We start from the raw sequence: 430433 nt of genomic DNA on the forward strand, positions 1-430433 counted from the left end.
TTCTAGCATCACTTGTTGAAAAGATCTTTTGTCACTGAAGTGCCTTTGTATCTTTGTCGAAAAATCAACTGACCATATGTCTGGTTGTATTTCTGGGCTCTATTTGGGTCTGTTGACTGTCTATCATACTATAATATACTGTTTTGGTTATTGCAGTTTCATAGTAAGTTTTACATAAGTCCTTCAACTTTGTTAATCTTTTTCAGAGTTGTTTTGGCTAATCTAGGTCTCTTAGATTTCCATATGAATTTTAGAATCAGCTTGTCAATTTCTAGAAAACAGTCCACCTTGATTTAGATTTGGATTGTGTTAAATCTGTGGATTAATTTTGGGCAGAGTTGACATCTTAACAGTATTGAGTCTTCCAATCTATGACCGTGGTATATTTTCCCATCTATTTTGGTGTTTCTTAAATTTTTCCAAAAAAAAAGGGAATTCCCTCGTGGTCCAGTGGTTAGGACTCTGCGCTCTCACTGCTGAGGGCCTGGTTCAGTCCCTGGTAGGGGAACTAAGATCCCACAAGCTGTGTGCTGTGGCCAAAAAAATAATAATAATAATTTTTCAACAGTGTTTTACAATTTTCAGCGTACATGTTTTGCACATCTTTTCTCAGATTTATCTGTTTTTAGTATTTTTATGATAATATAAACAGTATTGTTTTAAATTTCAATGTCCTGTTCATTGCTATCATATAGAAACAATAAATTTTTGCATGTTTACCTTGTGTCTTGCAACCTTGTTGAACTTACTTAATAAGTTTTGTATATTTCATATTTTCTACATAGATGATCATGTTATCTGTAAATAAAGACAGTTTTACTTCTTCCTTTCCCATCAAGATGTCTTCTGTTTCTTTTTCTTGCCTTATTGTGCTGGTTAGGACCTTCAGTACAATGTTGAATAGAAGTTGTGAGAATGAATATCCTTCCCTTGTTTCTCATCTTAGGGGAGAAAGCATTCAATCTTTCAGCATTATGATGTTAGTCATAGTTTGTGATAGATACCCTTTATCAGGTTGAGAACATTTCCTTGTATTTCTAGTTTGCTGAAAGTTTTTATCAGGGATGTATATTGTCAAATGCTTTTCCTCCATCTATTGAGATGATCATGTGCCTCCCCACTTTTTAATTTGATGAATTACCTGGGCTGTTTTTTGGGGGTTTTGGCCACACCATGCAGCATGTGGGATCCTAGTTCCCCAACCAGGGATCAAACCCATGCCCCCTGCAGTGGAAGTGTGGAGTCTTAACCACTGGACCACTGGGGAATTCCCCATTGGCTGATTTTTTTTTTTTTTTAATGTTAAGTCAACTATTGATATCATTTCCCTTCTGCCTCAAGGATGTCTTTTAACATGTCTTGTAGTTCTGGTTTCCTGGTAATGAATTGTTTCAACTTTTCTATGTTCGAAAATAATTTATTTTGCTTTGCTTTTGAAAGATATTTTCACTGGGTATAGAATTCTGGGCTCAGTTATTTTTCTTTCAGTACTTTAAAGATATCGCTGTCTTCCTGCTTGCCTTGTTTCCACAGAGAAATCTTCTGTCATCCTTACCTGTGTTTCTTTGTATGTAACATGTCTTTTTCCTCCAGCTGGACTTTTAAGACTTTATTACCAGTTTTGAACAATTTGATTGATATGCCTTCATGGAGTTTTATTGTTTCTTGTGTTTGGAGTTCACTGAATTTCTTGGATCTCTGGGTTTATAATTTCATCACATTTGGATAATTTTTTGCAATTATTTCTTCAAATATATTTTCTGTCTCCTCTCTCCATTCCTATTTTTTTTTGAATTTTTGAATTTTATTTTATTTTTATATACAGCAGGTCCTTATTAGTCATCAATTTTATACACATCAGTGTATACATGTCAATCCCAATCGTCCAATCCCACCACCACCACCACCCCCTGCCACTTCCCCCCCGTTGGTGTCCATACGTTTGTTCTCTACATCTGTGTCTCAATTTCTGCCCTGCATACCAGTTCATCTGTACCATTTTTCTAGGTTCCACATGTACGCATTAATATATGATATTTGTTTTTCTCTTTTTGACTTACTTCACTCTGTATGACAGCCTCTAGATTCATCCACATCACTACAAGTGACCCAATTTCGTTCCTTTTTATGGCTGAGTATTATTCCATTGTATATATGTACCACATCTTCTTTATCCATTCCTCTTTTGATGGGCATTTAGGTTGCTTCCATGACCTGGCTATTGCAAATAGTGCTGTAATGAACATTGGGGTGTATGTGTCTTTTTGAATTATGGTTTTCTCTGGGTATATGCCCAGTAGTGGGATTGCTGGGTCATATGGTAGTTCTAGTTTTAGTTTTTTAAGGAACCTCCATACTGTTCTCCATAGTGGCCGTATCAATTTACATTTGCACCAACAGTGCAAGGGGGTTCCCTTTCTCCACACCCTCTCCAGCATTTTATTTTTTAAATTTTATTTATTTATTTATTTATTTATTTATTTATGGCTGTGTTGGGTCTTCGTTTCTGTGCGAGGGCTTTCTCTAGTTGCGGCAAGTGGGGGCCACTCTTCATCGCGGTGCATGGGCCTCTCACTATCGCGGCCTCTCTTGTTGCGGAGCACAGGCTCCAGATGCGCAGGCTCAGCAATTGTGGCTCACGGGCCTAGTCGCTCCGCAGCATGTGGGATCTTCCCAGACCAGGGCTCAAACCTGTGTCCCCTGCATTGGCAGGCAGATTCTCAACCACTGCGCCACCAGGGAAGCCCACCTCTCCAGCATTTGTTGTTTGTAGATTTTCTGATGATGCTCATTCTAACTGGTGTGAGGTGATACCTCACTGTAGTTTTGATTTGCATTTCTCTAATAATTAGTGATGTTGAGCAGTTTTGCATGTGCTTCTTGGCCATCTGTATGTCTTCTTTGAAGAAATGTCTATTGAGGTCTTCCGTCCATTTTTTGATTGGGTTGTTTGTTTTTTTAATATTGAGCTCCATGAGCTGTTTATGTATTTTGGAGCTAAATCCTTTGTCTGTTGATTCGTTTGCAAATATTTTCTCCCATTATGAGGGTTGTCTTTTCGTCTTGTTTGTAGTTTCCTTTGCTGTGCGAAAGCTTTTAAGTTTCATTAGGTCCCATTTGTTTATTTTTATTTTTATTTCCATTACTCTAGTAGGTGGATCAACAAAGATCTTGCTGTGATTTATGTCAAAGAGTGTTCTTCCTATGTTTTCCTCTAAGAGTTTTATAGTGTCCAGTCTTACATTTAGGTCTCTAATCCATTTTGAGTTTATTATTAGGTATGGTGTTAGGGAGTGTTCTAATTTCATTCTTTTACATGTAGCTGTCTAGTTTTCCCAGCACCACTTATTGAAGAGACTGTCTTTTCTCCATTGTATATCCTTGCTCCCTTTGTCAAAGATTAGTTGACCATAGGTGCATGGGTTTATCTCTGGGCTTTCTATCCTGTTCCGTTGATCTATATTTCTGTTTTTGTGCCAGTACCATACTGTCTTGATTACTGTAGCTTTGTAGTATAGTCTGAAGTCTGGGAGCCTGATTCCTCCAGCTCTGTTTTTCTTTCTCAAGATTGCTTTGGCTATTCGGGGTCTTTTGTGTTTCCATACAAATTGTGAAATTTTTTGTTCTAGTTCTGTGAAAAATGCCAGTGGTAGTTTGATAGGGATTGCATTGAATCTGTAGATTGCTTTGGGTAGTATAATCATTTTCACAATGTTGATTCTTCCAATCCAAGAACATGGTATATCTCTCCATCTATTTGTATCATCTTTAATTTCTTTCATCAGTATCTTATAATTTTCTGCATACAGGCCTTTTGTCTCCTTGGGTAGGTTTATTCCTAGATATTTTATTCTTTTTTGCTGCAATGGTAAATGGGAGTGTTTTCTTAATTTCACTTTCAGATTTTTCATCATTGGTGTATAGGAACACAAGAGATTTCTGTGCATTAATTTGGTATCCTGCTACTTTACCAAATTCACTGATTAGCTCTAGTAGTTTTCTGGTAGCATCTTTAGGATTCTCTATGTATAGTATCATGTCATCTGCAGTGACAGCTTACTTCTTCTTTTCTGATTTGGATTCCTTTTATTTCTTTTTCTTCTCTGATTGCTGTGGCTAACACTTCCAAAACTATGTTGAATAATACTGGTGAGAGTGGGCAACCTTGTCTTGTTCCTGATCTTAGTGGAAATGGTTTCAGTTTTTCACCGTTGAGGATGATGTTGGCTGTGGGTTTGTCATATATGGCCTTTATTATGTTGAGGTAAGTTCCCTCAATGCCTACTTTCTGGAGGGTTTTTATCATAAATGGGTGTTGAATTTTGTCAAAAGCTTTCTCTGCATCTGTTGAGATGATCATATGCTTTTTCTCCTTCAATTTGTTAATATGATGTATCGCATTGATTGATTTGCGTATATTGAAGAATCCTTGCATTCCTGGGATAAACCCCACTTGATCATGGTGTATGATCCTTTTAATGTGTTGTTGGATTCTTTTGGCCAGTATTTTGTTGAGGATTTTTGCATCTATTTTCATCAGTGATATTGGCCTGTAGTTTTCTTTCTTTGTGACATATTTGTCTGGTTTTGCTATCAGGGTGATGGTGGCCTCATAGAATGAGTTTGGGAGTGTTCCTTCCTCTGCAATTTTTTGGAAGAGTTTGAGAAGGATGGGTGTTAGCTCTTCTCTAAATGTTTGATAGAATTCACCTGTGAAGACATCTGGTCCTGGACTTTTGTTTGTTGGAAGATTTTTAATCACAGTTTCAATTTCATTACTTGTGATTGGTCTGTTCATATTTTCTATTTCTTCCTGGTTCAGTCTTGGAAGATTATACCTTTCTAAGAATTTGTCCATTTCTTCCAGGTTGTCCATTTTATTGGCATAGAGTTGCTTGTAGTAGTCTCTTAGGATGCTTTCTATTTCTGCGGTGTCTGTTGTAACTTCTCCTTTTTCATTTCTAATTTTATTGATTTGAGTCCTCTCCCTCTTTTTCTTGATGAGTCTGGCTAATGGTTTATCAATTTTGTTTATTTTCTCAAAGAACCAGCTTTTAGTTTTATTGATCTTTGCTATTGTTTTCTTTGTTTCCATTTCATTTACTTCTGCTCTGATCTTTATGATTTCTTTCCTTCTGCTAACTTTGGGTTTTGTTTGTTCTTCTTTCTCTAGTTCCTTTAGGTGTAAGGTTAGATTGTTTATTTGAGATTCTTCTTGTTTCTTGAGGTAGGCTTGTAGAGCTATAAACTTCCCTCTTAGAACTACTTTTGCTGCATCCCATAGGTTTTGGATCATCGTGTTTTGTCATTTGTCTCTAGGTATTTTTTGATTTCCTCTTTGATTTCTTCAGTGATCGCTTGGTTATTTAGCAACGTATTGTATGGCCTCCATATGTTTGTGTTTTTTACGTTTTTTTCCCTGTAATTCATTTCTAATCTCATAGCATTGTGGTCAGAAAAGATGCTTGATATGATTTCAACTTTCTTAAATTTACTGAGGCTTGATTTGTGACCCAAGATGTGATCTATCCTGGAGAATATTCCATGTGCACTTGAGAAGAAAGTGTAATCTGCTGTTTTTGGATGGAATGTCCTATAAATATCAATTAAATCTATCTGGTCTATTGTGTCATTTAAAGCTTGTGTTTCCATATTAAATTTCTGTTTGGATGATCTGTCCATTGGTGTATGTGAGGTGTTGAAGTCCCCCACTATTATTGTGTTACTGTCGATTTCCTCTTTTAGAGCTGTTAGCAGTTGCCTTATATATTGAGGTGCTCTTATGTTGGGTGCATATATATTTATAATTGTTATATCTTCTTCTTGGATTGATCCCTTGATCATTATGTAGTGTCCTTCCTTGTCTCTTGTAACATTCTTTTTTTTAAAGTCTATTTTATCTGAGATGAGTATTGCTACTCCAGCTTTCTTTTGATTTCCATTTGCATGTCATATCTTTTTCCATCTCCTCAGTTTCAGTCTGTATGTGTCCCTAGGTCTGAAGTGGGTCTCTCATAGACAGCATATATATGGGTCTTGTTTTTGTATCCATTCAGCAAGCCTGTGTCTTCTGGTTGGAGCATTTAATCCATTCACATTTAAGGTAATTATCTATATGTATGTTCCTATGACCATTTTCTTAATTGTTTTGGGTTTGTTTTTGTAGGTTATTTTCTTCTCTTGTGTTTCCCACTTAGAGAAGTTCCTTTAGCATTTGTTGTAGAGCTGGTTTGGTGGTGCTGAATTCTCTTAGCTTTTGCTTGTCTGTAAAGCTTTTGATTTCTCCATGAAATCTGAATGAGATCCTTGCCAGGTAGAGTAATCTTGGTTGTAGGTTCTTCCCTTTCATCACTTTAAGTATATCATGCCACTCTCTTCTGGCTTGTAGAGTTTCTGCTGAGAAATCAGCTGCTAACCTTATGGGAGTTCCCTTGTATGTTATTTGTCATTTTTCCCTTGCTGTTTTCAATAATTTTTGTCTTTTATTTTTGCCAATTTGATTACTATGTGTCTCAGTGTGTTTCTCCTTGGGTTTATACTGTATGGGACTCTCTGCACTTCCTGGACTTGGGTGGCTATTTCCTTTCCCATGTTAGGGAAGTTTTCGACTATAATCTCTTCAAATATTTTCTTGGGTTCCTTCCTCTCTCTCTTCTCCTTCTGGGACCCCTATAATGTGAATGTTGTTGAGTTTAATGTTGTCCCAGAGGTCTCTTAGGCTGTCTTCATTTCTTTTCATTCTTTTTTCTTTATTCTGTTCCGCAGCAGTGAATTCCACCATTCTGTCTTCCAGGTCACTTATGCATTCTTCTGCCTCAGTTATGCTGCTATTGATTCCTTCTAGTGTAGTTTTCATTTCAGTTATTGTACTGCTCATCTCTGTTTGTTTGTTCTTTAATTCTTCTAGATCTTTGTTAATCATTTCTTGCATCTTCTTGATCTTTGCCTCCATTCTTTTTCTGAGGTCCTGGATCATCTTCACTGTCATTATTCTGAATTCTTTTCCTGGAAGGTTGCCTATCTCCACTTCATTTAGTTGTTTTTCTGGGGTTTTATCTTGTTCCTTCATGTGGTACATAGCCCTCTGCCTTTTCATCTTGTCTATCTTTCTGTGAATGTGGTTTTTGTTCCACAGGCTGCAGGATTGTAGTTCTTCTTGCTTCTGCTGTCTGCCTTCTGGTGGATGAGGCTATCTAAGAGGCTTGTGCAAGTTTCCTGATGGGAGGGCCTGGTGGTGGGTAGTGCTGGCTGTTGCTTTGGTGGGCGTAGCTCAGTAAAACTTTAATCCACTTGTCTGCTGATGGGTGGGGCTGGGTTCCCTCCCTGTTGGTTGTTTGGCCTGAGGCATCCCAACACTGGAGCCTACCTGGTCTCTTTGGTGGGGCTAATGGCGGACTCTGGGAGGGCTCACGACACGGAGTACTTCCCAGAACTTCTGCTGTCAGTGTCCTTGTCCTCACAGTGAGACACAGCCACCCCCCGCCTGTTCAGGAGACCCTCCAATACTAGCAGGTAGGTCTGGTTCAGTATCCCATGGGGTCACTGCTCCTTCCCCTGGGTCCTGATGCGCACACTACTTTGTGTGTGCCCTCCAAGAGTGGAGTCTGTGTTTCCCCCAGTCCTGTCGAAGTCCTGCAATCAAATCCCACTAGCCTTCAAAGTCTGATTCTCTAGGAATTCATCCTCCCATTGCCAGACCCCTAGGTTGGGAAGCCTGACCTGGGGCTCAGTGAAGAACTTTCACTCCAGTGGGTGGACTTCTGTGGTATAAGTGTTCTCCAGTTTGTGAGTCACCCACCCAGCAGTTATGGGATTTGATTTTGTTGTGATTGTGCCCCTCCTACAGCCTCATTGTGGCTTCTACTTTGTCTTTCGATGTGGGGTATCTTTTTTGGTGAGTTCCAGTGTCTTCCTGTCGATGATTGTTCAGCAGTTAGTTGTGATTCTAGTGTTCTCACAAGAGGGAGTGAGAGCATGTCCTTCTACTCCGCCATCTTGAACCAATCTCCTCTCCATTCCTTTAGAGACTCCAATTACTTGCATATCATGGCACTTAATGTTGTCCAATGGGTCACCTATGCTCTTCTCACTTTTCAAAATTCTCTTTTCTCTGTGTTTTATTTTGAATAGTTTATATTGCTAGGTCTTGTTCACTAATCTTTTCTTCTGAACTGTCTAATCTGATGTTAATCCCACACAGAGTATCTTTCATCTCACTCATGGTAGTTTTCATTTTTAGATTTGGGCCCTTTTTTCTGTATCTTTCATTTCTCCACTTAACATTATAATATACAGTTATAATAACTTTTCTTTTCTTTTCTTTTGGCTGCACCAGGCGCCTTGAGGGATCACAGTTCCCCAACCAGGGATTGAACCTGTGCTCTTGGCAGTGAAAGCAGAGAGTCTTAACCACTAGACTGACAGGGAATTCCCAACAGTTATAATATCTTTTAATGCCCTTGTCTGCTAATTCTAACATTTGTGTCTGTTCTGGGTTGGTTTCAATTGTTCTTGTATTTTTCTCCTCTTCATGAATTTTATTGTCCTGCTTCTTTGCATGCATTGTAGTCTTTGACTGGATGTTAGGCACTGTGAATTTTACCCTGTTAGGTGCTGGATATTTTTGTATTCCTATAAATATGCTTGTGCTTTGTTCTGGGATGCAGTTAAGTTACTTGGAAATAGTTTGATCCTTTTTGGTCTTTAAGACTTGTTAGGTGGGGGCTTCCCTGGTGGCACAGTGGTTAAGAATCCGTCTGCCAATGCAGGGGACACGGGTTTGAGCCCTGGTCCAGGAAGATGCCACATGCCGTGGAGCAACTAAGCCCGTGAGCCACAACTACTGAGCCTGCGTGCCACAACTACTGAAGCCCATGAGCCTAGAGCCCATGCTCCGCAACAAGAGAAGCCACTGCAATGAGAAGCCCGCGCACCGCAATGAAGAGGAGCCCCCACTCGCCGCAACTAGAGAAAGCCCACGCACAGCAACGAAGACCCAATGCAGCCAAAAATAAATAAACAAAATAAATGAAAAAAAAAAAAGATTTGTTAGGTGGAACCAAAGTAGTGTTTATGCTCAGGCTAATTATTCCCCACAACTTTTTAGGCCCTTCTGAGTACTTTATCCAAATGTGATATTCTACTAGTGTGGTTTGTGGGAACAGGAACTATTCCAGCACTGTGTGAGCTCCTTCTAATCCTTTTGGATAGTTCTCCCCACCCTCGGGTAGTTTCTCACGTGTGCACTGATCAGTATTCAGCTGAGTACCTTGGACAGGTGGCGGGGGGGCGGGATCCTCTCTGCAGGTCTGCAAGGTTTGCTCTCCATGCAGTGCTCTCCTCTGTCCTCTAAACTGTAGCTGCCTTGTTCTTCCTCAACTCTCAGCCACATCTCTTCCACTCAGGGACTTCACTGGACTAGGCTGCATTTCCCCTCCCTGCCCTGCTGCCTGACAACCCTCTCAAGGCTGTAAGCAGGAGCAAACACAGGGCTCAGTCATTTATTCTCTTCTCTCAGGGTCACTGTCCTTCATTGCCTGATGTCCAGTGTGTTCAAAACCATAGTTTCACATATGTTGTCTTTCCTTTTATTTTTTGGTTGTTTCAGGTGGAAGGGTAAATCCAGTCCTTCTTACTCCATCATGACTAGTTTTTTTTTGTTGTTTGTTTGTTTCTTTTTTGATTTTTAGGGCAATGATTTTCTGTCGTAAATTTATTTATTTTATTTATTTAATTTTTGGCTGCATTGGGTATTTGTTGCTGTGCACGGGCTTTCTTTAGTTGTGGAGGGCAGGGTCTACTCTTTGTTGTGGTGTGTGGGCTTCTCATTGTGGTGGCTTCTCTTGTTGCAGAGCATGGACTCTAGGAGCCCAGGTTTCAGTAGTTGCAGCACGCAGACTCAGTAGTTGCGGCACGTGGGCCCTAGAGTGCGAAGGCTTCAGTAGTTGCGGTGTGTGCACTCAGTAGTTGTGGTGTGTGGGCTCAGTAGTTGTGGCACGTGGGCTCTAGGGTGCATGGGCTTCAGTAGTTGTGGCGCATGGGCTCAGAAGTTGTGGCTCGTGGGCTCTAGAGTGCAGGCTCAGTAGTTGTGGTGTGCGGGCTTAGCTGCTCCACGGCGTGCGGGATCTTCCCAGACCAGGGATCGAACCTGTGTCCCCTGCATTGGCAGGCAGATTCTTAACCACTGCGCCACCAGGGAAGTCCCCATGTTGCATTAGGTGCCCTCCTGTTGTGTGGATCCACACATCCATCTGGTGTTGCATTCTTTCTATCAAAAGAAGTCCTTTAACAGTTTTTGCAGTATAGATCTGTTGGTAATGAACTTGTTGATTTCTGTTTCAGGCTCTTTTATGCCTGGAAAAGTCTTTATTTTGCCTTTCTTTTGAAAGATATTTTCATGTCTCTTCTCAGAAAATTATCTCTCACAACAAGAAACAGAAACAGGAAATCCATCTTTCATAATTCCAAAAGATCTTTGTGTCCTTGAACCACAACATAGGAAAATAGAAAGCAGGTGGTAGAATGATCCCTGTGACAATGATGCTGAGAGCACATGTGTATAATGTTTATCACGTCAGGTACCGGTATCTATCAGAGGCCCAGCAGGCTCAGCAGCATATTCAAATCAGGTTAATTCAAAGAAGCTTTAAAAAGGGACTTTATACAAAGTTGTGGGCAGGGTGTAGAGGCAAGGCAATATCCTGGGGCTAGTGACAGTGGGGCTGTTACCATCCTAGGATGGAAGGGTTACTGGAACTCAGAGAGAACTCCTTGAGAGGAACTGTGACTTCATGTCAAGAGAGGTAGCCAGCCCAAGGCAATTCTTCGAGGAGAGAGCCAGGAGAATAAATACTCCAACCTCACTCTTTTCCCTCTCTCTGATATCATGCAAGGACTCCCCGTTGGTCAAATAAAACCAGAAGCTACAAGCAAGAGTTCATTGATGAAGTACATACATACCACAGGCACATAAAACGATGGATCAGGACAGAGAGGCAATTTGGAGAGGTAAGCGAAAATATACAATCCCATAAGTTACTATTATCCCCAGATAAATGAACAATGCAAGAAGAAAAATGCAACAAAACTATGATACCCTGAGTTTAGCAAAGATAATGCCTTCACTAAATAAGAACAGGAAATGGATAACTAATGAGAACCTGCTGTATAAAAAAATAAATAAAATAAAATTCAAAAAAAAAAAAAAAGAACAGGGATGCTCTAAGAAAAGGAAAACTGATAGAAAAAGTTTAGCAATAAAAACCTTTTCCCCCAATTAATAGAAGGGTTAGAAGATAAAGGTGAAGAAATTTCCATGAAAGAGAACAAACTATTAGGAAATAAAAAGTAGGAATAAATAGATAAGAATAAATGAAAACCAATCCAGGAGGGAAGAGACAAAATCCAGGAGGTTCAACATCACTCTCTCTGAAGTTCCTGAAAGAGAAAACAGAAAATTGTGGAAGGGAATATACCAATGAAAAAATACAAGAAAATATTCCAGATTCTCTGGATTGAGAAGCCCTCTCCACCCTACCCCCCAAATATGCAGAAAATGAGTGAAAAAGATCCCAGCCAAGGCCATACTTTCAAGAAATTTCATAACACCATGTGCAAATTTAAAAGTGATTATTAAATAGCAAAAATGAAAACTGCTAGCTCTTAATAGTTTTCAAAGTGATTTCACATACAACATCATACCTTTTAAATGGCCTGAGGGTTTACAGTATCCCCATTTCATAGACATGGGATGAACAGAACATCAAGGATGACATGTTTCAAAATTCTACAGATGAGATAACACAGTTCATTAATATTTAGGTGTGTTTGTGTGTGAACATGTATGTGTAAGTGGACAAGTTATTTAGAACGCATGTCCAGTTTCCTGAACTAGATGATCAGCTCTCAAAGATACAGAGTGCCATTTCTAATTCCTTGCTAATCCTCCAGGTCAACTGATGAACTGCTTCCTCTGGGTAGATCTATGTAGCTGACTGAAGTGCAAACCAACCTGGAGGAAGGAAGTAAGATGCAGTGAGCAGTGACTGTTTTGCCAACTTGTTTGCATAAATATCCTCTAGGTACATTGAATACAGTCGACTTTTCTCACTGTGTGTTCACGTGGGCAAGGCTTTAAATCTTAATGATCTTCAGACTCTGGTGAGTTTGGGGTTGAGTTATCCTATTCAAATTCCCAATACTGTAATTCCAGAATTCTGTCAATAAATGAGATAGCATGAAATAAATGAATCAACCACAGCAATGAGAGATGATGATCAGTGGCTTTTTCCACATGCCGATGGGAGCCAGGTGAGAGAAAATGTCCAAGTGAAATTGTGTGGTCAGATGCTCTCTTTGTTAAATCTCCAAGGAATCCTCAGGCTTCTAGAGAATTAGTTAAAGGTGGACATGGACAGAATGTAAATGGAAAGTTGAACAGCTTGTTCACCAACACGGTGGGTTGCAGTTTCCTGGAACCACAGGGACTTCGTTAAAACAGGACTGTAGCATTCACAGCTGCTGTAGACCGTGCTAGGAATGGAAAGGAAAGCAGTTGATGGTGGTGACCACTACCCAGAAGCCGAAACCACACTCTAATTTTGCACAAAATTGCTAGGTCTGGCTCTTTTGCTTATGACTTTCATTTAGACTGCGAGGATTACCTTTAGTTATGTGTCAAATAACATCTTGAAAATAGACTCAAGAAAACCATTTAGCCCTCAGTCATTTGTACTAACCCACAAAATGTCAGTACAAATATCTTCTAATAGACTAGTAGAGACACTCTCTAGTAACAAAGTCAATACAATCAAGGGAATAAAAAGTGGACAGAATATCCAAATTAGAACTGGAGAAGGACAAGGAGGATAAAAAGGAGGGAGGAGTAAGAAAATGAGGAGTGAGTTTTCATTTGGGAAAAATTTTGGACTTACTTTTATTTATGTGAATATCTTGACTAATCTGAAAATTAACAGCATGTTAAACAAAATGGTGACAACTTATTATAAAGATAAGATTAACTACCAGCCTTACTGGGCCAACATGTTACTGAGAATTGTCTACCAACTACTTAAAACTGTAGAGCCTTTTCATCTAAAACTATTCTTTGGGGGAATAAAACTAGCCATTTTAATTAAAAAAAAAAAAGTGGACTGAAATTCCAGGAAGAATTTCAAAGTGAAATTTGCCTTCTATTATTTGGCTCCAAGGTCATCAACAGTCACCTATACTAACAGTGAGATTCAACATTTCTTTTCTATAACAATTATGACATCCCTTGACACACAGTACAGATTCAAGATATAGTTATTAAAAATGAATAAATGAATAAGTGAGTAGAGTCAAAGCAATCTTGAGAAAGAAAAACGGAGCTGGAGGAATCAGCCTCCCTGACTTCAGACTATACTACAAAGCTACAGTCATCAAAACAGTATGGTACTGGCACAAAATCAGAAATATAGATCAATGGAACAGGATAGAAAGCCCAGAAATAAACTCACACACCTATGGTCAATAGATCTTCGACAAAGGAGGCAAGACTAGACAATGGAGAAAAGACAGTCTCTTCAATAAGTGGTGCTGGGAAAACTGGACAGCTACATGTAAGAAAAATTAAATTAGAACACTCTTTAACACCATACACAAAAATAAACTCAAAATGGATTAAAGACCTAAATGTAAGACTGGACACTATAAAACTCTTAGAGGAAAACATAGGCAGAACACTCTTTGATATAAATCGCAGCAATATCTTTTTCAATCTGTCTCCTAGAGTAATGGAAATAAAAACAAAAATAAACAAATGGGACCTAATTAAACTCAAAAGCTTTTGCACAGTAAAGGAAAACATAAACACAACAAAAAGACAACCTACAGAATGGGAGAAAATATTTGCAAATGATGCGACTGACAAGAGATTAATCTCCAAAATTTACAAACAGCTTATGCAGCTCAATATCAAAAAAACAAACAAGTCAATCAAAATACGGGCAGAAGACCTAAATAGACATTTCTCCAAAGAAGACATACAGATGGCCAACAGGCACATGAAAAGATGCTCCACATCACTAATTATTAGAGAAATCCAAATCAAAACTACAATGAGATATCACCTTACACCACTCAGAATGGCTATCATCAAAAAATCTATAAACAGTAAGTGCTGGAGAGGGTGTGGAGAAAAGTGAACCCTCCTACACTGTTGGTGGGAATGTAAATTGGTACAGCCTCTATGGAGAACAGTATTAGTTCCTAAAGAAACTAAAAATAGAACTACCATATGATCCAGCAATCCCACTCCTGGGCATATATCTGGAGAAAAACATGGCTCGCAAGGATACATGCATCCCAACGTTCATTACAGTGCTGTTTACAATAGCCAAGACATGGAAGCAACCTAAATGTCCATTGACAGACAAATGGATAAAGAAGATGTGGTACATATATATACAATGGAATATTACTCAGCCATTAAAAAGAATGAAATAATGCCATTTGCAGCAACATGGATGGACCTAGAGATTATCATACTAAGTGAAGTAAGTCAGACAAAGACAAATATCATATGATATGCAGAATCTTAAAAAAAATGATACAAACGAATTTGTTTACAAAACAGAAGCAAACTCACAGACTTAGAGAACAAACTTATGGTTACCAGGGGGGAAGAGGTGGGGGGAGGGACAGATTGGGAGTTTGGGATTGACATATACACACTGCTATATTTAAAATAGATAACCAACAAGCACCTACTGTATAGCACAGGGAACTCCATTCAATATTCTGTAATAACCTAAGTGGGAAAAGACTTTGAAAAAGAATAGGTACATGTATATGTATAACCAAGTCACTTTGCTGTACACTGGAAACTAATACAACATTGTTAATCAACTATAGTCCAAAATAAAATTAGAAATTAAAAAAAAAAAGAAAAAAGAAAAAAAAGTGAAGAGAGAATCCTTGAAAAAACAGATCTTAGAAATATGAGTTCTGCAAGAGCTTTGATAGATCAAATCGTAGCATTTATATCAACCCATACCCTATCTTAATGTGTGTATTTGGGTACAAGCAAAAATTTCGGAAAGAACCTCCCAGTAAGATCACTGAAATTTGTTGTTTGTAGGGCAAATACTATATACAAAGAAGACGACATTTTAACGTAATTTATTTGAAATGCTTCCAGAGAAGTTTAAGGCCATTATACAAAAACATTCATTTCATGAAAACATTCATTGACTTTCTTCCCATAGGCCAGCCCTTGACAGACCTCTTTTCTCAACACGCTGGCCAAAGTGGCCGATGGCTCCTGCAAAGAATGATTCATTCTTTTCCCCACCATCAAACAACTTTTCTCGGCTTTTCTCTGCTTCTGTCTGCAGCAGATTCATTCAGTCGCTAAATCAATAACAACTTGAGTTGTTTTAAATAAACTTGTAATAGAAAAAAAGATTCACTGTGTTTAAAATCTATAAATACAGAAATATGTTTTACAGGGTAAAATGGACAACATTTTTTTTGGAAAAATAAGTACTATAGCTTGTTTTTATATTGATAAATCTTGTCACACAGCTTCTTTGAATGCACATGATAGGCGTACATAATAAAATGACAACATAGTATTTACTGCTTTCCTTTGTGTAAACTTGAAAGACACAGATTTAAAAAAAAAAAGAAAAGAAAACTTTTTTTGGCAATAATTTAGAATCATTACTACTAGTGCTGGTGTGGGTACAATTTTGCACAAGTCATCTTTAATATTTACACTCGCAGGGAGATTTTCTGTGTATTAACTTTTTTTAAAGGTCTGCGACTCACCCTGCATTGTAAATCAAGGCTGGCAAAGAGGTTTATTAGTTTGGATAACTGATCCTAATTAATGATAGAGTTAATTAAGTCGGCCTCTGGAGAATGTAATTATGATTCTGATCCAGCACAGAACCAGAGATGGCAAATGATGACCCAAAAGTGGGGCAGGGAAACCCAAGGCTCTGGTCTTTCCCAGAGGACACTGGACCTTACTTTTCTCTTTTAATGCTTCCCACATAAGGTCACAATGGAGCACTTCTTCCAAATTCTTCTTCTCACATGTTTCTGTAAACAGAGTCACTGACTGAGCCGCAGTCCCTTTTCCTCCTCTCTTCATTCATGCTCTAAAACACGAGTAGGCCTAAGATGATGAAACAAAGCGAAGATGGGTCTTCTTGCTATCCTGCCAGGTTTTCCCAGGCCCTTTGAGTTCTATTCTGCTATTTTAGGCTGGAAATGGCTCTTTAAGGCCAGCCAGCATCTATGGCAGAGACCTCCTGATGCAATGCACATTTCAGTTCAAGATTCAGAGCTGACAGCGGTTTTTGCGCTGATCCTTTTAAGGTCAGACTCTTATTTCATGTCCTAATAGATTATTGCATCAAATTTGTACTGGATGAAATTGCAAGGTCAAGACAGTGCTTCTTCCTTTGCAAAATTAAACCCTCAGAATCCCCAGGGATGTTTTCATGCTTTTTGGTTGGATGACATTGAACCAATTTAACTCGAAACATTGATCTTTCCCGTTTCTCCTTCAAATGTCATCACGATACACAAGTAACTTCCTCATGCCCTGTTTTCAAGGCCCTTTAAATTTCATGCCTTCAGCTACCCTGTCAAAGAGCTAGAAAAGCACTAGAGAAACATGGAAGGACCCTTTAATCTACATGAAACAGTAGTTTAGAGATTGTTTTCTTTCTGTTTTTTAAAATCCAGCAGGACAAGTGAGAGTAACTTGTTCAAGTACTTCTCCATCCATCCAGACACTTGTGAAATACAATACAGGGTAGCAGTTGCCACAGATTCCAGCTGACACAGATTGGCAGTTACAGTACTAGGGACAAAAAAGTACAGACAGGACTGGGTCAACACAGTCACAAAAGTACTAAAAAGTGCTTCTCCAAACCGTTCCATGTGTGGAATGCAAATACTGTACAGGTAAGACACAGGGCTACTTCCAAGAAGTACACGCTTCTGTCAGACGTTGCTTTCAACATGCCTGCTATTCCCACAGGAAGAGTCTGTCTGTTCCATGCGCTCACAGTCAAGGCTGACCTCACTTGTGTCCATGCTACAATCCGATTCACTGTCTGATTGGTCCATCTGCTCAAGTTTTGTTTCTCCCTGTGGCTCCCTGCTCCCGGTGGTGGGCTCTAGGAACGGTCCCTCGGAGTCAAGGACCCCAGCCTGCCCTGCAGCACACGGAACTGTTTCTTTGGCTTGACGAATACAGTTGAGCCACTGCTGTTTGTTGAAGGTGTCATTGGCTTGTAATGAGTGGGTCTGACTTTGGGATCCATTTTTGAAACTTACTCTGAAGAAGTTTTTAACTAGAAATGAAAAACACATGAAAAAAAGGTCAATGGACAGGTATTTCCTCAGGCCAAAGATAACACATGTGATGACACTAACCACCAGTTCCCATGGCAGAGATCACTAACTGATTACTAAACGTGCCCTGCTGATCCGGGACATGGCTCAGCTCCACCCTGAAGCCTCCGTCAATCAACAGGTTTTGACACAGGTCTGGCACTCAGTTGCTCTCAGAAGCTAGCAAATCAGTACGGAACAACTATGTCTTGTGTTTCAGGGGATCCCAGAGTACTGGGTACCAAACCTGGCTGCATATCAAAATCTCCCAAGAGCATGTTAAAAATACAGATCTCGGGGTCCTACCCTTAGAGATTCAGATTCAGTGGGTCTGAGGTGGGCCTGGGAATCTGTAATTTCAACAACTGCCCCAAGCTAGAGCTTTTTCAAGTTTAAGAAGCTCTTTGTAACATCAAACAGGCCCAAGACCCTCCACATGACAGTACTTGTATATTTAGTATCTGATGATTGAGAAGATATGTAAAGACTCTTATAAGTTTGGTTTCATTTTAAAATGAAATGACATTTTAATAATAATTGCAACGGGAGCTCTGTGCATTTATTTTTTTAAAATTTTTATTTATTTATATTCCTTTGGCTGTGCCACGTGGCTTATGGGATCTTAATTCTCCGACCAGATATTGAACCCAGGCCCTCGGCAGTGAAAGTGTGGAGTCCTAACCACTGGACCGCCGGGGAATTCCTGGAGCTATGTGCATTTAAAAAATGGTAGTGCACAATATGGAAGACATTTGATTTAGTTTAATAACAACATTAACTGTCATTTAATGGGCCCCGTGTGCCACATGCATGTGGTTCACAGAAGTGTCTGCGCTCAGTCAGTCCCCGTGCACGATCCCTGTAGCCAACATATTGGCTTCAGATAAATTCAGGCTCCAGTCTTTGCTATGGCGCAAATGCCTTAACTCCCCTACATCTTAGTTTCTTTATTTGTAAAATGGGGAAAACAAAGAGAATCTACCTTAGATGGTTATTATGAGGAATAAATATAATAATACATGTAAGTGCTTATAGAATGCCTGGCACATAGTCAATACTTGAGAAATATAAGTACTACTACTGCTACTAGTACTACCACTAGGGCAGAGGGACTGGTGAGTAGGTAAGAGGCAGTATATATGAATTACTTTGACAATATGATGCCAATGTTAACCTAAGAGGCTCAAATGTTACTTGCTCAAAGAAGACCTCCCTGACCATTTCATCTTAAACATACCTCCTATTGCTATCCCTTTCTAGTCCCTCACTGGGTTTTAGTTTTCTTAAGGTACCTGGATTATTTATTTGTTTCTCAAATAACCTCTACCTCCTCCATCACAATGTAAGTTCCACAGGGCTTCCAAGGAATTGAATTGTTTGGTTCCCCAGTGTGTATCAGTGCCTGGCACAGTGCTTGACACATAGAAGGCACTAGATAGACGCTGCTATCTAAGCTTCTTTCGGTTAATTCCCTTGTTTATTAAGTCTCAAGCTAGAGAAGCCCATTAGAGTAATTACAGATAAACCCTCAGCCCAGTTGATCATAGTTATGTCTCTTTAGAGACAAGTCTGCCAGCTTAACTACAAAAACCCACCGTTATACAACTGTAATCACATAGGGACCGTCTGGTCTTAAGAATGCTTTTATCCAGTGGATGGAGTCAGAGTAAGGGAGCTTAAGCGGCACCAGTTATATGCAGACAAGTCAACTTGTAGTGTCTTACTTAATCCTTGTAACAATCCTATGAAGTAGGTATGCATGCATCCCCACTTTGCAGATGGGAAACTAAGGCTCACAGAGGTTGAGTAAGGTTACACAACCAGTAAGTGATGAAAGAAAACTGGAATGCAGTTTGACTTCAAGGCCATAGCTCTTCTCTTTTCACCAGGCAGCCATTCCCTCCAAACCACTACGACCAAAGACGTTCAACAGGTCAAAACGGACAGCCACCCATACTTCTCTCATTGTTGCTGAATGCCCCACGCAGGGAGCCGCCCAGCCTCACTTCTCCGTCCTGCAGGTCTTCCAGCAGGAGGTCCTTCACGGGGATGGGCTGCCGGTACAACTGGTAGCAGAGCTGCTCGTTGTGGGTGACAGCCCGAGTGATCACAAGTACTTCTTGGAACAGGAAAACGTGTAGTTTCTGGAAGAAAAGAATCCACAGGATTCCCCCTAAGCAATAATCTAATGAGTAGTTGATAAGTGGACCTCTGTGGATAAGAGGTCCCTAGGTACCAGGTTCACACTGGCCTATGAACTTCTAGGCTCAAATCTACCTCTGGGAGAACAGCAGTTGGGGGTTGCACACATTTCCAGATGCATCCATTGCCTTTCCTATGGGAGCGCCTCCCTAGGGCCCCACTGAAGAAGGCCTTTCTGCCTACAGACACCTGCAGCCAGGTCTGCCAGCTGCAGTGGCGTTCTTCACACTGCAATCCACAACCTGTGCAGACACACACAGCCTTATAGGAACATTTTAAAAAAAAGAGAGAGAGAGAAACCCCATAGAATGAAGAGGGTAAAGAAGGAAAAAAAGTTAGTGCTCTCAGGGCTTTGGTTTATTGTATCCAATACAATTCTAAGAGATCACAATGAATAACAGTCCATAAAGGATGAGACTGGTGTATCAGAGACTAATATTAACGTTTGCTTCTCAAACCCATAAAACACTTGTTCCTTCAACCACTGAGCTGATTATCAGCTTCATCCAGGCATCCCAGCTCGGAACACTGCCCATTCCCGAGGAAACCAGAGCATGCTGCTGTAGCCACAAAGACAGACAATCAAACAAGTTGTCCTTCTCAGTTATGTTCATAAGAACCTCAGTTCTCTGAAGAGGTTGTACTTAAAAGGCTGATGATTGATGTGTGTGTTGTTGGCAAAAAAAGAATCTCAAAAATAAAGGCTTGTCTCAAACCACATTATAAAAGCAATTTTGCTGAGTGGAGCTGGGGTAAATTGGCTCCATTCAACTCTAAGTGCCAGACTCTTCCTGCAGCTTGGAAATGCTTAGGAGGTGAAGTGAGACGATTCATGACTTTGCAGCTAGATTCTGGTTTTCCAGTGGCAATATTTGGGAACGTCAGCCTTAGAGTCTCAAAGAGGAGACCAGAAGAGTAGGGCTGAAAACTCACATTAGAATCTTGATTTGGGGTCGGGGAAGCATATTCAGCATTATCAGATAGTTTTAGATTTGGAAGAAAAGATACTTGTGGATCATCTACCCACACCCTGCCACAGACAGATGGATGGATGGACAGACAGACACACACATACACACACACCAAAAACTGCAGAAACTGAAGCTCAACTAAATGTTGGCTTGGGGACACACAAATGATGACGGTTCTGTATTGGTGTATGTTTGTGGTGGGGGCAGGTTTGAAGACCGAAAAACAGAGTAAAGCACAAAATAACCAAGTTAAGGGCTTTTTTTTGATGTGGGTGGTGGGGATGGCAGAAGAGAATATTAAGACTTTTCTTTTGGGGTGAGGGGAGGCGAGGGGTTAGTCACTGTTTTATATACTAAAAATAATCAGAGATTTTTACACTGTTTCTACTTCTACCACTCTTTTTGTTTTTCTTTGGGAAGTCAGGATTTATTAAGAACATCAAGCTCCAGGGCATTTTTTTTTTTTTTTTTTACCATATACCTTTAAAAATGTTTTTTATCCCCACAAAGATCCTTATCATTTAAAACCAGATATTCAAATTATATGGCTAACATTTTTAGCTAATCAACTCTTCAGTGCTGATCCTAGAAAACAACCTTCAATGGATCTTTTTATAACGGAGATTCAGCCCCTGATACGAGTAGTGTAGGTAGTCACACCTTTAACGTTTAAGCCACAAGTTGTGACGTTTGAAAGGAGTGAGGTCTACTGTCCTGCATTATCCGAATTTGTCATATTTTCAGTGCTACTGGGTTGCACGTTATCTGCGAGGTTGTGGGCATGCTCAAGAAATAAATCAGTACACTTAATTCCTTAGTCAGCAATTTAATTTTTGCTTCCAACAGTTCATTCTCTTCCTTGAGTTGATTCACTCTCTGCCGCGTATCCTGCACTTTCTGCTTGCTTTTCAACCGGCTCTTTTTCACTGCCATGTTGTTCCTCTTTCTGCGCTGACGATAGTCGTCACTGTTGCGATACATGGGCAAACTCTTTTTGCTCTGCTTGCTTGGAGGCACAGCTTTGCCTCCGCCCCCAGGGCCGGTGGGCACCAGCTGAGGAACCTGCTGTAAGCCGCTGGCATGAGCCTGAGTATGGATGGCACTTATTCCATTCACGCCCGGGGTACTATTCTGCTGTGATACCTTGCTCATTTGGGCACGCTCCCTTGTCAACACAGAACAAGTAGAAATGAGGACAAGGTGATCAATGGTTTGATCTGCCAAGAAATCTTCACATGTACCTGCGCCTCCAGCCCGCCCCTCCCCAAGTGGCCTCCGCTCCCAGCGGCCCTGCACGGCGCGGCCTGACCCGACCCAGGCCTCGCGGTCCGCCAGTCCTACTTCTACCACTCTCCTAGCCAAGGTAGGCACTTTGAACTCAGATTGTCTGGGCAACTTTAAAAAATATCCCTTATTTGTGAATGTTCACTGAGAATTCCTCTTCTTAGTCGCAGCTCCTTCCTGCCCTCAAACTGTTGAGACTTTTTTCCTGACTCAGGACTTTATTCATAATGACTTTTACAATTCTACTGGGAACAAACAAACAAACAAACAAACAAAAACAAATCCCCTCACCCCAACTAAAATCTTTGTTCTCAAAAATCTATCTGCCTGAAACATGAACTAGATAGAGTTCATCCTTAATGCCCTGGGCACGTCCAGCAAGAGGGTCTCAGTCCCTGAGCGACGGACAGAAAGAGAACAGGCCCTCGTTCTGTGGGGTGATGCATCTTCCTATTTCCCACAGGGCTTCTGAGAAAGAATGTTCAAGGAGCCAGAGCATCAGCCATTAGAAGTCCACCAGTGCTTTCCAGATATCAGCAGAAAGCAGAACGCAGCTGTCTGGCAATCAGTAACTCCCTAGTCAAACAGAAACACTTCTTCAAGCAGCGGCCTGTGACAGGTCTCATAACCTTTGTTGCAACATCAGCTGGTTAGATCTACAGCAGCACTGATAATGGGTGCTGTGACATGTCCTCAGTGACTTCAAATAACATTTCCAAGCCTGCTCATAAATGCCACTTTACAGTCCGGGTCAGAGGGCGTCCCCTGAATCATCAAAGCTTTATTAAGAGTTTTCAATCTAGTTTTGGCTTTCATTCTACGGGTTGGCTAGATACTGAAGATGAAACACAAAAGAAGTGGAGACTGTCTTTCTCAATGCTGAAATTTAAATATATATTATATATAATAAAATTTATATATTACATAAGATACATGTTATATATAATATATAAAAATTATATATATATTAGCATTAATTTCTACTGCTATATATAAAAATAGCCTGGTGAGTTAAATTTTTTAAAAATAAATTTATTTATTATTTTTTATTTTAGGCTGCATTTGGTCTTCGTAGCTGTGCGCAGACTTTCTCTAGTTGCGGCGAGTGGGGGCTACTCTTTGTTGCAGTGCACGGGCTTCTCATTGCGGTGGCTTCTCTTGTTGCAGAGCACGGGCTCTAGGCACGTGGGCTTTAGTAGTTGTGGCATGTGGGCTCAGTAGTTGTGGCTTGTGGGCTCTAGAGCGCAGGCTCAGTAGTTGTGGTGCATGGGCTTAGTTGCTCCATGGCATGTGGGATCTTCCTGGACCAGGGCTCCAACCCATGTCCCCTGCATTGGCAGGCGGATTCTTAACCACTGCACCACCAGGGAAGACCCTGAGTTGAATGAATTTTGAACTCTCATGTAATTCAAATCCATTTTTCCTTCATGTAAGCATTTATTCACTCACTCATTCACTCATGCATTCACCTAACATTATTGAGTGCCTTAGTATGTGCCAGGTCCCAAGATAGGTGCTAGGGATTGACAAGGCACAGTCTCCACCCTAAAAGAGTGTGGTAAAATGGAAGATACTGACAGATAGATGGAGAATTACAACCCACTGTAGTAAGCCCTCCAGGGAAGATGTGTACAAGTTGCTATGATAGGAGAAGAGAAACAATTTCAGTACCTGCTGAGGAATGAAAGCCAGGAAATGGAATATCTACAGGTCAGAGCTAGATATACAGCTGATGGGAGGGTAGATTATTATTAAAAAAACCCAAAAAACTGGTCTCAAAATGTCAGTCTGTGGATAGGTACAAATTCATGAGAAGGAAGAATTTCTCATAAAGCTAAATGAATTCAATTAAAGAGCTATCTGTTTTTCTGAGATCATATATATATATATTTTTTAAATTATTATTTATTTATTTTTGGCTGTGTTGGGTCTTCGTTTCTGTGTGAGGGCTTTCTCCAGTTGCAGCAAGCGGGGGCCACTCTTCATCGCAGTGCACGGGCCTCTCACTATCGTGGCCTCTCTTGTTGCGGAGCACAGGCTCCAGACGCGCAGGCTCAGTAGTTGTGGCTCACGGGCCTAGTTGCTCCACGGCATGTGGGATCTTCCCAGACTAGGGCTCGAACCCGTGTCCCCTGCATTGGCAGGCAGATTCTCAACCACTGCGCCACCAGGGAAGCCCGAGATCATATATTTTTAACATCTTGTTAAAATCACCCATTACTTTCTGATATCAAAGTGGGAGGAGATGGTAACTGTTTTGTATTTTTGTTTTTCTTAAATTTATTTATTTTATTTATTTATTTTTGGCTGTGTTGGGTCTTCATTGCTGTGTGTGGGCTTTTCTCTAGTTGCGGTGAGCAGGGGCTGCTCTTTGTTGTGGTGTGCAGGCTTCTCATTGCGGTGGCTTCTCTTGTGGAGCACAGGCTCCAGGCGCACGGGCTTCAGTAGTTGTGGCACGCGGGCTCTAGAGCGCAGGCTCAGTAGTTGTGGCGCACGGGCTTAGTTGCTCCACAGCATGTGGGATCTTCCTGGACCAGGGCTCGAACCCGTGTCCCCCTGCATTGGCAGGTGAATTCTTAACCACTGCACCACCAGGGAAGCTGTGTATTTGTTTCCAAAGGTCATGACCAAACAAAAGAAAAAGCTGGCAACTCTATGTTGGTTTCCAAAAGTTTTCTGAATATGTACTGGTCATGAAATTTAAGATATATATATATATATATATATATATATATATATATATATATATATATATATATATATATATATAAAATAAATAAAATATAAAAATATATTTAAAAACTATATGATCCCATGATATAAAAGACACTGGGAAAGCAACTTTTGTCTAAAAAATGCGACCCTGGTTAGGGAAGGCATAGTAACAGGAGGCTCAGTATCAAGTGGATTAAGCATTTGGGGAGGCCCAGGATGAGATTACTGAAGGAGAGTAACTACTCACCACGCCCCGGTTGTTCTTCAGTTCGCCATGACAACACAGCACCCTTGAGCTGTCAATCAGGGAGTCTTTCTGGCCTTCTTCCAAGTAAAGAAGTCGCTCTTTATAATAACGGCATTCAGATTCTCCAGTCTTGGTGTTGATTTCTGCCACGATTCCCTGAATGATGTTTATCTGTGAAAACAAAAAAAAGGATGGGGAAAGTCAGCAAACCATTCACACCAACAAGGCCCAGGTACTCAGGCCTAGAAAGTCACTAAGATACACTTGGATCTAATTCTGAGATCATGTTATCTAAGTTGCTGCTTTGGGAAAAGGGAAAAATAAATAAATGTTTTTAATATACTGTATCTATCCATCTGTACACCATCTATACATGTACACATATAACTACATACAACATATTCATTTGTACACACACACATATTTGTATTATATATAAAACTAATGTTGATGCATAATTTTATATGAGTGAAAGAGATATGAGGTATTGATTTCAATGTGCAGGACTTATAATCACTAAGCTCTATATTGCACATTTCTTAAAACATGCTCACAATGTTGAAAATGTAGGCATTCAAAAAATGTGGCCAAGGAGAGGAAAAGTAGAATGTAATAGTCTAGAAAAGGGATTGGATTGTCCTTGGGGATTTGAAACCCAGTTTCAAGGTCTCTCTACATGCACTTAATCTAACCTACAAACAATATTTACAAATTGGGTGTGAATAGATGGTTTGGATATCTTTTTAGTGACAAAACATAAATGATTTATGAAAGACAGGGAACTAGGAATGGAAACAAAGGACACTAGGAGTAAGAACGGGGACAATTTGTCTATATACACTCAGGCCCATACCTACAGCACACGTGAGTAAATCAGGGGTAGAGGGATTTCAAAGTAATGGTGGATGCATTATTGTTTTTGTTTTTTTGCTTCTTTTGGCCAGGCCGCTCGGCTTGTGGGATCTTAGTTCCCTGACCAGGGACTGAACCCAGGTCCTCTGAAAGTGCGGAGTCCTAACCACTGGACCACTAGGGAATTCCCTGCATTATTGTTAAATTCAAAATGAAGCAAAACACAACAAGAGCACAACACTGAGACATGTTCAGTAAGCATTTATTCCAATGTAGTGTTGTTCTATAACATGAACAATACATCTAAAGTTAGAAAATTCTAGAAAACAAAAGAGCAAGAAATTAGTTGAGTAAAAACTCAGTGACACCAATCCAAGGCAAAGTAATGACTTCTTCACCAGAGTCCTCTGTCCCCTAATAGTGAAAAGACCAACAGTCCCATCTTTCTTGTGCTGGTATTAACGGAAAAGAACGTAACAGATGAGAAGTGTCAGTAAGGCCGCTTCTTGGTCACATTTACTTAATGGAAAAACAAACCAGTCTCTGAAAAGCAAGGTTTTAAAAGAGGCTTTTACTCAGTGAAAAGCTACCAGACCTTGTGTTCAAGTGGTAGTGATTTCTAAGATTGTTAAATGATTATTTTTCACTTGCCTTCTGCCCAAAGCAACTGGATAAAAACTTCTACCCAGTTATAACCTTGGCATTTCCATGCAAGTTTGACAGAAGATCTTACAGCTTTGAGCTGAAGCCTGGTGACTGCATGCTATGGACAGAGGCATAATCTCTGCACCTTTGTAGCTACTAAGAGTTTCAAAGATCATTTATTTACTCTTTTCTCTATTTCCTGAATTTGGATGGTAGCACTACTTTGATAATTTTAAAAAAACATTATTTTTAAAAATACAGGCTCTTTATGTCATAAAAGAATTTTTTTGGTCTTTGATGTCAACCTAATGTTTAATGTAAGTCCTGTGAAATTAATCTGAGTTTCCCTAACACAAAACAAGTAATAAATGGAACACTTTGGTGTACAAACTTTCTCCCGGTTTCTTTTTTCCCCCTTTTGGTTTTCAAAGATGACTAATTATTTATTGTTACTTTCAAAAACAAACAAACAAGAAATTTCACAAAATATTCTAAAGCTATGACTCATCCTTCAAATTAATTCAATTAATGCTTGTTGAGCATCTGTTCAGTGTCAGACTAGGTGGTGTCATTCAAAGAAATGAGACAGGGTCGCTGCCCTCAAGAAGCTTAAAATATATGGGAGGTATTTGAGCAATTGTTTTATATCTACCTTATCTTTCTACTTTATTACATTTTTAATATGTAGTGAAATCCATACTTTTTCCTTGTTTTTAATAATTAAAAAAATTTTTTTCTTTTTTTTTTTTTTGGCTGCATTGGGTTTCGTTGCTGCGTGTGGACTTTCTCTAGTTGCCTCGAGCAGGGGCTACTCTTTGTTGCGGTGCACGGGCTTCTCATTGCAGTGGCTTCTCTTGTTGCAGACCACAGGCTCTAGAGCACGCGGGCTTCAGTAGATGTGGTGCGTGGGCTCAGTAGTTGCGGCACACAGGCTCTAGAGCGCAGGCTCAGCAGTTGTGGTGCACAGGCTTACTTGCTCCAAGGCATGTGGGATCTTCCTGGACCAGGGATCAAATGTGTGTCCCCTGCATTGGCAGGTAGATTCTTAACCACTGAGCCACCAGGGAAGTCTCTCCTTGCTTTTAAAGACCTTTGTGGGGCTTCCCATGTACCCAGAGCCCATGCTCCGCAACAAGACAAGCCACCACAAGAAGCCCGCACACCGCAACGAACAGTAGCCCCTGCTCGTCGCAACTAGAGAAAGCACACGTACAGCAACGAAGACCCAACGCAGCCAAAAAAAACAAAAAAAACCCAAAAAACACCTTTGCATTAATTGCTGTGGTTCATCTTATCTGCTATTACTAGGTGTACCTGGGCAGCTGGAATTAATCAGTACTTGAGTTAATTTTCTGAATTTCCTGCAAGTATCCAGGAAACCAGAAGGAAGATGTACTATAGGCATAAAGATATGTTCATTTCTTAATTTAACTCAGGAACTGAACAGCGGGCATTTCACGTGAAGATTAATAAACTCAAAAGCCACAGTGGTTCCTTAGGCAGCTATGACTACTCTCAAATGCTGCTTTTCTCTCAGGTGTTTGAAAAAACAAAAAGAGACAAAAGAATGGAAACAATTGGTGTTATTCCATATTCTATGTCTATATTTATCATAGAAACTCTGGGTTTGCTTTCATTTATTGAAAATATTATTTTGTATTTATATTGACCTGTAGACCATGAACTAATCCACCTGCATACCATGTCTAATCTCTCTGCACTGGTTCTTGAGAGGAATTTATTTTGCAGAATTGCAGCGAGGAATAAAGTTACATATAGCAGACTGCCAATAGCAAACAGTCATGGTAGTTGTGCATTTAAATTAAATTTATTGTTGCATCTCTCATTTGGGTTCAAACTGAAGGGCAGGGGCTGGTAAAGGAAGATGATAAAAGATACCTATAACAGAACAGGGATTAAACCCACACATGCTGGAATCGTCATCCTCAAAGTAGAATCTGAAGGTCCTGTCTGTCTAGTCCCTTGTGCGGTAATATCATCTACTCGTCGGCTCCCGACATGGACCAAGAATAGCAGCCTTCACTGCTGTTGCATCAAAAGCAGGACTGTTCTTCCCATTGATTCCAGTGATACTTTTTAAGGAATTGGAACAGTGGCAAGCAGAGGGAAGAGATGGTCTGCAGGATCATTTTCTGGCTGAAACAATCCTTAGAATTTAAAACATTAAACAACCAGATCTGGAATATATGAATATCCAAAGTTCTATTTTAAGATGTTCTCTTTGGGGGGAAATTTCTATCAACCCTCCGAAATACTACTAAGAAATTTAATACAGATGTAGTTTACCCACTGCATTAAAAGCAAGACCTTTCTTTAGATCTAATCATAAGACTGAATGCTTGGTGTAGAAGCAATTTACTTAGAGTTCCCTGATTTTTCCCTTTTCATAGGTGGAAAATTTATTCAGGGCACATATAAGTCAAGCTACATTGGTACTGTGGACTTTATGGTTATCAAACATTCACAATGCACTCAGGAGTACAGGGCTAAATATTTCTGTTCATCTACGGTAATGCCACAGGGATTTTGAAAAGAAGGGGGAAAAACTGCTGTGCCTATATAGTGTAAATGGGCATTTAGAAGACTTGCTTTGCAGACACTTTCAAATGCAGGTATACCATGCTTCACACATAAATCTGCCTGAATAACTAGATGCAGATTCAACTTTCTAAAATGGCATCACATTTTATGCACGAGGGAAACTGGTGCATCCTTTCATATTGCAAACAATCATATTCTTATCTGTTTTTAAATTCAAACTTTAGCTCACTGGGTGTTTTTTTAAAATAAAGCATTATTCTTTCATGCTGCATATTAAAAAGAAGAAATCTTTACTGTAAAATTCAGAGCAGGCTTGTTTGCTTCAAAAAAGTAATTATTTAGACTAGTTTGAGCTCCCTGTTGTTCTCATTCCTACAGACCACACACTTGCTGGGATGAAATATGGAGAGGAGGCAACGCTATTGCTCTTCCCAGTAATGAAAACAGACACGATGAAGTGAGATGGGCTTCATCCCTGGTGTCTGCATCCCTCATCATGCTGGATTGGTAGGCTAGTCTGTATGTTGGGCCTGCCAGACACATCAAACACCTCTTGAATCAGGAGAGAGTCTTTCCTTGTTCTTCTCTATCCCCACACGGACAACTGGCCCAGCTCTGTACCAGTGAGGCCCCTCCACAAAGCCTGGTGGCCAGACAGCTCTCTGCAATTCCAAAGGCAACAGGGGCTTAAAGAAGTAGCCAGGCTTTCAGCTCCATAGGATCATAAAGAAGTGGAAAAGTCATAATATTTGCAGTCTACACTGACAAGGTTCAGATATCTACTCCATTACTTGCTGGCCCTGGACTTGGGTGAGTTATTTAACGCCCCCAAGCCTGATCTGGAAAAGGAAAACGGCCCTAACATGAACGGGTACCTCACAGGTTATTATGAGGATTAAATGAGATACATAACCCATAAGGCAATTACATAAAGTTGATTTACTAGATGTTCACTACATGTCAGCAGGTGTTACTATTATTATTGCTGTTGTTGTTACTACTTACTATTAAGTAAGTTAAGTCCTTCTCTGGGAAGAGATAGGCAGTTTGCGCCATAGGCTCAAGGCTTCTGATTTTCCAATCACCTTTGCATATCACCTTCTGTTACTGTCCCAGACCCAGTCAGGCAATGAGCTCTTTGAACAGAGGCTGTCTTAGCCTCCACACCCACTGCTGACTCCCTAAGCAGGTTTCCAAGACTGCACATCTGGACCACCGCAGCATCCTCCCAGCTTGCTTCCCTGTCCCTAGTCTCCTCTGTCCCCTGTCCTACAGATGAAGAGTGACACGTCCGAGATTACACAGCTTGTCAGTGATGGAGCTGGGATTTGAACGTTAAATCTAAGCTACTTAAAAAACAGAAGCACAACAAAGGAAAAATGTCTCAAATTGATATTTAAAACTCCCTATAACCAATGTGAACCACCAACCTCTGCCCCTTCTCCTGCTGCTTTCTGAGTATCGCTAACCCCAGGCAGACTGATCCATGGCATTCCCTGGCATGGCCTGTCCTGTCATTTCTTCACACCTGTGCCCAGGCCATTTGCTCCTCTGCCCTGCCCCACAGAGCCCCACAATCAGAACTGAGCTCTCTGGGCAGAACGCTCATAGTTCACCAGAGTCTTACAATATGGACCCCATTTCTCCTGGTCTTCTATTGCTGCTACGGAAGAATCCGTATTCCCCAAACCATCCAGCCCCGTACTCAATACAGTTGCTGGGGAGTAGGTTTGACTAGGCTCCATGTTTCAATCTGGGGCCAAGGAGAGCTGGGTCTTAAATGGGTGTTGACTTCACAAATGGGCTTTGGTAAAAGGTAAAAGGCAACTCTCATTTGCTAACTAAACAAAGCTATTCAATTTAAAATCTCCACAGAGATCTTAACCCTCACAGTCAGCAACTGTAACAAACAGATTATAGAGTCACCTATACAGAATCAAGAAATTTTAGAATTAAAGGGACTTCAGAGTGCATTTCATGTAAATACTGCATTTTATAGATTATGAATAGTGCTGATTTGCAGAATCAAAACATGGTTAATGTCAGAGCCAAGCCTGGAACCCAAGATTCCTGAGTCCTGGTACCCAGGGACCCTTCACCTTCTAGCCATTGGGGAAAACAACAAGGCAAGACAGAAAGAAACAAACTCACAGCTTCTTCCAGGTGCTGCTGATCTGGATTATCATTTGGTGTGTGCCTCAAGATTTCTCGAAGAAGCAGAGGGTATTTCACCAGACGGCTCCTTGGAATATCAAGGAAATTCCAGAGATCTAGTTTGCGGCTAAAGGGGGATTCTAAACATCGCTGCAGGAAATCTTGGACTCGGTGATCTTGTTTTTTGTGGTCCAGCAGAGCTTTGGCAGCTACTTGATTGCTGCAGTAGCTGTCGTAGGAGCTGAGACAAGGCAGCTAAGAAAGGAACATTAAAGGAGGGTTGGAGCATTAAAATAATTGTGCTCTGAAGCTACATGCTAACATCACTCATTGGGACTGGAGAAAACCTAACTGGTCTCCAGGCCTGGCCAACATTCCTTTACCTAGATGGCTGGAGGAGACAGAAATGGAATCTTCAAAATGGCTCGCAACGGATAGTTCTTTAAGCTCCTGCTTGCTTGCACAAAGTTATTTTCTTAGTGGCATGTTTACTTTCTTGATTGTTAAGACCTCAATAATTTGTTTGCATTTCTGCCAATCTAAGCTAGACACAAAAGAACTGGAATTACTGTATACGCACACAATTCAGAATTTTCCTAAACTGGAATATTGCATATGCATACAGAATTGTCCTAAACTTTCAAAAGTATCTGGTGAGAGGAAAGTCTCCTATATTTTTTTAAATAAAGGTTCTTTTAAAATTATTAATAAGAAACTAATCTAGAAGACTTAGTGGCACAAAAAGAAAGGAGTCAGACTCCACAGCCCAGCCCTTTGCATGGCCCAGTGCAAGCACCTCTACATTAGTTTTAAGGTACCTGATTCCAAGGCGGACCAAATATAAAGCACTCCAAGAAGTTAAAGCAAAAGTATAATTACTAACAAATTAGATGCAGAAAGCATTTAGAAACATCTTTTAAATTAGTTCTGACAGGCCAGAATGATTCTTGGCTATACCTAATGGTTAACATCACAATTCCATGCAAAGAACAATTTAAGCTTAAAAGACTTTGGAACACTTCAAGTCCACTATTTTCCTTCCAGTGAAATACTAATTTCCCTGACATGTCCCATCAGTCACATGGTGCAAACAAGGAGTCAGAGACTCAGTGAAAGCGCTGCTCATCTCCCTTTTCCACTCCTCCCTATGACAGCATCCTAATGCACGGGCTGTCAGCTTCCAGAAAGTCACTGGAGGCAATAAAATGCAGCCATTGGCCCTGCTATGTTTGCTTCTCTCCCTGGACTGGGAAGCCGCTTTTACCATAACTCCTGCTCTGTGGAGGGATTCATTGCAAGACAGTGGCAAGAGGGTCTTTCATTTCTGCATCCTTAGTACTGTGCAATGGGCCTACTGTACAATAAACATTCAAAGTCTGTATTCCGAATGAATAAAAGAATGAATGTTTAATGGATTACCAGATTAGGTAATATTTGATGGTTTGTGAACACAGCTTAAAAATAAGTTGTGGCAACATCTGAACAATGGGTCAAAGTTTAACTATTCTGCTACTTCTTTTATACCTTTCTTTGAAATTATTTTCTCAGTGACTGAAACCAAACAAGATACCATGAAAGTAATGTTTAAAAACTTCACTGTTGAGTTTAACATTCCTTGGAAATGCCTACCTTCTTTACATGTTATTAAAAACCTCTATTGGTGTTAAAAAGAATTATAGAAATTCTTTTCTCAATGTTATATTTGAAAGTAATGATAATTGGTGCTTACACACACAGACACACACACACACACATGCACAAACACCCTGGATGTGTAATGTTTAAAAGTTCACTGTCGAATTTAACATTCCTTGGAAATGTCTACATTCCTTACATGTTACTTAAAAAACCCCCTCTATTTGTGTTAAAAAGAGCTACAGAAATTCTTTCCTCAATGTTGTATTTGAAAGTAATGATGATTGGTACTTACACACACACACACACACACACACAGAAAAACACACACACACACACACACAGATGTGGCACTGTGGCTTGTAATTTAGATCTTCAGAATTAATTAAAAAGAGACTCAGGTCCTCTTATTTGCATTTCCACTTCCTGGCTTTTTAAAAAGACCTGGAAATGCCCAATGTTTTCATTATGGAGAAACAAATCAGTAGTAACCATCAGATGTAAACTAGTAAGGAACCCCAACCACAAGGCCACTTGCTGTCCAATGGGCCATTACCTTCTCTGATCCTGCCGCCTCTGCTGCCATGGCAACCAAATCTGGCTCTGGTCCTGTGTTCACAGCTCACAAGGTGCTCATTTCCTGAGCATAACCTGAAAAGCTATCTGGTTCAGCCCACTGGCTAGAAAAAGCCACAAGTGACCTTTAACTAGATAGGGAATGAAGAATATACACATCTTGGTTCCAAAATACGCTGTGATAACTCAGTAGTTAAGAGGACAGACTCTGGAACCAGGGAGTATCATGTTCAAAGCCTAACTCAGACAGTTAATAGTCAGGTGACCCTTCAGAAGCCTCAGTTTCCCCACTTACAAAAGGCACATACTAATGTCCTCTTTTAGTGAGATACTGAGATATGGCAGATAAAAAGTGTAACAAGAGCTTGGCTCCTGGTTAAGAATTGGTAAGTAATAGCTATTATTAATATTATTATTATTTAACCCTAGAATATTTTCATTGAAGAAACTGTGGTTGAGAGAAGCAAAACTACTTGCTCAGCTGCAGACAAAACCAGTCTGAAATGTGTTTGGCCTCCCCACCACCCTCGAAAGCTCTGAACTATTCACCATCTCTTTAAGTAGACTATCAAGAATTTCTCAGGGAAACTCTCAGCCTTTTGTTTTTTTTTTTTAAATTCTTTCTATCTTCCTAACATGAAAAGTGATAGAGCAAATGTATTTTTTTGCTTCCGTGTACCCTGCCTCTCTCTTTGGAATGCAAATTTAATGAGAACCCAAATTAACATGAGAACTTGCTGCCTTGGAGACTTGATAAATTACTTCATTACTGAAAAAACGTTAGCATGAAGATGTCACTTGGGAAGTTGTTTCTTTATGAGAAGGGGAGGCTTATGAGAACAGGCCAACCTATGGTTACTGATCTTCAGTAACGAGGGTGGTTCCCTGAAAAAAAACCCACCACTCTGTTTAAGGTCTTCAAAGTAATTGATTCATTCTAAGGTCAAAAGGACTGGCCAGGGCTATCTCACTTGGGAAACTCACTTGTTTAAAAGGGTTTTTTATTTTTTTCACTTTTTTCCTTTGGGGGGAAAAAAATCAATTTTTCATGGGTTGAATGGGCTCTGACTTTTCTCATTCAAAGTCCACTAAGATGTTTATTTTGTTCTGTTAAAAAGACCAGAACTCAAACAGATGTACCCCTTGGTTTACAATTCCCACTCACATGGACACATCTGCAGTTAAAAGAGGGAAAACATTTAACTGCTCATCGGTCCTGATGAATAAGGACTGTTTCTCATGAGGTCTGGTAACAGTGGGCCAGTTGTTTAATTTTAGGCTGCTCTTCAAGCTGCAGGTTCCCATTTGATGTGGGAAGTGTCCAGATAGCAATGGACCGGCATGGTCAAACTTCTTTGGGGTATGTACAGAAAATGACTGCAAAATCTACCCCCATATCAAACCAATTTCCTAATGAAGTGCATTTATTTCAGAAAAAAAATTAGTAACAAGGCAAATGTGTTCATTTTTGCTTCTGGCATGAACTGACAATTTGTATATGACGTCTGAGGAAAACTTGTAGTTCTACATTGCCATCTTGTCAAAAACAGAGGGGTCATCATGCTATTCTGGAGTTGTGCCCTCACTTCCACCGAAGCAATCCACAGACTGAGGAAGTTTAAGAAAGATTGAGGCAGACTCTCTCTTCTCATTACACCTCCTCTGTCTCCAGCTGGCTAACTCTCTTTAGAGAAATTTCTCTGTGGGCTAATGAAGTTAAGCCATCTAACATGGCTCATAATAAAATCAAAGTCTAAAATGTAAGATGAATGATCTCTCCTGAAATATTAAGGCAGGTTTTCTAAATTATTCATCTTAGAACATTACTTGCCTTTCAGATACCCTTGGGATATTTCAGCCTCAGTGCTAAAATTGACTCCTGAACTAACCTGGGGCAGGGGTGGAACACTCGAGGACTCACAGAAGGAAACAGAAATGCATAATAGGGAGTGGTGGGGACTGTGGCAAAATAGAGAGTGCGTGCCTTGTCTAAAATAAATTACAACTGAACAACCACGTTATGCACTCAATACAACACCAGTTCAGCCCCAGAACCATAAATTAGAACCCGTAACCTAAAGTCACAGGTGATTTCTTCAATTAGGAAAGGGTATGGGTTATATTGGGATAAAGATCAGCATAATAACCAGCTCTCTTAAGAAGTTACTTAGGATCAGATATATGCTAAACACTAACAACATTTATGAAATGACATTTGACCGTAAGAGTTTTTTTTTGTAGCATGAATAAAAGCTTTCTTAGTGATGGACAGGAAGCTGTACATAAATTTTTACTAGAATAAAAAATGTAATAATTATATTCGTAATTGGCCTGATGTGAATATTAACTAGTTTTACTTTCTTTAATGTGAAACTAGTAACAATTTCACATGTGCCTTTACTTCTTTTATTGCACAAAGGCCATGTTATCTTTAAATGCAGTACATTTATAATAATAAAAAAATTGTTTCCATGCTTTGAGGAGATAAAGGCTAAATGTAATGATAAATTTTACTAGAAATTTGCTATTTTAATTTTTTCTGATGTGAAACCAGTGTTTGCCAATAAAACGAGTCTCGCTAAAATGAAACTCCATCTACATTATTGAAATTTATCTTCAATCAAGACCAGAGAACTTTTCTTACCCAGCCCACGAGGATGGGGCCGACGTGCTCAGTTGAGCCATCGGGCTTCCGTACATCTCGAAGCTGACTAAGGAGGTCTGGTAAAAAAACAAACAGAATGCTTACTTTGTTAGGCATTCAAATATGAACAGGGCTGGGAGATTTTGGGTTACTCACATTATTACATAACCATGACTTGTTATAAGACAACTCAATTAACGCTACAAGTCAAGACTCATTCTGGGAACAAAATTATACCTTCGTGTAGAGGAATCAGGGAGTCCAGTGTTCCAAAAATTTGATTCAACTCTTGTTCTGTCATTATGGAGAGTTTCAGCATGGGGTCATGATAGGCCTGCACAAGAAGGGCAAGAGATGGAGGCAAACATTTAAAATCAGAGGAAGTAAGTTGTTAATGTAAATGCCTTCTGAGAGGCCCTACGCAATAACAAAATATTTGGCTCTCCCCACGACTTCTCCCATAATGCTGCACAAACAGCAGATGGGTGTGGTTGGAGCAGATGAGAATCCAGCATTGCTTTGAGCCTCTTGTGGTTGTTGATAAAGCAAAGCAGATTTTTTTAAAGCTTCTTTTTTTTTTAATTCTAGTATATCTTACATCTCGGAAAGGGCACAAATCCTAAGTATAGCGCAGATTTGATTTGTATAATGTTTTAAAAATTAACTTTATTGAAGGTCCAGCAGCTTGAAAAACTCCCACTTTATACAAAATTAGTTACTAGCAGGTTATTTTTCAATTAGTCCATATTTAAACTAAGTAAAGGAAGGGGGAAAAAAAGGTGCTTGGTATCCTTTACTGTGGATTTGAAGCAAAGAGGGCAAAATCTCTGCCAATCTTATTACCTCTTATTAATGACAATTAAACCACATGAACACATAAATATACCCAGGGCACTGCAACAGAATACAAACACTCAGACCGCACAGTCCCTGCCTTGAAGGAGTTTTATAAAGCTAATTGGGAAGATTAAAAAAAAAAAAAAGCATGGAAAATTAAATATATGTTTAAAAAATAGTTCAAGATTAAAAATAGGACAGTTGTCACACTGCAGCAAAAATTCATCAAATCATAACTGCTCTAGAGGATCGGAGAATTAGAGGTAGAATGGCTAAGGGAGAATTTAAAGATGAGCTGCTTGGCATAGAGAAGGAGGCAGTAAATACTGTTGAAGAATGAACTGAGACTTGAGTTTGATTCTGGAGGATAGGTGGATATGGATGGTTGAAAGGAAAGGGAAGGGTTTCCAGGAAGGTAGGACCAGCAAAGCAAAGGATAGAAGTGAAAAAGGGAAATCTTGATGCAGGAAGGAGGAGTTGGACTTATGACCAGCAAGATGTCTCCCAGAGTTAAATGCATTCTTTTTTTTTTTTTAATTAATTTTATTTATTTATTTTTGGCTTCGTTGGGTCTTCATTGCTGCGCACGGGCTTTCTTTAGTTGCGGTGAGCACAGGCTATTCTTCGTTGAGGTGCACAGGCTTCTCATTGCGGTGGCTTCTCTTGTTGCAGAGCACGGGCTCTAGGCACGCAGGCTCAGTAGTTGTGGCGCATGGGCTTAGTTGCTCCGTGGCACATGGGATCTTCCCCGACCAGGGCTCAAACCCGTGTCCCCCTGCATTGGCAGGCGGATTCTTAACCACTGCGCCGCCAGGGAAGTCCCTAAATGCCTTCTTTGTCCTCCCCATCTTCCTCCTCCTCAGCCCTGCCCAAAACTCAGTTTCTTGGCTGCCTCCAAGAAAAGCTTGGATAGCCATTCCTCAGGAATGCTACAGATGGGATAAAGTTGGACTAAGGACATTAGCATAAAGTTGGACTAAGGACACTTAAAAGAAGGGAAGTATCTTTCCAACCCTCTGATTTTTCAAGGAGGCTGTGAGTGTCAGATGAAGGATTCTGGATTTTAGCCTCCATGGGGGTCAGTGGAATGGAAAGGTTTTCGAGGAAGGCTGTTGTCAAGACTATACAGACTACAAGGCATGAATTTCCTCTCCCTTCCCACACACAAAGTGATTAAAAACAAGTTTCCATATAAAAGACCCTAACTTACATGGTAGTGTGCAGTTGCCTCAGTGAACCACTTTACCCACTTATGGGCTTCAAATGACTTTCTAAGACATGGTTCCAGTTTCAGATGTCTACACACTCTCTCCCAGGGATGAAGGGGACCTGCGTGTGAGACTTCTAGGACAATGAAATGCATGTGAAGCCAGGCCCGATGAATACCTTCTGATTAAACTGAAGTATTCTTTGCGGTGCATTAGAGACTTGCAGAGGAGAACCCCTAATGGTGCCAGGTCTAGAGCCTTCCTGCTTTGAGACATTTTCCCCACTACTTGGTTTGTAGGTTCTTCTCAATTTTTGATGACCTGTCTTAGTCATAGAATGAGTACTCATAAAACACAATCTTAGAACTGTGAAATTACTCAGAGGAAAAAAGCAGGAGGTGACTCAAAGGACCACTGGATTCGAATGTACCTTTTTTGCCAATTTCAAGTCCTCTATTAAATCTTCTTCTCCTTGAGAAAGCTCAAAGATCGCCTGCAGGGAAAGATAAAACACATTTACTGAACTTTCCTTTCATTTTCGAGACCAAATTCAACTGATGCTCAAAGCCCCAAATCTACTTATTTCTTAAGGATTTTTAAAGGATTCTTAAGAAGTTAAATTGACCCGAACCAATTGCATCTAGTGGCTAAAACCTACAAAGAAAAGATTTTGCAAAACTTCTGTGTAATGTGCCTATTTGTTTGTGGGAGAAAGAGTTTCCACATATGTTTCTAATCCAACAAGTCATATTTCATTTACAGAATTGTGATGCAGCTGAACAAGATGGAACTATTTTAGGTAAAATAATTAGAGTTTGAGCCATGGATTCCATGTCTCTTTTGTCAGTGGCAATCATAATAAATGATTCGGGGTCTGTTCTCAGTGATGGACATGGAATTATTATTAATTGGGCCATCACAATTTGTCTTCCTTCTATTCAACAGAAGGTAAATCTCAACAGAAAGCTTTATTCCCATCAGCCACTTGTCTTTAGGCTGCATTGCAAGAAGAATCCAATATTTTATCACTCTAGGTGTCTGGTGAAGTTAATTCATTCTAACTTACTTCTTGGCCCCGCACTGCATAATAAATAAAGTTACAGGAGCTGGCTGTGTGCAAGAGTGTGTAAGTGGACACACTGATTTGCTTCTATTAAGCCATCATAATTTAAGAGCTATGATGTGCAGAACAGTCTTTCACTCTCATCTGAGAGTCTCAACTGTTGGCAAACTTTACATTATTAAAGAACTACATGCCTGTGGTGACTACTACGTTTCTTTCAGACCAGAGGGAAGAGGTGAGCAGGCTTGGAGAACACCTCCATCCCTGGGGTTGGTGGAGAGCAGGACAATGAATGTGCTCCCTGGCCCAGCAGGCAGAGGCAGAACACTGCGCTGGAGGCCAGTGCATGGTGACCCCTCTCAAGGCCCAGTAAAGCGTCCATGTCATGCCCTCCGGGTACTCTACTTTGTTTAACCTTTTATTTTGAAATAATTAGACTCACATGAGAAGTTACAAAAATAATACAGAGATGTCCTGTATAGCCGTTACTCAGCTTCCTCCAATGGTGGCATCTTACATAACTACAGAGCATTATCAAAACCAGGACATGGGTGGTTGCAATACAATTAAATATTTTTACTTGGACCTTCCTCAGATTTCCTTGTATGCCTGTTTTACCAGAGCTCAATGTGGCCCCCAAGAGAGGAAAACCATAGAACCCCATACTGGGATACACCACAGTCAGGTGTCTGTGGAGGGCGGTGGGCAGCACAGTGTCACTGTGAAGACCATGGGATTTGGTTCCCAGCTCAAGCTCTGTAACTTTCTAGGTGGGTGACCTCGTGTTCACTGTACCTTAGTAATCTCCTCATCTGCAGAATCAATCCTCCCCTCCTTCCTTCCTTCCCACCGTACAAGTTATATATGCACACTATTACACAGAAAAGTATAAAGAGGAAAATTTTAAATTATTCACAATACCATTTGTTAACCACTGTTAAGACTCTGCCATATTTCTGCAAATGATTTTTTCAGTGTACATATTATTTTTGAATTATTTATTCATTTTTTAATAGACAAACATTGACATGGTTCAAAATTTATAGTGTAGGAATGGGCACACGGTGAAAACTTCCCTCTCACCTCCTCCTTCCCACCACCCAGTTACCCTCTCAGGAAGCAACAATGTTACCAGCTCCTTATATGTCCTTTCAGAAATATTTTATGCGTCTATAAGCAAATATGTGAGCACGCACACACACACACTCATTTTTACTTTTTTTACATAAATGGTAGCATACTATACCACCCTACTTTGTGCCTTGCTTTATTCACTTAGCCATACGTACATATCATCACTTCTCGTGTTTCTATATTTACAGAATATATGGACATTCACTATGGAACCAGGACCTGGTAATAGATGTTCAGGTTCTTTCTGGGACTATTGTAAACATTACTGTGATGAATAACCTTACACGTGCATCTTTTCATCTGTGTACAAGTGTGCCTGGCAGATAAAGTCCTAGAAGAGAATTGTGGAGTCAAAAACCTAGAAAGTTTTCAAGTACTCCTTTTGCCAGTGTCAGGTTCTCCACTAAAATAGATATTCCAAGGACTTCATTAGATGATGCACCTTTGAAGTGTTTAGCACAGCCTGGCACATGACAAGTTCTCTATAAAGTAGTATTATCATAGCCATCTAGGCTACTGATACAGAAAATTTACAGGGAATGAAATTAACTGCATTCCATATTAAAGTTTTCCACAAAACTGGATCAAAGTTTCATAAACTGAATATTTTAAAATATTCTAGAAGCTGCTATTAAAATATAACTAAAATGATTATTTCTGTGAACTCTATGGTCCTAAACAGACACTTCCTGATTCATCTTCTTTGTAAATTCAGATTTTCACATCAGTTTCTTTTTTTTTTTTTCCCCACATCAGTTTCTTTCAAAAGTCAGGGCCACACCCACCCAGCTGGATGCTGGTTTCTCAGCTCCTTACAAGGTCTGACATCCCCATTTGTCGTCCTTCTATCAATGCAGTGAAGAACTGACTTGGAGACCGCGGTGTAGTCCCCAGCTTGGCTCTCGCCTGCAGTGTGCCTTGTTCTAGACACACGGGCAACTCCGGGGGTCCCAGCCTACCTCCTGACGTTTGATTTCCTTGGACGTGAGCATCTGATTGACGCACACGTCGAAGGTCTCACTCCACAGCTTGCTGTCTCTCCGCTTCGTGCTCGAGGGGGCGGCATTTCTGGACCAGGGTCTGGGGGCGAGGAGGTCAGGGCGGCTCTCGCTGCGGAAGCTGATGGAGCGCTGAACAATGAGAAAAACAAACCGTCACGGGGGCAGCAGCAGGGCTGGGTGGATCGTTTGAGTGGCTTCCTGTTACTGACAGAACATAAATCAGACATTTGCAAGAAAGAGAGGACAATGCCACAAGGCCTGTGGGAAGTAGGGCATTGTCTTGCGCCTACGTGCTAAGGAAAATCGGGCAAGGGGCCGCTTTCAGAGACATGAAGGGAGTATCCGTTCTACAAGACCGGGATAACCAAGTGTACCACAGCACAAGAACATTTCAGGTCAAATTCATGCGCAAAGGCAGCTCTCAGACAAGCGATGAGCTCTACTTTTTTCCCGTGGACACCTCTGCTCTTGAGAACAACAAAGGTTAACAGTAGTGGATGTCCTTAAAAAGAAAAAAAGCAAAAAGAACATCTGGCCAGTACTCCTACTCTCCTCCTCCTTCTGGGAACACTGCCCACTCTCCTTGGGTATCCCCTCTCACGTAGTTTGGGCGGGCTCCCCCAGACCTGACCAATCAGAGTACTCCACCACCCTGGTTCAGAGAGGGACACGCGATTCCCTGAAATTTGCTGTGTGCTTCATGGGAGAAAGAGCAGAAGCTTTTTCCTTTGGGACTGTAAGCTCACGAAATAACATAAGCAGGAGTTTCTTGAAGCAACTCTCTCTGTTCACACAGAAGAGTGTGTCTGCTATAGGAGAGAATAAAGGGACATACAGAATGAGGGATGGAGAAAGAGTCCGAGGGAGGGAAGGAGGGAAGCAGCAAGCTCTACCCACACTCAGCCCCTGGATCTCAGTGTGCTTGAAGCCAGGAAGAGCCACTAAGACTAAGGGCTAATATTGATACATTCCTCTTTCTGCTTACATTCGCCTCAGTTGTGGTTCTCTCTGTCAGTTACCATCTTGGCATCAAATGATGCCTGTCCCAAGTTATGTTCTTATTTTACAAAGAGGTCCTGGTAGACTTTGGGGTGGTCTAATCATCCAAAGTCCTCCCCTGTGGCTGAAACATGCTACCACAGTGCTTTCTCTTGACAAATACAAATGATCAAGAAGAAAGCTGAATGCATCATTTTCAGCCTTCGTCCTAGATGATTTCAACACACTTATTGGAAACTGCCAAAGCAATGAGGTGTTGCTGTGTTGAAAAGCCACATTCTTATTTAGCAAGTGTTCCCTGCCATGGCTGTGGCCACATGTCAATGGCCTTCAATGTGAAGTTCCAACTCCTTATTTTGGCACAGAAGTCCTCTTGTAATCTGTCCACAGTCTATCTATCTAGAATCACCTCCTGCCACTCACCCATGAGCCCCCTATTCTCCAGCCCTACTAGGCTATCTGCCATTCTCTAAATGTACCATGCTTTGCCATTTGCTGTGCTTCCTTCAAGCAGTCTTCTTTTCCTGGAATGCTTTTCTTTCGTTGCCTTGCTGGCTAACTCCTAACTGTCCTTGGGATATAACTCAAATACCTCCTCTAGGAAGCCTTTACCAGTGTTCTCCCATCCTTTCCCAGAACAATTTGGACATCTCTCTGATATAATGATGATCAGATTTTATTATACTTATTGGTCACCTGCTCTGAATTATAAACTTCCTGAGGGCAGGAACTGACTTTGCATGTGACATATGAGCCATCATCTCTGAGACATTATAAGGTAGCTTCCAAATATTTTGAGATTCAACCATAAAACTTAAGAAAGTAAAGAAAATTTTAAAAGAACTATTCAACATAAGGGCGTTGTTAAACAAGTTATAATTCATCTGCTTGATAGAATGTTATCTAGCCATTAAGACAATTCTGAGATACTTTTAACAGGTAAAAATCCCTCCTTTGTAAGTTAAAATAAAATTAGGATTAAAATCTGTATATGAACACTTTATAATTATGAAAAAATGCACATGAGCAAAGATACACAGGGAATGCCACAAAATCTATTGTTTTTGCCTGATGACATTATAGGTAATTTTCACCCTAGTTTACAAATTTGTATAATTCAAGAAAAATGAATAAATGAAAAACGTAAAAAGAAACTGCCCCTCGGTCTAAGGGGCTTCAGGGTATCACCACAACCTTCTGGAAGCAGGAAGCAAGCTCTGTTTGCAAGCAGTAACACAGTTCCTCAGGCTGGCCTAGGCACCTGTGAGCTCCTGGGCTCATTAATGAGCTCATGATCACTGGACCAGCCCTGTGAGGGTCAAGAAAGTACTTGCTCCAAATGCAGTTTACTGATGGTATCTCACAAATCCCTGTGATCTCTTGAAAACAGGCCTTTATAAACAGTGACCAGACTAATGCTTGCAGATTCCGCCCCCCCCCCCCCCCCCCCCCCGGCACTCAAAATCAATTAGCCACAGGCACGGAAAGGTCAAAACAAGCAAAGTGAGTCACCAAGTAACTCACTCATCTCAGTTTGCGGTTCTGATGCCAGCTGGGGCAGGAATTAAACAGCAGAAAGAGAGGAAAAAACAAAAAAGAAGATTCAAAATCAAAGACATTTTCCACTTTCACTTGAGAGAATCAACCGCCTTCTTTGTTCCAGTGTCAGCCCCTGACCAACTTCAAGTGTCCCCTCTTCTCCACCACCAGTTTGAAAGTAATTTAGGCTAACTTTAAATTTTCATACAAAAAAATATAAAATTAAGTACAAATCCCCTCATTTTTCCCAAGTACACTTCTAGAAGTAACTGCTATAAGTTTGTTCAAGGTCTTTCCACACCTTTTCTATGCATTTGCTAACATTCACAGAAAACAGAATGTCTTCTCTTTTCACTCAACAACATGTCTCTCCATGTTAGAATATAAGACCCACTCTTAAAAAAAATAATAATTTATGGAGGTGAAATTCACACAACGTGAAATTAACCACTTTGAAAATGAACAATTCAGCAGCCTTTAGTACATTCACAGTGTTGTGCAACCACTACCTCTAGCTTGAAAACATTTCCATTGTCCTAAGTCACTCATTCTTTTTTTTTTAACTGAGGTACAGTTGGTTTACGACATTATATTAGTTTCAGGTGTACAACATAGTGATTCAAACATTTTATAGATTATACTCCATTTATAGTTATTATAAAATATTGGCTATAATCCCTGTGCTATACAATATATCCTTGTAGCTTATTTATTTTATATATAGTAGTTTATACCTCTTAAGTCACCCATTCTTTTTTTTTTATATCTTTATTGGAGGATAATTGCTTTACAATGTTGTGTTAGTTTCTGCTGTACAACAAAGTGAATCAGCTATATGTATACGTATATCCCCATATCCCCTCCCTCTTGAGCCTCCACCCATTCTTTTTAATGGCTACAGAGTTAGTGTCCCATAGTCTGGATGGACCACATGGATTTAATCAACCTCCAACTGATGGACATTAAAATCGTTTCCAGTGTCTGGCTATTATAAAAAGTGCCTTAGTGAACATCCTTTATGTATTTATGCTGGTATTTCTGTAAGGCAGATTCCTTGAGTAGAATTCCTTGGTCTAAGAAGTATCAACTTCTTAACATTTGATAAGTACTGGCAAATTGACCTTCAAATAGTCTGTTCAACTTCATAGTCTCCAGAAAGGTATATGACAGTACCTTTTTCTACACACTCATCAATAGGATATTATTATCAATCTGATAGGAAGAACAAATACATCTTAATTTCAGTTTCATGTTTCGAACATAAGATTGAACATATTTTTATGTTTTTATTGAAAAATTTCCCAGAGTTGGAGACTTTTTTTCTGTTGCAGTTTGGGGGAAAAAAAGAGAGAGGTGAGCTATACTAGGGGAGCTCTATCTCTAAGAATTCCTGGTTTTGTCTTTCCTTAGTGATTGCTGGGCTCGGATACTAAGGGGGAAGGGACAGGGATGAAGTTCACCACGTATATCACAGAGGGGCCGTACATACTTGCCCATGCTTAGTACTTCTGATGAGTTCTCGCCGATCCTCACAACCACCCTGAAAGGTGAGAGTTTATTCCCATCTGGCTGATGATTAAACTGAGGCTAGGGAGGCTAAGGTGTCTCCCCAGCTAGGATTCAAAACCAGATCTGTTTGACTCCAAAACCTGAGCTCTTTCTACTATGGGGACTGTACCTGCTGTTTACATGCAAATCATGCATCGCAGGGAGGTTTCAGTCAGATGGGACTCAGCCTTCTTGGAGTTTAAGTCCAGTTAAGAAGAGGGAATGTTGGGCTTTCCTGGTGGCGCAGTGGTTGAGAATCTGCCTGCCAATGCAGGGGACACGGGTTCGAGCCCTGGTCTGGGAAGATCCCACATGCCGCGGAGCAACTAGGCCCGTGAGCCACAACTACTGAGCCTGCGCACCTGGAGCCTGTGCTCCGCAACAAGAGAGGCCGCGACAGCGAGAGGCCCGCGCACCGCGATGAAGAGTGGCCCCCGCTTGCTGCAACTAGAGAAAGCCCTCGCACAGAAACGAAGACCCAACACAGCCAAAAATAAATAAATAAATGAATAAAGCCAGAAAACATCTTTAAAAAAAAAAAAAGAAGGAATGCATTTGCTCAGTTTTAGGAATAATGACTGAGTGGCTCTTGGACCAATCAAACTTTAGATTTACACCTTTAATTTGGATGGATTAAAACAAACATTTTGTCTTTTTAAAACTCCACTTAGAAAGGGGAAGGATGCTGAAAGGAAGAATCCCAAAGAAATAACGAATGCTGGACAGAGGTGTGGTTAGCAGCTGGCTGGCCCTGGAGACAGCTCACAGCCAACCAGGCCCAAGCCATGGGGGGTGTTCATGACAGTGCTGGCCACACACCACACCTGCACCCCTCCCAGTCATCAGCACAGCTGGCCACAGGTAGATGAGGGGATGGGAGCTAGCGGAGAAAAAGCGACTACTGCTAGGAGGAAAAACCCAAAGAAGAGGAATGCCTTGAGAGAGAGGAGAACAGCCGCATCCCTTCCAGTGCCCCTGCCACTGCCCATCCCCCTGCTCTGGCTCTCTTTCACCATGTGCTGTGTGATATCATTGACCGGTTTGTTTCTGACATGTCTGTTTCCTCCCAATAGAAGGTAAGCTCCTTGAAGACAAGGGTGTCTATTTGTTCTGTTCACTGATGGATTCACCAACACTGGCACATGGTAGGACCTCAACAATTTTGCTTAATGAATGAATGTCGTTGCTTGTATGTGCTGGGCTCTGTGAGTGGGGCTTTAGAGCCCTGCTATGCCCAAGAGGTGAGGATTCCTACTCTTTTTTTATAGATGAGGAAACTTGAGGCTCAGAGAGGGTGATTCTTTGCTGAAGGTCATGCAGCTAATGAATGGTGCCCCAGAATTTAAACCCAGGTCAATGGCGAACTCAGGATGACAATCCACGTCTGGTCTATTTGAGTCCAACTCTCCCCACCCCTTGCAATTTTTTTTTTATATGCTTTTTTTTTTTTAATTTATTTATTTTATTTTTGGATGTGTTGGGTCTTCGTTGCTGCGCGCGGGCTTTCTCTAGTTGCGGCGAGCGGGGGCTACTCTTCATTGCGGTGCGCGGGCTTCTCATTGCAGTGGCTTCTCTTGTTGCTGAGCACGGGCTCTAGGCGCACGGGCTTCAGTAGTTGTGGCACGAGGGCTCAGTAGTTGTGGCTCGTGGGCTCTAGAGCGCAGGCTCAGTAGTTGTGGCGCACGGGCTTAGTTGCTCCGAGGCATGTGGGATCTTCCCTGACCAGGGCTCGAACCCATGTCCCCTGCATTGGCAGGCGGATTCTTAACCACTATGCCACCAGGGAAGCCTCCCCTTGCAATTTTTAACCAATATCCTACCCTGCTTCCTCTAGGGTAAAATTTAAAGTGTGTTGGAATGCATGTGCCCAAATAGATGAGTCTCAGGTTACTTCTCAGTCTATGATAGGGAATCTCAGCCTTGCCACCACTAACGTTTTGGACCAGCATATTCTTTGTTGTGAAGGGCTGTCCTGTGCATTGAAGGATGTTTAATATTATCCTCACCTCTAACCACTAGATGACAGTAGTGCCCCCCCACCCCAAGCTGTGACAACCAACACATCCGCAGATGCTGCTGAATGTCCCCTGGGGTGAGAAACACTGGTTCACGGTGACCAGGAGAGGCTCACTTCAAAGTAAGGGACCCAGCTTGGAAGGGACTGGATTCAAAACAGAATCATGTACATAGGTCCCCCTAGTTATGGGGATTCTGGGCTTGGACTGAAAAATGTTCCAGGACAAGCAAGAGTTTCCATGAGGGAATCTGGGCCAGAAAATGAGTCAAAAGCCCAAAGCTCATAATTACTGGCAGCTAAAATAACAATGGCCATAGCGGGCACAGATACTGCAGATTTAGGAAATGGGTGCTCATGTTTATGCCTGAACTGGATACATGGAAAAGATGCTGTAGGTGGGAAAAGGGGGCCCCTTTACACGTGTCAGAGGAAATGTAAACCCAGCACGTTAGGCATGATGGAAGATTTGCTTTGTTAATGCTGCCTGTTCCGTGGGGTACTCCCTTGTCCTTTTCCCAAAACAGAAGGTCTCTATGGCCAAAGATAACATGCTCCAATAAAGAGTTCAAGCCAGGGAAATTCTCTACATTTACGCTTGCTATTTTGTAGCAGATAGCTTACTATTGAATGGATTGACTTACTTCACTCTGTATGACAGACTCTAGGTCCGTCCACCTCACTACAAGTAACTCAATTTCATTTCTTTTTATGGCTGAGTAATATTCCATTGTATATATGTGCCACATCTTCTTTATCCATTCATCTGTCGATGGACATTTAGGTTGCTTCCATGTCCTGGCTATTGTGCAGCAAAGCACACAATAGGTTTTTTCCCTATAAAATGGTGATGAATTCTACCCTGCAGAGTTGTGAATGAGGCCACGAACATAAAGGACCTTGCACAGAGCTTGGCTTGCTGTAAATACTGAACTAATGAAAGATGTTAGTACTAAATTTAAAATGACAAGCTTTAAATTGCAATAGTCAACTATTACAACAGTCTAATTATTATTGCAGGAATAGTAAAGATGCTGTAAATACTGAACTAATGAAAGATGTTAGTACTAAATTTAAAATGACAAGCTTTAAATTGCAATAGTCAACTATTACAACAGTTTAATTATTATTGCAGGACTAGTAAAGAACAGCAGAAAATCAGGAGTTCCTTTTAACACGGAATACAGGTTACTCCTCAACTACATCCTTACCTTCCAGACAGGCAATAAGTACAGTTTCTGGTTGCTTCCCCCAACACACACACACACACACACACACACACACACACACACACACACACACACACACCCCTCTACTCCTTGAGCTCATTCTCCACATCTGCCAAATAACTTAGGACCAAAGATTTTATCAGCTGTAGAAAGTATATGACCTTGGATCAAGGGGTGATATTTGAGGTCCTTGGAGAAGAAAATCATGGTTGCCAGCCCATGGAGATTAAGCACATATGCTGGTACTCTTCCTACTTACTTCTCAGATCTAGATGGCATCAGTCTTTCCACACTCCTTCCTCAAACCTGAAATGTCCTCTCTCCCCTTCATCCTCATCATCTCTGAGCCATTCCAGGCCCAACACAAACCCTTGCACCCTTGCCCAAAGAGAGGGAGAAATGTGACTATGAGTCTAGAATTAGGATGTAAGAACACAAAGAAGCAATTCTGTCCAAGACAGATACATATCAAAAGTAGAGGCCTGATGCTCAACATCACTAATTATCAGAGAAACGCAAACCGAAACTACAATGAAGTATCACCTCATACCAGTCAGAACGGCCATCATGAAAAAGTCTACAAACAATAAACGCTGGAAAGGGGTGGAGTAAAGGGAACCCTCCTACACTGCTGGTGGGAACTAAAAATAGAACAACTGTATGAGCCAGCAATCCCACTCCTGGGCATACACCCAGAGAAAACCATAATTTGAAAAGATACATTCACCACAACGTTCACTGCAGCACAATTTACAATAGCCAAGACATGGAAGCAACCTAAAGGTCCATCGACAGAGGAATGGATAAAGAAGTTGTGGTACATATATACAATGGAATATTACTCAGCTGTAAAAAGAACGAAATAATGCCATTTGCAGCAACATGGATGGATCTAGAGATTATCATACTAAGTGAAGTCAGACAGAAAAAGACAAATATCATATGATATCACTTATAGGTAGAATCTAAAAAAATGATACAAATGAACTTATTTACAAAACAGAAGCAGACTCACAGACTTCAAAAACAAACTTATGGTTACCAAAGGGGAAACGTGTGGGGGTGCGGGATAAATTAGGAGTTTGGGATAAACATATATGTACACATTACTATATATAAGATAGATAATCAACAAGTACCTACTGTACAGCACAGGGAACTCTACTCAATATTTTGTAATAACCTATTTGGGAAAAGAATCTAAAAAAGAATGGATATATGTATACGTATAGCTGAATCACTTTGCTGTACACCTCAAACTAACACAACATTGTAAATCAACTATACTCCAATTAAAAAAAAAAAAAAAGTAGAGGCCTAACACTAGTGCTATCAGATGGCTTGGTGTTTACACTCTTTGACCAGAATTCCACTTCTGGCAATATAATGTAAGGAAAGAAGAAATAAAGACATATACAAGATTTGTGATCAGGATGTTTAAAGCAGTACTATCTATAATGGTGGAAAAATGCAAACAATTTAAGTATTCAACAATAGAAGGGTGATTAAATAAACATACATCCTTTTGACAAAATACTATATGAACCCATTAAGAATTGAGATCATGAAAAATATTTAATGACATGAAAATGTCTTTATACTGTAAGGTTCTTTTATACTGTTAAGACAAAAGCAAGTTAAAAAATAGTATGATTACAATTTTGTTTTTAAAAAATACTCACACAAGTATATAGTAAAAGAAAAGATTGCCTGAGTAGATACCAAAATGTTAATAGAAGTTTTTTGGTGATGGGAAGATGGGATTACAAGAACTTTTATTCCCTTTCCTGTGCTTCTCTATATTTTTCATTTTTAAAAATGATGTTATATAATCAGAAAAGAAAGCCCAATAGGAGGTACTTTAAAAAAATAGGACAGGTTGGGCGGGAGGGACAAGCGCTGAGGAGGCGAGCCGGGCAATGGCAGGGATGGCGCTCAAGAGGCTGATGGCCGAGTACAATTAACACTGAATCCTCCGGAAGGAATTGTGGCAGGGGCCCAGAAGACACCTGTTTTGAGTTTGGGGTTTCTCCTGCCATCCTGAGTTTCCCGCTTGATTACCCGTTAAGTCCTCCAAAGATGAGATTTACCTGCGAGATGTTTCATCCCAACAGTTAAGTGCTTTTGAAGTAGTTTCAACAGTTCCAGGAGAGGCCTAGAGATTGTGTGCATATGAGCATTCATGGTATACTGCTATTCTGCTGTGTGTTTGGAATTTTCCATAATACAAAGTTTAAAAATTCATTATGGTCAGAAGAGTTGATTGAGGAAGTCAACAAGTTCAAGGTGATTAACTGTAAAATGCAACTATGAAGAGGATTGTGGGTAATTAAAAAATAACTAATAAGGGCTTCCCTGGTGGTGCAGCGGTTAAGAATCCACCTTCCAATGCAGTGGACACAAGTTCGAGCCCTGGTCTGGAGGATCCCACATGCTGTGGAGCAACTAAGCCCGTGCGCCACAACTACTGAGCCTGCGCTCTAGAGCCTGCGTGCCACAACTACTGAGCCTGCGTGCCACAACTACTGAAGCCCTCGCGCCTAGAGCCTGTGTTCTGCAACAAGAGAAGCCACTGCAATGAGAAGCCCGCGCACTGCAACGAAGAGTAGCCCCCGCTCGCCACAACTAGAGAAAGCCCATGTGCAGCAATGAAGACCCAACGCAGCCAAATTAAATAAATAAAATAAATTAAAAAAAAAATAGATTATATTGAAGATAAATACATTCTTTAGAACGATACCTGTGATGTAGTTTAAAGACAAATACAGCCAATAAACTGACTGAATTATGTGAGTGTGTACTAAGAATAGCCTGGCCTTTTGATGTTCAGATAATCAATACAAATAGTTTTAAAATCTGGCCTTACTGTAAAAAAAAAAAACAATAGGACAAATGTCATAAAAAAAATTCAACACAGAGTTACTTAATACTATTAAAATATTTACAACCATTAATAGGAGACTGGTTATATAAAATAAATCACATCATGTTGGAATAATATATACTCAGTCCATTAAGATATTTTCCAAGAATAACTGTGATATAACACTTCCCTTAAGCCATAATAAAACTTTCATCCAGCTAAATGACAAAGGGAGGATGAAAATAAAAGAGATAAACAAGATACACCAGGTAAAATGCAAAAAAAAGAAAAGACAAAATAAAATCCAAGACAGAAAGCATTAAAAGAAATAAATAGAAATATTTAATTTTAATAAAAGGTACAATTCCCCCAAGAGAGTGTAACAATGATGAAGAGGAACCTTTATACACCTAACTGCGTAACTTGGAAATATGTGAGGCCAAGACCAATAGAGATGCAAGAAAAACTGATCATCCACAGTCCGTGGGGGCCATGGGGGGGAGGTTTAAATCCAAAGGTAAACAGAAAACACAAAGATAAGGCTGGAAAGACTGTAACACCAAATTAGGCCCAGAGTGTGTAAGTTTCATAGATAGACCTAGAATAACACTGAAAGGAAGTTATAAAATATTAACAGGGGTTGTTTGGGAGTGGAATCTTTCTCTTTCCTCTTCTCTGTATTTTTCCGTAATGAACATACACTTTATAATGGAAAAGAAATACAGTTCATGTTCAAAGAGAACGCAGGGCTCAGTTACAGTGCAAGGAACCCGGCATCCCGTAGCACGCCCTGGACTCGGCCTAAACGAGTCCCCCAGCCGCACGGCCGTGACGGGCAGGTGGACTCAGCGAGCGACCGGCCGAGGCAGCTCGCCCTCGTCACTCCACATGAGGAGTGAGCACACGCCAGCCCCTTCCAGAGCTGGGCAGGCCAGTGAGGGGATTTATAGGCCCAGAGGGATCTAGACATCTGTGCTCCCGTCTACCAGCAGCGCTAACCTCCCTGGTAAGAAGGAGATGGAGCGCCGTGCAGTCGGCTCTCCCTCTCTGACCTCCACAAATGCTGCCTTTGTGCTGAGGCCCGAGCCCCCAGTCCACAGGGGGCATGGGGGGCAGGGAGGCCACAGAGAACAAGTCCCGCAGTGTCTTGCTGAACTGCCGCTGCAAGGACCACTCACATTTGTGACTGGGCTCTTAAGCTTTTTGGAAGAGGCTGCCAGTCCCGTGCTCTCTCGATATCCTCCTGGGCTAACCTGTGGCCTCCAAGGAAGCCAGAGGAAGGACTGCTAAGTGTTCTATTATTGATGAAAGCATCATGTTTGGGCCTAACTCATCTCTCCTCCTATGATAAAAGGAACCCAACCTGAGAGACCTAACTGGATATCGCAGGGATGTGTATGCCTCTAAGGTGTCAGGAGCCAGGGACAAGGGATACTGCCACAGAGAAGCAAGCTGCTCACTTACAGCAATGAGTTGTTTTGGGAAGTAGAAAAAAAATAATACACACATACGGGTAAGGAATGAATGACTACCGAGAGGCTTGGGGCAGCCCTGTACTCCTTGTTTTCTGTTTCTCCCCTCTTAGAATGGGCATCAAGACCACCACAGGCAAAATGGGAAAGGATGTGAAGTTGGCCTACTGAGTACTCCTTTGGGGCCTCTCCCTCCCTCCCCCCGCCAATCCTCCCTGCTCCTCAGGCTATATTAACACCTATCCCGCTCCACCTGGGGAAGGAAGCAATAAAGTCAGGAGGCAATTATTGGGATGCTAGGACTGGAAATAATTCTGCAGAACTTGCACCGCATGTGCCAAGGTGACTTACAGGGAGATACATGGGGGCAAGACGGCATTCTCCGTGCTTCGCAGATCATCCTGCAAACATGGCTGTCTAACTCTGCATACAACCTCAGGGACATATTTCCATTTGCTGACCACTCCCCCCGCCAAGGACACACTCACAGCATAAAGACATTGTTCAAGTTCTCTCTATGTTCATGTGCATAAACATTATGAATAATTATTCTGTTTCTACCGGGTTGTTTCTGTCCAATAAATGGAACCTGGAGTTAGCTATTTATCGTATTTTAAACGAGTAAATAAAAAACTATTTTGCCAAAAATTTTTTTTGAGGTTTTAGAAACCAATTTCCACCTGTCAGATTTCCCCCCCTCACGTCTGGCTTTCTCATCTTTGCCTGGCCTCAGTCTGCTGGATTTCAGACATGGCTTGATTTCCTTCTGTCCCAGTTCTCTAGGTCAATGCAAATTTGCAAGGTGATCAAATATTTCCTGCAGTGTTCCCTGTGTGGGATCTGTGTAGGGCAGAAACAGGAGAAAAGAAATAAAGGTTGCCTGAGAAGCCAAAGGAAAGATTTTGAAGGTATGACAATGGAAGACCTTAAAGCATTGTGCTTTGAGTCGGGGCTGGGCTGTGGTGAGGAGGCATAGACAGTGCTCTCCCTGGACCCATGAGCATAAGCACGGAGTCTACAGGCCAGGCAAGCTGATGGCAGTGAGCGAAGAGGCCAGGTGTTGGGAGGACAACTGGGAGAAGTGGGGACATTTGTAGATGACAGTTGGCTGGCTACTTAGGTACAGCTCATAAGTGCCATGTGGGAACACAGGCCCAGCACTGCTAGGCCTTCCAATTCCTCAAAAGAAGCCAGAAGTCCAGATTCTTACATGGACTGTTTTGATTTCTAAACGTTAGCTCAAAACAATGTGCAGCCAAACAAAACACAATCGAGGGCCAGATGTGGCCACAAAGTTGCCAGAAGGCAGCTCTATCCAGGATGTAAGCAACGTGAGGGCAGGAGTTAGAGCCTGGTGCATGATGAGGGCCCACTTAACTCTTGTGGAATGAGTGAGGGCCTTCTTGGGGCAGACGGCGGACTCTCCTCAGAGAGACAATGGGAAGAGATGGCTGGCAACACGGAGGTTGAAATAACTACGGTGAACTTGAGCCACAGCCACGGGGACGGGAAGGAAAGCATGAAATGGTAAGAGACAGGCTAAAGAATTTTCAAAAAGCAGAACTCAGCAAAAGACCAGATGTGCAGGGCTAGGGCAGTGATGATCTTCCAGTGGAAGCCTGTGATGAACTTGGCCAGAGGGCTTAGGGACTGGTCACTGGGGAGAGAAGGTAAACACACTTTTCTTCACTAGCTTCAAAGACCTTCATCTGGCTCCCCAAGACGACCTTATTGTTTTTCTCCTCCATTCTCCCACAAAGGGGATCAGGGGATAACCAGGGGCCCAGAGATTCCAGCACAGAGCCAAACCCATAGCTAATGAGACGATGAGGTGTTCATTCGGGAGAAATATTAGCAGAGTTAACAGAGGAATGGGCAGGGAGGGATCTGCACTGGTGAGGGACGGCACCTATAGGAGAGTGGGGAGAAGAGCTGGGGCTGTGCACAGTCACAGCACGTTGGCTGAATGGTGTGGCAACAAGGACCGGAGTGGGTGGGGGAGACTTCAAACAGTTCTCAAATCATAGATTTCACAGCATGGGACATAAACCTTGGGTGCTGGTCCACAATTTTTTTTTTTAGAAACTCTTTTTTTTGGCCACACCACACGGCTTGTGGGATCTTAGTTCCCCAACCAGGGACTGAACCCATGCCCTTGGTAATGAAAGTGCAGAGTCCTAACCACTGCACTGCCAGGGAATTCCCTGGTCCACAATTTTCTTAATGACTCAGAAAGTCAAGATAAAAATACCGCTAAGCAAAAGTATTCAGGACATGTAAGAAACTGGCAGACTCAAGACTACTCCTCAGCTGAACAAGGTGAGCCTTTTCATGGCATGACTTTCGTGGGTCTCAGTCTACAAGAGGATTTTTATGATTATCATATTGGGCCCAAGGCCTTAAGACAAATCTCAATTTTCACTTTAAAAGATAAACTTTATCAGGAGTTTACGAACAAGAACTACAAACCACCTGTTAACCAAAGAATTATTAGAGTAGTTAATATTTACACCTTAGCTGGTTAGGAAGTTAGTGATTACTAACTACAGGCCAAGGCACTATGCTAAGTCCTTTAAATGCACTCTCCTGTAAATCTTTACCATGATTCTATAAAGGAGCTGGTAGCATCATCCCCCAATGTATCCATGAGGAATAAAAGCAAGACCTAGAGAGATATGAAGTTATCTGCCCAAGGTGACAAAGTTTTGAGTGACAGAGCCAAGGACAGAAGTGAGATTCTTCTACTCCGGGGCCCTTGTTCTCAGTCAGGGGTCAACAAACATTTTCTGTAAAGGGCCAAATAGTAAATACTTTTGGTGTTGTGGGCGATAGGATCCCTTTCACAACTACTCAACTCTGCCTTTGTAGTGCAATGGCAGCTACAGAAAACACATCAACATTTAGGCATGCCCGTGTTCCAGCAAAACTTTAGTTATAGACACCGAAATTTCAATTTCATATAATTTTCATGGGTCATGAAATATCATTCCTCTTTTATTTTTTTCCCAGGCATTTTTAAAAGTAAAAACCATTCTTAGCTCCAGGGCCATAAGAAATCAGGGGGTGGGCTGAGTTTTCTCCCACATGCTATAGTTTGCAGACACTGGTCTAAATCACTAGGCTCTCCTGCCCTCCAGCTTACATCATGTGCTGGTTCCCTTGGGAGGCCCATAGATATTTTAGGACAAAACCTATGATAGCGCATCTGGATGGAGTATAGGACTGTGAAATATAATTGTGAGGAGCCCAACAGAGATGACTCCTCCAGTTACACCTTGAGGGACTCTGCCTGACACCAGTTTACAGCTTGAAAACATCTCTTTCTTCCTTTCAGTCCCCTCACTTGCTCTCTTCCGTTGAAATAAGCATTGATTCATGTCAATCTGAAACCGGGGGAGGTTCTAGGTAGGACAGGGATGTCTCCTCCCACACAACGTGGTTTTCTGCAAACATGAGCCCACCGTGTCCTTCTTACCTGCAGGGTTTGGCTGAAGCGCTTTAACGGTGTGGCTTTCACGGGTGGGATGAGGTTTGCTAGGGATGTGACTCTGGAAAGAGGTTTGACTCGTTTATTACTAGGCTCCTGTAGGGTTAAAAAAAAAGGAAAGGAAAATGTCAAGGTCAATTACGAAGACAACATAACTCCACTATACAGTCATGTCCCACTCCACAAGCTGCTGGCTGCACACCGATCTGTGGAATGTAAACAGTGCTCTGTCTCACTCCAGCTGTGTGGAGGTGACCTGGCTGAGGAGCCAGGGAAGGAGAAATGGCAGAGGGATGTCAACAGAAGCAGCCTCTGAGTGGACAGCAAATGGGCAGGGATCTCTCCTTTCCCTTCACCCCAAATATATCTGCCAGCTTTTAAATCAGAGGCTTCCACTAAGCAGCATCATTCTCTTCAACCCCTCCTGCAGAGAAAAGCTGCCGCAGATTTCCCATCCAATGACCTTGTCAGGCAGTTGTCTTTTGATGCTTCTGGTTTCATCTTTTTAAAAAACCTTTTCTCCAACTTACCTGAAGCCGCTCTCCAAATTTCTAATATGCAATGGCTTTTCTAAAGCACAAAAAATCCTTTTTTTTTTTAAGTACACCAAATTAAAACAATATTGTTTAAAGAAGTTATTCTATTGCTAGGCTCTTAACAAAGCATCTTTGTATCTACAGTATATTTGAAATGCACATATTAATAGTTATAAATAACAACCAGACAGCAAAAGAAAATGTATAGAGAGAAAACCCTACCATGAGCATCAGTTTTTATACTATACATAGCCACAAGTTTTGAAAATCACTTCCACATAAAACGTGCAAATCTGCAAGTTACCCCAAACCAAGCTGATGGATGCGGGGAGCCTACCCATACCAATGACTCTGCAGATGAGAATTACATAAATAAAAACAACAGGCTGTGGAAAAGAGAGAGATGACAGACAAAACACTTTCCAAAGACAAAGAGAACAGTTACCCTTGTCTTCCTAAGCTCCATCTGACCTGCAGGAGACGCTTGACAGCACATGAAGACACCAAATTTTAATGGAAAAAACCAAACTTGCCAATGGTTGTGGCAAAACTCAATCATTTCCAAAGGGAGCCTCAAGATGCTCATCTTTCTTTTTCAGCCATTGCCTTCAAAGTTTTGAGAGTTAAGCCAGAACTTCAGATTCTCCAGAATACCCCTGCAGGGTGTTTTGAACATAGTAGGTGCTTGGAAAAATCTTGCCTGAATTTGGAGTTCTGCCGAGAAACTCTCATGTCAGTTTATGCCCTTGCCAGCCTCAGAAATCAGAAGCATTCTCTGAAACAGACCCAACCTTTCTGGCATTCAAGTAGAAAAATTAAAAGGCCTTTTAAAAAGCACAAAACAATTCCACAACATGGCCAGGAGTGACTTCATGATTTCTCAAAGCAAATACTTCCAAGACGGAGAATCAATCTGGGCTGCCGGGTACCTCTCCAGCCTCTTGGTATGCTGAGCTGAACAGACAGCAGGAAACTCTCCGAACACTGGGAAGGCTTAGTTCCAAAATGCAAAGGATGAATCTCTCAACATGAGAGACATCGCATTACAATTATTTAAATGCTGAAGAGAAAGATCCAATAGCCCTTCTGCTTCCAGGTGACAGCGCCCTTCAAGGATGCTCCCTGTCCAGTGCCTGGCTCCTGAGTATCTGTGCCCAGAGGAGGATTTTTAAAATATTTTTTTACGTCAGAGCTCCACTATCAGCGGGCATACTGAATACACACACACACACACACACACACACATACACAGCCTCTTGAGCATCTCTTGAATGGCTCCTGCTTTGGCTGGAAATGCCAGAGTTGTGATATACCACCTTCGGTGGCACAAACTGCATTGCACCAAGTGAGAAGATGGGGGATTTCCTAGGGGATCAGGACTTGGTCTCAGATAATCCTGCACGTACCTCAGAGCCCATTGACTCCTAGGTCTCTGTTTTATTAACGGCTAAATCTGCTAGGTCACAGATTCTATATCAAACTAGGGAAGTTGAAGGGCAAACGCCAATTGGCTTCTCTTGCTTTAAAAAGGGGCAGGGAGCCCTGCATGCTTGGCAGGATGAGGGAAGATTCGGCTCTGTTCCACTTGCTGTGTCATCTTTTCTAAGGTTCTGCTGACTTTGCTGCCCATTTTACATGAGCCAGTCAGATGGGTGTTTTTCTGCACTGCTATAAGATGTATGCACAGTGCAAATGTTGGCCCCTCTGCAAGTTGTGTGCAGTGTTGCTACATGAGATTGTAATTAAAACTCCTTTCCTAAGGCTTTGCCCATTTGGAAGTAAACACTGGGCTGCTCTCTGGCAATCTGACATTTCCAAGTAATGAACAATCAAAACAGAAACCACTGCTGCATGATTTAGTGCTTGATCCAGCAAAGCGGGCAGGTGCAATTTCACAACCAGAACATTTACAGGTTATTGAATCTATAGAGGAGGCTTTATGCCTGACCCACATGAGTCAAATATAAATTATGGTGTTCTCCTTGAGGGCTTCAGTGAGAAGAGGAGATTAAAAAAATTCTTGGCCTAATTTGATTTTTCTTTTCCATTTTACTCAGTATGTCTCGAGCTACATTTTACTGCTGTCTAAAAGGAGCCTCAGGGAAAATGTTTCCAGATTCTAGTTAAATAGCTCTACTGAGAACTAGCAAATGCAATAAGAGGGATGCTTTCAGGCTTTACAGAGAGATGACAGAACACAACCTGCAGAAGCTTCCTAATCCAACAACTCAGCTGCCAGACCAAGCTGGGCAAGGTCACTGCTAACCCCAGGAATGAAGTGTCCTGTTTCAAGTGCAGACACCACCCTCACTATGCAATTTTAAGACAGGGCAGGAGGACATCTCACTAAAGAGGTTAGAAAAATAAAACAAAAAAGAAAAAGGCATTGAGTATTCTGTGTGGGCAGTATTTTCTGAATAACAATCTTTTTGCATGTTTTCCAGACCTTACAGCTTTTTTGTTTTTCTTGTCTTATTGCACTGGCTAGGACTACCCATATATTGTTGATTACAAGCTGAAATAGCAGGTACCATAGTCTAATTCCGAATTATAAAGTAATTATTATGAAGGTTTCATCATTAAGTACTGTATTTGCTGAAAGCATGGAAGAGACACCCTTTATCGAGTAGAAAAAGTTCCTTCTGTGCTAACTTTGCTGTGAATTTTTATCATGAATGAGTACTGACTTTTATCAAATATTTTCTCTTCATCTTTCCAGAGGACAAGGAATGGGAAAAAAGAAGGAAGAGGTGGGAAGAAGGGAAGGAGAGGATGAAGAAAGGTATAGAGGTCATATTTTTCATAAAGGAATTGATTCACCAATTTTAAATATCTCTTGTGCTTGAATTACAAACAAAGGAGAATAAAGCACTCCATGTAATTTTATTTTTAATGTGAGATTTAATTAAATAGATTTTAATATTCCTTCCCTAGGGGATACAGTTCTTATCCTCTCCTTATTCTTCCCTCCAAAAGATAAAAACCAAAGCACATTATATGCAATGTAAGAAAATGCCTATCATATCAATATAATTTGGCACTATTTCTTATTCCTTAAAAAATAGTTCCATTCTAATAGATGTGGCATACAGGAAACCCTCACTCATTCTCCCTGCACTTCATTTTTGCAGCCAGAGTGGGGTTGGAGAGCAGTAGGAGAGTCTTTCACATCACGTCTGTAGCTTCCCTGAGACTCTGCTTTTACTGAGTCACAAACGCGGCCCAGGAGGGGCCAGAAATGCAGCCATTAGTGCAGGACTGACTGCTCTATTGCAGGGCAGCACTGCTCTTGGATGCTCTACACCTGGCCAGGAGCAAGAGAGAGGTGAGAAACAACTGTGCTAGCAGATGCTTTTGCCCATGAGTTGATGGAATCATAAAAAAAAGTCTTTCAAATGTTTAGAAACACCAGGAAGCCTTATGCAGGGCTACATTTGTGTGACGGGAGATGTGCTGGGAACTGCACACCCAGGGGTCATGTGTCATCCAACAGTAACCCTCTAGGAGGCTTTCATCATCCTCATGTTAAACAGGAAGTTACGATCTCAGAGTGATGGAGAAGCTCTAGAATTATTACATAATAATAATGAGCTCATATTCATTGCAGGGACTCTTCTCTATGCTTTACAGATATTTACTAATTTATTCTCCTAACAGCCCTACAAGGTAGCCACTATTGTGATCCTCATCTTAAAGATGGGGAAAGCTAAAAAAGGTGGCTAGGATTTAAACCTAGGCTAGGGAGGCTGGATCCAGAGCCCATGCCCTACTCCAGGGCTTGGCTAACTTTTTTGTAAGGGGCCAGATGGTTAAATATTTTAGGCTTTGAGGGCTGTCCAGCCTTTGTCACAACTACTCATCTCTACCATCAGCCATAAACAGTATGTAAATAAGTGAATGTGACTATGTTCCATTAAACCTTCATCTATAGACATTAAAATTCGAATTTCATATAATTTTCACACGTCACAAAATATTATTCTTCTTTTGCTTTTTTTCGACCTTTAGCAAATACAGAAACCATTCTTGAGGGCTTGAGGCCTTTTTTTTTTCCCCTGCTCATTAGAAAAAGGAACATGAGTTTTGCTGGAGATTCCCCAATTTTCAATTAAGTATTTTGCTCAGTAGAGGACACTGTAGAAGATTCTAGAAAATTAATTTCCAAAATACTGTTTTCTGACAGCACCTTTACTATACTAGGCAACATTCAAAATGCTTAGATCCTGAGTTCCACTTCCAAGTACTACTGAGTCAAAAATAAGGGGTAGAAATCTGATTTTAAGATGGTATGGGGTCAAAATGCTCCATAATACAAAGATTTATTTCAATGGACAGAAAACAGTTTTGCGAATGTACTAGTGAATGCTGAACTGCAGCACACAGGTGCCATCTGAGATTTTTACTTCAGTTGTTAGTGAGGACCTAGTGAGAAAGGATACTGAAGAGGCAGACATGACCTAGAATCAACAGTAATTAGAAGAAACCTGGTCCCACTACTGAATTTCAATAATTCTCAACTGATATAGGCCAGAATAGGGAAAGGTCCATGTGGCTGGGAAATTGAGAGCTGAGAGGGCTACCTTGAACCATTTATTAAAGACCCAGCAATCCCACTACTGGGCATATACCCTGAGAAAACCATAATTCAAAAAGAGTCATGTACCACAATGTTCATTGTAGCTCTATTTACAATAGCCAGGACATGGAAGGAACCTAAGTGTCCATCAACAGATGAATGGATAAAGAAGATGTGGCACATATATACAATGGAATATTACTCAGCCATAAAAAGAAATGAAACTGAGTTATTTGTAGTGAGGTGGATGGACCTAGAGTCTGTCATACAGAGTAAAGTAAGTCAGAAAGAGAAAAACAAACACCGTATGCTAACACATATATATGGAATCTAAAAACAAACAAAAAAATGGTTATGAAGAACCTAGGGGCAAGACGGGAATAAAGACGCAGACCTACTAGAGAATGGACTTGAGGATACAGGGAGGGGGAAGGGTAAGCTGGGACAAAGTGAGAGAGTGGCATGGACATATATATACTACCAAACGTAAAATAGATAGGTAGTGGGAAGCAGCCGCATAGCACAGGGAGATCAGCTCGGTGCTTTGTGACCACCTAGAGGGGTGGGATAGGGAGGGTGGGAGGGAGGGAGATGCAAGAGGGAAGAGATATGGGGATATATGTATATGTATAACCGATTCACTTTGTTATAAAGCAGAAACTGACACACCATTGTAAAGCAATTATACTCTAATAAAGATGTTGAAAAAAAAAAGAAAAACAAACTTCTAGGTCACCACAAATATTCTCATGTTCTCACTTCCCTTGACACCTCCTACTGCCAAGGCCTTCCCACCCTTTCATTGTATTTTGTTGTCATATCACTACAGTTTCCTCCAATCGGTGACAGTTCCTCAGGCTTCTGTGACAATGATACTTTTGAAGAGCGCTGGTCAGTTATTTTGTAGTATATCTCTCAATTTAGACATGTCTGATGCTTTCTCATGATTGGATTCAGATTATGCATTTTTGGCAAGAATACAACAGAAGTGATGTGCCCTTCTTGGTACATCATATCTGGGGGACATGATGTCACTATATCTTATAACTGGTGACACTAACCTGGACGAGTTGGTCAAGGTGGTACAATGGGTTGAATTGTGTCCCCCACAAAAAGATATGTTGAAGTTCTACCCCCGAACCTGTGAAAGTGACCTTATTTGGAGATAGGATTTTGGCAGATGTAATCAGGTTAGGATGAGGTCATATTAGATTGCAGTGGGCCCTAAATGCAATCGTTGGTGTCCTTATAAAAAGGGAAATTTAGACAGAGACATACAGGGAGACAGCATGTGATGATGGGGGCAGTGATTAGAGTGATGCGTCTACAAGCCAGAGAACACCAAAGATGGATGGCAAACACCAGAAGCTAGGAAGAGGCAACGAAGAATTCTCCTGCAGGTTTCAGAGGGAGCATGGCCCTACTGACACCTTGATTTTCGACTCTAGTTTGCAGAAGAGTAAGAAATAAATTTCTGTTGTTCTAAGCCTCCCCTCTTGCGGTACTTTGTTACAACAGCCCTACAGGAGGTATCTGCTGGATTTCTCCATTGTAAAGTTACTACTACTCCCTTTGTAATTAATACACATAAGTGGAAGAGATCCTTTGTGACTACGGGCATTCTCTGGAATTCAGCTCTGCAAGTGTTCACCCAGCATCTGCAAAGTGGGCTTCATTGAAGGGTACACGTGTCACCCTTGGGGGAATGTCTCCTGGCTTCACAGAGAGAACCAGAAGGTTGATCCAGGCAGAGCACCCAAGAGAGTAAGCCTTGGCTGGAGTGCGGCAGGTGAGGCGGTCAGCAGGCAGAGCACAGTGGAACACAGGGGCATGCAGGACACAGAGGCAGCAACGAGGAGTCCTTAGCAGAGCTGTCTGAGCAAGAGGGGAGCAAAGAAGGGGAGCTTCTTTGGAGCCTGCAAGTGACTCTTCATCTTATTTTTTTGGAAATAGAAAAAGACAATAATGAAATAATTGTTCCTAACTCCAAAATTTCCATTAAAAATTTTTTTGTTTGTTTTCTTTTCCCTGGCACAGAGCTAACTGACCTGGTGTCATTTGTTACTAGAAGTTAAAAGGCAAATAATGAGGCCCAAATTCCAACGGAAACCTGGCTTCATTGATTAGGCCAAACGCATTTCAGAATTATTGGTTTCTAACCTACAAGGTGAGCAAAAGGTCTTCAAAAGTAGAACTATAATATCCCCCTAAAAATGCTTACAGGTGATTTCAGCAAAGGTCCCACAGGCTTTGTGGACTCTGCCAAACCACCAGGAACAGCTCTGGGAAGAATTCCTGATACCTTCCTCCTGGCTAATCTCAAAGGTGGAGGCCACACCCTTGTGTTTATTTTCTCCAGCTGCAGGTTTGGTTGCCTTGCACTGTGCATCCAAGGGAGATTAGATTTCCTTTTTGATGAAATGGCCCAACTCTCTCTGCATCAGATGCTAGAAGGAAAACATCCTAATTTCCTTCTTTAAAAGAAAAAAATGCTTTTGGGGGCTTTGTTTTGTTTTGTTTGTATTTTTGCTACTGGGGACTAAGGAGAGCCTGGATAAATAAAATCCACAGGACACTCTGACTTAGTTCAGTCTCATGGCCAAGCTGTAGACAGGGTGTTGGATTGTTGTGTTGAGGAGCTGACCATTTCTCCAGCCTCCCCTCATGGCAATGCTAAAAAGCATTGATGGAGACATCACAAAATGGTCTGGACAGATCCACAGATTAAACCATCAACTCTTGGGGCCGTAAAACTGAACACATTAAGGTTGGGGAGATGATCTTTATTCCATGTATATCAAGTCTGTTTTGGCTTGAGCCAGTCTGCACCTACGGCCTCTGGCCAAGGTCAGCCTGTGAGGTGGTTGCTTTTAGGGGGGTGTTGCTTAGGGCAGGAGCATCAGAGGGGGATGCTGGACTAAGCTCAGACGCTGCTGGCATAAGCCTCTGAAAGTATGCTGAGTTCCAGCCCCAAACAGAGCTCCCATCAAATGCAAGTAAAAAAATGAGAAGAGAAAGAAATCACACTTTATGACAATTCATGTGGTCATCCTGGCTTCATTTCCTCCAGGCCTCCCCTGCTTCCTTCAAGTTCAAAGCACATGCTGGCAAAATACTATCGCTCTCTAATATTTGTATAAACTGAATGGCAAAATGAAGGAAACGTGAGTGTGGGGCGAGTTAGACGGATTTCATCCAGTTTACCCTGCTGGAGCAATTAATTTTACTACAAACTCTGAGAGGGCAAATGTTACTGGCATACCATTTTGTTTCTGAGGGAGCACCTCAAGCAAGTTATTATCTTTATTCCTCTCATTATCATTGACTGTTTGCTCCCATATTGGAAAAGTAGCCTGTTCTTCTCTGCCATGGGGATATTCATTTTTGCTGAATGGTGGTTTATGGGCCAAAAAACAAAAAACAAAACAAAACCTTGGAAAATAATTCAGTAAAATATGGGACTTTCCGAGAGCCGAGGTGGGCAGCAGCCTAGGTTACGAACAAAATCTCTTAGCAGTGCCAGTAAAATAAAACAGAACCACTGTTTCAGACACTGTATTTTTGGCTAAGGTTTCACTCCTCAATTACTTTCAAAGTTATTCGTTTCAGTCAACATCATAAGGGTAAGTCAACATTTGTCCTGGCAGCAAGCCCAAATTTATTTTATTAGTCTGCTACTGGTTAAATTGGCCCATGATTAAAAATATCTAATAAATAGCCCTAAAATATTGGAGTTTAGTAGAAAACCACATTCACGTTCTCTTACACAGGATGTTACTATTACTTAACCTTGGGCAGAAGGAGAAATGCACACCCTCACCCCGATAAGTTCCTTTTAGCAAACGCTAGCCCATCGCCTGAAACTCATTCTGGTCATGCCCAGACATGGCACTACAGACCTTCAGAGAAAGAGGAAGCTAAATATTTAGCTCTCTCTGCGGTCTCTGGCTCCACATATGCCTTCTGATCATCAAGCAAAGCTCTTACTCTGTCAAGGAGAAAGGGCCAGATGCTCAGAGCTGAAGCGCTTTAACAGTTCGACCTCCTGGAAAAGTGTGAGAGCTGCCAGCAGACTCAAGCCTCTGTGGCCCTTACAGGGAAGCCAACCTTAGGCCCAGAAGATGTTTTCTCATGAGTAGAGTCAGGTTATGTCTTTTTGCCAAGAATGCCACAGAAGAAATGTGCCCACAGCACGCCACACCCATCTCCAGGTCTGGAAAATGGGGTCAGAGCGGCACATTCCTGGGTGGGGGACGCCAAGAAGTCAGCCGGAGGTGGCAGTGGTGGCCTAATCACAGCCACAGGCCAAGAGGAAGGGCTCTGTAGTTCTGGGGTTTCGGTCAGTCATTTCCTATTGACTTCTTGGAAACCCTTGGGTGGGATATAAATTCTGTATTTGTTTATCTCTGTAAAAGGGATTCCCTGGCTTCCCCTTGGGCTGGGTTGGAGGGGTAGGGGGAGAAGAATGCACTGGGGATTCCACCTCTGCTTCAGGGTTTGGGAACCGGTGTGTACAGACCTCAAGGGCACTTTAAGGACATTTGCTGAGGCTTCCCTGGTGTTTAAGGATGAGCAGAAAGCCTCTGCTGAAAGTGACAAAGTTCTTATCACTCTGGCTCCCCAAATGTGTTGATTCTTTGCAAAGGATCTAAGGATAAAATATGAGCCAACCTTTCCGGCCAGAGGACAGTGCCCTATGAACTGAATACCCTATGACCTTGGGCCAACGATGTAACCTCCACGGGCTTGGTCTTATGCCCTGGGAAGTGAGGGTGGCTCTCTGACCCTCTCACAGGGTTGTTGGGAAGGTGACATGAGATCATGTGTGTAATGTGCTCGGTACAAGCCTGTCCCATAAGTTGTTGCCTGTAAATATCAAATTATTGCCTTGAAACTGTGATGTCCAAGGAGAGGTGTGATCTCCCCCCACCCTCGCCCCCACCCCCAGCCTGTTCTCCTGCTCTCATTCATTCCCTGCAGCACTGGATTTTGCTCTGAGCCTCCCAGGGACAAAGCTGGTGCTCCGTGTTACCTGCCACTATCTCACCAATGACATGCTCTGGCCACCGAGGACTTGGGCTGCTATGAGACCACATTTTGATTCTACATTCCTGCCTTCCCTTTCTTCCGGCAGTTTTATCATCTGTTTAGTCAAGCTCCAGCTGGATAGAGCAAAACTGGGAGTGGTTTGGCAAGATGCAAGGCTACGTCCAAGTTGAGAAAAACATCAACCGTGAAATCCTAAGATAAGAACCTGAGTGGTGGAAGTACACCCAAGTGGGTAGGTCTTGAGGTCTACATCGAAGTCCTCCCACCCACCCCTCCCCACCCCACCTTGCTGAATTATGGGCTAAAAGAGCTGGTCTCCAATCTTGCCTGATCCCACTACTATCTGGGATTAGGCAATGATAGGAATTCTGGGTGTTCAAGCCATGTCAGAGGTGGAAGGTAGAATTTCTCCCAAAAATAACGTTACTTTTGGCTTCCAGAAAGGACCATACACAGATCCACTGACATGTCCTCTCTCTTATCTACCTATCATCCTTTGAAGCTCAGCATTATCTTAGCTTCCCAGAAGAGGAAAAAGAAGTACAGAGATGGAAAAGGATGCACAGATCTCAATCTCAAAGGAAGGACAGCGTGTTCCAGCTGAATCTGAGATGATCAAACACGTTGCAGGCAAGCAAGGCTAACAGCTGGGTCTGCCATCTGACTGAAGACGAGGCTGAGACGAGGAATCCCACATTCAGCTGCTGGGTAGAACCTACAGGGACATCCGACCAAGGGCACCAGGTCTTCAGGAAAAGAACACGGACCCCCTCCTCTTTCTGTTCTCGATGAGAACAATGATTTTCAGCAGTCAAGCCTTGCAGAGATGTGACTTCCAGAGAGAAACAGAAAATACATTTGCTGAGCTCCCTGGTAACCCCAGCTGTCCCTCCTAGCACGATTTATCCTTTCAAATCATTTGGTCCACGTGCATCCTCAGCAGCACATGCCTCCACTGAGAATCAGGGAACACTGCACTCGGGTGTTTTAGAACAGTCTGCTCTCGACTGGGAACAGACTACACTGAAACCTGATTATTCAAAATGGAAAAAGCTACCAGTCACACAGCCACAAGGGATTGACTGAATTGGGAATAAAATAAAATATTTTAAAACCTTCCTGCTTTGGCTTTCAGCTGACATCTTACCACCCACTAAGCGATGGTTTGCAGAAAAATAAGGTACAAAGCATGCTGTTCAGGAAACTGTGAGGTAGGTAATCTACAATGGATTCATATGGCCTTGCTGTTGCTCCACACACCCCAGCTGAGCAGATGAAGAGCTTCAAAATGTTACTCCTTGGGAAATGTGTGTGTGTGTTTGTGTGTGTGTTCGTGCACACACGCAGAACACAAGACTGAACTTTAAGACAGTTTTTATTCTGTAGCACATTTTTAATGACAGGAATTTAAAAATGCCCACTAACAATGGATTTTTCCAAAGGCTCATAACAAACCCTGGCTCTCACTGCTGTACACTTGCAACCTTGAAACATAGTGATTATGTGTTATTTCTAACTCTCAGCAATTAATATGCAACCAAATGTATCATTATCTACAGTCTATTAAAATTCAGAAGGCTGTGCATTTGAAAAAGAATGTATTGCGCTGACAAAGGAGGCAGAAGCCTCAGAGACCCAGCTCTCTCCCACATCACACGCAGTTCATTTCAATTACAAAGACACAAGAGGGAAAATGAATAAACAATGGCAGTTGACTTAAAAGAAGTAAATACAAACCTGTGATTTGGTTGTTTGGTTTTGCCACTGGAGACTCAGTGGTAAGGGCTGCCAATAAAAGTTTCCAGGAAAGACAAAGGCAGTTTTGTGGTAAAAGAAAAATGTTCTTTATTCCTGAAGTAAAGTGTTCCTGTGGCAGAAGGGGGCAAAGTTCCCATGAGTTTTCCAGCACGGGCCAGCTATAGAGGGAAGGGCTCCTTTGGGAGACTACTGAGGGTCTAACCTGGCAAACATTTCCCCAAATCCCTAAGCACCCCCAGGCATGGGGGGAGGCTCATTTACCAGCCAGGCGCTCCCTCCTTCTGCCCCACCATTTAGGAGTCGGGCTCTGGGTCGCTCCTGAATTTACAAAGCAGGGCTGTGCAGAGGGGTGGCAAGGGGCCGCCTGGCCCTACAAAGCCTCCAGAATTGCTACTAACTAAACTACATGCTGCCAGGGCCCCAACCTACACACAGATTCTAGCAATTTTCTAGAAACAGAGAAGTCGGTCATCCCACACCTGACCCAGGTGTAATTCTTCTCTTCCGATTTTGTCAAGAAGAGAAGGAGGGGAACGGGGTGGGGGGATTGCAAATGGGTAAAGGGGGTGAGCTGTATGGTGATGGATGGAAATGAAACTTTTGTTGGTGAGTATACAGAAGTCAAATAGTGTATACAGAAGTCAAAATATAATGTTGTACACATGAAACTTATATAATGTTGTAAACCAATGTTACCTCAATTAAAAAAAAAGATATCTGAGGATTAAACTAATGAAAACAACAATAAAAATTTTTTTTAAAAATAGAAGAGGGGCTTCCCTGGTGGTGCAGTGGTTGAGAATCTGCCTGTCAATGCAGGGGACACGGGTTCGAGCCCTGGTCTGGGAAGATCCCACATGCGGCGGAGCGACTAGGCCCGTGAGCCACAATTGCTGAGCCTGCGCGTCTGGAGCCTGTGCTCCGCAACAGGAGAGGCCGTGACAGTGAGAGGCCCGCGCACCGCGATGAAGAGTGGCCTCCGCTTGCTGCACCTAGAGAAAGCCCTCACACAGAAACGAAGACCCAACACAGCCATAAATAAATAAATAAATAAATAATTTTAAAAAAAAATAGAAGAGAAGGAAGCACTATGTAGACAATGAGGGACCCCTGGCTGGGGAGGAGGAGGTACCAAGAGCCATGGGGTCACCTGGTGCCAGATGCTGGCACACACATACACTCGCTCATCTATTCCACATAGCAATCCCATCACCCCATTTTATAGAAGAGGAAGCAGGCATTTAGAGAAGTGAGGTGACTTGTCCCAAGTCATACCCAGTAGTTAATTGGCAGAGCTGAAATTCAAATTCAACTCTATCTGACTCGAAAGCTTTTCCGGCAACCCCCATACCGCCTTCCCTGGATACACAACTTCCTTTTACAGTAACAACATAACAGTAATAATATTGAGGGCAATTTTGAGCCAGGCTGTGCCAAAGTGTGTTCTATGCATGATTTCCTTGCTTTCTATTAAGTCAGTACTATTAATATACCCATTTCACAAAGCAGACAACTGAAGCTCAGAGGGGTTAAGAGCTTTGCCTGAGGTCACAGAGCTGGCAGTGAGTGGTGGAGCCAGGACTGAGCACAAGGCTGCTAGACTACAAGGCCTGGGTTCTTAACCACAGCACTGCTCATTTCCTAAGCCAGGTGAGGGGAGCCCTGAAGAAATCAAAGACTGTAGAGGCAGAAGAGACTGATGGAGGGAGTGAAAAAGTAGGAGCTGTTGGTTTGACGTTCAAGCCCTGTCATTCTGGAATCAGCAGCCCCTCTGGGGTGCTCCCCCAGCATCTTAGGGTGCCCAGCCAGGCACACAGGTGCCATGCTAGTGTTAAGGGCAGGCCTGGGGACTGGTGTGTTAGCATCCAGCACCAGGGGGTTCATTGGATGACCCCCTCCCAGTCTGCCAAACTCCCCCAATGAGGTTGCCAATTCACCACCCAGCTTTCTGCTGATTGACAATCACTGCCTGTACTTTAATGACCTCACCAAACTCAAGGAAAAGTTCCTTGAGGGTCAAAACCATGCCTTTCTCTTCTTTAAATCCAGAAAAAAAAAAAAGAAAAAGCTAGGTAGAGTCTGGTCTTCACAAATATTTACTGACAAGCAAAGAGCACTGGGAGTCATTTTTAGCTGTCCAACTCTTCAGCAACTTGTATCCCTCATGCTATGGAGTTTCCCCACATTCCTAACAAAGGACCTATTTATAATTAAAGTGTGCTGCTAATGAGTAGGGCGTGAAGAGCTCCCAAAGCAACCTAATCCTCCTCACCTTCCCTGGGTCTGCGTCTGCGGTTGGAACGCGGGTACGGTTCCCGATGATCTGTGTCAGGTGCGAGCTGGCCTTGAGGATGATGACACACACTCATCTCCCGTGAGCAGGGAGCCCCTCTACCCAGAGCTCACGCCCCACCCGCTACGGGACAGTCATTATGCGAACACTAGAAAACCACACTAAATTTTTTCATCCTACCTGGCAGGAATAAACGTGAAGCTTGCCAGTGTGCTTGGAACATCTTGTTTTACAAAAAATCATGCCCAGTGCCAACTCGGATCCCTGGAAACTGGGTGGGTGTTTCCTAAAAGGAAGGGGTGACCTTGCAGCAGACCACTGGACAGGGATGTCCGTCCACAGCTTCCACTCAACTGATGGACACGCACAACAGATGCTGCTGAGGCTAACGGTTTGTGGAGCATTTGCTCCGTGGAAGCCTTCTGCGTGCCCATTTCACCTTCACAATTCCCTTGGAAGTTCTCATTTTACACATGAGGAAACTGAGGCTCAGAGGATGAGTCACTGGTCCAAGGTCTCTTGGCTCACAAGGGGCCAACTTTGGGATTCAAACTCAGCTCAGTCTGACCCTTAAATCCAAGTTTCTAATCACTATACTCACTCTATGGCTGCCCCAAATTAAAATGCAGTCTTGTTCAATCCTTCCCTCAGGGTGAAGGGGAAAAGGAGGAAGGGTTAAATGATTTCAGCTGGAATTTTGGAACTTGAAAGTTTTGAAAAGAAAAAAAGATTTTTGGTCTTAGAACAGAAATCCAGTTTTATTTTTTTTAATTGGCTAACAACTTGTCCATAATAGTGTTCTACGTCACATTAAAGCCAGTTTTTATCTATTTAAAAATCTTAATACCTGAAATCTGGGTCCTATGCTCAAAACTCAAATTTCTGGTCTGTAAGTGGCTGTGGCCAAACCTGGAAATTTTTGTTGCAGAGTGCTAACCCTGGAAAGGCCTCAGAACATGCCTAACGCACTGCTTCCAAACTCTCGGTACCATCACGCCAATCTTTTGCCCTGTGTACATATCCTCTGAGCTATTACATAATGTTTCCTTAAATTACTCATTTTTTACTTAAGAAAACTTATTGCAAAAATAAACTCTATCACTGCCTTAAACAGAAAATCACTATCACCTGCCATAAATAGAAACTACCTTTAAAAAAATGAACCCTATTGTTAAATTTTTGTTAGAGACTCTTGCCTGCCTGAGGCCTGTGCTTTGTTAAAAAGGGAAATTAGCAAGTGATAGAGAGGCATTAAAGACACACTAGCTCCAAACTGAGACTTTCTCCTTGACATAATGAGAAGGATCAGAAGAGAATTGGAAAGGGAAAGTGATTCGAAATTATTTTGTGTCTTGTTTCCGTGTCACCTTGTCCTGTATCATTTGAGCTACCACAAGTGGTAAGAAACCCATCTTCTGGGAAATAAAGATCTAACCCAGTCCACTCATTCAGAAACAAAGATGCTGAGGTTCCAAGAAGCTGAGCCTATTTGCGCCCTGTCCCCAGCTAGTAGTGAAACTCTTGTAAGAACCAGCTTAGAAACAGTTGCTGCTAAAGAAATTCAGATGAGCATTTAAGAGTCCTCCAAAGCAAAGATTTCTTGATGTTGAGCCAGAACAAAGGCTCGCTCTTCTAAACTGTTAAAGCCTGGGAATAAAACATTCAGAGACTAACGAGAGAAAACCAGGTGTCTTTTCTGATGCTGTCTCCTTCAAAGTTCTCCGAAAAGTCTCCATCAAACAGCTGAGGCGGAAGGCAAGGACTCTTCACTGTGCGTCTGTGGTTGACACTTAAGCTACCACCAATTTTTTCCTCTTCAGTCTATTTCCTTCTTCACAGTAGTGTCAGACCCCTTCTGCAAGACCACACCAATCACCAATCACCAACCAGCAAGGAGGATGGCTGACGAGGTGTGAGAAAATGAACCAAAACTGCCAAAACCTAACAGGATACAGATGGGCCACCCACACCCCCGCCCACACCTCCGTGAAGTCAAAAATAAGAACACTCGTCTTCACCAGTGATCTTTAATTATCTTCTCTGTATTTGCCTGGGGTCGTTCTTGACATGCTTGTGTCACTTGGGGGTTATGGAATGTTAGCATTTCAATATAAGATAACACACTTGAGGAGGGAGCTCGCACTGGCCTTGTGTCAGGACCAGAAAGCACAGAGGGAAACCTTATCACTCGGTCCCCTTGGCCATCAGGCCCAACTCCATCTCTCTCTACCCACTGGCTGGTTCCCTTTTCCCTTCTACAGCTTCTTCCTCCAGCAAGACTCCAAACTTCCAAATCTGACAATGTATGACACCTGATAAACATTTAACTTTATTTTTTTCAAAGTCCTGACATAGGCTCTCCGTTTTATTTAATTCAGTCAGGTTGCCAACTCTAGTGGTATCTATGGAAACAGTACCCTGGGGGAAATGCTCTATTTGTTTTTACCGTTTAATTATCACCTCTGGTGCAAATTACATCTGCAGAGCTCAGAAAGACATCATTTTAAGGGATGTCATCTACATGTACAGAAGTTTGTGTCTATCCATTCTTCGTGGGCTTTCTGTTTATTCTAACAGGGATCTCACATCAAATATAAAGTAAGACTATAAAGTAAGACCTTGCACTTGGATCTGCAGGAGTGCAGGCCAAGGGAGGGGTCCACTAGTCCATTAGCCCCCAGGTGAGGTCACTGCATGCAGTGTTCAGGCTAAGTTTAATGGGGTTCACTTTGAACACTCCCAAAATAGTGCTGCTTACAACCAACCTCACTCAGGAACACGGCTGGCTTGAGCCAATATTCTGGTGTGCCAAGAGGTCAAGGCTAGTCAAGGAGGGACCAACATTTCGGCCCTGCCTCCTAATCTCTCTGAATCTCTGTTTCCTCAGTTGACAGACAAAGAGGACAGTCCTTGCCTTGCACAGGTCCCTAAGCTGTGCAAGATTCAAAGGAGAGAATGCATGTGAAAATAATTGACTGTTATTTGAACACTGAGTGGCATTGCTATAGTGATCACAATGACAAAGGAAGGGGGATGCTCTGATAGAAGCATCCCTTCCTCCACTTCTCTAGATCCCATGTGCATACATATACATTTAAATTGGTTACATCACGTATATAATTATGCTCAACTTTCCGCCTCTTTATTTTTCCCAGGAACATTAGGGTATTTCTGTTTGCGAGTGTGTAACGGCTCAAATGATGTCATTGACCCCTGGGCCAGAGGCCACGGTACATGGAGCCATTCCCTCATTATAGGTCAGAGAGGTTGTTGGCTCTTCTGGCTGTTATAAGAAAGTAGGAAAGGACGCTAGATTGGAGTCAGACAATCAGACTTCAAGCTTTTAGCTCTGCCATTCCCGGCTGTGTGATCCTGGGAAAATCACTGAACCTCTCTGACTCCTGGTATCCTTATCTTTAAAATGAGGATAATTATACTCAGGTGAGGCAAAGAATATAAAAGTACTTTGAAACCTATAAAATGTATAAACATAAAACATAAACATTATTGCAAATAATGTCATTATAAACAACTTTGGACACATAGCTTTATTCCCTCAAGACCTGGAATACTGGGTGCGAAGATTTGAACCATTTTTGTCTTTTAATATACACTGACAAGTCCCCTCATTTCATGCAGAAGTAATTATTTCTCTTCAACATCCCCAGCTTTGGGATTTATCATGTCTTTAAAATACTTGTGACATCAATTAGGTATGAAATATCATCTTACAATTATTTGCCTTTTCCATTTCTATAATTTCTATTAGAGTAAACATTTAAAACAATGTTACTTTCATTGTTCCTTGTGTGTGAACTGCCTATTATTGTCTTTTTGCCCATTTGTCAATGGACATCTTGGAGTGTTCTTTTATATCTGTATAAATTATTCATATGACAAAGATTAATCTTTAGTCTGTCACCTCTATTTCAAAAATTTTTTCAATGTATTAGTCTACTTCTCTTGTCTAAGGAAGCACGTTAAACTTAAAAGAAATCTCGTTTGTTGATACAGCATCATACAGTGTCTTTATGCTGATCAACACTCAAGAGGACACTGAGGATGTCTGATGGAAATAAGCAAGAAAGAGAAAGAGACTGGACATTATGTCCCATTTGGAAAAGTTAGAGGAACCAGGACGTCTAGCCAGGAGAAGACAAGCACCTGGTGGAAGAGTGTGGTGTGAGTGCATGCGTGTGCGCGTGCAAGCACACACGTATGGAGTAGGAGTAGACGGTAGGGAGAGAGTTTTCAAATACTCAAGGAGATAACACATGAGGAAGTGTCATTGTATAATATTCAGCTCGAGAAAGCAACGTTACAATTAAGAAAGGATTTTCTCATGATCTACACTGAACAAGGATGGAATGTACAGCCTTAGAAGGTTCCTGGAAGTGTTTAAGCCGAGATCAAATGGATCCAGCAGCGGACAAGAACTGGGCTTCATGTTCTCAATATGCCTTTCCCACTCAGGTTCTCTAATGCAATGACCCTGGGTCATTTCCTGGAGGCTAGTTTTGTTTGTTTGTTTCATAAATCCCCGGAAAAAAGTCTGTTTTGCTACTCCTTTCCTCCTCATCTTAAGAGCCAGAAAAAGAAAAAAAAAAAAAAAAAGTCTAGTGAACTTACTGTTAAGGTTTCTGGTTCAGCTCCAATTAATTTACTAATAATCAGCTGCCTTCTTGCAAAAGGGCACAATGGCCCAAACACAGAAGGTCCAGGCACAAGTGTTTCTAGACTTAAAAAGACCCACTCCTTTTCCAGCCAAAGGTTTGGAAGCCTTTCTTGATTAATTTGTGCCATAGCCTCTTCTAAGCTAACAACCGGTGTCAAGTCAGAAAAAATGGAAGGCATTAGAAACCACTGGCCTTTACTCCTGATAGTCCAAGAGCCAACACAACGAGGATAAATGGCCATGCAATCACAGCAATTTCCTCATTCTGTGTGAGACCTGTACCCATTACCAGAGCTGACAAATTATGGAAGGCAACTGCATGCACACATCACAAATGAAGGAGCCCTCCCAGATACGCACACACCATTAGTAACAATTACATGTACACAGGACTTTGCAAAATTAGGATATGATCAGTAATTTATTTTAATTCAGTTGTTATGAAAACAGTGGCACCGGTCCAGGATTTTATAGGCAATCACAGAGTGTCTTGAGAAAATGACACAATTTGCAAATATCCAGATGGCAGCAGGGGCTTCCAGTTACTGGTTTATGTGGAAGGCTAGTGGTTAATGTAGATAAGCAAGATGACTAATCACAGAACTAACAGTGTCACCTCCATAGCGCTGAGCATGCGGAATTCTGCCAAAGACCAGCTCCTTGGTCTTGAGAAACACAAAACGGAAGTTACCAAAGCCCTCCCAAACAAAGGCTTGCAAACCTCACTGCTGTGGGTCACAGCCATTCTATGAAGTGGCTGCCAGAGCACTGACTAATGGTGGGTCTCCTATCCAGACACTCAGGAAAAAATGGGCCTTTGACCATGAGGCAATTTGCTCCAGCAGGCGGGTTCACCCTTCATGTGTTATGTGGTGAGGAGACCAGTGATTTAGTCATTTAGGGGCAACGTGATGTGGTTGGGAAAGTACAGACTTCAAGGTTAGACTGGGTTGTGAATACTGGCTCCTCCATCTACCGGCTCAGCCATCCTGGAAAGGCCACTAGCCAGCTCTGAGCCTCAGTTTCTTCTACAATAAAGGGCAGTTATACCAACCTCAAAGGATTACTATAAGGATGATTAGGGGACTTTATAGTAAGGCCCTGTTGCACTGATGTGCATAAACAGCATTCAGGGAATTAGGATGGTGATCATACTTCTTAAAATTGTTTTAGGAATCTTTTTGAGATACAGAGGTCTAGATGATGATGATATTTATTGAGCACTTACTATGTGCTAATCACTGTACATGAATCATCTCATTATGGGAGAGCCACCATCATGCCCATTTTACCACTGAGGAAACTGGGGCTTAGAGAAAAGCACAGTAGATTGTCCAAGGCTATATCACTAGCAGGTAGTGGAGATGACATTGGGACCTGGGCAGTCTTATTCCAGAGTTGATGCCCTGAACAGCCTCAAATGTACACATGTCAACATATTTTTCTCTAATAAACCTATTCCTAGTTCATGTGCATCCTGGAGGACCAAGAGCCCCAAGATACCGATCCAACGGAACAAGCCTCAGAACCATGGCCGATGACCATAGTCAGATCCTATCAGCAAGTGACAGCCCTCTACCATCAATGTGGCTCCCCATCCAGCAACATCTGAAGCCACATGATTCATGGAGTCTATTTAATCACCTGATGAAACCCCAAGATTCTAAGTTCAGTAACTCCTCAGAACTATTTCCATGTAGTTGATTGTATATATGGTCAGTTCAACACTATATGATACAAATTCCAAGAAACGTATAAATTACTAGAAACCAGCTGACCCCTTTAGCTCTCCAGCTGGCATGTAATGAACACAGCTCCAGGTGCATATATTTCAAATACACGTGTGGACTGACTGGGGCATAAACTATGGCGGGGCATAGAGTTCACCTTGCCCTTTAGAACTGAAGCTTGAAAGGTACCTCCTCAGTTAATAAAGTGCTCACAATTATATATTTAAAAGAAAATATCTTAAAAGCATTTTACCTGTCTGTTGTTTTGCATACCCACCCCCCTCCCCACCTTTTTCTTCACAGAGGTAAACATCCTTAGATGCCACAAGGTACACTGGTATTAAACACTAGACTAAATCCAACAGGAAACCTGGCATTGGGTCTTGGCTCAGCTGCTGATTTTCTTAATGGCCTTCTGCAAGTCCCTTCCCCTCAGTATCCTTATTCATAAAGTGGGGAGAATAATACATGCTTTATGTTGACCTTACAACATTGTTGGGTTCTCAAGTGAGACACTAGATGTGGTACTTAGAAAAAGAATTCCATCATTTTCTAGGTCTTTCCAAGTTTCCGCATAAGGCTACTGGCTGAGTCAAAGTTAGAACATATACAAAGACAAGTCAGAGACATATACAAGAGAGACAAAGGCAATGACTACAAATACCACTAACTAAATCTGGCCTAATCTTGACCAACATCTGAGATAGTGAATATTAAAACCAAAAGTAAGCTGTCCATCAAATTGTCCAAAAATTCTTAGAAATTCTTAGAAATAACAGAATCACCACTTTGTGTTTTCATTAAATGGACCCCAAACTCTTAAAACCTTCTCATGAGGCTCCAGCATCCTTAGCCAACATATACACTCATTTGAGCCTTCTTCTTTTTTTTTTTTTTTTTTAATAGATTTATTTATTTATTTTTGGCTGCATCGGGTGTTCGTTGCTATGCGCAGGCTTTCTCTAGTCGTGGCGAGCAGGGGCTACTCTTTGTTGTGGTGCCGGCTTCTCATTGCAGTGGCTTCTCTTGTTGCGGAGCACGGGCTCTAGGTGCATGGGTTTCAGTAGTTGTGGCACGCAGGCTCAGTAGTTGTGGCTCGCGGGCTCTAGAGCACAGGCTCAGTAGTTGTGGCACACGGGTTTAGTTGCTCCGCGGCATGTGGGATCTTCCCGGACCAGGGCTCGAACCTGTGTCCCCTGCATTGGCAGGTGGATTCTTAACTACTGTGCCACCAGGGAAGCCTCTGAGCCTTCTTTTTATAAAAGCAAACCTCACCATGGGAAAATAGTGACTTTTAACTTGGAATCAGTGTAATTCATTAGCACTAACAGCTTTTCTTTGAGTGACTTGATCAGGTGTTCAGAGCACATAATACGCCTAGAATAAGCAGTTCCTCCTGGCATGAGAAATAAGCACCCAATAAATATAAAAACAGATCAGTTGAGCAAAGCTGCATCAATGAATCAGAAGAAACAAGCTTAATGATGTCCACATGATACTATGTTTCTCTGTGAAAGTCTAGTGCTATGGACTAAGATGAACTAATCTCCTTAGATTTTGTAGTTAATGATTAGAGCTGGAAGGATCTAGCTGGTTATGGTATTAAAATTAAACATCTGCAACCCAACTCATATACCTGTGTCATAAGAAATACTAGATTAAGGAGCCGTATTGTATTAATGTCATAATCCATGTAGAATAATTTTAATGTTTAAAATAGATAATTTAAAGAAAATAAAAAATTAAAATATATCATTTTTTTCTATCACTGAAAACTATCATTGAGATTTAAAAATTTACAAATCATTTAAATCCCAAGTAGAAATTTTGTTATGATGTGCTTTCAAGAGAATGTTTATTGTTGCACATTTTTGCTCAAGTGTATGGCATCAAATGCACATCAGTGACACCCGCCCCTTCCCCATGAGTCTTGCCCTGCACGCTTGCTGCAGGGACAGGAACAAATGCTAGAAGGCACTTGCCCATGCAGTGCTGTGCCCACTGTCCTCATAGCAAATTCTAAAGGAACAGCCATTGTGAGTTAAAGGGCACAGGTGCTTTGCTTCAACTACCTTTGAAGGTCAAAAAGGACTTTGGATAGGCCAATCCTTCTTTATAGCATAACCACATTCTTCATACAAGGAAAATGATCTTAAAAAATTACTCTCATAGGAATTCACAGTCGATGCCTAGCTTATAAACAAGTATATAATCATGTTTTTCAAAAGGCCAACTAGTGTATGCTGTTTTTTAAACACTTACAAATGCTGACGACACCTGCTGGTAGAAAATATGATTTTAGTTAACTGCTGATGGAGAAGTGAGGCCTACAAGGGCTGGCTGTCTTTTGAGCTGGTGATGAAACAGAAAACGAGCCCCCAAATCACTTAAGTTTCTTTTTCCAACTTTGCCTATCGCCATTATCAGGAAGCGATATGCCAGATTAATGAAGCTAGGAGATGTACTGGACTGGACCCCTCTGACTCGAGGAGTATACAGCAAAAAAGATATTCCTACTCTGATTTAAACACTAGGGGAAAAAAATCCTTAATAGTGATACCTGAAAAATATTTACCAACTATTGTGGAAACTGTTCCTCTCCCACCCTTACTCTCACACCAGAACCTCCCCATGAAAGAAAAATAAGTCACATTTTATAATCTGGATTCAGCTACCATGAAGAAAATTGATATCTGACATCTGGTGATACATTTTTCTTACCACATTTGTGATATACAGATATATTTATATTCTAAGAACAAGAATAAGAAAAGATTAAGCAGATGGGTTTTATACCTAAGCCTTTAGCCAAACTACACAAAAATACAGGACTAAGTGACAGCAGGAAGGGACTAGTTAGAGTCCAGAGCTATTCTCACTATTCTTTTCTTTGACCCAATTCAATTTATTCATTAAACTAGGTTATGCTTCGTTTCCTTCCAAAAGGAGTCTGAGGGGACACTAGCTTCACTGCTCCCACATTCATTACATTATGAACTTCCCACTGAAAAATCATATATCCATTCCAAGCCTGAACAACCTGAGTTCTATGCAGGTACTGTCCTGTCAAAACTTAAATAAGAGTCCAAACACCACTAAGGCCATCACACTTCCACAGCTACTGGGAACAAAAACCCTTTGTGAAAATACACAACTGAATTGAGGTGTGGGATGGGGATGGGGGTGAGAAGTTAGTTTGCACTCAACTTACAGAAAGCTGATTACAACCTGAGACTGCCTGGAGTCTTGTCAGCTTGGAGCAGCTCCTGTTAGAGGCAATGAATCTTTGATGCCGTCCTCCCGAACATACATAATTCAGTGAACCAAGAGCACATAGCTGGGCAGACCCAAGGATGGCAGGTGGGTGGACCCCCAAGAGCACTGTGACAAGGCCGGATGCACACTTGCCTCCAGACTTTCTTGGTCGTGGTGGGGGAGAGTGGAGATCTCCCAGATACACACCAGCGGAAATGATGATCTGGGTCCTGTGGGTTCCACTACAGCTTAGCCACAGCAAAGGTGCAGTCTCATGAAAGCAACCGTATTCCCCAAGATCCTCAACGAAAGAGAGGGACGCTTTCTCCTCTACCTGAACCCAACCTTTAAGGCCAGTGAGCTCTTTGCCAGAGATATAACACACAGGAGGAAAAAGCAGACTAAACACAAGCCAGGAGGACTCCCTCACATTACCCTCAAGGCACAGGAAAGTTACCAGAAAGAGAAATGTTTTCAATGTTCCAAGAGGGCTTCCCACTGCCCGGAGGAGTTTAATTCATTTTAAGAATCCATGTGGGAGACACTCAGATTACTCATTTAGCTCCCAGACACCCAACTGAATGACACCCACTGGCCACAGGTGACAAGCAGAGGTGCTGTGACCCGTCTTTGCTGCCAAACAGCTGCAAGTCCAAGCCTGACAGATGAGATGTCCTGAGGGGTCCACAAGAATGTCCCCCTGCCTGGTCAACCCCTGCAAGAGGAAACCTGTGCTTAAAGGGTACCTTTTCCCTGGACTTCCGTGGTGGCGCAGTGGTTAAGAATCCGCCTGCCAATGCAGGGGATAGGGATTCGAGCCCTGGTCCGGGAAGATCCCACATGCTTCGGAGCGGCTAAGCCTGTGCACCACAGCTACTGAGCCTGCGCTCTGGAGTCCGCAATCCACAGCTACCGAACCCGCGTGCCACAACTACTGAGGCCTGTGCGCCTAGAGCCTGAGCTCCCCAACAAGAGAAGCCACTGCAATGAGAAGCCCGTGCACCGCAAGGAAGAGTAGTCCCTGCTCGCCGCAACTAGAGAAAGCCTGCTCACAGCAACGAAGACCCAACGCAGCCAAAAATAAAATAAATAAATTTATTTTTAAAAAAAAGGGTAGCTTCTCCCTGACGACCAAGCCCATTGACGCAGTAAGTCCCTCTTCGGAGTGGATCGACAGACTGAGAGCCCTGCAGGACGCAAAAGAGAGGCAGGGGCAAAGAGGCTGCTGCCCTCAGGCTGGGAGGAAGAGAGATGGGGACAGAGGAGGTGGCGCTCTCTTGATCCATAGAGGGGATGGAAGGGAGGCAGAGAGACAGAGACAGAGTTAGAGATGGAGACAGGGAGACAGAGAGACAGAAAGAGTGTATGAGAGATGGAGAGAGAGGAAGAGGAATGCACAAAGTGAGAGATGGAAACAGAGAGACAGTGACACAGGGAGGGAGCAGAGAGAGTAAGAGATGGAGAGAAAGACGGACCCGGATAGGTCCAGGTGGAGGCCCTACCTCGGAGTCCTTGGCTGGACTGCTGGCCGGGGGTACTTCCAAGCTGCAGTTCGCTCTCTTGACCGTGAGGTAGAAGGGGTAATCCTTGGCTACCATGGCAGCTGCCGGGCCTGCCCGTTGGGATGTCACCGCTGACCCGATGCGACCACAAAACTCCCAGGCGAAAGGGGGTCCCAGCTCCACGGTGCCGGGCGGCTGCAGCGGCTACACGGAGACTGACAGCCGGCTTCTAGCCTAGCTCAACCTGACTCTGACGCTCCGGCTACAAGGGGCGGAGCCTAGACCTAGCCCGCCCTTCTAGGCTGGGGGGGGGGAGTGGGCGGGACCCCGCCGGGCCCCGCCCCCGACGCGTCCAGTGAGCTCCCAGGTGCCGCCTCGCTGAAGCCCCGTTCCGAGCCGTGGCGGTATACGGCGGCTGGACCTTTCCTCCCGCGGGCCCTCTGCTCGGGGCCACCCAGCCCAGTGGCAGCTCAAGTTGGGCTCCGCGGCACACTATGGGTGGAAGAGGCGGCGGGTAGAACGGAGGTTGGGGCGAAGCCGGGCGGAGGCAAGCGGCCTTGGGGGAAAGTAAGCGTTTTAAAAACCCACATGAAGAAGCAGTATTCTGTCTTTCCTTATTCCTAGCCAGTCTCTCCCTATACATTTTATTTTTTTTTTTAACTTTTTTTTTTTTAAACTAACTTTGGGTTTATTTATTTATTTATGGCTGTGTTGGGTCTTCGTTTCTGTGCGAGGGCTTTTTCTAGTTGCGGCAAGCAGGGGCCACTCTTCATCGCGGTGCGCGGGCCTCTCACTATCGTGGCCCCTCCTGTTGCGGAGCACAGGCTCCAGACGCGCAGGCTCAGTAATTGTGGCTCACGGGCCTAGTTGCTCCGTGGCATGTGGGATCTTCCCAGACCAGGGCTCGAACCCGTGTCCCCTGCATTGGCAGGCAGATTCTCAACCACTGCGCCACCAGGGAAGCCCCCATTTTATTTTTTTAATGAACATAACTGGAGTATAATCTACAAACACTATAAGGCGCCCATTTTAATTGTACAGTTAACTGAGTGTTAACAAATCTAAACACTCGTGTAACCTCCACAATCGGGACACCAAACATTTCCACCACTTCCAAAAAGTTTCCTAGAGCCCTGTCTTCAGCGCCCATTTTTAAGTATGAAGAGGCTGGTGAGAGGCTGCCTGCCACTCAGAAGAGGAATCTGACAGGGTGTGTCAAGATAAAACTGTGCAGTGATGAGCCGGCACTACCACGCCTTACTGGAGAAACACACTGCAGGTGCCCAATAGGCAATTATAAGATCATTCCCTGCAACCCTGTCTGGGACAGTAAAAAACAAACCCAAATTGGAAACAACTGTAACATCCACCAATGGGGAGTGCTTAGGTAAACTCTTATCACTATGGAACACCACTCAGCTGCAGTCAAAAAGAAGATGGGTCTGTGGGTGTGCCATGGAAAGATCTCAAATGTATTAGGTTCAGTTAAAAAATAATTGCAGAGTAAGCACAGTATAATATCATTTGTGTTTAAAAAAAAAAAAAACCACACATCTACAAATGGATACCACAGGGCTTCCCTGGTGGCGCAGTGGTTAAGAATCCGCCTGCCAATGCAGGAGACACGGGTTCGAGTCCCGGCCCAGGAAGATCCCACATGCCGTGGAGCAACTAAGCCCGTGCGCCACAACTACTGAGCCTGCACTCTAGAGCCCGTGAGCCACAACTACTGAGCCTGTGTGCCACAACTACGAAAGCCTGTGCACCTGGGGCCCATGATCCGCAACAAGAGAAGCCACCACAATGAGAAGCCTGCGCACCGCAACGAAGAGTAGCCCCCGCTCGCCGCAACTAGAGAAAAGTCCGTGTGCAGCAACGAAAACCCAATGCAGCCATAAATAAATAAATAAATAAATAAAGTTATTTAAAAAAAAAAAGAATACCATATATTTTCCCATTTGTGTTAAAAAACCCCACATCTACAAATTTCTCTATATTTTCTATAGAGAAATGTAGGTAAATACCATTGAAAACTATCTGGAAGGATCCACAGCAAGTTTTCATAGGGCTGAAAGGAGGCAATCAGTTCCAAGGGAATTAAAAGTAGTGGACAAAGGAGCCTTCACATTATAGCTAATACGTTCTTAAATTTTTTACATGAAAAACATATCCATGTGTTGGGAAATTAGAAATTAATTTTTAAAATATTAAAATGAACATTATCTCAAAAGTTATTTTGTAGACTGCAGTGTTGAATTTTTTCCCCCTCCTGTCAAAGTCATGGCCACAGCAGGTGGGGGTCTAGGGAGATGACGTCTTTCCTTTTGACTTCTTAGGTGTGCAGGAGGTAGTGGGAATGGAAATATCTAGTCTCTGTTTCAGTGTTCTCTGCTCCAGCTGAGGCCAGAATCCAGCAGTTCCTACTTTCCAGGCAGGAAACCTCATGCTATACAGCCCTTTCATCCCCGCCTCGGGGGTGAAAACCCAAACGCTGGCACTAAATTTGCCGGCTTTCCTGCCCAGCTAGTGTGGACAAACTGCCTTCAGAAGCAGAGAGAATCTGGTCCAGTTCTGCCAGCCTCACTCTTGCCACCCATGTAAAGGAAGCTCCTGAATGAGTGAGTTCCAACTGACAGTGAAGAGAGCACCTGAATTTTTTCCCTCAAATATACACCCTAAAGCAGTGGGAAGGAAGTAGTTGAAAAAGAGGTTTGGGGTAGGAAAGAGTGGCTCAGGACCACTGATTTTTTTCCTACCTGTATTCCTGAATACAACTTTGTCCTTTTAGCCTGAACTGTGCTGATGGAGAGCTTACACAGATGCTCACTGCAAGTCTGGCCAAGCTTGCGGGGGGGAGTGAGGGGAATCCCACCTCCAAGGGCAACCAACCAAAGCAGCCCCTGATTAGCTTTGCCACCAAAGGCCTCCCACCACCTCAACTAGGTGGCTCTGGCCAGTAACAGTCCCTTCATGGACAGGCTTTGATCCCTGCTGGAGCATACTCGGCCTTGACCTCCAGTTGGGAAGTGTACATCCAGCACTTGGTGAAGAAGAGAGTGACCCTGGTAAACTATGCCAGCCCTGGGACTAGGCTACTCACTGCAGGATTCTCCGGACCAAGCACAAAGTCTGGCATATGTAAGTCCAGTGTAGTAATAAATAAACCCTATGCAAGAGAGGGAACTTTAACCTCAAGTACAAATATCATAGAGCAAAGAAGAGTCATATCGGTTGATGAAAAGGCTGCCATATCCACTTGCTCTTAAAACATTTTTTTTGCCCCCCTTCAAAAGATGGAACCATAAAAATCAGTCAATACACATGGCATAATATATGTGCAGCAAACTTATGTCTTTCCCAGTATGTATGCTAGGCAGAGAGAGAGGAAGAGGAAAAGGAAGAGGAAGAGAGAGAGAGAGAGAGATTGCTAATGGCCAGTAACAATTTAAATTGTGCTGGGGAAAAAAAAAAAAAAGCACAAGCCCCAGATGAGTGCAAAAGGGAAGATGGGAATCTGGAGTTCCTTTGGGTGGTCTGATGCTTCCAAGCCTCTCATAGCTTGAATGTCTCACCACGGTGAATAAGATTCTGACACTTAAAGACATGTATTTTTCATACAATAAGATCTGCAAACTGAAACCTGCAATTTTGGGTATACACAAGCCATATATGTGGTCCTTGAGACATTTAAAGGATTTTCAAGGGTATTTTTGACTCCATGCAATTTCCACTTTCAGAACCTCCCTTGTGTGTGATGCACTACTCCAACATTAGCAGATTTGGGCAATCTGCATAGGATTCCAACCAGGGGTGTCCACGCTCAAAGACTTGGTCAGAAAGCAGGCTGCTCTACCAAGGGCTCCCAAGCACAGCCCTGAAGCTGGTGTCACAGTGGAGAGAAGTCAGTCCAACTCTGCAATGCTGCCGAGCTGAGCAGCCCCAGGAGCCCAGCATTCCCCATCCTGCCTGTGTGTGTGTTTATGGGCTTAAGAACAACACTGCCCTAACAGTCAGCTTCACTCAAAGCAATGGCACAAAGTGCCTTTCAGAACTCGCCTTCGGCACAACTCGTTATGATCCTATAAAACGCTTCACAGCCCGGCAGTGTTTCTCGCTAGCCAGAAGCCTGGAGACTGGAATAAAGAAGCCTGTTCTGCGTTTCCAGGAACGGTGCCAAGAGCAGAGCCTGTGTTCTCGCCTGGGCTGAGCAGGGCTCATTTGTGCTGCTGATGGAGGGGTGGGCTTCCACCCACAAGCCTAGCTCGGGTTGTTAGCTCCTTTTAGACAGACAGCCAGGCATGACTGGGAGACCATCAATCAACTCCTCAAATCCCACTGCCATGACTGTGAGCACAACAGGCCCAGCATGAGGCTAAAACTTCAGAAATCAAAGTGGTTGTGACAGTCTTCTCAGCCAATGGGACAATGCTTTCTTCTGACAGCAATATACTTAATATCTCCACCCATTCCTGAATCTCTATGCCAGAAAGGTGTGTGAGGCGCACCTGCTCGAGAAATACAGTTGAGTTTAAAACATGGCCTTTCACCTGTAACCTCTGCTGTGAGGTATGTATTTGCAGAAGGAGTGCAAGTGACAGTAGTTGATACCCTAAAGCCTAGCCTTCAAACGCAATGTACCTCCATCTGCTTCCCTGGCAGCTGGAGCTATCTTGTCTACCCCTGCTAATCTGACACGGTCGTGTAGGTACATGTTGGACATGTGTGTACTAGCCCCCCTCCCCTCTCCTTCTATTTAGGTGACATTCCCAGCTAATGACCAAGCTCCCTTTCCTCTCTGCAACTTCAGTCTTGATGGGAGAGGGGAGTTAAAAGCCTGAAGAAGTTCTGGCAGTGAATTCTGAGAGATCAGGACTGTGGTTTACTGCCAGACAGGTAAAAATGGCACAAATAAAGCACTGACAATACCTAAAATCAACTAAAACTCTCCCTCTGCCTGGGGAGATGTCCACTGGCTCCAGGTTAGATTTATGAAAATATACACCTGGATATTCTAAAGCTGGAAGACTTCATTCTTGCCTTCTCTTATAGATCTCATTTTCTGAAACAAGTCTGAAAAACCAGTTAGGTGATAGCATCTCTTTCTCCCAGTATTGAGCTAATCCTGTGACTTATTAGCTATAATCCAAAACCAATCAAGATTTTATGTTTAAAAACAAAGAATGATATGTGTCATGCCCTGATATACCACAGACAGGTACAATCATTATAGCAGTGATTCCCAACTGGGGGCGATTTTGTCCCCTAGGTGACATTTGGCAATGTCTATACATTTTTGATTGTCACCGGGGGACGGTGCTAGTGGCATCTAACGGGTAGAGGGCCAGGATCCTGGTAAACATCCTATAATGCACAGGACAGCCCCCCACACCAAAGAATTAACAGGTCCAAAATGCTTATAATGCACAGTTGAGAAACCATGCATTAAAGGGTAGAGCTGAAATATGGCATCAGAGCCATGACAATCTGTTGGTTTTGACCTCAAGAATATTTTCGCTTTAGACCTTGATCACTGATTGATGTCAAATGTCAGTTTAGGCATAGTGGAGCAATGAAAAAAATGCTTGAGTGCCAAGAAGCCTCAGAATATTGACATGCCTAGAATCTTTCCTTCATGCCCATACCTGACCCTTAACTGAATAACAGATTTCATAAAGCATGAAAGGACAAGAGAATAAAGAACATGGGAGTAAGTGGGGAGGGGGACAGAAAATCATCTTAAATTGTTTCAGATATGAAAATGTACTTCAAAAGGCCAGTGAAAATGAAAGTTGCAATGACAGATAATACTTTAATAAGAACTTGGGGAGGGGGAAGAAATGTTTCAAAGCTTGGTTTTTCCCAGGACAAACTTTACCACCATAGTTAATTGTTTTGGGGGGCAGAAATGCAAACTCAGTGATGAAATAAAAACCCCGAAGTGTACAGTTTACTGTGTTTTTGATACATAGCATAGCCTGTGCAATCAGAAACCTGTCTTCACTGAAGATTTTGCAATAAGAATCCTGACTTTCTCCAATTTGAGCTGATTACTATCAGCAGGCTTGCTTTGCTTACAGAATTTAAGCCAACCTTTAGAACCTTGTGTACACTTTGAACTTTGTGGGGAGTCTGCATTTGTTTGAGAGTATTTCATATTTTTTGACCAAAAATTTAATAAATTTGTTATACTCCAAAACTATTTATTCCCTTCAGACTATAGCTAATGTATGCATCACGTAGGGTTTTTATACTAACCACTGCATGGAGAAAGTGGAATCTAAAATGTGTAAATTCTAGCTTTGGATAGTGTAAGTGTTTTCTCTTCCATCATCTACAAACTCAGCAATCAAAGTGCCATATTTCATCAAACTTAAGATGCCAAAGACTGTAATATGTGCTATTATTTTTATGTACAACCAAGAAAGAAAAAAATGTTGCCAATTAAGTTGTAACACGTGATCAATTGTAAGCTACATCCCAATTCCAGAGAAGTTAAAATGTGGGGGAAATGTGCATAACAATGAAATATAGCACTATTCATATCTTCTGGCCAGGATTTGAAAACCTACACATTTATAGAAACATGAGTTGTGTCAATTTAGGGACAATAATTCCAGAGACCACCTGCAGTGAAATCAACTGAGAAGCTTATCAAATCCATATCACTGGGCCCCACTTTGGGTCTGCTGACTTGGAATATTTAGCAGTGGACTCCAGAAATTTGTATTTTTGATAAACACCCTCAAAGCACATTGTTTGAGTAGTAAAGTGTGAGAATTATCAGCAAGCCCAATAATGAACCTGGGCCCCCGCCCTTCCAGAGACACTGGAATCACAGATCCTCAGGCCAGAGGTGTCCAGTGGTAATTAGCCCATTGGTTGCAGCATCACAATCCAGAATAGGCACAGAGAGCTGCTTATTTGCTCAGGCAGTACTAAGGAACTATTACGTGCTGGACAGCCTGCTAAAAACATATGGGTGCATCAGGGATACAATGAAAAATAATGCAAGTCCACATTCCCAGTAAACTACCAACTAAGCCACCCACAAGGAGATGTGTTCTGGCTCTTGGGACTTTGATTTACAATCTGGTATCCAAAGTTCCAATTAAAAACATGCTTATCTTCATAGCCAGGGGGCATGACTGCATTTAAGTTTTTAAAAAATTAGCTCCAGCAGTAGAGAATGGGAGGAGGGCGGTTGGCTTGAGATGTTTACTTGAAAAATACCTGGGGCTTTGGTGGGGGTGGGGAGGGGAGGGTGTCGTGAGCAGAAGACCTTAATTACAGAACGAGTTCAACCAGCACAAACAGACTCTGGGACTCCTGGCAAGCCTGTGTCTCACTCATCTGGTGGGAGCGGAAGTCGGCTGGTGTGTGGTAGAGAGCAGCCAATTAGCTGAAAGTGTTCCTTGTGCTGTGGGCATCCCATAATACTACAGGGGGGTGGAGGGTGTTGGTTAAGTGAGCTGAGTTACAGGAGCTTCTGCTGTGTCTGAATTTTTCCATCTCACATCCAAAAGCAAGCTCAGCAAACAAAGGTCTCAGATGCCTGCAATTCTGACTGAACCAAAAGCCTTGGCAACGGAAGGCTGAAGAAAAGCACCAGCCTCTAGTTCACCAACTTTTATTACTGTATGATCATTTAGTTCTTTGGCATGACAAGAACCATCAACCAGATGGCTTCCTGGCTAATTCCTCTCCCCCAAGACTGTCCTCAATCCGCAGGCAAGGGGAACCCTTACTTTGTACCCTCACAGTGCTGAGTACCTGTTTCTCCCTAATTATACTCATCCCGCTCATAATGACTGACTCAGTGTGTCTCCACCTACAAGGATCTCAATCACCACAGTGGCTCCAGCTCCTTCTATGATGCTGGCACATGGTAGAAGGATCCATATTTGTTGAAATAAAAATTAAATTGAAATGGCACTAATCAAAGAACATGTCATAGAGGAGGTAAATTCAGAGAATTTTTGCAATGAGGAACATCACCTATTTAAAGTTTCTGAGATGGGACCAAGAAAGTAAATGCAGAATACCACAATGGGCTGTTAAAAGAAATCTTGAAAAGGAGACATGAGTCCTTTAATAAGCTTCCTGAAGAGTCCCAAACTCACTGAAACCACTTTTAGAGATGGCTCCTGCAGTGTAAGGCTATGGGGCCCTGTTGGATATTACTGAGAGTTTTCGGTTTCCTCCAGCTTTTTACACACACTCAGCAAATTACACTCATTTCTGAACAAGGTAGACTTGCTAGGGAGATTGAAACTCTTGGTGGCAAAGAGATGTCAAATAGTTTGTTTTCAAAGACTCCCTGTAACAAGCTCATCTTCCTTTTTCCTTCCCTCTAGAGGCACTGTCTTCCTTTTCCTTCTCTAGGTTTTTGATTCCAGGTTAAACTCTGTAATTTTTTTTTTTTCTTTTCAATTTGCCATGCTCATACCTAGTGCTAATAATATAGAAACTTCGTTCTCTTGAGCTGGGCTGGCTGACTTTTAAGGAGTGGCTGACTTTTAAGGAGAAGGGGAGATTTTGCCTGGTGTTTCTGCAAGATCAAACATGGTGCTGGTCTACTGTTGCCAGGTTGATGTGAAATTATGGACTCAAAAACTTTTTATCCAAGGAAGCCAGTGGGAGAGGAAGGAAACTTCTCTGCTGGCTGCTCCACCAAGGGAAGGTCATGCTCTCCCCATCTGGGCCTCCTCACCTGGAGTCTTAAAAGACATGCTTTGAGAGCCCATTCTGGTTTCGACATAGTACGTGGTGAACAAAACTCACCTGTCAGGGAGTGGGAGGAAGGGAGGGAAGAAGGTAAGAGAGAATTAAAATTGTAAAGCCAACATCATGTGGCTTCCTCCTTGAACTTTAATAACCCAGTGCTGCCTGCAGGCTCAGAAAAACCACATGCAATGGGTAGGTACAAGGATTGCTCTGGTGCCAGGAAAATGCAGTAAGACATAACTTTTATAAGGTAAGCAATGAATAAATGCCCTGCAGGAACAGAACAGCTTTTAAAGTCTCTGAAGTTGGCAGCCAGATGCCTGAAACCTTGGTTCAGTGTATCCAAAATGCACAACAGATAAGACCACCTTTAAGATGAAGTCATCTTCCAGGGGAAACAATAGGTGGGGAGGCTGAGTTTTTATGATTCAGAGCAGCAGGGGAATTTGATCTGTATTTTCTTTGCCACAGCAAGACCCATTTTAATGCATGTTAGAGGTTTTCCACAAGTTGGGCAAATTTCTAGAATGTTTTTAAAGGGAAAACATTCTACAGCCTGCCTTGGTTTCTGAAAGAGCTATCTTTCTCCCTGGGTTAGGGGTGACCTTTTTTTGTCTCATGGCATTATCGAGAAGATCTGAAACTACGACTCTTCATCTGGATTCTGCTGTTGTTAGAAAAGGCAGTTTGGGGTGTCTCATTACACTTCACCCTCAGAAATGTTAAAGGAAGTGCCTGTCACCAACAGTCAAAAATAAAAATGAAAATGATGCTGGCAGAGCTCAAAAACCAAAGGGATCAGCATTTTGCTTCAGTTTCCTGTTCATAAAACTTTATAAAAACAACCCACCCATTAAAGAAAAAAGCCCACAACAATAGCTCATTATTCTTTTCCTAAACGCTTGCCTCATGCCACTCTGAAATTAGGTGCCATCATGTTTCCTGAGTTATGGGCTCCAAACACCACATCCCTTTCCTCCCTTCCTTGCCCCCACCCCACCTGGCATCATTCCTGAATTTAGACACTTCTCCAGTTTACGAGCTCAGCAGAGAGAGGCCAGTGTTCCCCTCCTACCTGCCCAGAGGAGGCCAAGCATCTGCCCCAGCTGCAAGCAGGAATAACAGAGGCTTCCTTCCCCCAAATTAATTTTCATTTCCTAGAGAAACTTTTAACATGGAAAGTGCAAAATTTCAAAGTGAAGGAAAAAAATTCCTACCGACTGCTCCAGTAAACTGATCATTACAAATGCATTGCCTTGTGACATTAATTTTTGAAGAATAAGATATTTCCCTTCCACTCTCGTTCTACAGTAAAACTTTATGGAATATTCAACACCCCATCCTTCAGTTCCCGGGAGAACACAGGAGAATACAAGCTCTAGAGTAAGAGGCCTGAATGCAAATACCAAGGTTTCCACTTGCTGACGTTATGACTTTGGACACTTTATGTAACCATGCCAAACCTCAGTTTAATTGGCTGTAAAATGGAGATATGAGAGTTTCAAGGCTTTAGTGAGATAAAACATATGAACAGTTTAATGAGATGATGCATGTATCAGCAATCTAGGCACAAGGTAAGCACATAATCCATAGTTATTAACCTTTCTGGTATACAAATCATCTTACTCCCTCTTTTCTCAATGAAACAGAGAGGAAAAGATGGAATTTGGGGATCTTTTCCACCTTTCTTGCCTCCAAAGGGGTTAATTCTTTAATTTAAACCAGGATTTCAAATACTGATTTAACTATTGGACATGTATGAAAGAAGTGGCACAGTGAAGAGTGAACTGACCTAAATTTGAAGACATGGGATCCAATCCTGGTTCTACCACTAAATTTGCTGTGTGACCTCGGGCAAGTCTATTAAACTCTTTGAGGTGCAGTTTCTTGAACTGTAAAATAAGGCAATTTAAAAATAAATGCTCGGGGCTTCCCCAGTGGCGCAGTGGTTAAGAATCCGTCTGCCAATACAGGGAACATGGGTTCGAGCCCTGGTCCAGGAGGACCCCACATGCCGCGGAGCAACTAAGCCTGTGCGCCACAACTACTGAGACTGCGTTCTAGAGCCCGCGAGCCACAACTGCTGAGCCCGTGTGCCACAACTACTGAAGCCCACGTGCCTAGAGCCCGTGCTCTGCAACAAGAGAAGCCACCGCAATGAGAAGCCCGTGCACCGCAACGAAGAGTAGCCCCCGCTAACTGCAACTAGAGAAAGCCCGCGCGCAGCGACGAAGACCTAACGCAGCCATAAATAAATAAATAAGAATAAAATAGAAATAAATGCTCATCTTCCGTGATCTTATAAGACAACAAAGACTGAACTGTATATGAAGTATTGTCTCAAATTTATGCCATTTTATTTCAGGGAAGAATATAAAAATGATAATACAACTTACTGATGAAAGCATCCTTGTCTAAATGTATTTATTTATTTATTTTTTGGCTGTGTTGGGTCTTCATTGCTGTGCTCGCGGGCTTTCCCTTGTTGCAGCGAGCGGGGGCTACTCTTTGTTGTGGTGCGCGGGCTCTAGGCATGTGGGCTTTAGTAGTTGTGGCACGCGGGTTCAGTAGTTGTGGCGCATGGGCTTAGTTGCTCTGTGGCATGTGCGATCTTCCCGGACCAGGGCTCGAACCCATGTCCCCTGCACTGGCAGGTGGATTCTTAACCGCTGCACCACCAGTGAAGTCCCAGCATCCTTTTCTAAAATCAGCATGTTTGGTGCAGGCAGCCCACATTTTGGGTTAGTTCAGTATGGTAATTATTTTTTGGGCCATACCGCGCGGCATGTGGGATCTTAGCTCCCCTACCAGGGATCGAACCCATGCCCCCTGCATTGGAAGCATGGAGTCTTAACCACTGGACCACCAGGGAAGTCCCCAGTATGGTAATATTTTAGAAGGGCTCATTAGAAAGTTAACTCAATGTCCTCATTTGTCAAGAAATGCAATGAGGAATATAGGTTTTTTAAAAAATTATTAAATGGCCAAGGAAACAAGGTTGAAACAGAGGTTAGATCAACTATGAGCAAAGAAACTGAAAGGAAGATGGAGCTAGTCTACAAATGGGATGGAACTGGCCTAAAATATACCACTGTCACTTAAAAATAGGTACTTGGCTGCATGGTGCCTATGTTATCTGTATGACAACATTTGGTTCCTACTGTGTCCTCTTCCTACAGGCCTGTTATGACTATGAGAGCTGTCCCTTCAGTGACCAAGTCTTGCTGCCTTGTGGATTTTCCCCAGTCATAACTTCCTCTCTGCCCTTCGGGTAGGCTGTTTACGTCTAAGTAGCAGGACCTCGGCCAGCTCTGTTCTGGATGCAACACACAGACGGCTGCTGGCATGATGCTGAGGACCAGAGGCTTCTCAAGGCTGAGAGCTCTGTGCATCCCTGGCCAAACTTCTGATGCAAAATATTCTCATTGATGTCACACATTTATAAAAAATCCGAACTAAAGACAAAGATACATTGCAGCAACTTTTAAACAGTGCCCTATAAATAACAAATGGAACTAGAATTACTCAACACATCATAAGCTTCATTATTCTTGAACATCTGTGTCTCTCACTTGACTGTGAGCTCCATACAGGCAAGAAATGACTCTCTTGTTCAGCATTGTATCTCCAGTGCCAAAAGATGCCTAGCAAGTGACAGGCACTCGACAAATGACCACCATAGCTGATGCTGTCTAGTGGTTGGCTCTCTGCCAGGCACCGTCCTTTGACCTTTCCATGATGTATCTCAGGTAATCCTCACAATAATCCAATCCAACTGAGGCACAGGGAGTTCAACTATTGATAACTTGCCCAAAGTCACAGAGCTGGTAAGTGCCAGAGCTGGGTTCAAATGCAAGTACTTTGCTTCCAGAACCTGCAGTTCCACATATGAAGTGGAACATTAATTATCTGCAGACCATTTGCAACTTAGCAGGTGTCTTGATACAGACAGTGATGCTACTAAGGGTCAAGGATATGAGCCTATATGATATGACTAAAAGAATATCAAATAAGAGTCAGGAGACCTGGGTTCAGATCTTAGCCTTGGACTCCTACACTGAGTTTAATCAACTGTGGTGACTTCTTTGTTCACTAGTTTCCCCTGCTGGTCAATAATGGGTTAAATGGTCAATCAGGTCCCTGATGCTTATAAATCCTAAGTGCTAGAGTCATCTTAGATGTAATCTTTTTACATCCAGACAACTGTAGGTCACACAAGTGTGTTCCTGCATCTTCCAACAAGGGAGAACCACCAAAATATCTAAAACAATCAAGCAAGTTAATCTCTCACAGCCTCAGTGCCCTGATCTGCAATTAGAACATAATAGTACCCACTGCAAAGGGTGGAGGTGAAGATTAGAGAGAAGGCAGGTAAGGGGTTCATATATAGTAGTAATTTCATAAACAGTAGCTAGGTTTATTACAGTCCCAAAGAGAGCTGGGAGGTAAGTCTGGAGGAAGAAAGAATCTCCTCAAAGCCCAGGAACCAACCAACCAATCAAAAAGACCATGATGAAACAAAGATGTTTAAATCATTTCTAAGAGCAGAGTACACATTTGCCACATCCCCAGAACAAAAATTCTGTATTGGATGCTCTTTCCAAAAATGGAGTAAGGTGGACAGGTTTGAGTTAACTTGGGATTGAACAAAAAGGATCCATTGTGATTGGGGGTATTGACATGTGAATGCTGAAATGCTAGAAAATAATGTTAGGTTGCCATTAGCTCTATTGCCAGGCCTGTGACAAGCACGTGCCATGCATTACCTTACTGAATCCTCACAACTTGCTGAAGAGGGTGCTTCCCCTGTTTTATAGATGAGGGCATAGAGGCTCAGAAAGGTTAAGTAACTTGCTCAAGGTCACACAGCTACTAAATAGCCACACCATAATTTAGTCTGCCCAGAACACTGATGGTCTTAACCACACAGCTGCACCCCCTCCTCAGTGTGCCCAGATTCACAGGTCAGCAGTCTTTGTCCACAACATGGACAGGTGGCTTTATAGGCAGGACATGTGTGTGGGCTCAAGTGGCCTTGGGTTTCAGTCACTGTTTACCCACCGACTCCCGGCAGCTATGGACAAATCGTTTAACTTTCCTGGATCCTGTTTTGATCAAACAGAATATACTGGATTTGAGCTTTTCAATCCAAATTGTGTTGACCATTAACCACTTACATTTTATACCCAGGAGGTTAGGGATAAAAGAGCCAAGACGTGAGCTGACCCTCTGTGCTGGTATCCTGGTTGGGGGAAGGAGTGGGATACATTTGTTAGCAAACACAGAACTGGGTGACTTTTCAATTTTCTTTCATGTTGAAAATTCAGAAATTCTACAGAATATTAAGTGATAAGGAAAGAGAAAGAGAACCATGGGGGCGGTAGCGGGGGTGGGGGGGTTCACCTTGAAGCTGTGTTTGCACAGCAACCAGTGTACATACCTAGCCTGTAAGCTTATTTGGGGTGCTTTGGGGTGGAGGGAGCTGTGGACATCATGGGGATGGAAGTTAAATCCCTCCTCTTGAAACGACCACTATTGCACACAGCAAGCACTCCACAGATGCTGGTAGACTGAGTTTAAACGAAAACAGACCTGGATCAAATTGATAGAAGTTAAGCTGCTGCAGAAGATGTATGACCATGTCAAAAATGCTAACAATGTCTTTCTTTGGTTCTCAGGCACCCACTCCCCATAAAGCCATTTTCAATCTCAAGATCAATGCTTTTTCATGCGAATGAGCCCACATTTTCCAGCAGGATAACCACAGGTAAACCTTCCCGGCCTCCATCCCACACGCTTGGAATCTGAACAAAGGTGAGCTGAGCTGTCTGGGAGCTAAAGAATTCTTGTTTTCATTTGTATCCTTGCCCAGGGTAGTGACAAATATTGTTTCATGAGTTTCCAGCTTAACTTCAGAGCTCAAAGGATAAAGTGCTTCCACAAGAAAGAAAGAGAACAACAAAAAATTTATTTATATATATATATATATATATATATATATTTTTTTTTTTTTCATTCAAATAGAAGAGTCTTTTCTTCCCAGGAAAGATGACAGTGTGCTACAACCTTGGCCAGACCTGCCAAAGTCTCCATCTGGTGATATTAGGGGTAACGAAAACCTCAAGGAGTTCTTTCAGTATTTTTATTCTAAAAACAGGATTTCAGAGTAATTCAGGTCTTCTGACTCCCAGCTCATGTGTCTTTCATGAAATTAGGTTGCCTCATGAGCCATGTTCCCATGCCACAAAAAAGGCTGGCACATAATTAATGCTCCGTAAATATTTGTTGAATAAATTAAGGAACAAAAGAAAGAAAAAGGTTCAGAAGATAGATACCAAAGGCCATTAACATGAGTGGATCGATTGGCTGACATTTAAAAAGTTTTGTGTATCTTTGAACTCATGTCCAGAATAGCGCCTCCCTCCTCCTTGGCAGCCTTTTCAAATATCACCTATTATACAACTCCTCGATCAAGTTTTTCTTTTGAGAAATCTTCCCAGATCAACCCAGCCCACAGAAGATGGCTTCTTCTCTTGAGTTCAACAACTCTTATTACTACCATGCATTAACCATGTTCTGCCAGGTGCCAATTTTTGAAATTACTTACCAGTCTACAGCCATGTAAGTTTTCCGATTATCTTCCTACCTAGAACTCCTGGAGGGCAGGGCCTGTCCACACCTACCTCTGGAACTGCTCTTAGGGCACTGGAGCAAAGACAGAATGACTTCCAGAGCAACGACTAGCTACATCTGGAGTATTTTTAAGCTAATATAATCACTTATTTTATATTCAACTTCTTCCAACTACTATAATGGTCAGTAGAATCTTTGGGCTGCTTGTTCCCCTACTGCCAGGAGAGGCCAGTAACCATTGGTATCTGGTCAATTGCACAAGACTCTACACAGGGAAGGACTGTAATGATGTGTTGTCCCCTCAAAACACCCCATTAAAATTAAGTGAGATACTTATCAAACCTCCAGATCTATGCACCAGTTTACAGGAAACAGGAGGATAGAGGAAAAAGTTAAGACACACCATGAGAAAGCAATCCCAGAATCCAGGATAGAAGACAGTCCACAAGACAAATGACCTGGATTCTTCAACAAATCAATAGCATGGGGGAAAAGAGAGGGAGGGGGAAGTTTTTACAGAATATCAACCATAAGAAATGGGTGGAACATGTTGGGATCCTGATTCAAACAGGCCAACTGAACAAGGACCTGTTTGAGACAAATTAACAAGAATTCCTTAGTATCACCTAAGATGAAGCCCCAAAGACAAATTTAAATTTGGAGAAATTTGAGTTTGGATTTAATATTTTATATTAAGGAATTCTTGTTAGTCTTGTTAAGTGTGATAAGGTGTGGTGGTTATGTAAAAAAATAAAATGTCCTCATCAGGTAGAGCTGTATACCGAAATCCTGATGAGTGAAGTGATACGATGACTGAGGTTTGCTTAAAGTATTTCTAAAAACACAGGGAAGAGGTTAACCATTGTGGATGCTGGATGCCGGGTGAGTGGAGGTACTAACTATATTGTTCTCTCTATTTTTACAAAGTGGGCAGATCACAAGGTATCATGTTTAACGTACTAAATTGCCCAACTTATAAAATTATAGTTTCCAGTGCAGGTAAGAGTAGAGTGAAAATGGCACACTTAGAATTGTGTTTTTGTTTGTTTTTTGTTTTTTTGGCTGCACCATGCAGCATGTGGGATCTTAGTTCTCTGATGTGGGATTTTAGTTCCCTGACCAGCATTCGAACCCGTGCCCCCTGCATTGGGAGTGTGGAGTCTTAACCCCTAGACCACCAGGGAACTCCCTAGATCTTTTTTTTTTTAAATTAATTAATTAATTTATTTATTTATTTATTTTTGGCTGTGTTGGGTCTTCGCTGCTGCTAGCGGGCTTTCTCTAGTTGCGGCAAGCGGGGGCTACTCTTCGTTGCTGTGCGAGGCCTTCTCATTGGGGTGGCTTCTCTTGTTGCAGAGCACGGCTCTAGGCATGTGGGCTTCAGTAGTTGTGGCACGTGGGCTCAGCAGTTGTGGCTTACGGGCTTTAGAGCACAGGCTCAGTAGTTGTGGCGCACAGGCTTAGTTGCTCCACGGCATGTGGGATCTTCCTGGACCAGGGATCAAATCCATGTTCCCTGCAGTGGCAGGCGGATTCTTAACCACTGCGCCACCAGGGAAGTCCTCCCCTTTTTTTTGGCCATGCCACGTGGCATAGAATTGTTGATGACAGTAAAAAACAACAGGGATATCAAGAAATGTCAATAGATACCAAGAACAGTATAAATATGCAAATACCTTGGCCTAATAGTCCACGTGTGTGAATTTACCAAAAGAAAATAATCCAAAAGAAAACATTGTTAGTGCATTGTCATTTAATAGTGATGAATTAGAAATAATAATAGACTAGCTACTAAATATGGAGAATACTCTATGTGCCAGGAGCTATGTTTAAGTGCTTCAGATACATTATTTTCCTTTAAACAATCCTTTGAGGAAAGTATCATTGTTCTCCCAGCAAGATGGTTAAGCTGGGAAGTGGCAGAGCAAGAAATCCGGGTCAGGCTAGCTCTGGGGCCCACGTTTTCCAACTCTGCACTAATTTGCCCTGGAATCCAAGTGTCAGACAACAGGGGATATTTAAGTAAATTATAGAACATCCACTGGATGACACTGTGTAAACATTAACAAGTATACTTGTGAAGTCAACATGAAAAATGCTAAGTTAAAAAAAAGCAGGATGAGGAATTCCCTGGTGGTCCAGTGGTTAGGACTCCATGCTCTCACTGCCAAGGGCCAGGGTTCGACCCCTGGTAGGGAAACTAAAATTCCACAAGCTGCACGGCACGGACCACAAAAAAAAAAAAAGCAGGATGAAAACTATTTATTAGGGCACCTACGCAATATGTACAAACGTGGAAAAGCTTGGCAGGGAAAATACATAAAATGAAAATGGTTGTACCAGAAGGGGGGTTTCCTAATTATGGGTCATTTGGTTATGTTATTTTTATAATGAAAAAATGAAAGGGGAGGTCATTGAATTGAGGTGTCCAACACTGCAGATGGAACTGAGGCATTTTGGTAGTGGTGTTTCCATAAACATTGTAAACCATCAGCTTCTTGATATAAGTTTTTCTTCTTCTTCTTTGGAAGTCTTCCAAAACTAAAGGAAGAAATATTCCTCTTCTCCTCCCCCAAACATCTTTCCAAAGACCTCTGCTAGGAATTCACCTACTTTGATCAGGAAGCAAGAATTATTCCACGGTTTCCTCTTGCAGTAGATGCCGAGTGAAATGTTACCCTATAAGATGGATGTCTAAACAGACCACAAGAGAAAACAAGACAACGGCTTAAACGAATCTACAAAGGATGTTTTATGATTGAGGTGCCCTCTGAGTCTTGTGAAATTCTCTCACAGGTCGTTTGTTATTAGCAAGACTGAGAAAAGCACCAGAAAGCAGGAGATCCAGTTCTCCATCTTAGCACAGTCCAGCCCAGGCACATCCTCAAAGTCCCACCCCACAGCTCAGCATCCCAGATCTACTCTCCTTCTCCTCCCCCTCACCTTCCCTGAACAGACACATTTGCTCGGTTCCCAGAGACAAGTGCATTGAGAAATTATGAACACGGAAGTGCTTTGGAATCTATAAAATGCTCTACAGATGGGAGGTTATCCTGATTAAAAACCTGATCCATGTTCTTGTGTGTTTCTTTTGCCATCAGTGAATTCCAGAGATGTTCCTTGGGGAGGGGAAAAAACAACTAACTAGATCCTGTGTTCTTTTAACTGCCAGAACCAGGTTGCCATAAATAATCAACTTTTTATGACAAAGCTTCTTCAACTGCCATGGGGATCATTATCACCTGAAAAAGGCACGAATCTGTGAGCCGAGTCACGTGACCATCTGTGAGTCTAAGTGGTGTTCGTCAGTACCTGTCACCAAGATAACAGCTTAATCTTAAATGGAAGAGGCAAGAATATTTCAGAGAAAGCCCTGCAAGAGATTCCCCATAAAAGAGCTAACCAAAGAGAAAAGATCTTGGGGAAAAGAATGAAAACAACGAGTCAGACAGCCAGCTGGAAGAGAAAACTGCACTAAAGGCACCGGCCCTTCAGGGAGTTAGTGCAACTTTTGTTGGAGATTATGGAAAAGTTACTGTTTCAAAGCCTCTGGACATCAGAGGAAAAAACACAAAAGAGAGTTTGCCGAACAGAGAGCTTTAAACAATTCAAGTTCACACAAACAGAATTCCAGGAATTAGGAAGAGAGGAAATTGCAAGGTGCTTTGCAAACAACTGTAGTAAAGAGAAGCATGTTTAACTATTAAACGTCCATGATAAAAATGGAGATATTGGTGCAGTGGAGTTTATTTTGGAGGGGGAAGGATTGAGGACAAGAAATAATAACACAGTCATTGTAATAATAAATTACTGTGTTACTGGCAGCTGGCCTGTTTTGATCGCTTACTCGGGGCAGCTCTGTGCTGAGCACTTTGTAAGCATCATCTCCTTTAACCCCTATATCAGCCCTGTGAGCTCAGGCCAACAAACGACCCCCTTTATAGACGAGGAACCTGAGGCTCAGACAGGCTCCACAACTTCTTTGAGGTCACAATGGCAGGACTATGATTCAAACTCAGATTTGCTTAAAAGCCCAGCCTTTGAACCATTCACACACAGGTATATAATTACCAGATCTCAAAGACCATATATGCCATTTTTGGAGATATTGATAATTATAAAATTCAGAGCTGATGGCCAAGTTGGTCAGCATCATGGCTCCTTGCTTTCCTTCCCAAAGATAAAATGAAAAGAATGAAATGTTATCCATTTTAGCAATTGTGGATGTTTTCTGGGAAAGATGGGAGGAAACCGATTAGAAAAATATGGGGAATTTTTCTTTCTTTGTGGTCTATCATTATTAAGAGCTAATTATAGGGACTTCCCTGGCGGCACAGGGGTTAAGAATCCACCTGCCAATGCAGGGAACATGGGTTCGAGCCCTGGTCAGGGAAGATCCCATATGCCACGGAGCAACTAAGCCCGTGCGCCACAACTACTGAGCCTGTGCTCTAGAGCCCACGAGCCACAACTACTGAGCCCGCGTGCCACAACTACTGAAGCCCATGCGCCTAGAGCCCATGCTCCACAACAAGAGAAGCTACCACAATGAGAAGCCCGTGCATCACAACAAAGAGCAGCCCCCGCTCGCCGTAACTAGAGAAAGCCCGCATGCAGCAACGAAGACCCAATGCAGCCAAAAAATTAATTAATCAAAAAAAAAAAGCTAATTATACACCAGGATTCTCAGAGTAAAACACTTTAGTGGCATCACTGCTTAAAGATTCTTCTAACAACCCAAATGTTCACCTGTGAAAAGGAATGGGGGAACCCTGTTCGGTAACAAGGTCAGGGTTACATGGCGAGCTAATAACTGAGCACAGAGAGGACCCATACACTGGAGTCCAGCTACCTGAGGCTGACTTCTGACTCTACCACTCCTTTGCTCTAGGACCCTGGGTGAGTGAATCTTTCTGAGCCTCAGTTTCCTCACCTATAAAATGGGGATAAAAACAGTACATAAGGCCATTATGAGAACTGAACGGATGATGCATGGATGGTATGAGACGCAGTGCCAGACACAATGTTAGCTGCTGTGCTTGGTACAACCAACAAAGTAGCCAGGCCATTTCATTTACAAAGACCCCTACATTTCCTGCCATATTCCTCACAAGCTATGGACTATTCAGGTGTGGAATGAGTAAATGACATTTGCAAAAGCACCTGGTTGAGAATCTCGCCCTATTCAAGACCTTGTTCTCTTCCCAAACCATAGTCCATGGCTGAGAGAAGGAAACAATCTCTCTGCATGTTCTTTTCTGCTGGGTTTTTGTATTTGACAAACACTGATGAGAGGGTTGTAGCTTTTCCAACAAATTCCATTAGAATCCCAGAAACCCACCCTCAGTAACAGACAGGCAGCAACGTTATCTGTTTGTTTTTTATTTTGCAATGCTGGTGAGAACGGGACAAAAGCTATTGCTCTTATCACAAAACAGCAACTCAGGGAGCCTTCATTTTTATAGGCTTAACCGAGTCCAACTGCTCCATTCAAGACTTTCTTTGCTTGTGTTGTTGGCACCCAGAGTTGATCCTTTAAGAGCTTTGAGAACACAAAGCTCATGCTGTAGGGCACTCTGGGGTTTTGACTCATTCAGCGTCAGTTCTTCCCTCTTTTAATAACAATTCTTTTGGGAAAATGCTCTTCTCTCAGTGCTTGTGCAGAGCCCATCATCAGTCCCCTTGGGAGTACATGTAACTCAGGACTGGCCAGCCAGCAACTGACCCCTCCTCCTGGCCATAGAGATTGATTCAGAAAGGGGAATCAGAAAGGGGAAATGAGAACCAGGCTTGGGACTTTTGCAGGAAGAACTAGGAAGAACTAGGTGAGAAAGGACCTCTAAGTTAGAAGTGGGTAAGCTTGGAGCTGCTGGTGGCCATCTTTCCACCAGGAGGGGAGACCATATCCAAGAATGGAGGCAACAGAGAGAAATAAAAACTGAGAGGTAAAGAGAAAGAAATTCCTGAGAAAAATAAGCACCTGGATCCAGCCATTCCTGAGGCCAATAAGCCATGGACTTTTCTATTACATAAGCAGAAATCCCCTTTTTGCTTAAAGGAATCTGAGTTGTGTTTCTGTCACTTGCAGCTGGAAGAGTTTTGACTCAAAGGCATACAAAAGGGCCTCTACCAAATAAATGAGCACTTGCCTTCTTACTCCCTCGCATTAGTCAGAATTTATATTACATATCTAAGTCTTGCTTCCCTCAGTGAGATTGTAAATTTCTTGAAACTAGGAGACAAGTATGGTAACCTACTGATAAAGTGACACTTTTTGCCAAAACCAAACTTAGGCTGGCTGAGGGATTGCTCTTTAATAATGCCAAAGAGAAGAAAGTAGGAAAATGTTAAGGCTGTTCCACAGGTGAGCTTTTGGAAGCTGAGGGCATGAGGAGTCAGGGGTCTCACGAGTGTCCAAGGCTACCTCCAACAGCTTCATTTGTGTGGCTGACCCCTTCTGAGTCTCCTATTACCTTGCACTTTGACCATCTCAGCAGACGGGAAAACCGCTATCAAAGCTTCAGGCTAATTAGAGGTCTAATTAGAACCACAAACAACTCCCTACTGATCACCTGTGACACTAATAAGCCTGCTTTTATTCTGAAGGAGGATTCACTACCACAAATACTCTTCATATACAAACTCTGACCACATTTGGACAGGGAAATTTATTTTGAAGTGTTTTTTAAAGTTATTTTTCTTAACGCATATTTCACATTGCATACCAGAATAAACTTCAAATGGGTCAAAGATTTAAATGTAAATGTGAAAAACATAAAAGTGCTAGAAGAAGACGGGCAAATTCCTTGGTGTAGAGAAGACTTTTCTAACTATGACTCAAAGTTCAGAAGAAAACAAAACATTCAGAGATCTTTTTATCATACAATATAAAAAGTAAAATTTAAAGTTTAAATTTAAAAAACCCTTCTACATGGCAAACAAAACATCAGAAACACCATAAACGAAGTCAAAAAACAAAGGACAAACTGGGAAAATAGGTTTGTAACTTATATCAGTAAACTAATCTCCATAATATGTGAAGACCTCCTAGAAATCAAGTGGCAAAGGACCAACAACCATCTCTGTATGTTTGGTATGAAAACATTCACAAGGAGCAAAGCTACTTATGATGCATGCGTGTCTTAAGGGCTAGTGGAGTGACTTAAGGGCTTGAATTTGGTGGTCCAGGTTCAAATCCCAGCTCTGCCACTTTCTAGTCTGTGACTTGGGCAAGCTATTCCACCTGTGGAAGCCTCAGTTCTCTCATCTGTAAAGTGGGGATTATAATAGTATCCACCTTGCAGTGCCGTGGCGAGGATTAAACATACGTGAAGGCACTCGGTGACTACCTGTCACATAGTAAGGGCTCAATAAATGTGAGCTGTTAATATTCAAGTAAGATTTTAAAATTAAGAACATAACCTAACCTCAGGATCTTGCAGATACTCAGAATGTAAGGTCCATGTGAAGTATAACTAACAAAGCAAACATCAACATCGTTAGAACTCAGTTAAGAGCCTACTCTTTTCTACCTTACATATGTGGTTGTATTTAGAACAATCTCCCTAACTTAAAACTAAGAAACAAGTTGTCCAACTAAGCAGTTGCAGGAAAAGATATCCAGAGCCCCCAAAGTTCTAAAAATCGCAGGCCTCAGGTATTACGAAAGGACTCTGGTCCAGGAGTAAAAGTTGCCATCAGTGGGAGCTTGTTTCTGAGTGGGAGGGAGAAGGCCCATATTGGGTTTTAGTGGATCTTTACCACGTGTTGCTTCTTATTGCTCAGAAGACAGAAAGGTTAAAGAGGTCCCTTCTGTGGTTGTGCGTGGAGGGGAGCCACACCGCTGTTTCTTTGGGACAGACTTCCACCTGCCTGGGGCCTGGGAAGGACACGTCTGCAGCCAGCAGGGAATGTGAGCTCTCAGGCAGTCTGTGCGGGGTCCGGGTGAGTGTATACATGGGGGTCCTTCTCACCTCCCAGAGACTGGCCCCCTGGTTCCAGCAGCCAGACCAGGGCATGATGGGAACAACAATGCCCCTGCCTTTGACCCAGGCTGTGAGAAGCCCATAGCTGCATAGTCAGGGCGCCCTAGCTACCCGAGGCCCCATAGCCGAGACGGGGTCTGCCTAAGACGGAGAAATGAGAGGATCCCTCTGAGAGGAGACGCCTCCCAAAGGACAGCCCGGCCGACGCCACACAGACACAGCTGGTCAGAACGGGCACAGTGCCCCGCACTCTCTTCTGTGGAAAGCCCAGTGCATACTTCTGCTGCCTTTACATCTTTGGAATGCTGATTTAAAAGCCTGCAGCTCAAATACTCTAACAAACAGTGTGGCTGTCTTATCTCCCCGAAATCGCTGATTTTCGGAGGTCAGGGAGACAGCCCTCCCATCAGCTGCATCAATCAATGGGTTACACGAAGAGGGATTTGTGTTTGGCCTCTAAGGAGGATTTCCACAGAATGCTAGGATTTTAGCAATATTCACCAAATCTCTATCAAGTACAGGGCCATCTACCGGCCCTCAGATAACAGCAATGGTGTTTACGGTTTACGATCTGGCAGGGCAGGAATATTATGGTACTTAACAATGTCCTGTAAGGAAAGGACCCTGATCCCCCCATTCTACAGAGAAGGTAACTGAAACGCAGAGAGGATCTGTAATTTACCCACGGTCACAGAGCTTATAAACGGCAGAGCTGGGGCTTAAACCCAAGTAGTGTGGCTTGAGTCTATACTCTTAACCACAATGCTACACTGTCTCTCAAGATGATCATGATGACTGTGGTGGAGACGGTAACGACGATGACAGTGAAGATACTATGTCCCTGGCCCTGTGCTGAGCATTTCCCATACATTATCACATTAAATCTAATCTTCCAGCAAGTCCCATCAGTTTCACCAGTATCCATCTACTTCTCTCTACCTCCCTTGCCACTATCCCAGCCCACGCTGCCATGATCTCTCACCTGGACTAGTGCGATAGCCTGCTAAATGTTCTCCCGGTTGTAAACCTTGTCTCTACAACCTCACTGCACTGCAGCCACCAGAAGGACCATTTAGAGGGTCATCTCGGATCACAGCACTCACCCTCTCGCCTAAATCCTCCAGTCGTTTCACCACACTTAGACTGAAATCCCACTTCCTTGCCACAACTGACGAGGCCCTATGGGATCTGGCCCCATCCACCTGTCAGACCTCATCTTCCTGCTTCTCTCCTCCTCGTCCACGGGGCCCCGACACAGCCTCCTTTCCGTCCTGACCGTGGCAGTCTTGTTGCCATGACAGGACATGTGAACTGGCTGTTTCCTCTGCCCCCAAATCTCTGCAGGACTGGCTCCTTTTTGTCATTGAGACATCAGCTCACAAGACGGGTCCTTAGAGGGCCTTTCCCTGATCTCCCAGATAGAGTAGATCCCCAACCCCCATCTCTCTCCTTGTTCCCCCGCCTGGCCACCTCAAGACCCAACTGTACCTCCGTTGATTTACTGTTATTTACCATCTCCCATCTAGTCTACAACTCTGTGAAGACAGAGATTTTTGTCCCTCATGTTTGCTGTTTTATCACCAGCACCTCAAACAGTGCCCGGCACTGAATGGAGCCCAATAAATATTTACTGAGTTATCTCATTTACTCTTCTCAAGAACGCTGCTTTAGAAGTGAGGTACAGCTTTGTAACCTTCAATGACATACCCCAGGCTGTGTGTCTAGTAAGCGGCATTTAACGTCAGAGTCCACACTCTTGATCCCCGTGCGTAACTGGCTCTCTTCTCTGCATCTCAGTGTCATCCTCACTTTAGAATACGAAGATCAGAAGATCTTCCCTGTGTCTTAACTACTATCCCAGAGCAGGTGGGGTCAAGAGCTCATGTTCTGAACCACTACACCAGGGCCTGGCACACTTTCCTGTAAAGAACAGATAATTATTTTAGGCTTTGTGGGACATGTAGTCTCTGTTGCAGCTACTCAGTTCTGCTGATGCACTACAAAAACAGACATAGACAATAAGTGAATGAGAGTATGGTAGTGTTCCAGGAAAACTTTATAAAAACAGACAGTAGCCCAGTAGATTTGGCCCTAGCTTGATGATACCTGCACTAGACCACTAGGGAAGAAGTCTGTAGTTTCCATCTGTCATTCAGTTATTATGAGGCCTGGTAATCAGACATGAAGATATTTTCCCCAGAACACTGTTCTGTATATTCAGAAGAAATAATCAGTGTTTTAAGAAAGGTCCAGGTCTTCCATGCAGCTCCATATTAACCAGTCATCATATTCATAGAAACAGAAATGGATACTCTTCTGCTTTTTTCTGGACCTAACCTGAGCAATCTTTAGGTGAGCCTGGTGGCAGGGGGTTCTCTAACAGGAGGGAGGATTTGTGTCTAGGCTCAAGGAGGAGTTAAGAGGGCAAATGTCTGCTGATGAGTCACTGGGGAAATCAAGGACCTTGATATTCCTACTAAATCAGGAGTATAATGATGACTTTGGTCAAGAGGGGCCAGGGGAGGCTGTATGGAAAGAGTGCACAAACTAGAGGGCCCAGGATCCCAGGGGATCTTAGGAGGCAGGGAGAGGTCTGAGCTGGACAAGAAGGCAGCTCTTCTCATCATGAGTCCACTGTCCTGGGCTTTTTGCATCTGGTTTGATTTTTTTTTTAAAGAAATGTAAAAAATCATAGCAAATGCTATGAGTAATATGTAATGAATGCTGACATTCTCACCATCCAAAATTAAGAACTCAATTTTTTGTTAAATGTGCTTCCACTGCTTTATTTTAATAGATAAAAGAAATAAAACATTACTAGGATACCTAACATCTTTTCCCACCACTGCAGTCCCACATCCCACCTCTAGCCACCCCCAGTGGCAACTATTGTCGTGGATTGGGTGTATATCCTACCAATCCACTCATCATTACAAAAAATGTTTTTATTGAATTAAAATTCATCATTTTAATCACTTTAAAATATACGATTCAGTGAGGATCAGTATATTTACAATGTTGTGCAACCACCACCACTGTCTAATTCCAGAACATTTCCATCACCCAGAAGAAACCCTGGACCTCCCAAATCTCCTTTCCCTGCAGTCCCTGGCAACCACTAATCTTTCTGTCTTTACGGACAGACTTTTTGCCTATGCTGGTCATTTCATATAAATGGAATCATACTCTATGCGACCTTTTGTATCTGGTTTCTTTCACTTAGCGTAATGTGTCTTAAGTTTCATCCATGTTGTAGGCTGTATCAATATTCATTCCTTGTTCTGGGTGTATAATATTCCATTGTTTGGATATACCACATTTTGATTACCCATACATCAGTTGATGGACGTTTAAGTTGTTTACCCTTTTTGGCTATTATGAACAGTGCTGCTATGAACATTTGTATGCAAGTCTTTGAGAACCTATTTTCAATTCTTTTGGGTATATATTTACCTAGGAGTGGAATTGCTGGGTCATACGGTAACTCTATATTTAACTTTCTGGGGAACTGTCAACTCTTTTTCACAGTGGTTGCACCATTTTACATTCCCACCAGCAGCATATGAGGGTTTCAATTTCTCCACATCTTCACCAACACTTGTTATTTTCCAATCTTTTTTTTTTTTTAATTACCACCATCCTAGTGGACGTGAAATAGAATATTATTGCGGTTTTTATTTGCATCTCCCTAATGACAATTGATATTGAGCATCTTTTCATGCTCTTATTGGCCATTTGTATACCTTCTTTGGAGACCATTTATCACTTTTTTTTTATTCCACAAATAATGCACAGTATTGTTTTGTGAGTGTAAATCTAAATATTTTCTCCACTTAGCATCGTTTTTGAGCTCCCTCCATGTTACTTTATATAGCTCTAGTTCAAAGCTTAACTGCATTTGGCCTTCCCTACACCACATTTTATTTATCTATTTATCTGTTCTCTTAATTATGAAGATTTTTCTTTTCTTTTCTTTCTTTTTTTTTTTTTTAACTGTTATGTTACAAAAAGCATTGCCTTTCACTTCCCTGTACATGCCTCCTTTTGTATCCCTGGGATTGGTTCTTTAAGGCTCAAATGGGGATTGCAGGATATGCACAATTACAATCTTACCAGATGTTCAGTTTCTTTTTAAACATATATTTGGAAAACCAAATGCACCTTTGGATTACACTTCAGGAGACTCCTCAGTCTCCAGGGTATATCACACCCGCATGTTCGTCAAGCTGGATAATCGTTCGACTTTTCTTAGTTTTCCATATTCTTAAGTGCCATTGCAAGCATTCTGATCAGAGGGTAGTGTAACGAAACAAGCCTTCCGCGTCGTATCTGTCAGAGCAGTGGCTCCCACAGTGTGGTCCCCGTAGCATCAGCCTCACCTGGGAACTTGTTAGGAAAACAGGTTCTTGGGACTCATCCCAGACCTGAGTCAGAAACTCTGCAAGTCCTCCAGGTGATGCTGATTGCAGTTAAAATGTGAGAACCACTGTATTAGCACCTTCCCATCTTACAAGTTTGAAGCAGAGGAAAAGGACCAATCATGATGCTAAAGTAAACAGGCTAAGAAAGGAGTGAGCACTTTTGTACACCAGAGTCTGAAAGGCCATGGGGAGACAGCATGGGACAATGGGACGGAATGAGGCTTTGAGACCAGAGAGATCAGCACTCAGGTTCTGGTCCTGCAGGGTGGGAATCCCTGGCAAGACCCTCAAGCTCCCTGGGTCTCACCTCACAGGATTTGTGAGGGTTAAACGAGATGTTACACAAACGGTGACACGTTATATGATTCCATTTATAGGAAATATCCAGGACAGGTAAACCCATAGAGACAGAAAATATTGATAGATTAGTGGCTGGGTTGCCAGGGGCTGGGAAGAGGGGGATGGGGGCAGATGGAGTAATTGCTTACTGGGTATGGGGTTTCTCTTTAGGGTGATGAATATTTCGAAAACTAGATAGAAGCAATGGTTTCACAACATTGTGATTGTATTAAATGCCACAGAATTGTGCACTTTAAAGTAGTTAATTTTATGTTATGTGAATTTCACCTGAATTAAATAGAAAGAGAGATGTTATATAGTAAATGCATCACACAGCACTGGGTATGAAGTAGAAAGCAGCTATCATTATTAAAAAAGTTGAAGTTTCCAGTAAGAAGAAATGGAAGCAGGCTATACATCCAACTACAGTGGATTAATTCAGTAAAGTTATGTCCCAATTGAACAATTCCATACTATGTAGATATTAAGAATAATAAGGGGCTTCCCTGGTGGCGCAGTGGTTGAGAATCTGCCTGCTAATGCAGGGGACACGGGTTCGAGCTCTGGTCTGGGAAGATCCCACATGCCGCAGAGCAACTAGGCCCGTGAGCCACAACTATTGAGCCTGCGCGTCTGGAGCCTGTGCTCCTCAACAAGAGAGGCCACGATAGTGAGAGGCCCGCGCACCGCGATGAAGAGTGGCCCCCCCCTTGCCGCAACTAGAGAAAGCCCTCGCACAGAAACGAAGACCCAACACAGCCAAAAATAAATAAATAAATAAATTAATTAATTAAAAAAAAAAAAAAAAGGTCGAGGTGTGTGTACGAACAAGTGTAATGTTCTCGTGTACCAGAGAGTAGGATAAGTCACAAATCAGTATCTGTGCATCGTGTCACCCTATTTGCGAGTGCACATAATTATACATTTGGGAGAGCTATATGTCAAAATATGAAGAGTAGCTCTCTCCTAGTAGTAAAATTATGATATAATAATCTTTAAGTTTTCCTTTATTCTATAATTTTCTACAACATACATGTAATGCTAGTACAAAAAAACCCAAAAATTTGAAAAATGTGAAAAACACACTGGGGTGCTTTTCACTTAAAGACTATCTGCAGCGAATCCTTACCTAAAAGTATTCTATTAATTCCCTAAATTATGGGTTTTTGGGTTCACAATTTTAACATTAGGCTTTCTTGAAACAGATGTTCACCCATACTTCATGCACTAAAACGAAACAATTACAAGACATGGAAATGTTAAATAAAAGCATTAGTTCAGAGTAAGATTTAATTAATTGTTTAATTAATTGCTACTTCTCCTTCCAAAGGTCTAAGCCACATGGAAGCACCATATTGCTCCCTTGAAAGAACTATTTAGCTTTCGCAGAAAGGCTTAAATGCACAAACCCTCTCCCCATTTTCATACACACAGAAAATGACCTGCAAGGTCCAGCACCCCCCAGGCCAGATGACTAAAACGGGGCCTGATAAAGTGGCCTGTGGCTGAGTCCCCACAGTTCCCTCCTGACCTCTGGGAAAAAGAGGGCAGACAAACTGAATCACACATCTCCACAAGGACTTCCTATGCAAAGAAGATTTCTCAGGGTCAAGAAATGACTTAAGTCTGTGTTTCCTCAGTTTCCCCAAAGGAAGGAAAATCGCATCTCTTAGGAAAACTGCTGGTGTTAAGCAGGAGTGCTTCTGCAGAGAAAATTACCTCTGTGACACAGTTTAGCAAGCAAAGGTATCACATTTGCATCTGATTAATGTAAGCTGATTTATCACTTTTCCTTACCCCCTCCCCCCATATTCTGTGCTTAAGAGATAACTCCTGATGATTGCACAAGGCCAAGTTAGCAATTTTCGGAAGAAATAGGTTAAAAATAGGTTTGTTTTTGATCAATAGTTGATGAAAAGCTTCTAAAGGGATAAAGGCCACCTATTCTCTTTGGGGAAGGAAGCCTTCTTTAGAATGCTTTTTTTTTTTTTTTTTTTTTTAGGATCCCTTCATACTTTCTTTGTGCACAGAAATGTTACACAAACTTCAACCTACTACTATTTTTTGGGAAATCAGAGATAGTTGACATTTTAAATTAAAATTTGTGAAGCATTATAAATCCCATTATAAGATTATTCTAATTATCTGTGTCATACATTCATTTATTGATTCAATTCATCCAGGGATTAATTTATTTGGTATTTCCTTCACTCACTGACCCAGAGTCCCTTCGTGGACCCAACACAAGCCTGTGCTCAGGGATACAAACGTGATTTCAACTCATTCTTGTTCTGACCCATTCTGAATGATCCAAACCAGCTCTGAAGGCACTTATATAAAAAGACAATTGCATAAGAACCAACAATGATGTGAAAGAATTAGTCTGTATTACGTGGTTTTTACTTTACTCATTCCCAGAAGGCCCATCCTCCAAATATTCAACATGAATTCAGGCTTTCAGAGCCTGCAGAAAGTGTGCTTTATTTGATAAACAAATAGTTTCCTAAAGAAAATGAAGAGTCAGGATCAGAATCAGAAAGTTCAGAAAATTTATTTTTAGCTTTTGAAAAGACTAGTCCTAAATGGTTGATTGAAAAGAATGGTGATGCCTATATCCCAGAGAAGAGTCTAATGAAAAGAGACCTCATTTAAAAGGAAGGAGAGGGAGCAAGCAAAGAACCCAGACGTTTTCCTTCTCTGCCATCATACTCTGAAAAGAGCACGGCCAGTTGAGTTTGTGGGGAATCATACCCTTGCCGTCTTGGTCCAGCATTAATGTCACGATCCCACCAGCCAAGCTAATTGGAATTGACTGCTCATTGGAATTGGTCTTCCATTTTTACTTGGCTAGAAAACTTGCCAAGAAGTTTTGCCTGACAGTCCACCAGGCAGAAAATATGAGGCTAAAAGATGGCCCAGTAATTACCAGTGGGAGTTGAAGAGGATGACTATTCACTAAAGAGGCTATTTTGTGAAGCTGCCTGAAGTTGCAGGGAAAGGAAATGCTGTGGGGGGCAGAGCCCGGGGAAGCCTGCCCCTTGTACATCCTGGACTCCAAAGCCATCACCTCCAGTGGATAAGGTCACAGCAAACTGCAACAGGTCTTGACAGTCTCCTCCTAGGAGTCATGCACTCCTGAACAGTGGGGTGCACGTGTCTTTTTGAATTATGGTTTTCTCAGGGTATATGCCCAGTAGTTCGTGGAGATGTGGAAGGACCTAGAGTCTGTCATTCAGAGTGAAGTATGTCAGGAAGAGAAAAAAAATATCATATATTAACGGATGAATGTGGAATCTAGAAAAATAGTACCGATGAACTTATTTGCAGGAACAGAGACGCAGACATAGGGAACAGACGTGTGGACACGGGGGCGGGGGTGGGATGACTTGGGGGATTGGGATTGACGTATGTGCACTGCCATGTGTAAAACAGATAGCTAGTGGGAACCTGCTGTATAGCACAGAGAGCTCAGCTTGGTGCTTTGTGATGACCTAGATGGATGCAATGGGGGGGGCGGTGGGAAGGAGGTCCAAGAGGGAGGGAGTATATGTATATATATAGCTGATTCACTTCACTGTACAACAGAAACTAACACAACATTATAAAGCAACTATACCCCAGTTTAAAAAAACAGTCACCTGAAAAGGCTTATTAGTTCCTACCGTCTGAATTCACCCCACAGTGAATACTTGACCTGTGATTTGGTCGAAGCAGAGCTGATTCCTTTGCTATTGTGTGTGCACAGCCTGGCAAACAACTCTACTCTAGAACTTCAGGATTATAAGATCCCTTCAGCAGCCAGAAAATCACATATTTCTAACACTCCGTGAGAATGGTCATCAAAAGCCATGTAAGTATATATTTTGACTCAATAATTTCACTCCTGGGAAGACAGCCTCTTGGATGTGTGCAAAAGTGCAGCTAAGATTGTTCATCGTAGGACTATTTATATTAAAATATATATAAAAACAACCTAAGTAATATTCCATATGTGCTAAATATAGCTATATATGGAATATTATGCCACCTTTCAAAATAATGATATAGAAAAAAACTTATGTATTTCTCAACCTTTCAACAATAAACAAATATTTCTGTAAAGCATATGAAAAACACTGTGGGGGGAAAATTTTTAAATTTTACATAGGTCAATGTTTACAAAGTTAAATGATAATTTAAATATATTGGAAGAACATACTACTAGGTTGAATTTTTTGGTAAAAATCTCTACATAAGACAGGTAGTCACCTCCATATTTTTAGCTATTAAAATCTAGATTCTATTTCTTGAATTATCACTGAACTTTTGCATTGTTATTTGTCAAAATCTGGTGAAAAACGGGGAAATAAGATAATTAAAAGGCTTCTGAAAAAATGTCATAAAATCCATATACTAATATACCCATGTATCTCATTTACAGGCATTTTTACTTCCACAGTTCTAAGAAGCCCTAGTTCACAGTTATAAAACCTTAACAGGTTAGCAACCGAAGCGTAGATGTGAGAAGGAGGTCTGCCACAGACAAAAATGCTGACGGCAGAGAAAAGTAATAGCTGGCAGCTTGGTAATGTGAGGGGAGCTAGAAAAACTGTGATGAGTTGACCTGAGGACTCAAAAAGAACAAATTCCTGGGGCCAAACAGCCCTAAACATCAACAGGCCAATGCAATACAGTAAAGCATAATGGCTGATGGTCATCTGAAAATGGCAAATAATAATGTGTATAACCTGTTAAAATGCAACAGAACATAATATCTATTTACGTAACTAGATAAATTTGTGTATTTGCATATACACATTTTAAAAGTGGGATCTTATATATATTATGTATTGGTGTATGTATGTCTGTGTATGTGTGTGTGTGTTTTAGGTTTTTTTTTTTAATTTTGGTTTTTAAAGAGGAATGTGTAGTGAAATCCAAATAGAGTGTAGTTTTCTTAGTAGTACTATACCAATGTTACTTTCTTGATTTTGACCAACTTGCCATAGTTATGTGAGATATTATTAACATTAAGGGAAGCTGAGTGAGGGATATACAGGAACTCTCTTATATATTTGCAACTTTTCGGTAAATCTAAAATTATTCCAAAATGGAAGTTTATTAAACATATGAAAGAAAACAAAGAAGAATGAGGGCTTGGTTATTTAAACATATTTTTCACACCTTGTACCCTCACCCCACATCTCAAGGGGTCTGTTAGCTGAAGTTTTACTGATTGGGTTTGCCGAGCATCAGCTTTAACCCTAGAAGGCTACCTTTCTTTAGAATCTGACAGCTCATGGTAAAGAATCATGTTTACCCTTCTACCCTCCTGAGAAAGAGTAGTAAGAAAGTGGGCCTGGTCCCTAGGTCTGCAAACTCTTGGTACAACCCCGCAGGGTCCGGTGCTCTCAGGCCCGGAAGTGTTTCATCTGACAGGAAGCCCCTTGGGGATGACTTTAACCGTCAGATCCCAGGCATTATCTCATCTTGGCAATGTGTCATCCTCTGCATTTTCCCTCAAGATGCTAAGAGGAAATGGGGGATGAGACACAGCTCCAGCAGCCCACCTCGTTTTTGGATGGATATTTTTAGCATGTTGAGGAGGCAAATGGGTTAGTTTTAAAGACCATCCCAGACGTTCTCACGCAAAGGTGAGGTGGAGAAGCCTGCTACACTCTAATGAAAAACCTATGCTGTGCTCAGGAGAGCAAGCCAACAATGCCACAAACAGGAAAAAACACCCCGCTTCAGGGGGCCGTAAATATTTACTGTGTCTGACGGTATATTTACTATTCAATGATCAAGCAAAACAAACATTCTAGGACAAGACGCAGTCTGTGTTTCTATAAGTTCCTAGAATTTCAAAGCTGGAAGGGGGCAGAGATGTCATCCAGTTCCCACATTTTACAGATAAGAAGGTTGAGACTCTAAGTACGCTTCCATTAAACGTCTCCTTTTTAAAGTATCTCTATTACAACACACATTCCCAGAGGCACAGTTCATTGCTTACACACTTGTCTCTTTTTTTTTTTTTTTTTTTTTTGCTACTCTGAGGCTGATTTTTTTTTAAAATTAATTAATTAATTAATTTTTGGCTGTGTTGGGTCTTTGTTTCTGTGCAAGGGCTTTCTCTAGCTGCGGCGAGCGGGGGGCCACTCTTCATCGCGGCGCGCGGGCCTCTCACTGCCGCGGCCTCTCCTGTCGCGGAGCACAGGCTCCAGACGCGCAGGCTCAGCAGTTGTGGCTCACGGGTCCAGCCGCTCCACGGCACGTGGGATCCTCCCAGACCAGGGCTCGAACCCGTGTGCCCTGCACTGGCAGGCAGACTCTCAACCACTGCGCCACCAGGGAAGCCCCACACACTTGTCTCTTAATAAGATTAGAAGTGTGTGTTTGCTAAGGGACTTGGCACAGTGAGCATCATAAGTGGTCAATAAAAAGTTTGAGACACCAGAGTGGAAGCCCAGCTCTGCCCGACTCATGTTCTCTGGGACCTCTTCACTGAACCTAATTTTAAAAGTGAGAAGACAAATCCCACTCCTGAAAGGCTGAAATGGAACCCAGGAGTACATTGGAAATTCACTTGCTGACATCTTATAAAATTAATACTATGTATTCAAAAATTTTTTAAACTATTTTTTCACTTATTTCATCAAATATTAAAATGTTGTCCTTTTTTTTTTTTTTTTAAAGGTAAGAACTTATAGGATGTTGCTTTATTAAATTTCATGGGTAGGAAGATTTACTGAGATAGAAAAGGTTTTCAAAAATGGTAAGATGTAAATAGAAAGGTCCCTTTTATCAGCATACACACAGTTAAGCCAAAGAAAGCCTTTGGCCCCAGAATACATCTACCTGATCTTAAGAACATTTAAAGTAGCACGCCAGGGTACAAAACTACTGAAACGCCTTCTCTTCATCCCCAAGACATGAGTACCTCAGCTCCTTATCTGTACTAATCAAGTTCAGAGTAAAACAGGATGGCAAATTAAGATCCCTAGATGTGATCATTTGGCATCTCAATGTAAGAGTAAGAAGGTTCGACCGTGGCTTGGGGCTTTGCCTACAGCAGCAAAGGCAACAGTGGAAAAAACCTCAGTCAATCCCTCCAGCTAATCAGGCAGAAGCTCTAAAGAAGTGACAAGGAGAAGGTGGGGGCTTCCTAATAGGTGGGCTTGCTGAACTGGATCGCCTTTTTAGCTATGGCACACTCCCGTTGTGTGCCGTGAGATCTCCAAAGGCTTCCACTTAGGCACAACTTACCCAATTAGTTGCCATCAACTCCGCAGGGCTCACACTGTCCCACTTTCTCCATCAAGGCTGCCACTTAAACGCCAAGTAGCTGAGTTAACTTCACTTTTCTAAGTACAAAGTTAACAAGCAAGCACAAGAGCCAGAGCAGATGTATTTGATACAAAATTTAAACATAAGCACCCACAATCTGATGAGATGTTTCTAAGGCTTTAGTTACATAGTTTCATGCTAGAGACTTCACCCCCACAAAGACTATTTAATGAGAAAAATTCTTGGGTCTGATTCTATGCATTTCAGAGTAGCTATGTAATCACTTTGATTCTGTGTTTTGCCTCTTTTAGCCATCAGACTGATTTGAAATAGGTAATTTTGTGAATTACAGCCAAATGAGGACCAAAATAAAAAGAGGATCCAAAGGGAACAGTTTAGGGGGAAACCCCCTACATACACATACAAATTTCCAAAACAAGAAGTTGAGCACTGAACCATCACCAAAGGATGACAGCATCTTTTACAGATGTTACATTCAATCATGATCTGAGCATCTGTCTTATTATTTGTAAAGACCTTTTTCTTTTGCTAACAATTTGTAAAAACTATACATTATGCTTTATAGACATTAGCTCAGATAATCCCAACAATTGCCCCATGAGGTAGGAACTACTAGTAAGCCCACTTCAAAGTGAGGAAATTGACGCTAAGATGGTTATGTCCCCACGTTACTAAGTTAGTTGTAGAGAAGACATTTTAACCCAGTTCCTCCCCAAAGCCCAAGCTCATCGCACTTCCAGCAATGTTTCCCCAAGCATGGCCCATGCACCACTAGTAGAGATTTTAAGATGCACATGGATAAATAAGTTTTTATTTTAACAGTTATGTTTAATAGTTTAATATGTGTTTATTTTAATGTGGATTAGAAAAAAATTATTCAGCTAGCTGATCTAACTTGAATCCTATTGCTGAAGACCTGGCTAATTCAGCATCAGTTACATACTTTGCAAAAACTAGAAAAATAGTCAAGAATTCTCATGACATTTCTCCTAGGATTTAAGTGATCTGGCTCACCAAAGGATGGAGTCTATACCAGTCTCATTAGACTGGTACCCAACTGAGTTAAACAGCTTGGACACTATGTATAGCTGATTCACTTTGTTACAAAGCAGAAACTAACACACCATTGTAAAGCAATTATACTCCAATAAAGATGTTTAAAAAAATCACATTATAACATTAATGTAAAAGATTAAAAAAAAATAAAAAAAGATTCCTAGTAGATGCCTAGAATCCAATGCTTTTACCTTCAAAGAGGAGTTTCTTTTCTTACACCTTTCTTCTGTATCAACTAACTCCCTTGCCTCTCTCTCCCTCTCCCCCAGTCCCTCCCACACTCATCTGGCCCTGGAAGATTATCCAACATAAGGTGAAGTGATGAAGAACAGAGATGTCTGGAAGGAAACAGACCTGCTCACTCATCCCTCTGTCCCCAATACGGCTCATCACGGAACTCTCACTAGGGTGGCCATAGCTGACTCCTGAGCAAGTGCCCTATTCAGACAATGGCCAGACATCAAAGCCCTAGCTGATTTAGAAATCTCTGGGGAGAAAAGTCATCTTGGTGACATGGTATTTTTAGTTCATCCTTTTTCTTTATTGTTGAAATGACATAAATAACTGCAACTTTTGGCTGTGGCTATTCATGAGGTGGGCTGACTTTGTGTTACATATTTTACTTTTTAAAAAATAACTTCTAATTACACAAGTAACACATGAATATTTTCTCCTTGTAAAAACTTAAAATTTTAAAGATTAAAGTTCCTCCAGACTGCCACTGGGGCCAATACCAGACCCCATCCTCAGACGGAATCATTTTAATGAATTTATGGCATTAGTTTTTTCAGAGTGCTTTCAATGCATTTGTGTATTTTTGAAAAATAAATAGAATTCCTTTTTATGTAGTTTAGTGTAGCATACAAATGGCATCATACTCAAATTTCTGTAACTTGCTTTTTAAAATCTAACCATATATCTTAGCAATCTTTTCATCTTAGGCCTTCCTCATTTTTTCACCTTTCTTTCTTTCTTTCTTTCTTTCTTCCTTCCTTCCTCCCTCCCTCCCTCCCTCCCTCTCTCTCTCTCTCTCTTTCTTTCTTCTTTATGACCGTATTGTATTCCATGGTGTGGATAAGTATTTTATATTTTAGACAGTGAAAATATCACGCAATTCAACCTTTTTTTTTTTAACATTTATTTATTTATTTGGTTGCACCGGGCCTTAGTTGCAGCAGGCAGGCTCCTTACTTGCGGCACATGGGCTCCTTAGTAGCAGTTCAAGGGCTCCTTACTTGCAGCACATGGGCTCCTTAGTTGTGGCATGTGAACTCTCAGTTGCAGCATGCATGTGGGATCTAGTACCCTGACCAGGAATAGAACCCGGGCCCCCTGCATTGGGAGCGCGGAGTCTTAACCACTGCACCACCAGGGAAGTCCCCAACCTTTGGTTTTCTATAACACTTTTTCGTTGTGAGCAATGACACACAAGTTGAAACTCCCTTTTAAGTTCTGCCCTTTCTGGCTTCTGGAAAGCTGCCACTGATTTCAGTAAAAAAATAACACATGAATGGCAATCTGAGTTAGGGATCAACCTTAGTTCCATAATTCCTGGCACAATGACCCCAGGCAGAATCTCAACTCATAGATGTGTGGCCTTGGACTTGTTAAGCAACATCTCTGAATCTCAGACTCATCATTTGCAAAATGAAGATAATATTTACCTTTTGAGGTCACTGTCAAGACTGTGTAAGACAAGGAAATGAAGACAACAAGCAGAGTACATGACACGCACTTAGTGCATGACAATTATTTAAAGCTCATGGCACAGTTATGCTCAACGGTGCAGAATGCAAATCAATTTCTATTGTGTAAGATTTCCAGTTTATGTTAAAAAAATTATTGGTTTCCCTTGGAACATCCTGTTAGTATGGATATGGCATCCTGTGGATTTATAGGTAGAGAAATTGAGACACAGAGATATGCTCAAGGTAGACCTATTATGGTGCCAGGATTAGATTTTCTAAGAGCCATTAAGCTCCTTTTCTTATGATTTATCAATCAATAAATAAGCAAAATGCTTGAAGTTGCTACTGAAACCTTCTAAGCATGTTGTGTGTAATCCTGCCTACTTCAAATGACTATTATTCAAATCAGTTGAGCTAAACAAGTTTAAAATCAACTAAAAGGAGCAAAATCTTTCGGGCAAAGAAGATAATATTTAATGGAATGAAACACAACAAAAAAGGAAGAGGAAAATAAAACCAACACCAACTGCTGCTGCCACCAGGATTCCAGAACACAGATAATGGAACAGATTTTGCCTTATCCTTGTAGTGGGGCTAAAATAATCAGCCTGCAGGATTCAGTGGGGATTCTGGATCAATTTCTCAAGATTACATGGAGTAAGAGGAAAACAGGGTGGTTTTGTGATGGCAACAATGTTTTCTGGGAGCGCTACAGGCTCTGGTCTTTTTCACCCTCTTATCCATTCCATCACCTCCCCCAAGTCACTGAACATCACATACGGCAGGCAGCCTACTAGGGTGGCCCCCATGACCTCTGCCTCCTTGTGTTCATGCCCTTTAGTGATCCCCTGACCTTGAGTATCTGCTGGCCTAGTAATTTACTTCTAGCTTTATAGACTATGGCAAAGTGACAGGATGTGCATGATTATGTATGTATACTTGATTACATAAGATTATAATACCCATATTTTAAGGCAACTCTCTCCTTTGCAGTAAAGAAATAAGAGGTCATGTTGGGAGGCCCATGTGTCAAGGAGTTAAGGGCAGCTTCTAGGAGCTGAGGGTTGCCTCCGCCAATAGCCAAAAAGAAGCCTTCAGTCCTACAACCACAAGGAACTGAATGTTACCAACAACCATGTGAGTCTGGAAGCAGATTCTTCCTCCAATCAAACCTCAGATGAGACCACAGCCCTGGCCAACACCTGGATTATAGCCTTGTGAGACCCACAAGTAGAAGACCAGCTTAGGCAACTCTGACTCCTGAGCCACAAAAACTGTGTGATAATAAACGTGTGCTGTTTTAAGCTGCTAAATTTGTGGTAAAATTGTTATAGATAACTAATGTATCACATTTGCTTCCATTTCTCCATCTGAATCAAGGGGAGAAATCATATAAAGCTCATCCTCACCAGTAATGAGAGAGCAAAAATCTATAGCAGCACTGGGCCACCAGGTCTATATGATGATGCCTAAATTGAAATGGGCCTTATTCCAAAAATTGGTGCTACATTTTGTGTTTCTTTCTTCATTGATTTTTCCTTTTTGTTCGCAGTGAGAGAGAACAACATACATTTGACATATAATAGAACTCCATGAGCAGATGATCTTCCTGGGACATTTCCCTGACTTCCTAATTGATTTACCAGGTGCCAGGCTCTGACTTCATTAAGCCACTCTCTCAGTTCTTGACTTTCCGAAAAGACCATTCCAATCACATCACATTCCTTTTCCAAAACCTCCACCTCCTGGAGAATCAAAGCCAAAATCTTTAGCAAGGCCCCAAGGCCAGGTTTGTTGAGTGAATAAAGAAATGAATAAAGGCATGAGGTAGAACACTTATCACATTGCACTGTAGTTGTGATTGCTCAGCGTCAAAAACTGTGTCTCATTTATCTTCACTTCCCCAGTTCCCAGCACAGGGCTTGCCATGTAGCAGCTGCCCCTAAACTTCTACTGTGATGCTGAAACAAAAATGAAGCATCACTCTCCACTGCTCTTAGGATCTCTGTGTAACCTTAGTGGCCTTGGTTCTCATAACTTGCACTAGTGAAAATGAACCCAGCCTTCCCAAGGTCAACAATCTGTCCATTATATAGTAATGTTTAACAGCTAACAATATAACACATAATCTGTTTAATGGTTCTAAAATTTCCACTTGGGTTCATAACAATTCCTTCCTCACTCCAATCCAAGGGACTTTTGTTTATGCCTTTTATTGATATAGTTCACTCTACTTCATCCTCACAGGAGCACAAAAACACAAACACAGTTGTACAGAACTGTAGACATTAGAAAATGAGGCTGGAGGAAATAGGGGTTGAATTTAAAGACCAGGTGATGGTCTTATAGCTTATGGAGTTGTGTTGGCACTGCAGGTGGGCTGCTAGTTCAGCAACAATTAACAAGAGTTAATTGTTAGAGAGGTAAAAATGACTACAGAACTTCCAGGCCCAAGTGTTGCTTGTTCCAAAGGGACATATTTGTAGAAATTGCTGTGAATGGGCTCAAAGTATGTGTAAGCTGTTTGAATTGCTGTTTTCGTTGCTCTGAATGCTCTTCAGTACACCACAAATTATATGGTGCTGTTTTATAACAGGGCTTGCTCATGGACTACTTTCACAAATTTTTGCCCATCAATTGCCCCTCCTCAGATCCATTCTTTGATGAAATGTATCTTTAGCGAGCCCACGGCCTTGAATCCTGTCTCCTTCCCCTCCTGTCAAAGCTCTAAAAAGCTAAGAATTATTCATAAGGACAGATTCCTATTCAAAGTGCTCCCTTCCAAAGGTACTTGCATTTTAACAAGGAAAACATCAATAATTATTACAGAATTTATTTACAACACCATCTTATCTAATGCCCAGTGCCCAGCACATAGTAGGCACTCAGCTGTATTTACTAAATGGATGGATGAAGAAACAGAGGTCAGAGAGGTTAAGTTACCTGCCTAAAGTCACACATGAAGTAGAGGCAGAACAGGGGAGGGGAACACAGGTTTTCTGATTCCACATCCCAAGCTTCCTCTACTCCCACAAGTCATAAACTACAGACAGAAAGATTCACAAGAATAATCTTAATTTTGGGGGAAAGTGTTCTTCCCGACTCCCCAGAATTTATTTCACGAAAGCAATTTCTTCTGCTCTGGGGCCAATTCAATCCTACCTATATTGAGGCCTAAGTCTAAGAATCAAACTTGCAAAATTGTACCAGAATTCAGCCTCATTTTGTACCTCCAATCCAGTTCCCCAAGCAGTTATCGGCCAACTGTGCTGTACTTGTAAGATGCCTTCAAGGTGGAAGCAGTGAGTTTGGGGTTCTAAAGGAGCATTTTCTCACCTCTTCCTTCAAAGATTGTCTTGTTTTCCTAAGACTGCTTGAAAATAGTGAACCTCTAATTTTTAAAGGGTTGAGAAGTCTTTAAGAGCATTTACCCTTCATTTTATAAGCAGTAGTTGGATCCCACCGATTCAGTGCAGAGTGTGGGAGTGAGTGCGGGGGAGAAGGATGGCACAGCTGCTGTCCCCAGGGAGTTTATGAGGCACAGGAAACAACTGCATAGAGATGGTGATATCTTAAGGGTGATAAGCACCACGAACTAGAGAAAAGTTCATTGTGGAGCAAAGCAAGCCTTGAGCTGAGTAGAAAGTTGCTTTAAAGCAAAAAATGCTAATGTGACATTTTAACTACACTTTAAAAAATTTATGGACTAAATGATATAATGCCTGGGGTTTGCTTTAAGATACAAATAATAATAATAAAGACTGTGTGGATGGGGGAATAGGTAAAAGAAAAATGGTAAATGATGGATAACTGTTAGAGCTGGGTAAACTGGCATATGGGGGCTTCATTATACCCATCTCTCAAATTGCCTGAGAATTTCTACGATAAACAAAAATAAAATATTTGGGGAGTTAATTCAAAGCTGTGCCATTTGCTATCTCTGTGACTTTGGGCAATCCACTTAATTCTTCAGAGACTCAATTTCCCCAAGTGTATAATGGCTATGATACCCCTTTCCTCAGAGTGCTTTTTTGAGACTTAAGTGATGATAAAATATATGTAAAGGGTATGGTACTGTTTCTGAAAAAAGGTAGGAGTTCAACAAAAGGTAGTTTATTACTGTGTTCATGATAAGAGTTACTGGGGGCAGGGTGTGGAAAAGAACACCCTCCCACATACACGTACAATCCCCATTCAACTCTCCCTTAATACACTTGATGTGCCAGTAGCTTTTTTTAAAAGGCTTAACTGAACACTAATTATTATCAGCAGGTATCTAGTTTTTTATTTAGTAAAACTACTAAAAGAGCTTTATTTTTATCTTTATTGCAGTGAATCAAGCCTCATTCACCTCCTGCCAACGTTGAGTGCCAGCCTTTTGCAAAAACCACTTCATTGTGTACTCCTGGAGATTACAAAATAGCACCCAGGTGTTCTGTCCCTACAGAATCAGAAGGCCTTCCACCAGGAACTTACATAATTCTTCTTTACAAGTTGGCATGAGAAGCTCAAACTCTGGGTTATTTAAAATAAAAATGACACAGGCTGAGGAGGTTTTTCCATACGTACATACAATATGGTTTAGTGAGAGTCGCTGGATTCATTCTAGCAATATAGAGTCATAGCCTTGATGAGGTTTCTTCACCCTTTCAGCCTCATTTTTTTCATCTGTAAAATGGGGACGGGGATAGTAGTAACTTCTCAGGGTTGTTAAAAGGATTAAAGTGAGAAAACCCATGTTAAGTTACATGGTAAAAGATCAATAAATGTTAGCTGCCTTTATTATTTGAGTGCCGTGATCTCATCCAGAAAGCTCTTACACTGATATCATACTTCCCTCCCACAAATCCTGTGACCTGTGGCCTTAAAGATGATGCTTTATCAACTCCAATAGCCCAAAATAGATGGTTCCCCCCTTTTCCCGACCTCTGGGTGAAACAGCAAGAAATTTAATTACCAAAGAAAACATACTTTGTTTTCTATTTCTAGATACCAATCTTAAAGTAGCACAAAGAGTGGAAAAGTGTGTCTGAAAACACATTTTCATCTTGATTGGCTGTTCTAGAGTTCAGAGAACAATGAAGTCTAAAAATACTGTGCCTGTATCTTCCCCTGTCTCCCCCCTCAGAGTTCTGCCTTAACACTCCAGCCAGGACATGACAGCTGAAAGGGCCTTTTGGAAAACATACCTCAGAAAATGTAGTCCCAGTGCCTTAGATCTTATCAATTTTGGCTCAAGATCCAAAACTAAGTTGCTTTATGCATTTTCTAAGTTTTAAGCAGTGCTTCTTAAACCCAGCCCCCTCCCCCCCCCACCCACAGTAACACACTGCCAGACACCTAACAATGTTTTTAAGCCCTATTTCTTTAATTGATGCTTTCCCGCATCATCCATTATATGTAGGTACAAGGCGCTGCAGTTCCTGGAATTTCTGTAAATACAGGCAGTCCCTATCTGATGAAACATTGTACCAAAATTTCTTTGTAAATCTGGTTATTTGGAACTTGAAATGAATTTTTTTTTCTATGCATGGAAAACAAAGCCATCTGAGGTCTATTTAACTCATGATATAGCCAAACAATTATTTAAAAACTTAATTGCCATGTGTATTTATTTGACAACTATATGCATAGTGCTTACAATATACCTGCCTAGCACTATATTGCTAGGTACTCGCAATATGCTATATACCATATTGTACAAAATATACTATATTTTGAGGTACATGGATAGAGACCAGTTAAACACACATTCCAGGTCCTCAAGGGGCTCAAACTGTAGTTTCTGCTTTTATCCGTCAATCATTACATAGAGCTTACTAATGCTAGGCACTGTGCTAACCACTTTACTCATATATTAACTCATCTAATCCATATAACAACCTTATGAGGTAGATATTATTATTATCCCCACATACAGATGGGGCAACTGAAGCACAAGAGAGGTCAAGTAACTTGTTTAAGGTCATGCAGTTAGTAAGTGATAGAGTGTAGACTGAAAGCCAGGCGGCTCCCAGGTTCGCCTATTTGCTTGTTCACCTTGTTGCCTTTCAGTGGGAAAATGATGTCAGATTCTACCTGAGGGCACCAGCTGTGTGCTGGTGGGTGCCTGTGTTCCCCATGTCTCCACCTCCTCTGTGTCTGAGGGTACTCCGTCTCCACTTTCCTCTTGCGTCCACCTGCACTCCAGTTACTGACACAAGGCGATTGAGTCCTCACTCTCCCTTCCCCACGTCCCCTCCCTCCCCTGCCTGGCTCCTAGCACTGTGGATCCCACTTTATCACCTACTTCTCTCCTGCCCTCCTTCTGCACCCCTGTCTCCTCACCTGGACTATTTCAATAACCTCCTAATGGGTTTTCCTTTCCTCAGTTTTCCCTCCGATACTCTCTTTTCTTAAAGAACAAACAAAAACAAAACAAAAACCTGTTATTCTGTATTTGTTTTTAGTGTATAAGTAATACATGATCTTTGCAGAAAAAGTAGAAGATACAGACAAGTGAAAACAACAAAACTGAGATTACCCAAAGCCTATCCCCAGAGAGAAACTTTTCATCGTTATTTCAGATCTTGTCTGTCTCTATATAATATACATACTAACGTCAGTCTATCCATCATGTATCTATAAAATCTGTTTTTTAAGAATGGTTCAGTAGGCTAATTGGGTCACATCACACATGGGACAGAAAACTTCAGTGGTTCTAGGTAGTCCAGCCTTGTCAATTTGGCCCGTGTGCTTCCTGTCACTGGACCCTCACCCTAGGAGTCAGCCCTGGAGACCTGTGAGTCTCTCCTCACCATCTAACTCATTCTGCTCCCACCCCCCAGGCATTCCTTAGGGCTCCTCCTTGTGCAGGGAAAGCCCACTAGAGCAGAGATGTGTGTCACTGCAACAAAAATGCTGAAGTGTTGAAACAAGAAACTTCCTCTTGAGTACACTCCAGGATGAGGTCTCGAGGGCGCTATGGCCAGCTCCCTGCAGGCCCTAATGTTATTTCATTATTCATTGCTCTCTTTTTATCTAAAGGGCTTTTATCTCACAGGAGGAAAAATCTGAGTAAGTGTTCTTCTGGTTCTTACCCTTGTAGTTTCTTTTTTTTTCCAGAAAAAAAAAGGACCTTTGGACCTACCACACTGACCACCAGTGACCTGACCCCAGGAGGCACAGCCTGGCAAATCACCTGAGCCCGTACATGCTGATCTCACCTTTGGAGGTCACACACACACACATACAACACAAATTGCTGTGTGACACCAATTTTCTCAAATGCATCAGCAGAAAGCTATAGGCCTGGGTCCCTTTCTCCTTACTTCTGCAGATCAAAATCATGGCTAGTTCTCTTTTGTTTCATGAGATTAAAGGAAAAAACCCAACAGAACTGTCACAAGCTGATTCACATGCTGCAAAAAACCCATTTGTATAATATGCCATTCTTAATGGTCAACCTGGAGAAGGAAATGTGAAGTATGCAACTGGTAATCTTTCCAGCTTCTGGCTTGGCTGGCTGATTCATCAAACCCTGATCTGACATGTCTACTTTATCCTCTCAACCATTCCCTTGACTCACCAGAATTATTACTTCCCAAAGAGGAAGCCAGACTGCCCAATGATGTAGAGATCATGCACTGCCTTGAAAAAACAGTAAAAGCAAGGGCTAAGAATAGCCAGAGAGGGCTTTAGTTGAGAGCCTCCATTTGAAGTTTAAGGGATTTTGTGTTTAAGAAAATAAGACCTCCCAGAAACAGCAGATTTTTAAATATTGAATTTGATCCAAAGATGGAAATCTGTACTTATGAAGAACCTCACTTCTTATGTCTTTCAATGCAGCATTTTTGTCTAGCACCTGAGCAAGGGGTGCAGATAGAACAGAATGGACGACATAGCATTATCAGAGGAAATTTCGGGGAATGCGAGAATCAGAAGTCTACTAACAAAAAGATCTGGTGATTGTGTAGAAGAAAGCTCACATCTTCCACCCTCAAAAATATAACTTAGTTACCTCATTATTCAAGGTTTTCTTGCTAAATTTTTATTATGATTTTGTAATGAACTGAAATTGAGGGAGTGCTTTAGAATTTACAGAGCCTCTTTCACATGCCATGAATCCTCAGTTTTGCTTTTCGTTGTTGAGTATTTGTGAAGCACATACTATGTGCCGAGAGTTCTGCTAGGCATTGCAGGAAATTACACAAGTAAAAACACCGGCTCCTATGGAAGCCTCCAGAAGGAGCACCTCACACTGCTTGAGGGTCAGGGAGGACTTCTGTGGAAGTTACAGTAAAAGCTGAGACCTGAAGGACAATCAGGCAAGGGTAGGAAGAAGGAAAGAAGAGTACAGGCAGAAGGACCAGCAAGTGGAAAAGACTACGGTCTAGGAAATTCAGAGGGAGAAGGGGAATAGGGAAAGACGCAGAGGCAGGCAGGAGAGGGGTCTTGAAAGCCATATGAAGAAGTAGGCTTTATTGTCTGGCTTTCTCTAGAGGGAACAGGAAGAGGCAGCAAAAGGTGTAAAGTAGCAGAGTGACAACCCAACTTGTGTTTTAGGAAGATCCTTCTGGCTTCGTGTAGGGAATGGATCTGAGGGGGAGAAAGGAGGCAGGTTGATCTAGTCGGCAGCAGAAATGCAGATCAAAGACTGAGAGGTCTCAGCAAAGGAAGAGGCACTGGGGCTAGAGACAACTGGAAGATTCCAGAGATATTTTGGAAGCAGACAGGTTGAGACTTGGTGACAGATTCAGTGTGGGAAATGAGGGAAAGAAAAGAGGTCATGCTACCACCCAGGTTCCTGGCTGTGGCAACCGAGAGGTACTATTTAGGGACACAAATACCTTGAGGGGCCATGGATTTGGGGGAGGTGGGGGAGGGGAGGCACTGCATCTTAGACACATTAAGTATGAAGTCTGGGGGAGACATTCAAATACAGCTGTCCAGGAAGCCTCACTCAGAGCCCTGATGGATGTCCCCCTTTTTAAGGGTTGGCCACAGGAAGAGGAATCTGCAAAGGGATCCAAGCAGAGTGGCCAGAAAGGTGAGGGTGAAATAGGAGAGTGTGTGGTCACAGAGGGCACACAGAGGGTGAGCTGGATCAGGAATAGTCAACAGAGGTAAGGATGGAAAAAGAGCCATTAGATGTGGCCATGGCAAGACCTGGTGGCCAAGGCAGTTGGGTCATCTATTTGACACTTGTGTATGGCTACAAGGCCAGAGGAGGGGTAAGGGAGGAATCCAGACTGGAGTGGATCCAGGAGTGAATGGAGCTGATGAGAGTGGGGAGGAGAGAGACGGAGGTGAGGGACAGGACGGAGGGGTGCCTGCAGTCACCAAAGGGTTTTCACTGCAGTGAGAAAGACTTAAGGTTGTCAAGAAATATTACTGTTCCCATTTTTATGCAGGGGATAAAATGACTTTCCCACAGAAAAGGAGGAATAGGAATCCAAACATGTGTCAGATTCCTGACTCTTTACAAAATATCTCATCTTGGTAGCAATAAATGGACCTTTACTAATATCAAAACAAGTGCTCTCGGCTGCCTGTCCCTTAAATGACTGCAGCATAAAACTACGGACAACGAAGAGGGGAAAAGCCATAATTAATGCGGAACCACAGCTCTCCCGTATTTGTGACATATACGGTGCAGATGATGGATGAAAGTTGCCATCGGTAAAGGTATTCTAAATATTTACCCTTAGCCCTAAAATAAAAGGAAACTTAACTTCTAAAGCTACACCCCAAGAGACAAGTGTCATTTTTCAATTCCACTACTTGGCTTTCAAAGGGCTCTTTTCCTGTCCCAATTGTGTCATTTCACTAAGTTTTGTTCCCACAGGAGCAGAGGGCCTGCAGACCATTGAGGGGCTTGGAGCTGAGGAGGGAGATGGAGGGCTGGGGGCCTGATCTGGTGTACATCAGGGAGGTCTACAGAGGGGCTGGACATGTGAATCTATAACCAGCCAATCCTAGGAGGTAGCACCACTGAAGAGCACCAAATCACATGAAATACACGTTACTCAGGGAGAAAAAGGAAGGGCAGGGAAAACAAGGGAAGGAGGAAGATAAAGAGAAAGAAAATAACTTCAGTCTGGAAGAGCAATGACTCAACATCTGTAGAAATCTCAACCTCTTTTCTACAGTCTTTTACCCCAGAGCCTGCAGATACCAACATGGGACTAAAGGATTCTTAAGCCATCAAATCTAACTCTACAGTTTCACTTGTCTAGTTATTGCGGATAAACTTAGTTTTTTTTATTAATGTTTTATTACACTAGTAATTCATGAATACACATCCTCCTTACAAATACAACTTGAGTCCCCTCAGGCTCCCCTACCTCTACGTGATGTCCTAACCCTTCCATTCCCTTCACCCTTGGGGAACTCCCTTCTCTGCTGCAGGCTGGCTCACTTTCCAGACCTTTCTCTGCACATTTGCATATTTTTATAATATATAAACATATCCCCTCATTTACTTGCATCTTTTGTTTTATAATTTTCCTAAAGTGAACCAAATTCTATTCCGCCTTGAGATTTTTCTTTTTTATTTTCATAGGATCCATCACAATAGCAGCTGACACTTCTGCTGTAATAAAACTGGAATTAAAAAAAAACCAGAGGCTTTCCAGAGCTCAGTTAGAGGCTTTGCTCTGCCTCCCAAGATCAACTGACTTGCTTCTTCATAATCTAAGTAAGGTCTAAGAGACGTTATTTCTTTGAAAATTTATATTAGAGCTTTTCCAAATCACTGGCACACATGTTCCCTTTAAAACTATGGAGACCAAAGCCTGTTACATAAGCATCCAAGTCTATAGCCATGGGCCATATATCTTCAGTTGCCAGATCACATGACTGATAACAAGGCCAAGATAAAGGAAATAATTTAAAAAAATTTTTTTCTCAAAGAAAAAAGGCCAATGCATTTGAAAAAAATAAAAAGATTAGAACTGTCTCCATCAGAACCCATTCTAAGTGGTTATTCCTCAACACTAAAACAAAAAAAAAAAATTGGATTTTTAAAAGAGCTATACTATAGCGGACACCTTGGGGTCCACAATAGGAAGGATATTGCCTTCCTAATATCTATTCCCTTTTTCTCCTTCCTTTCAGAACCCCTGTTCTATGCAAATATTCACCGCATGCCCGCTGCGTAATCTGAATCAATCTCCATGGCATTCCTCTGGGGGTTGTTATTGGCAAAGGGATAAGCATGTGACTTAACAAGCCGAATCATACTAAAGGGAAGACTTATTTTTAAAAATGAAAATAAGCACATTGCCCCAGTAGCTACTGGCAACCATCTTGCAACCATAAGGGGCATCAACCTGAAGAGTGTGGAGAGTCCAGGGAGATGGAAAGAATCTGAGTGTTTGGTGAGATTTGAGTAACTGAGTAAATCAATCAGGAATCAACCTATGTCTATACTTCTTATTCTGTGAGACATCCTCACTGTCTAAGGTTCTGTTGAGTCAGGATTTCTGCTGCTTTCTCCAAACCAATGTAACACCAAAGAAGGCGGCAGGGGAAATCTAGTGCCATTTTCTGACCAATAAATGATATTTGAAAGGTTTCTTCTTTCCTTCCCTGTTGGTTACATAACACATTCAGTGTATCCACATGCATTTTTATAGTTGAATACATTTTCCTAGGTTTTGAAGGAATTATTTTAATTGTTTTAAGTCTAGTGATTAAGCATATATTAAAAAAAAAAAAAAGGAATTCCCTGGTCGTCCAGTAGTTAGGACTCGGCGCTTTCACTGCCATGGGCCTGGGTTCGATCCCTGGTCGGGGAACTAAGATACCGCAAGCTGCATGGCACAGCCAAAAACAACAACAACAACAGACATATATGATCAACTGGCTGCTACCGTGGAAAGTTCAAGAGAAGCAAACTCAGCCCTGAGGATACTGAGCTCCTGCCAGCGCCCGTCAAGGTGCTAGGGGCTGGGGCTACAGCAGGGGTTAGGACAGCGGGAGTTTGGTCTGTGCTTATGGATTTACTTTCCGGGGCAGGGAGGCGACAGTAAATAAAAACAATGGATGGCTCCAGAGCAATACTTACCAAGAGGAAACACTGTGGGAGGGCGGGCCTACCTTAGCCAGGGATATGAGGGGTGGACCCTACAAGGAGGTTGCATTGAAAGCTGAGATCAGAACAAGATGGGAGCCAGGTCTGGGGGAAGAAGAAAGACAGGAATGAACCTGGCATTCTTGAGGAGCATCGGGAAGTTCTAATTTGCTAGAAGGTACCAAGAGAGGAATGAAGTTGGCAGGTAGGCAGGAGCCTAGGTATATAGGGCTCTGTAGGCCAAGGAAGGTAGATCTGTATTTTATTCTCGGTCAGGGATTCTTAATTGTTTTTGTGCCATGGATCTCTTGGGCAGCCTCCTGAAGCCTGTGGACCTCTTTTTACAAAATATTTTTAAATGCCAAAAAACAAAAAAGAAAGAAACAAACAACAAATGAGAAATATGAAAGGGTGTGGGTATGGGGGCAGGGGGACGATGGGAGTGGCTTATCCTGGCAGGAAGGAGTATAGTACCACTGACATTGTTTCGAGCTGCCAGCATATAGTGATAATAAAAAGCAGACAGACTTGAAATTGGCTTTTCATTGCTTTTAAATTCTTTAGCCAATGCATCACCTGAAATTGGGTGACTGCTCCCATTACTCTCCTGCAACCCTACCTTGGTACATTTCTGATTAAGGAAACCCATTATATAAAAATATAGTTATCAACATATTAGAAAACTAATGTATGTAACTATGGTAACATACAGTTTCTTTGTTTGTGCTTTAAATAACAAGATCTGGTGGTGGGTCTAGTAACTACTGTCATTTTGAAAAATCATGGGCATACATGATATTTAGAGATGTATGCAACCAGTGTAATGTGAAAAGAAAATATTAGGGTGTTCTTTCAGTGACAAGGTCACAGGTACTTCTGTGGTTTGTTGCCCTCATTTATAACAAAAGAAAATGTAAATTTCAGTTGGAGGGTAGCAAAAATTAAGATGTTTTTCAATCCAAAGTTACAGACCCCATGGAAGTCACTGCAGGGTTTGACTAACATGATCTGATTTATGTTTTTGAAAAGATAAGCCAATGGATGGTGGGGGGGGGGCAGTGAGGGAAAAAAAAAAAAAAAGCACCAAGGTCACTTCCTGTTCAGAAGCTGGCACTGGTCGGCTGTGGGGAAGGGCTTGCACCATGGCTTCTCTTGCCGGGAGGCTGCTGAAGAACAGTAGATCTGTCTTCATGAGTGTTCCCTGGGCTCGGGAAGAAAAAGGCTAACACTGCAGAAATAAAGTGCCTCCGGCCCTCTGCCACAGGGAAAGGACAGGAGGTTCATGGCCAGGAACGACCCCTGTGCGAGTCAGTGATGCTCGGGGGAAAGATACCACATCTGCCTGGGTTTCCTGTAAGACGGGTCTGATGACCACGATGACCTCGCAGCCTGGTTCTGTGATGGGAGGAGCCGCCGACCACAGTGCCTGGCACCCGTGAGCCCTCGGTAAGTGGTGGGACCTTCCCCTTCTGGTGCCTTCTGTCTGGGACCTTGGTCATCATCTTCAGAGGGAGGGTGGACCACAGAGGAGTCTCAGGGGCCATCTCACCTTGCACAAGTCAAGGGATGGCCACAGATGATCTAGAAAGCCATGGCTGGAGGGGACTGGAGCCCAATTCCATTATCTAGGGTTGGAACAAAACCAGCTTGAGATCCTCAAATACTGAGAATTAAAAACCTAGACTGTCCAGGTGAAAACATGCAAAAGGAAACCATCTTCCTAACAGGGAAAGCAAAGAATCCTGAGACCAGAAGAAGGCAGTGGCGAAAGCAGGGGCTCCCCACAGTTTTTCAGACCTGTGTTTTCCTCTCCTGATGCATTTGCACAAGGGGGCCATGGAGCACCCACTTTGTAAAGGGAGCCTTTGTTTGTAGTGCAGTGGGGCTAGGGGGCGGTTTGGAGAGGCCTAGACCTGCTGGGCCCTTGGGAGTGGGGCTGCTGGAACCTTGCAGGGAGCAAGGCATGGGGGTCCACCACTGTCCAGTCCTGTGCTCGGCACAGAAGCTCCTGCCAGACAGCGCTCCCTCTCCCTAAAGCTGTAGGATGTGCCTCACTCAGACGCCTCCTCCTCCCTCTTTTCTAAGGGTCACTGAAACCTTCTAACCTGGTTTTTGTGGATTTTGTTGGTTTCTTTTTTACTCTTTCTCTTCCAAATGTCTCCAGGCTAAGAAGCAGCAGCTTTACTTCCACTGGTCTATACCTATAATAATTCTCAAGTGGCCCCCAAAACCCATACACAGTGACAGGTGCACTAAAAAGGGGGCTTCCTCTGGCCAAGCTGATGCAAATTAAGAAACAGATTCTCATTCACAGCTTGAAATGGGGGAATGTAAGTCCCTGACCTCCTCACCCATCCACCATTTGGGAATTTATAAGGAATAGTACAAAGACAAAGGTATGGGGAGGGGATTGGGAGCAGGAAGCAGCTGTCCTTCTTTAAGTGTGAGAGATGCAACAAAAACCCTGAAAATGACTAAGAACCACCTAAAAACCTCTATATTCCACAAATCCCCCCCACCCCAATGCTCACTTTGAACTCATATCTGCCAAACAGCTATTGCTGGGCCAACTTCCAAACACTTCTAAAGAGGGTGGGGAAATACTCCTTCCCCAAATCCCTGCTCTTGTTCCAATGGCTAAACAAAAAGCTTTTATTTAGGATTATTTTACTGAGTGACACGCCATAAGGAAAGCAGTCCACTTGCAGTCTGAAGGTCGACAGTGCTGCTCTTGTTTTAATTTGTGGCCCCTCTATGAGGCCAAGGCTGAGCTGTACTCCCCTCCACGCTCCCCAGGGATCTCCGTGGCAATGTGCATTCATTTAAAGACTTACACAGGACAAGGCTGCTACAGGCAGCTGACCAAGGCTGACCAGCAAATTACACCTCCTGCCTTTCCTTTGGCCCTGTCATTAGATTTTTTTTTTTAGGTCAGTGAAAAATGTTATCACCACTCCTCCACTGGAAAATGTTTGTGGTTGCAGCTGAGGACTTGTTACAACTGCTGACAAAGGATTCCAAAATCACAGAACACAAGAGTCAAATGAAGCCCCTTAGCAAAAACTCCTCTAGCTTTTTCCACTTTATTTAGGCTGTGTACACTGGGCTGCTTCATTAGAATCCCTGCTTTCACTCCTACTCATATGAAGGGTTTTGTTTTTCTATGAATCACATCTGGTGTGTTTTAAAAAGCCACCTGCTATGGACTGAATATTTACGTCCCCCCAAATTCATATGTTGAAGCCCTAAACCCCAATATGGTGGTATTTGGAGGTGGGGCCTATGGGTAGTTATAGGTTTAGATGAGGTCGTGAGGGTGGGGCTCCCACAATAATGGGATTAGTGTCCTTATAAGAAAAGGAAGAGAGACCAGAGCTCTCTCTTTCCACCCTGTGAGGACATCGGGAGAAGGAAAGAAGGTAGTCCTCTGCAAGCCAGAAAGAGGGCCCTCACCAAGAACCAGATCTGCTGGCAACCTGACCTTGGATTTCTCAGCCTCCAGAACTGTAAGAAATAAATGTCTGACCCAAAATCATGGGGTAGGGGGTGGGGAGAAAGAAAGAAATGTTTTTTGTTTAAGCTACCCAGACTATGGCATTTTGTTACAGCAGCCTGAGTTAAGATTAATTAAAGAATAGTCTAGTGTTTGCTATAATAAGAAATGGGAAAGTATGCATTAGTGTCTCTAACTGCTTATGTCTTCTTCCATCATCCAAGGCGTTGGGGAGAAGAACTTGAAGCCAGATGGTTATGTGAGCAAACTTAGATATTGGTCTCCCATTATTAACCAACATCTAATGTATTTACTTTATAATCATCTACCCGAAAAACCCACGGTACCCAAAACATCATGGACCCTAGGAATTCTGGCACTGGAAATGATGTACACTCACTGCTTTACTTTATAGATGTGGAAACTGAGGCCCAGAGAGGTGAAGCAACAAGTACAAGGTCTGATAGCTACACAATGACAGAAGTCAAGATAAAACCTAAGTTTTCTAATCCATGCTGAGAAGTGCCCATCCAAGACAAGGTAGTAAAGATGCAAAGCTTCTACACATGTCCCTCAAACCCACCTACTCCACAACCAGCTAGGTTGTAGACATCATCAACAAGAAAGTGAGGCAGCCTCCTACTGGTCATGTGCATCTAACCTTGGCCTCCTCTGAACCATTCTCCACTCAGCAGCCTGAAGAATGCTCTCAAAATGCAATCCATACCCTTGCTTAACCTCCCTGCAACCCGCTAATGATTCTCTACTGTTCTTAGGATAACAACCTAAATCTTGAGCATGTTCTTTGAGACTCTACATGGTCTGGTTCCTGTTGACTGCTCTAGTCTTTTTATATACCACCCCACCAGCCACACTTGCCTTTAAAGCAGAATGCTCCACACTACCACGGGACCTTAGCATATGCTGTTCCCATGCTGCAACTCTTTCATTCTCCCTTTTAACCTAGTTAACACCCTCCCTTCTTTCAGATCTCACTTCCCCAAAGAAGCCTTTCTTGACCTTTCATGACTAGATCAAGGTCCTTGGTTAAATGCCCTCACAGCAACATACTTCCCATGCTTTTATTTCCACTTGTTATTATATTCTTGTTAGTGTGATTTTTAATTAATGTCTACCTCATCATTGGACTGTAAGTCACCAGAACCTTGCCCGGCTTGCTCACCATTTTATCCTCTCACCACCAACACAGTGTGAGTGTAAGAGATGCTCAATCAACATGAATATGAATAAAAGAATAAACAAGGAAAAGATTTTTAAAATACACGTAAGACCCTCAAAGACCTTAGAGTCTAGAAATGGCTTCCAAGTCACCTGTACATCAGGAAGCTATTTAATGATCAATGCCACTTAACACAGACCTTTCTAGGAGAGAGGGAAATGACTCAATATCCTTCTCTCAGAAGCATGCTTGCTTCTTTAAGACCAATCACATAAAATATAATAACATTTCAAAGTCTGCTCAGTAAAATGTCACTCTTCTGCCAACAACCTAAGACCTTCAGGCAAACATAAGCTCCCAAACTAAACAAAACCTCCAGGGTCCCAGTGGCAATTTTGCCCCTCACTGTGGTTTCCCAAGACCCCATAAATCAAGCCTTTCATTATATAACACACGGAGATAACCCTCCCTTCATACCATCCCTGTTTTCAGACACATTCTTCATGCCTGTCGCCAGCAGCCGGCTCATTTCTCATTTCAGACACTCCTCCACTTCCCCGCAGGGACAGCAAGCACATGGCAGGCCTATTTCCGCAATCTGACAATAATTTAAATTAAATTTCAGCATCAATTTCTGGTTGTATTACAGAGAGAGACCATCATTGAGGGACATAGCAAAACTTAAAGCAGCAGCGAGGCAGAGAACACAATGTGGCAGAGCTTGGGCTGGCCAGAAAGAAAGTATTCTAGTATGGCAAAGAGAGCAAGGCAAAACATGGCAAGTTGTCAAAAGCTATGAAAAAGGCACTTCAGAAACATAATCACAAGCAAACCCCCTTTGAAGGCAAAACAACATGAAACATCGACAGTAAAGGAAGACAATGTACAATACTTTAAAGCCAAAGTTTTTTCAGCTAAACATAATATTCAAATGTGTGAAAACCAAACCATGTTAAGAAGATGTTTTCTCTCTTCTGTCTCCTCTATGGAATTTAGTCAATTCACATGGCTTTAACGACATTTAGACAGGTGACTGGTAAGGTGCCATCTGTGAACGTGGACAGCTTGTTTAAAGTGCAGTCGCCTCTGTTAGCCGTAGGTCTAATCATCTGCCTTTTGGGTTATTTGCAAGTTAAAAAAAAAAAAGCCATCTTTCTTTTAAGTTATTAGCATGAATGAGCTGAGTAGATCATCAGGTCCATTTTTGGGTCCATTCAGCACCTCTTATTTAGTTTTCCACTGTCTTCGAAGCTTATGGTCAATAAAAGGCATTTTAAACCACAACCTTATTTACCTTCTCCAAGTAAAATAAGCTAAACACACAAGGCTAGAGGTGGTAGGTCAGCACGGCAGGTGCCCTGCATCACTTTCCCAGGTGAGGCTCCTCCACTAACCCTGGAGGGAGAGTGGGGAAGAATTCCACCCAGGTCCAGCTGGGATAACCCAACACATTTCCAGTTCCTACAAAGCGGGGTCTCTCCAAAGCGGCTCCCTTATTTTCTTCACAGTATTGAGAATGTTCAAGAAGGCAAGACACACTCACACTTCAATGTCACTGCCAGAACAGAGTCTAGGGTAAGATGCAATTGTGTACTGGCAGTCCACTGTTTTTTTTTAACATCTTTATTGGAGTAGAATTGCTTTACAAGGGTGTGTTAGTTTCTGCTGTATAACAAAGTGAATCAGCTACACATACACATATATCCCCATATCTCCAGTCCACTGTTTTAACTGACCTGGAACACACTCCCTTCCATTAACTCGGATCATCCAGAGATGAGATGTTTGACAACTCCTTGCACGCTTCTTTCCTCCTGTCACCACATGGTGGGCACCAGGAGCAGCGCTCTGCACTCAATAAATACCAGTTAAATGGAAAGGAATTAAGACTTCAAAAGGGGAATGTTTTTCATTTTAACAGAAAATTTCCGTTTCTACCATTATCCTGAGAGATTCCCGCAGCACCAAGTGAGTGAAATGAGAAAGCATTGGCATCAACAATTCCACATCTGTAGAAATCATGTGTACATTCCACACTTCTTATATCCTCTTATCTTCAGGCTGATTTATTTTATTAGCTCATAAAAGCCTGGCATTATGTTCACTTAACTCGCCTCGTACAGTACACTGTCTCTTCAGGTAGGCCTTGGTTTTGCCTCTTGCTTTATGGATTTTCTTCCAAAATGAGGGGATGCAAATATGTTTATAGAGGAAGACAGACATTCTTACAATGTTGCTGAGATAAAGCCAGTTCATGTTTACAGTAACCTTCCAAAGACAGCACAAGACCTGAACAATGAAGTGGCCACTCATTCATTTATCCAACAAATATTAACTGGATGCACTCTGTACCAGACACCATTCCCTATGTTGGGAATATGTCAGATAACAAAATGCAAGTCGTATTCTCGTGTGGACAGATACTAATAAATAAAAAAATACATAATGTGGCAGGTGATGATGAATACTATAAAGGAAAAAATAAAGTCAGGTAAGAAGGGCAGGGAGTGCCAGGGTGGGCTGTGGGTGGGGAATGAAATGCTATTCCACACGGGGGTGGGGAGGCAGCAAAAGCTGGTCTGAGAACATTTAACAGATACCTGAAGGAAAATGGGAAGTAAGTCACATGGGTGTCTGAAAGAGCTTTCCAAATGGAGAGAATCAGCACTTGCCCAGGCTCTGGGGTATGAGTGTAGAAGAATAAGAACAAGGCCAGTGTGGTGGGAGCACAGGGAAGTGAGAGAGTGGGAGGTGACGAGGTCCAGGAGTAGCTACATGACCTCATCGTGCTGGGCATGCTGCGAAGTGAGGAGGGAGACATGAGAAAAACAGCATGTGATTTAGGCTTAAAAGAACCCCTCTCGCTGTTGTGTTGAGAGTAGACAACAGAGTCAAGGGTAGAAGCAGGGAGGCCCCTGGAATCACACAGACATTGGAGATGATGGGACCCTGATAAAGGTGGTCCAGCTGGAGAAGGTAACAATGGTGTGGTTCTGGCTCTATTTTTTTTTTTTTTTAAAGATTGCTTTTTATTAATTTATTAATTTATTTATTTTATGGCTGTGTTGGGTCTTCGTTTCTGTGCGAGGGCTTTCTCTAGTTGTGGCAAGCAGGGGCCACTCTTCATCGCGGTGCGCAGGCCTCTCGCTGTCATGGCCTCTCTTGTTGCGGAGCACCGGCTCCAGATGCGCAGGCTCAGTAATTGTGGCTCACGGGCCCAGCCGCTCCGCGGCATGTGGGATCCTCCCAGACCAGGGCTCGAACCCGTGTCCCCCACATCGGCAGGCAGAGTCCCAACCACTGCGCCACCAGGGAAGCCCCGTTCTGGCTCTATTTAAAGGCAGAGCTGACAGCGGTGTTATCACTAGTCACCTGTTGATCATGACTGCTGGGCTCTGAACAAAGCTTTGAGGAATGAAATCAACAGCTGAGGCATTTGGTTAAATAGTCCTATTAATTATTCTTTACTCATTTAAACACATATTAAAACATTTAAAAAATACACTGGGCTTCCCTGGTGGTGTAGTGGTTAAGAATCCGCCTGCCAATGCAGGGGACACAGGTTCGAGCCCTGGTCTGGGAAGATCCCACATGCCGCGGAGCAACTAAGCCCGTGCACCACAACTACTGAGCCTGCGCTCTAGAGCCCGTGAGCCACAACTACTGAAGCCCGCGTGCCTAGAGCCCGTGCTCCGCAACAAGAGAAGCCACAGCAATGAGAAGCCCGTACACCGTATCAAAGAGTAGCCCCCGCTCACCGCAACTAAAGAAAAGCCTACACGCAGCAACGAAGACCCAAAGCAGCCAAAAATAAATAAACAAATAAATTTAAAAAACTACATTAAAAACAATAAAAATTTAAATACATTTAAAAACAAACTTGTTCCCCCTAAAAAAGGCATAGAACTCCCCAACCCTCTTGTTCTAAGCAACACATAAACATCATCTTTATTTTCTCCTTCTTGGTATCATTTATCCTCTATGAGAATTACCAGCTGTACATCTGAAAAAAATCCACTCAACAAATCTTGATTGAGGGCTGGGTACATACCGGCACTCTCTTGGGTACCAGGGAGACAGTAGTGCCTAAAACAGACAATATCCCCACCTATGTCCTGTCCCATGCTCCTGGAATATTTTACAATATCAACGGTAATTAAGTGCTCGCTTGTGTCGGGCATTGTGCCGCAGCCCTACTTGCATTATCTTATTGAATCCTTATAGCAACCCTATTATCATCTGCATTTTCCAGCCAAGGAAATCATAACACAGAGAGGCTGAATACATTGTGCAAGATCACACAGCTTGGAAGTGGTGAACCAGAGCTGTTAGTTTCTAACTTCTCCTGGATTTAAGGTACAACCCAGAACATGAGTCCCCAAAATTATATACTCACTCTTCCTTGGTCACTTTGGGCTGGATGAACACTTAATATTTCTCAGCTTCAATTGCCACATCTACAAAATGAAATGTATTCAACTGGATAATCTCTAAAGTCCCTTCCAGGTCTAAAAATTCTAGAGCTCTTGCTTTGAAACCCAGTGCTCCCTCACTATAAGGAGAGCACAGATGCAAAGACCATCTGCCATAGAGTATAATTTCTCAGGGTCAGTTTTTACCTAAAATAAAGTGAAGCACATCCTCAGTTGAACCTTTGGGCTGACCAGCTACAAGAAAATAGGTCAATTTCAGGGATACTCTAAGGGAGAAAAATGTTAGCAGCAGAATCTATAGCAAATTTCTTTCTTTCTAAACCAATCGACAATTGGAATTATTCCCTTACAGAAAGGAGAAAACCAGTTCTGGGGACAGCTAAAATGTGCTTTTTCTGTGCTTGGTTAACTTGTAACAAAACAGAGAGCAATTCCCACTTGTCTGCAGATGAATGAATCTGAAGTTTCACTTCGTTCAGTGTCCTTGTGCCTGACATACAGTACAGCCCAATAAATACCAGTCAATTGAATTAGTACATGAATGACTCAATGAATGTACTAAACAATGAACAAATAAACTCATTAATTCTACAGTAATAAATATTTCCTTGGATAGAATTTATATAGACCTGGCTAGGAAAAGCATCACTTTGGCAAATAAAGGTAAAGAAAACACTTTAGATTGATTTTTGTGTTCAGTACAGGATTCCAATCTTAGAAGTTGATGTTTTGAGGTGTGTGGAGAGTAAAAGAAATCTCATTTAAAAAACTAAAAGAAAAAAAAGTCAGCCTGCTAAAGAAAACCAAAATAAACACCTTCAGTTCCCTGCAGGATTTCTAAGGAGTTAACCCAAAGCTTGGCATTCTGACCACTAAAGATAATAAGCCTGTGATTCAGTTTCAAACACTTCACCTTCAATACGAGCTGTGAATATAGCTTATAAACCACCTGCTCATATTGAACCCACTCTCCATAAAACGAGCCACACACAGCAGTGTAAGTTAGAGAGCAGGGTGGAGGAAGACACGCAAACCCTGAGTATTCTCCTGGATCTTTCATTCTTTTGACATTTTTCAGAAGTTACCCCAAAATTTAAGTAACAATCCAGTAATGTAAAAAGTTTACGCACAGTAAATGTCAAGGGAAAAAAGTCAACCCACCACCTTTTCTTCACAGAGAACGGGCAGCAGACACAACCAAGAAAAGTAAGAAGAAGGAAAAACAGCTTCTGCTACTGAAACCAGGAATACATAACCAGATCAAAGATGAGGCTTGATGCAATTACATAAGTCATTTGTGGGAAAAACTCAATTAGCTGGGAATGGAAGCCAGGATGGTACTTTCTAACCAAGATTATTTACATAATTTTCACGTGGACAGACCCAGGCTATGTTTTAGAAAAAAAAAAAATCATAAGAAAAGTATTTGTAAACAATTATTTTCTAGTGACTTTTTACTGCAAATAATCTCAGTCAAAATAGAATTAATGATAAACTACAAAATTTTAAAAGCAGTTGAGATGCAAACTTTGTCAATATAACAAGACTTATCCTGTGAATTTACAACTATAGTTCTATTTTTTTAACCATGGATGATATAGAAGGAATATACTTCTGGATATATAAGTTTAAAAGTTGCACAGCCTTTATTTAAGTGAAGCCTAAAGACAGAAGCCAGAGGCAACAGGAGAGAGTGTGTGCAGCCACAGTCAGTGCTCCAGGGGGCTCACCCGCCGAGGAGTGCTTAAAAACAATATGGGGGAGACCTTCAAGATGGTGTAGGAGTAAGACGTGGAGATCACCTTCCTCCCCACAGATACATCAGAAATACACCTCCATGTGGAACAACTCCTACAGAACACTTACTGAAAGCTGGCAGAAGACCTCACACTTCCCAAAAGCCATGTGGCTGACAGGGTCTTGGTGCTCTGGTCGGGCGTCAGGCCTGTGCCTCTGAGGTGGGAGAGCCGAGTTCAGGATATTGGTCCACCAGAGACCTCCTGGCTCCACGTAATATCAAACAGAGAAAGCTCTCCCAGAGATCTCCATCTCAATGCTAAGACCGAGCTCCACTCAACAACCAGCAAGCTACAGTGCTGGACACCCTATGCCAAACAACTAGAAAGACAGGAACACAACCCCACCCATTAGCAGAGAGGCTGCCTAAAATCATAATAAGGTCACAGACACCCCAAAACATACCACCAGATGCAGTCCTGCCCACCAGAAAGACAAGATCCAGCCTCATCCACCAGAACACAGTCCCCTCCAACAGGAAGCCTACACAACCCACTGAACCAACCTTAGCCACTGGGGGCAGACACCAAAAACAACAGGAAGTACTAACCTGCAGCCTGCGAAAAGGAGACCCCAAACATAGTAAGTTAAGCAAAATGAGACGAGAGAGAAACACATAGCAGATGAAGGAGCAAGGTAGAAACTCACCAGACCAAACAAATGAAGAGGAAATAGGCAGTCTACCTGAAAAAGAATTCAGACTAATGATAGTAAAGATGATACCAAATCTTGCAAATAGAATGGAGAAAATACAAGAAATGTTTACCAAGGACCCAGAAGAACTAAAGAGCAAACAAACAGTGATGAACACCACAATAAATGAAATGAAAAATTCTCTAGAAGGAATCAATAGCAGAATAACTGAGGCAGAAGAACAGATAAGTGACCTGGAAGATAAAATAGTGGAAATAACTACTACAGAACAGAATAAAGAAAAAAGAATGAAAAGAATTGAGGACAGTCTCAGAGACCTCTGGAACAACATTAAACACACCAACATTCGAATTATAGGGGTCCCAGAAGAAGAAGAGAAAAAGAAAGGGACTGAGAAAATATCTGAAGGGATTATAGTTGAAACCTTCCCTAATACGGGAAAGGAAATAGTCAATCAAGTCCAGGAAGCACAGAGAGTCCCATACAGGATAAATCCAAGGAGAAACACACCAAGATACATATTAATCAAACTACCAAAAATTAAATACAAAGAAAAAATATTAAAAGCAGCAAGGGAAAAACAACAAATAACATACAAGGGAACTCCCATAAGGTTAACAGCTGCTCTTTCAGCAGAAACTCTGCAAGCCAGAAGGGAGTGGCAGGACATATTTAAAGTGATGAAAGGGAAAAACTACAACCAAGATTACTCTACCCAGCAAGGATCTCATTCAGATTCAACGGAGAAATTAAAACCTTTACAGACAAGCAAAAGCTAAGAGAATTCAGCACCACCAAACCAGCTTTACAACAAATGCTAAAGGAACTTCTCTAGGCAGAAAACACAAGAGAAGGAAAAGACCTACAATAACAAACCAAAACAATTAAGAAAATGTTAATAGGAATACACATATCGATAACTACCTTAAATGTAAATGGATTAAATGCTCCTACCAAAAGACATAGACTGGCTGAATGGATACAAAAACAAGACCCATATATATGCTGTCTACAAGAGACCCACTTCAGATCTAGGGACACATACAAACTGAAAGTGAGGGGATGGAAAAAGATATTCCATGCAAATGGAAATCAAAAGAAAGCTGGAGTAGCAATACTCATCTCAGATAAAATAGACTTTAAAAAAAAGAATGTTACAAGAGACAAGGAAGGACACTACATAATGATCAAGGGATCAATCCAAGAAGAAGATATAACAATTATAAATATATATGCACCCAACATAAGAGCACCTCAATATATAAGGCAACTGCTAACAGCTCTAAAAGGGGAAATTGACAGTAACACAATCATAGTAGGGGAATTTAACATCCCACTTTCACCAGTGGACAGATCATCCAAAACGAAAATAAATAAGAAACACAAGCTTTAAATAATATATTAAACAAGATGGACTTAACTGATATTTATAGGACATTCCATCGAAAAACAACAGAATACACTTCTCAAGTGCTCATGGAACATTCTCCAGGATAGATCATATCTTGGGTCACAATTCAAGCTTTGGTAAATTTAAGAAAATGGAAATTATATCAAGTATCTTTTCTGACCACAACGCTATGAGACTAGATATCAATTACAAGAAAAAAAATCTGTAAAAAATATAAACACATGGAGGCTAAAGAACACACTACTAAATAACCAAGAGATCACTGAAGAAATCAAAGAGGAAATAAAAAAATACCTAGAAACAAATGACAATGAAAACATGACAACCCAAAACCTATGGGATGCAGCAAAAGCAGTTCTAAGAGGGAAGTTTAGAGCTATACAATCCTACCTCAAGAAACAAGAAACATCTCACATAAACAACCTAAACTTACACCTAAAGCAATTAGACAAAGAAGAACAAAAAACCCCCAAAGTTAGCAGAAGGAAGAAATCATAAAGATCAGAGCAGAAATAAATGAAAAAGAAATGAAGGAAACAATAGCAAAGATCAATAAAACTAAAAGCTGGTTCTTTGAAAAGATAAACAAAATTGATAGACCACTAGCCAGACTCAACAAGAAAAAAAGGGAGAAGACTCAAATCAATAGAATTAGAAATGAAAAAGAAGTAACAAATGACACTGCAGAAATATAAAGGATCATGAGAGATTACTACAAGCAACTATATGCCAATAGAATGGACAACCTGGAAGAAATGGACAAATTCTTAGAAATGCACAACCTTCCAAGACTGAACCAGGAATAAATAGAAAATATACACAGACCAATCACAAGCACTGAAATTGAAACTGTGATTAAAAATCTTCCAACAAACAAAAGCCCAGGACCAGATGGATTCACAGGAGAATTCTATCAAACATTTAGAGAAGAGCGAACACTTAATCTTCTCAAACTCTTCCAAAATATAGCAGAGGGAGGAACACTCCCAAACTCATTCTACGAGGCCACCATCACCCTAATACCAAAACCAGACAAAGATGTCACAAAGAAAGAAAACTACAGGCCAATATCACTGATGAACACAGATGCAAAAATCCTCAACAAAATACTCGCGAACAGAATACAACAGCACAATAAAAGGATTATACACCATGATCAAGTGGGGTTTATCCCAGGAATGCAAGGATTCTTCAATACACGCAAATCAATCAATGTGATAAACCATATTAACAAATTGAAGGAGAAAAACCATATGATCATCTCAATAGATGCAGAAAAAGCTTCTGACAAAATTCAACACCCATTTATGATAAAAACCCTCCAGAAAGTAGGCGCAGAGGGAACTTACCTCAACATAATATAGGCCATATATGACAAACCCACAGCCAACATCGTTCTCCATGGTGAAAAACTGAAACCATTTCCTCTAAGATCAAGAACAAGACAAGGTTGTCCACTCTCCCCACTATTATTCAACACAGTTTTGGAAGTTTTAGCCACAGCAATCAGAGAAGAAAAAGAAATAAAAGGAATACAAATCGGAAAAGAAGAAGTAAAACTGTCACTGTTTACAAATGACATGATACTATACACAGAGAATCCTAAAGATGCTACCAGAAAACTACTAGAGCTAATCAATGAATTTGGTACAGTAGCAGGATACAAAATTAATGCACAGAAATCTCTTGCATTCCTATACACTAATAATGAAAAATCTGAAATAGAAATTAAGGAAGCACTCCCATTTACCATTGCAACAAAAAGAATAAAATACCTAGGAATAAACCTACCTAGGGAGACAAAAGACCTGTATGTAGAAAACTATAAGACACTGATGAAAGAAATTAAAGATGATACCAACAGATGGAGAGATATACCATGTTCTTGGATTGGAAGAATCAACATTGTGAAAATGACTATACTGCCCAAAGCAATCTACAGATTCAATGCAATTCCTATCAAACTACCAATGGCATTTTTCACAAAACTAGAACAAAAAATTTCACAATTTGTATGGAAGCACAAAAGACCCCAAATAGTCAAAGCAATCTTGAGAAAGAAAAACGGAGCTGGAGGAATCAGGCTCCCTGACTTCAGACTATACTACAAAGCTACAGTAATCAAGACAGTATGGTGCTGGCACAAAAACAGAAATACAGATCAATGGAACAGGATAGAAAGCCCAGAGATAAACCCAGGCACATATGGTCACCTTATCTTTGTTAAAGGAGGCAAGAATATACAATGGAGAAAAGACATCTCTTCAATAAGCGGTGCTGGGAAAACTGGACAGCTACATGTAAAAGAATGAAATTAGAACACTCCCTAACACCATACACAAAAATAAACTCAAAATGGATTAAAGACCTAAATGTAAGGCCAGACACTATCAAACTCTTAGGGGAAAACATAGGCAGAACACTCTATGACATAAATCACAGCAAGATCCTTTTCGACCCACCTCCTAGAGTGATGCAAATAAAAACAAAAATAAACAAATGGGACCTAATGAAACTTAAAAGCTTTTGCACAGCAAAGGAAACCATAAACATGACGAAAAGACAACCCTCAGAATGGGAGAAATGAAGTAACTGACAAAGGATTAATCTCCAAAATATACAAGCAGCTCAATATCAAAAAACCAAACAACCCATTCCAAAAATGGGCAGAAGACCTAAACAGACATTTCTCCCAAGAAGATATAAAGATTGCCAACAAACACATGAAAGGATGCTCAACATCACTAATCATTAGAGCAATGCAAATCAAAACTACAATGAGGTATCACCTCACACCAATCAGAATGGCCATCATCAAAAAAATCTACAAACAATAAATGTTGAAGAGGGTGTGGAGAAAAGGGAACCCTCTTGCACTGTTGGTGGGAATGTAAATTGATACAGCCACTATGGAGAACAGTATGGAGGTTCCTTAAAAAACTAAAAATAGAACTACCATATGACCCAGAAATCCCACTACATAATTCAAAAAGAGTCATGTACCACAATGTTCATTGCAGCTCTATTTACAATAGCCAGGACATGTAAACAACCTAAGTGTCCATCGACAGATGAATGGATAAAGAAGATGTGGCACATATATACAATGGAATATTACTCAGCCATAAAAAGAAATGAAATTGAATTATTTGTAGTGAGGTGGATGGACCTAGAGTCTGTCATACAGAGTGAAGTAAGTCAGAAAGGGAAAAATACGGTATGCTAACACATATACATGGAATCTAAAAAAAAATGGTTGTGACAAACGTACAGGCAAGATAGGAATAAAGACGCAGATGTAGAGAATGGACTTGAGGACGTGGGGAGGGGGAAGGGTAAGCTGGGACTAAGTGAGAGAGTGGCATGGACATATATACACTACAAAATGTAAAATAGATAGCTAGTGGGAAGCAGTCACATAGCACAGGGAGATCAGCTCGGTGCTCTGTGACCACCTAGAGGGCTGGGATAGGGAGGGTGGGAGGGAGACGCAAGAGGGAGGAGATATAGGGATATATGTATAGGTATAGCTGATTCACTTTGTTATAAAGCAGAAACTAACACACCATTGTAAAGCAATTATACTCCAATAAAGATGTTAAAAAAATAAATAAATAAGAAGGCAAAAATAAATAAATAAATAAACACACAAATAAATAAATAAATGAATCTATATGATGGAGACAAAATAACTTTCCCTCTCCACTAATTTTCACAGCCTGTTCAGATCTGCATTCGGTAACAGTTTGGTTTTTAATTGTTTGCACAAGAACCTGAACTGTAAAATGGCAATTTAATATTATTCACACTAACATTAAAATAGCAAGTGTCCACAGGTACTTTTTTGCATCTACCTTACTACTTGCTCTGGAATATGAGGATGGTCATTGTTTGTAACTGGGAAATATTGGAAACAACAAAAATGTCCCTCAATGGAGAATCACGTTAAAATAAACTATGACCCATTTGTCTTATGCAAAAATAAGCAGCAGCTAATACAATGAGACATATCCTTCACCAGGCGAATGGATAAATAAATATGGTATATCCATACAATGGAATATTACTTCCGTGATTAAAAAAAATAGAAATGAGTTCTCAAGCCACAAAAAGACATGGAGGAACCTTAATGGATATTACTGCATGAAAAAAGCCAGTATGAAAAGGCTACATACTGTATAACATTCTGGAAAAGGAAAAAAGATCAGTGGTGGCCAGGGGCTGGGAAGAGGAGGAGATGAATATGCAGAGCACAGGGCATCTTCAGGGCAGTAAAACTATTCTGTAAGATACCATAATGGTGGATATATCATCACACATTTGTCAAACCCACAGAATGCACAACACTGAGTGAACCCTAATGTAAACTATAGACTGTGGGTAATAATGATGTGTCTATGTAAGTTCATCAGTTGTCACAATGTACCACTTTGGTAGGGGATGTCAATATTAGGGGGAGGCTGTGCACGTGTTGGGGCAGAGGCTATGTGGAAATTCTCTGTACTTTCTGCTTAATTTTGCTGTGAACCTAAAACTGCTCTAAAAAATAGACAATTTAAAAGAAAAAAAAAAAGCAAATTGCAGAGTAAAACAAAAAATGACAACACATGTCTTTACAAAGCCACCACAAGGTAATTTTTATAGCTGTATCTATCTATATATCTAAATATATTTAAATATCTGGGAGGAGACTAATTTGATAACCAGGATTACACCTAAGAAGGTAAGTGGGACCATGGATGGTTAAGGGGCAGTCAGCTCTATCTCTGTTGTCTGATTTTTTTTAAATTATGCAAATATACATGCAGTGTTGCTTGTGTAATTAAAAATAATTTTTTTTCTTTTAAAAATACTCACTTTATAACTTACGATAAAGTATTAAAAAGTAAATTACAGGGCTTCCCCGGTGGCACAGTGGTTAAGAATCCGCCTGCCAATGCAGGGGACACGGGTTCGATCCCTGGTCCAGGAATATCCCACATGCCGCAGAACAACTAGGCCCATGCGCCACAACTACTGAGCCTATGTGCCACAACTACTGAAGCCCGCGTGCCTAGAGACCGTGCTCTGCAACAAGAGAAGCCACTGCAGTGAGAAGCCCGTGCACCACAACCAAGGGTAGCCCCTGCTCGCCGCAACTAGAAAAAGTCTGAGCACAGTGATGAAGAAACAATGCAGAAAAAAATAATAATAATAATTGTTAATTAAATAAATAAATATTTTTAAAAAGTAAATTACAGATATCATGACATTCTAAATACTTCAGTATTCATCTTTTAAAAATAAGAACATTTTTCTACCCTAAAATTATTTTCCAATAGCAGAAAAAGCACAAAAGATCTTCTACTAAACTATCGGGGTGATTTAAGTCATGTATTTCAAAAAACTAAGCTGGTCTCAAAGAAAAATATAAACACCAAGTATAGAGAATTGATTTAACGGTTATTGCAAGGTCTTCCTAAAAACATTATCATCATTATCACCATCCCTTGCTTTTATATAATGTTTTACATTCCCCCTTTTAACACACTAACAACCTCATATATTAACAGGTCAAATCGATTATATTTGTTGTATTTTTAAAAAATTTTAGTCATTTGAATTACTAAAGTAATACAATACAAAGCTTATCATAACAGATTGAGTATCTTAAACAGGGATTCTTAATCTAAAATCCTCCGGAGTCCATGGATTCACTTCAGTGAGCTTGGATGGAAAAAAACGCATCTTCAGTTTTACTAACAAGCAAAATTTAGCATTTCCTTCCAAGTATGAGTGAAGACCACAAATCACAGAAGCATTAGCAGACCTCTGACTTTGTCACCATGTAAATCACTATGTTTTCAAATCACAGTGTGGTTGGCGTGGGTATTTCAAAATATCATTTACTCTTATCATCTCATGGAAGGTATATTAGTTATTAGATTTGTTGCCAGATCGATCTTGTTACTTAATGCATTAATTAAGAAGCACACACGTAACTCTTACCACAAATTTTTTTAAATTATTTATTTATTTATTTGTTTGTTTGTTTGTTTATTTATGGCTGTTTGGTCTTCGTTTCTGTGCGAGGGCTTTCTCTAGTTGTGGCAAGCGGGGGCCACTCTTCATCGCGGTGCGCGGGCCTCTCAGTATCGCGGCCTCTCTTGTTGCGGGGCACAGGCTCTAGAGCACAGGCTCAGTAGTTGTGGCTCACGGGCTTAGTTGCTCCGCGGCATGTGGGATCTTCCCAGACCAGGGCTCGAACCCGTGTCCCCTGCATTAGCAGGCAGATTCTCAACCCCTGCGCCACCAGGGAAGCCCCACAAATTTGTTTTTAAATATTTTGATAACTGTATTTCAGTACAACTGGGTTTTCTTCTAATCTTATGTATTTTAATTTAAGCACATATAAATAGTCTTGTGGGGGGAAGGTTCATAGGTTTCACAACATGCGAAAGGTTAAGAACCCCTGGAACTCAACCACCCCTTTCTATAATCCCATTCTCCCAACGTAACCACTATCCATAATGTACTGTATGTTCTTCCATGCTTATTCCTTCATGTGGACAAATATATATAAACATCTAGAGGCATAACTTATACAGTAATGCGCTCTGTAATTGTGTTTTACACTTATATTTTGTAATATATTTACAAGTCTCTATATAATTTGGTCATTCATGCTGTTTCCAGCTTTTGGCTATTATTTTTAAATGCTGTAATAAAACTCCTCATATACATCTCTTTATATCCTGGTATTTTTTTTTAAATTTCATAATCAGTTCTATGTATGGAACACTTGTACCAACAATAAACACCCTCAGATTTAACCATAAAATAAATTTTGTATTATGAAATCAACAGCAACAATAGCTAGTATGTTTTGTGCTTACCCAGGGGCCAGGTACTAAGTGCTTTACATGAATTAACTCGTTTTAATCCTTACAACTCCAAGGCAAGGCACTGCTACGATTTCAGTTTATAGGTGAGGAAATTGAGGTACAGACTGATGTTTAGTCTCTAAGCTCCAAAGTTTGTAATTCTGATAACAAATTCAAACAAACAGGTATTCTCAGAACACAGGAGCCCTCAATAATCATGGGCCCCATCGGGGTCACGGAAGGGGAGCAATAAATGATGATGGACACTTTGTTACATCATTAACTTCTGAGAGTGTGTCCTGAAGCTCCTTGGAATTTTTTTGTCACTGTGCTTTTCAAGAGGTGGATCACACAGAAAAGACCACAGTGAGTACACAGCGAAATGATTACAGTCCACAACCTAATCAATTAGGCCAAAGGCATGATAAAATGTGCCTGTGTCAACAATAAGCACATCTGCCATCAGAGACTTGGGTTAGGACTCAACACAGGGTCTCCACTACCTTAGGCCCAAATAATTTCGTAGGCAGCAAGAGCAGATCATAAATCCCAAATAGAAAGAATGCCATCAGGTTAAATACAGGTATGCGCTACTGACAACCTAGTCTCAGGGCAGGCCTGGTCTCCTCGGCGATAAGAGCATTATTAAAATCTCTCACATGATTCATCAAGGCCTCACGCTGGCCACGGCAAGGCTAATCTCCCCAGTTAGCAAGTTCCAGGACAGACCAAGAGAAACAAAACCACAGAAATGGTATCTTTTTTAATTATCTGGACTCTGCTGAGCAGAGATAATATAATCCTGCTGCTGTTCCATGTCTAGTTTAACATATCCTAGCAATGAAATGTCATTTAGCTTCATCCAGACAGGAAAGCTTCCCCCTCTATCAATATATCAACTCTTGCGCTTTGAGCATCCATATAACAGGGTAAGCAATTGCAAAGCACAGGCAAGGCCTGGGCCCTGCCGGGGGCAACAGAAGGGGCTCCTCCTAAAGAGGGGGTGTAAGCAAATGTCCCATATAAAGTTACACTTAGCAAGGGACCAGCAATATAGTTGAAAGAGTGATGTGGGAGAGAAAACTGAAAACAATCCCTCATTCTGAGTTTCCGTACAAGACACTCAGCTGCTCTGAACTGCATTTCCACCTTTCACTGCCAGAAGGGGTATAAACCTGTTCACAGGTTTAAAAAAGATTCATTCCCTTTTAGCCAGGAATTTTATATTTTATCCTACTGATAAAAGATCACACAAAGATATTCTTGGATGCCCAACAGTGTTATTTATAATAGTGAAAAATTGTAACTTATCTAAATATCCAAGGAAGGACTGGTTAAATAAATCTGAGGCATCCATTTGACAAAGTATGGTTACTTAAAATAATGTTCTTGAAGAATATTTCAGGATGTGGTAACACGATCTCAATATAGTAAATGGAAAATACAGGAATAAATTAATATGTGTTATGATATCAATTTCTTAAAACTGTGTGCTTATATAAACTTTAAAAGTTGGTTGAAAATATATGTGCCATTTAGGGATACATGTAAGTAGCAAGTTTATAGACAGGGAAGGCAACAATAAACATTAAACTCAGCAGAGAAAGGGGTTTACAGGGGCCTGTGGCGTTGCTGTTAAGGGCGTACTTCTTCAGTTGCATTGGTAGCTACATGGAATTTTACATTATCCTTTATACCATTTTGTATGTCTGCAGTATTTCATAATGAAAAAGTTTTAAGTGAGTGTGTGTATAATGTCAGGAAGGTGATATATCAAAATGTAGCCACTACTTTTGAGGTGAGAGTATCAGTGAATTCTATTGTTCACATTTTCCAAATTTTCTGCAGAGAACACATATTCCTTTTTGATCTTTTACATTGTTTCTTCACGGGAAACTATTTTTACGCCCACACCAAAACTCATATATTTTTTGATAAAGGATGCTTGGTGCTAAGCGGTGCCCTGCGTCAGGGGCACACCTGGCTCCTCTGCCAAGGGCCTTTCTTGAGGGACCACGAAACCCAGCTCTTCCCTCAGGCATCTCTCACCCACTAGAATTTAAACTGGAAAAGTGCTGTGGGCGAAGTGATGTCCCTGAAACCATACCACTCATATCCTCTGATGTGAGAGGAGATTTGTAGGCGGCTACTGGGCGCATTCTCCACTCTGCAAGTTGTTTTCAAAAGTACTCAAAAATATAGTTTGCTTTTTTTTTTTTTTTTTTTTTTTCCTGGAATAGTTTGCGTTCTATCCTGCCAGGAAGCTGGGGGCTCAGCCAGCGGATTGGATAAAGTGGTGGGAAAAAATAGACACCAATTATATTGTCAACTAGTGTGGACTCTCCAGTCACAATTCATTTTTCGCCAAGTGCTGGAGGTGGAGGGTGGGATAATAATTCTGTGGAGATACGTCACCATGCCTTAAGACCCTTCCAATTTCCTTTTTAAGAGGAACTCCTGACGTGGGGTCTTGGCTGGGCTCCCTGGGGCCCATGAAGTCACACATCAATCCTGTAAAATTTTCTGGAGCCCAGTGCTATCACCAGATTCTCAAAAAAGTCCATAACACCCCCCACCCCAAACAATTGAGGATCCCCGTTCTGTAATGATAAGCTCTTTTCTTAGCTTACCCACTCCTGTTTGGTTTCTAAGCCCAAGTTCAATAGGAGGTTGCAGAGGAGTTTAGAAGGACAACTCCCTTCCAGGTACCTATCAGAATTGTCATCTGACGCTTTAAAATAAAGCAAGATGTCAATGGGAATGTTTGGTGTTATCATCACTAAGACACCTATATATGCTTTATAATCAAAGGGGGAAAGTTTCTGTGTTAACATTTCCCAACTTCACGTCACAGATATAGTTCTTTAAGGGGGGTATGTGTGTTGAATTCCACATACACATTAGGAAGGCTCACTGGCTTTTTTGTTTTTTGTTTTGTTGTTGTTAAAATTCATCAACCAATAAGTATTTACCAAGAGCTCACTGTGCAGCATGGGGCTGGGACTCAATGGAAACCTGACCATGATCCCCCAAAGACCCCTGTCCCCCATCTAGCAACTTCTTGTTCAAAGCACACATATGGTGAACATCTTTCCACTTATTAAGTGGAATCAAAATTGAGAGTTACTAATATTACTTTCCCAAACCCTCACATCCTCCAGTATGAGTCATCCACTGGAACCCCCCTTTTTTTCAGATACTTTCCACTACACATAGAAACAGGCTCACAACAACTCTTCATTAATGCTGCTGGTTAGTTAAGGGATTGTGACTACTGAATATCACCATTTAAAGGCACCTTTAGGGAGACTACAAAGCCATTTATCTATTAGAGAAGTTAATTTATTGGACTCAGGTATTTATTTAGACATTGTAGCCTTTATGGCTACAATCTTCTCATGAGTGGTTCCACCCACTACTTCATTCAATTCAAGTCATCTCTACTGAGTGCCTGTTAGGTGCAAGGCACTGAAAATTAGTGACACTTCCTCCATGGCCACATTTGGATATGTCACACATCCTGTCATCTCCACACAGCTTGGATTGTCAGTAAAACTGCAAAACACCATTTTTCATGTCCTCCAACAACTTCTAGGATTCTTCTAAGTTTTATAATGATTATAATACTATGTGACAATATTTGGAGGAAACTCTGCCCCGGTTCTGGAATCTATTTGCCAAGATTCAGGAAAAATGTCAGGCAAATCAGAAAGGAGTTTGGCCATAGCTGACTCCTTGAGCACAAAAGCAGACTTCTTTTCCATAAAAGTCTCTTAATTGTGACAAAACATGATATGAGATGGTTAGAGAGAGAGAGAGAGAGAAGGACAGAGAGAGGGAGAGAAAAAGAGAGAGAGAAATACCTTCTGCAGCTACATAAGGAGAAAAGACATCAAATTATTCATTACACGAGCTTAGATGACTTTGACGAGAAGGCAAGGTCATGGATGCCAATCAGCACAAAAACCATATCACAACAAGTGGTTGCAAATAATCCTTTCATATAAGAGAGTTTAGTGGTTCTTTGAATAAAGCTTCTAGAGACATGTTTTCCTAAAAAATAAACATAGTTGAGGAAAAATCTATAATAGGCATGATCTTAGAAATGACCTAGATTAAGATCTTATTAAACCACTACACCTCTCTGGGCTTCTACTTCTTCATTTTCAAAGTGAGGGGATTGGACAACATGATGGCTAAGGGCTCTATATATTCTGAACATCAATGACTCTAATAATTGCCACAAAATTGAAAACATTCAAACACCAAAAAGTTGTTGCCAATAAGGGAAGTTCCAAAGACTTCACTTGTCAACAATAAAACATTCAGTGAGTAAAGTAAAACCCAGAAGACCATCATCTTTTTTGTCCTGTTACCATGGCAACCTAATAACTGGTCCAACTCCATCAACCTGACGGTCTAAAGACTGGAACAAACACCATATGGTAAAATAAAGATGTGCAAGTACATTAATGCTAGCTCAGGCTCACTCCATGATGGCTGTTTGCATCACAGAAAACTCTGCCACAATTAAAAATAACTAAGACAGCACTGTTATATTGGTAAATAAATGTCATCAGATGAGAACCCAATAATCTGTGTTCCATGAAGTTTCAAATTTTCACAATGGTTTTAGAAGACTTGATCTCAAATCTATCTTTTTAACAGATGAGGCCCAGAGAGAGGAAGTGACTTCCAAGGTTACATCATTAGTTATAGGCAAAGCCAGGACAACGACCCAGTTCTTAATTCTTAGCATAGAAGCCTCATCTCACAACAATGACTTTCGTGGCCTCTGTAGAGGAGAAAGACCAGGGCCTAATGTTAGATGGATCCACTGTGCACAACGATTAAACTTCAAGGGAGTGTGAAAGATGAATAGACATGGGGAGCCTAGGGAGGGTTCCCCCAGCCCCTGGATGATGGGGGCATCAGAAGCCCAGGTAGGCTTCTCAATCGTATCAGTAGGGAGACAAGGAGGCCATGCAAAGAAAGCTACTAAAATTAAGCATCCAAGGATGTGGGCCTGAAAAATCCAAGAAAGCTTTTAACCTCAATCATCACTAGCACACAACTACCAGGTCACTTAAACATCTCTTGCAAACTTCTGCTTTTAAAGGAAAACACAATGAGGTTAACATTTGGTGAGTGCCTAGTATGTACCAGGCAATGTGCTTGGTAGTCTCACTTTTATTGTTTTGTTTGATCCTCACAACAATCCTGTTAGGTTAAGTCTTCTCCAGATGAGGAAATAGAGGTGAGGATAGGGGTCACACAGTTGTTAAGTATAGAATCTTGATTCAAACTCAGAGCTGTTGAACCCAAAGCCAGTCCCTCAGCCATGTTGCTAGAGACTTCTTCTGGCCTTTGAGCCACCAGCTACCTGAATTGGGCCAACCTGCCAACTTCCCCCAAAGGGGACAAACATCTGGTCCATCTTCTGGACTAAGCCTCTAACATGGCACAGCAGCATTTATCTAGATTCTACACAGATGTACTGACTTCACAATTCATTTTATGAGAGAAAAGACACAGGCAATAAACAGCTTGGCTTTGAAGTTTAAGTTGGCAACACAGCTTTCTCCAGTAAAATGAAATGTTTTTTTAAAGAGAGTTTCCTCCCAGGTTGCAACTTCCACAGTTGGATCCTGGAAGCCCACTTAAAGCACACAGCATATTAACAAATACATTCAGAGGTGAAAAGTATTCTCATGGCAGAGACACAGGAAGGACTGTACTTACACTTATATCAAGACTACAAAGGCTAACGGCATCTTCATCCTGGGCGCTCTGCTTCCGTTTTCGCTGTGAAACAAACGATAAAACAAAGTTCAAATGTAAACAAGGATTATGGCTTTGATTAAGGAAAGAAAAAATGCCATCAAATAGCACATGTAATCCTTATCATTTCTACCATGTTATGCAAAACCTTTAACCAAGTTATGTAAATGAATAGTTCTAAGAAAGCCTAAGGAATTACGGGAAACTATTAAGCTCTAGGATAATTGGTTTGCATTATTGTTCTTATTCATGCTACTACAGTTTGTTTCTCTTTAAATTTCCTTTTTTTTCCTAAATGTCTCTGTACATCAAGGCTTAGAAATTTAGACACAAAGTTCAGATTTTTTTAACTTGGAAGAAGAGATTAGACTGGAAAGAAAATCTAATTCACTTAAAGATATTCCATTTTTAGAGCTGCTTTGTACTTGGGTAATTTACATTTGTTCTAATCGCCCAGGGTGCTGATGTAATCACAGAACCAGAACGCTGGAAAGAACCTTAGACATCTTCTCCAACCTTCCTATGTTCTAGCCATAAACACCAAGATTCAGAAAAGTCATTATCTGAACTGAAGAAAATTATATTTGAAATGAACTTATGACCAAGGAAGTCAATGAGGTTGGGTATGGAAAATACATTGTCCTCTTTATAAAAAGAAAAGAAACTCCATCCACAGACACAATAAAGCTCTTCAAAGATACATTTACCTCTCTTCTATATCCCCAGCTTAATCAATCAGGCAAGTATTTCTCGAGTCCCTAAGTTGTGACTTGCTAAGTCTCCTGATTCTACTTGGCAGAAAGCTACCAAAGGACCAGAATCACTGGTAGCAGGTTACAGTGGAGTCCAGAGATATCTGGAGTCTTCAACCCCCAAACAAGTCCACCATCTCCTCCTCTTCCTCCTCTATTAGATGATGAGTGTGAACACAGGCAGAGACCGGAAAGCAACCAGAGTTGTCCTTGTCTGTCTCACTATAATTGTTCTATTGTTTCTTCACATCAACAAAAATTAGTTGAGCATCTGTTATGTGCTAAATCCTGTGTTTGCTCCCAGGAATGCCAAGATCAGCAACTTCCACAGTTAAGGAACTCATATTCAAGTAGGAGACACAGACTCTGATGTGATTATAATGCAGTAAGATCCAGTTATCCTAGGGAAAGTCACTTCACTTGTCTGAGTCACCCTTTCTCAACTCTAAGGTGGAAGTGATAACATTAGCTTTTATTCTCTAAGGGGGAGGAGTAAATACAGTAATGCATTTTAGAACTTAGCAGAGTGCCTGGTACATAGTAGGTGCTCAGAATGTGGGTTGGAGGAAGCACAGTGAGGGAGTAATTAGTTTGGCCTTAGTGGAATCTGGGGATATCTTCTCAGAGGAGAAGGCATTTGAATAGGTCTGAAGGATGAATAAGAGTTTGTCAGACACAGATGTGGAGGAGATTGGGGGCCTCTTTTTCTGTCATCAGCTACATAGATATTTAAAATCCCAAAGGTGAACATGGTTCTATCCAGAGTATGGAATGCTAGATCCTATATATTATTCCACTTGAGCAGTGTAAGAGTTTAGAGATCCAATGCCAGGAGCCAGGGTCCTCAATTAGCCATTCTGAGACAGTGTCCAAGAATCTTCATTAACAAGTCCACCACGTGATTTTTAGGGAGTCAAATACTCTGCTCAGGGGCTCTGGGGGGAGTCTTGAGAAGATGCTGATAGCCGCTTGCCATTTTTGAGGATGCTTCATGTTTGTGTAGGGACATGACCCATACTGACTTATCATCCAGTTACAATTAAAAGCGGCACTGTGTGTCTTTGAAGCCAAGTCACTGGCTTGTATTTATATGGTGACTTTTGGAGGCATGTATGGCAAGGGATAGTTCCCATTCTATGGATAAATAAACTGAAGTCAGAAGAGATAAGCAATCTGTTCCAAGTTACATGGCTACAGTGTAACACTCTGAATCCAGGATTCTAATTCCTAGGGCAAAACCCTTTACACACACACACACACACACACACACACATACACACACACACACACACCATTTAAAGCATGCTTGGCAAATAGGGTACAACTCATTTGCCATCCGGAATGTCTGGTAGCATGTGCCTGGAGTGCTCTACTGAGAAGGATTCCACAGCATAGCAAATGAGAGAAGGCTGCCATCAATTAGTAACATGTGCTGGGGTAGAAAAGTGGGGAACAGCTGCGTTGGTGACCTGCCACCCGGGATAACCTGTGCCCTTTCCTGAGTCTGGCTTCCCTTGCCTTGAGAGACTCCAGAATTATACCTGGAATCTTGGAAAATTCCATGAGAGGGCAGAGGCTCTGGGATGTTACCTGTAAAGTGGAAATAATGCCAACCAGGTCCAGCTGTCCTGAGGATCATAGATGATGTGTATATAGCACCTGGAATGAGGGCTGGCACATAGTAGGGGCACAATAAATGGTGGTTCCCATTACGTATTACCCAAACTGTAAGCTACAAAGATGAAAACCGCTACCTGGTATTGTCAGATTATGGAATTTTATGATGCTACAATTCCATTTTGAGCGCTCAATGATTTTGTCAACATGACATGTTAATAGTAGCCTGTTACCCCAAGAGGCCCACGCTGGTGAAGGAAAGGGGATATTAAGAGAGGCTCTTTCCCTCACGGGCACTCAGCCCTCTTGAGACCAACTCAATACATCACCCAGGGCTTGAATGCAGCCTCCTAAGCACTAACCCCAGATGTTTCTAGGCACCCCAAGTGTCAAATCCAGAAGACAAAAGTCCTCTAGTGGCCTTTTAAATTAAACCACAGCCAGTTAATCTGGGATAGAATGATCTCCTTAAGAAACCCACATATTTTATAAAATATAATCTGCATGGATTATCAAAGTGGATTTTCTTTTCAATTCCCATTACATCGGGTGGTGACTGATCGTGGCCAGCAACACAGAAGGAGCCTGAAGTTTAAACTTTGGGCTCAGGCAAACATTTCACAGTGTCACTTAGTTTTTGCTCATTCGCTCTATGTTCACCGAGCACTTCTGATGTGCAGGGCCCTGCTCTGGGTCCCGGGATCCAGCAGTGAACGAGCCAGGCATGCTCCCTGCCCTCTAATTGGGAATAAAAAGAAAACAAAATAATTATAGATTGTGATCTCTGCTGTGAATGAGTCAGATAATATGCTGAGACAGAGACTAGCAGGGGAGACCCTGGTCTCCCTGGTAGAACACAGCCACTGTTGTTTCCAGTAGACCCTGGGCAGGCGCAGATCCAGAAGACTGCCGACTTTGCGCACTCAGAATTGTTTTCGAGTGTCAAAAGAACACTAACTTGGCCATTTTATGGCCAGATTTCCTTTAGTTCCCAATTAAGCACTTGCAAGCATACATAAACCCAGCTAGTGTTCCCATAGGTGACTGTTCGCACAGGAACCGTTTGGCCTTTGAGGCACAATTTCCCAGTATTAACTTCCCTCCCTGCCCTCTAATTGGGAATAAAAAGAAAACAAAATAATTACAGATTGTGATCTCTGCTGTGAATGAGTCAGATAATATGCTGAGACAGAGACTAGCAGGGGAGACCCGCTTTACAGAGATACTTTAATTTTTTGTTTTCTGGTTTTTGGTTGACCTTCTCATGAGATGTAAGCACATGAAGGCAGGATATAGTCTGTCATGGTCACGTTCCCAGGACCCAGTACAGTACCTGGTACCTAGCCAACTCCCCCAGAAGAGCATTTCTTGATATTTGTTGTTGTTGCTGTTGTTGATGCCCTTGGCCCTGCTCCCTTTGAGAAGCTTGTCTTCCTTACCAATTACCCAACTTCAGGGAGGGGGGGCACAGGTAGAAGGAATGGAGGGAACCAAAGAGGCACCCATTCTGCCAGCCCAGCACAGCCCTTCCTCTGTACATCAGAAGCCGTGGACAGATGACCTGGGGGAGTCCCTAGACAGGAAGGACACTGTGTGCGAAACACCTGCATTTACACACTTGGTTTCACGGGTTCTCAGCCTATTTGAAGACCTACAGACCCACCATGTTATTCTTGTCAAATTTACTGAAGCGAATGCACAGTCTACTCCCCTTTCAACCATGAAAAACAAAGCGCCTTGGGTGAGCTCAGTGACTGTGCTGTAGTCTGGGCTCTCTGATTTGGGCACATAACTTTCAATCCCAGTGCCCAGTGCTGAGCAGTAGGTCAATGAATAATTTCTGAATGAGTGACTAAAAAAAGAATAAATAAAGGAGGCCAGTGTTGTTGAGGTGACACCCTCCCCTTCCGCTAACCACCTGGCTGCCAAAATTAAATCAAAACCTCAAAAGCAAAGATCACTGAAGGCTGAAATTCTTCAACCTCAAATTTCCTTGGAGACTCAAAACATACAAGTTCAAGCTACGATTTTTGCTTTTCAAATAAGAGAGTTTTTCCTCACCAGCAGGGGAATTGATTTTCCTTAAAATATATAGACACGTTAAAAAAAAAAATACAGCTGTTCAGACATTGGTCCAAGTGGGCTACTGGTGATTTCCACTCCTCCTACGAGAAGGAACGTCTGCTCAAGGGTGAGGCACGCCCATGACCAGGCAGCATCCATGCACCGCCCTGAACAGCAAACAGCACGAGCACTCGGCCTCCGTGCTTCAGGAGCAAGGAATCCAGGACTGATAATACCTCAACCGAAACGAAACACCCTGCTGAACCAAACGATAAATGAGCTTAACGGGCACCTGAACCCTTTGTCTGAACACCTATCTGAGGCAGGGAGGAAAGGTAGTTACAGAGGGGAATGTATGGGAACAAAGGGTGTGAGTGTACCATCTGATTCCTTAGCCCCGTGGGTTTCCTATTTGATGCAGACACTTTCTAGAAGTGCTTAGGTGCTGGAAAAACCTTCTCACGCTTCTTGGATCAAAAGACAACCAGGAGGCTCTTTGTTAATTTGCAACAGGGCCAAGTCTTCTGTATATGTGGATATGAGTTCTGACGGAGACACAGGTATCTCTGGACGGATGAGGTGGACTCTGCCTGAGACTCATTCCTGGTGACACCATCCACTTTCACGGTGCATCACTGTTCTCCAGGCCACTCTATGACCATCTCCTTTTAGGCTTGCCTACCTTCTGACAGCGCAAGGCAGACATCTAAATCTCATCAGTGGGACTTCCCTGGTGGCGCAGTGGTTAAGAATCCGCCTGCCAATGCAGGGGACATGGGTCCGATCCCTGGTTCGGGAAGATCCCACATGCCGCGAAGCAACTAAGCCCACATGCCGCAACTACTGAGCCTGTGCTCTAGAGCCCATGAGCCACAACTACTGAAGCCCGTGCTCTGCAACAAGAGAAGCCACGGCAATGAGAAGCCCGCGCACCGCAACAAAGAGTAGCCCTGGCTCGCTGCAACTAGAGAAAGCCCGTGAGCAGCAACGAAGAGCCTATGCAGCCAAAAATAAAAAATTAAATTTAAAAATAAATAAATAAATAAATAAATCTCATTAGTAGATGGTCCGGGAACAATTACTTTTTCTGTGCTTCTGGGTAAGGTTCTCTGCAAGGAGAAATGACCCTACCCGTCCTCAGCTGATGGATTTGCAGAAGAGCTGGCCCTGGGTCCAAACCTATCCTTATTCCTACTAGGCTCAGGTTCCATTCCCTCTAGACCCAAATCTTGGGATCCTTTGAGGTTTTGAGTCTTAGAATCAAAGGAGAATCACCTTCCAGTATACAGGTGGAGGGAAGTGGATGCTGGAACTGGGTGCCTGCTATGAGTCAAGCACTGTGCTCACTGTTTAAAGGACTGTTCCTTTTCAGCTTCTCCTTAGCCCAGCCTAAGTAAGCATGGTGGTGTTCATTTGTACAGAGAAGAACACTGAAGCCTAGGAAAGCTTTAGCGACTTGCTCAAGGTCACAAAATCAGTAAATGCTGGAGAGGGAAGTTTTCTCTACGCCAGCCTGCTTCCCAAACCACTGATCCTCCTGCCATCCAGTGCTAATTCTTTTTTAATATTGTTTAAAAACAAAGTGTGTTTTACTTAAATTAATATAATAAATAGTATAAAATAAATTTAAATATTTATTTAAAACAATGTGTGTCTTACAGCAATATAAAAAGGCTCACAAGGCATTTACTACATACCTCAAAGAAATAAAGAGTTTAAATGAGACAGACCTTAGTTCAGAATCCAGCTCGATCATTTCTCCTTGGTGTGACCTTGGGCAAGTTGCTCTCTATCCCTTTATTCACTCAACAAATATTTATCTAGGATCTACTACAGGCCAGGCAGGTTCCAGGTGTGTGAGATATCTAAGTGTCTATAAAATATTTCTGTAAACTTTGATTTCTTCATCATAGGGTTATTTGAAGGATTAAAGCAGGAAAAATATTTAGAACAGGGCCGGGCATATGGCAAGAGATAAAATAATGATAATTATTATTGCTACCGTGGTTATTACCATAATTACTATTACTACTATTGTCATTGCTGCTTTGTAGTTACATTGAGAGGCAGGCAAGGGGGGTGGTGGTACTAGAGATGGGGGATCCTTCAGGATGATGGATAAGAGACTTGGGATGCAGCCTGACCCTCCTCTAGCTACCCACATCACACAGGGTTATAAATGGATGCTCTCTGGATACCTTCAGTCACATTTGCAGTGTGTTGTTCCCACTTCTGAAAGAAAGACAGGGCAAGTGCAAGGCCTGACTTAATTTTAAATGGCTGAGATTGAATTGATTAGTGTCGGAACAGCCCTGTGATTTAATCACAGGGCTTTTCTATTTAATAACCAAGTGACCAGAGCAGCAAAAATGCACTGATGGAGAGAGTGCAGCTCCTGACTTGACAGCAAATGGCCCCTGATTAGTCATTTGTAATTATTAAATTCAAACCAGATCTCAAACCTTTCTGATTTATCTCTTTGCTGGCAAACAGCTTTGGTGGTTTCAGAGGCTTTGATGAGGCCTTTCATCTGCACCTTCTTTAGGGAGACATTAGCAAAAGGATTTTGTGTTCTTGTACTTGCCCTTAGCTGGAACTTGACTCACTAAACTCATGCTCGAGCAGGGAGAGGATCCACATTTCATCTCTCCTCTGTCTCAGCTTCAGAACTGAGTAAGAGAATTGAGAGGGACCCCCTACTCCATTTTTAATACCTGAGTTTTAAAATATCCTCCCTTTTCCAGCATCCAGGAACCATGATCCTTTTTTCTAGACTCTTCGATGTGCTTACGGGGTAGAAAACCTGGAAATCATGGTGCTCTCTGAGCTGCTGGTAAATAAATCTTAACTAACATAATATGCAATTTTGTGCTCAGATGCCATTAACTGTGGTTTAAAGATGCTAGGTGGGCTCTAAGGTTATATTTGTGGGTTCACGTCCTCGCCATGCCACTTATTTGTTATAGAAACTTAAGCACATCACTTCGCCTCTCTGAACCTCAGTTTCCTTGTCTATAAAATAGCTAAGGTTATCGTGAGAGTTAAATAGATCACAATGCCTGGCACACGGTAACATCTCAGTACTAGCTATCACTAGTAGTAGCAGCAATAACAGCAGTAACGGCAAGTGAGAGCAGGCACCAAAGGGAAAAAAACATGGAGAAAATTCCTATAATGTATAAAAGTGTACCCATTAACTTGATTTTGGCAAATCAGGAAAAGCCCCAATGATTGCTTTTGGCCACAGAACACCTGGCCTTTAGCTTGTTGGGAAGCAGAGATGAGGTCACCTTGGCCAAGGAAAGGTCTCTCTCTCCCATGGGAAGGAAAAGATGCTCAACCAGGCAGGTGAGAGGCCGGGGGACCCAGCCGGCCTGCCAATGCCACCACCAGCCCTGAAATCAACAGCAGCCAGATTCACTCTCATCCCACAAACATTTACAAACCACTTTTCCCTCTAAAACACTCAAGGCCAGAGGAGCAGGAGAGAAGACAGAAAACTTGTCTATCCAGGGCAGAGCACTGGCAAGTATATTTTCCAGAATGATTGCTCCAGAAAAACTCCATTATGGGCACTCATCTAAAGTGGGAAAGGGGGCTCATCTTCACAAAGGTTTTCAACAATGGAATTTGACAAGAAGCACAAAATCTAATTAAACAGAGCACTTTTTTTCTAAGCCTTCTAATAATTACTATTAATTATTTTACATTGTTTTCTTCCAATCTCAGGTGCACTGAACTGGATTAATCACAATCCTTGGTTCATAACACACTATTATCACTGGTGCTTCCCTGGCCCTCCTTTATTTGCTAATTCACTTATTTTTACCAGCATAATGAACTCTTATTTATTAAAATTATTCCCATACAGAACTGTCTGAGGCCCTTATCAACAAAAATATTACCCATATAGTTTAGGGAATGTCCAAATAATTGCTTAATTTCTAAGGAATTACTCCATGTAACCAAACAACTTAGATGGTCCAACTGTACAATTCAGATTCAAATGTGTTTATTGCCCACGATAATATCGGGAACCTGATTTTACAAGGAGAGTTCTTAGTGCTTCACTCATGTTTGGCTGGGTTCCTGCCTTTTCCTATCTAGAGAGACCCCAGTGCTGGTAATGCCTTAGCAGCCACAGCACCCCATGCATTCCTGAGCAGCACCCCAAATACTAGCAGGCAGGCATTCATCCACAGGAAGAGAAAGGCTTCCCTTCGGCCACTGGTCTCTGGATCATCTACTCCTGGGGGCAACTTGCCACACAAAGCAGAGATGGAACACGCTGGAGAAATGGATTGCACCTGCTAAGCCACTCTGTAAATCCTGACAACTGATCAGAACATTCCTTTAAATAAAAAAAAGATTCCCTGGTAGAACTAGTTGGTGTTGTCTAACCAGACTAGAACTCACAACCTGAGTTGCTAAAGCTCAGTTTCTTTATGGCATATTCTGGCTGCCTGAAGGAGTCGCTTCCTTCCCTCCCTCCTTCCCCTTGCTGGGTTTAAAACAACGATCTGTTAAGAATCCACTGTATGCTGAGTGCTTTCCGTATATTATACCTAATCCTTACAGCTTGGACAAAGAAGTTATTACACACGAGGAAACTGAGGCTTAAACAGTTTAAATGACTTTATTAAAACTGCTCTGTGAGTGGGTGAACAAAGCCAGGATTTGATATCATATCCAGCTAATTGTGTAGCTGATACTGCTGGCCCACATCCCCTGAGCAGTCACCATTCCCTGGCATGTTTCGGCTTTCTACAGGCCAGAAATGCTTGGGTGTTAGTGTCACCAGGAGCAGCCCTCAACCCGTGATGAACTGGAGTTGGTAGGGAAACACCCCAGCTTCCTAAAGCTGGAGGGGACAACTTGGAGGTACAGTCTCTCAGCCTTGACTATGCATTGGAATCACCAGGGGAGTTTAAAATGCTCCGGGGTCCTGACTTCTGCTATCCAGGGATTCTGAACAACAGGAGTTCCAGAAGTTCCCCAGATGAGTCTATTGTGCAGCAAAGTTTGAGAATCACTGCCACACAGTCTCCTAGAAGTCCTCAGCAGGATTGAGCCCCAGTTGCCCACAGAGCTAACCTGTTCATGATCACACGCTGTAGTGGCTTCCTTCCCTTCCCTGTTTCTCTTGCCCACTCCCTCACCAGTGCTTCTGGGGATCACCTCCCAAATAAATTACTCACACTTGTATCCGGGTCTGCTTCTAGGGCACTGAACCTAAGACAAGCTGAACGTGGCTTTGTGCTTCTAAAACTAGCAGTGTACTAGGAGGCAGGTAAAGCCACAGAATAAAAATGGTCCGTCAACTTGACTTTGTGGGAAGCCATGCAAGCCATTATTTGTATATTTTAACAAGAATGTAATGTCAATTTACATGAGTGTTTAAAGATAAGGCTGGGAAGAAATTTAAAGTTAAATGACCTTCACATTGACTGTCCCTTGAGAAAGACACAGAAAGGGCTGAGTCTGCTTCCTCTCTGATCAGAGGTTGGGAAGAGTCCAGGAAGCCAGAGAGAGCCACAGCTTCTACTTCTCCAGGCTTCACTTCACAGTCTATCCACACACTCCTCCAGCAGAAAGGAGTCTCAACAAGACTAATAGGAGGCTTTTGTCATTTGGTTACTAATCAGAGACCAAATGCTTTAAGCACAAGCCCTCAGGGCTAACAGGAGCAGAACCATTTTCACAGTGTTACTTTTTTGTATCTCTATTCACCAGGTGAGGTTCATCCTTGCATGGAGAGATTAGAGGTGCAAATTTTAAATTAAGGTGAGAAACAACAATTTAAATAGGGATTTAATTAGAGTTTTAAGATGGAAGGTTGGTTTGCATTTTTTTGATCTCCTTGACTGGGTGGGAACATCGGTACTGCTGGAGACTTGCAATCAAGAGCCTTAGAGGTGTCAAGGCAGAATGTCACCATCATTTAACCTGTCCCTAGATACTGCAGGCAGAAGGATTAGGTTATATAACCAAAGAAAACTTTCTGGAAGATACTTTGACAATATCTATCAGTAAAATAGTTGGTAGGAATAATGGTGGGATAGTCATGGATATACTTTTACCAAGATCCACACACAAGGATGTTTACTGTAGCATGTTTATAAGTAGCAAAATACTGGAAACAAAATGTCCACCAAAAGAAACTGGTTAAACAAAACTATGGTCCATCCATATAATATGAAATACTATGCAATTAGAAAGAATAGTGTAGAGCTACACAATGTATGGAAGGTCCTCCAGGATATATTGAGTAATAGTAATAATAATAATAATAATAATAATAATAATAATAATAAAATTGTATGCACAGCATGTTTCCTACTGTGTCAAATTCTTAAAATTAGAAGAGGAAAATACATACATACCTATATCTATCTATTTACATATACATACATACATCCCGTTATACGAATCAAATTTCTTTCTGTAAGGAAGCACATGTAGTGTTCATTGGAGACAGAGCCTGGGGTAGGAGGAAGGAGACTATCACTTTTTATTTGGTGCTATCATATACTTATATACCCTAAGCATGTGTGTGCATATATATATATATATATACATATATATATATACACATACACACACACATACACACCCATTATAGGCTATCTAGGTACTGGGACAACTGCCTTTTTATTTAGTGACTGTTATTTCCTTCTTCATGTCTCTGTACTAAAGAAAGAAGGCACACCTAAAGTTTTTTAAAATAGATGCATATAGGTAGATTGGAATTGGAGGCATCAGAATGAATTCATGGTTACACATACACACATATTCGTGCAATGACACCCTAGTAGCAATGAACACACCCAGTGCCCAGATCTTGGTTTCTAAGTACCATTCTCCACTAAAAGGACCCAGAGCTCTTTGGAGAAAAGGCTGATTTTAGGGCTGGGGTAGGGAAAATACAAGATGAGCCTGGAACATGTTTATGTATCAAAAGTAATGAAGTACTCTAAGAATGATGGATGAGGCACCAGCTTATAGGGCTCTCACTAGCCAAAACAGAGATCCATGACCCCATAATATAAATAAATGAATATAATATATATGATTTAAATAAATGAATAAATAAGTGGTGAAGGGACACCTCTTCTGTATAGAACACTAATAAACATAGAAGGGATGATGGAGTTAAAAAATCATCGATGGATGCTAAACTAGTGGGTTAACATTTCATGAGGGATAGGACTCTTCCACAGTTTCAATTTACTTGTAATTTAAAAAGGGAAAAATTGTAACTTTACAATAGAGAAATTTAGAAAATGCCGCCTGAACTAAGTAACCAAAGCTAATGTCACCAATACTGGTACAAACTGATACTGTGTATCCTCTGATGTGATACACAGAGGAAGACACCATATCACTTCTGTCATATTCCTGTGAAAAATGCACAGCTTAAAAAAAGTATTCTTCCATCACTCCAGATATTTTTTTAAAATGCATAATCCAAAGATAGTCATGGAGAAACATCTAATAAACCCACATTGAGAGAAACTGTACAACCTAACCGGTTTCTACTCTTCAAAACTGTCAAAATCAAGAAACACCAAAAAGGCCTGGGGAACTGTTCCAGATTAAAGGAGACAAAAGAATATGTGACAATAAATGCAATGCATGATCCTGAATTGGACTCTAGACCAGGAATAACAACAGCTATAAAATACATTATTGTGACAGTTGGCAAACTTTAAAAATGAATGGTGGGGGCTTCCCTCATGGTGCAGTGGTTAAGAATCTGCCTGCCAATACAGGGGACACGGGTTCGTGCCCTGGTTCAGGAAGATCCCACATGCCGCAGAGCAACTAAGCCTGTGTGCCACAACTACTGAGCCTGCGCTCTACAGCCCGCAAGCCACAACTACTGAGCCCAAGCGCCACAACTACTGAAGCCTGCGTGCTTAGAGCCCGTGCTCCGCCACAAGAGAAGCCACCGCAATGAGAAGCCCGCGCACCGCAACGAAGAGTAGCCCCTGCTTGCTGTAACTAGAGAAAGCCCACATGCAGCAATGAAGACCCAACACAGCCAAAAATAAAATAAATAAAATAAATTAATTAAAAAAAAAGAATGGTGGAGGAGTTAATCTATTTTGTCAACATTAAATTTTCTGCTTCTGATAATTATACTGTGTGAGGATGCTCTTGTTCTTACACTGAAGTATCTGGGGCTAAAGGGGTGTAATGTCTGCAATTCATTCTCAAATAGGAAGAAAAATAATTTACATTTATATGTTAAATATATATATTCTATATCTCTATCTATCTTTAACTATCTATCTATCTATCTATCTATCTATCTATCTATCTAGAGACTGATACACAGAGAGAGATACAGAGAAAGCAAATGTAAACAATCAGTGAAGGGTGGGTAAAGAGTATTCAGAAGTATCTTATTTTAGACTTGCAACTTTTCTATAAGTTTGAAATAATACTAAGTTGCCAAAAGTAAAATAAGTTCACAAATAAGCTCCACACTCTCACTGCTCCTCAAGAAAAAGACAAGCCCATAGACACTCATTCCTCTTCAAGGCATCTGATATCCACCCATTGCCCAACTCCAGGGGGCCTTAGGCCCTCAGGGCTCAGCTCTGCAGGATCTGCTAACCCTTGGTGCCTGCAGGCTCTGTGATCCTACAAGGGAGTGAGTCTGTCCAGGCACTTCAGCAGAACTTGGTTGGGTATTAGCTGGGACACAATTCCTTAGGCCTGAGAAGAATATAATTTAAGGCTTATTTGATCAAAATAGCTCTCTTCCAAACAAAACTGGAAATTCTCACAAGAGGCTCTTTATTTCTAAAGATGTTTCTCTCAGTAGAAAGAAACAGCTAAAAGGAAAATAACTGTGTAATAGGTAATACCCCTCCCCTCAAAACAATGTACCTGAATATGCCAACAATGTATCTTAATGTAGTTCCTCAGAATGTGGCCTCTGGAAGGACTGGACCTCTCTCCTTGTCCAACTAGAGTTCATTAGCACAAAGGAGGCCACCAGTTTTCAGACTAGTCTTGACTAACTTGAGAAAATGCTCCTGGCAATAGTCTGCAGAGAAGCTGTCAGAACAATAACGTGAAAGTTAGTTACCATTTCTGATGTGGTGTCTGGAAAGATGTCACCTGTGATTAGAGGGACATTTTCCTTCTGCAGCTGTCTCTGAAAGTGGAGGAGGGCCTCATCACAACCCCAAATTATAGGAGAGAGGTAAAGGGCCGCCAAACACCAGGGACATGCAGGTATTCAGCGAATCCTTCCTTCAGCAGCACTATCATGTCCTGTCAAGTTTTGAGTAAAAAAGCAAAAGTTGTGATAAGCCACAAGTGGGCTGCAGGGAGGGGGAAAGGACTTTGTGCTAAATTTTCTAATCCTGAATTTTTGCTTCAAAGCCCATCCCAATCACTTTTATCCTGAGGTCTGAAACTGAGATCTGGATTTTGCAGAATCAAAGCATATTCATACAGCATTTAATCCATTTCCCAGGAAATCAGTGTTTTACTAAGAGTAGAATTCTTTCATGTCCAGAACTTTCCTGGGCATTTCTAAGGCCTAATCCAGCACACAGAAAAAGATCAACAAATGTTTGTTGACTGACACACATGAACAAATGAACCCAAAATAGAGAATATAAAGCTGTAGAATTTCTTTTCAGAAAGACTAAAACACCAAGATGTGCCATCCATAAAATTCCATTTTTGATTCTGGGACCCACAATATTTCTCATTTCTTGGCAATAGAAATACAGGGACTTCCCTGGTGGTCCAGTGGCTAAGACTCCATGCTCCCAACGCAGGGGGCCTGGGTTCGATCCCTGGTCGGAGGACTAGATCCCGCATGCGTGCTGCAACTAAGAGTTCTCATGCCGCAGCTAAAGATCCTGCATGCCACAACTGAGACCCGGAGCAGCATGCATGCATGCATGCATAAATAAATAAATAACCCAGGAACAACAAGAGACTCAGATGAATGAATTTCACTCTATAGTTTCATTCATTCAACAAATATTTTATGGAGTACCTATTAGGTGCCAGGCACTGTGCGAGCTGCTGTAGATACATTGGTTAACCAAAGAGATATGGTCCCTGCCCTCAGAGGGGACAGAGATGATAAAACAATAAGCAAATAAAAAAGCTAGTTTTAGGGTGTACTAAGTGTTATGAAGAAAGTAGACCAGGGTAATATGAAAGCCTATGAAAGGTGGGGAGGGGTGAAACTACCGGAGAGAGAGGTCAGGGAAGCTTCTCAGAGGAGGAACATTTGAGATGACACCTAAGTGATGGGATGGAGCCAACCAAGCAAAGATGGGGATAGATGCGGAGTTAGAGCTCCTAAAGACCCCTCATCATTAAAGGTTCAAGTTCTCTCTTTCCACACACAGTCCCTAATGCCTGTTCTGATTGGCCAGTGCTCATGGATGTGTGCTGGTTCCATACGTGGTGCCTGTTCTGACTGGCCAGCGTCCATGAACATGATTGTTTATGTGGAAAAACATCATCTCCTATTAATAAGGATGAGAACTGTAATGAGGCAATTTCCTTTCTCAGTTTATGTGAAGAGAAATTAAGGGTGAATAATTTTACTCATTTTTGTGTTATTGTTAGTCATGAACACGGTCCCGAATTTCTCAAGACTTGTTAGTGTCCTTAAGACCCTGTGCAAAGTCAGGTCTGGTCTACTTTTTGTTTTAAAGGTTGGAAAAATTACTTTATGAAGCCTTAAGAAGCACTGAGTATAATTAAACTGTAGTCCAGAGTTAGATACAATTTAATATAGTTCAATTCCAAAATTAAAGTTATTGTAGGTGAGACTACGAAATTTCCTAACACGTGATTTTTAATATGTTGCGCTAAAATTTCTAAAACAACTCAGAGGAACCAATATTTACAGTAGATGGCGTATTTATGAAAAATCTGGCATCACCTATATTATATACATGTATATATGTGAATATATATATAGAGAGAGAACCAAAGATTATATGAACTAGGAAACAGATGTTGTATATTTCAACAGCAATACTAGAGCGCAGAGTTTGAGACTAGGATTTATAACATGGGATTTGGAAAAGGAGCAGACATCTTGTTTTTAAAACCTGAAGTTTTTCTCAAGACCCAAGTCAACATTGTAACTGCCACAGAACAGGAAAAAGGGAAGCTTTTCTCGCTTCAATTGTTCATCTGCATCAGAAAGTCCAGTATCCCTGAGACAGGAACCACTGCAATAAGAAGGGAGTGAATAGGTTCTCCCAAAGGAAGACTGTTACTTCATTATGCCTCCTGCCCTGGTCACCAGGAGCAAACTTTGCATTTCCCAACATAATGCTTGGCAGCACCAAGACATTTCAGTAATGGTTCATCATAAACCCTGCATTCTCCATCTTCATGAAATAACCTTGTCTCCCATTGAATTTCCTTTTCCTTCCTTTCTCGGGCTCTGCTCTTTGTCTTTCTTCAAGTCTATGCTTAGCTTCATTTGCTGCAGCAATGTCTCTGATTTTTAAGTTGAAAGTGACATCCTTCCAAAGGCAGTGGGATTCGTACTCATTCTGTCTTCCAACTTCCTCACTTCCTTCTTGATTACAGGCAACTTCTTGGTATCTATAAAAACTACATTTTCTCCTGTTGAGTATTTTGCATACAGTACACCATTCCGTTCCCCTTCAATTGAGCAGAAAGACTTCTTGTCATTTGGAGAAAAAATCTCAGCAGTAATTCTGTGCTTCTTGCCCCCACAGAAAGGTTTAGTGTGGAAGACGATATTGGCACTTTAGCCAGTTTTGGAACAATTAATATTGCATTCTCCACCTAGTTCCACCCAGGGGACTGTAAGGATAGACCTTCCATAACCATCGGGGAAGGTGAGAATGTAACGTTCATCAGGGTCTAGACATGAGACACAGCCCTGTCCTATGTTGTGCACCCCAATTGACATCCCAAGGAATTGTGATTTGGTCCAGATATGAGCATTGAATTGTATCTTCTTGTTAAAACACTCAGCATAAAAGGCTGAAACTGGTGGATGATGGGAAACCTGCTCAGCCACGAATGTTACGCTATTCTTGGAAACCCAGGGAATTGGTCCTTCTGAAACTAGCTCCACATTCTCTTCAGTATCATTGGTAATGTCCAGTGACTCTGAAAGATCTCGCCCAGAATGGGGTTGTATGGCTTTTTGGCAACTGATCCTTTCCTTTCTGCGTGAAAGCCTGAGAGGTACCATTTTACAACCTGAACCATTCAGTCTCTGGCATCCTTCTGGTCACTAATACTCACAAACAGGTCCGGATGTGCAAAAAAGTCTGCATACATTTCTAAAAGAGATCTTCTTTCAAGAGTAAATGTTGGAAGAACTACCTTAGTAATAAGATCCATTCCAAGCCTAACCTGTGACAACAGATACATGATAACACTCTTGTGCTCTTCCACCAACCCTGCCTCCCCTTCATCATCTCTATCATCATGTGAATAGAAAAGGTCAGCATCACTTGTTCCATTGGACATGGAAGAATTAAGTGATTCCGTGGTATCTGGGCGCTTTAGACTATTTCCTGAGCTGCTGTGTATCAAGACTGAGGCAGAACCAGAGGAATCTATTAAGTACTGTGGGGAAGAGCCACTCTGATGGAATTCAACCGCATTATGGAATTCATCTTCACTGCTAGAATAAGAGAACTCCAGGACTATGTTTGGAGACAAGTTGGCATGGCTTGGAGAAGTCAGACTGCTACTAGGTGGTGAGTGCCCAGTGCCTGTACTATTTGGTGTTGGAGTCTGATGATGTCCCAAGGTAGTAGCTAATACAGGTCCAACTGGTAGAGAAGATGGACGCTCTGCTCTGACTTACACAACTGAGTGGGTTCTGGAGGTAAGACAGTCTGGGAGGGCATTGTGTTGATCACAGGTTCCAAGGGACTAGGTTGATATATTGCATCCATAGGATTAATAGTACTTTTAGTGATCTGCAGCAACACAATGCAGTGTTTAATTGATTCTACCATGCTATTTGCTGTCTCTTTGAGAGTTCCAATTTTCTTTCTCTGTTCATCATCTTTGCAGTTTTGAAGTTTGTCATCAAAAAGCTTTAACTGTTCTATCAAGATTTGCAGGTAAGCATCAGCCTCTGTAAGTTTCTTACCAAAGTCTTAGACACCAGGAACAAATCCTGAATCCAAACCTCCACAAGTAGCCGTCAAGCCAAGGCCCCCACCCTCTGTGCCTCCAGGGGAGGGAGCCGAGGGCTGCTTCCGGGCACCCCCTCTTCTCCCCCCCTCCGCTGGATCACTGGGCTGATGCCTGGTCTACTTCTCGTCTCTAACCTCATTCCCTTTGCTCTGCGCTCCATCCTCCCATAATCCCAATTCCTCTTTCCCCATGTTTCCTCTGCCTGGAACCCTCTTTCCTCCCCCTTTTCTCTCAGCCAACTCCTCCTCATCCTTCAGATATCAGCCTGACATCCAAGATAGCTCCAAACCAGATTAAATCTCCCAGTTATAGCCTCTCAGCCTCATGTGCCTCCTCTTGGTTGTACTGACCCTATTAAAATGTTACCCTTTACTTGTGTGATAACTTGATTAACGTCTGTCTCCTCCCTCAAGCTAAGTTCAATGAATGTGGAAACCAGATCAAGTTCACTTACTGTGGTACTTCTAGCGCATTCTATTATGTGGGCACATAGAGTATAAAGCTTTGCGGTCACCATCTTGAAATTCTTAACTTTTTTAACAAGGGACCTGAATTTTCATTTTTCACTGGCCCCTGCAAATTACGTAGTCGGTCTTGGGAAGGAAAGAATGTATAGGGGCTCTTCTGTGATGAATACTCATTCTGACGCCACCATCCCTAAAAACCCAAAGCAAGTTTGACTACCAAGCATTGATTTGTTCAAATATTAAACAAATATTTATTGGACGTTATGTGCCCACATAGTGGAGCCCTGCTGAGTGCAGAACTCTGTCCATGAAGGTGGCCCTGTTCCTGCCTTCCTCTTGAATTTCTTGATCCCATGCCAATTAAAGATGCTTCTGACTTCTTGTGGGATATATCTCACCCTGGACTTCACCACTCTCTGAACAATCTATTGATAGGTTTCACAGGACAGGACCTCCCTGGCACGGGCCCAACCCTGAAGATAAGAAGTACTTTCCCCATTAGAACTTCAGTCCTGCCTTCAACCTGCCAATAAGACTCAGGCCAAAACAGAAACTTCATCTTGCAGAAGTACTTTTTTAATCTCCCTAATTTTAAAGCCCTGGCTCTCCTCAGGATATTGTAAAAGGTTTGCCAGAAAGTGGCTCTCTGAGTCTGGCAATACTTGCCTGCTGCATTTTAGCCTGGGCTCATCACTGATGCATTAACAAACACTTACTTTCAGTAGCCACAGACTGTGCCGCTCCACTCACTGGATAGCTCAGACTGACAAACAACTGACAAGTGCCACACGGTAAATTAAATTCACAGGCAAATTTGGAAACACTAAGTTTGTTAGCAAATTGTAATACCATATTGAAAGAGGAACAGCAAAAATGGAAAACGATGTTACTCATCAGAACAGAGTATCACCAATATGTTAGGGAAAATGGCAGAGAGAGCTGAACACCAAGAATTTCAATATATTTTTGAACTTTAAAGAAAGAAAAGTGATGTTGCTTTACACCATTTGGATATATACCTTGGGGTACTGTTTCCCAAAGGATCAGTCTGGTACCTTGTGATTTGTAAGATCATTTTAGGCAGTATGCTTACCAGCTGCCTTGGTTTGGGCTCCCCCCAAAGCAGATCCTGGGTAAAGATTTAGGTATAAGCTGTTTACGTGGGAGGTGATCCCCAGGAAGAACTGGTGGGGAGTGGGAAAGTGAGGTGGCAAAAGGAGGGAGGCCACAAAAAGCTGTAAAGCCACCAGGTTACAGCTGTGGGCAGCCGGAGTAAAACCCACTGGGGCCCCCCTGAGAGACTGTGTAAGACACACCTCATAATTTTCCACTAAGGGGTGGGGAGGTGGAAGTATTTAATCCACCAACTCCTGCCTCTCACTGATGGGGAGGGGCCCCTCGGGATGTTAACCCCCTTGGCTGGAAACGCCTGCAAGTTGAAGGACACAGGAAGTCATAAATGGGTCTAGGGGACTCTGGAGGTGATTTCTGGAGTGAGCCTAGGCAATATGAGTGGGGCACTGGGAGAGTCTGCTCTGACAGGCTTTACCCAGCAGCAGATCACGTAGGAAAGTTATCGTGTTTTCAATTCACTGTCCATTCTCAGTCCATCAGACTGGGGCTACCTCACCTTTAACACCCACCCAGTGCTTACCAACCTCAATCTTTCTCTCTCTCCAGGGTGCAAAGAGACTCGGGCAACAGCATCTAGCTAGAATGTAGTTACTCTGTTTTGTGGGTATCTATTTATCTTAATACTTATATTCAAATTTGGGCCAGCACACTGGTTTTATATTATAATAATATAACCTTTCCATTAAAGATAACCATAAGGGAAAAACTGTCGGTCTGTAGAAAACTATTAAGTGTTTTACAATGTTAAGGGCTATGGTAAAAGATGATTCATAAATGAGTGAGGTTTAGGAAACACTTTCTTTGTGGAAACTCCCTCTCATAACTGTCACACAAAGTAACTGGCCCACGATCTTGCTGCTCCTGACAAGTACAGAAAAAGTGACACTCTGTTGCCCTCTTCCCTGGAATGAGTGAAAAAAGAGACTCCTACCCCACCCACCCACCCCCAACACATGCCCGTCCTTTCTGGAGAAGATCTGTAGCCCTCTGTCTGCCCAGTCATGGATTAAAAATGAAATTCGTATCTAACAGGTCTAACTTTAGCCACAGGAAACAGGAGCACTTGGGGGACCCAAAGGGTTAGCCAAGCTTTGTTAAAGGATGGGCACATTATCTTTTCTGAACCTTCTTCCTTCCCCTTTTTGGGAGGGGAGGGGTGGAGGCTAAGCTTTGGGGAGTGACCGGGAAGTGAGGCCTGCTGGATCTGTTTCCTGGTCAGCTGCGTGGGAGGTTTCACCCCTCTCTGTTGCCACTGTCCTGGCTCTCAAATTTATGCTTCATATCATTAGGACCAAGTGATGCCCACTTTAGGGTATATTATAAAAAATATTTTGATGATGAAAATCACTCAAATGAGGAATTAAAAAACCCTCTATGTTGAAAATGTCTAGACACCTTGACCACAAATACAAAATGCTTCTGTGAAGAAAAGAAAGTTTAAACCTAAGTAGTTTTTAAAACTTACATTTGTATATATTCTCTAGCTTTCTTACAATGTGCACTATTTATAGGTCTGCTTTATAAATTTTCATCAGAAGTTGCCAGGTCACAAGTGTCGTTACTCTCTTATCTGATGCATAAGTAGCAAAATAGAGAACAATTACCCAGTGGTTACCTATTTTTTAAGGTCACCGAACTAACTGTATGACCTTAGGCATTTCACATTCCTGCTCTGGATCTCAGTTTCGTTATCTGTAAGATGAGGGCATTGGACCAGGTGACCTCCAAAGTTTCCTTCTAACATCGTATGCGTGTATGACAACACGTAGCCAAGGAGATTGCTGGGTAAGGGGCAGGGGGAATGAGAATGGCAGAGATTGGGAAACGCTTTCTAGAAATAAATATGATATTCTGTTTTTGCCTCAAAGTCACAGATGACAATAATCCTAGCTGTAAATTATGGTTTTGAAACACAATGTCTGTGTCCAGATTCCAGCATAGCCCAGTGCACTACACAAAGAAGGTGATCCACCAATGTGGGCTGAATGAGTGGACAAAGGCACCTTCCCTGAATATCTTTTGAGGACTCAAGGCTAATGCCCGATTATTTACAACAGCCAAGATATAGAAACAACCTAAGTGCCCATGTGGATGAGTGGATCAAGAAGACGTGTGTGTGTGTGTGTGTGTGTGTGTGTGTGTGTGTGTGTGTGTGTGTGTGTGTGTGTGTGTGTGTGTGTGTATGCGGTTAAAACAACAAGATGTCATTTCACATCCATCCATCAGATTGGCAAAATTAAAAGCCTGACAATACTAAGGGTTGGAGAAATGAGGATTCTCATCCAAGGCTACAGGGAGAGTTACAGACTGGAGAGTAACTTGACAGCTTCCAGTCAAGCTGAGGATAGGCATGTTTTCCTGCCCAGCATCCCACTTTTAAGGACATAGTCTAGCGTAATTCTTGCAGGTGGTGGGCACTTAGAGGCCTGTACTTGAGGGATGCTCAGGATGTTTATAACAGCAAAGGACTGGACATAACAGGAATATCTTTTAGTACGTAGATGGAGTATAGGACATGCACCAACATTTCCATCAGTCAAAACCCATCCATCAATCAGGCTCCTCCTCTCACACATACCTGCCCAGACCACTACATTGCACGTGGATATGCAAAACACACATCAGCTCCAACACTGCTAGTTCATGCCTCCTACCTGACTCATGTTTGGATAGCTGCATTTGTTTCCCTATAGTTTATTTTGATCCAACCAGAATTATAAGCACACTGGGCCTCCTTGCTTCTAGACTGGTGGTTCTCAAAATTTTTGGTCTCAGGACCCCTTTATACTTTTAAAAACTATTGAGGGCCCCAAGAGCTTTTGTTTATGTTGGTTATATCAATATTTGCACTATTAGAAAATAAAATTAAGAATTAAAAAATTTCTTTCTTTTAAAAAGTAATGAGGGGCTTCCCTGGTGGCGCAGTGGTTGAGAATCTGCCTGCCAATGCAGGGGACACGGGTTCGAGCCCTGGTCTGGGAGGATCCCACATGCCGCGGAGCAACTGGGCCCGTGAGCCACAATTACTGAGCCTGCGCGTCTGGAGCCTGTGCTCCCCAACAAGAGAGGCCACGATAGTGAGAGGCCCGCGCACTGTGATGAGGAGTGGCCCCCATTTGCCACAACTGGAGAAAGCCCTCGCACAGAAACGAAGACCCAACACAGCCATAAATAAATAAATAAATAATAATTTAAAAAAAAAAAAAGTAATGAGTGTATTATTACTTCTTAATCTAATTATCAAATTTTAATGAAAATTAACTATATTTTCCAAAACAGAAAACATAGGGAGAAAAGCAGCATTGCTTCATACTTTTATAACTCTCTTTAATGGCTGGCTGCACAGAAGATAGCTGGATTCACATATCTGCTTCTGTAATGAATCTGTTGTGGTGTGTTATTTTGGTTGACGCATACGAAGAAAATCTGTTCTGTAGTTACGTAGTTAGTACTTTCTAGGTCTCAGGAGCTCCTTGGATCACACTTTAGAACCACTGTTTTAAATCGCCCTACATTCTGCCAAAAGTTGTCTTTCACACAAACACAATCATGTCATTTCCCACTTCCCTCAAAGCGTGAATGGCTGCCTATGGCTCATAGAGTTAAGTCCGAATTCTGCGCAAAAACCCTTCCCATTTAGCCAGTCTCGTGTCTGTCCAAACTCCCTTACTGCTCTACTTTATATACTGGTACTCTACCCACCTCCAGGTACACACGCATGCCTGTCCTGTTCTGCTTGTTCGTGCCTCTGAGCCTCAGCTTTCCTCCTGCTAAGACTCCTGTGTATCTCTTGTAACCCCGTCCAAAGGTCACCTCCTCTAGGAAGCCTTCTCTGATTCACCCTTCCCTTGGAGTTTACTTTTTTGTGTTTTAAATACTTATGTTTTGAATAAGTAATTGAAGTGCATTGGATTAAATTCCAAAAGGGTATGCCGTACAATAATAAGTAGACTTCTTTCCCACATCCATCCCTTCCTCTCCCAGGAGGCAACCACTGTGATTGGTTCCTTCTACATTTTTCCAGAGCTGCTCTAGACGTAAATAGGCTAGTCATTTCTTTTATCCAAATGGCATCATACTATATGCACTGCTCTACACTTGCTTAACATTATAGCTTGGACATCAAATTAAAATTGGCCTCATTTTTTCAATAGTTGCAAATTACATTTTTAAAATGTACTATAGCTTATTTATTCAGTCCCCCCATTAACTGGATACGTATGTGGTTTCCAATCTTTTGCTGCAGCAAATATCCTTCTATAGAAATCAATCTACACATGTGAGAGACTCTGCGACATTAATATCCAGGAGTGAAACTGCTGGGTCCAAGGGAACGTATATTTGTAAGTTTGATAAACATTGTCAAACTGTCCTCTGTAAAGACTGTTCTAATTTATACTCCCACTGCCATGCATGAGAGGTCCTATTACCCTTGCCAAGCAGTGTTATCCAACTTTTTAATCTCCGTCAATGTGGTAGATGAAAAATGATACCTTGGTTAAGTTTAAATTTATATTTCTCTAACAAGATCAAATCTCTAGAGTTATGCTATCCAGTATGGTAGCCACTAGATACATGTGGCTGTTTAAATTTAAATTTTAATTAATTAAAATTAAATAACATTTAAAACTCAGCTCCTCAGCACTAGCCTCATGTGAAGTGCTCAACAGCCATCTGTGGCTAGTGGCCTCTGTGTGAGACAGTGCAGATACAAAACATTAGTATCACTGTAAAAAGTTCTACTGGACGGTGCTGCTCTAGACCTGCACTGTCCAATGGCTACCATGAGCACACACGTGGGTACTGAGCACGTGAAATGTGGCTAATCTGAAGTGAGATGTGCTCTAAGTAGATAATAAACACTGGATTTCAAAGACTTAGTATGAAAAAAAGAATGTAAAATGTCTCCATAATAATTTTTATGTTGATTATATGTTGAAATGCTAATATTTTGATATACTGGGTTAAATAAATCATTAAATTAATTTCACCTGTTTCTTTTTACCTCCTTTAATGTGGCTATTAGGACATTTAAATTTACACACGTGTCTCACATTCTGTTTCTATTGGACAATGCTGCTCCGGAGGGCACAGTGCCCTGTTAAGACCTGGATTCTAGCATTTTTCCTTTTACACAGAAATAAGTGTAGTTACTATTGCTATAAAGAAAAACAGACTCACTGGAATCTCTTTTTCCTCCTAGCCCTTCCCTGCCCCATGCACACAGGGTGGGCAACAAAAGGAGAAAGGGCGGCAATGATCTTGATGACGAACAATCAGCCCTGAAACAAACCAGTACACTTCCCACCTGGGCGGCCACAGGCAGGAACCAGTGGCATCGCTGACCCTGAGCAGGGCCTGATTTCCTGGTGGCTGTTAAAACAATGCACCAGAGAACAAAGTGCCTTCAAAACTAAGAATAGAAGAATGGCTCCAAATAAGATTTCCAGGACTCTGCGGGAACAAATTCCTCCCCTGCACCGACCCTAACCCACCTTCCACCCCTTGGCTTGACCTGGCCCCTTGGCTTGACCTGGCCCCTTGGCCTAACAAATGTCCTGTCCCAGCCCCAACCCCCCTGCGTTCTCAGCAGTCTGTGCACACAGACTGAGGGACAGAGTGGAAAGGGGAGACCCAGAGAAAGAGGTGGGCGGCAAGGGCTCTGCCCTAAAGGGCTGACGCGACAATGGTTCTATGGTTGATATATGGCATATATGTTTCCATCATCTGTGTCTTTAGCTTTGGCTATGAAGGTCAAGAAAACAGTTTTCACCCTTGGATGGGCACTGGCAAAGAGGGATGGGTGGACCAGTTTGTCCCCTGGCACTGACGTCTTTTTGCCTGTGAGACAGGGTTTTGTTAGTAGGAAAGAAACACGAATGGCAGTTAGGTATAAACAGTCCATGATAGTTGCCATTACGATTAAAAAATACTGTCTATTGTAGTAAACTCAAACTATATCTAGGTAGAATTTTTTCTAATGTTCAATTACCTTTTATTCTACTAAATAAACCAGTTTTAACATTTCAGTGCATAGTCTTTCAGACTACAAAATTGTGTATGTTACATACAATGATATAAACATGCTGTTTTATCACATTTCATCTCACTCAAAAATAAATACAGTTCTTCCATGTTAAGAAAAAAAAAAGAAAGAAAACAGTTTTGCAACATGATCCTTCAACTTGATAGATCAGAACATTTTCTATCCAGGTACTGAGGGAATGAGACCTAATTGTATCTGAGCATAAGTCATCTGCTTGGAGGAAAATATTATTTTATTACCATTACCATCATCATCATCATCATCATCATCATCATCATTAGCTGTGTGCCTTTGAGCAGGTGAAATAACCTCTCTGGGTCTCAGTTTTATCATCTATAAAATATGTGAGCTTTCCTATCTCATCCAGTCAGAAAGTTCTGTGACTCTATGCACGTGCAAATGAACTATCACCAACACCTTCATTCTCATTCTCTCGCTGCTTTAAAAGACACTCATTGGGCAACTAATATGAGTTAGACCCTGAGCCTGACACTGGCATACAAATGTGGAAAAATGCTTCTTCCACTGGATGAAGTGTTTAAGAGATGGAAGGAAAGAGAAGAGGGCGGGGATGGAATGAATCATTAGAGCAGAGTTCTTTACCTGCGGCCAGGGGTCTGCACAGACATTTTCACAACTATGTGCAGTTTTCTAAAGAGAACATTCCAAGATGCATGTGACCTCAAGAAGGCAGGGGGCTAGTGATGTAAAGAAACCATGAGAGGCTAATTACCACACTAAATTCTTAGCCCATGGTGGGTGCCTGAAGAGTTAGCACCCAAGACAGTGCACGAGGTGTACATGGGGATAAACACACAAGGGATTTGAACCGGAGCCTCTTTGGTGCAAAGCCCACTCTTTCCCCTCACATCAGGGATAATCTGTTTGCACACGCCTTCTCCCTGCTGCTGTGTCTTTACCAGTGCTCCCCTTGCTCACGTCAGAAGATCACAAGCATTTAACAGGCCAAGACAGTATCCCACTTGTTTGACCTGGGATGACTGTACTTGCCCAAAGCGGGGGGGGATTTGAGGGGGAGAGTTGGGAGGAGAGAATGAGATAACCCATGTGAAACACTCATCTCTAGTTAGCATCTCAAAGGTACTAGCAGATATTCATTCATAGAATATTTATTTAGGACCTAATACATGCCAGGCCTTAGGTTAGATGTTTTCATCATCTTCATCACTTATTAGTACCATATTTATCTCCCCCAACATGGCAGAGTACTCCACATAGTAGTCACTTAATAAATGTAGGTTGAGTGAGTAAATAGTGATGATCTCTCTGGTATATTAATTTATTCTTCAGCAAACTTTTATGTCCTTCCCTGACCTCCATGGCTTGGTACTGTGACTTGCTCTGGCCAGTGGAATATGGATGGACAGGACAATGTACCAGTTCTGAGCCTAGGCCTTAAGAGACATTGTGTATTGCTGCTTGCTCCTCTGGGATCTTCTGACCTGCACAGGAGAAGAATATACACATGGGTAGCTAAGGGACCTGAATGGGGCAGACTATGCAGCCAACCTGCACACCTGTGAGCATAGGAATAAATGCTTGCTATTGTTTGCTACTGAGTTTGGGGTAGTTGTTACTCAGCAAAAGCTGACTGAGATATACTCCTTTACCCACACCCAGAGATTCCAGGCAGAGAGTGGCCCTGGCTTCTCTTATGGTGGGATTTCAGCAGTTGGGTCATTTTGTGGCTCTCCCTACCCCGTTTTCTCTAGGTTGGTAATGCCCCATTTAGAGAAGACAGTAGGGGCTACAAAGACCCATATTTTGGCCATCTTGGCACCTGGCACAGAGTCAGGCACAAAGCTGGTTCTCAGGCAGTGTCTGATGTATGAAAGGATGGGCCGACTGTTCATTCTGGCGAGAGGAGCCCTGTCAAAATCACAGCAGGCAGCATCTTGGGCCTCAGATGCTCAGAGCCACTGGCTCTGCAGTCCTCAGTGTGGGAAGTGGACCTGGTGGTGACACAATATCATTTCAGACCATATGCAGTAGACCAAGGTGTATTTATTATAATGTGTTTTAGGAAACACATTATGATGTTTAGTGACTCTAGGGCTCTTACTACTTAGGATGAACCTAAGGTCAAAACAAAACAAAACAACTAGACATTTTAAAGAAAAACAGTAAGTGAAAAATAACAGTAAAAGTGGTATGTGGATATGGGAAACATGACCGAAGTTTAGGAAACACTGATCCTATTCAAGTCTTATTTTCCTACAAATCACAATCACAGTCATAGCTAGTATTTTTGAACATTATCATAAAATGCACTGTTTTAAGAGTTTCACAGATATTATTTTATAAACTTTTCATAGTATTGGAAGCAGATATTATATCATCTTCATTTCGCAGGTGAGGTAACTAAGGCCCAGAAGGAAAAGTAAAGAACTTGCCCAAGGTCAAGTGGCAGTGAGGGTGTGAACTCAGAGTATCAACCTCCAGGATCCAGCTATGTCTGTCTCTATTGGAGAACCTGGTACCCAGGGAAGTTCAACATTGCCCAAGGTTAATGCAAAACCTAGAACCCCAAACTCTTGACTCCCAGACCAGTGCTCTCATCCCTGCTCCATGAGGAACACTGCGGTGAGAACACCTGGGGCTTATGGCAGGGGGTGAGTGGGGTCTGCCAGAGACAAGGGAGAGAAGTGGTAAATGCCACAAGGAAGATTTGGGAGGGAAGAGATGGGGACATAAACAAGGCTGCCAAACAGAGGCAGGGGCTCAACGGATGCAGAAAATCTAGACTACGGACAAAGTTATTCAGAAAAAGAGGGCTGACAGAGCAAGGGTTGGCACACAGGGGCTGCTTTCTGAACTCCTCCCAAGAGACCCACCCACTGTGGCTTCCCTAAGTGACATCCACATAGTCTATATTTAGGTCCTAAAGTCACCCATTGTTTCTCTCCCGGTGGACACTTGGGGTCACCACCCTGGCCTTGCACTTTCCGAGTCATACCACTGAGTGCTCCATCAAGACAAGCCTTTTTTAGGATCTGGTTTGAATCAACTTCCCCTTCCATGGCTCCCACTTGGTGTTCTGGGAAAGCTGTAAAAATATGGCTGGAATCAGGGCTTTAAAATGAAGTATTGACTTTTCTGTGTAATATGCTGCTTTCTTCCCTCCACAAAATCAAATCAGGGCCTATTTAACTCAGGATATAAGATGTTTCACAGCCGTATTGTTGCTGAGCCCTTACACACTAATGATTCATTTCTCTGGGAGCCACCAACAGCTATGGTCAATAAGACCTGGGACACGGGTCACGTTCGCTGAGTGTGGAATCTGTGCTAGGCACTGTCTTGAATCACTTCATTTATTCCTCATGACAACTCTATAAGGTAGGCACTATTTTTTTTTAATATTTATTTATTTATTTAGGCTGTGCCAGGTCTTCATTGTGGCACGCGGGATCTTCATTGAGGCATGTGGGATCTTTAGTTGTGGCATACGGACTCCTTAGTTGCGGCATGCATGTGGGATCTAGTTCCCCAACCAGGGATCGAACCCAGGCCCCCTGCATTGGGAGCACGGAGTCTTACCCACTAGACCACCAGGGAAGTCCCAGTAGGCACTATTTATTACCCCCATTTAACAAGGAGATTCAGAGAGATTTGGTAACATGCCTGGGATTGCATGGCTAGTAAGAGGCAAAGCTGGGGCTCAAATCTACATCTACATCTATGTGGTTCTAAAACCCATGTCCTTAACTGTTACACTCTACCATTCCTCCACAGATACAGAGCTATCTTGATCAAATCTCAGAAGATGGATTTGTGAGAACTTTAAAGGGTTTCTCCCTTCCCATTCTCTCCTTCCACATCCAGCTACCAAATGACTTTACCACACCCAAACTCAGCTCCTCCAGATCCTTTCTCTAGAGACTCTCGGACCCAAGAAATAAAAATTCATTCAATAGTATTTTCAAGAGCAGAATAAAGGTCAACAGCCAGCCGGCCAATTACATTTTGAGCTCCAGTCCATATCCTCGGGAAATGTGTATGTAAAGGCACTTATTAAATCATTTGACTTTGAAACAGGGATATGAGAACTATTTTTCACTTTCTGTCAAAAAGTCATACCTTAGACCCATATCAGAGCTAAAATGAGTTTAGAGACATCTCTGTTTCACAGGTGGGAAACTGAGTCCAGAGAAGGCAGCAACTTGTCTTAGATGCTTCTTGTGTAGGCACTAATTGGACCGAGGCAAACATCCACCAGAATGAGCTGATTTGTCAAAGGATTGGAAAGCAAAGTGTTACTGAAGATACTGCACTTGATAGGAGATATAAGAAGGGCCCTGTCATTAAAATCATCATGTGTGCTATGGCTATGAATGTCATTTCTGGCTCCATTCTGCCTGAGCTTGAAGCCTGATCCACTACTAACCAGCTAGGAGACCATGGGCAAAGTATTTATCCTCTCTGCAACCCAGTTTTACCATCTGCAAAGTGGAGGTAATAATAACAGCCAACCCCTATAGTGTTGTAAGAATTTCATGAGCTAATGCAAGTAACATGAAAAGTATCTAATAAATGTCAGCTATTATTGTAATATTTTAAATTAATGCTGCATTAACTATCCCTGAAGTGTAGTAAATCATTTAAAATGTTGCCAATTTCCATATCTCAAACGATCAAAAATTATTCTTTACCAGGTGAGCGAATAGCTAGGTGAGTGAGATGGGGAAGGAGAAAGACAGTGAAACCACTCAAATCACATGAAAAGATGTCTATAATGGCCATGTACAAGAGTTGGAATTTGTATTGCAAACATCAGTCTCAGAAACATAATTCTGATGAAAGAAACAGAAAAAGCAATGGGTATTTTCTTTAAAAAATAACTTTGACTTATCCGAAGTTTTAACACTTATCCACAAACAAACAAACAAACAAATAAAAGGGACAGAGAGAGAGTAAGCTTCAGGGCTCCTAATCATTCTTCAGTCCATAGAAACATAACATTTCCAGCTGCTCCTTCCGAAATAACCCAAACAGGCACCAATACTTTTAATGAGAAAACCAGTGAGTCTGAGTCTCCCCTGATATTATCTGACTTCATTTTCCCAATGATGAACACATTCAAAACACCAGAATGTTAAGGAAACCTACAAAAAAGTTGCTTCACAAAGAATGAACTTCCAAAACTGAGCTTAGCCATCTTCCAATCCAAAGAAGAAAAGGTCTTGGAAATCCACTTTGCTATTTAAACACACACACACACACACACACACACACACACTTTTTCCTTCCCATTTAATGAAAACAGGTCTCATAAAAAAATTAAAATACTGGCACCATGGAGCAAAGAATGAAAGTCCCCCTACCCTTGCTCTCCTCCAATCACAGATGCTAAAGGAAGCGCTGACAGCTAGCCACTCCACTTAACACACCATCTCCACCAAGCACAACCAGTTGTGGTCTTAAACACAACCACACAGCTCTCTTCTGATTCATAGTACAGTGAGGCAGAAGTGTGCCTCCCTCATCCCAGGTGCTCTTGGCGGCTCCCTGCTCACTTTCTTGGGAGATGCAGATAGCTGCATCCTCCCACACCTCAGCTCCTGGCATGGCCCAGCCAGGCTTGGGTGGGAGTTGGGAGCCCGTCTCTCCCTGGTCCAGCTGCAAAGGAGCTTACCTGAGCATGAACAAAGAAGCAACACCACACCATGGGGCGCTCCGACCTCATCCACCTGGAGTCCCCAGCCCCTAACTGCGGCAGAGCCCTTCGGACGGGATACACTGAGCACAGCAGAGCATGGTTTCCCTCAAGGAACTCCTCCCCACTACTTGGGCTGCCTGACAGGAAGTGACAGGGGGCCATAAGTTACATTGTCAGAAGCTGAGAACCACACCAGCCCAGAGCTCCCCACCTCCGGCAGTTTCCTTGCCGGCTGCTGTTGCTGCTTTTTCAGAGCACTCTGCCTTCTGGCATTCAAAGGCACACCAGAAATTCAGTTTCTGGCTGACAATCCCCAGCCTGTGAGAAACAAACAATGCGTACTGGGTCCCCACCTAAAGCCATGCTTGGCATTCTGGCAGCTCTAAAGTGTTCACTGCCAGGATATCATGCTTTGTAGACCCAAACATTGGGGTGAAATGGATAGAGAAGGGACACTGGGAGGAGAACTTTGTATGATCAAAGAGGAATCAACAGTCCACTTGAACTTCGCCCAAGAGCCAGAGTCCTGCCCAGCATACAGAGCCCATACTGAATCCCAATTTCATAGCAACTCAACAAATGAGAGTGACGGTAAACACCCCACTCAACCGTTCATTTCATTTTTCTTAGGCAAATTTTCTCTTCAGAGCCCATTCAAAATAACTGCTTCTGGAAACCTCCTTTTCAGCTTTTAATGTGAATAACAAAGGGCCTTACTGCTCTTCTCAGAGTTATTATGGAAACAACTAGTGGCTGACATTTCTCATTTTATGAACTGGGGATCTCACGAATGAACACCTTGCCCCGGTCCCCTGCCTTTTACAAAGCTCAGACTTATTGGGTGAGATAGAGTGTCTCACATGAACTACAAGGTTTCATATGAAAACTATGCCTGTTCAACCCCTCCCTACAACAAATCAACACCCTCACCCTCCCTGCACAGGGGCAGAGGGACTCAAACCCAAGGAGACATACATAACTCCAGTGTAGCTTTCAATTCTTGATTTTTATTTTTTAGTTCTCTAATGGGATAGTATTTTGTTTGCAAAAATCTTTCTAATTGCAACTTTTAGCTGCAAAGATTTAGCCCAGGATTTCCCAAGGCATTCTTACAAATGCACAGATTTTTAAGAGCCTTTGCCTGTCTCAGCCCTGAGTAAAGTGGGGGGCTCAGCAAAGAGAGAGGGTTCATTTGAACAACAAGCTTCAATCCAAGAGTTGACTTTAGAGCTTATAAGAAAGGCTCTCCCCATCCTCAGGCCAGCAGCCTGGACCCTAACATATGGTCTCTGAAGAGTGCATTACAAAAGAGCACTACGGAAGAATGCACCAGGCTCTGGTAGTACAAAGATGAACCAAAGATGACCGGAGAACAAAATAAATGCTGCCAGGAATTTGCAAAAAGTGTTGAGGGAGCCAAGAAATAACTGAGCCTGGCAAATATATTGTTTTATGGGGACAAAGTCTGGGAAGGCTTCTCAGAGCAAGAGACACATGGGCAGAATTCTGAGGGGTGTTCTAGGCAGAAGAACTGGCAAGGGCAACAGCAGTGGGGTGCAGAACCATAGGGTGCTCTGGAAGAAAGGCAAATGTTTTGAAAGTACTGCTCTGACGGGCTTGGGTCTTGCTTCAAAGAGCGTGACAGGGGTCCCATCTGTCTGGAGAAAGAAGGAAGTGAAATCTCTGTGAAAAGGCTCAAGCCTTTCAGGCAAGCATCTGGGTTACCTCAAGGCCTATATGTGGTACCTACTGGGTCAGGCACCCAGGAAACACTCAGTAATGTGTAAAAGTCAAACAGTGGTGTCCACAAAAGGTGTGCTTCAGCTTGTCCTCGGGATTCCCTATTTTCCAAAGCCAGACTCCCCACAAAGCAGCCTGGGGTAAGTGGTGCTACTCGGGGGAAGGGGAGGTGTTCCTAAAAAAGGCTTCTTGCTCTAGCCTCCTGCATAGAAAAGGTCCTGATTCGTACAGGCCTGTAAACAACCTAAGATTAACCAGCTTTGGTAGTAACTCAGCTAATGAAGAATGTCAATTCCCTGAGGACCAAGGATGTCAATCCCCCATTGGCCCAGGCACTCCTCTCCTGGAGGATTTTCCAACAGCCCCTCTGCAGAGCCCCAGCTGCCAAGGCCAGGATCTACTCCAGTGAGGAGCCAAAGGAAACCTGAGATGACCATGGGGCACTAGAGTTTCTTTCTTTCCTGGGGGAGGAAGGGCACATTCACATGAACTAATCCTAGAATGATTAAGCCTAACTTCCGGCTGCTGACTGTGAATGAGAAAGAAGAACCGAAACCCGTGGGCTGCAGCACTTCATGGAAGAGGTGAAACTTGAGTGGGCTGCAGGGCAGGTAGCCATGGAGGAGGGAGGAAGGGCGGGAGGACTAGCAGACGCCCTGGCCGGAGATAAAGGGCACAGCCTGCAAAAGGGAAGGAAAGAACGGGGCGCGGCCCTTCCCTCTGATGCCCCTGCTTTGACCAGAAGCAAGAGCTCCAGTAATGAAATCAGCCATGCAGAAGGCACCTCGGAGGAACATTTCCATAATGAGAGGTTCCTGCCCTGCAGGGCTCAAGTTCATTTTGAGCGTTATAACAAGAGCTTATACAGGAACGGGATGTGGGTTTTCTCGATGTGGCATCTATGATACTGTTGAGTATTCGAACATGTTTTTCTACTGATTTTTAAATTTTAAAAGTGACATAGTGTCATTATAATACATGCAAACCATACAGAAGTATATAGTGTAAAAAGTGAATCTTCCCAAAGGCCCCACTTTCTTCCCTATCGCCATCCCATTTGCCAGAGGCACCCGTGTCAAAGACAGAGGTAGATGAGGGGTCACAAACCTAAATGCTCTCAGGGCTAGGCGGGAAGGTACATGAAAGAAGAGGCCTGGCAGGCAATGGGCACCACTGAGAGTGTTTGCCTTGGGAAAGTTCCAGCTTACTGGGGTCCCAAGGGACTCATGGCCAAAGAGAACAGACATTCCAATTGTTCAAGAGAAGCTGGAAATTCCAGGTTTTACATAAAATCTCCCAGTTTTTAAATGCTGGCAACTAATTCATCATTTTTAAAAATGCTGTACAGGCCAATCAAAACACAGTTGCTGGTAGATTTGACCCGAGGGCCACCAGTTTGCAACCTCTGGTGGTGATCCTTTAGACATTTCCTGCTGTCTAAACACACATAAGTTTGTTTTGTCACGTTTTATTTTTTTAATTTATATTTGTCAAAATGGAATGATAACATTATTCCAGCACTTGCTTTCTTCACTTAACATCATCTTTCCACATTATCCACATCTCGGACCCCTCTGCAGAGCACGCCATGGTATGGAAGTACCTCAGTTCATTAGCTCCTGCTCTGTGGACATTCAGCAAAACATAAGAGATGCACTTGAAATGTCACCTCTCAGTTGCTCATTCCTGACAATATAACTCATGATGAAAGTGCACCTGTGCACAGATATTAACACATCCTAAAGCCACAATTATTGAAACCATAAATGGTGACTGCAGATTTCTGATGTTTTAATATGAGAACTTACCACATATTTTTTTATTTGATCTTCACAGCTCTCCTGATGTAGGCCTTACTATTATCTCTACTGTACAGATTTTTTAAAAACTGAGACTCAAACAGGTGGTGTAAGCCTGCCCAAGAGGGCCTAGAGTTGGCAGGGTCAGGAGGGGACCTCAGAGTTCCTGCTATATGCATACAGCCCCCAGAACAGACTGCCTGAAACCTGCCCTGGTATATTCAAGAATTTGACATACAGTGAATGTTGACTGCAAACTACTACTGGAGGAGAGAAGGACTACTAACAAACGGGACAATTCGTTTCTTAGAAAGAAAAGCCTCATTTTAAAGCTCTACTTCACACTCAGTCAAAATAAATTCTACATAAATTAGAGTGAGATGTTAAAAACAAAAAAAAAACTAAGAAATTCTGGGGGTGTAGGTTCTCAGGGTATGATACTCTTCTTTAAATGTGTGAGCCTGAATCATTATATATTTATAAATGGGAAACTACCTATAAGGCACCTATAGGTATGCAAAAATGGCCCCTGTTCTTCCACACCTGGTGAAATAACCATAGTGGTGACAACTTCTTACTGAACTCTAAAGAGACTAGTGCCAAAATAGGGGCCTCATTAAGACTCCACCCCATGCTTCCTTGTGTCACTGGAACTCGAAGTGGTGTGTTTCCTATGTTGTTAGTCTATGTACCTTATGGCATGTTCTACTGAGAAGTTTCAAGCAGTTTTCTCACCAAAAATATTATAAGAAACAGCCCTATTATAATTAGGGCTGTGATAAATTCATTCACATAAAACGAAACAGTGACATTTCAGCAGAATTATTTCTTCATTAAAATTCATGACTAATGGTGGTTCTTTCCATTTAAAATTTTATTCTGGTTTATTTTATTCAATTTCTTTCCTATTTGCACCCAAGAAGCCATAGATTTCACAAAAGCTCAGAAGTTGTCTGGGAATTTCAGGGTCTTTGACCATATTTCATTTGATGCATTACATTTTAAAATAATTCCACAGGGACTTCCCTGGTGGCACAGTGGTTAAGAATCCGCCTGCCAATGCAGGGGACACAGGTTCGAGCCCTGGTCTGGAAGATCCTACATGCAGCAGAGCAACTAAGCCCGTGCACCACAACTACTGAGCCTGCGCTCTAGAGCCTGCGAGCCACAACTAGTGAGCCCGCATGCCACAACTACTGAAGCCCGCGCGCCTAGAGCCCGTGCTCCGCAACAAGAGAAGCCACTGCAATGAGAAGCCGGCGCACCACAGCGAAGAGTAGCCCCTGCTCGCCACAACTAGAGAAAGCCCGCGCGTAGCAACAAAGACCCAACGCAACCAAAAATAATAAATAAATAAATAAATAAATTTATATAAAAAAAAATAATAATTCCACAAACTGAATTGAAAAATAGGTGGTGAAACAATCTCATTAAAATGAAATGGAAGCGGTGACCAAATTAAAATAGTATAGTGCACCTTGATTTAACCAAGTTTCCAACGTTAGAAAAATGTTACATCACAGATCTTAGTTTCTGAGGCTGTTGTCAAATTCAGATTAAGACTAAGAAGAAACAAAATTTATACTGTGGTGCAGAGGGGAGGTACAGTAATACTCTTTGGTGTTACTAGGTTAGCAAGAAGGCATAATGCACGGCAAGCCAGTGAGAAATAAAGAGAGCTTCAAAGTATTTTAGAGCCTGGGAGTTTACTCACGGTCACACACTTTTACTGCATAACTTCATATCTACTCCTCGGTGCTGGAAGTGTGGTTAATCCAAGCAAAACTTGAACAACTACCCTGTCCCCCTCCCTCATCGTGAACCATAGACACAGTGGGGGGCGGGGGGGGGGGGCGGTGTCCAGACCTCACACCAGGCCAGTTGGTTGCAAGGTGGTTTAACTCGAGAGACTTCGACCATTTGAAAATGCTAATGCTTTTCTAGAGCCCTGCTTAATATCCCAGCTCAACAAGATTACAAAATGATGAGAATGTGGGAGCAGACCTGGCTGCCCAAGGTCAAGAATGAATAAATAGAAAAGTCTTCATCTATAGTTTCAACACAAGAACTAAAAATAAATGAAGCTTGAACGTGGAGGTCTCAACAGATTGCTAATCATGGCTAATCTTGAGTACTTATCTTGCTGGTTTTGTTACGAGCAATAGCTTGAATTAATTTTTTCTCTAAACAAATCTGAACTTTTATAATCACATTCCTCACATGATTTTGGCAACCAATACATAGACAACTATTTTTAAAAGCGAATGAAAAATAAGGAGAGCTGTCTTCTGATGTGCCCTGTGAAACGGCCACCAGCCTGGTCTCTGGTCTTCCACCTCCTTTCTGAACATGAGCAAGGAAGCCTGAAGAACTTCTGCATGGAGCAGACTGGGGCGCTTGCAAGAAGCTCACTCAGTTTCTTAGAAATATGAATACTGTGAATACAGCTTTTTTCAAAGGACTGTCAAGTCCTCTTCGTTAAACTGGCAGTTAAAAGTGAAACTCCAGCAGGTTGCTGACCTCTAACCAATTCGTAGGAAAAAGAAAGGTTTAAAAACTGATTAGCTGATATCTATCAACCAAAGAGCTTCCTTCCTTGGAAATTAGACTTACTCTTTGGCATTATACTGTCAAAATTGGTTAGAAGTGGAAAATCTGAATATGAGGGGGGTGGTATTCCTAACACTACTCAGGAGGATTTTTAAAAGTAATTTGCTTATATCAAAGAACAAGTCTTGACAAACTGAATTTCTGAGTTAAAAATATATAGCAAAAGCAGAAATCATTCTTAATAAAAAGTTTCTTACCATTATTTTTGACTCCAGATATCTCCTTAGGGATAATTTCTGGGAACAACTGGCTGGCTGGAATAATGAACAGTAAATTCATATGGGAGCTCTGTGATTTTTGGCTCTGCCATTTACTAGCTGAATGACCTAGTAAGTCACTTCTTAACTTCCTTGACCCTTAGTTTCCTCATCTGTAAAACAGGAATAATGATTCCATTATCCCTCATGAGGAGGATAGGAATCTAACTGATACGTACTTGTGTTTAAAAGCAAAACAGAAGATGTTGGGAACACTGGGGATCATTATACTGTTCTTTCTATTTTTGTATAAGTTTAAAAATTTTTCATAATACAGTGTTTTTTAAAAGACAAAAGCTTAGTAATAATTTCTTTACTTTTATTTTTTTAAGCAGAAAAGGAAGTTTTTTGGTGTAATTATGGACACTGGTCCAAATCTTCCTCTGAGCAAGTTGAAGATTTGTTACCAAATCTGAAATAGCTTGATTTTTACCCTGATTTGAATGAGAGCCATCAACTGGGCATCTAATAAGAAAAAGGCAATGGAAATTTGCAATTCCTCATTTTTCCCTCTTCCTTCCAACAGGGGGAAAAATGGGAAGGTGGTTAAAGCTCAAGTCCTATTTATTTTTTAGATGTTATAATGCTGACTTCCTTGAAATCCTTGTGTCCATTTAAAAAGTTTAAGGCTTCTATGAAAATACCTCCAAGAAAACACCGAAAGATTGAAAAGCATGTATGCACCCATGACTCAGCATCCATTCTGCTTACACAACAGTGAAAGTGTTTTTTTTGTTTTATTTTGTTTGGTGTATATCCATGTGTATTTGAAGAATAAATATTGTTACTTTTCCCCTTAAATCAGAATCAGAAAGGAATCACCAAAACACTGGAAACCAGCAAACCAAGCGGGAGATACTCAGAAAAGGCTTCTTTCCAGCGCCCACCCGAGGGAAGCTGATGCTGGTCGGAAGCTCAGTGCCTCCTCCCAGTTAGGGTTCTGCCCTGGAGGCTGTCCCTTTAAATCAGACTTCCTGAGATTTCCGCATGCAGTTTCCTGGAGACAATATAAGATAAACAATAAACTCTGCAGCAAAATCTTGGACAATAAGCCCCACGTGGCCATAACAAGAAGCAATTATAAGCACTGACAATGGCTAGGGCATTTCCAACAGGAATGCAAATCTGTGATAAACACGGGAGAAACATGCTACCCCACACACCTGCACAAACTAAACTAATTTAAAAAAATAGCCCCTAGACTCTCATCAGATTGAGAAATAGTTGCTTCCAAATTTGGCACTAATTTTTTGAAAAATAACTGTCTAAGAGAAAAGCAATCAAGTCTTACTTAAAGTGCCACTGCCCGTTAGATGCACATTGCTGAGGCCAAGTGATTCCATGAGTCACTAACTCCACGTGTCTCTGTGAGGGACATTTATCACCCTCTGGATGCTATGCAGCTCAACCCCCTCCCTAGGTTTAGGGAAGCCCCAACTCACGAACCAGAGCCCACATTCTACCAGAGGAGATGAGGGTGCCACACATTTGCTTTCCCAGCTTCCCTTGCAGCTAGGGAATGAGAGCATGAGTGAGGCTCAGGCAATGAGATACTCCCACCCCAGACCTGGCATGAGAAGCTGGCAGAGAAAGCAGAAGGGATACCGCAGACTCTATTCTGGTGAGGGTGGTGGCAGCTCGCAGAGGCGGCAGTGAGGGCAGATCGAGTAGCTGGGTCCTGTAACCAGTGTTGGTGATGCAAACCATGGTATCTACACCTGCCCAGCAGTGGCAGCAACAGTATCCTTGTAGGAAATGTTTGGTAGTATAATTTGGGTTGTTCTTGATTCCCTGATCCTTTCCAAATTCACTGAACTTCCTGTACCTTTAAGTAAATTCACTTTCTGCTTAAATCCATCACAACTGGGTTTTATTGCTAGGGGTTAGTTCATGCACACAAAATACAGGGTGGGCTAAAGCTGAAGTAGTCCAGAAACCAATCCCAAAGAATGATTCTGAGCATAAGGACTGAATATATTCTTTCACACCTCAGATTCAATCCAAACACTGTCCCTCAGCCTGCAAGGCCCTGCATCAATTTGTCCCTATCTCCCTCCTGGACCTACTCTCCTCTCTCCTCCTAAGCTCTGGTCATACTTTCTGTTCCTCATCAGGCTCTTTTCTGCCTCAGGGCCTTTGCACTTGCTCTCCAGAAAACTGTTTCCTCCAACTCTTCACATTGCAGCAGCATCCTTTTCATAGTTCAGTCACAGCTTACAGGAAGCCTTCAATGACCAGACTGTCTAAAGGACCACACTGCACACCCCACCATCTTATCCTTTATCACAATACCCTGTTAGTTTCCTTTCTAGCACACATCCTGTGATTAATTTATTTCATTATTAATAACAATAGCAACCACCATTGATTGGAGGCTTGTTACATGCCAGACACTAGGCTAAACTCATTTACTTCTATGATCACCCTATGAGATGGGTACTTTTATTAACCCTTGCTTACAGATAAGGAAGCAGGCACAGAGGGGTTAAGGAATTGTTCAAGCATGGCAGGGATGGAATAGGAATCTGAACCCAGACCTGCAGTGTGGGCTCATTACCACAAGGCTCATTCAAGAAGTTGTCTGACAACAACGTAATGAGCCTCGACAACAGTGCAGGCTCTAGAGCCACAGGACTGGCCCAGCTCTCATGGAGCCCACATCCGCATGTTCCAGATCTTCCACCAGGTGCTCTATCTACTCTCCAGGGACCCTCTTCAGGGAAGAAATGTAGCCAGGTGTGTGTAAAGAGGGTGAGGGGGTCCTTCATTCAACAGAGAAGTGCCCCGCTCTGTGCTCAAAGTGTCAGCATACAAACAATGTTTGCTGCTCACCCCACTGCATTCCACAGTCCTGGGGCACAGGGAACACAGAGGAAGCGCCAGGGACAATTCGCAGGTCTCCCCTGAGTGAAAGTGCCATTCGAACAGGTGGTTGGGAATGTGTAAGAATTGCCAGGCTGAGGGGAGGAGGGCCAGAGCAAAGGAGAGAAGTGGGGACAGACAGCATGGCTCATCCAGGAAGTGGGGAGATGTTCAAAGGGCCTGTGGAAGGGACAGGGTGGGAAGACCAGGAGATGAGAAGGTTGGAACCAAGGCAGGAATGCCAACTCTATCCTGTAGAAAATGCGGCACCAGAGCAAGTTTTTTTGGCAAGAACAGACATGACCAGATAAAAATTCTTTTTCTCAAGAACAGTGGCCATGGCTACACAGCACTGGTGAGATGTTCTGGCACCCTCTTTGCTGGCACACACGCATCAATACATGAGCTAAAAGCCAGGAACTGTAACAACAACAACAACAACAAAATTCCATTTCTATGCTTCGTGACTCCATCTCTTTGCTGAATGAGAAGTGAGCTAAATTTGCCCTTCCAACAGGAATTGGAAGCATAGCCATCCCCTCCTGAAATGTGAAATTACACAGAGCTCTCACATCTGTAATTTACGGAGAAAAGAAGGAATTCCCCTGCTACTTGACTTTACAACTCCAATCACTTCTGCCCAGATTCTCCCAGTGTGGTAACAAGAACCTCACCTCTGGGTTGTGTCATCATTAAAATGAAAGGCTGACTTCTATTTTTTTTAAAGAATGTATGAGGTTGAGGCACAAAGGGCTTCCTGTGTTGAATGAGCATCTGGGGAATGTGGGAGGAGTCCCCAGAAAGACCCTCTGAGGCCAGGTGAGACCAGCGCATAGTAACAGGCCCTAGGAAATGGTATGCTAAGTTTGCAGCCGAGAAGGTCTGGGAGCACCGAGGCCAGCCAAGATGGCAAGGGCATAGCATCTGGAAAGTAGGCTGGAAATCAATGAAGGCAGTTTAGCACAAGGATTAGGAAGAGGAGTTCTGAGCCAAACAACCTGGATTCAAATCCCAGTGCTATTGCTTACTGTGTGACCTCCGGCAATTTCCTTAACTTCTCTGTGCCTCAGTTTCATCATCTGTTAAATGAGGATAATAAGAGTGCCCAACACAGGTCATTGTGAGGATCAAATAAGTCACTTAGTGCCTGGCACACGATAAGTAACCATGGCAGCTTTTGGAGGCTCTGTATGATAAACAATGAAATTTGCAGCCAAATCATGGACAATAAGCTCCTATGTGGGACAGCAAAAAGCAATTGTAAGTGCTGACAATGGCTAGGACATTTTCAGTAGGAATGCAAATCTATGCAAATAGCTGTGGCTGCCATCTTTATTTAATATATATAATATTTCTTATAGTACATAATTATGTATTATAAATAAAACTTTATTTTTAAATATCACATAACATTAAAAGTCACTTTACCTAATATAGTAATATAATTATTTTATTATGATCTGCTTTAACTTAAGAAAGAATTTGTCAACAAAATTGAGGGGTCTGAGGGGAGAGCCCCAGCAGCAGGTGCCTGGGCAATGCTTGTACAGTGACTTTTGACCCCCTTCAGGTAAAGTGACAGTGACACTAATGTGGACTCTAGAGCCAATTTGCTGGGTCAGAGTCTGGGATTTGCCACATAGGAGTTACAGGCTTGGGAAAGTCACTTAGCCCTTAAAACCTTGAACTCTTCGTCTCTGCAAAGGGGATGATAACAATAGTACCCCCTTAGAGTTTGTGGTGCTCAAATTTATGCACATTTTTCACAGACAACCTTCCCAACAACCTGTGAATCACATACAATTATGATGTCCATTTTACAAAATGAGAAAACCCACGGCTCAGAGATGTTAATCAAATCACCGAAGGACACACAGCTAGACTGACACACAGGAACTCTGACTTGAGCCAGCACTCTAAGCCAGCCCTCAATTCTGCACACTTGTGAAACATGAGAAGGATACACCACAGCTCCTCTGCAGGATGAGAGGTGTAACTAATGTGTGCACAGAAATTACTCTTTAAGAAGGGTGTGGGGGACTTCCCTGGTGGCACAGCACCTAAGAATCCTCCTGCCAATGCAGGGGACACGGGTTCGATCCCTGGTCCAGGAAGATTCCACATGCCGTGGAGCAACTAAGCCAGTGCGCCACAACTACTGAGCCTGCACTCTAGAGCCTGGGAGCCACAACTACTGAGCCCGTGTGTTGCAACTACTGAAACCCGCGTGTCTAGAGCCCATGCTCTGCAACAAGAGAAGCCACAGCAATAAGAAGCCTGCGCACCGCAATGAAGAGTAGCCCCCGCTTGCCGCAACTAGAAAAACCCCGTGAGCAGCAATGAAGACCCCATGCAGCCTAAATAAACAAACAAACAAACAAATAAATAAATAAAAAAGAACAGTGTGTATTTTCCATCGCAGATCCTTACCCTTATGGCACCTGCTAAGGCAGTGAAACTCCCCGTTGTTAAACACCTATTATGCACCAAGCCCCTTGCTGAGTGTCCCATCACATCGTCGCCATTTCATCACCATGGCAATGCTATGAGACAAGGACTGGAGGCCGATGAGGCTCAGAGAGACTGAGTTCCTGGCCCATCGTCACAGAGCTTGTCAGTGGCAGCATCCCACCACACATCTGGGTCTGTCCTTCTCCCACTTAGGCTTGGAGACAGGCTTTGAAAACACCCCCTAATGTCCTTCACGTGTCCCTCTCCCCCTCATTACACACAAAGCTACTTATTCTGCACCAAGATGATGACCACAGGGGCCAAGCAGGGCCGTGGCACAAACTGTAATTACTACAGACAACAATTTGCATTCCAAATCTGAAGTGTGCTCAGGGTGTCACCTGAGCCCTGTAATCAGCTCAGCCTCTCTCCAAATCTTCCTTGAAATGAAGACATACTAAAGGAACTGAGACACACAGCGGGAGGCTGGAAAATATGCCTCTGCTCCCAGTGACCTGCCACCTGAGGAAAACCATGCCGAGAAATGGTCAGGGTTGAGTGGCATCTAAACCCCAGAGAGATCAAATTCCTCTGTCACAGAACAAAGAAAACAGCAGCCAGGACAGTGGACACGCTGGGCAAGACCGGCAAATAATTAAAGACAGGAAACTCAGTACCTAACACATGGGCCTCAGTTTGAGGTGTAATGGACACCCTTCCCCCCTTTATCACAAGTCGCTGTCTTGCCTATGAGTCACTTGTCAGGGTGTGGTGGCTTTGCCACCACAGGACATCCACAAGATGAGCAAAAGCCTTAGTATGTGCGCACTCTGAGAAGAAAATACAACCTCTGCTTTAGAGAAAGCGTCCCCAGAGGCCCTTTCTGTGAGCAAAGAACGCTATGATTTGGGTGCTCCCGAGTGGGGAAGGAGGGTATAGTGGGAAGAGAGGGAGTGGAGGAGGCCAGAGTTCTCAACCCTGCCTGCAGCCTCTTTCACTGTACCTGAACCACAGAGGCATTTGTACTCATAATTCTGGCTCCAAGTGTCTGGAGTCCTGAGTACTTGTTAACTGGGATTCACCATAGCCCGACTTTCTTTTACTAGGGAAAGAGGACAAACCACACGTCAATTTCCATCACCTCAGATCCTGACCGAAGATTTTCACATGGAACCTCTACTGAGGTGACGGTATCTGCAAGAGTGCCCTAAAAACTAGAGTGTTGGACTTCCCTGGTGGCGCAGTGGTTAAGGATCCACCTGCCAATGCAGGGGACACAGGCTCGATCCCTGGTCTGGGAAGATCCCACATGTCGCGGAGCAACTAAGCCCGTGCGCCACAACCACCGAGCCTGCGCTCTAGAGCCCACGAGCCACAACTACTGAGCCCACGCGCCCTAGAGCCCGTGCTCCGCAACAAGAGAAGCCACCGCAATGAGAAGCCCGCGCACCGCAACAAAGAGTAGCCCCCGCTCACCGCAGCTAGAGAAAGTCTGCGTGCAGCAACAAAGACCAAACACAGCCAAAAAAACAAACAAAAAAACCCCCCAAAACTAGAGTGTTTCTCAAACTTTAATGTGCCCACAAATCACCTGGGCATCTTGATAAAATGCAGATTCTGATTCAGGTCTGGGGTGGGGCTCGAGATTCTGCATTTCTAACGAGCTCTCAGATGCTGTTGCTGTTACTGCCTCACGGACCACACGTTAAGAACCTTGTGCTAGTGGCTGAAGCAGACTGAAAAACAATCTTACTTCCTATGTCTCTACGGTCATGATGTCAAGTGGTGTCTTCATTCTAAGAGCTAAGAAGTAAACTCAAGCACAATGTATCTTTAAAGTTCTTGTTTCCAAGTTATCTCACTGACGGTTAATAGGATGACTGTTCTTGCAGGAAAACCTTGTTGAACGCTATTAACTGAGGAAAATCCAGCAGATCTTCCCTTGGCCCAAGTATTCTGGAACAGCCCTGGGTCCTCTGACGTTCAAAGGACAACACAGTTGAGCATCATGCCTTCACCAGCATTCTCATCACTGACGCTTCCTGGGGTGGCCAGCCCACTGCAGGTGTAGCTGTGTTCTAGAGGCTGAGCAACCTGCTCTCCCAGCCCACCAGCTGTGGCTGGGGGCCTCTTAAGAACTTGAGCACTACCTCCTCAGTCACAGGTTGCACGCTCCCAACCAGACAGGCACCTTAATCAAATCATCCAGCTAATTCAATACATTTTTTTTTTTTAACTGCCTGGAGCTGGCTGCCTTATCCCGTTATGCAAACAGTACACAATGAATTGGTGATAGCATCTCCTCACCGTTGCCAACATAAACCCTGCCAGGCCAGCAGAAATGAGCCCAGTGACCGTAAGCAACAATAGTTGCATGGGTCTTTTAAATAAACACAACTAACAACCGGTGAAAATGTTATCTCCTCCTATTGCTAAACCGGAGACTTCTGAAATTGAGTTCTTCTAGAAATAAAACCAAGTGTCAAGTGTCAGAAGTAGAAGGCAGCTGAGTGGAGGACACCCAGAAAACCAACTCTGTGTTTCTTCCACAAACACACATGTAGACATAGATTTTTGGACCACTAAAACTAAATCAACTGACTTACTTGTATTGTCTGTTTCTTGCCTCACAGTAAGGATTTTTCTTTCCTATTCTTGTCCCCTGCACTTTTGGGCATTTGTCCTTTAAGTTGGGTATAACATATTAAAGAACTTTGATATCATTTAATAACATAAAATTACATATAAGATATAAGAAGGAACATTAGTCTTTAAACCCAAACCCTAAAATAGAAAAAAAAAATGCCAGTGGACAAGGGAAGAGAAATGGACATTTATTAAAGTAGAGAGATGATATTCAAGGACTAGGTAGGCTCCAGGGAGGGAGCCTTTGATGGACCACGTCAGAATGACTAATAAAACAAGAGGGAAAAGCCATTTCCTGAGCAATGGGTGTTGGGAGAAAAGGAAGAGCAAACTGAGGACAAGCTTTTTAGTGGCACATATGCAGGGCCTCTTAGTCACTCTGGATAATGAGATGAGTATATTTTTAAAAGAAGGAAAAAAGACATGACATCAAGACTATAAGAATAGGCAGCAGGAAGCTTTATTATGTTTCAAGAACAGCAAATCTTGTCCATTTGTACCAATTCTATAGACTTGAAAAGACCATTCTAGTCTCAAACTCAAGCTTTTTCCTTCCTTGAGAAGTTTTGGAATTTGGCGATAAACTTATCGATGCCTGGCAAAGATCTGCCTCAAGAAAAACACATTCGATTTTCATTACAAAAATTTCACAGTGGGAAACATACTTTGGAGTGGAGGGTATTTTTTAAAAGACAAGTATCTTTTTGACCCCGAAATTCCTAAGCCAAGTTTGCAATTGGAGTCCTCAGAGTTTCAATAATAAATTAAACCCAAGAGGAGGAACACACAGGATGCCACATTAGGTATTTTTCTCTAATTTTCCCAAAATGATATTCCACAGTATTGTCTCAAGCTATCATCCGGAACCCATAAAAATAATGTGCCCCAATTCAGGAAGATGCAACTGAGTTACCTATTAACTCTTTGGAATATTAACTCTTGGGGATGATTGTTTTAGGACTGTGATTTCTCTCTTGGCTGAGTACGCAGTATTCATTCTTATTAAGGTGCTTTCCTCCCCTCTCTCACATATACAAGATTTATGGATTTTTTTTTTAGTTGTTGTTACAGAAGGAAGACAAAATTCCTCCAAGTTCACCTTTACCAAGTTCTCACATTTGAAACTCCTCCACAAACAGATGCCATATTTTAAAATTCCATCTTAAGGAATCATGGGATTTAGGCCAATTCATTGAATTTCTGACTCAGATTTATTCCTGCTGCCTGTTGTGGATGATTTTTATTCTTAAACCTTAAAACCTAAAACTCCACTTCAAAATTACAGTTCAAATATTTGTCTCCTCACCTCAGTTTTTCTACTCTTCAACTATAAAAATTATGTATGCACCCTGTAGAAATTTGGGAAAGTCAAAATAAAATGAAGAAAAAATGTCACTTATAACCTCACTTACAGAGAGGAAATCATTATTAATATTTTGTTATATTTTCTTTCAGTCCTTTAAATGAATTTTTTCATAGCAGGATCATTACTGTACATACAATTTTGTTTCCTGCTTTTAAAGCCATAACAATAAACATTTTCCCTGAATTAACACTCTTCCTCAACAGCCCCTTATGGCTGCATAATATGCACTCATATGGATAAAACACAATTTATACCAACGGTTCCATATTATTGGACATTTAGACTTTTTCCATTTTTTCTGTCATTATAATGACTGCTGCACTAAACATTTTTGTGCATAAATCTTAATCCACAGCTCTGGTAACTTCTTTAGGATAAATTCCTAGAAGCGAAATTATTAGATCAATAGTCATAAATGCATTTATGATTCTTGACACAAATAGCTTTCCAGAAAGATGATCAAGTAACAATGCCACTGAACACTGGTGAGAGCATCAGTCCTACTGCACCCTCACGAGCATTTAAAGTTATCACTTTAAAAAAGGCTGATTAATTCTGCAGCTGAAAAACCTTAAAAAATTTCCCATTCTTAGACTGACCTGCTGAGGTCAATGATTTCAAATGTTCCCTCAGTATCAGAATAATCTTCAAATACAATGTTAATTTTTCTCACATACAAGAATGCAAGCAAAACCACAAACATGAAAAGAATGTAGTCATTTGTTGGATGTTTTCATTGGGCAACTAAGGTGCTGTAGTGAAGAAGCCAAGAACAACCAGTACGATGTACCAGTCTGTGACCGTACGGAGAGATGCCCAGTACAGAGAGACACGAGCAAAGTAAATTCAGAACTGAATCCACTGCCAAACTTCACAAGATACATAAGATTTGAATTACCATAAGTCACACTTATCAGAAGGAATACATTAGAATGTTCAGGAATATATCCAGATTACATTTAAAATTCATTCAGGGCTTCCCTAGTGGTGCAGTGGTTAAGAATCTGCCTGCCAATGCAGGGGACATGGGTTTGAGCCCTGGTCCGAGAAGATCCCACATGCCGCGGAGCAACTAAGCCCATGTGCCACAACTACTGAGCCTGCACTCGAGAGCCCGTGAGCCACAACTACTGAAGCCCGTGCACCTAGAGCCTATACTCTGCAACAAGAGAAGCCCCGCAATGAGAAGCCCGTGCACCGCAACGAAGAGTAGCCCCCGCTCACCGCAACTAGAGAAAGCCCGCGCGCAGCAACGAAGACCCAGCGCTGCCAAAAATAAATAAAGAAAATAAAGAAATTTATTAAAAAAATAAAAAATAAAATAAAATTCATTCAATAGCTTTTTACACAAGAAATTTTCTTTCTTTCTCCAAATTGGTGCATATTCCCATACACAACAGGTAAGTTTTTTTTACTTAATGGCACATATACGCAAGAGCAAATGGTCTAGACTCAGTCTCTTATAACTCAAGGCCTAAATTGATCACCCTAGAACATGGAAAAGCATTAGATAAATGGAAACCTTTTCTACTATACTGGAAATGGTTTGGGGTATCTTTCCCATATTCTCTTTCCAGGAAATTTGTCCCACTTTCCCCAATGTTGTCCACAGCTCCTGCTGAGTGGGTATAATATAACAGTAGCTGTAGCAAGGGGGGAAAGTATTTATTGAGCACCTACTATGTCACAGACCCAGTGCTAAATACTTAACATGAATTATTTAATTTAATTCTCATAAGAACCCCATGAGTTAGATACATTTTTCAGATGGGGAAATCTGAGTTTCAGTAGGTTTACTTACTTGCCCAAGCTGGTGGCTCCCTTTGATCCTGACTCTCTGGCCAAAGATGACTGGACCAAGGGGGAGGGAAGCCCCTCTAGGAGCCAGCCAGAAGCCTGCCCACCACCTGTGAAGCCCAACAAAAGAAAGAGGATCTGAAGCAATCAGGGTTTTCTTAGGGATTTGGGGATAGGGCAACCAACTGAGACTATCCCACGAGCTTTGGGAGAAAGAGCTGCTGAAAGACATGTCAGGTTGGATCAGAGCTGGCATCGTGACAAGCCCAACAATGGCACATACAAGGAGAAGACACTGGGAGCAGGACCTGAATATCAGAAGGTAAAAGCAGAGAGAGAAAGAATGAAACTGACCCACAGAAAGAAATCCTGGGTTTCTGCAACTGTAATTCTCTTATTAAACAGCACTTTTCTTGAGGGAATGGGAGCAAGTGCCTGCTTTTTGCCAAGAGCTCTGTTTAAAATAACCACCAAGGAATTTACGGTGGAGTCATTCCTCACTGGAATGGCCTGTCATCAGCACCTACCGTGTGCAGCAAGTTAGCACCATTAATAACAAAATCCAACGCATGTGCCTCTTAATGAGATGCGAGTACCTGGCACCCCTTAGGATGTTTTCCTGCCCCAAAGTGCTTAACTTGAAACAAACCAAGCCTTTAGACCTAAATTACCAGTTTATAAGAAATATAAAGGACAAAGGAGCAAGTTAAATGACATCATAGGTAAGCAATCAGATAAACTAAAATGTGAGACCCATTCCATAAGCAGTTGGTCTGGTCTTTTCAAAAAGTCAGTGTCATGAAAAAAAAAAAAAAAAAAAAAAAAAAGAGGGGCTTCCCTGGTGGTGCAGTGGTTAAGACTCCGAGCTCCCAGTGCAGGGGGCCTGGGTTCGATCCCTGGCCAGGGAACTAGATCCCACATGCACGCTGCAACTAAGAGTTCGCACGCCACAACTAAGGAGTTGGAGAGCCACAAGTAAGGAGCCCACCTGCCACAGCTAAGACCTGGTGCAACCAAATAAATAAATACTAAAAAAAAGAAAGAAAGAAAGGAGAGATGAGGGGATTATTCAAGGATTTAAAAGGACTAAAAAACACAGTAACAAAATGAAATCGTCATCCTCAATTGGATAAAAACAACCAAACAAAAAATCCAACCATATGCAATGCATGGCCCTTGAATGGTTTTGGGGGAAACCAACTATAAAAGATAATTAGGGGGACTTTCCTGACAGTACAGTGGTTAAGAGTTCGCCTTCCAACGCAGAGAGTGCGGGTTCGATCCCTGGTCGGGGAGCTAAGATCCCACATGCCTTGGGGCCAAAAAACCAAAACATAAAACAGAAGCAATATTGTAACAAATTCAATAAAGACTTTAAAAATGGTCCACATCAAAAAAAAAAAAAATCTTTAAAAAAAAAAAGCGATTGGGATTGACATGTATACACTGATGTGTATAAAATTGATGCCTAATAAGAACCTGCAGTATAAAAAAACAAACAAACAAAACAACTAATATGAAACTTTCATTGGGTTATTTGTATGGAAATATGTTAATATAAATGTTTCAGACATTACATGAAATTTCTAAAAATCTTATATGTTCTGGTATAATGTTGTAAGTCATAATCCTAGTTATTACCTTAAAATGTATATCTCAGAAATAACTAATTTTCTTGTCAACTGCATTATTATGAACTTTCATCAAATTTTTAATTGTGGTCATTTTTAAGTCTTTTGTCATTTACAGACAGTTCTGGGTGTACTCTGATGCTTTTGCAAATATGTTCCTATAAATGGGTTTCATCTTTAAGAAATTCATGGAAAAGACTCTGACAAGTACAGGTTTCTGGTAACTGAATGTACTGCTGAACTGAATGAATAAGCATTTTCAGAACTCTAATGAAAAACTGATGAACTCATAAAAGTGCTAACAAAAGATCAAGATGAAAAAAAAAATTAATTACATGGGACTGAGTGAACTGATGAGGATGAGTATAATTTTTGTGACTTTCTGTCTGAATTAAAAAAAAAAAATCCAACAAGGACTCAGAGGCAAAGAATATACAAATCAATTTTCACTGCAAAGTAAAGGAGCTGTTACAGTGGAGGATTACTGGACTGAATGTCAATATTATGACATAGTATGAGTGTGTTTCATGTTTGGTAATTGCAATCATTGTTGCTTTTGTTGTGGTCATCCATGTACAATGCTTGGTGTCAGTCTATTTATCTCTTGTAAAAATAAAATACAGTGTGTGTGTGTGTGAAAAAAAAAAGATAATTGGGGAAATAGGAATATAGACTGCATGTTGGGGAATTAATAGTAACTTTATTAGGCTTGATAATGTAGGAAAATGTCCTTATTCTTAAGACATATGTATTGAAGTATTTAGAAGTGAAGTGTCATGATTGTCTCACTTTGAAATGATTTAGTAAAATAAAGCCAAATTGTATAAACAGCTAGAGATAGATAAACAGGTAAAGCAAAATGTTAGCAATTAATTGTTGATTCTAGATAGTGGGTGTTCATTGCACTTATCTTTCAACTTTCCATATATTTAAAAGTTTTCATAATAAAAAGTTGAAAAAATAGCACACATAGTGAAAATAATAATCTTGGAAACCACTTAGGAAGATACCTGGTGACGCCTGACAGCCCTTCTCTCAATAAAGCACACTCAATAGTTCCTACTTTACTGCTATAACAAATATTGTACATACATCCTCAGTTTAGCCCCAGACGAAGCTGTTGCTTGTTTTTAGCGGCAATGCAGCACAAAAGGCCCCCATCAAGTTCTAGAATCACCATCCGCCCACTGGGATCGACAGAGGAAAAAGCAGGTTCACAATCCCATCTAACAAGAGTCGTAAGTTCCCGTCCCACCCATTTTTTCTATAAGCAAGTTTAGATGAACCTGCATAAATTAAATGCACATCTGATACAACTTCCTTGCACCTTCCTCAAATCAGAACTTTTAAACAAGTCCTCATCTGTCCATTAAAAAGTTATAGGCCTCATTCCCTCTTTTTTCCAAATGGATGTAAGGTCAAATCAGCCCTGAGGATATAAAAACACATTGTGCATTAGCAGCGTTCTGCTGTAGGGTATGTTTCCTCCTCCCTGAACGTGTGTTAACCAGGAGGTCAGGGCAGTGGTGGTCCACGCTGCTGCTGCAGCATCTAATCCAGCTGTTTTTATTACCAGTACCATGTACAAGTCCACAGTAAGAGTCATGCTCAAAAAGGCTAGTCCAGGAGCTGTGTTCATTGAGATTTCCAGAGTCGGACGGCAGAAGGAGAGAGCCTGGGTGGGAGATGACAAATGTGGGAGGCCCAAAAAATCAAGTAAGAGAAGAATTTTCATCCTCAGGCCTAAATAAGATAGCCCATTTCAAAATGAGCTCTGTGCAATCAAGTTGTAATGAGCTTTTGCTTTTAGAGAATATTTATTTCAATTACTAAAGGTGAATAAGTTTGTAACAACTTACAAATCATAATAGAAATATATTTCTATTATTTCTAATCAATAATAGAAATATCTTAAGTTATGTTAAGTATAAATAAGTGGTTAAGTAGAATATGTATGTGGTAAACATAGATAGGAAAGGGTGAAAGGAGCAGAAGATACCTACTATTCATGAGCCACCTGGTTACTGAATGTTTGTTATGCACTAGATACACATGAGACTTATGAGGTACTGACTATACAGAGGCACAAAATATATATGAGCACTTAATATACATGAGGCCTTAATTTGGCTACCCACTGAGGACACCCTATTCTGGCCCCATGTGCCCTCTGCCCAAGAAACACAAATAAAATAGAAATTAGCCAGCTGTTCATCTGGCTAATTGCCAAGCTGCTACTGTTGACCAGGTATGTTTGTCCCTGAGTTTTTATGATAAAGCAAGTGTGTGTCATTGGCCCAGGGCACCTTCAGTCTGTGGACCTCTTTCCTGCACTTCAACTCTGGTCCTTGCAGCCACATCCGTGGGGAAGGCCAATGCAGTAGAGAGAAAGGGGACGTATTGGCATTGTGAACCCCAGGATACAGGTGAGGTCCTTCCGTCCTCTCTGTAGTATGTTAACTTACCCCATTTCTCCCCCTTGCTTCTCACTATGTTTCAACTGGTTTAATTGGACAGTGTGATCTGAGTATTTAAAGAAAAGGGTGAGGCACTATTTAGCCTCACAATGAGCTCAACCTCGTCCAATCCATTAAACGGGACACATTATTGTGAAGAGGAAGAAGTTGATAGGAAAGAAGAAAAGTCGGTGACAGGACCATTACCAACTCCCATGTAAGAGGCTTCAATTCCCATCCCCAGCTTCTGACGTGGGCAGGAAACAGAATATAAAATCTAACACAGAGGGGAAAAGGAAAACTGAAGGGAAAGGTTCAGATTCAGAAAAAAATTTCAGAATTGCTGCATCCCCTCAGTTCTCAATATCACCTTCCCCTCCCATGCCTTCAAATAGCATGAGGGCCTTTTGGAGGTGATGAGATCACTGCCACAATATTGTTTGTGTAATAAAGGCTAAATTTGATTAGAATGAAAAATAAATACCTCCATGAAAAGTCATAAATGCAACAAAACACAAAGCCATACTGAGACTGAGTCTTGGGCCACCTCCTATTTAAGACCTAAATAGACATTTCTCCAAAGAAGACATACAGATGGCCAATAGGCATGTGAAAAGATGCTCAACATCACTAATTATTAGAGAAATGCAAATCAAAACTACAATGAGGTACCACCTCACACCAGTCAGAATGGCCATCACTAAAAAGTCTACAAATAATAAATGCTGTAGAGGGGATGGAGAAAAGGGAACCCTCCTACACTGTTGGCGGGAATGTAAATTAGTGCAGCTGCTATGAAAAACAGTATGGAGGTTCCTCAAAAAACTAAAAATAGAGTTGCCATATGATCCAGCAATCCCATTCCTGGGCATATACCCAGACAAAACTATAATTTGAAAAGATACATGCACCCTTATGTTCATAGCAGCACTATTTACAATAGCCAAGACATGGAAGCAACCTAAATGTCCTTCGACAGATGAATGGATAAAGAAGATATGATATATACAATGGAATATTACTCAGCCATAAAAAAGAACAAAACAATGTCATTTGCAGCAACATGGATGGACCTACAGATTATCATATTTAGCAAAGTAAGTCAGAACGAGAACAAATACCATGTGATATCACTTATATGTGAAATCTAAAATACAACACAAATGAACATATCTATGAAACAGAAAGAGATTCACAGACATAGATAACAGATTTGTGGCTGCCAAGGGGCGGGTGCGGGGGAAGGATTGGGACTTTGGGATTAGCAGATGCAAACTATTATATATAGAATGGATAAACAACAAGGTCCTACTGTATAGCACATGGAACTATAATCAATATCCTGTGATAAACCATAATGGAAAAGAATATGAAAAAAATATATATATGTATAACTGAATCACTTTGCTGTACAGCAGAAATTAACACAACATTGTAAATCAACTATACTTTAATACATTTAAAAAAAAATAAAATAAAAATAAAACCCTTAACTAAGCTCCAATATTTCCCAATGGCACAGAAATGACCTCAGCCATTTCAGAATGCAATTTTCCAGGATCTGCTATTATTTCAATTAATACAGAGGACTATTATGTTTTATGTCTTATGAGCAGCTTATTCTTGCTCCCAGATCAGATTGTGAGGATTGAAAAAAAAAAAAATCAATAACCAAAAGGACTACTTCTAACCAAACAAAGAAGAAGAGGAGTTAGAAGTTTTGTTTATCTTAAAGTCAGACCCTGGGAATCAGGATGATTACCCTTTACTCTGGGATGAGAGATGGGAAAGATTTTTGTAGACAAGAATTGTTTGTATCTGCCTAGTGTCTCTCCCCTTCTTCTGGAAACTGCCCCTTCCCTCCCATGTTACTATGGTTACCATAGGAGCCAACGTAGTGGTACAGCAGAACGCCACACTGTGATCACTGCTGATTGGTCTAGGAGTATCCACCCTACCCCGGCTGAACCAATCAAACCCCACCCCCAGTACTTTTGGATCTGAGAGAGAAAAGGCTGTCACTCTGCAGATGGCTGCATTTCCGCAGTATGGAGAAATGGAGGAAGTCAGTCTGCAGAGAAAATGCAGCAAACAACAGAAGAATTGGCAGCCCTCAAGGGCTTCTGGTGCCTGGTTCCAGGGGCTTCTGAGATCCTGCTGCATTCCATGAGATATTCTTGAGATCGCTATAATTTTAAAAACTCTCCTTGTTTAAGCTAATTTGAGTTGAATTTCTATCATTTGCAACAAGATCTCCTAATTAACCTAAAAGATCACATTCAAAAGCATCTTTTACCTTGTATAAATCTAGAACAAAAAGAGAATAATTGAGTTGACAACTGCATAAAATAAAGGCATCTATAAATTCTGCCTCAAAAGCGCAAAATTTGCACAGCTGGTATGCAAGGCACTGTATGTCCCCACAAACCTCACATATGACCAAAAAAAGAAACTGCTTTTGAATCTAAAAATGAGCTTCAATGTGCCTGGCATATTTTTGGTGTCAGCAGACTGAGAATGACATGGGCTTTTCCTCACAGGTGTCAGTATCTCTCACAGGCTGGCTTCTCCACTGCCTGAAGGGAAATGAGACAAGAAGACTAAGCAGAAATGAGAGACAGTTTTTCCTTTTGAAGGGATACCTCACATCAAAAAGGCATCTATTATAAACACAAAATGGGTTGAAGACCTAAATATAAGACATGATACCATAAAACTCCTAGAAGAGAACATAGGCAAAACATTCTCTAATATAAATTGTAGCAATATTTTCTTAGCTCAGTTTCCCAAGGCAATAGAAATGAAAGCAAAAATAAACAAATGGGACATAGCAAACTTATAAACTTTTGCACAGCAAAGGAAACCATCAACAAAACAAAAAGACTACCTATGGAATGGGAGAAAATATTTGCAAATGATGCGACTAACAAGAGCTTAATTTCAAAAATATACAAGCAGCTCATAAAACTCAATATCAAAAAAACAAACAACCCAATCAAATAAAGGGCAGAAGGGACTTCCCTGGCGGTCCAGTGGTTAAGACTCCGCACTTCCAATGCAGGGAGCGTGGGTCTGATCCCCGGTCAGGGAACTAAGATCCCACACGCCGAGTGGCCAAAAAAAAAAAAAAAAAAAGCCAGAAGACATGAATAGACATTTCTCCAAAGAAGACATACAGATGGCCAACAGGCACGTGAAAAGATGCTAGACATTAGAGAAATACAAATCAAAACCACAATGAGGTATCACCTCACACCGGTCAGAATGGCTATCATCAAAAAGTCCACAAATAATAAATGCTGGAGAGGGTATGGAGAAAAGGGAACCTTCTTCCTACACTGTTGATGGGAATGTAAATTGGTGTAGCCACTATGAAAAACAGTATAGAGGTTCCTTAAAAAACAAAAAATAGAGCTACCATATGATCCAGCAACTCCACTCCTGGGTATACATCCAGAAAAGACAAAAACTCTAATTTGAAAAGAAAAAATATATATATATTCACACACACACACACACACACACACACACACACACACACACACAGGAATATTACTCAGCCATTAAAAAGAATGAAGTATTGGATTTGCAGCAATATGGATGGACCTAGAGAATATTGTACTTAGTGAAGTAAATCAGACAAAGATATATATTATATGATATCACTTATATGTGGAATCTAAAAAATAATAAAAATGAATCTATATTCAAAACAGAAATAGACTCAGACATAGAAAACAAAGTATGGGTACCAAAGGGGAAAGAGGTGGGGAGGGATAAATTAGGAATATGGGATTAACAGATACTCACTACTCTACATAAAATAGATAAGCAACAAGAATTTAATGTATAGCACAGGGAATTATATTCAGTACCTTGCAATAACCTATAATGGAAAATAATCTGAAAAAAATATATCTATAACTGAATCATTTTGCTGTATACCTGAAACTAACACAGTATTGTAAATCAACTATACTTCAATAAAAAATGAAAATAAAAAATACAGTCCAAGGGAGTATAAGGGAATTAAAAGGGATTTTGGGTGATGAAAAGTCTACCATAGAATTGTCCCTTGTTTCTAGCACTTTTAAAAAGTTGGTCACGTCTTACCTCCTTTGAAGACAAAGTATGTGTCATCAGCCTTGTTTTAAAGAGGCAGTAGGCTTCAACGGCCTGGGGACAGACTGTCCCAGGTTTAAATGCTGGCTCTGCCACTTGCTATGGCTGTGATTTTAGGCAAGTGAGCAGATGTGGTCTCAGTTTCCTCATCTTCGAAATGGAACAGATACTATCTACCATGCAGGACTGCCACAGCCTTGCTTGGAGCTGATGTTAAATAATGTAGGTAAATGTACAAACGGAGGCTGTGAGAGAAGAGAAAGCCATGCCACCTTCTTTTGCAAAAGAGAGGTGAGGCCACAGTAAACAATGACCGGGCCAGGTGTGTGTTGAGTATTAGAGACTCTGTCACTCTAATGAGTTGTGAATTTCAAAGCATTTCAGCCTGATAATCAAGAAACATTCGGCTGCACTTCGGAATGCAACTTCCTTCCAAACACGGGGCCTGGGATGGGTCGGACAGCCTGGAGCAGGCACAGGACCTATTGTCTGAAGACGTGGTTCTGCTCCTGATCTCTTGGCTTGACCTTCACAGCGGTCAGCATTATTTCCTGTCTGTCTAGGAACTGGACTTCCTTTGGTGACAGTACCAAACTCTTCCTTGGAGCAGGAGGTTAGTATTTAAAATAGCATTAACTGTGCCAGGAATGATAGGAATATGTACCAAAAAAGTGCATAGAGAGAAGGCTGGGCAGGGAACTATAGATGCTTGGGGTGTGGGAGAGAAGGCCAAATGTCCATGCAGGAAGGATTTGGGGCAGGCTGGATGTGGTGGGCTGATAGCGGGTCAGCCGATGTGAGAAGTGTCCCTTTCAAAGGCCAATAAGAGCCATTTTCGGCCCCAGCAGGATGAATAAGCCTCAACAGGCTTTGAAAGGCTTTCAAATCAATCTTTTTACAGATGTCTCATGTACGTAACTACTTTCTACCATCAGAACTGTATCCATAGGTACATGGATCACAGAACTCTGAAAGTGGCTAAAAAATGAGGACCTTTGCCCTAAAAAATGTGATGTGCTTCCCAAACCCTGCACTAAATTTCAAGCACCCACTGACCCCCCAAATATCTGGACACTCCACTAAGAGGGATTCCCTACTCACCTGACAAGGGTGCCAGAGGCTGCAGGCACGGATGGCACTCGTGTTACCCATGCCATATAACCAGGCGGGGTCATTTGAAAATACAGGTGTCTACTATCATGTTTAGGGACCTTTTGTTTTTAACCTCTGTTAAGCAGCTCTGTCATATGCCTCCTACTCTGACACTTTGCAATGACAAAATAATCTGTTTACATACACATCTACTAGATGCTAAGGTTCACGAGATCAAGACTGTGTCTTATTCAATTTTGTGTCTTTATGATTGAATAAATGCTTATTAACATTTTAATAAAAAAAAAAAGAAAGAAAGAAAGAAAAACAACAACAAACTGTTCCTTGGAGCAAATGACCCTTCCCCACTTCCAGTGGCTCTAGTGGAACTGCCAATCACGAAATACTGTCCACCCAGCTCCCTTAGAGGAGCATGTGAACAAGGCCTGTCCAATACTCTTGACCACAGTGATTGGCCAAGGTTTAGCTATGTGACTGGACAAGGTATAGCTACGTGACTGGAACCAGGTCAATAAGAGTCCTACGCTGGGATTTCACCTCTGGATTCTGGAAGCATAAACTTCTCTCTTTCCTCTGGAAAAGTATTGCTGTTTGTGGTTATCCCCTCCCTCCAAAAAAGTCCATGTGCAGTAGGAAAAGACAAGACCACAACCCCAAGAGTGACAAAGCTGAAAGAGTATACCTGGATACAGTGGTACCTGAAGCCTACCCATCAGTTTCCCTCAGTCAAATGAACCAATCAATTCCCCTTTCTACTTGAGCTTGTTTTGACTGAGTTTCTATCACTTGTAGTCAGAAGAGTCCTGACTAATACACTAAACCTTATTTTTCTCACCTGAAAATTAAAAAGTTAGGGTTACAATGTTCAAAGTCCCTTCCAAAGCCCCAGAGTTTAGAAATTTCTTACCAAATGGCTTAGGCAAGAGTAAAGACCAGGCACTGGAGAAAGAGACAAGACCAGCATGGCCCTGAAATTTGGTTGATATTTAAAATTCAAATCTCAGATCTGGCACCTAAAACAATGCCTCACACATGGTAGGTCTTGTTACGCATTTTTAAGTTAACTACAGGCAATGGCAGGTGTTGTGGTCCAGAGATTTTCACATTTCTAGGGTGAGTTTCCTCCCTGAGTCTGTCTCTGTGACCTTCTTTCTCAGCTTACTGGAGGAGCTGTAGCAAATATTTTCACAAGGAATGGTGGAAATTCTGAGCTCAGCACTCCCCCAACCAGATCCAGAAGAGATGTCTCAGAGCAAGACACCTCCCAGGGTCCCACCTCTCTGAGGGTCCTGCTTTCTTATTCTCCCCATTCTGTTCTGGTTTCACTCATGATGTTCCCACCAAAACTGTCCCAACCAAAACCATCCTCTTGGCTTCTCTCCATGAACATCTCTGTAGCACCCATGGTCTGATGAGAGATGGCACAGCACCACCCCTTGCCCGGGAGGGTGGGGGAAGTCCCATAGGGTTGGTAACACCCAGGGCCTCTGTCTCCTTAGACGAGCATGAGAACCAAAGGACACAACCGACAACTAACAACGTCAACTCATGAGAGGACTGACCGCTTGGTAGGTAGAAAGGATGTGTCATCCAAGTGTCTCCAGCCCTTCCCAAGACTCTCTGCAGACAAAAACTCCAGCCAAAAAAAAGGAAAACCACAAATGCAACTCCTAATGCCTTGAGAAGTCATGCAGATCTGCAGTGAATGTTTCCAGGGAGGATGAGGAGGGGGTTACAATACATTCATTCAGCAAGACTTTCCTTAAAATTTTTTTGAAACATCTGTCTTTTCCCAGAATGTCTACTCCTTAAGACACTGACCACTCCCTTCGCTCCCCTTGTGCCCTGTCCCCGGCTCCCTCCTTGGCTCTCATGTGTCTCCCTCTTCACTTCTCATCTAGAACCATGTGGTTCCTTCTCCTCTTGCCTTTTCCAACCCATTTCTTATCACCTCTTCTCCCCACTCCCACCCCCAAACCCCACAAATGTCCAGGGCCTGGCTGAACTAACACAGGATGCTTCTTCTTTACAAGCTAAAGAGGAATGGAATTGCAAATGCTTCTAATGGTTTCCTCTGCCATGTATATAAACATGGGAAATTTGCTAGCACAGAGATTCTAAAACCTTCCTTTCCAAATAAAGAAGAAAAGGAAGAGTTCACAGAATGCGTGCCTTGCCCTAGAACAGCCTGCACAGTTCAGTCTAGCAGGCCCGAGAGTCACATTTCATTACAGAAAATGTATCAGCTAGAGAATACCTCCAATGTCCTCCTCCCGGCATTCTGGGTGCTTCTTGTCTTCAGTTCCAATTACCATAGTGATGGTTACAGAGCGTGTCCTGGCTGGGAGTGAGGGTGTTTCCACTTAGTTGGGTTTCCTTCCTCCCCCACCATGTCATGGAGGATTACGCTCCAAGTGACACAGAGGTGATTTGGCCACAGAGGAATCTGGCAATTGACCAGGCCCTGAACCATCTCCCTCTGGTGTATCTTGAGGTCAGTTTGTCTAACTTTACCAAGAAGCTACAGGGGCCGGAAGAATCAAAACAAAGACAAGAAACCAAGATCAACACAACAACTGGCCTAACTGCCTAACAGACTCTAGTCACTTTGACACTTTTAACCATTTGGGAAAATCTGATGAGCTGGCTAAGAATTTGAGGGCTGATAGGAAACTGAAGTCAACAAAGCATTAGATTCTGTCATCTCTTTGGTTGCAATTAGCCAGGGGCACTTTGTTTGTTTGTTCCCCTGCAGCAAATTACTAATGTTAAATGTTACCCCTGCAAGGCTACAACTGACAGAGGGTCCCTTAAACCAAGTGTGCATCTAACAGGTTCCTTTTCAGCAGCAAGTTCTACAAACCAGACTTGTGCTTAAAAGTTCATAAAATATTTTTCAAGGACAAACAGTTTAAGAGGTCTCACAGCCATAGGTAGGGTAATCAATTGTCCCAGCTTGCCCGGGACTGAAGTTTCCCAAGACATGGGACTTTCAGTGCTAAAACCAGGACAGTCCCAGGCAAACTCAGGGCAAACTCTAGATGTACCCCAACCCTAGACTAGTGACTACTGTTGAATCAGAAGGAAGGGTGGGGAACATTGAAAAGAGAGTAGAGAGGGAGAGAAAATAAACACCTTCAAAACAGCCAATTGCTCACAGAAGGTTCAATTTCTCTGTAGTTCAAAATCAGCTACAAACATCAACTGTTCCAAAGTGTGTATAAACTGTTTTGTCAACAAAGGGTTTATGGCCAATGACTTTGGGAAATGCTCCAAACAAAATCCCATCAGGTCTCCTTCACGTAGTCTCTATGCACATCAACCCATCAAAGGCTCTGAGAAGTCCTGCAGTGGTGAACATATTTAATTTGGTGCTCTCAGGGTGTCCCAAGTTTATTTGACCACACAAGTTTCTTTCACTTAATGGTTATGATCATGCAACTGAACAAACTTTGAGAAATGGGGATCTTATCCATTTATGGATACGTGTCAACACATTTCTCTTTGTACGCAGTGAAAAGCATACTGAAACTTAGCTAAAAGAGAGCCAGGATCTATATTTTTAAAAAGACATCTGAGGAAAATGACTGAGATGTACGTAGGATATTAAAGATGAATCAAACCAGTAAAAACTGTGCTGAAAACACTAAAGACTTGAACTTGAAACATAACCTGAATTGAATTTTGTGTCTGATCGATGTAAGAGTTTTTTTTTTTTAATTTTTAAAAATTTTTGAATTTTTGTCTGCGTTGGGTCTTTGTTGCTGTGTGCGGGCTTTTCCTGGTTGCGGTGAGTGGGGGCTACTCTTCGTTGCAGTGCACAGGCTTGTCATTGCGGTGGCTCCTCTTGTTGCGGAGCATGGGATCTAGGCCCGCAGGCTTCAGTAGTTGTGGCACACAGGCTCAGTAGTTGTGGCTTGCAGGCTCTAGAGCGCAGGCTCAGTAGTTGTGGCACACAGGCTTAGTGGCTCTGTGGCATGTGGGATCTTCCCGGACCAGGGCTCGAACCCGTGTCCCCTGCATTGGCAGGCGGATTCTTAACCACTGCACCACCAGGGAAGCCCCTAAGAGATTTTTTTATTCATTCATTCATTCCATTTATTCATTCAAATTAATTAAGCATGTATGTGCCAGGCACTGTGCTAGGCCCAGGGATATTGCAGAGAACAAGAGAGAGTTATAAGGTCTCTGATGCTTGGGGCTTCCAATCTTAAATTTCACTAAGTGTTAAGTAACAATCTTAACAATGAGAAAAAAGTACAGGGGTCCATAGGAGGTGCCTCTAGGTCAGATTCAGGAGGCAGACATGATGCATTCCCACAGAAGGTGATGTCAAGGCTTAGACCCAATGGGTAAAGTGGGTGGGCCAGTGCAGTGTGTGTAGGAGTGTAGTGCTGGGCAGCAGGGGACAGTGTTCTGGGCAGAAGGAACAACACATGCAAAGGCCTGCTGGTGAAACAGAGCTCAGAGCATTCTCTACACAGGCAAGGGTCTTGTTCCTGAAGTCAGAGCTAGAATTCATTTTAACACACAGAAGGGCCTCCATACAGTTTGACTATTATTATTATCATAATCACATAAAGGAAGAGAACTCTGCATCAAGGGGAGGTTAAATCTGACCCTTCCTACACCTCTAAGGGTCTACGGCTTTGTGATTGGGAGAATTCTATGATTCCCTTTAGAGTCTGTTTAAAGCTTACAGACCTCTCCTTTTGTAAAGTAAAGTTCCTGCAAAGTCATAAATCTATGTATGAATAGACTGTACATTTCTGATTTCTTTTTCCTTCACTGTGCACCAGTTCCCTTTTTGTTCCCCCAAAACAGCCACAATGCCCACTTCATCAACCTTGACATCTCTTGGCTTCTTCACAAGATGCTTCCAGTAACCCAAGACCTACAGGGCAAGCAACATCAATGGGTGCTTAGCGAGCCACTTAGATTTTTTTAATTAAACCACAAGCGCTGATGCAAACATGACTTCCCCAAGTGGTAAAGCACAGAAGCTTGGTGGAGACTTTGATTAGTAAAGCCAACCTCGGCAGTGTCCTCTCTGGAGCATCCGAAACAGGACATATAATGGCTGGGACTGTCCAGGGAAAACACTTACCCCTCTGAAATTCCAGGCTTTAGGAGTCGGAAACATGGGAAAGTTGTTTTGCCGCTGCCGTTTAGGCCTGGAAGAGGACAAAAAAAAAAAAAAAAAGACGATGCATTCATTATTCATTGGTTAGCTCTTCAGAGGAAATCACCAATTTCAGATGTAGCTTTGTCAAAAAGAGAGATGCTTGGAGAAATGGTCCAGGCAGGTGAGGCAGCTATTGTTTTCTACAGCTCTGCAATCTTTAGCAGCCAAACTCACTGCAAACTCCTTCCCAGGCCCCCAGGAGGAAAGCTCCAGAGTCCCTTAAAAAAGTCAAAAATTAAAAGATAAAAGAAAAAAATAAAAGAAAATCTAAAATTCAACCTGGATGAGATCAAAAAGCCAGACCAAACTCCAATCTTGATCTTTATTTCTCACACACAAGCAGTTCCCAAAGGGATGCCATCAGGTGATGTCTGTAGCTTCGGCAGAGCCTGGAACCCTCCCTTGTTGCTCACTTGCTGGGGAGTTCCTGCACCTCGACTCAGGCCACACTGGAGCTCCAAACTTTTAAAGGGACGACTGACAGGACATGCAGCCGCTGCCTAACAAGTTAGAACTGGCTTCCTCGCCTATTAATCTCTCCCCACGAATCAACCGCCTTAGATGTGATGGAGGCAGCTTCAAGTCGGATCTGCACAAGCGGCAGGTAAACGGTACAGAAAAGGAAAGATGCAGCAAGGGGGCTGGGCAGCTCCAGACACACCAGGAACACCTTACTTCTGTCTTGTAAAGTGAATCCAATTTTGTAGCTGCCAACATACCCACAAGGATACCTCTTACAATGTTTTTATGGAGTGGTAAATTACTCCTCCCCAAAATGCTATGCCTGTCAATATGGATATTCAAATGTCATGTTTGCTTGAAGTACCACTTCACCGAAAAACATCCCTGAAAAAGGTCCACCTTGCACTTGCCCTGAGGTATTAGTCACTGATGTGCCAAAGGGTGGTGGTGCTGGTTTTTTAACATGATACTCACACCTTTTCTTTGACCTCCCTGCCACAATCAGCAGGAATGCAAGGCAGGATGCTTGTAGTGACCACTGCACAGGCTTTGCAGTGTCAGCCCTGATAAAAATCTGGACTGACTCTACCAGGCATAAGAGATAAATAAACAAAATGCAACATAGTTATAATAATAGCAGCAGCTGACAGGTATTGAGTATTTAAAACAGCATATGCTAATACTTTATGTAGTTAATCTCACTGACTCTCCACTGGGAACTGAGGTTCACTGTTGTACCCATTTAACAGATAAGAAAACAGACACCTAAGGATATTAAGTGACTCAACTATCACCACACAGGTGAAATCAGGATTCTGGTCTCAGGTGTCTGATCTCACATCCCATGGTGTTTTATTAGCTGTGTGACCCTGAGCCCAAGGCTTAAGCTCTGGAGCTTTCATATTCCTATGTGCAAAACGAGAAATAATACCCTGTACACAGAGTCAAGATGAGATGAGGGTTCTAACTCCAGTGCTGTCACTACTAAGTTCTCAACAGATGTCAGCATGGTGCCCAGCCCCCCCAACCTGCCCACCCTCCTCCCCTCCTCCCCCTCCAAATCCTGGCTCCAAGGACAGCCTTCAATCAGGGACACAGGATTGACACAGCAGAGCTGGGACAACTCACCAAAACAGAGGGGAACTCCCTCCTGCTGATGTGTCTTTATACCCAACCCCCTTCTTCTGCCTACTCCTCCTCCTCACCCACACGTACAATAAAAACCCAGGCTAATAACTTCTCAAGACAAACAGAGAAAACGTGGGTGGTTATTTAGATTTAATACTCTTCTCTTATTAAGTAACATGTTGGTCTAAGCTCTTCTGAAAAGACATTTCTCCCTTAAAAAAAAAAAACAAAACTTAGAATTCAACAATACTTCTCCCTGGATACCGCTCCCTCCCCTCCAAGGTTATAATTGGGCTTTGCTCTCCGAATTATTTGATGAGCTTCATTGCTTCCGAAGCAACAACATGTACCAGAACATTCCTAGTCAATGTGCCCCTGTTTTGTATGTTGCAGGCCACAGAAAATGAAAATCACAATAATTAACAGTGACTGAGTTACATGATGTGCCAGGGACTGTTCTAAGTACTCTGCCTACATAATCTAAGTCTGAGAATAACAATTAGATGGGTTATTATGTTAGCTATACTCTAATGTTAATACATGATATATAGGTAGCATTATAATGGTGTTATACATTATCATATTTTATATATTTATATGTATGGCATTACATACATTTAAATAAATAACGTTATATCATAATATGTTTTCATATAATATTATGGTATAATGGGGATATTATCATTACCCTATTTTACAGATGGGTTAAACCGAGGCTCAGAGAGGTTAAACCAGATGCCAGAAGTCACACAGCTGGTAGGTGTCTAAGGTGGGATTCATACCCAGATATGTCTGACTCCAGATTCAGGGGATGTAGTCCCTCTCAAATAGAGAGAAGCCCCACCAAACAGGGCTTCCATGCATTTGGAAGAATGCAGCCTGGGGGTTCCTTGTGGGGGGGGGCACCAGTTTAGCAGGGCCTCACACTAAGAGGCCTCATAGGCAAAGAAAAAGCATCAGAGCAAGTCTGTCAATCCAGGGCACTCTTGGGCAACTCGGTCGCACCCCCCTTGGCTGGGGAAACTGCCAGGAAACCTATCTAGAAGACGGCTGTCTCTAACTGGTGCTTCCCCCACCCCTGCGTTCCACCACCTGCCAGGCTTCCAGATCATTCACGTTGGCTGGAGTTCCTTTTAACTATCTAATCTGGCATCGTAAGTCCTCCCCAGCCAAACACTACCACCCACGTGGTTTTGAAGGACAGCTCCAGGGAGTAAAATGCACCCTCCTGAGAAGACTCCTTCAGGTAGCCTGTGAGGGAAACTGGCAGCATAAAGGACAGCATCTCAGAAGCCTGTGAAGGCCAGGTCCTCATCACAGGAGGGGCAATCAGTCCTGGGTATATTTCTTCTGTTTTAGAAGCAACTTCTTTGCACTGTCAGCAAAAGTCCAAGGGAGAAAATGGCACTTGGTTCTACAGGTTTCTCAGACACAAAGATATGCAGTTGGACTTCCTGACAGGGCTGGGAGGAGTTATCTATAGTGTGTCCAGTCCTCAGGCCCCTAAGTGAGCCAGGTCTGTGCACGGTGTGTACACACGTGGTTGGGAAGCACAGCCCATCCACAGATGTCAGAAGGGCAACACTCACTGGTCATCATCCAGCTCCACCTCCACGGGGGAGCTGCTGGGAGCCAGGGCTGGGCAAGCAGCAGGAGAGAAACTGCCGAGACAGGAGGCACAGATCCTTGACTGGAAGGAGGTTACAACCTTAGGAAAGGTTGGAAAGAAAAGTTATAAACTCTCCACCCTCGGGAGAGCTCATAGTAGAAATGGAGAAATGCCCACAGTAAGAGTGAAAAGTCAGGATTCAAGGTGCGTTTAGGGAATGATCTCCGATTCAGGTGTGTGTGTGGCTGGAATCAGAGAGAACAAGCTCAGTGGGTTAACAACAGGATGTATTTTCCCACCACGTGAAAACAAGTGTGACTCTTTCCCAGCGCCTTGAGAAGAGGGTTGATGACCATTTCCACAGCATCTCCCAGGAGTGTGGGTTTCAGGTTGTGTCTGCTGCCTGCACCGTGGGGGCTAAGAGTCTGGTGTTCGGGGTGGAACCGACTTGGGGCACCCAGAGTGCCTCCTTCCCTTTCTTGCTGGAGGACTTCAACCAGGCTACCTACTTTTTACTCCCCTTGAGCCTCCATTTTCTCATCTGGAAAGTGGGGAGAATAATCTCTTTTTACAAAATTGAAACATTAATGCACCATAAAAAAAAGTAAAAAGGAATAAAAGATGGTTGATTAAAAAAATAATAACGTACTATACAAATGTTTGGCAGAGAGTCTGGCCCTTAATAGCTGCTCAAATTAGCTGTCATTATTATTGAGAAAATGCCTTCTTTAAACCAGTAAAGGGGATGTTACTTATAATTATCATTGGCAAGGCTCATGTTGGAGAGACAATGAAATATACATCTAATTCTTACAGACTGGAAAACATATAAGTAAAATAAAACAAAGGCTTTAAGGTGCTATGAATATTTTGTTAGGTGACAACAACATAGCCCTAAATATGAACATGATGTAACCCTGAAAAGAGCCCCGCCTTCCCTTTCTCATTTCCTGCCCCCCTTTTCCTTTTCAAAGATTACTACCTTTGTCAGCATGTTTTATATGTTGTAAATATTTTAATATCTTAATTGTCAACCCAGAGCATCTTGCTAAAAAACTTTCCTTGGATTTCTTTTCTTTTGTTTTACCTCTCTCTCTTTCTTCATGAAGACAACTGTAGTATTACTAGGAAAACCAAACAGCTACACTTTATAGGAGAAATTAATGCCAGTTATTTTTATTCTGGTTGGACCACTTAAGATATGGTGGTTTCCTTTGCTTAAATGTCGTTTTAGTTTCTGCTTCTGGTACATAATCAAGGATTGACTGGCAGGTGTTTAGCCAGGTAAAGACCCAATTCTTCCTGGAGAAGCTCACTGGAAAGAGAGAGTTTGCAGAATGGAAGTCGCATCACTTTGGCTTGTCTCTCTCTTAAATGAAAGTACAAAGGCACCACTCGGTACCATGTTTCTGTGGCTCAATGAGTCATGTCAGCTTCATTCTACTCATGCCATGACTGCAAGTCCAGCTCTTTACTTCCTGATAAATACTGGGAAAAAAGAATCACAGAACCTCAGAATGCTCAGCTGGCAGTAGTTGCATCCTTTTTGCAACAGTCCCATTGAGAACGCACCTGGAAAGAGAGCCCTCATCCCTTGGAGAATGGGTCTGTACCTCTTTATGTATAATGGGCTCACACATTAATTTCTTCACCAATATTTACTGAGCACGTACTGTACACCAGGCACAGTGCCACACGTTACAGAGACAGTGGTGAACAAAACAGATCTAGTTCCTGCTTTCGTGGAGCTTGCAGAAGAGCAGCCAGACCCAAAATTGAGAGAGACAGAGAGAGATTACAACATGGTAAGTGTTTTTTTTAAAAAAAGAGTGGTCATGGGGAGTGCCAAAGTGGCTCAATGAAGGACTGAGGAGCCAGAAGAAAGACTCAGCCAGGTGATGAGAAAAGGAACTGTAGGCCAGGCCACAGGAAAAGCATGCTCAAAGTGCGGGAGGTAAAAAAAACTTATCTTTGAAAAGATTAACCAGATAGACAAAACTGGTAAAGCTGATCAAGTTAAAAGGGGGCGGGGAAACACTGATAAATACTGTTACAGACGGAGGCACGGAACTACAGACACAGCATCAAGTCAATGACAAAAGAATGCTACCAGTCACTTGATGCCATTGCATTTGAAAACTTAAACAAACTGCATATATTCCTTCAAAATATATAGCTTATCAAAAATATCTCAAGGAGAAATAGAAAACCTAAAAAGCTCAATAACTAATTAAAAAAAAAGAAAAAAGAAAGAAAGCACCAGGCCGGACAGTTTTGCTAATGAATTCTACAAAACCTTCAAAACGACAGATCATTCCAATCTTATACAGACTGTTCCATAGAAGATAAAAAGAGTCCAGAGTTAAGAAGTAAAGGAGAGACGACACATTTGAACAATTGGAATTAAAGTATGACAACTGAAATGTCTGTAAATAAGGAAATGGATTAAATGAAGCTATATTCATTCTTAACAACGGAAGACCACATAGAACTATATATTAATGAAAAATCTTCAAAAAAAAGGAAGAAAAAAGAATGAAAGTCCAAGTTGCAGGAGATATGCATATGATATGATACTATATAGGAATGCACAAAATATCACTCTGCTTATAGCCACATGTAGTAAAAATGTAAAATAAAGAGGCTGTATCAACTGCAGAAGAGAGCTTCTCTCTGGGGATGGAGAGGGGAGAGAATCTCTGCCTGGAATGTTTCATTTATTCACATAAAAATTCTGAAGCCAATAGGGCACAATGTTACTGTTTATTAAATCTATATGGGGGGGGTACAGAGGTGAATATTATAATAGCTGATATTTTGCTATATGGGTGAAATATTTTATAACTAAAAACAGTAATAAACAGGAATAAATCATGGCAAAGCTATACAATAAAATACCAGACATCCATTAAAAATAATGAGGTATACTAACATCCTCACCAGCAGAGACCTTAAAATTCAGCATGTGAAATAACACACAACATGTAAACTCATTTAGGTTCACACACACACACACACACAAATGCGTGCGCGCACACATGCACGTACAGAATCAGCTGTGTGTGCGCAGAGTGAGGTCCCTGGAAGAGCACACGCCCAACTGTTGACGGTGACTGATTATGTAGCTGGGGTGGGGGGAGGGAGCATAAATATGGACATTATCTTTTACATTATGTATTTTTAAATCATTACTATGGAAACATATTGTGCATAAAATGGAAATTATAATAATGTTTATAACGAGGACTTGACAGGCGGGGAAGGAGGTAAAGAGGCATGAGATGAGGCTGAACAGGTGGCCAGGGCAGAGGCTTAAAGGCTGGGGTTGGGGGTAATGGGGCTCTACTGAAGTTATAAAGTGGGGAGTGACATGATGAGATTTGTCTTTAGAAAGATCTGTCTGGCTAGAGAAAAGAGAAGACAGCCGAGGGGGTCCAGAGTGAAGGCAGAGACCCGGGTGGCTCCTGGAGCCATCCAGACCCATGGCAGCCTCTCTCATGGGGCACTTTCAAGATGCTGAAGGCACAGAGGTCAAGTCTGTTCAGATTTCTCTTCCATTTTCCACCCATCTGCCAGTTATTTTTAGAACAGTGTTCACTGTTCAATAGAAATAGCACGTGAGCAACGTATGTAATTTAAAATTTCTATGAGTCATATTAAAATGGTAAGAAAAAAGGCAGATAAGTTTAACTTTATTTTTTTGTTTGTTTTTTAAATTTTTTTTTAAATTTATTTTTTATTTTTATTTTTTGGCTGCATTGGGTCCTCATTGCTGCACGCGGGCTTTCTCTAGTTGCGGCGAGCGGGGGCTACTCTTCGTTGCGGTGCACGGGCTTCTCATTGTGGTGGTTTCTCTTGTTGCAGAGCACAGGCTCTAGGCACACGGGCTTCAGAAGTTGTGGCATGCAGGCTCAGTAGTTGCGGCACGCAGGCCCTAGAGTGCACGGGCTTCAGTAGTTGCAGTGTGTGGGCTCAGTAGTTGCGGCCCACGGGCTCTAGGGTGCACGGGATTCAGTAGTTGTGGCACGTGGGCTCAGCAGCTGTGGCTCGCAAGCTCTAGAGCACAGGCCCAGTAGTTGTGGCACATGGGCTTAGTTGCTCCACGGTGTGTGGGATTTTCCTGGACCAGGGCTCAAACCCACATCCCCTGCATTGGCAGGCGGATTCTTAACCACTGCACCACGAGGGAAGTCCCATTTAATTTTAATAATATAGTTTACTTAGCCCAATATATACAGATATTATTATCAGTTCAACATGTAATCAACAGAAAAAAGAATTAGAGATATTTTACATTTTTTTGTACTAAGTCTTCAAAATCCACTGAGTATTTCACCCTTGCAGCACACCTTAATTGGCACTAGCAATGTTTCAAGTCCTCAGCAGTGACAGGTGGCATGTGTCTACCGTGGACAGCACAGTTACAGAAAAACAGAGCCTGCAGTTTCAAAGAGCCTCAGACTTTGAAAATCCACCGCTCTCTCTCAGCAGTTAGTGACCAAAATGTGTAAGTTGAGACCCACATGAAAAGTGAGACATTCTCCAAAAAGATTTTTGTATCCATCTGAATTCAAAAACATTCAAAAGAGCAAAATATTTCACAAAGGCTTTAGAGACGTAGTCTCTAGAAAAACCAGTGGAGATGATCTTCAGGTCACATCGCTACTTGAATGGAGCAACAAATGAAATTCTTCCCCAAATGGAGCATATCCCAAACAAATGTCTATGATCTGTTGCTAAATAATGGAGAACTGCTCTAACCAAACTAATTCCAAAATTAACTAAAAAAAGAGATTGAAGTGATTTTTTTAAACCCATGAAATTATTATATTTATAGTTCCCTAGCTGATCCTCTAGTAACCATATTGAAAAGGTATAAAATTTCATCAAATGATGAATCGAAATGGATAAACAAAATGTGATATATGCATAAAATAGAATATTATTCAACCACAAAAAAGAATAAAGTACTGATACATGCTACAGCATGCAACAACCTTGAAAACATTATGCAAAGTGAAAGAAGCCAGACACAAAAGGCCACATACTGTATGATTCCATTTACATGAAACACCGAGAATAGGCAAATCCATAGAGACAGAAAGTGGACGAGTGGTGGCCAGGGGCTAGGGGAAGAGAGCGAATGGGGAATGACTATTTAATGGGTACATAGTTTCCTTTGGGGTGATAAAAAAGGTTCTGGAATTAGACAATGGTGATGGATGCACAACACTGTGAATGTACTTAATGCCACTGAATTATTATACACTTAAAATCGTAAATACTATGTTATGTGTAGTTTACCACAATTTTTTAAAAAGTAAGGGTAAAGTAAAGATATTTTCAGGCAAAATAAAAGATATATATCTCATGGAAAAAATTCTCATGAAATAATAATGCAAAGCAAAATGCTATTAACTATTCCAGAAAAGGGAATTATGTAAATAGAAGCCAGGAGAGCATTCTGTGCAGCTTAAGAATTGACAAAAAATGGCTTAGATGTGAAGTTTTATCAGTACTGTGAGAAATCAGCTCTACAAGTCCCTGTTTCTGAGAACATATTTACGTGAATCATTCAACAATGATAAAAATTCCCACAGCCTCTGGCTTTCTGTGCTTCCTCCCACTCTCCACCCCCAGCCAGGTCTCTGTGCTCAGATATTCTGCGGCAACACCCGTTCCATCTTCTGCTCCCATCTCACAAGCCATTCTGCTGTGTTTCTTTTTACACTTGAGTTTCCTGCAAAGCTTTTATCTTTAGGACTTTTCACAGGTACAATCTTCCAGAAGAACTCCCATTGGTAAATTTCAGGGATTCTCATGTGGTGCCATAAAGGGGCAGTTGGGCACATTGGTTAAGAGCACAGATGCTGGAGCCAGCTCTGCCATTCACCAGCTGTGTGACACTGGACAAGTGACTTAACCTCTCTGTTCCTACTTCCCCCTTCTGTAAAATGGAGGTAATAACAGGATTCCCTTATAGCGCTGTTGTGAGGATTAAGTGAGTTAACATATGTAAAGCTCTTTTTTTTTTTTGGCCGTGGCATGCGGCATGCGGGATCTTAGTTCCCCAACCAGGGATCAAACCCGTGCTCCCTGTAGTGGAAGTACAGAGCCTTAACCACTGGACCGCCAGGGAATTTCAAACATACGTAAAGCTCCTAGTGCCTGGTACACAAAAGGTGCACTTTAAGAGTTATCTTCCTTCTGGGTGATGAGCTGGAAGACCAGGGACTACGTGATTTGGATTCACTGCTGTCTCTACACTTCCTGCACTTAGTAGGATCTTATTTATATTTATTTTATTTATCTGGTTGCGCCGGGTCTTGGTTGCGGCAGGCATGCTCCTTAGTTGCAGCAGGTGTGCTCCTTAGTTGCGGCTTGAGGGCTCCTTAGTTGCGGCTCGCCAGCTCCTTGGTTGCAGCATGTGAACTCTTATTTGTGGCATGCATGTGGGATCTAGTTCCCTGACCAGAGATCGAACCTGGGCCCCCCGCATTGGGAGCTCAGAGTCCTAACCACTGCGCCACCAGAGAAGTCCCGTGGATCTTATTAAATAGCTGAAGAATGAATGCTTGCCCTCAGGAGTTCTGTGGTCAACAGTATCACAGAATAGCCTTATATACACACTGACAGAACATGAATACAACCACATGCACTTACGGGAGAGAGAGAGAGAGAAGTTCCATAGTTGAGGGCATCTCGTGTGGCCTTCTGTGCACTGGATATGGACCCCCAGGGAAGCCTGGCACGGGGCTGTGGATATGCCCCCATCGCAGTCTTCTCTCCTCCCCCAGGCCTCTCTCAGGCTGAGCTGGATCGCGATAGGCACTTTCTGAACAAAAGATCTTCAAATTCCAGCCAGCTCCTCGGGCCAGAACTGTCCAAATGAACAGAACTGGCAGGAACACTGGTCGTAAGGGCAGGTCAGGCTCCAGCGTGACACCTTCCCCAGGGCATTTAAGAGCACTTTGGATTATATGTGATTTTCACCTTCCTAACCCCCCTAAGGTTCACTTGCTATCTCCTTATCCAGGAAAAAGTACCTACAAAATGCCCTCCCAGCAAACTAAAACTCCAAACATCCTAAGAGACACCATCCCATCATGCCAAATACACCAAGGCTCCCATTTATTTCCACATTTCAAGTCCACATGTTGTTCATTCACATTTCCATGTGTCAAGCAGCTACCACAAACCTTTTTAGAACAATGTAAGGCTACCAAAAAGAGACAGCAGGAACATAAGGTGGTCAGAGCATGGGCTCTGCAGCCTCCAAGACCTGGGTTCAAGCCCAAGTCCACCATGTAAACTTGGGCAACTTAGGGAACTTCCTCAAGCCTCAGTTTCCAACTTAAAACAGACATGATGAGACTTAGACTTCATAGGGTCGCCATGAGGAGTAAAGTGCTTTGCATGCTACCTGGCTCACACTGAGCACTTAATAAATGTTAGCTCTAAATATTTGCCCAGTATCTACTATGTGCCAGGCATTGTTGTAGGCATAAGGGATACTACAGAGAAAAGCATAGTCCCTGTTCTTTGGGAGCTTATGTCAGGAGTTGATAAATTCTATGGAGAAAACCTATGGAGGGTAGGAGAATAGGGACGGTGGGAGTAGCTGCTATTTTATATGGAGTGTTCAGGGCAGGCTTCCCCAAGAAAGTGATGTTTGAACAGAACCTGGAAAGGGGGGAGAATGTCTTAGGTGGACAGGACAGCATATGCAAAGTTCCTGGGGCATGGCTGAGGGGCAGCAAGGGTAGTACAGCTGCAGTGGGAACAAAGAGCAGAGAAAGCCACAGAGGGAGCAGGAACCAGATGGCAAAGGTCTTACAGATTATTGCAAGGTCTCTGGATTTTAATCTGAATGAGATGGGAGACCACAGAAGGATTCTGAACAGAGAAGAAACATGGTCTAACTTTTAAAAGGACTGTTCTCAATGCTGCGTGGGGAAAACAGCTGAAGGGACAAGACAAAGGGCAGGGAGGAGGTGAGGGTGGCCAAGTGAGGGACAGCAGGGACTTGGACCAAGATGGTGGCAGCGGAGGTGGTGAGCAGTGGTGGAGTTATGTACATATTTGAAGGTAGGGTAATGGGATTTGCTGGTGGATTGGATACAGAAGGTAAAATAAAAGAGAAGTAAAGGATGCTCTAAGGATTTTAGCATGAGCAGCTGGCAGGGTGGAGAAGACTTACCGGAGCAGCAGATTTGGGGACAAAAATCAAGATCAGACATATCACGTTTGAAGTGCCACATGTGCACTGGTATGGATCTCCAAATGGAGACGTGGAGTCTGCAGGTGGATTTAAGAAACTGGAGATTGTGTTCAAGAGTCATCAGCCTTTAGACAGAAGAGGAGCCCTGACAAGGTGAGAGGGGGCATCCCGGAGGCCGGCGAAGAAAGTGTTTAGAGGAGGGGGTGCTCTACTATGTCACTAAGTAGGGGAAGGAGAAATGCCCACTGAATTTGGCAAAGCAGAGGTCCCTGGTGACTTGATAAGAGCAAGCGAGTGGACCTGGAGGACGAGAGCTGAGAGGGATATGTCTACAGATTATCTAGAAGCATTGTTCATAGAAAATATAAGCTGACAAGGATCTTAGGTACTGCCTAGTCCGCTGAGCCATTAAAATGTGAGCTCCCTGAGGGCAGGCACTTCTGTCTTTTTAATGCCTCATTCCCAACCTCTGGACACCTGGCACACGGTAGATGCTCAATAAATATTTGGAAGACTTTTTTGAACTTTCTTGACATCTCCAGCCAAACAGTACAGGTCAACAGGAGTTTCCCATCCCTAACAGGATGGTACGGAAGACAGTGAGAAAACGCATACACAAATTATCCCAAGATGGAATGTTTCAGTCTCCTCCTTTGACTAAAGAAACTAGAATTAATACTACTTGGCATTTATTCAGCACAAAAGTAACATGTTTCCCAGTTACTCCTCACTGGCATTCTGGTCCACGTCATCAGTTCACGGATGACTTCTCATTGGCGGCACCGAATTTCAAATATTCAAGCTAATTATAAGCTGGTCTAATTAGAAGAAATTACAGAATATTTCTGAAGGGATGCTTTGTAACAGAGGTCTTTTGCAAATCCAATTTAAGAAAATTATTTTTTCATATTCTCAAAGTACTGACCTGCAAATGATGTTTCTAAAGTGTTCAGGGGTTGCTTTTAAAAGCAAGGGGATCATTCTCCCTCTTCCTGCCTGCATCCATCTAAATTATGGCACATTTTCAATGGGAAAGGCTTCATTACATCCTAAGGAAATCCACATCCTGCACCTCCAGGTCACAGCCCGGCAGAGAGCAGCCTCACGTCCCTCCGGAAAGGATAATTAGTTTTCTACCCTTTAATCAAGGAGCAGCAGATTGTTGTTTTTCTAAAGTTTTGCCTGGGGAGAGACTGTTCTTTACCGAGTGTGTGTTTTTCTAACCAGGACTCCTTGTACGTGCTCTACCTTCCCATGAGCCAACACTGAGAGCATCCCCCTTGTCTGAAATGAGAAACTGGAGCTCTCCACTGATGAGAGCCACTGGCCCCTCAACTCCAGGGATGTGGAATCAAGTCACGGTCATCAATTTATCAGCACCATTGGCCTCTGCCTTATGGACAAGGACAATCCTCAATCTCTCGGTCATGGAGATGACATTTTTAAGGGTTCACTTAAAAAAAAACGCTTATTACGTGCCAGACACTGTTCTAAGTGCTTAATAAATATTAACTCATTTAATCCTCAGAACAATTTTATAAGTAGGTACTTTTATTATTTTCACTTTACAGATAAGGAAACTGAAGCTCAGAGAGGTTAACTGACTTGTCCAAAATCACACAACTAGTAGAGGTAGAGCCAGGATCCGAACCCAGTCAGTCAGGCCCCAGAGAACATGAACAGAGAAACAGATGTTAAAACCATTTCAGAAGCAGTGACAACAGAGGAAAGGAGATGGAGACTAAAATGCTTACTAGCACCAGATTCAGAGCCAGTGTTACAGGGTTGGCTCCTCTTTACATGAAATGCAACTGGACTTTAATAATAAATCAGAGATTAGTCTTATTTATTAGTTTCTCTACATCTGCAAATAAAAATCCATGCAGACTATTTGGTACACTTTACTGTGTGCACGTTATACTTTGATAAAAGTACAGCTTTAGTTTAAAAAATTTAATGGCTGAGTTTTCTTAATGTTTTAAGTGGATTTGGATCAAATAAACAACCCTTAGAAGGCATGTTTAAAAAAATCACCTTGAACTATCTTTCCAATTTTTGCCTTAAGAAAATTAAGAAAAGCCTTTGGAATTGTTCTGGCAAACCATACACAAACAAGAAACAAAAGGGAGGGAGATAAATTCATGTTTTTCAAATCTTGGAAAGCTCTAACTCAAAAATTATATTTACAGACACCTTATTTTCCCAGTTCCTCTCAGACAGGGGCTCCATGAGGGCTTTTGGCCCAGAGAGGAGCAGAAGAAAGTCTTCACACTTTTTTCAATAATATATTGATCAGAAGCTAATAAATCAGTATATAGGTGGCCCAACACCTCCAAATTGAAGATCACAACCTTAAAAATGAGTCCTCAGAAATGGGTATCTCCTACAAATGTTCTGTTGATTCTAACTCCAAAAACACCCAAAATTCCTAAATTAGCCAGCATCGCTTAAAACAGTTTATTGACTCTCTGATACAGGACCTACCACAGTCTCCAAGGTAATTAGAAACTCCATAAATGCTGTTTTTGGCAGTGACTGGGGCCACACATAAAAACATGTTTATTCCCAAACTGTCAGTGAAATATGGTGGTGCGGGTTGGGACCACGTCAGACTCGTTATAGCATACGTGCAGGAAAAGGAAAGGTAATGCCAAGGGCACCGTTCAAAGTGAGATTATTTCATCACTATGACAAACAGCAAGCCACCCCCCAAAATTCCGGATAAGAGGGGATAATTCTGAGTAAGAGAATTCCTCAGAGTAAGAGAATTCTGAGTAAGAGAGGGAACTATTATTACTAATTAATAATAATAATAATAATAATAATAATAATAATAATAATAATAATAATAATAATAATGGTGTTGTGCCTTTTTATGTGGATTAATTCATTTCATTTTCATGGGGACCCTGAGAAATAATGGCCATAACAGAAGAGAAGGCTGAGGCACTGAGAAGTTAGACTTGGAAATGCCCCACAGTTACTAGAGGTCAGGACCAGATAGCCTGATTCCAGGATGCCTGCTCTCAGCCCCTGAGTCCCGCCAACTTGTGTAAGGATTTTCTGGCCACCTAATCCACAAGAGCCATAAACTGGGAGAGAAAAATTAACCGCGTTGATCAGTTATATGCTATTTATTAATTATTTCTATCAAACATGGTCCGTCTGAAGCATAGGGCAGAGCAAGCCCCCAGCCCATTCTCTTGGGCACCTCGTCTTCCAGCTTACCAGCTGGGCTCCAGTGGGAACAGGGCTGCCACTTGCATCAGTGTTGCCATAGCTGCTGCCATGGCAACCGCACATTGTCACCCAGACAAAGATGCTCTCCCCACCTCGCTCCAGAACCCTGACTCAGGGATGCAGCCCCTGAATTCATCTTTTTACCTGCTTCTAACTTGCTCAAGACTTTACAAAACTGAGAACCTACTGGGGGTTCCCCAGGTCCCTGGATACATTTGGACCAGACTAATATGTATAAAGGCCGACAGGGAGATGGGATTCATGAGGCTTTGCAGAACTGCAGAGCGGGAGGTTAACCACTCAAGGGGCCTCAGTGCCTGGCAGGGCTACGTTTGAGTTCTGGCTCTGGCACTTGCTAGCTGCGCACCCTAAGCAAATGATTTGGTCTCTAGGAACCCATGTCTTAGGTATGAAAAACAGGGATCATACCAGATTTTACACTTTATAGAGTTGTTGTGAGGTCTAAGTAGACACGCCAGCTACTTCGATCCCCTCTCTAAAGAGAAAGGAGGAAAGACAAGAAAAAAACAGAAACAGAAGCTCCTGTTCAGCACCTCAGTCGTCCACACCAAGTGACACTACTAGCCTGGCTACCTTCTCCATCTGGTTTTCTTTTTTCTGTGCTTTTGTTTTGCTGCTGTAATTTTTAAGTATTTGAGTTTGAACAGATTAGCTCTGGGGGGAAGGGGTTTCCACAATGTGAGGGGGAACCAAGAAAATTTTAAATACAGTGTATTTTCCAGCTTCCCGTCTTCACACCAAAATGAAGTATTGACACTCACAAAAAAAAAAAAAAAAAAAAAAAGGAGAAATGCTGGCTGTTATTGATGGCTATTATTAACTATTGTCACCATGCACTGGTTCAGTGCTGGTGCTGGCAGAAGATCAGGAGCCCTCATCCTCTTGCTGCTGCCTTTACAGCTCAGCAGCCTGACATTCAAAACAGAAAGCACTCCTGTCGGTAGCACAGAGGTGCTGACCCAAGGGCTGGACAAGGCCAACAGATCACACACACACACAGCTGAGCCCAGGGAGACATGATAGTGGTCGGTGGGGACCCCAAATTCAGTACCCTTCCCTCTAGGCCACATGGCTTCTCTGAAAATATCGATTCATCAAAATAAACATGCTACCTTTATTCAAGAAAAATGCCACTCAGCAAAACACCTTTCATGATACAAAAGCCATGTATGAACCTTCGGAAATCTTTAAGGTGAAATGGTGGCATTCAAAAATTTCTAGAAAATTCTGAAAAAAATAAGGTCCACACCGTCAGCAGTGGTGATTTCTCAGGGTTAGGATTGATCCAGGGAACCTGCACTTGTCATGTTACACACCCCTACACTATCTGAACTTTTATGATATGTATAAAATAAATTTTGTAATCATAAAATAGCTTTTTTGGACTTCTCTGGTGGTGCAGTGGTTAAGAATCCATCTGCCAATGCAGGGAACACGGGTTCAACCCCTGGTCTGGGAAGATCCCACATGCCACGGAGCAACTAAGCCCGTGGACCACAACCACTGAGCCTGCGCTCTAGAGCCCGTGCTCCACAACAAGAGAAGCCACTGCAATGAGAAGCCCGCGTGCTGCAACGAAGAGTAGCTCCCGCTTGCCGCAACTAGAGAAAGCCCGTGCACAGCAACGAAGACCCAACAGAGCCAAAAATAAATTAAATAAATATTTTTTTTTAAAAAAAATAGCTTTTTTTTTTTTGGCCATGTGGCATGCGGGATCCCAGTTCCCCAACCAGGGATTGAACCCGTGCCCCCTGCAGTGGAAGCTCGGAGTCCCAACCACTGGACTGCCAGGGAAGTCCCCAGAAAATAGCTTTTTTAATAAAAGAAAGCTGAAATGTTTTGCCATAACATAGACAGTTCACCAAAGAAGAAATCCAAACAGCCAAAAAACAACCAAAAAATGTTTACCCTCCTTAGTAACTAGCAAAATGGAAATTTAAATAAATAGCACGTTTGCCTCTCAAATTGGCAAATTTTACATGGTCATACCCAGTGTGGGCAAGAATGAGGAGAAGCAGACATTGTGCTTCACAATTGTGAATGTATAAATTGGAACAACGTTCCCACAGGATAATTTGGCAGCAATTAGGCAGCATTTTCCAAGAAACTTAAAATGACCCAGAACTTCATGCTTACAATAATTAATTTGACAAAAAAAAAAAAAATCCCATGAACACGGGCTAAACGACCAGAACACAGCTCCCAGTGTTGTTTCAGAGGGAGAAACGAGGCACAGCTCAAATAGCCAACAATAGGAACTGGCTGCTGAGAAAGTGCCTTGCAAAGTTCCACATGTTCAGTATGTAAAACAGTGGCCAGACTTGCTTATTCCACATTGTGAAAATATATGTTTTCTGGATTTGGTGCTTTTAGTCACATGCTTTGATCCCATACTCACTCCGTTTTGCAGCTAGGGAAACTGAGACTCAGGCTTATTAGACGGTTTGCCCCCAAATGGCTGGGACAGGTTCCGTGTATTCACTTCCCCAGGGGCAGAACTGTCACCTTCGAGGCCAGACACAGCAACTGGGGTGGGGGTCAAGCTATGCCCTGGTGCCACAGCAGCCAAGCTGGGGGTGAAGACATCTCCTCAAAGACCTCTTTCCCCAAGAAGCCAAGAGCTCTTGGCCTCGTCCCAGCTACCAGGAGCAGTTCAAGACAAGGAACAAAGAAGGGGTCCATGAGCAAAGCCCTCTCACTAATAATTAAAGAGCCACCCTCCAGAGAAGGTCTCACCACAGCCGGGTCTGCGGGCAGTGCTTGTCATCAGTCACCTGTTAGCTCGCAGCAACCCTGAGGCTTGAGACATCAGCTTCCCTGTCTTAAATCACACAGCTAATGAGATGTGAACTCCATTCACATTCTCACCCCTTTCTAGGTACCTCAGTTTCCTCATCTATAAAATGGGGAGAATAACAGCAACCACTTCAGATGGTTTGTTGTGAGGGTTAAATTAGTCAATCTATAGAAAGTGCTTGGAATGTTTCCTGACCTACAGGAAGCTCTCTGAGTAGCTCTTATTATTTCAGTGAGACTGTATAGAGCAGTGGTTAAGAACAAGGACGCTAGAGCCAGCTGCCTGGGTTCAAATTCCACATCCATCACTCACTAGCTCTGTGACTTCAGGCAAGTTACTTAACTCTCTCAGTTTGCTCATCAATAAAATGATAATAATAGTACCCACCTGAGTTAACATGAATGATCACATTATCCAGCTGAGCTAATGTATTTAGGAGAGCTAAGAACAGTGTCTGTCATGTACGTATGGTGGGTCTGTCACTTGATGAACACAGCATATGTTAGGTGTTACGAACATGACCCCATGCCGGTCCACCACCACCTCCAACAGAAGTCATTATTCTGGTGACAAGAAACTAACACGTGATCTCCTATGTAATGCTGACAACACTCAATTATTGTTCGGATTTATAGATGGGGAAACGGAGGCTCAGAGAGCTCAAGTAACTTGCCCCAGATCACACAGCCAGGAAGCATCAATGCTGCCAGGCTTCAAACCACATCAGTCGGGCTGCAGCACTCTTGCCCCCCGCACCGCAGTGCTCAGCCCAACTTTCACATAACCCATGGCTGCCTGCTTGCGAAGCTGTATGCCTGCCAGCGTTTTCTATGGAGGGTGACGCATGGCTTTCTAGCTTTGAGATGACTCACCGCCAAGCCCCCACCATGCCGCACAAACGCTGACCCCGCAGACGCCTGACGAACAGAAGGGTAAGTCACACTAGCACAGTAACCAAAGAGCAATGCCTGTCATCATCCCTCCCTATCTTCCCAGGGAAACACACTGGTGTGTGTCTTACTCTGGAGATGAGACATTAGCATTAAAACAAAATTCTGGACTGAGACATCTAATCAGTGTCTTGGAAACTCATGCTGACATCCACACAGCTGGTTTTTCCCACAGCTGTTGATACTCATGTGTTGTTTAAACTATGGCCTGCTCACAAGTTCACACTGGGAGGTAAAGCAAGGGTAAATCTTCCTTAATGTGCCATTCCAGCCTTTGGAGCATGAAATTCGTGGCAGTGAGTTCACTTCCCATCACCGGACTAGAAAATTTACAAAGCTTCCTTGCAAACCAGATGGCCAGAGCTATAGGTAGGTGCCACCAAGAAATAGCATGGCTGGAGCAGAGGCAAGTCTTGTGCCCCTCACAGCTTCCTTAGCAATTCACCAGAAGAACTAGTTGTTGGGAAAAAAACAAACAAAAAAACTACCCATGTGTTTCACCAGGATTCATAACCCAGTATTGTTTCGAACCTGGTAATTTTACAGTGTCTGTTTTCAGATAATGTGCCTACAATTCAAATAGATAAGAGCTGGAAAGATCCTCAGAGAACCAGCTAATCTACCCCCTCAGTTAGAGACTGGAAAACTAAGAGTTGGCTCAAGGTCACGTGGCCTGTGGAAGGCAGCCCCTCTAAAATTCACTCTGCCTCCAACAGTGGCCTGGGATGTTCCAAGTAACCACCTAACTTCCAGTGGCAGAGAACCCTGCATTCGCAGCCTGGCCCTCCTCTGTGGGCTCAGCCGGGTCAAATTCAGTGCCCGCTTCTCAGACTGACTATTCCAGTTCAACAACAGTCAACCTGTACGCATTTAACATACAGCCCTTCAGTTAAGCCTACATGGGAGGGTCCAAGTCTTGAGCACCTACTGAGGTGCCTTTCCCATAGGAAAACTCCCAATTCTGTGTTTAAATCCAGTCCCCATGATACGGGTACTCTTCCTTGACGCAGGACAGCCACAAGAGACTGGACCACCACTGCAGCCCCATATACTTTGCCCACAGACCCCACTACCTGGTATCTTCCTCTGTTTATTTCTGCTCGGCTCCACTGTATAAGGACAACTCCCTCTGGGCGGGGACCCTGGCTGCCTCAGGGATTACTATTTTCCTAGAACCTAAGCTTGTCCTCACAGAGGAGGCCCTCAATCCATGATGTATGGACAGTAGGTGAGCTGGATGGACACACGATGTGTAGTTGGGTGGGTGAGTATGTTACAGGTGGGGAGGGAGGGGATGCGCCCCTTAACTGCGATTTCTAATTTGCCAATGTCATGAGGAAATGCTTATATTAAAAGATTAAATTAAAAGGTGTGGTATAAAGTTACATAATGAATAAACTCATATGTTTAAAAAAATACTGTAAGGAAAACACTATAACATTGATAGTAGTAGAACTTTTTTTTTAAATCCCTTTGTATATTTTCCATCTTTAGTTTTATGAAGTTCATTTTTAACTGCCGGCATTGAACTATAACCTAGTGAATATTCTCCCCCCAGACTTTCATAGATTTTGAAACTTGAAGGGCCCATGGAGGAAAGGATAATATTTTGGATTAGTTTGGCTCTCAGCGTGGAATTGAGGAGGGAGGAAAAGAAAACACAGAGGTGAGCCTGGCCTTCCACAGTGGAAAGCGATCCTTCAAGACTCCTCAGTGGTCCCGTAATGACCAATCCTCCCTCCCCACACACACACCTGCTATCAGCAGAAGCAACATTAGTTCTCCTTCCGGATCCTGGAAATTCAAAATGTTATGGGAAATTATATTTCTTTTGGAGCAAAGGATGGTAATTATTTCAACACTGGTCTATGGAATGCTTCCAAAGAAAAACAAAGAAACATAAGGAAATCTTCTAACACAGATACATGAATTTAAATTAAAATAGACACGCATCTTGAAAAGCACTGCTGCTGCTCTGGTACCATCGCTGTGGGGAAGCAGAACAGCACATGCTGCACCAAACCACATGGTCCTCTGATGACATGACTTGTGCATGCTCCCAGGAGCGCTGGATGGGTCTCTGCCCCCTCGTCTGGTCTCCAGGCATGTTTCACTGACATACAGGGTGGGCAGCGAGAGCTTGGGGCCAGGCACTTTGTAAAGACAGAAAAGGAAACTGAGGTTCTGAGAGGAGGAGTGATGACACAGCTGAGAACAGTCGCCTGCCTCCTGCCTCCTTCATTTCACAAATGTTTCCTGAGCGCTCCCAGGTACCAAGTGCTGGCGAGACGGAACCCTGCAAACCTGGAACTTGCAAGCAAGTGGGGAGAGGGGTGAAGACCCTTAACAGATAACCAAGTGAGTGACCAAGATAACCACAGATCTGGGTCAGCAAGTGGGAAACAAAAGCAAGGGATGGAAAGCTATTTCTGGCTTCCCAAGGCGTGCTCAGGAGAACATCAGCTATTAAGTACTGTGCAGTTACAACCTCCCCGGTTCTGCCAGACGCAACTTATTAACAGATTGTATTTGGGTGCTGGAGTCTGTGAGGGATGCATTAATCACCAGCAGAGTGGATTAACAGTAAAAGAAACACACACAAACTGGAGGCGGCCCTGCCACCCTGAGGCCCAGCAGCAAGGCAGGAAGTGCAGGGCGTGGACCAGGCCTGGTCTTGGGAGATGGACAGATCTGGGATTGGTTCTGTTTCAACCTGCAAAGGCTTCCCAGGGCCCTCAGGATGAATCATCATTTGCTTAAAGAGCCCTGCTACCCTTAACCCCCACCCCCCACCCACTGAGTCAGCGGCCGCTGGCCACAGCTCACCCTCTCCCTCCCCGTTACACCCTCTCTGCTCCGGGCCTCACAGTGGGAGATGGTGGGGCTTCCTCACCTCCTACAGGCCCCCAGGCCTGGGCTTGGCTGTCACTTCCTCAAGGCAGCGCGCTTCCCTGACCCTCCCTTCCATGACACCCTTACTTAGACTAACTTATTCCATATTTGTTTCCCAGAATTCTAGACCGTGAGCTCTGTGAGGGTGGAAACCAACCCATCCGGCTGAGGACTTCATCCTCAGCTCCTAGAACAGCACCTGGGGCCTGGAGGGGCCAAGGTGAAGAGAAAGAAGAAAAAAGAAAGAAATCTTCCCTCCGTTTCCCAGGGACCTGAGCCTCAGCTTCCACATCAGTAGAACGGGATCAGACCAACCTGCTGGAGGGTGATGACAGCATGTTCTGTCTTCCTGCTCTGCAGCCTGTATTTCACTTTATTAACTCAATTTTAAAAATACACTTTTACATACAGATTCACTCTTTGATGTGCAGATGTGAGTTCTGACAAACACTCCAAGGTGTATGCCCACCACCACAGTCGACACAGAGCTGCTCCATCACCCCCCAAAGTCCCTCATGCAGCCCCTTTGTAGTCTAACCCTCCTCCCCACCCCAGTTCCTGGCAACCATTGACCTGTCTTGTGTTCCTATAATTTTGCCTTTTCCAAAATGTCACGTAAGTGGGATCCTGCGGCAAGTCGCCTTTTACGCCTGGCTTCTTTCCTTCCGCCTAGAGCCCGAGAGTCACCTGTGGTGCTGCGTGCAGCAACAGTTCCTTCCTTTTTATTGTCTTCTCCCTGAAGGAAATCTCTTCACTCACCGAAAACAATAATGGACCTGCCACCTTCTACATCCCCTGGCAATTTAGCCATCAACTTTCTAGAACCCATTCCAGCTTGGGAAGGAACGGTGAAACAGGAGTCCAAGGTTCCCCTTCCTGTCTGTGTCTGTAACACAAACTCTGGGCTCTGTGCATATCCCGCCATCAGCCTCTCTCTGAAGCTGCTCATTTGCAAAATGGCCAATGGTACCCAAACTTCCTCAAAGAAGATGCCGGCTCAGGGTTGTTGACTCAGAAAGTGGAGTGCCGTCCAGGAATCAGGAGGTAGGGCTGGCTGTCAGGAGATGGCTGACAACCTGGGATACTGTTTCAGGGCAGCAGTGGGGGTAGCAGCTGGCTGGCCAAGCTCTTGGGAGAAGTGAATGGGTGAGGAAGAAGTGGAGGCTGAAGAGAGGATGAACTCTCTTGAGAACACTGGGAGGAAAATGAAAGAGAAAAATAGGGTGGCGATGGCTGTCATAATATTAATAATCATCATCACAATGGCCCAGGGATAGTGAATTCTTACACGTGGGCCAGGTAATGTTTAAAACCCGTGTGCAATCGGCACAACAACGTGACGGGCAGGTTCTGTTAACATTCCAGCTCACGGATGAAGAGCCTGGCGCACAGGGAGTGGACACAGTATGCCAGCAGGTGGGGAAGCCGAGCTTTGACACCAGGGCTCACCCTCCTAGCCTCCCCCCTGTCCGTACCAGAGCTGAGCGGAGCTGCTGGCAATGAGAGGGCTGAGCAGGAGCCAGGGAAGGAAGTGTGTGGCACAGGAGGGAGGCAGGGGGTAAGGAGCCACTGGAAAGGGAGCTGGAAGAGGAAGGGACCCCGGGATGCGAGTGGATAACGCCCCGGGGCGTGCTCTTAGGTACAAGCTGCTACACCAGAGGTTTGCTTATTCTTTTAGCAGCAGAACCCATGAGTCAAACCTGATTATACTCAAAACCCAAGACATAAACCTGGGAGAAGCAGAATTGCTCTAGTTGAAGGGAAGGAGGGGGAGGAACTAGACCCACCATCCTCCCCTCACCCCTACATCTCCATCCTGGTGGAACTCGGGACTCCTGAGGGCCTCCACTCTCAGAGGTATGCTCTCTGAGGGCTGGCTCTCTCTCCTTCCTCCCTCTCTCCCTCTCTTTCTCTCTCTTCCTTTCTTTCTTTCAAATATTCGAATAATAACACATTCAAAACTAAATTTAGCCACAGATGCACTGTGTCTTCTGTCTGCACCATATTGGTATATAATTGGGACTCAACAGATGGGGGATGGACAGGTCTGGGCAACACCTGTGCAGGGTCAAATCTGGATCCTCCCTCACCAGCTAAGTGACCCTCAGCAAGTGTCTGACCCTTACAAAGCCCTCGGAAGCCCCAGCAGTTTCCCCTCCTCCCGGGATTTTAAGAGGGTTAAACAAGTAGATGCTTATAAGAGTCCTTAGCACAGTGCCTGTTAGAGCACGATAAATGTTATGTAACATTATTATTAATTGCATCAATAGGATTAAAAGTGTGATGGGGAAAAACAAAAAATCCACTGGAAGTAATTAAAATGTCCCCATGGAAAGTACAATGGTCTGCATGTCCCAATGTTGTTCCCTCCCAGGACTGGCCCGTGAATGCTCTGGTTTCTGTAACCATCTCTATCATTTTTGTACCAATGGGAGGAAGGGCCGGGACCATGGAGGTGTGAAGATCATGAGATTGACAAGCAAGGCTCATCTGGAGCCAAGTATTTATTAATTGGTGTTTACACAACTCTTTGTGCCCATCTGGCCCTGTTTCTGTCTGAACCTGTGCTCTAAGAAGCTCTGAGAATGCATCTCCCTCTTAGGAGGCTTTGGACACTCAGACAACAGTAGATAGATGTTAAAATAATAGCACAGACGTTACAGCTCTAAAAGGGGAAAGTCCCCTCCTTGAGAACTCAGAGTTATATTAGAAAAAGCTGGAAGTGAATCTTTTCCAAGAGAGGGCAGGATTCCTGACTCCGCAAGAGAAAGTCAGCACAGTATGTGAGTGAAGTGTGCCCTCTGCTGGCCAGTGTGAGAAAACCTCAGCGGAGGAGCCCTCGCCAGGAGGGCCCCGGTTCTGCTGGCCGGAGGCAAGTCTCAAAAACCCTACCAGCTCTTTTTTCCCTTTTTCCTTTTCTCTTCTTTCCATTCCTTTTCTTTGTAATTAATCTGAACTGCAAACAACAATGCTTCCTTTCCTAAAAGGAGAAGAGCTGAGAGAAAGAACAAGGTCATAGAGAATTTCCTTCCACTCCTCACTTATGTTTTTTTTGCTGGAGCACCTGAATGTCACCTAAAAATGACCCCTGTGGAACTTGACCCAGTGTCTGCAGGTGGCCCACAGCACCATCCAATTTCCATCCTAAGATCTGACCAGACTCTACACTTCACAGACAGACTCCCTGAGTCAAAGCCGCCTGATTCCTCCCAGAAATTCCCAGCAGGTCTGCTCCTAGGGACAGTGAGATCCCGGTGGCAGAGGCGACAGGTTGATCCTGGCTCACACCCAGATGACTCTGGATGGCCTGTTCTAGAATCTCGGAAACTTGGGATGAGACCCCCACCTCAAGACTAGAACACAGCGTCCTGCCAGGCTGCTCCCTCAGCTGGGTCCCCCATGACCTCGGTCTGCAGCCTTAGCACCACCTCCGCTCTCCTCCGTAGGAACAACCCTGACCTCGTGGGTGGGTTCTAACCCTCTGGGTTTTGTGCTCGCTCAGACTATGCACCAGAGCCCACCCGGCTGAGCTTCAACCCCAGCTCATCACTCACAGCTGTGGGAATGTCCCCGCTGAGTTTCCTTCTCTGTAACAGTAATGGAAACTGCCATTTACTGGAGGTCCACTAACTGCCAGAAACTTGACATAGACCACTTTAAGTGAATCCTCGTGACCACACTCTGAGGTGCTCTTCCTCCTGAATAAAGGGCAAGAACTGCTTAAAATCTGAGGCTACCCAGCTTCTTGTCCACTGGCTAAGGAAGGCCTTGGCCCCATCTGCCATCTTCCCCCCATTATATGGTCTGAGTTCATCAGTCTCTACTATGCAAACTGAGTGAATCAGGGAGGAAAGAAGCAGGATATGGAGAGAAAAGGGAACACCAGGGGTGCGGGAGAAGAGAAAAATCTTCTGGAGCAGAGCGAATAGGGAGAGAACTTAGGGGGAGTCTAGGGAAGGGAGGAGAGAGGTCTTAGGGTGCCTGCAAGGCCAGGTGAGCTGGGGACTGAAAGGAATGAGGAGAAGAGAGAGGAGTTGCTCAGAAGTGCTGCCCTTGGGTATAAAATGGATCCCCCTTGAGTCTTCTTTGAGAGACACAGTAAAGAGTAGAACTAATGGACTTTGAACCTCTGGATGCAGCAAAACCTGAAGTCTGCAGTGTTGGAGGCTTTGGTATCTACCCAGATTACATTCCAATGTTGCAGATGAGGAAACAGGCCGAGGGAGGGGCACTAACTTGCTAAGTCCTGCATAACTCACAAGCGGCAGAGCCTAAATGCAAATCCAAGTGCATCTGACTCCACGGCTCCTTCAGTGATGCTTGGGCCTCTTTGTAGAAGAAAAAGAAAACCACCTAATAGGCCAGGGGAGGGGTAAACATGGGACAGACCATCTGGATTAAAAGGCCCCGCAATGAATCACACATTGTAGGTGATGCCAGAAGTACCAGTTCCTTCCCTTCCCTCCTTTGTCCTAATCATTGAGCTCTCCCTGGTTCTGAAGACCCCATTCTCACTGCTGGATTCCTGACATGTTGTCTTTTATTGCCCCAAACCCTATTTGGTAAGTGCTCTGCTACCTAGCCTCCCCCAGGTCTGCACACAGCCTACATTCTGACCCCAAACTCTTCCAGCGGGATGGTGGAGGCTCAGCCTCTAATGGACAGCGTTCTCTGTCCTGTATGAAACACCCAGCCCTGTGCCTGCCTGAGGAACCCCTTCTCCCCATTCACTCATTCATTCAACAAATAGTCACTTGTTTCTACTTTGTGCCAGGCACTCAGGACATAATGTTGTTAAAAAAAAAAAAATCCAACAGCAGGAAATAAAGCATGCCTTTTCAACGTCATCTACAGTCAGAACCTGCCTACAGGGAAGGTAATTTTGACTTACTATTTGCTTTTGATTAGGTCCCAGACTCTGTAAATTTAGGATGATAACTTGTAAAAGACCGGTTAGTTGTAAATAATTTCTGCCAGGTATAAAAAAAAATTCCAAAAGTTACAGTGTTATTTTCCTGTAGGACCTTAACTAGCTTTATATCTAAATTTTCAGTCTTTTCCCAACATTCTTTTCTTCACAATTTTCTATGAATATATATATATACACACACACATGCATATATGTGTATATACACACATACAAGAGAGTATATGTGTACATATACATATACACACACTCACATGCGCACACACACACATATCATATATATCTTCCTGGATACTTCCTCGAACCAGCTTTCTCTTCCTCATCCTTCTAGTTCTCTCATAAATGAGTTAAATAGATATTTTACCCAGACTAAGTATATATTTGTACAAGGGTTAAGGAAGGTTTTCAGAGAAAAGGAGACCTTTGTGCAAGATCTGAAGAGCAACAGGGGGAAAAGCATCCCAGGCAAACAGGACAGTGTGTGCAAAGGCACTGTGGTAGGGAGTATGGCACACTGGAGAACTGGAAAGAAGGTCATGTGGCCTCCAGCACCTGGATCCTTTCAACCAACACCTGCTATATCAACATGACATGACTGTCAAGTAGAGTCCCTTCTGTCTGTCCCAGCCACATGCAGTGGCTGTGACCTAAGAACACAGAACTGGCCCCACAGGGTGGGAGATGAAGAACTGTGTTCCCTGAATCAAGTGGCTGTAACTCCATGTCACCCTTCTCTAATAACTGGGGAGGAGCCAGGTACAGGACAGTTGGCAAAGTCCCAGTTCTCGAGAGAGGACACCTCTGCACTGGACTACACCCTCAGATGCCAGCCTCAGTACGCAGCACAGAGGAGAACAGAGATCCCTGGGCATCAGCTGCTCAGTGCTAGGCCCTCTGTCAACCCCTGTGGCTTCTGTGGCAGGGTCCAGCTCCACAGTCTGCTCGTTCACCAAGTCAACATGGCATAAACACCTGCTCAAGGAGGCTTGTCAAAACCTACAATAGGATAATAATTTCTGCACATTTCCACCAAAAACATCACTCTACACTTAAGTCATACAGCAGCCTCCTGAGAACAATGATTTTCTCTCTCTCATAGCTTAAACAGCACCAGCCCTAACAGCAGAAGACTCTGGCTAGAGGCAGGTAACTAACTCTGTGACTTTGGACAAGTTGCTTAACCTGCCTGAGCCTCAGTGTCTTCCTCCAGAAAGGAAAATTCCCCTATCTCATTAAAAGACTCAGTGTTGGGCTTCCCTGGTGGCACAGTGGTTGAGAATCTGCCTGCTAATGCAGGGGACACGGGTTCGAGCCCTGGTCTGGGAAGATCCCACATGCCGCAGAGCAACTAGGCCCGTGAGCCACAACTACTGAGCCTGTGCGTCTGGAGCCTGTGCTCTGCAACAAGAGAGGCCGCGATAGTGAGAGGCTCACGCACCGCAATGAAGAGTGGCCCCTGCCTGCCACAACTAGAGAAAGCCCTCGCACAGAAACGAAGACCCAACACAGCCAAAAATAAAAATAAATTAATAATAAATAAATAAATAAATAAATAAAATTAATATACTGAGCCACAATTAAAAAAAAAAAAGACTCAGTGTTCATGAATAAAAGCACATTACAGATTATAAAACACAATATAAATGTGTTATTTTCATAGTTATTACGATTATCAGATGCTATTTTAAAAATATAACAAAGCTTTGTTATGGAACTTGGGCAAAATTTCCATATAAAAATGTAAAGCCCAAAACAACAAACAGACAAAAAAACATGGTCAGAAAGCAAGCTCTAGTATCAGAAAGCTGGCAGGTGCATTTCTGGAGTGATGTTGCATCAGGCATAGTGCTGGGCATTCTCCTGCTTCCACTCAGCCATTAAAATAATAACTTACAGAGAACTGAGGTCCATTTGTCAACATGTTCAGTTTTTTCAGAAGAGCCCACTTGGTGGAGAATGTGAATATTTCTCTAAAATTATTTGCCAGAAAGGTAATAGACCTTCAACAGCCCCATTAACTTCACAGAAGAGTTCACATTTTTCCATTATTACATGCCTTGTCTCAAGATACTAGCGTTCATGTGGATGGGTAACCTTTTAATATTTTTCTCATTAGACCTATAACAATCAATACATCTTAAATACTTCCTACATTCTGCTGAATCCAGGGTAATAGAAGGAAATAAGATACGTAGCAGGAACTATGGCTGGTGCACAAAGCATCAGCTCTCAGCCTCGGGTTTTCATACCTCAGGATATTCACTATATCAAAGAGTAACGCTAAATGCTAAAAATTAAAAACAAAATCTTCCAGGCATTTTAACTTACTTTATATGTCCTGCTGCTCCTTTAGGAGCTGACTGAATGGCCATCATAAGATCAAACAGTGAGGATCTTCGTGGCACTAGCAAATAAGAGGCACGCAATAATTATTTTTTGAATCAATAAATTCCAAAGTGGTTGGAATTGAAAAGGTGTTTAAGAGTCTGCCACTAGGGGGCAAAAGAGAGTAAAATTTCTTACTTTTTTTTTTTTTTTTTTAAAACCTGGTCTCAATTTGAAATTCCAATAGAAAGAAATCTAAAAAAATAGAAGTTAAAGCTAAAATTGGACATTTAAAGGTTTTCTGGTAAAACTCTCATGAAACTTTCAGGGCTGACCTAAGAGCACTGAGGACTCCTTTAGCTCAGGCACTGAGGACTTCTGTTTAAAATGTAAATGTTATCAGGACTGGGTAACATATTAACCCACTGATCATTAAGTCCCACACCTGATGAGAAGTAATTCATCAGCTGAGCTAGCAAAGGGCCAGGCCCTGGGGGATGAGGCGCAGGCTGGGTGAGTTTCGATGGGCAAGAGGAGAGGAAGACAGGGACCAGTACCCTCTAGGTACAGGCCCACGAGAGCTCTTTAGTCCTCATCATTGTCCCGTACCCCCATCGAGTAGATCTAGAAACTGGGGCTCCCTAGTTAAGGAAGAGACTCTCAATGAAGCGCATCATCATTTCCCCTACACCCACTCTGCCCCGCCCACCCCCGGAGTCCACAGAGACCCCCTCCCTCTCCCTCATGTCTGCATTTATTTTGCTCAGACCCTTTCCGCCCCAATCCGGTGCCCTGTCGCAGCTCCCCCTGCACACTGCAACAGCAAGAAGCTTTTGAATCTCAAATCCAGTCATTCCTTCCTCATCCCTGCATCCCATTTCAAAGCTTTGAAAGGTTCCATAGCTCTTATAAAATAAAATCCAAGATTAAGAAAGTACAATTTAGTAGGCCCTCTAACCACTACACCCGTCCCCACCGCATCTACCCCAGACCTGCTTCCCGGGAGCCCCACTCCAGAGTCCTCACACCAGGCCTCCAGCCCTACAGAAGGGGCCCCTCCCCCGTAACACTATCCAGGCCTATGAGGCTTGTTCTCTCTGAGCACCCTTTCTAAGAAGCCCTCCTGACCCCTGCGGACCTCGATCCCCCAGCTCTCAGTACGGACTTCTAACCTATCCATCCATGTACACTATTGGGAGTTCCTTCAGGGCAGGGTCCATGTTCGGTCATTTCTGCCCAGTCCATGCGCTACTAGAGAACCAGCCTGAGGGTACTGGCTTCTTGGAAGGGGCTGCTACCAAGAGAAAGAGCAGCTTTCACGGTGAGCAGGAAGTGCTAAAAACAAACTCTGCCCCCCTGACAGCTTAGTGGCAGGCTTGTCTGAGCAAGAAGGATCAGGGAGAGTGGGGTCCAGCAGCCTCTCCACAAACAGGGTTGACTCTACAACGAGCCTCCCCCTGGCAGGTGGTCACAGGAACTCAGAGGAGCTGTTTGTGGGGGGTTTTTCCACATCTACGTGTGACTTTGCCCTGCTCACCCGAGAGGGACAGGCTGGGAGTAATATGAGAGGCCCCAGCAGGAGACAGAGGCCGGGGTGGGGTAAATGATCCCAGTGTTCCCCCTGCACACCTACCCCACCGCCCTGTCATTCCCCCTGTAATCAGCAGGAAACCCGAAGGGTTTTACATTTTCACTCTTCCAGGGGGCCCCATGTTCCAACTTAGAATTCCTGGAGATGCTTCAGTAGGAACTTGTAAGGCCTTCACATTGCAAAAAGGCACACTCCTTATGAACTTGTATACAGTTGTAAGCAACGCTGCATGCAGGCTCTCCTGGCCTGTTTCCTCATTTGCAAAATGAGTTGGGCGAGACTTAATTACCGTTTTTGTCCTGAGTCTACGATGTATGATGTACAGTTTTACTTTTAAGGTTCTCAAGTTATTTATGCAAACACCAAATCGATCACATCACAAACTGCTGCTCACTTGCCAGTGCCAAATTTTTACAGTCAGCCAGCACAAAGACAATTGAAAAACAACCACCCCTCTGTTCAACCCACAGAACCACACAAAAGAAAAGGAGCCAAACACTCTCTGCACAGAGAAACCCCTAACCAGTGAGATCAAACAGAAGGAGGCCCTCCACTCAATCATTTGGCAAGGCTGTTACTTGGTGACAGATACTGCTCAGTATTTACAAATATTAACGTTCATTAAGTGTGACCAAGAAGGTGGCTTGGCTCCTTCTCTTTCCGGTCACCCTGTCTTTTCTTCTTTCTCTCCCTGCAGCCAAGAGCAACACTGGCTCTACCCGGTTCACTTCGCTGCTTTAGTTGCTGCAGGGCTCCAGGGAGCAAAGTCCACGTCCAGGGCCCTGAGGGTGCTGTGAGCTCCTTCATGATCTTAGCCGTCCACTGCGGGAGCCACAGCCAAGCCCCCAGGCCAAGACCCGCAGCCCAGGGACCTCACAGACCATTCCTCAAGCCATCCACCTTCGTCAAACTCCAGCAGAAAGCCGGCAGCCAGCCATTTCGGTTTTCTTGATTTGGCTTTTAACTTACACTGTTTCAAGGACTGGTCAGTTCAAACCTGGCCTGGCTTCATCCTCTCTCCCCATTGTGGAATTGGTCATTTTGGGATCCAGAGGAAGCCACGTCCATGTGCATACACCCATGGGCACACAAAGAGTCCTGTCCTTAGTAAGATACCATGAAACAGACCCACATACCCACTTAAGCATGTTGCTCTGGGGCCTCCATACGGGGAGAACCTCACTGAGTTTTATTACTAGGAAGTCATCAGGACTGACTTCTTGATTATTTTCAACTGGAGCTTTATATTAGCTCAGCCAACAGATTAAATGCAACAAGGATTTTGAAAAGGCTTTCAAATCAGAAGTCTTTTAATCAAAGACATTTAACTTATTCTTACCTACTCATCAAACTAATTACTTTGAGAAATACCACTAAAGAACATATTGTCTAATTCCAAAAACAACCTCCATGTAATGGAAAGAATATTTTCAGGTTGTGTTGCCCTTCCTCCAGTTCATAAAAATAACGAGTCTTTACTGAAGAGCACATAACATGCACGTAAACAATAATGAAGAGATCACTACATGTGGTAATGCTTAATCCATAGTAGACAAGTCCCGTTCTCTCCATGAATTTGAACCCCAAGTCTGCCATACACTCTCTGTGTGGCCTTGGGCAAACGACTTAACCTCTCTGAGCCTCTGCTTCCTTGGCCATAAGAGGAGACTAATAAGCAGTGCCTGTATCATAAGCTGGTTATAAGGAGTCAGTGAAAAAAATCCCACCAAATCTTTAGCCCAGTGCCTGGCCTATGGAAAGGGTTCAAAAAACATTAGCTATTGTGACTGTGAATGCTACAGTTACTCATCTACAAAGAGCTTCCCACATAACTTTAGAATTGACTTCTCAGTATATCACATACACACTTGCAATGGCTAGTTAGAGGCAGATGTATAGTAAAACCAGGGTGAGGCCCTCTTTTTTCTTAAAAGGACTCCCCCCAATATTATATATGCAGCAGGCCCCACAAAACCTGGATCCTGATTATAGGTAACAACTGATGCTCACTGCACATCCCTCCCTGATTCCATTTCTCCCCACTTCGTGCCTCCTGAACAGGACACTGATCACTCCCATTTGTATTTTCACCTATTTTCATCGTACTATGTAACTATAAACAACAGTGTTTCTTATGTAAGCTTTATATGAGTGGAATCATATCATGCTATACTTAACTTTCTGCACTTTTCTATTTGATATTTTATATTTTTAAGGCTTATCCATGTTAATATGTGCAGGGTATAACTACTCTAGAGTACTTGATTATATGGATATAATAGCCATTTATTCGTGTGTTGTCCTGCTGATGGATATTTGGGGTCTTTACAGTTTTTTTCTGTTACAAACAATGTGGTAATAAACATGCAGCCATTCTTATTCAGATCTCCTTGGGGACCAGCATCAGCCAGAGTTTCTCTAGGGAATCATGGCAGACACTGATGCATCTTTTGTTCTTACTAACAGAATCCAACGTGTTCTAGGTTGCAATTAAACATTCTCACGTTCCCAGATCTCCCTGCAGCTACAGGAGGACAGACACCTCAGTTCTGGCCAAAGATTTACATAAAAATCTGCTGAGGATTCCCAAAAGACTTTGCTTCCCTGATATAGTGCTCGCCCTCCCTCTTTCTTCCTCCCCTGCTGGAACACAGACCTGAAGGCAGGAGATGAGCAGCCACAGTGTGAACATCAGGACAAAGCCTCACCAAGGGCATGGCAAAGTGAAAAAAGACTTGACTTGTAGCCAATCGGATTACTCAGGTGCTAAATTAATCTCTTCTTACCCTTCAGCACTATTTATGTATCATTCCACCAAAAAATGGAATATATTTCCCTGAAAAAGATGAGTTAGTAGTTTTGTAGTCTTGTCTTATATGCTAAAACCCAAAGTGAGATTCTTAAATTAGAAATATATATATTATAATGACAAGACTTTTTGTTCTTAAATGTCAATAGTCAGAACAACCAAACTAGAAAACGGAACATTTATCCAAACACTTGGAGTGCTTACAAAGAATAAGATAGTAACAATGTAAATAGATAATACTCAAAATGCACTTACCATACGCCAGGCACTGTTCTAAGCACTTCACATATATTACTTCAATTAAGTCTCAGAAGAAGGGAAGTACTATTATTATCCCCACATTAGATGAGGAGACTCCTTGAGAGACATTAAGTAACGCCAATATCACCAAGACAGTGAGTAGCAGAGCCCGGATCTATGAGTTTAGCACTTCAGGAGATGTGTCAATGTGGCAGGTCGAATAATGGCCCCTCAAAGACGTCCACCTCACATGGCAAAAGGGACTTTTGCGGATGGGATTTAGTGAAGGATCTTGAGATGGGGAGATGATCCTGGATCAGCTGGGTGGGCCCAAACACATTACAGGTGATCAAAAGGGGCCCTATAAAAGGGAGACTAAAGGGCAGAGCAGTAGTAGGAGATGTGATGATGGGAACAGAGGTTGGAGTGAAGCAAGGAAGGGGGCTGCAGGCCAAGGAATGCAGGCAGCCTCTAGAAGCTGGAAAAGGCGAAGAAACAGATTCTCCCCTAGAACCTTCAGAAAGGAGCCAGGACCACTGACACCTTGACCCTAGCTCAGTGAGACTGAGTTTAGACTTCAGGTCTCTAGAACTGTAAAATAATGTCTGCTGTTTAAAACCATTAAGTTTGTAATAATGTGTTACAGCAGCCATGGGAAACTAGTATAGTCGATAACTCTGACTTCCAACCCTACCCTCCTCGGTCCTTGCCCTCAAGAAGCTCATTCATCCAGAGAGGGAAGCCACCACCTGTTCCTAAGACTAGATGCAATAAGGGCCACAGAACCCTCACAACGAAGTGTTGTGGGAACCTATGGGAAAGTGTCTGGTCCACACACACGGGCCCCTGGCCAAACCGGCAGAATGTCCTTGTCATCTACAACTGGCTGCAAAGCCCAGGGAGATAACGACAGTCTGGAGCCACTTACTAACGGGTTTTTCAGTGAATTCATTTTCTAATGAATCTGCCCTGATAATGTTTCCACATTTGTATGAGACAAAAACTTGGCAAGGGAAAGGGCAATACCCTCAGAGCTTCCTTCCTGGAATCCTTTGGTGGCTTGTCTGGATTTAACAGTCTGGTCTTCCTGCCCTTCCCCCTTCAGTTGGGCTCCCTGTACCTTCAGACAGGTGATGCTTGATGTTTCCTCTTTCTCTAGCCAAAGTCAGGCCCATAAACAGATTATTCTAATGTCAGAAAGGCAGCCTCCTCTTCAAACTCCAGCTCCCCTTTCAAGTAAACACCTCCCACACATGCCAGCCCCCCCACATGTCACAGTCTTATCCAGCCAGACCAACAAACTGAGATTCATCACACACCTAAATAATGGCACCATCCAAACAATCCTTAAAATAAATTGGGGTGCAAAAAGGAATGGATCCCTCTCTTTATACAATGTTTTTTTAAAATCCACAAAGAAGCCCAACCCTCCCTAAAATGTAGACTGTACAAGGCCAAAATTTTAAGCTACACCTCTGGGCAAAAGAGACTGTTTCTGCTGATCACTCGTACGTGATACACACAGAATCTGGGAGATGGGAACATCCAGGAATAACTAAAGAGCACAGTAATGAGTATTTATTGAGTACTTAATCTTGATTATCATAAAAATCCTACATCAGAGGTACTAATATTAACCCCATTTGACAGATGAGCAAATTGAGGCACAGAGGGTTAAGTAACTTGCCCACAAGCACAGTCGGTAAGCAGCAGAGCAGAATGAGGGCCCCGGGAGGCAAGTGCTAACTTCGACTGTGGAAGTGTCTGCCATAACCCACCTGCCACCTGACTGTCACCTGTCCCCACCCACACACGGTCAAATGGGATGACAAGGGCTAAAGGAGAGTTACCAATGAAAACTGTATATTGTACAACAGGGAAACCCCAACATGAATCCCAGAGTCTCAGGGAAGTCCTCCAGTCAAGTCCAGCATTCCAACTGCTAGACAGCCCGTCCCTCCTGTCCCATCAGCTCTGTCCCCGGACGTTACTTGACCCTGTCTAGCAGCTGAGGGTAAAGATCTGGAGCTGCAAACCAGGTCCTTCAAGGAGCGAGGGCATCACCTCCATGAGGCTCCATTCTCTAATACATAAAAGGCAGAGAGTAGTGTTTAGAGTGCACAAGGCCTACTCACTATACCGTAACTGGATATATAAACAGAAGACTGCGGGCCCTGGAATAAAAATAACTCCTCGGACTTACTTACCAAACACTTCCCAGTGTACAAAGTCTTTTATATATATCATCTCGTTTGGGATAAATTTCTTGTTTGGACATGAGAAGCACATGTCAGGAGAGACCAATGCACGACATACAGCCCTCAAACCCATAAGTTACTTACCTGTAACACTGCATACATAAAGGCCGATTACATCAGTGACTGTAAATAAAGTCATCCCTAGCACCTGGCGTACAGTTGGTGCTTAATAAATGTTGAACGAACAATGAATAAACAGGAACCATTTTAAATAGGATCTGCCACTTCCCTTGCTCCCTTGAGCCACACAAAGCAAGTGTATATATAGAAACCACCCCAGCCACACATTCAAGTAACATGAGAGCGAATCATGAAGAAGCCCAGCTATGTCCACCTGCCAGGGGAGCTCCCAGCTGTTGGTGTCAAGGACCAGCGCGAAGTACACATGGAACCTCCACACCGATGAGACAGATTCCGGTTGTTTTTAAACAAACCATCAAAGGGGCTCATGGCTTCCCTCGAAGAAACCCCACACCTTCGACCAAGAAACAAGGAACTCATTAGGCGGAGCTGCATCCTCCCGGCCCCACTGTCAGCAGACATCATCCAGGCCATCTGCAAACAGCTCCCAGGAGCCCACATGCTGACAGGCGGCATCCGGGGATGATCAGATTTCTATCAGTACCGACACATGGCATTTCTCTCTGGCTCTGATTCAGGACGCCACTCCTCCCCCAACAGGCTTCTAATACTTCCTGAACAATCAGACCTTTAAGAAAATGGTCCTGTAGCAGTGGTACACACCACATGGCCAACACAGTCGTTAACGTCAATGTACTGCCTGGCACTGACAGCCCCCCTAACACAGTGGCAATTTCTCCATGCCCCCGTACTCTCAAGGAGCCCACAAATGCATCTCCATCCCAGCCAGTGAACCAACATTGCTCCCAGACCCTCAACACCACAACAATCCTCCTCCTGACCTTCAGAGAACGACTCTCCCTGGCTGATTTTTCCCTCAGCTTTACGGCACCAACTTGCTTAGGACTCTCTAAGCTCAAAACCACTGACCCAACGCCCTAGCGATTCCATTTATACTAAGTTAGAAGTCAGGATGGTGGTTCCCCCCGTGGAGGGGCCACAGGGAACACTTGGCAACAGTTGTGCTGCGTTTCCTAATCTGGGTGCTGATTGCAAAGGTGTGTTCAGAGAGCCACACGGGTATTTGTAGGCTTTTCTGCATGTATGTGATTCATCTATAGAAAGTTAATTAATAAACTGCTGATTCACATGAATTCTCAGTGTGTTCTGGAACTTTAGGGGCTGGAAGTGGGGGGTCAATTACACCATACTTCATCTGCATAAATCACAGACTTTCTCACCGGCCTGAAAAACCAGTTGTTCCCGCTGTTGAGAGCCACAGATAGCACTGGTTTCAGAAGCGTCTGAAAGGAAGGCAGCCACAAAAGTGCTGCCATGGCACATGGCTCCTGCAGAGGCTGAGCTAGAACCGATTCCGTTTGTTCCAAGACTGGTCTGAGAAAGTGACCACTTGGCCTTCCAGAAGAAGACAGCCAGCCAGCACAGTTTTCCGCAGAACCTCCTGTTTTTAAAATTGCCTGGCTGCTCACAGGGGATGGATGCTCTGACTGTAACACACATTGTTGTTTTGAAAGCAGAGGCCATGCCTGCAGCGCCCGTCCCACCCCTCCACATGTACCTCCTCTCTTAGCCTCTTCTGAGCTGGCCAGGGACGGGTGTGTTCCGGGAACTTATTGCTCGTGAGTTACCCTCCCAGGGCCTGACGGCTGCTCCTGGACCCTGATCAATTTCCTTCAAGAGATGGGCTTTGGTGTTTGGGGTTCAAGCTGCAACAACTTGCCAAAATAAAACTTCTTTTTACGAGCAGACTGAGCAGCACATGAGTACATGAGTTTTGAGCACTCCCCTCCCCTCCCCTCCTGCATAACAGGAAACACTCATTTCTGAGCCCCTTGATCAGATGGTCATTTGGCCACACCAACCACTTAGCAAAGGTGAATGTCTCACCACCTTATCCCAGCAGGGCTGCTCTGCTGGGCAGCTGGGGTTTGACGCCACGGTCCAGGGGAGGCCTGGTCTTTGCTGGCCAAGGGACAAGGAGGAATTGGCCTGACACCTGGGGAATTATCCTAGCCTAGCTTTGTGCAGGCTGAGATCTCCAAAATATTTTAAACTGTATAGATTCTTTGGGCAGAAAATTCTCTGTCGAGCCACACTGGATGTATTACTTTCCTAGAACAGATCAAACCTCAGTAAAACTACACCTGTGCTCTTTCAGGAGATGAATCTGAGGAGGTGGCTCTGCCAAGAGCAGCCTTTTCTGGGAATGAGTGAGTGTCAGCCGAGATGGGGAGCGCCTTCCTCCTGAGGTCACTCTGCCAGCTCCTCAGCAGAGTTTGCATGACCCTGACACCTGCAATCAAGTTTCACTCAATGGCCCTCTTGGAAGCCAAACAGAAATGCAACGTCCAGATGGAAGTGGAAGAAAAAGGTCTGCAACGGGGACCCCCAGAGATCTGGATTCAAATCCAGTTCTGGGATCACAGACGAGTCACTTCTCTCTGGACCTCGGTTACATTTCCTCATATGTAAATCCCGAAGACACCAGCACATCTCTCAAGTCCCCTGCAAGCTGGTGGCTCTTCAATTCCAGCCCATAGACGTGTTTACTTTTTTTTTTCCCGTTAGTTGCCAACATGTCAAAATCTGGAGGGCTCTGAGGAGAATTTTGAGACTTTACTTCAAAATCCCAATTTCTGTATTCTCTTGGGAAATTGGCAGATCTGGCCACAGTGGGCCCGCATTCCCAACAGGAGGCAGGAAGTAGGAAGGGGAAAGAGTTCCTGGAAAAGGGAATGAACCTCCCCAAGCTGATGCTTTCACTTTCAGCACTGGCCCTGTGAGCATTTAGGTTTGGGACTCCAGTTCAGAAGTCTGGCTTATTTTGTTCCTTTAACATATTGCTTAACTTTTTCATTTTTCACTTCATCTGGAACACTCATGAATAAGCTTTGAAGTCAAAATATTTCACAAAAACCAGTACAAACAGTCCATTAAGTGGGGTTCCATAAAGCTGGGGGTCTGTACCCCAGCCTGCCAGCAATTCTAACATTGACTGTCCAGGGATCCAGAGGTGGTTTAAAAGTCCTCTCAGACTCTCTGACCTCTGTGGGCCATCTCTTCAACCCCCTACCCCTCAGCCAGGGACACATGTTTGGGAGCCAGGGACACATGTTTGGGAGCCAGGACAGCGAGGTCAGAGGTGGGCGGGTTTCTGGGGAGGTTGGAGCCACAGCTGCCTTCTGTCATCCTTCTGCACAGGACAGGGTGTGCAGGGCTGCCTGTGGGCCTGCCAAGTCGCTGAAGCAGATGAAGAAACAAGTGAGTCACGTTGTGGGCAGAAGCGAGTAAGGAAGGCACAGAGAAGAGAAACTCAGGTATGTCGGTGATGGGGGGCTGGGGTCAGGAAGATGGGACCTGGTTTCACATCTCTTTAAAGGAAACACCCGAGCCAAGAGGCGCAGGAGTGGAAACTCAGCTCTCAAAGCAGCCACATCTCTCTGGTAATAATAATAACGTAATGACAATGGCAGTGAAGGGGTCAGAAGCAGCAGCAGCGTGACAGCTAACACTCCGTGAGCTCTTACTCTGTGTCAGGCTCTGGTGTAAGTATCATCATCCCCACTTTACAGATGATGAAACTGAGGCTCTGCAAGGTCACAGACTTGAACAAGATCACAGCGCAGCAAGTGGTGGAGCGGGAACCCCAACGCAGGCAGCTGCCTCTTGAACCCCGGGGCTCTCTGCTGCCTCGCCCAATGTGCGGGCAGCACAACACTGTGCCTTTGATGCTGAGGATTCAGTGACACACACCTCTGTCCATACTCTCTGACATTATTAAAAATCACAGTGGAATCTATTTGCACATGCACTCCTCGCTGTGGAATAACTATGTACACTGACATCTAAATGCACAGGTCGCTGCATACAAAGAACCATGCACGCTCTTCTTTATGCATGGCTTGGAGGATTTTTAAGATGAACTGTGACCATTTGCAGCCTCTACCTTACTCCCCAGCTTTAGGTGTGTAAGTTGCCCCATTTGTCTTTGGCCTCATTCACAGTAAATTGTCTGCCCCCTCAGAGCCCTGATTCCCAAGCATCTCAACCATCCAGAACAAAGGACCCCAGTGTTTGCGAAAAGGCCTGAATAATGGGGAGGGTTCTGTTGAAAGATGGATACGGGCTGTTTTACAAAATATACTTTACTCCAAGGAAGAGATGTTTGGGCCCTCACTTACTGTCTCTCACTCTTAATTTACACACACACCATTAAACTTAGGAAGAACAGATTAGAAGCAGCAAAATTCAAAGAGAGGAATGAGAAAAAGAGGAACGTGGTAACAGGTGACAGGATTTCCAGAAAGGAGACCAAAAGGAAATTTCAAAGCAGGATTTAGCACTCTTTAAGATAAAGGGAAAAGGTCTCCATCCTGCTCCCTGGTTATTGGCACACCGCTGCGTGCAAAGCGCCGTGATGAAGCTGCAAGCTGGCAACGTGGAAAGCCAGGGAGGAAGGTGAAACTGGGATGGCATCCCATTTCATAAAGCAGGGAGGCACGGAGCCTAATGAAGAAACACTTACTAGCACAGTTGATGAAAACAAAAACATTTTAGGAATAGGCTGTAAAGTTCAACCACCTGGAAACTGATGTGAACATGCTGGGTCTGAGCACATGATCTCAAACAAGAATCTCACGGTTTTCTGCTCTAACAGGGAACTCCCTGGAGATTCCTCATTCAGACTCATTGATGGCAGTATTTCAAGTTTAATACTGAGTTGCTCTCAAGCCCATCTACCTGCAGGCAAATATATGTCTCCTCTTTTGCCCCCCAGAGGACATCTGGCAATGTGTAGAGACACTTTTGGTTGTCACAACTTGGAGGGGGAAATGCCGCTGGCATCTAGTAGGTAGAGGTGAGAGACGATGCTGAACATCTCACCATGCACAGAACAATCCTCAAGAACAAAGAATGACCCCGCCCAAAATATCAGTAGTGCCGAGGTTAAGAAACCCAGATCTAAACCAAAGCAAAGGCGGCAGGTGCCCCAACACTGTCATTTATTTCTCTACCATGTGACTGTGGACTTTGGTCTCTTCACCTGTACTAGAGGATAATCACTCCCAAACCCTGACTGGGCTCTACTGGGGACCAGGTTTTGAAAGTGCTTTGTCACTCACAGGTCTCGCTCCATCATCATCTCTCCCGATGCTTGCAGAGCCTCTGACTTGACTGAGGGGAAAAAGCAGCAGCGGGATCTGGTTAGGTGGGAGGGGTGGTGCTGCAGAGGGGTCAGTACAGACTGGTCCTGGGTCCTGCGTGGTACCCACTGAGGACAAGGACTCCCTCACGGAAGCAACCTAAATGTCCATCGACAGAAGAATGGAGAAAGATGTGGTACATACATACAATGGAATATTACTCAGCCATTAAAAAGAATGAAATAATGCCATTTGCAGCAACATGGATGGACCTAGAGTTTGTCATACTGAGTGAAGTAAGTCAGACAGAGAAAGAGAAATATCGTATGATATCCCTTATATGCAAATCTGAAAAGAAATGATACAAATGAACTTATTTACAAAACAGAAACAGACTCACAGACTTAGAGAACGAACTTATTATGGGGAGGGGGGAAGGGTGGGAGGAAGGGATAGTTAGGGAGTTTAGGATCAACATGTACACACTGCTATATTTAAAATGGATAACCAACAAGGACCTACTGTATAGCACAGGGAATTCTGCTCAATGTTATGTGGCAGCCTGGATGGGAGGGGAGTCTGAGGGAGAAAGGATACATGTATATGTACGGCTGAGTCGCTTTGCTGTGCACCTGAAACTATCACGACATTGTTAATCGGCTATACTCCAATATAAAATAAAAAGTGTTTTTAAAAAAAGTCTGCAAATAATAAATGCTGGAGAGGGTGTGGAGAAAAGCGAACCCTCCTACTCTGTTGGTGGGAATGTAAATTGGTGCAGCCACTATGGAGAACAGTATGAAGGTTCCTTAAAAAACTAGAGTTACCATATGATCCAGCAATCCCACTCCTGGGCATATATCTGGAAAAGATGAAAACTCTAGGGACTTCCCTGGTGGTGCAGTGGTTAAGAATTTGCCTGCCAATGCAGGGGACATGGGTTTGAGCCCTGGTCCAGGAAGATCCCACATGCTGCAGAGCAACTAAGCCCATGCGCCACAACTACTGAGCCCGCACTCCAGAGCCCACGAGCCACAACTACTGAGCCTGTATGCCACAACTACTGAAGCCCGCATGCCACAACTACTGAAACCCGTGTGCCTAGAACCCATGCTCCGCAACAAGAGAAGCCACCACTCACTGCAACTAAAGAAAGCCCGCGCACAGCAATGAAGACCCAATGCAGCCATAAATAAATAAATTTATAAAAAATAAAGATGAAAACTCTAATTTGAAAAGATATATGCACTCCAATGTTCATAGCAGCACTATTTATAATAGCCAAGGCATGGAAGCAACTTAAGTGTCCATAGACAGATGAATGGATAAAGAAAATGTGGTAGCAATCAAAAAATGGGCAGAAGATCTAAATAGACAGTTCCCCAAAGAAGACATACGGATGGCCAAAAAGCACATGAAAAGATGCTCAACATGACTAATTATCAGAGAAATGCAAATCAGAACTACAGTGAAGGATCATCTCACACTGGTCAGATTGGCCATCATCAAAAAGTCTACAAACAATAAATTCTGGAGAGGGTGTGGAGAAAAGGGAACCCTGCTACACTGTTGGTGGGAATGTAAATTGATACAACCACTATGGAGAACAGTATGGAAGTTCCTTAAAAAACTTAAAATAGAACTACCATATGATCCAGCAATCCCACTCCTGGGCATATATCCAGAGAAAACCATAATCAGAAAGGCTAGATGTACCCCAATGTTCACTGCAGCACTACTCACAACAGCCAAGACACAGAAGCAACCTAAAGGTCCATCATCAGCGGAATGGATAAAGAAGATGTGGTACATATATACAATGGAATATTACTCAGCCATAAAAAAGAATGAAATAATGCCATTTGCAGCAACATGGATGGACCTAGAGATATCATACTAAGTGAAGTAAGTCAGACAAAGACAAATATCATATGATATCACTCATATGTGTAATCTAATTTTTATAAAAGATACAAATGAACTTATTTACAAAACAGAAGCAGACTTATAGATATTGAAAACAAACTTACAGTTACCAAAGGGGAAGCATGTGGGGGAGGGATAAATCAGGAGCTTGGGCTGAGCACACATTACTCTATATAAGGCAGATAACCAACAAGGACCTGCTGTATAACACAGGGAACTCTACCCAATACTCTGTGATAACCTATACGAGAAAAGAATCTAAAAAAGAATGAATACATGTATATGTATAACTGAATCACTTTGCTGTACACCTGAAACCAACACAACATTGTAAATCAACTATACCTCAACTTTTAAAAGTTTTTTAATAAAATAAAGTTTTATCAGAACATAGCCACGCCCATCATTTACATAAATGTCTATGAGTGCTTTTTGCTACACCTGCAAGTTGAGCAGCATGTAGACACACAGGAACACTACGCCCCCTTTCTAATTTGGCCTAGGGATGGACCTCTTACTTTCCTACCTCTAAGTATCTCCTCACAATGTGTCTCTGCTTGTTCTGCTCCTGCCCCAAATAGATGAACCAGAAGCTCATGAAGCTGCAGCCCCTCCTTAGAAAGGTGTCCATGTGGTCTTATACTTCTATAAAATTTGGAAAAGGATATTTTTGAATTCTTTTTCTTAAAGAAGCCTCCCTCCAAGTTAAATACATTTCAGACTCCTCAAAACTGGATCTGCCCCTACCTAATGCCCAGACATTTCCCCACCCTTGTTTTATGTTCAAGACCACATCATGTTCAGTGGCAAGTAGGGTCTTGTCCCAAGCAGCTCTAGCCACGATGAGCTCTTTGATTTCCAATCCACAGATGGCCAGTTCTCACAGACCGAGGCAGCTGCCCTTCAAGATATATCCAGGATCCACCAGGAAGCTCACAGAGCAGACCATCCCTGTGGAGGACCCTGAGGGGACCCACATTCACAGAAAGGAAAGAGGAACACCTGCTCACACACACACTGTCCTTCAGCCATTCCTTAGCTCCACTGAAATCCCACCATCCAATCTAATTCATGTATTTTTATGATACATGTAATCTGTACTCTCAGAGCCTCTGTAATCAGAGCACTTTCAAATAATAATAGGCAGGAAGATAATCTAAAATTGCTTTCTAAAAAGTAATGTTGCTTGCAAGAAAAAAAAAGCAGGGGGAGATCAAATCACATAGTGTGCGTGCAAACATTGTACTGTCTATTTAAAAGAACTCTCCAATGCATAGCACAACCATTATGGTGGGGCATTTACATCAATCAAGAGCCTCCCGAGTCCAGTTGTCCAATAAAATGCCCACCCACGCCTTAAACATCAGGTGAATAGTGTCCTTCATTCCCTGGCTCTTGGTTCCTCCCTGGTCTATTCTTACCTCCCCTCTCCCTGGTGTGGGGGAAGGGCATCTTTGTGGAGCGCAGCTGGCAGTTTTGATAAGCAGGTGTCAGGAGTTTGAAAATGACCTTGCTCATCAGCTGGTGGGAACCAGGCGGACAAGGGAGTCTCTGTATCGCTGTCTGCCAGGTCCCAGCCCCGGAAACAAGACACAGTGAGGCCTGGGGGAGGGAGGGAGGGAAGCTTTCTCACACACACACACACACACACACGCACGCACGCACGCACGCACGCACGCACGCACACACACACACACACCACCCCCCCCCCAGAGGGAAGTCACTAGACAAAAGGAATCCACATCATTTCACTCAGGAGAGGAAAAACTTCCACTGAAGTTTTTTCCACTGAAAAATCTAACCGTGAGTTAAAGTGTTTCCCAAACAGCAGAGGTAGGCAAAGATAAGCAGAGGAGATGGATCCTTAGGAAAATAAAGGGGAAAGTCCACATTGTACACGGAGCTGGCAAAATCAATTAGGAGAGTGTTGGCGGAGGTGGGAGGAGAGGGACGTACATTCACCCAGCTGATTCCATCGTCCAGACAGCCAGGGCTGTGTAAATGGCCGTTACTGTACCAGCCCCTGGAAGGGGTCCAACACGCAGGACATGCTCTAGGGAGAAACAGAATGTCCACTAAACCAGTTTCTAATTAAATGTGGGTTAACTGGCACTGCTCCTTGCAGCTCAAGGGACCAATTCAGAGCCGAAAGGAGCATTTTTCAAAATAAAAAGGTCAAGCCCGCCAAGATATCACCTCTTATTTTCTTACATCCTTTCAGTTGCTCAATTTGACCCACTGCTGGTTGAACTGACTCCTTGGTCTTTGGAGAAATCAACCCTCCCCGTCCCCCAGCTGCCATTGTGCAGTGACCGAGGCACCGTCTTGGCACACATGGACTTGAAATCCATTCCGCTTTTCCCATGCTGTGGTCACCGCTGCCCCAGGATGAGTCATCCGTGAAAGCCACCCATTGTCCCCAGCAGACAGAACACTCAGTCCAGGAGAGTGGCCCATTCACACTTCTCCAAGAGCCGACCTCTTCCTGCAGCTTCTGGAGGATGCTGCTGCCCAAGTGGTCAGTCTTCTCTTCCCGAATTCAGTCACCAACATAAATGTGAGGGAAACAGGCATGGGAGACAACTTTCAGTGAAGCACCAGGATGAAGAGAGTACAGACTGTGAAAAATCAAGGCAAACTTCCATCCAGATGTTTAAAAGGCACAGAGAAATATGGCTCAATTTGTTGGCAATAATAAGCCACATTTATTATACATCAGCTAAGGCGCTGGGCTAAGGAAGTGTGTTATACACATCACCTCACTTAATCCTCAGAACTACCCTAGGAGACTTCCCTGGTGACGCAGTGGTTAAGAATCCGCCTGCCAATGCTGGGGACACGGGTTCAAGCCCTGGTCCAGGAAGATCCCACATGCTGCGGAGCAACAAAGCCCGTGCGCCACAACTACTGAGCCCACGAGCCACAACTACTGAAGCCCGTGTGCTGCAACTACTGAAGCCCGCGTGCCTAGAGCCCGTGCTCCGCAACAAGAGAAGCCACCACAGTGAGAAGCCTGCGCACTGCAACGAAGAGTAGCCCTCGCTCACCACAACTAGAGAAAGCCCACGCGCAGCAACGAAGACGCAACGCAGCCCAAGAAATAAATAATGAACAAACTACCCTAGAAGGTAGGGCCTATTATTAGCCTCATTTTACATTCAAGGAAACTCCAGCACAGAGAGGTTAAATAATCTACCCAAGGTTACACAGTGGCACAGTCAGGATGTGAACGAAGGCAGTCCATCTCCAGAGCTTGTGTTCTTAAATACCATGCTATCATTAATTACTAAACTAATTTAGAACTGTAAAATTAAAGTTATGCTAAAGTGTTCACATTTGGGAGGAGGTTGTGATTTTTTCAGCTCACTTTTACGTCACTTCTCACCCTCCTCCCAAAAATGCTATAACCTGGCTTTTCAGATATAAAAACAGCCTATGCCAGACCGCGTGCTGAGCATGAGTTACATATCTCATTTCATCCTTACAACCACCCTGTGAGGTTGGTATTAATATTATCCCATTTACAGATAAAGACACTGAGGTTCAGGGAGGTTACATCCTTGCCCAGAGTCATAACACAGAGCAGGAATTTGAATCCAAAAATGTCAGACTCCAGTGCCTACATTCTTTCCACTACATATGCCATCCCTCACAGAATTTCAAGATTTTCCAGAAAAAAAATCAAGACCAACTTCAACAATTAAGCCACCAGGGTTCACTGAATGAGGGGGACGGCAGTGGGCGGCTGCACTAGAGCCACGGACCGTCCACCTGACCTCCAACCTGCACAGCCCATGACCTTCGGGAAATCCCTTCTTTCTCAGGGCCTCAGTTTCCTCACCTGTGAAGGAAGAGCAGGACAGCGAGGGACCCTGCCAGCACCAGGATTAGACAACGGGCACGCGGTCATTTGTGGCAAGGAGAGCTCTACAGGCAGCTGTTTCCTCTCCGTGGACGGTAACTACCCTGCTCCTAGCACAAATCTCCAGGAGCAGGTTTCTAACTTTGTCCCTGGACTCAGGTCTGTGCACCGAGGAGAGAGTTCTCAGGTGCAGCCTGAGGCCAGGCAATGGCGAGGAAGCCACAGTTCTTCTGGGGAGGAGGAGGGGAAAGGAGGGAAGGACGTGGGGGCCAGGAAGAAGCTGGGGTGGGAACAGTGAGGAGTTTGAACAAGTGCTGTACCTCGATCCGTATAGACATATGTAGAAGCTCACTGAGCTTTGCCCATAAGTTGGCACACACACCATATATATTTATAACTCAATAAAGGTTAAAAGAAAAAAAAGTATATGAAGAGATGACAAATCAGACCAGGCAAGATTTTGCCAAATTAAAACTTGGCTACTATGAATGTTCCACATAAAATATTTCACATCCTATTAAAGATACCCCTTTAAAAGTATATACCTCCTAAGTTCATTATGAAAAGGGGACAATACAGAATCACCAAGATGACCATCGTGTTGGGCTAGGGGGTTGGGGGTGAGGGTGAGTCCAGGGAAATCCTTTATTTAACAACCAAATTGAAAGGTGCCCAGCTAACGCTTTGACTCTCCACTCCTATTTCTATGCATGATTCAGTGCAGCAAGTAAGGCCTAGAACTTCAGGTAGGAACTTAGAATCCTGATTCAGACACTGACTTGGTGGGCCCTCAGGTCAGGTGAGAAATCCCGGCGCCTGGCAGCCTCCCTTCTCACCTGTGAAAAAGGATAGTGAGGACCACAGAAGAAAGGGCATCACTGGCCCAGATGTCACGAACATTAGGTGTTTCTGCTACCCAGCATCTGATTCCCTGCCCATGGGTAACAGCACTTGGCCCTCCCATTTGGGGACCACCCCTCCCCACTCTCAGTCCATGGGTCCAGGTGAGGCTGACACTATCTCCCCACCCTCACGTTCCAGAAGAGAACATGGACAAGCTGAACAAATATTAGTCTGTTTGGGAAGTCCTGTTAGAACAAGTGGCAATGATAAACTTTGCTCCACAGCTGTGGAAGAATGTCAGCCTGGAGCTTCTGGGAGGTACCATGTGGAGGAAGGCTTCCTGGGAATGAGGCCAATATAGAAAAAAGCAAAGCCAAGAGAAGAAAAGAATGAGACCAAGACCTAATACCACTGAGCCCCTGGATCCAGCCATGCCTGAAGCTATCTACTCTTGGGCCTTCCATTTATGTGAGCCATTACATTCCCTACGCTGCTTATTCCAGACTGAATTGTGCTTCTGTCACTTGCAATAACAACAAATCCTGACTAATGGAACCACTGCATAGAATCACAAGATCTCCAAGTTACAAGAAGGCACTGGAGGCCATCCAGCAGTGTTTTGCACACATCAAGCATTCAACAGTGGTATGCTGGCCAATGAATGATTTGTTCATCACTCTAGCTCCAACTTCTCAAACTGAAGTAAAGCTATCCTGACAGCATTACTCTAAGCCACAAGATAAACCAACTGCATCTCATGGAGCATTATTTTAAATGATGGTAAGTAACTTAAAATGCTTTTTAATTAAAAGAAACAGAGGTCACAACCACATGGTTCACACTAGGAATGCAAAGATTGGTCAATTTTAGGAAATCAATCAATATAATTCGTCTCATCAACAGAGTCAAAAGAAAAAAAACATATGTCTTCTTAAATGCCAATCTTGTTAAATTTCAACATTTATTCCTGACTTTTGAAAAAAAACCTCTTAACAAAATAGGAATAGAGGGAAATTTTCTTAAGAGATCCACAGGTCAAACAGAAAGCCAGCATTACGTTTTGGGGGAAGGGTTAGAGCACTACCACTGAAGTCAGTATAAGGTAAGAATGACCTGAGATTTCACCACAGTTTAACATTATTCAGGAAGCATTTGCTAATCTAATTAGACAAACAAAAAAATTACCAATTTGAAAGGAAGAGGAAGCAAAATTTTATTAAGTTGCAGATAATGTGATTACATGTCTGGAAAAATTCCTCCCAATGACAACAACAAAAAACAACAATAAATAAAATAAGATCTGAAAAACTATTAGAACCAGTAGGAAAATTTCATAGTATTAGTCAACATTAATAAAAGATGTTATTAATCAATCGCTTTCCTATATCTGAAAAAAAAAGAAAAAAGAAAACATGAAAATATGATGGTGATCTGGACAACATAAATGATTATTCTAACACAGATTCCTTCTTCTGCACTGTCATATTCCTTCTTTTCTATCTGTGTGGATTTTGGTGGAATGCTTGAAACATACAGCACAGCTCCAACCAAACACAGACCTTGTCAAAAAGATGCTTATCTTGCCTTGGCTCAACAATCTCTGGTGACCGGGAACCCATCTCCTGAGACTGCCCACTCCCCAGTCACCTAGGCAAGCCCAGTAGGTCCCTCCCTTTGCCAGCACAGAGAAAGGAGACCCATTCTTCAAGATGTGACCCCTTAGTAACAGGGCTGACCAGACCAATCAACACACATGTTTATTTGTACTGACCTGCATGCTGTTCCTCACACAGGCTAAGCCCCTATCCTGCCCCTGAGCCTTTGCATGTGTTGTCCCTTCTGCCTGCCAAGAGTTTCCCTAAGAAGGCTGCAGGGCTTGCTCTCTCAACATTCAGGTCTGTGCTAAAATGGTACACTCTTAAAAAAATCCCTCCCAGTTTCCCTGTCTAAAATTCCACATCTTACTGTCTATCCCTTTATTCAACTTTATTTTTCTTCATAGCACACATCATCAGCTAATGTTGCTTCATACATTTGTCTGTTTATAGTCTGTCTCTCTCCAGAAGGTAAACTCCATCAGGGCAGGGATCACCATGTCTGCTTCACTCACTGTTGTATCCCCCACCCCTAACACTCCCTTCCCAGACACACAGAAGGGGTTCAATAAAAAAATGTTGGTTTTATGGATAGATGGATGGATGGAAAGATGGATTCTTTCAGTCCTCAGATCCAATCCCAACACTACTGCCTGAATATTTTTAATTTATTTCTACCTTCCTCGTTGATATCCAAGCCATCTTCTTTCCCACTCATTCTCAACAGGTATTTATTCCCTTCATCACCTCTCTCCTAGATGGCTACAATACCCCTAGCTGGTCTCTCAGCCCCAAGTTTAGCCTCCATCCAAATTTTTTTCCCACTCCAGCCAGAGGTCTTTTCTCAAAATAAAATTTGATCATGTCATTCCTCTACTTAAAATGCTTCAGTGGCCTCCTGGGGACTTAGGACAACCTAAGCTCTTTATTACTAAGGCTCCCAGGATCCAGTCTTCCCAGCCCAGACGCCAACCAGTCTTCTGTCATATTGCACCATCCAGTCACACTGAGCAGCTGCCTCTTCTTACAGCATGCCACATTCTTTCTGGCCTCAGGGCCTTCGCACATGCTGTTCCTTCCACATGGATCACTCTTTACCTGACTACCCCTCACGTAAGCTTCCATTTTCTGACTGTTACCTCCCCTGGGAAATGTTGGGTCCACCCCAAACTTACAACCCTGGAAATGGTGTGTTTAATAAGTCTGTTCCTTCTGAACTATAAGGGTCACAAGAGCCAGCTTGTACCATTCACAGCACTTGGCACAATGCCTGGTACCAAGCAGGCACTCGAGGTAGATTTCCTTGACTTTAATTTAAATCATGCCTTCTTTACCTTCATGCCTTCTCCAAACTGGCACAGGGCTCATCTCTCTGTGTCACATCTGACACCACTTGTGGCACCTCGACTTGCCATTCATACTCCCTTGAGACAACAGAACATATATGGATGTATTCACACTGGCGTGCACACACACACACACACACACACACACACACACACACAACACTTGCGGAATCTGTTACTCTCCAAAACTCCCCTCCCACCATGACAATTTAACCTTGGGGAGGTCTTGCTTTCTGCCTGAATGTTATAAAATAAGTATTGGAGCCAGCTACAACAGCCATACTCTACCCAGACTTGACCTGGGTCTATTAAAAAAGAGGGAGACATACTCTTGGATTGGAAGAATTAATACTGCTAAAATGGCCATACTACCCAAAGCAATTTACAGATTTAATGTGATCCCTATCAAAATACCAATGACATTTTCCCACAGAACTAGAACAAATAATCCCAAAATTTATACGGAGCCACTAAAGACCCAGAATTACCAAAGCAATCCTGAGGAAAAAGAACAAAGCTGGAGGCATAACCCTCCCAGACTTCAGATAATACTGCAAAGCTACAGTAATCAAAACAGTGCGGTATTGGTACAAAAACAGACATATGGATCAATGGAACAGAACAGAGAGCCCAGAAATAAACCCACACACCTACGGTCAATTAATCTACAACAAAGGAGGCAAGAATATACCATGGAGAAAAGACAGTCTCTTCAGCAAGTGGTGTTGGGAAAGCTGGACAGCCGCATGTAAATCAGTGAAGTTAGAATACACGCTCACACCATACACAAAAATAAATTCAAAATTGCTTGAAGACTTAAGCATAAGACTTGACACTGTGAAACTCCTAGAAGAGAACATAGTTACGCAAAACCTTCTCAGACATAAATTGTAGCAATGTTTTCTTAGATCAATCTCCCAAGGCAAAAGAAATAAAAGCAAAAACAAACAAATGGGGTCTAATCAAACTTAAAAGCTTTTGCACAGCAAAGGAAACTATCGACAAAAGAAAAAGACAACCTATGGAATAATATTTGCAAATGATCTGACCAACAAGGAGTTAATCTCCAAAATATACAAACAGCTCATACAACTCAATATAAAAAAGACAAAAAACCCAATCAAAAAATAGTCAGAAGACCTGAATAGACATTTCTCCAAAGAAGATATACAGATGGCCAACAGGCACAAGAAAAAAAATGCTTAACATTCCTAATTATTAGAGAAATGAAAATCAAAACCACAATGAGGTATCACCTCATACCAGTCAGAATGGCTATTACCAAAAAGTCTACAAATAATAAATGCTGGAGAGGGTGTGGAGAAAAGGGAACCCTACTACACTACTGGTGGGAATGTAAATTGGTGTGGCCACTGTGGAAAACAGTATGAAGTTTCCTTAAAAACCTAAAAAAAGAGCTACCATATGATCCAGCAATCCCACTCTCAGGCATATATCCAGAAAAGATGAAAACTAATTTGAAAAGATACGTGCACCCCAATGTTCACAGCAGCACTATTTACAATAGCCAAGACATGGAAGCAACCTAAGTGTCCATGAACAGACGACTGGTTTAAGAAGATGTACTATATATGTACAGCAGACTATTACTCAGCCATAAGAATAAAATATTGCCATTTGCAGCAACATGGATGGATCTAGAGATTATCATATTAAGTGAAGTGAGTCAGACAGAGAAAGACAAATATCATATGATATCACTTATATGTGGAATCTAAAAAAAATAATACAAATGGGGAATTCCCTGGCAGTCCAGTGGTTAGGACTCCACACTTTCACTGCTGAGGGCCCGGGGTTTGATGCCTGGTCAGGGAACTAAGATCACACAAGTCACGTGGCGTGGCCAAGAAAAAAATAATAATAATAAAATAAAATAATAAATGATAAATAATACAAATGAATCTATATACAAAACAGAAACAGACTCACAGACCTACAAAACAAACTTATGGTTAACAAAAGGGAAAGGGAGGGGGTGAGGCGGGACAAATTAGAGGTATGGGATTAACAGATACAAACAACTATACATTAAATACATAAGCAACAAGGATTTACCATATAACACAGGGAACTATATTCAATATCTTATAAAAACCTATAATGGAAAATAACCTGAAAACTATATATATATCTGAATCATTTTGCTGTACACCTGAAACTAACACAATATTGTAAATCAACAATACTTCAAATAAAAAAAAAAAAAAGAGGGAGAGATATTTTTTAAAAAGTGCAGAGCCTTTCTCTGAAATGTCTCCCTTAGTTACCATAACTGTAAGGTCCATATCAAGCAGATTCAATCTTATTTGAAAGTTTTAAACAAATAAACAAAAGGAGTTGTACTTATATATGACTGTTTTTTTTAATTAAAAAACAAAAAACCTGTCCTGTGTTTATGTATTTTTTAATGTGCAAATTAGTTTATGTGACAATATTTGTCAGTGTTGTTTATAATATAAAAATATAAGCAATTAAACACTAACAATAGGAGTTTTTTAAGTAAAATAAGTTATAAAATAGTATAGTGGAATAATCTGCAACTGCTTTTATTATTTTACTTTTATTGGAGTATAGTTGATTTACAATGTTGTGTTAGTTTCAGGTATACAGCAAAGTGATTCGGTCATACATATATTCATTAATTTTTAGATTCTTGTCCTATGTCTAGAGTGAGAGAGTTTTTTTATTAGAAAGGTAATTGTTAGAATTATGGTCAATATAATTATTATTATCTCTATCAGATCTAAACCAAAACACAATGCAACCTGTGGTCTTAACCAAGTGTCAACTCAGCACCACCAGCCATGGGTCATCCTGACCCTGGGGAGTAACAATGTCACCAATGGGACCCTGTCACTGCACATGTTGTTCTTGGACCTACTCCAGCCACTGTGCTTCACTTGTCATTCATGGAAGGGAAGGGATGGAGGAACACAGTAGACGGCACCACAAGGAGACACTCAGACAAATCCAGAACATGGATCTTACTTTTAAAAGTGCCAGTGTCATGGAGGATAAATACAAGAGCAGGCTCTGTTTTGGATCGAAGGGGACGAAAGGGACATATGAACCAAATGCAATGCTTCAGCCAGGAATGCTCCCTGGATGTGGGGCAGGAAGGAGGGAGAAATGGAACGAGCTGTAAAAGGTGTTTTGGAGGACTTCCCTGGTGGCGCAGTGGTTAAGAGCCTGTGCTCCGCAACACGAGAGGCCGCGACAGTGAGAGGCCCGCGCACTGCGATGAAGAGTGGCCCCCGTTTGCCGCAACTAGAGAAAGTCCTCACACAGAAACGAAGACCCAACACAGCCATAAAATTAAAAAAATAAAAATAAATTTAAAAAAAATAGTAGCCCCCGCTCGCCTCAATTAGAGAAAGCCTGCGCACAGCAACAAAGATCCAACGCAGCCAAAAAAAAAAAAGTGTTTTGGAACAACTAAGGAAATTTGAATACTGGATATTAAAAGATATTATAGGCCTATACTAAATAAATGGGGACTAGAGGAATTAAGGAAGTAAAATTAATACTGAACACAGATAAAGGAAAAAAGAGATGCCTTGGAAGGACAAGAGAATGATAATACTGACATCTGACTTGTGTTCCCTAAATCTTCTCCCACCTCTTCCCTCAATCCTAAAATGGTTCTGTGTACAAGGCTTCTGAATATGAACCTCCTTGAAGAAAGTATACCAAGTTAAAAAAACTTCTCAAGTCTAGCTGCTAAGAGCCAATGTCTCTTTAAGACATGCTGCCAAGGGAGGGCCAAGGTGTTCAGGCTCGCCTGGAGGTGAAAGGTTGCCTAGGTAGGGTTATTTGTACCTCGTGATGGACAGCACTACCCTTTCCACTGAAAGGACAAGGACATCCTATACTCGCATTTGCATATAGGACAAAAACCACATGAACAAAAGATGGGAAACAGGTAATCTGTCTTGAGTTTCTGCTCACTTCATTAGACGCATTTGTGAAGTATTTTTGGCCTTTGGATCTGTTGCCATTTGTAAACACCCATGAACAGATTTCACTTACTGGAATTTATATGCTTCCTTAGTTTTCAAGTCAGTATTTCAAACAGGATTTATTTTCTTGTTTGCAATGTTAATGTAACCTCATGATAGAATTTTTAAGTTTTTTTTTTAAATTTTTTATTTATTTATTTATTTATTTTATTTATGGCTGTGTTGGGCCTTCGTTTCTGTGCGAGGGCTCTCTCTAATTGCGGCAAGTGGGGGCCACTCTTCATCGCGGTGCGCAGGCCTCTCACTATCGCGGCCTCTCTTGTTGCGGAGCACAGGCTCCATACGCGCAGGCTCAGTAGTTGTGGCTCACGGGCCCAGTTGCTCCACGGCATGTGGGATCTTCCCAGACCAGGGCTCGAACCCGTGTCCCCTGCATTGGCAAGCAGATTCTCAACCACTGTGCCACCAGGGAAGTCCGAATTTTTAAAGCTATTGTGTGACTTGCCCCCTCGCCCCTGGGAAAATTTTCACTTGCTTATTTTAGAATCATGTACTAAGCCCTACCACTGGAATGAACTTACGTATATGTGTCAAATGTGTAATAAAGAGAATAAATAATTGACATTACTAAAAAAAGACATTACAAAATTATTGTTAATTTGCAGAGGTGGGTAACGGTAGGTGAATATGAGGGAGTCTGTACCTATTTTTAGGAGTTACAGGCCAAGGTATTTCGAGGTAAAGTGTCAGGATGTCTGCAATGGGTTTCCGAATGGTTCAGGAAAAAAAAGTATATATATGTACACATACATACACACACACACACACACACACACATACCCAGAGACACACACAGAGTAGTGAGGCAAAGTGTTCAAATAAAATCTAGGTGAAGGAAAAAAAAATCTGTTAACTTCTCTGTAGAGTTACAAATTTTCCAAATATACATTTGGGTAGAAAAATATTAATACAAGGTAGGGGCATTCCCTGGCTGTCCAGTGGTTAGGACTCTGTGCTTCCAGCACAGGGGGAACGAGTTCGATCCCTGGTTGGGCAACTAAGATCCCACATGCCGTGCCTTGCAGCCAAAAAAAAGAAAAGAAAAAAAAGAAACGCTGAAAATGATAAACATGTCAGTAAATATAAAATATTTTTTTAAAAAAGAAAAATACAAGGTAAAACTTAGTTCCTTTGATAACATTATAATAATAAGATAAAGAACACAAAGAAAGGAGTTATTAGGTCTTTAACAAGTGATTTGAACTTTGATTGTTTCAGAACCTAAAATATGCCTACTATCCATAAACACAATATCCTTTTTGCATGACCAGTAGTTTTATAATACTTTTTTTTTTTTCACTTTCCACAACAGGAAAAGTGTACCCTCTGCCTGGAATGCTCATCCCTCCCCCAGGGAAGTGTTCCCAGATGTCACTGGAGAGGTGAAATTCCCCTTTATTTGCTTTGGGAAGTGGAGAACAGGTTATTAAAACTTACCACAACTCCATCACTGTAACATAATGGACCAGTCTGTCCAAGTGATTGTGAGGTTAACGGCTGATTTTCCTACTAATTAGAACCTCCAGGCAGACAGGGGCCGCGTCAAGTTCCTGCCCATTCATTTGTAGTACACGGCCAGGCACACAGCCGCCACTCAATAAATATTTGTTAAATAAATGAGATATTATACAGCCCTTTAAAAAGAATGCATATGAAGACCATGTAACAAAAAAATGACTGACACAACAAGTGTGAAGAACTATCATAAAGCTACTACGATTACAACAATATGGAAAACTGAAACTTGGCAAAACCCCACAAACCACCAAAACTAAAACAGTAGCAAAATGGGGTGGGGGGAAGGTGAGAAAATGAGTTGCCTTGGAAAAATCTTAAGAGTATGGTAGGTGCCAAAGGAATGAGGAAGGACTACAGTGACCTGGGGATAAGGGGACAGTAAGTAAAGCAAGGAGGGAAATCAGGGAAATAGTGAAAACTTTTCTCACTTGTTCAAATTTACAGATGAAAAAAAAATCCTCAGTTCTAACCATGAGGACAACCTGCCAAAAGATAGCTGGGTGTTGACCCTGTGCAATTAATTGCCATCATTCACGGCTACAGGACATCCAGGTTCTAATTCCACCTCTGCTACTAACTCACTGTGGAAACTCCAGGTACATCACCTCCCTGGGCAGTTTCCTTACTGGCAAAATGACCAGTCACAGATCTCACCCTGAGCCCAGTACAGTGCCTGGTATACAGCAGGCCCTCAATCAACCCCCATCCTTAAAGAAGATGGTGGTTCCTGCTTGGGCTGCACACAGCACACACAACACTGCACAGGGGTGGGACAAAAGCCACATGCAGCCCAAGTCCAAGCAATGATCACAGGGAAAGCCTTAACCTAAGTTCCCATGCTCTTCTCCCACCTAAAGAGCAAAGTCTCGAGACTCTCTCCACCCACACCCTAGCAGAACACCCACACAAAACCAGCGCTCCATAAATGCATCTTGATAATCCTTTACCTCTGTGGCCCCAGTGAGCGCTTCAACCATCGTGGGTTCGCATGCCCGCACCCCCAGCCTCACACAGCTCTCCAGGCCTGATTCTAGGCCCTCAGAGTTGAAAAGGTAGAGTTTCCTCCAGGGAATGTGCCACACTCTTGCCTGGCAGGAATTTTCTATCAGATTCCCAGGAAGGAGACTGACGCACATGGTCTCCACCCAGCAAGGGCTCAGCATCAAGACGGGTGCCGCCTTTCACATGCCACCATCCCTCCGCGGGGTGGGGGCTGGGTGAGCTTCCCCTGTCAGACGCATGCACCGTGTTTCCTGGTACCACCTCAAGTACAGTGCCCATCTGAATCTCCTCCAGTTTGAGTGGGGGTTTTTTTGGGATTTTTTTTTTTGGCCGCGCCATGCGGCATGCGGGATCTTAGTTCCCCGACCAGGGATTGAACCTGTGCCCCCTGCATTGGGAGTGCATTAACCACTGGACCACCAGGGAAGTCTCTTGAGTGTTTTTAAACATTTCCCAGGTGCACACCGTGTGCCAGACCCTGCAAGGCCCTTCCTTAACACGTCTTGTCTCCTATTACATACATTCATCTCCCCTTCTAGATTGGAAGAAAGGTCCAGGTCTGACTGCATCCCCCAGCATACCTGACAGAGTGCTGAGCACACGATACGTACTCAAATAACTGCTGAACAAATTTTCCGAAGTGATCACCATAAGGATTGTCATAGAAAAGTAAAGGGCATGTGTTCTGACGGCTCCTACTTGGTTCTGCGGTTGGTGGGAGAACGATTTACAGGCTGATAACAGACTAAGGCCACGCGCTGGGTGTTAGCCGGGTGCCCGGTGACCACAAGCGAGGGACTTCGTAGCACACTGAACCTTTGCATCAACTTTATGACCTAAGTACCACTGTTATGCACCTTCACAGATGGCAAACTGAGACTAGGAAAACTTCAACAACTGGGCCAGGATCTTCACCACTTTCCCTAACACCCTCCTGGCAGTTCCTACTGTCACTAGGGCCCCCCTGTGAGGAGACTGTCTGGAATTAGGAACACACTGATGGGCTCTCAATGAGACTAGAACGTCCACTCTCTGCACCTCAACGGCTTCCCTTGGCTGAGGCCCCATCCCACCCCTGGGGCAGCCGCAGCAGCTCCTCCCCATCCTGCAGAGGGGCTTGGAGCGCCCACCTGCAGGGACCAGGTAAGATGAGGATCCCAAGGAGATGAGAAGTAGGGGAGATGGCTAGAAGGCCAGGGGCCTTCTCCCTTAAGAGCATCAAAGACACAGATGCCCCAACAATTACCTGTGACACTGGGGCAGGTCCTTAAAACTGCTTCTTCATCTGCAGAATGGAGGCAAATAATGTGTATTCTGCTCAGTTGCTGTGATATTTGGAGCCAACGTACATAAAAAGCCCCTTAGGAGGTGCCCAGAATTGGCAGATATTATTATAATTTGCCATGTAGAGGATTAGCCAGGCTCCCTGGAGAACTGAAGAGCTTTTTCAGTGGCTTCACAGCAGATCTTCCAGGACGCTGTCCTAATTCATGCCTCTGACCAGTCCAAGGACAGATAAAGACTTGGTTTAGTGGGGAAAAAAACCCACAACAAAGCAGAAATTGAGGCTCAGGAGGCTGGGTCTGGGTCTTGGCTCTTGCATTCCTGCTACAGGACCACAGCCCAGCCCTTTGCCTCCCAAAATGTCAGTTCCTCATCTGTAAAATAACATCACCTCCCTCATTGGGTCTTCGTGTGTCTGAAAGAAGATCATGTGCACTCACTCAATTACCTTAACAATTATTTAATAATAAGCTGTCTCTGGGGTTACGCCAATGAATGTAATACGGAGTCTATTTCGTTTTCATATTTATGCAACAAATGTTTAGTGAGTGACGACTCTATCCCAGGCACCGCCCTGAGGAGTCAATGAGGAGACACAGACCACATCTGCCCTCAGGGGGCTTACAGTTGTTTTAAACAATATACCTAAAATTTTAGGATTAAAAGGAAAGTCATCAATTAACCAACCATTCTTTTTAGCCAATGACAGATATGAGAGAAAAGAAAAGAGACACACCAAGGGTCACACAGCCAGGAAGAGGCGAGAGCAGAATCTGCACAGCGGTTTTTCAGTTTGCAGCCCAGTGTTCTTTGCACGAGAGAGTTTCTGCCTGAATAAAAACCTTTATGAAGATACCTGACCCTCCCACTTGTTCTCAACTCACTCACCGGCAGGCTTGTGACAGGGATTGGAAGACCTCTTCCATCTTTGGCTTACAATAGTATTTTAAAGTTCCTATCAAAAAACGCTAAACCATTTAAAAATCCAACATCTGTGTCTTTGGTTACTATGCCTCTCTGTCCCAGGCACATCACTGCAGCATTGGGAGGAAGCTTCAAGACCTCCCAGTTCAGCATGTCCCCAGTGTGATCTCTGCAGCAGCGGATGTGAGGATCGGGGGGCTGCACACTCGTCCCTCTCTTGAGAGACCCCTCCATGCACACTGACCTTTTACAGGCTCTGCTGGATCCTGTGAGAAAGGCTACATTTGACTGAGCTTAAGCCAGTAGTGCCTAAAACAAGTTTGGCAACAGGCCCCATTTTTTTCCCTGCAGTGCCTATTAATGTTTGGAGGAAACCATGTTCTGAGGAGCAGACTGGGGGAAATGCTGATGGAATCTCCAAGAAGACACCTTGGAGAGGTGAAGTGCCTTGCTCAAGGTCACAGGGCTGGTGAGTCTGAGAGTGGAGGCTAGAGCCTCAGGTCAGGAGAGGCTACTTTCCCTTTTGTTGGGTTTCCAGCTTCTCAAGGTCAGCAGCTGAACTTCTGGAGGTGGAGGAAGCAGAGCAGGCCCCACACAGCCCTTGGGGCAGTGAACAAACAGCTCCTGCCTGAAGGACAAGATGGAAGCTGATAAGTGGATCAAGAAGAAAGCAACTAACAACAATCAGTGAAACTAACCAGCCTAAGGTGAGGGCTCTCCAGGCAGTCTATCCCTGGAGCATGAAAACAGAACACAGCGCAGGGCAAATCTCAATTTTGGATACAGCCCTTCATGCTGCCATCTAAATATCACTCTGTTTTCTAGTCAGTTCAGGCCACTAAAGCTGCTCGTGGGTTGAGAGCCTACTGTGCGCAGGGCCCTGGGCCGGACATGGGGTGTCGCTGCACCAGACAAGGCCCTGCCTTCCAAGTCAGTAAAGTCTAGTGGAGCCAGCACAAAGGAGGTTCTCAAAACACCCTGGAATAAATGAGCTAGCCAGAGAAGATCTTTATTTTCATAAAAGAGACACTCATTTGTACAATCTGAGAGTGAAAGGCCCTGCAAGGAAAGAGTAACCCCTTATTTGAACGGGATAGGATGTTCACTGACTGACTGACCCACAGATGAATGAATGAATGAATGAATGAATCAAACAATCGATCAATTTCTCCAGCATGGGCTGAGTCCTAACCATCTACCATTTCAAGGAACTATCACAAGTCCATTTATAGGAAGGATTTACAAGAAGGGCAAGAGCTTCTCCACTCAAAATTCTCCTCTTTAAACATCAGAAATTCCACTTGCCTAACACCATTGCTGCACAGCTGAGGAAACTGAGGAGTGATATTATCCGCCCAACATCACAAATGCCAGCAGAAAACTGCACTCCCCAGGGGCTTACTCTTCTAAAAATCCTGTATTCTTGTGAGTTAGCACCCAGAAGTACAAATGGCAAGTAAAGGTTGCTCAGTTAATGAGTGCTGTGGGACTAGGTCTTCCCACAACAAAGTCACTTGGTTAAAAGACAAAGTGTCCATAACGCTCAGGAGCAAAACTGCGTTCCCGCAGAAGGGAGTGAGGTCTGTGGGCAGGGCCCCCAGGGAGCCCCTCTCCTCGAGAACCTGGGGTTGGCTCCAGGCGAGCTTAGGTCCTTCTCACTGGCAGGCTTTGTCACAGTACCTCACCTCAAGGATCCAGGGTCCACCCTTTATCGCTACTTGAACACCACACTCATCAGTCCAGAAATATTAGTGAGCACCTACTGTGTGCCAGGCACTGGGTAAACAACAGTGAGCAAAACAGGCAAGACCTGGCCCCACAGAGTTCACAGTCCAGTAAGTAAGGTAGACAATAAAAAGATAATTACATATAGGATAAGAAATCATGTCAATGGATTATCATTTCTCTTTTTTTTTTGGCCATGCGGCATGTGGGATCTCAGTCCCCAAGCAGGGATCGAACCCGCGCCGCCTACACTGGAAGCGTGGAGTCTTAACCACTGGACCACCACGGAAGTCCCAGATTATCATTTCTAAAACACAAGTCTGGCCCTATCAATCTTCTGATAGAGAAATCTTCCTAGGTTCCTCACTCTATGTGGGATTAAAAATAAACAAAAATGAAAACAGCTGCCTTAATTGGGTGCTTACTCAATGCCAGGTGCTTTACTATGATTAACTCAGGACATGCTCCAACAACCCACTGCAGGAGGTACTATTATTACCCCCATCGACCAACGAAGAATTAAAGTTTTCTACTTAACCATTGCTTACTGCGTGTGCAAAAGCCCATCCACCCCCCCAACCAAGACCCTGAATTCCCTGAGAATTCTTATCTTACTCAACTTACTGTCTCTTGTGCACACAGTAGTATTTCATAAACTCCCAATGAATGAATAATCAACTGATTGATCAATGGGCTGGTTTCCTTCAAGGCATTATCTGCGTAATAAGCTCAATTTTTGGAACAAGTACCGGTCAGTGTCCTAATAATCATGCGAGAAGTAGCTGTGATGTTGTGAAAAGAGCCAGAGCCAACCCCCGGAGGCCTGAGACCACAGCTTGGCTCTGAGTGAACCCGGACAATCATTTCCTCCCTCTAGGCCTGACTGCTTCCCACTGTCCTGATGGAGAAGCAAGAAATCAGACAGTTAGCCTAGGACCTCTGCTGGCTCTACACGTTTACGTCTCTGAAACATAATGGGGGGCAGGCCTGGGGCTCAGGAAGACCTCCGAAACTGCACTCTGCCTGCTTTTAGAACGGGGCCTAAAATTAAACGTTTTAGGGAGGGTGACTGATCAGGTCTATGGGGGTGAGTGAAGAACTTCCTCTTCGGCCATAGCTCAGTGGGCATATTTATCCTAATAAAGTAGATTTACTCCCTATGACAAAAACCCCTTTCCAGAGAAGTATTTTGGACAAATACGGGTGAGATCACCACCCCCAACTGTACACCAGAATAGAAGGGCTGGTGAAATGAAAGAGCCTGTGTGCATATGCCGGGAGCAAACAAAAATCCAAACCACACTCTCCACTCCTACACTCTCCTCTGGGAAGGCCACGTGAGTGTGGTCAAGGCCACCGCGAACATGGGCCTAATGGTTCCATGTGGTCCATAAGCTATGACCACAGGAGAAATTGCCACTCGGCAAGCATGGGTCTGTCTGTCACTCAAAGTGAGAGCAATGGGTAGGAGCTGGGGCTCCATGGCAAGACAGAGTATTTGTTGGTTTTCTTTTGTTGCTTGGGTTGGTTTCAAGTGAATTTCTGTCCTCATGTCACCTAATGGACATAATGGGGGTACCAACACATCTCCCTACCTTACCATGGTGAGAATTAAATGAGATGAGTAAGCCAAGTGATCCACACAGAGCCTGACACATAGTACATACTCAGATTGTTGCCGAGGATGGTGGTGGTGGTGGATGAAATCATCTGAGTCAGGAAATCCAACCCACGGCTCTCCCAACCCACTCCAGGATCCAGAGAGAAGCAGGTGATCCTGGATGAAGGCTACTGGAAGAGCAGACTTGGATACTTTTCAGAAGAGAAACAAAGAGGTGCTCACTCTTGGGAAGGACCCAGGCTGCCCAGGTGCCCTGGGCCTCAGGATAATCACTGGGTCCCTGAAAGGACAGAGGCTCGCCAGGGCCATTGGGAAACAGAGAGACCTGAGAAGACGAACTTCCTCAGAGTAAAGAGAAGGGGGAGGAAATTACAACCATGGAGAGATACTGCTGTTAACCCAACAGACTGGCAAAAATTAAAAAGCATGAAGAGCTGAGGTGTGGCAGGAGGCGGGCAAACAGGAAATCTGGTATCCTGCCGATAACTGGTGCTCTTTAGAGAATGATTTGGCAGTATTTATTAAGATCTTAAACGCATGCAAAGGATGGCCCAACAACTTCACTCCTCGATAACCATCTACCTAAGAGAACTATCTGCTCATGTGCTTGGAGGCGTAAACCAGAAAGTGCATCAAAGCACTGCTGTAAGGGCGAAAAACAGAACCCACCCACCCACCACCAACAGGAAAACAGCTCGATAAACAGTGAGATTCTCATGCCATGGATACAATACTCACTTTGCAACAAAACAAGCTAGAGTCACATGTACTGACTTGAAAACATTTAAAGACATATTATTGAATGTTTTAAAAAGGTTACAGGGGCTTCCCTGGTGCCGCAGTGGTTGGGAGTCCGCCTGCAAATGCAGGGACACGGGTTCGCGCCCTGGTCCAGGAAGATCCCACATGCTGCAGAGCAAATGGGCCCGTGCGCCACAGCTGCTGAGCCTATGCTCTGGAATCCGTGAGCTGTAGCTGCTGAGCCCACGAGCCACAACTGCTGAAGCCCACGTGCCTAGAACCCGTGCTCCACAACAAGAGAAGTCTCTCATTGCAATGAGAAGCCTGCGCACTGCAGCGAAGAGTGGCCCCTGCTCGCCGCAACTAGAGAGGGCCCGCGCACAGCAACAAAGACCCAACACAGCCAAAAATAAATAAATAAAATACATGAATTAAAAATAAAAGAATGTTTAAAAAAAATTATTAAAATAAATAAATAAATAAAATAAAAAGGTTACAGAATAGACCAGCAAGCATAGTGTGACAGACTGTATTTAAAGAACAGAAAAAAAGAAAAAGGAAAGGAAAGAAAAAATGACTTTTTTTTTCTATGTATATAGACTCCTAGTAAAAGCTCTGGAAGGAAATTCACAAATTAGGTCACAGTGGTTACTTCTGGGAAAGGTAGGAGTGGGGTGGGTGCTGGGAATGAAACTTGGGGATCAATGGGGATTTCACTCTTATTTTTAACTAGGAAAATGTACCCACGCATTTCTTGGGTATTTAAATTAAATTAATACATTTATTTTTAAGGAACAAAAAAGAGGAGGTGGAAGGAAGAGGAAGAGATGATGACTTCAAGAGAAGATGTAGCTGCCAAGAGCTAAGGGTCTGCCTTCACCTCCTCTTGGGGGACTGGCCACCCACATATGTAGACACAACACATCTGGGCATGAGCCCATAGTTTCTTGGAATGATAGAATCAGATATTTAATGCTATACCACATCAGTTCTATATACCAGCTCTTCCTTCTAAATCTTAGAAAAATTCCCTCATACTTGACAAAGGTATCCTTCCTCTGGTGTCAGAAGCTCAAGGTATGAAAACGGGACACATGAAATTTTGCTATCTCCAAATTCTTGTTGGCCTCCACTGACTTACACGTAGTCCTGCATTGCATTTAATTGTTGCATGTAAGAATTTTTTTTAATTTTAATTTTTAAAGATACTTTTACCTTTCCTTGTTTTCTTCCATTTCTCTGAAGACACACTGATTCATTACTCTGGAACTGTCCATAGACACTATGTGGCAGATCTAGGTCTTCTTTCTGAAAAAGCAAAATAACCAACATTTATAACCTGGGTACATTTATGTTAACACAAAGAGATGCGTTAAATACATACAAAAGGAATATGTCAAAGGCTGCCCAGTGTCCATCAAAATCCATTCTCCTCTTTGTCCATAGGTTATTTGAGTTTCATCAGGAACTACATTTCCCAGGCATCCTTGCAGCTAGGTGCAGCCAGGTATCTGAGCTCCCAATGGAATGTAAAAGGATGTGATATGTTCCACTTCTCCACCTAGGTCTCAAGACATGGGCATGCCTTGTCCATCCTTCCCCCTGGTTCCCACTGGCTGAAACTCAGCTCTGACCATGCAGATGATGACAATGCACTTGGAAATAACAAAGGAACAAGATAGAAGGCACTTGGGCCTGTGACTAACTTCTTGGAGCACAGGTGGCCTCTCTCCTTGGAACTACTACCTTAGAGAGAAATGTCTTTCTTCTTTAAGTCACTTTAAGTTTAATAAAACTTTAAGTTTTACTGGGTCTTGTTTTTATGGCTGGTTAAGCCTCACTGAGTTGGCACAATGGTTAAATATTATCACTGGGGCCCTTCTGAGGGTGGGTTTGGTTACTTGGAGCTTGGGACAGTCTGTGTCTGTGGAGACAGGTGAGTCCAAATTATTTGGGGTCACAATTTTGGTAAAACCACACGCAATTTCAAGTGGGTACTCAATCAGTGTTTGATGGATGAAGAGGTGTTAATGAGCACGTAACCTCTTCCTGTGTGAAGCGTCTCGAAAGCAGAGCACCTGGTATGGAATTAGGAACACTGGGACCCACAAGTAGGAGTTGTGAGCTTCACTTCACGAAACGACTACTCGGGATGGTAAATGCCACCTGAATGTACACGGTACCCACATTCAAGGATTTTAGTCTCTGCTTAGGCGTGACAGAGACTAGGAAACACAGGGACAGAGACAGAGCGACAGAGCTAGTGGGAGAACATTCCGATGGTGGAGGATTCCGCCCACTATTCCACTCCCTGCACGTCTGCCCCAGGATGAGTCTGAGCTACAACTTGGAGGTTCCCTCTCCATCCTCAGGAACTGCATTCCTCACCACTCAGGGTGTGGCTTTAGCATTAAAAGATAGATTCTCTTTCTGCACCATGGCCCGAACACGAACCAGCTACTTCATTTGTAACCAAAGAAACAGCTGTCATTTTCAACGCAGGAAGAACTGGCTATGCAGACCATACTGAGGGATGGTGTGTTGGCCTCCAGCCTGGAGCCTCCTAGGCAAAAGGGGGTCCAGGAGAGTTCTGACACCCATGACCTTCATGCTGGTGCTGTCATTATGGCCCAGCTCCACTGCATCAGCTGTTTTGACAGTTGAGCATCACAGGCTGCTTGGCCAAATCTCCCCCGCAATCCTCTATCTGTTCCACTGTGGGTCTGGCTTTCTCCCAGATCAAAGCACCATGTGGACAAACTTTCAGATCCAGGTGAGCAGGACCAGATACCTGGGACCCCTGCTCCATGATGTGTTGGACAGAGTCAGTGTTGGGGAGAATCCCCAGCCACAGCCTCCAACACTGCTCTTTAACTTGCAAAGAGCACACTAGGAGATATTTTTAGCATCTGGATCCCTGTCTGAGGCCACTGCTCTGGCTTCCATCAGAGTTTAACTTCTTCAGCTGTGGCATGTGCATTATGGAGGGACCCAGAACAAGGCAAGAGGGAAGATGTGGATCCTGGAAGGAGGGATGTGGATGTGGATGTGGAAGGGTAATGGGACTTGAACTCAGAGTCCCAGAGGTGCTACTGCATTCCTGCCACGAAGGGAGAGGGGAGAAAGCAGTAGCTCACACCAGGGTCACTTCTGCAGCTGTGAACACCTTGGCCCACCTCACCTTGGCCTGGAAGCCAAGTTTGCTCAGTGTAGCAAGCTCTTACACAGCACAGTAACTGCTGCAAGAGGATTTGACACCTACATCCCAAATGATGCCAACAGCAAACTCTCCTCTAAGTCACATTTCCCCTGCAGCAACGAGGTCAGAGCCTGCCTTCCACAGGCCCGCTGGCTAATTCTGGGTCAGGGTTTCAAGTTTTCCCTCCTGGTGTTGGAGAAGGTTTCCTGTAGACAGCCATCAAGAAACCATTGTCCTTCAGCCTGTGGCTAGGAACCGGCACTGGGGACACCCATCTCTGTATCCCAGTACTGAGGGATGCCCAAGGTGCAGACACTGACATGGATTATCTCATTGAATTCTCACATCAGCCCTAAGAGGCAGGCACTGCCTCATTCTATGAATTGGAAAACTGGGTTAAGATTTGTCGAAGGCCATACAGACACCAAACGGCAAAGCCAAGACTTGAACCAGGGGGTTCAAGTCTGTGTTCCTAACCACTGTATTTTTTTTTAACATCTTTATTGAAGTATAATTGCTTTACAGTGTTGTGTTAGTTGCTGCTGTACAACAAAGTGAATCAGCTATATGTATACATATATCCCCATATCCCCTCCCTCTTAAGCCTCCCTCCCACCCTCCCTATCCCACCCCTCTAGGTGGTCACAAAGCACTGAGCTGATCTCCCTGTGCTATGCAGCTGCTTCCCACTACCTATCTATTTTACATTTGGTAGTGTATATAGTCCATGCTACTCTCTCACTTCGTCCCAGCATCCCCTGCCCCCTCCCTGTGTCCTCAAGTCCATCCTCTACATCTGCATCTTTATTCCTGTCCTGCCCCTAGGTTCTTCAGAACCATTTTTTCTTTTCTTTTTTTTTTTAGATTCCATATATATGTGTTAGCATATGGTATTTGTTTTTCTCTTTCTGACTTGCTTCACTCTGTATGACAGACTCTAGGTCCATCCACCTCACTACAAATAACTCAATTTGCTTCTTTTTATGGCTGAGTTAATATTCCATTGTATATATGTACCACATCTTCTCTATCCATTCATCTGTTGATAGACACTTACTTAGGTTGCTTCCATGTCCTGGCTATTGTAAATAGAGCTGCAATGAACATTGTGGTACATGACTCTTTTTGAATTATGTAGTGGGATTTCTGGGTCATATGGTAGTTCTATTTTTAGTTTTTTAAGGAACCTCCATACTGTTCTCCATAGTGGCTGTATCAATTTACATTCCCACCAACAGTGCAAGAGGGTTCCCTTTTCTCCACACCCTCTTCAACATTTATTGTTTGTAGATTTTTTTGATGATGGCCATTCTGATTGGTGTGAGGTGATACCTCATTGTAGTTTTGATTTGCATTGCTCTAATGATTAGTGATGTTGAGCATCCTTTCATGTGTTTGTTGGCAATCTTTATATCTTCTTGGGAGAAATGTCTGTTTAGGTCTTCTGCCCATTTTTGGAATGGGTTGTTTGGTTTTTTGATATTGAGCTGCTTGTAAATTTTGGAGATTAATCCTTTGTCAGTTACTTCATTTCTCCCATTCTGAGGGTTGTCTTTTCGTCTTGTTTATGGTTTCCTTTGCTGTGCAAAAGCTTTTAAGTTTCATTAGGTCCCATTTGTTTATTTTTGTTTTTATTTGCATCACTCTAGGAGGTGGGTTGAAAAGGATCTTGTTGTGATTTATATCATAGAGTGTTCTGCCTATGTTTTCCTCTAAGAGTTTGATAGTGTCTGGCCTTACATTTAGGTCTTTAATCCATTTTGAGTTTATTTTTGTGTATGGTGTTAGGGAGTGTTCTAATTTCATTCTTTTACATGTAGCTGTCCAGTTTTCCCAGCACCACTTATTGAAGCGGCTCCATTGTATATTCTTGGCTCCTTTATCAAAGATAAGGTGACCATATGTGCGTGGGTTTATCTCTGGGCTTTCTATCTTGTTCCATTGATCTGTATTTCTGTTTTTGTGCCAGTACCATACTGTCTTGATTACTGTAGCTTTGTAGTATAGTCTGAAGTCAGGGAGCCTGATTCCTCCAGCTCCGTTTTTCTTTCTCAAGATTGCTTTGACAATTCGGGGTCTTTTGTGTTTCCATACAAATTGTGAAATTTTTTGTTCTAGTTCTGTGAAAAATGCCATTGGTAGTTTGATAGGGATTGCACTGAATCTGTAGATTGCTTTGGGTAGTAGAGTCATTTTCACAATGTTGATTCTTCCAATCCAAGAACATGGTATATCTCGCCATCTGTTTGTATTGTCTTTAATTTCTTTCATCAGTGTCTTACAGTTTTCTGCATACAGGTCTTTTGTCTCCTTAGGTAGGTTTATTCCTAGGTATTTTTCTTTTTGCTGCAATGGTAAATGCGAGTGTTTCCTTAATTTCTCTTTCAGATTTTTCGTCATTAGTGTATAGGAATGCAAGAGATTTCTGTGCATTAATTTTGTGTCCTGCTACTTTACCAAATTCATTGATTAGCTCTAGTAGTTTTCTGGTAGCATTGTTAGGATCCTCTATGTATAGTATCGTGTCATCTGCAAACAATGACAGTTTTACTTCTTTTACTTCTAGATTCCTTTCATTTCTTTTTGTTCTCTGATTGCTGTGGCTAAAACTTCCAAAACTATGTTGACAAACAGGGGTGAGAGTGGACAACCTTGTCTTATTCCTGATCTTAGAGGAAATGGTTTCAGTTTTTCACCATTGAGAACGATGTTGGCTGTGGGGTTGTCGTATATGGCCTTTATTATGTTGAGGTAGGTTCCCTCTATGCCCACTTTCTGGAGAGTTTTTATCATAAATGGGTGTTGAATTTTGTCAAAAGCTTTTTCTGCATCTACTGAGATGATCATATAGTTTTTATTCTTCAATTTGTTAATATGGTATATCACATTGATTTGCATATATTGAAGAATCCTTGCATTCCTGGGATAAACCCCACTTGATCATGGTGTATGATCCTTTTAATGTGCTGTTGGATTCTGTTTGCAAGTATTTTGTTGAGGACTTTTGCATCTATGTTCATCAGTGATATTGGCCTATAGTTTTCTTTTTTTGTGACATCTTTGTCTGATTTTGGTATTAAGGTGATTTTGGCCTCGTAGAAAGAGTTTGGGAGTGTTCCTCCCTCTGCTATATTTTGGAAGAGTTTGAGAGGCATAGGTGTTAGCTCTTCTCTAAATGTTTGATAGAATTCGCCTGTGAAGCCATCTGGTCCTGGGCTTTTGTTTGTTAAAAGATTTTTAATCACAGTTTCAATTTAAGTGCTTGTGATTGGTCTGTTCATATTTTCTATTTTTTCCTGGTTCAGTCTTGGAAGGTTGTACTTTTCTAAGAATTTGTCCCTTTCTTCCAGGTTGTCCATTTTATTGGCATATAGTTGCTTGTAGTAGTCTCTCATGATCCTTTGTATTTCTGCAGTGTCAGTTGTTACTTCTCCTTTTTCGTTTCTAGTTCTGTTGACTTGGGTCTTCTCCCTTTTTTTCTTGATGAGTCTGGCTAATGGTTTATCAATTTTGCTTATCTTCTCAAAGAACCAGTGTTTAGTTTTATTGATCTTTGCTACTGTTTCCTTCATTTCTTTTTCATTTATTTCATTTATTTCTTATCTGATCTTTATGATTTCTTTCCTTCTGCTAACTTTAACAATTGTAAATATTTATGCACCCAACATAGGAGCACCTCAATACACAAGGCAAATGCTAACAGCCATAAAAGGGGAAATTGACAGTAACACAATCATAGTAGGGGACTTTAACACCCTGCTTTCACCAATGGACAGATCATCCAAAATGAAAATAAATAAGGAAACACAAGCTCTAAATGACACATTAGAGCAGATGGACTTAACTGATATTTATAGATCATTCCATCCCAAAACAACAGATTACACTTTCTTCTCAAGTGCTCATGGATCATTGTCCAGAATAGATCATATCTTGGATCACAAATCAAGCCTCGCTAAATTTATGAAACTTGAAATCGTATCAAGTATCTTTTCCAACCACAACACTATGAGACTAGATATCAATTACAGGAAAAAAACTGTAAAAAATACAAACACATGGAGGCGAAACAATACACTAACCAAGAGATCACTGAAGAAATCAAAGAGGATATCAAACAATACCTAGAAACACATGACAATGAAAACAAGACGACCCGAAACCTATGGGATGCAGCAAAAGCAGTTCTAAGAGGAAAGTTTACAGCAATACAATCCTACCTCAAGAAAGAAGAAAAATCTCAAATAAACAACCTAAACTTACACCTAAAGCAATTAGAGAAAGAAGAACTAACCACTGTATTATAATGTTCAAGGTAAAGCTCAGTACTGGTTGAATGTATGAATGAATGAATGAACAAATAGTTTCAAAAGCAGTTTCAGGGCTGTGGGGAGACAGTGTCTCTCTAAAGCCCTAGGGGGATTGACCTCACCCACCCTGGATGCCCTGGTGATATTCTCAGACCCCTCCCAGGGCAGCCACTCAGCCCCTGAACACTCATTCTGAACCCAGAATTGCCAACTTCAGTAGGCATTTATGTGCTCATTACTGCTGTCGGTAATGACCAGAGCTACCAGTGACTCAGAACCTCCTATTTGCGGGCAGTAAACTCATGGCTCTCACATGGAGGCTCCTCTCATCCACCCGCAGTCACCCAGGGAAGGCAGAATCACACCCACCTTAGGGACGGCACAACCGGAGCTCACATAGGTTGTGATTAGCATGTGATTAAGGTCACAGCACTTATGAGAGGGCAATTTTCAAAGTCTGAGGAGCTGGCTGAGCAGCACAGACCTCTCCTCCACCTCACAAGACCCATCACTCACCTTGGGTAATCAGCAAGTCACGAAGATGAGTGCTGTTCTAACTCTTCAGCTGGCGAGCTCTGTATTAATCTAAAGCTAATCAGTATTTCCTATGCCAGTCACTTCCTCTTCCATGGAAGAAGAATCCTAATTCTCCCCACCACTGCCCCCTTCCTCTCCTCAGCTGGCTGCATCAGTGGTGACCAGCATCTGCTCAGCATCAACTTCCTATCAGGTGTCCACTGGACACCAAATCTTGCTAATTCTTCTTTGAAAAATCTCTCTTCTCAGGAAGACCAAGTGTTGGTGAGGATGTGAAGCAACCAGAACTCTCATATCCTGCTGCTGGTGGGAGCATAAATTGGTCCAATCACCCTGGAAGACGGTGGCAATACCTATTCAACCTGCATTTGCTCCTAGGTACATACATGCACCATTCTGGTATATATTTTCCAGAATGTTCTCAGTACTGCTATGCATAACAGTCCTGCATTAGTTTCTTACTACTATTATAACAAATAACCACAAACTTAGTGACCTAAAACAACACAAATTTGTCATCTTATAGTTCTGGAGGTCAGAAATAGGTCAGCAGGACTGTATTTCTTCTGGAGGCTCTAGGGGAGAATCCATTCCCTTGCCTTCTCCAGCTCCTAGAGGTCATCTGCATTCCTCGGCTCATGGCCCCTTCCTCCTTTTCAGAGCCAGCAGTGTAGCACCTTCAAATCTCCCTCTTCTCTCACCTCTGTTTCCATCGTCATATCTCATCCTCTGACCAGACCCTCCTGTATCCCTCTTACAAGGATCCTTGTAACTACACTGGGCCCACCCAGAGAATTCAAGATCATCTCCCCATGTGAAGACCCTTAACTTAATCACATCTATGAAGTCCCTTTGCCACATAAAGTGACAAAGTCACAAGTGTTACCAGTGAATGGTACCTGTGACCAGGGATGAGGTCATGAATATCTTTCGAGGGGACATTATTTGGCTTACCACCAGCTCCAAACCAGAAGTGACCCAAATGCTCATCAACAGTAGAATGAATGAAATAAAAGGTGGTAATTCACAGCATATGAGAACATATGATCTACAGCGCTACATGCAACAAGGATGACTCTCACAAGACAACAGTGAACCAATGACATCAAACACAAGAGCGCTTGCTGTATGAGTTTGTCTGTAGGAAAGGCAGAACCAGGTAAAGTTTGTCTATTCAACAGTTTCCCCCAAGTCTACCAGAGTTTCCATAATCCTCTCAAAAAGAAGGTTGCTGCTTGTTTGTTTTCTATAAAAATATAGACATGCTACATTTCCCAACTTTGCATCGCACAATTGGAGGTCAACAGTTATGAAAATTCAATAAATGCGTTTATAACTAAAGAAGAAGGAGGGAGGGAGGAAAAGAAGGAGGGGGAGAAGAAGAAGGAGAAAAAGAAGCAGCAACAGTGTCTCTGCCTCTCTCATGCATTTCCACTCCACAGGCATGTGTCATTTCACCTCTGGATGAAGCAGATCCCAGATGACTTCCTCACCACCCCCCATCCTGCCAAGAGCTGTTCACCAGACAGACCTGGAATGTTCCCCTGACCCCCGCTGCATGGTCCTTCCTCTGTCTCTCCTTCACTCCTTTCACCCACCTGACACACCCATGGACATGCCCACCTGGCACACCACCATTGCCCCCCAGGAATCCCCTCCAAACTCCTGTAGGACTTGCAATACAAGCCACACCATTTGCTCTTAATTGCTACTGTCACATATTAATTGCTAATAGTAACAAGTGCCTTAATCTAGTCTCCCCAAACAGACTGCAAACTCTCAAGAACAGAAATCAGGTTTTGCCCATTCAATTTTCCGCCTCCTAGTTCTGACTGCATGTGAACGTCTAATGCTAATTCATAATAACTACTAATGATATAACTGCCTTTGCTGAACACCTAACATGCATCAGGTTCAGTAGTTCTCAAGCATTACCTCATTTCCTCTTCTCCTACTCAATGAAGTGGATGCTATCATGATCTCCCTTTTGAATAGGAGGAAATTGAGGCACAGATGGCTAATTAACTTGCCCAAGGTCCCAAAAGTCATCACTAGAGGATGAGATTTGAACCCATGCAATCTAATTCCAGAGCCCACTCTGCTTCCATAATGCCCCACCTGAGTTGGGTTAGGCATATAGTTGGTGCTTAATAAATACTTGACAAAAAAAAAGATATACTAAGGAAAAAAAGAAAAACCTTCACAGCATGCAAATAACAAATTAAGACTCTTCACCAAATAATCTTTTCAGCCTCAGATCTCAGAAGGGAACACACCCCCTGGAGAGATTTGTAGAAGCCTGCCTGTTCCTGGCTCTGCATCATGCTTGGCTCTTGGGGGCTTTATAAACATTTATCAGTAAACAACAGTCAGGGTTTGTCCTCCAGGCTTTTATCAAAACAGGGAGAGAGCTGGATACATTTTTTCTTTTTTTGTCCGCCAAAGTCAGAGTTGAAGGCCGACTGGACAAGTAGGGCTGTGACCACAACGCCCCAAGCCACCCGCCCCAGATGACCTCACCTCTATAGTGGCCAAAAAATGTGACCCAGAGGCCTTGACTAAAAACAAGGCCACCGCCTCTGAGGGCTGCTGTGGCCAGAGATAAACTGAACCGGAGACAATGACACGGGCAGCCCTGCCATCGTGGGGACATCACGCCGTGGCCCACAGTGCTCGAGCCCGTGCAGTCCCTTCCCTTGAGGCCGGGCCCTTGGTCAGATACCAAACAGTGCTCTGGCCGGCAGCGTGGACACAGCAGCACACCCTCATCCTCCCACAGACTGGCTCGCAGCGTCTGCGTGGATACGGATGACAGTGCCTGTGCCTGGGGCGCAGACTACTCAGGAGACAGTGTTCTTAAACAGCTGCCTCTAAGGAGGGACATGGGACTGGCCGGAGGTTAGGGAGGGCTTCAGTTACAGCGGTACCACTAGCAGTTTTACAAGAAAAAAAAGGGTTGACATATTTGGGGGTTACTAAAATTATCTCAAAGTTTAAAAAGAACACTGATCATTACAGCACAGTGTGGTGAAGCAGTAACGGAGAGACGTACAGTTACAAGGGGAGCAGCACCTGCGGCGGCCGGAGAGGACCGGGGACGGGATCTGGCCTCAGTGCGCTCTGTGCAAAATGAGACAATCTACAATGAGTGCTTAGCCAAGAAGATGTACTCAGTTAGTGGTCGTTGTTATCTATTTTTTGTATTTTTACTCCATCCTTCCTGGAAGCCAGATATTGTGAGGTCTGGGCATGGCACTGCAGTTGGAGGCAAGAATTTAGAAATGAGGTCTCCACAACTACCCTCAGAGAGACACTTTATAAATTCAACCACTCTCGTCCCTACAGGCTTTCCCAGGCCCCCCAGTGACTCCCTGGCGCTCCTGCCATGCTCCCCCCTCACCCAAATCCCACCAATATGTGCTTGTGTCTCCCCGACTGCACCGGGTACAGTGGCACCCCACTGACAGGTACTATGCTTGCAGACCGAAAGAAAATATTCAGTCAACTGCACTTGTCCACTCTCACGAAAGATGACACAAACCTACTGCAGAATCAGGGCACCTTGGAGGCCATCGCCATGCAGCTGAAGAAATAAAGTGGCCCTCACGGGAGTTGGCCACCCCAGGATCACAGAAAAACGAGGCTTCAAGCGGCAAAATCCCCCAGTACCCACCTGAGCCCTTAAGTCACTCTCTTAAAGGAAGATGTATGCTGGGGACCCAAGGACTCGAGTGTTACATTTCTAGACACAATGTCAAGATGCCCCAATGATGAAATGGATGCAACAGGCTAATGCCATTATCACAAGCACTCCAACAAGGATTCTGGACTCCCCTCTTGCCAGGCAGCCTCCAGCTTCAGCGGTTGGCTCTCCACATGGCTCAATTGCAGGGAGAGGCCAAGCTGAGAATGCCCCAGTAGTGGGAACAGCTCCAGCTCTCACTGAATATGTAAAGGCTGCATGGCTTCCATCATATGCTCCTTTGGGGAGATGGGGACAGGAGGTTAGGTCAGTCCTCGGGTCCCCGTTGTAAGTCTCAGTCTTCCCAGTGGAAGATCAGATCCCAGATCCCAGAATGAGGGTTTGGTGGGGGATACCACCAATGGTCAAGTCCTGCCCAGCTCCTACCCCCTGTCCTTAGGCCAAAGCGTGTTCCGATTTCAACCAGGGCATCTCCTGTCCTATATGATTCATATGCCAGGGTTCTTGGGTAAGTTCTCATCCTATAAAATAGTTCCAATGCAACAAAAAAGTTTGAAAAACCTTGCTTTTTTACAAAACCACTTCCTCCTACCTGCCTCTCTCTAAGTCTCTGCGATGATGTATCTGGCGGACACTTTGTTTTTGTTGATGGGCAGAGAGCATGTTCATCCATTCACAGAGGATCCAAAGGTAGGAGGAAGTGAGACACAGTGGTGAGAGCAGCCTGGGGTCTACTGTCTGTGCTGCCCACTATAAGACGGACACTGCCCAAGCACAGTCCCTCCAAGTGAGGGCAGCAGGCTACCCAGGGACCATGTCATCACTGCCCTCCTCCTCCTCACCACAGGCGATGGTGACAGCAGCCTTCCTATGTGCCAGGCACCCTGCAGAGGGCTTCCACTGTTTGATCCCATTTGACACTCTCAGCAATGCTGTAAGGTAGGGACTCTTACCTTCTTCTCGAAGGTGAGGAAACTGAGGCACAGAGGGGTTTAAGTGACTTTCCTAGGCCCACAGAGCTAGTGAGTGGAAGAATCAGGGCATAAGCATAATAAACACAGGTATGCCTGTCTCCACCCCACCCCCTCAACAGAAGTACAAAAGGGAGATGACAGTCATGTAAAATGGCCCTAGAAAAGGCCCTGTGCCAATGTTGTCAGCTGGGAATAAAACTGGATCCCTTGGGCAGGGAAAGATTTTCTGATCTGATCCTTCACCAACCAGGACATTTATTAAAGTGAACTTTGTACAACTGACATACATCACACTCACAAACTCAGCTCAAGGACAGCAGTCCGGTTTGCCTCACCATCATTCATTACTTGCAAAGACAAATGCTTACATACAGCATGCTTCATGCCCAAAGAGTGCTTCAAAAAAGCCCACCTATAAATAATGTTTCATGAAACTGTATGTAGCTAGCCAATTGAAGACAATATAAAATTCACTGGAATCAAGACATATCAAGGACCTACTCTATACCTGCATCAAGTCACACAAGAACCCCATGAGATGCACATTGTTATCCACATTTTACATAGAAGGAAACAAAACTCCAGCTTAAGCAGCTTGGCGAAGCTCCAGCAGCTGCAAGTGGACCACGGGGACTGAACAGTGGGATCCGTCTTACTCCTAGATCCAGGTCTCCAAACTTCCCATATCTCGTATACTCTGGCACCTGAGTAAATATGCAGCCCGATTCCCCTAGAAAACTCTCTGGCTAAATCTTAGCTCCATCTCTTTGCTCTGAACCCAAGTATCAGTGGAGAAAAGGCCCTACCAAGGGGAGGACCAATCACGGCCCCTGACATTGGAGGGCAAATTCTAAAGTTAGCGGGAAAATCCTGCAGAGCTCAGAATTCCCCTGGAAAGCCCCTTAGGAAGGTGTGTCCTAGAGAGGGGCGCCCCCTCCCTTGAGAAGCCCAGCTCTGAGTAGGTGTCTGTGTGTTTAGCCACACTCCAGGTAAAGTCAGCGGTCGGGACAGAGGGAACACACACACCTGTAACCCTCGGACTCACACACAGGGCTCCTACAGTAACTGGGGCATGCAGGATGTGTGGCCAGCTCTCACCACCCGCAATCTCCCCCGACCCCTACAGAATACACACTCACTTAAGTGGAAGAGCCGGATTCAACGGTTTTTTCTGTCTTCTAAGAGCTTCTAGTTCAGTTAACATAAGTCAAAATTAAGAAAGATGTGATTCCATGATACCATAATTCCCCAATAGCATGATGTACCATAAGCTACTAACAGATCTATACTGTAAATGATGAAAACATTCAGATAACTGGATGAGGCCTTGGGTTCTGAAGTTAAGACTATGGGGACTCTAATTTGACCTCTGCCACTTGGCAGCTACAAGAGCTTGGAAAGGGCTGCTCTGTGCCTCCGCTTCCCCAACTATAAAACAGGGTGGCAATGGTGTCAGCTCCATGGGGCTTTTGTGGGGATTTGATGAAACTGCCAGTGAAGAGCCCGGCACAGGGCTCCACGAAGGTTGAGGTCCTCTCCCCTTTACAAGAAACAGAAAGACGAAAATGCAGAGGGCCTCAGGGAGAGGTTAACAACTTGTTGGAGGTCCCACAGTGAATGAGTCCAGAGTCTACACTGTAGTCAGCACTGTGGGTCTCGAGGGGCAAGGTGTGAGAGAGGGGGTCTCTGCTAGAATGGAGCAAGCCCAGGGCAGCTGGATTAAAGGGCCTGGGAGGCAGATCCCGAAGCTTCAGGAACTGGGATGCTGAGCAAACAAGAGGATGAAAAGAAGAGGGAAAAAGCACTTCCAGAGAATATAAAAAACCTGGTGAGAAACCATTCCAGACCCTCCCAGAAGGCACGACTGTGCAGGCAGAGGCTGGCAGCCCACCTGGCCCCTCCTCTGATCCCCAGGTCAGAGGCTGAGACCTGGGTCTGTTTTGAAAGATCTCCTCCAGGATTCCAAATCCCTGCCCTCCTCTCTGAGAGGCACACGCCTGCAAAGCACACAAGAAATGACAATGAGGTGCGAGCAAACTTCACTGGGCCAGCCAAGTCATGTGTCCAATGCCGGCATGGCTCTGACAGCTGCTGAACCCTCACCCACTGCTCGGGCACAGAATTAACCAGGGAGGTGCTTCTGACATTGCAATGGGACCTCTATGGCTCAGCAGGCTTGCACAGGTCAAGAGCAAGACCGCACCTTCTATAAAACCCATCTGGAAGTGTGCATGTGGCAGGGAAATAGGAGTGAAGGAGGACCTTTCTGCTTGGTTATAATCACTCCTCTGTGTCCAGGGAGGCTTGGACAACAGAAGGGGGCAGATGCTTCCGGATGCAAAGCCTGGCACTCGAGCCCTGTGCTCTGCTGGGGTGAGAGCAGCTGTTCCCCATCACCCCCTCCCAAGGGGCTGGCAGGGAGAATGAGACCACAAACCAAAGCAAACTGGGGGCACAGGCCCCCAAGTCATTGGGGCATCAGCTGTGATAAAGACACTTGCCCTTGTGCAATCTGGGGTAGCAGCACTCAAGTTGAAAACAGCCAGGTGTTTTAATTCCTGCTGATTGCAGGAGGGGAGCAGCCACTGCCACTACCCAGAAACCACACCTGGTGACCTGGCACCAAGAAAAGCTACCTCGCTTAGCAGCGAGGGACATGCCAGAGCCTGTGGCTGAGGCCAAGGGCCTTGTGTTCCCTGACAGAGTCACAGGATGTCAGAGCCAGGAGAGTGCACAGTGCTCAGAGCCCACAGGTGTCCTGATGGAGCAGGACCCAGAATCATCCGCGCACAGAACCATGCTCGGCCCCAGCTCGAGCCTTCTGAATCAGAATCACCAAGGCTGGGACCGGGAATCTGACTTAAAAGACACACCACCCCACCACAACCCCCCAGGACAGCTATGAGGCGTGCAGCCCAGCACTGGGCTGCTCTGGAAACTGGATCAGTCCTGCCTGCTGGGTTTATCTATGGGAAATGAGACCATACAGTTGTTGATGGTTCATTCATTCCAGGAGCCACCCAGGGGACTGCCTCTGAGAAGACACAGTTCCTGCCCTATAGGGAGCAGCTGGGTTCATCTGGGGAACTTCTCAGAAATGCAGATGTCCAAGCTCCACTGCCTGTGATTCAGGTTCTGGAGGACTCAGAATCCAGCAAGAAATGAAAGCAAGTCCTGACAAGAAGAGGAATCTGGAAACCGATGGCTAGGCAGGCAATTCCGACAGAGAAGCCAGGTCTGGGGAGGCCGAGGGTAGCTTCACGGCATGAGGGACGGAAAGATTTGTACCTACCCAGCACCTGCTATGGGCCAGCCCTGTGACTACTGTTAACACCATTCATATTTACCACAACCCTACAGGAGGGCTGGCCTAATTACCATCTTACAGATGAGAACAGTGAGGCTTGGGGTGCAGTGCAATGCCCTGCCTGAGGTCCTGATGCCAACAAGAGCCAGGGCTGGGATTTGAACTCTGGCAGCTGGAGCACTCGCTCTTTTCAGTGTCATCCCCTCCTCCTCCTGAGTCCCACCTCTATCCACCCACACTGAGAGGTGTCCTTGACTTAGCTCTCTTCTCACCCCTTACGTACAATCAATGACAAGGCTTGACCCCCTTCTCTCCAACTCAACTGCTAACACCACTTTACTGCTTCCATTATAGCCTGTGGTATTTAAAATATGAGCCTAGTCAGCCAGGTCACTCCCTGGCTTAATGCTCTGCAAGGGTTTTTCACAGGCCTGAAGATACAAATCTTCCTCCCAAGTTTGCCTCGGGCCTTCCCACAGAGCATCCCCTCTGCTCCCTCGGGCTCTCTAACTTCTCTCAGCTCAGAGCCTTCAACAGGACCCCCAGCTCTCCCCGGAAGGCGAGGCCACAGAGCAGGGGCAGCTCTGTCCAGCCCAGGACTGAGCCTGGGGGCGCACAGTAGGGGGGGGGGTGTGCTGGGGTGGGGAGGGGTGAGGTGGGGTGTGGTGGTTGACTGACCGTGGGACTCTGCAGCTGGTCGGAGGCTCAAGTACGGTGGTGTGGTGACAGAAAAGCCAGGAAGTCAAAGCCTGGGCAGACAGGCCAGAGCTAGACTGGGAAGCGAAGGCTGCGAACACCACAGAAAGGAGCTAGGATGTAAGCCTGGGGGCCCTGGGCAGCTGAGGAGGCTCTTGGAAGCAGGGGGATAATGGGACCAAATTCACATTCACACACTATTGGTGGAATGAATTGTCATTTTCTCTCATCTCTTTGAAAGGCCATCTGTCAAGAGCTATAAACACTTAAAATCTGCCTGCCCATTGACCCAGCAATTCCAAGTCTATCAAGGATACTCACTGCAGGGTCCTTTCATATTAACGAAAAAGAGAAATTGGCCTAACTGGCCAACTGGAGAATAAACCACAGCTGACAACTCTTCCCAGCCCTCGGAGCTGGACATGTTTCAGAATTCATAACGTTTGCATTTTAGAAAGGTAATATGAAGTATGTACAGTATGTTATGTAAAACCCCAGGAGGGTCAGGTGCAGCACCCACAGTCAAGTACATAAATATTTCTGCAGCTGAACATATGACTATTTCTGCTACACACTATAAAGAGCCTCCTATTAACGCAAGTCAGGTTTGGTCACCAAATGAGTTTACACCAAACTTTTTAAAACATGCAGTTTCTTGATTCCATAACTGTGGATAAGGGACTGAGGGCCTGTGGTCAGATGATGGAATAATAAAAATAGAAAGTGATCGAACATTCCCTGAACCCTGACATGTGCAGGTAAGCTCCAGGTGCTTCCCACCCACTGGCACGCTGGGTCCACCGTGGGCCCTGATGCCCTTTACTATTCCAGCATGTCTAAACGCTCTTCACTGTCACCACCAGCACCACCGCTAACATCCATGGAGCACTGACTGTGTACCAGGCACTGTCCTTAGTGCTTGACGTTAACTACCTCACTAAATCCACGCAACAACCCAATGGTGGTACTCTCACTCTTCTCGTGTTCTCCAGATTCATCTCTAATTTATCCTCTATCATCCAACAAAGAGACTGAAGCGCGGAGGGACAGAGCGACTTGCTCAAGGGCACCAGCCTAAGCACTGTCCTCGGTGGTGCGTGAGCACAAGCTGCCATGTGTCCCTGGTACCAAGTCATGCTTGGAAACCCAGGCACTCTGGCTCCAGAGCCTAGTATACTCTTAACCCCTGCACTTTCCTCATCTTCTCTTGGCAAAGTGGCTTAAAACTTTTACAGAATATGGAAGACCACAAGGACATAAATAGATAGAAGTCAAACCATGCTGGCATTCAGATCCGCAACCAGAGTGCTTTTTCTGTCTCAAGCAGAGAGGCCTGGAAATGAAGCATGTCCTTCTCCTGTGGGAAAGACGCCAGCAAGGGCACTCAAGCACAGAGCCAGGGATCTTCCGGAGCACAAACCCCAGCCCAGGGAACCTCATGCCAGTCAGCTTGGATATCTGCCCCAGCAGACCCACTGCGCTGCCCTGGGCAACCTACAGGGCAGGCTTTAATCTGTTGCTGAGGATCAGCACAGGGTGTGGGTGCTGAGTGATGTGCCTACGCAGACAGAGGCAGCTTCCACCTCCCCCACTGGATCCCCCCAACCTACCCAGTAACACCAACCACCACCACCATGTAACCCTCACCTTCGGGTAAAGCTAGCCAACAGGCAGGTTCCCTTTCCTTCCAGGTTGGGACATTACAGGGAGTCCGAGGAGAGCACCAGATAGATGCACCTCTCCTTTCAACAGCACCACAGTTAGGAAAGGCCACCCTCCCTCCCAAGTGCTGACCCTTTCTACAAAGTAAGGAGCATGCCAGGGACTGGTGGTGGCCATTGCTCACATGCTGCAGGATGTGCGGGCGAGATGGGTGAAGATGAGAAGGAACACATGGGAGCACCATGGCAGGGAAAACTCCGGCTTCTCACCTCCTCTCACATCCTCGCCTCCCCTCCAGCCTGCCCTGGCCTCGGACACTGTTTCAGCTCCCCAACCTCCTTCCAACAGCTTGAGAAAAAGACTACCATATATTTTTTTCCCCAATGTATACATAACAAAATAGTTTGTAACATACATTAAACTACACAAATCTTATGTGTACCAGTCCATAATGTTTTCAGATATTTATATCCCCATGCAGTCACCAAACAAATCAAATTATAAAACATTTCTAGCTCCCTAGGTTTCCTCATGTCCCTCCCAGTTAATGTTTTACCCAAAGGCTCTTTTTCATTGCTGAGTGTACTCCATTGTGTGGATATACCACATTGCTGAGTGTACTCCATTGTGTGGATATACCACATTGCTGAGTGTACTCCATTGTGTGGATATACCACATTGCTGAGTGTACTCCATTGTGTGGATATACCACATTGCTGAGTGTACTCCATTGTGTGGATATACCACATTGCTGAGTGTACTCCATTGTGTGGATATACCACAATTTGCTTATTCACATGGCTGCTGATGGGCACTTGGGTCGTTTCCATCTTTTGGTAATTATGAGTAAAGTTGCTAGGGTCCTCCATGTACAAGTCCTTGGGCACTCATAGGCACTCATTTCTCTTGGGTATATACCTAGGAGTGGAATTGCTGTCCCATAGGTAGGCATATGCTTAGTTTAGGTAGACACTGCCAAAACAATTTTCCAAAGTGGTTGTACCAGTTGATATGCCCACTAACAGTGTATGAGAGTTCCAGTTGTTCCATGTCTTTACCAACACTTTTGCGTCAGTCTTTTTTATTTTAGCCATTCTGGGTGGATATATAGTGGTATCTTACTGTGGTTAAAATTTTCTGGGGACATCCCTGATGGTCCAATGGTAAAGAATCCACCTTCCAATGCAGGGGACGTATGTTTGATCCCTGGTTGGGGAACTAAGATCCCACATGCCGCGGGGCAACGAATCCCACGCACCACAACTACTGAGCTTGCGCACCTCAACTAGAGAGCCTGCATGCCACAACTAGAGAGAAACCCGTGCACTGCAATGAAGAGCCTGCACGCTGCAACGAAAGATCCCACATGCTTCAACAAAGATCCCACATGCCACAACTAAGACCCAACACAGCCATAAAAATAAAATAAATAAATAAATAAATAAAATATGAAAACAATTTTTTTCTGATGGCTGCTGAGGTTAAGTACCTTTCTATATATTTATTGGTCATTCGGAATCCTCTTTGGTGACATACTTGCTCAAGTCTTTTGTCTTTTTAAAATTGGGTTGTTTATTATTGGTTTGTAGAAGTTCTTCATGTATTCTGGATATGAATTCTTTGTTGGACATATGTATTTCAAATATTTTCTCTCAGCCTGTAGCTTGGTTTTTCACTCTCTTAATGGTGTCTTTTGATATAAAGAGTTCTTAATTTTATTTTTTTCTAATTTATTCTTTTTTAAACTTTTTTGTAATTGAATGAACTATTCGTTAAATTCTATAGTACTTTACAATTTTCACACACATTATTTCATATAATCCCATAATAACCTTTTTTTTAATCCCCTATCCCTATTTTGCCCCTCCCCTTTCCCTCTTCCAAATGGTAACCACTAGTTTGTTCTTTATATCTGTGAGTCTGCTACTTTTTATTCACTAGTTTGTTGTATTTTTTAGATTCCACATACAAGTGATATCATACAGTATTTATCTTTCTCTGTCTGACTTATTTCACTTAGCATAATGCTCTCCACGTACATCCATGTTCACATTATTGTTGACAAGAGTTCTTAACTTTAATGAAATCCAATTTATAAACTTTTTCTTTATGGCAGTGCTTTTTGTGTCTTGTTTAAGAAATCTGTGCCTCCTCTAATTTGATACAGATATTCTTCTTTATTACCTTCCAGAAACTCCATTGACTTGCCTTCTACATTTAGATCCTTAACACATCTTGAGTTATTTTTATATATGGTATGAAGTAGGGGTGATTGGGGTGTACTTTGAGGGTAACATTCTGTCAGCTGTGACCACAAACCAGACACACAAGAAGGACCCCCCTTCTTCTGTCACTCCCAGAGGAAGATGCAACTTCCCAGACACCCCTGTCCTTTACCTGGATCCTGCAGAAGCATCTAACTCCGCCTCACCTCCTGCAGCCCAACAGAATTCAGACGTACATGTCCCTATTGTTTGAGAGAATTTCTGGACATAAACCATGTACAAAGTACTCTCACCTCATATGAAGCTTCCACAACTTCCCAAAAGTCCATTCTGACAATTGTACATAGGTCAAAATCCTTTTAAAATGCAAAATGGTTAAGTAGGAATATGCACAGGGACAATGTAAGATAGCACCTGGCTGTCAGATCTGCTGAGTGCCCACTGTCTGCATCTACGGGCTGGGTATTAGGGAGGTCTCAGGATATGACCAGACATAGCCCCTGTTGTCACCATGCTCACAGCCTGTGGAAGAGACTAAGAAAAAATGGGGGAAGAGAAAGTAAACAGGGAGAAGTGCTAAGAGAAGGCCTCCCTTGCAACATTTGAGCCAAGACCTATATATGGAAAGGAGCTGGCCCTGAAAAGAGCAGGGGTGAGAGCATTCTAGACAGGAGGAATGGCATATACAAAGACTGAGAAAGAACAGCGTCTGGGATGTTGCTAGAAGGCATGACAGGGAGTGGTAGGGTATGTAGCGGAAGGTAGGAAAAAGTTTGGATTTTTTTCCCTAAGCAGAATCGGAATCCAATGGAGGTTATGCTCTGCCTCAGTTATCTTCTTGAACATGTTGAACATGCACCACAAAAGCTCTCTAAGAGGATGAAGGGCATTCAGTTAGCTGGTCTACTCTGAAATCCTTCTGTCACCTCATGGTTCAGGCAGGCAAAGAACCATAGCCTCTCCGCCTTGACTGTGCTTGCACACAAGTGCACGATTGAGTGCACGCCTGTACACACACACACAAACACCTACCCTCTTCATGCTACCTCAAGCTGAGGTCTTAGTTCCTCCTCCAGTCCTGGGTGGAATGGGGTCTACACTGTAGACTTTGGCATCTCAGCTCGTGATTTCTCAGCACTTACACAGCTGTAATTTTACTTACATTCATGTGACTATTTGCCTAATATATGTTTCCTGAATGAGTCTGTCTGTTGACTCCAGAAGGTCAGAATCTGAGGCTGTCTTGACCACCAAGGCCTCCCCAGCACCTAGCACATGACCTGGCCCAAGGTTTAAGTGCTCAATGTTATATATATATTAAGTTTTTTGAATGTAAAAGTTCAAACACATACGAAAGTAGAGTGTGCCCACCATACGACTTCAATGGTCAACTTGTTCCTAATCTTTTTTCTTCTATACCCCTCCCAGTGAAGTAAACCCCAGCCATCACATCACTCAATACGTACTTGTTGAATGAATGCATGAATGAATGCCTCTTACTCTAACGGACAAAAAAACAGGCGCTTAATTTTACTCTTACTTATTTTTCTGTTGATACTAGAAAGATAGGAAAAAGTTGAGGACGGGCCACTTAAATGAGTCAGTTTGCCACCAGATTAACTCAAAATTTCAGGAGATGAGATTTAAACTATTGGCTAAGATGAATTTCCTTTCCCCCTGTATTGATCGGGCTTTAACTTTTTTGGACCTGTCCTTATCATTGCCACATTCATTAAGAAGTGACCGTAAGCAGGGAAAGGTTACGTATTTCCTACAATCTCTTTCTAATACAAAACTTGAAAGAGCAAGTTTCTTTCCATAAAACAAGACATGTGGCCTTTTACACACAGAAAAATAATGCCTTAGAAATGGGTATTACAGCTTGCTCCTTTCAGGGGCAAACTATATTACACCTATTTTATTTATTGTAACATTTATGGTAACTTGTTCCAAGTGAGTCTGGTCCTTTTGCAATGCCATCAGTTTTATAAACATTGGACAGAACTGTCATGACTGTGATACTCCCAGTGCCCTGCACAGTGAGTGGCACTCAGTACTCAGTGGGTTTGTTTAATGTCATTCACTCTTCAGGATCCCAAAGGTACCAATAAAAATGACCTGAAATGCTAAAATGCAACCATATTTAACGATTTTTTTGTTGTAAAATATACTTATTATCTGTATTTTCCTACTTTTTTCATAAGCACAAAGAAAAAATGTTAAAGTTGTCTTTAAACCTAAGACTTAGAGATAGGTCACATTTTGGAGTCTAATCTTCCACGAGTGTGTGTGTGTGTTTATGTGTCAGCATGGTTACAAGTCCAGCCTCCTGAATCTCTGCCATTTGCAGCCTATGTGGCCTCATTCTCAGCCTATGTGGCTTCACCCCTATAAGCCCATTTTCTCTTCTATAAAATGAGACTGATAAGACTAGCTGATAGGCTGAGACTAAGGCTTGAAGGAGATCGAATGTGCAGAGCCCTGAGCACACCAAGTGCTCAATCAATGTAGCTGTTATTATTGTGTTTCCAAAAAGGAGCTGCAAAACTCTGGACAACTTTTAGGCTCCGCTGGGGAGCCTTCCCAATGGCCTGCACAGAAGTGGGTATACCTGCCTCCACCCCAACAAGGGGGAGCTGATCAGGGAATCGGAGGGGGCGGGCGCCTGGAAGAAGCTCACAGCGGCCGTGGCCTCTGAGTCACAGCCAAGTTCCTCCCTGCCACGTCCCTTTGTTTGCTGGGGGGTGAGCTGTGACTCACATGGGCTCCAGTCCTGGGCTGGGCCCATCTAACCCGGGGACCGGACTGACCTGCCCACAGTCACTAAGAACACTGATTTGGACACTCTCCTTGTCTATCATTTTTCACTTTTAGAGGGAGTCTGTGGGCTCCTGGGTAGTCTACCCCACTGCCACCACCACCACTTCTTTTTGGGTCTGTGCCTATTGTTGTTTTTTTTTCCCACTGTGTTTTGTTCCACTTCAATTTAACTTCAACCTGTAAAGAAAAAGTCCAGGAGACCCACCATAGGGTTCACACCCATTCACACCCATTCACACCCTCTAGCTCCCCTTACACCTTTTTTGTGTGTGTGGAAAAATAGGCACAACATGAAATTTACCATTTTTAAGTGTACAATTCAGTGTCACTAAGTACATTCACAATGTTGTACAACTATCACCACTATCCATCTCAAAACTTTTTCATCATCCCAAACAGAAGCTCCATACTCATTAAACAATAACTCCCCTTTCTCCCCTCCCTCTGGCCCCTGGTAACCTCTATTCTCCTTTCTGTGTATATGAATTTGCCTATTCTAGGTACCTAATGTAAGTGGAATCATACAATATTTGTCCTTTTGTGTCTAGTTTATTTCACTTAGCATAACGTTTTCAAGGTACACCCATGTTGTGGCATGTGTCAGAATGTCCTTCCTTTCTATGGCTGAGTAACATGCCATTGTAGGTATGTACCATATTTTGTCTGTCCATCCATCTGCCAATGGACACTTGGGTTGTTTCCACTTTTTAGCTACTGTGAATAACACTGGTACGAATATGGGTGTGCAAATATCTGTTTGAGTCCCTGCTTTCGATTCTTTTGGGTATACACACAGGAGTGGAACTGCTAGATCATACGGTAGTTCTATGTTTAACTCCTCTTGCCCTTATAAGAGTTGGGCATCATAACCCAGCAGCTGCCACAGCTAATGCTCAGTGAGCATTCTCTCACTCTGTTACACACCATTCTAAAGACTTTTTGTGTGTTAACTCATTTAGTCCTCAAAACAATTCCCTGAGGTGGGGTGTGATTATTTTCATTCCCATTTTACAGACAAAGAAAGTGCGGTTACCCCTACCAGATGGCAGTGCCAGCACCTGAATCCAGGCAGATGATGCTTTCACACTGTCTCTCCAGTTATGACAAAAAAAAAATCGAGCTGCTCTGCCGACATGCATTTTCTACCCTGAACAATGCCTTACTTAGGTCTGTAATATCTTCCCTTGCTCTGGACTAAAGAACTAAAAAAAGGGAATGGGGGGGATAGGAGGGGATGGGGGCTGCTCCACTGGGTTGGATGAGTCTAGACTCACTCCTTGCAGTGAGAGATCCAACTCCATCTAGATCCGTGAAAAGGGGAATTTGTTGGAAGGATACTGGAACAGCTCAGTCCAGTGACTGGATCCACAGATAATGTGCCCAGCTCCCTCCTCATCCTGTCACCACTCTATACTCTGGGGCCTCTTCCCTACTGCTCTGATGCCTCTGAGTATCTTCTCTGACACTTTTGAGCAAGGGTGACCTGAGGGAAGCCCATGGCCTGTCCTGGCTGGGGCTATAGGCAGCCCTGAACCAATCACCATAGCCAGGTGGCTGCGGAACCATGATGGGCCCAGCCTGGGCCCCAGTCCCCACCCAGGCTCAGGAGAAAGAGGACTCCTTCAGAGGAGAGGGAGGGAGGCAGGGCAAATGCCCAACAGACACTGTGGTGTAATCTCCAATAGCAACAGATTGGAAGCTGTCCAATAGTACTAAACAAAACAACAAGGTTAAATAAAAGTGCTACATCCACTCAGTGAAACATTATGTTGCTGTTTAGCAAGTAATCATGAAGATTATGTAGCAACTTAAAAAAAAAAATCTTATGGAGGAATGAATGTCTGGTGGGAAAAAATGGGACACACACACATATACTTATATTGTAACAATTCACATGTAAAAAAAAATACGGCAAGAATTGTATCATAATGAAAGAATCATAAATGGCTTTTAATCTCTATTTTCCAAACGTTCATTTATTGGTTCCAATAATGAAACCAATTTACTGAGTGTCTACTTGGTGCCAGGCGAAGTGCTGTGAATATGGCAGGGAACAGAATAGAAGAAAAACCCCGGCCCTCATAGAATTTACATTCTAGTGGTGGAGGCAGAAAACGGATAAGATGAATAAGCAAAATATACCCTATACTGGATTGTGATAGGAGTAAAGAGAAAAAATAAGTCTAGAAAGGCAGAGAGGAGTGCTGGGGGCAGTAGTGACAGTTTAGATACGATGGCCAGAGAAGGTGATATCTGAGTAAAGGTGAAGGAAGTAAGGGACCAAGTTACGCAAGTCAGGAGAAAAGTATTCCAGGCAGGGGGAAGAGTGAGTGCAAAGACCCTGAGGTGTCCAAGTAGAGGAGAGAATTGAGGCTGATGTGGCTGGAGTGGGGTGGACAGGGGAAGAGAAAACCAAAAGAGGAGTCAAGAGAGGAAATTCGGCCAGATCGTGGGGGTCTTGTAGGCTACTGTAAGGACTTTAGCTTTTGCTGTAACCTTTTGAGGGTTTTGAGCAAAATGGGTGGTAATCTGCCCACCACTTTAGAAGGATCCCTCCGGCTTTGAATTGAGAACAAGCTGGAAGGCGGTAAGGGCAGAAGCTGGGAGACCAGCAAAGAGATCGCCACAGTCATTCAGGTGAGAGGGGAGAGGGGCTTGGGCAAGGGTGGTAGCAACGAGGGTGGTAAGCAGTGGCCGCATTCTAGGTATTGACAGTACACACAGTGGGATTTTCTGATGAGTGTGGGGATGAGAGATATAAGAGTCAAAGACCACACCCCAGGCTTCGGGTCTGAGCAATCAGAAGGATGGAGTTGCCCTTAACTGAGATGTGGGAAGAGGACCAGTGTCCTGGAAGCCCGGTAAAGAAAGAGCTTCAAGAAAGAGAAAATGACCAACTATGTCAAACACTGCTGGTAGCCAAGCAGGATGAGGCCGCAGATGGGTCACTGGGATGAGGAACATGGCAGTCACTGCAGACCTGGGAAAGAGATATTCGTAAGGAATAATGGGCTCAAAAGAGAATTGGGATAAAAGCGGCATTGTTCATAAGAGCCAAAAGTGGAAGCAACCCAAGTGCTCCTGCAACAGAAGAATGCATAATCAAAATGTGATCTATACATACACTGGAATATTTTTCAGCCTTAAAAAAGGAAGGAAATTCTGACACATGCTACAGCATGGATGTACACTAAAGACACTATACTAAATGAAGTAAGCCAGTCACCAAAAAAGACAAATACTGTCTTGCAAATACATACAATACAAATATTGATTCTATTTATATGAGGCATCTAGAGTAGTGAATTCATAGAGATGGAAAATAGAATGGTAGTTACCAGGGTCTGGGGAGAGGGAGAAATGGAGAATTGTCATTTAATGGATATAGAGTTTCAATTCTGCAAGATGAAAATGTTCAGGAGATTGTTGCACGACAATGTGAATATACTTAACACTACTGAATTGGACACTTCAAAATGGTTAGGATAGTAAGCTTTATGTTATATGTAGTTTATCACAATTATTTCTTTAAGTGAGAGAGCATGGGAGGCAAAGAATTGGAATCAGTAAGTCCAGACAATTCTTTCAAAAAGTTCTGCTCTAAACTGAAAAGAAATGGGGGTGTAACTGGAGGAAGAAGTGGGGTGGGGTTTTTTCTTAAGTTGGGAAAAATAACAGCATGTTTGTGTGCTGATGGGACAGATCCAGTGGACAGTGTTCTTGAATGTTTAAATTACTTTCAAAATAAAAAGCTATACTTTGGGGTGATGAAAATATTCTGGAATTGGATAGTTGTAATGGCTGCACAACCTTGTGAATATACTAAAAACTACTACTACACTGTATACTTTAAAAGGGTTGATTTTATGCTATGTGAATAATATCTCAATTAAAAAATGATAAAATTAAAACTATAATAAATTTAATGTTGTCTGGGTACCATGTTCACACATACAGCCTGAATTCCCACCCAGACAGCCCCAAATACCAACAGTTCCTGTGGCCAGTGACCCAGAGGTCACCACAGCTGTGTGGTAGCTTGTGGCCCAGGAGAGGGGAGCAAAGTGTCTCAAGTTTAGGCTGAGACACAAATGTCACATTAGCATATACAGCAATTCAGATAAATCTACTGAACAAGCACCCAGTAGCTGCAAATAAATGGCCCTGTTTACTTAGGGCCATGAATTCTCAGGCCTCTGATCTCAAAGTGAAATGTAAGAAAAATCCATTCAACTCAAAGCAAGAAAATCTGAGCTGCCCCCACCCGCAACTCATCTGCCAACCCATGCCGTCCCTCTGTAATTGCACAGGAGCCAGGGATGGCCTTATTTTGCAATTAGTCATGGGAGAGGGAGTTCTTTCTGAAATGTTCTCCCATTTGTAACAGTACCACACTCCTGCTTCCCACCACCTTATTCGTTTCTTCTGAACAACTTCAAACAGTATCTTATCCCCTGTGATACTTAATTTTAAACATCAACTCAGCTAGACTCTAAGGCCCAGATATTTGGTCAAACATTATTCAAGATGTTTCTGTGAAGGTACAGAAATTTTTTAGATGAAATTAACTTTTAAATCATAGACTTTGAGTAAAACAAGTTGCTCTTCATAATGTGGGTGGGCCTCATCCAATCAGTCGAAGGCCTTAACAGAACAAAGACTGACCTCCATTAGCAGGAAGGAATTCTGCCAGTAGGTGGCCCTGGGACTCAAACTGCAACTCTTCCCTGAGCCTCCAGCTTGCCAGCCTACCCTGCAGACTTTTAACTTGCCAAGCCTCTACAGTCACATAGAAGAATCACCAATTATTCAAAATAAATATCTTTCTCTCTCCTTCTCTTGCTCTCACTCGTGCTCACACTCCCTCTGTATGTGTGAGATATATATATATATATATATATATATATGGATGTGTTTTATATGTACCATGTTTAACTCATTAGGATATTAAGTTATACCCTATTCCTTTGAACTTCTAACAGTACCCAGTTTCTGGGTTCAAGCCCAGCTCCACTACCCATTCACAGTGTGACCCTGGGCAAGTTACCTCTCTGTGCCTCAGTTTCCCCATACATAAAGTGGGGATAATAATATCCCTTCCAGGAGTTTGCTGTGAGAATTAAATGAGATAGTACATATAAAACACATAGTAAATTGTCTAGCACAGTGTTTTTCAAATAGTAGGTTTTTGACCCATTACTGAAATAAATTTAGTGGGTCTCACAACCATCATTTTTTTAAAAAGCATAAATTCATTAATGCTGAAAAGAATTATCAGAGGACATTAGACATACATAGGGTAAGTAGTGTCTCACCAAACTTCTTTTAGATATGTATGCACGCACGCACACACACACACACAACAGGTTACTGTCTAGATTTATTTCTTACAATGGGTCACATCAAAAACAAGTGTGAAAAGCCAGACTCCACCATATAATAAGTACTCAATAAAATTTGGTAGCATCATCATTATTATCTCACTCTAAAAGGCAATATAACTTTCTTTACTAGTATAATAAAAGAGAGCTGCTAATATTGGTGTCAATTCTACACCTTGTTTCCTGCAGTGCTGTTTAAGAGTCACTCCAGCTCCCTAAGTTAACTCTCTCTCCTCGAAGGACTCAGGCGGTCATTTAAATATTTTCTGACTCACAATGCTGGCCAAGGATTAGTGAGCCCCAGCCCAGCCCAGAACACATGAAATATGAGCAATTTGTTAAGAAAACCACTTGACTCCACAAGACTGCACAGGGCTTTTGTAAAATTAAAGCCATGCTGGAGAGAAACAGTTTTTCCACCCCCCTGGGAGATGTGTCATAGAGAGAGGTTACACAAGGTCAGCTAAGCTGCACCTTCTGAGACTAGAACCTCACTCAGCTCTGTAACACGCTTCCTTGTTTTGGGGTTGGGTTTTATCACTGTGTTTTTCCCCTAACTTTCCAGGTGCACATGCATGCACACACACCCCTCACTGAATAATGGAAATGAAATCCCTATGAACTATTCTAACAGCTTAGGTAATCTGTTAAACCAAAGGAGTTTAGATTTTGAAGATCTCAAAATAATTCTATTGCATATAAGTTTTTCCCCCTCCAGAAATGAACTAAAAACTCAGCCCAAATTTTTTTGAAACAACAGTGGTAACTCCATCCCCCTCAACACACACACATACACACACACATGCATTAGCACTGTTTTGTTTAAAATGGACCTCCTCATCCCAGCTGAGAGTAAGCTGAGGTGTGAGTGGATGTGCAGTTTCCAATGGAGTTCCCAGGTTGTTCCTTAAATTCAGAAATCCAGGTTCCTATTGATGCACATGTAGGTGCTTTGCTTTTTATTTCTTCTTCCATGAGAATACAATCTTGGACTTGTGCCAAAGCATTACCTCTGGAACATATAAGTGCATGTAGGGGTGTAAACTAATCTTTTAATGTGTGATAGTATTCCTTTCTTATTTTGATTCCATTCTTCAAACTATGATGGGGGGGGGGACAAAAGTTGCTTTAGCATCAAAACTCTCCCCTTAAATGAAATTCTACCTCTTTGCCCAATAGATCAAACAAATTAAAATGCAGCCTCACTCCAATGCCCTCCACCATTCCCTGGTACCTCCAGGGCTGTGGGGGTCCCTAGTTCTCACAACACTTCTCAAGGCATGGAGGCAGGGGAATATGGGAGGATCTTCAGGAATCTCCATCATGCCCTCAGAGTAAAGGGAAGCCAGGTCCGCCATATGCTCAGTCAGTGCCAGATGCACTTCCATTCCACAAATTCAGGCATTAAATATTTTATCCAAGGTCTTCAGCCTTAGATTAAACACTACACTATATTGTGTCACTATCTTCAACAAGGAAAAGAGATGCTGATGTTCCTGGATTTTTGTCTGTACAGCTTGAAGGATGGGCCTCTGAGTGTCTCTTCTGAAAACGATGACTGGGGGAGCTGAGTAAGGGATGCACTCAGTAAAAGTATTTCAGGACTGGACTTAATATCATTGAGATGGCAAAACCTCCCACTGACCTACAGACTCAATACAATCCCTGTCAAATTCTTAGCTGCCTTTTTTGCAGAAATTGACAAGTTGACCCTAAAATTCATATGGGGACCCAAAATAGCCAAAACAATCATGGAAAAGGACAAAGTGGAAAGATTCGTATTTCTCGATTTCAAAACTTACTACAAGGGTATAGTAATCAAGATAGTACCGACAATGATACTAGCACAAGGATAGACATACAGATCAATGGAATAGAAATGAGAATGCAGAAATAAACACATTTATGGCCTACTGATTTTTGACAAGGATGTCAAGACAATTCAATGGGAAGAATAGTCTTTTCAACAAATTGTGCAGGGTCAACAGGCTATCCGCATGCAAAAGAATGAAGCTGTAGTGGTCTACCTCACACCACACCTAAAAATTATGTATCAAAGACCTAAATGTAAGAGCTAAAACTATAAAATTCTTAGAAGGAAACTTAGGCATAAATCCTTATGATCTTGGGTTAGGCAAAGGTTTCTTAGATATGACACCAAAAGCACAAGCAATACAAGAAAAATAGATAAATTGGCTTCATCAAAATTAAAACCTTGGGCTTCAAAGGACACCATCCAGAAAGTGAAAAGACAACCCACAAAATGGGAGAAAATGTTGAAAAATCATGTATCTGATATGGGACTGAATCTAGAATATATAAAGAACCCTTACAACTCAATAGTAAAAACACAACCCAATCTTTTAAATAGGCAAAAGATCTGAATAGACATTTCTCCAAAGAAGATACACAAATGGCTGATAAGCATATTAAAAGATATTCAATCAACACAATATTGAAGGAGAACAAAGTTGGAGGACTGAGGCTACCCGACATCAAGATTTACTATAAAGCTACAGTGATCAAAACAGTGCAGTACCGGCAAAAGAATAAACAAATAAATCAATGGAACAGAACAGAGAGCCCAGAAATAGACCCTCATAAATACAGTCAATTGATCTCTGACAAAGGAGCAAAGGCAATGCAATGGAACAAAGATCATCTTTTCAACAAATGGTGTTGAAACAACAGCACATCCACATACAAAAAAAGAAAAAAAAAATCTAAACATAGACCTTACACCCTTCACAAAAATTAACTCAAAATGAATCACAGACGTAAATGTAAAATGCAAAAGTCTAAAACACCCAGAAGATAACATAGCAGAAAACCTAGAATACCTTGTGATGGTTATGCCTTTTTAGATCCAACACCAAAAACACAATCCATGAAAGAAATAATTGATAACCTGGACTTCATAAAATTAAAAATTTCTTCTTTGCAATAGATAATACCAAGAGAAATAGAAGATAAGTCACAGAGTGGGAGAAAGCATTTGTGAAAGACACATGTGATAAAGGACTGCTACACAAAATATACAAAGAGCTCCTAAAACTCAACAAGAAACAAACAACCTGAATCAAAAACGGCCCAGAGACCTTAACAGACACCTCACCAAAGAAGATATACACGTGGCAATATGAAAAGATGCTCCATATGATCATATGACAACAGGGAAACACAAATTAAAACAACAATGAGGATACCACTAAACACTTATGACAATGGCCAAAATACAAAACACTGACAACACCAAATGCTGACAAGCGTGTGGAGCAACAGGTGCTCTCATACACTGCTGGTAGGAATGCACAATGGTACAGCCACTTTGGAAGACAGTTTGGTGGTTTCTTAAAAAACTAAGCACTCGCTTACCATATGATCCAACAATCACACTCCCTGGTATTTACCCAAAAGAGCTGAAAACTTATGTCCACACAAAACTTCTGCAGGGCAGAAGTTGAGACACAGATGTAGAGAACAAACGTATGGACACCAAGCGGGGAAAGCCGCGGTGGGGTGGGGATGGTGGTGTGCTGAATTGGGCGATTGGGATTGACATGTATACACTGATGTGTATAAAATTGATGACTAATAAGAACCTGCTGTATAAAAAACAAAACAAATACTAAACTTTCATTGGGTTATTTGTATGGAAATATGTTAATATAAATGTTTCAGACATTACATGAAATTCCTAAAAATCTTATATGTTCTGGTATAACGTTATAAGTCATAATTCTAGTTATTACTTTAAAATGTATATCTCAAAAAAAACCCTGCACATAGATGTTTATAGCAGCTTTATTCATAATTTTCAAAACTTGGAAGCAACCAAGATGTCCTTCAGTAGGTGAATGGAAAAATAAACTGTGATATACCCAGACAATGGAATATCATTCAGTGCTAAAAAATGTGTCATCAAGCCATGAAAAGACATGGGGAACCTTAACTGCATATTACTAAGCGAAAGAAACCAAAATGAGAAGGCTACACACTGTATGATTCTAACTACATGACATTCTGGAAAAGGCAAAACTGTGGAGACAATAAAAAGATCAGTGGTTATGGTGGAGGGTGCAGGAAGGTATGCACAGGTAGAGCACAGAGGCTTTTCAGGGCAGTGAAATACTCTGTATGATATTATAATGAAGGATATATGTCATTGTACATTTATCCAAACCCACTGACAGCAGAAGACCAAGAGTGAGCCATTAGGTAAACTATAGAATTTAGATGATTATGATGTGCCAATGCAGGTTCATCCTTGGTGACAGATGTACCATTCTGGTGAGTGCTGTTGATAATGGTGGAGGCTATGCATGTGTGTGAGCAGGGAGTATAGGAGCAATCTCTGTACCTTCCTCTCAGTTTTATTATAAACCCAAACTGCTCTAAAAAATAAAGTTAAAAAAAGATATTTAACACCACTGACCATTAGGGAAATGAAAACCAAAACCACAATGAGATACCACTTCACGTGCACTAGAATGGCAATAACCAAAAAGATGGACAGTGCCAAGTGCTGCTGAGGGTGCGGAGTAATTGGAACCCTCATATACCACTAGTGGGACTGCAGAATGGTACAGCCACTACGGAAAACATTTGGCAATTCCTCAAAATGTTAAACATTGAGTTACCATCCGACCTGCAATTCCACTGCTGGGTATGTACCCAAGAGAAATGAAAACCTATTTCCATACAAATTTGTACACTCTTCCCTGGGGAAGGGGAGAGCCAGGGCAGGTAAAAAGAAGAGAGCATATGGACAGAGAAAGTGCTCTTGTACATATGGCTAAATGAAGAGAAAAAAAAAAAGGCTGGAGAAGAATACATACAAAATGAGCAATTAAGTTGGTTTTTAAAGATATACACAGGTACACACATCTGTACGTAAGAATGTGAGAGAAATACACAGCCAGCTTATCATAAATGTTCTTTCTGGATGCAAGCCTGGGATGAGGGAGGTGGAATTTCATTTTTTACTCTACAACTTCTGATTTGTTTGCATTTCCGTGTATTAAGGAATAATCAGAGTTTCCTATGCAAAAGAGCATTTCTTTTTCTAGCCAAAAGGGAAGGAAAGAGGGAAGAGGCCATTGGAGTGGGCAGTGAGGGAATCTGTGAAAGTGGACAAAAGCGAAAGAGCATTCCAAGTAGTGGGAACAGCAGAAGCAAAGATTTGAAAGTGGAAAAGCTTCTGGGGTATTTGGGGGATGTCAGGTTCAGCTCTGTTACAAGAGCCAGAGGATGACCTGGGATGCGTGTGGTAAAGATGAGTAGGAACGGTGAGTTGAAGCAGCCAAGTTCCAAGATGTCATATGCCCCTCAGGGACAGAGGGCCACGGGGACATGGGGTGGCCACTGTAAGCTGGGGCCTGGGGAGACTGCTGGGAGAGGATGGGGGGCTGTGGTTGGGCAAGAGGTCTTGGCAGTGGTTCACCCTGGCCTCTGTCTCACCATAAGCTGACCCCCAACTCCACTATCCAGATTTGGCCCCTAATAAGATCATCTCCAAAAAGAATAACACCCACGCCAGTGAAACCCCCAAATCTGAATGAAGAACTTCCAGTGTGTCTGAGCACACCTCTCCTATCAGGAGCACAAAGCAGTGATGGAGTGACCTGGGTCAATCCTTAGTCACCAGATGACGACCCTGGCCAGCCCCTCCTGCATGCAGGCTGTGACAGGGGTAAGCACTTTGCAAATATCTTCTCATTTCATCCTCAGAGCAGACCTGTGAGGTACAGGCAAGAACCACCCCCCTTTACAGATGAGCAAACAGGCTTGGAGAGGTTAGGCACCTTGTCCAAGGTCACTCCACTGAAAATGCTGGAGTGGAGACTGGAACACAGGACCCCAAATGCCATCTCTACAATTTCTATTTGCCTCAAAGCCGCTCAGTGTGCTGCTCCAGCTTCCAGGAAATATTACTGAGCTCAGAATTGGAGATGAATTCAAGGCTTGGGGTTCTATTGGCAGGAACAGCAAACCCAGATCCATAAATTTACCATATGCTGGCTGGAAGTGGAGGTGAGGTGTTGGGACAAGGAACCAAGTTGAACTGTTAAATAACTAGCTTGGTCTTTAGCTGGCTGAGCCAGGCAAGACACCAAGCTGCCTCCTCTATCCTCCAACTCTGGCCACGGGCCCCAGCCTCTCTTTCTGGAGCATTCTGGTTTTGACTTGGGTTCCATGTCTAGTTCTGCCCTGACTTTTGGTCCACCTTGGAAAAGTCAGGAGACACCTGGGAAATGAAGGCAATGACCTCCTCCAGCCTTGTTGTTCCATGGCCACCAGAAACCCTGGGGCATCCACATAACATCGCAACAAACCATCACTGAGCCAGGGACTGAGCATTTGGCCAGGAGCAGCCTTTGCCTCCCAGAGCTGACATTCCACAGGGATGTGCACAAAAGAGAGGCCTAACTAAGATATTTAAAACACCCATCTTGGGACTTCCCTGGTGGCACAGCACCTAAGAATCTGCCTTCCAATGCAGGGGACACAGGTTCGATCCCTGGTCCGGGAAGATCCCACATGCCGCAGAGCAACTAAGCCCGTGCGCCGCAACTACTGAGCCTGCGCTCTAGAGCCCACGAGCCACAACTACTGAAGCCCACAAGCCTAGAGCCCGTGCTCCGCAACAAGAGAAGCCCCCACAATGAGAAGCCTGCACACTGCAACGAAGAGTAGCCCCCGCTCGCCGCAACTAGAGAAGGCCCGCGTGCAGCAACGAAGACCAAATGTAGCCAAAAATAAATAAATTAATTAATTAAAAATAAATAAAACACCCATCTTTCTTTACATCACTGAGTAAATCTTCAGGGAAGATCCTCCTCACCTTCATCTTTCCCAATACAACTGACAAGAGGCCCAAGAAAACAAACAGTTGGCAAGTTATTCATCACTCCACACCACAATTGGGTGTGAAAAATGGGTTCTGAAAAATGGGTTCACTAAGATGGTCTGTGCCACAGGACAGTTGCAGAGATAATATGAAGATATTGGTGCTGAGCTCAGCAGCCCAAGGCAGAGCCATTCAGATCAACTGTCATTTACTGAAGGCTGCTATGTCAGTTCCTTTTCCACAGTATATTCCAACACACACACACACACACACACACACACACACACACACACACACACACACACACACACACTGCTATAACCAATGAGAATCTTGCATCAAGCCCCCTCGGCTCATGCTGAGTTGTCAAGGCAGCGGTTTCAGGAACATCATTACTCCAGGTCCCGCCCTCTAGAAAGGAAGGCACGAGCATTCTGGTCAACCAGGAGAGCACACAATGCTGAGCTCTTATTACTCCAGTCACCTGCTAGGATTTGGGGAGAAGGTGGGGGAGCTTCTGCCCACACTGCCTCAATTCCCCTCTCCCTTCTCCAGGGAGATAGACCATGTCCAGGGCTCAAGAGCTGACTGGCCACACCAGGGGCTTGACCACAACCTTGAGTTCCATGTGCATAGAATGGGCTTCCCCAAGACACCCACATGGCTCCTCCCTCTTTCAACTGGGTTTCTGCTCAAATGCTGCTTCCTCAGAGAGACCTTCCCTAACCTAAACCAACCCTGCCTCCATCCCAGCCACTCTGGACCCCCTTACCCAGCTTCACCTCCTTCATCACACGGATCACACTCCCTGACATTATATTATAGGTCTAGTTGTCTATTGTCCACCTCCATCACTGGGATGTGAACTCCTAAAGGGAGGAACGCTGTTGGTTTCCTTGACTGCTGTGTGGCCAGGCCAGAGCCCTCCCTCCATAAGTGATTCTTGAATACGTGAAGTAAATGAGCTGAGCTAAGTGGCTAAGGCACATGAAAAAACCAAAGCTTGCCACCAAACCTCTCCACAGTGGACCCGGCTCCACTCACCACACTGGTGACCTCCCACGCAGAAACGGACTCAATAAGTTAGAATCTTATATAAAAACATTTCGTTTTCACTCAAGTTTCAACTTGTATATGTGAGGTGATATGAATCAGGCAATATTTATACAAACCATGAAGACAATGTGTCCAAGGATGAATAAATTTTTTTTTTTTTTTTTGCCACACCTTGTGGCATGTGGGATCCTAGTTTGGACTGCTGGGGAAGTCCACCAAGGATTAATTTTTTAAAAATATATCTAGGGCCACAATTAATAAACCGATTAAGGAATGAACTGAAAAAATCCAGGGAAAGAACAAAAAAGTGAAAGAAACAGAGCTCCACACCCCATTGCCACCCACCCCTGCTGCCCAATGAGTTACAAGGGCCTGAACAATACAGATCTTGGCCTCGAAAGTTTCTAAACTACTGCAGTTTTCTTTGATGCCTCTTTGCCTCAGGCCCCCTCAGATGACATACAACTCAGTAGCACACTGAGTTCTGGTCAGGGGCTCAGGAACCTTGGTGATGGCAGAGAAGTAAAGGCAGCTTTCTGGGACGGATGGTGATGGATGAAAGGACGAGGATGCAACGTAGACCAGAAAAACTGGAGCAGAAGCACGCAGAAGCCTGGAGGCCACATCTCATCCTCATAAGAGGGGGTACGGGGACTATACCTGGTTCTCTGCACAGCACATCTTTCCTCCACAAGAATGGGCTCTCTCTGGAGGCAACGAGTTCCCTGTCACTGGAGGATTCAAGCCCAGGTTAAGCAATAACTAGGAAGAGGTGTTGTGGAGGTGGTTTAAACTGCCGGTTAAATTATGTGACCTCAAAGGTCACTGTAGCCTGGCGTTCCTGACTAATGGCCAGTTCCTTTGCATTTCACTACTCTTAAACCTCTCCAGACTCACCTTGCTTCTCTCAGCGGATACTCATTCGTTCTGTCACTCAGGGACATCTACTGAGCACCTACTGTTGCTAGGGGCCAGAGGTGAGCAGTGACCAGGGCAACACATCTACCCTCTTGGATTCTACATTCTTCTGGGTGAAGACAATAAACCCATAAACAGATACATGAGTAAGACCATTTCAGGTAAGCACCATGAGTAAAATACAATGGGGGAATGTGACAGAAACTGCGGGGCTGCTTTGGACTGAGTGGTCAGGGGAACCTTTTCTACAGAGGAGACATCTGAGCTATAGGGCAAGAAAGTGCCAGACATGAGAAGAAGTGGTGGAACAGTGTGCAGAGCAGAAGAAGAGCACGTGCAAAGGCCCTGAGAAGTCTCCTGACACACTGAGTTCAAATTCTCATGAACTGCATCCCATCCTAAAGGTCCCACCATAGGCCAACAGTCCCTACCCCCACCACCTGCCTTCTTTCCCCAAATGACTTCTTTATCAGATTTTCTCAAGTCAAGGCAGACCTGAATTTTCCACTGGAAGGTGTGCTCTGAGCAAGGGCACAAAGCAACATGTGTGCACCTCCACCTACAGGGGCAGAGGTAATGTTGACATCTCGACTCCATAAACTTGGGCCTGCCCTGTATAGGGAGCAAGAACTTGCATCTTCCCACCAGCGGTTCAGGGCCCACATTTGTGGGGTGTGGGCCTTTTGCAGAATATGATGAAAAGAGAACCCTCTGGAAAAATGTACACCTGTGCTCCAAGCATCTCACGTGTATTTCAGAAGAGCCGCAGGTTCAGAATGCCTGTCTGTGGTTACCACTGCCAGAAGAAAAAACTAAACTGGTGTGGCCCAGAGACACTCCACTGATGGAAGGGACAATCTGTTAGAGGTGAGTAAATGGAAGGGAGGAGACAAGATCAGGCCCTCGTACCCCTAAATAAACTCCCACATTCTCAGAGATTAGAGGATGTCAGCCTGTCAGGGGGACCAAGGCCTGAAGGAATTCTGGTGAAACCTTATCCACTCCACCCCAGCGAGGGAAACATCCAATAACACCCCAGAGCCTCCACAGAAGGTCCAAGACCCCATTTTCCAGGAGTGTCCTTGACAAAGGTCATCTCTAATCTCACATTCTGAGATACATTTTGCACAAGGCCGGTTAACCGTAAGAAGTGTTACTACAAAGTCCAAGTGTTTCTAGGCTGAAGGGGACACCGTGGTTACTGTGTAAATAATTCAGGTCATTAGCAGGGTAAGGGGAAGTGCCAAAAGCCTGCCCACCTACCTCACTGGGGAGCCCCATTAGACGTCAACCAAAATAAGAAGAAGAAGAACAGCTAACCAAGGTAGAACTTACCTTGTACCAGGCACTACATTAAAACTTTAATCTTACACAACCCTTTAAGGTTTGTACTATTATCATCTCCACTTTACAGGTGGGGAAATTGAGACACGGACAGGTGAAGTAAGTTGCCCAAGACTTCACAGCTAAGACGCAGACATAGCAGAACTCCTCTTCCACGCCCCAGGGTAGAAAGTGGTAACACCTGGGTAGTGCTTCTGCTCGTTCATCCACGACAGCTGACAACTACTGTCTGGCAGTTCTCGCATCCTCCCCCAGTGCTGCAGGCAAGCCTGCTTCAGGCATTAAATGGAGCAAGAGCCCTCTAGGAACAAGCCGCTCTGTTTCAGAAACGTTCAAGCCCATGATGAGGCCGCTGATAGTGCAAGCGCGGCTCTTCCCCGTGGCAAAGCCCCAGGGAACCCGACTTGGTAGAAACTACCACATTCAGAAAACACTCACCCGTCTCTGACCACGACGGACCGAAGTTCACCTTAACCCCTTGGTGTCCGCCTCCCCCGCCTCTCTCTCGGGATCCTCTGGCCGCGCAGTTTTAAAGACGCAGCTGCGAGCAGTACGGCTCGGGTGGGCCAGAAACCGCGGCCACCGCCCCGCGCGCCCAAAGCCGGGTTCTCAGCCGCGAAATGACCGCAGCCCTCCGAGCCCCGACCAGTAGCGCCCGAAGGGAAGCCACCCCTAGGAAAAGGGGCTGCGCCCCAGGACAGGTGGCACCTCGGGAACTTTCGCCCAAGAGTTACCAGAGGACCTAAGTCAGGGTCTCCGGCGCGAGCGGCAGCCGGTCCGGGCTGGTGGTGGCACCGCCTACCTAAGCCGCGCCCAGGCGCCCAGTGCGCCCCTGAGCGCTCAGGGTGCCCGGAGCCAGAGAGCGCACATCGCCCACTGCGGGCACAGGGATGGGGCGGGGACGACTTGGAGGTGGGGGTGGGGTCCCGCTCCGGCATGGTGGGTGAAGGTGGAGAGGAGCCTGCCGGGGAAAGTGTCCCGCTCCAGGGTGTCTAGAGGTGTCCAGACGGGGAAGGTCTAGCAGAGCAGCGGGGCTCCAGGCCAGCCGCCCACACTCACCTCGGCGCCCAGCACGGGCTCGACCGGCGGGGCTGCAGAGCGCACCGCGGCTACGATGGTGGCAGCGGCGGCTACGGGGGCGGTTCCCCGGGGCGGGGCGAGGCCGGGGGCGGAGAGGCCGAACCGGCCACGTGGGCGGGAGGCGGGCCGGGGACCCCAGCGGGCGCCCCAGCCCGGTGGCGGGGTACCCGGACGCAGTCAGGCTAGGCCGCTGCTCAGCACTCCCCTCCCCGTGTCCTGCCGGCGTCCCGCGGAAGGCTAGGAAGGGAGGAGGGGAGATCTGGCCCCCGGGACAGCCCCCAACACCTAGTTCGGAGAGAATTTACCGGGTCGGGGAAAGGGTGCACAGCCCAACCTCCCGCTCCCGCTTCCCCGGGGGTGGCTCGCGGGACCGGTGTCCGAGCGGGAGGGGACCGTGGCGACCCCCGAGCCGGGGGTAGCAGGGGCTGCCCTGGCGGGCAAGCCGGAGCCTGCGCTAAGAGCCCCAGCCCCGCCTACCAGGCTGACCTTGGGCGTGTCGGGTCCTGCCTAAGCCTCACTTTCCTCGACTGTGGGGGTGAGATTGAGGACGAATCCCCGAGCGCCCAGCAGGTTCTCAGGAAACGCCAGCTTGTGGGCAGACGCTGAGCTTGAAAAGGCAGCAGCCAGCTGTGGCCTGGGTCTTCCGTGCTGAAATAAACATGGCAGTCTAAATACTAAGAGTATTTTCTGTATTCATTCATTCTTTCATTCAACAGATAACTCCTACAGTCCTCAGAACCCCATAAAATCAGGAATAAAAAATGCCCTGCACACTAGTTATGGGCTTTTATGAAAGTATAAACCGTGATGATAAAAATAAAAAATTCATCAGGGGCTTCCCTGGTGGTGCAGTGGTTGAAAATCTGCCTGCCAATGCAGGGGACACGGGTTTGAGCCCTGGTCTGGGAAGATCCCACATGCCGCGGAGCAACGAGGCCCGTGAGCCACAACTACTGAGCCTGCGCGTCTGGAGCCTGTGCTCCGCAACAAGAGAGGCCGCGACAGTGAGAGGCCCGCGCACCGCGATGAAGAGTGGCCCCCACTCGCCGCAACTAGAGAAAGCCCTCGCACAGAGGCGAAGACCCAACACAGCCAAAAATAAATAAATAAATTTATAAAAAAAAAATTCATCAATTGCTTTCACGTGGCAGGCGTGCATTTTAGGTGCTTGATCTACTTTAACGTTCACAGCAGCCTTGTGAGGTGTAGGGGTTGTATGGGCCCACTTCTCAGGAACTGAAGCTTAGAAAGGTGAAAGTGAAGCCAGCCCCCAGGTAAGAGGAGAGAGCATCAGCTCAAGGGCTAAGGCTCTCGGTAGGTGTACCCTCCAGTAAGTGAGTGGACCAGGCTCTGAGTGGACCTCCTCAACTCTCTCCATGGGGTGAGCTCTAACCCCCACCCCCTCATTCCACCTCACAGGAAGAGGCGGGATGTCGAGGGCTTCCTGTGAGGGACTTGTCCTGGCAGCAGCCGCTGGCATGTAAGTCCCCCAGCCCGGGCCCCTGTGACCAGCACGAGGAGTTCAGACCTTGCTCTGGCACAGGTGAGACTTTCTTCATTGCAACCCCTGTCTCTCCTTGCAGGCACTCATAGTGCTGGCTCGCCTCTTCCTAGCCCACAGCCCACCTTTGGGGCCGGATCCAACAGCTGCAACTTCATTCCACTACACCTTGATCCCAAACCCAGTGCCTCATGATCCATCCCTTTCCTGTTCAAGGATCACACACCCTCCCCAGTACTCCCACTTCCAAGGGCAAAACCTATATCCAGATCTCCCAAACCCTTTTGTTATTCTCCCTTCTCCACACCATGGAAGATCCCTTGCTACAGCCAGCCAGGTTTATTAAATAATAATAAAGGGCTTCCACTCCCTCAGCAACCCAGAGCTCGGCAGGCACTTCCAACCCACAAGTCGACACCTGCTATTCTACCCAGGCAACCTTGTCAGAGGTAAAAGTTATATTTCCATTAGACTCCATTTAATGATTTGAGCGTCTGCTACATGCCACACAATATGCCAGACTGTGAAGAACAGCAGTGACTCTGTACAATATAGACATAGTCCCTGACCCCATGGAGCTCACAGCTGATGTGGGAACAGTCAGACCCATCACTCGGTAGGTTAGGGAGCAGGATGTGGTGAGAGACACACAAGGGAAGTGCTGGCCCAGATTCGAGCATAGAGACGCTTCGTGTGGGATCTGGGTTGGAGAGGACAGGAGACATGGAAGCCCAGAGGTGGGAGAGCACAGGGCACACTTCTGGAAGTCCATGGAGAGGGGCTGGTGGGGGGAGAACAAGGCTGGAGGGGCCTTGGTGGCCAAGATGAGACACTAAACCTTTACCACTGGAAGTTTCAGGCAGAGGTGATGGGTTTGCACCAGCTGCTGAGTGAGGAATGGATGTAGTGGGTGAAAGTCTCCTGGACACAGCAAAGGCAACATGCATTTTTATTATTACTAGGGGCAAACTCCTCTATTTCCTCTGTTTTACAATTCAGGGTTTCCGGAAATTAGAACAGATCTGCAAGGATATGCAGACTAGAAACAAATCAATGTAATCCCACAAGGGTTTATATGCACTGCACCATCCCCCGCCCCACTCATGCAAGGGGGAGGGTAGGGAGGACTTGGTTCTTGGACTCAAGTTAGGAGACTGTTGGACGAAGAGATGATACATCCAAAGGGAGTCCTTTGGTGGGGAGTGTAGAGGAAATAGGCAGGAAATGTGGGTCACTATCCATGGAGTTTGGAAACTGGTGGAGAGGCCAGAAGACACTGATGACCAGCCACCTTTTCTCCTTGAAACAGTTCATGAGCACCCATTCTTGAATTCAGCTCCACCTCCCCTAACTCTGCAAGAGAGGGTAGAATAGGACCAGAGCTGTCACCTCACTGAGTCATCAATTGGGAAAGCTGGGGTGTCTACTGGGGTCCCCACATGGATGAGGGAGTGACGAGCTATAACTGATGACAGGCAGCAAAGCCATGGTGAGGGGCTGCGACGAGGCACCAGGCAGCACAGTCGGGGAAAGCAATCTCTTGAGAAGGCACGACCAAGGGCAAGGACAACAGCAATGGAGAGACACTGAAACCAGCAACACGGGCCATCGAGTGCCCACTGGGTAACTTTAACACTCGTTGTTGTGTAAGGTCATACATTTAAACCCCTCTGTTGACATAATACCACTCGTACAACAATGCTCAGAGAGGTATAAAGAATAAGATAAAACCCAACCACAATCACACCACCCAGCCTTTCCCTTGTCATAAAATATTCTTCTACAGCGTGATTGTTATGAGCCGCTTGGTCTGTGGTATGAATGTGCTTCTTCTTATCATCAGTCCCAAATGGTACTTGGTTTGTTCCTCATTCCTCAGTATCAGAAATAATGCTTGGTGATGAAAATCTATGCACAATTAACTTTGATGCACATTTCTGGTTACTTCCTAAAGAGAAGATGCTAGAAGTGGAATTACTGGAAGGCACATTAAAGTCTTCTGCCCGTAGCAATGTACAGATGCCACCCCCCTCCTTTTTTTTTGCCTTTTGCTTTTGAAAGGTGTGGAGCATCCATTTGATGAAGCAACACTAACCTTCTTCCCCAGGGGATGGTGACACCTGTGCAAGAATTAAGGTGTTGATCTCATTGTTCAGACCTAAGCAATGCTCTGCAAGCACTTAATAAAAGACTCCTTTGAAAGCAAGTCCTTTCTGCTCTCATAATCTGGGTTAGAGGAAAACCTGAGAGGCAAGGCTGAGAGGATAAAGGCTCCATCTGCTTTATCCTCACAACCACCCCATAAGGCAGGTGCATTTTTACCCCCATTTGACAGATGAGGAAACTGAGGACTGGGGAGATGAGGTGACTTGCCCCGGTGACTGATCAGTGGTAGGGCTGGGGTCCCAAGCTGGTTAAAGAAGTAGAATCCAAGTCCAACCTAGGTGGAAGGCTTAGGCAATGGGCACAGCCTGCCCTCAAGGAGCAGTCGTACTAGTGAGCAAGAGGGTCTGGCACATAATCACAGGAGCTGTTCCGGAAGGCATGTGACAGGACTTGGACTAGGGTGGACAGTGGTCAAGGAAGGTTTGACTGCAAAGGAGGGCTGGAGACCTGACCTAGAGAGGGAGAAGAAACAGGCAGAAGAAACAGCCTGGGGGAAATGACCCAGGGCAGGACTACACGAGTGAGGAACTTCAAATTCTGCTGTGGCTATAGAGAAGAAAGAGACACACAGAGAAAAGAGGTTGGCAAGGGCCCAGGTAATAACTTTGCGGTTTCCCTCCAGGGCTATTGGCAGTTTCAAGCAGGGAGTGACAGCTGATCAAGTAGCCATCTCCTGTGAGGGTCACAGCCCATTGCCCTGCAGAACTGAGTCCTCCAGGAGACAGGAGCTCCACTCCCATCACCCAGCCAATCTGCTACCTACACCAGGGCGGAGGGAGACATTTAGGGGATCACACTTTGTAACTGTACACCCTTAACCTGCCCCAGGTGGCCACATCCCCAAAGGCAGGGGTGCTCACTGGGTACTAGGCTCTGTGCCCAGAACTCTACTTGGCTTCACATTCAAGCCTCACATCAACCCGATTAGGTACTGAGATTACTTATTTCCCAGATGTGGAAACTAATCAGGTCCTAATCAGGTCAAACTAAGTCCTCATCAGGTCAAGTGACCCACTCAGGGTCACACAGAAAGTAGCCGACTGAGATCTAAGTTCAGGGTGCCTGAGACCAAAGCCCTGCTTTAATCACAATGATTTAAAAAAATCTTGCCAATAATAATGCACGTTTATACACACGTGTGCAGGATTTTCAAGTACATCAAACTTCAGGTACACTAACCAAAGGCACGACCTGCTTGTATTTGCGTTCTGTCACCAGGCGTGCTTCGGCCTTTCTTTGCTGTGAGTTCTCCCTGGCCTGGCCTTGCCTGGCCTGGTGGGAAACGTCTATGGTTTGTCTGGAAGCTGACACCTGCCCACTCCCTGGAATGTTTCTGACCAGCAAGAGCAGGAAAGACCAGGAAGAGCCGTCCTCATCCTGGAGGACCATGACTTTATCTCTGCCCCCCCTCCAGCTTCTAAAACGTGGAAAATTCCCCTGAGCACGAATTGATAGTCACTTAGAGAAACAATCCCTGCTTTTGTTCACATCCAGAGCAGGGCGTGGTCATCTGGCACAGGGACCTTGAAGCAGCAAGTTCAGAAAAATGTCTGTCTCTATAGGGGCTGAAAGATGACCAGGGAAAATGGAGCCTGGTAAATGGGACATTAGCAGATCTGAGTACACAGTCAACTGTCACAGGCTCTGTACAGTCAACTATTAAGAAGCCCAGGGTTCCTGCCTAACTTTAATTTTGCTAGGAACACCTCCCCCTCCCCAAGCCCCATCCCTTCCTCCCAAAACAGTCAGATGCAGACACACCCTCTTCTCTTAGGGGAAAGAGATGATTTAACTTCACATCTGACAAAATCCCTGGGCTGAAGCGCCTATCAACAGGGAATTGTCTCCCACCCATGTCCATATGGCTCCCAAATAGTCCAAGACCTGCTCTTCCACAAAATGAATAATAGCCACTATTTACCATGTGTCTAGCACTTGCCAAGCATGGCCATGGGTGCTTTATACATCCCAGCTCATTTAAGCTTCACAATAACCCAATGTGGTGGGTATTAGTCCCACCTTACAGATGAAAAAACTGAGACTCAGAGCAATTAGGTGATTTGCCCACAGTTCCATACTTAGAAAGAGGTGGAGTTAAGACGGCAGGGATCATGTATATCTTATTCATTACTGTGTCCCCAGTACACTCTTTAGGCTCTCAAATACAGTAAATATTGTCAAAAGATTTTATCACCTATAAATGTGAAAGATGGTGTAAAACCCCTCCAGAAAAGAGGCCAGGGAGCCAAGCCCACTGATCTTGCATTATTTTTCCTTAATCTCAAAGACGAGATTTAAATTTTATCTTATTGCAAAAGGCCTTACCCCATGTTTGTATCCTTCCCTCCCTCCATTGCATCCTCTATCTATCCTATTCTTGGACCACTTCTGATTCTGTTCCTGTAGACAGAGAGGACAGGGTATGCTGGGGGTAGGGGTAGAAAACAGGTATTTATTAAGGACTCACTATGCTTAAGACAGTGAAGGTATAATTTATGTCTCCCTCCTCATCCACCTGCTTAGCTTATTGCCTGTAGTCTCTTATTCAACTAAACCAAAATTAAAAATGTTTTCTAACTAAAGCCTGCAAGGGGAAGCTGGTCTTTGCTACCCCTAAAGTTTGCATTTCTAAAACAAAGTAAATAAAACCAGCGGTGAGGTCCCAGAAATGTTGACAATTATAAGAACCCTAAACAGCTGCAAAAACGGACTCTGCTTTCTAATACCATGGTAAAAATTAGGGCTTCTTGTGCTATCCAAAGAGGATTATTTTTCCCCACTAACAGAAAAGAGGAATTCACTTACTGCAGTATCTGCCTAATGAGATTCTTCCAATGGAGTCCTTTTAGATCCATCTGCTTAACCTCTAAACCAGATTTACTCTCAGTATTTGGATTGAGGAGGAAACCAATTCACTGTAACTTGCTACTCAAGGTTCGTTCTTCTCCTTATAAATTATGTTGAGAAACGGTACAGCCCATTGATTAGGAGTAAGGATGATTCATTCAATCAGACGTATGAGTCCCAGTGCTGCTGACTTCTTCCTTGTGCCCTCGGCAAAGCTACCCAATTCTGGGCCTCAGAATCTCAAAAATGAGACCCCAAAGTTGATGTACACCAAGAATTTAACTTACAGAGCATTGGGCGCACAGGAGATGAGAGAACTTCTGTCGGAAGAATGAACAGGCACCTTCTTCTTTCTGAATGACAGGAAATTTGTGGCTCCCAAATTTCAGTGTCCATCAACTTCTTTTCAAATTTCAAATTTCTGCAAAGAAAGTCCATTGTTCTGAGAGTCAAATGTCTCCTTGAGGTAAGTATCCCTGTCCCTGCTCCAGACGCCATGGAGACAACAGGCACCTGCCCAATGGAGGGGGAGGTAAATGGTCAAGGGCAGCAGGTTCATTTTCTCTAAAGTACAAGACAGACCAGCCACCCTGGCCTCCTCACCCTGCATAATCTCTCTCCTTCTCAGAGGGAGAGCCCACAGAAAATTGTGCTAGGAATCCCAGCTATTCAGGAAATAGGAAACACGATCTAGAAAAATGAGCCACCACAATCTTAAAACATTTTATTTGATTCAGAAATTCTACGGTACAAAAACATTTTACAAATGTCAGCTGTGGTCTACTATTTACAGAGTTATGTACAAATCAAATAAGATGATAACATTTTCAATGTAAAAATATAGCATACTGCTACAGTCTGCCAGTCAGTGCTCACTATTCCACCAAACCTCACAAAAGAGAAACTTAAAGATGAAACACAGACAATGGCAATAACCACTGTTCCACAGGCTTTCCCCCCAGAACATAGTAACAGGGAGCTTCTGCAGCGAAAAACAAAACAGAACAAACCAACAGTGAAAATAGAAGTTACCTACTCTCTAAATGAATACATTTGGTTTTTACAAAAGTTTTTGCTCTCTCCAAACTCACTACATTTTTTTCTTAAGACAGAAAAAAGATGCTTGTTAAAAATAACATACGATTACACATTAGCATCATCCAATTGTAACTTTTTGTCTAATGACTGGAGCAGCCAACTTTGTCTATGTCACATACAAACAGAAGATAGCTTCTTTGATCTTCTCAACTGAAATTGTCTTTGATAAAGCATCACATATGCAGTCATAATGGTTTGCTTTTGTCAGACTTCTGCTTGTGCAAACCACAGTGCTTGGTCAATTCAGAGCTATGGCTCCAGCCCTTTAGAAATGGAAAAGCTCTTTGAGGAGTCTGTGGTCCTCGCTGAATTTTGGAGAGGAGCCGAAGAGCAGGAGGGAAGACAACTGACCAAAATTCCCAAGAGGTCCTCACTCGACCTCTTAGTAAATTAGCCCTTAGCAACTGCTATTTCACCTGTGGCTAATCTGAAGTCTGCACCATTTAATAATACTGTGAGTCATGAATTAAAGGTAATGTCTAGAGATACATAAAAATAGAATCCAAAATTGGAAGTGAGGGGTGGTTGCCACTCAGAAGGTAAGAGCTGGTCTTGAAGAGTATCTTGAAGAAGCTCAGGAATGACATTAGACACATCAGGAATAAGCACCAAGTGTTTGAACACAAAAGGGGAAAAAACCCCATATATGATAGAAGACTACTGCCAAGAAAAAAAATTGTGGTAATCAACTCACAAAATGAATTTAGGTGATATACCATTTTTTAAAAGTGCCTTTGTATTTTTAAGTAGTAAGAGAAGCAGGGTACATAAGAATTTCTCTGTTAATCCCCATCCTGAGCTTGGCCTTCACAAGGCACCAATGTGAATAAGGCACCACCTTCTATTTCGGCAACTAAACTGAGTGTGAAGCTGAGAAACAGAAGAGCAGTGAAAATTATTAAGCCCTTGGAAAACAAGAGCTGTGAGGAATGAGTAGGGGTGGGATTATTTATCACTGAAATAAAAACACCAGAGCGATGACTTCACTGTCGTTTTCAAATACACGGAAGGTGACCAGCTGTTCTTTTTCCACTACATGCTGAACAAAAGAAGGCTGGTTTGAATTTCTATAAGGAAGATGTACAAAGAACTATCTGATCAGCAGGGTAGGTTACAGACTCTCCTTCACTGAAAATCCAGAATCCCATCCACAGCCACATGTCTGAAATAATTCATGCACAGCTCTGTCTGACACCAGGGGGGTACATGCCAGATAATTCAAACTTTCTCTCACCCACAAAGCTCTGAAATCGGAATCAAAGCTATTGGCTTACAATCAGACTTCCTTTTATTTTCACCCTGGCCCTGGAAAGGAGGTGATATAGCAAGGATGACCCAACACCCATAAGGACTCCTAACTGATATCTCCATATACAGTTGCACACCTCCAAAACAGATCAATTCACAGATCATTTAAAACAGAAGACAAAGCATACCTGGCTCTAGTGGACACTCAGGATTCCTTGCCCTACCTTCACAATGCCTGCTTTCCTTATTAGGTCTTGGCTTAAGCTCAGAATTACACATCATCTAAAACAGTGATTTAAGCCAAGAGCTAAAACTATAAATAAGGTCCTTCAGGTTGTGGAGTTTAAATGAAATTGCTCCAAGTGTCATATTTTTTAAATTGGGAGAACACAAATCTGATTTTGAAATTAACAACTGGCTTGCCTTTTTCTTAAGACATCATGAAGTGTGAAGAAGCAATCAAAAGATTTCAAATATATTCACAATCATATCAAATTTCTTTAGGGGAGCAATGGGTAAAAAAAGCCATCTAGCTCCTGGCTGCATTTAGCAAGAGCATTTTCTGGTGGCACCAGACATCTGTAATTATCATGGATGCCTTTCTTTTCAAATCTTTTAAGTAGAGGGGGCAAACTGACAGCTAGTGGGCCAAATCAGGTCCACCCATCTGTCCCGTTGGGCCTGAATTCAATTTAAATTTTTTTTTTAATTTAGTTGCCAATACTAAAAAAAAATCAGGATTTTTCATATAAACATCCAGATTCTCAGGTTCTCTTGAAAAATGGGACAATCAGGAAACACTGCATGGTCACAACTGACTGGACTGGCTGCTCCCTGCAGGTGGGACAGAGGGTGTCCATCTGCCACAGTCCCCACTATGCCCTATTGTCTCTCTGACACTGAGAGAGCATGTCACTGCCATTTATCATCACACCTTATTTATCATTACACTTGCTACAGTGGGGCCCCCTGAAGGAACAGCACCTGTTAAATAAGAGCAGCACTCTTTACCAACAATATAAAAAAGAAAAGGCTAATAATCTTCTCATTGGCATTGTCCACCTCCCTCCAATAAAGAGCCAAAGAGCCAAATTAGTGTTGAGGTGGTTGGGGACTGCAGGGTTTTCTCTCTTTAGGGAGGAAAGTGCGACATTTCTTCTCCGGGAATAAAATAGCCTTTTCCATCCTTTGTCTCTTTTAAAGGAAAAGATACTCAACTCTGAAAAAAGGAAAAGTCCTGAAAATCACATAACCCCACAACTTTGGGGGGACAGTTTTCCTGTTTATTTGCGCTTAAATGAGGTAACCTGAGACTAGGGTTTTTTAAAAATGACACTAGTAGCTATAAAGTAGCACGACTAAATTTTGACAAACATACATGAACTTAAATTACTATATATTGATTCCAACGATGTCATCATTGCCTAGGACATTTTTTGAACTTCTGATCTGGGACTGTCCTCAGTTATTATTAATATGTCAATCAAAAACTCTGTCTGATGACTTATTGCCCCATCTCATTTTGGGCTCAAAATACTATTACCTGGCTGGGTCACCCGCCTAAGTACCTGGGCCTGGACCTGAATGACTTCTCATTCTCTCTGGAGAGCAATATGCCTCAAAGGCCCAGGACTCAGCCCTCTAGAGGACTCCTGCCCCAGTATGACTGGGCTGGGCCCATCCAGGTAGTCCCTGTTGCTTGTAGCTGACCTGAGAGAAGAACACACCTTTTCCTGGGCTTTCACCTCCCTGGTCACTCTCTTAGCAAAGCTGACTGTGTCAAATGCTAATGTGTCAGATGCGTCAGATGTGTAGGGCGTTGGTGAGTTAAGATAAACAACTAGCTCCCTAACTTCAACTACCTGCACTGGTCTCCTGTACAGAGGACACCATCAGAGCCACAGAGCCTTTTACTCTCAGGATGAAGGCCTTTCATTGAGATCATCCCTATATTCTAGTTCTTGTTTCCCCAATGTCTAAAAGTCTGTGACTTGGCAGAACCTTTATCTGAATTCTGTCCTATCATTTTCACTGTCCACTCCATTTGTTGAGTCAAAAATGCAGCTCTGCTTAAAATAAATGTTTTATTCCCGGCATGAGACGGGGAGGGTTAAAAAAAAAAAAGTGAAACTAATATGGCAAAACTGGGAAGTTGAACTCCTCAACTATTCAGAGTTGGGCATTCATACTGTCGTTTCAATACTTGGTAAAATAGAGTTTGATTCTGCTGAACATCACAATCATTCGTATTTCAAAATAAGTACTCAAACCCTAAATCCAAACTAAAGCATCACCTGATTTTTGGACTATCACAATTTTCCCTTCTATTTTCATAATAAGTGAGTTTATTTAGCAAGCTCTCTGCCCTCGCTCATGGAGCCCAGTTGATGTTTCCTCTCCAGTCCTCCACGCTGTCCCTGGGGCCACCTTCTCAGAGATGCCTCCTTTCATGTGCAAAGTTGAGTATCTATCCTAAGGCAGCACCTAATGGTTCCTTTAGGGCATGCACCATTTCTTGGCTTCAACAAGAAATCACTCTGAAAATGTTCCAAAGTGAATTTTCGTACAGTAATAGGACTGACCAATCTCCTTCACAGAACATAGGCCAACAATGGAATGGCAGGACAGTCACGTGTGGGCAGGAGCTCTGTGCTCATCTCAGATTCCACGGTGACAACATGGAACATCTCTTCTCCAACAAGATGCCTGGTTTTATGGGGGAGACAGTTCTGCAGCCCACTTGTCTCTCCCTCAGAGCAGCTGCAGGAAACTTGATGCCAGAGAACAGACAAGCACGTTCTTCTCCCAAGAAGCTGCCAGCTGCCTTTACAGAGCAGGGAGTGTGGCATTTGCATCAAAGATAAACACAAACCTCTTCTTTCCATCAGGGGCACAAACCTTCCCTTCCCCACCTGCTGGGCATGAGCCTGGAAGGAAAAGTCCTGCCCTCCCTACTTCCCACCCCACCTTGGGATGTTTCTCAGTGTCCCCGCTTAACATTGGTCCTATTTGGTGAAGCAGTGAAAACCAGGGTCCCTGATAGGGGTGCTGAGAAAACAGGGTGCCAAAATCCAGCAGCATCTATGAAGAAGGTGGAAAAAGACACTCACTCCCCCTCAAGGTCATGGGGAGGAGGAGGGAACAAGTATTTTCCCTTTGGAAACAAAAATTCTGTACAGAAGTCATTCATAAAAACAGAACATTTACTTCTCCTTTTTAAAGCAAATTCTTTCCTCTTAAGTTCTCAATACCTATTTTTGGCAGAATGGAGCACAAGAGACAAATCTTTCATTGGGTAAGTACAACAAAAACAAAGTGAAACCTGATTCACAGGCTGGGCTGTGGGGGGAGTACTTCAAGATTCAAGAATTTAATGATTTCAGGCCCCATGTCTTCCAAAGATGGTACTCAAAGAGCACTCTCATCTTTGTAACAATCCCTTCCTTTTCACCTTCTTAAAAAGAGGTTTGTCGTTAGTCAAAACAAGTTCAGCAGATTAAGTGACTACCACCTCCACCTACTGCCGTATGTCAGCGGATTCTGATCCCTAACATTCCGGACACAGCTTTAGACCAGAGGCCAACCAAAGCAAAAATTACAACTTCCAGTAATACAGCCCAGTTGGGTATCAGTCTCTTAAAAATAAACTTCCAGGCACCAACATCTGAGATTCAGCACAGTAAATATAACCACGGGAAACCTCACAGGGAGATCTGGCCCCTCCATGATGCCTATTCAGATCAAGATGCGGCCCTGGTGCCTTCTGCACATTAACCAACCCATCTCAGAAAGAACGGTCTAGATGGTCAGCCTGGCCCTGCGGCTCCCTCCTCAGCCAGATATGCCATCCGCTAATACATAAAAACTCATTTTTATGAAAGGTGATTGAATATTCAGTCACCTTCTTGACCTTTGACTCAGAGCTTTTTTAACACCCATGGCATTGTAAATGGTATCATAAATTCCACATCAAAAATGGAAAAGAACATCATCTATAACAACATGGATTCGAGACAGACTGGCACTTGATCTCCGTGGCTGTAGTGGCATCAAAAGTGCTTTTTCCACAAAGCATTTCAAATCAAAGTAGCCAACAGTGAATAGGCAAAGTTTGCACAGATAAATTAAGTCTGAACAATCAGTGTGGGTATTTTCCTGTTTCTCTTTACATGTTTCCTCCCTACCTCTCAGAATTGGCTCTAATCCAGTCTGACCCAACATGGCAAGCTGCCGTCAGGCATAATGGACATGCCTTTCAGAGCTCCACATGGTTTCAGAAAACTGGAGACTGCCAATATACCTGGTAGAGAAGAGAGGCAAGGACAGCAAGTACTGACCAGAATTTCATTCTGAATATCCTTGTAAGAGACCTCAGCTCCAAGTGGGCCACATACCCAGAGAGACGAGCTGGGGAACCAGAGTGAGGCGGCAGCTAAAGTGGCAATGCTTAGACTCTTCGTTTTGTTACAAAGGAGCGACCGCGTGGAGTTCACCAGTGTAGCTGCAGCAACCAGGTTCTGCTTTGCATGCCCCAGAGGCGAGGAGCTTGGAAGGAAGGGCGGGAGGGTCCTCCTCACCTAAGAAAAGAAGAGAGGGCAGAACCACACGTCATTGCACTTCAGTGGGCTGGACGCTCAGGCCAGAACGAAGCTGGATCTGGGTTTGAACCACACACTTTGTACAAGTGAGGCAGGCATCCCAGTCAGCTCAAGACTGGGCATTCTCTCTGCCTGCTAATGCAGGGGACACAGGTTCGAGCCCTGGTCTGGGAGGATCCCACATGCCGCGGAGTGGCTGGGCCCGTGAGCCACAACTACTGAGCCTGCGCGTCTGGAGCCTGTGCTCCGCAACGGGAGAGGCCACGATAGTGAGAGGCCCGCACACCGCGATGAAGAGTGGCCCCCGCTTGTCGCAACTAGAGAAAGCCCTCGCACAGAAACGAAGACCCAACAACAAATTAATTAATTAATTAATTAAAAAAAAAAAAAAAGACTGGGCATTCTCATCCTGCTAACAGGTTCTAGTTCCCTTAGCTGAGGATCCAGGGTTTGCATGCATGACTCCAACTAGTCATAGGCACAGTAAGAGTAGCTCCAGACAGCATCCTGTAAGGGTTCCCTGGGGAAGCGGGCCCTCCTACCTGGAGCCGGTGCTGAGCTAGGATGGAGAGAATACTGTGCCCTGTGAACCCTGGGTTCAATACATGTGGCTTTAAAGACTTGGGAAGGTGGGGGGATGGTGAACACCACAAGTCCCAACAAAGATACAGGTCCACAGACCCTCATCTGACACCCCTGGGGACCAATGTGTTTGGTTTTGTTTTGTTTTGTTTTACAGTATTGTCTTTTTTTTTCTTTAAGTCTTTATTGAATTTGTTACAATATTGCTTCTGTTTTATGTTTTGGTTTTCTTGACCACGAGGCATGTGGGATCTTAGCTCCCTGACCAGAGATCTAACCAGCACCCCCTGCATTGGAAGGTGAAGTCTTAACCACTAGACCACCAGGGAAGTCCCGGGCCCAGTGTGTTTTGGCATTCAGATGTTTTCACAGTTTAGAAAGGCGATGTAATGAACATACTGTATATTACATAAGATGGTACCAGGCAGCTCACCATAATTTATCAACAGTATTTCTGCAGCTCACACATGTGAACATTCCCGTTACCTGGGATCAGCAGAGACTATGCATGGAGTTTTGTTACTTCCTATCGGGCTGCCGAATAAATTTGCACCGAAATTAGCAAAAAGCTTTCCTGGATTTTGGACTCATGGAGCAAGGCCGTGGCCTGCATCAGGGAACCCGACCCACCGACCCTCCCGGCTCCGCGCGCCTTACCCAGGCCTGATGAGGACGACATGCTCTCCGTCAGCGAAGACGTCTCCGTTTGGTCCGTGGAGAGCCCTTCCATCAGGGGCAGGGACAACTCGGACGAAGGCACGGACGAGTCGTAGATGCCCGAGTCCCGTGGCATGTCCGAGGGGCCGGCAGCTTTCACCGCGTGCAGCAGGGGCCGCAGGACCGCGCTGGCGCCTGGAACGGGCCCGGCCTCCGCGTCTTCGTCCGGGCCGAACTGCGGGCCCTCAGAGTGCGGGTCGGCCGGCGCCCCGGAGCCGGCGGCCTCGGCCTTGAGACAGAACTCGCTCTCCGGCCCTGGCTTGCACAAGACTTCGTTTAAAACCAAGCCTGAGTCAAACTTCTCCAGAACCGGTTCCCGGTAGCGGAGTGGGGGGAGATGGAAGGGAACGAACTGCTTTTCAAACCAGTCAGGCTCCTCGTCGATAAACTGGTGCATGTTGCAAATGGCAACGTATAGGGAGCGGCCCGATTTGCTCCGGAAGTAGTTCCTCCTGCTAATGCGTCCGGGGTGCAGGCCCGGCTCCTGGGGGCCGAGGTCCTGGGAATGCAGGTGGGAGCAGAGCTGGGGAAGGTGGTCCATGAGTTTGTACTTGGTGCTCAGGTCCAGGACGCCGGGAACGTCTCCCTCGCAGGAATAATCGAAGTAGACGGCGATGAACTTGCTGAGCGCCGTGGATGAGCTCTGCTTGGCTTGGCGGAGCTTCTCAGCGATGGTAGACACCGCCACCAGGAAGAGCTCCCCTTTCCCCGAGCCTCGGGCGCCTCCTTTGTGCTTGTAGTTCTTCTTGTCTACGAAGTATTTCATGCCTTTGGAACACACCACGATAATGAACTGGGACTCGTGAATCTTCTGGACGACCCATTCTCTCTGCCCTTCTCTGCAGAGGCTGAAGTCTTCCCACAAGTCCAGAGTGACCTGGAAAGTGAACAGGGAACCTCACTCACCTATACAGCTTAGAGAGTCGAGTGACAGGAATGGGAATGTTACAAGAAGGGCACATCATCTGCCCCAAATCATTACTAGCCCTGCTATATGCAGGCTTCGGGTTGCCCAGTTCCAAGGAACAGCTAACATTCCATGGGCGACCGTCACACACAGGCCCTCTGTATCATGCCCTCATTTTAGCATAATGTGGGATCGTTACCACTCCCACCCTACAAGTGAAGAGACAGAAGCACAGAGCGTCTAGCAACCCACCAAAGTTACATATCACATGTGGGGCCTTCAACTGACTTAGAGTGTGATAGGGAGCATGGAATACAGAGGCAGTGGGGGTGGGTCTATCTGATGAGTGAGGCTGCCTGGATGGGGGGCAGATCCTGGAGAGAGAACTGGAAGGTGGTGATAGAAGGGTGTGGGTGAGGGATCTCAAAGTGGGCTGGGAAATGGGGTTCAGGTCTGGATGCCAGAGTCACCCGCCCATGCTGCTGGCTGACTCAATGACAGAGTGTGACTGACAAAGAGGACCTCCCTGGCCTCTCACACAGCCCTGGGGTCAGCCTGCTGTTTACCAGGTGAACAGTGCATGGAGAGGAAGGTGATGAGCTGCCGTAAAATGGCCATTCTGGTTCACTCACTTGGAGTGACCGGCACCTCTCACCACTTCTCAGCAGTCTACAGGGCCACATCCTTACGAGGCCCCTACGAGGCCTTTAACCCCAAGGGGAGGTCTCATAGGGAGTTTGGGGTGGGGCACTGACAAAGAAAAGAACACAAGGTATGCGTGGCCCCTCAGAGGGCTTCACCTTCTCAGACCATCTTCATCTGATTCTGCTGAAAACGTCTCGGCAATTGTATCAGCCTCTTTCCTTCTGTAGTTCAGAAATTAACTCTCAGTGCCTATGCCCGAACGTGGCAGCCACAGTCCCTTATGTGGAAGGGGGCTCTGAAATGACTTTGCCTTCCTCTTTTGCTCTAAAGTGTTACCAAGGGAAGAAAGCCCCCAACATCCATCCAGTTGCTGAAAATAATCCTGAATTGTCTTACATTTTCCTTAATTCTCGTTAACATTATGCATTCTGAAAGCTAACTGGGAATATATACCAAGCACTTTAAAAATGTTCCTATCTGACCCAGCAATTCCATTTCCAGGTATCTACCACTGGAATGGGGCAAAATTGAAATAATGAGATGTTTAACAATTTGAAAAAACTCAATTATGGTGAATCATTAATATGGATCAAGAGTCTGTTTAAAACTGCTGTTTACAGAGAACTGCTAAGAGTGTAAAAAGTTACTGAGTGAAGAGACAGAAAAAAATAATTCCAATCCATCCAAAATGCAAAACTGTATGTATGAGTTCATCTATGCAGAAAAAGACTGGACGGAAATACAGCAGTTTTAACTGTGGTTCCTCTATTCTCCAGGTTAAGATTACCATCCATTTTGAAATTTGTCATCCTTTTCTAGTTTCCAAATTTTCTATTACACTCATAACTGGAAGGTTTCCCCCCACCCCCGAGGCTAGTCACTTACAAAGTAGAGCAAAAGGATTGTCAGTATCTGAAGACTGTGTGCCGTCTGTGGGTCCACACCAGTTTTTCAGTACACAGGCTGATCTGCCAACATCTAGACCTTCATATATTAGGAAACCCGGCCAGCCTTGTAAACATGCTTAACTGACACTAGGGGACAGCCTCACCCTGTGGAGAGAATCTAAGAAACCCACCAGTCCTCAGTTTCAAAGCACAAATAACTTCCAATTACACAATTATTGTACAATTCTTGCATTTGTAAGAAACAGTGTGCCTTCCATGAGAGCTTCAAACCTCACTCTAAAACGAACACTATGACATTATAGAAAAGCTACATATTAACAGCTTAACTCAAGAGAACAGGCAAGAAACCAGAGGAGACCATTTGAGTACTTAACATATTGTTTTCCCTTATTAGCCAAGCTCCCCCCAAAAACTGTCTAAACTCGCCTCTTTACTTGCCATTCTCTCTTTGACTCTCCAGTGCTCTCCAGGATGTCTTGAGTGACCTCCTCCCACCGGTCCCATTGCACGCTCCCAGGGCAGCTGCCATTTCCTCCACCATCCTGTTCCCCATTCCCCCAAGGTCTTTTTAATGCTTAAAACGCTTCCTGCCAGGTGGGTGCCACTCAAGGCTTTTGAGCAGGAGTATGTCAGGGTTAGAACTAAGTGTCAGCAAACATTTAGTGCTGGTGATGGGGAGGCCAGACTGAAAGAAGAGTGCAAGGCTGACCCTAGTTTGGAAGCTAGGCATTTAGCACATGTCCCGCCCAGAAAAAGAGAAAAGACTTTAGATTCCTCACCTCACAGCCACAGAAGTCCTGGAGGAAGTAGGCAAAACACTGGACAACATTCATGTGATTCTGGCCATCTTTACTGGAATAGCAGAGGAAGACCTTGGGCCGTGGCCGGAGCCTCTCCCTGGGAAGTGCTGTGATGTACGTGGAGGACTCAGAACTCTCTTCATCTAAATGTGAATATATATTTTCTAAAGTGGAAAAGAAGATAGGGTTGGCGGCCACGAGCAAAGCTCTGTCCTGTTCCCTACGACTCGGGACCTAATGCTGTCTTCAAGAAACAAGGGTCACCATGTCACCTAGAACACTCCCAGCTCCCTAATTCCACCAGCCCCTTGGGTCACCACCTCTGGGAATGGGACAGCTGGTTTCTCCAGTGGGGCCAAAAATGGACAAAATTTGTTCTTCACCTGAAATTGACCTTGGGCAAGCCAAGAGCACTGCAGCACCACCCCACCCTCTTGCAACTGAGTGCACCTACTAGATCATTAAGCATCAGCAGAGGTGACCTTCTTTAAAACAAAAAAACTTTCACTGAAGGGTTTTTTTTTTTTTGGTACAAATTACAAAGGTAAAGTCCATAAATCTTAAGAGTACATCTCAACAAATTTTATCTAAGAATACACCTGTGTAACCGCCACTCAGATTAAGATACATTTCTAAGTTCCCCAGAAGCTTCCCTCCCGACGTCAGACTTTTATAAGTGATAAAGCCCTACCTCTCCCCTTACTCACACCTTTAGTCTTCCTTTACGCTCTTGAATTTACCATCCTGAGTTTGAGAAGAAAAGTATGCCTGTCCTTTTAGTGGCTCCTGAGGTTAAAAGTCAAATTTTTTAATTCTGGGAACTATAGCAGCCAGGGAACTCACTACAGGAGCTGTGTGGCTTCCCAGCCGCCTGCCTGGAGGGACCAAGTGCTCCCGGTCTCCCTCTGTTGGCCCTAGACCTGCCAACATGCGAAGCACACACCACACAAAGATATACCTTGCTGCTTCTTGCGGCACATCACCGTGAAGAGCGTCGCAAATGCCGATATGACAACCAGCGGCACAGTGATGGCAACAGCTCTGATGGGCCCAGCCCACTGGGAATGCACTGGGAAATTTCAAAGGGAAGGATTTTAGACTTAAGCAATATAACAGGTTCAAAGAGAAACAATTTTTTTTTTCATTTTTAAACATAAGCCACATAACAGGTTCTAAGACTCCTTGACCACTTTTCTCTGGTACTGATTTGGTGATTATAAAAGTATTCATTTTAAAAGACTGTAGAAGACAATTCAGTAGTTAGAGTCTGCTGAGACAATAAATACCTTTGAGTGAGAATTTGCCTAGGGAAATCTCCCCTCCCACCACTTTTCTTCTGAGGACAATTGACTATTTATTTAGCCCCAGCAACACAAACAACACCCTGGCTTTGATCTTCCCTGCATCAACTTTAGGGTGGAAGGAAAGTCAGATTTGATGGAACATCATTTAAGAGTGAGGAGCTCAAGTGTTTTCTTTTTGTAAACCATGAAGTACAGAAAGTGTCGAATACCTTGGTCCACTCTGTAGTCCAGAGGCAGCATTTCCAACAAACAAATAAAATCTTACCTGGTTTTAAGGCATAATGCATCACTTTTCTTGTCATATTAGTGTCATCTACCAGCTGCAAAACAGAGGATGCTGTATTACTTTTTTTAAGTGATAGCATCTCAACAGATTTCATTCATTCTTCCATCTGTGGGCAGTGGGGCGAGGGAGAGGAGAGCTGCTGCGGCCTGTGATCATTTTGAAGCTGAGATTAGATATTAATAGTCAGATACATCTCTATATATACCAATCAATACTAATATATATAGGATGGATAAACAGCAAGGTCCTACTGTATAGCACAGGGAACTATATTCAATATCCTGTGATAAACCATAAAGGAAAAGAATATGAAAAAGAATATAGGGACTTCCCTGGTGGTCCAGTGGTTAAGACTCCATCTTCCAAGGCAGGGGATGCCGGTTCAATCCCTGGTCGGGGAACTAAGATCCCACATGCCGTGGGGCAACTAAGCCCACAACTACTGAGCCTGCACACCTCAACTAGAGAGCCCGCGTGCCACAACTACAGGGCCCACGCGCTCTGGAGCCTGCGCTCTGGAGCCCATGAGAGAAGCTCACACGCCAAAATGAAAGATCCCACGTGCCGCAACTAAGACCCGACGCAGCCAATAAATAAATAAATGAATGAATGAATGAATGAATAAATAAATAAATAAATAAATAAGAATATACAGGGAATTCCCTGGCAGTCCAGTGTTTGGGGCTCCATGCTTCCACTGCAGGGGGCATGGGTTCAATTCCTGGTCAGGGAACTAAAATCCCACACGCCATGCAGCGTAGCCAAAAAATTTTAAAAATTAAAAAAAAAAGAATATATATATGTATAACTGAGTCACTTTGCTGTACAGCAAAAATTAATACAACATTGTAAATCAACTATACTTCAATAAAATTTAAAAAAAATAAAAATAATAGGGCTTTCTTGAGTTGTACGTACCTCAATTATATAATCCCCAGGCGATACATTTTGAAGGAGGCAGCTGGTTGTCTCTGTATTTTGCTCCTGCAAAGAAACAAGTAACACTTTAAAACTTTCTTCTTAGATAAAGGTCATCAGGACCCCTCTCTTCTGTCCTAGAACTGAAGGAGACTTGCCACCAGTTTCAATCGTGTTTTCAGAAGATGTCAGTTAGAACAGAAAGCAACTGTGCTTATCTGCCAGGGTACCTGAACTTCATTTTGATAAAAGGTCCAGGAGAGCCTGGGACCCCTGTCATATTCTATGCTTGGCTGGTGGTGCCCTGAGCAGCAATTTTTTATTTGAAGACAAAGAAACCAATTAGGATACCTTTTACTTAATAAAAGGATGGGGAAAGAAACTACACTTCCATGTTTGTGCATATTTTATTTGCTATAATTTTAACTTGAGTGGAAGGTCAGTGACAGAGGTGAGAGCCAGCAGGAAAACAAAACTCGACACACAGGAGCACATCTACTTCTGCCACTATGACCAAAAGCCTCTCTTGGTGCTCTCATGGGGTAATCTAGCAGTCTTTTGAACTTCCACGAAACATTTCCCACCCCTCCTGACCACCTCTAGTTTAAGAACTTGGTTACTGAATTTCTACTTCACCTTGGCCTCTGTGTAAAATCACTAGCCACTGACATGCTAGTGGCTTGGCTCCTAGGTGTGGTGTTTTTCACTTACTAGCTGTGAGGCCTTGAGCAGCAGTCCAGGTGACCTCCCTGGGCCACAGGTTCCCCAGCTCTAAAGTGGGGATAACAGCAGCCTTTGTTCCATTGAGCTGTAAGGATTCAATGACCACAAAGCTTGGTAACTGGCACACAGCGAGCACCTGATTCATGCTTAAAATATGGAAGAACAGGGACTTCCCTGGTGGTGCAGCGGATAAGACTCCGCGCTCCCAGCGCAGGGGGCCCGGGTTTGACCTCTGGTCAGGGAACTAGATCCTGCATGCTAAAACTAAGACCTGGCACAGCCAAATAAATAAATATTAAAAATAAAATAAAATATAGAATAGAACACAACTACTTCATTGTTTCAGTTCCTTGGTAATACTTTATCTGCTACATCACCACTGGGACAGCTAGGGTGGAGATAACTAGGGAGTGAGGGATGACTCAGGATGGCCCTGAGACGCACCCAGTGATAACACTCTGGAGTATCTACCGACTGCTCAGAATCCACAAAGCCTAATGTTCACATTGAACCATCCAAATTCCAGGGCCCCAGGGGTCATTTTAAAACACAGAGTATTCCTTTATGCACACCTAGCAGCTCACCTGTTTACAGGTCTTTCGCTTGAAGGGCCCTTCATGCTTGAGCTTATAATGAAGATAGAAGAAACGGAAGCCGAAGGTGTGGGGTGCGTGATCGAAGGACACCTGCATGTCTGAACCGTGCTGGGTGACGTTGAGGTTCCGAGGCTTCCAGACTGGGAGGAGGAAGGACCAGAGTGAGCATCCCGAGGCTGCCCCGACACCACTAGAGACTTGACAGACAAGGACAGCTATACTTACAGGGTTTACAGGCCAGGTTGTCCGGCTGCAATAGCAGGTCACAGGCTATTAAGAAAGATGCATATTTTTAGTTTTAGGACAGTTTGACATTTTCCTCATCCAACAATTCAATACAATATAAATATATGGCACTGGGTATTGCTGGAAAGAATGTAAAATGCATCAACTGCATCAACTCAACAATGATTTTCAGTATAGCCCAGTTGTATCTTATGAAAATTTGAATTGTACAATATAAAAGTATTAATGCAGTTCACTTTATGCCACATAAATGGAAACAATATTAAAGTCAGCCAGATTTTAAAAGCTCCTTAAGCATTAGATAATTTCAAGGCCCCAGCCAAAGGCAGCGAGACCTGTGTCCATGCTTCTGCCCCATGGGGGCTCTGTTTTAGCTGTAGATAGAAATAACGCCAGCCCCTGCCCCACTGTAGACTGTTTAGGCACAAAAGAACTTTAGAGTGATCCTGATAATTTATCTTGAGGTTATTTTAACCTTAGCTAGCACTCTAACTTTTGATGGAGTCTTTTTTTTTTTTTAGTTTATTTATTTATTTTTTAATTTATTTTTGGCTGTGTTGGGTCTTCGTTTCTGTGCGAGGGCTTTCTCCAGTTGCGGCGAGCGGGGGCCACTCTTCATCGCGGTGCGCGGGCTTCTTACTGTCGCGGCCTCTCCCGTTGCGGAGCACAGGCTCCAGACGCGCAGGCTCAGTAGTTGTGGCTCATGGGCTTAGTTGCTCCGTGGCATGTGGGATCTTGCCAGACCAGGGCTCGAACCTGTGTCCCCTGCATTGGCAGGCAGATTCTTAACCACTGCGCCACCAGGGAAGCCCTGGAGTCTTTTTGATGGAATCTAAAAATGACATCCAGGCATCTACTAAGTAGTAGCACCAGTACTGAAAACCAGGCAGCAAAGGCAGTAGTTTTGAAATAGGATTTAAATGCGATAAAAACACAAGAGAGGTGCTATATGCCATGTTGCTAACCCAGGGAGAACCCTCTGGAAAATGATCTTACAATGCCAAGAAAATCAAAGGCAGCATCAAGGTTACAATGCAATGAAATGGTGATAAATACACCACCTGCCTCACCCCAAGATAGACATTGATTCCAATGAGGAAAATTAATTCTTAAAGTAGGCGAGTTTTGATTTAGGCAAGATTTCCATAAACACATTCCTTGAATCCTCTATCTGGTTTTTATGTGTAAGGCATTGAAAGATGCTGTAAAACATACATGGTCTCTGCCCTATGGAATCTTATTTTAATTAAGAAAATGAAATCAAGTGTTATGAAATGACTCTGTTGCATAGAAAACAACTACAGTTTAAAAAAAAAAAGAAAAGAAGAAAACAACCAGAGTAAGAATTCTGCAAAGGGAAGCATGGATGTAGGCTGGCGTTGAGAACAAAAACATCACAGAGGGATGAGGACGGCAAGCAGGCCACATAGGAGGGGGTGTCAGATTGGACAACCATCCAAGGCCTGGAAAGACGGACCAAGAAGGCAAGAGGGAAACACTGGGGTCCAGAATGCCTGGGCACCAAATTCATCAGCAATTCAGGCTGATGAGAGGCACACCACACTGTGTGCAGAACAGATGGAAAGGGAGAGCCAGACAGAGAAGGGAATCCAGCATGGTTGGCTTGAGAGTGTGTACTCCAGAGTCAGGCTCCTTGGGGTTCAAATCCCAGCTCCCAACAGGACCTTTAACCTCTCTATGTGTGATTCCACATCTAATAAGTGGGGATGGTAAGATTAAATTCTTTGTAGGGTTGTTATGGAGGTAAACTGCATTAGTATTTGGAAAATATTTAGAACAGAGCATTAATATTTGGAAAGCATTTATTTAACATAAATGTTAAATAAATAAACTTTCTAGAACGAGGTAACCTCAGGGATACTGCTTAATTTTCTTAATCTAATCCTGAAAATGACAGGCAATCACTCACAGAGGCCACCCTCCTGATGACAGGTACACGATAGAATCATTTCATGCTCTACCCTTTACCTTGAAATCAACTTATATTTTTTATTCCGGTTTTTTTTTTAAATCAAAGTATTTTAATACATGGCTGTCTTACAGCACCTTCAAAAAAATCAACCATCATGTCCACTCCAGAACAAGCCAGGAATGGATGTCTCTGGTTAGATGAACACTGCCTGGGCCAAATCTTAATTCTAAAAATTGCTTTTCTGGATGCTTTTTCTCTTCCCCATGCTAGTTTCATACTAGTATTTCATGTGCTCTTGAACACATCTCTGTCAAAAAGTCATTAAAAGCAGGAGAAATGTCTCCCCACGGGAAACAGGCAGGAAAGACCATACTCACTGCGGGTTCTGAAGAAGAAAGGGTGATAATTGCTTTCATTTTTAATGGAAGGAAAAGGGACAATCTTTACAAAGTAATCTGTTTCAAATTTCATATTCAGGAAAGGTTGAGATTCCACTCCCTAAAAGGGAATAAAAATACACGTGATGTCACGGAGAAATCACCCACCCCCTCCACCTACATGCGAGAGCTCCGGTCTGCCCTGACAGTCACGCAGACACAGTTCTAGGGCTGGGGGACGTGTTGGGCGGGGAGGTGGGGAAGGAGGAAGTCCAGAAAGTTTCCTTTCTGGACCAAATTTAGGTTTGGACCCCTAACTGAAAAGGAAGATGGGCACCGCTGTCTGTTCTTTGGCAATGAAGCTGTGGCACAAAGTTGGTGGGGAGGAGCCCACATCCACTCCTGTGGGCACAAAGCCACCTTCCAGGACTGCTGCTCCAGCGTGTAACCTGAGAGGTGTGTTTGTTTACCACCAAGAGGTGCTGGAGGGTTTCTGGGAGTGCGGAGCAGGATCGCCGACCTTGGCAGGTGGGGTGGACCCCACAGCCCCTTCTCCTCCAGTTTCACAGGCTTTCAATAGACCATTCAGCCCCCAGAACAATGGTGTGTCTTCAGGAGCACATTCCCCGCGTGTGACTTACAGCTCGTTTGAAGCTACTGTTGAGCTGCTTCGGGTCCTTTAGAATCAGTTGTTGGCACTGTCTTCCCTCTGACTTCAGCTCCTCCAGTATTACCCGAAATCCTTTTAGGAATTCGATGCCTAAGCAAAGCAGAATGCTTTTATTAAAAGTGGACCTAATTACTTCTGAATGCACTTTCCTTCCTCCAAGATTACCATCCTCTCCACCTACACAACAGAGTTAAAGGAATTCTAACTCTAGCCGGAATATCTGAGTTTACAGAAAGGAAAAATAAATACCCTGCATTCCTCTGGTACAGGCCAGGTGATTTTCTCTGTCCCACCATTACTAATTAATAAATCTCTCATCCATCCAGCCAGTGCACAAACGCCCATTGCCTCTATGACATTAGGGTTCATATATTTAGACTCAAGTCACAATTAATCATAAAAGTCTGCAGTGGAATATATAATTTCTAGATCATTAAACAAGGTGTATTCAGCGGATGATCATTCCCAATGCTGACCAGGGACTCCCCCCAAACCATGTTTCAAATACTTTCCATTTTAGTCCTATATTTGCTTGCATGTTTCACTGAGCAACAGAGAAAATTCCCAACAAAGTGTGTGTCTGCACACAAGGGGTTCCTAGGCTTGAGATTAAATAGCTTAGCAGAATGCCTATGTGAGTTACAAAGCGGTTCTTGCTCTAATCATGCCTGAAAGGCCGACACCCAAGAGCTGCCCAGTGTGTGCTCTTCATACAGCCCTCAGAGGCCCCGAGACGCCCACAGTGCCGCTGAAAGGCACCGGCCCAGCCTCCCGCCACCTGAGCTTCCCCTGCTGCACGTCCAACTAGCTGCTTTCAAAAGGATTAAGCTCTGATGGCCACGAGAGCCGGTACTGGGGCTTCGTATCCCATGGAGACTGGAGTGGTCCAACTGCAGCTGGAGCTCCCCGAAGCCGGCCTCAATTGGTGAGATATCGATTTCGCATTCTTTTGGAACACTAGACAAGGAGACATTTTCAACCCTTCCCCTCCCAGGGCAAGAATAATTACACAGGATGCAATTAACCAGGTGGGAAAATTATCAATGGCAAAGGCCAGGGAAATCTTTTTCTCTTTCGAATAGGTTCTCCAATCCTGTAATTATTTAATGAAGAGCACATATTTTATGGTGGGAAAGGCAAAGGAGCTACAATTAGAGCTTCGCCATTTAGGGGGTCAGAGGACAGAGTGTGCAAGTACGGACCCTGCCATGTTGTATTATTTCAAGTACAAAGCTTCCTGTGGGGCTGAGAGCTGGCTGACCCACAGTCCGAGATTCACACATGCTGACAAGATCTAAGGTTTCTGACCAGCAACTATTTAGTAGCTCTCACAGGAACTTGTCTTTTGAGATCCCCCCTTCTCCCCAAAGATTTCTGAACAAACCCTTATTACTTATGCTAAGATTTAATTCATGCGATGTCCCCAAAACTGTTTAACAAACGCCAGGTGATTAATATGATTATAAGACTGTACATCTCACAATTACATAAAAACTCATCAGCTGGGGTGGGAGCGGATGATTCTAGTTCTTATCTTTAAAAGACCTGCCTAGAAAACCACTATACCAAGTATGGGAGTGGAAGTAGAGTCTGTAAATCTTATATCATAGTAACACCTGTATCACAGTACTATTAACATTTTGTAGTTATATAATGTTTAGCAATTTTATAGGGCAGTTTCCCATAAAGGAACTTACCTACTCCTCATCATTTAACTCATAAAATCCTCACAACCACAGGAGGAAGGTATTATTGTCCCCACTTTATAGATGAGGAAACCGAGGTATACAGACACTAAATGACTTGCCCAGGGTAACAGAGGGATTAAATGGCAAAGATGGGATCAAACCCAGACTGCTCTTAACCCATATGCTTTTCTGTCTCCCAAGGAGTCTCCTTGTTAGAACCTCATAGAAACTGATAGAACCTGTCCAGCCATTCCCACCCACAAACCATCATGCAGAAAAAGCACATCTTTCTGCCTTCACTGTTCCACATCTCTGTTTTCCTCACATCTCTTACTTTCATTCTAAAGAGGGAGCCTGCAATGTGTTAGGCCAACCCCTTAACCGTTTAGCCTTATGTTGGAATGACTACTTCTCTCTTATCCACAGGGGATATTTTTCTTTTTAAATGTTAAGGTAATGTTCTTTTTGGAAAACCCATTGGGTTCAGATCCAGCAGTATTTACATGGATTAGTGAGTCAGGCCCACGGGTCTGATCCATCCTCCCTGTCTCTGTACTGAATCTGGCTCCTCTGAGATTTATCTCATTCAGATTAAGAAATTCAGAATTTATTTTACTTTTCCCTTGGTCAGATTTTTTTTTAATTCTAAGATTCGGTGGCAATGTCCAAGGCGCAGACCTGAGGACCAGGTTCTGATGATGATAAAAACAGTCACTGTTTTTCAAGAGCTCTTTTTAGAAATGTACCGTGTGTGTCTCTAATTCTTTTTCTTTTTTCTTTCTTTTTTTCTTTTTCTTTTTTTTTCCTCTTTTCTTTCTTTTTTTAATTTTTATTTATTTATTTATGGCTGTGTTGGGTCTTCGTTTCTGTGCGAGGGCTTTCTCTAGTTGTGGCAAGCGGGGACCACTCTTCATCGCGCTGCGCGGGCCTCTCACTATCGCGGCCTCTCCCGTTGCGGAGCACAGGCTCCAGACGCGCAGGTTCAGTAATTGTGGCTCACGGACCCAGTTGCTCCGCGGCATGTGGGATCTTCCCAGACCAGGGCTCGAACCCGTGTCCCCTGCATTGGCAGGCAGATTCTCAACCACTGTGCCACCAGGGAAGCCCCTTTTTTACTCTTAACAGGTTTATTGAGGCATAGTTGGCATACCATTAATTTCATATTACAGAGAACAATTTCATACACTTTGACATATATGTACACCTATGAAACCGTAATCACAATCAAGATAATGAACTTATCTATCACCTCCCAAGTCTTCCTCATGCCTCTTTATAGTCCCTCCCACCCCTGTTCCCAGGCAATCACCAACCTGCTTTTTGCCACTAAAGCTTTGTTTGTATTTTATTGAATGTGTCATCACTCAGCATGGACTTTTTTGCCTTGCTGATTTCACTCAGAAAAGTTACTTTGAAATTCATCCATGTTGTTAGGTACATCACTATTCCAGTCCTTTCCATTGCTGGGTAGTGTTCCACTGTATGAATGTACCACAGTTTGTGTATCAGTTCATGTGCTGATGGACATTCAGGTTGTTTCCAGTTTGGGACAATTAAAAACAAAGCTGCTATGAACGTTTTTGTACAAGTCTTTGTATGGACATATGCTTTCCTTTCTCCTGGGTAAATAGTAGTCAAATGGCTGGATCATGTGGTAATGCATGTTTAACTGTTTAGGAAAATACAAAAACGTTTTCCAAAGTGGTTGTGCCATTTTACATTCCCACCCTCAATATTTCTTTTTGGTTTTTTTTTTAACTTTTATTGGAGTATAGTTGATTTACAATGTTGTGTTAGTTTCTGCTGTAGAGCAAAGTGAATCAGTTACACATATATCCACTCTTTGTCTCTAAGTCTTACAACAAACCAAGAGGCAGTCATGTACACTTTACAGATGGGGAAGCTGGGGCTCAGCCAGATTTAAATGCTTCTTTCGAAAGGTAGATTCTGGGTTCAAACCCAGGCCCATTTGAACAAATGGGCCCTCCCCAGGTTCCATACTCAACCACCCCATCCTCTCCTGTGTATCATCAATTCATTAAAGAGGACAAGCAGATTGAGCCCTAACCTGGATCTGGCCAGGTAATGTGGGTTTGCTCTTTTCTGTTGGTTTGTTTTAGTTTGCTTTTTTTCAGCCCACACAATTTAAATAAAAATTCAATTCGTTGCCAACATTTAAAAATTGTTGATTTCATGGTTTCTCACGAAAACTGGGGTTTTCCTGAAAACACACACAATGTGCCAATGCTGGGCCCACACATCTCCATGTGGCCACAGAGATCACTGATGCTGGATACTGAAGCCATTATATCCTTGGATAGGCCACCCATCCCCCCAACTCCTGCTGAGACACATAGGCCAAGGCCTCAGTGCCATTTATTACTCTCACACTATTATTTTACAAACCCACATCTCTCTCTATAACAGCCAAGGGAACAAAAGACAAGCCATGGGCACAACATGAAGCTGCATGCATGTGCAGCAAGTGTATACAACCAAGTAGCAAGTGTGTCTGTGCCGAGGCACACCTAAGCTGTGCTCATGTCAAGACCCACCTGGCCACGGAGGCCACCACGCCTGGGACCCCTGCCCTGGGCACCAGCCACCATGGTGGACTCCATTTTGACCACTTACCGAGGGCTCCTGGGGACCAAAGAATGGTGACTGCCACTTGATCGTGGCAAGCATACTGACTGATGGTGATGTTCTGGGCATCGGCGATCACGTGCTTCCCCACTGGATTCAAGTAAGTGGTGCAGTCTGGAGAGTTGGGAGAAGGAGAACAGTTATATTTAAACATTTATTTATTCTCTCCATGTTCATCTTCTCAAATTACGCAGAGCATGTTCGGAGTTAGCCAAATCTATTCTGTCTAAAGACGTGTGCCTAGGGACTTCCCTGGTGGCGCAGTGGTTAAGAATCTGCCTGCCAGTGCGGGGGACACGGGTTCGATCCCTGGTCCAGGAAGATCCCACATGACGTGGAGCACCTAAGCCCGTGCGCCACAACTACTGAGCCCACGTGCCACAACTACTGAAGCCCGCGTGCCTAGAGCCCGTGCTCCGCAACAAGAGAAGCCACCGCAATGAGAAGCCCGAGCGCCACAACAAAGAGCAGCCCCCGTTTGCCGCAACTAGAGAAAACCCGCGTGCAGCAACGAAGATCCAACACAGCCAAAGATTAATTAATTAATTAATTTAAACTATATATATGCCTGAAATTATTAAAAAAAAAAAAAAAGAAAAAAAAGACGTGTGCCTCAAAGCCCACAGATGACATCAAAGGTTGGCTGTTTGGAAAACTGTAAGATGCTGCAGTGGGGTTTATTTATAACACCACCCCCTCCCCTTGAGTTAAATTCTGGGACAGTTGTAGGAGGATTATGTAAAGTCTGGAGTTTGTGTGTGTATCAGGCATTCACTTTTTACTACTATGACATTTTACCTAAATCAATAATAATTTACATCAGTTTAATCAGTTTTTACCATTAAAGAGAGATCTGAAGCAAAACAATGGCTAAGTAATATGGAGTTTGTTCATTTTCAGAAGAAACCTCGAGGGCAAGGTGACTGGGAAAAAGGAACTCATAGGAGGATGTGAACTCGTAGGGGAGTGATTCACAGCCAGACTGTTAAAGAATCCAATTAGGACCTGCCAAAGGGACTAACTGATTTTGTGATAAGCAAAGCACCTTCAATGTTAACTAGCGGTGTCAAAGGTAAAACCTTTGTTCCCAAACACCACCTCATCAAAGACACCCACAACACCCCCCAAATCCAAACAGTCCCACGTTGCTCGAAAGACGAAAACCACCGATTCTTTGATTTTTGTCTGAGGACATGACTCACTGCCACCTGCCAATGCAGCAGCTGTGCCACCTGGTATTGCTAAGTACACTTTCAAAGTTTAAAAAGGATCCTAAAAAGCTGCCAGAAGGTTCCAGCCAGACCCAGTGGGGGGACCTCCCAGGATGGCTGCAGGCTGTTCCAGCCACTTGTGCATGGAGAATCGCAGACACTACCTCGTAATTCTTACGCTGCTTTATCTTGATTTCTTTTCAGTAATTAAACTTGAAAACTTTCTTTAGTATATGATGCAAAAGTCCTTCCATCAGATTCCAAAACTACTCATTACCCCTCTGAAAGTCAGGGTGTTTTGGGGGTGAAGCATTCAGAGGCATTTTCTAAGAAGCTTAGTGAGTCTGCTGCATGCCTGTCCCCCTGCTCCCCGTAAACTATACCACACATTTCCCATTTTTATGACTAAAAATAGTCACTAGATATTCGAAAATCACAGCAGAATATTAAAAAAATGGAAAAGTCATCCATAACCTCCCACCACACAGAAGTAACTGCTAACATCTAACGGATATGCTTGCAAGCCTTTTAACATGCACATAATATTCCTTCTTTTTAAATTTCTTATTAGAGGACAACGCACATGCACTAAAATGCACCCCCCTCCTCTCTGAAACTCCACCCTTCACTCTGCTTTGTGTCCTGCTTTTTTGCCTAACTCCTACAGAAGGCATACTCCCTTCTCTAAACTCCATCTTCTTCAAAAACAGCCACCTCTACATTTCAGTATTTCTTCTTTTGAAAAGGTGTTAATAATTAATAAAACCAAATTCTACTTCTGATGACAATTCACTCTCAAAGCGTTCAACATGTGTTCACTGGGTACAGAAGAGAACTTTAGAATAGGAAAAAAATGTTGAAACATCTGTTTTAATACCCACATTGAACAAACAAGGAAACTGCAGCTAGAGTGATCGGCTGGGTGGCTTGCAATGCCACCAGTGACCAGCCCAGAAAGCCACCTCGGATAGCTCACACAGGGCTCTTGCTATTCTATCCCCAGCACAAAGCATATGACTAAAAAATAAGTTCTGAATCAGAACTATTCAGCCTGCAAAAATCCTAGCTGAGACCAGCTTCCCAGTATAAAAAAAGACAAGATCCCCCCATACGAGTAAATTACAAACATTTTCATTTATTGAGGTCTATAATGAAAGAAACCTTTGACTCAAACAGCTTTAGGAAAAGATGCACGAACAAGAGTAAATCATGATTTTTTTCCCTTTGTTCATTCCTAATGCCAAAATCAGCACTCCCTGGGTTTCTGTAAATACAATTATACAAATATAAAGTCTACAAATTAAGACAATGTATTACAACCTACTCAGGCATTACCCACTCAGAGCATGACGAAGAAACAAGAAATGCAACGTGAAAGGAGGCAAGGAGATCTGTAAAAGCTGATTTTGACTTAAAGGCAAGACATTCTCTTTCTTTGTAACGTTAAATGGGAAAGGAATAGAAAAGTAAGATATTTGTAGTTTAATACTTTTGTTGAAAACTTGGTAATTGGTTCTTAGCTATTTCAAACAAACCAGTAACCAGTCAACAGAGCAATAACAGGAACTTCCTTGTGGGAGAAAGAAATTATCTTTTTCAATGGAAAACAATGATTAAGTTTTTTGCACAGCCTGGATCCAATTATTAGCAACTCTAACGTTTTGGATTCCGGTTACAAAAAAATTATGCCCCAATGACATTTGGCCAAAATGCAACCTAGCTTCAGATGTCTCAGGAGTCGAGTTGTGAATTAAATTCTAACTAAATGCTGAAGACTTAGAAAGAAAATAATGACCAAGAGACAGGCATTGGCACGTGGGCCAAATATCTAGTCCCATGAAGAAAACAATAAGGTACTTTTAAGTTGTATAGGTAAGGATCCTCTTTCACAAAACCCCATATTAAATTAGAGATGCAAATACTTGTTTGCAGCTGACCGGAAAATTTTGAACTCTTGAATGTAATACAAGATCTACCAGGACCAAGAACATATATTAGAAATTAACTTTCTAACCTAAAGAAAGATCCCTTACACATGTCTTTACTTAGCTGAATTAAGTCTCATGGACTTGCAAGTCTTTCATTAGCATCATAGCATTTACCAAGAACATGTACACATCATGAATGTGAAATATCTGAGCTTCCCATGTAAGCTCTCATCAGTTAACTTAAAGTACCCACGTCAGCAACTGCGGGCATGAACTTGACATCCATATTTGCATCTTAAAATTGTTAGATTGCATACATGACCTCAAAAACCCTGCTTTAGCAGTGATTATTCCAGAGGCCTCAATGTGACCTACAGCCCTTACTCATAACTCTCCAAGAGATGAATCAAATGTCAAGTCACTAAATATGAATCAAGCTCCTTCTTGTCAACATTTTTACTTATAATTTATGGCTCATAAGGCTAAAATGCTCATAATTCTATATAATTACCTCCTAGGGCACAGAAGCAGATGCTAAGGGGGGGTTCTACATGCTTAATCAGAAAAAGCACACCCACCTGCCCTTAGAAAACAATTCAGCCAGAAAAAGTCACACTTCCTTGAGAGAAAGGGCCAGAAAGGTGCTTGGATTCTAATTCCAGTTGGAATGACTTCTAATATTAATAGATATCAATTACTGAGTGCACACGGAAGGCCAGCTCCTGAGATGAGCAGTTATAAACATTACCTCATTTAAGTGTCAAAATGACGCTGAGGAAGAAGTTAATCTTTATTTCACATGATGAGAAAACTGAGGCTTGCCGAAGTGGAGTCACCTGCCATAGTTCACAGCTGATAGGTGGGGAACAAGGTGAGAACCCAGGCCTAAGTCAAAGATGGCCAGTTGGAGACCCCTGTGCCAATCTGAGACCGATCCACTTGGCCCACTCTGTGTTTGTGAAAAATTTTAAATAAATGCTGATATTTTTTTTAAATGTTAAATATCCATACTAAAAAAAAAAAGCAAATTTCCCACTCTTCTTGGAAATCACATGTGGCTGTGCTCAGGGGACATCCCCCAAGACCACACCGATCTGGAATGGAGGAGCCAGTGCTCCTCTAAGACCAGACGCAGGCGACCCAGTTTGCCACAGTCCCTACCACTCCTGCACCTGGTACCTTCGCTCACTGTTCCCCTGCTGGGCCCTACAGGCATCTGTGTTTTTCTTAAGGATATGGCTATGTCCTGAGGAAATCAGGGGAGATCTCCACACACCGCTTCTCTCAACACATTAGAGGACAACTGACCCGTTCAAGCTCCGAAATACTTGGGTTGCTTAATTGAGACTGAGGTGCTTTAGCTCTGTTGACAAACCTGAGCAGGTTCAGAAAATCCCTCAACTCCAGGACCTGCAGTGTCCCTGATTAAGCACGACTGTGGAAGCTTTAGATCACTGAAAGGGCTCCATTCTTCGGCGGTCAAGCCGTTCACTTACTGTCATATCTGAAGGTGATGTTATGCAGCCCGCTGTTTCTGCTGGCCGGCCCCACTCCCTGTGGGAAAACAGGAGAACATGAGAAGGAGTGAAGCCAATTTGCTTTTCCATCACAAATTCCCCACGGAGTCAAAACGCACACATGATCGCAGAGACCCAGGGTCACGCCAGTCACCAAGCAACGTCCATGCTCTCCGTGTCCCCCTCCATCCCCCCACCCAGCTCCCTCTAGCCCAGGAGATTCTTAACTGCCAGGCCACAGGGATCAGGAGTACTCACTTCCCCTAAAACAATAGCAGCAGGCTGCTCTGCGTTTGGGGGTTAAATAATAATTCATTAACAGTAAAATTGGGAGAGAGTGACCATGAGCTGCCAGCTGGAACCCTTCCAGTTGGATCCACTTTGAGCACTGATTGGTTATAAAATTTGCCTACCAGACACTCTCGTCCAAAAGCCCTATTAAGCCATAACAGATAGGCAATTCCTCAAGCCTAAGGAAACAGGTTTTTCATTCCAAGACCAGGAATGAGTGTGGGAATAAGCTGTTACCTTTAATAAGAAAATTCTTCACTACCTCCATACCTGTGCTTAGAGCATAGAAGGTGGTTCATAGAAGAAAAAGACTTTGAAAGGTCTAACTCTAACTCTTAGGGATGTGGCTTTTAGCCATCTGTACTCTTAATAGCAGGGATAACAAGTCTGCCAGACCTCCCATTTTAATTACAGCATCCACAGAGGGAGCCCCGGAATCCTCCTGTTGGCCGCACCGTTTCCTGACTCACTTATCCATCATGGGAAAGAGCAGCTAAAGATCTCCCGACGCTGGTTTAACGGTTTCTGTGATAATCTGCAAATGTGCCATTCAGCATTAATTGCAGAATTCTCCCCAAAAATGTTAATTCTTAAATGCTAAATGATGGGAAAATATTCTAACCACACAGCTAAAGTTTCCACCCAACAAGGGGGATGTTGGGGAAAACCATATGCTGGCAGTCTGGTATTTAATGGGCAATTGTTACACTAAGACACAGTGTGCAGAACACTTCTGATGGAGCCCAGGGTCTCAGGCCACAACCCCAGCACATCCATATGCTACCAGCATGTTCACGCTGCTTATCCTGAAGCCAGGCATACCCGCTGAAACTGTATCCCTGGGCTCAGATAAACATGGACCTTGGGAAAGCACAGCTGTGCAGAAAAGGATGGACACACATCATTCTAATTAAAGTGAGGAATAAGCAGTAACAGAAAATCTAAATCAACGTGGGGCACTAGCCCCATGGTCTACTGGGGTTCTGTTCCCCTTCTTCCTGATGCACCTTCCTTCTCCAGCTTTCCTCCTTCCATCCTCCCTTCCCCACGTACACAAGGTTCCAGAATTCCTCACCTGAACGGAAACACTTTGGAAAGTGTTATTACCTTATTAAAACCCTAAATGCCTCCATAACTGCTTAGGGACGGGGCCACAGTCTGTGTGACTGGAGGATGCCCAACTTACAGGTAGCCATGACCAGAGCAACACGACCAGCAGGGGACCAGGAAAGAGACAATGCAACACCTGCACAGTCCCTCAGTATTGCCCAAGGGGTGTGCCCCAAGCCACACCCTTCTCCTCCCATACAGACCCCCAGGATATAAGTTCACTCGCCATCTATTATGAGCCAGACATTATCCTAGGTACAGTGGTGAACAAAACAGCCACTATCCCTGCCCTCAGGAGCGAAGTGGCTCATTCTTTCAAAGAACAGTAACTGGGTATGTGGATCACACGCAGGGCATACAGACAAATCTCAAATCACACCTTGACCCTCCAAGAACTCTCAGTGTAGATGGCATACAAGGTCTATGCAGCTAGGGTGAAAGACCAGCCATAAATAAGCATACAGTGTATGAAATGCCACAGGCAGCGCCTCAGTAAGGATGACCCCAGGGTAAGGACACCAAGTACTAGAAGCTGAAGAGAGGGAAGGATAACTGGGCTAGAATGGAGAGGAAAGGGGAGTCTCAGGGGAGGGAAACAAAAATGTAATCCAGGGGCCAAGGTAAGTACCTTAATCCTTCATCCTCTAGCTGGGACCAAGGGCAAACCACTTCACTCCACTGGGTGTGAATCTCCTCAACTGTTTTTATTAAAAGACAATTTGCATGACTTTCCTCTGAGAAGGGAGTTTGAGGAGGACCACATGAAGCCATGCAGAGGAAGCACTTTTCAAAAAAGGAAATGCACTCCATTTAATAGCATGCTCCAAGGCGTGTAGGACTCTGGTGACCAATCACCTTACTTGTAGGACTTTGTCAGCTTTTCATTTTGTCCTTGTTCGCCCTGTATTTCTACTGCAACATGTTTTTAACAGATATTCATTGGGCACTTGCCATGAATGCATTGTGGAAAGGAGCCCAAGACAGTGAGATGTGCTATATCCTGTATACAAGAACCTAAATCACTCCAAATAAGGTCTCTGTGATGTATGTGGAGCTGCTCAGAGGCGGGCCCAGTGAGCTGGCCTCAAAGGACAGTGAGGCTTGCCTATGGCATCCATTCACTACCGACTGAGCATTCCACCTTCATCCAAGCCCCAAAGAGCACTCAGCCATGAACCAGACCTGGGTCCTGACCTCAAGGAGCTCTGGTCACCAAGGTGATCTCCTAATGCACAAATCTGCCCTCATTCGTCTGCTCCAAGCCCACCGCTGGCTCCTTGTACCCCCTAGAGCATTCCTGACGTGGCCCCTGCCTACCTTCTCAGTCACTCTCCTTCCTACCTTCCACCCCCGTCTGGGCCTGCATGACTGCTCAGTACATGTTCTGGAGACCTTCATATTCCCAGAATGCCCTTCCCATCACCTGGGGCCTGCTCCTCTGAGGGCTTCTCACCTGAGCCTGGCCTCTCTCACACTCTGCTCCTGACACATTAGTCCGCCTGCACACTCACTTGATGGGAGCACAGTGATCCAGCGCCACGATTTGACTGGCACGGCACTTCTGTGAATGCAGATGCAAAATGGTAACACTAATTCCACAGAGAATCAGAGACCAAAAGACCCTGTGACCATCCAAGGCTGATCTTGGAGCTTGGAAGCAAGAGGCACCATTGCAGGCACCAGCTCCTGTGTGTACTGTAAAGACTGTTCACTCTTGGAAGTCGTCAAGTGCACAGCTTCTCAGCACGTGCCTCAGACAGATGCTCCACGAGGCTGTCCTCAGCTCACACCTAAATAATGCTTCAGCTGCTCCAGAGCCCTAAGAAACCACCTAAGAAACAGTATGTCCAGGCTGGCTCACAGAGCACTGGTTTTCTTTACACTTGGTGGCAGACAGAATAACAACCACCCCCCGCAACATGTCCACATCATAATCCCCAGAACCCATGAATATGTTACTTTATATAACAAAGGGGCTATGCGATTAAGTTTCAGGATCTTGAGATGGGGAGAGTATTCTGAATTATCCAGGTAGGCCTAATATAATCACAAGGGTCCTTAGAAGAGGAAGAGAGGATGGTCGGAGTCAGAGAAGGAGATGTGACAATGGAAACAGAAGGCAGAGAGACAGAGACAATGATTTAAAGATGCTATGCTACGGGTTTTGAAGATGGAGAAGCAACACGGTCGGCTTCTAGATGCGGGAAAGGGCAAGGAAAGGATTCTCCCCCAGAGCCTCCAGATGGAGCCAGACCTGCCAACACCTTGATTTTAACCCCATAAGATTCATTTTGGAATTCTGATGTCAAGAACTGTAATATAATAAATTTGTGGTGTTTTAAGCCACTAAGTTGGTGGTAATTTTTTATTACAGCAGCAATTGAAAGCTAATTACTTACATAATTTCAGTTGCCACGTGGATGAACGTCTCTCTCTCACACACACACGCTCACACACGCACACACGCGCGCGCACGCGTGTGGTTTGTGCGGTCGTTCTCCCCTCCCAGACCGAGGGCAGACTGATCACTTGTCACTGCGCTCTACCACCCCACTCCCCGCTTCAGGCATACACGGAACAAGCTGCTGCTTGAGATTTTGCAGTCCTAGACAGAGGCCTCTGTGGGCTACTCTGGGGCTTATCTGGAGTAAAAGAGGGGTTAACAGAATGGGCTTTGGAGTTGCCAGAGGTGTGTTCAAATCGTCCACTTTCCAGCTGCAAGCTTCTCAGCCTTTCTGAGCCTCATTCCCCAGAGCTATAAAGTGTTTGAATCAAGCTTCCTGGAAAGGATTGGTGTGGGGACCATGTGAGATGACTGACATATATCAAGTGCTCTGCACATCTCCTGGCACATATTGAAACGGTTATGTCATAGGCAGTAATGGTTATGTCATGATTCCTGCCCTAATAAACATGGTGAGAGTTGTGCTACAAGGGGACACATGAGATCGGCAGGGTGACGCTCACAGGAAGTGGCCTCTCCAGGTATGATCTGTCTCCAGCATCCAGACCTTGGGGGTACCGTGGGAGAAGAGGCAGCCGTGCAGGTCGGGGCAAGGTGGCAGAAGGCACCAACCACCAGAATAAGGACTGTGCTCTGCTGTTGGTCTTGGTGGGAACTGGGCAACCCAGGGACTCCATCTCTGCAAAGCACTCAGGTTGAAGCAGATGGGGAGAAACTCAAGGCAAAGTGTCCAGGGCAGTCCCCACAGTCCAGGGCCTAGCACATAGTCAGCCCTCGATAAATATCAGTTTTCTGTCAGAATGAATACATGCATAATTAAGCCAGGTAATACATCCAGAGAACCCAGGAGGGCCTAGCTTGCTGTGACAAGGTGACTTATGGGCTTACCATCAGGGCCCACCGTAAGAGAACACAGAGAAGGCAACTCGCAAAGCTGGTCAACAGCTTCAGAAGCTGTTTCTTCAGGAAACAATTCTAAGCTTTTACCTACTACACCCAATTTGATATTTAATGAGCTGACAATTAAGAATACTTGCTTATTGCCTGTTACATTAAAAAAATGCCAGTGCTGTAGCCTCAGGGTGTCACATTCTTGGTTAATTAACCACCCCCATTTGCTGCAGTAACTGCAGCTTTTAATTTGTTTCAATGCGAGCTAAGAAGCAAGCCCCAGGTGCCTGGAGCTCGGCTGTGAACACTCTATGGTAAGCAAGGAAGGAAGCAGCAAATGGGGACAGAAGAGAGAAAACATCTTTTGCTCTGGAGAGGGGAGGGGGAAGATAACCCTTAAGTGCTCTAAAGAAATAAAATTCAAAAGGCAAAAACCCACACCATGCTCCACCCATATGGCGAAAAAGCAAAGGCCTGGACACAAAGGCAGCCACGGAGCGGGAATCCCCCACAGAGCTGCAGCGTCCACGAGGGGCGTCAGATGGCCAATTTCCTGAGGGACCCTGGGGGATTCTGGGCCATTTGAAGATACCAACTTGCCAGAGCAACATTTTCAATCCAGCTCCAAAACTGCTTAACTGCCGTTTAGGAAAAATGCATTTTGAAAAGGACTGTGCTAATTATAGTGCCCCCTTTCGGATGGAAGGTAAGCCAAACACTAAGGCCTACACAAGACTGCTTTCAAATCAATTAAGGAACTTTCAGAAAGCTAGTAAAGTTTTAGTGAATTGAGATTGGGTGAGAATTTAAAGAAGAGCATTTGTCAGAAAGAACTGAAAGGATGGTTTGTTTTTAAAGGCACACCGACCAAGTAACTACTTCAAACTGTGGGCAACTCAAACGTCCTTTTTTCCATAACATTGCCTCCATCTTCGAGTTTCCAGTGTGTTAATGAGATTAAAAAGCAGACAGTTCTGTGAGGCTTGAAATGCACAAGGGGACTGATGTTTTTGCCTGTGACCAGTGGACATCATGAGGGCTAAAGGCAGGACATGGGGTCCATTTACTTCGTGCAGGTTCAGATGGTTTCAGAAATGAAGGCAGATCCCACTTACTTCAGTTCAAACCTTTAACTAAAAAAAAAAAAAAAATCAGCAAAGGCAGAGAAGCCCCAGGTGATGCAAGCTGAGGAGAATGCTGGCAAACCCAAAACACAAGGAAAATAAATCACAAAGCCAGCTTGGGCCCGGATCTATCTACTCAAGATATTCACTCCACATTCCCGGGAACTGTTCTCTCTCACTCTCCATCTAGAAGCAACCAACTTCAGACATGTAGGGTGCCAGCCAGCTGTCTGCTTTGGGGAGGTGAGGTCTTGGATGTCTAGTGGGGAACACACAAGCTCTTGAGGAGTGCCAGTGGGTTCCCACCAGCAATTACCATGTCGGCCCAAAAAGACCTGGAGATCTTAAGTTAATTAGAGAGATTTGCTCGAGGAGGTAGGAAATCACTACTCGAAAGCATCGCCTGTGCACCAGACCAAAGCCATAATCATGATTCATCTCTGACATGCTGCTAATCATCACACACATGTTCCTAATTTCACGCTCTCCAAAGGAAAGCTGAAGGGACAATTGTTTCTGACCTCTAACATGGAGCCAACCTATGCCAAGTTACCATGTGTCCTGCTTATCAAACTGAAAGCTCTAGTTTTCATCTACGCGTCTTTTCACTATTCCACCCTCCTCCACGGCGGCCCCCCCAAGGAAATCCATTCACTAAAGACAAAGATGTGGTAGGGCATTTATATGAGTTGTTTCTCAGATAGTAATTTTTCTTTTTTTTTTTTTTTTTCTTTTTTTTTAAATTGAGATGCCATTGACATATAACACTGTGTAAGCTTAAAGTGTACAACGTGTTGATTTGATACATTTATGTATTGCAATATGATAGCAACTTTTCTACATGGTGGTGGCCTAAATGGAATTTAATACATTTTAATATCTCCTTCCCTGCTGCAGAGTTTATAATTTTCTTATTGCCTTGCCACTGGAACATGCATATGCAGTTAAAGCCCAGATATCAAAACACACACACACTCACACACACACACACACACACACACACACACACACCAACTTTTTTCCTGTGTTTAAAAACAAAACAAAGCTCTGTAGCCACCTTGGTTTTCACAAAGCAAAAGCCCAAGTACTTTTTCCAATGAGTCTGTTAAGAATCTGGGCTGTGTGTTCTCTCATGGCTGATACTCGCAAACAGACAGGATTGTTCCATTTTTCCAATTCTCAAAATGTTAAAAGCAAGCTATAAAACATGCCTCTGGACGGAGAGCCAGACCTTTCCCCTCTGCTGCACACACCACTCCCATCCACACAAATGAGAACCTCATGTTAAAGAACTGGCATCTTTAAGGTAACAGTCAACCCATCTGCAGTTTCAAAAGCACACACACACAACTCACAGACACAGATTAACTGGTCTTCTGTAAATACCGGATATGAAGAGGAAGCAAACAACCAACCACCCGAGAACACACCCAGCAAATCAGCTACCGGCTCCCTCTCACGTAGCAGTGAAAGGTAGTTACGAAGACTTTGCTCCAGAAGCCCGAGAAAGTATCTTCCTGCGAGGGCAAAATAGTGATTAGACAATAGAGGAAAGAAAACTTAGAGCTATAAACATGATGGTTATGCCTAAACTCAGAGGAAATGTTTGGATCAAAACAAAACTACTAATAAAAAGCCTTAGGACCACACAGAGAGTGTGCACTGAATTGTGCTGACTTCAAATACTGCTTCCGAGGCCCCGGGATGGAGTCTCCAAATACTGTATCACATCTGGAATTCTGCTTTTACAGCACAAATGCCTGCAGAAATGGTGGATTGTGATGTTGCCATGGGGACCCAGCCTCCTCTAGCTAGGCAGGTCCCCAGCATGCCCCACACATGTGCTTCCTTCAAGGTGGATTTCACATCTCTGGAAATTATGGAAGGCTGCCCTTTCAGGTTTTAATGCTCATCGAAACATCACAGGCTGCACTATAAAGCAAGGCGACCCCTTCTGTCAGCCTATTATTTCTGTCCATGCGGTGGTCTTGGACAGAAAAACCTCCTTAAAATAACAGAGGGAAGCAGCAAGTCAACATTAGACCCCTTTTCATAAGTTACTTAAACTCTCCTGTCTCTGGCTGCAAAAATCCAAGTCAGTCAACCTGTGCTCAGGGCCACCCCTCATCGCCTGCCCCCGGGAGGGATCAGGCTCAGGCTCCCAGGCTGCTTTGCCCACTGCCGGAAATGAGCCATTAATGCCATCCCAGCAGTGCTCCTGGCAAGGCAGGACGTCTTCACTTTTAATTGTTGATGACCCCTTTGCTGTTAAGGGGAAAGGGTTTCTAGAACCCCTAGAAGAATCCTGTGAGAAACATTCCTCACCCAATTTCCCACAGAAACATTTCTTATACAATTTCGGGGCATTCCCAGAGCTCCCAGAGGCCACTGAGTGCTTTCCAGGCCCCAGGTCCAAAGCCACGTTTAGAAACAAAGATTCCAGAGACGCCACATAGAAATGAGGGGGTGCATCTTGGCTTCCCCCCCTTCCCTGGGATGCAACCCCTCCAACCGGCCCCTCCAGGTGTGGGTTCAGATACACACACACAGAACACAACCCCCCTTGAGTGCTGGCAGGTGCCTCCCATCACTCCTGATCCTGCCATAGTCCTACCTCCCTAGGACCCCAACTGGCTCAAAACAGTGGTAAAGACCCTCATCCCTCTTTTCCCTAGGAGCATTCTTCCATCAGTTCTGACTAGAATGTTCCAAGCCAAAACTCCATTGACCCTTCTGATACACATCTGCCTCTTTGCAAGGTCTGGCCTTTCTCAGATTTCCTGGGGGAAAGGAGGGGAATCAGCTCATCCAGAGGTGAAGCAACAGTCACCAAGCCCCATGGGCAGACTGAGGGGACTCAGGCCTCCTGGTCCTCAGCCCTGTGCCTCCCGATCCAACACTTCCACCTCGTCTGTTAGATAACACATCCCAAAATGTCCCTGAGATGCAGCTGCAGTGTGTGTGTGTGTGCGCCCAGCCACACAGGGTGAAAAAATAAAGGCACCAGGAAGTCAGCAGCGTGGCTCCAGGTGTTAACACTTAGCGCATCCTGCCCAACCCCACCAGCTTGAGGCCGGCCGCCTGGGAGCCGGACGCAGCAATTAGGCCCTTCCCGGGCCGGGCGCCTTTGTCCCCTTGCTACCATCATTAGTGTCTGACTTCCTGTGCACAACGGGGGTGGGGGTGGGGGGTGGGGGTGGGGGCAATCACCGGCTGACCGGGCAGGACATTAGACTTCCTTTGTCAAAGACCCTCAAATGTTAACAAGCAAGTGAACAAGCTTCTCCTCTGCCCACCCCCCCAGCCACTCTTCCAGCCCACCAAACACTCCAGTGCAAGTCTCAACAGTCTTGGTTCCCCCCACCTGGGGGAATCTGAGTTCCTTGGGAGCAGTATCAAGTCTCCATGTCGATTTCCCAGAGCCGTTCCCCTACAAGCATGTCACTGGCATTTGCTGAGTACCTAACGGCCGCATTACTTGTCCTGCGTTAACAAGGGTGAAAATGAACAACGGTGACGGTGCTCAGACAACGTGAGATCCAGGCTGTTCGACGCTCAGCTCAGTGCCCCCCCCTAAGCACAGGTGTCCCATTCAAGTGTGCTCATGGGCTAAAGTGCAAGACGGTCTCAAGATGCAAGGATGTGCTGAAGGTTTGAGTAATATCAGTGATCAGATCTGAAAATGGGGGGAGGGTGAGTTGTTATATAGCTGCAACCCACATCACTAAAAACCTCTCATTTACCCCTCATCCCTCCCAACAGAGGGCCCCAGCTTTCTCTTTGGGGACATAGATGTCTTTGAGGATTTGGTGAGAGCTGTGGCACACATGTACGCATGCAAATTCTTCAGGAGGTTTCAGCATTCCTGAAATCCACCCACGCTCTCACCTGCCTGCCTTATTGATAGCATGATAGCTTAACACCAGGTCTACAGAAGGAGTGGTTTAGTGACCCAAGGGAAACTGGCAATTAAAAAACAAAATTCAAAAAGGCGGGAGGTGGTTGGAAGTAAGATCTCAGTTTTAAATAAAGCTCTGAATTAATGTCTCAACTGTTATCCTTTGTGGGCAGTATTTATTACAACTCAGAAATTGAACAATTTGTCCAAGATGTTGGGACTCATGAACTTCAGGAAGTAGGAACATAAAAGGCAACCATTTCTGCTGTTAAACACAGGAGCCCATTAAGAGCTTCTATCACTTTTCGGATCACAGGTGACAACAGTCACATCTGCAATCAAGTCAGTTTTACTGAATTTTGTTTTAAAAAAATAAACTGCAGTGTGGTTAATTCTTTTTTTTCCCCCCCTTTGCTGAATGGGAAGGAACATACTCATGGTGTCCAGAAGATGGAGAAAACAGCTGAGTTTCCCACTTCTGCTCAACTGCTTCTTCCCGTCTTTCGTGTCTGTTGTCAGCACACGAAATTAGGTTACGTTTGGGATACATTCTTAAATATTTGCCCAAGAACCACTATGGAGGATAATCTAAAACTCCTGTTTTCCAGGGACTTCCCTGGTGGCACAGTGGTTAAGAATCCACCTGCCAGTGCAGGGGACACAGGTTCGATCAGGAAGATCCCACATGCCGCGGAGCAGCTAAGCCCGTGCGCCACAACTACTGAAGCCCACGCTCCTAGAGCCCATGCTCCACAACAAGAGAAGCCACTGCAATGAGAAGCCCACACACTACAAGGATGAGCAGCCCCCATGCGCCGCAACGATAGAAAGCCCATGCACAGCAATGAAGACCCAACGCAGCCAAAAATAAATAAATTAATTTAAAAAAAAATTTTTTTAAGTTTTTAAAAAAATAAAACTCCAGTTTTCCAAAACGAAGAATTATCTACGACTTTGACTTCTGCTCCAGACATACCAAAACTCATTCAAGCTTCAAAAATTAGATGTTGGTAACAGCACAGAAAGGACACTATCACTTCCATGGTGCCAAGTCCCCCACAAGTTTATTTATATGAACCCAACAAGTTTCAAAGAGTAAATCATTTCACCTTCGGTTCTGATTTTTACCTTTTGCCAAACCAATTTTTAAATAGTAGGTAATCGGAAGGATATATTCCAATGCTAATGGTCCCTGCAACTTTAAGTCTCCCTACTTCTTGGATGGAAGCCAGCAGTCTGCCCTTAAACTATAAGCAATAAATCCAGAAGACTCTCTTTCCTAATTTCCCAATGATACCACATGGAATTCCCATTAAAGCACTCACATGCAAACACACACACAACGACATACCAATTAAATCACTGTGTGATTTTAGGCCAGGAAATAATTGTGTTTGCCAAAAACTATTCAGCTTTGTTTTAATTTCCTTGAACAGCTAAAATGTCATTCTGGGAAGGAGGGCAAAGAATAAAGTAAAAATGAAGTATCAATGTCTTGGTCGATTTCAGATTAAGATAAATGTTCCTTGTGGGTGAAGGAGAGAGTGCAGAGTTCCCAGGAATGAAGAGTTCCCTGTACTACCTCCCCAGGGACTCCTGGCATAGATTGGTAGAGAGGTAAATTAGCAAATTCACATGAGGCAGGCAGGGCAAATGGAACAGCAGGTAAGCGCACACTTCCTTTCTGATGAAGTGGCCCTGGTGGCGGATTCCTACTCCCCCAAGGGGTTGAGGCAAGCAAATGGCACACATAACCTTCCTCCTTGACCTGTCAACAGGAAGAAATCAATGCACCTTGTCCCTTCATTAGCCTTCCCATGGAGAAGAATTTACAAAATCAAAGCAAAATGGTGGAAATCAATTAGAAGCCTGTAACATTTTATCATGAAGTTAGGGTGAAACAGAGACCTACCAGAAAAAATTAAAAGCAGTGATTAGGTATTTTTAAGAAAGGGAATTCCCTGGCAGTCCAGTGGTTAGGACTCCGCACTTCCACTGCAGGGGACACGGGTTCAATCCCTGGTCAGGGAACTAAGATCCTACAAGCCGCAAGGCACAGCCAAATTAATTAATTAATTAAAAAGAGAGGTCCAAAGGTTCTGGCTAAAATGATTTCAAACTGAGCAGCTGGGTGGATGTGAGGCCAAGCTGTCAGGCTTTGTGGGACATGGAGCCACGTCAGTCACAGGAGAACTGAGGAAAAGGCCCCACACAGGCACGGCTGGCTCAGGTACCAAGTCCTGTCTACCACTTCCCAAACTGTCCGTGAGGGGTGCAATATTCAGTGGTTCTCAAATAGAGAACCCTAACGGTGGGTTTTCAAATTTCTAGGAAGAGAGTGGGCTTTTCTTTGAAAGAGGCTTTATTACTTTTGTAAATATAACAAGTTCAAGGCAAAGGAAATTTAAGTACAGAGAAGAATATGAAAATCCTCTCTAGTCAACATTATTGTACTATATACTTCAAAATTGCTAAGAGACTAGATGTTCAACATTCTCACTACAAGAAAAGAAATGATAATTATGGACGTGATAAGAGGTATCAGCTAAAGCTACTGTAAATCAGCTAAAGCTACTGTACGTGATAGAGGTATCAGCTAAAGCTACTGTCATATTGTAGTATTTATACTACAATATAAATGTATCAAGTCAACAGGCCATGTACCGTAAACTTATGCAGTGTTATAAGTCAATTATCAATATATCTCAATAAAAAGAAAAGCACCCCCAAAACTCCTCCCCTCCCCATCACTTTGAAGACTCTTCCAAACGATCTCTGTTGCATGTATCACATGGACTCTGACTTGACATAAGTTAGATCCTAATATACAGACCATTTGTTCTGATAAATCTCTACCAGCTAATGCAGTTCCTTTTGGGAGAGCCATGTGGGACCAATGGGATAAACAGCAAAAAGATCCTAATGAGGTAAAAATAAGGGCCATTGGGCCAAATTCTTTCTAAGGGTCCAACCAGCTCTAATTAGCCATTATTAAAAAGTAGTAAAGCAGGCCCTTTCACCTGTTCTAAAGCCAGTTGTACATGTGGAAAAGACAACAAGGCAGATGCATCAAGGAGGTGACACACACACATGCTCATATTGTGGTAGGTTGCCTGTTGGCCTTGGTTCCCTAAATGCTGCCCTATAAGGTAACCAAATTACTACGATTTATCCTATATGTTTAAAAGAAAATTACACAAATTTAGGGGATTTTATGATTAGATGGCTGGTCTCACGTGAATAACAGAACTGTGTAAACTAAAAGGGAAATGCTGGTGGCGCTTCCCTGGTGGCACAGTGGTTAAGAATCCACCTGCCAATGCAGGGGACATGGGTTCGAGCCCTGGTCCGGGAAGATCCCACATGCCGCGGAGCAACTAAGCTCGTGCGCCACAACTACTGAGCCTGCGCTCTAGAGCCCATGAGCCACAACTACTGAAGCCAGCGCGCCTAGAGCCCGTGCTCCGCAACAAGAGAAGCCACCGCAATGAGAAGCCCGCGCACCACAACGAAGAGTAGCCCCCGCACGCCACAACTAGAGAAAAGCCTGCGTGCAACAACGAAGACCCAACACAGCCATAAATAAATAAATAAATAAATAAATAAATAAATAAATCTGTTTTAAAAAAAAAAAGGAAATGCTGGCAAATCCAGGAAGCGGTTGACAACAGCTTCATCAGGCATGGTAGTCACATTACAGCCGTGCGGAAACCTTGGAGCTTCAACTCTTCAGAGTCGGGGTGGCTGGGAGAACACCATTGTGGGCAGATTCTACAGAGCAAGCTGAGGAGATAAAATCATTCGCTATGTAATCTCCCTTTTGTGATTAGAATCACAACACCCGTGTAGTGTGAAGGAGAAAGAATGATCTCTGGCTCAAAAACTTAGCTCAAGCCCCAGAATTTATCAGCAGATTTCTCGAGGGCTAGAGATATGCTTTACACTGGGAAGGCCATTTTGAGTGATGGAGAATAAGGCTCCTCCAGGAGTTTACAATTTGTTTTGGAAAACAAAGCTAAAAAAATGTGAAATTAGAGTCAATAATGTTATACCTTATGGAATGAATATGCTAAGTTATGCAATCGAGCTCCAAATCATAGGAGCCCAGAGAAAGGGGAGTGAACAGAGGAAGGCTCACCAGAGACCAGAGAAGTGTCTTCACAGAGGAGGCAGGTCTCTGGCTGGACCCTAGGGCATGTCGAGCTTTGGGGTGGGTGGGGATGGGGAGATGACCCTTTCAAGCAGATGCAGACACAGGAGCATGTGGCTGCATGGTAAACATTCAGCAAATGGCCCTTAGTCCTCAGGGATGATGCGGAGCCTCCCTCACCAGCCAGAGCGAACACTGGCAAGCTGGAGTAACTGACCTCACACCCTCATCCCTTCCGTGTTAAACACCCCAAATGAATGGGCGCCGTAGGGCTGGGATGGACAAGTGGGCTGAGTTTTGCATGTGTTGCATCTTGGAGTTTGGCACGACCTGAACAGAGTGATCCTTACAGAGGTGAGCACAGCCTGAGGAGGCAGGCAGGAGTGCAGGGGAGGGGTCTCCAATCCAGGCCAAGGTAGCAGTGGGCTAGGCTGGGGGTAGACAAGAGCAAAGAACAGGCAGTAAAACAGCAGCTTCAAAAGATGAACCAAAAGGATCAGAGAGTTGAATCAAAGGGAGGAGTCAGATCCCAGGGCCTGCAGACCGGAGGTGCCACTGACAAAAGCGAAAGGATTAAAGCTGGGGGTCTCATTACACAGTCCTCTTATATTCAAAATGGGCCAGATTCCCTGCCCCTAATACAGATGGAAGGCATTTAAGAAGGAGGAAAGGGAGTCCTGAGCACCACCCACTTCCAATTTTCACCTATCTTCCCTCCGTGACCAAAAATGTCACTAACTTTTGGAATTAGTGCCACGGACGCCCAAGGTGGGAGTCTACATCTCCACCTCTCTAATCTTCCCCAGTCATTCCCACCCACCTTGACTTTCCTGTCTACATTTGGGGTAAACCAGTGCCATGCTCCCAGGCGGAGCTCACTAATAGTAAAGACAGAAAGAAGACGACTCAGAAATAAAGGCCCTTTGTTAGCTTTTACCAACTCTCCATCAAAATTCCTAAAGATCAGATTCACTAAAAACAATCTTTACAAATCTGACCTTGGCACAAATGGACAGATGCTATGTGATTCCTCTTACATAAGGTACCCAGCACAGTCAACTTCATGGAGACAGAAAGTGAAATAAGGGGTTTGCCAGGGGCTGGGGGAGGGGGAAATGGGTTTAGAGTTTCAGTTTAGGAAGATAAAAGTTCTAGGCATGGATGGTGGTGATGGCTGTAAAACAATGTGAATGGACTTAATGCCACCAAACTAAACACTTTAAAATGGTTAAAATGGCAAATTTTATGTAATGCATATTTTACCACAATTTTTTTTAAAAGGGGAAAAAAAGACAAAAAAAGGAAACAAGGATTTTGAGCAGGAAAGTAACAGTAATAAATCAGTGTAGCCGCCACGTCTGCAGGAAGAACTAGGAAGGTGGACAACTGGAGGCAGGAGAGGCGGCAGCTACAGGCGTGAGGTGAGAAGGATGGAGATGGTGGGGAGACGATGAAAGGACGGGTCTGGGAGGCATTTTTAAGAAACTATGGGGCTTCCCTGGTGGTGCAGTGGTTGAGAATCTGCCTGCCAATGCAGGGGACACGGGTTCGAGCCCTGGTCCGGGAAGATCCCACATGCCGTGGAGCAACTGGGCCCGTGAGCCACAGCTACTGAGCCTGCGTGCGCGTCTGGAGCCTGTGCTCCACAACAAGAGAGGCCGCGATAGTGAGAGGCCCGCGCACCACGATGAAGAGTGGCCCCCACTTGCCGCAACTAGAGAAAGCCCTCGCACAGAAACGAAGACCCAACACAGCCAAAAATAAATTAATTAATTAAAAAAAAAAAAGAAAAAAGAAACTATGGCAGGACTCTGTGACAAATGCGATACAGAGGTGATGATGGAATTCAAAGGTAACTTGAAGGTTCCTCTTTTGGGAACCCGGAAGATTAGTGATTTTACAGCAATAAAGAGAACCCTGGGGAAGAAGTCTTTTCTTTTTTAAGAAGAAAACTTAGTGAGGGTGAGGTGATGACAGGGAATCTTCTACACAATACCACATTTTTTTTGGAAATACAGGATTAGAAGGCAGGAAGTCATGCGTGAGGTCAAGCTACAGAACCTTAAGGACAGGTGGGCTAATTAATAGGAGGTATAAAAAAGAACAAAGGGCCAAGAATTGGGCTTTGTGGGACTATCTACATTTAGGGCCTGTGAGGAGGAAAAGAGGATAGAAAAAGTGAGGCTGGCAAAGTAGAAGAGGAACCAGGAAAGACCATTAGGCAAAGGAGAATGAAACAGATTTTAAAAAAAGAATGTCAAATAGGTTTCATGTAAAAGAATATCAAGATGGATATTTTCAACATGAAAACCATCTTTTTGATTATACAAATCCCTGAGCAAATAATAATATTGATGGCTCATTTAGAATAGTTCCTCCATATAAATAAATTCCCAAGTCTTTTGCTGCTATTCAGACCCATCCCCTGGTTTCCTATAAAACTAGGAAGCATATTGGGCTTCCCTGGTGGTGCAGTGGTTAAGAATCCTGCCAATGCAGGGGACACGGGTTCAAGCCCTGGTCCGGGAAGATCCCACATGCCGCAGAGCAACTAAGCCCATGCGCCACAACTACTGAGCCTGCGCTCTAGAGCCCACAAGCCACAACTACTGAGCCTGCATGCCGCAACTACTGAAGCCCGCATGCCTAGAGCCAGTGCTCCGTAACAAGAGAAGCCACCGCAATGAGAAGCCCACGCACCACATGGAAGAGTAGCCCCCGCTCGCCGCAACTAAAGAAAGCCCGCGCGTGGCAACGAAAACCCAATGCAGCCAAAAATAAATAAATAAATAAATAAAGTAGGAAGCATATTATAAGTAATATCTAAAGAAAGTCTTTTCACACGTTTGAAAACTTAAAAACAAGTGACATTAGCACTGGAAAAGGCGTTGAAAAGATTCTGGTTCACTGTCAGACTTTTGTGTACAGGATCAGAGCTTTGCATCCTGCCAGAACAGCCGTCCAATCTCCCATGTTATTATGGAGAAGAGCACAGGGACCCTAAGTCACGACGCTCCCCAATTTCTGCTCAGCACTTTACAGTTTGAGCCACTGTTAAATTAGTAAAACCTTTTGGCAGTTTTTGAAACCATGCTATCTGAAAAATGTACAGGCAACCAACACTCAGGTCTTTTTTTAACCAAATACTGCTGACCAACTGACCTAACAGCTAGCATTCAGAATAACCGACAACTGCCCAGAATTCAACACGAAATAAAAAAGTTCAAAAGATAAGCTAGAACTCAAAGTTATCAAGTTAGATTTCAGTTCAGGCAAACTCTTTTTGTCCAAAATTCCTGGAAATGGTAAATTTTTGCACAAAGGCACAAATACAAATATTAATTTTCAGACCATCCTGTTTTGGACATTATTCATCACTTGTGGCCATTTTGACAGGTGCACATCCATATCACTGCCAGGCTTAAGTGGATCAATTTTGGCTTTGTGGCTAACAACCTTTTCCCCAAAAGTAAGGGAATAAAGCTGAAATGTGCTTATCTCTGAAATTTGATTCATCTCTGAGAAGAGGCCTGCAGGAATATTACACCTCTTGAGTTTATTTCCAGACACCCTGAACAGTCTGGAGAAAGGCATATTCTAGGAAACAGTAACTACCACAGTGGTTAAATGCTTATCACTAATGAACATTTATTGGGTAGTAACAGAGCTATGACCCTCATAACTTAACCATACTACACTCATGTCTTCCTGAAGGTACAGCTACAATTCACAAACATAATTTTTAAGGGCATAAAAAAGAACTTTCAAGCTCACCAACATAGCAAATACCTCTCTACCTCGTCTTTAAAAGTTACACACTGTTTTGAAATTCTCCCCATACTTGAAGAACCCCATACCAACATCTTGTTGACTGATATTAAAGAAAGACGAGCCTCATTCTCTTAGCAACAAGAACCTTCTAGAAGATTCGCCTAAGAAGAAAACAAACACTACCTGATAAAGGAAAGACGGATTCCATTGCAGACCTCTGGGTTCTCAGATCTGGAACATTATAATCTGATTGTACCTACATGGCATTCACCAAGAGGGCACTGCATGGTAGCGAGGGCAGAACAGACGGACCAGAGCTATGAGCACCCTTGCCGCGACCCTCTTACAGCCACAGAAAGCAGAAAAAGTAATTTCAAATGGGACACATGGAGTCCTTACCCCTCCCTTCCCCACTCCCACCAAAAATAACCAATCATAAACTTTTAGCACCTCTCAAGGACTTCAAGAGAGACAAGAGGAGAATGTGTTGGCCTGGCTAAGGACCCTCACATCAGTGCAACTTCCTTCTTTACAGATTTATTAAAATATGCAAGCACAGTACTTATAAACAAAGGAGTCATTTCAGTTTTTGCTTGGAAAGATGGGAGCCAATACATTCCTTCTGGGAATTCAGGGTAACGGCTTTACAAAAACAGTGTCCAGATGTGCTTAAAAATTCAGTCTGTTTCTTCTTTTGGGGCAGAGTGGAGGGAGAAACAAAGGGTGGGAGAGTCATTTTATTAAAAATTGAAAAGGTTATTGGGCTTTTTTGGCTCACACACTAACCTGCCCTCTGCTGACAAACCACACAGGAGCACCTGAGGCAGGACCATCGGGGCATCCCTCCCGCAAAGGCAGGCTGCAGGGAGGTAGCACCGGGCTGACCACAGTGTGAGCCTGGGGACCTTCTCTAACTTCTAGAATGTCCTGAGTGGCAGACGGTTCCACCAGGTGGTGATAAAATGGGGGGGGAGAGACTCTGAAAGCCAAAGATTCTCAAGTGAAAATCAAGCATTTTTGTATCAAAACCACCACCCTTGGGACAAAACTTCATTAAAAAAAAAAAAAATTCTCAGGACTTCCCTGGCAGTCCAGGGGTTAAGACTCCACCCTACCACTGCAGGGGGCGCGGGTTCGATCCCTGCTCGGGGAACTAAGATCCCTGCATGCTTCGGGGCACCGCCAAGAAAAAAAGAATTCTTTTAACTGAAATGTTTTGTCAACATCAAATCCCAGTTTTAGCCTGGAATCTTTGCTGAGATTTGAAGCTTCCTCAACCCAATGGTTTCATTCCCAGAGTCCTTTTTAAACCACAGAGAGATTTAAATAGGTAGTCTGTTATAAAGTGTTTCGTCGTTTTCAGAGGGGTTGTAGCTGCCTCTGGGTTCTGAGGGTAAATGAGTGTTTCAAGCTCAGCAAAAATAAGGGAGACAGACAGTGAGGCATATATTATGAATAAAAAGATAATCCTAATAATAGTTTACATTATCACAAGCCAAAGTTTATGCGAGCAGCTAAGCTCCCTTTCAAAGTAGAGGGCAGCTGCTGGTAGGCGGAGGAAAATGGTATGTCAGAAATGTGACCAACCTTCAAGTTTAACTCCGCTGTCAGCCACTGCTTCCTTCCGCCACCTTACTATGCCCTGGGGGCGGGGGCGGGATCCTTTTTGAAGTGTGTTGTTTGCAAAGGCACGGAATTGTCTCAGTGCTAGACAGACTTCATCTCCACTGTTCCTGGACAATTCTGACAGGGCCAAGTCACCCCGGTCAGGTGACCCCACCAGAGAGGCGGCCCTGGGGCGGGCCCTCCCACTGCCTCCCAAGAGTCAGGGGAACATGTCCGGGATGAACAGTCTTAGTCCCCAGAGGCTGCCAGGAACCCTATGGGAAGTAGGTTGGGGCTCAGAGGCTGTGCTTACATGCAGATGTACCAGGTCACTAAGATCCTCCAGGCATCACACACTCCCCAGAATGCTGACCCCACATAAACCCCTTTACCCAAAGCGCTAATGTGCGTAAGTTGAGTATCTGTACTCAGTAGGATAATCCAGCCCTTATTCACAGAGCACCCAGGATGTGCAAAGTACAGGGCTAGGACACGGGGAAGGGTCTAAGAGTGACTGAGATGGGGGCCCAGTGCCCAGGAAGTGACATTCAGGTGGAAGGGACACCCCTGTGCTACCTGAGTGAAGACTAGGTGAGGGAGCACCTTTTGGCAGCGGCCAGCTTCACATTTCCAAATGAGAACAGTGGTACATCTCAAGCCACTTATTTGAAGCTAAACATTTCTATACTTACAGGGGGCGGGAGGCGCATCAGAACAGGAGAAACAGTCCCTGCAATTTATCTCCTTTTCAATTTCCATAGGTATAAATCCCATTTCAAGATGTTTTCACCCAGCCAAGAGCGTTCTGCAAAGGTTGAAGCTTCATCCAGCCCAGAGCAGAACAAAGGGGAAAAGCTCCCAGTAAGGAGCAGATCCCAAGGAGACCACTCCCTACCTCCTATCCCACCCCACCTCCCAGCCTCACCGCATCAAAGCACATGAATGTGCTCAGTGAGGAACCAGCTGGGGGCACCGGGAGACCCTCAAAGGCGCTTGCAAGCATAAAGGACTGGCCGTCCTGCCCAGTGTCCTTCTGGCAGAGTACCACAAGCTATAGGCCACAGGACAGAACCACCAATTTCATGGGGTGTTGGTCAAGGTTCAGGGAAGGTGTTCACAACCAAGCTTTACTTGGGGTGAGGGTATTTAGAGGTACAAGCTGCAAGTATCATGCACACCTCAGTCCTTTCTGCAGGGGATTAAGACTGCTTGCTCTGTTACTGCTGCAGGTGGAGGTGCTGGTTTAAAACCACCCAGTGCCTTCCCAGGGCACCTGGCTAAGCTCAGAGCTTCTGGAGGGCATGACCCCTGGAGATAAGGCTCTTCATCAAGAAAGCTTTCTCGGTGCCCTCAAGCTGCAAGCTCTGGTCTCTGCATGGGTGACCTCTTCCCCAGCCTCTCACCATCACTTCCCCCTCTGGCCTGTGTCACAGACCCCTCTGGAGGTGACCAGCTTCCTGACAGCCTATCAAGCATTCTTGTCTCCTTGCCTGCCAATCAGCATCTTTAAGCAGAGGTTCCTTGTGTTGCCCTTATAAATTGGTAACTTCAGCCTAACGCAAAAAAAAAAAAAAAAAGAGCTTACTGAGCATTAAATGCTACTTCTTCCACTCTTCCTGAAATGTTCTTATCGTATCCAAGGATCTGTCACCCAGGACCCACTAAAGCAACACCACTTCAACCTGGGCAGGTGGCAATCACTCAGGATGACAGCACCTAGACGGAAACCCAGGGGACAGCAATCCCTGGGTGAGGAATGGGTGTGTAGGTATATCGCTATTTTAACCTGTTTAGCTTTCCTAATAAGAAGACAGCTAGGTATAAAATAAATAAGACACAAGGATGTAATGTATAGCACAGGGAATATAACCAGTATTTTATAATAACTTTAAATGGAGTGTAATCTATAAAAATATCAAATCACTAGGTTGCAGACCTAAAACTAATATAACATTGTAAATCAAATATACTTCAATTCAAAAAGAAGACAGCTTGGTGCAAATGGGGGTGAAAGGGAAACAAAATTAATCTCTCAGCCCTGCAATTACCCACATGCAGATTTTCTGCCAAACAAACATTTTCTTATCTCTGGTCAGTTTTTATCTGCAGCTGCCTTTCTCCCACCCCTGCCACCACCGTGCACATACCCGAATCCTCTCTCCCCCCTGACAGTCACTGACAGAGTGGTCCAGGCCTCCGGGACTGTCAACACCCTGATGTAATTCAGGGCTCACGGGGAGTCTGAGGCAGTGCCCTTGTTTATGGATTCAGTGATTGATTGGACCCTAAAAGCTCCTGGCCCAGGAACCTAAATAGGTTGAAAGCAATCATTAACAGTAGTGTAATGTTGAAAAAAAAACAAGAGATGCAAGGGGGCCTTTGGCCATGTGGACAAGAGCACGGGAAATGTGAAGGATGGAGGCAGATGGACACACTAGGCACCTCTGGGTAAACACCAGTACATGCAAATCACAATGACAGTGGAGTCGATGCAGCAGGCACACTTGGTAGAAATAAAGCTATCTGTGTACGAATTTTTTTTTTTTTTGGCTGCACCACGCAGCTTGTGGACTCTTACTTCCCCGACCAGGGATCGGACCCGCGCCCACGGCAATCAAAGTATCTTAACCACTGGACCACCAGGGAATTCCCAGTGTACAAATTTTTTAAAAAAAAATCAAAACCTATGCAGAGGACAGACACTTTACTTTTATTAGGGAAAGATCTGCAAAAATGGCCACAGGCTGGGTGTTTTTTCTCGAGACAGATCAAAAACAGGGCACCCAGGTGCAAGAGGCAAGAGTCCAGGTGGAAGGGACCAACTCAATAAGGAAATGGAATGGGTAGGATAGAAAAATTATCCTCTGAGTTAAAACTTCAAGTTATCTCAATATAAACAATTCTTAAATTCTTAAGAATAATTCTACTCTGACTGTCCCATTTTATAGGTAAAGAAACTGAGAGTCAGAGGGGTCACCTGCCCTGTCCACAGTCACACTCAGCTGGCCTGGGATGCCCTCATCTCGCAGGTCACACTGATGTAAATGAGACCATCTAACAGAGTGGCTTCTAGCCCAAGATCAGGATTTGCAAAAGCTGCAGTAAAACAGGATTCATATATATTCTATTCACAGCAAATGTGTGATCAATCCAAAATCAACCTTGGAAAATCTATGTCTGAAGAAAGGTTCGCTAGCCAAATTACTGGTACAAATAGAATTCCCATGATAATGCTTAGATTCAACTATTTTCATAATATGCTATTAAGTGCAAAAGAGTCACTCAATCAATATTCTGATTTTAAAACCCTCATTCACTCACTTAAACGTCTTCCCTAATACTTTTACTGAGCAGCATTTCATCCACACCTCACATTAATAACACCAGACTTAAAAGCACTAAAACTTACTCAGAAGGTAAATCACCAGGTGGAAAGATTCAGTCCCTCTCTAATAAACCCAGAATGAAACAAGTATAAGGTACAACTCAAATAACAAAGTGTAAATAAAAATTATAAATGTCAATATTTTTTAGGATGTGGAAAAATGAGCACACATTAACTGACAGCCGTCTGCCACCAATCATTATAAGTAGTTACTATGTGGTCAGGCACAGAGCTAAATGTTTTAAAGACAGTAACTTATTTAAGTCTCAGAACAATCCTGGGAGACAAACTATTATTGACTCATTTTACAGATGAAGAAATTTGCCCAAGGTCACAATAAATGATAGCAAATGGTAGAGCTGGGATTTGTGGACCAAATTTACCCTCTTCTCAAAACACAATTCTTTGTAGTAAACTGGCTCAGTCATTATACAAGGCAGGTTGGTAAACGTGTTGTAAGAGCTATAAAACCTTTGCCCCAGTAATTCCACTTTGGGAAACACTATATATGCCAAGGAAACAAACCAAAATGGCGAGGTGGGACAGGAAACCAATCTGCATGAAGATATTCATAGCAGCTTTATAACAGCAATAACTTGGAAATAGCCCAAGTGCTTCATCTATAGGGGAGAGGGGTAGTAAAAGGGGCAGGGGCACACAACATGAAAATATCATATGACCACTAAGAGCAACAAGTCTGTAAACGATGTAAAAACATGGAAATATCTTCGGAAAACAAATGTAAGTAAAAAAGATAATAATAACCATTAAAAATAGTGATTACAACTCTACATCAAAATGTTTCTATATTCAAGAATGGAAGAAGCAGAATTTAATGCTCATTATCTCTTTTTTTTTTTTTTTTTTGCATTAGGCTGAAGTTACCAATTTATAAAGGCAACACAAGGAAACTCTGCTTAAAGATGCTATGATTCAGAATGCCCTTCTCTTCCTGATCTAAAGATGTGAAGTTTTCATATAAAAATAAAAGGATAGCTCTTCTAATTTTAAAGCCCCTTCTTTAAAAAAAATAAGTCCCCCCCCTTAGGCTTTCAAGTAAGCCCTACTCTAATATTAACAAAACCTCCTAATTTATAAAAACCCATAGCTCATGAATTTTTTTTTTGTTAGTCATTTAGCAAATTTATTTAAGGACAAATATGTTGACAAACTAGAACATTATTTCTGTCACCATTTGGTCTGCACTAATAAAAGGCCACACTTTCACAATCTCACTCTTTTATAAATGCATTTGTAAAAGTAACGCTGTTTAAGATGGCATAAATCCATGGGGGTGTGGACGTAGGTTTAAGAGTGTCTGAACATATGCCTAGATGGAGGCTGTGTGCTCCGTGCCTAAGTGGGAGGTTTGTGCCCAGTTGCCTTTTCATAGCATCTCATTCCCCAAAGGGGAGCAGAATATGCCCACACAGTTTCTTCACCACACCCCGTCCAGGTTGGCAGGGGGACCCAGCAAACCCTCAGACCAGCCACAAGTACCCCCTAACCCTGTCCACGCATCGCTCCCCTGAACCCTCCAATGGCTTCCTGTATGTCATGTCACCTCAGGGGAACAGAAGTACAATTAAAGAACATACTAACTACTGCATCTTTTAAGATGAATGAGGTTGGGAAGTTGGGGAAGGAAGTGGCCCACAGTTGGCACCCTCTGACTTCTGCACTAGGGAAAGAAAAGCTGACTCCTCCAGTTGGCAAGACTGTTCTCTGCCTGGACCCACCTCACATCACTCTTCTTTCCAAGGTTCCTTTTTCCTCTGTCCTTACCAACCCACGCTGCTGGCCCACGTGCCCATTTTGCTCTCTACTTGGGATGACTTACTATGGTCCCTCAAGCATAAAGGGCTCTTTATGGGCTCTGTGTGCACCTGGCACAGAGCCAAAGACACCCCCCCCCCCCCGGTATGGCAATGCCTGCCTCTAAGGCAAACTGTCCAACAGGGCAGCCTCTAGCTATGTGTAGCTATTTAAACTTAACTTGAGTAAATTTAAAATTCAGTCCCACAATTGTGCTGGCCACATTTCATCCACCATGGTTTAATAGCTACTGAACTGGCCAGTGCAGGGAAGAACATGTCCATTGTCACAGAAAGTTTTACTGGAGGACCTCCTTACCTGCCTCTGCAATTCCAGGTGGCATTCTCCCACAGCTGGACGACTCTTCCCACCTGACACCTTGGTGATAGCTCAGTTTCATACAAGCAGCATTTTTTTTTACATGTAAATATGGACGTTTTTGGTGTACAGTTCCACGAGTTTATACATATATAAATGTATAATTAGATGTGTAGATGTATACATCGCTGTATCGACCACCACAATCAGCACACAGAACAGTTCCATCATCCCCCCAAAATTCCCTTGTACTGCCCCCTCTGTAGTCAAACCCTTCATCCACCCCCCGAAACCCTGGCAACCACCCATCTGGCAGCTTTTTTAAAAACTCAGATTCCTGGCTTTCCCCTGGAAATCCCACTTAAGCAGGTCTGGGGTGAATCCCGGAATCTCCCACCTCCACGCCCCCTCCCAAGAATGTTCCTCCGGTGATTCTGGAGTTCAGCCAAGTTTGGTAACCTCTGGGGTAAATGCCGAATCCTAGTTTAATTATCTGCAAAGCGCTCGCTGGTATCTAGTCTTGCTTTCTTCCCACCCCCATGAGTTGCTTTGTCGCACATGGCAGACATGGCTGGGTGCTGGGAAGGCAGGGCAAGTTCGCTGCTGGGGGCACAGGCAAGGTAAGAACTCTGTGGCTCTCGTAGTATCTGGCAGAGAGAGGCCTCTCTGAGGCACATGGCCTCCCATCCTAATCCCTTCCTGCCTCTTTGTGCCATGGAATCCTCATCTGGAAAAAAAGGAACCACATCAGAAATAATTGTCTACCTCCGAAGCTCAGTGGAAGTGATGATTTACATAACACGTTCAAAGGCACTGCGCAGCCAGGATGAAAGGTACCTTGCCCCGGATATATCACCACCACCCAGGGCTGCCTCTGAATGGAACGTTCCTCACCCTGTTTACTTGATGGCTGTGGGGGAATCAGGACTCAAGTTACAATAAAATTGCAGCCTTTAAAAAGAAAAAAAATCACGTTTTTTCCTCCTAAATTCGTGATCCCAAGGGCAGGGTACCAAACTCCATCTTTAAAGAGGAATTCGGAAGAGTCAGCATCATCTCAGAAAACCTCCTCTGCTCAGAAAGTAAATAATTACAAGGAGGGTCAACACTCGAGTCTAGCCATTCTCCCAGACTTGCTCCTTCCTGCTCTGCTGAGGATTCCTGGAAAACACTTTGAAAAGTTTTAAGATGATCAAAGGAAAAGAATGGCCAACCCAAGAAATGCTATCGTTTAACATCACATGTTTATTTAGCCCCACCAAGCCAAAGAGAGAAGATTGTTTGAAAGGGAGAGAATGCCTGCTTAATCAACTAAAAATGCATTCATTACTATGCTATTCACCGCGGCTTTCCTGAAATCAGACACTTTTGCCCCTAGACCATAAGATTGAAGCGATTTGAAATGAAAATATTTCCTGTCCACTGCTTGCCAGTTTCTAGCCCCAGAGTGATATAACAGATGACATCCAGTACAATAAATGCTTTTATTAACCATAAATTTGAGACTGCTTTAGGGATTTGAAGTGTTGGGTTTCATGCTGAAAAAATGTAATGTTATCCACAGACCATCAGTGAGTAACAAAAATAGAGGCACAGGTTATGCTACTCTGATCAAATTATGGCCAAAACAAAAAAATCGTCTTTTGCATTTTAAATAGTAGTTGCATTCAGGGCATATCTTCAAGGAGCATCACGATAGTTTAATAATACGTCTTAGAGAGTTTAATGGAAATTCATCCTGAGTGCAGATTTATAGAACCAGCAGCTTCTGTTAAACAGAAAGGAAATTGAAAAGTGTTAGAAGGCTAAGTGAGCTGAGAAATTCAAATACTAAAATGGGACCCTAAAATCAGGGTTTCTCAACCTCAGCACTACTGACATTTGGGGCCATTACTGGGAAAGGCTGACCTGTGCATTTGGGGAAGTTTAGCAGCATCCCTGGTCCCTACCCAGGAAATGCCAGTAGCAAACCCCCTCCCAGTTGTGACAACCAAAAGTGTCTCCAGAGATTCCCCAATCACCCCCAATTGAGAACTATTGCTCTAAATCAAATTCTAAGCCTGCTTAGCAAGTGCTGCCTGATTTCTCTTTTTCTAAAGAAAACGTCAGAGCCCAGGGAGTCTCACAGACTCAGCTCCCTGCCCCAGGACTGCCCTCTACACAAAAATGTTTATCCCTGAGTGAGTTCTGAACTCAAAAGCACTCTACACTCCCTCTCCCACCAATACTGACGGTAGCAGAGCCATGGAAACAAGAACCCTCTCCTTGAGCAGGGTAGACTAGACTAAGCAAAGGCAGCCCGCCGCCCTCTCCCGAGGCGCTCCCTGGCCCAGCCTTGGTGCCCTGCGTGTACCCCGGCACAGCATCCCTACTACCAGCATCCCGATCGCTGCTGTTCTGGCCTTCTGCTGTCAGGCCACGGAGGCGACCGTGGATTCGGTGCCAGGAAATAAAATGAAAAGCGGGGTTGAACCTCTGCAGTCCATTCTCTGGACACTGAATGTCCCGCTATTACATCGCGGCATGACATTTCACGGCCAGCAGGGGAGGAGGCCTGGTCCTGAAAGCTGAACAAACGACTGGCGCACAGGCCCTCCCGCGCCCTCGCCGGCTCCCTGCACTTATGAATAAAAGATGGAGGGCTCGTCTCTGTCGTCTCCCTGGTACCCTGGGAGAATAACAACTTGTCACTTTTTGACGTTTTAACTTACTTTGAAAAATAATCAATATTAACTTTCTGAGTCTTTGGGCTTTAAATCTGGGGTAGGGACAAATAAAAGAAAGAAAAGGCATGCCATGAGGTAGAAGACAGTAATTCAAGTTAAACGAATGAAACTCTGTTAAGGGTCTCTAATAAAATAATTTAGGCAATACACAATCATAGAAGAAGAAGACTGGAAATTGAGGACATGTTTTGAGTGAAGTGGCCTTTTCTGGAAATAAAGTTCATTGTTTTCTTAGCACAAAGGAAAGAAGTGGCTGAGTTTGGGTGTGAGGCAGCACTCAACCGTAAACCTGCCCCGGCCAAGGGGAGGTTATAATAGGAACTCATTCCTGGTCGGTCGCTGAGGGCGACACCTACAACTGTTTGCAAAAAGCCCTGGTGAACAGCAAAAGCCTTATGCATTCTTGGGATGCAGCACTCCCAATTTTGAGAGCACAACTGATTTCAAATCGTCTTCAAGGAAATACGTTAAATTACAGGACAGCACAAATGACACCCTGCAGTTTCTGTGGACGCTCAGTAAAGTAAAAGGAAAGCCCTACTGTAAAGCACTGCGTTTTTAAAAAAGACAAATAACACAAGACCAAACTGGGTTAAATCATTAGAAAGGTCTCTATGTACAATTTCAAGTAGAAAAAACATATTTTGCTAAAACTGTACCTATATTTGTTACCTACTGATATCTAAAATCCAACAATGTCACACTCTCACCTTTAGAGAGATCTTGCCAAAATATTTAACTTGACCCTAATCATGAGGAAACAATCAGAAATCCAAGTTGTGTGACTGTCTATACCACAAGTGACCGTGACTCTTCAGATGTATATGTTATAAAGGATCAAAAAGAAGTGGAGGGACTCCTTTAGGTTAAAGGAGACTAAAGAGACAGGAGATGTCTATAAGCAGTGAGTGGCCCTTGTCTGAATCCTGGAAGGTGATTCAGAAAGAAATCACGAAGGATATTTAGGAGTACAGCTGAGGTACGTGGGGCAAAGCACTGGTGACTCTAGGCTAAGAGGAAATAGGTGTTCACCCCACTGTCCTTTCAACTTTTCTATAGGTTTGAAATTTTCAGAATCCAAAATATAGGCGAGAGAGTAAAGTGAAGCCCCAGGTACAGCTGACTGGCTGCCTGCTGGTCTGGGTGGGGGCTGGGCAACAACAGCTTCATCTTCCTGTTTCAGAAAATGTACACCCCAAAGTATAAAGTCTCAATACAGAATAGATTCAGAATTAAAATAAATTTTTTAAAAAATTTTATTTTTTTATTTTTGGCTGCATTTGGTCTTTGTTGCTGCGCGCGGGCTTTTTCTAGCTGCGGCGAGCGGGGGCTACTCTTCGTTGCAGCGCGCGGCCTTCTCATTGCGGTGGCTTCTCTTGCTGTGGAGCACAGGCTCCAGGCATGTGGGCTTCAGTAGCTGTGGCTCGAGGGCTCAGTAGTTGTGGCGCACGGCGGGCTTAGCTGCTCCGCGGCATGTGGGATCTTCCCGGACCAGGGCTCGAACCCGTGTCCCCTGCATTGGCAGACGGATTCTCAACCACTGCGCCACCAGGGAAGTCCCTAAAATAAATTTTTAAAACCCATAGTAGTGTAACTTATTATTCACTTAACTGGGTAGTGGTTGAGGGGGTATGTACACACGGCAGACATTTAAGTTTCTGCTTTTATAAAAGGCATAGGTCCTTTTTTTCTCCCCAAAGGCAATAGTTTCTTTATTTATGTTTGCGTTGGGTCTTTGTTGCTGTGCGTAGGCTTTCTCTAGTTGCGGTGAGCGAGGGCTTCTCTTGTTGCGGAGCACGGGCTCTAGGCACGTGGGCTTCAGTAGGTGTGGCACGCGGGCTCCGTAGTGCAGGCTCAGTAGTTGTGGCGCACGGGCTTAGTTGTTCCGCGGCATGTGGGATCTTCCCAGACCAGGGCTTGAACCCGTGTCTCCTGCATTGGCAGGCAGATCCTTAACCATTGCGCCACCAGGGAAGCTCCCAAGGCACAGGTCCTTTTAAAACCCCTTTATGCCTTTCCCTAAAACTCTTCTGCAATTTATCATTCTCTTTCTCCTCTTATCAGAATTCCTACTAATTTAAAAACTTTTTAAAATGGCTCTTTAAAACTCTCCTGCCGTCCACCCAAACTCTCCCCCATTATCTACCCCAGTCTTTTTTTAATGAGATAAAAGCAATGATTACCCTAATCTCCAACTTGAAAACTGTGCACTTAAAGGGAAAAAAAAGAAAAGTGTGACCCTTTAAGTAAAAGGAAGAAAGCTCAGTAGATGGGAAATGTGCTCAAGTGAAAAGATGTTGGGATAGAATTTCTGTGTCTCAAGCTTCAAAACCCAGGGAGGAGAACAATGAGGCAGCCTGCGTGTCCAGAGCAGCCCTGAGAGACCTGGTTGGCAGTCACCTTGGGCGCGCCAGACACTGGGAACCCACCACTCCAGCACCCCCTGCAGCAGTCTTCAGGCAGCACAACCAGATGTTACATTTTCTCTGCTTAATTTTGGTAAAACTCCATGACCTCTTTCTCAAATTAAAAAGGCAATGCTATTTTTTTTAAACCACAGGAGCTATCTTTAGTGAACCCTTCTAAGGATTTCATTAATTCATAGCCAGCCAACCAGGACTTTTCCCACAGTCTCCCACAAAAAAGCCCGGGAAGTCACTGATTGCTTGGCTGGATCTGAATATGAGCAGAGGTAAGATCAGAAATATCTAGTTCCTCCCACAGGGAGGGCAAGGGATGAAAATCAAAGCTGGGCAAAAACTCATTACCACAGCTGGCCGGCAAACCCACAGCCCTGGAAAGGCGGCAAAGAGCATCTTTGATTCTGGATGGACCCTCTAGTGACTTCAGAAAATGAAAGGCATTCACAACCAGAGGGGACCGAAAGAAAATGAGACCCGTACCTCTGTTAGAAAGACCAAGCTGTCAAACTACCTAAGGGCTGCTGCCAGGGAGTGAGAGTCATTTCATTCACTTTGTTTCCTAAAGTCCAAAACCAAGATGCTTAGTTAGTGATAGCAGTCATTTTTTACATTTTTTTCATCCACAGTGCAGCGCAACCTGGACAGTCCACACATCCCCTCTTCAAGCAACCAACACTTTGCGAACTGTGATTCCCATCCAGTACCAGCCCTACTCACTGCCTCTCTCATTCCCTGGGAATCTGTCCTGCAGCCTAGCAGTTGGCCAGTATGAGGACACAGTGCCAATAAACTGTGGTGTGAATGAAGGCGAGCATATTTTCATGCTACTCTCAGCACCTAATGCCACATGATGCACCAATGTTAAGAAAACATAAGTAAAACCAACTATACTTCAATAAAAATAAAATTTTTTTAAAAATAGAACATAGGTAACTATAGAACTTCAGAGGAAACTGTCATTACAATTGCTCGCCTTACATGTCACCTCCTCAGAGAGGCCACCGAGCTCACCCGCTCTCATCACCCCATTTTAATTTCCTTCAGAGCACTTAGTCACACATAGGGAGAACCTACTATGTGCTGCCACTGATCTCCTGGTGCAGCAGGGAATGAAGCAGATCAAGGACCTGCCCTCAGGGAGCTGATAGTGCAGTGAAGGAGATGGACAGACAGACAAGAAAACACTCTTGTGTGTTTCATGGTAAAAAATTTTGTGGAGAAAACTCAAGTGAAGAAAAGAGGTGAGCGAGACAGCAGCGGTTGCTATTTTAAATAGAGCAGGTCTGGTAGTTTGTTATCCTATTTGTCTCCCTTACTACAATCTAAGCTCCAGAAACCAGGCCACACACATAGAAAATGCCAAATACTCACTGAATGAAGGAATGGCTGCTGAGGGTCACTCCTGTCAAGCCATTCATCTGCTGGAGAAACCTTCCAAGTCTCACCATCCGTGACAAGTACATGCAGGCAAAACTCAAGGCGCCCCTTTATCTAGTCCCAGCCTCCATCTTCAGCCTTCTTGTTTCCACTGCCTCCAATGAGCCACCCTCCTCCAGCTTTATCCATATCTTTCTTTTTGTTTTTTTCCTTTCCTTTTTTTTTTTTTTGGCCGCGCCTTGCAGCTTGCAGGATCTCAGTTCCCCAGCCAGGGATGGAAACCAGGCCCCACAGTGGAAGTGCCGAGTCCTAACCACTGGACCGCCAGGGAATTCCCACCCACATCTTTCTTTCTGCCCAAACTGTCCCCACCTCCTGGCTCCACTCACCAGAGGCCCCACTCAAAAGTCCCCCCGGTGAGGCCAGTCTTCTTCAGCCATCTGATCCCTCCCTCTAAGCCTCCTCTGAACCGTCCAAATTAAGTGTCTTCTTCATAAGCAAATCAAGATTCCCCTTCTTCACTGCATCACTGAAAAAGACTGAATGCATCCCACTAAATCTGGAGGCATGATGGGACGAGTCTGACTACTAAATGTAGGCTTCCTGGCAAAGGTGAAATTCACACAGGGAGCCTAGGGGGCTTTGTGGAGAAGCCTCCCGGGGAAAGGCGGGCCTCCTCCAAAGCAGGGGAAACTGAGGCAGAGCAAGTAGCCAGAGTTACTGGGAACCAACTGAGACGTGGGCTAAAAAGCCAGAGTTCCAAAGGTGGGCGCCCAGCAGCACCTCAGACATTTGCTCCTCATTACCCTGCTTCTCACACTGGCAAGTGCAGAAGATGCAATGTTCTGGGATGAGGAGCGGCAGGAACCGTGGTTCATGCTACTCTGGGAGGAGTGGACAAGGCAGAGCGAGGACGGGGAGTTCCCTGTAGCATGGAGTCCTTCCTGCATCTCGCTGTCTCTGAGCCCCCATGCCTCTGTCTCGCAGCCCCGCCTGGATAGGAAGCCACTGCAGACAGGGGCCTGGTCCTACTCCGCTTTGTGTTTTCCCAGAAAACGTAACTACAGTTTAACCACGGCCTGACACAGTAGCTGCTCTTGCCTCCTCACACCAAATAAGTCTTTGTGAACTTCAGATATCGAGCAGTTACAACAAATTGTAACCATGCGAGGGCCTGGGCCCCACCCAGAGCAAATGTGCCCCCTCCAGAGGATGGAGGCGATAAGCTGTCACTCAACAGGGACCATGCTCAGGCTGACTGCTCCTGCATTTGGTCCGGACTGCATTGCATTTTCCTCAGATAAAAGGGGAAGAAATCCTTTTCAGGAGAGAGAAACCAGAAATCACCTGGACAGAATAAAATCACAGAGAACCATATGGCGCATCTCAGGAAAATGTACCTCTTCTTTACAAGGAAACCCTCCCTCTATCCCCATCAGCCCTCCCACTGGCAAGTAAAACAGTCCAGCTCAGAACAGAAGTCTGGGGCCACAGCCAGCATTTTTTAAAGGGTTACCATTCATTGGGGGGAAAATCTACAAAACTGACAAAACAGAACACTTGGAAAAACTCCTAGTTTTTAAGGGAATAAAGGACTTTCAAAATCTAAAAAAGTTATAGTTAAAGCCTAATCCCTTATGATTTCAAGAGGATTCATTTGAAGTATTCATTTAATGTGTGAAAGGTAAATATCCATCTGAACATTTTAATTAATGTTATCAATTTCCATTCTCTTTTCAAAGTCACTGCTTCAATTTTATAGGCATTTCTGATAAGTTCAAGCAAGCCCCCCTACAATGTAGTAATTTTAATGAAAAGCCTCATGGTTAATGTCTATTAGATCAGGTTTGGAATAAAGAAACATACAATAAAATTATAATTTATTGAACTTCCCACAATACCTGCCATCTGTCCTGCCGTTTCAACTTTTAATGTACCAGCCTTATGCAAATTAAGACATTAGGTTTACTATAAAACAAATTCTTCTTAAAAGTGCGTAGTAAAGGTAGTTTGCATTTACCCTATTAAATCACACAATTTACAGGCCAACTTCCGTTTTAGAAGAGAATTACATGTGTGTTCACATCACATCTTTATTTTGTCATCCATCCAGTGATTTGTTGAGGACAGCTGGTAACTATTAAGTCCCCCCTTTAAATGTTGTAGCCTTAATTAGCTACATCCACCTTCCCCCAACATTTCCAAACAAGGAACCAAAGAAAAGGAAAGCTGTTTTTATCATGGATGGTTTGAACAATGGAGTTGCAAATGTTAAAATAATAATCTTGGGCTTCCCTGGTGGTGCAGTGGTTAAGAATCCACCTTCCAGCGCAGGGGACACGGGTTCGAGCCCTGGTCAGGGAAGATCCCACATGCCGCGGAGTAACTAAGCCCCTGCGCCACAACTACTGAGCCTGCGCTCTAGAGCCCGCGAGCCACAACTACTGAAGCCTGCGTGCTTAGAGCCCGTGCTCCTCAACAAGAGAAGCCACCGCAACGAGAAGCCCGCGCACCCCAACGAAGAGTAGCCCCCGCTCGCCGCAACTAGAGAAAGCCCGCGTGCAGCAACAAAGACCCAACGCAGCCAAAAAAAAATAAAAATATTATAAATAAATTAAAAAAAAATAATAGTCTTCATTAGAGACTAACTAGTTATTCCATTTTTAGGTCCCTTCAGAAGAAACAGGGTACAGATGGAGTTTAAATGTCAGTCTTTGTTACTCAGGTAATTTTTCAATTGTTCAATTTTTAGTTTCATGCCTCATGTTAATAATTAAACCATTCCCAGATACTGCTCGGGAAAGCATGAGGGACAGTCTTCCCAGATATATTCTTGGTATTATTTAAGCTGTAAACGTTTTACTTGGGCTTCTGAACACGTGAGAACAAGCAGACAGGATCTGCAAGCAGAGAATAAGCCAAGTATGGTTTTCTATGAATAGACACCATGCTCTTCCCAGACACTGAAGAGTTCCCAACTCACACAATGAGAAAATCAGTTGATCAAATCGCTTTAACCTGCCGTATGCAGATGAAACGCACACTAATTTGGTTACAATTTAGGCTTCCCTTCTTAAAAAAAAACAAAATGCATTCAGGGCTTTAAGTGTGAATGACATCAACAGGCTAAATTCTGAGCAAGATAAGGAGCCATGTCAACGAATCCTGCTTAGATTGGGTTTCTTCTTAGAGACCTGCTCCAGCTTTAATCTGCAGTAAGACTATCTGTTTCAATAGGATGTGATCACTCCTGGGCTTGTGTCTTTTCAATCAGCCGGTGGCCCTGCCGGGTTTAGAGTGGCAGAGAGGAAGTGGCCTGTGGTTAAACAGAGGAAATACCAAGGCATTTTAATAGAGCAAATAGTCTACTTCCCACAGGGAAGAGCTTCAAAGGCCCCAGGCCCTGGAGGAGACAATGTGTTACGGGGGCCATCAGTCACCTAATCGTGTGTCAGGCCCATTCAGAATATCCTGACGGCCAAGACAAACACTGCCCAGGAGGACATTGCCTCCCACCAGCCAGGCAAGTTGGGCTGCCTGGAGATGGGGCCTGTGGCACCAACACAGACAGGTCCCTTGGGCTTGCTGAGGGCAGAACAACCTCCAAATTTGGGGGAGATGTGAAACGTAAATGGTCTTGGCTGCCGGAGTAGGGTGGCAGGAGAGAGGTCTGCTCCAGAGGCGCTGTCCCCCACTCTAGCCTGTCAAGTTCTGGGGATACCTAAGCCCCTGCCTCAGCCCATTCTCTTACAAATTGAGGGTGGGGGACCCAAGCTTCCAGAAGCCTAAAAACCCATCCATCGGGGCAGACACAAGAGGCAGCAAGGAATGAGAGGAACAATTAATTGTTGACTGGGTGGCCCCAGCAGCAGCAGACATCTGCTGGGGCATGGTATGTGAAAAGTTCAGGGACTGATGAGGGAAAGACAGTTTGAAAACTTTTTTAAAAGGAAAAAACACACACACACACACACACACACATTTTAGGCCAAATGAAGCATGAAAAATACTCAAATTAAAATAAAGACTTAAAAAAGCATTAGCTGTTCTTGCCTTTGTAAGGAAGCCATCTGTAAAGTTTGAATGGCTGAGGATATGATTTGGATCCTACCCTACTCTTTCCTGAGACTGTTTTCCAGACAGGCCCAGCTGTTCTGGGGAGGAACCCAGTGGAAGCGTCGGGTCCGCTTCACCCCCAGCCTCCTCTTTAACCCCAAGCCAGAGACACCCACCCAAAACGACTGGCTCCCCAGGTCCTCCTTCAGCCAGCCTCACCCCTGCCATTTTCCAGAGCTCGGACAAAGTCTCCACTTTACATTCTCAAAGTCCAGTGAAGTAATTTCAAGTCAAGCTCTGATTTTAAATGTTTAGAATGTGGCTTCTCGCCTCCTTCTTGTGATCACAGAAGCCCTGTCTCCTAAAGCAATGATTCTCACCATTGAGAGCATCACAGGAGCTTGTTAAAATGTCAGTTCCTGGGCCCCATCTCACTCCCATTCTGGTCCCATTGGCCTTGAATCTGCATTTTAACGAGCTCCCGAGGCAATCCCAATACTGGAAGCCCCTGGACTTCACCATGAGAAGTCATGTTTGGAAGGAAATGGTGCCTCAGTCGGAACTTAGTTGCTGGTCTCATTCACCCAGCTGTATCCCCGAGTTAAGAACTAGCACAATGCCCCAGGCACTGCAGGGGCTCCGGGTCCATTGGCTGGATGGGGGAGGGGAGAGAAGGGAGGGCTGCTCAAGAAAGATGGACCCCGGCCAAAGGATTCCCAAATTAACATAGCAAAACAGGCTGGAAGAAAGCATCACACTTCTTATAAAAATGTTTCTCTAAAAATGTGTCAACCAGGGCTGACTCATTTTTAACCAAGAATTCTGTAAAAGACACAAGAGCATGTGTAACATGGACAACACGGCCACAGGACAGGCAGACCAGATGCAGGCTTGAGAGCCACGAGCTGCAAGTGAATGAAAACACATCCAATTCAGAATTAAATAAACATGGCTGGGCCCGCAGCCAAGGAGAGTTCTTGGATTGGACTTTTATCAGGAACCTAAATTTTAATCAGCTGGAACTTCTTCTTTTCCAAGTACGACCCTATTCCTTCCTACCTTTAGAGATGAAGTATTTGCCTTAAATGGGAAACTTGCACTTCATTGTAAAGACGATGCCAGCATTCTGGCTTCCTGAATTCCTGAAGGAACAGACTTTGGTGGGGGAAGGCGGGGGGAGAGTGGAAATTGTGTTTGAGGGATAATAGACCAGGGAAGGTGTACCCCATCTAGGTAAGAAGGCAAGAAATGTTCCCTCCTTCTCCACTGCAGGAAAAGCCACTAAATAAAAACCTGTGGGAATAGATTCCTAATTTCTTGTTCCATAAATAGGCTTCTCAAACAACCAGCAAAGCAAGAGGAGGGGAAAAAAGCTCAGTGCAAGTGACCAACATGAAGTTACCCATCACAAACAAAACCATTCCACTTCCAAGAAGCAAGCAGTTAAGACTCAGTGTAAATGAGGATGCTAGCCCCTCTGGAAGTTTTACAACTTGTTACTTCTTTGTGAAAACTGTATTTATTACTCAAAGAGCAACTTTACCTGGCAAGAGCCCTAAGAGACTTTTTAAAAAAAAAAACAAAACACTAGTCGAGGAAGTGAGCCCACAATTCATTTCTAAAACACTGCGCTGTGTTCAAGATGGTATCGGCCCCTTAATTGCCCCGCTAATAATGGGGAGGTTGTGAAATCTGACCACTTAGACCAGGCTGGCTCCTCTGAGAGCAGCCCCGAAGGGAGGGTTACAGCTGCTGAGGGTTAGCTGGCTCCAGTCACCTTGCAAGTCCTGGGAAAATACACATTCCTGCAGGGGCAAGAGTTCCTGGAACAACCTCCCCCTGGAGAGCCAGGGGGTCAATCGCTCAGCTCCTCTCCAGCACCCAGATCCTGCTCCTCCTGAGGGCTCACTTCTCTACCCTGCTGTGCCTCCACCTTCTCAAGTTCTGTGTGACACAGACCCACAGGAAGCCCTCTCTTGCTTGCATCACACATCACCGACCCTTATATGTTAACATAGCCCCAAGTAGACTGTAAGCAACCTCAGAACTGAGACTAAGTACTATGGGCTGAACACCCACTAACTGGTAGGGGACTCGGACATGAATCAAATACCCAAGTAACTGTACACCAGTACTTACTGGGCAGCCCTCTGACAGAGCAACTTCCGTAAAATCTTACCTAGGGAGGTAGGGGCAGAGGAGGCTTCCTGCAGGAAGTGATGCTGGAGCTGAGAGGGGAGGCTGAGAGGTAAAGAGAAGGAACACAGGCGGAAGCAGCATGTACAAAAGCCCACTGCGGAGAAGACACTGGAGCTCACTGCTCTGATCGTGACCCCTCCCCCACCCCCCTGCTTAAAATCTATCACTTCATACAGGATTTAGCAGGAAGGCTGCAGGGTCCAATTGGGTTCAGCCAAGATTTACAGGGCTCCAGGCTCTGAGCTCACCAACATGAGGTTAAGCGTCTGGCTAAAGAAACTAGTCTGAAGACGCAGATGTGAACAAATACTGACGATGTAGTCTGGTGAGAACCAAAGGCAAGGACCTGCAGGAGAAGGCGAAGCAAGGGGAATGGCATTCAGAAGGCTTCCTTGAGGAGGCATCACCTGAGCTGAGTCTTAGGCCAAGCAGGGGGTCCTCAGGGGAGGAAAAGCTATCCCAAGAGCAGGGAAAAAGCATGCCTTGGCAGCATGAGGGGCACAGGAGTTAGGGAGCAGGGTGGGAGGGCCAGGGGCTGAAGTTGGAAAGGTGGGTGTAAGGCAGGTGGAGAAGCTGGGTCAGGGAAAGCTGGTGGCTCCATCAGATGCATCAAAAGGCCAGTCCAGGAGGGAAGGAGCCACGTATCAGGTTGGGAAGAGCTTAGAATCCAGGAGATGGCCCTGAGGCTTCCATGCTCATTCAAAAAGTAGGTGAAGATGACCCCAAGGAAAGGACTGTGAGGCCAAGGTAGGAGCTGTTGAGAAGGTCACCGCCAGCATGAATGTGAAGCCACTGGGATGAGGGCCACCATTAATCCTGTGGGTGTGCAGGTTTAGGGGCGAACACATTCCCACAGAGAGCACAAAACCGCCAGCTTGGCTCCTCTGGGGCCCAGCTATACCCACAGCATTAAAACTTCACAAGGTCTGTGCACTGACACGTGAAGCCACCTGGGCAATTGCAGAAAAACAGCAAATTGGGCTGATCCACCTAGGCCGTCTTATGAAAGTTCAGAATAAAATATCTGTGATGCTGTTATTCAAAAGCCAACACAGCAGTTTAGATCCAGAAAATTTAGGATTGGTAAGTCAACATGGGAAAGGCTTAAGGAAAACTTTTTGATCTAAAAACTGAGGAAAACTTGGTATCTATTGAAAAAAAAAACAACAACAACAAGAATAGTGGTATTTTTACTAAAATAGGACAGTAAGAAAATGTGATGTTTTACTCAAATCGGAAGGTTACATTCACTATGGGGTTGGAGAGAGGGTGGGTTATAGCTGTCTATAGCACAGCTATTGGGTTTGAAGACATTTCAGCTACTTGGTTCATACCTCATTTTCTGCACTGTGTTTCTCTGAATGCGGGGCAAGTGAGCTGGAGGCACCAGCCTGTGCCCCTAAAGGGGTGTCAGGTTCTAGGCCTCGACTGCTTGAGGTCGTTCAGAGCACCCCACAAGAGGTGGGTGGACGTTGTTCGAAGAGAACTACCCCATACCCATCCCTCAGAGCAGTAGTGCCAGGGCAACTAGGAAATCCCATTTACTCCTGTTTTCCAGGTGAAGAAATTGAGGCTCATGGCTGCCCAGAAGAGCCAAGGTCATGTTCCACGGCTGCCTGAGTGCAAAGCCGGTGTCCCCTCCACAAGGCTGAAGGCCATGAGTGCCCTGACACCAGGCTTGCCCTGGCTTGGGTGGGAGGGGTGCTGGGCAGATGGACGCAGTCTCCAGGTCCTCCGGCCGCCCAAGCCCAGGAGCCCTGATAGAAACTCGGGACGGCAGCGTCCCCGCGCACACACCCCCTCCCCATGTCCCACCGCCCAGATGGCATCGAAGAAACGCTGGGTTAGGGGCAGAGGGCTCCAAGCACAGGACAAAGTCGGTGAACCCCTCCAGTCTCGGCTCGGGCACCTGCCCGAGGGGACAAGCTCATTCCTCCCTTTGGCCACGAAAAATATCCTCAACTCAAGCTGGATGGCGGTGGAGGTGGGGGCGGTTATCCGTGAGACCGTTCGAAGGGCTGGATGCGGGAGCAAAATCTACCAGCAAGTCAGGAGTCTGAGGTGGGGGTGAAAGTGGGGTAAGACGGCCCGGCCCAGAAGGAACAAAGCGGCCCCGAAAGGCGGGGGGGGCGCACCCCTCCCCAGCACTCAGGGTCCCCCGCCTGGCAATCCCGGGCTTTTGCAGAGCTGTGGACCGGAGGTCCGGAAGAAGACCCCCACTCCCGTTCCAAAGCGCCCCCCACGCGAACAGCTCGGAGGATCCCAGCCCGGGGCCCTGTGCCCTGAGGGGGAGGAGGTCCCGGGCCTGAAACAAAGGGTGGGGCGCCCCCCTCCTGCCCCACGCCGGGCGCCCCTCTCGCCCGCCCTCCTGGAGCCGGACCCCGGCCGGTGGCCGCGCCTCATTAGCAACACAAAGCCGGGGTCGGGCGGCCTCTTTCAACCCAGCAGAGGCAGGCAGACGAGCGCCCCGGGAGGGAGGCAGGAGGGCGGGAGCAGCGGGATCCCAGCCCCACCGCGCACTCTGCGGAGAGCAGGCAAGTCGACGCGGGCGCCACTGCCCGCGAGCACCTGTGCCCCCGCGCTTTAGGGGACAGCGAGAAACTCGCTGTCCTCTCCTTACCCTCCAGCCACAGGTGTCGGCGCCCCGCGTTCTGCTGGAGCCGCCTGCGGCCACTGCCAGCTGGGAGCCGTTGAGGCAGGCGTTGACTGTGAAGAAGACAGAGCAGAGCTGCAGCCACGGGGCCATGGCCGTGCGCTCACCCAGCCCGGCCCTACTCTGCTGCCCGGCCGCCTGCCGCTGGCCAGCCCGGAGTGGGCGGTGGCGCTGGCGGCCGCGGCAGAGCTGGCGGCACCACCGAGCATGCGCTGCGGGCCCTCGCCCCGCCCCTTCTCTCCGGGGCCCGCCCCTAGCCTCGACCCTCAGATTTTGGCCCCGCCCCCAAGTCTGGCCCTTCCTCCTGGCCCCGCCCCGACCTCTAAGCCACGCCCCCACAGCCCATCTCCGAGTAACTTTGAGAAGCCTGCAGCTGCAGTTTTTTCCCCTCACCTGAGAGGTCTTTTTTTTTTTAATCCAGGGATTTTTCCACGTAATGCCTGCTCCCTGCAAAACTCGGGAAAACAAACCAAAAAAAAATGATAATAATAGTTAAAATAATAATTTACAAGCGCCTACTATTTGCCAGTCCTCTTCTTGAATCCTCTCAAACACACCTGAAAGTGTCAGTAGTATTGTTATTCCAGTTTTCAGCGCAGAAAAGCTAGGGTAATGTGGTGGTTAGAGAAATCCTGGCTGGGACCTCGGACAAATGACTAGCTCTCTCCCCGTTATTGTTCCCTCCCCCTATAAACTGGAATAATAGAGCAAGTGTCTTAGTCTGGGGAGGATTCTATTGGTTAACACATAACAAGCATTCAACAAGTGCTACAATCTACTGTTAACTGACTTGCATAAAGTCACAGAGCTGGTACCTGCCAGATCTGAGATTCAAATTCAGATTGGCAAAAACAATACTCTTAACCACTACACTTGTCAAACTTACTCTTGTGAAGTAGGTAGTACCTCTGTTTGGAAAAGGAAGCTGAGGCTGGGAGAAGTGAAGTAGCCAAGATCATCCAACTTCGCCACAAGCCCCTTCCCCCTTTGACTTGTCTCTGTGCTCTTGAATCCCACCTCTTCACCTTTCTCCATTGTCTTATCCCTCATCTATGCCACCACCTCCTCCTCCACAACAGCTTCCAAAGGGCTTTTCTTGCTTGCACTTTTGTCCCAAATACAATGCATTTCTCCACCTTGGATCCAGAGTGATCTCCAAAAAGGTGTCAGAGCACTGCCTTCTCCTGATTAACAATCTTCTGCAGTAGCTTTTATTCAATGGCCTTTAGAATAAAATCTGCACTGACCTCCTCCTCTCCCATGTTATCTCTTCCTACTCTGACTTCACTACTTGGCTCCAGCTACACTGATCTCCCCGCTCAACCTCAACTTGGTTTTCTTGTCTCAGTCAACCTTGAAGACTCTCACCTTTGCCAGTCCAACAAGGCAGCCTCCTCTACATGACTCTCTCCTTCCAGGGCCTAGAATTCCCCTCCCTCTCCTGTCTGCCTGGCCTACATGAGGTGATAGACAGCTCAGCTGCTACTAACACTGAGTTCCTGTATTTTCCACTGTGGCTCCACACACCCTACCCATACCTTGTACTTAAACTCTCTGCAGAGGCAGAAGTGGCCCAAGCTTAGCAAGCTACCCTTGTGGAGACAGTAATGCTAGCAGAAGTCCTGGTGATTGGCTTCGGAACCAGGGAGCAGAGCCAGCTTCCCTTGAACTACAGAAGCTGGAAGTGGGAGACAGTGGTTACCCAAACCTGTCCTCCCTTTCTTGCTGCCAGAGAAAGGGAGGACGGGTTCCCCAAACAACAACTGGTGGTCCAGTGGGTAAGACTCCGCACTCCCAATACAGGGCGCCTGGGGTTCAATCCCTGGTCTGGGAACTAGATCCCGCCTGCATGCCGCAACTAAGAGCCCACATGCCGTGACTAAAAGATCCCGCACGCCACAACAAAGATCCCACGTGCCACAACTAAGACCCGGCACAGCCAAAATAATAAATACATAAATAAATAAATATATATTTTTTAATCCACCAGAAGACCCAGGTGCTGAGATTTCCTGTTCATGTGCACCACTGGACAGGAAATGTTTTATTTTTCATCTCATCACCAGGATATTCAGGAATTCAGCCAAACCCAGCATCACTGCTTTGGTCATTCAGAAGAACCAGGATCCACAGAAGGCTGCCTCCGGGGTAACCTTCTCTGAATAGACCTCACGCGGTACTTTGCTCCTGTGGGGAAGCTGTAGACTTGATGCTCTGCTTTCTTCCAGACTTCTGCCCATCCTCCCTGACTCCCCTCTGGGTCATTCCCAACCCCCACAGCCGGGAGCTGGGGATGTCAGGGGTTTGGCCACGAATGTCAGGAGTGCCAGGGGCTGAAATGAGACCAGGACCACATGGGTGTTGGTGAAGAACCCGGGAAACCAGGAGACTACCTACTCCTTAGGCTCTTTAATCTCTATGACATTCCAGCCTAGACATGTGCCATAATTTATTAACCAGTCCCCTGCTAAGGGACTTCTATTATAATCAGGGATTCAAAAATATCCTCACACATTTATCTTGATACACTTATTCAGCTGTTTTCTTAAGATACATGCCTAGAATCAGAACTGCTGGATTACGCACATTTAAAATTGCCAAATTGCTCAACATCTCATTGCAGTCTTAATGGGCTTCTCTGGTTGCTAATGAGGTGGACCATGCTCTCAGGTATTTAGAGGCCATGTGCATTTCTTCCTTTCTTCTGGAGTTGGACCCCAGAAAAGGATCAGTATTTAGAGCTTATGATAGAGGGAGAGCCTTAAGGAGGGTACTGGGGAGAGGAGAGCGTTTCTTCTTGAGTTTCACTCACATCACCAATCACCATATGATTGAGTGACTGGGGAAGGCAGAGCAAAGGCTCCTACATCCTTTCCAGTCTCCACACCCACCGACTTTTGAGTTCCCTCCTGCCCACAGCTCGCTGCCCAGTCCGGCAATTGACAGCCTCTGAAAACATGCTACAGAATTTAGAGAGCGCTCCAACTTTTCTACAGGAGTACAGAGGACACAAGAAAGAAAATGTCTAAGTGCCTACTCTACAACATGGTTAGAATGACATCCCTCAAGACCAAGGACTGAGAGGCCCTTCTGTTTGCCTTCTAGGGAGGCCACAAGCATGCATGTGGCGGGCAGGGGCGGGGGTTGTGGGAGGGAGGGTTGGGGTGGGAGAACCACATACATCAAAGGGAAAAATTTGGTCAGGAAATAGAGGCAATAAATTGGCATTTGGCAACATCCTCCCCATTCTGGTCTTCTTCATTAATTCTTTTCCTCTCATCCCCTCTTTTTATTGTGACCCTTCAGAATATTTGTGAGGCTGCAGGAAGTGAACCTCTGTACTAGAAACTGAGATAAAATGAGGAGGCCAGGCTCCCACAAGGCCTCCATGGTCTATCCTTCCTCTAGGCCACAGCAGAGCCCAGCTTTGTAGGTGCCCAGAGGATGAAGCCCTCCCCAAATACAACACGTAGTCTCACCCACCACAGCTAGGGCTGTCTGTGGCCCAGTCACAATTTAAGCCACCCCTCATCATCCCTATCTGGTTCACCTCTCTGCCACCAGTACCCTGCACTCTGCCTGACACACATCAGTGGGCAAGAAACTGTTGCTGCCTCCATCCCTGGTTGGAATGAAGCTGGGGATTAAACAGATTAAATCACCTTAAGCCGTTGATGAAATGCAAGTATATTTCCCCAATTTACCTAGAAACTAAGCAGATAAGAAAAAAAATCCTTAACACGAGGATTGGATTTTGTTAGGAGTCAAATTATCCCCTGAAACATAAGAAAAGATAAAGTGATCGTGGAAACATTTTGTATCCTGAATCATTTTCAGCTGAGAAGAACTAAAAACAATTTTAATGAACGGTGGTTAGAAGCCGTGGGCCAAAATTCTGATTTATTTTTGGTATTACGATGTACACGTATTATGCACTAATCAAGGCATTAAAGGTAAAGTGTGTCCTCCACCCCATCTCCCAGCAGGCCGAGCGTACAAGTTTCCCTGGGCTTTGGGGAGAGCTGATACCCTCCTGAGAGCCCCGCCGATGTCAGTTCGGCCCCGGGCAGTCTTGCCTCGAACCGGGTAGTTGTCATCATCTCCGCTTCACAGATGGGGAAGCCAAGACTCAGCCAGGAGTTCCCAGACTCATCTGATCCCCCAAACTCTGACTGGGGCGCTGGCCCGCATCCTTCCGGAGCCGGCCTTGGCGCCGCCCAGACTGCCCAGAGGCCCAGGGCGGGGGCGGGCGGAAGACCCGGGGCGGCCGACCCAACCCCGCGCCCCGAAACCCCCGGACACGCACCCCAAAGTGCCGCGGCCATTACACGGAGTTCACGCGTCCACTGCCACTTCCCGTTTCTTTTGCAGCGCGGGGAGCCCAGTCTCCACTGTAGCCGCCAGAGGACGCGAGTGGTCCAGGTTGGAGACGCCCAAACAATCCCGGACTGCGCCGCCGCGAGGACACAACGCTTTAAGCCATAGCCCAGATGCAGGAGCAAAATGCTCGCTGTTACCCAGAGCTGGTGCTAAGTTTGCGTGGAAGTAGAGTTCAGGAGGCGGTAAGAAAACAAGGTTAAATATGGGCTTTCAGTAACAGTGTAGCTTTGGGCAATTCAGTTAACCTCTCTGGATGTCACTTTTCTTAATGGCCACACAGGAATGACATGGATGCAGACCTCAGTGGGTTTTTGTAAATCTGAAGTAAGCAAATGGCTATGAGTTGTAAACCAGGACTTGATGGAGGCAGGCCCAGGGGCAGCTGGAATCCAGACAGTAGCCAGGGGAGGTGGCCTCCTCTTGTCTCCTTCTGGAGCTCACACCCTGGTTTGGATATGCACTAGACTGGAAGGCTATGGCATAACCTGTTTACCATTCATTCATTCATTCATTCAACAAGTGCTCATAGAGTCCCTGCACCATATCAGGCATTACACCAGAAGCTGGGGACCAGTGTGAACAACACGGACACTTTCCGCAACAAGACACTGTCCCAGTTGTCATAGAACCTACAAGCAAACATTCCATGGGGGACACTGGCATTACTCAAATAACCACATGACCAGGGGATAATTACAAGTAGATGGGTTGTGTCTAAAGAAGCGATGCCTGGACTTTCCTGGTGGTCCAGTGGTTAAGAATCCGTGCTTCTACTGCAGGGGGCATGGGTTCGATCCCTGGTGGGGGAAGTTCTGCATGCCACGCAGTGCGGCCAAAAAAAAAAAGACCAAAAGATAAATAAAGAAAGAAGTGAGGCCTGAGCTGAGGTTCCAAGTATAAGAGTTACCTGGGCAAAGGTGAGGGGAGCAGAGAGAGGAAGAGTATTCTGAGTAGAGGGAACAGCACAGGCAAAGGCCCTGGGGCAGCAGGGAAGGTGGCATCTTCAAGGAACCAAAAGAGGCCAGTATGGTTGGAGAGCAGGGAGGTGTGGAAAAATGACTGGCAGTGGTAGGTAGACGGAACTTTATGCCCTATTTTGAACCTAAGAGTACCCAGCAGCTTCTGAAGGGTTTAAGGGCAATGGCAGGGCTGTATTTTGAAAAGGTCCTGGTACCCCAAGTGCTGAGCACAGGGTACTACCTGGCATGTAGTCAGCATTTGACATATACTTGTTGAATGAATGAATAACCAGGATCATTGCTGAAATTCTGGGATTTAATGTCTTGAATGCAAAAATAATTTAAAAGCCTGGAAAAACATCCAGCCCTACTAAAGCTCCAAATCATACAAATAAAATAAAATTCATAAAATTTTCTTGTTGTCTTTTAAGGTTATTTCTACTGTAAACTCTTTTATTATTTTTAATAAGACTACTTTGTAGAACAATTTTAGATTTACAGAAAAATTGAGAAGATAGTACAGAGAGTTCCAATATATCCTGCCCCTAGTTTCCTTTATTATTAACAAATTACATTAGTATGGTACATTTGTAACTAATAATGAACCAATATTGATAAATTATCATAAATGAAAGTCCATACTTTATTCAGATTTCCTTAGTTTTTACCTCATGCCCCTCTTCTCTTCCAGCAACCCATCCAGGATACCACATAACATTTAGTTGCCACGTCTCTGGGTCCTCTTGACTGTGACAGTTTCTCACACTTCCTTGTATGTGATGATCTTGACAATTCTGAAGACCATTGGTTAGGTATTCAATATTTTGTAGAATGCCCCTCTATTGGGATTTGCCTGATGTTTTTCTCATGATTAGAATGAATATTATTAATTTTTACCTTAATCGAAATTATACGTGTACAAAGTTTAAAAAGGCTTACTAGTACTAACAGATGTATAACGGAAAAGCAGTCCTCTGAACTGTCCCTTATGACTCTCACTCCCCAGAGCACCATCCTTCAACAATTTTAGCTGTTTTCTGGCATTTGCTGCCATATTTCTAAGTCCTGTGCTGATCTTGCCTTTCTTGACTGACCAGTTTGGACACTGGCTCCTAATTTCCTGCTCTTCATGACACATGCGAATTGTGCTCTCTTTAAATTCCCTTCCTCTAGCCCCCCACTGAGGTTTGTGCTGGATGTCTTCCCTCAGCCCTTCCAGACCCACTCTGACCCGTACAGGCCACATCAATGGACTCTCTAACTCTCGGGCTTCTGGGTGTGTTGGGACACTGCAGGGAACAGGCAGGCAGCTGGAGGGGGGAGGGAGAGTGAGCAGAGATGCCCATGCCCTCAGTTACCTCTGTTAGGTTGCTGCATCCTTGGCTCCACTCTCAGCACCCTCTCCATTTAGTTCTCTCCTGTTTCTGACAACTGCTCCTCCACTTTGCCTTCTCAGGTGTGGTGGGGCGGGAGTAATGGCCTTCGCTTGTAGTTTCTTTTCACTGCTCAGGCAATCTCTGAAATTCTCCTCAAATTACCCCATTTAAAAGCTGTTTCTTGTTGGGATCCTGACTGATATATTACAATTTTGGTTAAGTCAATATTCAGTGTTTATATTATTATGACCATATGAAACATTATTCACCTTTAAGGCAAATAGTGTTTGACGATGGAATTTCCTTTCTTGATACAACTATTTTGGGGTTTTGTGTGTGTGTGTGTGTGTGTGTACTTAGTATATACCTTTTTAAGAAATTTTTTTTAATTTATTTTAATTAATTAATTTATTTATATATATTTTTTGGCTGTGTTGGGTCTTCGTTTCTGTGCGAGGGCTTTCTCTAGTTGCAGCGAGCGGGGGCCACTCTTCATCGCGGTGCGCGGGCCTCTCACTGTCGCGGCCTCTCCTGTTGCGGAGCACAGGCTCCAGACGCGCAGGCTCAGTAGTTGTGGCTCACGGGCCTAGTTGCTCCGCGGCATGTGGGATCTTCCCAGACCAGGGCTCGAACCTGTGTCCCCTGCATTGGCAGGCAGATTCTCAACCACTGCACCACCAGGGAAGCCCACTATATACCTTTTTAAAAGACTTTTGCTTTGTGTTATGCCCTCCTTGTTAAATCTTCCCATACAGCTTTCCACAAGGGCAGGTTCCATTTTATACCAGGACCATCCTCCCCTGGAGTCCCCGTGTTCCTGCCCCAGTCAGGCTTGGGTGTTCTCTAGGTCTGCTGCCCAGCTGTCATTCCCTTCCTTCTCTCTTGTGCTGGAATCCTAGGTTATGTTTCTTTCTGGGTTTTCTCACTCATTTTGGTGGCACATATCTTTCATTAGCTTCTTGAGAAAAGGTGTGGAGGAAAATTTTGTGAGACCTCACATGTCTAGAAAACATCTTCATTAAACATCACGGTTGATTAATAATTTGATTGGGTATTGAATTTTGTGTTGAAAGTAATTTTCCACTGGACTGTTGAAGGCATGGCTCCTCTGTCTTTCAGCTCCTGAGACTGAGGTTTAGAAATCCGATCACATTTTTTATTCCTGGTCCTTTGAAAGTCAGTCAGTCTCTCTGTCTCTGTCTCTCTCTCTCTCTTAGCTTTTAAGCCGCTCTCTTTATCCCTGTTGTCATGAAGATTCACAGGGATGAGTCTCTTCATTCATTGTGCCCCTTGACTTCTGGGAAATTCTTCTGAGTATTTTATTTTATTTTTAATTTTTATTTATTTATTTTTTTGGCTGAGCCACACGGCTTGCAGTATCTTAGTTCCCCGACCAGGGATTGAACCTGGGCCATGGCAGTGAAAGCACTCAGTCCTAACCACTGGGCCAACAGGGAATTTCCCTTCTGAGTATTTCTTTGATATCTTCCTCCTTTCCTTTCCCTCTGCTTACTCTCTTTTTGGAAATCCTAAGTTGGTTGATAGGTATGCTAAGTTTATCCTCCAATTTTCTTTTCTTTTCGTTTCTTTTCTTTTTTAATTTGGCTGGGCAGTGTGGCTTTCGGGATCTTAGTTCCCCAACCAGGGATCGAACCTGGGCCCCCAGCAGTGAAAGTGCCGAGTCCTAACCACCGGACTGCCAGGGAATTCCCTATCCTCCAATTTTCTTATTATCAACTATTTCCCATCTCCTAGTCACTTTATTCCATGCTTTTGAACATTTCTTCAACTAGATCTTCAAACTCTAATGAATTTTTATTTCAATTATTATATTTTTTAATATCCTATAGCAGCTCTTTCTTATTTAGTGATTGTCCCTTTTTCAGAATATCCTGTTCTTGCTCAAAGAAAGTAATTTCTTCTCTTGTCTCGCTGAGGAATAGTTTTTTTGAAGTTTTCTTCAGTTTCCTCCAAATGCCTTTTTAAAGTTTGTATGAACTTTTCAAATGCAATCAGCTTTTCCTGGCTCCTCTAAAATCATTCTTAAGGAAATGGACATGCTATGTTGGCAGGTTAGGATTTAAACTGGGCCATCAGCATCCAAAAACAAAGATCCCAGACAGGTCACACCCGTCGGGAGAAAAGAGGCCCCACTGAGACACTCAAATGAAACATGGTCAATACACAACCTGGAGCAACCGTGCCAACTCTTAGTCATTTTTTTGGGGGGGTGGGGGGTCTCACAGGTACACTTGTTCATGCACGAGGGCAGTGGGACTGCTGCAAGTCAACACGATGTCCCACATTCCCTCAACACAGCCAGACCAATGTCTTGTGCAAGGAAAGCTGGTTAATGATTACCATGAGCAGGTGCAGGACTGGAAGCTTTCAAGGTTTTGCTTCTTTTATCAGCACTCCTGAATTTATAAATGATGAAGCCCATCAATCCTATTCCTACCCAAATTTTCTGGTAAACTTGGGTATAGTAGGGCTTCATGGGGATCCAAACTTTTTTTTTTTAATAGTTTTAAATTTATTTATTTATTTATTTATTTTTGGCTGTGTTGGGTCTTCGTTTCTGTGCGAGGGCTTTCTCTAGTTGCGGCGAGCGGGGGCCACTCTTCATCGCAGTGCGCGGGCCTCTCACTATCGCGGCCTCTCTTGTTGCGGAGCACAGGCTCCAGACGTGCAGGCTCAGTAGTTGTGGCTCACGGGCCTAGTTGCTCCGCGGGATGTAGGATCTTCCAGGACCAGGGCTCAAACCCGTGTCCCCTGCATTGGCAGGCGGATTCTCAACCACTGCGCCACCAGGGAAGCCCCGCAAACATTTTCAATAAGGCTTTGAAGCATCCTGGTGCAGGACCAAGCTCAGGCAGCCCCAACCCACTCCGACGACTCTGAAAGGTCACTGAGCACGCAGGCACTCTTACCCATTTTATTTCTCCAATTATAGTACCTACAATTTTTAGCTCTCCATTCACTTTCTTCCACCAGATTTGTTGGGGTTTTTTTTTGGTTGTTTTCTCCAGTACCATCTTGAACCTAAATGATATGGCTTGTGACATATACGAATGCATAATCACAATAATTGGCATTTACGTAATCAACTGTTTATTTAGCAAGCATTTATTGAGTGCGTGCTGTATGCCAGGCACTATGTAAGGCACTGGAAAAAAACATGCTCAAGGCCTTGAGGTCCCTGCTCTCCAGGAACTTACTGTCCAGGGCAGTGGCTCAAGCTTAGCAGAGCCCACTAAGCCTGGGGGCAGCCACTGCAGTTCCTTATCAGATTAAGGATCTGAGGTTCAGGGAGGCTCCCTGGTTGGCCCAGTGACATGCAGCTATTTGGAGACAATGCTGCATCATGAACCTAAATCTTCCTCTTTCACATTTTGTTCCAAAGCCTGGGGGTGTAAAGAGAAGCTGGAGAAAATAAAATGCAAAAGAAGGGTTCAGAAGAGACAGGAAGCTGTGCTAGAGTTCTTCAGAGAAACAGAACCAAGAGGATACACACACACACACACACACGTGTATATATATGGAGAGAGAGAGGAAGAGAGGGTGAGGGAGAGAGATTGATTGATATACTGCAGGAATTGGCTCACAAGGTTATGGAGGCCGAGAAGTCCCACATCCTGCCCTTTGCAAGCTGGAAAACCAGGAAAGCTGGTGATGTTATTGAGTCCAAGTCTGAAGGCCAGAGAATCGAGCCTGTGTAAGTCCCAATCTGAATCTGAAAGCCTGGGAACCAGGAGAGCCCTTGCCCGAGCACAGGAGCTGTGACCTCAGCTCAGGCAGAGAGAGAATTCACCCTTCCTTACCTTCCTGTTCTATCTGGACCCTGAACAGGTTGGCTGATGCCCATAAGCCCTGAGGAGGGATATCTGTGGGTCTCAATTCACCAGTTCCAATGCTGATCTCTTCTGGAAACACCCTCACTGACACAACCCATCTATCTGGGCCTCCCTTAGTCCAGTCAAGTTGACGCATGAAATAAGCCCTACCCGCTGCTGCCCCTCGAGGCTCCCCCACCCCATTTACATTTTAGCAGGGACCAGCTCAGGGCAAGTAGCCAGGAACTGGGGCTTCAAGGCACCTAGGGAAACAGGAGAGAAGAGGAGGAAGAGACACACTGTGCACCTTTTACAGTTGTTGGTAGCATCTTCTCTACTCCTCTGGAGTTAATCTTAATGGAGGAAAATCCTCACGGCTGAATAACTTGCTCACCTAGAAGCAGTGGCGGCCACCCTGTGTGTGAGAGTCTTATCCGGTGTGCCCTCTGTGGCATGGGAGGCCCAACCAGCGCCCCCTCGGTTGTGAAAAAACACAATGAGCCCTAATTCTGGTCTCTCTCCCAACCTAAGGCCCTGGAGCAGGAAATTCTACAGCAAAAGTTCACTAGAGATGGAGCAAGGAAGTGACAGATTGCAAAAACAGCAACAGAGCAAGGCGTTGAGCCAAGTTCATGAGCAAGAGAAGTCAGCTTCAAACCAGCAACAAAAACAAAAATGCACAGAGCTCCGGGAGGGCCCGCATGCGCCCTCCTGGCCAGGCCGCTTCCCCCTCCCATGTGAGCCGTCCTGAGGATGCAGGTGAGACAGCTGCTGGCACCCCTGCCCCGGCAGGTGGAATCTACTGCAGGTTAGGATAGGCTGGGTTTGGAGGGAAGAGGAGTGTGGGGTAGAATGGTTCACCATCCCTTCTCTGGAGAGGTCAGATGATGACTTCCACAGGCCTTCCCTAGTGTATGTGTGTATATGTATATATATGGAAACTGAAAATAATTTCTTTCTTTGTTGCTGGCTGCTGTTCTGTAATGTCTCACAGTGTTTCCCTGGGACTCTCCAGGCGGTCTCATTTACTGCCTTAGTTGTGCTTCCAGCTTTGTTCATGACTTCCAAACTGCTTTCCATAAAATTGAGCCATATATACACTGGCTACTCTTGACATAATTTGTACGTTTAAAAGTATGCATATATTGTCGAAGGCCCATGTTGAGAATGGTGTGCAACGCCATAGACTGGATTCCTTTTTTAAAAACTGGCAACATTTCAAGTGCATTTTTTAAAAAATATTTTATTTATTTATTTATTTGGCTGCGTTGGGTCTTAGTTGCAGCATGTGGGATCTTTAGTTTCGGCATGCGGGATCTAGTTCCCTGACCAGGGATGGAACTCAGGCCCCCCGCATTGGGAGTGCGGAGTCTTACCCACTGGACCACCAGGGAAGGCCTTGTCCCTTCTCTTAAAAAATAAATTTTTAAATTTTAAAAAAGTTTTAGATTTACATAAAAATTGAGAAGATAGTACAGAGTTCCCATATACCTCACACCCAGTTTCCCCTTTTTTAACATCATATATTAGTATGATACATTTGCCACCATGAATGAACCAATATCGGTACATTATTATTAACTAAAGCTCGTACTTTATTCAGATTTCTTTTGTTTTTATCTAATGTCACTTTTCTGTTCAAGGATCCCATCTAAACATCACATTACCTTTCATCTAGTTTCATGTCTTTCTTAGACTCCTCTTGGCTGTGATAGTTTCTCAGACTTTCACCTTCTCATTTTTATTTTATATACAAGTTGCTGAAGTTAACTTTACAGTTTAGTCTTTTTTTTTTTTGGCCGGAAATGCAGTCAACCACTGGACTGCCAGGGAATTCCCCAGTTTAGTCTTTAAGTAACAGAATATTCAGTGGGACTGTGACTGAATTTAAAGAGTAATTAACATAGCCAGCAATGGATACAGTAACTGTTGGGACTGTGTGTGTCTTCATTTTGGAGAGAGCATGAAGCCTTCTTCATTTCTTTTCTTATTTCTTTTTCTTGGCTGTGTGGTATGGCATGTGGGATCTTAGTTCCCCGACCAGGGATGGAACCCGTGTCCCCCCAGTGGAAGCACAGAATCTTAAACCACTGGACCGCCAGGGAAGTCCCGCTTCTTCATTTCTAAGATAAAAAGCTGTATCTTGTTAGGTGGAATTATAGAGAGGTTTTGTTGTATGAGAGTTCAAATGTGTGTAAAAAGGAGCATATGAAAGGTGAGTAGACAAAGAGGTGGACTCTGCCAGATATCAATTGACTGACCCTCAAATCTAAAATTCATTCTTCATGACCTGATATGCAGGAATGGAGCTGGTTCCGTTATTTTCTTTGGTCAGCTGGCACCATGTTAAACTTTGCCAGTAGAGGGTGACAGAGAGATGCTGCAGGAGGAGAAGGAAGGCCTGGTCTGGTGTGTTCCTTCTGGCAGGCTCCTACAGTGTGGGCTGCTTTTCCTATCACTCAGCTCCTGCAGCATAGATGGCTTTTCCAGCTCCTGCTGTGTAGACAGTACCAGACTCCCCAATACCAGATTCTAGCAGCTGGGCTCCTGCAGTGCATAGCAGCCAGAAGCCCCATGGCCCAGCAGTCTCCCCTGGCACCCCTTTTGGGCAGTTTCATAGCAGAACGCCTCCAGGGAGACACCTCCCCATGAACAGTTTTCCTGGCACCATAATGGATGGATTTCTGGAAAGTTCTGACCACACAGCACCCACCATCAGTGAGACATAGCCGTGCCCTCTCTAACAGGTCTGGATCTCGGCTCTGGGAGGGAGGCTTTTCCTTGGGTTGTCTTTCTCAGCCCTAGGCAGTGGCTGCTCCTGTTACAGGCTCTTCCTGTATTCTTTAGAGTTCTTTCTACTTCTTAGTAGCCAATTCCTCATTTCTCCAGGCTCTTGTTATAGTTAATAATACTTTACATTAAACTTTCCTTGTTCAAATTTCTGTGTGGTTTCTGTCTCCTAACTGGACCCAGACTAGTGTGCACATATAATAGTTTCAGAATTGCTAACTCATTCCCTTGTGAGAGACACAGAGAGAAACAAATTTAGTAACTAAGCTATGATCTTTCTGTATAGTCCTTTTCAACTTTAGTCTTATAGTAGCCAGTCAAAATATTGTTTTCCAGAGTTACTTATGTTAGGTCTTTTCTTCCCTACCTCCTCCTGTGTGGTTACATTATTTATTTGTAATACATTTATTTATTTATTTATTTATTTATTTTTAAAATTATTTATTTATTTTTGGCTGTGTTGGGTCTTCGTTTCTGTGCAAGGGCTTTCTCCAGTTGCGGCAAGCGGGGCCACTCTTCATCGTGGTGTGCGGGCCTCACTATCATGGCCTCTCTTGTTGCGGAGCACAGGCTCCAGACGCGCAGGCTCAGTAGCTGTGGCTCACAGGCCTAGTTGCTCCACGGCATGTGGGATCTTCCCAGACCAGGGCTCGAACCTGTATCCCCTGCATCGGCAGGCAGATTCTCAACCACTGCGCCACCAGGGAAGCCCTTGTAATACATTTAGATTCCTTGCTGCTGGTGTTCTGTTTGGGGTTTTCTTCTCATCCTGGTTGATTTGAATGATTTATTTATTCTGGGAGTATATGAACAATTAACCTGGTTCCATAAAAGTGTACAGGTATACTCTGAGAAGTGTTGTGGTTCCATCTACCTGCTCCCATTCCCTCCTTCTTTCCATCCCATTCCCATCCACCCACCTTCTATAAGTATCCAGTCTTTTTAGATTCTGGTTTAACGTTCCTGGAATTATTTTGCCATTTGATAGATGGGGGCCTATAGATGAGTCTCAAGCCTTCCTAGAGGGCAAAGACTTAGTGTCATATTCCTCCTGTCCTTGCTTTGTTTGAAGGCTAAGGTGAGCCCATCCCAAAGCTCAATAAAAAGAAATATTTGCTGAAGCTGACCACTGAAGGTCATGTTGGAGGGCAAATTGGTCATTTCTATTAAAATGTATGAATTTCTAATTTCTACCACATTGCCATTCTACTTCCCAATATTTAACCTTGGGGGAAAAAATCACATTTGTGCACAGGTAGATGTGTTTTGTTTCTATAACATTATTTTTAATGGTAGAAAACCAAACCAAAAACAACTGTAATATCTACCAATAGAGACTTGGCTAAAAACATACAATGGGGATAGCCAACCTGGCACAGTAAACAATGCAATGAGTTTGTTTGTTTTAACAAGGTAGAGCTATAAGGAACTTAGAAAAAGCTCTAAGACATATTGATGAGGGAGGGGAGGAGCTAAATAGAAAAAGATAAATATGTTAGAATACCATTTATGAAAACCAACAAATAAATAAAACAATACCACATATTTTATGTGGGTACATATATATGTGTAAAAATCCATAAGAAAAAGGTTTGGAAGCATGTATATCAAACTGAAAAAGTGATTTCATTTGGCAGGGGCTGGGGTGGAGGAGACTGGAGATTTGGGGACAGGATTTCAAAAGAAACTTTGATCTGTATTGTGTTCACTTTGTCAATATTAATGTGTTCGTGTGTTATTTGTATAATTAAAAACAAACAAATAGGGACTTCCCTGGTGGCGCAGTGGTTAAGAATCTGCCTGCCAATTCCGGGGACAGGGGTTCGAGCCCTGGTCCGGGAAGATCCCAATGCCGCGGAGCAACTAAGCCTGTGCGCCACAACTACTGAGCCTGCGCTCTAGAGCCCATGCTCCGCAACAAGAGAAGCCACCGCAATGAGAAGCCACCGCTATGAGAAGCCCGCGCACAGCAACGAAGACCCAACGCAGCCAAAAATAAATAAATAAAATAAATACATTTTAAAAACAAACAAACAAATAAACAAAACGCTGACTACGTTAACTAAATCTCAAAACCCTTGAAAAGGGACTACAACCTATCGTGGAAACAGGTGACACAGTCAGTCAATATCTGCCCTCCTATAGAAAATTCTGGAAAATGACAAGGAGCCCCTACCTCTCTCTCTCCCATAAAATGTAAATCCTTTTCTAAAAGTTGCCTGCCACTAAGGCTTGCTGTCTGCTAATAAAAGCAAGTAATGTAAGTAATGCAATAAGTTGGAATCTAGATGCACAGTGAACACCATATACCCACCACCTGTGTTCTACAGTTAACGTTTGACTAGTCCTGCTCTATCACATTAGATCACTGAAATGTAAAACCCCAGTTTACATTGCTGCTTTGATTCTTTTCTTCGCTGAGCTGTAGGATGGATATTTGACCCGAGGAAAGCAACTAATAGCTAAGGACAGAGTCCAGGTATCCCAAGGCCTTTGCTTTCTATTTCAACCATTTGATGACTGAGGTGAGAAAGGAGACAACATTCCCACATCAAGGTTGTTAAATAACTAAAGATAAAGAGTGTATAAAATACCTTCAAGTTTGTATTTAGTTTCCTCTGGGGAAAAATAAAAAAATAAAACTAGAGTCTTAGCCTCATTACATTAAAGGAAAAATGATTAAGATGATAATGAGCTAGAAAGTTGACTAAGCCACTAATCAAAGACAGAGACACAGATACAATTAGTGTTTTGGGCAAGTTGCTCTGAGGATTCTTGGCTAATCCTGAGACTTCCAGAGGCTTCGCATGGGGAGCCCCATCTCAGCCGGGACACAGAAAGGCACTTCCTGCCACTGTTCTCTGTTTTTTTGTGTGTAGCTTGAGTTAAGACCGTGCAAAATAAACAATGGAATTTTGCCCAGGCATCACATTCCCTTCTGGGAGGAAATTACTACACTGGTGTTTCAGCTCCTCTGTTTTGGAGTATATTTTCTGGTATTTTAATTTTTAAATCCCCTAGCCCTTCTCCTGCCTTTTAGGAAAATTACTTGTGTTTTCTAACTTTATAGACTCAAATCTATACCTTCTGAAAGTCTCTCTTTGACTTAGGAAGTTTGTACAAATAGCAAAGAAATCCGGCCGAGTGAGATTCAACTTCCCCCATCGAATGCACATCATCTATGCACCTGGAATTGTGATTTTTTTTATACAGACAGAAAAGCACGTTATAAAGCAGCATGCGTGGTGTGATTCTACTTGTCCAAAGTGCATGTTATTCATGTGGAGAATGTCTGGAAGGAGAGGAGTATCACGGGGTGGTGGGATTACTGGCAATTAATTTCTTCTTTTTACTTTCCTGTATTGTTTACATTTTAAATATTGAGAATATATTACTTTCATAATAAAAAGGACATTTTCATCTTGAGGCAACAAAAATGGGGGGTAAGCAATAAAATAACTGGAATAGAAGAAAATGCAAGCAGGAACAATAGGACGCAACAGAACTGAGGTTAGCACTCAAAATCCTCGCAGCCTCAATTGCTGTCCTGTTCCATATCCATCCCCTGACAGACCATCATCCTTTCTGGCCTGCACCCCTCCTCCAGAAGCTTCCTGTCTGGTCCTCCTGTCTACCTGCCTTTTAATAATCCATTCTCTATAGAACAGCCAGAGTTATTTTCTTAAAGTGAAAATCTGATCTGTAGTTCCCCCCAACTTAAAACCTGCAGAGGCCTCCAGTTGCACTAGATAGAAACCCAATCTCATCCTAACCTCAAGGCCCTGCCTGTTCTGGCCTTTGTCCCTTTTCCTTTTGCTCACTTTGCTGATAGTTCCTGGGGCACTCTTTCCTGCCTCAGGGCCTTTGCACTTGTTTGTCCCTACGCTGAGATGACTCTTCCCTAAGCTCCTCACATGGTCAACCCTGCTCCTCAGAGTCTCCAGGAGTGGGGGCCAGGAATCTGCATTTTAAATATGTATTTTACATGATTCTCATGCACACTCATGTTTGAGAATCCCCATTCCAAAGCGCTGGCTTTTGATGAGCATTCAAGGGGCAGGGAGTGCAAGAACAAACTTCTGACAGATACCTTGAGTACAGCGATGCTCTCTCAGCCCCTTGCGAGGCCACGTGGATCCTCTGGACCAAGATATTCCTCAAGAGAGACCTAGGTGTGTTGGCTTGCAGAAGGATGGGACTTTAGTACCTCAAAGTACCTCCACCTAAAGCTATTATGGCCAGAATTTTAGCTAGGAAAATTCTGCAGTGGTGACTATTATTTATTCATCTATTAGTAAATTAAACATGAAGTATCTACAACAAATTCATTTAAGGTGGGTTTGGAGACTGAGCCAGGAAGAGTTCTGAAGCAAGTACATTCAGACACCTGCCTCAGACGTTTACTACCTGAGAACTAGCTCACTCTAGAGCCCCCATGGAGGACAAAGCCTTGGAAGGTACTGGAAAAATGATATAAATGCGCTCTGAGCTTATACTTAGGGCAAACTCCTGTGCCAGGCATGGTATGTAGTGGTGGCAGGGGGACACCACAAGAAGATGTACCCAGGTCTGCCCAGCTCAGCCCACCCACGAGGGCTTACGGCCCCTTGGAGGAGCTTATCTTGGTTCAAAGTGGTTAGGGTAGTTTTGTTTTTTATTGTTTTCAAGGAATTCACCTAGTCCTACCCAGTGGGCACAAAGAGAAGTCAGAACTTTACAAGCAAGCTGTGGCAGGAAAAGCAATGGAGTCGTTACTTTTTTGTTGGCCTCTCCTCTCTGTGCTCCCTTTTGGGAACCCCCTCGCTCACTCCCTGTGGTTCTAGGGGGCTGCTAGTCAAGGTGGTCCTGTCTCCCCCTGGACCTCCTTGCCAAACTCTGAGGGGCAGGCTCTCTTCCACTGGGCTTGCCAACCTGGCCCAAGATGAGCCTTGTGCTGTCCAGTTCTACCAGGCCCACCCAGCAGAGAATGCCTGGGCAGTGAAGAGAAAGAGAGAGTCCTAATGACATCATACAAGCCTCTTGATCCAGACAGACCTGAAGCTGGATCCACTCCTAGTCTTCCCACCGTAGGTGCTAATCAATCCCCTTATTGTTTCAATTAGATTGAGCTCAGTCTCTTCTCTTGCAACAGAAAGAGGCCTGACTCACGCACAGGCCTTTGTTTCTTTTGTTATTGTTCAAAGTCTCCAAATAAAAAATGTGCTCTTGGCAGAAAATTGTCTTTGTTATGTAATAGTGAAGGCCAGTCTCGGAACGTAGATGGGCCATGTTACAATCCTACAGGGTGGGGGCTTCTGTGAACACCGGGCCAGGCACAACCCTCCCATTCACAGCTCTCGGAAGCTGTTCTCCTGTAGGGGAGTGTCACGGCTCTTACGCCCAAACGCTGTGCCCTCATACACTGTGAATCTACACTTATGCCTCCGACTCTAACCTAACACCACAGAACTCATTCCAGCCTTCCTCCTTTCCATACTTATAACTCCCTTCCCAACAGTGAGAAACCCAGTTCCCACTGTCCTCAACATACTTACTTGCTTAAACCTATGATGCATAGAAAATAGTTTCAGAATTGCTAATCCATACAACTACAAAAAGCAAGTGTACTAACTAGAGTTCAATATTTGTTTATAATTAGTTATCGTTAGTCTGAGGGGATATAGTCAGAACACAGTGCGCAAAAGTTACCCCTTCCCCACTTCAGTATGTTTACGTTATTCATCTGAAATAACATTGTTTGTTGTTTCTGCTTATGTTCAAATTTAAGGGGCTCTGATCAACAATAAAACATTGTTGATTTTAATTTTTGAGTATGTGAAACATGAATACAGTTCTGAGAGTCAAACCACACCTAACGGTACACTCGGGCAAGTCTAACTCCTGCTCCCGTCCCTTCCACCCTGTTCTTATGCTCCCATCCCCTCCAGCCATCCCTACTCTGAAGGTAACCAATCTCATTTCCTGGTTTATCCTTCCTGAGTTTCTCTTTTCAAAAATAAGTAGATACATCTGTGGTTTTTTATTTCTTCTTCTATTCACACTATAGACACTCTTTAGCATTTTTCTTCGTTCACTTAATAATATGTATCCTGGACATCACTTCTTAACAGTTCATAGAGATAGTTGATCTTTTTTACAGCTGCATACTATTCCACTGTGTACATGTATTATGGTTTACTCGACCACTCTCCTATGTGTGGGCATTTAGGTTGCTTTCAATATTTTGCAATTACAAATAGTGCTTCAGTGAATAATCTTATGCATAAGGATTTTTCTGTTGTTGGAAATGTTTCTTGAGAGTAAATCCCTAGAAGTTGCATTGCCGAGTCAAATGTTAAACATATATGTAATTTTCTTAGATGTTGTTCAATTTCCCTTTATATGAGTTTTAGTAATTTGCATACCTTCCAGCAAAATATGAATGTGCCTATTTCCCATAGCCTTGCCAACAGAATGCTGTGTCAAACTTTAAATTATTTTCTAATCTGACAAGGAAGAAATGTTATCTCAGTGCAGTTTTTAAAAAATTTTCTATTTAGTAAAAAAAACTTTGGTGTATAATTCCATGAGCTTTAGCATATGTATAGACTGTTTAACCACAGTCAAGAGATAGAACATTTCCATGACTGCCCCAAATTCCCTCATGCTGCCCCTTTTTAGTCAAACGCTCTCCCCACCCACAAATTCTAGCTATCACTAATCTGTTCTCCATACCTATAGTTGTGACTTGTCCTCATATCATAAATATGTCTTGTCATAAATAGAGTCACAGAGCACACAACCTTTTGAGGCCTACTTTCACCCTGCATCATGTCTTTGAGATTCATCCATGTCATTCTGTGCACCAATAGTTTGTTTCTTTTTACTGCCCAGTAGCATCTTATTGTGTGGATGCACCACAGTTTGCTTATCTATTTACTCATTGAAAGATCTGGATTGTTTCCAATTTTTGCTGATTATGAATAAAACTTCTATAAATATCTGTGTACAGTTTTCTAGGTAAATACTTAGAAGTGGGATAGCTGAGTCATATGGTATAAATATATGTTTAACTTTACAAAAAACTGAAACCATAAAACTCCTTGAAGAAACATAGGTGGTAAGCTCCTTGACACTGGTCTTGATGATGATTTTTTGGATTTGACACCAAAAGCAAAAGCAACAAAAGCAAACATAAACAAGTGAGAATACAAGTAAAAAGCTTCTGCACAGCAAAGGAAACCCTCAACAAAATGAAAAGGCCACCTACTGAATGGGAGAAAATATTTGTAAATCATATATCTGATAAGGGGTTAATATTCAAAATATATAAAGAACTCATACAACTCAATAGCAAAAAAACAAACAATGGGATTAAAAAATGGGCAGAGGAACTGAATAGACATTTTTCCAAAGAAGACATACAGATAGCCACAGGTACATAAAAGGTGCTCAACATCACTAACCATCAGGGAAATGTAAATTAAAACCACTGTGACATACCACCTCACACCTGTGAGAATGACTATTATCAAAAAGACAAGCAAAGACAAGTGTTGGTGAAGATGTGGAGAAAAGGAAACCCTGGTGCACTGCTGGTGGGAATGTAAATTTGTACAGTCACTATGGAAAACAATATGGAGATTCCTCAAAAAAATCAAAAATGCTTTCTTCTAGTACTTGTGTGGTCTCATATTTAATATTTTGATCTCAAACCCATTTGTGTATGGTATGAGACATAAATTTCATTTAATTTCTTTCCAAATGGCTATCCAGTTTTCCCAGTACCATTTATTTAAAAGTTCATCTTTCCCCCATGATTTTATTTACTAAATTTCTATATGCATTTGGGTCTATATGTGAATTTTCTATTCTATCCCATTAATTTATTTGTCTATTCATGTGCCAGTAGAATATTTTAAAAATTACAGTTTTAATAGAATGTCTTTAGGTCCAGTTGGGCTGTTGTAGATTTCTCTTTTGGTGTTTCCCTTACTATTGTTCATTTTTATTTTTCTATAGGAACTTTAACATTAACTTTCTAGCTCCATAAAGAACCTTGTTGGTACTTCTGGTAATAGAGATAGGGATATTCTTGCCTCATTCCTGATCTTTGTGGAAATGTCCTTAGTGTTTCCCAGTGAAATAAAATACATTATGTTAAGAAAGTACCCATCAATTTCTACTTTCATAAGTGTTTTTTTTTTTTTAAACAAAAACAGATGTAAAATTTTGACAAAGGCTTTTTTTGGGATCAATGGATATAAAAATTATATGATTTTTCTCCTAAGGTCTATTAATATGGTATATTGTATTATTCGATTTCCTAATGTTGAACCAATTGTTGTCCTAATGTTGAACCAATCTTGCATTCTTGGAATAAATCCTACTTGGTCATGGTGTATTATTTTTTAACATGGTGTTGGATACTGTTTGCTAATATTTTATTTAGTATTTTTGCATCAATATTCACAATTGATAATAGTTTTGTGATTTTCTTTTCTTTTTTTTGATTATCTTTTAAAAATCAACTTCATTTGATTTAGGTATCAATGTTGTATTTGCTGCATAAAAATAACTTGGAAATTTTCTTTCATTTGCTATATTTTACAATAATCTATGTAGCATTGGGACTACCAGGTTTTGAAGGTTCAATGGAATTCCCCTGTGAAACCATATGGAGTTGGTGTTTTTCTTAGTGGAATGATGTTCTGTTTCTTCTACAGAAATTGGTGCATTTAAGATTTCTATCTCTAAAGGAATCAAATTTGGTAAACTCTGGGGTTTTTTAAAAGGAAATTCACCATTTTGTCCATGTTTTTAAATGTAATTGCTCAAAGGTCTACCAAATAAACTCTTGTGATTTTAAAATTTTCTTCTGTTGGGTCTTCCCTGGTGGCCCAGTGGTTAAGAATCCGCCTGCCAATGCAGGGGACACGGGTTCGAGTCCTGGTCCAGGAAGATCCAACATGCCGCATAGCAGCTAAGCCCGGGCGCCACAACTACTGAGCCTGCGCTCTAGAGCCCCGAGCCACCACTACTGAGCCCGCTTGCCACAACTACTGAAGCCCACGAGCCTACAGCCTGTGCTCCGCAACTAGAGAAGTCACCACAATGAAAAGCCCGCGCACCGCAACAAAGAGCAGCCCCCGCTCGCGCTCGCTGCAACTAGAGAAAGCCCGCACGCAGCAATGAAGACCCAACACAGCCAAAAATAAATTAAATAAATAAATTTATACAAAAATTATTTTTCTTCTGTTTAAATTACTATTTCCCCTTATCATTTCTTATTTTGTATATTTGCGTTTTCTCCCTTTTTTCTTGATTTAGCTAGCGAGTGGCTTATCTATTTTAACTTTTCCCACCCCAAAAGTCAGGACTTTGACTTATTTAGATACGTTATTTTCCTCTTCTCTACTCACTAATTTCTGCTTTTATCTTACCTTTATTATTTCCATCCTTGACTTCGTTGTTGTTGTTTATTCTAAAATTCTTTTCTGACTCGAGATTGGAAAATAATTTACTAGCATTCTTTCATTTTTATTGATATATGTGGCTAGTAATATGAATTTTCCTATCATCACTGCATTATATATATTTTCCATTGATTTTTTTTTTTCTGGAATAAATTTATTTATTTATTTATTTTTGGCTGCATTGGGTCTTTGCTGCTGCGCATGGGCTTTTTCTCTAGTTGCGGCGAGTAAGGGCTACTCTTCGTTGTGGTGCGCGGGCTTCGCATTGCGGTAGCTTCTCTTGTTGTGGAGCACAGGCTCTAGGCGCGCGGGCTTCAGTAGTTGTGGCTCGCCGGCTGTAGAGCGCAGGCTCAGTAGCTGTGGCGCAGGGGCTTAGTTGCTCCGTGGCATGTGGGAACTTCCTGGACCAGGGCTCGAACCCGTGTCTCCTGCATTGCCAGGCAGATTCTTAACCACTGTGCCACCAGGGAAGCCCTTCATTGATTCTTATATATAGGTTCATTATCATAGATTAACATAGATATTCTTGTTTTTCTTTTGTCTTGTAGAATCCTAAGTTTCTCCCTCCTGCTCCTTTTCCCCATACAATCTCCTCTCCCTTCCTTTTTACCCTTTTCTCCCCCAAAGCACTGCCTTTCCAAAGGCTGCTCATGTACACTTTTTAGTCCCTTCCCTGTAATCAGTTCTTTGATTTACCAAGACTCTTTTTCCTTTTCTTTTTAAATTTGAGATAATTTAAAAAGATGGACTTTCCCTTTTCTTTTTAAATTTGAGATAATTCACATACCATAAAATTCATTCTTTAAAAGTGTACAATTCAGTGGTTTTTTAAAGTATATTCACAAGGTTATGCAATCATTAGCACATCTAATTTGAAAACATTTTCATCACTCGTCAAAAAACCCCATACCCACTAGCAGTCATTCCCCATCCCTGTTTCCAGCCCCTAGCAACTACTAACCTACTTTCTGTCTCCATGGTTTTGCCTATTCTGGACATTTCATATAAATGGAATCATACAGTATGTGGCCTTTTGTATTTTGCTTCTTTTACTTAGGATAATGTTTTCAAAGTTGTAGAATGTATCAATACTTCATTCCTTTTTATGGCTGAATAATAGTCCATTGTATGGCTATACCGCATTTTGTTTATCCATTCATCTGTTGATTGTCATTTGGGTGGTTTCCACTTTTTAGCTACTATGAATAATGTTGCTATGATTATTCATGTATAAGTTTTGGTGTGGACATATGTTTTCAGTTTTCTTGAGTGTATACCAAGGAGTAAAATTGATGAGTCATATGGTAACTCTACATTTAACTTTTTGAGGAATAGACAAATGATATCCGAAGTTGCTGCTCCATTTTACATTTCCACCAGCAATGTCTTAGGTTCTCATTTCTCTATATCCTTGCTAATACTTGTTATTATCTATCTTTTTAAAAAATTATATCTATCCTCGTGGGTATGAAGTGGTATTTCATTGTGGTTTTGATTTGCATTTTCTAGACTTTCTCTTTCTGGTGGTACTTTTAACCGAATCCCTTTCAGAGCCCCTACTCCTAATCCTTATCCTACAACACACAGCCACATAAAGGAGTAAAAAGTAATCCCCCCCGGCCCTCCCCTTAATGCCCTCCCTATAGTAACCACTTGTTATAGCTTCAACAACTTATTACATATCCTTTCAGATCTTGTCCCTGCATTTAAACACACTCAGATTTATTTTAGTTTACTTTTGTTTTTTTACAGAAATGATGTTATAATATACATATTTGGTAACTTGCTTCTTTTTTATTCTACATTCTATTTTTTAAAACTCTATTAGCATGGTTTTTGTAAGTGGAATACCGGCATCTTCTATATGAATGAGTACATCTGGATTCCTTCTACAAATTTCTTATGGCTATTTTAGGGGAAAAGGACTTTAATGTAGTGATTTTGTTAAATCTAAATTGTAAGGTTTAATATTTATACACACAAGGATGTACCTATTCTCTAGCCAAAATACCACTTATATTTGGAGAATGTATTATTTCTAAGGGATTCTTGGAACTTAAGAGATGTTGATTACCTTAGCTATCAAACACTCATATTTCATACTGCCACCCCCCCAAAAAAAGAAAGGAAGAAAATAAAATTTCAGTGTATTTTTCTAGGTATTGACATCTGACTGTGACTATGTCTGCTGGAAGGCTTAGTGTGGGGAGGCAACTCTGGAGTTGGACAGAACTTGCCCTGCCTGAATCCTGGCTAAGCCACTTGCTAGCTGTGTGGCCCTAAAGTTATTTAGTCTTTCGGTATCCCTCAGTTTGCTCATCTGTAAAATGGGGATAATAAATCACAATAAAAATATCTGGGTTAGGTTTCCTTATTTTTGAAGTGGGTTGACTATATCTACCTTGCAGAGCTGTTATGAAAATTAAATGAGATAATTCATGTGAAATACCATATTGCTTAGTTCGTAGTGGGCACCTAATAAATGGTGGTATTAATTATTGTTTATATTATTAGCATCATCATCTTTCACCTTTATGACTTTGGTGAGAAGCCTGGTTCTATTCATTCTATTCAGTATGCAAAAAGATATGATGGACTAAAAAAAGAGTAACAGAGATCTAAAAACCATAGAAATAACTTAATAAATGAGAAGAACACTAGGTGATCACAGGGATGGGAAGGTGTCAGATAAAGCAGTGGAAAAAATCATAAAGGAAAGAGTGATATTTGTCTAAAAAATTTAAATTTCTATCTGCAAAAAGGGCAAATGTTAAGAAGTTATGAGTTAAAATATGGTAATCAAATGTTTACTATATAACTAGATGCTACAAATCAACAAGAAAAGCTATCAGACTCTGTACTAGTACAGCAATGCTGTTTTTATAAGCCCTCAAACTTGGTGGTTGAAAACTCTCTCACAGGTCTGGGACTGGGGAGAATGTAGGCGGGTTGGCTGGGCTTGGTTGCAGACTGCAGGTTGGGTTCAAGTCTGCTTCACGACTCTCAATATGGAGCCAAGCCTAAAGGGGCAGCTGCTACTTTGGGTATGTTCCTCTCTTAGCAATAGCAGAAGGCAAGGAGGCGAGGGGAAAGATACTCTGTCTCTTGAAGCCTCATCCTAGAACTGGGACAGTATCACTTCTCTCCACATTCCAATGGCTAAAGAAAATCACATGACCAAACCCAACATCAATGGGATGGGAAAATATACTGTGCTCTCAATAATGAGTGGTACTGGAAGGCCACATGGCAAAGAATATGGGTGAATAATTTTAAAATATGGAGGGCATGAAGAATTGTGAACAATGACTCAACATACCACAGACTGCTAGGAAAGTAATAGGTGAAGTAGGATTGACCAAGTGAGAAAATACAAGATATCAGTTGACATACAAAAAGTTAAACCTCAAAAAATCAAAATCAAGTTAAAATAACGAGAAACCAATTTTCATCTATGAAATTAGCAAAAGTTAAAAAAAGTTATTCTACTCAATGTTAGGATGAGGTAAAACAAGCAATAATTAAAAGATTCTCATTTTTGCAGTAATAGTGCAAAGAAGCAATGTCATCTTTAAAGGTACTTAAAAGCTTTGTTATTTTCTGAATACAGTTTGAATTTTTGAGATAACTCAGCAAAAAAGTAAAATTTTCCCTAAATTTCGATTTCCATGCTTATTATATCTAACACACACACACACACAACCATTTTGGATCTCATTTAATTTTGCAGGAATTTTTTGCCTTGTTAAAATACTTCTAACATTTTTCTCTATTGTTCATCTCCTAGTAAGAATGATTTTCAAATGTTTTAAAGCTTTGGTACCCTCTTAGAAAGCTAGAGCACAGTGGGAAAACCATGTAGCAATCAAAGAATTGTAGTTCATGAGAAAAATTTGTTAGCAGAGTTACTGTTATTACTTGTAGGATGATAATTACTTGCAAAATTGTTGGCAGGGATTACTTTGCAAATTGCTAAGAAAAAATTTCTCTCATGATAACATCGGAAGTAAAAGTGGGTAAGTAAAGCCCGCTGCCTGAGTGTGTAAGCTGTGGGCTAAATATGATACAGTTCTTGCATATTTAGTAATCTTCAAACGTCCCAAAGCTTGCAGCACTTTTAATTCACTCTTCTCTCCTTTTCCCACATACTTAGTTTTCAAAACCTGCCAAAGTTCCCTTCTGTCTCTCTATAATCTCCCCTTTTCTTTCCATCTTCACCACCCCACCCTCATCCAGGCCCTCAACAACTTCAAAAGCACGTACTGCAACTGCAGATAGGTTGATCCCGTCAATCCAGCCTTTTTCTTCTCCCTGTGTCCTGCTTCTATCTTCCTAAGCCATGCTGCAACACTAGTTCAATAGCCAAATGTGGCTCACTATTTACCACCATATCAAATTTTACTTCCTTGGCCTTTTTCTGTATCTACCTCCAATAGGGAGGACTGGCCACAGAATTTTAGGGGCTCAGTGCAAAACGCAAATGTGGCACCTCTTGGTCAAACACTTAAGAATTTCAAGATGGCAACAGCAGAGCATTAAACCAAATGCAGGGCCCTTCTGAGCACAGGGCCCTGTGTAACTGCGTGGGTTCCATGGCCATGAAGTTGGCCCTGCCAATAGGCACCTGCCACCCTAAGGAGGCCACTGTTCATGCTGTCCAGGTTTCGAGTCTTCTCACATGTTGTTCCCTCACCCTTCCACCAACACCCAGCTCCTTCCCACATTAAGCCTTAGCCTTTTCCCAGATGCATCCAAGTACGGGCAACAAGTTGAGGACTGATCTTTACACATCTCTCTGATCCTTCCCCTCCTATAGTCTGCAGTAGTCCTAACCATCTACACACGTTAATTTAGTCCCTAATTATATACTTCCCTGTGTTTTTTCTGTGTCATTCATTCATTCATTCATTCACCATCTATTGTGGGCCAACTACTTGCCTTGACTGGGCTAGGGACTGGGTATGCTAAGTCCCAAAACAGCGGAGACCTTGTTTGACTTGTTCACCACTCCTTCCCTAGAGCCTCACACAGTGACTGGCTCACAGCAGACACTGAATGAATATTTGTTAAATAACTGTTGAATAGGTTTTCTCTCCACCATATGGTGAGTTCCTGGAGACCAAGAACTGTTTTCATTTGCTCTATGACTATTTTTTTTTTTTTTTAATCTATTCTTGGCTGTGTTGGGTCTTCGCTGCTGTGCGTGGGCTTCCTCTAGTTGCGGCGAGCAGGGGCCACTCCTCGCTGCAGTGTGCGGGCTTCTCATTGTCGTGGCCTCTCCTGCCGCGGCGCACAGGCTCCAGGCATGCGAGCCTCAGCAGCTGTGGCACGTGCTCAGCAGCCGTGGCTTGCGGGCTCCAGAGCTCAGGCTCAGTAGTTGTGGAGCATGAGCTTAGTTGCTCTGCGGCATATGGGATCCTCCCTGGCCAGGGCTCGAACCCGTGTCCCCTGCATTGGCAGGCAGACTCCCAACCACCGTGCCACCAGGGAAGCCCTGCTTCCCTGCTCTAAGACTATTGATTGAGAACCTAATATGTGCATTACATTGTTCCAGACATGAAAACAATGTTCTAGACCACTGCCTTTACTTCTATATTCCCTAGCACATTAAAATTTTTTAATAAATTTTTTTTCTAATAAAAATTATTATAACAAGAGTTAATATTTACTGAGTGTTTTATACGTGCCAGGCATCAGTCTTATCTATTATCTCACTTAATTTCCCCAATGATTCTATGAAATAGGTCCCATTATTATCCCCGTTTTATAGATGAGGAAACTGAGGCTTAAAGAGATTGAGTAACTGGCCCAAAGTCAAATAGCTGCTGGGGTTTGAACCCAGGTGACCAGACAATAGCCCGATTTTTGACTACAGGGCTAGGCTGCCTCCAATGAGTATGTTTTGATTGACTGACTTGACTGAACTAGAGAGATCAAGGAAGACCAGTGCTGGTGGCACAACACAAATCCATAAATAACCATCAAAGCGGTTGGGCCTCATAAAAATGACAAATTGTTATGCAATTTCCTGACCAATGCTAGATATAATAGGTGCATAGTTTTTGCAAGCTTATGATGTGGTAAATAGGACATAAACTATGGTATCATTTATTTCACTGAAATCACCCAGCCATAAAATGCTAAATAAAGGAGATAGCCCACTAGGCCACCCATGGAAGCCTGGAGGAAGAGAACAAACTCTAAGTTCCTACATGTTGGTAACTCTTTACTAGACTGAAGGTAAGCAATAAACTTTTTAGGCTGAAAGTTCATTTGTTGGACTCATTAAAGCCTGTTGACACCAACAAGCTTACCAAGGCATTAGCAGGCAAAAAAAGAAAAGGGTGGAAAGCAAGAAAATAGGAGGGAGGAAAATGGAAAAGTTGAGTCTAATGGAATGTAGAGTGTGGGAGCCACCAAGAGCTGCCTTGGCTGCTCTGCTGCTGTGGTTGGTGCCCGAGCAGGAGACAGAACAGTCAAGATGAACATTAAATTTAGCCCAAGGCACATGGAGAGGCTTTTAGTCCTATGGGGCTCAGTGAAATGGAGACAGCAAGTCACTATTTGTCGTACTTTGATTTTGGGTTCCACAGCAAGTATCAATAAATGGACTAGCATACAGCAAACGGACTAGAAGTAAGCACAAGGACCAGGTTGATGCTGTGTGTTGGGTTTGGTAATGGGGGATTTATGCCACTCACATAAATGTGTGATAAGATGCAGGGGGTGAAAGCGGCTATTAACACTGATTAACTCAAAAAGTTGACCACCAGCACACACAGCCATTGTTTCCACCAGCACTCGTTAGGGACGGGCTTTGTCTGGCTGGCTTCACAAGAGACAAATGCCATTACGGGAGACCAAATAACCTTATTTAGGCAGTCGACAGATAATAGAGACGCTCCAGGTATTAGCCTGACTGCATTAGTTTGATTTGTTACTACTGTTCACCTTGTCCTAGGCATTAATGGAGACAAAGGCTTGGAATTACTAGCAGCAGAGTTAAGCTGTGGATTAGAGAGAGCCTGCGTGTTTTGAGGGAAAGATAATTTTATCTGGGGTTTTCATTTCCATTTTCATCTTGCTTGAGTTTTCCTCAAAGCTGAAGTCCAGTTTTTCCCTTGAATATCATCATATTCTCTCCAATTTACTAGCAATTTTAATTGTTAAAAAGAGTTACTGACCCATTATTTCCTTTAACAAGATCAGCCTTTTATCTTTTAGGTTTTTGGAAATGATTTTAGGGGAAGTACACTAGTGATCTTGTATATTATCTTACTTCTTGAATATTCTTACATATTATGAACTCACTTCACAATATTTAATGATATTGTTATTAGTATCTGAAAATATAAAAGGATATGCACATTACATTCAGTTACTTCTTTAATATTACAAATTCTATATTTAATTTTTTCTGACTTCTAAACGTTACTTGTTCTAGTTATAGATGTATAATTTCTATTATTAATGATTTCAGTTATAAATACATAACTTTGGTTATAAACACAATTTATTTCAATTATACACAAAATTGAATTTTAGAATCACATAAATCAGTTATATTAAGCTGTCACTGGAGAATGAGATAATGATATTCTAGAGTTACTATGTTTCTTTCCTCACCAGACTTTTTATAGGTATGATACGTTTGTGTAATTAAAAAATAGTTTAGGGGCTTCCTGGCAGTCCAGTGGTTAAGACTCCACACTTCCACTGCAAAGGGCTCATGTTCGATCCCTGGTGGGGGAATTGAGATTCCGCATGCCGTGCAGTGTGGCCAAAAAAAAAAAAAATTTAAATGCACTTTTAGTTGTTGATCAATGTTTGTGATGCTGTTTCATTTTTTTCTAAAGTCTGTAATTTTATACAGAATCCTCATACTTCTCAGATTTGGGGGTTAGGTTTAATTTTAGATAAATTCTAGATAACCTATGATTACTCTTTGAAAAATCTCAATTTGTGAAAAGTACGAGTTCAAAAATACTTAAATATTAACATTGTGAAATAGTTAGTTATACACAGGACTTGCTAAGCCAAGCAAACATTAAGATGGAGACAGAGCTATATGTCTGAAACTGCAAGATGTTGGAAAGATGCACAGAATGTCAAGTGTGATGACATTTAAAAAAATAACAACAGCAAAAACAAATATATACACATGTGTGTATATACATGTATACATATACACATGCTTTTATACACAGAAAGATCTACAAAAATGTTTAATGATGGTTATCTGTGAAGGATGAGATTTGAGGGAGGTTTTACTCTACTTCTATACTGCTTGAATTGTTTACAGTATGTAAACATGACCTTTGGGATTAAAATAAATGGCTATTTGAAAAAGCTTACCCATCACATGACCCTTTCCTGTCCAACCCACTCCTGGTGACTTCCAGTCCTCCACCTTAATATGATTTCATAGGAACCTATGAAGAGCAAAGAAAGCTCTTGGTGGATAAATTGTGACTAATATATTTCATAAATAGTGCTTTGAATTTTATAATATTACTGAAAGCAGCTCTTTATGTTAGAAAAAGTGGCCCCACAGGGTAACAGCAGAGACTTGTTGGAAAACATTTAATGCTTCTGGTCTTCCAGTTACTTCCCTGCTGCCCTTCTCTTCCTCCTCTCTCTTCATCTCAGCAATAGTCAAACAGGATAAGCACAGCTTACTGCTGACCAGTTGTTGGGACACAGAGCTCTCTACCCCAAATTGTTCTCAGTAAATGATTTTTAAAAAGCTCTAAAATCTGAGTCATGCTACTTTTCCTTAGCAATAAGATACAAACTCCTCTAGTCTTTCCCATGCAATTAAAAAATGAAAGAAAAGAAAAAAATATATAATGGGCATAGATTCAATAATTCAACAAGAATTATTCTACTCTGGTCATCACCAGGAGACAAAAGAAGGGCAGAGGAATAGGAAGGAAAAAAGGCAAGCAAGGGAGAATTCAATCCAAATGGGCAAACTTGAAATACAGCTTCCAGGAAACAAAGTCAGCGTTCTCCAGCTCATATCAAAAAGAACATCCACTTTGGCCTTCCATTAATTAACTGTTAAATAAACACCCAGATCTCCAGTGGCAGGACTCCCTTGTGATGCATCTTATCCTATTCCTGTCTTTAACTGGCAGGTACAGTGGCAAATGCAAAGAAAATACAGTTTTGGCCCAGAAAGTGCCCTGATTATTTCCAGTGACAATGTCAGAACATATACAAAAGGCAGGAGAGTTATCTTACATCCTCAGTCAACATATTACTTGAAACAAAATATACAGGTGACTGGAAATCACTAAACTAGAAACAGATACAAGCCAGATGATCATTCTCACTCTGATGAATGAAAGTAAAGTACAACATTAAGTGGACTAGAAAAATATTTTAAAATTTGCATTTATTTGTAGCTCAGTTCTTTTGTGCAATGCAATACTAATGGCATGAATAAGATAACTCATGATTTTACATCTCTACTTTGGCAATAATAACTTTGCTTAAAAAAAAAAACAACTTGAAACTGGAATGCTGTAAGGATTTGTATTGATATATGGCGAGAAATTCTCACTGCTTTATGCCAGAAATCAAGAGGAACAAAAGATTCATGAATAAATCACACTAATATATTTAAGTATAATCATGTTTCAAAATGCAGTTGAAGGAAACTTATTGAAACAAATCACA

At 43.4% G+C, this 430433-nt stretch overlaps 3 protein-coding genes and 2 pseudogenes across 14 annotated transcripts; 1 reads left to right on the forward strand and 4 right to left on the reverse strand.

The window, feature by feature from the left end:
- Positions 1-15146: 15146 nt before the first annotated feature.
- ARHGEF3 (Rho guanine nucleotide exchange factor 3) lies at positions 15147-323732 on the reverse strand. Of its 5 annotated transcripts, none has more exons than XM_082412280.1 (13): positions 323620-323732; positions 284794-284886; positions 220358-220424; positions 157411-157473; positions 56264-56371; positions 41083-41253; positions 38357-38419; positions 36119-36215; positions 35882-35958; positions 31024-31281; positions 24814-24984; positions 19352-19538; positions 15147-17354 (listed from the first exon to the last, which is right to left on the reverse strand). In XM_082412280.1, exons 2-13 carry the CDS (start codon positions 284853-284855, stop codon positions 17002-17004), a joined length of 1677 nt encoding a protein of 558 aa, XP_082268406.1. In that variant the 5' UTR covers positions 284856-284886; positions 323620-323732; the 3' UTR covers positions 15147-17001. The 5 variants fall into 5 exon arrangements, with proteins under 5 accessions (XP_082268406.1, XP_082268407.1, XP_082268405.1 ...); XM_082412281.1 differs by lacking the exon at positions 323620-323732 and adding an exon at positions 322999-323291; XM_082412279.1 differs by lacking the exons at positions 220358-220424; positions 284794-284886; positions 323620-323732 and adding an exon at positions 188377-188546.
- LOC309637525 (CCAAT/enhancer-binding protein gamma pseudogene) lies at positions 19546-24013 on the reverse strand (annotated as a pseudogene). Its single transcript has one exon. The product of its transcript is annotated as a CCAAT/enhancer-binding protein gamma pseudogene (transcript).
- LOC309638587 (oxysterol-binding protein-related protein 9 pseudogene) lies at positions 171860-177608 on the reverse strand (annotated as a pseudogene). The gene has a single exon. The product of its transcript is annotated as an oxysterol-binding protein-related protein 9 pseudogene (transcript).
- SPATA12 (spermatogenesis associated 12) lies at positions 312505-319563 on the forward strand (the record flags this gene model as incomplete). The annotated part of the gene is given in 3 exon segments (XM_082415027.1): positions 312505-318612; positions 318615-318734; positions 319397-319563. Coding segments are annotated over 3 exon segments (312 nt in total). The 5' UTR covers positions 312505-318587.
- A 7131-nt stretch (positions 323733-330863) lies between the features above and the next one.
- On the reverse strand, positions 330864-398161 carry IL17RD (interleukin 17 receptor D). Of its 6 annotated transcripts, none has more exons than XM_082412230.1 (13): positions 397924-398161; positions 357680-357737; positions 353033-353158; positions 348682-348800; positions 348041-348161; positions 345710-345754; positions 345473-345624; positions 344166-344231; positions 343227-343281; positions 342616-342726; positions 341637-341800; positions 338338-339274; positions 330864-337077 (listed from the first exon to the last, which is right to left on the reverse strand). In XM_082412230.1, the coding sequence occupies exons 1-13, from the start codon at positions 398047-398049 to the stop codon at positions 336965-336967; spliced, it is 2193 nt and encodes a 730-aa protein (XP_082268356.1). In that variant the 5' UTR covers positions 398050-398161; the 3' UTR covers positions 330864-336964. The 6 variants fall into 6 exon arrangements, with proteins under 6 accessions (XP_082268356.1, XP_082268355.1, XP_082268354.1 ...); XM_082412229.1 differs by having other exon boundaries at positions 341637-341821; XM_082412228.1 differs by lacking the exon at positions 397924-398161 and adding an exon at positions 362069-366425.
- Positions 398162-430433: the final 32272 nt, after the last annotated feature.

Source organism: Balaenoptera physalus (genome assembly GCF_965194825.1).
Source record: "Balaenoptera physalus genome assembly, chromosome: 11".
NCBI classification, from domain to species: Eukaryota; Metazoa; Chordata; class Mammalia; order Artiodactyla; family Balaenopteridae; genus Balaenoptera; species Balaenoptera physalus.

Bases quoted from the DNA above. Each gene is read 5' to 3' on its own strand.
- ARHGEF3 (XM_082412280.1), bottom strand. From the start codon at position 284,855: ATGGACAGTTCCAGAGTAATGAATCAGTGTGTCTTCAGAGAAATGGAA. The intron at 220,425-284,793 runs GTAAAAGTATCT...GTCCTCTTCCAG, and splicing joins ATGGAAGAAAACAAGGAAAG to GCCTAAACGGCAGCGGCAAA. The intron at 56,372-157,410 runs GTAAGTACAGTC...TTAACCCTACAG, and splicing joins TTTGTAGTCTTGATATAAGT to GAGCCTAGTAATAAACGAGT.
- IL17RD (XM_082412227.1), bottom strand. From the start codon at position 362,242: ATGGAGTCCCTGGGTTGCCCAGTTCCCACCAAGACCAACAGCAGAGCA. The intron at 348,801-353,032 runs GTAAGTGGTCAA...TGCTTTGCTTAG, and splicing joins TTGGTCCCCAGGAGCCCTCG to GCATCGAATTCCTAAAAGGA. The intron at 339,275-341,636 runs GTGAGGAATCTA...TTCACTTTCCAG, and splicing joins AGGACTTCTGTGGCTGTGAG to GTCACTCTGGACTTGTGGGA.